Below are 552,372 nucleotides of genomic sequence, written 5' to 3'. Positions count from 1 at the left end.
TTGTGTCACAAGAGTTATTTTTCCATAAAACCATACTGTCATCAACTACACTACCATCCTTTAATTTGTTACTGATTGCACCCTGTATCAGTCTTTCCATGATTTTGCCTGGGCTGAATGTCAGGCTAGCCGGAGGAGAAAAGACATGGGTCACAGAAATATTACATTACATGTCTACTCAGTTTCTAGAAATGTCCTTTTTCCACATTCCTAACCCTTTAGGTAAGGGGTTAGAGCATCTCTGAGACACCCAACAAGTTCTGCAGCAAAAGCAGGAGAATTGGACTGTATATTCCTGACATTTCTAAGGTTGTGGTTTTTTTTAAAGCAGATTTTTTATTTTTAAATCTTTTAGGTCATCTTTATCCATCATAAAGCAACAAGAGAGCACACAAGCCCAATGTTTAAGAATTCCTTTGCAGGGCCTCTGTAAGACAAGTCACTCCTCAGGCATATAAAAAGAAAGTTTGGCATCACCCTTGTATCGGCCCCTGCTCCTTCGCCATGCAGAACCCATTGTTTTCATACCCATTGTCTTGATCTGTATCAGTGAGCCAGGCTCTGCTCCTCCCCTTTAGTACTGGAGGGTGCCCTAGGCTTGCTGAAGAATTGGAGTAGCAGCAATGGAGCATTAAGCCAGATTCCTCATCTTCCCTCAGCCCGTCAGCACACATGCAGCAGTGGTAATAGTAGGCCTGACAGGAGGGAGACTCTAGCTGGCAAAAGTAGGAGCAGGGTGAGGAAACCTTTGTCCCACCTCCCTGCCTGAAGAATGGGAGCAGCAGCAATGGCAAGCAGCCTGGACCCTTCATGCCCCTGACCCCAGCCCTATGTGGGAGGAACTTGGGGTGGGGAGGGATGGCTGGGCAGTCTCCTTTTTCTGTAGCCTCACAGCTGCACCTGGTTCCTCTTTGATTTCTCACTTTTCTGGAGCAGAAGTGCCTGGTGCAGCAGACTAGATTCTTGTGCATTTTAACCATGCTCCCATACTGCTCACTGAGCCAGGTTCCTAGGGCATGTACCTACAGAGCCTAGTGCTTATTCAGCAGTTCACAGTATCGGGAGGCTTGAAGTACCTGATGCTAAGAGAAGCGGGGGGGGGGGGACCATCATCATACAGCACTTTCTCTACTACAAAGAGCTCCTCTACAATCCTGAAACTCCAGTAAAAGAAGGAGGCTTGGAGGGGGACGTGGGGAAGGAGAGTCTAGAAATTTAGCAGGGGGATTGCCCTGGTCTTGCTAACCTGCCCAAATTATGAGCTATTGAAAATCAGGAGCCTGGATAGATAACTGCAAGAAGCTCAAGAGATGTAGGGAGCAGGAGGAAGTTTGAGGAGGACTGCTTAGGGGAAAAGGGGACAGGGAGAATGTGAGGGGTAAAAGACTGAGGGGAAGTGATATCTGATTCTGGGACCAGTCATTTAGTTAATTCAGTAAGATTCAGTGCAGTAGTCCAGTTTACAATCCACCCTTCTCTATTGGGTATAAGAGCCTGAAGATACAGGATCAGATTCTCAGATGGTGTGAATTGGTGTAGTTCCATTAGCAACACTGATTTACACCAGCTGGGAATCCAGCCTACTGTGTGAAATTGATCCTGAGCCAAATTTCCACCTTCCTTCCATGGAATTGGATATACTGCCAAGTTAAATTTAGTCCCACAACAGGACTGTACTTTCCTCTTCAAATAGGCCTTTTCATTGAGAAAAGTGCTTATGAGCTAGAGCATGCAGTGCTTTCTTTTCAGTACCATAAATGTCCCACATTGCTTTGGGTTTAAAATATGTAGCTCCACATCTGTGTGATGAACTGTACCCGGAAGACATAATGGCAAACTGGAGCTTTAATGAACTGGAACTGACTGCTGGAGATTAAGCTGCCAGCCATGTAGTGGGTAAATGGGAAAAACCTTTTTAGAACTACTATGTCACTGTTTCTATTGCATAGGGCCAAGGGCAAAAGATGTTTCCACGGTGTTTTCTTCTGTGTAGTCATTTTGGAAGTCATCTGCCATGTATCTCCTGTCCCAGTAAGTGAAAAGGTACTTGGACCAGTGGTTCTGAGTAACAGTGAATGATCGTTTTTCTCTCATTACTAAGAAGGGAATCTAGCAGAACTTTCCTGGATGAAGTTTGGTTTGCCATCTGTGATTCTGGATTGTGTGCATTTCATATCAAGATCTCATCAATACTGATTGTTTGCCTGGAAAGTCTTTTTTCTTCTATCTGTGTTTCTAAATCTTTGCCTGAGACCAGATGAACCCAAACCAGTTATATTCTTTAGAGTGGGAATTCAGAGGCTGAGCACTGAACTTTCAGCTAACAAGATCTGGGAGGCAAGATATTCGAACAGCTAGTGCACTGGACTGGGAATCAGGAGCCCACGATTCAATTATTAGCTCTGCCGCTGGTTTTCTGTGACCTTGGGTAAGTCACTTCCCCTGACTGAGCCTCACAGGGATAATGATCCTGACCTCCTTTGTAAAGCACTTTGAGATCTATGGTGGTGTTGCTTTATATTTTTGTTTGCTGTCTTGAATTTTAATCATATTCAATAGTGCCTGGCCTGTAAATACAAAGATATCAGTCTCCAAGGCTGTCAGTATGACTGAGATTCTCCAATTATATATCTGGGGTAGTTAATTAGGAAATGGCAGGGGCCAAGAAAGCAGAAGATAGCGTTTAATGAAAGCAAACCTCTCTTTTAGATGATGAGTGCCCAGATCTGGAGAGAGGCTGGGGATAAGTATTAATACTTGGTGGCATGGGCCCCTGGGTGAGGGCCTTACATGCTAATTGCACTTCCTCCTCTCTCCACTGAGGAATATCAGAGCTAATTTTGATTTTATTAGGAGTCTAGTTACATGCTGCTGAGCTCACTTTGGGCTAATGGTGCACCAGCACTGAGGCTCCCCTACTACAAGCTGAAATCGGGGAGGGATAGCTCAGTGGTTTGAGCATTGGCCTGCTAAACCCAGGGTTGTGAGTTCAATCCTTGAGGGGGCTGTTTAGGGATCTGGAGCAAAAATTGGGGATTGGTCCTGCTTCAAGCAGGGGGTTGGACTAGATGACCTCCTGAGGTCCCTTCCAACCCTACCCTTCTATGAATCTATGAATCTAAGATGCATTGCCTGCCCATGCAAACTGACTATGATTATGTGTGTGAAGATGCCTCCTGCCAGTACAATGAGTATGTGACCTGTCACTTGAACAGATGTGGGACATGTGAAGCTGTCTTTCTGGGTTATGACAGCCTCACAGAAAACTGCAACCAGTGTAAGTCATTTTGGGGGAGGAGAGAGTTCCTGTCACTTACATATACATTGTACATTACAGTGTTGTAAGTCGTTTTGGTCCCAGAATACGAGAAAGATAAGATGGGTGAGATAATATCTTTTATGGGACCAACTTCTGTTGGTGAAAAAGACAAGCTTTTGAGCTACACAGAGCTCTTCTTCTGTGTAGCTCAAAAGCTTGCCTCTTTCACCAACAGAAACTGGTCCAATAGAAGAGATTACCTCACACACCTTGTGTCTCATATATACTGTGCAGTTAACTAGTCTGTGATCTCAGTGTGGTAATACAAATACATATGAGACCTGCTAAACTAGTGACCTGGTTGTTTTGGTTCTTCAATGGAACTGTGTTTGTGCAATGATAAAAAGCTGGTGCACTATATTGCCAAGGGGGCTGCATTTCAGAGGTGAATAAATCATTTATATGCTTGAGATCTTACATGTATATAGAATTTATCTTTCAATGTGCTGAGCTTAGGAAAGAGGACATATGGTAGGGTACCCTTCTTCCCCTCCATACACCCAAACTATGGGCAAGCAGCATGGCAGGATCTCTGCTTAGTAGTTTCAGAGACTGCTAAAAGAAATGCACTGTCGCACTAGGAAGTTTTCTTAAAATGTTTTTAGTAAGCATTCCGTGTTCTCACTTGGTGTTTCAAGGAGTTTCATTATATTTCCATCTGTTTTGGCTTGCTGAATGCAACATAACTTTGTATGAATGGATCTCCCAAGGGAATCCTCATCCCTAAGACGCTTGAAACTAGAATGGACAAAGCTCTGGAGAATATACTGTAGGGAAAGGTTCTGGCATGATTTTTGTGGGGAGGGGAGCGATTAGATGACCTACTAGTGCCTTTCCATCTCTAATTTATTTTATTCTTGGACCTTTCCTTTAACACGTATTGTCTAGTCTGTCTTTAACCTCTCTATTTATTTACATGGTCCTCAACACCAGAGTATCTGAGCAGCTCCCCAAATTAACAAAACAATCTCGCTCTTTCTTCCCTGCTTTTTAGGGTAAAAACTTGACTAGTTAGTATGTGGTTTGGTTTTTTTTTTCTTTTTTTGTTTTTTGTTTTGGTGTGTGTGTGTGTGCGGAGGTGTGCTGTGGGGATGAGCGTAAGTGTGAGGATAGAAATTGCTGCAATAAAGCTAAGTTGAAGAAATAAGTTTTGTATTTGGTTCTGAAAATGCAGAGGTGGTTATTCTCTCATTCCATAGTCTGAGTCCAGCTTCTAAGAAGTTCTGGCTCCCATGCTCATGAGTGTTCCTGACTGGTGAACAGTGGGATGTAGCTGTTGTGAGAGGTCAGGGTCATGAAGGCAAAGGTGATCTCTCAGATAGCCTGGGACAGTCCCCTAGAGAGCTTTGTATTTTAGGACAGGTTTCAGAGTAGCAGCCGTGTTAGTCTGTATTTGCAAAAAGAAAAGGAGTACTTGTGGCACCTTAGAGACTAACCAGTTTATTTGAGCATAAGCTTTCGTGAGCTACAGCATCTGATGAAGTGAGCTGTAGCTCACAAAAGCTTATGCTCAAATAAATTTGTTAGTCTCTAAGGTGCCACAAGTACTCCTTTTATCTTAGGACAGAGACCTGAGCCTTATATTCAATGGAGAGCAAGTGCAGAGGGTGATGCATAAGGATGATGTGTTCACAGCATCTGGTGGTGGTGATCTGTAACCGTTTGAACTTTACCAGATTGTGTGGTTTCATTCTTAGATACAATAATAAATTGCAGTAATTGACCCTGGATGTCAGAAACTGTAGGTCACCATGGCCAGGTCAGGGTTTTTGTGAGGCTCACTTTATTAGGGCTGGAATATCTCAGAGACGTTTGGAGTTGGATTAGGCTTTAGTTAGATATTAACTAGATAGGAAAATACAAAGGGCACAACCCTGAAACACCACATCTGCACAAAACCAAGGCAGTTTTAATCCTGACCCCGTTGTTTATAACCCTTCCTATCAGGACTCCATTTGAAACGGAATGCAAAAAGATCTAATGTTCAGCCCCATTGTCCCACCCACAGTGGGGCGCACACAGGATAATCCTATTGTTACCCTGATCTGTTAATATGAATGCCCCACCCAGTGCCGCCTCCTGAGTCCTCGCACATGTAACATTCACTAGCTGGGGCTTTTCGTCCTTCCATGTGAAAAGACTCAATTTGCTGCTTCTTTAGTCCCCATTAGGATTTTTCCTGGCTGTTCCTGCGATGGTACATGGAGATCCTTTTGGGTGTGTCATACTGCAGCCCTCCTTTAACCATACTTCTGGAAGCCATGCCTGCTTGGTGTGGCACTGTATCCTCCTCTAGGCCAGCTAGAGATTGAGCCTGCTACAGCCTCTGCTGACAGACATGTCTTGTAGCTCAGCCAGTAAAGGCTCCTCCATTAAGATCAGGCAGTGCTCAGTTTGGTCCCTGCTGCAGATGAACCACTAGGGTGTTAGTGTTTCACTTGGATTGTCGTTCCCTTTGTTGAACGCCTGAAGTGGGAGATCTTCATTCCTCTGCAGGAGGAACCACCTTCTGCAGAAGCTGTTTAACAATATCAGCTACAAACAGTTTAAGTGTCATCAACTGGTTATGGGCTAACGGCCCCTTTCCCTGTTCCTGATTTCTGCATTATTCACAAGTATTTGCCAAATAGTTCATGCCAACCAATATGCTATATGTGTTGTTCACAAACTGTTCACTTTGTGCTCTTGATTGTTCATTAGTTGTGGTGTGTAATTGATCACCTAAGTCACATGGCATCATTTTTGCTTCCTGTTTGGACGAGTGACGCTTTTTAAACAGGAAAATATGAAATATCAAATTCTGAATAATAACTTGCAAATCCTCTTGTTCTTGCACACAAATCCTCTTGTCCATGTGTAAGTATGGAGATTAATTCATAGGAAGAACAGCCAGTCCCCAAATGTTAGTGCAAACAAAACCCTTTTTGTGCAAATCCCTGAAAGCTGTGAGTAAAGGTACAAACATGGTTAAAGCAAACAGCCATTCAGTATTCAAGTGAATGGTTGCAGACCTTGTTGCTACCGTATTCATCCAACTCTAGCGGCAAGGTTTCATGAAGCATTCTCCTTGACTCTGGATATGCTCCATATTGTATATTCCATAGTAGTCTCTTCCCCATTGGAAAGGCCAGTTGCTCACTCCAGCCCTTATTTGTTTCAACTCCACCTTTAATGACCTATTTCTGACAGTTTACAGTGTTGAGCTTGAGATAATATGTAAGCAGTTTGTTTTTTACATTGCTTAACTTGCTCACTGGAGCCATGAGAGATCCCTCTAAGGCTTTCAAAACATACTTTATAATTTACAAGCAGCGGGAATCTGTTACAGTTTAATGGTGTTTTCCCTAGTGCAGGACAGAGGTAAAAATACACCTCCAAATTGTTTGTTTGAATAAAAAGTTTGGAGTTTTATGTTTGGCTCTCAGGCTACTTCTTATGTTGTTGCTTTCCAGTTTAATACAAATAGACTTCAGTTTCAAGGCTGAGTTTTTGCTTCTCAAGGGAAAAGAAAAGGCACTTTGCAGGTTTGTTAGTCATGGACACTTTAGAGGTCATTAAAAATCGCTTTGCCTAAGATAGTTTTACTGTATTTTACTAGCGAGAGGATTAGAACTCTTGAGATCTCTAGCAAAGAATCTTGACTAGCTGTTCTTCAAACTCCTTTTTGGCTTTTCTTATGACATTTTTACACTTAATTTGGCAGTGTTTATGTTCCTTTCTATTTACCTCACTAGGATCAGGATTGACTTCCACTTTTTAAAAGATGCCTTTTTATCTCTCACTGCTTCTTTTACATGGTTGTTTAAGCCATGGTGGCTCTCTTTTAGTTCTTTTACTGTGTTTTTTAATTTGGGGTATACATTTAAGTTGAGCCTCTATTATGGTGTCTTTGAAAAGTATCCGTGCAGCTTGCATGGATTTCACTCTAGTCACTGTACCTTTTAATTCCTGTTTAATTAACCTCCTCATTTTTGCATAGTTCCCCTTTCTGAAATTAAATGCCACAGTGTTGGGTTGTTGAGGTGTCCTTCCCACCGCAGGAATGTTAAATGTTGTTATGGTCACTATTTCCAAGCGGTCCTGTTATAGTTACCTCTTGGACCAGATCCTGCGCTCCACTCAGGATTAAATCGAGAGTTGCCTCTCCCCTTGTGGGTTCCTGTACCAGCTGCTCCAAGGAGCAGTCATTTAAGCATTGAGTACTTCAGCTTTTTCCACATCATCTGTCACTATTTTGCCTCCCCCATTCAGTAAGGGTCCCACACTTTCCCTGACCACCTTCTTGTTGCCAACATACCTGTAGAAATCTTTCTTGTTACCCTTCACATCCCTTGTTAGCTGCAACTCCAATTGTGCTTTGGTCTTCCTGATTATACCCCTGCATGCTCAAGCAATATCTTTATACTCCTCCCTACTCATCTGTCCAAGTTTCCATTTCTTGTAAGCTTCCTTTTTGTGTTTAAACTCAGTGAGGATTTCTCTGTTAAGCCAAGCTGGTCACCTGCCATATTTGCAATTCTTTCTGCACATTGGGATGGTTTGTTCCTGCGCCCTCAATAAGGCTTCTTTAAAATACAGCCAGCTCTCCTGGATTCCTTTCCCCCTCATATTCGCCTCCCAGAGGTTCCTGCCCATCAGTTCCCTAAGGGAGTCAAAGTCTGCTTTTCTGAAGTCCAGGGTCCATATTCTGCTGCTCTCCTTTCGTCAGGATCCTGAACTTGACCATCTCATTTCCATACATAGTGTGCCCTTTGCTCAGACAATTGCACTGTACCTTTTAAGCCCTTACTTATGACATATTTAATAATCATGAAAAAACAAATGGCTACAATTGAGATGTACGTAGCTGTAGTCAAGAGCAAAAGATTTTATAAGTGGGTATATCAGCATTTTTAAGCAGAGCTTTGAGTGTCCTGGTTAGAGATGAGTGAATGATTCACAATGAATAAATTATCTGACAAATTTAGCCTCTCTTTCTGCTTGAAGAACATCTTCAGGAAGCATCTGAGGATATTCAGATACCTTTGAATATCATCAGATGTAACTGTTTTTTAAAAATGTTTGGCAGATCTGCTGATCCAAGATTTTTACTTCTGTGGACTGATACAAACTGTTCTTTGTGAATACTCAGTGTTGATCTTTGGTGCTTAGTTTTGTTGTCTCAGATAAGCCTTTTGGTGGTGGTTCTGTTCTCAGATTGGGTTACTGAACAAGCACTTCTGGCACGAATGCCCGGGTATGTGAATCTGAAGTTAAGAACATAAGAGCTGCCATACTGGGTCAGGCCATGGTCCATCTTGCCCAATATACTGTCTCTGACAGTGGCGTGTAGCAGAGCTTCAGGAGGAGTGTACAAACAGGGCAGTTATGGAGTGAACCAACCCCGTCCTCCACTCCTAGCCTCTGGTAGTCAAAGGTTTGGAGTTGTGCTGAGTATGGGGTTGTGTTCCTGACTATCTATGCTAATAGCCGTTGATATCTTCCATGAACTTACTCAGATCTTTTTTTTAAACCCAGTTATTCTTTTGGTCTCCACCACAACCCAGAGTAACGAGTTCCAGAGGTTGACTGCGTTGTGTGAAGAAGTACTTCATCTTGTTTGAATTAAATCGGCTGCCTATTAATTTAATAGAGTGTCTCCTGGTTTATGTATGGTGTAAAAAGGTAAATAACACATCTCTGTTCACTTTTTCGACACCATTCATGATTTTTATAGACCTCTATCGTATTTCCCCTTTGTTATCTGTTTTCTAAAACAAACAGCCCTCATTCATGTCCTATGGAAGCTGTTCTATACCCTTTATCATCTTTGTTGCTCTTCTCTGAACCTTTTCCAGTTCCACTAGATCCTTTTTGAGATGGGGCAACCAGAATTGCATGCAGTGTTCAAGATGTGAGCATTCCATGGATTTATATAGTGGCATTATGATATTTTCTGTCTTATCCGTTTGCTAATAGTTCCTAATGTACTGTTAACCTTTGTGGTTGCTGCTGTGCACGGAGTGGAAGTTTTCAGAGAACGATCCATGGTGACTCCAAGATCTATCTTGGGTGGTAACAGCTAATTTAGAACCCATCATTTTGTGTGTATAGTTGGGATTTTTTTTTCCAATCTGCATTACTTTGCATTTATCAACATTGAATTTCATCTGCCATTGTCTTGCCCAGTCACCCAGTTTTGAGAGATCCTTTTATAGCTCTTTGTAGTCTGCCTGGGACTTAACTATCTTGAGTAGTTTTGTATCCTCTGCAAATTTTGCCACCTCACTGTTTACCCCTTTTTCCAGATCATTTATGAATACGTTAAACAGGACTGGGCCCAGTACAGACCCCTGCAGAACGCTGCTATTTACTTCTCTCCAGTCTGAAAACTGACCATTTATTCCTACCCTTTTGTTTCCTATCTTTTAACCAGTTACCAATCCATGAGAGAACCTTCCTTCTTATCCCATGACTGCTTACTTTGCTTAAGAGCCTTTGGTGAGGGATCTTGTCAAAGGCTTTCTGAAAATCTAAATACACTATATCCCTGGATCCCCCTTGTCCATGTGCTTGTTGACCCCCTCAGAGAATTCTAGTAGATTGATGAGACATGATTTTCCTTTACAAAAACGATGTTGACTCTTCCCCATCAAAATATATTCATCTATATGTCTGACAATTTTGTTCTTTATTATAGTTTCAACCAATTTGCCCGGTACTGAAGTCAGGCTTGCTGGCCTGTAATTGCCGGGATCGTCTCTGGAGCACTTTTTAAAAATTGGCATCACATTAGCTATCCTCCAGTCATTTGGTACAGAAGCTGGTTTAAATGATAGGTTACAGACTACAGTTAGTGGTCCTGCAATTTCACATTTGTGTTCCTTCAGAACTCTTGGGTGAATACCATCTGGTCCTGGTGACTTATTACTGTTTAGTTCATCAGTTTGTTCTAAAACCTCTTCTACTGGCACATCATTTTGGGACAGTACTTCACATTTGTCTTCTAAAAAGAATGGCTCTGATGTGGGTATCTCCGTCATGTTCTCTGCAGTGAACACCAATGCAAAGAATTGATATAACTAGTTTGCAATGCTCTTGTCTTCCCTGAGTGCTCACCACCTTTGTCATCTCGTAGCCCCGTTGCCTCTTTGGCAGGCGTCCTGCTTCTGATGTACTTGCAAAAACTAGCAGTAATTTTTTTCTATCTTTAGCAAGTTGCTTCTCAAATTCTTTCTTGGCCTCCCTTATTATATTTTTATATTTTGCTTGCCAAGGTTTATGCCCCTCCCTATTTTCCTCATTAGGATTTGCCTTAATTTTAGAAGATGCCTTTTTGCCTCTAATGGCCTCCCTTCCTCTGCTATTTAGCTATGGTGGCATTATTTTGGATGCTGACTTTTTTTTGAATGGGGGTGTACATTTAGTCTGAGCTTCTATTATGGTGTTTTTAAATAGTCTATGTGCTGCTTGCAGGCATTTTACCCTTGTGACTGCTCTTCTTAATTTCTGTCTATCATCCTCACTCATGTGTCATTCCCCTTTTTAAGGTCAAATGTTACTGTGGTGTTTCTGTTGTTGTTGGTATTCCCACCTCCCCCCCAAGGATGCTAAATTTAATTACATTATGGTTAGGGCTCTGTGTCTTTCACTGAGGTCGTGGAAGTCACAGGTACCATGACTCTCTGCAACCTCAGTGACTTCTGAAGCAGCTGCTCAGGTGGCCCCTGGGACTGCCACACCAGCCACTGCTGGAGCGGCCCTGGGCCAGTTGCACCAGCTGCTGCTCAAGCGGCCTCAGGCACTTGGCCCTGGGGCCTGCCCGATCAGCGGCTGGTGCAGCTGAACCTGGGGACCACCCGAGCAGCTGCTGCTCGGTGGCCCCTGGCAGCTGGTGCTGCTGCCTCGCCCCTGCAGCATCTGGGGCGTAGAAAAGAGAAAATAGATGCTTACGTGTTAGAGAAGACCTAGTTGATCATAAAGTCCAGTAGTTTTCAACTGGTGGGGTATAATTTGGAAGTGGTTCAAGAATGGGTACCTGGAAGGACACACCATACCAGATGAGAGCAGCAAAATCTCTGCGGCTGAAAAGGGAAACAAGCAACTTGCTTCTCTGTATGCCCCACCCCACTGCACAATACAACTTTTCTCCCTTTTTGAAGTTTGTCCTATGGTTGCCATTTAAACTTGATACATAGAGTAATCTTGCTGCAACTTCTATTTTGCAACACTCCATATTCTAAGCCCGTGGTTCTTAACCTGGTGTGCACACAACTCCTGGGGGGGTGCAAGATGCCCTTTCTGGGGGTGCGAGACATGCCAGATTTTTTTAGAAGGTAAATCATCAAAAACACAAATTAAGCACAGCACATAAGTACAACTACTTTGTATCATCAAACCTATGTATTTATTATACATTTTTAAACGATTACTGTAATATACAAACAAAATATATCTAGGTTTAAAGAACTGACCTATTTCAATGATTTTTGATAAGGAGTGCAGGCTGCAGTGAAGGTTAAGAACCACTGTTCTAGGGATAGAAATGTTGCAAAAAGTGCAGAAATTTTAATTCTGCCTGCGAATGGTAATTTGGCAGGTTGTTAATATGGACCAAAAATGTCATCTCATCTCTCAGTTATTGCTGAGTCAAACTGAATGCATTTACTTCTTTTTAGCTTTCCTTGCAAGCCTGTTAATCCAGCCTCTTCATTTCTGTTGCTCATCTCCAAAACTCCTAGGATTTCCTCATATTTCTGGTATAGAGATCACTGTTTGCTGCAGCATCCTGTGTTTTCATTATGCCCATTTTTGTTAAAGCAACTGTGCCCTAACTTTGAAGCTGTAGTGAATCCAGTTACCTCACAAGAGAACCTAAAGGTTAGCACAAAATATTGATTCTTCCTGAACATTGCACAGGATTAGGCATGCACCACATTGACAGGAGCAGGAAATAACACTCTCATTTTTGCGTTCTGCACCTGAAGAACAAGTTTTGCCTTTGCCTTTCTCAAGGATCTTGCCATCCTGCCAGACTCAATTAGTGTTCTGATTTTTGACAATGAACCACCTTGTTTTAACATGAAGACCATTTCTCTGGTTTTGCTGCCATCATGGTTTTAGCACTGGGTATTTTCAGAGGGATTGCTGTTTGTGAGTAATTTGAAGATTTCTGTTGTTTTTCATTGTCAAGTATATCTTTAAAATTACCAGATCAAAGATACTGTGCTTTGCCATTGCTGTGCAACAGCCTTAACTGGACAGATGAGTACATACATTTCACTGCAATTTTGATTGGATACAGTATTCATCTCTTAAATTGATAAGTAGTGTTGCTTTACACTGTTTCATGTTCGTAGTAAGTGATGACAATGGTTTGTGTCTAGAATGAAAAGTGCTCTATCAACTAAGTTAACTATTGTATAGAAGAGTGAAAGTTTAACTGGTGTTAAATTATTAAGGTGTCTAATCTTCCATCAATGCACAGCAGATTTTAGCAGCAAATTTGCAATATTACAGGGAGGTACCTCAGTGGCTATGTAAGAATGATCAGAATGTGATTGCAGAAATACAGAGTCCCCAGCTCTCTTTCTAGGTTTTTTTGTGGCTACATAGTAGGAAGCTCAATACTTTTGGGAAAAATATATGCAGAATTTAGTATACTAAAATGCTTATGGAATGTAGCAATATCCAGATAATCAGGATATTATAAATATTGCATTGCACTCAGGTTGAGTAGAACAATTTGAAGTAAGTGATGAGAGATTCTTTGTGACCAAAACAAAGTGGAAATAAAACAGTAATCTAAGCAGTTTTCTTTGTTTGTTCTCATAGGGGTGGGAGATTACCAACTTGTTCAAAGCACTCACATGGCAAAACTTCAGAAGTCACAACTGTTCAGCAGATGTCAGGATTTATAAAATGTAGTCATCTTAAAGGCAGAATCTTCTATATATGCTGAAATCCATAAGTCTTGACTTTACAAGATCTCAAACTGAAAATACACCACTTGGATGTCTGGGAAAGCAACAGTTATGTTGTTGTAGCCTGAGTCAGCTCAGTAACACCAGCTTTTGAAACATAAGAGTGTTACTAATAGACTAATTTTATGAATGTGACCTTTTCAAAAGGCTGTTTTAACTGACATAACCTAGAGACTTTTTCCTAAGGTGTCCTTAATGAAAAGTTTGTCAGTTGTGATTCTAATAAACAGTGTCAGATAATAAGATAAGAGTTCATTTAAAAAAAAAGATTGAACTAACCATTTCTATAACTTCCTGGCTACTATTTATATTGAAATACCTAGTCCAGTAAGGATGGTAAACTAGATTTACTACAAGATTAATACAAAGTATAGGAGATTTATTTAGGATGTACAGACAGAGGTACTATGAATTGGATTTGCCAGTTATAGAGTACAAGAGAAATTTTATAATAAGTTGCTCTCAGTAGTTTTATACGAGATTGAAGGTCTTATTTTCTGAAGCAAGTCATGAAGCCAGTAGCTCGATGAAAAAGTTCAAACCACTAATAGGTAACTAGGCAATTTAATACACATTTGAAGTGCTGACAAAGACATTCAATTAAAAAAAAATCATTCTGAAACAAATGTTTTATTTAGAAATAAGTATTTTATTGACTTACAACTAAACACAGTCCACCCATCATGCTTGGAGAGGCCTTTGAAACATGTGTTGCCATTTCATGTATTTTGGAAGTGAGAAGAGTCCCTGTGTGGACATAGTTAATCTAAAGATAAAGCCCCTCTGGGGTGCCTTCTTGTTTCTTATAGAGAACATTCTCTTTTGATTTTTTGAAGTCTTCATTAGTTACTTTCATTCTGCGTTCTCTCAAAGCCATCAAACCAGCTTCTGTGCAAATTGCCTACCCAAAAGAAAAGCTGATAGTAATTGCTAGTTATAGACAACTAATTCAAACCACACATGCATTACTGTGACACACAGTTTTCAAATATAATTTTCTAGATGCTAGTGCAAAGAGTAGCAAAACCATGCTAATCACTACTTTCTATATTAAGTTATGAAGCTAATAAGACTGGAAATCAAGTTCTTTCTACACCTGTATTGAACAAATAGTTCTGTTTCCAATCCAAGCAGTGCTTGCATGCCAACAGGAAATCAACCTTTACAATATAACACTTTTTCCAAGGAACAGCTAACATTTGCACAATCCATAACTGTACCTCTTTGATCTTCAACAATCTAGTAAATTGAGGCTGCCAGTGTGTGATCACTTTTCAGCTAAGTGGAATTTTAAGATGGGGCTCTAGAGGTGAAATTGCAAGGAGCCAGAACTCCTAGTCTCAAGTCTGCTAGTGACCTGCTGTATGGCTTTAGACTAGACAAGTTACATTATTTCCATCTAAAATTTTTCTCATCTACAACTTGGTGACAGTACCCTGTAGCTTCACAGAGCCTGTAATGGGGACTTGCTTCAAAAGCTTTGGATGAGAGCTGCATTGTAGCTAAGGCCTACTAGCCAAGACAGTGCCTCCTCCAGATAGGGCAAGAAATATTGGGTTAGATTCACAGAGGAACTTTGTAATCATGCCTAACTTTTAGGCACCTAAAAAAAATCACTGGGATTCGCAAAGCCAGAGTTAAGCTCCCTATACAACGAATGGGGATTCACAAAAGGCAGCATACCACCCGCCTTAGCATCTCCCATTGGCTATGTACTAAGCTTCCCTACCCTCATGGAGTTCAGTGCCTCCAATGATTTTGCAAGAGGAGGCACTCCATGAAAACTTTCAGCCCAGTGGTTAGGGTACTTACCCATAATGTGAGACACACTGCTTCCAGTTCCCCCCTCTGCCTGAGGGGGAAGAGGAGAGCTGAAGAGTGCCCTAACCACTGAGCTACAAGAAGTCTGATGTGGGGCGCTCTCCTTTTGAAGTTGTTCCACTGTGGATAAATTATCTAAAAATAATCAGTGAAGGAAGGGGACTGGTCCAATGACTCATTTATCTATACTGGAACAGCTTCAATGGGCTTCTTCTGTGTCGCCTCACATCAAAATATCCTTTGGGCTAAAAGTTATGAGGGATGGTCGCCCAGCAAGCTGTGTGAGAGCTTGCCTAAGGCGACCCAACCCAGTTCATCTATTTCCCCACCGTTAATACATCCCACCGGGGATGAGGCTGCACTGTGCATATGCACAGACAGAAACCCAGGCACCGATAGGTGCAGCAGCAACTGCGCAGGGGTTTTGTGAATCCAGTAGGGTCTGATCCTGGGATTTAGGGAACTAAGTCCCTTTGTGAATCTAGCCCCTTAGACTTTAATTTCTACTCAACCACTGCTAACACTTGCATTTTCAGCATTTAGAAAAACATGCTGCTCGGCCATTAGAAATGGTGTGGCAAGTAGAGTTTTGGTACCCACCTACACAAAATGAAGAGGTTTTTATGGCACTAGGGCAGGGTGCAAAAATGTATGGAGGGCTGGGTAGGGAAGACTGTGCCTCCCCAAACAGCCTGGCTCCTACCCCCCGTCTGACCCCCTCAGAACTCCTGACCAATCGAACGCCCCCATTCCCCGTGCCCTGACAGCCCCCGCAGGACTTCCACACCTATCCATCCCAACTGCCCTCCGCCCCATCCAACCACTCCCTGTCCCCTGGAACTCCCTGCCCCTTATGCAACCCCCCCTGCTCCCTGCCCCCTTACTGTACTGCTCTGAGCAGCATTCATGCACCTTACCTTAATATCTGCGCCAGACAGATCATCTTTAGCCATAATGAGCTCATCTAAAGTAACATCATCTGCCAAAGTCATCCTGCTTGTGTGGATCTGAAAGATGCGCTTCTTGGTCTTTTCATCTGGTAAGGGGAACTCAATTTTCCTATCAATACGCCCTGTGTGTAGGAAAGACATTTAAGTGATTCTGGATTGAAAGCAGTGGAGTTTGAAGTGCTCTGTCCCTTGAAGTAGTACAGAATGAGCTGTCACTGTTTCCACAACCATATTCTGGAAGAAAAACTGAGGTCAGAAGGTAGGTGAGGCTCCATGCTCATGAGAATATGAGCAAGCTGTGACCATTTGATTAATGTTTATGCAGTGCTGCACTGTAGGGTCTGTGTGCAAGACAAAATAGACAGTCACTGCCCCAGAATGTTTAAATGACAGAGAACTATTACTAAATAATCATATTTAAATAGAGGAACATAAGAATTGACAAACTGGATCAGAGGAAAGTCCATCTAGTCCATTATCTTGTCTCAAATAGTGAACAGCTTCAGTGGAAAGTGTAAGAACCTCACAGTAGGCAAATGTGGGGAAGTTTCCTTCTTACTTCCCGAATCTCTTGTTGGCTGCTTTTACAACTTTACAATATATTATCTGTGCCCAGCTCAAGTTCTGTTGCTGCTCAGCTTTTACATCAGATTTTTAATATTATTTTTCAAGACAAGAAACCCAAATAAGGACTGAATCCTATAGATCTTTAAAAAGAAACATCATCATCCAGCCCAATCTTCTCCATTCCCTATTATTAAATTCTAACCAAACAGGACACTCCTGCATCATACCCTGAAGGTTGCCACGTCCTCGCAAAGGAAGGAAAGCAAATTCAATAAGTAAAAACTTGTCACAGAGAACATCCTGGCACTCACCCTTTCCTATTGAAAACAGGCACCTGTTAACATGAGTGAGGCTTAAAGCTTTTAAATGCTTAGACTTTTATTTTTCAGACTGTGGAGCTCCTTTGTATACAAGTATTCTAGTAACCTTAAAGTTCACTAACTTTATCTGTGAATTAAATACAAGTTATCAAAAACAAATCACTACACATTGTGTTTGCACTGAATTAAGTGCTTGGATAGTTTTACCTTTATTATAAAGCAGCATACTCCAGAGCAGACAGAATGGTAGGTGCCAGGTTTATACTCAGAGAAAAAAATAAAATCAGCCCAGAAATTATGGTACTAGTATTTAATACTGGTGTTCTATTTTTCAATAGCTGAATGGAAAATGTGCTTCTGGACTAAGAGGAAGGATAGCGATTAGGACAGACATCCCTACCAAGGGCATCCTGCATGAACGTGGGCTAGATTTACAAAGGAATTTAGGTGTGGTTAGGTGAAGCATCATCACACCTACCTTTTCAGCACCTAGAAAATCACTGGGATTCTCAAAGTCTGAGATAGGTGCCTTAGAAGGGGATTCACAAAAGCCAGCATGCTAGGCTGCTCCTCATCAATGGGTAATGCCAAGGCAAGTGGTACGTCCTCATCCCCACCCCTCTCAGAGTTCTGCACCTAAGTCTGGGCTGCAGGGAGGCACCTCCCACTGCTTGAGACTCTCAGTGCAAATCTTCTCTTAGCAGTGGGTGCCTATGCCATTTTGCAAAGAGGTGGGGGTGCCAGGACCTCTCTTATAACTTTTAGACCAGGGGTTAGGGTACTCACATGGGATGTGGAAGATCCCTGGTTCAAGTCCCCACTTTGCCTGAGGGGAAGAAAGGATTCAAACAGGGATCTGCCACCTCTCAGGTGAGTGCCCAACCATTGGACTATGAGATAATCTAATGCGGGCCTCCCTTATTCTCTCCTACTGAAGCTGTTGCACTGTGGATAAATAATTTTTTAAAAAGTCATTGGAGCAGGGGGGACTGTATCCTGGGTCTCCCATGGCCCAAATGAGTGCCCTAAGCACCACACCAGAGAGTCATTCTTATGCTTGCTCGCTCCAGCTTAGTGATACTCATTTATTCATGGTGGAACAACCTCAACAGGTGAGACTGAGGGAGCCGCAGAGACTATTCCATAACCTAGTGGTAGCAGAGCCCTGTTTGAATCCCTTCACACTTATGTGGAGGTGCAACTTGAACTTGGGGGCGAGGGGGTCTCCTGAATGAGAAGCCTAGCCCCTGGGCTAAAAGGGAGGTCTTCCCCGCCCCAGCAATTTCCTAGTATTTTGGGTGAGCTCACCTATGGGACCCTGATCTGGTAGGTGAGCTCTGAGCCGCTCACTAAATCAGGCCCCACAGGCGAGTAAGGCGGAGGAACACCTTTCTTCCTCTATTTTATACATTGTTCTGGGGGCTTAGGCATCTGGATGTCTAGAGGAAGGCTGCTGCATTGCACAGGAGTACACGCAGAAATATAGGCATGTAGGGAACTTTTACTGTGAAAACTTAGGTGCCTACAGCATTTTGGGGCAGCTGAGCAGGGCTTTTGTTAATCCCACTGTGACCTGATTTGTGGATTTAGGTACCTGAAGTGGAAGTTAAGCACCTAAGTCCTTTTGTGAATCTAGCCCTTAGTCATTCTGCCTCAGCTCCCCATCTGTGAAACAGGGATATCACTTCTCTACCTCACAGGGGTGTTTTAAGGATAAATACATTAACAAATGATGAGATACTCAGGTAAAGGTGGACATATAAAATACCTAAGCAACAGCATGATACATGTTCATGTTTGTCAGCAAGTTAAGGAAGTATGGGCTGGATGAATGCACTATAAGGTGGGTAGAAAGCTGGCTAGATTGTCGGGCTCAACGGGTAGTGATCAATGGCTCCATGTCTAGTTGGCAGCCGGTATCAAGTGGAGTGCCCCAAGGGTCGGTCCTGGGGCCGGTTTTATTCAATATCTTCATAAATGATCTGGAGGATGGTGTGGATTGCACTCTCAGCAAATTTGCGGATGATACTAAACTGGGAGGAGTGGTAGATACGCTGGAGGGGAGGGATAGGATACAGAAGGACCTAGACCAATTGGAAGATTGGGCCAAAAGGAATCTGATGAGGTTCAATAAGGATAAGTGCAGGGTCCTGCACTTAGGACGGAAGAACCCAATGCACAGCTACAGACTAGGGACCGAATGGCTAGGCAGCAGTTCTGCGGAAAAGGACCTAGGGGTGACAGTGGACGAGAAGCTGGATATGAGTCAGCAGTGTGCCCTTGTTGCCAAGAAGGCCAATGGCATTTTGGGATGTATAAGTAGGGGCATAGCGAGCAGATCGAGGGACGTGATCGTTCCCCTCTATTCGACATTGGTGAGGCCTCATCTGGAGTACTGTGTCCAGTTTTGGGGCCCACACTTCAAGAAGGATGTGGATAAATTGGAGAGAGTCCAGCGAAGGGCAACAAAAATGATTAGGGGACTGGAACACATGAGTTATGAGGAGAGGCTGAGGGAGCTGGGATTGTTTAGCCTGCAGAAGAGAAGAATGAGGGGGGATTTGATAGCTGCTTTCAACTACCTGAAAGGGGGTTCCAAAGAGGATGGCTCTAGACTGTTCTCAATGGTAGCAGATGACAGAACGAGGAGTAATGGTCTCAAGTTGCAGTGGGGGAGGTTTAGATTGGATATTAGGAAAAACTTTTTCACTAAGAGGGTGGTGAAACACTGGAATGCGTTACCTAGGGAGGTGGTAGAATCTCCTTCCTTAGAGGTTTTTAAGGTCAGGCTTGACAAAGCCCTGGCTGGGATTATTTAACTGGGAATTGGTCCTGCTTTGAGCAGGGGGTTGGACTAGATGACCTTCTGGGGTCCCTTCCAACCCTGATATTCTATGATTCTATGATTCTATGTAAAATAATTTTCATATTCTTCCTTGGGAGTAACTATACATAATGCAATTTCTCCTGTAACTGAAAGCTATCCTTTTTCTCCATGCACATACATCATGATTCATATTTTACATCCTGTTCCGGAGGACTGACTTTTTCTACTCCTAAATCAATATTTCTTCTAAGCCATAAAATGATTATGGAGAGTCTCAAACAACGTTCTACAAAGAAAGGCAGAAATGAAATTCAGTACCTGGTACAAGAAGCTTTTTGGAGAAAATGCATAATAAAAAGTCTCTTACCTGGCCTGATTAAGGCTGGATCCAGTGTTTCTATTCTGTTTGTGGCCATGATAACTTTCACATCCCCACGGGAATCAAACCCATCTAACTGGTTCAGCAACTCCAGCATCGTACGCTGGATCTCTCTTTCACCACCAGAATTTGAGTCATATCTTTGAGGAAGGCCAAGAGAAAGAAATATAAGCAAACCAAATTAAATCCTGTACAAAAGACACTTTTCTTTACCAATAAGAAAATGATCAGCATATCAGAAATAAATGCTCTGACAAGCTACCAATGATTATAAACAGCTTTTTTCTTCAGAGCTTAAAACACCCAGATTATATAGGAATGTAAATATGCCCTAAAATACAAAAGCTTTCACAATAGCTCAGTTTATATACCACCTGGGTCCAATAAGGTAAGCAGAAGACAGAGAACAGCCTTAAAAAGGGACAACCAACTTTAAAGTCATATTTCTGATTGAAAATGTTGGATCTTCTGCAGTTACAAGTAACACTGAACTGAAAGATGAGCAAATATTATTGTATTTTTCCAGTGTTTACTTTGTGCACCAGTGTGAATAGTTAGTTCGTCCCTTAATGAAAAGGTCCTTATAAATAAGGAAGCAGAAAAATCCTCAATTTTTTAAACAGGAATTTAAAACAAATTCTAAACATACTATTTAGAAGGGTGTGTTCTCAGAAACTGATTATTTAAATTAATCCATTTCCAGTTTTTCATATATGCACAGATTTTATGGTCAGAAAATATTACAATCACCTTTGCATAGAAAAGGCCACAATTTCACATGATTCCTGCATCTAGTCCAATAATTTTGGGTTGAACCAGAGCCTACATTTATCCAACTCCCTACCCCCCCCCCTTTTTTTTTTAAAAAATCTAAGAACTAACATGACATTTACAAACAATCATTCTGCTGGTATATAATGCCCCTTTCCCTTACCCATTTTTCAGTCTTGTCTATTTACACTATAAGCTTTTCAGGGCAGAGACTGGGACTAGCACAAAGGGGCCTGATGCTTGATTGGTCCCTAGGCAGTACCATAATAAAAAATTAGAACATACAGTTTAGAAACACATCCAATCTTGATGTAAAGACGCAGAGTGATGAATTCCTCGGTAAGCTATTCCAATGATTAATTACCCTCAATGTTAAAAATGTGTGTCTCTTCCAACTGGACCTTTGCTGACTTTAGCTTCCAGCTGCTAGGACTTGACAGCATCCCTCTAACAAGCTCTTTGCCTGTGCTGATTCAAGTCAGACCCGCAGCATGTTTTACTGCAACAGTTTTGCGGTTTTTTTAAAAACTGAAGTATGAAAATGGCACCTCCAGACATCCCAAAATGTGCAAATATATACTGCTATTTCCAACACTTTGATTTTTAGGGTGATAATGGGCTGCTTTAAGGACACCTTAAGCTGTGAAGTGCGTCAGTCCCAATTAAACCTTGCTGCATCTTTAAAACAGCACAGCCTGGATGCAAGCTGACATTAGTTCAGTGTGACATAATGGCTTAATCACATGGATCAAATTAACTTCTGCTGTGGACAGTTTAACAATTAAAAATGCTATAAAAGTTATGGAAAGTTATTGAGCATGGATTTTTACCATGATACACCCAAACAATTAATTTTAAACTTTCCGACAGTCCTGCATACCTACATAGCAGAATGTATAGACGAGCATCTACAGATATATATAAAATAATAACACAATAGAAAAATAATTTAAAGTAATCAAATGTCATACTCAGCTTATTTGTTACACAAGCCATCTCTTTCTGCCTAAAGCAATCCATCATTACTGTAGCTATAGCAGCTAACTTTTGGCATAACTTTTTACAAAAAATGTTTTGAGATAAATCTTGAGTTTTGTAGTAACTGCTTCAAATTTTACTAGTCAACAAATGGAAGTGTTGTTTACATTAAAAATCATCTAATCTATCAAAATGGCAATGATGAAAGGAAAAATTCAACACAAACTCACACAAAAGGAAATGTTTCAGATAACTTCCCTATTGTTCTTGACAAAATTATTATATTCAGTGTGGAAGCTTAAATGTAATACACTACCTTTTTGTACCAATGGCATCTATTTCATCAATAAAGACGATTGACGGAGCATGCTCCTCAGCTACACGGAACAATTCACGCACAAGTTTTGGACCATCACCTAGGTACTTCTGTATAAGCTCGGAGCCAACAACTCTCAGAAAGGTTGCTGAGGTCTGGTTTGCCACTGCCTTGGCTAGTAAGGTTTTACCTATTATCAGTTGTAAAGAAAGACTGCAGTAAGTTTGCAGTAACAATTATTAACTTTAAGAAAAAATACTCATGAAATACAGAACAGTGCTGATATACTAAGTCTAATTATATTAAAATTACAACAACTCCTAAGACATTGCAACGCTGAGCATCACAGCGCTGAACTTTTAGGTACCTAGAAAAATCATGAAACAACACTGCAATGCACAATGATTGAGTTAGGCACACAGGCTTCCTATACAATGAATGGGGAGGGTTAGGTGCCTTAGAACGTGATCCACAAAAGCCAACATACTAGGCAGCTCCTCACCTAAGCCAAACAATGATGGGCGGATCCTGGAGACAGGCACCTACCTCTGCTTAGTGATCCATGAAAGAAGACCTGCCTCTTTGAGTCAAATGGCTTAGGTGCTTAAGGCATTTCTTGCAGAACATGCAGGTGCAAAGTTACCATACCCTGAGCCTCCCACATCCCAGATGAGTGTTGTAACCACTGCAATGCAGAGTCAGTGACTATTTAAGTATTTATTAACAGTGGATCAGTCGTTGGGCCAGCGAGAAACAGACTGAGAATGACCCTGTAACCCCAGGGTTAAGGCATCCATCTGGGAGATGGGAGACCCAGGGTCCAGTCCCCATGCTCCAATGACTCAAGTATTTCTTCACAGTGGAACAGCTTCAACCAGAGAAACTGAGGAAGCCCCACTTCAGAATATCCCATAGCTCAGTGATTGGAGCACTCTTCTGAGAGGTGGGAGACCCCTGTTCAAATCCTTTCTTCAGCAGAGGGGGGAATTGAACCTGGGTCTCTGACACCCCAAGAAAGTGCTCTAACCACTGGGCTAAAGTTATAAGGTGGGAACCACTTCCTCCTCCGGGAAGACTCCGAACATGCCTGCCAGAATGGGCTAGCTACACATGTGACTTAGGCAGATGAACACCTATCTTCTCCCAGTTTGTGAACTGCTCTAGGGCTTATGTGGGAGATAAGCTTCAGAACGCCTACAGGGAGGCAGTAGTGTGCATGCCCAGAGGAAAAAAACTCAAGCGCTGAGGGAACTTTTACCTTGAAAACTCAGGCCCTAACCTCATCCAGCAGCTATGGGGTGTGGCAAGAGCTTTGTGAATTGCAGTGGAGCCAGAATTGGGACTTAGGTGCTTAAGTACCTTTGTGGATCTGCACCGAATACCTTAAATGGGATTAACTGAGCATACTTAAAGTTACTGTTATGTAGGATACCTGTGCCAGGTGGGCCATACAGAATTACTCCTTTGGGTGGCTTTATACCCATCTCTTCATAATACTCAGGATGGGTGAGAGGAAGCTCCACAGACTCCTATAGCATAAGAACAAGAATTAAAGCATTTTACAAATATTAACTACACCTCTACCCCAATATAACGCTGTCCTCGGGAGCCAAAAGAAAAATCTTACTGCGTTATAGGTGAAACCACATTATATCGAACTTGCTTTGATCCACCGGAGCGCGCAGCCCCGGCCCCCCGGAGCACTGCTTTACCGCGTTATATCCAAATTTGTGTTATATTGGGTAGCGCTATATCGGGGTAGAGGTGTAATTAATCCGCACAACAGTCACATGAAGTAATTGAGTATTACTGTCCCCATTTTAGGAATGAAAACATTAAGGCTGAATGGATGTCCAGCCAAAGGCAACATAGCAAGTAAATATCAGAGCTTAATTTAGAATTCAGGAATTCTTGGCTCCTAATCCTGTGTGCAGAGCACTAGAGGATGCCTCTATAATCTGAGGATTATTCAACAAGAGAAATCTGGTTTCCTCAATGTGTTAATTACCAATTATTAAGGCCAACATTTTCACTAGTGTTTTGGGTGCCCATCTTGAGTCACCCTTAAAAGGTACCTATTTCAGAGGGTAGGAACTCAGAACTTTCTAAAAATCGCGTCTCTTTAAAGTGAGGCAAAATAGGACTCTCAAAATAACCAGTCACTTTTGATCTAATTGTAAAAAACTGCTAAGGCTGAGGATTATAAATGTACAAAATCCCAGAAAACTCAGTGCTGTCTGGGTTCCACAGCAATTGTGACAATTCATGCACAAGTTTTGGATCATCATCTAGGTAACTTCCTGATAAAAAGAAAACTTTTAAGTATCTGTTAATTAGATAAATTACTAAATATGAATACCTTAATTTCTTGAATCTGGTTGTCAAGGCCACCAATATCAGCGTAAGTCTCCTGAGGGGCCTTCTCCACTTTCATCACTGTAACTAAAGGATCTGTGTCATCCATCAGGACTCCTATCACAGCATGAACCTAGTCCAAGTGGTATACCAATACCAAACATAAGTAAAATAGCATGCAGTTTACTGAAGAATGATCCTAAAGATAAAACACAAAGCTACACAGGAATCCAAGATTAAATGTATACACATTCACACAGCAACATGAAACACACAAAGCACTTATCAGGGTGGATAAAAATCAATGATTTTTTTTAATTTAAATCAGATTTTTTTGATAAAATGCTTCCTTTGAGGAAAAAAAGATAGTTTTAATTAAGATACATTATAGCTCAAAGATATCATCATGGAATAGGGATTATAAATTCTAATTCTATAGTATGAGACAATATATTTATGTAATGTTTAAGAAGAGTTCTGTAAATGAGTTCCAATAGTTCATGGATTAAGGACCCAATTTTATGGGGTTCCAGAGGCTTCTGTACAGCTTATTTAGGTTAATCTCTCTATCTACCCAATGGGACTTAGTGCTCAGTCTAGAAGATATCACCAGAGATGCTTAGTTTCGCAGTTCTCAAACTGCGGATTTGTGTCTCCAGAGGTAACATGCTTGTTAACAGCAAACATGATTTTAAATAAAAATTAAAAAAAATAAAATAAATAGAGGTGAGAAACCTCAACTCTACTGTCCCTCTGCAAATTTTTGTACACAGAGTCAATCCCTTACCTCTCTCTAAAAGTGCAAAGTTTCAAAAAGTTCAATGAATAGAAGATTGTTGGGGACAGAATAGATCTGGACCCGGAGAAGAAGTCTGGAGAGAAATGTGAGCAGCAAGGGACATATGCTTGTTTTGTTAAATTATAATATGTTTGCTGTTGAAGAAAAAAAATCCAGAATACTTAACGTTGTTGTTTTAGTTAAATAAAACAATTTAAATGTCTGTCTGGTAACGTTCTCCTCCTAATACAGCATGGCAAGAAAATCCTCGAAATATTAATGATTAACCTGGTGAATTGGAGATAGTTCACCTCCCAATTACTTCATAAATATCTGCTTCAATTACCTTTGGTAAATGAAATACCTAAACAATCATTCTTTTTCTGATATAGCTGTAAAACTAATCTGAAAAGTTTTCAAAATAAATCACTGTTTAAAAAAGCAGAGTGTGTACCTTCTAAAAATGAAACCTACATCCATCTTTGAGTTGTGAAGAATATGTTACGGTTATAACAACAAACAAGAATGCACTTTTATGTAGAAAGCCATGATTAAATCAAGTCTTCCTGACTAGTGATTTAAATCAAATCTACCCTGGCACTTATCCTTGGAGCTATGGTACCCTTGTAACAGATTCCAAAAACAAAGGCTAGTTCAGAGGGATACTGGAACTTGCACACCACTCCATCTTCATATTGTGAGACAACTTACCTTATGATTGAGCAAAACGGAGCAGCCTGGTTCTAGAAGATCTTTGTCCACAAAAGACAGAATACTGACATAGTGCTCAGATCCCACTGATGTAGACACTATAGCGTGATTATCATCAATAATCTCCTCCAGGGTACCAACAGACATTGGGGTTCCTCTCAGGTCATCCACCTTTGATCTCTCTTCCTGCAAAAAACAAACAAGCAATAGTAAAGAATTAAACACACACAAAAAATTAGCTTCTGCAAAACATGTATTGTACTGCTTTAAACATATATACTAAAGTAAGAACTACTGCCTGCATGAGGGAAAAATGGAAATTCATTACCCAGTTTTTTTGGGAACTATTTGAAGAAAAAGGTTCTTTCTACTTCTTGTGATGCGGTACAGATCCCATGGTCCCTGAAAATGTAGCTTCCACAGCAGAGAAGGATAGGAGCTCTCTTTTTGGAGCAGCTAAGAAGCTAAACCACTTGTTTAATCTCATGTTGCTTTATGCCTCTGTAGCTTATCCTATAAGAATGTGTACATGTCTAACGCATTCCTTCCCTTCTCTGCTGGCTGGCCACCTTGGGGAGTTCCACCTTCAGAGACCCACTAACCAAAAACACGTGCCCTACCTACAATAAACTGTACCAAAACTCAAACCATTAGTCTAGTCCCTAATATTTCTGAAAGTAAACTCCTCCATCCTCTGCTCTTCAACTAGGGAGCCGCTCAGTAAGGAGACTGTACCTTCTATGCTTTATTAAATACAATTAAAATAAATATTAAATATTTAGTCTGTTTTTTATAAATTTCAGTCACTTTATTTCCAAGTCTTGTGCATCAACTAGTTTATATTGTTTAAAATTTTACTTTGAAAGATCTAGGTTAGTAGTATTTCTGTTTTAATAAGAGTGTAATAATTTCCTCAAGACTTACCTCTTGCTTTTCTTCCAAAGGTTTCATCTGTTCCTGATTTCTGATAAATTCTTCCTCCATAAGTAGGTAATCTTTAATTCTCTCTAATTTCAACAATTTGAGTCTGCATTGTGTGTGAGGTGTCACTGTAATGAAAGAAGTAGAATCACTGTATATCTGACTCCCATTGAGATATGGTATAAGCTATTCAGTAATTCACTGCTAGAAACTGTTGGCCTAATCCTTATTAACAGGCCAGTCTGAATCATTACCCAAAGGCCTGTGAACTAAGAAATCCACCAGCAAATCTTTTCAAAATAGTAGTTACTTAAATGAAAGTTTCTAACCAGATTTTCTCCCAAATGTCATAATTACCTTCCACCACAACAGTCTCTGGGGTGATGGCTTTAGGTGTGTGTTTCTATAGATCTACCCAACCACTACCAGGGTTTTCAATGGCACATCAGTGGACGAGTCAATACTTCCAGAATCTAACAGGTAAGGTAAGAGTGTATCAAGCATAGGTAGGCACTGCAGACTAAGAACATGCTCTGGCAGCCATAGCCACTACTGTGCTAATATCTCACCACAAAAAGGCTCCAGTGGCCTAGAACATGAATGTAATTTCCCAAGGGGTTTCCAGCCATCAGGCAACATAGTAAAGCAATACTTTACACCACTTTAAAGACAGTGGAGCACAAGAACAGTCATACAGGGTCAGACCAATGGTCCATCTAGCCCAGTATCCTGTCCTCTGACAGTGGCCAATGCTAGGCGCTTCAAAGGGAATGAACAGAACAGGCAATCATCGAGAGATCCATGCCCTACTGTCTACTCCCAGCTCCTGGAGGTTGCGTCCCTGACCATCTTGGCTAGTAGATTCCATGAACTTATTTCTTTTTTAAACCCTGTTATAGTTTTGACCTTCACAACCTCCCCTGTCAATGTGTTCCACAGGTTGACTTTGTGTTGTGTGAAGCATTAGCTCCTTTTGTTTGTGTTAAACCTGCTGCCTATTAATTTCATTGGGTGATAGCTGGTTCTTATGTTATATGAAGGAGTATGTAACACTTCCTTATTCACTTTCTCTACACCACTCACAATTTTACAGACCTTTATCATACCCCACTTAGTCATCTCTTTTCCAAGCTGAAAAGTCCCAGTCTTTTTAATCTCTTCTCATATAGAAGCTGTTTCATACCCCTAATCATTTCTGTTGCCCTTCTCTGTACCTTTTCCAATTTTAATATATCTTTTTTGAGATGGGGCAACCAGAACTGCATGCAGTATTTAAGGTGTGAGCGTACCATGGATTTATATAGTGTCATGATGATATTTTCTGTCTTCTTATCTATCCCTTTCTTAATGGTTCCTAACACTGATAGCTTTTTTGACTGCTGTTGCATATTGAGCAGAAGAGAAAAAGGAGAAAAATTCACAGAAGAATCACTAAGTCACCCCCGATCAAAAAACAGTGTTAAAAATAAATTAACCACAGTAAAGAAAAGATCACTTCAAGCTAACAAAGCAACTGGCTATGAGCCAGTCAAAAAGTACAGCCTTGAAACAGAGCAAGTTCAGTAGATCAGCTGCAATACATCTTAAACGCCACAAACCCTAGAAGATCCAATTCTAGAGAGTTTAATGTTTTTCTCCTTCTCCCTCTTTTACTAAAAGTCATCTGGAATAGCATTACTGAATGAGCAATTTCACCACTGTTTATAAACAAATCAGGAACCACAGTTTCCTTTTTCCCTTGTCTTGCCTCAGTATTCAGGCAAGTATTCAGTCCGGATTCTGAATGCTCCTTCCAGACCCCCAGTGCTTCACCCTGATAGAGAACTTCAAAGGAAACAAAAATGCCAGCCACAATCTCACAGCAAAAGGCTCAGTTCTGGAGAATTTCACAGGTCTTCCTTGAACTGGTGCTATATCCACACCTGTGCAAAGCACAGTATACACATGAGTTATAGAAGTAAAGCACAGTTTGTACCAGTGCAGCTTATTCCAGCTACAACAAATTGTGTGGAATCAGAGTAAATCCTGTTTGCTCTAGGGCTTGCACCAGCATGCTACACCAATGGTTGAAAACTTAGTACAGAAAAGGCCATAGATACAAACCAAATTCACATGTCCTATTCACAGCTAAAGCTTCACAGAATAAGTGCCAAAACAAGAGTTCTCCCCCTTGACAACCTTCCAAATCCAGAAAGGGCCTCTGGAAAAAACAGCCTCCAGAACCACCTCATTCCACTTCCCGATTTCATTTAGTTTCATTCTGCAAGTTTCATTTGGGGATGGCGGGAGAATTACAACAGCAGCAAACACACTCACATAACAGAGCAAATATAATTGCAAAAATATAATTGTTAAGGACTGTGAGCAAGCACCTTCACCACAACATTCCATAATTTAATACTGTATGTCTTGTTAGTTCATCTGTTCAGATCCTCTGCAACAGTTAAAAAAACTGCTATACTACTGTCCATTTGTCTGCCATTTATCTGTGTCACTGTCCAACTACTGGACAGAATATGAAACCCACTCAAACATATGTGTGCTTTTTACAGAGAATAAATCCTACTGGTCCTGCACAAGGTCAATGTTTCACAGTTTACTGATAATTCAGGTGAATACAAAATTTACTTTTGTTATTTACACAGACAGAAGAGACTCTCAACATCACTTCTCCCAGCTCCTAAATGCATGAGAGAGTCAGGCACTCTTTTGCTTACTCCAATGCTACTCTAGCTAAAAATTATCTTCCCCACTTCTGATCTCATTTCAGAAATTTTCTTTTGGGTGCCCTATACAGTGGTCTTCAGAAAAAATTAAGAATTATTGAGATTATCTCTAATAACTTTAACCAAGCAATAGGGAAATTATTTCTAATAGAATCTTTACAGCGTTACCTTTGGTTTTACAATTTAGTCATGAGATTTAGGCTTAATCCTGCAGTAAGACCTGTGAGAGCAGACCACTATATACCCTTGTGAAGCTTGCTGCATGATCAGAACCCTAGATCCCACAATATAAGAGCCTTGTGAGATTGTAGGAGAAATAAACATACTTACCCAATGGAAGTTTGCTGGCTGCATCTGGTCCCTTTGTTTTCTTCTTCTTTTTCCCCACTCTAGTTGGAACTGGAGGTTCATATTTCTTCTTCTTATCCTTTTAAACCAAGACAGACAAGCACAAAACAAATATCAGAAAGCTACCACAAGAACGAGCCACAGAAATCCACCATAGTTCCAAGCTGAAAAAACTCAATTTGAAAGTGAACTACAATGCAAAAATATATTGGGTTTGTGCCCTTTACTCCTCCTTTATGATGTATAACATATAAAGAGGGAGGCTTTAAAAAAACAACAACTTTTTTTCCTGCTTACTTTATACATTAGATATATCAGGTCTTGAGTTGCCTCTTTCTGATGAAGGACTTTGCTAATTTTTGGAGAACTAGGAATCTGATGTCCCAGGAGGCTGAAAGCTGAGCTGTAAATCTTCTAGGCCTCTGCAAATGAGGCTTAAGGAAGAGAGGAGGTTGACTCTCAAGCCTCGTCTACACTAGAGAATCACACTACAGCTCTCTGCACCGGTGTGAGTGTAAGTTGCAGCAAGGCAAAGTGTTTACACTAACCATCCTATTTCACAGTGCACAGCTTCCACACACAGAACAGAACACCTTGCTCTGTTGCAGCAGCACAGCACTACTTATCCCAGTGTTATTTTACATCATAAAGGAGCAGTCAGGTTTTGCAATTGGTTTACTTTGCAGTTTAGTCTACATCCAAATATATTAAACTCAGTTGTTAATTTGTATATTTATAAGTTTGCCTGCATAAACAGAATTCTAACTCAGAAGAACTCATTTTTCTTCCTAAGCCACAAGAAAAAAGAACTATATTAATTGGATTTTTAAAAATGCACTTGCACCCATGATCCTAACGTATGTACACAAGTGCTGACTCAGTACTCACAAATGAGGTATCTGCCTGCAGATTTTGGAAAGTCAACTCCTTTGTGACCAAAAGCTATTTTTATTTCACTGCTTGTAAATAAGATATTACTGCCATGTAATATTTAGTGCCTCTCAAACAGCTTACAGAACAAGCCATTTTCTGAGTAAACCATGTGAGTTCTTCTAGAACATGCATATGAAAGTGATATTTGGGGAGGCTAGGAAATTTAAGCAAAGGGCAAATATTAGGCAGTTTTGAGTACAAGGCACAAAAGATTATTTAAAAACCCATTGCTGAAAACTTTGGAAGTAGTCATGCAGTTCACCCTATTAAAAAAGGGCAATTGATGTTTCATTATTTACCTTGTCATCCTTCTTGCCACCCCCAGGACCATGTCCACCACTTTGACTTTGACCCTAAAGGAAAACAAAGATGACACCCAAATGAAAGCAAGCAAACTATTTGTATCTGGAATACTAAGAATCTTGAAAGACTCAGACTCTTGTAAAAAGAATATGTAACTAGATGCATCTTAATAACGTTAAACAAACTGCTGGTAAATCCTAGAATAAATCAATCTTCTCAAGCAGGAGAGTTAGTGAAGGAATTTGAAGAGTGGAGTAATATGGATTGACCAAAGGGCAGGGAAGATTACTTCAACAGCTATGTTTTGGACTGATACAGCATTGCACTAGCTTGGTGCATAATGGTTATATCTCCTTCCTTTGAAGCATAAGGTATTGGCCACAGCTGAACTAGATATGCCAGGAAGATGGTAATCCCTATTTCCAACGCCTGTCAACTACAGACTTGTTAGTCAATAATACAACTAATCACATAAAGCTAGTGTACTCAACTGTACTAAATCAAGGATTGGTATTAAAGCTATTGAAAAGAATGTACTATCAATAAGGTTAAGATTTTGTCACTGGTATTTTTGGTAAAACTCAGGTAGAGGTCACCAGTTTCTGTGACTTTTTTTTTTTTAATTGCCTGTGACCTTCCCTGACTTTTACTAAAAAATAATAGTAACAAAATGGGGCTGACTGGGGGAGGACTGAAGCCCAAGCTGGGGGGGGGGGGGGCATGATAGCCCGAGACCCACTGCTAAAGGGGGGGGATCTAGCACCTGCTGCTCATGGCAGCTGGGAGCGGCTCAGTGCTGTCGGGCTCCACAGCGGCTAACAGCTCCAGCCCGCTATCCTGGGGTTGGAAAACATCACGGAGGTCTCTGAAAGTCACAGAATCCATGACATAATCTTACCCTTCACCAGCAGACATGGATGTTCATTGAGCAAACTGTGTTATTAAATCCACAGGTTTTTATATGACTTTTCACATTTTTAGTGAATCAGTCTATAAAATAGGTTTGCTTCTGTTAATCAGTTAAGGCAATGAAACAATAAAGTTGTGTATTTTAATTGTATATTGTATGCTTAATACACTGTTGTCAGCTCTTGGGATTTTAGGTGTCTTTCTTGAAGCACCAGCTACTAGAGTCATGTAATAATATGAATAGGAGTACTTGTGGCACCTTAGTCTCTAAGGTGCCACAAGTACTCCTTTTCTTTTTGCGGATACAGACTAACACGGCTGCTACTCTGAAACCTGTGATAATATGAGCATCTCAGCTCTCATTTTAAAAAAAAACAAAAACAAACAGGTTTCTAGGCCTTGTGGTTGTGAAAACCTGAAGATGTGACCCAAGTGTTGTCCAAAGGCTCAAACACTGAAAAGCGGATTAAAAGACCCAAACTTGTATTTTAAAAAATCTCAAGAATTTTAAGGTCCTTGTGGTTTTTAAACACTTTGTGTTGGCAATATGCTACACAGCACCTCACAATGTGAGCATTTTGAGATCTACTGATGAAAAATGTTATGTCAAAATTAGATATTTTTGTGATTTAAACACAAGATTAACAAACCAATTGTGGGTGTGGGAAAGGGGACAGGACCCGGCACCAACCCGTTTGTTTTTTCTCCGTTTTGCTGAATGCCAGGCAGGCCGGCCTACAGAAGAGGAATGTTTTCAGTCTCCTCATGGGGTAGCGGGTAAGCAGGGAGACTGCCAACATGGGTGGCAGCTTTGCCCTTCCCACCCTCCCCTGTTTCGCCTGTGCCTTGTAGCAGCGGGGATCTGCTCCCTTCGGTGGCCTGCAGGGCAGGACGAGGGTCTGTGCCTGAGGGGGACCGGCCCCTCCTGGACAGAGCTCTGGGGAGAGGATGTTACGGCTTCGAAATAAATTGCCTCCCGAAATCGGAAAATAACCCCCCTCACGCCCCGCCGACTCCTGCCCCGCTCCCCTCGCTCCAGGGCCGGCGGGGCAGGGGCCTCAGAGGGGGATGGGCGATGACTCCGCATAAGCCGGGCCGGCGGGGGAAGGGGCCCAGCCTCCCTCCACACCCCCCCGTCCCTCGGGCTCCTGGCTGCAGCCCCCTGGTTACCAGTGGCGGAGAAACGGGCCCGGTGCTCACTCACCATCCTGCACCCACCAACGGAAGCGCCGCGGCGTACGGGACCCGAGAGGGGACAGACGGAGAGGCGAAGGCAGAGGCGGGGCCGCTACGGAGCCCAGGACGGGCCAAGCGCGGTCGCCGAAGGCGGGGGGACGGGGCGTGACGAACAAGAAGCCTCTGCCCAACCCTGGGGACGGGTCGGGGCAGCGCGAGGGGTCACGTGACGCGAGTCGGGCGGCTGTTAATGGCGCGCCGGGAGGGGCCGCGGGGGCTGCTCTGAGCTCGTGGGGCGCGCGCGGCAGGTTCGCGGAGCTGGCGCTGAGTCAGTGGGCGGCCGCTCTGAGGCCAGTGCCCATGGCAGAGCCGTCCCTGCTGTCACATGGGGACTTTTCCTGCAGCTGCTTCTTGGCTGAGTTAAACTCCCTGTGGTTTCCTGAAGGGATGTTCCTGACCTCGCTGGGTCCCTTTGCATTAAGCCTGCTTTCAGTGGCATTTCACACTTCCACCCAGTTTACTGTCATCTTTGGATTTCACTGACATCCATAGAATTAAAAATCAATGATTCCCACTCTGAAGGTGCTCCTTGTCTTGTCTCACACACACCGGAGTCTAAGAAACATGTTGAACCAACCTAAAAAAAGACAGGTTTCAGAGTGGTAGCCCTGTTAGTCTGTATCAGCAAAAAGAAGGAGGAGTACAGTGGGTTTTAGCCCTCCAAAGCTTATGCTCAAATAAATTTGTTAGTCTCCAAGGTGCCACAAGTACTCCTTTTCTTTTTTTAAAAAAAAAGACAGCAATTCTTGATATGATTAAATATTGTAATAATATACCCCACTCTCTTCTAGGAAACTAGGCAGAAACTAAAGTTTAACCAACTATTCTAAAAAACCTTTATAGAACCTTTATCTCATCTCTAAGTATCTCAGATCATTCAGTGCTGGGAAGACCACATTTTTACTCCTGCTGGAATTCTGCAACAGTACTACGGCTCCAAATGCAACAGTGTCAAATGGATGGATCTTGTCTCTTTCTTACAACAGCAGTAGACAAGGAAAGCTGTAGAGGGCTCTGTATAATTAAAGTTCAGCATGATACTAAAAAAAGAACAGGAGTACTTGTGGCACCTTAGAGACTAACAAATTTATCTGAGCATAAGCTTTCGTGGGCTACAGCCCACTTCATCGGATGCATAGAATGGAACATATAGTAAGATATATATATATATACACATACAGATAAGTTGGAAGTTACCATACAGAGTGAGGGATCATTTTTCAGGATAGGTTGTAAATTTTTGATGATGCGCTGGAGAGGTTTTAGTTGGGGGCTGAAGGTGACAGCTAGTGGTATTCTGTTATTTTCTTCGAGACATCACTGACTTCCTGAGGAAACTACAATCCATCGGTGATCTTCCAGAAAACACCCTCCTGGCCACTATGGATGTAGAAGCCCTCTACAGCAACATTCCACACAAAGATGGACTACAAGCTGTCAGGAACAGTATCCCCGATAATGTCATGGCAAACCTGGTGGCTGAACTTTGTGACTTTGTCCTCACCCACAATTATTTCACATTTGGGGACAGTATATATCTTCAAGTCAGCAGCACTGCTCTGGGTACCCGCATGGCCCCACAGTATGCTAACATTTTTATGGCTGACTTAGAACAACACTTCCTTAGCTCTCGTTCCCTAACACCCCTACTCTACTTGCGCTACATTGATGACATCTTCATCATCTGGACCCATGGAAAAGGAGCCCTTGAGGAATTCCACCATGATTTCAACAATTTCCATCCCACCATCAACCTCAGCCTAGACCAATCCACACAAGCAGTCCATTTCCTGGACACTACTGTGCTAATAAGCAATGGTCACATAAACACCACCCTACACCGGAAACCTACTGACTGATATACTTACCTACATGCCTCCAGCTTCCATCCAGGACACATCACACGATCCATTGTCTACTGCCAAGCTCTAAGATAATGTTGGATCATATTAAAGAAGTTCTGTATTAAAATCACAAATGAGTTTGATTCCCCATAGTTTAAATTCCAGGGTATTACTAATTAAGAGGTCTCTTGGTTTTTGGTACTGTTTCTCTCCCTCTATGTGTAAAACCTGCAAGCTGCTAATTGCGTTAGTACATTCTAAGACAGAGTCTGTTCTCAAAGCAATTCACACAGAGAGGCTCAAAGCAATACACTGTAACAACAGAAACAGCACCCAGAGACTCCGTGCCCTTTTGTTGTATTAACAATTGTGATTAAAATAGAGATAGAGGATGTATGTGGATGGGTGCTTGGTGTGGATAATAACTGAATGATCAGGGAGGTGCCAGCCTAAGAATCCAGTGTCCATCGGCTGAAGAAGGCATCAAGTGGAAATAACCAGAGGACCCCCGGAGGACAGACTGGAATCCACCCAACAGCCTTGTCATAAATATAAAGGGAAGGGTAAACCCCTTTAAAATCCCTCCTGGCCAGAGGAAAAATCCTCTCACCTGTAAAGGGTTAAGAAGCTAAAGTTAACCTCGTTGGCACCTCACCAAAATGACCAGTGAGGAGACAAAATACTTTCAAAAGCTGGGAGGAGGGAGAGAAACAAAGGGTCTGTGTCTGTCTGTATGCTGCTTTTGCCGGGGACAGAACAGGAATGGAGTCTTAGAACTTTTAGTAAGTAATCTAGCTAGGTATGTGTTAGACTATGATTTCTTTAAATGGCTGAGAAAAGAACTGTGCTGAATAGAATGACTATCCCTGTCTGTGTGTCTTTTTTGTAACTTAAGGTTTTGCCTAGAGGGATTCTCTGTGTTTTGAATCTAATTACCCTGTAAAGTATCTACCATCCTGATTTTACAGAGGTGATTCCTTTACTTCTATTAAAAGTCTTCTTGTAAGAAAACTGAATGCTTTTTCATTGTTCTAAGATCCAAGGGTTTGGGTCTGTGGTCACCTATGCAAATTGGTGAGGATTTTTACCAAACCTTCCCCAGGAAGGGGGTGCAAGGGTTGGGAGGATTTTGGGGGGAAAGATGTGTCCAAACTACATTTCCCAGTAAACCCAGATAAAGTTTGGTGGTGGCAGTGGAAATTCCAAGGGCAAAGGGTAAAATTAATTTGTACCTTGGGGAAGTTTTAACCTAAGCTGGTAAAAGTAAGCTTAGGAGGTTTTCATGCAGGTCCCAACATCTGTACCCTAGAGTTCAGAGTGGGGAAGGAACCTTGACAAGCCTCAAGAATGGGAGAACCAAAGAACAAGATAACATCTAGCAGCATGGAGCCATCGGGAATGTGACATCTGCTGATTGATTCAGCAACAGCATGATGAAGCAATTCCCATAGACTGGCATAGGAAGAAATTCCTATAAAAATGGACTCTAGAAAGTGAGAACTTTGGGGTCTGATTCTGCAAACCAACTTCCAGGAGCATCAGATGAGCATCTGACAAGGCCCTGCTCCCTCCTCATGTCAAGGCCACCTGGCCAGTGGCTTGGCATGAGCAACTCTAAGGCTGGTAACTATGATACCAACCTTGCAGAACCTGTGTGTGTGTGTGTGTGTATGAATGTGTGAATAAATATGAAATTGAATGGAATGTTATAGCTATAACTAACTGCTTACTATGATTCTTTCTGTATTCACAATAAATGTGGTATTTTGCCTTTTTCCCTTTAATAAGATCCTGCTGGTTTTTATTTTATTGCTATAAGAATACAACTGCATTTGCTCCAATCCCTCAGACAGAAACAAACACCTACAAGATCTCTATCAAGCATTCTTAAAACTACAATACCCACCTGCTGAAGTGAAAAAAACAGATTGACAGAGCCAGAAGAGTACCCAGAAGTCACCTACAATAGGACAGACCCAACAAAGAAAATAACAGAACGCCACTAGCTGTCACCTTCAGCCCCCAACTAAAACCTCTCCAGCGCATCATCAAAGATTTACAACCTATCCTGAAAAATGATCCCTCACTCTCACAGATCTTAGGAGACAGACCAGTCCTCGCTTTCAGACAGCCCCCCAATCTGAAGCAAATACTCACCAGCAACCACACACCACACAACAAAAACACTAACCCAGGAACCTATCCTTGCAACAAAGCCCGTTGCCAACTCTGTCCACATATTTATTCAAGTGACAGCATCATTGGACCTAATCACATTAGCCACGCCATCAGGGGCTCGTTCACCTGCACATCTCCCAATGTGATACCATCATGTGCCAGCAATACTCCTCTGTCTTGTACATTGGCCAAACCGGACAGTCTCTATGCAAAAGAATAAATGGACACAAATCTGACATCAGGAATCATAACATTCAAAAACCGGTAGGAGAACACTTCAACCTCTCTGGCCACTCAGCAAAAGATTTAAGGGTGGCAATTTTGCAACAGAAAAGCTTCAAAAACAAGAGTCCAAAGAGAAACTGCTGAGCTTGAATTAATATGCAAACTGGACACCATTAACTTGGGTTTGAATAAAGACTTGGAGTGGCTGGGTCATTACACGTATTTAATCTATTTCCTTAAGTTAAGTATCCTCACACCTTCTTGTCAACTGTCTAAATGGACCATCTTGATTATCACTACAAAAGTTTTTTGTTGTTTTTTCCTCCTGCTGATAATAGCTCATCTTAACTAATTAGCCTCTCACAGTTTGTATGGTAACTTCCAACTTATCTCTGTGTGTGTGTGTGTGTGTGTATATATATATCTTATTATATGTTCCATTCTATACATCCGATGAAGTGGGCTGTAGCCCACAAAAGCTTATGATCTAATAAATTCGTTAGTCTCTAAGGTGCTACAAATACTCCTGTTCTTTTTGCGGATACAGACTAATACGGCTGCTACTCTGAAACCTGTCATGATACTAAAGAGATAGTAGGAACCAAATTCAGGCTTGGTGCAAACAGGCATAATGCTTTTGACCACGATAGAGTTTGGCTTGGTTACAGTAGGGCTAATTCACCATAACTTTCAAAAACAATGAACTCCTCAAACTCCTATTTTAACAATTGGGCCTACAAATTTACTCTAATTGAGTTTGATTGTAAGAAGTGAGTAGGGTGACCAGACACCAAGTGTGAAAAATTGGGACAGGTGTGCGGGGTAATAGGTGCCTATATCAAACAAAGCTCTGAATATTGGGACTGTCCCAATAAAATTGGGAAATTTGGTCACCCTAGAAGTGAGTGAAAGTTCATAAAGTGTTACAATAACCTACAACAATAAATTTTAACAGGAAAAGGTGCAAAGGGGAGACAGACTAAATTAATCCAAACAAAAAGGCCTATTAATATAGTTCAAAGACTATTAAAATCATGCCTGGTAAACTAGAAAAGTTTGGGACTGGACCTTAATGAATCAAAGTTGGTGTGTTGAAAATGAGGCCTAATTGATGAACAAAATAATGAGGGGATGGGCTATTCTGCCCATCACCTCCTTTTAAGTGTCTTTTTTTTAAAAATGGGGGAAGGGGGAACCTGACAACAGCAGCTAGCTGAGAGGTGGATCAGAAGGCGAAAACTTCACCATCATGGCTGCTATCCACAGTGTCTCCAGGGGCCCTGGGATCCACCATTACAACATTGGGCCTGCATTGTCCCGATCCTGAAAGATATCCTGATGAAACTGGGCCAAGAGAGAGACCCAGATGACATCATCACCTCCACTGGCTCCAGCTGAATCCTAAACTCCACCTGGGATGTGAGACTTTAGTGCCCGCTATCACTTCCCTCCCCCATGTGTCCTTTTCCTTCCCAGCTTATTTCTTCTATTTCTTATATCTCTACTTTTGCCTTCTGTCTAATAAAAGGCTGGCTTGGCTGGCCAAGACTGTACATTTTGCAACACTGGTGTAAGCCTATAACCAATTGTTCTCAGCTTTTTTACTGGCGACCCCTTTCACATAGCAAGCCTCTGAATCTGACCCCACCCCCTTATAAATTAAAAAGACTTTTTAAATATATTTAACACCATTATAAATGCTGGAGGCAAATCAGAGTTTGGGGCAGAGGTTGACAGCTCGTGACCCCCCCCATGTAATAACCTCATGACCCCCTGGGGGATCCCGACCCGCAGTTTGAGACCCCTGCTATCACCAAAGAGGCCATTAAAAATAATGCCGTGAACATCCTGATGCTGGTACAGTTTGCCAAGTCTCAAAGTGGCCAGCTGTGGGTTGTGCTTGTGTCTCTCCAGCAGTGAGGTTACAAGTGAAAGTTAATACTAGAGATAGAAGCTCCATTTTCTATCTTTGCTGTTCTTTTCTCTCACCTCTTGTGTGTGTGTCTGTCTTGTCTCCTAGAAAACAGGATTGGACTTTAACAATAAAAGCAACAACAACTGATCCAGCCCACCTCAACTAACTTTTTCTCTTTGCCTCAAAAAGAGTTGTTATTACCCTCTTGATTAATACTGTGTAAGAGACTGTCAGATGGGTATGTGTGTATGTGTGTCCTTCTAAAGGCACGCTACAGCTTAAAATAATGAACAAGTGACATTGTTAAAATAAAAGCCTTAATATTTTACATTTCAAATGCTTTTAACTGTGTTTCCTTCTTTTTCTGTATCTTTAATAAAAGGTTAAAAAAAGTAATGGTTTGCCGTGGTACTAAGGCTGAGGTCTCTGTATACCAAACGTTGTTTAAAAACTGATTAATGTTGGACAGTGACAGGGTCATGTTACCACCTTTGACTGTGGGCTCATTTATTCCATCAAGATTAATACAACACCCTCATTTGTCTCCTATGTCCCTTTCAGAGTGCAGGCAGATGTTTCCCACATAATGTTTGTAGGTGCAACAAAAGGGAAATCTGCTCAACATCTTAGATGTCTCTACAAATACAAGGAGTATGGGAAATAAAAAGGAAAAACTGGAAGTATTAGTCTGTAAATTAAATTATGTCATAACTGGCATGACAGAGATGTGGTAGGATAAATCTCAGATCTGGAATATTGATGTAGAAAGGTATAACTTGTTCAAGAAGGACAGGCAGGATAAAACAGGTTGAGGTTTTGCATTATACATCAAGAATATATGCATTTGTTCTGAGTTCCAGAAGGAGCTGAGAGGCAGACCAGTTCCAAGTCTCTAGGATAAAGATAAAAGGGGTAAAAAATAGGGATGTTGTGTTAGGCATCTACTGCAGACAACTAAATCAGGACGAGGAGGTGGCAGAGGCATTTCTAGAACAAATAACAGAAGTATTCAAAACACAAGACCTGCTAGTAATGGGGGACTTTAAATACCCAGACATCTGTTGGAAAAGTAATATGGCAAAATACAAAATTTCCATTAAGTTCTTGGAATGTATTAGGGACAACTTTTTGTTTCAGAAAGTGGAGGAGGTAACCCAGGGCACAGCCATTTTAGACTTTATTCTGAGCATCAGGAGGAATTGCTAGTAATTCTCAAGGTGGAAGGCAATTTGGATGAAAGTGATCATGAAATGATAGATTTCATGACTGTAAGGAAAGAAAGGAGTGACAGTAGCAGAATAAGGTCAATGGACTTCAAAAAAAAAAGACTTTAACAAACTCAGAGAACTGGTAGGCAGGTCCATGGAGAGAAAATCTAAGGGGAAAAGAAGTTCAGGAGAGCTGGCAATTTCTCAAGGAAACAATATTAAAAGCACAACTTCAACCTATCTTGGTGCAAAGGAAAGAATAGGAAGAGGCCAACATGGGTCCACTAGGAGTTCTTTAATGATCCAAAAATCAAAAGGAATCCTACAAAAAGTGGAAATATGGACAAATTGCTAAGGATCAGTACAAAGGATTAGTAGAAGCATGTTGGGACAAAATCAGAAAGGCTAACGTACACCTAGCAAGGACATTAAAGGCAATAACAAGAGGTTCTTTAAACACATTAGGAGCAAGAAAAAGACAAAGGAAAGTGTAGATCCTCTAATTAGCAGGGAAGGACAGCTAACCAATGACATCAAGAAGGCTGAGTGATTTAATGCCTATTTTGCTTTAATCTTTACTAAAAAGGTTAATGGTGAGCAGATACTCAACACCATTAACAACAAAGGGGAAGGATCACAAGCCAAAATAGAGAAAGAACTGGTTAAACTAGAATATTGGAGGTATTCCACATTGGCAGGGCCTGATTCATCATAGGATACTTAAGGAACTAACTGAAGCAATCTCAGAACTGTTAGCAATTATCTTTGACAACTCATGGAGGATGGGTGAGGTCCCAGAGGACTGGAGAAGGAGAAACATACTACCTATCTTTAAAACAGGGAACAAGGAGGACCCAGAGAATTATAGACCAGTCAGCCTAACTTCAAAACCTGGAAGGATACTTGAACAAATTATTAAACAATCAATGTGTAAGCACTGTTCTTAGAGGATTATAAGGTAATAAGTAATAGCCAGCATGGATTTTTCAAGAACAAACCAGCCAAACCAACCTAATTTTCTTCACCGACAGATTTACTGGCCTTGTGAATAGCAGGGAAGCAGTAAACATGAGATATCTTGATTTTAGTTAGGCTTTTGACACAGTCCCGCATGACATTCTCATAAGCAAACTAGAGAAATAGGTGAAATTAGTATAAGGTAGTCTCTAAGGTGCCACAAGTCCTCCTTTTCTTTTTGTACTCCAAGAGTAGTCATCAATGGTTCATTGTCAGTCTGGGAAGGTGTATTTAGTGGAGTTCCACAGGGGTCAGTCCTAGGTCTGGCACCATTCTATATTTTCATTAATGACTTAGATAATGGAATTTGCAGATGACACCAACCTGGTGGAATGGAGTGGTTGCAAGCACTTTGGAAAGCTGAATTAGAATTCAAAATGACCTCGACAATTTGGAGAATTGGTCTGAATTCAACAAGATTAAATTCAATAAAGACAAGTGAAAAGCACTTCACTTAGGAATGAAAAATCAAAGGCACAACTACAAAATGGGGAATAAGTGGCTAGGCGGTAATATTGTTGAACAGGATCTGGGGGATATAGTGGATTACAAATGGAATATGACAGGCTTCAGAGTAACAGCCATGTTAATCTGTATTCGCAAAAAGAAAAGGAGTACTTGTGGCACCTTAGAGACTAACCAATTTATTTGAGCATAAGCTTTCGTGAGCTACAGCTACAGCATCCAATGAAGTGAGCTGTAGCTCACGAAAGCTTATGCTCAAATTGAATACGAGTCAACAATGTGATGCAGTTGCTCAAAAGGCTAATAACATCTGGGGTTTATTAACAGGAGTGTTGTATATAAGACAAGGGAGGTAATTGTCCCACTCTGTTCGACACTGGTGAGATCTCAGCTATGCCCCGTTCTTGGCACCACACTTCAGGAATGATGTGGCTAAACTGGAGGGAGTCCAGAGAAGGGCAAAACAAAAATGATAAAAGGTTTAGAAAACCTGACTATGAGGAAAGGTTAAAAAAACTGAGCATGTTTAGTCTTGAGAAAAGAAGACTGAGGGGGCACCTGATTATAGGCCTCAAATATATTAAGGGCTGTTATAAAGAGGACTGTGATCAATTGTTTTTCATGTCCATTGAAAGCAGAAGAAGAAGTAATGGGTTTAGTCTGCAGAAAAGGAGATTTAGGTTAGATATTAGGAAAAACTTTCTAACCATAAGAGCAGTTAAGTACTGGAATAGGCTTCCAAGGGAGGTTGTGGAATCCCCATTACTGGAGGTTTTTAAGGACAGGTTGGACAAACACCTGTCAGGGATGGTCTTGTTAGCCAGGCTATACTTGTGGTAAACAAACAACTGGCATTCCATTTGCCAGCAAACTGGTAACAGTGATTATTGTTTAAGAAATGTCAAACAGCCTACTCAGCCCCATAGAAATCATATAAGCATGCCAGAAATACCTTTGTTTTTCGGTATACATAGTGTTGCACCGCTTACAAAACTAACAGTCCATAATAATAATGCCCAATGATAAAAACAAAAACGCTTCCAAATGTACTGAAAAAAATTATTCTTCAAGCCTCTTCATTCAACCCACCTCCTCTAAAAAACCCTGAATAAATAGATGGGCCTTGAAAGGAGAACATACTCAGTTCTGTTGGACCATGTAAAAATCAAATTCCAGAATTAGGGAATTATAATTGGATGGCAACCATCTCCCACATACATGTCAATCTAAGGACTGTCAGCTCAAAAATCTGAACTGAACTCAGGTGTTACAGCAAAGCACCAAGATAAGCAGGGTCTTTAGAATACCCAGGACCCAAATCATAAAGGATTTTATAGGTGAAAACCAACTTCTTTAACTGAGCCTGGAACAGAAGCAAACACTGATGTGAGGATCTTTGCTGAGACTGCAAAGTCATTTTGCTTTAATATGGAAACTAGCATTATGAAAGGAGTCCAAATTCCCTCTGAAAGATATGTGAGCAGTGTACAAGGAGGCAAGAAGAAGCTAATCAGCTGACTGGAAGAAGATGACAAAAATATCTTTCAGAGTAGCCGCCGTGTTAGTCTGTATTCGCAAAAAGAAAAGGAGTACTTGTGACACCTTAGAGACTGACAAATTTATTTGAGCATAAGCTTTCATGAGTTACAGCTCACTTCATCGGATGCATTCAGTGGAAAATAAATCTCCCCACTGTATTTTCCACTGAATGCATCCGATGAAGTGAGCTGTAGCTCACGAAAGCTTATGCTCAAATAAATTTGTTAGTCTCTAAGGTGCCACAGGTCCTCTTTTTTAAAAAATATCTTTAACTCTTACCATGTAGAGCACTGTGGTTTGAAGAATCACCCACTGAGGGACCATGTTTGGGCTAGTCTACTGAGCACTACCTGTACCAATATTAGGTACTAGCACACTCTTACTGCTGGTCGTTTTCCAACTATGTTTTGAGATGGAGACCAACAAATATACTCGTGCACTTTTATCTGTTCCAATAATACAAACAGTAGTACCTTACGAGTAAAACAGCTTTTCCCCCAATGGTTAATTAAAGATATTCATGCTGTAACATTCTTTTCATTTGTGTTTTCAAAATAAATGATGGCACGAGACCCTTGTTTTTAATTTATTTGTGCAGAGAGTAACCAGAAAAGCTGCTAAACAAGGGAAGAGCAAACACATGAATCAAAGAAACATGAGCACTTGATTTCATCTCTCTCGCTCTTCTCTCTCTAATCTACTCCAAGAAAGAAATATAACCTTTAAAAGTTTAACATTTTCTTAGAGCTATAAATGGAATGTATTTAAGTGCCAGGTAAAAAGAGACACTCTGCTGACCTTTCAGTTGCAACCTCTTACTGTGAGCTGAGCTGTGATAGGTTGTAGCTGCAGAAGGAGGAAGAGTGGAAATTATTCTTGTAACTGCAATTAAAAAGTTAAGGTGACTCATAGGTGCTGCAATTAGGGGTGCTACCACACCCCCTGTCTTGAAGTGGTTTCCATTATATACAAGGCTCACAGTTTGGTTCAATGGCTCTCAGCACCCCCACTATAAACATTGTTCTAGCACCCCCGTAAGGTGTGGGTCTTTTTGGTAGCCCTGGTATTTGTTAACCCCCTTTTTGATCAGCTACAGTAATTAATTTAAAGACAAACTTTCCACTGGCGCAGGAAGTTCCGTACTTCTGATTTGAGAAGTACTTACCAAGATAAATATCATCAGGTTAGCAACCTTTCTAGAACCCCAAAATAATACTAGTTTTTAGTACATATACAGAGCTCAACATTTTCACAACACCCCTGTGAAGTAGGGTAGGGAATTTTATGATGTCCTTCTGCAAAAGCAGAAAGTAAAGCACACAGAGATGAAAGCAAGGTTGTGCCTATTCCTGCACTGGTGTACAAAGGGAAGGAAAGTGGAGACTTCCCCACATACCTAGGTAAAGGTCAGGCAGAATCCTAGTGCCTGGAAGTGCAAAGACTACTTGAGTCCAGCCCTGCTCCTGGCACTACATTCCTCAGATGAAGTCACAAAATTGCTCAGGGCATAAGAACATAAGAATGGCCCCTACTGGGTCAGACCAAAGGTCCCTCTAGACCAGTATCCTGTCTTCTGACAGTGGTTAATGCCAGGTGCCCCAGAGGGAATGAACAGAACAGGTAGTCATCAAGTGATCCAGCGTGTCGCCCATCCCCAGCTTCTGGCAAATAGAAGCTAGGGACACCATCCCTGCCCATCCTGGCTAATAGCCATTGATGGGCCAATGGCAGAGACTTTATTTTATATTACTTCTGGAAGAATTGTAAGCTAAAATATTAAAAATGCTGTGCACAATATTTTAAAATTCTGCATATTTTATTTGTCAAAATACCACAATATAATTACACCAGTTTCAATTATTTTGGTAATTTATTTCAAATAACCTGTCAACAAGTGTGTCTGTAACAATGTAGACAACAGAAAAGATTCAGGAAATGTTTTTTGACAAATAGATGCCTTATGAGGCATATCAATACAGAACTTTAAGTAATTATTCATTTAAACTACAATACATAAATGTATTTCCCTCACCCCTCAGAAGTTGTGCAAAGGTTTGGGGGAGTCAGGGGTAACAGAGGAGCTGAGGGAGGGGGAAGTAATTGCTGGGAAGGAGACTGGGAGTGAACTTGGAGGGTTGTTGAGTGTGGGTGGGAGAAGTATGGAACATTTTTTTGTGTGGGAGAGGCATTGTTAGGGAGTTGGGGAGCCTCCCCTTGTAGACCCTGGCTGATCCCTAGCCTCTTCCATTCAGTCAGGCACATCTGTTCCTGTCCCCATGTGTCCCTGCACCGCCCTCCCCCAGTCCTCATGCACCCTGTAACTTCATCCGCATGTGTCCCTGCACCCCCACTCAACCACCCTTACCCTCTGTCTCCATGTGGCCCTGCACCCTCACACCCCCTGTCCCATGTGGCCCTTTAGCCCTCCACCTCCCATCTCCGTGTGGGCCTGCACCCCCACTCCCATTCAGCCCCCGCCCCAGTCTGTCCCCCTCATATCCCATGCCTCCTCACTGGCCCCATAGGCAAGGTGCTGTGAGGAATGCAGCCTCTCCTTCTTCTTATAGGCAGCTGACTGCTATGGCCGGTGAACTGGCTGCCTGTGTTCTGGTGCCATATCAGCTCCTGGTGGGCAAAAGGTATAACTGCACCACCTCTCCAGCAAAATGTATTCTCTGTGGAGAAAAAAAATCTGCAGCGGACATGAAGTCTGCACGTGCACAGAGGTGCAGAATTCCCTCAGGAGTACACTATGTGGTTGTACAGCTTCTACCACTATGGAACCCCAATCTTAGCTGGAGCCCATAGGTGCTACTGTAATATATAATAATATGTAATAAAAATAATGGCTCCATCCCCCTACACATCACCCACCAAACCTTTCCAAGGTGGTACAGCAACCATGCTCCCTGGTGGCCCCTGGAAGAAGTAAGCTTGATCCTACTCTCTCTCTGGTAAGAATCAGGAGCAATTCCACTCAGGCAGTGGAGTTACGCTGGTGCAGAACAAGTGTGAGATCATATTTAGATCCACTATGCCTTCCTGAGAGACAATGTCTCCAGGAGCCCAGAAGGGCGATTGCACCTCTGAAGGACCCTAGTCACAGGCTGTGTGATTGTGATACTACCAACAATATTGAAAAGGGGCAAGTGGGATGGCTCGGGTAACTCTAGGCTGATTAACTTGACATCAATCCCAGGCAAAATCATGGGAAGCCTGATAAGGGATTCAACTGATAAATAATTAAAGCAAAAGAATACAACTAAAGCTAGTCAACATGGTTTTATGGAAAATAGATCTTGTCAAACAAACCTGATTTCATTCTTTGATGAGATTACAAAATTGGTTGATAAAGGTAACTATGTAGATGGAATAACATACTTAGACTTTTATAAGGGATTTGACTTACTACTGCACAACATTCTGATTAATAAATTAACATTATACAATATCGATAAGCACATGTTAAATGGATTAAAAACTGACTATCAGATCTCAAAAAGTAGTTAATTAGGAATTATCATTGAGGTGTTTCTAGTGGGGTTCTGCAGCAACTGGTATTAATTTTGACTCTATTCAACATTTTTATCAAAGTTCTGGAAGTAAATATAAAATCACTGTGGATAAAATTTGCGGATGACACAAAGATTGGTAGAATATTAAGTAATGAGGACAGGGCAGTCAGAGTGATTTGGATTGCTTTGTAAGATGGGCCCATTCAAATAAAATACCATGTAATACAGCCAAATGTTAAGTTAGACAGCTAAGAACAAGGGATTCAGGACATAGCTACAGAATAGGGGACTATCCTCAAAAGCAGGAACTCTGAAAATGATTTAGCAGTCATACTGGATGAGCAACTGAACATGAGCTTCCACTGCCATGCTGTGGCAAAAAGGGCTAATGTGATCCTTGGAAGTATAAACAGGGGAGTAGTGAATAGGAGTAAGGAGGTGGTTTTACCTCTGTATACTGCACTGGTGAGACCAATAAGGAATACTGTGTATTGTTCTGGTTTTAACATATTAAAAAGTGGTGACTTTCTTGTGGTGAGAAATTAAAAGACCTTAATCTGTTTAGTTTATCAAAAAGAAGATTTAGAGATGACTTAAATCCAGTGTATAAATACCTTCATGGGGAGAAAACACCAAGTACTTAAGGGCTATTTAATCCAGCAGAGAAAAGTATAACAAGAAACAATGTCTGAAGCCAGACTAATTAAAATGAGAAAATCAGGCAAAAAATTTTAACAATGGGGGTGATTAACCATTGGAACAAACTACCAAGGTAAGTGTTGGATTCTCCATCTCTTGGTGTCTTCAAGTCAAGACTGGGATACCTTCCTGCACGATATGTTTTAGCCAAACACAAGTTACTGGGCTCAAAAGAGGGGTAAGTGGGTGAAATTTAATGGCATGTGATATACAGGAAGTCTGACTAGATCAGTGGTCACCACCTGGTCGATCGCAATCGACTGGTCGATCCTGGAGAATCTCTCAGACGACTGTGATCTCCGGCAGCGCAGAGGGGCTGCCGCTAAGACAGGCTCCCTGCCTGCCCTGGCCCCATGCTGCTCCCAGAAGTGGGCAGTGTGGCCTCATGGTCCTGGGGGTGAGGGGGAAGGGGTCTCCTTCCATACACTGCTCCTGCCTGTAAGCACTGCCCCCGCAGCTCCCATTGGCCGGGAATGGGGAGCTGTGGCCAATGGGAGCTGTGGGGGCAATGCTTGCAGAGAGGGGCAGCATGTAGAGCACGTGCTGCCCTGTCTGCCCAGGGGCTGCAGGGGCGCGTTGGCCCTTTCCAGGAGTGGCGTGGTGCCGAGGTAGGCAGAGAGCCTGCCTTAGTGGCAGTCATGCTGCACCGCCGACCGGGAGCTGCTGAAGGTAAATGCTGCCCGGCGGCAGGCCACACCCCAACCCCCAGCCCTGAGCCCCCTCCAGCACCTGCACTCCCTCCTGCACCCCAGCATTCTGCCCCAGCCCTGTCCCCCCTCCCAGAGTCAGCACCCCATGCCCCTTCCTGCACTCCAACCCCCTGCCCCAGCCCTGACCGTGCCAGCACCCTGTACCCCCTCCTGCACTCCAACCTCCTGCCCTAAACTCAGCTCAGAGTCTCCTCCCACACTGTGAACCCCTCGGCCCCAGCCCAGAGCCCACATCCCCTCACGAAGCCCAACCCCCTACCCTAGCCCGGTGAAAGTGAGTGAGGGTGGGGGAGAGCGAGTGACAGAGAGAGAGTGGGGGATGGAGTGAGTGAATTTATCTAAAAAATCCAAGGCATCCTTGTGGCACCTTAGAGCCTAACATATTTATTTGGGCATAAGCTTTTGTGGGCTAGAACCCACTTCATCATATGCATGGAGTGGAAAATACAGGAGCAGGTATAAATACATGAAAAGATGTGAGTTGCCTTACCAAGTGTGAGGTCAGTCTAACAAGACAATTCAATTGATAGCAGGATACCAAGGGAGGAAAAATAACTTTTGAAGTGGTAATGAGAGTGGCCCATTTCAGACAGTTGATAAGAAGATGTGAGTAACAGTAGGGGGAAATTAGTATTAGGGAAATTAGATTTAGTAATGACCCAGCCACTCCCAGTCTTTATTCAGGCCTAATCTGATGGTGTCCAGTTTGCAAATTAATTCTAGTTCTGCAGTTTCACATTGGAGTCTGTTTTTGAAGTTTTTTTGTTAAAGAATTGCCACTTTTAGGTCTGTTATTGAGTGACCAGGGAGATTGAAGTGGTCTCCGGCTGGTTTTTGAATGTTATGATTCCTGATGTCAGATTTGTGTCCATTTATTCTTTTGCGTAGAGACTGTCTGGTTTGGCCAATCTACATGGCAGAGGGGCATTGCTGGCACATGATGGCATATATCACATTGGTAGATGTGCAGGTGAACGAGCCCCTGATGGTGTGGCTGATGTGGTTAGGTCCTATGATGGTGTCCCTGGAATTGATATGTGGACAGAGTTAGCACCGTTTTTTTTTTTTGCAGGGTTTGGTTCCTGGGTTGGTGTTTTTGTTGTGTGGTGTGTAGTTGCTGGTAAGTATTTGCTTCAGGTTGGGGGGCTGTCTGTAAGCAAGGACTGGCCTGTTCTCCAAGGTCTGTGAGAGTGAGGGATCGTCCTTCAGGATAGGTTGTAGATCCTTGATGATGCATTTAGTTGGGGACTGTAGGTGACGGCAAGTGGCGTTCTGTTACTTTCTTTGTTGGGCCTGTCTTGTAATAGGTGATTTCTAGGTACCCTTCTGGCTCTGTCAATCTGTTTCTTCACTTCACTTCACAGTGAAGAACTTCATCTAGTTGTTTTTTGAACCCTGTTATGGTCTTGGCCTTCACAACATCCTCTGGCAAGGAGTTCCACAGGTTGACTGTGTGTTGTGTGAAGAAATACTTCCTTTTATTTGTTTTAAACTTGCTGCATATTGATTTCATTTGATGACCCCTAGTTCTTGTGTTATGAGAAGTAATAAACAACACTTCCTTATCTACTTTCTCTACACCAGTCATGCTTTTATAGACCTCAATCATATCTCCCCTTAGCTGTCTCTTTTCCAAGCTGAAAAGTCCCAGTCTTATTAATCTCTCCTCATACAGAAGCCGTTCCATACCCCTAATAATTTTTTTTGCCCTTTTCGGAACTTTTTCCAATTCCAATATATCTTTTTTGAGATGGGGCAACCACATCTGCACACAGTATTCAAGATGTGGGTGTACCATGGATTTATATAGTGGCAACATGATATTTTCTGTCCTACTATATAGTCCTTTCTTAATTATTCCCAGCATTCTGTTCACTTTTTTGACTTCCGCTGCACATTGAGTGGATGTTTTCAGAGAACTATCCACAGTGATTCCAAGATCTCTTTTTTGAGTGGTAACAGCTAATTTAGACCCCATCATTTTATATGTATAGTTGGGATTATGTTTTCCAATGTGCATTACTTTGCATTTATCAACATTAAATTTCATCTGCCATTTTGTTGCCCAGTCACTCAGTTTTGAGAGATCCTTTTGTAGCTCTTCGCAGTCCGCCTGGGTCTTAACTATCTTTAGTAATTCTGTTTCATCTGCAAATTTTGCCACCTCACTGTTTACCCCTTTTTCCAGATCATTTATGAATATGTTGAATAGGACTGGTCCCAGAACAGACCCCTGGGGAACACCACTATTTACCTCTCTGCATTCTGAAAACTGACCATTTATACCTACCCTTTGTTTCCTATCTTTTAACCAGTTACCAATCCATGAGCGCACCTTCCCTCTTATCCCATGGCAGCTTATTTTGCATAAGAGCGATTTGTGAGGGAACTTTTCAAAGGCTTTCTGAAAATCTAAGTTCACTATACCCACTGGATCCCCTTGGTCCATATGCTTGTTGATCCCCTCAAAGAATTCTAGTAGATTGGTAAGGCATGATTTCCCTTTACTAAAACCATGTTTTAAAGCAAAGATCATAGAGTTTATGAATATTTTCCCTCAATTCAGAGAAGCAAGTAGGACGTGGAGTATATTTTGCAGTTTGCTTTGATGTTTCCTTGTCTGTTATTTCACATTTTCTTTTGAATTGACATTTTTGTGTGGGTAAGGATATGTGTTTATGAAATATTAATATGCCTCTGGCTCAGCTGTGCAGAGGGGCATTGGATTTTTATCATTTACTTTAGCTTGGTTCTATTAGTTTTACTGAGTTTCTTTTCTGTATTCTGGATTCCATCTTGCTTTTCTTTGCTGTTCTGCTATTTTTACTGTAAAGTTCAGAGCAGTCTCCCCACAGTCTTTTTAATTTTCTTCTAATTCGTGCATTAGCTACATTTTCTCTTATAGCGTCCACCTTTCTTCATTTCTTTAGCTCTGAGATTCTCTCTGAGACCTCTTTCCACTCATGTCAAGCCAGGCCTATGTTTAGGGCCCTTGGAATAAAAGAATACAAAACTTCCATGATATTAATGAGATTCACTGCATAGCATTTACTGTTACACCGTAAAGTGATTATTTGTCTTAACTCCATAATGTGCATCTGATATTACACCCTCCCACCCAAACACACACAATTCTCCCCTAATTTGAGCTCTGCCAGGGCTGGTGGGGGAACCATATTTGTTTACAATTATACCTGGGGCCGCTAGCAATGTTTATTGTTAAGGTTGCCCAGCACTTCCCATTATAAGACTCTTTTTTCAGTTGCATATAACTTTGCCAAACTTTAGCTGGGAAAATTGCAAACAAAACGGCTTAGCCATTTTTGAGAACATGAGTAGGGAAAAATATATTGTTTTCCCATTTAAAAAACTCTGGTGACACTTTCTTTGAAATGGGCTAGGACCCCTGTGCTTTGGAGCAGGGACTTCAAATTTGGCAGGAATGTGACTTGTGCTATCCCTGTAAAAATCTGCCCAAATTTGGCCAAGTGATAAACTTTTGAAAAAAAATCACAGTTTGCACATGCTCAATAGAAACTTACTAGAGTTCACAGCTAAGAATTCCAAAGGTTCTGTCCACACTGGGCATGCTCCAGCTCATGGCAGTAGGGGTTGAGCAGGACTTTCCTTCCGAATGCAGCTCTGTGCTGCTGTGGGCTGGGGCTGAACACTGGAACTGAAAGCAAGGAGACTCCCTCTGATGTGCTCTTGTCCCCATTAGCCTTGGCAGACCCAGGCAGTCAGAAGGATGAAGCTGCCTGATTCAGATGCAGTTTAGAAAAGAGCATGACCAGCAGGATTGAGGCGGGTGAGGGCTGTGAGAGGGATCTATCTACAAAACTGAAAGGATGCCCCCTCCTCTCCTGAAGAGGCTAGGGACCAGAACAACATGGGGATCAACTGAATGTTCAGAATAACAAATGAAAAACCAGGAAGAGAGTATGGGTTAAAGGTTCTAAATCAGGGCTCCAGAAGGGGACACTGAGCAGAGAGCCCTGGACGGTGCCCACTGCTCTGCAAAGAAGTCCAAGGAACCAGTGGACGCCATGCAAAGAAACTCTGCCCAGATATGTGAAGTGACAAGAGAATGGAAATTCAGCTTACAAGATGGACAAGTTCTGAGGATGAATGAGGGCTCTGAAGTGAATGAGACTCTTGTCTGTTGGTAGAGCCCTGTGCGGATACATAAATGTGTATCCACATCCGATCCGTGATCCGCAAAAATTATCTGCGGATATCCGTGAATTTACAGGGCTCTACACCAGGGGCCGGACTGAGGCTCTGAGGCACCCCCCACTCCGGAGCCCAGTCGGGGAGAGTAGTGCTGGCAGCTGTGGGGAGCTGCAGCGGACCCTCCGCCTGCCCTGGGCAGGGAGCCCAAGCAGCCCCCTGCCCAGTGTCCCAGCCCCCAATCCAGGTCATGTGGAGGGACCCAGGCCCAACAGCTGCCAGTGTGTCTCTCCCTGACTGGGCTCCAGCCGGGGACAGGGGCGGCTCAGAGGCCACAATAAGAGCTGCCTCCCTCTGGGCCACACTAAGAGCCAGGCAGGCAGCTATGGGGAGCTGTGGCAGACCCTCCACCTGCCCTGGGTGTGGGGCCCGAGCAGCCCCCAGCCCCTGTCCCTGCCCCCCAGGCCCTCCGCCAAGGGCATGTGGAGGATCTGCACCGGGGTTCCTCACAGCTGCCTGCCCGTTCTTGCTATCAGAGCCCTGCGTGGATACAAAATTTGTATCTGCACCCTTACCGGTATCCTCAGAAATGGTCCGCAGATATCTGCAGATATAAAGTAGATACCCATAGATTTGCAGGGCTCTATCTACCGGATCTCTGTCTCATTTGTTGTACAAGTTGGAAAATGCATAGTGAATGAGGTAGAGGATTGCAGGACTCACAGCATTTGCACATTGGCTCCCAAGTCACTTAGGTGTTTTTGAAAATTTTATCCAATGGCTTATAATAAGTCCCAGTCCTACAAGGAGCTTTGTATGGATATAGGAGTCCACCTGCATGGAGCTTTTTGCACGACTGGAGCTTTAATCTGTTATGATATAAACAACCATGTTAAAAGTATGTGCCTGTGATCAAAAGTGTTATGTAAAACGACAAGTAGAAACAAATGGACACAACCAGGACTCAGATGCTACATCTTTAACAAGGAAAGGAGTACTTGTGGCACCTTAGAGACTAACCAATTTATTTGAGCATGAGCTTTCGTGAGCTCACGAAAGCTCATGCTCAAATAAATTGGTTAGTCTGTAAGGTGCCACAAGTACTCCTTTTCTTTTTGCGAATACAGACTAACACGGCTGTTACTCTGAAACCTATCTTTAACAAGGGAATCTCTCCTCCCCTCCCTTTCCCCCCTGCATTCTGTATTGTATTGTATGTTACAGCAGTTCGTTTTAACAAGGGGAACTGGAGCCTGTTAGTTTCAGCTCTGGCTACATCAAAGTCCCTCAGCAGAAACACATTTGAATTTAATAATTGAGTGTATAAGCAGAAATAGCATGACTTTTAAAAATTTCATGTTACCTTTCATAACTTTTAAACATTATTCATAGCTCCTGTAACCCTCTTTGACACAGTGTTGTATTCCTATTTAGAGTCTGTCAGAGTATGTTGTTGCCTAAAACCACCAAGATTATGTATTATGCTGGCTAGTGTACCTAGTATACTTTTAGATTATTTTAAGACAGTGGGCTATATTCGATGCTGGAGATGAGGAGTACTAGGAACAGCTGAGATGACAGGGTTTCAAAGATGCCTTTTGCACTCCCCTGATCCTGAAGACACACTGCAACCAACCAGTCCCACAGTGTAGATTAAAGCAGCCTTCAGTTTGCTCTAACCTGCACTGGCAGCTGGGGATCACCAGGGCATAAAGGAATTTAAGTCATGCCTTCCCATCCGCTAGACACACTCCTTTTACCATCGGTCAGGAATGGGGTGGTATAAAGTAACTATATGCCACACAAGGATTTCTCTACTCAGAGGAGATCCTTTGGGGAATGGATTCTACCAAGTTTAGGGCAGCTTTGTGTCGGTGGATTGGTGCAAAGTAGCCAGAGCACAATCCAGGCCACAATCTAGAGCCACTAAACTGCAGCCTTAATCTCATACAGATTTATTCACTTACTTAATGTTACTCTCATCAGTAATCCCCATTACTTCACTGGACCTGCTCACCTGTTCAAAGTCAAGCATATGCATAAGTGTATAGCATAGCACATGCTAAAATAGCTTTGAAATTCTTACGAGTCTGATTCCTTCAAGAATGTGCTCTGTGTGTGGTTGGGAAGGAGGGAGTGAGTTTTATTAATCTCATGGTCTTAAATTTGAAGTCCTCCATTCACAGAAGTTGTGGGGGCATTAAGTATACTCTCAACACATCCTTGTGACAGGTTTTCCATTCTGCAAATAGATGTCTTGATTCCCAACCACTTGAAGATAATATGCATGTTATGGGATAATAAAACACACTTGGATAACATTCCATATCTATGTCATTATTGCTGTTGTTACCTCTTTAGACCCAAGCAGCTAGCCAAAATTTTGGGGTCTTGCAAGTTGTTTCAGTCAGGAGAAGAAATTGATGCAGAAGTTAGGTACCTTTGATACCATTCTGTTTATTTATGAGAAAGTACAAAGTCCTGTTTTCCTAAACACAGGAGGAGTCAAACAAGCCAGAGACTGTTTCACTGCCCACAGAACCAAACCTCTTTCAACTAGCATGCTCCCAAAGCTCTCTTCTGCAGGATCATTGTACCATGCTTGTTCTCAGGCTAGGCTGGAGCTTCTTGCTCCTTCTGTTTCTGTGGTGCTTTTCCTGTGCTCTCTCTCTCTTCTGCTTCTCCCCCCGCCCCATTCTCCTCTACACCCTTATCCAAAGCAGTACTCAGCAAAGCCCTCCACCCACATAATTCTAGTTCCCTGGCAGACTTGCATTTTAAATACTAGGGGCTATATCCACAAAGAGATTTCGGTACCTCGTTGCCACTTTAGGTTCCTAAGTCAAAAATTTAGGTCCTCAAAACCCCTGCTCAGCTGCCCCCTAATCTTATAGGTGCCTAGCCCAATAAGTCCCTAGGTGCCTAATTTTCCACCAGTAAAGTCCACTAGGCACCTAAAAATCTTCCAGTGAGCATTCACACAGCCACCTAAGTCCCGCAGCCCAGAGCCTAAGCCCTGGCAGGATCCTCAAACTAGGCATACATCTGTCTATCTCGCTTACAAGGCCCAATCCAGTAGGTGTTCTCAGAGGCTGCCAAACAGATTGGGCATGCTCAAAACACAGCTGCCACCATCCATATAACTTTTAGCCTAGTAGCTAGAGCACTCACCCAGGATGTGGTCGACCAGGTTCAAATTCCTACTCTGCTTTATTTAAACCCACATCTTCCAGGTCAGTGCCCTAACTACTGGGCTCTGGGATATGCTGGGATAGAAGCTCTTCTGTTGAAGCCATTCTACTTTGTATAAATAATTAAACAGTCATTGGAGCAGGGATTTTAACTTGAGCCTCCTAACTTAGTGCTCTAACCACTGAGCTAGAGTCATTCTTACTCTTTCTCTTACCCAATGAACTATTTATATAGAGTAGGACAGTGTCAACAGGAAAGATTGAGAGAAACCCACCCTAGAATATCCTAGTGTTTAGAACCTAGAGGCTGGAGACATAGGTCCAAATCCAGCAGAAGGGGGATCTGAACTTGAGTTTCCTATGTCCTGCATGAGCGCGTGAACCACTGCGCTAAAGGTTATAAGCAAGGGAGTGACTATCTCCTCTTATGCCTAACTCCAGGAAAGGGTTCCTGGCTGTGAATTGTGAGCAAAGATAGGCTCTTCCCTCTATCCTGGACTTAGATGCCTAACTCTCTTTGAAGAGCTGTGTTTAGGCCCCACTCCTCTCATTGGCATTTCCTATTGACTAGCTAAGGTGACCTGCTCAGCGTGCTGGCTTTTGGGGAATACCTTTTTAGGCACCTAATTTCCCCCCTGCATTGCATAGGGAGCCTGGGTGCCTAACTTGGGGCTATGGATTCCGTTAGGTGACAGGGTGTCTAAAGTTAGGTTTTGCAATGCTAAGCCTCATTCCCTTTTGTGGACCTTGCACTAGGAGTTTTATATACTCAAATACAGCAATGTGCAATTTAGATTTTCATTTATGTAGGTACTTAGGAAAGTGGCAGACTATTTAACTATGCAAATTTTATAAATATTCATTGCTGTGCATGGTTAGCTACATCAAACCCTGTCTGGGGAGCAGAAGTATTTACTGTAAAAATCTCTGTGAAGATAGGGTTACATTTTTGGCATCCTCATGGAGAAGAGATATTTTATTAAGTAAATAAATACTTAAAAACTTGGTACATTGTAAATACTCAGAGGAAAATTAAACTAGCAATGGAAAGCCATTAACCAGGCTGTCTTCATTAAACCTCTAGGGCATCTCCGTAAACTGTCAAACACTGTAATAAATAGTACTAATACTGCACACATTTCTTTGATGGTATTGCCTACACACTTGGGCTAAACTCTGCCTTCCCATCCACTTGTGAAATGCCATGGCAGTCAATGGAGTCACACAAGTGTAAGTGAAGATAGAATACGGCCCACTGCTTTTTAATTGTGCAGCTGTGTCTATATGGAGTGCTCTGAAAGAGCTGTCATTCAATTATTTTTCTTCTTGGCCACTTGTTGCATCATGTCTATAACAGTTATTTAAACGTACTCGGTTCTGAGGTACCTTCAAACATTTTTTGAATTTGCCAAGATTTTGTTTTAAATGTTTTCCATATTCAAACTTTTGCCATATTATCTTTGGATGCAGATACTGGACCAATTTTGTGCTGGTACAACAACTGATTTTAATGCAGTGGTACTTGCTTACACTTGGGATGAATTCCTCTCAGTCTATTTTCCTTTCCTCAGCAACCTTACAAAATTTGGAGATACATCAAGACAGGTGAATAATAAGTAGTTTAAATCAAACTTCCTCAAGCAGAAATAACTTTTGCTTTCAATTAAACGCACAGTTAATTTTAGCTGGTAAAATCCTTACAAGAATGTGTTCTTTAAAAATTAACCTACAAGAGGTTATGGAAATAGGTAAGGAGGTGGAAGCCAGACAAAGTTTGCAAGATTTCCATCAAGGTTTTAAATATATAGAGGAGGACCTACCTTAAAGTATGATGGTGGTCTAAAAAAAATGGCTACAGGTGATTTGCCCAAGGTTATACAGGAAGTGTGTCAGAGCTAGGAATAAACCCAGATCCTGAGTTCTAGTCCTGTGCACAACCATCAGACTATCCTTTCTTCCTTCCTACTCTAGCTGGCAGAACAACTGCACATGCACAAATGGGCCTTGATGAGTGTCCTGTCTGTAAAAGTTGGGACTACAGTCACCCCTGAGGCTCCTTTTAAGAATCTTCAAATCTATAATCCAGACAAGTATATGTGCTACTAAGAACAGCTAAATGAGCTCAGACTTAAATGGACTCCATTCTTTTAGGTTCAGAAGATATGTGCTCATCAAAATCCACTCTTCACTCAGAGGCTGTAAGTCTCTTTAACAGCCCTACCTCTGCCTTAGTTAGAAGTCTATGCTGGCTTGATGTCTGCTTGGGCTACCGTACCTTGCACTGGTAACCCTTTAAATAACGAACAGGAGTACTTGTGGCACCTTAGAGACTAACAAATTTATTAGAGCATAAACTTTCGTAGCCCACGAAAGCTTATGCTCTAATAAATGTGTTAGTCTCTAAGGTGCCACAAGTACTCCTGTTCTTTTTGCGGATACAGACTAACATGGCTGCTACTCTGAAACCTTTAAATAATGTAGCCACTGAGAAAAGTATTTCCCTCTCTTTGGGAGTTTAGTCCAAAGCGCAAGTAAATACATTATTGGAAACATAGCTGAAAGGCAATGTCTATTGGATGCTAGGCAGACTCATCTGAAAAATAAGCAATTTCTAAACGGCAGAGGGCACAGTTCATCTCTAATGTATCATTTGGAAAAAAAGAATGTGTGTCATTTGTGTGTCCTTGTAAATACACATTCAGAGATATGGATCAGTGAATAAAATAAAATCAACAACAGACCAGTAGGAGGAAGATTCAGATTATTCACAAAGAAATGGAAACAGGGTATTTCTTCCTTGAGCTTCAATAGGTATCTTTCACAGTGTTCTAGGGTGCAGTGATGAAATGCAGGAGCAAGAGTGTTCACTCTCATGTGCTTGCCAAATTGGTAATTTCATTCTGTCCACCTAAAGTGTCAGCTGCAATGATCTCTGTTTTCACTTCCTATTGTATGCACAGGACGGTTGTAGTATGCTTTTAAATAGCTGCCTCTTTCCCTACTTCTGGTGGCTGCAATTCAGTGGTGGGGTGTTGTAATAAATTTATGTAGACTCAATTTGTCAAAAATATCCACTAGTTTTGGTTGTCTCAATTTTTGGGTTCCTGACTTTTGACACTTTCTGCATCATACTTTCTGCTGGTGTTCACTCTTCTGAAAAGCCATTGACCTCTAGTGGTGTTGTGTGTGCTCAGCATCACTGAAAATCAGACTCCATGGTGCAGTGGGTGTCTACAGTTGGACACCTAGGAGCCAAAGCAACCAAAACTAGTATAAGGTTTTTAAAAAATTTTTTGGCCGTAGTTTATAAAAGTCTTTAGGATCCTTCAACATGAAAAATGCAATAGGAAAGTAAGATATGGTTCATTATTATGTGCCTCATACCGCAAACACCTGATCATGTGGCCTTCTTAGAATATTGTGGAACAAGTCATTATATTCAACAGAATAATTATAATAATATTTTGCACCTCTTAGGGGCTTTCATGTGAAGATTTCAAAGCACTATACACTGACTAATTAAATCTTACAATACTTCCAGTACATAGGTAAGGGACCTTACATAGGTCAGATTATCCAACCAAATTTCAGTGAAGAGTAATTTTCATTTATACCTCTGTAAGAGAGATCAGAATCAACCCCAATGACTTCAGTGGGAGTTGAATGTATAAACGTAAGGGCAGAATTAGGCCCTAAGGCTTCAAGTGGAGTTATACCAAAGTAAAACCAGTGTGAGAGCATAGTTAAATACACAGTCCATTTAAGGGGGAGCTTACCACAGAAGTCTCTTTTTTAAAGCCACTGGTTGGCAGAGTCCTAAACTCTGCATGATTTACTGGCTGATGTGTTTCTTTAAGAGAGGGCTCTGTAGTACTTCAGCAGTGGGCAAAGAACTATGTTGCTATGGTAACCTTTTGTTGCACTGCAGGCATATGGAAACATGCAAGCTGATCTTTTCATAAGTTGCTCTGGAGCTGTGGTAACAACTAGATCCCTATTATGTAGGGGATTTGTGACTGTATGATAGCTAATACGTAGACCACTTGCAGGTGACTGACTGACCCTCAGGGAGTTATATGCTCCTGTGGCACCTCATTAAGTCTGAGTGGAGGGGAGGAACAGGATTAATGAACTGCCAAGACTAGTAAATTAAGTGGGAATACCAGGTTCCTCACCTTTTGTTTTAACAGTTACTAATGGCAGGCAGCTAAATTCAGAGATGTACAGAGGCATCTGCATTTCCCCCTGAAGTCAGTGAAAAAGCTCAGCATTCCTCAGAGATTGGCTCAAAGTGCCTCGTTAGTCAGAGGGCCCCTGGCTTGGCTTTAACAAACTGAGCAGTTTCATTCCCTAAAGTAACATGCAGATAAATTTAAGTTAGCTCCTGAGCTACTTTGAAGGGCTGAGTCGAGCAGACAAAAATACATGCAAATAATTCAAGAGAAGAGGGAAATACTGAATGAGCCTTCTCTCTTTCCCCCTGGAGAGCAGCCATTCTTAAGGCACATAGAGTTGCACTGTAAAAATAATATTGTCTCCTGCTCTTCCCAAATCAGGGATATGCAATGCTTACAGTAACCACCGTTTTCCAAGTCTGTGTGCTCTGTCCTTCATTTAATTATTACCTGCTACTGGTTTATATGTTTTCCCTCATGAAAGGCCAGAGTTGTTATAATTAATTATCAAGTGCTGTGAGTGCACATGCTTTACAAAACCCAGGAGATGGTCCCTGTTGGAGAGAACTTACATATTAATAAACAGACAGAACACACACACACTTTTAGGGCTCATCTACACTACGAGGTTAGGTCGAATTTAGCCGCGTTAGGTCGATTTTATAAGCAATGCGGCTACACAACCAACCCCGTTCTGCCGACCTAAAGGGCTCTTAAAATTGACTGCTGTACTCCTCCCCGACGAGGGGAGTAGCACTAAAATCGACCTTCCTGGGTCGAATTTGGGGTAGTGCCGACACAGCGTTATGCAGTTCAATGGTATTGGCCTCCGGGAGCTATCCCAGAGTGCTCCAGTGTGACTGCTCTGGACAGCACTTTCAACTCCGATGCACTAGCCAGGTACACAGGAAAAGCCCCGGGAACTTTTGAATTTAATTTCCTGTTTGGTCAGCCTGGCAAGCTCATTAAAACAGGTGACCATACAGTCCCAGAATTGCAAACGAGCTCCAGCATAGAGCAAACGGGAGACACTGGATCTGATTGCTGTATGGGGAGAAGAATCTGTGCAGGCAGAACTCCGAACCAGCAGAAGAAATGCTGATATATATGCCAAAATCACACAGGGCATGGTGGAGAGAGGCTACACCAGTGACACACAGCAGTGCCGCGTGAAAGTTAAGGAGCTCAGGCAAGGCTATCACAAGACAAAGGAGGCAAATGGTCGCTCCAGGTCAGAGCCCCAGATATGCTGCTTCTATGATCAGCTATGTGCCATTCTAGGGGGGAACCCTACCAGTAATCCACCACTGTCTGTAGACACCAGTAAGGTTGGAGTCTCGTGCAACATGGAGAAGGATTTTGTGGATAAGGAATAGGAGGAGGAGGAGAATGCACAGCAGGCAAGCGGAGAATCCATTCTCCCCGGCAGCCAGGACTTTTTCATCACTCTGAAGCCAATAACCTTCCAGAGTGAATTGTTCCTGGACCCTGAATGCAGAGAAGGCACCTCTGTTGAGTGCACATTTGTAACTACACTACAGGGGTTAAAAGCAATTGTGTTTAATGTTTGATTTGCCCTGAAGAATTGGGATGCATTCGCAGCCAGTACACTGGAAAAGTCTGTTAACATGTCTGGGGATGGAGCGGGAATCCACCAGGGACATCTCCATGAAGCTCTCCTAGCTGTGCTCTTCTAATCGCCCTGGTGTCTGGCTGTTCAAAATTGGCCAACAGGCGACTTGCCTCAACCTCCCACTCCGCCATAAACGTCTCCCCCTTACTCTCACAGATATTATGGAGCACACAGCAAGCAGCAATAACAATGGGAATATTGCTTGTGCTGAGGTCTAACCTAGTCAGCAAACAGCGCCAGTGGCCTTTTAAATGTCCAAAGGCACATTCTACCACCATTCTGCACTTGCTCAGCCTACAGTTGAACTGCTCCTTACTACTGTCCAGGCTGCCTGTGTACGGCTTCATGAGCCATGGGAGCAAGGGGTAGGCTGGGTCTCCAACGATAAGTATTGGCATTCAACATCCCCAACGGTAATTTTATGGTCTGGGAAGAAAGTCCCTTCTTGCAGCTTTTCGAATAGCTGGGAGTTCCTAAAGATTCGAGCGTCATGCACCTTTCCCAACCATCCCACGTTGAAGTCGGTGAAACAGCCCTTGTGATCCACCAGTGCTTGCAGCACCATTGAGAAGTACCCCTTGTGGTTTATGTACTGTTTGGCAAGGTGGTCCAGTGCTAAAATAGGGATATGGGTTCCGTCTATGGCCCCACCACAGTTAGGGAACCCCATTGCAGGAAAGCCATCCACTATGATCCGCACATTTCCCAGAGTCACTACCCTTGTTAGCAGAAGGTCACTGATTGCCTTGGCTACTTGGATCACAGCAGCCCCTACGGTAGATTTGCCCACTCTGAATTGATTCCTGACTGACCGGTAGCAGTCAGGCGTTGCAAGCTTCCACAGGGCTATTGCCACTCGCTTCTCAACTGTCAGGACAGGTCTCATCTTGGTATTCCTGTGCTTCGGGGCGGGAGAAAGCAACTCAAAAAGTTCCATGAAAATGGCCTTACGCATGCGAAAGTTTCTCAGCCACTGGGAATCATCCGATACCTGCAACACTATGTGGTCCCGCCAGTCTGTGTTTTGTTTGCCGGGCCCAGAATTGGCATTCCACTGTATCAACCTGCCCCACTGCTGCCATGATGTCTCAATTGCCACATCCCATGCTTTCAAGAACATCCATGTCCATGTCCCCCTCACAATCATCCTTGTGCTGGCGGCTTCTAGCCAGGCTCTGCACACACTGCAGGATAATGCATGAGGTGTTTACAATGCTCACAACAACAATGCACAGCTGAGCCGGCTCCATGCTTGCCGTGCTATGGCGTCTGCAAGGATAACCCAGGAAAAAAGGTGTGAAACGATTGTTTGCCGTTGTTTTCAAGGAGGGAGGTAGGGAGGGAGGGGAGACTGATGACATGTACCCAAAACCACCCACGACAATGTTTTTGCCCCATCAGGCATTGGGAGCTTAACCCAGAATTCCAATGGGCAGCAGGGACTGTGGGATAGATACCCATGGTGAGTCGATGCTAGCCACTGTATTGAGGATGCACTCTGCCGACCTACTGTGCTTAGTGGGGACATACACGATCGACTGAGTAATTACTCTGATTCTCTGAGTAATTACTACAACTCCTGAGGAAGCTCGTAGAAGGAAGGTAATATGGATGGGGGGTGTTCAGCTGTTATGACCTGCACTGGATGTGCTATGTTTGTCTTTCTTCTACAGGACAGGAGCGACTTTGTCTGTACAAAGTGCAAGCTGGTCTCCATACTGGAGGAGAAGGTTCAAGGTCTGGAGCAACAGATATCGACCCTGCGTTGCATAAGAGAAACTGAAGATTTCCTGGACAGACGTCAGGATATGCTTCTACGGGCACAAGGTTCTGAAGATTCAGAGCAGGCTGCACATCGGGGACAGGAGGACGGTGAAGAAATTTGGCATCATGTGACCTCCAGAAGGAAAAAAGGGGAACGTCCATGTACCAGCAATGCAGATACAGGTAAGTAACCGTTTTCATGTTCTCTCCACAGGTACTAATGCGGAGAGTGGACCAGATGATACGTCTGAGGGAAGGGAGCAGAAGGAGACTCCGCCGACTGGAAGGCATGAGATGCACTGTCCAAGGCTTGGGGGTTCCACGACCACAGCTCCCAAGAGAAGGAGGCGGGTGGTGGTGGTCGGGGACTCTCTCCTCAGGGGGACTGAGTCATCTATCTGCTGCCCCAACAGGGAAAACCGAGAAGTCTGCTGCTTGCCAGGAGCTAAGATTCGCGATGTGACGGAGAGACTGCCGAAACTCATCAAGCCCTCGGATCGCTACCCCTTCCTGCTTCTCCACGTGGGCACCAATGATACTGCCAAGAATTGCCTTGAGCGGATCACTGCGGACTACGTGGCTCTGGGAAGAAGAATAAAGGAGTTTGAGGCGCAAGTGGTGTTTTGGTCCATCCTCCCCTTGGAAGGAAAAGGCCTGGGTAGAGACCGTTGAATCGTGGAAGTCAACAAATGGCTACGCAGGTGGTGTCGGAGAGAAGGCTTTGGATTCTTTGACCATGGGATGGTGTTCCAAGAACGAGGAGTACTAGGCAGAGACGGGCTCCACCTAACGAAGAGAGGGAAGAGCATCTTCGCAAGCAGGCTGGCTAACCTAGTGAGGAGGGCTTTAAACTAGGTTCACCGGGGAAAGGAGACCAAAGCCCTGAGGTAAGTGGGGAAGTGGGATACTGGGAGGAAGCACAAGCAGGAGCGCGTGAGAGGGGAGGCCTCCTGCCTCATACTGAGAAAGAGGGGCGATCAGCATGTTATTTCAAGTGCCTATACACAAATGCACGAAACAAGCAGGGAGAACTGGAAGTCCTGGCAAAGTCAAGGAATTATGATGTGATTGGAATAACAGAGACTTGGTGGGATAACTCACATGACTGGAATACTGTCATGGATGGATATAAGCTGTTCAGGAAGGACAGGCAGGGCAGAAAAGGTGGGGGAGTTGCACTGTATGTAAGAGAACAGTATGACTGCTCAGAGCTCAAATATGTAACTGCAGAAAAACTTGAGAGTCTCTGGATTAAGTTTAGAAGTGTCAGCAACAAGGGTGATGTTGTGGTGGGAGTCTACTATAGACCACTGGACCAGGGGGATGAGGTGGACGAGGCTTTCTTCCGGCAACTCACAGAAGTTACTAGATCGCACGCCCTGGTTCTCATGGGAGACTTCAATCACCCTGATATCAGCTGGGAGAGCAATACAGCAGTGCACAGACAATTCAGGAAGTTTATGGAAAATGTAGGGGACAATTTCCTGATGCAAGTGCTGGAGGAACCAACTAGGGGCAGAGCTCTTCTTGACCTGCTGCTAACAAACCAGGAAGAATTAGTAGGGGAAGCAAAAGTGGATGGGAACCTGGGAGGCAGTGACCATGAGATGGTCGAGTTCAGGATCCTGACACAAGGAAGAAAGGAAAGCAGCAGAATACAGACCCTGGACTTCAGAAAAGCAGACTTTCACTTCCTCAGGGAACTGATGGGCAAGATCCCCTGGGAGAATAACATGAGGGGGAAAGGAGTCCAGGAGAGCTGGCTGTATTTTAAAGAATCCTTATTGAGGTTACAGGGACAAACCATCCCGATGTGTAGAAAGAATAGTAAATATGGCAGGCGACCAGCTTGACTTAACAGCGAAATCCTTGCTGATCTTAAATACAAAAAAGAAGCTTACAAGAAGTGGAAGATTGGACAAATGACCAGGGATGAGTATAAAAATATTGCTCGGGCATGCAGGAGTGAAATCAGGAAGGCCAAATCACACCTGGAGTTGCAGCTAGCAAGAGATGTTAAGAGTAACAAGAAGGGTTTCTTCAGGTATGTTAGCAACAAGAAGAAAGTCAAGGAAAGTGTGGGCCCCTTACTGAATGAGGGAGGCAACCTAGAGACAGAGGATGTGGAAAAAGCTAATGTACTCAATGCTTTTTTTGCCTCTGTCTTCACGAACAAGGTCAGCTCCCAGACTACTGCACTGGGCAGCACAGCATGGGGAGGAGGTGACCAGCCCTCTGTAGAGAAAGAAGTGGTTCAGGACTATTTAGAAAAGCTGGACGTGCACAAGTCCATGGGGCCGGATGCGTTGCATCCGAGAGTGCTAAAGGAGTTGGCAGATATGATTGCAGAGCCATTGGCCATTATCTTTGAAAACTCATGGCGATCAGGGGAAGACCCGGATGACTGGAAAAAGGCTAATGTAGTGCCCATCTTTAAAAAAGGGAAGAAGGAGGATCCTGGGAACTACAGGCCAGTCAGCCTCACCTCAGTCCCTGGAAAAATCATGAAGCAGGTCCTCAAGGAATCCATTCTGAAGCACTTAGAGGAGAGGAAAGTGATCAGGAACAGTCAGCATGGATTCACCAAGGGCAAGTCATGCCTGACTAATCTATTCGCCTTCTATGACGAGATAACTGGTTCTGTGGATGAAAGGAAAGCAGTGGACGTGTTGTTCCTTGACTTTAGCAAAGCTTTTGACACTGTCTCCCACAGTATTCTTGCCAGCAAGTTAAAGAAGTATGGGCTGGATGAATGGACTATAAGGTGGATAGAAAGCTGGCTAGATTGTCGGGCTCAACGGGTAGTGATCAATGGCTCCATGTCTAGTTGGCAGCCGGTATCAAGTGGAGTGCCCCAAGGGTTGGTCCTGGGGCCGGTTTTGTTCAATATCTTCATTAATGATCTGGAGGATGGGGTGGATTGCACCCTCAGCAAGTTTGCAGATGACACTAAACTGGGAGGAGAGGTAGATACACTGGAGGGTAGGGATAGGATACAGAGGGCCCTAGACAAATTGGAGGATTGGGCCAAAAGAAATCTGATGAGGTTCAACAAGGACAAGTGCAGAGTCCTGCACTTAGGACGGAAGAATCCAATGCACTGCTACAGATTAGGGACCGAATGGCTAGGCAGCAGTTCTGCAGAAAAGGACCTAGGGGTTACAGTGGACAAGAAGCTGGATATGAGTCAACAGTGTGCCCTTGTTGCCAAGAAGGCTAACGGCATATTGGACTGCATTAGTAGGAGCATCGCCAGCAGATCGAGGGACATGATCATTCTCCTCTATTCGGTGTTGGTGAGGCCTCATCTGGAGTATTGTGTCCAGTTTTGGGCCGCACACTACAAGAAGGATGTGGAAAAATTGGAAAGAGTCCAGCGGAGGGCAACAAAAATGATTAGGGGACTGGAACACATGACTTATGAGGAGAGGCTGAGGAAACTGGGGATGTTTAGTCCGCGGAAGAGAAGAATGAGAGGGGATTTGATAGCTGCTTTCAACTACCTGAAAGGGGGTACCAAAGAGGATGGCTCTAGACTGTTCTCAGTGGTAGCAGATGACAGAACAAGGAGTAATGGTCTCAAGTTGCAGTGGGGGAGATTTAGGATGGATATTAGGAAAACTCTTTCACTAGGAGGGTGGTGAAACACTGGAACGCGTTACCTAGGGAGGTGGTGGAATCTCCTTCCTTAGAAGTTTTTAAGGTCAGGCTTGACAAAGCCCTGGCTGGGATGATTTAATTGGGGATTGGTCCTGCTTTGAGCAGGGGGTCGGACTAGATGACCTCCTGAGGTCCCTTCCAACCCTGATATTCTATGATTCTATGAAACAAAAGGAAGTAGGATCCAAAGGTCTGTTGTAAAAGTGGCAGCACTTACTGTTATGTTCACAATATACACAGAGAGAAGTTTGGGGGGAGGGAGGAACGCCTACCTCAAAATACTCTTACTGAAAGGGTGCAATGTAACACTACTTTATTTTTAGAATCCAGAACACACAACGACCAAAAACAGAGAGACAAAAGCAAGATGCTATCTGAGGCAAAGAGGCACAGATCAACCCAGATTGCCTTAGGCTGGCTCACTGCACACAACCCAGAGAGGATCCTGATCACACAGCTTTCTTCAGAGCCCCTTTGCCTGTAAACAGGACCAGGAAACCCTTTAAAATTTAAAGCAATATCTTGTCATTTTAACAGTTTTCAATACACCACACTTACTATGGACATTGCTCATGGCAGGTGTAAATCCTTCCAATCGAAACGTGGATGCGGAAGGCCCTGAATGCAGTGGAACCAATTTGGATCTTGTGTGTGGGTTGGGGACAGTATGTAGAGAGTACCCTTGAATGCCCATGGAGATTGCTCCATAGGGGCTCATCTAACTTTGTGCAGGGTGGGGTATCAGGATGGTGGTGTTCAGTGATAGATCCATGACTATGCAGAGCCACCAGCCAAGCTTCTTTGGAAAGGCATGGGAGGTATGGGAAGAGGAGGGAATAAGCACAGAGGCTACTACAGCCCTGAGGCTGCAATAGCAGCTGCAGAGCAGCCAGGGTGAAATAATCTTTCCCCTCACCACTAGAGGTCCCCTACACCAATTCCATTTAAATGGGTCTTAGCAAAGAGATGAGGATTTGGTCCTGTAAACAATGACGATGTTTTCAGTTAGATGAAGTATGATCTTTATACGTTGGTGTAAACTGGCTCTGAGCAGAAAACTTTCTATGTCAGTTTTGACATTTACTTTCAAATGACAGCAGCATCCATTGAGCACTTTGCTTTATAATACATCATTTTGCTAGGTTTAGCAAATTATTCGAGCCTTAAGTATCATCGGTATGTTGAGGAATACATACAGATACTTTAAGAGTTTTACTATTTTACTTATCCTCATACTGTGTTTGTGCCAATAACATGGTGCTTTATATATCACATTTCCTTTCATTGTATGTGCATATACTTCACATAGCTCACAAAAAAACATTTTTAACATGAATTTTATTTGCAAAGAACAAAACTGACAGCTGTGTATAGTGTTCCTTTTGATGGCAACATGTGACATTACAGTGTATATGGCAACAGGCCACTGTGTGCCAACTCATCATTAGAGATCATTCATCTAAAAGCACTAAATTACATCAATAGTAGGTTTATAATGCACTACTTAGTGATCACTTTATTAGGATTTGTACATTTCCCCTAACATAATAGCAGGAATTGAGCCAGAAGAATACAAGATCATAGAAGTTAGAGATGGAAGAGACCTATGACGCACAGATCATCAAGTCCATTCCTTCGCAAGGTCAGGGGGTGGGGAACTGATTAGACTACTGCCAAAGTTGGTGTGGGGGTGTGTTTTATGTAGCATAGATATATTGTTGCTGTGTTTTCCTAAGTTGGTGCTGTGTTCCCTTTCTACCTAAGAAAGTTTTCATTGTGTAATTGATCTGCTGAGTTGGAGCTACAGCTCCCACCAGCTCCGTTCCCACTGCCCATCCCCTTCTCTCCTGGCCTGGTAAGGGGAAAGATCCTGTCTCTGGTCAGGCTTTATCTGGGAAGAGGTGGCTATCCAAGAGCTGCAGAGAAGCTAGATATGGAGGCCACATGGCTAACCGGGATCTGCAGGGAAGATGGATGTAGAGGCCACACAGCTAACCAGGAGCTGCAGGGAAGCTGGATGTAGAGGCCACATGGAGAGCCAGGAACTGCAGGAAAGCTGGAAGCAGAAAAGATTCCCTGGGAACTATATGCAGAGATGTGTGTGGAACAGCCTGTGACTGCTGGAAATTACAGCTGGGACAAGGTCTGAGTGAGACTTATGGGGAAACAGCAGCAACTGGGCAGGAAGCCACTGCAAACGACCCCAATGAGACACTAACTGGATCTGGTCTGGAAACCTGCAAGTACCTATTTCTTGAAATATCCAGTAGAGGCTGGAGATGGCACTCCAGGCACTAGGCCTGACTCTCGATTGGACTGCCCCAGGGACCCAAACATTTACTGCTATTGCTCACTTTAAACTGTAACGGTTTCAGACTCTGTACTCAGGGTATATGAAACCTTTCCCTTCCCTGTCAACCCTAGTAAAATACCATTTCCCTTAGCCATGTGTCTGAGTGGTCACTGGGACCCACCAGGGCTAGCACTTATGAGGCCTAGCTGCTAAAGCACCCACAGTTCTTGCCTCTGAGTCGTGGTATACCTGGCATGCTGCTGGTGCCCTAGCGGGTTGGTATACTGAGCAGCTCCAATAATTTACATTTGTTTCATTCACATAATCAGTGTTTGTGAGTGGGGAAGTATTGCCTATTAAGGAAGGTATTTAGTGATCCCAGAAATTCTGGGTTGGGGCTTGAGTGGGAGGTGTTTGTTAGTTTAAAAAAAGACCCCTAGCTAAGTGAACCCCACCCTTGTTGCTGCTGACAACACCTAACAGAAGGATTACACTTGTACATGTGAACAGGCACATGGCTGGTATTTCAGAATCAGGGTTGCAGTGCATAAAGTCCCAAGAACGACAGAAACACATTGAAACTGTCATAATCTCATTGGTTTTATAGACGGTCCAACACAACAACCTGTCCTGAAAAGACCCTCGTAAATAAACTTTGTCAGAGAGAAGTATCTGCTATGTGGATGTTAGAAAATATATTCTAATAATCACTTGGAGTACCTCCCATTATTGTGCCCTAAGCACAGGACTCCAATGTACCTGCAGGCCCCCACAGATCAAGGGTGTTTAGCGAAAGCTTTCAAGTAGAGTAAGTTAGGCCATCACTGGGTTGTCTGAAAATTGCTATAGTCCAATAGCAAATCTTTTTGAATTGAAGTAGCTTTAGTTATTATAAATTCAAAACTATTTTTTTAAATGGATGTGAGTTTATTAGCTGTGAAAGTGCTGGGCTGAGCTGTTCAGAATGAACTGCCCTCTTTACTTGCAGAACAATTAAAACATGGCTGGTGGCAATACTAGCTTCCCTAGTGTGCCCCATCAGTGTGGCTCAAACCCAACCAGGAGGGACCTACCTCGTGGCTAAGAGGATAGCTCAGTGTCACGTTCATTTAATATTTTGCCTCTCAGCCTACCAACAAGGATGCCACTTAATGCGTGCTGCTATCATATTTTTCTGTTATTTGGGCTCCTGTTAATTGGGAAACAGCGTGAGATCACAGAACTCATTTTGCAAAAGCGATTAAACAGGCAAATCTTTTGGAAAATCTTTCAGCCACTGTGGACCTGGGATATGTTTAAACCAACAGCCTAATAGTGAAAGGCTCCATAGTGGTTTATCACTCTCCTTCAAACTTACTTCTCTGACTTTGTGGTCTCCTATCCATATACTGATCCAGCCCAAGTATTTTTAGCACACAAGATGTGGCATGATCACATCACAAGGGTGTTATGCCTGCAATTATGACAGAAAGTTTCTACTTCATATAAATTCAAAGTGAAGCTGGGAATGTTATTTTTGAGTAATATCAATACTTTCCTGTCAACTCTCAAATGGAGAAGGCTTTGCCACTTAGGAAAAAAAAAACAACCCAGTCTGTTAATGGCTCTTTATTTCAGAATGGGAAATTCCTAAAGGGGAATCATGAGCAACTGAAAACTAGAAAAATTCCAGCTGAAACGGGATGTTTAATACAAACTGTTGGTCTGGTTGTGAATGTCAGACTTAATTAAATTGCTTTAGATAAATCTTTTACTTTTGAAGGGCTGGCATTAGGGCCAAAAGTAAAATGAATTTGATGATTCAGCCTAACAATCCCCTCCCATCAAGGCTTTGCACAAGTCATCACCAGCTCAGCCTAGTTTTCAGTCTATGGTGTGGAAAGGACCTAGCGTTAGAACTAGCAAGGGTTCCTTCAGGTCACACCTGCAGTGGTCCATGGGAAGAGCACTGGACAATGCCTGCCAATGACAGCAGTGATTGACTTTTATCAGAAAGATAGATGGATTTGAAAGAAAGATAGTAACATTCTACACAGCATCTAACAGATTGGTGGGAGCTCAGAGAAGAGCAACAAAATAATGGGGGTCTAGAGGAAATGATTGATGAGGAAAGATTGACAGAGTTCAATACATATAGTGTGTGCGTGTGTGTGTGTGTGTGTGTGTAGTGGGGAGGATTGAATAGTAGTCTACAAATATTTGTATTGCAATGGATGATCATTGAGGTTATAGCTATAAATTCTGGAATGAAGCTGAAGAAGGAAAATATAGGCAGGATATTAGAAAACATATCCTGACAGTGAGAATGATTAGGCTGAGGAATAGTCTTCTAAAGGAAGAGGTAGAAATCCATTAGTTAGGGCTTTTGAAACTAGACTGGACAAAACATATTATAAGGAAAAATCCTGCATTGGCAGAGAAATGGATTTAATAACATCTGACATATGTATGATAGGGGTGGGGGCATTTCTCTGATTTTATGGTTACCACTAAAAAAATCACCAAATTGTTGGAAGAAAAATGTACTTCCTATTCTCATTTCAGAAGAATTCTGGGGCTGAGCTTGCCAGAAGATATTTTTGTGTCATCTTTGCCCTCCCCTCCTTGAACAGATGTGTCTTTGCATTCTACACTGTCTCTCACTTAGCTATACATCTAGTATAGCCCTAGGTTATTTTATATTTTCTAATTATCCCTTGCTTATTGTTTTGTTTTGTTTTTACTGGTTAGAGACATTATGTTTGGATGCTATACATCTATATAGCAAGCAATACAACCCAAGCATAATGTCTCGCTAACCAATAAGGGCACAGCTGCAGAGAGAAATAAGTGAGAGACAATTAGAAAATATAGGCCATCCTAGTACTGTCCTAGATACATGGCAGAGTAGGAGACTAAACAACGACTAAGGGGATTTGATAAAAGTATAAACACCAATGAGGAAGGAAGTGTTTAGCTTGGAAGAACAAGCAATAATGGGATGGAATCAAGAGAAGGAGTAGCTATAGCTTAGCTAAGTGGCGTCTAATTGAGTATGTGTGTGATATGGAGGGGGAGGAACAGGATAACAGTCTACAAATATTTAAAAGGGATAAATCCTAAGGTGGGAGAAGGATTATTTTGATTGATACAAGAGGGTATAATTATGAATAATGGGTTGAAAGTAAGAAAAGGAACACAGCCTTAATGTTTGGAAAAAATTCCAGACAGTGTGAAATATGAGATTGTGGGGTATTCTCCCACAATTCCGAGATATTTAAAATTGCAGTGAACAAAGTACTAAAACATATATTGTAAGGAACAGTCCTGTTTTGGCAGTGGGGTAGGATAGATTATCTAATAGGTATCTTCCATCTCTGTCTTCTAGGGGAGTATGTGATATGTTCAAAGAAGTATAGATCATTTTCAATTCCAATACTCGGTTCTGCAAAATACCGCCTTTGCTGGCATTTCTTTATTCTGAAGAATTGTTGAGATTGTGGTCTTGGGGTGAGCAATGTTTTTTTTTTTTTAATTGGAGATGTGATGGCAAAGTTTGTATAATATTTGAAAGTGGAATTCGCAACAACACATTTAATTGAGATTAAATAAAACATTATTTTTACACTGAAATGGGAATTCACAGAATCATAAAATCATACAAGATTCGGGTTGGAAGAGACCTCAGGAGGTCATCTAGTCCAACCCCCTGCTCAAAGCAGGACCAACATCAACTAAATCATCCCAGCCAGGGCTTTGTCTAGCCGGGCCTTCAAAATGCCTAAGGATGGAGATTCCACCACCTCCCTAGGTAACCCATTCCAGTGCTTCACCACCCTCCTAGTGAAATAGTTTTTCCCAATATCCAACCTAGACCTCCCACACTGCAACTTGAGACCATTCCTCCTTGTTCTGTCATCTGCCACCACTGAGAACAGCCTAGCTCCGTCCTCTTTGGACCCCTCCTCAGGTAGTTGAAGGCTGCAATCAAGTCTCCCCTCACTCTTCTCTTCTGCAGACTGAAAAAGCCCAGTTCCCTCAGCCTCTCCTTATAAGTCTCAGCCCAAGAGAATTCTCTCCTGAGAATTCTCTCAGCCCAGGAGAATGCAGGGATGCTGCACATTTCATGATGCATAATTGCAGAGTTTTCCCACCCTTGATGCATTTTGTTGCATTCTGATGGCTATGGGTGTCTGGTTTGCAACATCAATTATCTCTGAAAACTCATTGCAATTGGGGGAGGTCCCAGATGACTGGAAAAAGCCTAATGTAACGGCCATCTCTAAAAAAGGGAAGAAGGAGGATCTGGGGAACTACAGGCCAATCAGGCTCACCTCAGTCCCTGGAAAAATCATGGAGCAGGTCCTCAAAGAATCAATTTTGAAGCACTTCAAGGAGAGGAAAGTGATCAGGAACAGTCAGCATGGATTCACCAAGGGCAAGTCATGCCTGACTAACCTAATTGCCTTCTACGATGAGATAACTGGCTCTGTGGACGAGGGGAAAGTAGTGGACGTGTTATTCCTTGACTTTAGCAAAGTTTTTGATACGGTCTCCAACCATATTCTTGCCAGCAAGTTAAAGAAGTATGGGCTGGATGAATGGAATATAAGGTGGATAGAAAGCTGGCTAGATTGTCAGGCTCAACAGGTAGTGATCAATGGCTCCATGTCTTGCTGGCAGCCGGTATCAAGCGGAGTGCCCCAAAGGTGAGTCCTGGGACCGGTTTTGTTCAATATCTTCATTAATGATCTGGAGGATGGGGTGGATTGCACCCTCAGCAAGTTTGCAGATGATACTAAACTGGGTAGAGTGATAGATACGCTGGAGGGTAGGGATAGGATACAGAGGGATCTAGACAAATTAGAGGATTGGGCCAAAAGAAATCTGATGAGGTTCAACAAGGACAAATGCAGAGTCCTGCACTTAGGATGGAAGAATCTCATGAACCGCTACAGCCTGGGGACCCAGTGGTTAGGCAGCAGTTCTGCAGAAAAGGACCTAGGGGTTACAGTGGACAAAAAGCTGGATATGAGTCAACAGTGTGCCCTTGTTGCCAAGAAGGCTAAAGGCATATTGGACTGCATTACTAGGAGCATTGTCAGCAGATCGAGGGATGTGATCATTCCCCTCTATTCAGCATTGGTGAGGCCTCATCTGGTGTCCAGTTCTGGGCCTCACACTACAAGAATGATGTGGAAAAATAGGAAAGAGTCCAGTGGAGGGCAACAAAAATGATTAGGGGGCTGTAGCACATGATTTATGAGGAGAGGGAACTGGGATTATTTAGTCTGCAGAAGTGAAGAATGAGGGGGGATTTGATAGCTGAAAGGGGGTTCCAAAGAGGATGGCTCTAGGCTGTCCTCAGTGGTAGCAGATGACAGAACAAGGAGTAATGGTCTCAAGTTGCAGTGTGGGAGACTGAGGTTGGATATTAGGAAAACCTTTTTCACTAGGAGGGTGGTGAAGCACTGGATTGGGTTACCTAGGGAGCTGGTGGAATCTCCTTCCTTTGAGGTTTTTAAGGTCAGGCTTGACAAAGCCCTGGCTGGGATAATTTAGTTGGGAATTGGTCCTGCTTTGAGCAGGGGATTGGACTGGATGACCTCCTAAGGTGCCTTACAACCCTGATATTCTATGGTTCTATGATTCTGTGATCATATTTCTGGATAACTATAAAGCACATGAAGCACTGTACAGTGACTGAAAGTGATAATTAGCTAGTGTGAGTGCAGACATTTCATAATCACTGTACAGTTATTCCTTAATAAAAGTCCTGTGAATACACAAATCTCTCTACTCTGGTTGGCTTCTATGATCCCTCTGCTCTGACTGTGTCTGGTACCAAATGTTGCCTCAGCTTCTCACCTGAAGCAGAAATACTTGTAAGAAGAAATAATAAAAAGCAAAGAAAATGGGGCTGTCAAACCAATAAAACAGAAATTATTTAACCACAAAAAAATCTAACTCCTTTTTCTCCTCCCACCATCTCCACACAGGCCAGCAAAGTCTTGTTCCCAGGATCATTGCGATACAGGTGGTTATGTTTAGACTTGGCAGAATTTGATTTTTATTATAATTTTGACAGATATCTGTGTTTATTTTTAAGCATTTTTTATTTCTATCAATTTAAATTTTCACAGTTGTGGGAAATTATGGGAGGATCAGACAATAATAATTTAATGACAGAAGACATTGAGATTCAAAAAGTTAAAGATTTATAACCATTACAACACAAGTTGTCAGCATCACATGTCCAAATATACAATGTAAATATCATTAAATCAAACTCTAAGCTCTCAAGCAGCATTTTACTTTGTCTATCTTTAAGTTTCGATTAGTAATGGCTTTTTTTTTTTGGTTGGTTTATGTGTGTACGGTGAAATCAACAATTACTGACACTCACCAATAAAAATCTAATCCTTCTGGGTCTAGTTATGTTATCTGTTCCCTTTGAAAGATACACAGTCCCTAGCCCAAACAAAAATATTCTGCAGCTGTTCTAGGAAGAAGAACTTTGCAACTTGCACAGTGGGAAGGTAGGAGGATGGGATGGAGGACGGGGTCAAGAGGGACCTAGAGGGTTTTAAACAAGTCACCTTTCAGCAACGTGCCAGCCTATTTTGTGTGTTATAGCTCACCCTTCTCTTTTATGTAAAATGTTAAATTAATTAACAATTTCAGTGTACTAGTAATGACCTGAGGGCATTTCTGATTATCTGGATAATAGCCATGCTATGAGCTGAATAAAGTCCAAGGCCTTTTGCCTTTCAGCCTAGGGTACAGTTATTACTTTTAAAATCAGAAATACCTTCAGATTAACATTGTGATAATTAAAGGACACTATCAACATCTTATTTCTGAGCAAGGTTATTTGGAAGAGAACAATGAGCCATCTCCAACTGCTCCTGACTTCCACCAATATTTTACCATTTCTACTCTGCGTTGAGAGAGTGGGATATGGTATAGTAGTAGCCCTGGTGGATGTTCTCCTCCTCTGGGCTATGAATGACAGGCAGCATCCATACCCATTATTCTGGATCTCTCTGCAACTGTTAATCATAAGATATTACTATTTCCCTTTCTTTCAACACCAGTATTCTGTTCGGAAATCATCACTCCGCTGAGCAGTAGAAGGCCTTGCAGGACAGCTTCCCATGGGAGGAGAATTGGGTGTAGTATAGATATAAACTGTTCTCTTTACACACATACACCAGCTTTAAAACAGAGTAAGTCCAACAGCATGCAGGGCATCCCTTTTTTTTTAGGAATCTCAGTCAGATAACCGTGCCCAATTCCCAGAGAGTAACACCGCCTCAAGAATTACTCTGATCAGAGACAAATGGCAAAGAGAAAACTCTCCTGCTGCTCAGTCATCTCACTCTCTAAGAACCATTGCCTCTACTCAGAACAATATAACAAAAATAGAGTAACATGGCATGTCTACCCAAGACTGAACATTTTGCATACATGAAGAAGAAGACCTTTGAAAACTATGTAAAAGTGCTCCCTGGTGATACTATCATAGCACGACATGCCTACCACATTGTGAAACATAGGGATGCCTGGATATCAGGAGCAAGTGTTGAATCTCCAGTAGATTTGCCCTTCCTAATGCAAATGGAACAATTCTTAGAGGGGGTTCCTGAGGAAATAGAAAGATACATCCTAGATGGGATGCCCAAAACTGTAATCGAGGCAGGAGAGATTGGAGCCAGATGGGTGGAGGTGGCAGAGAAGAAGAAAACTGGTCGCAGTTGGAGCGGAGACCAGAATGGACAACCCCAGACCACACCCTATTACCGGGGGCCGCCCAAGGCCCCACCTACCCCCCAAAGAACCCTCCAGACACCTTATTGTCCCACCACCCCATTCTCCAGCAACCCACCTCACCCCAGTGACCCGTCAGCTGGACAATGTTTTAAATGTAACGAATCAGGGCATGTAAAGGCCAACTGCCCCAAAGGACCCCAACAGATTACAGTTCATTGCACCGGAATCACACCAGAGGTCCGCAGGCCCAGATACCTCCCAGATACCCTTGAAGCAGAGGGAAACTGTGAGTGTGGGTGGGAATAAGGTCACCGCGTGGAGGGACACCGGAGCACAAGTGTCAGCTATCCATGCTTCCTTAGTGGACCCCAATTTAATCAACCCAGAGATCCAAGTGACAATTCAACCCTTCAAGTCCAACTCTTTCAATTTGCCTACAGCCAAGTTGCCTGTCCAGTACAAGGGCTGGTCAGGAATGTGGACTTTTGCAGTCTATGATGATTATCCCATCCCCATGCTGTTGGGGGAAGACTTGGCCAATCATGTGAAGCGGGCCAAGAGGGGGGGAATGGTCACCCGCAGCCAGGCTAAACAAGCCGTGAGGCCTAGCTCTGTTCCGGAAAATTCTATCAGGACCCGGTCAGAGGTTATGGACCCGGACCTCAGGCCAATGTCTGCAACAGCAGTAGTGGATCCAGTCCCAGAAACCCAGATGGAACCAGTCCTAGAACCAGAACCAGCTGAACAACCAGCACCAGACCCATTGCCAGCACTGAATCCAGTACTTGCAACCCCAACACCAGAGGGCCCCACCGAACCTGAACTGGCAGCAGCCCATAACCCTACACAAGAGGCTCAGCCGGAGCCTGAACCCCAACATAGGGCCCCAGCGGAGAGCAGTTCACAGTCAATGGAAACAGCCCCATCCCCTACATCGCTTCCAGAGGGACAAAGCATAGGTCCACAATCCAATGAAGAACTGATGTCTCCAGCATCAAGGGAACAGTTCCAGACCAAACAGGAAGCAGATGAAAGCCTCCAGAGAGCTTGGACGGTGGCACAGAACAACCCACCACCTCTCAGCTCTTCTAATCGATCCAGGTTTGTTGTAGAAAGAGGACTTTTATACAAGAAAACTCTTTCTGGTGGACACCAGGAAGACTGGCATCCTCAGAGACAGTTGGTAGTTCCAACTAAATACCGGGCCAAGCTCTTGAGCTTAGCCCATGATCACCCTAGTGGCCATGCTGCTATAGAACGGGAGATCCAGGATATGCTACAAATGGGTGTAATCCGCCCCTCTGGAAGTGCATGGGCATCTCCAGTGGTTCTAGTTCCCAAACCAGATGGGGAGTTACGTTTTTGCATGGACTACCATAAGCTAAATGCTATAACTCGCCCAGACAACTATCCAATGCCACGCACAGATGAACTATTAGAGAAACTGGGATGGGCCCAGTTCATCTCTACCTTGGACTTAACCAAGGGGTACTGGCAGGTACCACTAAATGAATCCGCCAAGGAAAGGTTAGCCTTCACCACACATGTCGGGCTGTATGAATTTAATGTACTCCCTTTCGGGCTACGAAATGCACCCGCCACCTTCCAAAAACTTGTAGATGGTCTCCTAGCGGGGTTAGGAGAATAAGCAGTTGCCTAGCTTGATGATGTGGCCATATTTTCGAATTCCTGGGCATAACACCTGGAACATCTACAAAAAGTCTTTGAGTGCATAAGGGAGGCAGGAGTAACTGTTAAGGCTAAGAAGTGTCAAATAGGCCTAAACAGAGTGACTTACCTTGGACACCAGGTGGGTCAAGGAACTATCAACCCCCTATAGGCCAAAGTGGATGCTATCCAAAAGTGGCCTGTCCCAAAATCAAAGAAACAGATTCAATCCTTCTTAGGCTTGGCCGGTTATTACAGATGATTTGTACTGCAATACAGCCAAATCACCACCCCACTGACAGACCTAACCAAAAAGAAACAGCCAAATGCTGTTCAGTGGACTGAAGAGTGTCAGAAGGCCTTTAACCAGCTTAAAGCGACACTCATGTCTGACCCTGTACTAAGGGCCCCAGACTTTGACAAACCGTTCCTAGTAACCACAGATGCGTCCGAGCGTGGTGTGGGAGCAGTTTTAATGCAGGAAGGACCAGATCAAGAATTCCACCCTGTAGTGTTTCTCAGCAAAAAACTTTCTGAGAGGGAAAGCAACTGGTCAGTCAGTGAAAAAGAATGTTATGCCATTGTCTACGCTCTGGAAAAGCTATGCCCATATGTTTGGGGACAGCGTTTCCACCTGCAAACAGACCATGCTGCGCTACGGTGGCTTCATACCACCACGGGAAATAACAAAAAACTTATTCGGTGGAGTTTAGCTCTCCAAGATTTTGATTTCGACATCCAACACATCTCAGGAGCTTCTAACAAAGTGGCTGATGCTCTCTCCCATGAAAGTTTCCCAGAATCAACTGGTTAAAATCGTCCTTGAGATGTGGGAAAATATTGTTAGTCTTTATATACTTGGTAGTATGTTTAGAGGTGCATTTGTCTTATTTATTCTGTTTTTCCTAGAGCTCCAGGAAGAAATCCCAGCCAGCGTTTCACCCTAGCTGTGATTTGGGGGGCATGTCATAAATATAAAGTGAAGGGTAAACACCTTTAAAATCCCTCCTGGCCAGAGGAAAAATCCTTTCACCTGTAAAGGGTTAAGAAGCTAGGATAACCTTGCTGGCACCTGACCAAAATGACCAATGATGAGACAAGATACTTTAAAAAGCTGGGAGGAGGGAGAACAAAAAACTGTCTGTGTCTGTCTGTGTGATGCTTTTGCCAGGGACAGAACAGGAATGGAGTCTTAGAATTTAGTAAGTAATCTAGCTAGATATGTGTTAGATTATGATTTCTTTAAATGGCTGAGAAATTAAGTTGTGCTGAATAGAATGAATATTCCTGTCTGTGTGTCTTTTTGTAACTTAAGGTTTTGCCTAGAGGGATTCTCTATGTTTTGAATCTAATTACCCTGTAAGGTATTTACCATCCTGATTTTACAGAGGTGATTCTTTTTACTGTTTCTTCTATTAAAATGTTTCTTTTCAAGAATTGAATGCTTTTTTCATTGTTCTAAGATCCAAGGATTTGGATCTGTGGTCACCTATGCAAATTGGTGAGGATTTTTACCAAACCTTCCCCAGGAAGTGGGGTGCAAGGGTTGGGAGGATTTTGGGGGGAAAGACGTTTCCAAACAACGTTTTCCCAATAAACCCAGATAAACGTTTGGTGGTGGCAGTGGAAGTCCAAGGGCAAAGGGTAAAATAGTTTGTACCTTGGGGAAGTTTTAACCTAAGCTGGTAAAAGTAAGTTTAGGAGGTTTTCATGCAGGTCCCCACATCTGTACCCTAGAGTTCAGAGTGGGGAAGGAACCTTGACAGCACTACTTGATTATCCCAGAGACCCAGCAACTGTGACCAATGGAGCTCAGAGATAGCTCAGCTCCTTCCTCGCTGATCCAGAGAGTCATTGTCAACAGAGCCCTCACCTGTGGAGTTCACAAGGCTACATTCACTCCCGCATATGACTCAACATTTACATCAAACTACTGCTGGAGATTGTAAGGCACTATGGTCTTAAGTGCCATCACTATGTAGTTAATATTCAGCTCTACATCCACTTCACAGCAACCACCGTATTGCAATTTTTCCCAGTGAGACAAGCATTTGGACGAACAGCAACTAAGAAACTAAATTTGGACACTATAGAGGAAATGCTAATGGGAAAAGGTAAACATGGTGAAGAACGAGCCAATACTCTTAAAAGAAAAGGTCTGTTTGCCTCATTAGAGATACAAGGTGGGTGAGCCAATATCTTTTATTGGATCAACTTCTATTGGTGAGAGAGACAACCTTTTGAACTATACAGAGCTCTTCCTCGGGTCTGGGAGAGGCACTCAGAGTGTCATAGCTAAATACAAGATCAAACAGATAGCTTAGCACGGGGTCGGCAACCTTCAGCACGCAGCCCATCAGGGTAATCGCTGGCGGGCCACGAGACATTTTGTTTATGTTGACCATCTGCAGGCACGGCCTCCTACAGCTCCCAGTGGCCATGGTTTGTCATTCCCGGCCAATGAGTGCTGCAGAAAGCGGCAGCCAGCATGTTTACAGACTGCTGTAATAAGCCACAAATCCAATGTCTTTATTAATACCATTATTTTTAGTGTCTAGCAAAGTTATTAATTTAAGCTCCCAGGCTCGTCTTTTGAAAGTGTTGTGCAAGTTTCCTTTGAGGATGAGAACTTATAGGTCAGATATAGAGTGATCACTTTGTGAAAAGTGTTCACCCACAGCTGATAGGGTGTTTTTGTCTTTTATCACTTTCCTGTTGGAGTTCATTCGAGAACATAATGATTGTCTGGTTTCATCCACATAATTGTTATTGGGGCATTTAGTGCACTGGTGAGATATACCCATGGGTGGCAGGTGGAGTCCCCCTCTGGGGAGGCTAGCCCCTGGCTCCACCCCTTCCTCCTGACAGCTGGACCTCCGAGACCCCCCTCAGAGCATATTCTGTGGTAGCTGAGTGCCTGGCTGTAGATAACACATTTCTTAGCCCTGGTCTACACTACAGGATTAGGTTGAATTTAGCTGTGTTAGGTTGATTTTATAATGAATGCATCTACACAAGCAACCGCACTCCTTCGACCTAAAGGGCTAAAACCAACTTCTGTACTCCTCCCTGGCAAGGAGAGTAGTGCTAAAATCGATCTTGCTGCGTCGAATTTGGGGTAGTGAGAATGCAAATCAATGTTATTGGCCTCCGGGAGCTATCCCAGAGTGCTCCAATGTGACCGCTCTGGACAGCACTTTCAACTCTGATGAACTAGCCAGGTACACAGGAAAAGCCCTGGGAACTTTTGAATTTCATTTCCTGTTTGGTCAGCATGGCGAGCTCAGCAGCACAGGTGACCATGCAGTCCCCTCAGAATCGCAAATGAGCTCCAGCATGGAGCGAACGGGAGAACGTGGATCTGATTGCTGTATGGGGAGAAGAATCTGTGCAGGCAGAACTCCAAACCAGCAGAAGAAATGCTGATATATATGCCAAAATCACACAGGGCATGGTGGAAAGAGGCTACAAGAGGGACACACAGCAGTGACACCTGAAAGTCAAGGAGCTTAGGCAAGCCTACTAAAAGACAAAGGAGGCAAACGGTCACTCTGGGTCAGAACCCATACATGCTGCCTCTATGATCAGCTGCATGGCATTCTAGAGGGAGGGACCATACCCCACCACTGTCCGTGGACACCTGCAAGGGGGGAGTCTCATTCAACATGGAGGAGGATTTTGTGGATGAGGAGGAGGAGGAGGAGGTGAATGTGCAGCAGGCAAGCGGTGAATCTGTTCTCCCCAGCAGCCAGGACCTTTTCATCACCCTGGAGCTAATAACCTTCCAGGGCGGGATCCCCAAACCTGAAGGCGGAGAAGGCACCTTCTGGGGAGGACTGCCTTATTTCGTCCTCCACGGTAGGACACTTTACCACACCAAGCCAGTAGCAAGGAGTCTGGAATCATTGCAGCACAAAGCATGGCAGGAAATGGTTCTGGGTTTTGGTCACATTGAAGCAACATTTGGTCTATATCTTTCTGTGTTAGCCTCAGGAGAGTGATATCATTCATGGTCACCTGGTTGAAATACAGGAATTTTTGTAAGGGAACTGTAAAAGGACCCCATTCATGCTGGGCTGTTTGTGCTTGGCTAAAAGGGATCATCCCTGAGAATAGCCACGTGGCAGCGGGAGGGGTGAAGGGATCATCCCAAATAGCCGCGCATAGGGGTGGGGGGAGGTATGTGCTGCACATCCACCTGAAAACCACAGCCCCTCCTTTTCAATGGCAAATCCAGCCAGCACTGCTTGCTATGGGAAAGGAGGGTGCTGCAATTTGAAACCATTCCCACATGTTATAAAGGCGTTAGAATCCAAACCCGCGTCCCTTTGGCTTACCATGGCTGCCTGGAAACCAGATTCTGTTGCCCAGCCATGTGTGATCTGTCACCATACTGGAAGGCGCTCAATATAAAAGGCAAAATGCAACCTTGTACCTAAAGCACATGTGCTGTCTGCTGTGAATTGCTTGATTCACTGTGAAAGAGTTTCCCTTTTGTTCTCAGAAATGTATCATCTCAAATTTTACTCTCCCTTTTTATCCCCCCGCAGGTGTAAATGTTTCTATGCTCCCCTTATCATATCCGTCCCTGAGGTTATCGTAGATTGGAAGGCAAAAAAACCCGCACTCGCGATGATATGTTTTCCGAGCTCATGCAGTCCTCCCGCACTGATAGGGCACAGCTGAATGCATGGAGGCATTCAGTGGCAGAGTCCAGGAAAGCATTAAGTGAGCGCGATGAGAAGAGGCAAGATGCAATACTGAGGCTAATGCGGGAGCAAACAGACATGCTCAGGTGTCTGGTGGAGCTGCAGGAAAGCCAACAAGAGCACAGACGACCGCTGCATCCACTGTACAACTGCCTGCCCTCCTCCCGAAGTTCCACACCCTCCTCACCCAGATGCCCAAGAACGTGGGTGGGGAAGCACCGGGCACCCAGCCACTCCACTTCAAAGGATGGCCCAAGCAAGAGAAGGCTGTCATTCAAACAGTTTTGATTTGTAGTGTGGCTACGATAAGCAATGTGGCCTTGTCCTTCCCTCCTCTGCAAACCCACCCTACCCCACCCGGGCTACATTATCAGTTATCTCCCTTTTTTTTAATTAATAAAGAAAGAATGCATGGTTTCAGAACAATAGTGACTTTATTTCCTTTGCTAGCTGTGATTGAAGGGGGGAGGGTGGTTGGCTTACAAGGACTTAAAATCAACAAAGGGGGCGGGTTTGCATCAAGGAGAAACACACAACTGTCACACCGTAGCCTGGCCAGTCATGAAACTAGTTTTCAAAGCCTCTCTGATGCGCAGCATGCCTACCTGTACTCTTCTAATCGCCCTGGTATCTGGCTGTTCAAAATTGGCCACCAGACGACTTGCCTCAACCTCCCACCCCACCATAAACATCTCCCCCTTACTCTCACAGATATTACGGAGCACACAGCAAGCAGCAATAACAATGGGAATATTGGTTGTCCTGAGGTCTAACCTAGTCAGCAAACAACGCCAGCGAGCTTTTAAATGTCCAAAGGCACATTCTACCACCATTCTGCACTTGCTCAGCCTATAGTTGAACTGCTCCTTACTACTGTCCAGGCTGCCTGTGTATGGCTTCATGAGCCATGGGAGCAAGGGGTAGGCTGGGTCACCAACAATAACTATTGGCATTTCAACATCCCCAACAGTAATTTTCTAGTCTGGGAAGTCAGTTCCTTCTTGCAGCTGCTCAAACAGCCCAAAGTTGCTAAAGATGCGAGTGTCATGCACCTTTCCTGGCCATCCCACGTTGAAGTTGGTGAAACATCCCTTGTGATCTACCAGTGCTTGCAGCACCATTGAGAAGTACCCCTTGCAGTTTATGTATTGGTTAGCAAGGTGATCTGGTGCCAAGATAGGGATATGCGTTCTGTCTATCGCCCCACCACAGTTAGGGAAACCCATTGCAGCAAAGCCATCCACTATGACCTGCACATTTCCCAGAGTCACAACCCTTGTTAGCAGAAGGTCACTGATGGCATTGGCTACTTGAATCACAGCAGTCCCAACAGTAGATTTGCTCACTCCAAATTGATTCCCGACTGACCGGTAGCAGTCAGGTGTTGCAAGCTTCCACAGGGCTATGGCCACTCGCTTCTCAATTGTGAGGGCTGCTCTCATTTTGGTGTCTTTGTGCTTCAGAGCAGGGGACAGCAAGTCACAAAGTTGCATGAAAGTGGCCCTACGCATATGAAAGTTTCTCAGCCACTGGGAATCATCCCATATCTGCAACACTATGCGGTTCCACCGGTCTGTGCTTGTTTGCTGGGCCCAGAATCGGCATTCCACTGTATCAACCAGCCCCACTGCTGCCATGATGTCCCAATTGCCACATCCCGTGCTTTCAGGAATGTCTGTGTCCATGTCCTCCTCACAATCATCCTCGTGCTGCCGTCTCTTAGCCAGGTTCTGCACATATTGCAGTATAATGCGTGAGGTGTTTACAATGCTCACAACAGCAGTGAGCAGTTGAGTGGGCTCCATGCTTACCATGCTATAGTGTCTGCACAGATAAGCCAGGAAAAAGGCATGAAATGATTGTTTGCTGCTGCTTTCAATGAGGGACGGAGGGAGGGAAGACTAACGACAAGTACCCAAAACCACCCGCGACAATGTTTTTGCCTTATCAGGCATTGGGAGCTTAACCCAGAATTCCAATGGGCAGCAGAGACTGCAGGAACTGTGGGATAGCTTCCCACAGTGCACCACTCCGTGAGTCGATGCTAGCACTCTGCCGACTTAATGCACTTAGTGGGGACATACACAATCGACTGTATAAAATTGATTTCTAAAAATCAACTTCTATAAAATCAACCTAATTTCATAGTGGGGTGTTTGTCCCATTGTCAAGAACTCAGAGCCTAGGGATCCCCCAGGACTCCTCCCTGGTGCTGGATACCCAAATAGCAACAGCTGCTAAAAACACCTTAGTTAAAATATATGGAAGTTAAAGAGGCTAATCTCACACATGGCCTTGTAAGGGCATTGAATCTATTTCACTGACCAAACAAAATGATTATCCCAGGGTAACCGGAAGTGTCTGATTTGTTCTTGCTGTCAGGACTTGTAGATACACCATCATCAGTTGAATGAGTTTTCACAGTGAATGACAGTATTGCAAATTACATCTTTTGTCAATTTCTCCCCAAGCCTGGATTGAACCATCTGCTAGAGTTGTTTTACATCACAGAAGACAAATTAGAAGCAGGAGTCTCTAAAGCAGTCTAGTCTAGTCTAGTCTAGTCTAGTACAAGCAAATGCATATTTCATAGATCCCTCTGCCAGTTAAGAAGTATTTGGACATCTAATTACGGATATGACTAAGAATATTAGATCAAAGGCCCCAAAATAATCAGAGTACCCATATTTCAATCTCTAATACAAATAAGATTAATAATTGAGTAGTCCACTCATGGAAACTAACCAAATTTCACATTCAACATTAGCATTATTACACTTGTCAGATAAAAGGGCTGTACAGATTCTCAGAATTGCCCCTCTGATAAAGCTGCCATTTTATTTGTTTTCTCCCTCTGTGTAGGGCACTCTTTGATGCTTTCCCATCGATTTACCCTACAGATGTGTCTGGTGTGGGTTGATAGGAACATTTATTGACGAAATATTCTAGCCCCCATGGATGAAACAGTGATGGGGCTGGATTATTGCTGAGTACATAGGTAGGGTGAGTGTTTGCCCCATTTTGGCTGGGACAGTCACCTTTTTAAGCACTGTCCCAGATGTCACAACGTTTTTGGCAAAACCAGGCATTTGTCCCATTTGCTCTTGCCTTAGGTGGGCAATAGGGCATGCAGGAATGTTTGGTCTGTCAGTCCCGTCCCAGCCAGGCTCAGACTGACAGCTCGGATTGGGCTGACAGCTGTGTGCAGCAGGGGTTGGGCTGTCAGACTGACAGCCCCATGTGGCGAGTCTTGGGATGTCAGTCCCAAACAAGCGGGTCTTGGGCTGTAAGCCCCCACAGTGGGGCTCAGGCAAGCAGCAATGCCAGGTGGCTTGGGCCAGCCGTCTCATGTTGTGTTTTCAGTTTATGGAAATATGGTCCCCTATACATACAGTACTTTGCCTTCAAGGGTCTCACGGAGCCAGACAGTTCATTCTGACTATGCATTAGGAAGGTGATCCAATGCCATCATCTGGATTCCATGGACACTATGGCTCTGCAGAGTCATGCTCTGCTGGGTTCTGGGTGCAGCAGAGGAGAGGATGGAAAAGAGGCTTAGCTGCTCCTCAGAGTATACTCTGTTCCAGTCTCAGATTTCAGCACATGAATGCAGTTGGAAGTTAAGGTTAAGTGCTGAGCAGGGACGTAGCCAATGGCAGCACAACACCTGAACAGTGCAAAGGAACCACTTTCATTGCAGAACAATTCCAGTCTTTGCAGGTCCTGTGGATCCACAGAACTGGGAGGTCTCAATGCCTGCAGCTTTGTGGATCCACAAGCCCCTCCCCCTTCAGCAAATGATTGCTTGATAATTTGCAAAAGTATCCTTGATTTTTCCACCACCTCCTCTGGATTTTTCTATGAGAGGGGATTACAATCTAGCCCTCTATCAGTAACCGCAACCCCAGCCACTTGTGCATATAATGTGTAAGCAGGGTCCGAATGAGCTGTCCCCTGACTTCTAGTGATGAGCTGGGGGAAAAGACTTCAGGAGCAGACCGTGTTTGCAGAGACACGCCTACTCTGCCTAGGTGTGCAACAGATAGAGCTGCTTTGCCAAAATGATCAATTTTCACTGGTGTTAGTTTGCAAATCACTTTCATAATTGAAAGCAGGAGTAATTAAATGTTATCCTTATTGTAAGAGTAAAGGGCAGCAGAACTGTGTTTAGCATGCCCTGATTGTGAGGGTTCGACCTCAACTGAATCTCATTTGCTAAGTAGGGGGAGGGATGTCAAATCCCAGTGAAGATGAGTGTGTGTTTGTGTGTGCTGCCTAAAGAGTCTTAAACACCATTTGACCTGAGCATCAAAGAGTGCCCTACACAGAGGGAGAAAACAAATGAAATGACCTGAGCTAATTCGACTCAGTTGATTGTTCTCATTTTCCAGTTGGTGATTCCTAGAACTGACATCACTGCTGAGCAGATCTAGGGGCTAAGCCTTAGACCTTGTGTGGGGGCAGTAAAGATAACATAGAAATTGCACTGACTGTGAGGTTCCCTGTTATCTGCTGAAACTGCTGAGACCTGAAATCACTGAGGGTTGGGTTAAGTGGCAGAACCTCAAAACCTGGTGTTGTGAGAACAGCAAGCAGCACTGGCAGAGAGGTAGCAGCTAGTGGCCTCTGGGAGACAGTGGCCAGCAGAGGAAGAGACACTAGTTGCAGAGAGTGTTCATAGAGAGACAGCAGTGGCAGAGAGCAGTGGCTATGAGACAATTGCTGCTTTGATGCCCCACCTCCCCAGGGTGAAAGGTGAACCCCATGAATGCACTTCTGAATCTGGGCCTTTGCAGGCAAAGGACAGCCAACTGTGAGTTGGGTGCAGTGGAGGGAGAGGGAGTGATGTTTTAAAGGGGCATTCATCAGACTTTCACGCTTGAAGGTGGGAAACTGAGGCAAAGGACATTGCCCAAGGCACTGTAGGGTCTGGTTTGCTTATGGTCACATGCTTTTGAAGGTGGTTATGGAGTTTCCCAAAACTAATGCTTTGTTCCTTTTCCCTTTTAATAAAAGTTCTCTTCTGTTAAGACTAAGACTAAAGCTACATCTACACTACAGCACTTACAGTGGCACAGCTGCGCTGATGCAACTGTGGTGGATTGGAGAGGAGGTAGCTAAGTCGGCTGTAGAAGCTCTCCCGCCGACATAGCACTGTCTACACTGGCGCTTTGGTCAGTATAACTTATATAGCTCAGAGGGGTGGATTATTCATACCCCTGAGCGACGTAAGTTATACTGGAGTACCCTGCAGTGTAGACAAGGTCTCAGTGCTTGCGAGTGGGGAAGTATTGCTTCTTAGAGGTGCCCGGGGTGGTGTTAAGTTTTACCAGATTTCTGAGTGGAAGCTCGAGCTGGTTCTGTTTTGTATTGTTAAGAGGAACCCCTAGATGTTGAAACTGGCTCTTGTTGCTGCAGACTCCACCTGGCAGAAGGGTTCCATGTGCAATATTGCCATCCTCAAGCATTCAGAAGTCATGAATCAGGCTTCAAAAATCATGAGATTGGCTTAAAATAATTTCTTCTGGCTCTTGTGCCTTCACAGGGTATCTGGGTTATGTTTTCAAGCTTTTATCTGAAACCTTGAAGGCTAGAAACCTACTTTTTTAATAAATGAAAGCTAAGAGTTCCACCTAATCACCATAGCTGGAGCTTTGAGAAGACTATCAAATATTGCAAGACTCACAATACAATCACAAGAGTTGGGTGACACTGTTTAAGCAGAATATTCAATGATCACAAACCACTTCAGGTGAGGAGCAGAGAGCTTGCAAAGCAAGGGCAGAATATCAAGAAGTGGTTGTACTGTGCAGGAGGCGACAATTGCTGCAATAATGAAGCAGGGAAGTGAGGATTTAGAACAGCATTCTGCTTCAATGCTGGGTGACGTAAGCAGGGAATTTCAGCTGTCCCATCAACACCGAGCCTGAGCAGGAGATTCTACAGCTGCAGCCAAAAACAAAGGAGAACTTGCCAGTTTGGAGGGGATGCTTAACAGGAACCTGCAAAGCGAACAAAGATGGGACCATGCACTTTTCTGAATCTTTCCCTTGTATAAAGGATGTGTGAAAGATGTTGTTCACCCCTACCCCACTCCTCAAATAAAAAGGAATTCTGGGGTGGGAGGGTCAGCCTCTTTTTTAAAAAAGCCCTTAGAAATATCAGGAATACTCAGTCTTCCCTGTTTTGTGCTGAAAGACTCCTTGGAGGATGAGAACTTCTGTAGGAACTCTCAGCTCTTAGTTGAAGCTGTGGGATGGCGAATACTCAACACAAAGGTTACTTTTTTGAAATAAATGCATGTTAAGTGGAAAAAACAAGCCCAAGAGCTCCAGTTCTCATGTCCATTTAGAGCACTTTGTGTTGGTCCCATGGTGCAAAGCAGATGTAACCCCTGCAGATCTAGTCTTGGGAGGATTCGCCAAATGACTTTGGGCTGCTGTACCAGCTCCTATACCTCCACTCCCTCTTAGCCATTGGCATGAAGGATATGCTTAGGCCAGGGGTCGGCAACCTTCAGCATGTGGCCCATCAGGGTAATCTGCTGGCAGGCTGCGAGACAGTTTGTTTATGTTGATCGTCCGCAGGCATGGTCCCCCGCAGCTCCCAGTGGCCGCAGTTCACTATTCCTGGCCAAAGGGAGCTGCAGGAAGCTGCAGGCTGCAGGGACATGCTGCTGCCACTTCCCGCAGCTCTCATTGGCTGGGAACGGCGAACCACAGCCACTGGCAGCTGTGGGGAGGCCATGCCGGTGGACGGTCAATGTAAACAAAATGCCTCGCGGCCCGCCAGCAGATTACCCTGATGGGATGCATGCCGAAGGTTGCTGACCCCTGGCTTAGGCAAAAGATGTGGCCAGATGATTAGAAGAGTCTTAGGTCCCCACCCCCCACCTTTCAAGAGTCACATTAGCACCTGACAACCTTGGAGACTGAAGTCCTCCAGTTATCCAGAGGACAAGAAGCTGTAGTGCAGGTTTTCCCCACATTATCTCCCCCATTGTGTCATTTGTGAGGAAGGATACACCTCCAAAGGCAAGAGGGAGTTCAGTCTCCACGGCCCAGTCCATCTTCAGCCTTTCATCTGAGCCTCTAAGGGGGCCAATTACTCCTGGTTGTGACCGTGTTTTGTATTGGAGCCAGAGCCAAGTAGCGTTGGGAGCCAGATAGTGGGGCTACCTGAACAATGGAGCTCCCCGCACAGCAGAGCCCTCTACAAGGAATGGGAGCTGGGCAAAGGATGGGTTCTGTAGTGAATCATCCCCTGCTGCTTTGGGCCTTGGCTGCCCTCCTTCTTTGGGCTGCCCTCATTTTCCTCCCAGCTCTCCCCACTATCACCCCAGCTCCCTCCCAGGGAAAGGCCCTGGGAAGGAGCAGATGGGAGCACGGGTGGTAGTGGGGGGAGCTGGGAGGATGACGGGGCAGGGGGAGGCCCTGGAAGGGAGCAGAGGGGAGCTGGGGTAGAGAGGCCCTGGGAGGGAGCAGAGTGGAGCTCCCACCCAGGGCCTCCCCCTATCATCCTCCCAACTCCCCCACTACCACCCCTGTTCCCCTCTGCTCTAGGGTGACCATACGTCCTGTTTTGGCCCTGACAATCCCTTTTTTAAGCTCTGTCCTGGCCATCCCCAGGCAAAAGTGGGTATTCATTTAGTTTGCTCTTGCCAACTTGATCTTGTCAAAAAAGTGGGGTGTGGAGGAATGTGGGAGGGGCGAGTGGTGATGCCAGCCCTAAGTGGGGAAGGAGGGGGAGGCAGGTCTCCAGTGGGGGGCGGGCAGGGTTTGGGCGAGCAGCAACGCCAGCCCCAGCCTTTGGGAAATATGATCACCCTATCTAGTATGGCGTCGCTACTCACCTGAGCCCTGTCTGCCCTCCACATGGGGAGAGGGGTTAGGTGAGCGGCTCATCCAGCCCCACGCAGTGGGGAGAAGGGTTGGCTCTGATGAGTGGCTCGGGCCAGCCCCACACAGTGTGGGGAGGACTCGGGCCAGTCCTGTGGGGAGACGGGGGGAGGGTTCGGGCCAGCCCCACACGGTGTCCTGTTTTCACCCCTGCTCCTTCCCAAGGCCTCCCACTGTCCTGCATTATGTCACTTTGTTGTTGTGTTTTTTTAAACACAACAGGTTAGAGGTGAGTCTCCAACTGCCATCCTCAACCCTGAGATAAAGAAATAAGAATAAGGATACACACACATTGTGGCACATAGTATGTGACCTTCAAGAAATTCTCTTTCTACAAATACTATACAATAATAAACACCTATGTGGTGAGGAATATTTTGTTGCCCTGACTTACTAGCTTGTTAATTTATGTTTTAATCTTTGGGGTATTTATGTATTGCGGGAGAGGGAGGGAGAAGACATTGTCTTTGTGATACTGCTGGGAGGTCATTCCCTTGTGGATTGCTACAGTAAGTAATTACCAGGGTGCCGAGAGCAGTGTATAGGCATCGTGGTTGTATTTAAACACAAATAAATACACACCCAGGCATAGTTTTAGTTGGATATGTATTTAGAATGCATCATCTATTTATTAGCTGAATTTTCTGATACCTCCTGATTAGCCCAACTCAGCTGAGAATCTGTCTGGGTCCCTCTCAAGCCCCACGTCCACACCCAGAGTAATTACAAACAAAATTCCTACTGCTGCCATTGCTGGTTCACAGGCAAAAAGGTCAGAGCCAGACCTGTTTTTAGCCACCATGATAATTAAACCTGCTGAAAGCAAGCCTAAAAACAGGTGTGGGTACAAAGAGCCTCATCTACCTAGATTCTCATCAAAGCCAAACCCAGTTCAGCAGAAAGTGCGACAATTTTTAAAGATATTTTCTCACAGACAAAGCTAAAATCAGTCACAGTCGCCCAAGAATTGGTTTCTGCAGGCATTAAGGACATGGAACCAGACAAGTATTTCTTGCTGAATAGGGCCTATGCTAGTGAATTGTTATTGTTACCATTGATCTTTATAGAAAATGTTCTTTAAAGCATATTCCAGCTCATTTCCTGAACCCCTCTTCACCTGGGTTTTAAAATTTTCTAGCTCATTACCAATTTTTGCTGGGGTTTTTTTGCAAGTCCCTGGATCTCTTTTTTTGTAGCTGATGAGGAGCCAGCCTTTGGGCTAACACCTTCCTAGTGCTGTACACTTAAGGTGTAATTGTTTCAGGGATTCATCTGGTGCTTTTTGTTAAAAAATGTTAAGGTTTGCTGGACTTGCATTTCTATCCTGGCTGGGGGCACTACAGCTGGGAGTGTAGGAGAGAGGCTTCTCAGCAACCAACACCCGGACCGCTGGTGGTTTGCTCACAAGGGTACCAGGTCCGGTACAACTGATTTGTTCCTTGCTTCACACCACACAGCCACCCTTTCAGCACACCTGACTTGATGAGGTTTAGCAAGCACTAACACCATTGAGAGCTTTGCTGGGGCCTCAGTAGAAAGGCAAAGGGCTGAATGGGCTGGGAGATACTGAGCTCATTTGACACCAACAGTAGCGGACCCAGCTGGTTAGAAGGGTGATACAGTACCGGGCCCTACTATGGGGGAACTTGCACTGTGACTGTATCTGTTCTGGAAATGAACGGAGAATTTCTATCTCAAGGGCAGCAGCTTTCGTTTAAGCCCACCCTCTAGCTCCGCACCTTGGCTTTCTGTCTCCCACTGCACTGGCCTCCATTCCTTTGGGGCCTTCTTACTGCCTGAAAGGGAGGTCATTGCTGCATCTTTAGGGAGGTCCTTTCAGGAGCCTTGCCTCCCTCCACTGGTCAATTAAGATGGTATCTTTCATGAGCAGGTTTACATCAGTTATTTTTATGCACTATATTACAGAAGCTGGTTTTTATAAAGGAAATTCTTGAAATTAACTTGGGTTTGCTACTAGAAAACTCTTGGTCATGTTATTCTGTGCTCACTATATTTTTAGCTTATTTCCTGATACGACAAAACATGGCCTCATGCAATGAGGCCATTTTAGGCCTACAAACAACCCTAGGCTAAGACAACAGTTTTGGATTCCCCTTTATTTTCTGGACCAGTCATTTTTAATGTGAAGTAAAAACAATGTTGTGGAAAGAAGTAGTTTAGTCCAATCAACCTCTGCATAACAGGTACCATGCTTAGGTCTTTGTTTTGCAGCACATCTTCCAAACTCTCGAAGGGAACTTCCAAGGCTGGAGCACAGGGGAACAAGCAGCACCTGGTGCATATTCAACGGCCTAGTTCCACGCAAAAAGTCATAGAAATAGAGAAGAGCCAAGGTTTGCCAGTGGCCACCTTCCGCCTGCCATTATAGGAAGTGGATTGTTTACCAGCAAAGTTGCTTACATCTCTTGTGTTAGGTGCAGCTGCACCCTGGTTTCCCTTGCTCCCTGGGGAGTCTGGCCCTTCGGCCAAACCAACCTTCATCTCTTCCAGGGTAACAAAGTCCAAAAAATAACCCCATGAACAACTGCTCCAAGAAGTTCAAAACAATTAGCTCTCTTTGTATATGGTTCAGCAACTCCACTTCTCCCAACTAACGACTCAGCACTCCCCCAGATTCCTTACTCTCCTTCCTACCTGCCTTTGGGTTCCTCCCTAGCCTTTTCACAGGCTCCTTCTCCAGATCCCTCTGCTAGAAGCCCCACTGTGCCTTGTCCAGCCACCCTCAAATTGAGGAAAGGAAGGTTACTTACAATCCTGCCTTTTTTCAGCAAATCTCACCATCAGGCCTACAATGTCCTCCCTCCCAGGTGACTACAGTCTCCAGAATGTGTATTTCAGGGCTGAAATCAGGAACAGCAGGGTGCTGTGCCTGTAGCTTGCCCTAACAGGCCAGCAACACCACATTGCAATTCATCTAATCTTTATGAATAACCCAGTTTTGAGTTCCAGATGGTCTCCTCCCACTCCTGCAATCTTGTAGGGAAATTTCTTACCGACACTAAATGGAGCCAACAGTTCAAGTCTGTGCATGTCAGTCAGAACTGGCATAATTAAATACAGTGAATGAACCCATTTGCCCCAGCTGAGGATCTGGCCCAGTATCCAGTCCCAGTTGCACCCTGAGCTGCTACTGGCATCCATTGTCCCTTGTTTCTTCTTGCATCTAAGAAAGGTGGATTCTTCTAGTACCTCTGAGGGGCACAAAATTCCAAAGGCAGTTTTCTTGGTGCTGTTTGGTTCAAATACAACCAGCTTTGCTTTGGTGTGGATCTATCTGAATTAAGTGTAAGTAAATACAAGTGGCCATATGGATCTACAGAGATATGTCCAGAAACCCCCTCCCATTAAATGGATGAACAATGTTCTTTATGCCCCAAGAGTCACTGTTTCTGGAACTCAGGATCCTCTTTGCGAGTTTCAGTGAGAAGAGGAAATGAGGGTCAGACATGCCTCACTCTGTCTGTGCAGCATCACTGTGCAGCTGCTTTTTAACGACTCCTTTATATGACCTGTTATAGCAAAGATAACATCCTTATTGCAAGCGGCCATATGCTACACTTTGCTCCAAAACTTGCCCAGGAGATTGACTGGAACCTGTGTTGGTTCTTTAAAAATGAAAAATTAAAATCAACCTAAATGTCAGAGACAACCACAGGCCCCCTATCATGCTTACCACCACACTATTGCTTTATCTATTGCATATGAAATGTATATACTGGTCTTCAGGAAGAAACCAAGGAATCAAATAAATGTCAGAGCTTCTGCTGTTTGTTCTTTGTTACAAAGGACAATTGATTTCTGGAAAGACAAAAATGATAGAAGGATAAGCATTGAACCCCAGAGTCTCCCACACTGCCAGCAAACCACAGAGGTACATGCTGCATAGGCAGCTAACACTGTGATTAACTGAACGAGAACTATGCTGAAAGGTGTGTGTGTGACAGCAGGAAACACATTTAGCCTGAAGTCCACTATTAGTGTGCATGTTTATATAACTGACCATACGATGGAGAATTCAATAAGGACAATGATGCAGCAAAATAAGGGTGATGTTCACAATCCCAGGCCCTCGGTTGTCCTTTTTCTCCACACATAAGACCTGTAGTGATGATCTTGAGCACTGAGATAATGACCTCATGTCTATAACTGGAGAGTGGCTTGCTATCGACAAGCAATGGGTGGGCTGTTTTCTTCTCACTAAAAAGACTGATGCAACCACTATAATACAATGATCTATATTTTTGTTTGTGACTGTTTAACTACTTGCACTGACAGTGAGGCGTGAACCCAGAACCTGCGGTGCTAGAAGCATGAGCCTCTGATGCTTGAGATAGAGGATTGAGGCCAGATCCTCAAAAGCACTGAAATCAATGGGAGTTAGGCACTTCAGCCCACATCTGCAAAGTCCTCTGTGTGGAGTAGTAGCAGCCTCATAAGCCTTTTATCTGGACCAGCGTAGGGTCAAGGTTGCGGAAGATTGGCGAGGAGCTAAGTGGTGGACTGAGTATGCAACTGGATGTAAGCAGAGGATGCAGGCAGTTTCAATGAACTTTGTACGACAGACCCTGCCAAAAAGATATTGTAGCATAGCTCAGCATATTTTTGCCTGTAAACAAGTCAGTTTATGTAATAAGCATAAATTATACATGTAAGAATGTAACCGGCTGTTGATCCCATGTAACCCGAGATAAGCGTGGAGAATATAGTGCCGCAAAGGACTCCCCCCTGGCGGAGTCCTGCCTGGTCAGCTGTCCCGAACGGCCAGAGTCCCCTGCAGCCCCTCCGCGCCTCCTAGGGGCTCCCCACGCAGATTGGAATGTAAGTTCTTCCCTCCTTCAATAAAGCATAGTTTACTATTCTTAGACCTGAATGTCCTCCTTTTGCTGGTATCTTCCCTCCCAGCCCTTGCGGGCACAACCAGCCACTATAGGGGTACAAAGAATCACATTCTCCTAGCATAACTTACGAATTCATGTTTCTATTTCTTGTCAGCATGTCTGTGCCAGAGAGGGAAGAATGGGACACTCTTTCGTTAACTGAAGAAGAGCATAACTCTCCTTTGTGCTTTTGAAAGCCTCCCTAAATGCTAGCACTACACACCGGAGACAATGACTCCATCACAGAGAGGCACATGTTCAGCAGTGGACACTTGTGTGTTGCTTACGGCTCATGATACCAGCCATAAGGAGTACTTGGGACTGAAATGGTTTTTATAGTTCAGGAGTTAATGATTTGCTAACCCTAGACTGTGATAATATTTTGTATCGCTAGAGCACGTTTCACTTAGGATCCCAAAGCATTTTACAAGCATTAATTATTCCTCACAACATGCTTGTGAGGTACATGAGTATTTTACAGATGGGGGAAACAAAGAGAACAGGAGACTGTCCAGTGACAGTGGTATGGCTGGATGGAAAGTCAGGAAGCCTGGCTTCCAGTCCTATGCTCTCATCAATAAGCCCTAAAAGGCTACTAACCTTTTCCAATACCCTGAACTCCTTTTTGAGTTCTGTGCAGTTAACAGCTGCTATTTATCAAGGTAATTGTTTGAAATTTATATAAAAAAAGGAGTGATGGCTGAGTGCTAATGGAACTGTGCTATTCTCTGTGATTTGTCCCACTTATAATTGGGTTATTTAGCAACAATTGCCTCCACCCTATTTATTATGTCAAAGCGCTAAAGTGCTTCCTTCTGTGTAGTGCTTGAAAGACAGTCCTGTTTTGCTGAGTTTTATGAAGTTTGTGGATCTCTTTTTTAAGTATCAGGGGAAATTCTATGTACTGGTGTACTATAACTTCAGTGAGGGTGAGTGGACACAGAAGAGATAGTAGGGGTAAAAAACACTTGTGGCTGTAATACAGTCAGCAACTAATGGCTCTCTCCACCGGCACAGTGCAGACAATGGAGGCTTTTAGAGGGAGGCCTTCCCTGCACAGAGGCAATAGAACATACTAAGATAAATAAAAAGAACATTCATGGCAATCTGATGCTATTATGTTTAATGGAGCTGAATCTGTGGCTTATGCAGAAACAGAATTGTGTTACAGGGGTGGGAGGAGAGGCGAGACACATATATTTTATACTGCAGCGGCCTCATGGGAAGAACAAGTCTATCACTGAGAGTCTAATCAAAGAACCGGTGGTTATTTTGTGCATTGTAAAACTGAACAGGGAATTGTTATTCACATAAATCACTAGGGGAAGCTTAAACAAAGGAACAATAACTGGCTGCCCCATTAGTACAGCTCTGTGCAGTAATAGACGGGTGCTCCCCTTATCTGCTTTAATGATTCTTTCCCCTTTTATCAGTTTTCTTGCTTCCTGACACATGCTGCTGTTGCATAAAATATCAGAGCACATCAAGTCTGGAGCTGATGGTAAATTAACCTTCCCCGTAAGCTACGTTCTTATTTGAGGTTTTAAAAACAAAGCCAGCTAATCAATTGTCATTTGAATTCCCGGCTTAGAGTGGGGGATTTGATTCTTCCTCACCCTACCCCTTGCACACACACACTAATCAGTGCATTTTAGGGCCTTAATTTGAATTTTGTTTGCCTGGCACACACATACAAGGAGAGGATAAGAAGGACTAAGGGTCTAGTAGTATCTAGTCACTCTGCAATGGCAGGAGATTTATGGTTTGGGTCACCCAGACCTGGTTCTAACAGAGCATCCTGCTCAATGCTAAAAGGTGAGACCCCACCAAGGTCACTGTCACTATGGGGTAGGAGGGAATTCTTTCCTGGCTTCACATTTGGGAATGAGGTTATCAGTGTAGTCTTTAAGCCACTAATGCTCTGTGTTCTCTGAGATAATGCTGCTACACAGTAAAGACCCATTTTCTTAGATACAGGTATAATGGATCCTACCCATACCGCTGGGGGAAAAAATGTCTAGGGTTGATTATCTCTTGAGGAGAAACGAAGCCGTTCTGTTGTTATATATGCTGCAACTCAGGTTTGCCTTGTGTCTCCAGGGGCTATGTACTAGCCTGGAGACAGACACCCCTTTCTCCCTCCCCCCCATCCCCCGTTTATTTAGTTGCATGGATGCAGGCACAATGGGGCCAAGGAGAGTGGAACACACCTGTGCTTATGAAAATTAGCACGGTGCTCTTCAATGTTTAAGCAGAGCTGTCTGGTTCTCAGCATTTAAGGTCTCATCCAAATTATGGACATGATGCAAGTCCCATTATTAGTCCAATTAGCAATTATTGTTTTTACTGTAACCTGCGAGTGGTTTTCATGACACAAGAAAGGAAATGTCCCATGCTAAATGTATCTTCACAGCTCAAGTGGCCTTGGATCAGACTTCCTGGGAGGGAATTGCTCTCATATTAAATAATGAGGCTACAGTCTGGCTTCAGAGTAATGGCTCATTATGGATTTTCTCAATTTTTTTCAGCCATATTGACTGAATCAAGCAATGTTGGTGTAATAATAGACAGTGAGGTGACTGCCAGCCGGATTTCTTTTCCCCCCAGTTACAGTTATGGATCTCATTTTAGTTTCTCACAATTCATCTTTGTTCCTCATGGACTGTTTTACATTAATTAATTTGATCCACAATTTTGAAATTAATTGGATGAATTATTCTATTCCTCAGTTTATTACTGCCACAAACTGTTTAATTTGATTAGAAACAGGCATACATTTTTAAGTGAGGGTAATTAGCCACTGGAAAAATTTAATAAGAGTCATGGTAGATTTCCCCTTACGGCAATTTTTAAATCAAGATTTTGAACGTTTTTCTAAGATATATGGTCCTGGAAATTTTTTGAGGATGTTCTCTACCTTGTGTTATACAGGAGGTCAGACTAGATGATCACAATGGTCCCTTCTGGGCTTGGAATCTATGAACCTAGTTTTAGAATACTGAATTCTTATGACAGGTTTCAGAGTAACAGCCGTGTTAGTCTGTCTTTGCAAAAAGAAAAGGAGTACTTGTGGCACCTTAGAGACTAACCAATTTATTTGAGCATGAGCTTTCGTGAGCTACAGCTCACTTCATCGGATGCATACCGTGGAAACTGCAGAAGACATTATATACACACAGAGACCATGAAACAATACCTCCTCCCACCCCACTGTCCTGCTGGTAATAGCTTATCTTAAGTGATCATCAAGTTGGGCCATTTCCAGCACCTGGATTTGTGCTTTTTCATTGCCTTTTTCATTGCTTTTTCATTGCCAGTTCTATAGGGGCCAAGACCCTGATTCAGTATAGCACTGAAGTAACATGCTTTATCTCACTGGAGTCAATGGGACCTAAGCACATCCTTGTTTGCCATGCTGAACTGAGGCCCAAATCCTGAGAAGCGCTGAATACCTACATAGCTCCCCATGATTTCAATCAAGGTGCAGGGGTCCCAACAAATGCTCATCACTTCCCAGGATTTGGCCCTAAACTTATAACCCTAATGTTGTATGAATATAGTTTTTTTGCATTTAATCTTCCTGGCTGCCTTTCTGTACAGAAAAAAATGTTGATTTCCTTCCTACTTTCTGTTTAGAGGCAGAAGGGAGCCCATAATAATTGCTCTCCATGCACTTTTAAACTGCACTAGTTCATTTGAATGAGAAGTAGCATGGCAATGAAATGGATGATGATCTTAGTGAAAACAATCTCAGCTGAGAACAGGCAAAACAATGTGGATGCAAATCTATGGCAGTAAGTGAGGTTATTCTTGCAGGCAGGATAGTGTCATTCTTCTTCTTCTTCTTCTCAGATGTGGAGTTTGCCAAGCCAATTTGCAGCAGCCTCATTGGCGAAGGGCAAAGCCCTCAGACCACTGTCAAATCTGGTCAGAAGGCAATTAATGTCATTGAAAATAATACATCTAATTCCATAACATAACATATTACCTGGCTGGCACACTAGGGTCTTAATACATCTTTAAGAATAAAGAATATATAGCACTTTTCATCTGTGGCTCACAGAGTGCTCACAAACCTAAATAAGGAAGCATCATTATCCTCATTTTACAAATGGGGAAACTTAGGGAAAGAGAAGTGAGCACCCTAAGATCACACAGAGAGTGAATGGTAAACCTGGGAATGGAACCCCAAAGTCTCCAACTCCCATCACCATGCTCTGAGCACGCAGTAACTCTCCTTTCCTTCTACCTAAAGGGAACATAGGTAAAGGTATTATGGTTTCTTCCAAATGAACTATTTAGCTCTGACTTTTTTTTTTCCTGGGATCTGTACTGGGGTTCATTTATAGAGCAGTGCAAGTAGGTGCAATGTTAATCGGTCTTTGGCAGATGAACAATGACTTCATGAAGTCTCTCTGATTCTTAGCTACGTGTAAGCCAAAATTTGGAACCAAGGCAACTACTCTGTAAAGATAAAGGAGTAATCCTTTCCTCTTTCACATTAATGTGGTATGACTAATTTTGAATTCAAAGCCAGACAGCCTGTTGCTATACATGAGCAATGACCTATTTAAAACTTGAATCGTTACATAGAAGACAAGGACCAATCACTTTAAAAGTAAGTGGCAAGTAGTCAAACCTTATGGTTTTTGGTTTGACCCTTCCTTTTTATTTCTTTGAGTTCCAAGGTATACAACCCAGGTCCCATGACTCCCTCCTGGCTGGAGCATACTGCAATCCCTATGGATGTAGAATGAAACTAGATGTCTATGGAAAGGCACTAGAGATGGGCCGCAAGCTACAAAGTTCAGATCTAGATCTGGATCCAAATCCAAATCTTCTCAAAGCTGAGGGGGTGTTAGTTGCCATTTCAACTCAGTGTTATTATATAAGCTGGATCTGAGTTTCCAGATGCAGGTCCAGATATTCCAAACTTTGAGGGGGTGGGGAAGATGTGGATCTCAGGTTCTCGTTAAAGCCCATCTCTGAATAGGATCAAAATCTAAAATAGGTCAACAGGATCCCAGGGTATTTATGCAGAATTAACTAAAACAGACCTAATTACTATCAGAATCTAAAATCTATGTAATGGATCCAATCACAAGTAAACTCCATATGGCCTTTTTTTGGTTGTTCAACAAGGAAAGCTACTGAACAGCTTCCACTGATAAACTAGGGTTACAATAGCTATTAGAAACCGTGAAACATAACCAAACTCCAACGGTAATACGCTGCAGCATCCTTATTTAATTCAGAATCCAGCTGATACATGAAGAGACCTGTGAGAAATCCAAGCAGCCAAAATATGCAACAGGTTGAATTTGTTACTAATTTATTCATCATCTAGCAGCTAGATGAAAACGCAGTTGCTTTTAGGTCTCAAGCACAAGCTACTTCGATTGTTCACAGCTCTTTTGCAAGCTGTAGGCTCACAAGGAGTCAGCACAGTCCAAGGGAGTTGTAAAGGTCACTGTCAATCAGCAGGACTATAATTACCATGATCATATTCTGTGGTGACTAATTAGGAATCAAATTATGATGTTAGCCTTGTTTTTCATTAAATTAAATTGAATATGATCTGTGGTTTCTGAAACTCTGATATCTGTTGGATTTAAATGTTATAATTTCTTTACTTATTTGACATCATTATTTACTGTACTCAGCTGATTCTGTGAACAGATGGCAGGAATTTCCATGACTGAATAATGTTCTGACAATGGAAAACATCAACAATTCATCAGTTAACTAAAGAAAAACATTGCAAAGTTTAACCAATGAAAGGCCTAGATTTTTCAAGGTATTTAGGTGTTGCTCCACTTGGCAGTGCAACACCTAACTGAGCGAGGCTCTTAAGTCAGGTAAGTGTTATAATTCTGAGTGGAGCAAGGCCTAAACACCTTTAAAAATCTGGACCCAAGTGCTTTACTTTAGGTTATATTCCTCAACAGAAAATATGCATATGTTAGAAACCTAACATGATACAGATAATGTCTTTTGACCACTGACCTCTACTGGAGTGAATCAGAACTGCTCAACTGTGTTTCATAGGCCCTATACCGCTAACAATTAAAGCAATGTCAACCTTGGCTCAAAGAAAAATTCTCTTACTCTCTTCCCCATTGGGTCTTGTGCAAAGTCCAGTTCTGCTGGACCAGAGGATTGGGCCCTGCATGTTCCAGTTCATGTGACCATTGGACTTTTCCCCCCACCCTCAAGGAAGCAGCCCTTCTGCATCTTTTTAAATTAAAATATTGACATTTAGAAGCTCTCTTCCTTTTCCAGACCTATCAACAATTTTCTCAGCTGTATCCCTCTCCTCAGATGATAGTACTGAGATGCTAATACAAGCAGCATGCTCTAAAACTGGCATCCAGATATAACAATCAGAAATGAAATTGACAACATTTACTCTGTGCTATTGTAATCTGCAGATGGTTCTTACTTTAATGAAAGATAGATGCCCTGTCTCTGCCCACTTGAAGTTTGGACTTTTTACTTTTAATTTATGATGAATCCTGTTAAATATTAACCTTTATACTTTCACTCAACAGAGACAAACTCACAAGGAGAGGCAACAAGATAACATCAAACATATTTTGACACAGGGAAGAGGATGTAAATGCACAAGGCTGTTGGGTTTATTAGAGATATTTTGTTGGCTGACATTTGTTTTCATAGGTAAGTTTAATTGAGGCAGTCATGCTGAGATTTTGAATCAGTTGTGGGATATGACTTAATACTGATCTTTAAAACTGGGTTCTTCAAAAGCCTATCCAAAAGGCATCCAACAAGCATGTCACCTGTGTATTCATTAGAAAGAACTGAACTTTTCTGATGAAAGAATTTTCAGTTTTATTGGGATTGTACACTTCACAAAAGATAGTTGCCCAGGCAGGCCCAGTGGTTTGGATCAATGCTACACCCATTATACTATAATGTTATACTGTAATGGAAATGTTTGCAATTATGCTATATTTAAACACAAATCCAACCACATTTTACCCATTTTTCATATAGATGAAAGCTAACTGCATTTAAAAGAATGGTTTTCCTTCTCAAAGTTTGTCTTCTACCATTTGAGCTCCCAGAGTTAACTCATAGGAGCAAATCCCATTCTCCTTACTCAGGGTTAAATTCTGGTACCTCTTGCAAGCCCAAGTACAGATGCTTTTTTACTGGGGATAAAATCCTCCTCCCAGACCAGAAAGAAGACTTGGGTATCTGTGCAATGGGCCGCAGCCACAACCAGAGGCTGCATTAGTACAGCAGCTCGCTACACTCTTTCACCATCACCACCTGGGTTTTATGGCTAACAGATACATGAAATCTCTAGATTTCCTGTTCGCTAAATCCCTGCTGACCCCTCAGTATTCCAGGCCTCCTCACTTCCCAGCCCTTCCATGCGGCAGAACCATGACAGTTCCAGTGGTTTTGGGGCCTTTAGGTGCACCTCTGTCCTTATTCAGGCAGAACTCCCAGTGATTTTAATTGGGGTTTTGCTCAGTTCAGAGCCAGATAAGAACTGCAGGGTTTTGCCCATAATACTGAATGCAGAACATCACCATTTCCCCCACAAACACAGACTGCAGTGGACATAGCTTGAAGCTGTGATACGTTTGCTTTCTTTGCATTGGACCTTTTATATACAGGGTATTAGTGGTTGTAATAGTAGTAGTGGTATTCCAATAGCACCTAAGAGCTCTACTCACGGACCAGCACCCGTTTGTACTAAGTGCTGTACAAACACAGAACAAAAAGTCCCTGCCCCAAGGAGCTCATTATCACTCTGCCATATAACTGAGGTCACTTGGCCTTTAGCCTCATGTCTTCGATTAACACCCCCAAACAGAGATGCAGTCTGGGAGGCCCAGTGTGCAGTAGAACTGGTGCCTTTTCATTTCATGGGGAGGGCGGCAGGATGCTGAGGGTGCATACAGGAGGTCCACACCTCTGCATGCAAGGAAGCTTTGCTCTACTTGCTGTCCAACAACCTCTGCGTAACCCCCATTTCTTTTCTTATGTTCTGGTGCTCCGATAAGAACCTTATTGCTGTAATTACAGCTGCTGTTTCTACTTGCTCTGAGTTGACATGGAAACATTCCCAGACAAGGTGGCAGTATATCCAGTGATTACAAACAAGTAATTGCTATTTCTGCAGCTTAGAGAGAGTGCAGGAAGTTGCTGCTGTTTTGAAGCTGGAGTGGAAGGCATCATTAAGGTCAGACATTGCTGCATGCACACATATATGCCCTTAATCAGAAGCTGCTGACCAGTCAGTACTGTACTGAGTTCTACAAGGGTACACAACTGGCAGCCATTTTGAGCACCAGGTAGAGTCAGCTAAGTCCTGTAGTCTAGGGAGAAGATAAAGCTGCCAGGGGCAACCCAGACTGAATCAGTGGGTCAGGTCTCAATACAGTTTCCTGTAATTTTGCAGGTTAGTTGGGCCTTATTGCTCTGCAGCAGTTATATGTTAAGATAAGATATGAGAAGTCTTTAGTTCCAAGAAGGAAAATAATACACAGCAGTGGGGTATAGCTAAGGGGATAGGGAAGTTTGCTACATGCCTAAAAGGCTGCTGCCTTACTCTTGTTATTCTAAGAAGCAAGCTTAGAATTAAGTAAGTAAAGCAGATGTATTTGTATTAATTTATTTACATATTATTGAGTCGCGAGGCATGGCCCAGCACCCTGATTGGTAGAGCACCAGTCAGATTCACCCAGCCCTGCAGAGAGAAGATAGAGCTGCCAGCGTGACCCAGAATGAATCCGTGGGTTGGATCTCAATACAGTTTCTGGTACTTTTACAGAAGTCAGTGGGACTGAGACTGGGAAAACACCATAAAGGAGAAATCGTAGACTATAGGTCAAATGTCTTCATGAGTTGTATAGCGTAACTGAACAAAGACACCGTGTGAGCTGAACAGTGACAGTAATTGTTAGTTTTTCTTATCTGAAGTGGTTTATATGCTCAGTATTGTGGATACTGAAACAATTTGTTATGGTAAAACTAAATGTTTTATCTAGTTGTTAGTGTAATACCCAGGTTGAGATCACAAATTGTCAGAGGTCCCAATGCCTGCATTTATTTTGTAAGATTATAAATATATATTTTAGGATTTAGGCCCTGTGTTATATTCTTCATTTTAAAGAAAAATAATAAATCTGTAGTGGGGGGCAGGGGAGGGTTGTGTAGCTAGGGTGCTAGATGTTTGTCTAGCTATGGCTGTGCTGTAACAGTTTATCTTTGGAGTGTTGTTCAGTAAAAAGAAACTTGAAACTGCTAAGTATGTGTGAGTAATTGTCTTATGATAAAGACTGGTACTGGATTCCTAAGAAGAGAAAGAAAGTGAATCCTATTATAATTTCCACTTTTATTAAGGCTATGTCTACACTACAGACCTTACAGTGGCACAATTGTACCATTGCAATTGTGCTGCTGTAAGGTCTCCCGTGTACACATTCTATGCTGATGGGAGAGAGCTCTCCCATGGGCATAATTAAAACACCCCCAACGAGCGGTGGTAGCTATGTTGGCATGAGAGTGTCTCCCGCTGACATAATACTGACCACGTGTTTTTTCACACCTTGGACTGACAAAAGTTTTACTGACAAAAATGCTAGTGTAGACATAGCTTAGAGGGTTGCTATAGAAAATCCATTTGTAGTCTCTTGCAAGGCGATGAATTCATGGTCTCTGTAAACACGTTGTTAGAGGAGTTCTCTAGCACAGAATTAATAACTAAATCAACTTACTTCTCCTCTATGTAGGTTTATCATCACAGGTGATGTTCACGGGGGAGGGCCAGCAGAGGCAGGGGGATGAGTTGGGGCATGGCTGGTGGATCTGGGACTATGCCAATTCACTGAGCAAAACCTTCCATTGGGAAAGAGGGTGAAGCTGCCACAAGACTACTAGGGTCATTATGAGTCAAATGAGAAGACTTAACACTAATTTCCAGGAAGAAATAGGCTGTACTGCCTTATTGCTTCAAAACCTGAATAGCCTTATTAGCTTTCTTATGAATCCAGCCTGTGCTATTTCAGAAAGTTGATATATCTGACACTGGACAAAGTAATTCCTGTTTCTGTGGAGCGCAGAATGTGTCACACTTCAAATTACCCAATTTTCAGGAAGTGTGTTGATGTTAAATTTGATTTAAAACATTCTGATTCATTTTTATTAAGACTCTTTGACTCAGTTTATTTTGTTTCTTCAGTCGCTTGTTGTCAAGGTTCCTCCCCCACTCTGAACGCTAGGGTACAGATGTGGGGACCTGCATGAAAACCTCCTAAGCTTATCTTTACCAGCTTAGGTCAAAACTTCCCCAAGGTACAAAATATTCCACCCTTTGTCCTTGGATTGGCCGCTACCACCACCAAACAAATACTGGTTACTGGGGAAAAGCTGTTTGGAAACGTCTTTCCCCCCAAATACTTCCCAAAACCTTGCACCCCACTTCCTGGACAAGGTTTGGTAAAAAGCCTCGCCAATTTGCCTAGGTGACTACAGGCCCAGACCCTTGGATCTTAAGAACAATGAACAATCCTCCCAACACTTGCACCCCCCACTTTCCTGGGAAATGTTGGATAAAAAACCTCACCAATTTGCATAGGTGTCCACAGACCCAAACCCTTGGATCTGAGAACAATGAAAAAGCATTCAGTTTTCTTACAAGAAGACTTTTAATAGAAATAGGAGTAAATAGAAGTAAAGAAATCCCCTCTGTAAAATCAGGATGGTAGATACCTTACAGGGTAATTAGATTCAAAACACAGAGAATTCCTCTAGGCAAAGCCTTAAGTTACAAAAAAGATACACAGACAGAAATAGTTATTCTATTCAGCACAATTCTTTTCTCAGCCATTTAAAGAAATCATAATCTAACGCATACCTAGCTAGATTACTTACTAAAAGTTCTAAGACTCCATTCCTGTTCTATCCCCGACGAAAGCAGCATATAGACAGACAGAGACCCCTTGTTTCTCTCCCTCCTCCCAGCTTTTGAAAGTATCTTGTCTCCTCATTGGTCATTTTGGTCAGGTGCCAGCGAGGTTACCTTTAGCTTCTTAACCCTTTACAGGTGAGAGGAGTTTTCCTCTAGCCAGGAGGGATTTTAAAGGGGTTTACCCTTCCCTTTATATTTATGACACTTGTATTGCATGGTATCCAGTGCTGGGCCATCTGAGCACCTCATTTATTGTCCCCTGTAATTAGTTGGCCCCTGGGGCCAGTGGTCCCTCCTGCTATGCTGGGGGAGGGGCTTTTAGTAGTGGGTGGGCTTGTGCCTACCCACTTCCTGGGTTTTTCCAATAAGACCTCATTCATTGTCAGTTTAAAGACAGACTTTGACAGGCCAGAAAAGAGAGGGACTGGTTCCAGAGATTCACTATGCTGACAGCTTCCTGCTCCTGGTCCTGTGAAGTTCAGCTCCTAGAACTGACAGCAAAAGCACCCCCATACATCTTAACCATGAGGATGGGAAATGAAGAAGTTTTGTAAACTAACTGGGTCCCTAATGCTGTAGGACTTTTTTGTATTGATTTATATTTGCAAAATTAATAGTAATATCGCCAGCCAAATAATAAATAAATAATAACACCTTGCATATTAAAGGTCCAGTGCAAAGTAAACACCGTACAGCAAACAGTGATAACTTTTGACTTCAGTGAGAATCGGATCAAGGCCAGAGTGAGAGACAGAGAAATGTCAATATGTCTCATTTGCAATATCCACAATACCAAGATTCTAAAGCCAAGAATGTTGTGTGCTGCATCTTGAAATAAAGGAATATGTCTCAAGGTACAGAGAGGCATAAGAAGAAATTTGTACAACGCAGCTGTTACACAGAATTAGCCTACTTTAACAATTATATTGATAAAACTTAGGTTGATTAGTTATATTTGCTACAGCCTCCTTTTTCAACAATTCAATTATGAAGGATAATCATTTCCCTGGATTATGCAATACAAGAACAGTGAGAGAGAGAGAGAGAGATCTGTGATTTGCATACACCTTATTTTGGATATTTTGAAGAGGTTTTGCAGGTCATTGAAATTGTCTTATATAGTCAGTCACCAAGATTTTTCCAAAACTAAGGTGCTTTTGAAAACTTTCCCCAAGTGACTTAGACGCTTAAGTCCCATTGTCAAAAGTGACTTAGGGTCAAATTTTCAAAGTTATTAGGTGCCTTCAAAACAAACAAATAAACAAACAGCAAACCAAAAACTGATAGGAACATAGGGCAAGATTTTAAAAATTTGGTATCCAGTGAAATTTTCAAAAGCAACTGAGTATCACTGAGTAAATTCCCATTGGAGTTAGGTACCAGGTGCTTTTGAAAACCTCACTGTGCTCCTATTTGCATCTTTAGGATCCTAAAGACCTTTAAAAAATCTGAGCCATAGGAGTCAAAGTCTCAGTGAAAGGCAATGGGACTTAGGCATTTTTTGAAGATTTACTCTTCGGACCCAAATCCTGCAAACAGTTATAGAGGTGCTTAACTTCAAGCACATGCATGACTACTGAGGTCAGCAGAACTACTAGCATTCTTAAAAGTAAGCAGCTACATAAATATTTTCGGAGTTGGGACCTTAAGTGTATATTTAGGTATTAAAATAGGTGGCTTAATTTTCAACTATTCCCACTGGCCTTCTCTATTTGCTTAAAAAAAAAATCCAAAATTTTGACATTTAGATTTACCCAATTTAGAGTCAGGTTGTTTTTTTTAATATTTATCATGCCATTTGAAGCTTCATTAATATTAAATCTGGGCAGGCTGGTGAAATAAAGCAGAAACTAATTCTGACTTTGTGGACATTGGCAGTTGATTTCCTACCATCCTGATGAAGTTTAGGGGAGAAAAATTGAAAAGAAGTTTTTTCACAGCATTTGTAATGTCTCGTGTGAGGGCCCAATTCAATCAAAACTATATCCAGGTGTTTGCATCATAGAAGCCTGCACATGGTAACAGAATTGTGAAAATCCATTTTCTGTAAGTGCTACAGCAGGGGTGTTCTTTATTAAAACCAGCCCTTATACAAGAGTGATCACTAAGGAAGCTTTAGAATGTATTTATTTATATCATATAGCTGCAGGACATCCAATCCAACATGGTGAAAACATATTTTATTGGATAACTAACAACTAAAGACAAAAACCCAGGTGAGGCTCTGCCTAAACACCTACCCCTTTGCCATTCTTAAATAAAGAACCTCTCACCTCAAATCAAAATGTTTCTCAGTTTAAAAACACTTCCTGTTTATTCACACCTACAAAGAGGTAGTATTTGCAAAGGAAATCATTCTAACCATCAGGTGCAGGTGTCAGGGTTCCCTCCCAACTCTGAACTCTGGGATACAGATGTGGGGTCCTGCATGAAAGACCCCCTAAGCTTATTTCTACCACCTTTGGTTAAGAACTTCCCCAAGACACAAATCCTTTCCTTGTCCTTGGACAGTATTGCTGCCACCACCAAGTAATTTAGACAAAGATTCAGCAAAAGGACCACCTGGAGTTCCTATTTCCCCAAAATATCCCCCCAAGCCTCTTTCCTAAGGAGGCTTGAGAATAATATACAACCAATAGGTTAACCAAGTGAGCACAGACCAGATCCTTGGGTTTTTAGGACACAAAAAACTAATCAGGTTCTTAAAAGAAGAACTTTATTATCAAGAAAAATTAAAAGAAGCACCTCTGTAAAATCAGGATGGAAGGTAATTTTACAGGGTAATATATTTAAAACACAGAGGATTCCCCTCTAGGCTCAACTTCAAAGTTACAAAAAGCAGGAATAAACCTCCCTCTTAGCATTGGGAAAATTCACAAGCTAAAACAAAAGATAATCTAACCTCTTCTGTTTTCCTTCCTGCCCTTTATCTTGTCTGTTTAGTCTGTAAGTTATTTGAGGCAGGGACCGTCTCTTACCATGTGTTTGTACTACACCTAGTACAATGGGGCTTTGATCTCTGCTGGGGACTTTGGGCATTAGCATAATAAATAAGGATGTGGGGGAGAAGACATCAAATGGGCACTGACTTAAAGAAAGGTCTATCTGTCCTATCTGTAGGTGAACCTTCAAAAGTATTGAGTCAGCTCACAGGTACCATTGGCTCAGCCATTAAGCTTCCCACAAAGGGTGCTGGGTTTGATTGGGGGGTTTTGGTTGAGGCACATCTCTGTCTCAAAGGCTGAGAAGTTTGAATGATTGTTCTCAGTGTTAAATTTGGCCTACACCCTCTCCTCTGGAAGGATACCAAAAGTACTTCACAAGCTATATAAATAAAGCATCCCTGAAATGTAGTTACCCTCTGGCCACAAAGCACACTGCATGAGTCAGCAGAAGAGAGACTTTGCCCAAGAACATAGATCAAACCCCTACCCTGATAGTAAAAGCCAAGGAATCTTTAACAATAGATACAAACAGATGTGTTTCATTAACTTTCTAGCTGATCTAAACAGCAGCCAGTTTGAGACACGTCTCCCCCAGAGCCTCCCATCCAAACAACCCCAACTTTGACAAGGTTTGAATCCAAAGTTTCCAGAATAACGTTTAGTGCCAGTGAAAGATGCTGTTTATTCTTTAGCATTATCCCAATTTACAAGATGCATCTGCCTGTGTATGCATGGTGTGGATAGTCCTATTTATTTTAAATTTTCTTTAATGCTTTTTCTAATTTAGCCTTGAGCTCACCCATCTAGTCTAGATTGACCAGAAATAAGAAAGGTTTCAGAGTAACAGCCGTGTTAGTCTGTATTCGCAAAAAGAAAAGGAGTACTTGTGGCACCTTAGAGACTAACCAATTTATTTGAGCATAAGCTTTCGTGAGCTACAGCTCACTTCATCGGATGCATACTGTGGAAAATACAGAAGATGTTTTTATACACACAGACCATGAAAAAATGGGTGTTTATCACTACAAAAGGTTTTCTCTCCCCCACCCCACTCTCCTGCTGGTAATAGCTTATCTAAAGTGATCACTCTCCTTACAAGGTGGGCCATTTGCAGCACAAATCCAGGTTTTCTCCCCCCCACCCCCGACTCCCCTGTTGGTACTAGCTTATCTAAAGTGATCACTCTCCTTACAGGCTAGTACCAACAGGAGAGTGGGTTGGGGGGGGGGGAAAACCTGGATTTGTGCTGGAAATGGCCCACCTTGATTATCATACGCATTGCCTTTCTGTCATGCATCGTGAAATCTGTCCATAGGTATCATAATTCCTACGGCTGGAGCTCAGATGGGACTGGGCAGCCTCCTCTCCCCAAATGCTGATGAGGTCTAGCAGCTCAGCATTGCTCCAAGCGAGGGATCTCCTGGTGCGTGGACCAGGCATGGCCACCTGGAAAGATATGCTGAGACCACTGTATGCATTGCCGAGCAAACAGGAAGGGGACTTTCAAATTTCCAAAGGAATTTACAGGGTGGGGCTGACAGTTGGTCACCTGAGGGCAAGGCAGTAGAGTTCAAACCGATGACCAGAGGGGCGAAAACAGGCATTGTGGGACACCTTCGGGAGGCCAAACACAGCACTGTAATCACCACAGGGCCTACACTGGCACCGCTGTGCTGTAGCCCTGGCGCAGAAAGCTGTACGCTTCTCGTCGGGGTGGTTTTTTTTACAGCGCTACAACTGCGCAGTTTCTGCGCACTAAGTGGCTTGGCAGCATGTACACCTCGGGAGTTACAGTGCAGAAAGCTGCTTTACTGCGTAGAAACTTGCCAGTGTAGACTGGGCATAAGTAGCTCTTCTTTCTTTCCATTCCACCACTTCCACATCAAGAAATAATTTTGAACTTTGGCTTTAAAACCTCTCCAAAAACTTGGATCTGACCTTCAAACACCACAGAGTTGAGGGGTGCTCATATCCTTAGTGGTTGAGTTCATTATAGAGATAAGTTCCTCTCTGGGTTTGGATTTGGCACAACTCCAAGGGTTGGGTTCATGCCTGGATTTTGTTTCAGGCTCTTCTCTAAGTTTTATGCATGATTTATTTGTGTTGCTTCGTATCTTGACACCTGAAAATATTTCTCCCCTTTAGAGTTTCAGGAATCCAATATTGGACCTACTGCATATTTGGAACCAAATATGACTCAGAATACTGTAAAAACAAGGGCAGGATGGATAGATGGACAGACAGTTTCTCCAAGGAGTCACAAGTCCTAGGCTTAGTAGGCTTTGTTAGCTAAAAAGTTTTTTTGTTTTGTTTTGTTTTTTTTAATAAAAGGAAACTTCTAGAATTGGTCTTGTATTTCCACAAGCCATAGGTAGTACCTTATTTTAGTTAAAATAGTTCCTCATAGTCACAGCCTCACTCATTTTATGTGAGTGTTCTTAAGAAACAGCAATCAGGGTCCTATTTGCACATATTTCACTATAGCACAAACAATACAATGTGTCATATTCATTCTAAAATATTAAATGCTACCATTTGTTAGAGAAATGAGAGCTGGAAGAGATCAGGTAGGTCTTCCTGGGCATTCCAAACCCAAGCAATATTGTTCCTAGACTGTATCTTGTGTGTTTCGTCTAAGGGTTATGTTTAGGCATTAGTCTTAGGCTGTGTTTTCCACTTATTATTATTTATTTCTATTATAATAGTACCTAGCAGCCTAGGTCAGGACGTTATTGTCCAAAGGGAGAAACAGGGCCTGCCTGAAGAGCTTACGAGAGAATGGATTACAAGGTTCTTAAAAATCAGAAAGTGTTTACTGCAGTAACACAATCTGTTGTTAAACATCTCTTCCTAAGTCTAGGGTAGGGCGTTTCAGAGGACATCAGCCATAACCAGTGCTGGTTTCACTCTTTCAGATAAATTAAAATCTGAAACAGGCAAGAAGTCTGCAGGACTCAAACTGAAGCATGGATGGCAGCTCTTCTAAACTGTTACCACTTTGGGAGGAGATGCAGGGGACTGGAGGAGGGGAGATGGGAAGTAGGTCAGCATTGTGTGTATAAATGAGAACAAAAAGCCAATATGATGAACAATTCTTCAGAAGATGAAGCAGGATGAGCAAGGCTTGCCGGAAATGGGAGTCAATCTCCTTAATCATTTCCTTGGACCCTAACTAGAGCCCTCAAATCCACGGATATCCGCTTGATATCCGTGAGTCATTTTTGCAGATTGTGGATTGGATGCGGATACAAATTTTGTATCCCGCAGGGCTCTAGCCCTAACACCTTTCTGGGTCCTCCTGTTGTCTCAGTGTAGTAAAAAAAATTAATTGAGGGTTAATTTTATCCCCAAACTGGATTATTTTGCTACTTTTCTTAAGTACTTATATGGTCCCCACTACCATATAGAGAGAAACTAAAGTGAGTTGCCCAGGGACACACAGGAAGTGTAGGGCAGAGGTCCCCAGCTAGCACCCTAAACAATGGCACATCCTTCCTCTTATCCTCTCACCCTTCTTCTACAAGGAGGAATGTTGTAAACCTTTCAGTAGGAAAACTTAAAATCATTTGGAAAGGAATGAGGTACACAAATGTTCACTGTCCCCGGACCACATAGGAGGCTGACAGTGTGGGGGGTATGCTTGCCTGCGCTTGACGGTTTATTCCCACTCAGTACTTCAAATTAAAGCAAAAATACTCTCTAAGGTCTTGGCCAATGTGTTCTGAGAGGGAATTCCTATCTGACCCCAAATTCAGTGATCTGTTTAACCCTGCACTTATAAGAAGAGTCACATTCATTTTGCATCCAATCCTGTTCATACTGCCAATGTCCAAGTAATTCATGTTTTTATTTGAATCCCAGTAAAGTGAATCCTCCCAGAATCTCAAGGAGTAGAAAATTTCAGACGTGGATTAGACTTACTGCGGAGGAGGCGGAGGGAGGAGGGTTCTTGTGTGTTTAATTCAAACTTTTTAAATTTAATTTCTAAGCATTTTCCTGCTTATCAAAATACATTAAAAAGTGAATTAAATATGAAAGTTATGAACCAGGAAGTATGGTGGAAGAGGTAGGTCAGATGATTTAATGGAAACATTGTACTTAAACCCAGTGTCTAATCGGTAATTTGTTTACTTTTAGGATCAAATGTAATCCAATATAACAAGGATTCCTCAGAGCAGTAGTAAACTCCATGGTCACTGCTACTTCTCTCCATGGGAACATTTGGCTTGTGGATTAACATAGTCTTGTAGGGATCGATTTTTAAAGGTATTTAGGTGCCTAAAGATGGAGATAGATGCTTTTGAAAATCCCATTGGGCAGTTAGGTGCCTGAATACCTTTAAAAACCTGGCCCTTATAGCAAGATTCTGATTCCACTACAGTGAGTAGTGCTTTGCTCCACAAGTCACCTCCTGAAGCCAATGGAGCTATTGGGGAGTAAGGGACAAACTATAATATTCTTCCTCAATAAAAGGGGACTGTACTCAATTAAAAACACAACAAATCATGATATGACCAGTTACCAATATTGCCAAGCCCAAGCATTCAAAAAAACCCCATGAGCCAGCCTCCCCACAAAAATAATGAGATTTAAATAAATAATACATTTTGGGGCTTTGGTAATAATACATTCTGGTTTCTGAACTTTTGGGTCGCACTTGGGTCACATTTTCTCCCAAACCATAATGACTAGAAACTTGAGTGTTTTTTGTTTTTGTTTTTTAAATAAAAGCTCAGATATTCATATAATCATTTGTCCCCAGGAGCTGGAGCCTTAAGAAAATACACAATTTCACAAGACTGATGATGAAACTGAGTTGGCAATGAATTATTCTTGTTTAAATTTTTCAATGTATCATCATCATGTCTTCTATTCTCCATTTTGGCTCTTTCGTTGTTTTTATCCCCAATTGACTGATCCACTACACATTGTTGTTAGGCGGTTATCAATACAGATAAATGTCGTCCTTCTTCAAATGAGTACTACAGTTCTTATGAGTTGTATAAGCTGAATGAAAGATGCTTGGTGCCATTGCCTCTTTTTCATAAATGATGTTAGTGTATTTATCAAGGTCCAGGGAATAATGGTGTCAGTATAAAGGGAACTCTCATGTTAAGCTCTTAAAATAGCTGTTAACACCTGTGGCCATAATTTGCACAGTCTCCTTATTAAGTATCACAAATATCAGATTTGTGAAATCAATGGGAACCACCCACACACGTGCATAGGCAGAATTTGGCCTATTGTTTGTAACTAGTGAATGACTGACTAAACTACATGTACAGAGCCAAGTTTCAGAGCACAGCAAAGCTACCATGTTCCGCTAGCTTCTTTCAAAAGGTAGGTGACCAGTTTATACATTTGCAGAATGAGATGGTAGTGTGGAATTTCATGAACAGAATGCAGAAATATGGATTAACACCCTACAGACAATTATGGTGCTCAGTAACATAATTCCCTATACCATTATGCTTACAATAGATTATGCAGTGTTGTTGTATCCATGTTGGTCCCAGGATATTGGAGAGACAAAGTGGGCGAGGTAATAGCTTTTATTGAACGACTTCTGTTGGGAGAGAGAGAGAGAGACAAGCTTTTCAACTTACACTGAGCTGAAGAAGAGCTCTGTAAGCTTGGAAGTTTGCCTCTCTCAGCAATAAATGATATTACCTCACCCACCATGTCTCTCTACAGAAGATTCTGAGATACTAAAACATAAGATTCATTTAATGAACAAATGCCAAAACTTCCCTCTTCCCACATGTTACCCTGAAGCAGTCATAGAATGGTAAACACCACGCATCATCGGATTTACAGGAAAACACAGATTATGTCACCAAAAATCTGTTCCTAGGGAGTACCACACAGGGTCAGCCCTGCTCCCAGGAGTCACCCCACTGAGTTAATTATGTCTGAGTAGGGCTTGGCACTGTCTACAAATATTAATCCTTTATTATAGGGACTGTGTTACTCAAAGCATGGAATTAATAGACATTGATCGGAAGATATTGCTGCTGGGAACTTTTCAGAACAAAAGCCAAAGCCAGAAAAACTCATCTGATTTGGGGTTTGTTACAAACTGAAACTTGAGCTCAGGTTGCTGAGGTTACCAAACATTTAGCACAAACCTCTGTAGTGAGTACACATGTTGCGGACAACAATTGTGATTAATAGATAAATCACCTGGGCAGCTTGGACTAGAATGTTGGTCCTTTAGCTTAAAAACAAATCCTCTGTCAATTGGCTAAAGAAGGGTCTCCTAGAAGTAGTAAGTCCTTCAACATCTCTGTGGGTCAGTCACTAGAAGCCCACACACAATCCCTTGCCCCTAGGGGAAGTTTCCAGTGCTACCTGATTTATAGCTTTGATTGGGAAGCATATGGTACTGTTCTGCTGTTATACTACAGGCGACTGCATGAATCACATACCTCTTTGAGATTGGGGGTGAATGCACCTTCACTAAACATGGCTGTCAGGAAAAGTTAATCAGAAACCCCCACCTAAGACAAAAGGGTGTTGTGAGCCCCCTCAGGAGTCTGGACTAAGTGGGCTGAGGGGTTGTGCTGAGTATTGTTTGTTTGAAGGCAGAACACATAGAAACTGAGACCAGACATAAACAGAGAGAGGCAGAGGCAAGCAAGGAAAACCAAGCAGTAGCCAGTGAGCATAGTATGACCCTGGACAAAGCTAAAGATAGTTTTTGGATCTGTTGATTGAAGAGGCCTGGGGCTGTAAACTAAGAAACGTCTCCTTTTGTTCTTGATTCCTCCTGTGTTCAGAGCAGAACTTTGTACATTTCTTGTAAATAAACAAGACTGCATCAGAAGATACCAGACTATCAGTTTCTATATCCAACTGGAACATCCCCAGGGCTCTGATCTTTAACTAGCCGATCAGGTCAGAAAGGGGCAACAGTTAATTAAAGAAAGGATGGTCTTTAGGTAAAGGCCCTGGATTGAGATTAATTGTGGCTTCGGTTCCTGACTGCCACAGTCATTCTATGTAATTGTAGGCAACTCAGTCACCTCTTGCTGAACCTAAGCTGTCCACTTTTAAAAGGGGAACATAATGCTTCCCTACCCAGGGCCAGATTTACACCTTACATGCCCCTAGACGCAGCATCTTCAGCGCCATCCCTGCCTACAGCTGACCTTTGTGTTGCATGCAATTTTAGAGAGATAAGGTGCCCCTAGAATGCCGGTGCCCCTAGGCATGTGCCTACTGTGCCTAATTGGAAATCCAGCCCTCTCCCTCCCTCTCAGATATTATGTTCATGGCTGCCATAGAAAGGACAAACTTGATTGCAAAGCAGATGGACTGTGAAACACACACAGACCAAAATCAAATTCCAACTCTTCTTGCCCCCTGTGAGATAACACCAGCTCTGATTGCTGAAGACAGAGCCCTAGTTCCATCCATCCTTGAAGATGGCAGCTTTCACAGTCATCACATTATTCTTTTTAAATCCATAGGATCCTCTCAGTGAGCTGAGGTGGAAGTTTGAGAGGACGATGCTTAAAGGACGGTTTTAAAGTAATAAAATTATCCTTCAAACAAAGAATGTTAATTCAGTTTATTACAGGCAGAGCAATAAAATGACTGAATACCAATTTATAGAGAAGGCAATAGTGATGGAATGATTAATAAGTTAATCCTAGTTCATAAAAGTTATTTGCAGTGTTGCTGTAGCCATGTTGATCCCAAGATATGAGAGAGAAACAGCACCTACAAAAGTTTTTTCTCCTACTGATAATAGCTCATCTTAACTAATTAGCCTCTCACAGTTTGTATGGTGACTTCCAATTTATCTGTATGTATCTATCTATCTATCTTACTATATGTTCCACTCTGTTCATCTGATGAAGTGGGCTGTAGCCCACGAAGGCTTATGCTCTAATAAATGTGTTAGTCTCTAAGGTGCCACAAGTCCCCCTGTTCTTTTAGCAGATGATGTAACATCTTTTATTGGACCGAACTTTTCATCAAAGTTAGTCAGATACTGTTTGTAATAGAGACTGCGTTGCTGAGACAAAATGCATTGCTCTTTTTTCTCTGAATATCTGTGTTAACTTTTTGGAAGCTTTGTCTTATTTTATCTGTGGACTTGCCTTCAAATAGTCCTGTGGAGTGAGAATTTTGCAAAATCTGTGCATGACAGACGCAGTCTTTTGCCTAACTGTATTGGCAGTTTGCTTATCAGACGTGAAAGTGGCTCTCTGCTATGGCTTTGGAAAGTAGGGATGGGCAAACTCCAGTGCCTTATTTTGAACCAACTTGAATATGATATGTGATGAGAAGGAGGATGGTCCAGTGGGTAGGGCCTAGAATTTGGAAGACCTGAATTCAAGTCCCTGTTGCACAGCAGCTTTCCTGTGTGATAACAGAGAAGTCCGTTAGTCTCTGTGCCTCAAATCCATATCTTTAAAATGGGATAATAGCTCTTCCCTACCTCACAGGGGTGTTGTGATGATAGCTAGATTAAAGACTGTGGGGTGCTCAGACCTTATGGAGATAGGGGCCACACATGTACCATAGGTAGACTTGAACTTTAGTAAGTTTGTGTCCCACATAAGAGGTCTGTGACAATGATCCAATGGAAGTATAGATTGAAAAATGGAGCAGATTGAGGAGAAAGTGAAAAATATTGTAAATGTGAAAGAAGAGAATAGAGGAGTAGAGAGGAATGAAAAGTAAAGGCAAGTAATACAGGTTATTACCTTCTGGCAGCCTAGTAGGGGGCTCTTTATAAGAAAGGCTTCCCTTTAGCTAGAAAACCATGGGCTGTCTTTAGCCTGTCTTGAGAAAAATGCATGGTTTTAAAGTTCAGGGGGAAAATGTTTGCACATTTAACGACTGTAGTTGCTGAAGTAGGTTTTCAAAACCTCCCACACTATGGTCTTGTCTACCCTAGTGAGCTTCTTTGCTGAAGTTCACCACCAGTCTACCACCAGCAGCTGTACAGCGGGCTTAATTTTTTTGCCATAGTATTCAGCTCTCAAGCCTAAAGAGGGGGGGTGGGCTTCAGAGCTGGAGTCACAACTTCAAAATGCTGTCTATCCAGCTATTTTTAGAGAGCTAGCATGAGTTTGTCAACCCAGGCTGGGAGGCTTACACCAAAATATTGTGTAGACATACCCACATTGGCAAAACTGGGAATAGAACCCAGAACTGGATTCCCATCCTCTAAGCATTACCTCACTACTATCTTGCATAGAAAAACAGTTGGTAAATCTGTGTTAGCCCATCTTTCAATGACTGGGCTAAGAACAATTTAGAGAGATTACAAAATCTGACAAATTTAAGAACTAACTCTTATTCAGTATAAAGTTCATTCCTTAGCAGTGCTTCAGAGTACCCACAGAGCTTACAGGATGGAATGGACAACCAACAGGGACCACATTATTTATGCTGTTGCTTGAACTGGATATGTCACATGTTGACTTTCTAATCTCAGAATATTACTGACTACTCAAGAGTTAAGAGAAAACAGGAGAGAGTACCAGCCCCAAAGATTGATTGTGTTGCTTTTTTGGGTTGGCATGGAATGCAGAATGAGTCTTGCCTGTGCTAATGTGCAAAGTTAGGCAATGTCTTGTATTCAGTGGTGGAAAAGACCTACTGGGTCACCCAGTTCATGATTGTTCTCTGTAATATCTTCTAGTTTTCCCAGACTAGATTTAAATGGCTAAGAAGTGGAACTTCCACTCTTTCCTTCGGAGAGAGGAAGATAGGCTGATTAAGGCCTGGGCAGTGTATTCATGGACAGCTTTGGGAAAGTAGAGAAACATCAGATTTCATCTCCTACTCATCTCCATGACCTGTAGTAGTGGTGGCTTAACTGTGAAGACACCCTGGCTTCTTAGACATGAGGATTCTGTATTTTCATGCACTTTACTCCCATTCTGCTTTATTTCTCATGGTTTGGCCAACAAGCATTATAGAGAATTAGTTTGGCTCCAAAGCTGATCAATCTAGCTCCCAAAAAGGAATTTCAACTCACACTAGGATAAAACCTGAAATTCTTATTCAGTTTTCACTCAGTCTTTACCCAGGCCAAACTCCCCAGGAATATTACCTCAGCAAAGCCTGAGTAATCTACCTTTGAACTAAACCCCACTCTCCTCTTTACACCATGTAAGTAGGCCCACTGAAATCAACAGAATGATATGCAAGAGTAAAACAAGCAGGATTTCGTTTTAGAGTTGGAGGATTAAGACAATGAAACAGACATAGGTTGTATTGTGAATGTGTATAAAGGCCTAGTGGAGAACATGAGTTTCCCTCATTGTTAATGTTCTTTCAGTTGGATGGAAGAGCCATATTCCTAATTTTCAAGTGGATAGATTGTGCACACTTGATCATTATAAAATTATTATCTATATTGCTATAGTGCTGAGACTGCCCAATCAGGACCTGGGCCCCTGCTAGTGACTGTACATATATATTAATAAACTATTCTTGCCCCAGAGGTCTTAAATTACATTCTAAGCTAAGACACAACAAATAGAGGGCATTGGGGAGAGATAAGGAAGGTAACAACAGTTGGAACATGTAGTTACACGGATTAGCTATGTGCAAATTAAAGAGTTTGAAGTTATTCAACTTTTTAAAAAAAAACCATTAAGATATAAACAAAAAGTAACATATATCAGTAATTGCTATGACCCATCTTCCACTTACCAATTGGCAATTGACTATAGTTATCATGCCAAGGGTTGGTTTTGAGGAGAGATGAAGGAGGACAGGGTAGTGGCTTTATGACTAGTTCAGGGAAAGCATTCCATCCATCAGGAGGGATGTGGACAAATGGACAATCAAGACTGGCCTCACTGGCAGAGGGTGATATGATAAGATATTAGAGCAGATAAACAGGAAGGCAGCCAGGGGTGCTGGAACAATTTGTAGAATGGGGTTGTTGAGAGCCATTGAACCAAACTGTAAAACCTCTATGATGGAAACCACTTCAAGCCAAGGGTTGCAGCAGCACCCCCAGCAGCCCTAGTTCCAGCACCTATGGAGGCAGCATTCTGATGGGCCTTAAAGATGACTTCAAGAATCTTAAATTTGATGTGGTGGAAAAAGGGAGAGCCAGTGGAGGGATTCAAAGAAGGAGTGAGATGCCCAGAACTACCAGATCATGTAGGCTCATTAAAGGTGCTTTTGCGGTATATATCTGCATCTGTTTGGGGCTGGAAAAAATGTTGCCCATTTATAATAGTCAGTCCAGGCAGTCTTTAATAAATCCAAGTACTGGAGAATCCCCCTTTCCCCATCCATTATGAAAAATTGCCACAAATGGTGGAGGAGCAAGACAATTGAAAGATGTCAAGGTTCCTCCCCCACTCTGAACTCTAGGGTACAGATGTGGGGACCTGCATGAAAACCTCCTAAGCTTATCTTTACCAGCTTAGGTCAAAACTTCCCCAAGGTACAAAATATTCCACCCTTTGTCCTTGGATTGGCCGCTACCACCACCAAACAAATACTGGTTACTGGGGAAGAGCTGTTTGGACACGTCTTTCCCCCCAAAATACTTCCCAAAACCTTGCACCCCACTTCCTGGACAAGGTTTGGTAAAAAGCCTCACCAATTTGCCTAGGTGACTACAGACCCAGACCCTTGGATCTTAAGAACAATGAACAATCCTCCCAACACTTGCACCCCCTCTTTCCTGGGAAATGTTGGATAAAAAAGCCTCACCAATTTGCATAGGTGACCACAGACCCAAACCCTTGGATCTGAGAACAATGAAAAAGCATTCAGTTCTCTTACAAGAAGACTTTTAATAAAAATAGAAGTAAATAGAAATAAAGAAATCCCCCCTGTAAAATCAGGATGGTAGATACCTTACAGGGTCATTAGATTTAAAACATAGAGAACCCCTCTAGGCAAAACCTTAAGTTACAAAAAAGATACACAGACAGAAATAGTTATTCTATTCAGCACAGTTCTTTTCTCAGCCATTTAAAGAAATCATAATCTAACACGTACCTAGCTAGATTACTTACTAAAAGTTCTAAGACTCCATTTCTGGTCTATCCCCGGCCAAGACAGAATATAGACAGACACAGACCCTTTGTTTCTCTCCCTCCTCCCAGCTTTTGAAAGTATCTTGTCTCCTCATTGGTCATTTTGGTCAGGTGCCAGCGAGGTTACCTTTAGCTTCTTAACCCTTTACAGGTGAGAGGAGCTTTCCCCTGGCCAGGAGGGATTTCAAAGGGGTTTACCCTTCCCTTTATATTTATGACAAAAGAGAACGGAGGGTGGGTGTCATGTCTATTCTTTGGAACAAAACCTAATTGAACCAAATAGGATTGCAGCTATTTTGCCACAGTTTGTTGGAGAGATTGCTGCCAAATGACATCACTGAGAGAGGCTATTGTTCAATAAAATGTAAGCCCATACCCCCTGCCTCAGGTATGGGGTGTTGAGCTATAGCTTAGCCTTGGCAGTGAGGGCATGTCTATACCTCCCTCTGGAGCGATCAATCCAGCCTGTCAGCTCCAGTACTCCACCAGAGCGAGAGGCACAGGCGAGTTGACGGGGGAGCCTCAGCAGTCAACTTACCCCAGTGAAGACACCATGGTAAGTAGCTCTAAGTATGTCGATTTCAGCTACATCACTCACGTAGCTGAAGTTGTGTAACTTAGCTCAATCCCCCACCCTAGTGTAGATCAGGCCTAAGTCACATAAAATTTCAGCTAATAGGGCTTTTCAAGTATATGGTGTTACTATATAGACAGCTCATTCGGTATTCTTACAATAGAAAGAGGGAAACAGTACAATTTATGATCTATCTTCAAACTAACAGTTTCCTTCTGAAGTGTTTGTCTGAGGAACAGGGAATACAAATCAGTGGTTTAATGAGAGATGGAATTAGTCTCTATTTTTTTTAAGGCTCCAATTTTGTAATTGCCAGAGCCAGGCTGCTCTCAAAAGTCTCAAAGCACCATTGTAGTTTTCCCTTTCCTTGGACTCTAGTTCTTTTTTTGATGAGAAAATATTCAGCAGAGCCACTTGAGACTGATGAGGTTTCAGAGGCTTATCATGGAGCGGTGCAGCTGTTATACATGGAGAACTTAAATTGCAAGTTATCTTGATAGTCTATGATAAGCACAAAGTGAGCCTACTGTGCTGGAAGCTCTACAGCAGGTCTGCGAGATCCATTTTATTAAGAACCATAGCAGCAAATTGCATATGGTTTTATGTTCAGCCCAGACATGGAATGGCAAAGCTGCCACAGTATGTGGCACTATGTAACACTGCAGCCCTAACTACATTAATTAAATGTGTAGCCATGTAACTACCAGCCACTAATATAGACCCAGAGCAAACTGCACTGGTGTAAACCCTGCTGTACATTGGTGCAGCACATTTACATAATGGATGTGGGGTGGTACAACCCCATAGATGTTACACCACTGTAAATCTTGCTACTGTAGATATGACCTTTAGTTCTCCAAGTCTGAAAAGTAGTGTCTGAACTCCAGCTCTGACCTCTATCTAGGATATATGTGAAGTATAACAAAGAGCCAAGTTCAGAGTTACATGTGCTTAAAGCAGAGCTGAAGTTGCTCCAGTTTCTCTTTTCTTATTAGAGTGAGCAGTCTGGTGACAGCATGATATGTGCCAAATTTGAGACAAAGACACTCTGGAATGGAAAGAGTAATAGTTAATGCTTTGCCCATTAAGTATATAGCGTATGGCAAAATGTTAGCAGTATCTAAGCTTTCTTTGATTCCTGCTAAATTGTATACCTTCAAATTATCCTGTGGCCTTGCATTATAACATTAAAACCTTGGAAACATTATTACCATCAAAATAATATTAACACAATGAACATGTAAGATAGGGCACAGTTTTAAAGAACTGTACAGTTTGTATGATGAGTGGCATGTATCCAGGCAAGTAGAGCTTTCAGACAACAAGAGTAAGTGGAACATTAGTGCTAGTTCTGATCCAGTGGAAATCCTATGGGTTTAATAAGTATATTGAACTTGATATTTAATGGACAAATCTGATTTCAAGTTTTATGAGACATAAAAATGAAAACATGTAATGAACAATGTAAGTGAATAATTAGTACTGTATGTATGTTTATCACTGCTCTCTATGGCTTGAATTAGAACTGGTCAACTTTGGGCCTTACTCTTAAAGCTGAGAATTACCTTTAGCTCAAGTGGTAGGGACCTGTGCTTTTGGAGCGGGATAATCCAGTTTCTACTCCTGATGTTACTTTGAAGATCCAAGTGACCATAATGTGCTGCGTGGTGACAACCATGAAGTTCTAGGTTTACAGGACTTACTATTAAATGACAAAAATAACTGAGGGCTTGCTAGAGATACACCTACACTGCTCCTTTATCTGCAGAAGATGACATGGTGGGAGTAAGTAGTTTAAAATATTTTTACTGTAAAACTGGTCCACAACCAATTCCTGAAGAGGTAAATGATTCTGACATTCTGGAGGAGAACTACATGGCAGTGGTGACTGGTGATATATTTGGAAGTGGGTAGACAAAACTGACATGTTAAGATTTGCTCAGAGCTAATATGCAGCAGTGGATAAAGATCATACTGTATCAGTGTCAGAACGGGTAGGCAAAGTTCTCCCTCTGTCTGCCCTGAGGAGTTTACACTGCTACCCTTGCAAACAGCGTGGGCTGTCAGCATTTACTAAGGACCTTCATGTAAGCTCATTTCCTAGCTTTTCACATAAACAGCATCAATTGTCATTGTCATGTAAACTATGAAGTCTCATGGTTCTCCCTTCTAGCATTTGGTTATCCACCTCAGGAAATCTTCAGGGGTTGTATCTTGATCAGTGGAATTGAAGTCAGGGGGACCCCCCATGTATCCCGGAGAGACTGTTACTTAAGGGACACCAAGAAAACAACTGGTAGAGTTAGGCTGAAGGCAACTCAGCCAAAAGGACAGAGCAGTGTACAGAGTTTGATAAAGTTCCACTTGTTCAACTTAACTGCATTCAGTTTCACTCTTTGCAAATTAAACATGTTGGAAGCATGTGAGCTCTGAGTTCTCTGCAGTGCAGTAGCTGGCAGCGTGAGCCATGGAACTCAGTCTGAAGCCACTTAGAGTCCTGGATTTTGCAGACACAAACCTAGTCCAGCAATGGAGCCTGGTTGATGGAGAAGTTCCATCTTCACACAGACATGGCCGCTAACACGAATGAGGTGAGATCTGTTGCAGTCAGAAGGATGTGGACACCACCGAGAGGAGACCAACAGTCAGTGAAAGCAGACACTGGAGTATGACAGGTCAGCCAAAGATCTACCAGCCCTGCACAAAGGCAGTCCTGTGAGGATCCCACCATTAGCGAGTCACCAGAAGGAGTGGGTGAATGGAGTCTGTGGGGTGCAGTGGCACCCTGGTCATACAAGATGACTACAGAAAAGGAGCAAATGATCTGAAGGAACAGGAGACACATACGAGCCAGCAAATACAACACCCAGAGACAGCCTACAGGGATCATCACAGAACGGAGAGACAGAGAACCATCCAGAGGTCAACCCCACAGAGACTCCACAGAGAGATCGTTTGCTAGACTTTAAAACAGGTGACAGGGAAACAAGACAGATCACTTCTGGTGTGGTTGACTGTTGGAGACCAAGTTACCTCAAAGACTGTGTAATCAGCTGAGTCTGTGGTAAAGATGAAACTCCAAATCAGCTATGTGCTAGCAGCCTCCCGCTGAAGGGAAATGGGGTTGGGGCCTGGGTGTCTATTATTTATTGATAATGTTTATATTAAAATATTTGTGGAAGCAGAGTCAGAATGAGATCTACCCTGACATCTGGTGGTGAGCTGTGGAAAAGGAGTTCAGGGGCTGATCTCATTTGCATGGGCACACCCACCCTGCCTATCATGATGGACTGCTTGCCCAAATGGTCACTTTGGCTGCTGTGGGATCCCCAGTCTCTTTGTTATTGGGGCAGGATTAATAAACGGTTGTTATCCTGGTTATGTGAATCAAGGACAGTAGAACTGTACTTGGCATTTTATGATAGAGGGACTTGCCCTCAACTAAGTAGCACTCGCTAGGCAAGGGGCATGTGTTCCAAAACCCAGTGAATTGAGAGAGGTTGGGGGCAGGTATATGTATCTGGTAGTGTGGGTGCCTTTATCCCTCCTCTCTCCACTGTGTAATAACAGAGCTAATTTTGGCTCTATTAGGAATCTGGTTACATGCTGCAGAGCTGAAATCACTGACCCCTAGGTCTAAGCATTAGACCTACTTTGGGCTAGTGGTGTACCAGTGCTGAGGCTCCCCCCTACTACCAGCTAAAATCACTAAAGAGCTGAACTTGCTGAGAGCTGTGTTAAGTAAGGGGGGCCTGAAGACAAGTTAGTGAGTGGATGGCTGGTGCGGAAAGCGGAGCGGATAACCGGGCGGCTGGTGGAGAGGAGTGGCCACAGCAGGATGGCTGGCGAAGAGGCGCAGCTGGTGTTGAAGACTGCAGCAGAGCCCCATGGAGAGGCATGGCACTTGGCTGTCAACCTGAGCAGCAGAGCATGTAAGAAGCCCCCCATACCTCCCTCAATTTCCACCTAGGCTGGGAGGTAAACTCTGTAGATGAACTTCTGAACTGTGGGGGCCTGCACTGACCAAGGACAGAAACTGTGTGTGGGGGGTGACTATTGGGTTGCTGGATTTAAGACCCTAAGGGGAAAAGGACACTGCCAAACTTACTTGGGGATGGGTCTTTTGCTCATGGTTGGTGTTATGAATCCTGTTTGTGGTGTTTCCACAACATAATGCTGCATTGTTTCTCTCCTTTATTAAAAGGCTTTTGCTACACTCAGACTCTGTGCTTGCGAGAGGGGAAATATTTCCTCTTAGAGGCACCCAAGGGGGTGGTATGTAATTGTCCCAGGTCACTGGGTGGGGGCTTGAGCCAGTTTTGCATTGTGTTATTGAAATAGAATCCCTAGATACTGAACACAGCCTTTGTTGCTACCAACTCTGATGGGCAGAAGGGTTACATTTATAAAACAGAGAAGATGTATCATGATCGTCAGAACTGAACTTAGAGGGACCACATTCCCTGGAGGAATGTTATTGAAGGGACACCAGAGAACAAGAGAACTGGTGGAATTAGGCTGGAAGCAAATCAGCCACATGGATAGAGTAGTCCACAGGGTTTAATAAAGTTCCACTTGTTCAACTTAACCTGCATTCAGCTTCACTCTTCACAGATAAAATGGTGGTGGTGGGGAAATGCAATGTAAAGGTGGAGAAGTATAGGAGCACGGGAAAAATTGACTCAAATAAGCAGGTTAAACCTATTCTCAATGCAGCTTGCAGAATTCTAGGAAAATTAGGTTGTATGAATTGAAGCAGCTGCTAGGCAGCTATAATGAATATGCCTGGGTATTACAGAGATTACCACTCTAGGTCTCATTTTCCTTGGCAGTGTAACAGATCATCACTTCACAGGGTGAATAATATCTCTAGAGTGTTTGGAAAAAGTTGGCAAATAAACTGGCAGCACCAGCAATTGCAGTCCAACAGCCAAAGCTTTTCACAGAGAGCCCACCTAGGGGGAGGAGGGGATAGTGAAGCCCTACAGATAATTATGTTACTTACTGTTGCCATATAACTGCACTTACTTCAATGGAGTTGCACCAGGGTGAATTTGGACAACTCTTCTTCCCCGAGGGTTTTGATCTAGCAGGCCACTTTGGATTTTACTCTTAACATTGGTAATTACAGATCTGTTTCTTCATAGTCATCAGGGAGAATAGTTTGCCTTGGTATAATTTTAAAACTCATGCCTAGAGCTTTTGAACTATATGAAGCTTAAACCACAGCCCCAGGTGGCTGTGGAGATACTGATGTCACTTAGAATGTTCATTTTCTCTCAACTGCTCATGCAGTGCACACCTGTCATTTGCTGGTCCCACGCCGAGATATCAAATCTGCTTTCAGAGGCAATGTGCAGCAGTGTCTTTTGGATGTTCTTGGGACAAAGTATAGGGCCCCATCCTTTGCTGAGCACCCCTCTCTCAATAAAAGAGAATGGGAGTGAAGGTGTTCAGCACTTTGCAGGAGGCATATAGCACCTTGTAGGACTGGATCCTGTAATGCAGGCAATGCACAGAAAACTTCACCTGAAGAATCCTACAACTCAGAAGATAGATAGGTCTTGTCCTAGCTAAAAATAGGCCAAGGATGAAGAAGTTATGATTCAATATCACTTGTCATTAGCTCTCGGATCTACAGTGTGTTACTTTGACTAATAAGAAAATATATTCAAGTTAACTGCAAGTGAAAAAGAGAGAGATGAAGTAATTTTTTCACAAGTTAAGTCACATTACAAATTCCATTTAAAAGTCTCCAAGAACCCTTGTGTACCACAATCAGGAAGAACAGAACCTACAATCATCTCAGTTTCAATCAGACATTTTAATTTTGAAGAAGCATACTGTGGTACAGGAAGGTATGAAAACTCATTTTGCTGCTGCACCTCAGATAATTAACTTGTAAGGGTTACATCAGCTGCATATGGGGGAGAAAAGCAGAAGTTCCATGGAATTAAGAGAATGCCTTCAGCACGCTAAGTGGCAAATTTCCATGAACGTCCACAAACATCCATCATTCTACATACCCAAGGCCTTCTGTCTGAACGGGGTTTCTGACATGCTGAACCAAAATGATGGCCATGAGAAACAAATTAAGCCACTTCCGTTTATTTTCATCAGGAATAAGTTGGTTTGAATTGTCACAGTGGCACTAGCATATGATGAAAGTCTGAGTCAATTAGGAAAGAAGTAGAAAGGCTTAGCAGAAAAGATAAACAATGTGCAGAGATAGTGTAGGAGAGAGACCCAGAGGGGGAAATGGTGATGGTCTGTCATTCCTTAAAGGTATGAAGCATGCTCTTGAAAATTCTTTCCCTCTCACTGGCTAAGAGTTAATGCCTGAGCAAGACTCCTAAACTCCAAAGTCCACTCTGTCACTCCAGTGGGACAGCACAGATGTGTCTGAGGAAAGGATCTGCCCCAATATTACATTAAGTATTGCTAAGAACAATTTTTTAAATTGTCAAAATGGCAAAAGCTTTGGCCAATCTTATTCTTGGGATTTTTAAAGACATGTATAGGTGAATTTGTTTCCTGTGAAAGCGAGATACTGTAGTGGCAAGAGTCTGGGAAAGCACAAGAGGCCACATGAGAGCTTTCCAATATATTCTGCCAGTGCAACTCCATGCCAAACCACCACGTCACAAGTTCCAAGTGTCGGTCTCTTGAGCAGACTAATTCATTATCATATCAATTTTTGCCAGATTCTGTGACAGTTTAGGGGCCTCAAGCGTCAAACAACTAAAGTCAAGACTTGAACGTGGCTCTCGCTCTGAAGACTCCAAACCAGGTTTCAAACTCAGTAATAATGTGCACTGTTGTAAATCCACGGTAACTTAACAGAAGTCAATGTAGGGTTACATTCAAAGTTACCATGCCATAACTGAGATTGGAATATCCTGCCCGCTCTAAATACAGATTCCTAATGGAACATTTGCTACTTTCTATGGCTTTGGCAGGGAAGACACAAGTTTGAAGAGAGTTGTAAACCAGTGAAAGAACAGAATGTAAAAAATCTACTTTATGTACTTTTGATGAGTCCCCTACCACCTCAGTTGTTTGGTACATGTATTTATTCCACTTGAAAGGCTAGCTTCATCACTCCACTGAAATAAGTGGATTTACATTGGGGTTGAATTTGGCCTATTGTTTACTAGCACAAAAGAATCCCACCCTTCTGCTACTGCCTATTAAATATGTTTAATTCCTTATGCTAGTTAATATTTCAGAACACAGACTCTGAACACAGACTTGGACACAGACTCTGCTGAAGTCAATGGAGTTAATGTCTCAAATCCCTAGCCATAAAACAGGGGTGACATCTCTCATTACTACCTCATCTCACAGAGGTGTTGTGAAACTAAAGGTATTAATGCTTGTACCAGTTATACTATGGTGACAGCAGCATAGAAACAGCCCTTGTCTATTCAGTGCTAGGTTTGGATGGTGTGTGTTAAATAAGGCCTGGGGCCATACATTGAATATGGAGGGTAACAGGGAACATTGAAAGAAAAGGAGGACTTGTGGCACCTTAGAGACTAACAAATTTATTTGAGCTTAAGCTTTCGTGAACTACAGCTCACTTCATCGGATGCATACAATGAAGTGAGCTGTAGCTCACGAAAGCTTATGCTCAAATAAATTTGTTAGTCTCTAAGGTGCCACAAGTCCTCCTTTTCTTTTTGCGGATACAGACTAACACGGCTGCTACTCTGAAACCTGTCATTATGAAAGGAAACATTGAATAACTGAATGAGACAAGTGTCCTGTGGAAAAAATAGTATGTGGGAATTCTATAATTAAAGACTGTATCATAACATATATGCACAAAGTGGCTGAATTAACCTTGCCCAGGCTGCCATAAATCTGGCATTTTGTTACTTTTGAGTGCTGGATTTTGCAAACTTCACTTTAATAGTTTTTTTTAAAATATAATCCCATATCCATGCTGTGGGGAAATACAGCGAAGCCTCTATGAAGCAGGCCATTAGGGCAAGAAGTGGTCTCTTGAGGGAGGTGATGATTTACTAATGGCGCCTTTAACATCTTTGACTGTACAGGTGAGTGTGATGGAGAATGGACTCTGCGTGGAAGGGTGTTGATAACGCAGCAGTGCCTCTGCCCTGGCCAGTATCCCCTGAAGTAGCAGCAACGTATGGGGAGCTCAAGGAAGCATATTTTGTCCCTAAAGCACAATACCTCCTGGAGCATGTTGCTTGGAATGTGTGGCCTTACACAACCCCAATGCAGTCTAACAGACATGACTGAGTCACTGTTTAGATCGGGGCGGGCAAACTTTTTGGCCTGAAGGCCACATCTGGTTTCCAAAATTGTATGGAGGGCCAGTTAGGGAAGGCTGCGTCTCCCCAAACAGCCAGGCGTGGCCTGGCCCATGCCTCCTATCCGACCCCCTCCACCTCCCGGTTCCCCGGGACTCCTGCCTCATCCACCATGCCCTGTCCCCTGGCCACCCCCAACCCCCCCCAACCCTGACTGCCTTCTGCTGCCCCATCCAACCCCCCCTCTCATTCTTGACTTCCCCCCCTGGACCCCTGTCCCATCCAACCATCCCTTCTCCCTGTCCCCTGACTGCCCCCAGAACCCCTGCCCCTGACTGCCCCCCGCTGGCCCATCCATCCCCCCCACTCCTTCCTGACTGTCCCCCTGAAGACCCCTGCCCCATCCAACCCCCGTTCCCTGCCCTCTGACTGCCCTGACCCCTATCCACACTCCCTCCCCCGACCACCCCCCCCAACTCCCCTGCCCTCTATCCAACCCCCCCCTGCTCTCTGCCCCCTTACCATACTGCCTGGAGCACCGCTGGCTGGTGGCGCTTCAGCTGCACCGCTCAGAGCACTGGGTCAGGCAACTGCGCTTCCCGGCCACCCAGAGTGTTGCACTGGCCGCGCGCTGAGGCTGCGGGGGAGGGGAAACAGTGGGAGGGGGACCAGGGGCTAGCCTCTTGGGCCAGGAGCTCAGGGGCCAGGCAGGAGGGTCCCGTGGACCAGATGTGGCCCGTGGGCTGTAGTTTGCCCACCTCTGGTTTAGATGATACATGTGTGGGATTGGAATCCTGCTCACACTTCCATAGCTGTGTTGGCTCTGCAGGGCTAACAGGAGTAAAAGATAGTAAGTGTATTTTTGTCACTAAAGTCATCAGCTATGACACTAAATACACTTAGCAGGAAGGTCTGTTGAGTAAGAAAGTGCCCTTTTTATAGAGCTGAACTGCACTGATGTAAGCAGTGTCAGGATGAGCTCCACCCTGACATCTGGTGGTGAGGTGTGGCAAGTTGTGGAAAAGAACTTCAGGGGCCGATCTCATTTGCATAGGCACACCCACCCCGCCTAGAATGAGGCCATAGCTGCCCAGATGGTCACTTTGGTTGCTGTGGGATCCCCAGTGTCTCTGTTATTGGGGCAGGAAGAATAAATTGTTATTACGCTGATTATGGGAACTGTACTTGGCCTTTTGTTATGATGGAGGGACTCACCATCAACTAAGTAGCACTCGCTAGGCAAGGATCATGGGTTTTAAAACTCTGTGAATGGAGAGAGGCTGGGGACAAGTATTAATACTTGGTGGCATGGGCTCCTGGGTGAGGGCCTTACATGCTAATTGCACTTTCTCCTCTCTCCACTGTGGAATATCAGAGCTAATTTTGATTCCATTAGGAGTCTAGTTACAGGCTGCTGAGCTTGCTTTGGGCTAATGGTGCACCGTCGCTGAGGCTCCCCTACTAGAAGCTGAATTCACCTAAGAGCTGAAATCACTGAGTGTTGTGTTAAGTAGCGGGGGAGCCTGAAGATATATTGTGGAGCAGTTTGTGGGACGGCTGGAGTGCCTTGTGGACAGGCTGGTGGAGCAGCGCGTAGGACGGCGGGAGCTGCTGGTGGGATGCGGAGCAGTTTGTGGACCGGCTGGTGGAGCAGTGCGTGGGACGGCGGGAGCTGCTTGTGGGCTGCGGAGCGGAGCTGAGCGAAGGAGTTTGTGGGGCGGCTGGCGGAGCGGAGTGGAGGCCTATGGAGCTGTGGGGCGGTCAGCTTCAGATCACGTAAGGTGCCTCTTACCCCCATCCCATCTCCACCCAGGTTGGGAGGTAAAGCTCCACAGATAAACTTTCGAACTCTGGGGCTGCCCTGACCAGGGACAGAGACTTTTGGGTCATTGGACTTTTGGGACTTTGGGTGATTTGGGGTTGCCGGTCTCAAGAACCAAAGGGAAAGGGGCATGCCCCAATTTGCTTGGGGGGGGGGTTTGCTCATGGGTTGTGTTATGAATCCTGTTGGTGGTGTTTCCCCAACATAATGCCACATTGTTTCTCTCTGTTATTAAAAGGCTTTTTGCTACACTCAGACTATGTGCTTGCGAGAGGGGAAGTATTGCCTCTTGGAGGCGCCCAGCGGGGGTGGTATATATTTGTCCCAGGTCACTGGGTGGGGGCTCGAGCCAGTTTGCATTGTGTTATTGGAATGGATCCCCTAGATATTGAACCCGGCCCTTGTTGCTGCCAACTCTGACGGGCAGAAGGGTTACACTTGAAAAGACAAAATCGTCTATTGGCTTGTTTCCTAATGAAAGTTCTCAATTAGAATACTCATCCCACACAAACACACACGTGTGAGTTCAGGGAATAAACTTTAGTTCACTATTACTTGCATATGCTAGCAATGTAAGCTTGCAAAAAAAATAATCAGGAGGTTGAAATTATTCTGCTTATTCTCTGCAAACAGTGTAAATAATTTATTTCAAATAGACAGGAAAATAAAAATTCTCTGTGTCTCACATATTACTCAGGAATGGAAAAGCAATCACAAAAATAACTTCTTAAGAATAAGATAGAAATGAAGGTTTCAGAACAATCTTAAATTAAAAATTCACCCGCCATACCTGCAGTAATGGCTGCATTGGCTTTTCCGTGATTGGAGTGCATGAGAGCCATGTGCGTAGATTTGATAAGTTTCATTAGAAGGTACAAATATCTGATTTAGTCATTTGCTGTCATTCCCTCAACATCTCATTTAAACCACAAGAGCATTTTGACAAGCCATGTTAACAAGCTAATAGGCTCGGTTTGACATACACTCTAGCAACCACCAAAGGCTAGTTTCTCAGCCTAAAAAGGAACTGAGACACTAACAAGCAAATTAAATTAGACCACATTTAATTGATGCACTCTCATTTCAGAAGTGAACCTTGATAGTCTCTTCTCACTGAGAGAGCTTAGCAAGGGCTAGTGCTAGGGCTGCAAAGTGGGCTGAGTACAGTAGCACCAAACTATTATAAGGATACAATATGAATTGAATCCTAGATAGTGAACTCAGATAAAAGCCATGCAGCCTCTGTCTCCCTCTGCACTCCAGCCATGCGTTTTGGAGAGTGAATCATTGCTGCAATGGAACAGACCAATAGGCTTGAAACCTAGTATCACCTATGTGTGTGAGCATGGCTCTGCCACCTATCTAGGATTATGGGTAGTAGTGCTCAGTGCCACTGGCTTTCACTTCAAAACAGGGGTGGATTAACCATTTGTGAGCCCCATGGGACACTACAGCAGGAATGCCAGACCCTTTCCCTGCCCCCTCCCTTCCTTTTCCCCTGAGGCCACGCTGCTCACTGCTATCCCTCTTCCTCCTTTCCTATCACTCGATCCTCTCCACCTCCCCCCCCAACCTCCAGAATTTAAGCAAAGTGAATGAGGTCACTATATGCTTTGCCTTTACATGTCTGTATACTTCCTTTCAGACAAACCAGAAAACTTAATCACGTGGACCAACTATCCACTTCCAAGAAATGCAGGCATAAACATGAATGAAACTTTTCCCCATAAATGAGCCTAGTTTGGTCCTTCCTAACCCCACACAATTTTTGACCACTCAGTGCATGGCACTTTCTAAAGCCAGATCTTAATTATATTTGTTACAAAATAATATCTTAATCTGATAAAGAAGAGTAGTGGTTAAGTTCTTTGGTGTCCAAAAATCAGACTTCTGGACATGGTAACAAACTCTACATAATAGTAAAATAATAAAACAAAGCTATATATTGTAATATATACCAGAGCAGGATTAGAACCAAAATCCTTGAGATTTCAATATCTGTACAGAGAATAAAATGCACAACTTCCAGTAACAACAGTAGAAAAGTCATGTCTAATGCTCTTCTCACTCTGCCGAAGAGGGTGGTTGTTTTTTTTGGGTTGGGTTTTTTTTGTTGTTGTATTTTTTTTGCCTTCATTATTCCTTATTTCTCGGGGGAGCCCAGGGCTGGGCTGGCAGGGGGCTGCGGGTCAGAAGTGAGCAGAGATGGTTGGGAGCCTAGGGCTGGGCCAGCAGAAGGCTGCCCACATCAGTCCCTGGAGTGAGGTAGGGGTTGGGGGCAAACACGGCAGGGTCTGTATGGGGGTGTCAGTCCCCAGAGTGAGGCAGGGTTAGGGCAAGCACAGTGGGGAAGTGAAGGTCCACGGCTGGAGCGAGGAAGGGGCCGCAGAAAAGCACAGCCGGGGGGGCGTCGGTCTCTGGCAGGAGTAAAGCAGGGACTGGTGGCAAGAACAATGGGGTGGTGGCCATGGACCGACCCCCCTCCAGAGCAAGGCAGGGGTAAGCACAGCGGGGTCGGGGAGGAGGGTCAGTTCCTGGCCAGAGCAAGGCAGAGGCCAGATGCAAGAGCACAGTGGGGTCTGGGGGACAGATTCCCCCTGGGGCAGCGCAGAGCCAGTACCTACCTCATTCTGCGGAGCTGGGTCCTTGGGAGTCAGTTCTCTCTCTCTCCAGCTGAGCTGCAGCTTCTCTTCCCGCCTTCCTGGCAGCGAGGCTGATTGTGGTTACTCATGTCGAAAGCCAGACACGTGGCAACAGGGGTGCCAGAACGGGGGAGGGCATGGCCCCATCACTTTTTTCCTGACTTAAAGGTGAGGGATGGGGGAAAGGGGGCAGAGATGTGTGAGTGGCGGGCTGGGGTGCCTCAGGGAAAGAGGCAGAGCGGGGGTGGGGTCTCAGGGGGAAGAGGCAGAGTTGGGGGGGTGAGGATTTGGGGGGAAAAGGCTGAGCAGGGGTGTGGGCCCTGCACCACTGGTGCCACACTTCTGAGTGTGGGCCCTGCACCACTGGTGCCATTGTAAACCCAGTACTCCCTCAAAAGTTACCATGTCAGTCACAGGTGTTGACCCAGGAATAACTGCCTCTTCGCCAGCCTCTCAAATGCCCAACAACTCAGAGGAAACTTTAGGCCAATATAAATCACACACCTTCTTCTCCCTTTCACCTATTTTCCTGCCCAGTAGCTTGCAGATACCTGTGTCATCAATTCTCTTTCATGCTCAGAGAGACCATGTTTGTGCACAGCAATTGCAACAGTCCCAATATTGCCAACACTCAAAAACCATGGGTCAGACTCCCCCCAAAAAAGTGTTTTTAAGATCATACTGTGGTTTTTGGTCTGTCTTTTGATTTTTGAACCCCCTCTGTTCAGCAGCAGTGTGTGTGAGGCACAGTGTTGCCAGCTCTACGGAGTAAGGTGATTTTGTTCCCCGCTGTAGGGGCTCTCACTGGCCGCCTGACAGCACAAGGCTTGCAGCTTCCCATCAAACCCAGATAGTCTAAGTAATTAATTAGGTGCTCCCCCTGGCCTCCTTTCTGCCCATCGCAGCTATAAACTAGCCAAATTCTGATTATAGTGACTTCAGCAGCAAAATTTGAAGGGGACAAAAATTTGGCCTACTATAGGTGTAATTTGAGGGTTAAATCAACATTTCCAAGATGGAAGGAGTGAGGGTATGTATTTAAGGAGAATATTGATGGATGTACAGTTGAGGTCTGGGGAAGCATGAGTCACTCTGTAACTCACTGGCCAACATATCAGGAAAACACTAAGCCATGGCAGTCTTTCAGTCCCTTTTCCTTAAGGGTGGGTTTGTTTCTCCCAAAACAAAACAGCTTAACACTAGTGCCACATATAAACTTTTCCCCTGACTGGCAGGGCTGGAGGCTGGGCTGGGCACTGCAGGGAAATCATTCAGGAGCCTACATCCTCCCTGCAGCAAGATTGCTAGACCCACCATCACGCTCACTTTACCACATCATGAGGAAGCAGCAGCAAAGAAGAACCACAGCCACTATTTCCAGTCCTCTACTGACTGGGGAACTGCTTTTATACTCCCAGCAGGCAGTCTTGTGACTCCGTCAGCTGGCCCCATTCCCAGCTAGGTGTGGTGATCCTACCAGTCCCAAATATGTGTTCTTAAAGGGGCCATCCCTTGGAACAGAGCTATCTGGCCCAAAGGCCCCATTGCCCTGAAAAGGGGAAGACTGCCCTGTTATAGACTCCAAACTGCTATTTGTAAAGGAATGTGTTCTGTGTATGCACTAGTAAGACAAAGCATAACCCACAGACCTCCTGGGTGTGGTGCTCTGTCCCATCTAAGACAGAGCACTGAGACCACGTAAAGAAAGAGATTAATGAGTCTGCTCTACAGCCTTAGCACTTTTACTTCATACATTTAGCTCCAGAGGTCCCAGCTTTAATCTTGTAACACCAACAGACCCTTGTTGTCTGGGCAGGATTGAACCTGGGACCTCTAGAGCTAAATGCATCAGCCTCTACTGCATAAGCTAAAAGCCCTATGGCTAAGGTTGTAGAGCAGACTGATTAATCTCACTCTCTCTCTCTAAGTGCTCTTGGTATTACTAGATGAGACAGAACACCACACCCAGGAGGTGTGTGGGTTACAAAAGCAAATAGTCAGTTTGGGCTGGATTATGTGATAAAAGGGAAAAAAGTCATTATATACATGATATCATCACTGTCTTTTATTGAATAGAAAAATAGCATCAGTGTATGAACTTTTTAAATAACTTACAAACCATGTTTAGCCAAGAAAATAAATGGATTGCATGCTATCAAATACTTTCAACAGCTTCTAACATTCAGAAGACAGACTGTGAAGCTTTATGATCAAGGCTCTTTCAGAGAGACAGGTTTTACGTGATCTTATTGCTTATCAACATACTAAACAAATCCTTCTCATATCTGGTCAATGAGTCAACATCATCAGGACACCTCACTGAGAAAATGTCATTAAAAATGGTACAAAATGATTCCAAAAGATTTGAATTTGATAAAATCTGAGTCTTAGGCTACATCTATTTTTATAAACCTTACGCACCTGTCTTTACCATTAACTTAATGTTCTAGACTAAGCTTTTGTGCCTATTCTCAATCACTGCAAGAAGTCACTAAGAGTAGAATTTGACAGCTGCACACAATTTCTAATAATCCAGTCAAAAAGATTCATGCTTGGACAGGTATTAATTGGTACACCTTATTTATTTCCATATGGGGCCTTTAGGCTAAATGAGACCTCAGTACTGTACCTGTAGTGTTGTTATTCTAATATTTAATTGCTGGTAGAGTGAGAAATATGGGAACTCCAGAAATCTTAAAGAAAATCAATATAATAATCTCATAAGAAAGAGCTAGCCTAATGTACTAGTTGTTGATGGCTAATGCTTGAAAGGCCACATTCTCATCTGGTGTAAATATGTGTACATAGAGTTATGCCAATTTACACCAGATGAGGATGTAGTCCCATAACCACAGCCATTTAAAACATTTTATAAAATTCACCCCAGATAAGAGGACAATTCCAATATTTTGTATAGAATTAGAACAAGCCTGCATTCTTATTAAGTAACCTTAAGCACAGTAGAAACTCTTTTGATGCATGATATAGCTGTTGTACACACAGTTATACTATTTTGCTATTTTCATAAAGATTTTACTCCGATATTGAATATATATTGCTTTTGCCAGAAATATATTTGAGTGGATTTGTTTCTTTAAAAGGTCCTTTTGCCGTTTACTGTGCAGTCTAGAAACACAGGAAATACCCTACAGGATGTCAAGAGAGGTCTATCTAGTCTGGTATCTGATCTCCAGTGCCAGATGCTTCAGAGGAAAGTGCACTGAATTGTGCAATAAGATAGGCATGAGCGGAGATGGCTATATCTTCCTGATCCGAGGTGATCATCACATTATGCCCTGAAGCATGAGAATTTAAAGCCCTTATAATTGTATCCCATCTAATGCAACTATTATTTATGTAAATGTCTAATAATTTTTTAATCTTACTAAATTATTTGCTTGGATAATACGTGGGAGAGAGTTCTCTGGGTTAACTGCACATTGTGTAAGAAGCATGCTATTTTCTTCTATTTGTTTTCAGTTGTTGCCTTTTAATTTCAGTGAGTGCTCCCTTGTTCTTCTCCTGTGGGAATTTGCACAATTGGGTCTTCTACAATATTTTCTCCATTAATTTACAGACCTCTCTGATATCCCTTTTCACCAGTCTCCTGTCCAAACTATGGTCCTGAGGCCCTGCACTTATATAAACAAAGCTCACACTGATTCCGTGACTGGGATCTGTAAATAGTCCTCCTCTTTTTAATCTCTCTTGAATATACTCTTTGTATTGAAGTCTATATAATTTTCATTGTCCTTCTTTGGTCTCTGGACTTTTTGATTTCTGCAATGTACTTTTTGACATGTGGTGACAAAAATATAACTGAGTCATCACCATGGGGAGGTATCATTGATCTATATAATGCAATAACAATAATTTCTGTATTAACACTCATAGTCTTCTTCAGATAGTCTAGCATCTTAAACATTGTTTTAACTTATGCAGTACATTGAGCAGATGTCTTCATTCAACTGCCCACAATGACACCCACCATAGAGCTGTTTCTTGACTGTTTACATGTAATTCAGAACTTATTGTGGGTAGTTTAATGTTTTCTCTTTAGTGTGCAGAACATTGCACTTGTCTCTGGTGAATTATATCTACTACCATGTTTCCTAATAACCCAGTGCTTCTGGAGTTCCTCAAAATCCTCCAACAGCCACACTGTGGCAGGTCGCAGAGATGTGCAAGGGGAATGGGAAGGGCAAAATGAGCCTCCCTGTTCTTTCAAGGTCTGTCATGAAGTGAGCCACAACTGCAGTCCTTGTGCTCTGTGAGTGCACAGATGGTATGGGATTAGCACACCTAAAGGTGCTAGTCATCCCAAGAGCAGTAGAGAGGATCATGGCCCCATTTCCCACACTGTATCTGGTCAAGGAGAATAGTGTACATAGTACACCTTAGGTGGTGTGGTAACAGGCTGGCTCCCACACAAAAGCCATGTATTCCCAAGAAGCATTCACTAGGATGTGGTCCAAAATATATGGTTGTAATAGTTTGATGGCTTTGCCCTTGAAATGAGGTGATTTCTACTGTTAATAAATAAATAATAAATTGCTCAAGTGAGTTTGGGGCTAGTGAAAAAGTGCCAGGCTGACACCTAAGGAGGAGATTTGTTTGTCCATCCACAGAAGAGGCCCTGCTTGAGCAGCACATGCACTCTTTCACATTATCTCACCAATTTGCCCCAGCCCTCTTTTGGAGGAATAACCTCTATTGTAGAGAGAAGAATTTAAACTCACAGGCCAAAGTCAGACCTTTTGAATACTTGGCCTCTCTGCTGAGACTGGTGACAGAGTGACAGTAATGTTGATGGCTGTGTAACGTGGACACCTATTTACTGGCAACTGGACTGACATCATCAGCTCATGTCACATAAGACACCAACACACAGCAGCTGGCAGTGGCTTTTTTATTATGGGATGTTATGAGACGAGTTAGAACCAGTGACCTAGATAAGGGTATGGTCCCAATCCTCAGAGGAGGTGATTGCCCACAGCTCCCACTGCATTCAGTGCAAGTAGCATGCTCTGCTCCACACAGGATGGGCCTTGCAGAAATGTGCCCTTCTTTTTTAACCAGCATTACCAGTGTAATTTTTTTATATAGTATGATTTGGCACAAAGCATGCTTAAAGGAGCATTTATCAAACTGGGGTCCGCAGACCCCTGTGGGGCCGCAAGGGTACTCCAGGGGGTCCGCAGGCCCGACTGATCAACTGCTCCCACTCCCTCCCTCAATTTCTTGGGGGAGGGGGCAGAAAGATGAGGGGAAGTGTAGGGATGGAGCGGGGGTGGGAAGGGGTGGAGTGGGAGCGGCGCCTGGGGCTGAGCTGGGGGCTTTGGGGTCTGTGAAAATTTTTTAAATCAAAATGGGGGTCCTCAGCTTGCAAAATTTTGAGAATCGCTGCCTTAGTCGAAAACTGCAGAGTATTGGCATGTAAACACTACAGGCTTGTTTGTGCACCTGCGAAAGTAAATGGTAAAACTGTCATTGATTTTCAGTGGAAGCTACAGTGAGTCCTGAGGCCCTAATTCAGCAAAGCAATGAAGCACACGCTTAAAGTGTCGTATGTGCCTGAGTATTCTGCTGAATTGGGACCTCGGTTCTTAATTATAATTAGAAGCCCAGAATAATTAACAATCCAGAAGAGACGGCCATCTTACCTGCATTCATTGTAGCCCCTTCAGAATGAGTGGGAAAGAACAGTCCTCCAGGGTCACTATCAGCTACACTCAATTATTTTTATGGTGGTTTTAGAGCTACTTTATTAACAGAACAAAGATAATGGATCTTACCTCTTCACAACTATGAGGTCAAGATTCTCAAACTGCCTCCCCCAAACAAAACCGTCTGGGAGTTGGTATTTGCTAGTGCCCTAGCATATGTGCATACCTGGATGATGATGTATATCCTCAGGGTTAAGAGAGAGGGAAACATAATAGGAGTCGAAAACACTTGCCAGCTACAAGGGAAAGGGCTGCCTACAGCTATCAGGTACAAAATGGCAGCCTTTGGTGTGGAGCTACTAGTCACTCCCTGCTAACTAACAAGAGTGTGACTTACACACAGGAGAGATCAGTGGTGACTAGGTTAATACAGAGGAAGGCATTCCTGGGGAAGTGCTTGCATTCCTATTTTTCTGTGGGGAAGGGATATGAGCTTTACGGATGTCATTTTCAAAAGCACCTAGGCAATTCAGGAGGCTAAATCTCACTTTCAAAAGTTACTGAGGCACTTCAGAGCTTAAGTTCCATTAACTTTCAACGAGACTTAGGCTCCTAAGCAACTTAGGTGCTTTGGAAATTTTACCCTGCAGCTGGAGTCTGGTGTGTTTGAGACAGTTATGTCCTTTGCTTTGATGTTAGGTTTCCACAATAAAAATTCAAATGCTTTTTGGACACCAACTGCTCAGAGTGTTTAAAGTTCACCAGCCCAGCAGGATAACCAGATCTGTGTATACAAGGGAGACTTTTGCTGGCACATTTGGGGAAGGCACTTGAAAATGCAGCCCTGAAAACCTCCAAGTTTGCCATGTATTCAAATGAAGATCTGCAATTCTCTGAGCTAAACTGTGCCCAAATTTATACCCTGTGCAATGCCATTGACTATAATGGGGTGAGGGAAGTGTTCCCTGGGATGCCACAGGTGTAACTAAGAGTGAGCCTTGGCTCACTGGGCCCAATCTACCTTGCATTAGCTATTACTAATAACTATTTGTATTACAGTAGCATGTAGACCCCCTGTTTAGGATTGGGGCCTCCTTAAGCTAGGTGCTGTTTATATCCTCCTACCATGTAGCAGTACAAATGTAATCACATTCACGGAGACCGAGGGACAGACACCTCCAGTATATTGAAATACTATCATGAAAATGCATTTTATACATTTAATAAATATTTAACTCTCCCAGGTACTGTGACTAATCAAGGCAGTTTACCATTAACAGGTATTGGTTGAACTTTCCTTGAGATGCGTATTTAGCAGAGAACCAAGGACATTTTTATCCCCATTTCTTTTCCCTGTGAGCTGTCTGACCTCCTGTATGACCCAGGCCATAGAACTTCCCCCAAAATAATACCTAGGGTGTAGCTTTTAAAAAAAATCCAAATATGATTTAAAAATTGTCAGTGATGGAGAATCCTCCACTACACTTAGCAAATTGTTCCAGTGGTTAATTATTCTCACTGTTAAAAATGTACCCCTTATGTTCAGTCTGAATTTGTCTAGCTTCAACTTCTAGCCATTGGATTGTCTTATACCTTTCTCATCATCCCCCCCACAGATCCACAGTTTAAAAAAAATCAAAAGTCTGAAGCCTCAAGGCCACTTACAGGCAAAGAGCTTATTGGAACAGCTTTTAGTCACAAAAGGACATAGTTGTTCTTTACTGCAGTGACCTTTCCGATCAGGTTAAAGAGTAGGGAGAATTAATTACACTTAAAATTATACTCAACAGGCAAAGTTAAATTGAACATAAACATATTGTTGATGGAGAGCAACATTCTGCTCCACTCTCACATGACTTGTTTTTAGGGCTTTATATTTAGAACAGACATCCTTGGTGTGAAGAAACATCCCTATATCCTCCAGAATACTTTTAGAAAACAGAAATCTCCTATTTGACTTTTCCACTAAGTTCACCCTCCTTTCCAGCATTTAATGTGCAGTTATTTACAAAAAAGTGACTCTACAAAATGTCATTATGGAGCTCCATGTTTGGGTCTCAGTGAATCTAGTTCACATTTGCTGGATTTAGAAGCACAAATATTTTTTCCCTAATGATCAGCCCTGACACCTCACCCCAGAGATTTCAAAGTCTGGCTGAGCCTTTCTGGCACATGCATCAGCACCAGCGAGCAAGGAGAAATTTTTTCAGTACACCATTTTTTAATGAAAAATGCATTTTTGGGACCCTATTCGTAAAATAAATTGAAAAATTTGATTAATAGTTTTGATTAAATTTTTTTGAAAGAGTCTAAATGTTTCATTTTGACCATTTCAGAATATTTTGTTTCAACATTTTGATTTGAAACAGCATTTCAATTTCAAATTTGGCAGTTAAAAAAACAACAGCCGCCACACCCATCCCGCCCCCAAACAATGAAAAGGTAAAAAAACACCTGAAAAAGAGCTGAATTGGAAAGAAAAACTTGGGGGACCACAATGGTTGACTTTTGAGTTGACCAAAATATTTCAATCTACTGGAAACAAAATTTTTGCAAGTTTTTGTGTTTGACAGAAAAAGAAAATTGGATTTTTTCCCCACATTATTTCGTTTGGCCATCAAACTGAAAACTCCATTATTTGCTCGGCTCTAATCACCAGTAATAAAGATTTTACAGTTGGAACTTATTGTCATTAACAATTCTCTTGATGCACAAGCTAGAATAAAATCTAACTCACTCTTGTAGCAGTAGCCATTGGTCAGTGGACACTGACATCTGACACATCACACCCTTATTTACATGGTGTCAAAATTAAACCAAAGCTTTTGCATATATGGTGATTTATTTCAGATGTTCTCTTGAATAGGTAAGTTTAAGTACCCCCACCTCAAGCCTGGCACAGCCAAATAAGGGAACCGAGATGCCAGTGCAAATAGCAAAAAAGTTGATTGGAATAATAATAAAACCCTGGCAGATTAAAGGGATCCTAATTTAACAATTTTAGAATATTGCAGCAGTCCTCACCCTGCTTTACAAGGATTACCAGTTCAGTGACATATGGGTAGAAGGACAAAAATCAACGTGGAAAAAGTTCTTGATCCAAAGACAATTATAGGTAGTTACAAAATCACTACACATCAGGAGACTACCACAGAAAGAAAAAAGAAAGTACAGTAAGGATGCCATATTGTTGCTGTCATTACAAGTGGGAAAGAATATTCAATTTCAAACATTGGTACAATAAGAGCTATACCATCTACATCAGAGATACCACTTTCATATAAAAGCGGCAAAGAGTCCTGTGGCACCTTATAGACTAACAGACGTATTGGAGCATAAGCTTTCATGGGTGAATACCCACTTTGTTGGATACATGCATCCGACGAAGTGGGTATTCACCCACAAAAGCTTATGCTCCAATACGTCTGTTAGTGTATAAGGTGCCACAGAACTCTTTGCCACTTTTACAGATCCAGACTAACATGGCTACCCCTCTGATACTTGACACTTCCATATAATTACTTTTTTGACCACAACTATACTTTACCCTGGTAGATGTGAACCACTGTTAAAACCAGTCAGGCTTATGCTGCTGTTAACAATACCTGCATTATCTAAACCATTTTGTTCCATTCTTTCAAGGACGATAAACTACTCACCATAGCACTATGAGACTAGGAAAAAGCCTTAATTTGTCAAAGTTGTTAAAACTCACCAAATTATTGGCTACAAAATCCTTTTTTCTCATGATGATAATAGTTTAGAAGACCCAAGTGCTATGAAAGAACAAGCTTTAATTTAAAAGATGGGTTTTTCCCAGAACTAAGCCCTATTATTTTCAAAAAGAAAAGGAGTACTTGTGGCACCTTAGAGACTAACCAATTTATTTGAGCATAAGCTGAACCCTATTATTTTGTAGCCCAGACTTAGTTCTCAGGGTATTTGGGCTCAGGCAAAGCTCATCAACAGGGAGTGAGCAGGGTCTATTTAGCATCTGAACAGCTGCCAGTGAGGGCAAACCACAATGGCCCATACAGTTCTTTGCTTCTGCGGATTATTGTAAAGTGAATTTAGTTCTTGTGAAAGGTGCTGGAGGAAGAGCCCAACAAGAAAGATCCCATTGGTTTCAATGGGACCAAAATTAGTCCTCAGACTAGTCTGAACCCAAAACTTCAGTACAGACACGCAGACCCAGTGCAGGGTTCTGCAGCTTGCCTGCCAAAGTGCCTAATCTCCATTCTGGAGGGAACATCTGAAGGGGCAAGAGGGGGAATTTAGGCTGACTGACCTTTTCAGTCCTTGCCTTCTCTAATAAAACTGCCAACAAAGATGCTAATGTAGGATGGGGATACCTATCTGCTAAGCACTAGACTGAGAACAAGCCTTCCCATTTTCTACAGACACCTCTAAATTAGAGCTGCACCGGTGTCCAAATGTGAAGGACAAAGGGAAAATCCTGTTCTCTCCTCTGTGGTGTCATAGTATGGCCAGGATTTCAGAGTGGAGAGAGAATGCATAGGGGAGCTTCCTGCACAGCTGCATACCAAGCAGTTTGGGGGTGGGGTGGGCAGGGACTGGTGGAAATGTAACTGCACAAATGAATTTTCACTCCTTGGAGCAGCCTGGGAATCTGTGAGGAACACAGCACTTCCCCGGACTATAATTATACTGACGAGATGAGAACCAAGGTCACTTTAACCACTATGTTGCCATCTCAATGAAGACAGTGATATTTGCAGACTATATTTCCCTTTGTACAGGCACTGAAGGTGAGTCCAAAAATGCAATATCCTCTACCTTGAAATGAGCTTTCAAAGGGAATGTAATCAGTCTGCTTGAAAGCTCTGACCCCTGCACTGCCAATTTGCTTCTCCCAACGAATTAAATATGAGAAATAAAACCATCCTGCTTCTGATGGCCAGGGCCCCACCTTCTGCTTGCTATTCAATTTCTAGATATCTCAAATGCAATTAAAATTGGAGGAGGGCAAGATTAACTGAATGAAACAGTAACCACTGCTGATGCTATTTTGGTCCAGGTGAAACCTTCACTAAAAAAGGCTTTTAAATAAATGACTCCGGCACTGCAACACTTGAAAGTGTTGGCCCCAATAGTCACATTTTTCAGGGGCACTGCCAGGTCAATTAGACTTAAAATTTAAGTTTTGGCTGGAATTTTTGAAAGTGCCTAAGAGAATTAGGGGTCCAAGTCCCACTGAAAGTCAATGAGACTTAGGCAGCTAATTGACTTAGTAGGAGTTAGATGCCTTTGAAAATCCAAATCCCACCCTCAGGCCTGGTCTACACTGTGAGTGGGGGATCTATCTAAGTTATGCAACTTCAGATATGTGAATAAAGTAGCTGAAGTCGACGTACTTAGGTCCACTTACTGCGATGTCTTCACTATGGTAAGTCGATGGCTGACGCTCCCCCATCAACTCCGCCTCTCACCCTGGTGGAGTACCGAGTCATCAGGAGAGCATTTGGTGGTTGATTTATTGTGTCTAGACTAGACGCGATAAATTGACCCCTGCTGGATTGATCGCTGCCCATCGATCCAATGGGTAATGTACACAAGCCCTTAGTAAATACAGGGTGAGATCCTCAGCTGGTGTAACCAATAGAACTCCACTGATACCTACTTATGCCAGCAGAGGATCCAGGACACAAAGTTTTACAAAACCCAAAATCAATCGAAAAATGTCAAAGAACTATTGTTTGGTTAATTCCAGTGATAACTAGTTTTTGTTTGGCATTCAGTGTGTATAACCCTAACACTGCAGCACTATGCTAGAGCACAAGAGCCAAAGAGACATTCACTTCCCAAGCTGAGTGAACTGCAAAAACTAAACTACCAGAATAATAATTAAAAGGAAATTAGAGCATTAAATCTCTTCCAGTTTTAGGCTCTGATCCTGCAGTTCACGGTGTAATCCATTGCCTTCAGTCATGCTACATATGGGTTCAAGACAGACCCGACAATTTCAGGATCAGGGCCTCACTTCTGTAAGGTTCTCATAAATGGCACATGTATTTTTTAAAATGTATGATCCAAATCCTGTTCTCCCCAGTGCAAATCCACTGCAGCAATGGCAAAGCACCAGTATAAATGAGAGCAGAATTTTGACCTATGGGCTGAGACATCCAAAGCTACCTAAGTGATTTAGAGGCCCCATTCCCATTAAAATTAAAAGGAATTAGGCATCCAAATCTCTTATGTGGCTTTGAAAATCTCAGCCCTGATTTTTAACCTGAGAGTGTGCTTTTAATTCCCCATTGCTATTTTAAAATGGCATTTACCTCACAATACTCTGTGGTAGCCTAGAAACTATTTGGCTCACAAGAGAGGCACTTGGCACCTCTATGCTAAATTCTGGGCTTTGGCAATCGATGCTGACATTTGCAAGCAGTTCTAAGCCCTCACCAGTACCATGATGAAGTGTGAATAAGCCTTGTTGGAGCTGAGGCTTTCTCTGACCATTGCTATTAGTGTAACTACTATTATAGTATCACTGAAAAGGGGACTGAGTTTTTTCTTTTCAATTCCTTAAATTTAATCTGTCTACAGATGTTTTCTCTAACAATCCTTCTCTTCTTAGAGTCAGACATGCCAACAGTCATTGTTCAGAAAGGCTTCTAAAGCCTAGGAAACAGCATGCTATACCAGCATAAATTGGCAGAGACAGTAAGTGCACTAGCCCTTCATCTCTGGGATATGGATTCAAATCTGGACTGGGGTGACTAGATAAAATGAGTGTGATAGTCACATCTTTATACATAATGGACATTTGACCAGATCATAAAACCACTATATATGTATATACATAAATGTATACCCCAAATTAAAAAACATAGTAAAAGAACCACAAAAGAGCCACCGTGGCTAAACAACAAAGAAGCAGTGAGAGGCAAAAAGGCATCCTTTAAAAAGTGGAAGTTAAATGCTAATGAGAAAAATAGAAAGGAGCATAAATTCTGGCAAATGAAGTGTAAAAATATAATTAGAAAGGCCAAAAAAGAATTTGAAGAACAACTAGCTAAAGACTCAAAAAGTAATAGCAAACATTTTTTTAAGTACATCAGAAGCAGAAAGCCTAGTAAACAATCAGTGGGGCCACAGGACGATGGAGATACTAAAGGAGCACTCAAGGACAATAAGGCCATTGTGGAGAAACTAAATGAATTCTTTGTATCAGTCTTCACGGTTGAGAATGTGAGGGAGATTCCCAAACCTGAGCCATTCTTTTTAGGTGACAAATCTGAGCTGCAGTTGTGGACTTTGTTTATGTGCCTCAGCCTAGATTCGAACTGTGCGTGTCCTATATTTGCAGCATTTGTGTGCGTGTCCTACCAGGTGTAATTCGTAGCAGTTGTGTGCCTGTCCTCTCAGGTTTCAGGTGTAATTCATAACAGAACTGTCCCAGATTGAGGTGTCATTAGAGGAGGTTTTGGAACAAATTGGTAAACTAAACAGTAATAAGTCACCAGGACCAGATGGTATTCACCCAAGAGTTCTGAAGGAACTCAAATGTGAAATCGCAGGACTACTAACTGTTGTCTGTAACCTATCATTTAAATCAGCTTCTGTACCAAATGACTGGAGTATAGCTAATGTGATGCCAATTTTCAAAAAGGGCTCCAGAGGTGACCACGGAAATTACAGACTGGTAAGCCTGGCTTCAGTACCAGGCAAACTGAAATTATAGTAAAGAACAAAATGGTCAGACAGATAGATGAACATAATTTGTTGGGGAATAGTCAACATGGTTTTTGTAAAGGGAAACCATGCCTCACCAATCTACTAGAATTCTTTGAGGGGGTCAACAAACATGTGCACAAGGGGGATATAGTGTATTTAGATTTTCAGAAAGCCTTTGACAAGGTCCCTCACCAAAGGCTCTTAAGCAAAGTAACCAGTCATGGGATAAGAGGGAAGGTTCTCTCATGGATTCGTAATTGGTTAAAAGATAGGAAACAAATGGTAGGAATAAATGGCCACTTTTCACAATGGAGAGAGGTAAATAGTGGTGTCCCCAGGGGTCTGTACTGGCCCAGTCCTATTCAATATATTCATAAATGATCTGGAAAAAGAAGTAAACAGTGAGGTGGCAAAATTTGCAGATGATACAAAACTATTCAAGATAGTTAAGTCTCAGGCAGACTGCAAAGAGCTACAAAAGGATCTCTCAAAACTGGGTGATTGGGCAACAAAATGGCACATGAAATTCAATGTTGATAAATGCAAAGTAATGCACATTGGAAGGAATAATCCCAACTATACATATAAAATGATGGTGTCTAAATAGCTGTTACCACTCAAGAAAGAGATCTTGGAGTCATTGTGGATGGAAAACATCCACTCAATGTCCAGCGGCAGTCAAAAAAGTGAACAGAATGTTGGGAATCATTAAGAAAGGGATAGATCATAAGACAGAAAATATCTTATTGCCTCTATCTAAATCCATGGTATGCCCACATCTTGAATACTGCGTGCAGGTCTGGTCACCCATCTCAATATTGGAATTGGAATAGGTACAGAAAAGGACAACAAAAATTATTAGGGGTATGGAACGGCTGCTGTATGAGGAGCAATTAAAAAGACTGGGATTTTTCAGCTTGGAAAAGAGAAGACTAAGGGGGGATATGATTGAGGTCTATGAAATCATGATTGGTGTGGAGAAAGTAAATAAGGAAGTGTTATTTACTCCTTCTCATAACACAAGAACTAGGGGTCACCAAATGAAATTAATAGGCAGCAGGTTTAAAACAAACAAAAGGAAGTATTTTTTTCACACAACTCACAGTCAACCTGTGGAACTCCTTGCCAGAGGATGTTGTGAAGGCCAAGACTATAACAGGGTTCAAAAAAGAACTAGATAAATTCATGGAGGATAGGCTCATCAATAGCTATTAGCCAGGATGGACAAGGATGGTATCTCTACCCTGTTTGATGGGAATGGGCGACAGGGATGGATCACTTGATGATTACCTGTTCTGTTCATTCCTTCTGGGGCACCTGGCATTGCCCACTGTCGGAAGACAGGATACTGGGTTAGATGGACCTTTAGTTTGACTCAGTATGGCCGTTCTTATGTTCACTATAGAATTCATTGCAACTGGTAACTCTGCTCATAAGAAGCCTGTGCCTGAGATAGCAGAGGAAGGTTACATTCAGGATTGGTATATAATGGCAGAGCTACAGTGTATGAAAAAGCTTATGCAGCACTGGTCTACCCTATTTCTGGCTCTACACTGAATGATTGGTTGGGGAAGAGGCAACATGGCTTTTGTAAAGGGAAATCATGATTCACCAATCTATTAGAATTCTTTGAAGAGGGCAACAAACGTGTGGACAAGCGTGATCGTGTGGATATAATGTAATTGGACTTTCAGAAAACCTTTGACAAGGCCCCTCACCAAAGGCTCTTAAGCAAAGTAAGCAGTCATGGGATAAGAGGGAAAGCCCTCTCATGGATCAGAAACTGGTTAAAAGACAGGAGACAAACGGTAGGAATAAATGGTTAGTTTTCACAATGGAGAGAAGTAAATACTAGGGATTTGTACTGGGACCAGCACTGTTCAACATATTCATAAATGATTTGGAACAATGGGTAAACAATGAGGTGGCAAAATTTGCAGATGATACAAAATTACTCAAGATAGTAAAGTCCAAAGCAGACTGCAAAGAGTTACAAAAGGATCTGGTAAGACTGGGTGACTGGGCAACAAAATGCAGATGAAATTCAATGTTGATAAATGCAACGTAATGCACATTGGAAAACATAATCCTAGCTATACATACAAAATGATGGAATCTAAATTAGCTGTTACCACTCAAGAAAGAGATCTTGGAGTCTTTGTGGATAGTTCTCTGAAAACATCCACTCAATGTGCAGCGACAGTCAAATAAGCTAACAAAATGTTAGGAACCATTAGAAAATGGATAGATAATAAGACAGAAAATATAATAATGCCACTATATAAATTACTTGACATGCCCACACTTTGAATAGTTCATGCAGTTCTGGTTGCCCCATCTCAAAAAAAGATAGATTAGAACTGGAAAAGGTACAGAGCAAGGCAACAAAAATGATCAGGGGTATGCTTCCATATGAGAAGAAATTAAAAAGACTGAGGCTTTTCAGCTTGGCAAAGATGTGACTAAGGGGGGGGGTGTATGATAGCAGTCTGTACAATCATGAATGGTGTGGAGAAAAAGTATTCTTTGCTCCTTCATGTAACACAAGAACCAGGGGTCACCCAATGAAATTAATAGGCAGCACATTTAAAACAAACAAAAGGAAATAGTTCTTCACACAACGCACAATCAACCTGTGGAACTTGTACTATAACAGGGTTCAAAAAAGAATTAGATAACTTCATGGAGGATAGGTCCATCAATGACTATTGGCCAAGATGGTCAGGAATGCTACATCATGCTCTGAGTGTCCCTACCCTCTCACTGCCAGAAACTGGGAGTGGACAACAGGGGATGGATCACTCGATGACTGCCTGTTCTGTTTATTCCCTCTGGAGTACCTGGCATTGGCCACTGTCGGAGGGCAGTTCAAGATGGACCATTGATTTGACCCAGTATGGGCATTCCTATGTACTGTGCGTTGCTTTCACAACCATGAAATTTTCTCATTGTTTTTGTAAGGGTGGTAAAGATTCCTTTTAGACAATGAATAACTGCGGCTAAGTATCACAGAATAAGATTCCTTAGCTAAAGAGAAACACAGCAATTGTCACATACTTGGGGAACATTGGAAACAATCCAACAGCCAGTTTAGTGATCTGCTACTTGGATACACCATATTCTATGAGCTAAATAACCACCACCATACCCTTATCCAACTCTACAGATTGTAATACTTTGCCAGTCTCCTCTACCATATAACACTCATATTCTTTTTCTGTTTCCTTTCCCATCATTGCTGTCTAAGACGTGTATATCTATAAACAGAAGCTATTTCTTTTCTAATTTAGATACCACGTTATATCTAAACCTATCTTGTCTATGTTGCATTTAGATTGTTAGCTCCTTGAGGCAGAGGCCTTGCCTTCCTCTGTGTTTCCATAACACTGACCAGCGAATGGAATAATGGCATTCAATAAATAATAAATTGTTTGCCTATATATTTACAGTCACATTGTGCCCTTGTTTTACTCAGTTGAGAAAGGAAATAAGTGGAGTAAATTCTCCCCTCTTCCCCATCTTACTGCTCAGCAGAGTAAGACCTAACTGGCTGTTGGGTCTGGCTCTTGTGTCAAGCAAGATGTATGATTTCCAGATGGTCTGACCTATAAGCAAGTGGGTGGGGAGGGGATGAACAAGACAGGGAGTTGCAAGAGCTTCTCCCTGCCCCACTCACTGGCAAGAATAGCTGGCCAGGCACAAGGGGAGAAGCAAGCTGCATCCTTTCAAGGGCCACACTGACTTTGCCTCTTCTGAGGGCTGCACCTGAAGGACTGATCTAGCCTTAAATGATTTCTGATCATTTGCAACATCAGAATTGCTTCCATGATGGTGAATTCTGTGATGAGAGGCACTGAACAGAGGCATCAGTGAAAGAATCCAGAGAGAGGCAGCCTACATAGAAGAACTATTTACATCCAAGTATCTTAACATGCAGTAATGATCAGAAGAGGAAATTCAGAAAATAACGCATGTCAATGTAACGGAGGTGGGTATTGTCTTCCAAAATGCATCAATGGCAACTCATTGCTGTTTTTAAGAACGCAGAAGTCAAATCCTGCTTGCCTTACTCACATAAGTAGGACCACTGGGCCTGATTCTGATCTCACATTTGCGCAAATAAGGAGTGATCCCATTATAATCAATGGAGATGCCAGCTGTACAAAACTGAGTGAGATCAGAATCAGGCCCACCATCTTCAAACAGAGCTCCTACTTGTGTAAGCAAGATGAGCAGGATTTGGCCTTGAATCAGGACTCTTTAGCTGTGGAATCCTACAAACAGCTTACTATTCTTTACAATGTAACTGTTAAATACACAGAGTTGATGTGCAGTAGCTTAGAACCAACATTTTGGTTTTGTTTTTAAAGTGTTGAATTACAAAACCCTATATGAAATGTCATCATAATATTTTTAATGCAGTTTATATTTAAAGTATGTAAGTATTCCCCTGCAGTGTTATGAATCCAGACACAAGAGCAATTGGTGAGGCAGAAGAACCAGAACCAGAAAGGGATTCCTAACACAAATGGAACAGACCAGTCCACCTACATTGTTCCACATAAATGAAATGAAAAAAAGAAACTGCATAAATGGTGAAAAGTATATTGACTATTTAAAATGTATTTAAACTGTAATAATTTAAATGGTATTATGGGTACCACAAGTAAGACTTTGTTTAACTCTATGAGCCTATATCCAATTCCCTTGACTTCAATAGACACTAGAACAGGTCCTATGTCACCAAATTCCGCTCATTTACTTCCACATACCTTCACTGGCTTTAATAGCATGGATGTAAAGGAAGCAGAATTTGGTCTAGAATTTTTACTGAGCAATATCCTTTTAATTTAAGCCCTTATTTCTACTGTTACCTAACGCAAAATGCCACCCTACATCCATTAACTTATCTAATTTCCTGTTTCCATGTTTTTCTGACCATTAATACAGTTCTCATTTAGGTCTTCAGCCAGTTCAAAATGAGCTCTCAGGTTCTTTCATTTTGCAAAATGGTGAGTTATAAATTTTCCATTTTCTCAATCAAAACCCTATCATTATCATCACCAAAGGCCAGAAAATAGGAGTATGATACTTACTCAAATGTTAAAAAAGGACACTGTCAAAAGTGTTTTTCATTATTTCTTACATTTCTTGTGCTAATGGTTACTTGTAATAATGCCTTGGAATGTTGAAGTTGCAATCTGTTTCTGCAATGAAACCTGTTCATTGTGTAAACATTCTTATTAAATGTTCATGTTACATCAGTGCTCATTGACTGCAATCAGGATGGGGCACTGTACACACAGTATGAGAAACAGTCCCTGTTTGTTACTATAGGGTTGCTCATGAGATCTGTCTATCCATATTTTTTTTTTCTAAAGAAAATTTCATTGATTCAATTTTTAGAGGAAAAGTTAACTTAGCAAGTATTAAATGTACTTTGCAAACGCACATAAGAAAGCAAAAGTAGGTCTAATTTTGACTCTATCATTTTTGACAATGTCCTTCTAAGGGGAAGACTAAATTACATTCTCAGGGTCAACTTCAGTTACACCAGTGTAACAGCAGAATGATTCTACTGACATGCATCTGACGAAGTGGGTATTCACCCACGAAAGCTTATGCTCTATAAGGTGCCGCAGGACTCTTTGCCGCTTCTATTGACTCTGATGAAATTACTCCAGATTTATACCACTGTATCTGACAGCAGAATCTGGCTTTACCGAAATAGCTGTTTCACAACAGGAATCTGTTCCGAGAAGTTATATTTAGAGAGAAATTATTTGATTTTCATTCACTGAAATTAGGAGTGCAAGAGTATAGATGGTGCAGAGAAACGCTTATAATGGTTCCTCTTTTGGTTTCTGAATGTAGCTTGTCTGAAAAGTATGGGACAAAAAACAAACAAAAACCCCAATACCATCTTTGAACTAAATATCAGTTCGATACAGAATTTCAGTCCGGTGTTGTGGAGGGTGATGTTTCCCAAGGCCATCCATTCCTTATTCCTGAAACTGACCTTAACGTAAATACAGGAAAGACAGGCCATAGAAAATTGGTGTTGGGGCTACATTATATTTAGTTTGAAATTTATCCTTCAGTGACCTGTTTAGGGAGCAAATGGAAGGGGAGAAAGGAAGATAGAGATCTGAGTAGTGCAAAGAACAACAGATGTTAACTGACAGACCCTCCCACAAAAGTGAGAGACCTTCTAACAAAAGGTGTCCTGCTCATTTAGCCCCGCTTCTCTGATGACATTCATTCCCTAGTTATCTCTATACTTGTTGATGCATTTCCCATTGTTTTGATTTTTTTTTTTTTACCTATCCACACTTGTCTCTGCCAGCCTGTTATTCATAATCGCTAGGGCTCCCACCCCGCCAGAGAATCCATTATGTTTAGAACTAGAGTTCAACTGCCTTGGGTAGCCATTGGCAGTTTCTGACAGCTGTTTTTGCATGATAGCCAGTGACACTTTGTTGGAGGCTAAGAAGTCTTTCATGGAGATCATCTCTCCAGACAGCCGGCGTCCATCTGTGTCGCTCTCATTGACCCCATCAGTCTCAATGGAGATGTTCCGCCGGCTCCGGACATTCCCTGGCATCACAACATTCCTCCGTGACCTAAAGAATTTTCTTTGGCATCTGGGGCAGCACCTGCAATCCAGCTTCTTTAATATCCAGTTTATGGACTGTTTGATAACAATCGAGATCACATTAAATAAGGAATAGATACAGCAAACCCCCATGAATATGAAGACAAAGTTGCCAAATCGGTAAAGGCCTTGGCTTTCATACTGGGCATTTTGGCTACTGACCAGGTCACCAAAACCAATAGTGCTGAAGGCCACAAAGCAAAAGTAAAGTGAGTCAATGTAACTCCACCCTTCAATCGGTGTGTACATTGCAGAGGCACAACAGGAAATGATGAGTGATGCTACACATAAAATGAGCATGACATAGTACACAGATGGCTTCCACCCTGCCAAGCTGTCCACCTCAGAGTTCCCTGAGCCCCGCCGGCTGTCATGAGGGAGGATCCCTTTTCTCCTCAGCTGTCTCTCATGGCAGGATTTCATGATGTAGGCTATGACCGTGATCAAGCGCTCCAGGAACAGGTTAAAGAATAAAATGGTCCCTGCACATCCTATAAGGCCATAAAATATCAGAAAAATTTTTCCTCCAACGGTGGCTGGGGTAGTCATGCCGAACCCTGCAAGAAAAAACAGAAGAGTTGAGCAAAAATAACCCCTTAGTTACAAAAAGAAAAGGAGTACTTGTGGCACCTTAGAGACTAACCAATTGGTTAGCCTCTAAGGTGCCACAAGTACTCCTTTTCTTTTTGCGAATACAGACTAACACGGCTGTTACTCTGAACCCTTAGTTACAGCATCAAGGGTTTTGCCACATGCAAGCCAAAACAACCGGCAGGAAATCACTATGGCTCCTATTAGCTTTGAAAGAGTAGCTGGGAATTCTCTCCAAGTTCTACATGCTTATGACCCACATTATTCCAGTGCTAAAAATAAGCAGAGGGGCACTTCCCCCTAATTAGAAATGAAATGAAATAAATGAAAGCAAATACATTTGAAGAAAGAGCTGTTTAACTGAGGATCTGAGCTGCTATCTGCTGCAGAGGGCACTTTACCACAACTCTGTGCCCGGCTCCCTGTTTCAGAGCTAATCTTCTGAATTACTATGCTGACCTCTTTTTCTTGCATTCTGTTCTGCTTCATTGGCCTGATCAAAGTCCAGTGAAGTCAATAAAATAATTCCCATTTACTTCAACAGTCAATGAATGGATTAATCCTCACGGTCAGACCTATGTTGATTCATTACCAGATTTTCCCTTCTTTCCCACTTGCCCGGGCTCTGCTCCACAGTTCACATCTGTGCTGGAGCATTACAGGAGCGGCCCTGCTTTCCTGTCTTCTTCTGTGTTGCTTTCCAACTCAGATATGTTTTGCACCTTTGCAAATATTCCCACATGGATTTTTTTTCTTTCCAGTCTGAAAATCCCATTTTTGCTTGGGGCTAATATTTATTGAAAAGACAAAATTGCCCTAAATAGGATGTTTATAAAGAATCAAAATGAATAAATTTGTCTTAAATATGATGGGCATTAGAGGTAATATACATGTTGAATATGTTTGCTGTAGTCTGAACAGGGTCTAGAGAAGTTGAACAAGTGATTAATTAACTGTCCAATTAAGTTAAAGCAGTCTTGCTGAGAGAACAAAAAAATAGCACATTGAATAAGACACACATCTGCATTTGTTCTCCTCTGTCTGTAAGTGCAGAATATTAACTGCATGAAATAAAGGAACTAGAGAATTGGATATAAGGGAAATGTATTCAGTATTTCTAAGTGCATTGTTCTTGTGCCAGGAGAGACAAATAGAGGGTGGGGAGCTGGGAACATCCCTGTTTTTACATCTACAGCAGGCTGGAAGACATGGGGGTCAAATTTGTAGATACACAGCAGACCAAATTGCAAGTGGAGAGGAAGAGGAGGCCTGCACAGGATAAGTCCCATAGGGCACAGCAAAACCTGTGGCTGGCCCTAGGTAGTTAAGGCAGATTATTCTAAACTGTGTTGAGTTAGTGATGCGGCGTAACATCTGCTGGAGGCTTGATCCCATACCCATTCAAAATAACGTGAGTTTTGCCATTGACATAGCGGCTAGAGCCTGAGCCCAAACCCATAAAATTCATATCCCTTGTCATTTAAAATTCCTATCTGAGTGCACATTTCCATAGGTGCAAGCCGAACAGTAAAGGTTCTATAAAGACACCCAAACAGTCAAGACAGAAAACCCATTATGAATTGTAAATAATGGAAAACACAGGACATTAAATCAGAAAGCCAGTGAGCCCAGCTTCTGTTCCTTGTCCTTTCCCAGTGTGGGCTCAATTTTGACGTTTTGGAGAAAGAAAATGCTTTTTTTCTTTCTACTTATAAATCTCAAAATGTATTAATCGAAACTAATGATAATTTCGTGTAGTGCTAGATTGGAAAACCTAAAAGCACTGTACAGTACAGATATTAATCTAAATCTAACAATATTGTCTTCTGGGGGTTGTGGAAAAAATAAACGGTAGGCTTGTAGCCGCACTGCTAAATCAGTTTACAAAATGGCTTGTAGATCCATTCATGAAGAAATATTTTGGGCCAAACTCATTCCTGGTGTCACTTTATGGACTTCAGTGCATGATTCTAATTAAACATATTGTCATGCAAATAGCCTAGCTGGTCACTGCAAATACTGTATGATGGGAAATTGCTTCCTTTTTCTCTTGTTTTTTCTCTAGTGTGATGTCAGGGGTAGTGTCGATCATTCAGTGACTAAAGAGCAAATCAATAGAACTTATGTCTAGGTAAAAGTACCCATGCTTGTATACTCTGCAAACACAGCAGCTCTTTGCCAAAAATCAATCTCTTTGCTCGGCCAGAAAAAGCTCTAAAACCAAAACTCCCTCTTCCAATTAAACAACAAAACAGCATTGCTGCCTGTCGTCTGCTTTCATATACATTCTCCCTAAAACTTCAAAGGGTCTAGGTGGGGAACCTATTGTACCTGTGAATTAAATCAAAAAGATCATGTAGTGTCTAATCTCCCTTTGCTAAGCAAGCTAACTGAGAACCTAGCAACAGCAACCTCTGTCACCATCTGTCAGCTTCAGGTATCCTGGCTAGAACTGGTTGAAAAATGTTTTTTCCCTCCTGCAGCAGAAAATTTCTACTTTTAGGCAAAAAAAGATATATTTTTTTCAGCTGCCAACTGAAATACTGCTGCAGTGCCTCATGCTCCCAAGTCTCCTCTATGGGCTGGGCTCCCTGGTTGGACTACATCTCCCATGATACACCTCAGGCTCTCTTGTTGGCGAGGGAAGCAGTACATCTTAGGAGATGGAGTCCTACCAGGAAACCTGGTGCACAGAGCAGAATGGGAACATGAGGCACCTGAACTACAGCTCCTATGAGGCACTCTGGCAGCATTTCTGAATCAAAATATTTCAGTTTGTGGCATAAATATGTTGATTTTCAGATTAAACTTTTTCCGTTTTGGGGCAGTTTTTTGATGAAAAATGAAAATTCTGTGGAAAGCGCACACTTTTTCTGAAAAAAACAAACAAACCTGTTTCTTCAAAAACCTATTTTTCTATTGAAAAACAGTTTTGACAGAATTTTTTTGACCAGCCCTAACACTGGATCCCTCTCAGCCAGGCTTCAGGCCATGATATGATATAGAAACACTTGTTGCTCTCGTGGTTAACTTCCTTCTCTCCATAGACCAGTGAAGGGGATCCATATTCATCCTTCTGGACCTCTCTGTGGCATTAGATATCATAGATCATCCTCATACAGCATGGATGCTTCAAGCTTGGGACCAGCTCTGGCAACACTGGAGCAGTCCCACTTCAGAAAGACTTTTTGCATTTTCTCTTCCTGTCAGACACAATCTGGCCCTTTATATTTGTACCAAGAAAAACATACTTTTCAGAACTAGAGAAGGAAGTCATTGCTACAGTCATGATCATATAATGTATCAGAGCTACAGACTGGAGTTTACACATGTGTATCACCGAAGAATGGAATAATCTATTTGTTTGAAAGATTTATACTTTAATATGAAGGAAATTTAGAAACAGCAGTGACAACATATTCTAAATATGTTCACAACCAGATAGTGGTGTCTCCTTTAGTTGTTGATTTCTTAGGCCATGGAGAGCACAGTCATAAAAATAGAGGGCTTTCAAGTATTCCTATTTCCTTGAACATGCAAGTCCCTGGATCTGATACAAAAAGAGTTTGAGGTCTTACTCCCTTAAAGATTCACTTCAGCCTTTAAGTAGCTGGCCATGCACATAGACCTTCCCATTATTTTTGCTGTCTTCTTCGGGGGTGTGAATACAGATCTGAACCTGCCAGTAATTATCCATTCTAAACATCACATTCACATTCTAAGCATCTAATCATTCACGCACTTTACCTACATGTTTTTTGGCAGGTGCAACTCAGGTACATACATCAGAAAATGTATCTCAAAATGTTGTTATTGGTCAATGTGGCACACAAATATGCATTCTCATTTTGTGAGTAGACTTCTGCCTACTTGCTTGAAAAATGTGGTCCTAGGAGTTACATGATTAGATATAATTACCATTCTCCTGTTCCTCACCTTGGAGTAGTTAATAGTGTGGACACAAAAGTGAACGTTAGGGATCTCAGTTGGATTGAGATTAGGGACTTTGGTTGGAGCCTGAGTGAACTGGACTAGGATCTATTTCAGGTGGACAGGAGAAACCAAGCAGTCCAAATTTAGACTGAAAAGGGTGATTCAAGAGGAGAAGGGAAACAGCTACATGAATAACTAGCACAGCAGGCTAGAGTGGTAGTGAAAGAGCAAGAAGTGAAGCCTCAGACTGAGAAAGGAATGAAGAGAATGAAACTGTATGAGGAAATAACAACAGTGGGCAATACATGAAAAGAATATATTTATGTGAGGCAGAAATAAAAGGAAGAGAATTGCAGAATAAAAAAAGCATTGCATGTAATAATGGATGAAGATTTTTACGATATGAGTGGAGGATGTTAAAATCCGAATGATTAATACATTTTACTTTGAAAGTTGTTTTGTGACAGATGTCTTGAAACCCACTTATTGATGGACAAAATACACAGAAAGACTAGAGAAGACAGAATTATGTGTAATCAAGTGGAAATCAGTTGGGTTGGGAGTGGGAGAATTACATGTTTTTAAGATACTGACGAATATTCTATTCCCTCAATCCACAGTTGCCTGGATATGGCTATGTATTGTTGATATTGCTAGAAATGCACGACACAAAGGTTTCCAGTGAAAGTGAAGAAAGATTGTAGTATCAACAAGTTTTCTCACTTTAATTCAATTTCTATTTGTGTAAGAGCAAGGTTTAGGAATAAGTATCGTGAGCTGAGAGTTCACACAGAGTAAGCATCTGTGATCTGACAATATTGTAGGCATCTTTTGAAAAAGGATCTGCCATATATGGAAGGAAGAATCAATCTGTTGATAGAGAAAATCTGTGTCTTCCACAGGCTTGTGGCCTTTCTGTAGAGCCTGTTTTCTCTTGGGACAGAGATTTACTTCTACATAAATGAAGTCTCTGGCCTGTTTGGTGGTAGAAATAGATTTCTCTGTGTAAATCAATATACTACTCTGCTGCTAAATCTGGATCTAAAGCAACTGAAAAATCAGTACAAACAGAAGTGCAAGCATTTCCATTCGTCTTCATCAAAACCTTGCTAGGGCCAGTTAAATGCTAAGGTCATTAAACCAAGCCATACACAAATACCCAGTTTGAGTAATTAGAACACAAGTGTAAATATTACTGTATAACATCAAAATCAGGTAGCCACGGAGGGGTTTGGTTGTGAAAAGGAAAAGAAAATCAACATTAAGTCAGACCCGTTGTTTTCACTTCACAGATTTAAGCAGATAGTTATGTATATTGAACTGCTACTTCCAATCTTCCATTTGGATGTAACAAGTTATTGTTACAGCCTCACAATCTCTACTTCAGGATGAAGTTATTATAATGCCATCAAGTATCCCTGTCCTGGGCATGAGCTCAGTGTGCAAAGCTATCATCTCACCTCTCCCTCTTGGAAGTTACATACAGGAAGAATCAGCACTCACAACGTATGGTGTGAAATTCTTGCCCCATTGAAATCAAAGGAGGCTATGCTACTGATGTCAGTAGGGCCAAGATTTCACCTATGGTTCTCGTTCCATGAAAAGTGTAGACCACTTCCCATCTGTTTTTCTTTTGACACACCTGCTCCCTTGTTGTTCTTAATAGTCTAGAGGATATTCTTCACCTTGGCTTTCTGTCTTACCCATCTGTTTCCTATCCTTTTCCTCATCTGATATCAAGGTTTGCTATCTGGCTTTTAGAGAGAGCCGGTCAGGAATTTTCCAGTGGAATTGATTTTTTGCTAGAAAATGCATCTTCTGCAAAACTGAAATTTTAAATTTTCTGAAAAAAAAATTGATTTTCTGTCAGGAAATTGTAAATGAAATTACAACCTGAATTGGAATATTTTGGGGTTTTGAACTGACCAAAAATTTTAATTTAAAATTAGTTCAACAAAAACTTAAAATACATATCCTTATCAGTACATTGTCTTATGGGAGATGTAGTTTGGGCCCCCATTCTCTCATATGGGCCAGGCTCCTTAGAGGACTACGTCTCCCATCATACAAAGTGAATTTCCCTCTGACTGATCTGCATGGTGCATCATGGGAGTCACATGACTCTGGGTCCATTATGGGTGATGTAGTCTGACTAGGGAGCCTGGCAAATAGAGATATCAGGCTCCTGAACTACAACTCGGATGAGGCAAATGTACCACTTTGGGGAAATGTAGTTTAATATTGAACTGACTCAAAATGAAGCATTCCAGATCCATTCAAGAAACCAAAATGAAACATTTTGATTTCTGAAATCTTGAATTGTTTAGCTCAAGCAAAAATGTCAATATGAAACATTTCAACATTTCCAAACTGAATTTTTTGTAATTTCTGTTCCATGAAAATTTTCAAAAAATGTTAACTCGTCTTTATTTCAATGAGCTTTGGATCAGAACCACAGTCCACTGGCTGAACATGTATCTGATATTACATTTCACTTTATCCAGATGGACTAAGTAGACATGCTCCTTAATAGCTTCAGTTTTTCCAATGTGATGTTTTTCTCTTTGCACTCTAATGTTAAACATTGAATATGGTTTGCTGAATATTCATCCTGATTTATGATTTCACTCTACTAGGGCTAATTTTTCAGGGAATTACAATAAGTTTTACCTCCTATTAAAGTCAATGAGAGTTTTACTAGAGCACCACACAACTTTTACAAAAGTCCATTCTGCAGGGGCTCCTTCAGGAAGTTTTGCCTTAGAGCTAAGCTTCTGGTTTAAGAGCCGATATTTCAGATTTTACTTTAGAAGTATTGTCAAGGAAAATTGCATTAAATAAAGAGTGGAATGATGAAAGATTCTAGTAAACCAACCATGGGACTGAATGTGATCAAAGGAAAGCAAGTAGCTTGTGACTCTCAACATTAGCGTGATCAAAAGGGTTGATGAGCATCAGGAAGTGCTTCCCTAATAGAAAACCCTATTTTATGGACTGGCGTAAGTTTGACATTGACTAATGTGGTATCAAGATACTCTTCTCAGTCAAAACGGTAAGTTATGTTTATCATGAAAAATAAAGAGAGACAACAAATTTCAATTTTCTATAACAATTCACCCAATCTACAAAAAGGAAACAGACCCTCAACATGTTGTAGTTTCTATGAAAAAGGGGCCCAAAGAAAAAGTCAGACACTATACAAATTTTAGTCACATGGCCCTTTAAAAAACAGTCACAGCAAACATCAGCTGATGTCCTCTTTTCTACAGACAGCTATAGAAAAATCTAGTAGTGCATACATTTCAATAAATATTTTAAATGATACTGTAACACAAAACCAGAATGTTTATAGGCATTTTCACCTTTCTGAAAATGGAAATCCTAATGCATCCATCCCAACATACTGTTACTGTTCCACCATAAGACCAGGGGAATAGTAAGTGATGCAAATTGTGGTCATTTGGTCAGAGGGATCCTCTTACAGTCCCCCCATAAGGAGCTGATTTTAATATTCAAAGCTCTAAAATCCACACGCTTAGGGAGACTGTCTTGAAGAATCTCAACAGGGCCTAGAGTACAATTTATTATGTAAATTTGCGGTTTTCTGAACAAGAGGTTCCCATATTACATCCCTCCCCGCCCCCCAGTTATGAGCTTTCTTTACTTTTCAAAATGCTCCAAAATCCATGTGCATAATGAGATTATTCCCCAGAAAAGACTCTCGTCCATTCCCCCTTGCTGCCTCTACATGGTAGATGTGTCATCAGGTACCACTTTCCTTCCTCTCCATGCCCCTCCAGCCCTACTGGAGGACTCCTTGTGCCTTTCTCAGCTATCCCGCCCCTGATGGACATCACAGCACTTTATCCTTCCAGTTGATACAGAACACTGTAGAGGCACTGCACATGGGGACACCAGAAGAAAATGTCAGACTGTGTCCACACTGCATTTAGGGTAGGCTTAGTGAAAACCAGCTGGCTACGCCTAGCTTATACTCGAGCATTTCATCTGCTCTGCACAAACTGCTCCAGAGTTGCCAAATGTGACCATTCCTTGATCCTTGTTCTAAGGATTCCCTCTGAAGCATTGCCTGCACTTACTTCTGCCCTGTACTGTATTGTCATGTATGGCACCAGACTGCTACAAATCCCCAGGGCAAGAATAGAATATCATGCGCCTCTGCATGCACAACCTACTATAATTCTGCATAGAAATGGGACGTTCACAGTCCCTTTGGATGCAAATGAACCTCTCCTCCTGTCTCAGTGTGTGTTGGGGCAACCTGCTGCAAGTAATCCCTGTGCCAGTCAAAAAAATTGGGAGCAAGGCTGTTGGAGTGCTTGCATATGAATGAGACAATACAGTTGTGTGGGACACAACACAACACATAAAATGGATACACTTACTTAGGGCTTGTCTACTCTACAGGTTATATCAGTATAACTTATGTCGCTCAGTGGTGTGACTAAGCCACCACCCTGAATGATGTAAGTTACACCGAACTAAGCACTGGTGTGGACTGCGCTATGTTGGTGGGAGAAGCTACTGCCTCTTGCGGAGGTGGCTTTATTATGCTGATGGAAGAGCTCTCTGCCATCGGCTCTTAAACATAATGGTTTCATCAGCAGACATGCTACAACTGTGCTACTGTAGCGCTTCTAGTGTAGACTAGCCCTTGGTCATCCCTTATGTTTGGATATTATAGGGCAGTCCTGGCAGTACCATACATTCTACATCTCCAGTGGCTCTTGGCAACTCCAGGGGGCAGTGTTAGGCTGTAGGGCAGGGCTGATATGTATCTTAACTCTGTATTTCCTGATTTCCACTTTGTTATACCTTAACTCTCTATTTCCTGGTTTTCAGAAGATAAAGTATAGGCCACTCAATATCCTGGAAGGGTACAAGGCACTGCTGGTCAACTCCAACTCTGATTAGTGACTTTGGGGGCACTGAATTTATGTGTGTGGAGGAGCAGAGGGGAGATGATGATACATTTTTCAATCCATCTTAGATCTTGAATGCAGTGTTTTTTTTTCATAATGGTGCAAAATTTCTGTCTTGTTACTGCTCCAGCAGGCTTGATTTCCTTTTTGAATATGTGTGTGTTTGCTATCAGTGTTATAATTAGATACTCCAGTCCTTTCCCAGAAAAAGGAGGTGGACAGAAAGAGGGGCTAACACTATAGCAACAGTAATGAGTCACTATGATGCTGCTAATATTGCAATGGCTTTGCAATTTAACCTACAATCAGAGCTCTTTGATTGTCTGTGATGTTGTGCTTATACTTATAATGCCTTTTCAACCAATGAATTTAATTTTTGCCCTTAGTTTAATGTATCAGTTCAATTTCTTGTTGTATTTCTGATGTGATTAAAAATTCCTTGGCCCGGCAGCCTTATTTTGCCACCTATGGGATCCTGTTACTATCCCAGGATGCATTGCCTGTTGTACCCAATTCTTTAGAGCTCAATGGTGGCTTTGTAGTCAGGCACCTGGAGGCGTGTGGCACCTGGAGGTACCTAGCATTCAGGGGAACACCCTACTATTACACCCCTAAGAGCAATTAACAGTGTTGGGGATAGGGAGTGTCAGCTAACTTGCTCCATCATTGTTCAAGGCCCCATTTGGGGAGGCTAGTTCCCACAAGTAGTGGGATTGTGCCTGGCCCCTATACAGTGGAGGAGAGAAGACAGGTTTGATGTTTATGCCCTCCCTTATTCCCTGCCCAGGGGCAGCCACAATCAGGCCCTGCATTAGAAATCAGCACACCAGTCATAATGTGTGTGTCTTATAAAGCAGTGGTGGACTCATCCTGTAATCCTTACTCACATGAATAGCCCTGTTGAAGCCAGTGAGAGTGGATAAAGAAAACAATGAAACCCTTAGACTGATTATTATAAATAAAGGCACATCTCACAAACACACTCAAGGGCTCCCTCCCTGAGATAAGTTGTGAAAGTGACTGAGCATTCCACTCCTTTAGTGAATACCATTTAAGGAGCCAGTCACAAGGGTGATGGATTCTAGTGCTTTAGAGTTACTGAGAGAGGGAAGGCATGAAAACAAGACTAACTTCTTAGTTTTAAAACTACAATCATAATTACAGGTTTCAGAGTAGCAGCCGTGTTAGTTTGTATTTGCAAAAAGAAAAGGAGGACTTGTGGCACCTTAGAGACTAACAAATTTATTTGAGCATAAGCTTTCGTGAGCTACAGCTCACTTCATCGGATGCATTCAGTGGAAAATCATAATTAGTTATTCCTGATCTGCTTTAAAAGGTGGCTAGAGTAAAGCTCCTGAACTATAATCTCCATAAATTGCCTCTTTCATGTTCTAACTGCGTGAAACATTCAGCTTTGCTTTGCTGTCCTCTACCTGCCAGGCTAAACTGTCATGCTGCAGCTTATCACTTTATCACTTAATCAGAAGGAAACTTATAAAGCATTCAGATCATCCTCATGTTAGAAATAACCAGATCAGCCAGATAAACAATGTCATGGCTTGTTGGGTAAATCCGTATCTTATCCAGTGGTACAACAACATGAAAATAGCTGGGTTATGGGGAACCAGGAATAAACATCCACAACACTTTACACTGCATCAAGGGGGCATCAACACAGTAATAAAAAGTCAGGGGAAATATTTCCCTCTTCTATCCCAGTGGTTGCAACAATGGTCTTGTATATTTAAACTGACTGTTGCTCTACTTTCCTCTCATAGAATAATAGAATATCAGGGTTGGAAGGGACCTCAGGAGGTCATCTAGTCCAACCCCCTGCTCAAAGCAGGACCAATCCCCAACTAAATCATCCCAGCCAGGGCTTTGTCAAGCCTGACCTTAAAAACTTCTAAGGAAGGAGATTCCACCACCTCCTTAGGTAACGCATTCCAGTGTTTCACCACCCTCCTAGTGAAAAAGTTTTTCCTAATATCCAACCTAAATCTCCCCCACTGCAACTTGAGACCATTACTCCTTGTTCTGTCATCTGCTACCACTGAGAACAGTCTAGAGCCATCCTCTTTGGAACCCCCTTTCAGGTAGTTGAAAGCAGCTATCAAATCCCCCCTCCTTCTTCTCTTCCGCAGACTAAACAATCCCAGTTCCCTCAGCCTCTCCTCATAAGTCATGTGTTCCAATCCCCTAATCATTTTTGTTGCCCTCCGCTGGACTCTTTCCAATTTTTTCACATCCTTCTTGTAGTGTGAGGCCCAAAACTGCACAGAGTACTCCAGATGAGGCCTCACCAATGTCGAATAGAGGGGAACAATCACGTCCCTCGATCTGCTAGCAATGCCCCTACTTATACATCCCAAAATGCCATTGGCCTTCTTGGCAACAAGGGCACACTGTTGACTCATACCCAGCTTCTCGTCCACTGTAACCCCTAGGTCCTTTTCTGCAGAACTGCTGCCGAGCCATTCGGTCCCCAGTCTGTAGCGGTGCATGGGATTCGTCCGTCCTAAGTGCAGGACTCTGCACGTGTCCTTGTTGAACCTCATCAGATTTCTTTTGGCCCAATCCTCCAATCTGTCTAGGTCCCTCTGTATCCTATCCCTCCCCTCCAGCGTATCTACCTCTCCTCCCAGTTTAGTATAATCTGCAAACTTGCTGAGGGTGCAATCCACACCATCCTCCAGATCATTTATGAAGATATTGAACAAAACTGGCCCCAGGACCGACCCTTGGGGCACTCCACTTGATACCAACTGCCAACTAGACATGGAGCCATTGATCACTACCTGTTGAGCCCGACAATCTAGCCAACTTTCTATCCACCTTATAGTCCATTCTTCCAGCCCATACTTCTTTAACTTGCTGGCAAGAATACTGTGGGAGACAGTGTCAAAAGCTTTGCTAAAGTCAAGGAACAACACGTCCACTGCTTTCCCTTCATCCACAGAACCAGTTATCTCGTCATAGAAGGCAATTAGATTAGTCAGGCATGACTTGCCCTTGGTGAATCCATGCTGACTGTTCCTGATCACTTTCCTCTCCTCTAAGTGCTTCAGAATGGATTCCTTGAGGACCTGCTCCATGATTTTTCCAGGGACTGAGGTGAGGCTGACTGGCCTGTAGTTCCCAGGATCCTCCTTCTTCCCTTTTTTAAAGATGGGCATTACATTAGCCTTTTTTCAGTCATCCGGGACTTCCCCCGATCGCCATGAGTTTTCAAAGATAAAGGCCAATGGCCCTGCAATCACATCCACCAACTCCTTTAGCACTCTCGGATGCAGCGCATTCGGCCCCATGGACTTGTGCTCGTCCAGCTTTTCTAAATAGTCCTGAACCACCTCTTTCTCCACAGAGGGCTGGTCACCTCCTCCCCATGCTGTGCTGCCCAGTGCAGTAGTCTGGGAGCTGAACTTGTTCGTGAATACAGAGGCAAAAAAAGCATTGAGTACATTAGCTTTTTCCACATCCTCGGTCACTAGGTTGCCTCCCTCATTCAGTAAGGGGCCCACACTTTCCTTGACTTTCTTCTTGTTGCTAACATACCTGAAGAAACCCTTCTTGTTACTCTTAACGTCTCTTGCTAGCTGCAACTCCAGGTGTGATTTGGCCTTCCTGATTTCACTGCTGCATGCCTGAGCAATATTTTTATACTCTTCCCTGGTCATTTGTCCAATCTTCCACTTCTTGTAAGCTTCTTTAAGATCAGCAAGGATTTCACTGTTAAGCCAAGCTGGTTGCCTGCCATATTTACTATTCTTTCTACACATCGGGATGGTTTGTCCCTGTAACCTCAATAAGGATTCTTTAAAATACAGCCAGCTTTCCTGGACTCCTTTCCCCCTCATGTTATTCTCCCAGGGGATCCTGCCCATCAGTTCCCTGAAGGAGTCAAAGTCTGCTTTTCTGAAGTCCAGGGTCCGTATTCTGCTGCTCTCCTTCCTTTCCTGTGTCAGGATCCTGAACTCGACCATCTCATGGTCACTGACTCCCAGGTTCCCATCCACTTTTGCTTCCCCTACTAATTCTTCCCTGTTTGTGAGCAGCAGGTCAAGAAGAGCTCTGCCCCTAGTTGGTTCCTCCAGCACTTGCACCAGGAAATTGTCCCCTACACTTTCCAAAAACTTCCTGGATTGTCTGTGCACCGCTGTATTGCTCTCCCAGCAGATATCAGGGTGATTGAAGTCTCCCATGAGAACCAGGGCCTGTGATCTAGTAACTCCTGTGAGTTGCCGGAAGAAAGCCTCGTCCACCTCATCCCCCTGGTCCGGTGGTCTACAGCAGACTCCCACCACAACATCACCCTTGTTGCTCACGCTTCTAAACTTAATCCAGAGACTCTCAGGTTTTTCTGCAGTTTCTTACCGGAGCTCTGAGCAGTCATACTGCTCCCTTACATACAGTGCTACTCCCCCACCTTTTCTGCCCTGCCTGTCCTTCCTGAACAGTTTATAACCATCCATGACAGTGCTCCAGTCATGTGAATTATCCCACCAAGTCTCTACTGTAGAGGAGCAGAGTGGACATTCTATGTAATATCAGGCAATAAGAATGGCTGGGAAACTGGTCTACTCTTAATTTTTGCTGGCATGACTATGTCTGGAGTGTTAAAAAAAAAATCACTCTTCTGACATAGCTATCTCAGCAAAAGCCCTGGAGGAGAAGTACTTATACCAGCAAAAAAAAGTCCTTTTGCCAGAATAGGGCAACTGCTATAAGTCTTACCAGCAAAAGCACTCTTTTTCTTGGATAGCTGAGCGACCCTAGAACTGCGTTGCTAGTACAGCTATACTGGTGTAACTACTAGAAAAGCATCCCTAGGCTGGTCTATACCTAGACACACCCAACAGACGTTGTTACACAGACCTTTGCCCTGATAGAGACACTACTTTAGACTTCCGTCAACCTAGCTACCACCTCTTGAGGGGGTGTATTTAATACAGTGATGGAAAAACTCCTTTCTTTGCTGTGGCAAGTGTCTACATTGCAGCTCTAAAGCAGCAAAGCGGCAGAACCACAGCTGTGCTGCTGTAGTGCTTGTAGTGTAGACTTATCTCTAGTGCTGATGTGTCTATACCAGCAAAACTGCACTTTTGCTAGTACAGCTTATTCCAGACTGCCCGAGCACAATACGTAATACTAGCAAAAACTCAGGGGCTTTAGCTGGCAGAGCTGTTGGTCACACACTGCACCCTGACTGACACAGGTATGCCAACAAAAGTTCATAGTGTAGACCTGGTGTAAGAAGGGAAAAGGTTAATGTTGCAAATGACAGTAAGTCGACTTACAACAGAAGGAAGAGACAAGTCTTTGCTGAAAGATTCAGAGTTTAGGATATTGAGATGTCCTTGGGAACGGCTGCAGCACGTTGTCCCAAATCCCTGAAAACAGCAGAACGGGATGTGTACAACTGACAAAGCAAAAAATTGCCTATCGCAATTCATTGTGATAGCTGAACACACATATACGTTATTTGAATGGAGCTGGGAGCCTACATCTGAAGTCAGTCACTGTTTGGTGAGATCCTCTCTCTCTCTCACACACACACACACCCACCCACCCACACACAGAGTTTCCAGTCCTCTTCCTTGACTACATGGTAGAAGAATCATTTACTGTAACAAACATTTTACAAAATGATTTTTAAACAAAATGGGACTGCCTGGTGTGCAACGACATTTAATTCATTGATGGTCCTCCCTGCTGTCTCGTGCATAGGGCTTCTTAGTGGACCACTGCAGAGGAGGATGTTCAGAGTGCTCTGGAAAGCAGCTGGCATGCATAGCAGCACTCATTTTCCCTTTATTCTAGTCCATCTGCAGATCTCCCTAGCTGAGTGGACTATGCAGTTTACACCCTGGGATCCAGACAAGTCCCTGCAGGGCTGTATAGATCTGTATGTAAATGCTGGGAATTTCTCCAGAGATACTGTGGCTGGGTCTAACTATAAATATGCTCCCATGCCAAGTGACCTGGCTCCTTGGTGAGCTGTGACTCTGACCTCGACAGGGCTCTGTTGCTGTTTCATTCAGTATAATGTCACATTTGTAATTTCATATCAATGGTTCAGACAAGCTTAGAAGGATTTTAACCCTCCATAAAACTCCTGCAGGGTCAATTCCATTCAAAAAAGGCAATATTGAAGTTGAAGCTAATGCCAGAACATGTTTTGGTGAAACAATCAAAAACTCCCTAGATCAACCACCTGGCCCACTTTTTCTTATGCTTAGAGATTTCCCTCTCTCTCTAATCTCACTGGCAGACAGCACTGTCTCTACTGTCTCCAACGATGTTATATTATTCTTTAAGAAGGTGGAGACCAAACCATAAAGTACGTAGCGCTTTCCCCCATAATTATATTTAACCAAATGTTTAATCAGTGCTAGAACTAGTCTCATTCCAACCATTAAAAGTTTTCTTCTTCATTTGCACAGCCTTGCCACATAAATCTGTAGTCACAAACAATAACGGAAAACAATGCCTAAAGGGAAGTGAAATTCTGGAATCTCTTTTTATGGTCCCCATTAGGGAGTTACCTGAGCACCTCCCAACCTTTAATGTCTTTATCCTCACACCATCTCTGTGAGGTAGGGAAGTGCTATTATTCCCATTTTAAAGATGCAGCACAAAAACTAAGTAACTTGCTTAAGGTCACACAGGAGTTCTGAGATGGAGCAAGGAATTAAACCCAGGTCTCACAAGTCCTCAGCTCTAACCATTAAACCATGCCCCCTCTTGGCCCAATCTTTCCCCATCTTTCATAATGCATAAGTAATGATGCAACATTTGGCCCATTGTCACTCAGCTTTAAGGAGTCTGAACAATTCAAGCTCAGGGTTCATTCAGGTAGATGCTATTGAACAAGCACTTGTCCACGTGAGTAGTCCCCTTACAGCAATGGGACTACACACTGCAGCTGCAATTTTGAAAGCTGCCTAAACGATTTGAACGTCCAGTTTCCATTCATTTCCATTCATTTTGTCCAAATTCCTCAGATGGCTTTGAAAATCCCACCTGCTATTAATATTTTGCAGGATCAGGCCCTAAAAGAAACATAGATCTCTAATTGTACACTTGAGAGTATTTTCCCTCCATTTAGCAAAAATATTGAATTGCTAAAGTGAATCTATTATTCCAGTACAATCCCTACTGGAGCCTGACAAACAGAACCAAGAATACCATCCTTATTTCTGCCTTGTTCTTTTGAATAAAACCCCAACATGAGCAAACTCTTGATGACTTCTCCACCAAGTAATCTCATAGAACAGGAGAGGCAAAATTTGTTAATTTTGAGATTTTTACATACTCTTCCACAGTTTTTAAAAAATACATTTCCTCTTCCTTTGTAAACCAGGTTTAATCGCTATTCACTACATCTTATCTCAAAGAGTGTATTTAAAAAAAAACAACAACAAAAAAACAAGCAGAGGAATACAGTTTGAACTCTTATCTGTGTTTTCAATGCTGTAGACAAAGTCATCCCTGAATAGTTCTTATGGTCTAGATAAAGAAAGAATATGATAGGCACAAGCTTCTCAGATATGAATTTAAAAGAAACATAAATGCTATAGCAAAGCTAAGGGAATGAGATAGAAAGATGCAACATGGATAAGTACTATGCCATTCATGTGCAAACCCATCAAGTTTAAAAAACCTGTTACATCTTTAGACTTAACAAGAAGTCCTGTAGAAATTCAACAGTAAACATTTGTTCCATGCGAACTAACCATAACAAGAGAGAATCCAGAATTCTTAGAAGTTGTTCCCTTTAAAATCTGCAATTACTTTATTATTGGAGCACTTACAATTTAACCCCCCAAAATGCTTCATTGCTTGATGCTAAAAAAAATACTAGATTGTCCTCCTCATTTCACAGCATGGCCATTTGTACCAATACCTTCCTCTTTCAGAATGATGAAAAACAGAGGGAATTGGAGCCAATACAGTTCAGCTAATTAACTGTGCTTTAGGTGGGTGTCATCTTTCCTAAAATCATGTTAAATGCTTGAATTTTGTAGCTAATTAGTTTCAGTTCCAATGGGCAGAGTGTATATTTATGTATATATTAATACAGAAGAATCCAGTTTTTCAAGCAGTAATTACATGGTGCTGATTTTAGTGTAGCTGGATTTTCCTACCTGTACAACTGACAAAATCACTGGAAGCAGGAATATTCTAGGCCTAATTGCCAGTGCAATTTAAAGAATAACTATTAATGTGATGTGAGCGGGATCAGAATCTAGCCCATAATGGGGCTCCAATACTAACTCTAGGTGTCACAATAACAATAATCATTGCCTAATGCTGACAAGTGTAATAAATAAAATAATAAAGTCATATTCTGGGGTGCAATTCAGACCAGTGATGGGTTGTGTCACTACTTGCCCTGTAACCCTTATGTGCCTTAAAAGCTTTGCTACTGTAACTCTCTACCTGGGACGTTCACAGCCAGCAATAAGCATGCAGGTCACACCCTGAGGCTATGCCTACACTGCAAATAGACCCCCACTAGCATGGGCCAGCTGACTCAGGCATGCTTAGCTTGGTCTGATGGGCTGTTTAATTGCAGTGTAGACATTTGGGCTTAGGCTGCAGCCTGAGTTCTGGGACCCTCCAACCTTGCAGGGTCCTAGAGACTGGGCTCCAGCCCAAGCCCAAATGTCTACACCACAATTAAACAGCCCCTTAGCCCCACCCCCATGACCCTGGTCACCTGGCACAAGGTAGCTGCAGGTTTTTATTGCAGTGTAGACATACCCTGAGTGTTTGTGTGCTGCACATCCTTGGATCAGCAACTCTGACCCTAGCATCCTGCCAGCAACACACCAGTCACACTCCCTGGTTCCTACCTTGCCTCTCTAATATCCTGGGCCCAGCATGGCTACAACACTGCAAACTATTATCATTAGTGAAATTCATCCCTGTGCAAAGGCTCAACATGAGGCCTATATGCCCACTTAAGCATTTAAAATATGTCACAGGCCTTGTGCTGGCGCTCTGTGCAGAGATGGATTTCATCCTCTGGGTGCCACAGCTGGGATTATACCATGTGTTTTTGAAGAGTCTTTCTTATCCATTTTTTATTCTTTTAGGTGACCGATGGACATTGAAACACCAGGCAGGACTTGACTAAATTTCCTCTTTGATACACTATGGAGGATGTGGTTTCACACAGCAAGGACATGAGATGTGGAGCTGTGCATTACAATGAATGGATCTCTGCAATCAAAGCACACAAATATTAAATGATAAAAACAAAATGAGTAAACGTGTCCTTTCTGCCAGCATCTTACACCTCTAGAAGATGGATTCTTCATGCAGTTAGTGTTATGGAATCCTTTGTGATTTATATGGCACCCATCACCTGGGTATCTCAGGGCCTGATCCTGCAACCATTGAAATTAGTGGGAGTTTTGCTATTGATTTCGGTGGGAGCAGGATCGAAGTATAAAATGCAGAACCAAACTAGGAAGAGCAAAAGAGTGGTGCAGCCTGGAGGTCATGTATTCTCTAATGTACTATTCACCTCTCTCACAGGTTCCATAGGTTTGCATAGAATTGTCCAGGATCACACAGCAACACTGTATAGCCTGGTAGCTTTACCTGCTAAATGAATGAGCAAGCCACATGACCTTCTAATCAACACTGCCTTGAAAGCACAGAATTTTATTTACAGGAGATGAGAATTCACTTGCTGAGAGACCAGATAGTGTGCTATTGAGACCACTTGGACACTCGATACAGCTCAAAAAATATTGGTATGATACACAGATCTTCACTGCGGAGCAAATCGTGAAATCATTATCAAGTCTTTAGCCAAGCACAATGCCCAGTGAATGAGTAACAACTTCAGCCCCATCCCTAAATATAAGGGGCTCTATTCATTCCCTAGGTTTTGGTGGCTGGAGCTGGTACAACCTAGGATTGGAGTCCCCATCGTTGTAATTCATTACCTTCTCCCTGACATATATGGTATAATGCTTCTATGGGGGTCAGAGCAGTGCTAATTACTGAATGAATGATTCACAGTTAATAGCATATTCAGATCAGTTCTCCCCCCAGCCCCCTACATGGCTGCATTGGGGCTCCACGATCTTAGGTATGGGCGAGAGGGTGAGGGAACAGGGAGCAAGAGCTGTACTCTGGGAATTCCTGTCCAAGCAGGTGGGCAGGAAGGGGACAGTCGGGATGGGGAGCGGAGCTGCCCCCCCAACTTGGGCTGACTACCGGAGCTGGGCCAACATGATGGGTGTGGAGTACGCTATACCCGGTAAAGTGCTGTAGCAAATTCCTTCTCCACTTCAGGAGCAAGAGACATCATAGTGAGTGAATCTAATTGCTCCACCAGGGCTCTGCCTAGTGCAGGGCAGCTGCATAATACCTCATACTGAGGGCACTGAGCAAACCCCAGAGTTAATTTTGCCTCTTTCCCTGTCTGCAAATTGTCTCAGAGCAGATGGTGATTTTTTCAAATTCACATTGTTCTAAATTATTTCTGGAATGATTTCTCCAAACAATCCCTGGTCTGTAAATTCTTCCCAAACAGTTCAGTTCCAGTCCTTGGTATCATAGGTCAGGTTACGATTTAGTCATGGAGGTCATGGCAGTCACAAATTCCGTGACTTTGTCAGCCTCCGTGACTTCTGGGGTTCAGGTGGAGGAGGTGTGACTGTGTGCCCCTGCCCTGCATCTAGAGCTGGATGGAATCAGGACCCTTCAGCCCCAGCCCAGCAGCTTCCTTGGGAGACTGCAACCAGGCCAGGGGCTGCAGCTGGGGCCATGTGCCAGAGCCCTCCGGCATCCCAGACTTGGTGGGGGATGCAGCTGGGGATGAGCACCTCTGCCCCGCGGCTTCCACCAGGGGCTGCAGCCAGGACCGTGCAACCCTGCCCCAGCGTTGTCCCAGGCTTGGCAGTGGCTGCAGCCATGGGCCACTTGCCCCAGCCCTGCAGTGCCGTGGGCTTGGTGGGGGCCACGTGGCCCAGCCCCTCAGCATCCTGGGGGCTGCAGTCGGGGCTGTGCACCCCAGCCCCGCAGAGTCCGGGGCTTGGCAGGGTTGCAGCTGGGGCCATGAGCCCCCCCTTCCCCCCCACTGTGGCCCAGGCTTGGCAGGGGCTGCAGTCGGGCCAGGCACCATTATCCCGCTGCTGGGCCAGCTCTGGAGCAAGAGCTGTGGGTTCCCTGTGGCCGCAACCCCTGCTGCGGCTACTGGACTGGGGGCTGTGGTCCCGGTCATGGCAGGGGGCTTGGCCTGTCAGTCCCCCTGGCCCACATGGGATTCCATTCCTCTCCCTACCTAGCCCTGCCTCCGATTATTTTTAGTAAAGTAAGGGACAAGTGATGGCTCTGTGAATTTTTGTTTATTGCCCATGGCCTGTTCATGACTTTTACTAATAAATAACCGTGAAAAAATCTTAGCCTTAATCATAGGTGCTGGAAATAGAGATACTGTGGGTACGGCTTGAAGTGGTTGCCATCAAAGACAGGGTTTACAGTTTGGTTCAGTGGCTCTCAGTACCCCCGCTATGCAAATTGTTCCAGCTGCCCTGCTTGGTATTCAAAAGTCAAACTATGTTGCTTGGTTCTGATTGGACATGTAGATCACATGGTATGGTTTCTCTTTCCTGTGTGGACAGAATTAGAATTGGAACTTGTGCTCCTGTGTGGAGCACTTGCAATTACAAATTCAAAATTCACTTCCCAAAAATACCTTTCCACAGTCACTCACAACTCCCTCCCTCCACAGACGTTCCTGCCAGTTAGATAATCAAGTGAATTGGTTTAGAAATATAAATATGTTTAGAAAATGTTATGCAGTATTTGCTCAGTGGGCACAATGGAGAGTATAAAATAAATATATTTTTAAGTGGAACCAACCATGAAGTCCTTATTCTGACTGTTCACAGGCAAAACGCATATTGACTTAAATAGAAGTTTTGTCTGAGTAAGGATTGAGTAAAATTTTCAGGATCTGGACCAATAATAACCATTCCAGAGTACATCAGACAAGAGAGTAAAGACACCAGTTTATAGTTGGTAAGCCACTGACAAATGTCTCAATCTTTTGAGGTACAGAGCACCCTCATCTCCAAACAATTTCATTGGGAACTGGCTATGCTCAACATCTTGCAGGATGCAGCCCCAGAAGAGTGACTGCACTGGCCAGTTTGTGTTCAGTATCACAAAGTACTTTTGGTCCTACCATATAAAAGCCCATTAGATTATGAATTAAAAATCAATGGGCTTCAACCTCATTCCAAATGCATGGGAGTGCATCACAATGTGGTGGAAACTCCACTGCTGTGCAAATTGTGCACACAAGTGTAATTGAGCAGTTAGAGGGGCAAGGTGGGTGAGGTAATATATTTTATTGGACTAACTTCTGTTGGTGAGAGAGACAAGCTTTCGAGGTTATTCTCGCAACAGAGTGTTATTATATCTTGGGACCAACACAGCTGCAACATCATTGCATACAATAATAGAGTAGTTGACTTTTAAACCTGTATATTTATATGCACACATACTGGAGTAGAGAATGAATACACACAGACACAGGTAGCACTACATGTACAAATGACACATTTTAAAGGGAAAAGCATGCTGTTTTCACCATTGTTATGAGTGCATTAACAAGCAAGTATCCCTTCCCTACAAATCAATTTAGATTTGAATAGGGTGTTTTAAACCTGAAAACATATACCTTAAACTCCAAATCGTTAAAGTCTCTCCATATACTACTACAGTATATATGAAATCACAGATTTTTTTTCAATAACAAACTAGCAATTCCTACAATGTGCCAAACAGCCTTGTGTATTATTCACCAGTTAAAATGCACAGTGCTGTGTAACTGACTTTCTACATCTGCTATATCACGAGTGAATGCCTTCAAGTTTGCAAGGAGTAGGTTGTATTGTACCCTGCATTGTCCTCCTTTTGTTTTCATTGTGTGGCCACTGACTGAGGAAATCTGATGATTCAGGTGAACATACCAATGGCATTGCAATGTTTTTAATGTGAGGAAATCATCACACCTTTCTCTCAAGGACTTGACTCAGTAATGGTGAATTCTTTCTGGGTGTGGCTGTCATCATCAGTCAGTTAGTTTGATAGCTGCCAAAAGACAATTGTCACAGGGTGACACTAGCCTTTTAAGAGGGAGCAGGGTCAGAGCACAACTTATCAGCTGACCCCAACTGGGCTATACCCAAAGGCACCTGGGCTCTAGGAGGGAAAGCATGGGTGAATCAGGTCAGGCCTGAGATGATCAGGTGGGAGTGGGAACGGTAGCAAAGACCTAGAGTGACTGAAAGGTAAAGGAGAAAAAACTCTGGAAGCTGGAGCCCAGGTTGGGCTGAGAAATTGTTTGTGTTTTGTCTTCCCAGTCCTACTTCTTGTTCAGCCAATTGCTAAGACAAACGAGTTTGTTTACATTTAATGAAGATAATGCTGCCCACTTCTTATTTACAACGTCACCTGAAAGTGAGAACAGATATTTGCATGGCACTTTTGTAGCCAGTATGCAAGGTATTTACGTGCCAGATATGCTAAACATTCATATGCCCCTTCATACTTCAGTTTGTACACTCTAAAATTTTACATTGCTTTGGTTTTGGGTGGAGTTATGTAAAAAAAATTTCTACATTTGTAAGTTGCAGTTTCACAATAAAGAGATTACACTACAGTACTTGTATGAGGTGAATTGAAAAATACTATTTCTTTTGTTTATCTTTTTTACAGTGCAAATATTTGTAATAAAAATAATATCAAGTGAGCACTGTACACTTTGTATTCTGTGTTGTAATCAAAATCAATATATTTGAAAATATAGAAAACATCCACAAATATTTATAATAAATTTAAATTTCTATTCTATTATTAAACAGTGTGATTAAAATTGCAATTAATCATGACTATTTTTTAATCTTGTGATTAATTGCAATTCATTTTTAATTGTTTGATAGCCCTATTAACTAATAAGTAACACACAGCTTAATAGTTTCTTGCATGTGTCAGAGTCTGTGTGCACACTAATAACACTTCACCCTGCAACTAAGGTGGAAATTCTATGTTCCCTCTACAATTCCACTAAGATTCCCATTTAGCATTTAAAGGCATATTAATTGTCTCCATCCCATGAGCTTTGAATCACAAATGGATCTTCTCAGCCTTCCACACTTTATCAGGTTTTGCTGTAGGTTTGCCACATCTATTTCTCTTCTAGATTTTCATTTGGGCATGACAAGAGCCATAGCTGAGATAACAGAAATAATACTGAGCAAAATCATTTTTTTTAATGTGAGAGTGAGTTTGTATGTGTGAGTGAATGATTGTAAAAGTGAGAGAAATGGCATTGGCCTGATCCAAGCATAAGGCACACATAGGAGCTATGAAAGCTTCCTATCTACAGCTCTGACAGTGCACCACCTTCTTGACTTCAACATGTCTGCTATTGCAGTCAGTGATCAGAGATCTAACTGAGCTGAATTGAGCCAAATGCTTGTGGTGGTTTTGCTATGTAAGCAAACGGGACTAGTGTCAGATGGAGGATTAATGGGTACATACATGGTCCCAGGTAGCTAAACTGGGTATTATTGGATGGGTTGGGAATGTAAATAGGGAAGACAGAGGATGTAGAAGGAGGCTAATGCTGAATACAAATGGCCTGAGGCAGAAAATTTAGATCTGGATCCAAATTAACCCAAGTTTTGAGGTTGTTCAGCTCAAGAGCTTTCGGGTCATGCAATGTGCGTGGTAGGCTAAGGAACCCTACCACTGCTGTAGTCCTTGTGGTAGCTCATTTATACCAGTGGCTCTCAACCTTTCCAGACTACTGTACCCCTTTCAGGAGGCTGATTTGTCTTGTGTATCCCCCAAAAAAGTATTTGCTTACAAAATCAGACATAAAAATACAAAAGTGAAACTGCACACTATTACTGAAAAATTGCTTACTTTCTCATTTTTACCATATAATTATAAAATAAATCAATTGGAATATAAATGTTGTATTTACATTCCAAGTGTATAGTATATAGAGCAATATAAACAAGTCATTGTCTGTATGAAATTTTAGTTTGTACTGACTTCGTTATTGCTTTTTTTTTGTAGCCTTTTGTAAAACTAGGCAAATATCTAGATACGTTGATGTACCCCCAAAAGACCTCTGTGTAGCCCAGAGGTACACATACCCCTGGTTGAGAACCACTGATTTATACTATTGGTCTATTTTGTACTTTTCATCCAGGACACGACTTGAAGCCAGATCCCTAGCTACTAACTGCCACTCCCTACTGGCTTTGCTTTTCATACCCAGACTAATTGGCCTTCCATATTTGTGTCTCATACCCCTGCTAAATGATCTTCCATGTTTGGTAACAGTTGCTTTCCAAAGATACATTTATTGTATGTCCCTACTCACCAGTGAAGGTTGAGAAAGCAAAGCTCTTTCTGCAATTACTGTTGATACTGGCAGAGCTCCACTCTAGAGAAACCTGAAGTGGCATCACTAAATTCCCCCTCAACTGAGTGTTGCTATGGGAAACAATACACAGGAGAATGCATGCTAATGGCAGAGAAAGACAGAGGGATGAAGGGAGAACAACAGCCCAGCAGGAGCAGCTCTCTCAAAGCTAGTATAATTGCTAGCTGGTCTAACATCAGTACAGGCAGACTGGCAGCTGTTGGAGTGAATTGCAGGAAGCACATCATGGCCTTGAAGTCACCACACAGCCCTGACAGAAGCTTAGGGCATTTGTACTTCCTAATTGCCTAAGCAAATGGGGTTGGTTACTCCTCTGAGGAGGGAGAGCAGATGCCCCTTCAGGTGGAAGGTGGTGTGGAGTGAAGGAACAAATGAGCCAGCTCAGCATCTTCCTGTGCTGCTGCCTTTCCTCCCGTGAAAGCCAGCAGAGCCGGAGTTCCTCTGAGGCAGAGCTTCCTGTGGTGATGAAATGACTACTGCCTCCTTCAAGTCTAGCAGATCACAATTAAATTTGGTTCATTTTGTACCACCAGGGAGAGTTGTTTTTTGTCTCCCAAGGCAATTGCAGAGCCTCTGACAGGCCTAGACAGATGATGGGACAAACCAGATTAACATTAGCATTTTATCTTCTGGGAGAAAGGCTACAAATATGGAAAAGAATAAGTAACCTATCAATTTGTGCTTTAACATTAACAAATCATTTATGCTTTAACGTTGAAAGAATAAATACAAAGCTAAGCTATGTTCATCCCGATGTGCACCAGTCTATCAGCAGTAGTCTACTCTTGTATTTAAGGTTCTAAGATGCAAGCTAGGAACCACACAAGTTTATGTCCTCTCCTCAGTTCTGGGAGCCATTCCTCATTTCCTGTGCCCACAGAGTTCTGGAACTCCATTGGATGCATCTGTGAAACTCTGATACCTTTTGCTTTCTCTGTTCTGTTGGAGAGAGTTTAAAGAATTTGCTTTCTCTCCTCAAGCTCCTCCCACTATCTCTTCCCCAGCCATCTAACACAGTGGATGTGGGGATTTTATTCCCTTGCAGAGAGCATGAACCAGCTGTGTGTAAGCGGGGGAACGGTCTTGCTATTGTGAGGAACTTTCCTGGCTTATACACTACCTTGGTGGAATTGGCTAGTGAAAAGATCTGAGTCCTCATTCCCACTCCCTTTACCCAGAGGCCTGCCTGACCTCGAGGACTCCCCTTCCACTCACCTGTGCAGCAAAGTCCTCATAACCCCAACAAAGCTGGGCCCAGGATTCCTGGGGGGCTCTACCCCCAATCTTGTCATAGTAACTTAGGACAGGGGCTAGGGTGTCCCCACTCTGGGGTGATCTCTCCACACTGGATGCTTCCCTGACCCACTGATCATTACATATAGTTCAAAGCAAATACAATTTATTAAACAGCAACCAATTAAAAACAAGGAAAAAATGTGAAAGTTAAAGGAAACAAGTATGTGAGCATGGGGGAAACCACAAACATCCATCTCTAGAATGTAAGGGAAGTTCACAGTCTGTTCCTCACACATCCCAGGCCTCCTTCCCAGGCCCTGGCTGGAATACCATGGGTCGGACACTTGCTCTGGTGGTGGCTACATACCCTCAGGTTCTAGGTGGCAGGACCCTTCTTCCCAGCATCGGCCCTCCAGTCCAACTTGAAAGACCTCTTGGCTGCTGGCATCTCCCTGCGCTGGGTTCTCTGCCCAGGGTCCCCCTCACCCTCCCCAGCTGCTCACCGCACCCAGCTCCATACTGCTCCAGCTACAGCTCCACCTTGACTCAGCTCTGCTGCTGCTGTTACTCTGCCTCCAGCTCAGCTCAGCTCAGCTCAGCTCTCTGGGCTGCTCCTCTGGCCCTGGCTGCCATGGCTCTGTTCCCAGCACACGTTTGCTCTCTGGGCTGCTTCTCTAGCTCCCTGTGGCTCTGGCTGCTGCTCTCTCCTTAGTTTGATCCCTCTGGCCAGGCAGTTCCAGATCACACGGAGGACCAGGCCCTGCACTCCTGACTGCCTGGCTGACCTGGAGTATTGGCCTCTCCCGATTGGCCCTGGGGACTGCCAATCTTGATTTCTCTTTGGCCCTTCCCCTTTCTTTTGGTACTGGGAGAGAACCAACCAAAAGCCCCACTAAGTTTCAGCCAGGGCCCAACAGTCCTCTTACATGTGCATTGCCCTGAGTTGGTGCATAAGTGATTAAAAGAGGGCTAAATAGTCAGTGTGTATATTTCTATTTTTCTTAACGTTATCTTCTTACACACCTCACTTGGCTGCTGCTGCCTCATTGCCCCCTGATGAAAAAAAATTACTTTGTTCAAGTTCTCCTCAGAATCTCTGTTTCCTTCCTCCATTGGCAGGTACCCATCAACTCACTAGAGGAGGAGTAAACTTGGAACATTTTGAAATAAGAAACGAAAACTTAAGCCCTGGACATGCAGGCCTTATTCTCAAAACTTCCAACTGACTTCACTGCGGATTTTTGTAAATGAAGCCTGCAAGGGGGCTGCTGTTAAAAACATTGCTAACCTCCCTCTTCATACACAGTCTAACATGCATCAGCATGGTGATCTGCAAACATCTTTCAGCTTAGATGTTGTTCTTCCTTATGAATGAAGTTCAAAAAGCCTAGTGCTAGTGTAACCCACACACTTCCATGGTGTGGTGTTCTGTCCCATCTAGTGGCACCGAGACCATTGAGAGAGAGATTAATGAGTTTGCTTCACAGCCTTAACTAACAGGCAGGTGGTTTTTAGCTCATGCGGTAGAAGCTCATGCATGAAGCTCCAGAGGTCCCAGGTTCAATCCCACCTGCTAATGACCAGGGTCTGTTAACATTACAAGTGGGGGCTCGTCCATGATTTTAACTGGGAAGTCTCTAAAGCTTGGGACACACTTCCTCAGCTAGGGGAAATATTTAATCCACACTTCTTTTTAACACAGGACATTGACTGAGAAATGCAAGAATTTACCCTGAGGTTTCCAAGCAGCTTTTTAATGTACTCCATTTGATTCTTTCCCCCTATTCCTCGGGGATATAGTGAAGCTCTCTCACAGGATTCAGAGTAGCAGCTGTGTTAGTCTGTATCCGCAAAAAGAAAAGGAGGACTTGTGGCACCTTAGAGACTAACAAATTTATTTGAGCATAAGCTTTCGTGAGCTACAGCTCACTTCATCGGATGCATTCGGTGGAAAATACAGTGGGGAGATTTATATACACAGAGAACGTGAAACAATAGGTGTTACCATACACACTGTAACAAGAGTGATCAGGTAAGGTGAGCTATTACCAGCAGGAGAGCGGGGGACGGGGGGGGACGGGACACCTTTTGTAGTGATAATCAAGGTGGGCCATTTCCAGCTGTTGACAAGAACGTCTGAGGAACAGTGGCAGGGGGAAATAAACATGGGGAAATAGTTTTACTTTGTGTAATGACCCATCCACTCCCAGTCTTTAGTCAAGCCTAAGTTAATTGTATCCAGTTTGCAAATTAATTCCAATTCAGCAGTCTCTGGTTGGAGTCTATTTTAGGATGTGTGTCACCCTAGCATCTCCATTTTTTACCTGAGCTCAACTTTCAGAAATTCAAATAAGTCACATCAGCAACTTACACATCTTCAAGTCTCCACTTATTCGCCTGTATTTTTAAACAGGGACATAAAAACTTGAAACCTCATGAAAAATGGAAATGTTCTAATTAGACATATTTCTGCCTAGAGACAATATCCAATTTCTTTTGGAATTCCTCTTTCTTCACTTTCTTTTAACAGAAGCACATTTGTTTGAAAACTATCTAGTTTCCTAAATGCTCATCTATTCCTGTCATGTGAAGTCATAAGCCTCTCTCTCTATGGCATCCCACCCAGGTGCACAGCAACTAACCATGATGTCACACACAGAGGATTATGACTTTAGCTGGGGAATAGGAAGAAGGAGCAGATTAGTATTATTACTTGCTTAAGAGTTAACACTTTTATTTCTAAAACTTCTCCCCACTAACATGCTAGAGATGCTATGGAACATAATAAAAAGAAATTAAAAACATGCACACGACTAAGACTCTGCCCTTTTTATATCTTGAAAGAATTTGGTTTTGGCATACTGGCTATGATGTAGTCCTTGGGAGGGAGGAAGGGGAGGAATAATTAAGACAGAAAATTTCTGGTAAGGGTGTCTAATGTCACATTTTAGTTCGTGCAAGAAAATTAAAGCAATACAACGTGGCTACTGAGAATTTAAACAGACAAGATTCAGAAAACTGGAACTTGCCCCCCTTGTGCAAAGCAAACTTTTATTATTGTATATTCCTGATATCTCAGAATGGTGACATTGATTGTTTTGCACTGCAGAGTGACTCCCATGGTGGTTGTATTGAATTCCTGCTAAAAGATACCTCCTTCCAGCCAGAGAGGACGAATTATAAGCCTGGCTGTGAAATGCGTAGGCATGCTGTGAAATGTATGTCTTGATTTGTGTGTGTAACAGGGTTGGCCACCTCCTGAGCACCCTCTTGTGACATGGGGTGGCTCTGCAGAGACCTGCCTCAGTTTCCCCTCCACTCAGGCTCCTCAATAACTCCACAAAAGCTTGTATCCAGTAACACCCCTTCTTGGGGTCTGGTTTGTTAACATAAAATAGTCTCTTCCAACCCAGCCTCTCCCTGGACACAGGCCCTCTTTCCTAAGATCAGTCTGTCACTTTAAAGTTCCTTCCTTTCACCCCAGTCCCAAGCTAGGCATAGGCCCTCCTCTCAGAGGATCTCTCTTCTTGCTCTCCCAGCACTTTGGCCTTTTCCACGGGCCTTCTTCCCTGCGGGTGTCTTCCCCTCCTCCCCCCACTAACTCAAAGCCCTGCAGAAGCCTTCTTACTCTTTGCAGGGTCTGCAGGCATTTGCTAACACCCACCTGCAGACTAGTCCCTTCTCTTTGCAGACCTCTTCCTTATCCACACCAGGCCTGACTGTCACCTGACCCACCAGTCACATGACCTTCATTCTTCCCACCTGGGGAGGTGAGTTAAGCTTTCAATCCTTGAGGGGGACATTTAAGAATCTGGAGCAAAAATTGGGGATTGGTCCTGGTTTGAGCAGGGGGTTAGACTAGATGACCTCCTGAGGTCCCTTCATACTCTATTCTATGATTGTGTAAGGGTACTGTTGTCCCCTTACTAACATTCAGTGGGAGTGTTTTAGTTGGAGCTCCCAGTACTAAAAAGTGGGAAGGGTCAATGGGGAATCAGGACCCTGAGACTGGCAGCCCTCAGGAACAATGGGGAGAGGCCAATGCTCCAGGTCAGCCTGAATGACAAGGTGGGCAGGCTAATCAGGGAGTCAGGAGGCCAGGGAGATCCCGTCCTCCATGTGAGCTGGATTTGTCTGGGTCAAACAGAGTGGGGCCGAACTAAGGAGAAAGCAGGGGCCTGAGCTAAGCTGGGGAGCAGAGCTGTGCCAGATCCAGAGGGACCAGAAAAGCAGCCCAGAGAGAGCAGACCCTGTCCTGGGAGCAGAGCTACAGCCCCAAAGCCAGAGGCACAGCCCAGAGAGAGCAGACTTGCCCTGGGGGGAGAGCTGCAGCAACCAGAGCCAGAGGGGCCAGGGAAGCAGCCCAGGGAGCTGGAGGCAGAGCAGCAGCAGCAGTGCAGAGACAGAGTGGTGGAGCTGGGGCAGGAGCAGTCCGGAGCTGGGTGCGGTGAGCAGCTGGGGAAACTGAGGGGGACCCTGGACAGTGGGCCCAGCAAAGGGAGACGCCTCAGCCAAGGGGCTCTGCAGGCCAGGCTTGGATTGTAACCCCAACAGGGTGGTGGACAATACTGGGAAGAAGGGTCCTACCACTTAGAGCCTGAGAGTGTGTGGCCACCACCAGAGCAAGTATCCAACCCACAGCATCCCTGCAGCAAAGCCAGGGCCTGAGAAGAAGGCCTGGGATTTACAAGGAACAGACTGTGAACTGCCCTGACATTCTAGAGACACCATTTGTGATGTTCCCTGCCACAGAGCGGGTTGGTGTGTTTCCTTTAACCTTTCTCATTTTCCCTTCTTTTTAAATTTAATTGTTGATTAAATAACTTGCATTTGCTTTAACTTGTATGTAATGGTCAGTGGGTCAGAGAAGTGCCCAGTGCAGACAGAGTACCCTGGAGTGGGGACACCCTAGCCCCTGTCATAGGTGACCACTGCAGGGTTGGGGGTCGAGTCCCCCAGGAATCCTGGGCCCAGCCTTGTTGGGGTTACGAGGACTCTGCCAGACAGGAGAGTGGAAGGGGAGTCCTCAAGGGCAGGGAGGCCACTGGGTAAAGGAAGTGGGAGCGAGGACTCAGATCCTTTCGCTAGCCCACTTCACTGGGGTAGTGCAGAAGCCAGGAAAGTTCCCCACAAGAGCGGGACTATTCCCCCGCTTACACTTGTACCAGATGGACTGAGGCCCATCTCCTCTTAAGAGTACACCACTGGTTTTCAACCATTTTTCATTTGCGGACCCCTAAAAATTTTGAATGCAGGTGCGGACCCCTTTGGCAATCTTAGACATAGTCTGCAGGGGTGCGGCTCGCAGATTGAAAACCACTGGTCTACACTGCAGCTGGGAATGAGCCTCCCAGCCTGGGTAGACAGGCTTGTGTTTGCGTGCTAAAAAAAGCAGTGTGGTGTTGCAGCTGTGGCAAAGACTTGGGCTAGCTATCTGAACTCAGACCCAGCGGGTCCGGTGGGCTTGATAGGCCAGGCTGCAATCTCCACACTGCTATTTTTAGCATACTAGCTCAAGACCCAATGCATGTCTGTCTTGCGCTGGAAGGCTTGTTCCCACTATACTATAAACATATCCTTAGGGGTCAGCATCCTGTGACAACAAGCAGGGATACCGGGAGAATAAGAACTTTGCCTTTAAAAAGGAAAAAAAGAATGGTGGTTGACTGCACGTTCAGGTAATAATTGACTTTGTGATGTGTGCTCCAGATAAATGCACTGGATCCTCAGATACACAGGCACAACTTCCTCTTGAATGCAAGCTCAAAAGGTGAATGCTTGAGAATATTATGATTGCATTGAAAACAAAAGGGTAAATGAATAAAACTATTTTGTAAGCCTCACTACAATGAACACTTAGTAGCACCTGCTATAATTGCAGTAACTGGTTTTGCCTTTTCATTTAGGTTGCTTAACAATATAAGAATACTTCACATAAAGACACCAAAACAATTTTAACAGAAGAAGGTCCTAATCCTGCTAAGATTTTTGTGTGTTTATTGTTTTGGACAAGGAATAGTCCAATTGTCTTCAGGTCAAGTCAAAGTTGAATGCCTGTGTAAGTCTTCGCAGGATGTGAGCCTGAATGATACACAGTTATTCAGTACCAATAATTACTTTCAATACACTTAATTATAAGAGAATAGTCTGGCTTTTTTCTTTTAATGGCAAAGCAATTTGACTGATTATTTTTTTTAATGATGAGCTAAATGCATCCCTGGTACAATTCCACTGAAGTCGTCATAAGTTAGACCAGGGGCAAATGTAGCCCATTTAGCTTAAAATAAATGGTCATTTCAAAAGTCAGCTGTTTTAAAAACATCCAGATTTCTTTATCATTGCTACTAGTAAAATCTTAGGTTATTACAATTGTGGCAACAAAGGAACAAACCTATATATATTCACTATTTGTGCTTTTTGTATATTTTCTGCATTTCTCCCCTCACTTGCAGTGAAAACAGGCATCAGTTTTGCTTTTATTTGTAGATAGATTCTCATGTACCAATACAATGCTGCAACATTTTGTTTACGAATCCTGCAGATGAATGCTCATTTAAAAAATAAAAACAAAAAAACCTGTTTCCATTAATCACTATGACTGCCACAATTTATTCATCAACATATGGAATCTTAGTTAAAAGGACCCTGAAGGAAGCATTATGCTGGCTTTATTATTAGGATTTACAGTGTCCTTCAGGACAAATCTTCTACACAGCATATTTTCATACACTTTCATACCTAGAATGCAGAGAAAAGTCATACTTTCCCCCCTATATTACATCAAATTTGCCTGCCTGAAGAACTCAAAACATGGTAAATAAACCACTGGAGGAAAAATCTGTGAACTTTGTCGTACCTCATTGCATACATCCTAAAGAGAATACACAGACAAGGACATGAGACCTTGTAGGAAACATAGGCCAGGTCTACACTAGAAACTTACATTGGTATAACTACATCATTATGGGGTGTGAAAAATCCATATCCTGAGCAACGCAGTTATACTGACCTAATCTCCCGTGTAGACAGCAATAAGTTGATGGGAGAATTCTCCCATTGACATAGCTACTGCCTCTCGGGTAGATGGAGTACCTATGCAGGTGGGAGAAGCCCTCCTATCAGTACAGGTAACATCTGCACTGAAACGCTACAGCAGTGCTGCTTCTGCCGTATTTTAAGTGTAGACCCACCCACATGCCTAATTGTTTAGCTTCAGCTGTTTCTATGTATTTTCTTGTAGCTAGTACCTCCCTATCATGGAACAGTAGTGGAACCTATATTGGCAGTTAGCTAAAATATTTCTGGCAATTAGTATTGAAAAATCAAACTCTAAATGGAAGAATCCTCACTTATAAATGCTGATAGCCAAATTCTGATCCCCACTCCAGCAACACAAAAGGACCATAAACTGGCCCAGCTCCACAACATACAATTCCCCTGGCTTGGTGCAGCCCCATGTGGCCTAGAGCCAGAACAGATGGCTCTGCATCTGGCTCTGCACCTTTTTCTGCAGCTGTTGAAGCAGTGGTTATATTAAGGTCATGAGCATGGCCAGAGAACTGCTGTGCTCTGGCAATCTCTAGCTGCATAATGGCCCTGAAGGTGCTATAACGGATCTAAAGATTAGTTTTGTTTGTTTGTTTGTTTAATGCCAGAATGGGCCATTATAATAATTCAGTCTGATCTCCTGTATAACACACATAGGACCTCCCTGAATTAATTTCTGCTTCAAGTTCAATGGCTGTACTTGGATCTTTTTCTAAAAGATATTCTCTAATTCAGTCTTGATTTAAAAAATTCCAGTAATGGAGAATCCACCACAACCCTTGGTAAATTGTTCCAATAGTTAGTCAATCTTACTATTAAAACCGTGTGTGCCTTATTTCTAATATTAATTTATCTAGGTTCAACCTTCAGCTTTAGATCTTGTCATCTTTTAGTCTGCTAGATTGAAGAACCTTCTTATCAAATTTCTCTTCCTCATTGTAGTTAGTTATTTTGACTCTGTGAATTATGAGGGACTCTAGAAACTTTTGTTGATCTTTGGATGTCCCACATTTGTCATGATGATGGCCAGAGTGGTGAAAAATGGTGAGATATTGGATCCTTTTCCAGTCACCAATGCCACTAAATAAGGTTGCGTGCTGGCTCCCGCACTCTCTTCAATCCTTTTTTCACCTATGTTTATGGATGAATGCCAGGATATTGACAGGAGTATTTATCCAGTTCCACACTGATGGGAAGTTGTTCAATCTGCAATGCTTCTGTGTTCACATGAAATGGCAGATTTTCTCATTCAGGAGCTTTTAAATTTATTTGCTGTTGATTGTGAACTGATTGTTCACTTGATTGACATTAAATTTATAACTGATCACTTTGCTCATGCAGTCAATTGTTTTGGTTTCACAATCAGCCTAAAGAAGACTGAATGAACGTAGCAACCTGTGCTGTGGGATGCTCATGTCTATCGAATTATGAAGATCATCAAAGCTGCTCAAGCCCATGGAGAAATTTTATTATGTCACAGAATACCCCAAGATTACCCATCGTATAGTCAAGGCCAACTCTGCATTTGGAATGGTGTCATTCCACCAATGGAATGATAGCACATCAAAATAAGCACTAAGCTAAATATTTATCGGGGAGTCATGCTTACAATGCTTCCCTCTGGGACATGGACAACATATAGCCACCACATTAGGAAACTTGATCAGTTTCATGTGCTCTCTCTTCAGTCTGTTTGCAGGGTCAGAAGATGGGAGAAGATTTCCTAATACCAAAATCCTTAATCATTGTTGGATGTTTGGCATTCAGAGCATGCTCACAAAAGCTCAGCTATGTTGGTCTGGGCATCTCGTTTGCAGGGCCGACCTGGGGTCGGGGGTGGGGGCAACTGGGGCAATTTACCCCAGGCTCCGCAGACAGAGCGGGGGCAATTTTGGCAGCAATTCAGTGGCAGGTCTTTCAGTCCCTCTCTTCCTTGTCGGTGGCTTTTCGGCAGCAGCTCAGTCGCTCCGCTTCAGTCTTCTGTGGCAATTCGGCAGCGGGTCCTCCTGTCCTCTTCTTTCTTCGGCAGCACAACTTGGGTTTTTCTTTTTTTTTTTTTTTTCTTCGCTGCTTGGGAAGGCAAAACTAACTTTTTCTTATGAAAGGGCCCCCGAAATTGCTTTGCACCAGACCCCTTGAATTCTCTGGGAGGCACTGCTCGTTTGTATGGCTAACTCAAGAATATTCTAGGCTCTATTTTATAGTCAACTAAAGCACAGCAGTTGTTTTCATGGTGGATAGTAAAAACTATATAAAGACAGACTGAAGTCAAAACTTGAAAGCATGTCAGATTGACACCAGCAACTGGGAAGCAACAGCCCATAACATAGCAAACTGGTGGCACATTTGTCATGTTGCTTGCTTGTTAACCACTTTGAAGCAATGTGCATTAATACAGGATGTAAAAAACATGAACAGTGCAATACAAGGATAGAACAGCCTGCAATGGTCATGAAAAATCTCACATGAACTATCCCACATGTAACCATGTTTGTAGTTCATGTTGTTTTGATCTCATGTACGTGTTCACCTATAGCATTTGCTGAATCCTCGTATCTCGACGTGGGACTCCTTCACTATAGACTGTGACCAAATCACCTCTTAACCTTCTCTTTCATAAGATAAATAGATTGAGTTCCTTCAGTTTTTCACTAGAGAGTATGTTTTCCAATCCTATTCTCATGTTTCCTCTCTGAACTATCTTTAATTTTTCAACATCCTTCTGACTTGCAGACATCAGACCAGGACACTATTCCAGTAGTGATGGCACCAGTGCCAAATACAGAGGAAATAAAAGCTCCCTCCTCCTATTTGGTGTTCCCCTATTTATACATCCAAGAATTGCTTTAGATCTTTTAACCCAAGCCTCAAATTGTGAGGTCATGTTTAGCTCATTATACCATGACCCCCAAGTTTTTTTTTTCCAGTCACTGCTTCACAGAAAAATGTATGGCCTACATTCTTTGTTCCTAAACATATGACTACATTTGGCCATACTAAAACACAGTTTGCTGGCACCCAGCTCACCACATGATCCGGATTACACGGTGCCTGTCCTCTTCATTATTTATCCCTCCTCCAATCTTTGTGACATCTGCAAGCTTTATCAGAAATGATTTTGTTTTCTTTCAGGTCATTGACAAAAGTATTAAATAACATAAGCTAAGAACTTATCTCTGCGGGGACCCCACTAGAAACCACCAGCTTGACGATGATTCCCCATTTAATCAAGTTACATTTTGAAATTTATCAGTTAGCAAACTTTAATCCATTTAATATATACCATGAAGATTTTGTATTGTTCTAGTTTCTTAATAAAAATTCATGTGGTATCACTCAAGTGTAATACAGGTATCTAGTCAGACAAGATCTATTTTCCACAAAATAGGGGTAGTCCTTTGCCTCCTTCCTTTCCCACCAGGGGGTGCAATCAGCAGAGCTTGGCTGCACTTGGGGATCAAGATCCTGATTTTTTTACATATTAATAAAGTTATATCTATGGGAGAGCTGGAAGAATTAGTAATGGGAGGTGTCAAGGTTCCTCCCCCACTCTGAACTCTAGGCTACAGATGTGGGGACCTGCATGAAAAACCTCCTAAGCTTATCTTTACCAGCTTAGGTCAAAACTTCCCCAAGGTACAAAATATTCCACCCGTTGTCCTTGGACTGGCCGCTACCACCACCAAACTAATACTGGTTACTGGGGAAGAGCTGTTTGGACGCGTCCTTCCCCCCAAAATACTTCCCAAAACCTTGCACCCCACTTCCTGGACAAGGTTTAGTAAAAAAGCCTCACCAATTTGCCTAGGTGACTACAGACCCAGACCCTTGGATCTTAAGAACAATGAACAATCCTCCCAACACTTGCACCCCCCCTTTCCTGGGAAATGTTGGATAAAAAGCCTCACCAATTTGCATAGGTGACCACAGACCCAAACCCTTGGATCTGAGAACAATGAAAAAGCATTCAGTTTTTTACAAGGAGACTTTTAATAAAAAAATAGAAGTAAATAGAAATAAAGAAATCCCCCCTGTAAAATCAGGATGGTAGATATCTTACAGGGTAATTAGATTCAAAAACATAGAGAACCCCTCTAGGCAAAACCTTAAGTTACAAAAAAGATACATAGACAGAAATAGTTATTCTATTCAGCACAATTCTTTTCTCAGCCATTTAAAGAAATCATAATCTAACACATACCTAGCTAGATTACTTACTAAAAGTTCTAAGACTCCATTCCTGGTCTATCCCCGGCAAAGACCAGCATATAGACAGACACAGACCCTTTGTTTCTCTCCCTCCTCCCAGCTTTTGAAAGTATCTTGTCTCCTCATTGGTCATTTTGGTCAGGTGCCAGCGAGGTTACCTTTAGCTTCTTAACCCTTTACAGGTGAGAGGAGCTTTCCCCTGGCCAGGAGAGATTTCAAAGGGGTTTACCCTTCCCTTTATATTTATGACAGGAGGTAGAGCCTTTCACCTATACATCAGTGACTCAGAACCAACCCAGTAACTAACTACCCAGTCAGTGACAATAAAAAATTGCTGTGTGTGTGCCGGGGAGGGGGAGGCTAACAGACCCCACACTAAGGTTAAAGGAGTGGTGGAAGAGTTTGGGCCAAGAAGGCCACATCCCTCAGCAGCTGCCAGGCATGCTGCCTATGAAGGACTGGCTTAAAAGGGAGCTCTGGCAGTCGGGGGGTGGGGGCGAAGCAAGGGAGAGACTTGCTGCAGCAGAGCAATCTACAGGGGGAAGACCAGGACAGTAAGTAAGGTCTTGTCTACTCTACAAAGTTTTGTTGGCAAAAGCTGCCTTTTGCCAACAAAACAAGGGAGGTGTATGCACTACAAAGCTACTTTTGGTGGCAAAACTCTGCTGTTGTGCTGACAAAATAAAACCACCTCAGCAAGAGGCATAAAGCATTTTGTGGCAAAGTTAAAGTGACAAAGCATCAGTGCAGACACTGCAGTTTGTTTTGTTGACATAACTGGCTTGCACCAGTATCCCACAATGCCTACCATGACCATGATCACTGTTTTGATCTCTGCTGCCCTGCAGGCATGCACCCTTCCCCTTCCAAAGCTCCCTGAAGTATCTGACACCTGAGTGTGCTGCTCCCCTTGGGGAACAAAGAGCAAATCATTAAGGTGGAATGCTCCTGTTCCGCCCTGCACTAGGAACACAGCGGCAGGCAGACTGCTACTGAGGGGAGTGGGGGCCTGAGCATGGAGAGCTCACAGAGCTGCTCAGGATGCTGCTCCTGGCAGCTGAGAAGGCTTTGGAAGAACTTGGAGGGAACCACAGAACCATAGGCAGGCAAGCAGAGTGGGCTGCTTTGGGAGAGACTGATGTGCCAAGGAGAGCTGGGGTCTCCCTCCTCCTGCCTCAGGATAAGTCAGCCAGCCTGCTGTCTCCCCATCCAAGACACACCATTCTCCTCTCCCCCCCTGCCATCCCCCGCGCACACTTCAGTTGAAAGAGCAGCTGATTCTCCTCTCCCACACACACACACACACACACACACACACCACACCCTGCTCCCGAGCACACTTCAGTTGAAAGAGCAGCTGACAGTCTACTAGGATGGCCCTGGAACGATGGGATTGAGAAACCTTTATCATGTGACTGTGCCTATGAGGCATTGCAAACCCTTCCCAAAGCACCCTGCAGCCAGTTGCACAATGGGATAGTTACCACAGTGCTTTGCTCTCTGTGTCAATGCAAGAGCTGCTAGTGTGGATGCACTCTGCCAACACAAGGAGCGTGTGTGGACATGCAACAGTGGTTTTAATTAAAGCACTTTAATTAAAGCAGCATAACTTTTGCTGACCAAACTTTGTAGCGTAGTCAAGGCCTAAGACTTGGCTGGGAGACTAGGGCTGACCCCTTTCTCCCTGACTAGTGGGAGCAACTGGACTCCTGGACTGAGCTGGGAAACTTCCTTTCTCCCAAGCTGTGTAAGGAGCAAGGCTGGGGCCATACCCCAAACTGAAAGGAAAACAGGGAAGGTAGGAAGTGGCCCAGGAGAGGCTGATCTGGAGCAGCAGCCAGTAGGGACTAATACACTCCCTGCCTCTCTCCCATTGAGCTATGGAGAGGGAGGGCCCAGGTCCCCCTACCTTTCCCTCCTCCCCTGGCTGCCTGAGAGATCTCAGAGGACTTTGCAGGGCGGAGTGGGAGAGTACAATGAACTGTGCCTTGGTTGCTGAGCCCCCTGGCCTGCCCAGAAGTGCCACCCCAAGACTGGGAGACACTAGGCATGCTGGCTGCAGCGTGAAGCCTGCTGCAATATGATAGCTATTTGGTAACACATGCAATCCTACAATTAAAAATCATCCAAGACAACAAATCTCATTGGATGGGTGGCCATGTTAACAAAAAAAGCCATGCCCACAAATGGGCACTAACTAGCATCCTGCTGGCAGTTTCAATGGAGAGGCCTAGGAGTGAATAGAAAATGGAAACTGAACTAACTGCATCTCTGGAGATGGTGTCTCTATGTCTTAGTTTTGAGGCACAATAGACAGGCAATGTTGGGGGACCATGCATATTGATGCTATTGATGGAGCATAACTGATTTATGAATGAACAGAGGACATCAGTCTCCAGGACTGTCAAGCCAGTAATCTTCACAAGCACTACATTTACATCAATGTTTTAAAGTTAAGTTCCAGCAGTATATTCAGTAGGTGTGGTAATATACTTTTCTTTCTCATATGAGGATATCAGAGTTCAACTTCCGTGTCCCGTAACAAGAGGATAGCCTCTGTATCAAGGGAGGCAAGACATTGTAAATCACCCTCCTGATGAGTTATTGTCTGCAACGCTGTCCCATAGTCACAGCCTGGAGAAGAAACCAGGACAGTCCAGTGCACAGTTATAGCATATGTGGATGAGCAAGGATCCATTGAGCGTGGTCCAGGATCTACGATCAAGTGGATAAGGAGGTAAGTGCAGTGATGGACTCTTGAATTTACTTAGTGTGTTAGACTCTTTCCACTCCAAGAATGTAATTTTCAGCTCCCTGGCATTGCTCATCATCCACGCATGGCAAAGGGCCAGTAACCCTCTTGTCCAGGAGTGTGTGAGCTGCCATGGTGTCACATCTGGATCAATACAAGTGGGATCCACAGGAGCAGACCTTCAAGTTGGTGCTGTATGTTGTTTCCTGTCTGAGAATGTGGCATTAGTCGACTGGAGATGTAATAAGTTTCATCTGTCTCACCTCTTCAGGCAGACTTAACAGTAATTGTATCTTGCTAAAGGCTGGGTGGAGCTATACAAATTGGAGGTTTGTGTATAATTCAAGCAGCTACTAATAATATAAGTGAATGACTAGCCAACTTCATGTCCATGTCAACATGCTGGGTGTGGCAACTGCGCCCCCCAGACCATAGAGTAGTATTCAGCTTCTGCAAACACCGGGGCTGATACAGATGTACCAAAGACTGAAGGGCCTGCTCGCAGGATAGTTTTTGCATCAAGGTCGTATGGGAAGAGATTTTCATTTTCAGGTGTTCCAGATGAGGCTGGTATGTCTGGCTATTGTAATGTTTTACTCCCAAGTATGTGACTGTTAAGGTTCCTTCCCCACTCTGAACTCTAGGGTAGATGTGGGGACCTGCATGAAAACCTCCTAAACTTAGGTTAAAACTTCCCCAAGGTACAAACTATTTTAGCTTTTGCCCTTGGACTTTCTCGCTGCCACCACCAAACGTCTAACAAGTATATAACTGGGAAAGAGCCCGTTTGGAAACGTTTTTCCCCCCAAAATCCTCCCAACCCTTACACCCCCTTTCCTGGGGAAGGCTTGATAAAAATCCTCACCAATTTGCATAGGTGAACACAGACCCAAACCCTTGGATCTTAAGAGCAATGAAAAAGCAATCAATCAGGTTCTTAAAAGAAGAATTTTAATAGAAGAAACAGTAAAAAGAATCACCTCTGTAAAATCAGGATGGTAAATACCTTACAGGGTAATTAGATTCAAAACATAGAGAATCCCTCTAGGTAAAACCTTAAGTTACAAAAAGACACAAAAACAGGAATCTACATTCCATTCAGCACAGCTTATTTTCTCAGCCATTTAAAGGAATCAGAATCTAACGCATATCTAGCTAGATTACTAAGTTCTAAGACTCCATTCCTGTTCTGTCCCCGGCAAAAGCATCACACAGACAGAGAGAGAGGCTTTGTTTCTCCCTCCCCCCAGCTTTTGAAAGTATCTTGTCTCCTCATTGGTCATTTTGGTCAGGTGCCAGCAAGGTTATCCTAGCTTCTTAACCCTTTACAGGTGAAAGGGTTTTTCCTCTGGCCAGGAGGGATTTTAAAGGTGTTTACCCTTCCCTTTATATTTATGACAGTGACAACTAGTTGCAATGGTAGTAATCATCTTTGTACATGCAACAATATGGGTTGATTGACAAGACAATTGTTTAGATGCATAGTAGTTGCTACTGTCTTGGTTTCACTAAGAATTAGTCTCCATTGCTAGAAATAAGTGGTCAAAGCATTAAGGTCTTGGCTGTGATTCCCTTCAATTCTATGGAAATCAATTTCCAGTGTCGCTAATTCAGATATTATCGATTTACACATACTTTTCTGCCTGCATTTCAGGAGGCCATATGTGTATATATTGAACAAATGCCAAAAATGTATGGCAGGCTGTTGCAGAGACATTTAAGGAGACTGATTTTCTCCCCAACTTGCAGAATAAAATTTCAGTTACTAATCATTTCTCAGATGACCTACACTATCGGCCTACAAGGAATAACGTGCGGTGGCTTAACAGTCAGCCTGATGTGCCTCACTGCCCTAGGCTGCTGTCAGGTCAATAAAGATTGCAGCAACTTTCTCCCCTGACTCAAATGCATTTTCTGTGTGTTGAATCAGACAAAGTACCTGAACTTGGCTGTATCTTCCCCTCCCAGATCCAGCCTGAATGCAAGGCATCTGAGGATTGACTCCCCCATTATTCTGCATCAGGATTAGTTTCTCGATCAATTTATGGGTAACCAACTAGAAAGTGACCAGTAACTCTTTGGGTCAATCAGTGGTTTGCTTGGCTTGGGACCAGCTATGACTTTTACTCTGTGCCAGACTTTTGGGATTCTGCAATCCCTGGTACAACTATTCAGAAATTGAAGTAGATTAATATGTGTGATGGGGGTAGGCCAGATGGCTATAGAAAAGTAGTGGGAGATGGATATATTAGCTCCAGGCTAAACAAATCCCTGGTACCAGGATAAGTTAATTGGCAGCTGCTCCAGGTCAATTAAGACACCTGGGGCCAATTAAGAACTTTCCAGAAGGCAGGGAGAAAGCTAGGTTGATTGGGACACCTGAAGCCAATCAGGGGCTGGCTGAAACTAGTTAAAAGCCTCCCAGTTAGTCAGGTGGGTGTGGAGGTCAGGAGCTGTGGGAGGAAGTTGTGCTGTTGGAGAGACTGAGCAGTACACACCATATCAGGCACAAGGAAGGAGGTCCTGAGGTAAGGGTGAAGTGGAGCTTGAGGAAGTGGGGGCTGCTGTGGGGAAGTAGCCCAGGGAATTGTATGTGTCATGTTTCTAAAAGGTCAGATACCATAGCTGATACTATTAGGGTCCCTGGGCTGGAGCCTGGAGTAGAGGGTGGGCCTGGGCTCCCCTGTTTGCCCTGCCTGATTAATCACTGAAACTGGGAGACAACAGAGACTGTGCAAGGGAGGATAGATTCTCCTCACCTCCCTTGCTGGCTCAGTAGACTGTGACCCTTGTCCCTAGAGAGAGAAGGGTTATGTGGAGGGTCACAGTGAGCCTCTGAGGTTAGTGAAATCCGTCAGGAAACGTGGGACCCATGGAGACAAGGACAGAGCTTTGTCACACATGATACTGAGCCCATGATCAGAAAGTGAATGGTAATGTGTGCTTTCAATGAGAGCACCCCACACAGCAGGAAGCCACTCAGACTGTACAGTTTTTTTCACCTAATTTTAGAATCTCTCGCATTTCCTCTGCTGTGGGGATAACTTGTTTTCCTTTCCCAATCAGTTTTTCCCCTGTTGTCAATATATATATTTTTAAAAACAAGAAACACATCACTGGCTTGCCAAGAGACAGAAACCCTGAGGAAGTTTTACTAATAAATCTCAGAAGGCCCATTTTTTAAAAATTGAGAAAGTTTGGAGTGAAGTTGTTGCAACAATTCGTAGCTACAAACTTAATAGCGATGATCATAGAATATCAGGGTTGGAAGGGACCTCAGGAGGTCCTCTAGTTCAACCCCCTGCTCAAAGCAGGACCAATCCTCAGCTAAATCATCCCAGCCAGGGCTTTGCCAAGACTGATCTTAAAACCTCTAAGGAAGGAGATTCCACCACCTCCCTAGGTAACCCATTCCAGTGCTTCACCACCCTCCTAGCGAAAAAGTTTTTCCTAATATCCAACCTAAATCTCCCCCACTGCAACTTGAGACCATTACTTCTTGTTCTGTCATCTGCTACCACTGAGAACAGTCTAGATCCATCCTCTTTGGAACCCCCTTTCAGGTAGTTGAAAGCAGCTATCAAATCCCCCCTCATTCTTCACTTCTGCAGACTTAATAATCCCAGTCCCCTCCGCCTCTTCTCATAAGTCATGTGCTCCAGCCCCCTAATAATTTTTGTTGTCCTCTGATGGACTCTTTCCAATTTTTCCACATCCTTCTTGTAGTGAGGGGCCCAAAACTGGACACAGTACTCCAGATGAGGCCTCACCAATGCCTAATAGAGGGGAACAATCACGTCCCTTGATCTGCTGGCAATGCTCCTACTTATACAGCCCAAAATGCCATTAGCCTTCTTGGCAACAAGGGCACACTGTTGACTCATACCCAGCTTCTCGTCCACTGTAACCCCTAGGTCCTTTTCTGCAGAACTGCTTCCTAGCCACTCGGTCCCTAATCTGTAGCAGTGCATGGGATTCTTCCATCCTAAGTGCAGGACTCTGAACTTGTCCTTGTTGAACCTCATCAGATTTCTTTTGGACCAATCCTCTAATTTGTCTAGATCCCTCTGTATCCTATCCCTACCCTCCATCATATCTACCACTCCTCCCAGTTTCATCTGCAAACTTGCTGAGGGTGCAATCCACACTGTCCTCCAGATCATTAATGAAGATATTGAACAAAACCGGCTCCAGGACTGACCCTTGTGGCACTTCGCTTGATATCTGCTGCCAACTAGACATGGAGCCATTGATCACTACCTGTTGAGCCCGATGATCTAGCCAGCTTTCTATCCACCTTATAGTCCATTGATCCAGCTCATACTTCTTTAACTTGCTGGCAAGAATACATATAGACCCTATTATTGCTTGCTGTCTATCAACATGGGTCACCAGGAATAGCTCAATAAACATAAACCTTCAAGTGATGAGCTAAGGAAAGAGCTGTCTTAGTGTAACCCCTACACCTCATGGGTGTGGTGATCTGCTCCATGTAGTGGCACTGAGAACACTTAGAGATTAAAGAGTCTGCTACAGCCTGAGCTAAGGGCCAAGTGGCTTTTAACTCATGCAGTAGAGGCTCATGCACTGAGGTCCCAGGTTTGAGCCTGTCTGCCGACGACTAGGGTCTGTTGCTATTACACTAACACAACCTGCACAAGAAGATGCTAAATGTGGGGTAAAATCCTGACCCTAGTGAAGTCAATGGGAGCTTTACTATTGGGATCTTATTTTCCTTTCAGTTACACCAATTTTATACCAGTCCCATTTACTTCAATGGAGTCAGTCCTTATTTAGGCCTTGATTCAGGAAAGATGCTTAAACACTAGTTTAACTTTAAGTATATGCTTGAGTCCCATTGAAGTCAATGAGACTTAAGCACATGCTTTCCTGAATCAGGCCCTTAACCTGGTATAAATGAGAGGAAAATCAGGCCCTTGATCTCGTAATCCTTCCACACAGTAAAACCATACAATACACAAAAGCCAGAACATTGTCCACAATGGGGATCCGGCAGTTAAATTGCATGCAACATTTGAAAGTTACTACAGGGGGAATATATATAGACAGAGCTGTAAATCTGCAGCTAGTGAGTTGTACATATAAGATGTGCTTTTAATGGAAGAAATATAGTATTGCCATAGGCTGATAGTTACGGCCCTACTGAATTCATAGCCATGAGAAACACGTCATGGACTGTGAAATCTGCCCCCAAACCCCGTGAAATCTGGTCTTTGTGTGCTTTTACCCTCTACTATACAGATTTAATGGGGGAGACCAGTGTTTCTCAAATTGGGGGTCCTGACCCAAAAGGGAGTTGCAGGGGTTTGGGGGTGTTGCAAGGTTAATTTAGATGGGTGGTGGTATTGCCATCCTTACTTCTGCACTGCCTTCAGAGCTGGGATGCCGGAGAGTGGCGGCTGTTGGCCGAGCGCCCAACTCTGAAGGCAGTGCCCCACCAGCTGCAGCACACAAGGAAGCGTGGCAATACCATACCATGCCACCCTTACTTCTGCGCTGCTGCCTTCAGAGCTGTGCGGCTAGAGAGTGGTGGCTGGTGACTCAGAGCCCAGCTCTGCAGGCAGCAGCCTAGAAGTAAGGTGGCAATAGCATATCAATCCATCCTTACTTCTACACTGCTGCTGGCGGCAGCTCTGCCTTCAGAGGTGGGCTCCCAGCCAGCAGCCACCGCTCTCCAGCTGCCCAGCTCTGAATGCAGTGCGGCCACCAGCAGCAGCACAGAAGTAAGGGTAGCAGTATCACAACCTCCCCTACAATACCTTTGCGGTCCTCCCCACAACTCCGTGTTGGGTCAGGACCCCTGCAATTACAGCACTGGGAAATTTCAGATTTAAATAGCTGAAATCATGAAATTTACTATTTTAAAAATCCTATGATGATGAAATTTACCAAAATGGACCTTGAATCTGGTAGGGCCCTACTGATAGTGTGGTATATTTTTGAGTTGCAGTTTTTGAAGCTGGATGGATGACAGGGGCTCTTAGACATAGCTTTTGGCAAGAATTTTCAGATAGTAGGCGGCTGCTTGGCTGGGGTCAAATTATCCTACATTAACAACCAATCAATTAGATCGGTAGACTGAATTTCACACATATAGGCACTGATTGTTATTTGACAATTGAAAATATACTCCATGACATTGTACATCCACCTCTCAATGTATATATTCTGGTTTATCCTAGTCAGCGAGTTTACTAGAGATAAGTCTCTTTAAAAAGGAAGGAAAATATCATGAAAAAACGAAACCATGGAAGAATGTAAATGCCCAGCTGTCAAACTAAAGCATTCGGGATCTCTTTTCATCTAAGAGCCGCCTTTGACAAGAAAAAGCTTCAGTTATGTCTGACAGTCTGGATTAATGGCCAAGGAGCACCTTAGAATATATTTAAATTATAAGATAAAGGGGCACGGACCATCTTTTTGTTCTGTTAATGCAGCACCTGAGTGCTACAGCAATAGAAATAATAGATGATAATTTAGGAAGAAAGCAGAGTTGGTCTTCATCTGCCCAAGAAGTATAAACCATTATCAGTAGCATGAGAAGTTTAATTTTATTTCCATAGTTGAAAAATATAATCTCTATCTAATTTCATTTAAAAAAAATTCTTCCATGCTGGAACATTACATACCAATTCTCACCTAGTGATGTGATTTTTACCAAGTTGGAAGCCCTTTAAAACTGAAGTTGCTAATGTAGCACTTATATGGGAATACTAGGGTCATATTTACTCGCACTCTGTCCCTTTAAGGATGGGAGCTCTGCTGAAGAGGTCAAAGGGCACACCTCTGGGGAGCAGGACTTTGCCACAGGAAAGTTTAGTGCAATTTATTCCAATTCTGAAACAACCCGTCAGGATTCAAGAGTGTGCAGGCTGTGTGTGTTGTTTTAGATACTATGTTTAATGAAACTCTAATTTTAAAACTGACCCTGCTCTGGGAGTAAAACAAAGGCTGATCAACAAACCTTTAATACTGGTATTTATTTCTACATTTCATCATCCAAGATCTTAAATATTACATTACCTTACAGGCATAACTTAACCCTCATGGTACTCATATGAGGTAGTCAAGAGTTCTTGCAGATGGTTAAACTGAGGCACAGAGAACTTAGGGTATGTCTACATTGTATTGTAAACCCAGGTCGGTGTGCCTCAGGTTTGTGGACTCGGTGCTTCCAAACCAACATTTGAGCATCCACATTGCATTGTAAGCCTGGGCTTACAATTGCTGGACCCGGGTCTCTCAGGTGAGCTATTGTCTGCACAGTGCAGTATACACATCTTCTGACTTGTGTCTGCAGCTTGACCAATGTCCACACTGCAAAATGACACAGGGATTGTACTTGAATCACAGTGCAACTTGGGCTCTGACCTACTCCCCTAGCAGGGCCTGGTTTACCGCATGTTACTCCATTTTTATGCCTGTGTAACTCCACTGCAATAACCATATTGACATAGTCATAAAATCGGAGTAATGCAGTGATGAGACAGGCCCAAGGAAAGCAAATTCAGTGATACATAAATGTGCTGTAAACAACAGATGTAAAACTTTGCACAAGTGACTCAGAACATAATACACAAAATAAATATTATCTGGTAGTGATGACTAACATTGAGGAAAAAACTGAAGTCGGTTTTTTAATTGCCTGTTTGAGGAGTAATTAGTTATGTTACACAATACCTCAACTTTACATAGAACCACTGAAAAGTTTCTGCCTTCTGAAAACTAAATGTTGAGTATCACATTTGCATTCAAATCAAAGATTCATCATTATCACAGAATCTAGATTCAAAGGACCTATTATTCAGAGCACTTATTTCCAAGTCTATTCCCCTGGAATTGTAGGAAGTTGACATATACCAAGTAACGGGACTCACACCTCTTCTCATGAAGAGCTCCTCAGGGGCTAATTAGAGGTGCTCATTTTTTCATAATGTAGACCACAACTCATGGACACCTTTCCTCCCATTCATGATTGTGCAGACCAGTTCACCTGCCATTCACAAGCACAATACATCTTTGCCATCCCTCCTAACCCTATGATTCTATCCCTGTGGCAACTGCAGTAGTTGTTAACTTGGAAAATAATAATAAGAAATGACTGGGTATATTTTTAGCTGCCTTTAACGTGATTAGCAGCTTGAAAAAAGGAAAATGGACACACCAGCAAGTGCTAAATGGACCACCAGTAAGCCACAAACCACAGTTTGACAGCTAGTGACCTAATAGATCTCAGTTTCAGGAAGCTTTTCCTGAAACTCATCCTAAATTTTCCCCTTCCTTAATTTCAGTCCTTTAGACCTAGACCTATTTATTATCGTAAAAAATTTTCAAGCTGCTAATTTCTCTTCTTTCTGAGTGTTTACATTCTTCAAATATTTATAGATTGTTACCAGGTTTATCCTGCATTACCAAATATTTGCAGTCTGTTTATTAGCTGTCTCATATCAAACTAATATTTCTCTCCTCATCTTTCTTCATCAGTCAGTTCTTCCAGACCCTTGATAATTTTTGTTGCTCTCCTCTGAACTCCCTTCAGTTTGCCAACAAAAGGCCCAAAACTGGACAAGTTATATCAGCTGAGGTTCAGGCTTGATACACTTAGGCCCAGATCGTCTCCTTTCCTTCTGTCAGCAGAATGGACCTTTCACATGAACAGCTCTACTTTTAGGAGAAGCAAATGCCACCCCCGTGACACCGTCACCCTCTTCTGGGGTTCAGTGTCGGGTTTATGAGGTAGGAAGGGTTATCACAAGGGACTGGCTGTGCTCCATTACCATCTCCCAAAGACACCACAAAGGATTTTGTTCGTGAGAGCTAATGCTACTTCCAGCAGCATCAATTCATAGGTTTTCCTCAGTGGATTCTGCTTGAGGGGAACTAGGCTAATTGCAGCAAGGCTGCTAAGGTAGAGAGGGGTCAGCAAAGCTGAATGGAGGGAGGAGAGGTTTCTTCTCTGTGTTTCCTCTGGTTCCTAAGGACTCATCCCCAGGGAACTGTATAGCCCTTTGACTCAAGGGTTGGTCATAGGATAGCTGAATGAGCAGGCAACAAGTAGTACAACACAAGTACCCATTCTGCCTTGCAGTGAACAGCACATTTTCCTTAACATCTCTCTCTGAAGAATTTGCTGTAAAGATACAGTATTGGCTGTTTGTACTGTAGGTGGCTGGGGCAGCGGAAGGTAATTTTTCTTCATAAAGAAAATGCATGCAGGAGGGAGAAGTTTCTCAGAAGTGAGGACTGTTGTTTTTTTTTTAAAACATGATTCATGTGAAGTTCATCTGTGTTCCTCACAAAGGCTTCACAACAATTACATATATATATATATATTTATCGGCAGGCTCTTGCTGTCTGTATACTAATGTTGGCTTTCACACTAACACTGTCCGCAAACTGCCTTTGGGATTCTGAAAGTTAAATAGGGAAAGAGTTTGGAAATTCATCAGTCTTCCAGGCTAACAAAAGAAATGGGAAATAACTGCCTAGGAAGGAGTACTGCAGAAAGGGTTCTGGGGGTTATAGTGGATCACAAGCTAAATATGAGTGAACAGTGTAACATTGTTGCAAAAAAAAAAAAAAGCAAACGTCATTCTGTGATGTATTAGCAGTAGTGTTGTAAGCAAGACACGAAAAGTAATTAGTCTAGTCTGCTCTGCTCTGCACTGATTAGGCCTCACTGGAGTATAGTGTCCAGTTCTGGGGGCCACATTTCAGGAAAGATGTAGGATAAACTGGAGAAAGTCCAGAGAACAGCAACAAAAATGATTAAAGGTCCAGAAAATATGATCTATGAGGGAAGATGGAAAAAATTGGGTTTGCGTAGTCTGGAGAAGAGAAGACTGGGAGGGGACATGATAACTGTTTTCAAGTACATGAAAGATTGTTACAAGGAGGAGGGAGAAAAATCGTTCTCCTTAGCCTCTGCTGTTAGGACAAGAAGCAATGGGCTTAAATTGCAGCAAAGGCGGTTTAGGACATTAGGAAAACCTTCCTAATGGGTGGTTAAGCACTGGAATAAATTGCATAGGGAGGTTGTGGAATCTCCATCGCTGGAGATTTTTAAGAACAGGTTAAACAAACACCTATAAGGGATGGTCTAGATTATACTTAGTCCTGTCTTGAGTGCAGGGAACTGGACTAGATGACCTCTCGAGGTCCCTTCCAGTCCTGTGATTCTATGAAATCATGTTCTGAACAATCTAATCTTAGCAAACTCTTAACGCAACTTTGAATAGCACTCATGAGAAAATCTAAAGGCAGTTTTCTGCTAAGCCTCTGGCAGATGGTTACACCACAATCAGCAACCTCTAGAGATGGCCCTGGGCTGCCAAATTCTCACATGGAAATGAATTTTGCCAAAGTCTAGGAGGGTTTGTATCTGGGATTTAGGTTTGGCCCCATCTCTTGTTACCTTTTAAAATACACTGCTCCATGTGTAGCTGGGCATAATAGCCCATGCAAATGTAAGTATGGCATTGGGCAACACTTTCTGAGCATGAGTGCCTCTTTAACAATGGAAAACACGCCCCACAGTGGCTGCAGATACATGGTAGCAGAATGGCTAAAAGAAAATGAAATGGAGGAAGTCTGAAATGCATTTTTTTAGTTCACAATTGCCCTAACTATTTTAGCTTTCCTGACCCTTTGGCCTTGTTTTGCCATATATCTAGAATCTTTTTAAAAAAACAAAACAAAAAATGCTTGTTTCATGCATTTTAGATGAATGCTTCTTTTCTGCTTGATTTCCAAGGGGGCATGCACAAAAATGGTTTTACAGAAGTAAAATATATAATAACCATTTATACAGATGGGAAGCAACTGGTAAAAGATCATTGAGCAAATATAGGTTATGTTTACTTTCAAATAGTATCATGAAGGCCATTGGCTCAATTCTAGTTTGTCATGTTAGTGTAAAGCCAGAGTAACTTGACTGAAATCAATAAATATCTGGTTAGACATGAGTGACAGAAGGTAACTATTGGAAATAGGATCAGCATCTGGCCCCATATAGTAAACCAGATGAAATATGAGCAGTAACATCCATGAACTCACGTACACTTCCCCACTTATAATTTGAAACTGCATCATCAGGTACCCCTATTAGGTTTCCATTACAAATTAACGGAGCTAACCTGTGGTCACTGATATCAATAAGGGCTCTGCCACTGTCTTCAGTGGAAGGAGGTTCAGAAACTTATTGCCTTGAATAAGAGTTTTGATGATACCAACTTATGTGCATGCAATGCAATTATTGTTCAAGGCTAGTCTACCACACTTTATTGTATACCCTGGTCATGCACAAAGTATTTGTTTCAGTCTGTACTATAAAGGTAACTGTGGGCAGATGATTAACACAATTAATATTAACAAAAAGGAGGAAGGAACACAAACCAGAATAGGGAAAGAACAGCTTAAAGAACATTTAGATAAGTTAGATATATTCAAGTAAGCAGGACATGATGAAATTCACCCTTGGATACTTAAGGAACTAACATGAAGCAATCTTGAAACCATTAGTAATTATGGAGGGTGTGTGAGGTCCCAGAGGGCTGGTGAAGGGCAGACATAGTACCTATCTTTAAAAAAGAGAACAAAAAGGACCTGGAGAATTATAGACAAGTCAGCCTAAATTTGATACCTGGGAATATACTGGGACAAATTGTTAAACAATCAATTTGTAAGCACCGGTCATAGAGGATAATAGAGTAATAAGTAACAGCCAGCATGGATTTGTCAAGAACAAATCATGCCAAACCAACCTAATTTCCTTCTTTGGCAAGGTTACTGGACTCATGCATAAGGGGATGGGGGAGGGAAGCAGTAAATATGATATACCTTGATTTTAATAGGGCTTTTGTCACAGTCCCACATGACATTTTCATAAGCAAACTAGGGAAATGTGGTCTAGATGAAATTACTATAAGGTGGATGCACAACTGGTTGATGACCACACACAAAGAGTAATTATCAATGGTTCGCTGTCAAACTGGGAGGGTATATCTGTGACAGATATGGTCATTTCCGGCAATGTCCTTGGAAGACCTGATTGAATTAAGGTTATGTATTATTGTGGGCGGGTAGTGTACTGAACATCTCTATGGGAGGGTGTGATGTTATTGACATAAACTGTGACCGTATCGATCATTGTTGCAACCAAGCTCCTATAGTGCACCAAATCTTGTACAAAGGACGTCAAGTAAGGTGTCTATGAAAAGGTTGTAATTTGCTGGTTATGATTATGCTGTGTGTGTATCATTGTTGTATTTGAAGTTTTGAATATTGGCTATGTACTTGTATCTCAATATGTTTGATTCTAAGTAGCATTAGTGAAGCATTTGGTCAGCTTCTTGAGAAAGAATTCTTCAGATTAAGTGCTCAATCACGAAACACTTAACTGACAATGGACCTTGGGAGACTCCAATCCACATATGAGGAGCCTTCCTGGAAACGTTCAAGGTAGCATGTGAGCAATGGCTGCTGTACCTGTAAAGACCTGAGTCATGCATGGACATCTGACTTGCCCATGTGATTTAATAGTGGAGGAACCCCAGCCTGGGGCTATGACTGCCGTGCTCTAAGCAATTTGTCCTGAATTGATACTCTCAGTAGTGTCCCGCCAAAGGCTGCGTTGTTACAGAGGGATATGACAGATGTGAGACCTGGGAGTTCAAAAGACTATACTGCAAATGTACCAGACAGGTACAATACCCAGGGGATTTTGGAGACAATAAGTAGATTTCCTGGAGAATCCCTAGGAAGAGATGAATGGAAATTAGTCAACTATCATTATGGATAAACCCAGCCTTTTGACGTTAAGCCCTGAAACAGGGCTTTGTCTGCTGAGCACTTGTTGCAGAAGGCCAAGATCAACAGCTGGAACTATATAAAGAAACAGCTGATCTGCCTAGCCTTTGTTCTGGATCTAAGATGGATATGAAGTTGTAACCACAGGAAAATCCCACTTGTGGGTTTTGAAGGACTAAAACCTACCAGAGCCCCAGGATGGAGTTGGAAATGGCCTCTGGTAAACTTTAAGCATGCATGTAGGACCTCTCATTGTTTTTTATATGTTTTCTCAGTATTGCTTTTATAATAGCCCCAGTATTGCTAAGTCCTAGTGCTTGCTTAGAAGGAACCGTGTAGTAACTTATAATTGGCCTTGGAGAGAAAGCAAAGGGCAGGCACTGGCCTTTTTAAGCAGTCTGGCTTGCTGGGGATATCACAGTGTAAACGAGGGAGCTGTGTACCCTTTAAATGCCTGATCAGAAGGAAGTGAAATGCAGGTCTCCACCCAGGAGAGGTGCCATGTGGGAGCTGAAAACCTTGTAGTTGGTGCCCTTGGTGGACCATGGATGGGGAATACAGGAGCATTTGCCTGGAAACTGTGATGGTAACTAGTGGAGGTGCTGTGGGGGTCAATCCTAGATCTGGTACTATTTAACATTTTCAGTTATGACTTTGGTAATCGAGTGGAGAGTATGCTTATAAAATTTGTGGATGACACCAAACTGGGAAGGGTTGCTAGCGCTTTGGAGGACAGAATCAGAATTCAAAACAGTCTACAAATTGGTCTAAAATAAACAAGATGAAATTAAATAAAGACAAGGGCAAAACCTATATGTAGGAAGGAAAAAAATCAAATGCATAACTACAAAAATTGGGGAATAGCTGGCCAATTGACAGTACTGCTGAAAAAGAATGTGCGTGTGTGTGTGTGTGTGGGGGGGGTTATAATGGATCAAAAATTGAATAGGAGTCAACAATGTGATGCAGTTGTGAAAAAGGCTAATATTCTGGGGTGTATTAAATGGAGTGTTATATATAAGACATGGGAGGTAATTGTCCCATTCTACTTGGCACTGTTGAGGCCTCAGCTGGAATAGTGTCCAGTGTTGGGTGCCACACTTCAGGGAAGATGTGGACAAATTGGGGATAATCCAGAAGAGAGCAACAAAAATGATAAAAGGTTTAGAAAACCTGAGCTATGAGGAAAGGTTAAAAAAACTGGACAGGTTTAGTCTTGAGAAAAGAAAACTACAGGACGACCTGATAATAATCTTCAAATATGTTAAGGACTGTTATAAAGAGGACATTGATAAATTCTTCTCCATGTCCACTGAAAGAAGGACAAGAAGTAATGGGCTCAATCTGCAGCCAGGGAGATTTGTTAGATATTAGGAAAACATTTCTAAATTTAAGGATAGTTAAACAATGGAATAGGCTTCCAAGGGAGGTTGAGGAATCCCTGTTATTGGAGGTCTTTAAGAACTGATTAGACAAAAGAGCTGTTTGGGATGGTCTAGGTCTCTTTGATCCTGCCTCTGCGGTGGGTTGGACTAGATGACCTCTCAAGGTTACTTCCAGTTGTGCATTACTGTGATTCTGTGGTTCGCTGTTCTGAACCAGGAAAGAACCATAGTTAATGCTAGGAATAAAATAGCCAAAAGCATACGGACACTGTGGCAATTTTACTACTTTCAATTAACAGTTATTATAGCAGGTGTGAAGAACATTCACTTCATTTAAAGCTCAATTGTGTCGTACTGTAAGTACATACATTGCTATTCACATAGTTACAGTGTAAAATAAGCCATTTTGGAGAAAGCCCCCTTTTAAATATACAGATCACTTCCACACTCACCTCCAGCTTTCCCCTTTAGAAGAAATGCTGATAAGCCTATGTTCTTGCAGGCCAGCTGCAATTTGAGGCTTTCATGACAGCTCCTATACTGAATCTGGGTATGATTCTCCTCTCACATTGATTTTACACTGATGTAACTCCAATGTACATTGGCCCTTCTCCAAGTTTACACCACAGTAAGTGAGATCACAATCAAGACCTCTGATTTTCTACCTAGAAAGTAGTGATGTGTTCAAAAGAGAATCCCCAGAAGAAACAAAAAATGTCAGCAGGCTGTGGAAAGATATAAAGAAAATACACCAAATAGAAGACACAAAGCAAACTAATAGGGCTGCAAGTTTTAATGAACAGGGATATCCTGAAACCAGCCTTTGGAGAGAATGTCAAGAGGGTCACAGCACTCTATAGCCACACACAGACAACCATAATAAACAAGGAAATTGGCTCACTGACCCGTACAAAAAGCATTTTATTGCCAATAAAAAAGAAGAGTAAAAAATAATAACGTGTTAAAAGACTCAGTGTCACTGTGGAGAGCTCAATGAACATCTCTGCTCAGTGCTGAACCAACAAAATGTTAAGATGTGTAAAGAATGGGATAGAAATCTTGGAAATATTACAGTGCCACTGGGATTACACACACGCTTACAGTTAAACATGTGCATAACGCTTTGCCAGATTTGGAGTCAGAGTAATCAGCATCTTCCAGGATAGGCTGCTAAATCGATAGCATGCCCTCATGTGACATAGTGAGTTCAATGCCTGGCACACTACCTCTATCATATCCTCCCTTAGTCATCTCTCTTCTAAACTAACAGTTCAAGTCTTTTTACTCTCTCCTCATATAGAAGGTGTTCCATACCCCTAATCATTTTCATTGCCCTTCTCTGCACCTTTTCCAATTCTAATATATCTTTTTTGAGATGGGGTGACCAGAACTGCTTGCAGTATCCAAGGTGTGGCAGTACCATGAATTTCTATAGCACCACTATGATATCTTCTGTTTTATTATCTATCTCTTTCCTAATGGTTCCTAACATTCTGTTCGCTTTTTTGACTGTCTCTGCACATTGAGCGGATGTTTTCATATAACTATCCAAGATGACTCTAAAATCTCTTTCTTAAGTGGTGTAGTGAGGCAGAGTGGCCTCCCTCTGAGCTGGAGGGAGAGGGACCACTCTCTGTACCTGGGTGGGTGGAGCCAGGCCAGGCCTGGCCCTCGCACCAGAAGTTGAGAGGTAGGAGAGGAAGTGTAAGAGGCAGGGCCTCCAGCTCAGTTGGGGGGAAGCCAGGGAAGGAGACAGATCCACTTGCCTTCTGCAGCCCTCCAACAGAACAGGGTAAAACCCTGCCCCCTGAGAAGACTGAGTCTGGAGAGGAACTGCTGAGCTTAGCGGTGGCTGAATACCCTGAGGAGACAGGACCCCAGGACGCCGGAGCACATCCCTGGATTGTGGTAGGAAGTAGCCCTGGGGAAACCAGACTTTTGTCTGGTTTTGCTGTCGGTGTTTGGGTCAGTGTGTTTTGGTGGGATCCCTGCTGACACAGTGGTGGAGCCCTCTATCACTGTCAGGGACCTGGGCTGGGACTCAGTGGAGTAGAGTGGAGTGGGTCCTGGTCCCCTTACTGCCTAATCACCTTAGGCCAAAAGGCCAGTGTTTGTCTGCCATCTGCCTGAGCCAGGAGAAAGATGGTCTGTTGCTCTTCCCTGCCTCAGGGCCTGGGTTCCCTAAACTGTTTGTTGCTGTGCCCTGCCTGAGGACCTGAGTTCCCTAGACTGTTTGATGCTCTGCCCTGCTTGAGGGCCAGGGCCTCCTAGGCTGCAGCCTACGATTTGCTAACTTCTCCCTGTGACCGAGTTGACCCCACAGTGACCCAGTGAGGCAGTGTGACTTCCCTCTGAGCCGGAGCGGGAGGAATGACCACCAACCCACTACAAGTAGTAACAGCTAATTTAGACCCCATCAATTTGTATCTATAGGGATTATGTTTTCCAATGTGCATTACTTGGCACTTAGCATTGACTTTCATCTGCCATTTTGTCAGCTACTCTCCCAGTTTTGTGTGATCCCTTTGTAACTCTTCACAGTCAGCTTTGGATTTAACTATCTTGAGTAATTTGTATTGTCTGCAAATTTTGCCACCTTATTGTTCACTCATTTTTCCAGATTATTTCTGAATATATTGAACAGCACAGGTCCCAGTACAGATCCTTGGGAGGACTGTACTATTTACCTGTCTCCACTGTGAAAACTGACCATTTATTCCTGCTCTTTGTTTCCTATCTTTTAACCAGTTTCTGATCCATGAGAGGACCTTCCCTCTTATCCAATGACTGCCTACTTTGCTTAGGAGCCTTTGGTTAGGGACCTTGTCAAAGGCTTTCTGAAAGTCCAGATACACTGTATCATCCTTGTCCACATGCTTGTTGACACTCTCAAAGTATTCTAATAGACTGGTGTGGCACGATTTCCCTTTACAAAAGCAGCGTTGACTCTTTCCCAACCTATCATATTTATCTATAAAAAGAACAGGAGTACTTGTGGCACCTTAGAGACTAACAAATTTATTTGAGCATAAGCTTTCGTGGGCTACAGCTACCTGCATGGCCCCACAGTATGCCAACATTTTTATGGCTGACTTAGAACAATGCTTCCTTAGCTCTCATCCCCTAACACCCCTACTCTACTTGCGCTACACTGATGACATCTTCATCATCTGGACCCATGGAAAAGAAGCCCTTGAGGAATTCCACCATGATTTCATCAATTTCCATCCCACCATCAACCTCAGCCTAGACCAATCCACACAAGCGGTCCATTTCCTGGACACTACTGTGCTAATAAGCGATGGTCACATAAACACCACCCTATACCGGAAACCTACTGACCGCCATACTTACCTACATGCCTCCAGCTTCCATCCAGGACACACCACACAATCCATTGTCTACTGCCAAGCTCTGAGATACAACCGCATTTACTCCAATCCCTCAGACAGAGACAAACATTGACAAGATCTCTATCAAGCATTCTTAAAACTACAATACCCACCTGCTGAAGTGAAAAAACAGATTGACAGAGCCAGAAGAGTACCCAGAAGTCACCTACTACAGGACAGGCCCAACAAAGAAAATAACAGAATGCCACTAGCTGTCACCTTCAGCCCCCAACTAAAACCTCTCCAGCACATCATCAAAGATCTACAACCTATCCTGAAAAATGATCCTTCACTCTCACAGATCTTGGGAGACAGACCAGTCCTCGCTTACAGACAGCCCCCCAACCTGAGGCAAATACTCTCCAGCAACCACATGCCACACAACAAAAACACTAACCCAGGAACCTATCCTTGCAGCAAAGCCTGATGCCAACTCTGTCCACATATTTATTCAAGTGACACCATCATAGGCCCTAATCACATTAGCCACGCCATCAGGGGCTCGTTCACCTGCACATCTACCAATGGGATAGGTGCCATCATGTGCTAGCAATGCCCCTCTGCCATGTACATTGGCCAAACCGGACAGTCTCTATGCAAAAGAATAAATGGACACAAATCTGACATCAGGAATCATAACATTGAAAAACTGGTAGGAGAACACTTCAACCTCTGTGGCCACTCAGTAACAGACTTAGGGTGGCAATTTTGCAACACAAAAGCTTCAAAAACAGACTCCAGGGAGAAACTGCTGAGCTTGAATTAATATGCAAACTAGATACCATTAATTTGGGTTTGAATAGAGACTGGAAGTGGCTGGGTCATTACACATATTGAATCTATTTCCCCATGTTAAGTATCCTCACATCTTCTTGTCAACTGTCTAAATGGGCCATCTTGATTATCACTACAAAAGTTTTTTTTTCTCCTGCTCATAATAGCTCATCTTAATTAATTAGCCTCTTACAGTTGGTATGGCTACTTCCACCTTTTCATGTTCTCTGTATGTGTATATATATATATCTTCTTACCATATGTTCCATTCTGTGCATCCGATGAAGTGGGCTGTAGCCCACGAAAGCTTATGCTCAAATAAATTAGATAGTCTCTAAATTGCCACAAGTACTCATGTTCTTTTTGTGGATACAGACTAACATGGCTGCTACTCTGAACCCTGATATTTATCTATTAGTCTCATAATTATATTCTTTACTATAGTTTCAACCAATTTGTCTGGTACTGAAGTGAGGCTCACTGGATCACCAGAATCACCTCTGGAGCCTGTTTTAAAAGTATACTAGCTCCCCTTCACTCATCTGATTTAAGCGATAGATTATATACCAGAATTAGTATTCTGCAATTTCATATTTGAGTTCCTTTGGAACTCTTGGGTGAATGCCATCTGGTCTGGTGACTTACTACTGTTTAATTTATAAATGTGTTCCAAAACCTTCTCTATTGACACTTCAGTCTGGATCAGTTCCTCAGATTTATTACCTAAAAAGAATGGCTCAGGTGTGGAGATTTCCCCCATGTCCTCTACAGTGAAGACCCATGAGAAGAATTCAGCAATGTCCATGTCTTCAAGTACTCCTTTAGCACATTGATTGTCCAGTAACCCCACTGACTGTTTGGCAGGCTTCCTGCTTCTGACATACTTTAAAAAAATTACTGTTAGAATTAGTTAAGGACACAAACTTCCTTGACCTGTCTTATTATACTTTCATACTTGACTTGTCAGAGTTTATGCTCCTTTCTATTTTCTGCATCAGAATTGGACTTCCAATTTTTAAAATTTACCGTTTTGCCTCTAACTGCCTTTTTTACTCTGCTCTTTAGCCTTGGTGGCATTTTTTTGGTCCTCTTATTTTTTTTATTTGGAGTATAAAGAGTTTGAGCCTCTTATGGCATTTTTAAATAGTCTCCATGCAGTTTGCAGGCATTTAATGCTTGTGACTGTCCTTTTAAACGTCTGTTTAACTAGCTTCCTCATTTTTTCTGTTCCCCTTTTTGAAGTAAAATGCAACTTTGGTGGATTTCTTTGGCACTTTTCTTCCTACAAGGATGTTAAATTTAATTACATTATGGCTGCTATTACCAAGTGGTTCAGTTATACTCCTCTCCTAGACTAGATCCTGTGCTCCAATTAGGCTTACACCAAGAATTTAACTCTCCCCTTGTGGGTTCCATGACTAGTTGCTCCAAGAAGCAGTCATTTATGGTGTCTAGAAATTTTCTTTCGGCATCCTGTCTTGAGATGACATATACCCAGTCAATATGGAGACAGCTGAAATCTCCCATTATTATCATGTTTTGTGCTTTTGCAGCCTCTCTTGTCTCCCTAGGCATTTAACAATCACTGATACCACCCTGGTCAGGTGGTCAGTAGTGTATTCATACTGATATACTCATTATTCAGTCATGGAATTTCTATTCATAGAGATTCAGTGATACAGTTTCATTCATTTAAATTGTGCACCCACTTTATTGTAATTTCATCTACATCAATTTCCCTAGTTTGCTTATGAGAACATCATAGGGGACTATGTCAAAAGCCTTACTAAATTCAAGATATCAGGTCTACCTCTTTCCTCTTTCTACTAGACCCATAACCTTGTCAAAGAAGGCAATTAAGTTGGTATAACATGATTTGTTCTTGACAAGTCCATGTTGGCTATTTCTTTAACACTATTATCCTCTTGATGCTTACAAAATGGATTGTTTAATAATTTGTTCCAGTAGATTTCCAGGTATCAAAGTTAGGCTGACTAGTCTATAATTTTCCAGGACCTCTTTGGTCTCCTTTCTAAACCTAGGTACTAATGGTTCTGAGATTGCGTCAATTAGTTCCTTAAGTATACTATGGCGGATTTCATATTGCTTTTCCAACAGATGTCTGGGTAGTTAAAGCCTCCCATTACTAGCAGGTCTTGTGTTTTGGATATTTCTGTTACTCATTCCAGCCACCTCCTCTTCCTGATTTGGTGGTCTCTATTAGAGAGGGTGACCAGATAGCCAGTGTGAAAAATTGGGATGGGGGTTGGGGGTAATAGGTGCTGATATAAGAAAAAGCCCCGAATATCATGACTGTCCCTATAAAATCAGGACATCTGGTCACCCTAATACTAGATCTCTACCATAATGTATGTCATCCCTGTTTGTCTCCCTTTCATCTTTTCACAGAGACTTTCAACTGGTCTACCTCTCACCTTCTTCTGGACCTCAGAACAAGTGTCTATATTCTTGATGCATAATGCAATACCTCCTCCCTTTTTTCCCTGTGTCTCCTTCCTAAATAAGCTGTACACCTCTATACCAATGTTCCAGTCATGAGATTTATCCAGCCAACTCTTTGTGATGCTAATTAAGTCATAATTTATCTTATGGACTAATACTTTCAGGTCTTCCTCTTTATTCCCCATGTTCCTTGCATTTGTGTATAGACTTCTAAGATGTTGAGCACATTTCTCCACTGATTTCCCTCTTGTTGCTGCTATGACTCTAATGTAATTTTCCATGTCTTTCCTACCAATATCTAGTCTTCTCTTAAGATTGCCTTTTTTTATGCTTAACTTTTGGGTTTTGTCACCTACCCTCTTTGAACCTAACTGAAAGCCCTCCTCACTAGATTTGTGAGTAGGTGTCCAAAGATGCTTTTCCCCTTCTTGGTCAAGTGGATCCCTGCAGATATCCTTCCCAGAGCAGCATGATCCAATGGTCAAAGAAGCCCAAAACAGACACCATCTGTGCAGCCATGCATTGATCTCTAGGATACACATATGTCTGCTTGGGCATTTACTGTCAACTAGAAGAATGGATAAGAACACAACCTGCACCCCCCAACTCCTTCACCCTTGCGCTGCTAATCTGCTCCGGGTCATAGACTTTTCTAATCTGTTCAGGATCATACCTGGCACTATAAGTGCTCACATGAATGAGCCACATGGAATAGTGGTCTGAGGGACAGATGAGCCACAGAAACTTTTCTGTAATGTCTTGGATGTGGGTTCCAGACAGGTAGCACACTTCCGGGGATTAATGGATGATAGTTTGCAAGTGCAGAAAGGTCAACTATCTAAAAAACTCTACCTCACAGAACAAGGATGGGTTTGAGACCATATGCTAGTCATTGTATCAGAGCACAACCCCATGCACCATGAGTTCAAATCCCCAAATGAGGGAAGAAATCGGAAGTAAAAAAAGGAGGAGGCATATTGCTCCAGTCTGCCTCTATCAAAGAGGAAGCTTTATTTTGGGGTAACAATCTGAATGCAACAGAATATTCAGAATGTGCTGAAGCTATTTTTGAAAAGAAAATATATTAGTCACTAGGGAATGCTCACTAGGAGGGGATAGGAGATTAGAGGTGCAAGTGTAGGGGGTAATAAGGGAAAAGGGGATACCTGGAGATAAGTGGGAGGAGCTGCAGAGGAAATTGGAGGGTTAGGGATGGAGGAGGTCTGTCAGCCATGAATTCTGTCCTTCTGTGTGGGTGCCAGGATATGGGGGAGCCATACCCTCTGCAGGTGTTTGAGCCCCTCTCCCTGCCCACTGGGATCTGGGGGTCCCTGCTCCCCTAGGGTATCTGAAGCCCTCTCCCTGGCCCTTCACGTGACCTGGAATCTAGGATAGGGGAAGTGAAGGTAATACAGTATAAACATCTGAAATCTAGCTCACAACTGTGTGAGGTGTAGGGGGCTGGCCCGTGTATGGGGGAGGGGCAGAATGGATGAGCCTGGCTGGGGACACGCGGCTGAAGCAGGGGCAGGAGTCCTAGCTGGAGATGGGTAGTGAGAGTGAGGAGCCCAGTTCAATGTGCAGGTCAGGCCATATAACCATGGTAGAAGCTTACTGGAAGGAGCAACTTCTTACATGTTAAGAACGTTTCCAGAGTGCAGCTAATGGCTTAGTGGGATGGGAAGAGGAGGAAAAGCTGGAAACGTTTGGTGTGAGGTGCTACATGGTATGGGTAATGGTGAGGCAGGGTGTGGAGAGGGAGATAGACACTAGTCTTCTCTAATATACACTTCAAGTTGCTATAATAACTAAGTAATGAAACTCTCAAAGTTTTGGGTCATAGACAATGGATTAGATTTCCCTGACCAGCCCTATTAGAAATAGTGCATTGCCAGAATTTCAAATCACAGCCATTATTCTCATACCCTTACAACAAAATGTATAGAAAGGGAGAGGAGCACTGAGGAGTCACATAGGAACCATGTGGCCTAATGGAAAGACCACTAGACAAGGACAATTCCTAGCTCTACCACTGGCCTTCTGGTGACCTTGGGCGAGTCATGTCACTTCTGTGCTTCAGTTTCCTATCTGTAAAATGGAAATAATGATGTAAAGTTCTTTGAGTTCTACTATGTAAAGGTAGGCTTTCTGATTGTTAACTAGCCACAGTAGAATATCAGCTGCAAACCTAAGTGAGAACTACAATTGTCTAAATAACCACTAACCCATCCCAACAAACATTTCTTTCTGTTAAAAAAAAAAAAGTAGGAAATTTATTGACCAAAAAATCCTCCTTTGTTGACAGAGTTAAAGTTGCCTGGTGATAGCTCATGCCCTTCCAGAACATCAAGTTCATCAAAATTCAAAACATCTAAAATCAGGAAATACGGAATTAGGTAAACATCCATACAACCTTAACTGTGCCCTTTTGAGAGCTGCCCCAATAGCCCCATAACACAACGATGTGCACTCTGCCTTTTAACTGTAATGGACAGGCCTTACTACTGCACTTGCTCTATGCTCAGACACTGAACCTGTTCCCTGACGAAATACCGCATTTAACTTCAATAACCACTTCATACCCTTTTACAACCCCTTCAAACAGGATACCACCCAAACCTAGACTTCCCCCACCCATCATCAAATCCAGACTGCTCTCATATCTCACCTCACTATTGACAATGACCCTGGCAAGAAGACCCCAGTACTCTGCTACTGATACAACCTACACACCTCTATATTGAAATGATGCAGACTGGAGCCTCAAGGTACACATGCACCTCTTTCTTTGGTTTCTTTTGGTTTTCTTTGGTTTCTGGGGGAACTCAGACCTCCTCATATTACAACTCTTCCAAGCTGCTCCAATTTATTAATGCATGCAGATAATTCCCAGGGTCCGTTGCCAGGTCTGGGGGTAGAGTTAAGGTTGTGTGAGCATTCATCTTAACCCCTATTTCCTGGTTTTCATAAATTTGACTTTAGCTGAACACGATGTTCTGGAAAGGCATGAGCTATTGCTGGGCAACCTTAACTCTGCACTAGCGAAGTCTTTGCCATTTAATATCTATATTTAAACATAAAGAACATCTGCACTTACATTAGACAGAATAAATGTGTAAGGGGTATAAACTGCTATGCTTCAGGGCAAAAGCCAAATGGTGTGTGTTAGGAAGATACTTCCCGTATGGATAGATTATTTCAGTAAAACATTTCTTGCTTCTTCCTCTGAAGCATCTGTTGGGGCTGTTGTCAGAGAGGACTAAAGCTGCTGCTGGTGTGATCTGGTATGACGTTCTTATGTTCCTAAGTGGGACAAAAGGCACTGTAGAGAGGAAGGTAGGTCAAGTGGTTGGGATGCATGCCCAAGTCTCAGGCGACCCAGGTTCAATTCCCTACTCTACCACAAGTTTCCTGTGTAAGTTTGGGCAAGTCATTGGGTATGTCTACACTGCTCTGTAAACCCAAGCTCAGAGGTAGGCTTGAGCTCAGGCCTCTTCACACACCTTTCTGACTTGGATTAGCAAGCACTCCAGATCTAGGTGTCCTAGAACCCACCCAGGAGAATGAGTCTGAGCCTGAGTCCTGCTGAAATTTGGGTACAAGCCCTGTCACGTTGCAGCAGGGACAGAGCCGAGTCAGAAGTTCTGTGTTGTGCAGAATGGAGGTGCGAGCACTGTTGTGAAAATTGGGTCCAGCAACTGTAAACTCAGAGTTACAATGCAGTGTAGATATACCCACTTAGGCTATGTCTTTGCAACAAAGAAGGGTAACTACTGTGCATTAGTTCTCACTGTAAAATCCTGGCTCTGTAGCTTTTACCATGGTGGATCTAGGTGAGATCTACATTAACCCCTCCCACGCCCCCCATCCAGGTTTGACTTCACTTAGCTCCATCATGGTAAAAGCTACAGAGCCTTATCTCTACTAGGATATTAGAGTAAAATAACTAATACTAATTATCTCCCTGTAAACACATACTTTTTTTGGCAGTGAAGACATATCCTTAGTTTCTGTGCCACGCTGCACTCTGGGAATAAAACAGGGGTAGTAGTATTCCTTAGCTCTCATTGGTAGTGTTAATAGGTCTATACAAATACTTAGTGCAGTATAATGAACAGGTTTTCCAAACGCTAAAACTTTCCTCCTTGTGCAGACGGGAAAAAACCTGCAGTTTGCAAAACAGAAAATGGCCATGGAAGCAAGTGAGGCATTCAGATCCTTCTTTTGTACAGCTGGTGCTATGGAAAGGACAATGGTTAGGTTTGTAATTCTGAAACTGTCATTGTCTGTCTTCTAAACAAACAGTGATTGGATATTTGCAGATTCTCCTCTTTTTAACCAATCAACTGACTATACTGTAACTAAAAGTTGCTGGACAGGCTGAGACCTCTTGGTCCCAGAAATCTGTCATCTTTAAACTATGGTTCTGCTCTGAGAAGTAACTGTGTAAAAATGGCACCTCGGGACTTCCAATTTTTGTCTATCAGTTATTTCCAAGTAAACTTTTTTTCAGCCTACAAGAAAGAAGGTGGCTGGTGCAAGTCTGTATATGTGAGTATATGTACCTGGTTTTGCAATGAAGTTCTGTGCTCCATTATTAATATAAAATGGTTGTTCTTGATTGTAGAGAAAAGATACTATCTCAACTCCAACCTGAACTTCGTGCTGTGTTCTTTATTCAGCAGAGTTCAATCCAAACTGATTGAAGTCAGAGGAAATATCTTCATTGTCTTTGAATGCCTTTTCAACCAAAACAAAAATGTTCAGGAAAATTTTCGTTTTGATTCACATTTTTGATAGCTTATTTTTATTGCCATGTGGGAAAAAACCAAAACACTTCTGCTCAGTTTTAAAATCCCTTTCCACTTTTTCTTCTAGTGGAACAGAGGAGTGATTTTTCACTCCACCAAAGCAAAACATTTTCCATTTAAAAAAAAAAAAGAGTCATGTAACATTTCAAAACTAGATGAAAAAATATTCATGAGCTTTGCTTACTTTAAAAAAAAAACACTCGTTATCACTTGACGTCTGTTCAAAATCAGCTGTTCTAGTCCTCATTTCAAGGCCACTTACCTTTTTCAGTCTTCAATGAGGCAATTAGGGCTATGCAAACTATTAGTAAGAAAATATGAAAGCCTTGAAATTTAAGACTGAATTAAAACAAAATGGCCCAATCAAATTAGTCTGTTGTATGGTGGTTGGAGGAGAGGAGTGAAATTTTACTCTTTCCCTTAGCTCAATTTTCTCTTAAAGGTCTGATTTTAAGAAAATATTGAGGCTTTAGCTTCATTTCAAAATTCAAAAATTTCATTCCAATGAAGGTTAGGGTTCTTATCAAAATGTGACATCTCAAAATGCATGTTTTGATGCCAACACCATTTCATGAACATTTCACACAAATTCTGAGAAATGGCTGAGAATGAAACTATCAATATCTGCTATTTTCACATAGTCCTAAATGCAACTCTACCAAATGGCTTTCAGAAATCTTGGTATAGTATATCCTGCATTTTCTGTACCTATCATGGGAATAATGATTGATTCTAAAGAATCATTACAACTGATTTAAACATGATCTCCCTCCCACAAATACCAGTTGGCCAGCTCAAGTTCAATTATGCTTGTCACACAGTTTTCCTTTCATGAGTATTGAATTATCATTTAATATTTTGTCCTTAAGTGAAATTAATACTGCAAGTGGTTACAGGCCTCCTAGTTTATGTGGCACATATGAATAATGGTATAAAGTCTGCCACTAAGTAGGTCATTAGTCAACTTCTTAAAACTGCCCATGAAGATGTCACTAATTTTTAGTAATTTCTATTTCCATTTTCTTTAAGTCTCCTATGTGTATATGATCTGGACCTAGTTGGTCTATCTCTCTGCACTGTTCCTAGTCAGATATTCAGAAATATACCATTATTTTATGCAGTGGTGGTGTAGCCAGGTTGATCTGAGGATATTAGAGAGACAAGGTGGGTGAAGTTGATGCAATAAGAGATATTACCTCACCCACCTGGTCACTTCAGGAAATATAATCAGTTTGTTGGCAAATCTCCATCCTCTTCTGGGAAAGCAGAATCAAAATAATTTTCCTTCAATTTCCTTATTCCCCTGTCCAGTTCTACATGATCGTTTTTAGTAAATAATCTCACTCTTATTACCTGCCTACTGTCAGTATGTTTTAAGATAACAAATGATGATTTCATCAAACAGAAAGCCACATATTCCTATTCTAAATGGCAATTTCCAGTTCTTTTCCTTACTAGGTGTCTTGTGTTCTGTACAAACCTTCCAACTGTCAGTTAGAGGTGAATTGCAAAGTAAAACGTTTGTTCCCTGTGTATTATTCCTTTGTGCTGCATGAACACAGCTTCATAAATTTAAGAGTTTTTCTCCTGCTAGCTTTTTGTATGAGAAGTAGCAGGCTTTGATTTCCCTCTTTTTGCAGGACAACTCTTCAGAGGACTGGGAAGGACAGAAACATTAGGTTATTATTATTTGTATTTCAGTTGTGCCTAGAAGCCTGAAGCACCATCACATATGCAAGTGAGGTACCAGATGCACAAATGTGAAACATATGCATGCACAATTTTTGAACATGACTTGTGGCCTACATTTTAAAAAAGAATGTATCGTTATGACCTAGTGTATACCACCGCTGTATGTGGCCTCATGGACCATTCATTTTCAATTACATTCTCAAAGTGATCTTACAAGCTGGTAAAATTCAATCTTTTGTATTTGTATTGTCTCCTTCTCTAGGCTGAGGCACGCACAAACACACACACAGACAATGTGAAGCTATTTTGTAACCACAGATCATCTCTGATCAGGAATTTGCACTGGAGCAGGACAGTACAACTCTTCTAAATGGATTATCCTTCTTTGAACATGTTTATTACTATGATTCATAACCACCATGTTCAAAATTAATCTATAGTCATAAGCCTTTTATCTCTAAAAGTTCACAAAGAGAAAGATGGTCCAATGATTAGGGTGCTAATTTAAGGTTCAGGAGACCTGGGTTTGATTCCTTATTCTATCAGATTTCCTTTGTAACCTTGGGGAAATTGCTTAGTCTGTCTACCGCAGGAGAATAAATAGCACCTTCCTACCTCACAGGTGTGTTGAGAGGACAAATACATTTAACGATTGTGAGGTCCTGACCTACTAGGCGAGCCACATAAATACCATAGAGAGGTCTATTTTATTCAGTTTTCCCAGAAGTCTGGAGCAAACCTCACAAGTCTCTGAGAATGTTTCTTCTGCTTGACTTCTAACAAAATGTTCTTTGTTGTGCCTTTATAGCATCTTCCTCTATAAACTCAATATCATCTCCCCCCAACAGTAGCCTTTTGCACTCTTCTGTCTTAGTTTATCTAACCCTTTGGTAAAATCTGTTGGCCAATTTAGAATTGAAATTTTGTGTCAGTGAGGCTAATGAAGTGTAATCATTGCACAATTTGGCCCTATTTTATAACTCCACAGTAATTTTCCTGGTATACTCATGTCTCTTGTATGTTCAACTGTAGCTTATCTCTAACGTGCAATCCACTTTAATCCACCTTTGTAAGAATTTTGTAGTATTTGGTTGTAATATGTTTGATTTTCCTCCTTTTGCACCATTCTCCTTTACCTTCTGATACATCAGAGCACATGAGGCAGTATCTGACTAAATCCTTCATTACTAATGAAAATATCCATATGAGTTTACATATTGGCAAACAGATCTCCTGACTCCTAGTCCTGAGATGTAACCACATGATGATCCTTCCCTTTATGCGATACAATCATCAATCACCCTCTGAAGTCAATAGCGACTCCAAATTTACACCAGTGTCAGTGAAAGCATTTGGCCTGCTCTATACAAGACAGAGTACTGTATGATACGTGTAGCACTGAGAATCCATTCCTCTGTGGGATTTATCCGTGTTGTGCAATAGTTTGGGTGCTAGGCTTTATTCTTTGTTTTGTCTGACCTACTGCAGAAATAAATGTTGTTAAAGTCTTGTTGCTGAAATAGAGTGGCACCAGCCCTTTCATACAGAACACAGGTCGATGAGACAGATTGGCCTCTCTGCTCTTTGCAAAGAAATCATTTAGCAAACAAATTTTGTTCTTTCATTGAAGGCGATCTGCCCTTACCTCTGTTTTCATTTTAAATTAGTCCCACAGAGGAAGATGAACACTGCTTTCATTTGTAAAGAACGATAGAATAAGCAGTCATTGCCTGCTGGCCTTAGAATGAGACATGAAACCAAGGTCCCTTCTACCCATATATGGATGCTATGAAGCAAGAAGGTAAAGATTTTCAAAAAAAACATAGGCCATGGCTCTGGCGTATTGACCAAAATTCCCCTTGCAATAATTTATTTTCCTGTGTAGCCTTTTCCAGCTCCAGCCATACCAGCTCAGGCTGTGATAATTTTAATTCTCACAAGGTGAAAACCCAGGGTACTGCAGAAGGTGAAGGTAAATGATTCAACAGTCTTCCTTTAGAGTCTGTACTGAACCAATGCCCCACATTATCAAAAGGTAAAGGGATGCCTGGAGTCTAGTTAATCTTTTTAAAAACAGCAATGTCAAGGTTCCTTCCCTACTCTGAACTCTAGGGTACAGATGTGAGGACCTGCATGAAAACCCCCCTAAGCTTATTTTTACCAGCTTAAGTTAAAACTTCCCCAAGGTACAAACTATTTTACCTTTTGTCCCTGGACCTTATTTGCTGCCACCACCAAGCGTCTAACAAAAATAACAGGGAAAGAGCCCACTTGGAAATGTCTTGCCCCCCAAGCCCTACACCCCCTTTCCTGGGGAAAGCTTGATAAAAATCCTCACCAGTTTGCATAGGTGAACACAGACCCAAACCCTTGGATCTTAAGAACAATGAAAAAGCAATCAATCAGGTTCTTAAAAGAAGAATTTTAATAGAAGAAAAAGTAAAAGAATCACCTCTGTAAAATCAGGATGGTAAATACATTACAGGGTAATCAGATTGAAAACATAGAGAATCCCTCGCGGCAGAACCTTAAGTTACAGAAAGACACAAAAACAGGAATCTACATTCCATTCAGCACAGCTTATTTTCTCAGCCATTTAAAGGAATCAGAATCTAACGCGTATCTAACTAGATTATTTACTGACTTTTTACAGGAGTTCTGACCTGCATTCCTGCTCTGGTCCTGGCAAAAGCAACACAGACAGAGAGAACACTTTGTTTCCCCCCCCCCCAGCTTTGAAAGTATCTTGTCTCTTCATTGGTCATTTTGGTCAGGTGCCAGCGAGGTTGTCTTAGCTTCTTAACCCTTTACAGGTGAAAGGGTTTTTCCTCTGGCCAGGAGGGATTTAAAGGTGTTTACCCTTCCCTTTATATTTATGACAAGACAACAACAAAAAAACAGTCTTCCTGGTTCCACCTGATGATTTTTGTACTTTCTTACAAAACACATTTTCTTCCCTCCCTTTTTAAAAAAAAATGTTTGCCTCCTTTTGCTGTCTGACAGGCCCACATAGGCAAAAGAAACTGGCTAAATAGAGTCTTATCAAATGCATAGAGGATAGAAGCTGATGGAATAGATAAATGTATTTTTTCTTCTTCTTTCAGCTACAGTAATTTTAGGTGTCATTTGTAATGGTAAAATATTTGCAGATAGAAGTACAATTTAAGTCCCTGATCCTCAAAGACTTACTCATGTACTTAATTTGATACACACTAAGTAATTCTACTGACTTCAAAGGTCCAGATCCTCAAATGTATTTAGGCTCCTATCTTCCAGGATCTGGGCCAAAGAGACTACTTAGAGCACATACAGTTAAGTATATGCATAAATCTTTGGAGGGTCAAGACCTACATTGACTTTAAATGGATTAAAGCCCTAAACTGAACAGGAATGTTGGCTAAGGCATTGGCAAGATAGTGCTGTAAAGCAGTGATTGAATTTATTAGAACAGTTTGTGATTCTGGTTACTGGATGACAACACAGCCAAAGCTGTGACAGGCCTGTCATAGTAGCCAAGTAATGCAACTAGGAGAGTGGCACTTATGCTACAAAGATTAGCCCAAAGAGAAAGTCAAGTCTACCTCCAGCCAGAGTCCATGAGAGAAAAAGTCAAGCTACCTCCCATTCACCTGACTCACCTTTGCTCATTCCCTGCGGCTGGTTTGTATCTCCCTACCAACTGGGGGAAATCAGATATTATGTTGCCAATTCAGGCCATTAGCCTCTCTCTGGCAGAATTCTTGCTGACAATGAGGTTGGCTGCTGGCCTGAAGGTGGTTGTTTCCATTATAAGTCCAGATATGGCTCCAGGATAGGCTTTTGACCCCATGACTGCCAGATACAGTTCACTCATCCCATTGCATGTGGAAAGGGTATTTGTAAGGTCAACAATGAAAAAAAATTTACACAACAAATTTTTTCCCAGTTCTCTTCTGACTTACACTGTTTTTACACTAACGTAACTTCAGTAACCTAAGCAACGTTATTTCAAATTTACACCAACAGGGAAGAGTATTGTATCTGAAGTCCTCCACAGTTTCAGGTCTATGGAGACCATGGATGATCCAACTTTCCCTCTTGTCCTAAGAAAAAATAAGAATCTTCAAAGAAAGCTGGTAATTGCACCAGCCCCATCCTATCAGTCCCTTAGCTTTGCAGAGGCAGGACTCATTAGAAGAGGCTAATTATGGCACAGGCCTCTCTGGAGAAGCTGGATCTTTGAGGTAACTAGTTATGATTTAATCCTGCTGTAGAGCAGCACTTTTCAGTTAGGACAACTCATGGCCTACTGGCAGCAAAAGAGCCTCAGTCCCACTTAGGGGGTCACAAAACACATGTGAATTGGCAGAAACAAAATTATATCTCATGGAAAGTTGGAATCCATTCAATGCAGTTTTATAAAAAGTAAAAACATATATGAATTGTGTGTTTAGCAACAGCCATTGACTATCATCTTGCCATTAGAAGTGACATGTTTTACTAAGCTTTGAAACGAAATGTGATACAACATTAAGATTCTGTAAAGGTTTTAGAGTCTCTGGATTGACCATTTCTGTGCAACCCATTTCTCCTTTTTTAAGAAGAAACATCTCTGATTAACAATCCCACTTTATTACTTCTATTATCTCCATATTTGTCCAAAATGGAGAACATGATCAAATGAAACAAAGGCAAGCCAATACATGTGTTCCCAAATACAACCAACCCTATAGTTAACTTTGCAATGTTTATATCCACATCTGCTCCAATAGGTCCAGCTCTTTTACCCTACCCAGTTTTGTGAGATCCTGCAGAGTCACTTTCTTTGTCCTTGATACTACCAAATGGCTCTACTCTGAAAGGGAAAGTGCTAATGATCAAATTGCCAGTGAAGAATCAATGGCTCCTTTTGAATAAAATACTGTTCAGAAGTCTCCAGTCCTTTGGAACAGCTGCTATTCTTAGTATTTAAAAGCTACATTTGATATGACTGGGGCTTTTGCGTCTCTATATCTCTAGGCTCTTTGATCACCTCTTAGTCAGTGAACTGATGACAACCAATTAAATTTACATATAACAAGGCATATTGTTATCTGTCATATTCACTTATCTTTCCTCTCAAATATTATCACAATGTTGTCATCTAGACTATTTTATACCTTCCCTTACCTCTACTTGGTGCATTAATGAGGATGGTTATTCCTTTTTAACAAAGTGAGGGTTGCTAATGAATATGACTTGCTGGAACATTTATTGTTATTAATGGCTCAAGGAGAAATTATCCTAGCTGTGGTGCACTCCAGAGCACACTCAACGAAAACGTAAGAATTTTCAGGGCCACATATTATATATATTTTTTCCAGTGGGAGAAGTATGTGCACTGGAATGTTTTGGTAGGATTATATGTAATCCTAACAAAACAAAATATTCCACTGCACACACCATGGGAAGAAGGTGAGAAAAACTTCACACGACAAATGTTAGTCATGTCGCTTAATGCACTACTGCAAGGCACTCAAATACTATGGTGATGAGCATGATATAAGAACCTTTATAGAACAGAAGTACCGTTAACAACAAAAAGAGTCAGAGAAATCAGATGAGATTAATTTGGCGATACAGCATTGAAGCAGCCTGTAAAATGATCCCCTATGGATACAAACACTCCCACTGCATATGGATTTCACCAGCTTCAGATAAGTAAAGAAAAAAAAGGGTAACTTCAGAATTTTGCTGCTGAGCACAGGATTGAAAAAGGGAGACTTCCAGCTCTGCCATGGGCAAATCACTTAGGCCAAAATGTTTAAGGGCAGGCCTGTACTTAAAACGCTGCATCAGCACAGCTACGTCTCTGTAGCACTTAACTGAAGATGCTCCTATGCTGACGGGAGAGCTTCTCCCAGTGTAGTTAATCCACCTTCCTGAGAGGTGGTAGCTATTGTAACGATTTGCGGGCTAATTAAATAATAAACCAGTGAATGAGAAATTTTAATAAAACAAACTGGAGAGCATCTCTCCTAAACTGCTGCACCGAGCCATACAGTGTTCCCAGCCAACCCTCATCTCTCTCCCTATGTATTAAATTCTCACTCCATGTAGTACATTTCCATAAACCCAATGTGTCAACTACCTAGAAGAAGTACCAGCACATCACTGCTGAGTGAGTCTTTACCACTCATTTTCCTAAAATACCCCATCTCTGGGCAGGTTAGCAAGTCTTTATGAGTTTTTCAGGACATTGAATTTCCTGCTCTGATCTTTTCAGTATCAGCCTTTCATTAGAATCCGAGTTGTTCTCTTGTTCTTTGACAGTTTCTCTGTTGTGTGTTGACGATAAAGGATCAATCAGATGGGAAATGCCAGAGTTCACTTCAGGTGTCAATTTGTTGGAACTTTCTGGAATTATTCATAAATCCCTTTGATCACATGAAAATGTGTCCCCCGGTCTGTCTGGACTACATAAGACCTTGGATGCAGCTGTTCTTTAATAGTACTCCTTTGGCCCCAACATTAGAGGTGGGATTACTCAGGCACACTCTATCACCTGGGTTAAGAGAAGGGAGATAACAGGCCCCTTTGTCAAAATAATATTTCTGCTTCCACTTATGATTTTATTTCATCTTCCGAGTGGTTTCACTGCTGTGAGATTTCTGCAAGTAACTGGTAAATTAGATCAGATCTTTCTTCCCATTAATAGCTGAGCTGGAGAAAAGCCCCTCTTCAGGAGTGTTACTTGGTAAACCAGTAACGCTTTACACAAAAATCACCCCCCCCCGTCAAAAGTCTTTTTATAAAGGTTCTTTCCTGTCTGTAAAAACCTTTTCACAAGTACATCTGATTTGGGGTAATTTGGACTTTATGTATTGTGATGAAAATCCCAATCTATGGCAAATTGCCTAAAATTTGCGCTGGAAAATTGCGATCCTAAATACTTCATTTGGAATTCCACTTCTGGAGAAGATTCCTTTCATGCCAGCTATCACTGACTTAATTATTAGTACTGTGCAGTGTGCACATTTATAGATACAAAGAATAATAATCTGTGACTGTTAAATAATCCTTTGATTGCCAGGTAAATAAATCAGTGCCTACCTTCTCATAAGGCCTTTATGGAACTGGATGAGGTCTCAGTGGCTCTTTATTGGCTCTGTATTGCATTGGCTCAGTGGCATGATGTGTATTTCAAGCATGAAAAGCAGTTTCCTACCACATTAGCAATGTCATTATTGATCTGCAGACAATACAGCACCTCTCATGTTCGTTGTTTGTACTTCTCAATTCCTAAATGACCCTCATGAATCTTCTGTAACATTTCTTTTTAGAGATTCACTGGAATTACCACTTTACTGCCCATGGAAGTCACCCCATCTATCACAATAAATTCATGTCTGCCGTTCCAATGATCTTTTATACTTGGACAGCAACTGCTTATTTCTTCAGGCTACCCTTTAATTATCACTTCCTTAAGGATTTCCAGTGATTCATCTTTCTCCATGTCCTCTCTTACTTGTTGCAGTTTCCTGTTAACTATGGAAATTGACTTTACAATCAGATCGACATAGCCTTGCATCTGTCTCTAAAGTCTTCTCTGGTTTCATGGGAGCCACTGCTCTGGAAAGTGCATCTGCAGTAAACATGAATTTTCTGGGCATATAGATCACAACCATAACATACTTTTACAGCTTTATCATTCTTTGAATCCTTAAAGGTGCAGTCATTTAGCAATTTGCTAAATAATGCTATCACGAGCTTGTGGTCCATTTCAACTTCCACCGTCTGTTCATAAATATACTGATTGAGTCTCTCAGAGGCAAAACAGTATTCCTAAAAGCTCCTTTTCGATCTGTGCATACCTGGTTTTTGCCTCAGTCAGTGATTTGGATGCATATGCCATTGGCTGCCAACAATCTTCATCCTTCTGTAAAATCACTGCTCCTAACCCAGACTATGAAGGATCTGCTGAAATTTTAATAGGCCTTCCTGGTGCACAGAACTTCAACACTGGTTCTTGTCTCAGTTGTTGTTTTAAACCTTCCCATGATTCCTCCTGTTCTGCACGCCACTGCTTTGTTAGATAGATTAGGTATGACTTTTCTAATATAATTAACCATTCCCAAGAACCACTGGACATCTTTCTTGACCGCATTTCAATGGCTGAAATTTTTTTCTTATCAGGTTTTACACCTTCACTGGAAATAATGTCCCCAACAAAAGTCAGTTCTATAACCCCTAGAACATATTCCTCCCTATTTAGTTTGAGGTTTGCAGCTCTAGTTGTATCCAGGACTTCCCAAAGTCTATGGGCATGCTCCTCTTTTGTTGAGCCCCAGATGATGATGTCATCCATTGAGGTGCCAGCACCATTAATATGTTCATAGATCATACGTCTGGTTTTGTGACACACTTCTGGTGCTGAAGAGTAAGTTTAAGAATCTGTATCTTCCAAATGGGGTATTAAATGTGCATAGCATTGAGCTTTCTTCAGTTAATTTTAGTTGCCAAAAACCTGAGGATGCATCCAATTTACTGAAATATTGAGCATTTGCAAATTGAGCCATAATCTCTTCTCTGATTGGTAGTTTGAAATGTCCTATCTTTTTATAGCCTTTTTGAGGTCTCTGGGATCTAAGCATTTGCATAGCTGGCTGTTACTTTTCTCCACAATGACAAGGAAGCTCACCCATTCTGTTGGCTCCTCAATTTTTTGTTTTACTTGTATTGCTTCCATTCTAGCAAGCTCAGCCTTGAATTTATCACAGAGTGCAAATGGCACCTTTCCACATGGATGGATAACTGGAGGGACTTGCTTGTTTATTCGGATTGTATGTTCACCCTGCAAGCAACCCAACCCTTGAAACAGGTTGAAACCTATTCCTGAAGGAGTGCCTTATAGCCAAGTTCAGTATGATCTTGTAGTGAGAGCACCCATTTTATAAGATTGAGTTTCTGGCATGCAGCCAGGCCTAAAATTGGTGTCACCTCCTTTGGAACTACAGTTAAATGGAGCCTGTACATGGTGTTTTGATGGTTGATGCTAGCAATGCACCTCTCCTTCCCTGCTGTATTTGTTCCAGAATAAGCATTTACGTTTATTTTTGTTGGTCCCAGTTTTGGTCTTATTTTCAGTCTCTCATAATTTTGTTCAGTATATTAACCTCAGCTTCTGTGTCCAGTTTCAGTGGAATAATTTTTCCATTCACAGTCATAGGCAGTATCCAGTCCTTCTCATCAGTCATGCTAGATCCCACTACCTCTATGAAAAACTTCTCAACCACATTATCTTTAACTGAAAACACTTGACTTTTCTGCATTTGGTATCTGCAGCATTTGATTTGCAAATGGGTGAGCATTACCTGTGTCAATTGAGTGGTATGCCCATTCAGTCAGTCCTGGAGTGGCTGAGAATGTCGGCACATAGCATAGACAATGGCGTAACATTCTTTTTCACTGACTGATCAGTTGCTTTCCCTCTCAGACAGTTTTTTGCTGAGAAACACTACAGGGTGGAATTCTTGATCAGGTCCTTTCTGCACTAAAACTGCTCCCACACCACGCTCGGACGCATCTGTGGTTGCTAGGAACGGTTTGTCAAAGTCTGGGGCCTTTAGTACAGGGTCAGACATGAGTGTCGCTTTAAGCTTGCTAAAGGCCTTCTGACACTTTTCGGTCCACTGAACAGCATTTGGCTGTTTCTTTTTGGTTAGGTCTGTCAGTGGGGTGGCAATTTGGCTGTATTGCGGTACAAATCATCTGTAATAACCGGCCAAGCCTAAGAAGGATTGAACCTGTTTCTTTGACTTTGGGACAGGCCACTTTTGGATAGCATCCACTTTGGCCTGTAGGGGGCTGATAGTTCCTTGACCCACCTGGTGTCCAAGGTAAGTCACTCTGTTTAGGCCTATTTGACTTCGACTCCCTCAGGGAACGGATGGCCACGATCCCCATGGGGGACTAACTTGAAGGGGAAAGGAGTCCAGGAGAGCTGGCTGTATTTCAAGAAATCCCTGTTGAGGTTACAGGGACAAACCATCCCGATGAGTCGAAAGAATAGTAAATATGGCAGGCGACCAGCTTGGCTTAATGGTGAAATCCTAGCGGATCTTAAACATAAAAAAGAAGCTTACAAGAAGTGTAAGGTTGGACATATGACCAGGGAAGAGTATAAAAATATTGCTCGGGCATGTAGGAATGATATCAGGAGGGCCAAATTGCACCTGGAGCTGCAGCTAGCCAGAGATGTTAAGAGTAACAAGAAGGGTTTCTTCAGGTATGTTGGCAACAAGAAGAAAGCCAAGGAAAGTGTGGGCCCCTTATTGAATGAGGGAGGCAACCTAGTGACAGAGGATGTGGAAAAAGCTAATGTACTCAATGCTTTTTTTGCCTCTGTTTTCACTAACAAGGTCAGCTCCCAGACTGCTGCGCTGGGCATCACAAAATGGGGAAGAGATGGCCAGCCCTCTGTGGAGATAGAGGTGGTTAGGGACTGTTTAGAAAAGCTGGACGTGCACAAGTCCATGGGGCCGGACGAGTTGCATCCGAGAGTGCTGAAGGAATTGGTGGCTGTGATTGCAGAGCCATTGGCCATTATCTTTGAAAACTTGTGGCGCACCGGGGAAGTCCCGGATGACTGGAAAAAGGCTAATGTAGTGCCAATCTTTAAAAAAGGGAAGAAGGAGGATCCTGGGAACTACAGGCCAGTCAGCCTCACCTCAGTCCCCGGAAAAATCATGGAGCAGGTCCTCAAAGAATCAATCCTGAAGCACTTGCATGAGAGGAAAGTGATCAGGAACAGCCAGCATGGATTCACCAAGGGAAGGTCATGCCTGACTAATCTAATCGCCTTTTATGATGAGATTACTGGTTCTGTGGATGAAGGGAAAGCAGTGGATGTATTGTTTCTTGACTTTAGCAAAGCTTTTGACACGGTCTCCCACAGTATTCTTGTCAGCAAGTTAAGGAAGTATGGGCTGGATGAATGCACTATAAGGTGGGTAGAAAGCTGGCTAGATTGTCGGGCTCAACGGGAGTTATCAATGGCTCCATGTCTAGTTGGCAGCCGGTATCAAGTGGAGTGCCCCAAGGGTCGGTCCTGGGGCCGGTTTTGTTCAATATCTTCATAAATGATCTGGAGGATGGTGTGGATTGCACTCTCAGCAAATTTGCGGATGATACTAAACTGGGAGGAGTGGTAGATACGCTGGAGGGGAGGGATAGGATACAGAAGGACCTAGACAAATTGGAGGATTGGGCCAGAAGAAATCTGATGAGGTTCAATAAGGATAAGTGCAGGGTCCTGCACTTAGGACGGAAGAACCCAATGCACAGCTACAGACTAGGGACCGAATGGCTAGGCAGCAGTTCTGCGGAAAAGGACCTAGGGGTGACAGTGGACGAGAAGCTGGATATGAGTCAGCAGTGTGCCCTTGTTGCCAAGAAGGCCAATGGCATTTTGGGATGTATAAGTAGGGGCATAGCGAGCAGATCGAGGGACGTGATCGTTCCCCTCTATTCGACATTGGTGAGGCCTCATCTGGAGTACTGTGTCCAGTTTTGGGCCCCACACTACAAGAAGGATGTGGATAAATTGGAGAGAGTCCAGCGAAGGGCAACAAAAATTATTAGGGGTCTGGAACACATGACTTATGAGGAGAGGCTGAGGGAGCTGGGATTGTTTAGCCTGCAGAAGAGAAGAATGAGGGGGGATTTGATAGCTGCTTTCAACTACCTGAAAGGGGGTTCCAAAGAGGATGGCTCTAGACTGTTCTCAATGGTAGCAGATGACAGAACGAGGAGTAATGGTCTCAAGTTGCAGTGGGGGAGGTTTAGATTGGATATTAGGAAAAACTTTTTCACTAAGAGGGTGGTGAAACACTGGAATGCGTTACCTAGGGAGGTGATAGAATCTCCTTCCTTAGAGGTTTTTAAGGTCAGGCTTGACAAAGCCCTGGCTGGGATGATTTAACTGGGAATTGGTCCTGCTTCGAGCAGGGGGTTGGACTAGATGACCTTCTGGGGTCCCTTCCAACCCTGATATTCTATGATTCTATGACACTTCTTAGCCTTAACAGTTAGTCCTGCCTCCCTTATGCGCTCAAGGACTTTTTGTAGATGTTCCAGGTGGTCTGCCCAGGAATCCGAAAATATGGCCACATCGTCAAGGTAGGCGACTGCATATTCTCCTAATCCCGCTAGGAGACCATCTACAAGTCTTTGGAAGGTTGTGGGTGCATTTTGCAGCCCGAAAGGGAGTACATTAAATTCATACAGCCCGAGATGTGTGGTGAAGGCTGACCTTTCCTTGGCAGATTCATCTAGCAGTACCTGTCAGTACCCCTTGGTTAAGTCCAAGGTAGAGATGAACTGGGCCCATCCCAGTTTCTCTAATAGTTCATCCGTGCGTGGCATTGGATAGTTGTCTGGGCGAGTTACAGCATTTAGCTTACGGTAGTCCATGCAAAAATGTATTCCCCATCTGGTTTGGGAACTAGAACCACTGGAGATGCCCATGCACTTCCAGAGGGGCGGATTACACCCATCTGTAACATATCCTGGATCTCCCGTTATATAGCAGTTTTAGCTTGAGGAGACACCTGGTAAGGTTGGACTTTAATTGGGTGAGCATTACCTGTGTCAATGGAGTGGTATGCCCGTTCAGTCAGTCCTGGGGTGGCTGAGAACGTTGGCGCGTAGCTAGTGCACAGCTCCTGGATCTGCTATCGCTGCATACGCCCAAGGGTCATGGAGAGGTTCACCTCTTCCACACCACCAGCACTTTTCCCTTCATAGTAGACACCTTCAGGCCACTCAGCGTCGTCTCCTCCCTGGGCTGTAAACTGACAAACCTTTAATTCTCTGGATCGATTAGAAGAGCTGAGAGGCTGGATTCAGTACTGGCAATGGGTCGGGTGTTGGTTGTTCTGCTGGTTCTGGTTCTGGGACTGGTTCCGTCTGGGTCTCTGGGACTGGATCCACTACTGCTGTTGCAGACATTGGCCTGGGGTCCGGGTCCATCACCTCTGACCGGGTCCTGATAGAAGTTTCCAGAACAGAACTAGGCCTCACGGCTTCTTTAGCCTGGCTGCGGGTGACCATTCCCACCCTCTTGGCCCTCTTCATATGATTGGCCAAGTCTTCCCCCAACAGCATGGGGATGGGATAATCATCATAGACTGCAAAAGTCCACATTCCTGACCAGCCCTGGTACTGGACAGGCAACTTGGCTGTAGGCAAATTGAAAGAGTTGGACTTGAAGGGTTGAATTGTCACTTGGATCTCTGGGTTGATTAAATTGGGGTCCACTAAGGAAGCATGGATAGCTGACACTTGTGCTCCGGTGTCCCTCCACCTGGTGACCTTCTTCCCGCCCACACTCACAGTTTCCCTCCGCTCCAAGGGTACCTGGGAGGTATCTGGGCCTGCTGACCTCTGGTGTGATTCCGGTGCAGTGAACTGTAATCTGTTGGGGTTCTTGGGGCAGTTGGCCTTTACATGCCCCAGCTCGTTACATTTAAAACATCGTCCAGCTGACGGGTCACTGGGGCGAGGTGGGTTGCTGGAGAACGGGGTGGTGGGACGATAAGGGGTCTGGAGGGTTCTTTGTGAGGTAGGTGGGGCCTTGGGCGGTCCCCGGTAATAGGGTGTGGTCTGGGGTTGTCCCTTCTGGTCTCCGCTCCAACTGCGACCAGTTTTCTTCTTCTCTGCCACCTCCACCCATCTGGCTCCAATCTCTCCTGCCTCGATTACAGTTTTGGGCTTCCCATCTAGGATGTATCTTTCTATTTCCTCAGGAACCCGCTCTAAGAATTGTTCCATTTGCATTAGGAAGGGCAAATTTACTGGAGATTCAACACTTGCTCCTGATATCCAGGCATCCCAATGTTTCACAACGTGGTAGGCATGTCGGGTAAATGACATGTCTGGTTTCCACCTTAGGGTTCTGAACCTCCGCCGAGACTGCTCGGGTGTTATCCCCATTCTGACTCTCGCCTTGGATCTAAACAGTTCATACTTGTTCATGTGTTCTTTAGGCATTTCAGCTGCCACCTCAGCTAAGGGTCCACTGAGCTGCGGCCTCAGCTCTACCATGTATTGGTCAGTAGAGATGTTGTACCCAAGGCAGGCCCTTTCGAAGTTTTCTAGGAAGGCCTCAGTATCATCGCCTGCCTTGTAGGTGGGGAACTTTCTGGGATGGGGAGTGGTACCTGGAGAAGGATTGCTAGGGTTTGTTGGTATATTCTGCTGAGCCTTTACCTTCTCCATCTCCAGTGCATGCTTCCTCTCTTTTTCCCTCTCCTCCTCCACATGCTTCCTCTCTTTTTCCTTCTTCTCCAGCCGCATGAGTTCTATCTTTCTTTCATGTTCCTTTTGTTTTTCCTCAGCCTGAAATCTTGCTAATTCCAGCTTTTGTTGAGCCATGGATTTTGTCATCCTAACCTCTCTGTTTTTAACTAACTTTACACCCGAGGTTTAGAAATAAACAAACAAAACTTGGCTGTAAAATTTTGCTGTGCTGGAATAGAATACCTATTCTCTGATAGTGATTGTCAGCCTACAGAAAAAGACAATTCCCTTTGTCTCTGCTCTGGCCCCAGATCAAAGCAAAAAACCTCCAACTACTTGGAAACCTGCTTACCAGCAGCCTAAAGGAAAGAAAATTCCTTTTCAAACTGGTGATCCTTGTAAAAAAATAAAATCCTAAAAAAAAAAAAAGCCCCTGCCACTTTTGCCTCCAGGGAAATGGGTAGAACACCCCCCCTATTTACTTTTAGGGAAAAAAAAACTTCTGGTTTACCAAGACTGTGAATTTCCCTGCAGGAGGTTAAGTGCCCTGCCTCCAGGCAAAGAAAACCTGCAATTCACAAAGATAATCCTTTTTTGTCTCTCCTCTGGCCCCAAAGCAGAGAAAAAACAAGCTGCTTTCTAGCAGCTCCAAAGGAAAAAAAAAATTCCTTTTTAAAATCTGTATTTCCAGTTCAAAAAATCTCAAATTGATCTCAAAATGATTTCAGGTTAATCCCACCACTCTGCCACCATGTCAAGGTTCCTCCCCCACTCTGAACTCTAAGGTATAGATGTGGGGACCTGCATGAAAACCTCCTGAGCTTACTTTTACCAGCTTAGGTTAAAACTTCCCCAAGGTACAAATTAATTTTATCCTTTGTCCTTGGAATATCCACTGGCACCACCAAACTCTAACTGGGTTTACTGGGAAATTTGGTAGTTTGGACACGTCTTTCCCCCCAAAATCCTCCCAACCCTTGCACCCCGCTTCCTGGGAAAGGTTTGGTAAAAATCCTCACCAATTTGCATAGGTGACCACAGACCCAAACCCTTGGATCTGAGAACAATGAAAAAGCATTCAGTTTTCTTACAAGAAGACTTTTAATAGAAATAGAAGTAGATAGAGGTAAAGGAATCACCTCTGTAAAATCAGGGTGGTAGATACCTTACAGGGTAATTAGATTCAAAACACAGAGAATCCCTCTAGGCAAAACCTTAAGTTACAAAAAAGACACACAGACAGAAATAGTCATTCTATTCAGCACAATTCTTTTCTCAGCCATTCAAAGAAATCATAATCTAACACATACCTAGCTAGATTACTAAAGTTCTAAGACTCCATTCCTGGTCTATCCCCGGCAAAAGCAGCATACAGACAGACACAGACCCTTTGTTTCTCTCCCTCCTCCCAGCTTTTGAAAGTATCTTGTCTCCTCATTGGTCATTTTGGTCAGGTGCCAGCGAGGTTACCTTTAGCTTCTTAACCCTTTACAGGTGAGAGGATTTTTCCTCTGGCCAGGAGGGATTTTAAAGGGGTTTACCCTTCCCTTTATATTTATGACAGGAGACAAGATACATTCAAAGCTGGAGGGGGGGAGAAACAAAGGGTTCTCTCTGTCTGTGTTGCTTTTGCCGGGACTAGAGCAGAAATGCAGGTCAGAACTCCTGTAAAGAGTTAATAAGCAATCTAGTTAGATATGCATTAGATTCTGTTTTGTTTAATGGGCTGAGAAAATAAGCTGTGCTGAATGGAATGTAGATTCCTATTTTTGTGTCTTTCTGTAACTTGAGGTTTTGCCGAGAGGGATTCTCTATGTTTTCAATCTGATTACCCTGTAATGTATTTACCATCCTGATTTTACAGAGGTGATTCTTTTACTTTTTCTTCTATTAAATATTAAAATTTTTCTTTTAAGAACCTGATTGCTTTTTCATTGTTCTTAAGATCCAAGGGTTTGGGTCTGTGTTCACCTATGCAAATTGGTGAGGATTTTTATCAAGCTTTCCCCAGGAAAGGGGGTGTAGGGCTTGGGGGGAAAGACGTTTCCAAGTGGGCTCTTTCCCTATTATTTTTGTTAGACGCTTGGTGGTGGCAGCAAATAAGGTCCAGGGACAAAAGGTAAAATAGTTTGTACCTTGGGGAAGTTTCAACCTAAGCTGGTAAAAATAAGCTTAGGGGGGTTTTCATGCAGGTCCTCACATCTGTACCCCAGAGTTCAGAGTGGGGAAGGAACCTTGACATGGTGTCATCAGTTTTTTTGTATGCATATAAAAAATTTGTCTCTCAAAGATCTCATTTCTTTTTGGCATGCAGTGTACCTCAAATTGAGTCAGTATTTTACTTGACTTCATGCTTTCAACTTCCTCACTTAAAGTTGTTATAAATATCCAGTGCTTCCTCCCCAACAACATGCAAAGAGATTACTGATTTCACTTTATCATTTTTCTCCTCTGCCCCTATAGCTGCTAATTATAATTCAAATAGCTGTCTGATTTTTTTCCAATTCTCTGCAACATTGCCTGAAAATTGAAGACTGGCTGGAAGTTGCGACATCAATTTTTGGCTTTTTTCCCCTTTTAAACTAGTCAAGCTACTATTGTGGTCACCAAATACATGCAAAAGCCTCATGGTGCTCCATGTGCTTCTCTGGTGCCTCCCTTTATCTCTGCTTTCAGTTGCAAACACAGAATTTAACTTCAAAATGACTGAAGTTTCCTTCTCATGTAGTACTTCTGACACCATGTAACGATCTTGGGGTTCATTAAATAACAAACTAGTGAATGAGAAAGGAATAAAACGTTAATAAAACAAACTGGAGAGCATCTCTGGTGAACTGCTGCACATAGTCATGTGGTGTTCCCAACCATGCCTTCAGGGCACATCTCCAGATTCCTATGTTCAAAATACTGTTCCTCATGAGAGAGTGTCTCTAAATAATAATCTTCTACAAGTATATCTTTATAGCTACGTCAACAGGCGAAGCTCTTCCATCAACATAATGCTGTCTACAGACAGGATTAAGTTGGTATAACTATGTTGCTCAGGGGTGTGGATTTTTCACAGCCCTGAGTGATGTAGTTACCAATATAAGTCTGTAGTGTAGACGTGGCCTCAGTCCTCAAGAATGGGCTATGAGGACCAAATTCAGCTCTTTGCCTCGAGGTCATACTGCTTGGCATGGTAGCCACTTATGTCAAGCCTGAATTTAGCTATGTGGTAATGACAGTCTTCTGACAACCTCTGTTGAATAAGACATTTGTTGTGTCTCGCGTCTAGTGAAATACTGCCTGGCTACCCTAGCTTAATGTCACTGGATAGAATAAACTGAGTCTCAAATCCCATAATTGTTGTTTGACAAGAGAAAAGCCTTGATTTTTTTCTCTATGTATTCTTTATTGTGATATATTGGATTTAATGATTACTTAAAAATCAGAAAATCTATAGCAAAAACACAAACAACAAGGAAACAGAAATAGAGAAAATATCTTACATACAAGTAGCAGGGCTCCCCCAAGACCTCAGCAGGTCTGTAGTACTGTGGCCATGACCCACTTCTATTCCCCCTTCAGCAGGGGCCCTACCAGAACTCACTCAGTTTCCAGTTGCCTTCTCAGCCCCAAGTTCTTTAATTCACTCTTCAGCAAACTGGTAATGGAGTACATTGTCACAAAACAGAACTGAAAAGTCCTAAACCAAACACAAACTATTTAGTCAATTCCAGCTCCACTCAGTCTCCACCTGTTTACTGGACTTTCCTAGCTTACTACCAGGCCTCCTGCTCCTGGCAGGCCCCCAACCCCCACCACCTTTTATATCTGAATTACCTGATTCCTCTCAGGCAAGGCTTATCTTGTCATCAGGGCTGGCTTTTAGCCCCAGGCTCTTCAGCCCAAGGGCAAGCCACTTCATTACAAGATCTTTAAATAGTTTACTGATTCTCTGTTTTAGTGCTTGGAATATTTTCTTTCAGAAATGTGACTGAGCTGCAAAGCTCTGATCTGGAATATTTCCAAAGTTCATGATTGTTCAGATCAGGGGATTTGGTTTGGGCCCATCTCTAGTTTCTATTTCTGTTATTGCTAGAGTAGAACAGAGTAATTGTTCTATAAACAACTCTGTTAGGTAAAGCATCCTCATTATGTAATTGTTTCTATTATGAACGATTACCCTGCAGAACTCAGAGCAAGGCCTGGGGCAGTCACATATATCCCACAGACATAGGCCCACCACTAAGAGATGGATGATTTTATAACCAATGACACCTTGTAAATTATGGAAGCTGAGACACTGATGATCAAACCTGATTCTTCTAGTCAGAAAAGTAATCTTCTACCAGGGTCAGGACGAGCTTTCCTCTCTCAATATCCACAATTGTGTAACTGGCTTATGCGTTATCACTATTATGTAACTGTATTATGATAGTGGGTAGAAACTGCAATCAAAGATCAGGGCCCCCTTAATTACTGTGCAGATAAATAAAGAGAGCCCTTCCACAGACATGGCAACAAAACACACAAATAGGTGGAGGAGCATGGCTGGATGGGACAACAAAACGAACAGAGTTTTGCAGAAAAATAGAAGCCTTAAAGATTTCAGAGTAGCAGCCGTGTTAGTCTGTATCCGCAAAAAGAACAGGAGTACTTGTGGCACCTTAGAGACTAACAAATTTATTTGAGCATAAGCTTTTGTGGGCTACAGCCCTCTTCATCAGATGCATGTAGTGGAAAATACAGTAGGGCCTGTGGGTCTGAGTCCTGGCCTCTCTGGCCTGTAGTCTCTCCCTTAGGCTCAGGAGCTGCACAGTACTTCTTGGAGTATGTTGTCTCTGGGAGTGCCTCTCCCTTAGGAGAGTTTCTCTCTCTGTAAATACAGTAACTCCACACTTAACATCCTCTCACTTAACGTTGTTTCAATCTTACATCCCTGCTCCATTACAGAACATGCTTGTTTAAAGTTGTGCAATGCTCCGCTATAACGTCATTTGGCTGCCTGCTTTAACCACGGTTGGCAGCCCTCCTATCAGCTCCCCTATACCCACCACCCCAGCGCCTCCCACCTGCCGGCAGACCCCACGGATCAGTGCCTTCCCCCTGCTCCCCGCGCCTCCTGCCCGCGGCAATCAGCTGGTTTGCAGAGGAGCAAGGACGCGGCGCGCAGGCTCCCCCTCCCTCCCCTGCCTCCTGAACACTGTAAACCAGCTGATTACTGTGGGCAGGAGGCAGGGGAGGGAGGGGGGAGCCTTCATGCCGCGTCCTCGCTCCTCCCCTCTCCTTCCCCTGCCTCCTGACCTCGGAAATCAGCTGGTTTACAGCGTTCAGGAAGCGGGGGGGGGAGGGGGAAGGCTGCGTGCTATGTCCTCGCTTCTCCCCCCAGCCTCCTGAATGCTGCAAGACATCTGATTGCTGCAGGCAGGAGGTGGGGGGAGCAAGGCGAAGGCGCTGATCCATGGGGTCCGCCGGCAGGTTGGAGGCGCTGCGGGCGGTGCGTATGGGAGGCGCTGATAGGGGGGCTGCCAGCCTGTTTAATACCTGTATTAAATTGCTTGTTTAAAATGTATATAATGTCTTTTGTCTGGCAAAAAAAAATTTCCCTCGAACCTAACCCTCCCATTTACATTAATTCTTATGGGGAAATTGGATTTGCTTAGCATCGTTTCACTTAAAGTCACATTTTTCAGGAACATAATTACAATGTTAATTGAGGAGTTACTGTATCCGCTTGCAATTAAGCCCTGAGGGCCTTTTATCAGGCCCAGGTGGTAGTTATTTAATTAACTGCCTAGATAGGTTCATTCCCCTTAAATTAGCTCACTATGTGCAGCCTGGACCTGGACTTGCCTTAAAAGAGCCAGCAATCTCGTGACATGCCTCCCTCCCCACCCCTGCTGAGCTGACATACTGAACGATAGGCTTGACAATGGCTAATGTTTAGTCTTCTCCAGCCAGGGGGGAACTTTCTATTCAGCAACAACCAGGAAATCCACTAAATCCTTGGCAATGTTCTTGTCTTCTTCAGTAAAATATTATTTGACCAGGACTTGGATTCCGCTACGTTGTAAGTGCCTCATGCGGTGAACATATTCCTCCATAGTTCTTGGTATCTCATAGTTCACCACATGCTGTACACCTGAATGTCTAGTTCCTCAACTACTTCTGTAGTGGTAAACATTACAGAACTTTCAACGCAGTTGAAATGACTCAAGGCTACAGCTTGGTCTCTTGGTGAGAAGCCTCTCTGGATACAGACTCAAGAGCTGCCATTGAAATTAAAAATGTCTCTACCCAAGTCTAACTTCCTTTCAGGGCTTCTGAGCACTAAGGATTGAACTCTTTTTCCTAACAACTGTTAACAATCCAGTCAGCAGCACTCACTTTTGCACTTCCCAGACCTAGAGTACTTTTTGAATGGACTGTAGCGTTATGTGGGTCTTCCTCTTTCTTTGGGCAGACCCCTTCTTTTTAGCAGGCAGTTGGCTGCAGCTTGGGCTTGCAGCTTTGCCGATCCCATGTTTTTAGACTCATGACAGGGCAGCTCTTAGCTGCAGATGGCTGATATACCTCCTTGCTCAACTCTTCTTCCTGTTGTAGTGGCTTTACCACACAGGTTTCCAGCTCTTTATCCTTAGTCACATTGGATTTTAACCCCTGCTGGACCTTAAGCAGGTTTGGAAGCTTAGTCAGCTCCCTCTGCAGCAGCAACCACTGGTGTTCCCCAGTCCCCTTTTCAACTCTGAGGTGGGTTGGTTCCTGCTCCTGCGTTACAGTTAGTTCTATGATCCTTTCCCATGAAAGGCACATCTCTTTCAGCCGGGGTGGCAGGTTTGTAGAAATGTTGGTGCTGCCCAGAGCCTGTCCTCGCCCAAACTCCACCCCCCCACCTGCCCAAGGTTCTGGGAGGGAGTTTGGGTGGGGGAGGGGGTCTGGGGTGCAGGGTGAGGGCTGTGGGGTGTGGCTGCAAATGAGGGGTTTGGGGTACCGGAGGGGCTCAGGATAAGAGTAGGGGTGTAGGGGGTGAGGGCTCTGTTTGGGGCTGGGAATGAGGGGTTTGGGGTGTGGGAGGGGCTCAGGGTGAGAGTAGGAGTATGGGAGGTGAGGGCTCTGGTTGGGGCTGGAGATGAGGGGTTTGTGGTGTTGGAGGGGGCTGAGGGCTGGGGCAGAGGGTTGGGGTGTGGGGGATGAGGGCTCTGGCTGGGGCTGTAGATGAGGGGTTTGTGGTGTTGGAGAGGCTCAGGGCTAAGGCAGGGGGTTGGAGTGCAGGGGGATGAGGGCTCTGGCTGGGACTGGGGATAAGGTGTTTGGGGTGTTGGAGGGGCTCAGCGCTAAGGCAGGGGGTTGAGGGTGCAGTGGGGGGTTAAAGCTGTGGCTGGGGGTGTGGGCTCTGGGGGGGGCAAGGCTGGGGATGAGTTTGGGGTGCAGGCAGGCTGCTCTGGGACAGGGGCCAGAGAGGAGGACTCCCCCCAGCCCTTTTCCTATCATCAGCAGCGAGCTCTGGGGGAGGAGCCCCCCTTTTCTGCCCCCCCAGCAGCACACTCACCCCCACCACTGTCACTGCATGTGCTCCTAGGGCCCCTCTCAGGTCCAGGAATCTTCCTCGCCTCCCCCATGGTGGGTGCCGGGGGGGTGCTGTGTGCGCTGCTTCCCCTGCTGTTGCCCCTGACTGTAGCCTCACTGGGGGTGAGGGATGGGGCTGCCTCCTTGCCCAGCATGGGGCAGGAGCAGTGACTGCGGGCGGGGGGCGGCTGTGCTGGTGGAGGGTCCCGCCGGAAAAGGGAAGGGTCTGAGGTGGAAGGGCAGGCTCAGTCAGTCTGCCCTTGCAGTGAAGATGGGGGGCACTAGGACCCTGCAGCAGCAGTTGCTGCATGGAGGAGGCAGAGGCAGAGATGCTCTGCTCCAGGGCCTGGGGAGGCATGCGGGAGGGTCAGGGGACACTTGGGGGAGGCACGGGGGGCAGGTGGGGCCGGGGGGGGACACGTGGCCCCAAATATTGGTGGAGCTGGGCCCCGGGCTCTGAATATTGCTGGTGCTAAGGCACCACAGGGAGATATAACTCGTTGCCCCTGCTTCCAGCTCCCTCCAGTACCCAGACATCCCTGTCTAAAGTTTTAGGATTTCAGCCTGGTTCCTATCAGTGGTAGGAGCCTTCTCATCCAGCTCAATCCACTCCATTATCATACAGTTCTGCTGATTAGCTGAGAGGGCTACTGCCATTATTGCAGCTTCATGAGTACATGGGATCCTAGTGTTCGTGCTGCAGGACACTCAGTCCTTTGTCAAAAACAGTCAGTTGTTCCTCTTGGAAGACCTTTATGGAGGTGTGGCATGCCAGTCAGGCCCCTTGTATAACACAAGCCTTCTGATACTGTTTTATACACAAGCTTCAGTGGCTGGCTCTTGCACAATCCTGGGCCAGTTTTCCCCATAACGCAGGTTCTTCTATCTGGGTATGTAGGGCTACTACTTCAGTGGCCAGTTCCTGGAGCTCACTAGTCTTAGGGCTTGTCTACGCGACAAAATTAAGTCAACTTAATCTAATTCAACCTCTAGCCTCCGAATTAATTAAGTCTATTATGCGTGGCCACACCATGCTCATTGTCTCAAACCCTCACTAGCAGGTCCTGCCTGAATGCACAAAGTAGTACATCACGGGTAGCTATCCCAAAGTGCAACTTGCCACAGTGTGTTTTGGGAAGTTTGTGCAATGCCTCATGGGACCAAAACTTTGTCGCAGGGAAGAATGGGAACATTGCATCGGCATCCCATGATGCACTGTGCTCAACGGCAAACAACCCAGTGGTTTTCACACCTTAAAACGGCTGCGCATACGCCATAACCCTAGAAGCATGGAGCCTGATCAGTTGTGCACTCTTGCTGTGAGCATCTCAAACATCTTGCGCCTTCCCCCGCAGTATTACTAGAGCTGAAGTAGGAGCTGCAACACGGAACATAGCGATGTCCTGCAAGCAGCCCTGCTTCAAGCCATTGAAAAAAACAATTCACCGTTGCTGCTGGCAGTCACAGAGCAGCTGCGCTCTATTGAGCGCCATTTCTGGTCCCGTGAAACAAGCACTGACTGGTGGGACCGCATTGTTTTGCAGGTATGGGATGAAAAGCTGGGCTGCAGATCTTTCAAATGCGGAAGGCCACCTTCCAGGAACTTTGTTCACAGCTTTCCCCTGCCCTGCAGTTCAGCAACACAAAAATGAGAGGTGCTCTGACAGTGGAGAAGCGAGTGGTGATTGCTATTTGGAAGCTTGCAACGCCAGACAGTTACTGGTCAGTAGGGAATCAATTTGGAGGAGGTAAATCAATCGTGGGAGCTGCTGTGCTCCAAGTGTGCAGGGCTATTAATCAACTTTTGTTCTGAAGGGTAGTGAGTCTGGGAAATGTGCAGGACATAGTGGATGGTTTTGCTGCAATGGGGTTCCCTAATTGTGGTGGGGTGATAGATGGCACACAAATCCTCATTTTGGCACCAGACCACCTTGCCAATGAGTACATAAACCAAAAGGGATACTTTTCAATGGTGTTGCAAGTGCTGGTGGATCACAGGGGGCATTTCGCCGACATCAAGGTAGACTGGTGAGGAAAGCTTCATGACACGTGCATCTTTAGGAACTCGGGTCTGTTCAAAAAGCTGCAATCCAGGACTTTCTTTCCAGACCACAACATAAACATTGATGATGTTGAGATGCCTACAGTTATCGTGGGGGACCCAGCCTATCCCTTGCTCCCATGGCTCATGAAGTCATACACCTGCCATCTGGACAGTTGTAAGGAACGGTTCAACTTGAGGCTCAGCAAGTGCAGAGCAAGGTTGAAAGTGCCTTTTGTCGTTTGAAAGGGTGCTGGAGAAGTTTACCAACAAAGATGGACCTTAGTGAAGAGAACATCCCCATGGTTATAGCTGCCTGCTGTATGCTCCATAATATTTGTGGAAAAAAAGGGGGGGAAATTTTCTGCAGGAGTGGGCAGTTGAGACAGATCACATGGCAGCCATTTTTGAGCAGCTAGACACCAGGGCAATAAGAAGAGCCCAGCAAGGGGCACTGCGTATCTGCAAGGCTTTGAAAAGCTGTTTCAATAATGAGTCACAGTAACATGAGCTGCTTGTCTGCATTGTGCTTTTCCAAGCCTTCACTTGGCTTGTATCACTGTCCCTGTAAAGCCAACCCTCCACCCCCCACCCAAAGCCCACTGCTTCTACTCAATAAAGAACATTTATTTCTCGAACATTTATTTATTTAACAAACAGAAGTAAAGAGGGAGAACAGAAAAAAGGTGACCTTGGGGAAAACGGGTTGTAAAGTTGCAACAGGAGAAACATTTTCAGGTGTGTAACATAACAGCACATTCCAGACCATCAAAGGTCTGTGAATAGGAGCCTTCTGTTACTTGTACCCTCCCCCTGAGTTAAGTGAAAGGGATAATGGACTTTTCGCTCACGCCTCATGGAACACTTGAGGAAGGGTGATTCTGCGCCAGGCGATGCTGGCTGGCTGTCCACCAGGGTCTGCAGAGGGACTCTACCCTCCTGCTTCTGTTCCTGCAGTTCAATCAGATGCCTCAACATGTCTGCTTCGTCCCTCATAATCCGAAGCATCTCATCCTGCAAAACACACTCTTGCTCATTGGAAGCTTTCCTGCTCTCCATGTCCATGTCTAACTTCTTGGACAGTGAAATCCTCCACACTCTCAGCTTTGGGTCAGCTGTCCCAGAGGCGTGCATTATCTCAGTGAACATGTCCTCCCGCGTTCTCTTTCTCCTTCTTCTAATCAGCGAAAGTCTGCTTTCAGGTGTTGATGACATGCCGAAGGACACATTTCCAGCTGTCAGTCATGCGAAAAAATAAACGAGCCATTGCACATGAATAAAATGTTTCCATAGCAAGGCCGTTTTCATAAAAATAACAACCCTTATTACACTAGGTGCAAGCCATAACATAATCAGAATCCGTAACCATTCACTGTGCCGCTTTCCTGCTCAAGCCATGGTGAGTAGGCCCCACCCTCGGGTCATGGGTGACTGCATTTTTAATGAAGTTTATGGCAGGCTCATGTCGGGAGCAGAGGTAGTTAGTCGAACAATGGCCCTTCCCCATAGCACCACGGGAAGCTGTTTACGAATGGGGTCGGGGGAGTAAAGTTTTCACTCCCAAATTGCAGAATCTCTCATGTGAGGCCCCAGTCCCCTATCAGCCACTTTAAACTTCTTGCCGATCCATGCCAACACAGGAAAGGCACATTAGCGGCTGCATGTTTTGTCGACCCAGAATGTGGGGTGGGGTGCCCTTTTTTTCCTTGTAAGGGCACTTTTAATGAGAACTTCCTCCATTTCCCCTAGGCGACCCTATGTGATATCAGTCTCTTGAGGGTAACAGAGGCGGAAAGGAGGGAGATGCTGCAAGTGTCTGGGTATAGACCCAGTCCTTATGCTGCTATGCTGTGTACGGCAATGATGCCAGCAGAATTAATTCATTTGCTTGGGAAAGTGTCCTACCATGGTGGAAGAAATAAGACTGCCCTGCCCAGAAACCTTCTGCAAAGGATTGCAGAGTACCTCCATGGAAGTTTTCTAGAGATATCCATGGAGGATTCCCAGGCTATCCCAATCCACATAAACAGTCTTTTCTGGGAGCCACCCACAGGGGCCAACTTTTTTTGGTGCCAGTGGGTGCTCACGCCCCCAGCCCCACCCCAACTCCACCCCTGCCCCAAAGTCCACACCCCAACTCTGCCTTTCCCACCTCGACTCCACCCCTCCCCAAATCCCTGCCCCAGTCCCGCCTCCTCTCCCAAGCATACTGCGTTCCCCCTCCACCCCCCTCCCTCCCAGACTTGCTGAGTGAACAGCTGTTTTGCGGTGCAAACGCTGGGAGCCAAGGGGAGAAGCAGGACAAAGGCATGCTCAGGGGAGGAGGCGGAGGTGAACTGGGGTGGGGAGCTGCCAGTGCGTGCAGAGCACCTACTAATTTTTCCACGTGGGTGTCCAGCCCTCGAGCACCCATGGAGTCAGTGCCTATGGGGCCTCCCTCTGCATAGCTGGAGCAACCTCTTGTGAGCAGAGAACCACAGCACCTCCCTTTTTCTTCATAGTAAACATGCGATACCACCGAATGTGTGTGCCCGCTAAAGTTTAACGGGACTTGATTGTAACTGTATACTCACCAGAGGTGCCTTCCCCGGAATCATGGTTGGCCACTGTAATGTCCTGTGATCCACAGTGCTCCAGGGTTAAAAATATTTCCTGGCTCTCAGGGAGAATGGATCAACCGCTCGCCTGTCTTCCATTCTTCTCCTCCTCCTCTCCCTCATCCACCATATCGTCCTCCTTGTTGTCCCTAGACTCACACACATGTAAGGTGTCCACATTGCTTGTGCTGGTAGGGTCACCCCTGAGAATCGCATGCAGTTCGTTGTAGAACCATCATATGTGGGGTTCAGCACCAGAACAACTGTTCACTGCTCTTGCCTTCTGGTACGCTTGGCAAAGTTCTTTTATTTTCACACGGCACTGCTGTGTGTCCCTCATTTAGCCCTTCTCCCCCATTCCAGGAGCGATCTTTGCATAGATGTCAGCATTTCTTCTGCTGCATCAGAGCTCTGTCTGCACAGACTCCTCTCCCCGCACAGCAATGAGATCCACCATCTCCTGTGCAGACCAAGCTGGAGCACATTTGGGGTGTGTAGTCTCCATGATCAACTGTGTTCAAGCTGGCATGCTCCCAATGCTGATCAAACAGGAAATCGGAAATCAAAAATTCACAGGGCTTTAGCAGGGGAGGGTCTGTTTCCTGTGTACCTGGCTGCAGTGCAGCAGAGTTGAGAATGATCTCCAGAGCGGTCACAGATGAGCATTGTGGGACACCACCTGAAGGCCAATTTAGTCGAATTACACAATGCTGCGTCTGCACTACCTCGCAGTTGATCCATGAAAATTGAATTAAGTGCTATACCTCTCGCAGAGGTGGATTACAGAAGTCGACATTAGAGGCGACTTAGGTCGGTGTAAAGGCCCGGTAGTGTAGACACATACATTAACAGGTTGACTGAAGGTGGCTTCCTTCGACCTAACTTTTTAGTGTAGATCAGGCCTCAGTTTCCAGCTTGGTATCCTGCTGCTCCAAGGTATGCTTGACATTCTCTAGTTCCAGGTTCTGTTTCAGCCTTCCTCTATTGTTCTGCTCAAGGAGAGGGTTTCTTTGTCTTCTGGTCCTATACTTGTATGTCAGTACATTCCCATTTGTCTCTGTAGTAGCAGAGCATTTCCTCTCCAAAACAAGCAGACACGAGCTGAAATGTCTATCTTTGAAGTTAAGAGACTTCTTTCTCAAGCTTTTGGTTTAGCTTGGCTCCTTTCAGTGCTTCTTCTCATCCTCCATCTCTTCCACCTTGGTACTAAGACTTCTGCATCATCTGCAGTCATGCTCTCAAGTCTGCCAGTTTATCCACTGGCTTAAATGATGTGCTCTCCAATGGGGTTGGCTGTGGTGAGCTGCTTTTCAGGATGATGTGCAGTGCTATCATTTCCTATTAAGCTATTGATTGTTTGGACTATAAGGGGCGTGTCCCACACTGAAGGAACACATAGGTAGGAAGTAGCCCAGCGTGGCTGACTTAGACTCTCTGCAGGGAGGACCCTGCAGATGTTACTTCCCCCAGGGCTCTGGGCAGGGACCCGGTGAAGAGGGAGGGAGGGCCTGCGTCCCCCTACCATGCTGCCCTTAAGGGCAAAACCCCAAATGCACTTGGAGGCCTAAACACTCCTGGCCTGGAGTCAGGAACCAGGTACCTCTACCACCCCCTAACAAGAGACCAGGGGCTGGAGATCAGGTGCATCAACTGCTAGGTCACCCAGTCTTCGAGCACCATATCATAGACTCTTAAGTCACTTAGGTACTATTGAAAATCCCAGACTTAGGTGCCTAAATATGGGTTTAGGAGCCTAACTTTAACCTTTTTGAAAATGTCCTGTGTAGATATAACCGTTGAAACTAACTTTCTTAATGTATTGAAAGTCTAGATAATTTTTTTACAGTCAACACTCAAGGAATTTTGTTTGGAAGGAAAAAATTGTATGTCATGGAGAAAAGATTTTTTAAAATAAAAATACAGTATTAGCCCTTGATGCTGCAATCACTTAAACACATGGTTAGCGTTAAGCATGTCAGTAGTCCCATTGAAGTCAATGGGATTATTCGTGGGAATAAAATTACATATCTGCTTATTATGGCCTTTATTATCAGTATTTTGTTTCTTGCCTATATCAGTTTTGTAAAATTCAATTAAGATACCCTATAAATAGTGGCATTGAATAAAAACAACATTTATAATGTAGTTAATTAAATTTATGATATAGTTGTAATTGCTCAAATTGTCAACAGTGACAACAGTGAAATCTCAGATGGCTATCAGTGCTACACTGCAATCCTAACACATTTCTCTTATGCAATAGAAAACACACTACACTCGGCAACTCCTACGCCCACAGATCTTTGATTTTATGTTAAGGATATTTGGGATAATTGCCAAATACCTTGTCTTTGCCAATTTAAACATAAGGGAGACGCAGGTATAAGACCCATCAAAATAACAATTGATTATAATTTTGCAATTTGCCAGAATAGCCTCTCTTGTATAGTATTTTTTTCCAGAACAGTCCTATTATTTCATATACCAAGACCCTCTAAACCAATAACACTGATCCACTAGACAAATTACAATTACTCCTATAGCCAGAAAGTAATTTCATGAAATTACTGCTTTTCTTTTCTCTGTCCAATTCTTCGCACTTCCTGGCACATCTAATGTTCTCAGCACTGATTAAGCTTTTGCTTTCAATTAGAAAAGTAATTTTCCCTCCAGGAAATAAAGAAGCTTGGTACCATATATGTTACCAACTCCAGCCAGAAAACAGCCTTATTACTGTATATTCCATTATGTGGCATTAACCTCCAGCTCAGACGGCAGCGTGCTATTCAGCATGCCTGGGACTTCGCAACTGATGGATGCCTTAGAATTAGACAATACAATGACAGTCCTGGTATGAAGTTTTCAGATCACAATGCACTAAGCAAAGATTCAGAGATGAGTCTCGATTAGCCTGTGAAGTGTATTGCTCAGTCCCAGGGCATCACATCTCTGAAGAAGCATCCGCTCTCTCTCTTTAGTCAACGGACCAGATTCACTCCTGCTTGACAAATTGCATCTCTTTCTCTTGGTGTTTTTAACAAGCCTGTCACCGTGGTATTGGAGAACCAGCACATCTCTTTGTGCCAGGGATGGGAGGCGGATTCATCACAGGGGTAGACAGGTGTAATTATGACAGGAAAGTAGAGCTTTGAGCAGAGTGGTTAGGGTGGATCTGGAGTAAACCAATCTATACCAGAAACATCCTTGGACGGACAGCGCCTCCTATCCCACAGCAGTCAGTGCATTCAACAAGCTTCACTATAGGCATCTAAAATAAGTTCCTTCCTATACTAAGCTTCCTCCTTTCTGAGTGGTAAAGTTTAGAGTTTTGGATACTCTGTTTACAGACTTGAGCAACTTGCTTTAACCTTCTGGAGCGCTAACTTCCACAGCATAATTCTGCGGCCACTCCTTGGAGGTAGCTTTAGGTAGCCGCCAATAGCCCCTTTTCAAGGAGATCATTGCCAACAAAACCTCTGAACATGTTCAGAAACAAATTGTAAATGTTTAAAACCCATGGGATCTAATCCATAGCTATAGATGCATGTAGAACCAGGAGCAGGCCTTATCTGGGGTGGTCTGTGACAACTCTGCCACCTCTCTCCAACACCATTTAAAAAGGATATTTTTTTAACTTTTTCAAAATGTTTTAAAACATTTTTCTTTAACCTTTAAAACTTCTATAAAACCCTCTTTTCTCCCCCACAAACCCACCACCAGGCTGTAGAATAATGATCAGAGAAAAACTCCTTCTAGACCCCCTAGGAAGGGTGGTCAGCTACATTCAGCCATAAAACTGACTAATTCCCGTATAACTTATTACATTCCATGTAGTCATCCAAGTATTACTTAAATACAATAATTCTGACTCCACCAACTGATCTGGAAGCCCATTCCACAATTTGACCACCCTCAGTAAAATAATAACTCTTTAATTTGCTTCTGAACCTCACAGACACTTATAAATGGGAGAACACCTGTTTAACTACTTGCATAGCCTCATCACCACAGTATCTGAGTGCCCTTGTCTTGCCCAAAGACCTTTTTATTGCATTACTTATTGACGTAGGTACATTTCTTGTTAGGTAACTATTTTTTCCTAAGCCAAAAGGGGAGTACACAACATGGTGTTTTGGTAGGTTCTACAAAATGAATGGAGATTGTGTAGGAATTTCAGTTCCTCATTGATGGAGTAGTAGATTTTTTAAAAGTTAGATGTTTTTGAATCTGGGGGATTTTTCTCATCCATTCACAAAGCAGGAATTATTAGGAACCTTGACAGAGTCCCTTCCTCTAAACATTGTTTATAATGCAGTGTGTTGATGCTGTGGGCAAATCCATTGCAATGTGACTCAGTCATTAGTAAATTGTGTATGCTCTCAGGTTTCATTTTTGCAAACACTGTATGTTGAATGCCATCAATTTAAACAATTAATCTAAGATTTCAGCACAGCTCTTTACTAATCTAACATGATGTTCCTACAATTACCACAGTAATATATGGTTTCAGAGCAGCAGCCGTGTTAGTCTGTATCCGCAAAAAGAAAAGGAGTACTTGTGGCACCTTAGAGACTAACAAATTTATTTGAGCATAAGCTTTTGTGAGCTACAGCACTCCTTTTCTTTTCACAGTAATATATGTTTATGGAACTGTTATATATGTCCTCATAATACCTAAGTGAGGCTAAAGCCAGCAGAACCTAAACAGAATACAGCAGATTCTTGCTAATCTGCATACCTGATAAGTTTCACAAACTTCTTCCTGTCATTTTCCATTCTGTTTAAGTTCTTATACTGTACCCAGTATTGTGAAGACAGGAAGGGTGGTTTTGTGGTTAAGGCACTGGGCTGGGACTCAAGAGACTTTGGATTCCTGACTCTGCCACAAACTATGCCTCTGTGACTTTGGGCTTGGGCACCTACATATCTTTAAAAATCTGGGTCTCTGACAGACAATTAAGTCCCATTTTCAAAACTGATAAGCATTTATAGTGGGATTTTCAAAAGTTCCTAAGGTGAGGAGTTAGGTGCTTTTGAAAATCCCATTATAACTGCCAAAATCACTTTTGAAAATGGGACTTACCTGTAGATGGCTATGCCTACACAGCACACAGAGCCCAAGCTCTGACTCAGGTGTAAACCCAAGCCTGCCTTCCATCCACACAGAAATCAGTCTGTCTCAGGCCAGGAATCCCTCTGGCCTCAGGCCCATAGACCTTGCTAGGGTGATGGTCAGAGCTCTAGTCTCACTGTAACACAGGTCAGACCCCAAGTATTTTGCAGTTTGGATACAACTCAAGTCCAGATCACCAGACTCAGGTCTGGAGAGTCTGCCAACTCTGTCCCACAATCCCACAAACCTTAGGGACTTTCACCCCAGAACTTCACACTTGTTTCCTAGGAACCTAGGAACTCCTGGTTCAAATGCAGTTGGTCATCTTTTAACCCTTCATTTCCACAAGCACTTCTCAACTAGAAACACAGTCAGTCCAGATGTTTATTACTATAGACAGCACTAAGAAGAAGTCCTGTATCAAATGCTCTACTAGCCGGCCAGAGGAACAGAGACAGATTCTGATTAATCTCAGGTGAGAATCGTGAAAGACATTTGACTTCAGCAAGAGCACAAGAAATTATTGCATCTACAAACTATATCCAAGGGGCTGCTGGTGTTGGGAATCAACCAAACAGCAGAACAATGCTGGCTAAAGACAGATTACCACAAAGTATAGGATGCTAACGGCACCTCTGAAAACTCCCCATCTTCCTGCCTCTTTTGCGAGGAATTTGACTAGGTGCTGGACTCTGTAGTGAGCACTGAGCCCACAGTGGTGCATGACAATCTGCTGAGCGGGTATGGCATCCTTCTAACACCAGAATCACAGGCACCAGCGGAGGGCAGCCAGCCGCCAGAAGAAGTACACAATGTGACCCTGGTGCTGAGGCCAGCAACCAAAGAAAATATGCTGCCAGAGCAGGTACAGAACATCCTGGATCTGGACATCTCAGGAGAGGACATCTCAGGGACCAGCATTGGCCACAGAGACGCATGAACAGCCAGCACCTGCTATGGACCTTGAGACCCTATGTGTGTGGGGGGGGAACTTTGTCCAAGAGCAGCATGACAACGTGATGCTTAGCCCTGCCTATGAAGAGGTGGTGTCCATGGACAGGGAGGCAGTGGTGCCAGTGCCTGGATCCCTACCCCACTTGTGCTAGAGAAAAAGGGGCTGTATCACATGGAGCAGAACCCACAGTTGGGAGTAATAAGAACTTAGGTACTGGTACCCCATAAGTACCACCAAGCTGAAATGCAGCTAGCTTAGGATATTCCCTGTGGAGGACATATAGGGTGGGAGAAGACCATGAAGCAATTACTGGCCCACTTTTTCTGGCTGGGGGTGCATCATGAGGTTATGGAATATTGCTCTTCCTGTCCTGAGTGTCAGTATTCAGCAGCTAAAATGTTGTAAAGGCTCCCTTGGACTGAGCTTATGAGACTCTTTGCCCTGGTAGGTTTCCCACAGGAAATATTGAATGACCAGGGTTCCAGCTTCACCTCAGTGATGCATGAGCTATGTTGCCTCCTTACGATCAAAGTCCTGAGAAGATCAGTGTACCACTTGCAGATGGATGGCCTCATGGAAAGATTTAACAAGATGTCGAAGGAGATGTTGAAGCAATTTGTCAGGACTGAGCCTAGGCCCTGGGACCAACTCCTCCTGTCATTTCTATTTGTCACGCACAAAGTGTCCCAAGCCTCCCCACGGTTCTCGTCTTTCAAACTGCTCTATGGTGGCTAGCCCCAAAGAATCTTGGCTGTGTTGTGAGAAGCCTGGGAGGAGCAACACACAAACATGCTTGGTATCATCTAATACATCTGCCTACGGGAGAGTCTTAAGAAGTTGAGCATTTTTACAAAAGAGAACGTCGTCTGAGTTCAACAGAGGCAATAACAGGTGTATAATCAAGGGGCATGCTGACAAGACTCAATTCTGGTACTTTTACCATCTTCTGAGTCATAATTGATGCCCCGCTCGCAGGGCTCATTTGAGGTGCTTAGACAAACAATTACAGTAAATTAAGAGACCAACCGTGTAAATTTTCTCAAGCCAGGAAAGAACTGGGAGGATCCTGATAAATCCCTGGCTTGTGAGCCATCAGCCAGGCCCTGAGACAGCTGTTTGCCCAGAACCTGGCCCTATACCATTCAGTGAGGTCTTTCACCAGATCAGAAGTTCCAATTCATGCAAATGATGCAAGACTTCGCTATGGTGTTCTCCCCAGATCTGGGAAAAGCACACATGATACAACATCATTTGCAGACAGCATGAGGGCAATTTGTTAGGGAGAATCCCCAGTCCTTACCAAAGAGAATGTTGGACACATAACCAGTAGAGGTGCAGGCGATGCTGAGAATGGGGATCACTGAGAAGTCCAAAAGTGACTGGAGGACCCTATTTTCTTGATTCTTCCAACACAGACGACATGACTTTGTGTCAGCTTTTGTAAGGTCAATTCCATTGCAAAGTTTGCTGCTTACCCAATGCCGATGGTGGCTGAGCTGTTTAAGTGGTTGGGCCCAGTGCAATACCCCAGCACATTTGACCTTACAAATGGCTATTGTCAGATCCCCCCGTCTCCATCCTCCCAGGACAAGACCACATTCTCGACCTCCTTTGATCATTTTAAACCATGCCTTTCAGCCACAAAGGCAACAGCAACTTTCAGTTGCCTTATGAATCAAATCCTCGGATGCCACGAGCAATATGCTGTGGCTTACCTGGTTGACTTTGTAGTCTACAGCCATACATGGGAAGACCACCTGTGTCAATTAGGAGCAGCACTGACTTCCCTACAGGAGGCTGACCTCCCAGCTAACCCTGCCAAGCGTAAGTTGGCCGTGACAGAATCAACTTATTTAGGGCAGTAGTTTCCAACTAGGGGTATGTGTACCCCATGGGGTATGCAGGTCTTCCAGGGGATACATCAACTTTTTTAGATATTTGCCTAGTTTTACAGCAGGCTGCATAAAAAGCACTAGCAAAATCAGTACAAACTAAAATGTCATACAATGACTTGTTTCTACTGCTCTATATAATGAAATGTAAGTACAGTATTTATATACCAGTAGATTTATTTTATAATTATATGGTAAAAATGAGAAAGTAAGCAATTTTTCAGTAATGGTGTACTGTGACATTTTTGTGTTTTTATGTCTGATTTTGTAAGTAAGTAGTTTTAAGTAAGGTAAAACTTGAGTATGCAAGACAAATCAGACTCCTGAAAGGGGAACAGTAGTCTGGAAAGGTTGAGAACCACTGATTTAGGGTATCAAGTAGCAGGAGGCCTCATGAACCCTGTGGTGGATACAAACAGTGCATTTAACTCATGCCCCACACCTTGGTCCAGAAAATATATATGCTTCTTCCTAGTCCTAGCTAGCAGAATATTATCAGTGGTTCATCCCCAGCTTCATATTGATCACAACTCCCCTGACTGACCCTCTAAAAGATCCAATGGGACAACCAGTGCGATGAAGCTTTTAATGCCCTGAAGGTGCAGCTGGGTCATATGCCTGTCCTTGCCAACCCGGACTTCATTCTCTATATGGACATGTCCGACATCAGCCTGGGAGTGGTATTCTTCCAGAACTTTGAGGGGGAAGAGAACCCAATCCTACATTTAAGAAGACAGTTGTTCCCCAGTGAGAGGATGTATTGTTGAGAAGGAAGCTCTGGCTATCAAGTGGGCTGTGGACTCCCTCAGGTATTACCTGCAGTGTACTCCCTTTTCCCTAGTCACAGACCATGCTCCCTTGCAGTGGCTATAGTCAGTGAAGAACTCAAACTTCTGGATTATGCGCTGGTATATAGTGCTTCAGGCCTAAAGCTTCTGTGTGCAGCTCCGAGCAGAGAAAGAGCATACAAATACAGATTTAAAAAAAATTTTTTTACAGGGAGATTGTGACTTGGGAGATGCTCAAGAAGAAACTCTTCTGGTCTCTGGGAAGGAGATGTATGTGATGGGACATGTCCCAATCCCACTGGTAGAAAGGTTAATGAGCATACCTGCACTCAGGCGGTGCTAATTAGGTGCACCTGCAGAATATGTGCCACCTGGAGAAGGGGAACTTAAAAAGGTGAATCTGGTCACAGAAAAGAGGGGAAGTCTGCCCAAGAACAGAGAGGCTGCTAGTGGACTCCAGTGGCAAGGGGAACCCAGCCTGAGTCAATGGTTAGCCTTCCTTCCCTCTCCCTACCCTCGCTTTGGTTGGTGCAGGTTGACACTACAAGCTTGATACTGGCAAATGTCCAGGAGGGCTGCTTCCTGCTAGTGACCTGTGGTGGGGCGTAGGGAGCGCCTCCAAGGGACTACAGGCAACTGAATTGTAAATTGACTCTGCAAAGACTCTGGGAGTGAGTTGAACTGGGAACAGTGAGATTGCCCAGAAGTGGGGTTCCTTTAGGAGACCCAGAGACAAAAAACTCAATGTGACTACGGGTGAGTTCAGGCTGAGGATTGGCCGACTACACTCCTCAATAATCTTTGCTGGGAGTTTTGATGCAAAGGCCACATCCCAAAATAAGATTTTGCTGGTGTGAATGACCTAGAAACTTGCCATATACAGGAAGGAGTCAGAAATGCCTTCAGCAATAAAACCTGTTTAAAATGCTGTTAAGTATCTGTCTCCTTTGTTGCATTGCAGGGCATAAGTCTGAGGAAGTGAGTAATTCATATCTATCTCTTTTAGTTCTCTCTGTTTCAAGTGCTGCAGCCAGAATTGTCTCTCTGTCCTGGGCATTTGTGAAGATTACAGGTTCACTGATTACGGCCTTCAGTGGATAGCACTGGCTAATACACAAAGGGTATTCCATTGTACCCAAACTCAGCTGGGCAAGAATTTTGTTTTCTGTAAGTGCCATGAGAAATGCTTCTTCTTAGGAGCTCTGAAGACTTGGAGATTTTTGCTAGGACAGGCTGTTCAGAGGTGCCCCTTCACTCACTCCATAAACCCTGCTTCATAATTGTTTTCTGGATTCAAACAAAATATAAAACTGTGTGTGGTCATTACAGATCCCTTTATGGCTTTTCTTAACATGTGGGGTTTAACCCCAGTGTCCTCACCAAATTCCATTTCATTCTGCCTTCCCAAAGGCCTGATTCTGCTATCCATGGCATCATGGGTCACATCAAATAAGTGTTAATAATGGATAACCAAGGGAATTTCAGCATAATGAACAGGAAGTTTCTGATAATTCAAATTCAGATAGTCACGGATGTTCTGTCATATATTTTAGCTTTTCTAGAATGTCTTCTATTCAAGGATCTCAAAGTAGAAGATAAATATTAAGGCTTATTATGTCCTGTCATAAATATAAAGGGAAGGCTAACCACCTTTAAATCCCTCCTGGCCAGAGGAAAAACCCTTTTACCTGTAAAGGGTTAAGAAGTGAAAGATAACCTCCCTGGCACCTGACCAAAATGACCAATGAGGAGACAAGATACTTTCAAAGCTGGAGGGGGTGGGGGAAATAAAGGGTTCTCTGTGTCCGTGGTTGCTTTTGCCGGGTCCAGAGCAGGAACGCAGGTCATAACTCCTGTAAAGAGTTAATGAGCAATCTAGTTAGATATGCGTTAGATTCTGTTTGGTTTAAATGGCTGATAAAATAAGCTGTGCTGAATGCAATGTAGATTCCTGTTTTTGTGTCTTTTTGTAACTTAAGGTTTTGCCTAGAGGGATTCTCTATGTTTTGAATCTGATTACCCTGTAAGGTATTTACCATCCTGATTTTACAGAGGTGATTCTTTTACTTTTTCTTCAATTAAAATTTCTCTTTTAAGAAACTGATTGCTTTTTCATTGTTCTTAAGATCCAAGGGTTTGGGTCTGTGTTCACCTATGCAAATTGGTGAGGATTTTTATCAAGCCTTCCCCAGAAAAGGGGGTGTAGGGTTGGGGGGATTTTGGGGGGAAGGATGTTTCCAAGCGGGCTCCTTCCCGGTTATATTTTGTTAGACGCTTGGTGGTGGCAGCAATAAAGTCCAGGGACAAAAGGTAAAATAATTTGTACCTTGGGGAAATTTTAACCTAAGCTGGTAAAAATAAGCTTAGGGGGTTTTTCATGCAGGTCCCCACATCTGTACCCTAGAGTTCAGAGTGGGGAAGGAACCTTGACATGCCCTATTGGGCATAAATAGATATCACTTCACCAACCAATGAAATTCAGTCACCTCAAGGGTGGAACATGGCAGGTGTATAACAGTGCACAGCTACAGTCCACAACAGTTTAGGTCAGGACGTGAATAAGAACATAGTATCTAATTGAAATTGCAGAAGTAATTTATTTATCTATCCAATGTAGGCATCTCTCACCTGGTATCTAAACTCCTACGTGAGGGCCCCATTTGGCCTCCTGTAATTGTGCTGAAAAGTAACAGGATGGCAGTTTCTGAGACCTTGCATAGGAATGCCAACTTCCTGTATGGAGCCACTCTTACCTCAAGTGCTAGAACCCCTGTAAGGATGCAGACTGCTGACAGGTAGATCTTGTTAACTTCAATTAGGATGTAAGAGGGTTTGGAGTGTCTCTTTGGGATGTGGGGAATCAGAGGCTGGACAGCAGAAGTCCTGCAGGGAAGCCCTAGAAACAGTCAAGCTTGGGCAGAAAACTAAGACTGAGGTTACTTTTTTTTTTTTTGAGTTATCAATAAAACCAAACCCTAGGAAGTGGATAAATTTGTACTATGCATATATGCAGGAACTTCACCTGCTCGCATACCTATTCATGAGAGCAGTCAATAGGAGGAAAAGAGAGATATGATTGTTTTCCTTAGCTGTTAGGCAATAGGGCCCAACTCCTCAAAGATACTTTGGCACCTAACTCTCATTGATTTCACTGGAAGTTTGTAGTTTAAATACCTTTGAAGATCTGGGCTTACACAGATAGAACTGTTGGCTAGGCTTATCTCATTTAGCAGAGTTGTAACTAGGCATTTTAGCACCTTGGGCAAGCAACTATATTTGTGCCCCCTAGCTTTTTTTTTTTTTTTCAGATGATATGAGTTAGGATATTAGAGAGTAATGATAATGCATTTATTTTTGTGCACACTATTAGACAATAAAAGATACTGTATGATTCTACTAGGTGCCACATTAATTTTTACACAATCCTTTAACATCCCTGTAGTATCTTCCTATATAAACTTTAAGTAAACTCATTGATAGGTTTGAAAAAAAACATGGACTGAAAATAATTGTAACATAAATATGGATACTGCAATGACTTAATGGCATGAAACATATTCAGAAAGACATAACATTGCATTTCTGCTTATTAAAAAAATGAGACTGTGGCTAGAATAAACAGCCACCTCTCTCAGTGACTCATTGGAGAATAAAAGGGACTCAAGAGTAAAAAAAAAAAAAAAAGAATGAATTTACCGTGGACGTGGATTATCTAGAAATTGAATTACCAACACAGCATCTGACTCTGTATAAGCAGAAGCCACTCTTTCTCTCTCTTTTATATGAGGAAGACATCTTTTGTGTGTGGGGGGGGGGGAGGAAAAGGTTGTAAGATATCTGGTTTTTTACCTTTTGCATTGTGATTTTTATTTTTCTAAGAAAAGTATTCATCATTGTTTGCTTCCTAGTACTAGGGTGAACAGATAGCAATTGTGAAAAAAAGGGATGGGGGTGAGGGGTAATAGGCACCTATATAAGAAAAAGTCCCAAAAAACAGGACTGTCCCTATAAAAACGGGACATCTGGTCACCCTAGCTAGTACAATATTATGGTTGGCTTATACTTAATCATTTCTCCTGCTGAATCCTGCCAAGCTGATTGTGATTATGCCCCATTTAATTATAGCAGCATAGCTTGTTTGTATATGGTCATTGTGGGAAGTATCATTCAATTGGGGAAGCTATGTTGTAACAGCTGATATGAAGCATGACGCATCCTGCATCCTGGCAGGGGGGTCGACTAGATGACCCTTGCAGTCCCTTCTAACCCTACAGTTCTATGACATTTGACTTCTGGCCAGGTGAGGCCCCTCACACCTGTGTGTGGAGACAGAAGAAAGTATATGGCTGTGGTGATTGTGAAATCATATTATGCTGTGCTTCAGTGTGAGACAATGCCAATACCATGGTTATAGTGGCTAGATGGACATATCACCAAGGTGATGGTCTGGTCTCGTGGAGAAGGGTGTCAGGAACAGACTGGCTAGGTCACAAGCACAGGTCACAGTGGATAGGCTTCTTTGCTGGTGCATATCTCACCAGCAGCCCCAATCCAGATCTGCAGATTAACCTAATGGTCTCTTCACCTGTACAGTAAATGACCTTTATTTTTACCTGGCTGGGCACAATTAAAAATTGTCCCTAGCCCAAAATTAGAGGCCATTTAAAAGAAAAGCCAAGGTGTGTTCAGTATCCTGGGCTAGTCTGCCCTGAAGGTATCAGTTTCCTGATGTGTAAGTGAACCTGTTGTTTCCCTTAACTGTAAATCACAACCAGCTCAGGACTTCTTCATTTTTCTTGTCTGAACGCTTCCTCCTAAGCATGGAAGCACTTGTGTCCCCCGACCCTATTTCTGCAAACAGGGCAGGTAGCTCATCCCATCCGGGTAACTTTTACTCCCTTGGCCCCTTCCTGTGCCTATGCCCTCCATTCCTATGCTGCTTGGGATCTTTATCATAGATGAAACTGGAAAGGCCCTCTTGCGTGAACTCATTTCGTACTTGCATTATATTATGTGTGTGGCTTCACTTGAACATTCTGGCCTTGTTCTGTTTCTAACACAGCCCTGTTGCCACTGCAGTTTTATGACAGATCATTTGTTCCTCTCTTCGTTTGTCACACTGCAACTTTGATTTATGCAAATCTGCCCTGTGACATAAAAGCATTTCAGCAAGAGAATGCAGTGAACTCTCTGACAGGCAGCTCAAGCAAATAAGCCTCTCAAAGCTTGAGAGCTGTCTGCCATTTGCCTCACAGATGTAACCCTTACTGCCTTGGGGCATGATGAAATTGGTGCCACCACGCTAGGAGGCACATGATAGCCCCGGGGCTGTCAGAAACAAAATGTCACAGTGAGGATGCAGCCAGCATATACCTTGCTTTTGCTGTAGACACAAGCAGGTAGGAGGATGAAGCACAGGTAGGACAAAGTCAAGCCGAGGCCACGGCAGTACCAGCAGTGATGACAAAAGAGCAGGTCGTACATGGAACAATGCAGAAAATGGCACTTTAAGGTGGTTTTTGACCCCTTCGTAAAAGTGACAGTCTATACTACTGGGGCAAGTCGACCCAAGTTAGGCTTCTTCAGTTATGTGAATAACGTAACTGAAGTCAGCGTAGCTTAGGTCGACTTACCGTGGTGTCTACACTGTGCTGGGTCAATGGGAGATCCTCTCCCACCAACTTCCCTTACTCTTCTTGGGGAGGTGGAGTACTGGAGTCAACCAGAGAGTGCTCTGCAATCGATTTAGTAGGTCCTCACCAGACCCACTAAATCAACACTGCTGCATCGCTTGCAGCTGTGCTGATCTACTGGTAAGTGTAGACATCACCTAAGGGAGAGAAGAGGGGTGGAGCGTTGCTCAGGGGATTGGTTTTGGGTTACAGACCTTCTTCTCTGGTCCAGGCTGGTAGTGGTTGAGAGGTAAACATGTTGATGGCTATTTGGTGGCCTCTGGGAAATAAACTCGTGATGTCAGTCCAGTTGCTAGACAAATGTCCACATCCCAGTTGGTACATTTGTTGGCAGTCTCAGCAGAGAGGCCAAGTATGGCTGTGGAAAGTGAATTACCTTCAGCCCTAGAAGTGGTCCCTACCAAATAGGGCACACTGGTAGGGAACCATTCCACTGTCTGTGCTCTGCGAATACAGAACTTAAGAATCCAGGGCTGTTAGTTCAGCACCATTAAAATCACTTTAAAAAAATATAATTAATAAAAGATCTGGGCAGGACACTGTGCTTTACTGACAAACCAGCAAGTACTTTGTGATTTTAATTCTAACAGTGTTCGAAAGAGAGCAGAAAGAGGATGTTTTCTTCTTTTTCACTCTGCCAATTGTTTGCACATCATGCCACCCTCCTTGACTTTCCCTACCTCTAATTCCAGCCTCTTTGTTTAACATCTACTTTCTCTTATTGGCGCTGTGCAGGCCTTACCATTACTCTCTCTTATTTTGGGGGGGTTCTTTAAGACATCTGCTGAAGAAGGTGTTTTCTTAATTAACATCCCCTTTGTGGTTCTACAACCGTAATTGCTGCATTTCTTGAACAAGTTGTACTGCTCTGTTTACTACATTAAGGCCATCATGTTCATGTCTATCAGTAAGTAGGCTTCTACAGAACTAGTATCTGAAATTAGCAGTGTAATAGTTTTGGGCTTTCTTGGTTCTTACGTCCGTGAAAGGTTCTCCCGGCAGAATGTTTCATTGTAAATTTCAGCTCCTTAATCAATATTGTTCACTTACCCAAAGACATTTCTTAGACTTCACTCTTTTCACATATGCATACCCATTGTTTCTCAACTGACTATAGTGCCTGATGCATGCAATGTTAATTACTCCTACCATGTTTCTGATGTCTCTTTTCTGCTATTTCTATTTGTCAGGATTCTTCTATTTTCTGCAGAAAAAGTGAGATCTCTGAGCACCTCCAGTAATTTGTAACCATGGCAAAAATTAATCATTTGAAAAGTGTGCCAAGGGACAGGTACTATGCACAGTACATTCAGTATCCTGAACAAGTGGAAGGTCAGACAAATCACAGAGTGCATTATATGGGAGATTCAAAACAAATAAAAGGAATGGCTGCCTGGGGAATTATAGACAAATCAGCGTAACTTTGAAACCTGGAAAGATACTAGAACAAACTATTAAGCAATCAATTTGAAAGCACCCAGAGGATACCAGGATTATAAGGAATTAGTCAAGAGCAAATCATGCCAAATCAACTGAATTTCCTTCTTCAGCAGGGTTACTAGCTTAGTGGACAGGTGGGAAGCAGTAGATGTGATATATCTCAATTTTAGTAAGACTTTTGATATATGACATTTTCAAACGAGAGAAATGTTGTCTAGATGAAATTACTATAAGGTGGGTGCACAACTGGTTGAAAGACCATACTCAAGGAATAGCCTTCAATGTTCACTGTTAAACTGGGAGGACATATCTAGTAGGGTACCACAGGGGTCAGTCCTGGGTACGGTACTATTCAATATATTCATGAATGATTTGAATAATGCAGTGGACAATATGCTTATAAAATTTGCAGATGACAGCAAACTTGGAGGGGTTGCTAGTACTTTGGAGGACAGGATTAGAATTCAAAATAATCTTGACAAATTGGAGAATTGGTCTGAAATAAGGTGAAATTCAATAAAGAAAAGTGCAAAGTATACACCTAGGAAGGAAAAATCAAATGAATAACTATAAAATGGGCAATAACAGGCTAGTGGTAGTACTGCTGAAAAAGATCAGGGGTCTTAGTGAATCGCAAATTGAATATGAGTCAACAGTGTAATGCAGATGCAAAAAAAGGCTAATATCATTCTGGGATGTTTTAACAGGAGTGTTGTATGTAAGACACATGAGGTAACTGTTCTACTCTACATGGTACTGCCTCAGCTGGGGTACTGTGTCCAATTCTGGATGCCACACTTTAGTAAAGCTGTGGATAAATTGGAGAGAGTCCAGAGGAGAGCAACAAAAATGATAAAAGATTTAGAAAACCTGACCTGTGAGAAAGTTAAAAAAACTGGGTGTATTTAGCCTTGAGAAAAGAAGACTGAGGGGAGGCTTGATAACAGTTTTCAAATATGTTAAGGGCTGTTACAAAGAGGATGGTGACCAATTGTTCTCTGTGTCCACTGAAGGCAAGACAAGAAATAATGGGCTTAATCTGCAGTAAGGGAAATTTAGGTTAGATATTAGGAAAAACTTTCTAACTATAAGGGTAGTTAACCTCAACTGGATGCCTATTCCAGAGCTTATCGAATCCCCATCATTAGAGGTTATTAAGAACAGTCTGGACAAACAGCTGCCAAGGATGGTCAGATTAGGGGGCTGGACTTGATGACTTCTTGAGGTCTCTTCCAGCCCTACATTTCTCTGATTCTAAGGTAATGGCACATGATGACACATGGGGGATCTGTGGGCAGGGAACAACCTCAGCACTTCTCTAAATTAGGAGACATCACAGAAACTGTGAGGAATCCACCTCCACTAGAACTCCTTGAAGCTAAAAGCTATACATCTGACACTTAAGCTAAAGAAAAATCTCCATTATTAGCCAAAGGTGGTAGCCTTGATATGTTCTTTTGGGCCTATGTTCTATTGTCTAGTATGGGATGTCAACAAAAGGCACTTTCTCACTGTGGGCTGCACAAAGGAGCTGGGATTACACTATGAGAATAATAAGCACTTTTATAGGGGATGAGGACCTCAAAGTACATTACACTCATTAAATGAGCTTATTATCCCATGGGACAGGAAAATACTACAGAGATGGATGAACTGAGACTGAGATGGATGAAGTGACTTGGCTAAACTTAGAGTCAGTGGCAGAATTGGGAACAGATGCCAGGAATCAGACTCCCAGTGTACTGCTCTAACCAGTATCCTGCTCTGCTCTGTGGAGGTTCATCTTTCTTGAAGGAATGGCTGAGAAAGAACACAGAGGACCTAACATTAGAAAAAATCTAGTAACTGAACAAAGCAATGAATGAAGCAGCTCCAGTGAGGTAAATCCATTGTCCTGTTGAGTTCTTTGCCTTCATGGTAAATTGGAGTCCAGTTGGTGATTGTCATAAGGCAGCCCCCCCTCGGAGCGCTCTCCTGCAGCAGGCCATGGTACAACAAGTTGTACTTGCCTCAGTTTCCCCTTTCTTTTGTCCATGAAAGGAACATCAGGTGGGGTCCACAAAGGTACTTAGGCACCTAAATCTCAGACTTCAGTGCCTATGTTTTGGGTTTAGGTGCCTAAGGCCCAGTTTTAGGCTTCACTGTGATCCACAAAATTCCCACCCAATCCTGCAGTCAACCTAAACTCCCACAGAGCCTAAATTTTCAGAGTAAAATTTCCCTAAATGTCTATAACTTCTTCCTTTGAGTAAGCACACTGCTGCTTCCCTCTGGGCATCTAGACACCTATCTTCCAATGAAGCCTCTATCTCATGGCGAGGCCTGATCCAGTAGACATGCTCAGAGGCCACATACCAGACTGAAAAACTGGCCACTACAGTAGGAGACGGGTGCTACCCATTTTATACCTTTTTAGCCCAGTGAGTAGAGCACTCACTTGGGATGTGGGAGATCCATGTTCAGTTATCCCCTTTTTGCCAGAGAGGGAGAAGAAATTTGAACCTGAGTCTCCCACCTCTCAGGCGAGCCTTTTAACCATTGGGCTAACAGTTATAAGGTGGGCACTATCACTACACCTCCACCTCCTCTGACTGCTTTGTGTGAAGCAAGGCAGCACCTAACTCATTCTCCAAGAAACTCTTTAGGCTCCGAAGCTGCCCGACTCCAGGTGGCTGGTTCCTGTTCGTGGATCACTAAACAAAGCTAGGCACCTATCTGCACCCTGACTGAGTGCCTATCTCCAAGAGAGGGGCAAGGCTTAGCACACACCCTTCTTGTTAGCAGCTCCCATTGGCCTGCTTAGGCAGCTTCCTGCCTAGAATGCTGGATTTTGTGGATCACATTCTAAGGCACCTATCTCTCTCCATTTATTGTGTAGGGAGCCTAGATCCCTAACTCAATTTTGTGGATCACAGTGATGTTCCTGTGATTTTCTAGGCACCTAAAAATTAAGCACCATGATATGCAGCATTGTGACACTGAGTCCCTTTATGCATCTGGGCCCTAGTCTCTCACAGTGTCCAATTCAAAAGCCCCCCTCAGGGCATAATTTATTCTTTTACATGTCCACAGAATCCTCGTGATAAAACCAATCTGCCGAAATCCCTGAAGTACATCAGGTTCCCAGCAGTTTTCCATGCCCCCTCCCAAGACAATATTTCCTGTTCACCCTCTCGAGAGTCCATCTCCAGTCTGTTCCCCGAATCCTTCTGACCTTGTTCCAGGGCTCCACTCTCCAGACCAGAGCTCCCAGATTCGCTTCTTTCCTGCAACTCTTCTCCAGGGGCCCCAAGTCAGGTCTCCCATGAGAGAACTCCCAGCAGTGTTCCACTCACCCAGGCCTCTCTGCCAGTGAGTCTTAATTCTGCCCAGGAAACATCCCTCCAAGACCAACCCCTTGTTCTGGGATCAGCTTCCCCAAGCCCTCTGCTCAGTTCTGCTGCAAAGGGCAGCTGTCTTTCTGAGCATGAATCTCCCCTCACTTATGAAGGTTTTGTACTGGTGTAACTCCAGTCAATAATTATTGCTGATTTTACATGGGTATGAGTGAGAGGGCAATTGGGCCCTTTCTCTGGCATTAATCAGCACTCCCTCGTTTCTTGGATAGAACCTGTTGTAGCATCCTTCCATATGGCTATTTTCCATCTTTATTTTGCTTGATTGCTCCCTTAGTGAACAATAATGTTTCCTTGTTAGTGGCACCCTCTGGCTGCCTTCTGTAGGTGCTTTGTCTCCTTGCACTCCCCCCTGTGCCACAGGCTGATGTGATTGCCAGTGGCTGTGTCATTTTATTAGGTAACACACCCTCCAAAGAAGGACACATTACTCACGAAAGCTTTGGATCATGTATGTTGTTGCCAAATCTCTTTTGCACTCCTCCATTTGGGTTTCACATCCTCCACAAGACAGTGTACTGCAGCTGCTTGCATACAGGAATGATGCAGAATTTCAATAATTTCTCAAGAAAGGATCCCTTGCTTTTCTGAATAAAATTACACAAATCTCCCCGTCGCCATCATACATAGTACACACAGACATGGGAGGCTAGCTCTATGTGTCTGTTATGCCAGCTTGATAAGTTGCTTCCTTCTCTTCATCAAGATCATGACATTGGCTCTGATGGGCAACGTTTTAAATTAACAGAAATAAAGAAAACATGTCCCTTTGACTGTCAGGCAACACTAGTCAGAGTGAGAGACCATATTTACATAAGATAAGGAGACACTATCTAGATAAAAACAACGTACGGTTAAAAAATAAGAGCTTGATCTAGTGCATGTTGAATCAATATGAGTCCCTCTACTGGTTTCAGAAGGCAGTGGATGGGGCCCTAATAGTTGCTAAACGCATCACAAGAGCCCAAATCCTACGAGTTGCTGAGAGACCTGACCTTCCATTTACTTCAGTGGGAGCTGAGGATGCTCAGTACTTTTCAGGATCTGGCTATAAATGATTAAACTGAAAAAATAAAATTAATTTATTTTTCACCCATTGTGCCCTGTTTATTTTACACTTGATACAGCTTGGGCAGTGGAACTAGGTTGGTCAGTTTCACTTTCTAGTTCTCATTCCTGGGTTATGGACATGGTAGCTGACTGTTTTCACTAAAAAGACTTTCTGCATTGTTTCCTATTAAAACTTTTCTAAGTATTGTGAGATGTTTCCAAAGCCAAAAGTACCTGGCAGTGTATCTTTTCAGCCATGGTACCTTGAGGCAGCTGACTCCATGGGTAGTATTGTTTTAGCAATGCATAAGTCATATAGTGAAGTACTTGGGTTTGCTTCATTTAGGGGGGAAATTAATTTACTTGATGTTGCCCTAGTACTATAGCAAAGGAAGTTTGGTAGGACCAGCACAGAAAAGAGTAAGAACAATATACCAAATTGTAACTTCATACGAGAAATAAATCCACATTTTCTTAGGGCTGTTTTCCTGCTAACTCAATAGTTTCCTACATGGGTACATAATACTGAGTGAAGAAGCGCTATTAATAGGAATATGTCATAAAGAAGTCTATTCCTGAAAAACCGCTTGCAAGCAGAAACAGCTGGTCCACCTTTCTATTGAAGAGATCAAATTTATGGGAATTTGGAAAGCAGTCCAGCTAATTAGGAAAAGGGGTGAAGAAGGTAGCCACAACAGAGACAAGCATTGCTAAGGAAGATGAATGGATAGCAAGAAAGGGTTCATTTCAAGTTGCCAGGTTTCTTCCATACAAGAAATGGTAACATGAAAGGATATGGGAAAACTGAAAAACAAAAGCCATAACATCTTTTGCAAACAGGTATCACAGTATTGTATTCTGCTCTAAGAACCCAATTCAGCAAAGTACTTAAGCATGCTTAACTTTAAGTATGTTCTTAAATCCCATTTATTCAAGTTCAAAGAACATGAAACACCCAAATCTACATGCTATAAAATAACAGCGGACTAAAATAAATATGATGTCCATCTTATTCAAAGTTTATCTTAAGAGTTAATTAAGAGACTCAACTAACCTTAGAAAAGGCTTAGCACAACCCCTTGAAGGTTTCAAGCATTCATCACATAGCAGGACAGCTCAAAGCTGCTGTATATGAGGAAATTATTAAAGAAGAATTCCATGAAGAATTCCTTTATGTAATTAAATATCACTCCTCAATAAACGGATCATACTGGAAATAAGTAAAACCAATTTCATCTGGAGACCCTGTTAGAAAAATTTTGTGTTCCCATTTTTCACAAGTTAAATGAACACAAGACAGTGTTCGTTTGTTGCATTTCTTATCTCACTAAAGCAAGCTCAGTTTCTCTAGAACTTTTGGCTGTCTGCGGCAATCCCAATCAAGCCTTCTTCCTGGCATCCCTACACCCCCTAGGGACTTCTTTTCAGCACTTGAAAACATGAAAATACTCATACTGGGTCAGACCAATGGTCCCTCAGACCCAGTAACCTGTATCTGAAGGTGGTCAGTGCCAGTTGCTTCTGGCAGTTAGTGCTTTAGGGACATCCAGAGCATGGGGTTGGGGCCCAGACCATCTTGCCTAATACTGTAGTCCTTAATGGACCTATCCTCCATGAACTTATCTAATTCTGTTTTGAACCCAGTTATACTTTTGACCGTCACAACAGCCTGTGGCAATGAGTTCCACAGGTTGACTGTGCACTGTGTGAAGAACTACTTCCTTTTGTTTGTTTTAAACCGGCTGCCTATTAATTTCATCTGGTGACCTTTAGAACTTGTGTTATGTGAAGGAGTAAATAACACCTCCCTATTCACTTTTTTCAGATCATTCATGATTTTATAGACCTCTATCATATCCCCGCTTAGTCATCTCTCTTCTAATCCGAACAGTCCCATTCTTTTTAATCTCTCCTCATATGGAAGCTGTCCCATACCCTTAATCATTTTTGTTGCCTTTCTTGGCACCTTTTCCAATTCTAATATATCTTTTTTGAGATGGGGTGACCAGAACTGCTTGCAGCATTCAAGGTGTGGCAGTACCATAAATTTATATAGCAGCATTATGATATCTTCTGTTTTATTATCTCTCTCTTTCCTAATGGTTCCTAACATTCTGTTAGCTTTTTGACTGCTTTTGCACATTGAGCAGATGTTTTCAGAGAACTATCCAGGATGACTCTAAGATCTCTTTCTTGAGTGGTAACAGCTAATTTAGACTCCATCACTTTGTAGTTTGGGATAATGTTTTCCAGAGTGCATTATTTTCCACTTATCAACATGATTTCATCTGCTATTTTGTTGCCCACTCTCCTACTTTTGTGAGATCCCTTTGAAACTCTTTGCACTCAGCTTTGGACTTAACTATCTTGAGTAATTTTGTACTGTCTGCAAATTTTGCCACCTCATTGTTCACCCCCTTTTCCAGAACATTTATAAATATGTTGAAAGCAAAAGTCTCAGTACAGTTCCTTGGGGGACCTTGCTATTTATCTCTCTCCATTGTGAAAAGTGACCATTTATTCCTACTATTTGTTTCCTATCTTTTAATCAGTTACTGATCCTTGCATGGATCTTCCCTCTTATCGCATGACTGCTCACTTTGCTTAACAGCCTTTGGAGAGGGACCTTGTCAAAGGCTTTCTGAAAGTCCAAGTACATTATATCCACTGGATCACCCTTGTCCACATGCTTGTTGACTTCCTCAAAGAATTCTTTTAGATTGGTGAGGCATGATTTCCCTTTACAAAAGCCATATTGACTCTTTCCCAATATATTGTGTTTATCTATATGTCTCATAATTCCATTCTTTACTAGTTTCAATCAATTTGCCTGGTACTGAAGTTACGTTTACTGATCTGTAATTGCCAGGATTGCCTCTGGAGCCTTTTTTAAAAATAGGAGTTACATTAGCTATCCTCCAGTAATCTAGTACAGAGGCTGATTTAAGTGATAGGTTACATACCACACTTAGTGGTTCTGCAATTTCATATCTGAGTTCCTTCAGAACACTTGGGTGAATACCATCTGATCCTGGTGACTTATTCATGTTTAATATGTCAATTTGTTCCAAAACTTCCTCTATTGCTGCCTTAATCTGGGACAGCTCCTCAGATTTGTCACCTAAAAACGGAATGATTTGGGTGTGGGGATCTTCTCCACATCCTTTGCAGTGAAGCCCGGTGCAAGAAATTAATTTAGCTTTCTCCACAATGGCCTTGTCTTCCCTGAGTGTTCCTTTAGCACCTTGATTGTCCAGTGGCCCCACTCACTGATTGGCAGGCTTCCAGCTTCTGATGTAGTTAAAAAAAATGTTGCTGTTAATTTTTGTGTTCTTAGCTAGTAGTTCTTCAAATTCTTTCCTGACCAGCCTTATCATACTTTTACAATTGACTTGCCAGAGTTTATGCTCCTTTCTATTTTTCTCACTAGAATCTGACTTCTAATTTTTAAAGGATGCCTTTTTGCCTCTAACTGCCTCTTTTATTCTGTTGTTTAGCCATGGTGGCATTTTTTGGTCCGCTTACTGGTTTTTTTTTTTATTTGGCAGTATACATTTAGTTTGAATCTCTATTATGTTGTTTTTAAATAGTCTCTATGGCGTATACAGGCATTTCACTCTTGTAACTGTTCCTTTTAACTTCTATTTAACTAGCTTCCTCATTTTTATGTTGTCCTCTTTTTTAAGTTAAATGCTACTGTGGTGAATTTCTTTGGCAGCTTTCCCCCTACAAGGATGTTAAATTTAATTACATTATGGTGGCTGTTAATGAGTGGTTCAGCTATGTTCACCTGTTGGACCAGATACGGTGCTTCACTAAGGACTAAATCAAGAATTGCCTCTCCCCTTGTGGATTCCAGGACAAGCTGCTCCAAGATGTAATCATTAAATGGTGACAAAAAATTTTACTTCTGCATACTGTCCTGAGGTGACATGTACCCAGTCAATATGGAGATAGTTGAAATCCCCCATTATTATTGTGTTTTCTGCTTTTGCAGCCTTTCTAATTTCCCTGCGCATTTCACTGTCACCCCCCTGATCAGGTGGTGGGTCGATAGCATATTCTTACTACTATACTCTTATTATTCAAGCATTATTCTATCCCTAGAGCTTCTACAGTACAGTTTGATTCACTTAAGATTTTTACTGTATTTGACTTTATGCTTTCTTTCACACAGAATGCCACTCCCACACAGTACAACCTACTCTGTCATTCCTATATATATTGTATCCTGGTGCTAGAGTGACCAGATAACAAGTGTGAAAAATCAGGACAGAGGGTGGGGCGGTGGGGTAATAGGTGTCAATATAGGAAAAAGCCCCAAATAATCGGGATTGTCCCTATAAAATTGGGACATCTGGTCACCCTAGCTGGTGTTACCATGTTGCATTGATTATTCTTATTCTTCCAAGTTTCCGCAATGCCTGTTATATAAATATCCTCATTTAATGCCAGACACTCTAGTTCACCCATATTAGTATTTAAACTTTTAGCATTTGTTTATAAGCACTTGTACATTTTGTCAATATTCAGTTGTTTGCCTTCATGTGTTATATGTAAACTTGCTGTCCCTCTAAGTCCAACACCATCAGCCCCCCCGTGATTTTTGTTCAGTAGTCATATCTCCCTACAGGCTTTTCTTCTGCTTCTCCAACCCTGAAAAATCTAGGGACAAAACAAGATGTACAGATCACACTGACTTGTTGATCGTCCAACAGAAAGCAAAGGATTTGCATGATTTAAGAGTCAACATTTGTAAAGTCAATTGCACATACTATATTCTACAGTTAATGTGATACTGTAAAATGTGTTATATTAGATATGTTATACAGTAGGTAAGACTAGATGATCACAATGGTCCCTCCTGTCCTTAAAAATCAAACAAAACCTCAATTTAGGTTTTGTTATAACAAGATTTACAAAACCTAAAAGCAAGAAACATCAGTGAAGACAAAGCTTTTGGTTTAGATGTAAATGTTCCTCTACAGGGTTTGTCACTACAGAATTGGGTGACCTCAAATGAAACTGAGAAGGGAAAAATGAAGTTGACTACTTTCACTGCCCCAATTGAGTAAAATGCCAAAAAAACAAGAAGTCAGCATGAATAATGAAAAGTCAATAAGATTGTAAACCCTGTTTCCCATTCAAAGATGTGAGGTGCCTAAGGTCAATACACATAGGGACATTTGCTTTTTTTTTTTTTTTTACAAATGTGATTTTTCACTTAACAGTGTCTCTCTAACAGAAAAAGAGAATGAATGAGGAGTAAGGTGTGATCATTTGTTCTGTACTACAGTGAAATGTGTTTTAAGCCACCACCCCAGACAATTGGGGTGCTTAAGGGGATTTTAAAAAGGAGGGGACTTGTACTCAGCATGTTTGGGGACATTTTCCCATGTCTCGTCAACAAGGAAATTGCGTAATTGGGATTCCATTGTGTATGACTGGGGCCCCCCTTTCCTCCGGTTTGTTGAATAATCTTGTGGGATTGGGATAAAGCAGACTTTTCAGGGGTAGATGATAGTTATCATTTTTGCTGCTCCTGGGGACTGAATCACCCCCTGATGCCTACATTAGTTATCCTCCCCCCCCCCATTGTCATGGGTCACACTAGTAGGGATTCATTGTGATCACCAGGGACATTCTTGTCACTTAGACTTACCTATTGTTGAAACCACAGTCCCCACAAAATAAAAGGCCCCGGTAAAATCCCATCGGGGTCTGATGTCATCGACCCGGATCCCGGCCACACTGGCCTCTTGGTACTCCCGGAGGAAGTCTTGCAGCTCTGCCCGGCTCAGGTTGTGCCTCTGGCTGAAGTTCACGAACCTCTCCTCCCACTTTTCCTTGGCTTCCCTCTCGGTGGGCAGCTCGATGGCGGAGAACACGGCGGCCCCGCACAGCATGTACAGGATGATGAGCGCGGCCAGCAGCAGGAAGCGGGCGTTATCCTCATTCAGGTGACCCAGGCTGGAGCAGCAGCAGCCGCGCCACGCCATTCTCCGCCCCGGGGGACCAGGCCGAGGGGGCTGCTGGAGCCCGGCACTAAGTTCGCACCGACCGCAGCTCCCCCAAACTCCGACAAGCGTAGCGGCGTCCTGGGTTATACTCCCGGAGCCAGGGCTGCCAGGGGCCGTGAGCAGCGCGATCCATGGCCACCCCGCATCTCTGCCGGCGGAGCCGGCCGGCCTCCCCAGGGCACTTGGATGGCAGAGGCGTGCAGCGCTTCGTGAATCTTTGTCGCCACTTTCCCGCCCTTCCAGCGGCTCTCGGAGCTGGACCTCATCCTCGGGCGCTCCGGGCCATTTCTTAAGCCGCCCACTTGGGTCTGCTGGCTCAGAAAATGACTTTCCGTCCTCGGGCAAACAGCCTGTTCTCAGGGGTGCCCGACACAGGCTGGTCTGCTCGTCTCGTCGAGTTTCGGATCCTTTCCTTCCTCCGCCTCACACGCCTCCACTTAGCGAAGGGAAACCAACAACGCGGCTTCAGCTGGCCACAAGGGATGAGAGGGACCGAACTCCTTGCGAAGCGGCTGACTCTGGAGCGCTCAGGGGCAAAGGTGCGAACTCATCTCTCCATGCCCCCAAAGCGAGACCGTCTTCCTTTCCTTCACACGAGTCAGAGCCATACGGTCCCTGACCTTTCCCGTCATGTCTGCGCCCTCAGAGCGGCCGCGGGAACTTCCCGAGTATGCAGCCACGGAGGAGTCCCCCCTCGACTTGAAAATGCAGTGGAGAGAACAGAGCAGCCCCCTCCATGGTCACCAAACCGTCCCCAGAGCCTCAGTCCTTGCACAATGTATTTCACAGTGTCAACAGTGGGGAAAGAGCCCAGCAGAGCCTGTGGCCCTCAGGACGGAACTCGTGCAGAAGAAAGTGGAGTGGAACCTAGAATGATCAATTCGGTTCAGAGCGAATACTGAAGCTGGAGATCTGGGGTATCTCCCTGCCCAGACTGCCTAGGGAAAGTCCTCATCGGCTTTCAACACCGGGTTTGTAAACTTGTCAAATCAAACCCGACGCTACACGGGAGCGGTAAAGTCCAGACAGAGCCTGGCACCTGCTGGCTAACACGGCTCGGTAGTAACCCATGCGCGAACGCGGAGTGGCGCCTCGCACGGACCACGCGGAGTTAAGGTAGAGCTCACCAGCCCGAGGGGTTAACATCCCGGGTCAGAGCTGATCCTTGGGCCGTGCCCCTCGGGCACCCCATGTACCCCATCTGCTAGGGGGAAGCTAGTCCTTCCCGCGTGTTGGGGGTCAGCCCTGCAGTGGGGGGGTGCCAGAGCGGGGCTGTGCTGACAGTCCTCCAGCCCCACTCGCTCTCCGGAGGGCAGTTCGTGTCACACCGGGACCAGCCCGCACCTGTGTCCGCCGCAAAGGCAGAGGACGAGGCTCAGACGGTCCCTCGGTCTCCCTTGCCGGCTGGCGGCCGCTCTTTTCTCCTCCGAGAGACACAGCCCCTTCTCCCTGCCCGGGAGCCAGGGCAGGCAGCGCCCCTTTGCGCGCGGCGCCCGCCGGGGCACCAGCCGGGTCAGCGTCTGCGGGAGCCTGGCTGCGCGCTGCTTCGCTCTGTCTCCGCCTTGGTGCCCTCCCGCTCTTCGCCAAGTGCAGCCGGGTACAGCGACGCCTCCACCAGCCGCCGCCTTCCTCCACAGCGCGCCGGGCAGCCCCCACCCCCGGCGGCACACAGCGCTGCAACAGGCGGAGAGCAGCAACTGCAGATCCCGCGCTCCCCCGCCTCCGGGGGCGCAGCGCCCAGGGGGGCTGGAGCGGGAAGACCCGCAAGGAAGGAGGCAGGATCAGGAACCGCCTCCCGCCCCCGGAGGCTGAAGACAGGGGATGGATGAGCAGACCCTGGCGCTGCCAGGGCGCCTGTCTCCACCGTGTCTGGGCGCCACTTGCGAGCGTCTGTGGGCAGCAGCTCCGCTCCTATAAGGGAGGCGGCGCGCGCTTTTCCCAGCGCCCGGTGCTGAGCGCGGCGTTTGGCCGGCGCAGTAGCTCTGGCCCTGTTTGCGCGGCTCAGTGGGCGGTCTGCGCGGTGCTGGATGCGGCGGGGGACGGAGGCGTGAAAACCTCCGTATTTCGAGCGCGCTCTGCCCGGGGGCGCCTCCGGCCTTGGCTTGGGGAGCAGGACAGCCAGGGGAAGGGGGGGTTCTTCCCTCATGACAGGCCTTGTTACGTCTGAGTCCAGAAGTGGCAGGCAGAAGAAGCGTGTGGCTGCAAATAGGTTAGTCTCTAAGGTGCCACAAGTACTCCTTTTCTTTTTTACTTCTCCTGTAAAGCCCGGGGGAATGGCCAGCTGATAATGGCTAGGTAGAGGGTCGGCTCAGACTGTGCATGCAACAACTTTTAACGATTCGGGACCATCACCCTGTGCACTCACATATCTGGCCCGTGTTACAATTTGATCTATGGTTCTCCTCTTCCCTCCTATTGTTTGTCATCCTCATCTGTTTCATCTTGTCTTAAATTAGGTCCTGATCCTGGAAACACTTAACCACAGGTGCCTAAGTTTAGTTGCACCAATAGTACCACTAAAATCCATTGACTGCTCACATGAGTAATAATACCTAGCTCTTAAAGTTTGTTCATCAGTAGATCTCAAAGTGTAAAGTTATGCATGTGCTTAAGTGTTTTCAGTATAAATCTCTTTTATAGTAATTCTTTCAGGGCATCTTATGTGTTTGTACAGCACCTAGCCCAAGGGGGCCTGTGCCTGACTGGAGTCACACTATAATACAGATATACAACTAACTGACGTTACTCCATTGTGCCAGAAAAGGGCACCTCTTTCAGGTCTAACTACAGTAGAACCTCAGAGTTAGGAACACCCCTCAAATGGAGATTGTAACTCTGAAATGTTCTTACCTCTGAACAAAACATTATGGTTGTTCTTTCAAAAGTTTACAACTGAACATTGACTTAATACAGCTTTGAAACTATACAGAAAAAAAATGCTGCTTTCCCTTTTTTTAGTGGTTTACATTTAACATAGTACTGCACTGTACTTGCTTCTTTTTTTTTGGTCTCTGCTGTTGCCTAATTGTGTACTTCCGGTTCCAAATGAGGTGTGAGGACTGGTCAGTTCATAGGTATTCATAATTCTGAGGTTCTACTGTATAATTTGTTGCTCTTTTCTCAACAAGTTATTAAATCCTCCAGTATCCAGCAATGAAAAATTGAGGGTCTGTGTGTGAGATGCAGTTCTGCAATTGCAACACGGTTTAAAGGATGTGAGATGCTGAAAAGCCCTCTATCAGAATAACTTTTGGAAAGATAATTGTGAAGGAAAAGATGAAAACAAAGAGCTAAACCAAGCAATATCCAGCAATTATTATAGTGATGAATTATAATTTAAAATGGTGAATCATTAGAATTCAGATACATAATAGACATTAACTAGGAGAATGAGAGATGGCCTTTCCTTTTCAGTGAAGGAGGAATAACAGGTATTTTATTAAAATAGCAGCTCAGTGATGTATTACTACAATGCTTACATACTGTATTTTATTATGTATTATTCATATTGCACTAAAAGTGTTCTAAGAACATAAGAACGGCCATACTGGGTCAGACCAAAGATCTGCCTGGGCTTTTCTGCTCCTGTGGGGTGTCGGGTTTTGAGAGATCTGCGACCTTTGCACCAGGCAGGCAAGTCATCATGCAGTTCTCCCGGTCATCGCAAACCCAGCTATCTATGTTTCTAATGATCGAATCGCCTAATACCTGTCTCTTCCTAATAACTGGAGTTCCCTCCCCTGGAGATGTATCCTCAGTGTGAGAGGATACCACATCATCATCTGAAATGAGGGTCCCAACTATGGGATCATTTCCCTCTGCTCCAGTTGGATGTTCTCCTTCCTTGAGACTTTCATCCTCCTCAACAGCACAGAGGCTGTCAGACCAGGGGTGGGACCGTTCTACTGTGTCCTGGAAAGTCTCATCTATGTACCTCTCTGTCTTCCTTAGCTCCTCCAGCTTCCTTAGCTCCTCCAACTCCTCCTCCTCCAGCTCCTCCAGCTCTTCAAAGCCCATACATGGTCTCTGAGGGCCAGGAGCTCCTTGCATCGAATGCACACATATGCCACCTGCCCATAGGGCAGGTAATCATACATGCTGCATTGGTTGCAATAAACTGAGTAGCCCCCACTCTGTTGCTGGACTTCTGCCTGCATTCTCTTTTTACTCCTGCAGCTCATTCCCTTTTTGTTGTTTTGTTTTGTGTGTGGGTTTTGGCTTAAGTTTAAAGAAGTTTAAGGGACTTATTAAAAAGATAAGGTCCCAAATCGTAGTATGATGTAAATGTCAGATATTTTTGCCTAGTATCAGATAGTGAGGAACTTAATATTATAGAATTTGATAAATCTTTGTTTAATCAAAAATATCATATAATCAGACACCAGGTTTATTAACATATTTTAGCAATATTTTCAATTTTCTACTATTTTCCCCACCAAAGTTTAAAAATAATTGTTCTCCTACTTTTTCCGTCATCCACTAAATTTAATACCTAGTACTGTAGATGGTCTTTTAAAAATATTACAGATGGGTTCAAATTACAAAATTCTTATCTTGCATCAAAGCTTGGTGGCTATTGGGCTCTGGAGTGTTGGGCTGAGTCCCTGAAATGTAGTTTTTTGCACTTATGAGCTCCTTTAGTGAAAGGTACTATAAAGTGTTTTGCAGGGAGTTAGTTTTATGTTCCATATTTTACACATGGGGAACCTGAGGAACAGAAAGGTAAGTGTCTTGCCCAAGGTCACACAGCAAGCCAGTGGCAGAATCTGACACAGAACCCAGATCTCCTGTATTCCAGTTTTGTTGTTGTTTTACTTCATACCATCTCTGTATGGCATGAGCTCCTTTAAAAGTATGTTAAATTGTGCTGCAGAGTAATACTTCCTCTTTGTTATCCTTACTATTAGCCACAGACCCTGCTGCGTGGCAAGTAAAATTAGCAGTAGTGTTAATCAAGCAAAAAATGGAAAATTAGATGCTGGTTGAGACAGACAGTGCCAAGTGATTACTTGAGTAAGTCAATCCCAGGCTCAGCACACCTTTACTGGAAATATGGACAATTTCCAATAGGAAAGGACCATACTTCTCCACTAGCCTTCACTACAGATGTGAGTCCAAAGCACAGACTGTGGAACAATGTCTGAACCTCAGTGAGAAACTCCAGCCTTCACTCAAACCTCCATCCCCTCAAGATCCTGCTCTTGCTTGCTACCATCTCGCTCATTTAACACAAGATCCTCAAATTGTTTGCTATCAAAATATAAAATGAGATTATTACATAGCTGCTCCATGTCCACCACACAGATAATCTAATACTGATATATAATAATTCTATGCGGGAGGGAGGTAAATCCTCTGTCAGGGAAGGAAAGTTTTAAGATCTCCTTTTTTCTGATGTGCTTTTGTTTACTTATTGAATAATAAAATAATAAATAACAATAATAATGCTTTAAGAAGGCTGTCTGGTGACAGGGTACCATTGTCACAGCTCACAGAGGGAACAGAACTGCACGTACTGACCCTAGTTTAGACCTGCTGAGGTAATCACAGTTGGTACACACAGGGGACTGCGACCCAGGACCTGGTCTGAGAGAGAGAGAGAATCAGGAAGGATCAGAGGGGCAGTTAGCCTGGTAATGGTGACATGGAACATTTAAACGTGATTTCACCAAAAAGGCCCAAAGGGTGAGTGTTTTGAATCCATGAGTATCCAATGTCAGTGTATATAGCACAATGTTCTATTTGTGACCAAGCTGCCTCTCGTCCACTCTCCACAATAGAACATTACTTCCCAAAGGTATATTCATGTGATACACAGGGTATGTAAGTGTTTCTTGTAGAGAAAATAACTTTCTTCTCAGAGTCTAGTATGATCCTAAATTACTACATGACACGGCATTCCAGTCTCTTACTCTTTCACACGGCATGGATTTGATGATTTGTTTCAAAGAGCCCAAGATGATGTTAGTGTAGATAACCAGAGAACAAAAATCTAAATTTAAATTTGGATCAAGTAAACAATACGTTTAAAATTCTTCCTGGCAAGTAAATTAATTGAAAGGCTGCATAAACATCTTGTGGGGCAGGCAATATGATGCAATATCATTAACCTTCTCAGAAAGGTTTCAGGTTTCAGAGTAACAGCCGTGTTAGTCTGTATTCGCAAAAAGAAAAGGAGTACTTGTGGCACCTTAGAGACTAACCAATTTATTAGAGCATAAGCTTTCGTGAGCTACAGCTCACTTCATCAGATGCATATCGTGGAAACTGCAGCAGACTTTATATATACACAGAGAATATGAAACAATACCTCCTCCCACCCCACTGTCCTGCTGGTAATAGCTTATCTAAAGTGATCATCAGGTGGGCCATTTCCAGCACAAATCCAGGTTTTCTCACCCTCCACCCCCCCACACAAATTCACTCTCCTGCTGGTGATAGCCCATCCAAAGTGACAACTCTACACAATGTGCATGACAATCAAGTTGGGCCCTTGATTGTCATGCACATTGTGTAAAGAGTTGTCACTTTGGATGGGCTATCACCAGCAGGAGAGTGAATTTGTGTGTGGGGGTGGAGGGTGAGAAAACCTGGATTTGTGCTGGAAATGGCCCACCTGATGATCACTTTAGATAAGCTATTACCAGCAGGACAGTGGGGTGGGAGGAGGTATTGTTTCATATTCTCTGTATATATAAAGTCTGCTGCAGTTTCCACGATATGCATCTGATGAAGTGAGCTGTAGCTCACGAAAGCTTATGCTCTAATAAATTGGTTAGTCTCTAAGGTGCCACAAGTACTCCTTTTCTTTTTGAGAAAGGTTTCAGAGTAACAGCCGTGTTAGTCTGTATTCGCAAAAAGAAAAGGAGTACTTGTGGCACCTTAGAGACTAACCAATTTATTTGAGCATAAGCTTTCGTGAGCTACAGCTCACTTCATCGGATGCATACTGTAGAAAGCTCATTCATGGTATCACACAGATGCAAATTAACTGAGCTTAGGACAATGAAACAGTTAAGCATCACTGTGTTTACGCACTCGGATATTTAGCACTGATCTTAGAAATGAAGATTGAAGGGGCTTTTTAGTAGAACTATAAATAGTTAAATCACCACCTTAGTGGCTGTGTGGTGTTTGATTTAAGAGAGATTTTTGTTTGTACTGTCAAGGAGCAAGCCCTTTAATTAGGGAGAGATGCAGTAATTCAATATCCTTTATATAACAATTATTTTTCCAACAAAAAAAAGTTGTCAGAATAATGCCATCATTAGGGCACAGTAGATAACATGGAGCAATCTCACTGAGGATATTCAGTCAGTGTGTCTCATTGATAGTATCATTGATGCTTTTTAATTAAGCATCACATTTGGCAGTTAAGCTGATGCATTTTTAACCAAAATGGGAAGTTTGGGTGGGTTCCATGAAGGGAATTAAGCATTGCAACACTGAGCATCACAGAGACTAACTTTTAGGCACCTAGAAAAAAAATCACAAGAACAAGACTGTGATTCTAGGCTCCCCGTACAAAAAATGGGGAGAGAAAAGCACCTAAAAATGCGGTCCACAAAAGCCAGCACATTAGGTGGGGAAATGTCTAAACTAGCCAGTGGGAGTTGCTGACTACAGGAGTGTGTGCTGATTGCTCTTCTGCCTTGGATAAATACTTAAGCAGTCAGAGGGCCAGAGGGAGAGAATGGGAATGACTCTGCAGTCCAGTGGTTGGAGCACCCAACTGAGAGACCCCAGGTCCAGTGCCCCTGTTCCAACCACTTTTTAATTATATATCCACAATTGAACAGGTTCAAGAGGAGAGACTGAGGGATCCCCACATCAGAATATCCCATAGCCCAGTGGCTAGCACACTCTTCTGGGAGGTAGAAAACCTCTGTTCAAATCCTTTCTCCCCCTCAGTCACTTCTGCCATATCCCAGATGAGTGCTCTAACCTGTGGACAAAAGGTTATAATGTAGGTGGTAACACCACCTCCTCCAGTCAGATTTTTCAATGGTGCCTGACCCAGTAAATGGCCTCTGAGCCAGGGATGCTGGAACGGGGGCGGGGGGATTAGGGGACCATGGCCCCATCACTTTTAAAAGTTGAAAGGCTATGCTTTCCCACTTTTTACCTACCTTAAGGGCAAGTGATGGGGGGAAGAGGTGGAGAGGGGAAAAGGCAGAGCAGGGATGGGACCCTGGTTTGGGCACCATTGTTCAACCCCACCCCACCCCCACACTTCTAGGGAGCTTCCAGCGCTCCTGCTTGAGCACACCTTCTGGATTGGTCCCTGCATGTGACTTAGGGAGCTGAATGCTTGTCTTTCCTGGTTTGTGAATCACTCTGGCTATGTCTAGACTGTAATAAAACCTGTGGCAGGCCCTGTTAGCTGACTCAGGCTTGTGGCGCTCAAGCTGCGAGGCTATAAAACTTCACCATCAATGTCTGGGGCCAGGCTGGAGCCCTGGCTCTGGGACCCAAAGTGTAGACATATCCTCTGGGGCTTAGACAGGAGATAGGCATCCAGACACCTAGAGGGAGGCAGCAGTGCACAAGCTCAGAGAAACAAACATAGGGTATGTCCACTGGAATTAGACACCTGTAGCTGACCTGGGCTTGTGGGGCTCAGACTAAAGGGCTGTATAACTGAAGTGTAGACATTTGGGCTTGGGCTCCAGGCTGAGCTCTGAGACCCTACCACCTTACAGGGTCCTAGAGCCTGGGATCCAGCCTGAGTCCCAATGTCTACACCACAATTAAACGGTCCCTTTTAACCCAAGCCCCACAAGCCAACTTCAGCTAGCCTGGGTACCTAATTGCAGTGTAGCCATACCCATAGGTGCTAAGTGAATTTAGGCTCTTACAGGATTTGTGGGAGTTTTGTGGATCACAGGGCAGGCAAAACTAGGACATAGGTGCCTAAACCTCTGAGCTGCAACTGACTCCCAAAGTTTATGCATAATTTGCATGAGAAGCAAACAAGCTAGCATTCCATTCCCTTTGAAGCGAAGGATGATGGGCTGGATCACAGAAACCCCCTGGGAGCGGCCACCTGATGTGCCAAGACTACTTCTGCTCCTGCTTTCCTGCCCAGTCAGCTTAGGACTTCAGTGTCCTACCTGGTTTGAGCCAGACCCGCTAGCCTGCTGCAAACCCCGAAGTCTGAACCATGTCCCCTAACAGCTGTAGGCTTAACTGAAAGCAACTTACAGAAGTGTTCCTGTCCTTGACACTCAGATGCCCAACTCCCAATGGGGTCCAAACGCTGAATAAATCCGTTTTACCCTGTATAAAGCTTATACAGGGTAAACTTATAAATTGTTTGCCCTCTATAACACTGATAGAGAGATATGCACAGCTGTTTGCTCCCCACCCCCAAGTATTAATACATACTCTGGGTTAATTAATAAGTAAGAAGTGATTTTATTAAGTACAGAAAGTAGGATTTAAGTGGTCCCAAGTAGTAACAGACAGAACAAAGTGAATTACCAAGCAAAATAAAATAAAATCTGCAAGTCTATGTCTAATCAAACTGAATACAGATAAAAACCTCACCAGTTCCAGTAAGCTCTCTTACAGATTAGCCTCCTCCTAGTCTGGGTCCAGCAAGCACTCATGCTCCCTGTAGTTACTGTCCTTTGTTCCAGTTTCTTTCAGTATCCTTGGGGGTGTAGAGGCTATTTCCTTAGCCAGCTGAAGACAAAATGGAGAGGTCTCCTATGGGCTTAAATAGACACTCTCGTGTGGGTGGAGACACTCTCCTTTCTCCTATGCAAACTCCAGCTCGAAGATAGAGTTCTGGAGTCACCTGGGCAAGTCACATGTCCATGCATGACTCTCAGTTTTTACAGGCAGAAGCCACTGCTCACATGGTATCTTGAATGTCTCCAGGAAAACTTCTTATGTGGATTGGAGCATTCCAAGATCCATTGTACTTTAAGTGCTTCTTGATTTGCACATTCCTTTCTCAAGAAGCTGACCAAATTGCTTTACAAAGGTTACTTAAAAATCAAGCCAGTACACAGCCAATATTCATAACTTTGAATACAAAAATGACACACGCATACAAATAGGATTAATAGATTCAGTAGATCATAATCTCTACAGAGATATGTTACATGGCATATGTAGCATAAAACATATTCTAGTTATGTCATATATACATTCATAAGCATATCTCCATAAAGCCTTAAGGGGGGCACCACCACACTAAGACAGACTTCTGTTGAACCTTACAAATAACTCTGATTCTTGGCAAACTAATTTGAAAAATGAATTTTATCTGAAATATCTGGCATTTCGGACATCCAGAATAATTTACGGCTAGATTCTGCAACCCTTATGATGAGTACTCATTTGTGCAGTTCTATTGACTTCAAAGGGACTATGCATGTGGGTACATACTACTTAGCATGAGTAAGGGATGCAGCATCTGGCCCATAGCTAGTGGACACATCTATAAGTCAGTAAAAGCCAGCTGAACATGGAAGTTGTACAGCTTGGAACTGTTTGTTTTATAATTAAAATAGGCATGATACAGAAATGAGAAATGTAAACATTTTCTATATCTTCCATTTCCAATGTTAAGCAAATAGTGACTCTATTGATCTGCATGTTTCCTTGTCATTTAATAAACAAAGTGTCAGTGGTATTTATCTCTTCAGTAAAATACTTGTAGCCATGGAAAGTTGTCTATCAGGACAAATATTTACTTAATAATTAGAACATATAGTATACACACATTTTCACTGATGGATCTCAAAATGCTTTACAAATGAAGTTTTACAGGGGAAACTGAGGCAAAAATACAGACAGCTGAAGTTACTTGACCAAAACCCCCTCTGACTTTGACTCCAACACATTCAAAAAGAGTTCCTCCACTTTTGGAAGGCAAATCATTAATCTACTGATTAACTCTAACCTTTTCTGATAAGTATTCAGAGCAGGTTTTTTTGCTATGTGTCCATATAATTATATACACCATAGAAACCGATAGACATAGTGCAGTTACATCACTGCAATAAATGTGTGGTGTTATCTAGTGGGTGTTTAGTTATTTTTGTTCTCATTTCAAGATAGCAAGACCACACAATGTATAATGCTTTTGTTTTAATTTCCAATAGCCAATTGGCTCCAAATAGACGTCCTGAATGTGCCTCCTTCCTCCAGGGCCTTTACAGTGTCCATCTTATTTTGCTGATTTCTCTGCCGTGTTCACAGCCATCCTTCAAGTTCCTTCTTCTACATATCCTTTTGCTTCTTAAGGAGGAGTAACCCACATCTTCTATTCACACTAGGCTGGAGCAGACTTTACCCACCCCTGTGGAACTGAATGGTTTGCAAATATGGAACATGAACATGAGTATCATCCATATGAAGTGCACATGGAAAAAAGCTTAAGAAAAACAATGCATTTGGTGAGAATAAAGTCAAGTTTTTGATGCTTTTAGAATATAAATAAGGTCAGAAAAAAACTGCTTTTCATTCATTTTATTGCAAGACGGACTGCTTTCCTTGAAAAGATGTAACACAGGACAGAAAAAGATGCTGAATGTCTCAGTGTACAAACAACTGTAGCTGAGAGTGTTATAATAGGAACAGTTGTTATACACCAGAGCCCATGAGGGCAGAGAAGAAAAACCACCCATCAACAGATCATGAACAAAAGGCATGAGTATAGTTTGGGGAATAAATTGTACCCAAGCTTGCTTCTCCCTAGAGTTATCACACTAGAGAAATAAACTTTAATTTTTAAAAAGATCCGATGAAGTGAGCTGTAGCTCACGAAAGCTTATGCTCATATAAATTTGTTAGTCTCTAAGGTGCCACAAGTACTCCTTTTCTTTTTGCGGATACAGACTAACACGGCTGCTACTCTGAAACCTGTCATTATGCAAGGCATTTAATTTTTAAGTGGTGTTTAGATGGGAAAGTAATACACTATTAAAAGTAACACGTAGATCAATTAAGCTGTGTAGCAGAACCAACCAACAGGGTAACATTGCTTACACATTTCTTAATAATAAATAATTCAATAGGAAGGAAAGCAGAATTAATGAATGAGCATTCCAGAACAAACAAGTATGCATAAAATAGTGAAAAGTCGTAAGGTTTCTACTGACAATCACAGGAACAAAGCCCAGGTTGCTTGCACACAGCAACAGGACTATTTTAAGAGAGATTCATTTGATTGCACTTCACATGGCATCATTTTGGTTCTCTTGAAACAGTTCTGTCACTTTTCCACAGTATGCATCTGATGAAGTGAGCTGTAGCTCACGAAAGCTTGTGCTCAAATAAATTGGTTAGTCTCTAAGGTGCCACAAGTACTCCTTTTCTTTTTGCGAATACAGACTAACACGGCTGTTACTCTGAAACCAGTCCTGTCACTGTATGCTAGCAACTTGGGCTAGTTCCTATGATTGGTATTTGAAAGAAACACTTGGCGGGAGGGATAGCTCAGTGGTTTGAGGATTGGTCTGCTAAACCCAGGGTTGTAAGCTCAATCCTTGAGGGTGCCATTTGGGATCTGGGGCAAAAATTGGGGATTGGTCCTGCTTTGAGCAGGGAGTTAGACTAGATGACCTCCTAAGGTCCCTTCCAACCCTGATATTCTATGATTCTAAGTGATATTGTCCCTATAGCACCTAGTAGAATAGACTCTCTAGGTGGCTTACAAGCATTCATTAAGTTCACAACTCTGCCTCTACAGAGTGGGGTCCCTATAGACACGCATTTTAGAAGGAGAAACTAAGGCACAGAAAAGTCAACTTGTCTAAAGTCACACAGTAAGTCTGCGGCAGAGTCAAAAATAAACCCCAGAAGCTCTAGCTCTCATTCTTATGTTCTAAGCAACAGAGAATATTTTATTTCAACTGAAGAGGTTAATTTTTTACTTTTCACTGATGCAGGGTACATAGCACTGTGGAAAGCTGCACAAATTCACATGGAAAGCAGTAATTGGGGAATTAATTTACAGAAAAAGAAGAGACAGTAATTGTGAGACATTTGGAGTGGGAAAATTGTAGCATACTAAAAGGGAAAACACAAAGAGCTGGCAGAAGGTGTAAATTGAAATGTGAGGCCGTTTATTTGAACTCACTGATCTTTACAACCTCATTAGTGCTTTTCTTGCTACATTCCTGTCTTTAGCCACTCAGGATGAGAGTTACAGCAGTTTAAGTGGGCCAAACCCAGAGGGCATGAAGAAGGTGGGTGAGAGTCTCAAGGCCAGATTCTGATACCCTTACTCACAGTAGTATCCCACTCCACACATAGTTCTGAAATCAATGGGACTATTCATTGAGTAAAGTGCTATTCCCTGAGGGAGGGAATCAGAATCTGGTCCAAAATTTGTATGACATGGGCAGCTGGAAAAAGGAGTAAGATTTAAGTTACACTCATTTATTCACCTTGGAATTAGGCTCTTGACATCTAAACTGAGATCACCTGCATTTTTTCTGCTGGTTTAATTTGGAGTTACTCCATGTACAGTAATTTCTTCTAGTTATTTTGTTCATATTTACTGTGTTTATGTGCAGAGGCATCAATATGTAGAAATTTCATAGAGTGAAAGTTCCAACACCACAAAATACAATGAATTAATGTCCTGTATTGTGGGACTGGAAGCACTGGCTCAGAAAGCACAGTGGCCATTTAGCAACACCAACAAACAATGAAGTTACTGTAATACGTGGCATTTTTATATGTAGGATGAAACATTTGTTATCTCTTTAGGGTCTTGCTTTTTTTCTTTTGTGCTGCTGGCTTCCATTCAAAGTGCAAATGAAAGACTCCAGTCAACTTCATGGGGCGTTGGATCAGGGCCTTCAATGGGGCTTGATATGTCCTGAACTAAGGAACAATGCATAGTTGTGCTGCCCCAGGAGTCACCCAGGAAGAAAACCGAGTCTGGAGAATCACAGTGTCTCTCAATTTCACCCCTGCGCTGGGGAGAAGGTAAAATGTATTGGATCTATACAAGCACCACTTCCTGACCTGAGATCACTCTACAGGCACCCTGCCTCAGTTTGAAGGGGGAACTCTCAATAACTTCACAGAGGTTTTTCTGTGCAAAGACCCCTCCCCTTAGGGTTGGGTTTCTTAACATAAAAGTAAGTTCAGAACAAAATTCAAAGTCCAAAGTCCAACTTAGTAGCCTGGTAAAAGCAGAGAATTATCAGCCAGAGCTGGCTGGAGTCTTGTTCCCCTGGTATCTCAAATCTGTCCTGAAGCCCTCTTGTCTCTGCAGCCCACAGGAACCTTACTCTCCACAGCTTCCAGGTCCCAGGTTTCTTTAACAGTTCCATGGCACCCTAGTGTCTTGAGAATCCCCCTCTTCTCTGCAGCTTCCTGCTGCTCTATATAGGGATCAGCTGCCGTCTATCAGACCCCATTGCAAGGCTGTTAATGAGACACAGGTAGGCTGGACAAATGCACTTTTAAAAGATCCAGTCCACCATGTGGCACAAAGTGACTATAAGGAGCAAAGAATCCTTTTGTTGCCATGGTTATCAGAAATCATTTTTTATTTTGAACTAGCGTAAGAACTAGTTCATTGCAAGTGGGAAGAAGGGTGAAACAACTGCAGTTTATCAAGGAAAAAAAGATATCATGCTGAGTAATAATTCCCCACAACTGGTCAAAGAAACAGCTTTATTTCCTTTATTTTTTAAAAAGCATTTTTATAAGAGAGTTAGGGGAAAGATGTTGGGTTGACAGCAGTAGATAGATCATCCCCAGAGCACATAAAGTATGGGAAAGCACAGTCTGAGTTCCCCATATAAACCCAGCAATGTGTCTTAAACCTGACCTGGAGAGAGCTTCTGTTGCAAGGCTTAGCTGTACCTTTGCCCTCTCTCAATCTCTCTGTGCATACCCCTTCCAAATGACAGGTCTAAACCGGTGCCTCTTTGAATGGAAACCTGCACTGCACCTCACCCTACTTTTAGACTGGACTGACCAGGCTACAGCACCCCCTTTCTACCAACCATATTTAGAACTGTCTGGAAACTGGAATTCTCATTCTGTGGGAAATTATGAAATAAAATCCAAAATGGAACAAAAAATGAAATTCCAAAATTTCCCATGGAATAGGAATTCCAAAATTTCATTCAGAAAACATTGAAATGACATTTAGACATTTCCAAAACATTTCCAAGTTGCCCAGGGCCCTGTCAGCCTACCAGGCAGGCAACAGGCCAGCTCAGGTAGCCTCGGAGCTGGGGCTCCCTGGGTTTCTGGGCTGTAAAAGAGCCAGGAACCTAGGAAGGCCCGAAAGTCAAGGCTGCAACCTTGACTGCTGAGGAGTTGGGCTGCTGAGTTGGCAAGAAACCAGGCAGGATCCTGCTGAAATTTAATCAAAATAGATACATTCCTGTGGAATGTTTTGATTCTGATGAATCAGCATTTTACCACAGAAAAACACACTGTTGAATATTTCAGAGTTGAATATTTCAAAAGGTAATAGCAGCTTCTATAATAAGCAAGCCTTATATGTCCTTTAGGGCTAACCCAGGCTAAACACCAGGGATCTCTTGCTTATGCCCAGAAAACCTTGCCCTCAAGAGTCCAAGCAGCACAGAGTTACAGTTCCTCCTTGTTAGGGGGTTTTCTCCCTTCCCCCATTCTGCTTCAAACTGCCAACTCAGCTGATGGGAACAATTCTCTTGCACATCTGCTCTTCATTGCCGGGGGAGGTGAGCAAACAACAACATCTTTTGTCCTTTTTGATGTTTCTCAACAGTTTGTCTGGTCGATGGGCCTTCCTTTTGGGGAAGGCCATAACACCTTCTGTTGGAGGACAGCATTTCACACGTAATGTCTCCCTCCTGTCTGGTTATTTATATAGTTATGGAGGCTTCCAGTGCAAATGCTCAAATATTACTTTACAATATGGCATACAAATGTTATAAGCGGGATTAATGCATGCAGCAATTTACAAGCATTCAATAAAGTCTAAACACTAAACATGTTTATAACTCTAATACCTATTTTAACAATACTAACACACAGGTGAAAAAGACTGATTCCAGCTATTTGTCTGTCAGTATCCAAGTTAGGCATGGGGACCTTGGCATAAGCTGGCACCTGATCTGCCAGCGTTACAGGCAGGTCCTCTTTACACAGCGCTCTTCAAAGACAAAGTAGCCTTATGACCACACCTGAAGTTTTTATCTACAGTTGTGTCAGCTTTTCATTTAAACCAGACAATACTTCTCTGGTCTTCTTCCCCAAACTGCAAATTAGCAGAGATGAGGAACGTCCACGTAAGTTAGATGTCAGGAGAGCACTGGCTTTTAACTTGGATAGGACCAAGTCCTTCAGACAGTATTCTTGTCATTTTGTGTCTTATGTAGATCACATGAAGGGCCAAGGCAGCGTTAGCACAAATGATGTCTCATTGGATAACCTCTTGCATTACAATAGCATACAGGGCAGTCAATATTCCACCTCTGCAAAGACTCTTGGCCCATTCTGCAAGGGCTCAGGCTGCATCAATTACTTTCTTCAGGGATGTTCCCATTCTGGACATCTGTAGAGTCCTCAGTAAATACATTTACTTTTCACTGTGTCGTCTCAACAATCTCTAGATTGCATGTGAACTTTGGCAAAGTCATATTTCAATCATTATTCAAGTAGGCTCTGAACCCACAGTACTGCTTGGGAGTCACCTGAGTGGAATACATGCCTGCAACAATGCGAACAAGAAAAACAGTTACTTACCTGTTCTGTAACTGTTTTTCTTCTAGTTGTGGGTGCAGATATGTATTCCATGACCTGCCCTCTGTCCCCTCTCTATTGGAGTCTTAAACCATCTGCTCTGCTGTGAAGGAACTGAGGGGGGTTGGGGCAGCGGCAACCCTTATATTTCCTCTGGAGGGGCCAGGAGGATGTAGGGTGCGTGCGCTATCCCAACAGATACTGCTGTGGGAAAAAAGTCTGACTCTGGTACACTCGGCATGAACACACCTAAGTGTAATACATATCTGCACACACATCTCAAAGAACAGCAGCTACAGAACAGGTAAGTAACCATTTTGGGGTTTTGTTTTGGGTGGCGGTGGTTTTTTTGTCCAAGATTTGTTTATTATATCTCAATGATTTTCAGAGCAAATCGGCTCTATTTACAAGACTTTTTCCTGACCTCCATCTCTGCAAACTCAACATGGAATATGAGAGTGAAACTAGATTCTTTCTAGCACTGATTTTGTAAGAAGTAAAGATTAAACATGGAACTTAGACAACAATTCTGCTGATGTATGAATCAGACTAGAATCCAATTCACTCACTGAAAGTTGTGTTGGCTCTGCAGGGCTAACTGGAGTAAAACAGTAGTTTAAGTTAAATTAGAACAATCTAGTCAGCAATGTAAGCAGATAGGACTTAGAATATACAAGTGGCTTTTAAAAAAATATACTGGTTTACTGGCTATAACTACACATTCAAGGTCTTATTTAAAACCAGAGACTTACCATGGAAAGACCCTGCTCTTCTATTATTAACTTTTCAGAACTAAAATTGAAGCCAGACAGTGATCAAAGTCCATTTTAATAACTTCTTTATCTGTAAATCAATAGTTCAACTACTTATATAAATTAGTTTGTTTCCATGTTAACCAGTCCTACTTTTTGGTATATAGTGAATGTAATTAACTCAGTGACAGTATTTAGTTAAGAACAGACGATGGAAAACAATCATATGGCAGAGTTATTACAGCAATATACACCATCTGTCACTTTGCATTTCCTTTTTGGATGTCATAAGCCATTAGTACATAATGACCCCTCTGAAGTCATATCTGTAGTTCCAAAGGCCCAATAGTGGAAGTGTCAAGTCACTGCATACATACAGATAAAATTAGCTTAGAGACAGATTGTGCCATTTTTTAATTCTTTCTCAATTGACTGCAAGTAGAAATAAGAAATTACAAATTGGGTAGGAATGTTTCAACTTCAGATGCTATATTTTTGTCTGTTTTAGCTATGCCTGTGTACCAGGGCAGGGGAGAATTACCCTCTACCATTTATGGACTTGACGCATGGTACTTTCCCCCCAGAGCAAGGGGGTATCTGGAAGGCAGGTTGTGACTCTCTGAATCATGATCTGTCTTTTAGCTTGCTCCAGGAGCAGCACAACAAACATATTGCTCCTTGCTCGGGGGTAGTTTAGTTGCAGAACTCTCAGAATAGGATACATAGAAAATGTTTATTAGGGACATTAAATGAGTTTTAAGTGGTCAAATTCTAGTTCAAAAAGGGTCAAAATCTTGTATGCACAATGGAGCATCCCTCTGACTTTCAATTTGGCCCTGGAGAATAGATCTGTGGGACAAGATCCTTGATCTTAACACCTACATTCCTCTCTCTATTGTGCACAGTGGAGAACAAAACTGTGAAAGACTCTGTGGTGTCATGCAGAAGGGAGTGGCAGTGAAAGCTATGATCGCACTGCAGGAATTACGCATTGCTGACAACAGGTTGTCAGCAGTGGGCACAACTGTACCCAACCTCAAGTGCAGATCCAGGACAAACTGTGCTCAGAGGAGTTTCAGAGAATGTGCTTCAAAGCTATCGGGAGTTGAGCATATTTTATTCCTAACAGCTCTGAGTATGTGTTAACCATGCTTTCTCCCAGGCTATGACTGCATCTGAACCAGTTCAAGTGCATCCATTGCTAGCAGCAATGATCAGCAACAGGCAATTTTTGTGGTATAGACATAGCTTATAGAAGATATTCCCACCACTGTGTAGCCACCTCTCAAGGGGTCTGGTCAGTGCAGTTCTTCCCCCTGCACATAAATGACATTATTTTCATTGGCATCCAAAACAGCACAGAGAGGGCACCATAATGGCTCCAAGGAGCTTACAGACTCCACAGGACAGGACATAGAATCATAGGACTGGAAGGGATCTAGAGAGGTCATCTAGTCCAGTCCCCTGCACTCATGGCAGGATAAGTATTATCTAGACCATCTCTGACAGTGTTTGTCTAATCTGCTCTTAAAAATCTCCAATGATGGAGATTCCACAACCTCCCTGGGCAATTTATTTCAGTGCTTAATCACCCTGATAATGAGGAAGTTTTTCTTAATGTCCAACCTAAACCACCCTTGCTACAATGTAAGCCCATTTGCTTTGTGTCCTATCCTCAGAGGTTAAGGAGAAAAATGTTTCTCCCTCCTCCTCGTAACAATCTTATGTACTTGAAAACTTATGTCCCCTCTCATTCTTCTCTTTTCCAGACTAAATAAACCCAATTTTTTCAATCTTCCCTCATAGGTCATATTTTCTAGACCTTTCATCATTTTTGTTGCTCTTCTCTGGACTTCCTCCAATTTGTCCACATCTTTCCTGAAGTTTGGCGTCCAGAACTGGACAAAATACTCCAGTTGAGGCCTAATCAGTGTGGAGTAGAGAGGAAGAATTACTTCTTGTGTCTTGCTTACAATACATCACAGAATGACTTTGAGAATAATGAAGGAGAAGCAAGACAATAGAAAGGGCAAGGAGGACAGGACGCCATCAGGGGCTCGTTCACCTGCACATCTACCAATATGATAGATGCCATCATATGCCAGCAATGCCCCTCTGCCATGTACATTGGCCAAACCGGACAGTCTCTATGCAAAAGAATAAATGGACACAAATCTGACATCAGGAATCATAACATTCAAAAACCAGTAGAACACTACAACCTCTCTGGTCACTCATTAACAGACTTAAAGGTGGCAATTTTGCAACAGAAAAGCTTTAAAAACAGACTCCAACGAGAAACTGCTGAGCTTGAATTAATATGCAAACTAGATACCATTAACTTGGGTTTGAATAGAGACTCGGAGTGGCTGGGTCATTACACGTATTGAATCTATTTCCCCATGTTAAGTATCCTCACACTTTCTTGTCAACTGTCTAAATGTGCCATCTTGATTATCACTACAAAAGTTTTTTTTCTCCTGCTGATAATAGCTCATCTTAATTAATTAGCCTTTTACAGTTGGTATGGCTACTTCCACCTTTTCCTGTTCTCTGTATGTATATATATCTTCTTACTGTATATTCCATTCTATGCATCTGATGAAGTAGGCCATAGCCCACAAAAACTTATGATCAAATAAATTTGTTAGTCTCTAAGGTGCCACAAGGACTCCTGTTCTTTTTGCGGATACAGACTAACACGGCTGCTACTCTGAAAACTGTACTGTTGGACTTTTAGACTGGAGTAGCAATTGCAGAGCAGCTTTGATGCATGTGACCTCATTGCCTCATGTAGCTCCCCGGCACTCAAGTCCAGCTACTTGCACTGAGTTTTTTGGACAGGATTTGGGCTTTGGAGAAGGAAGAAATGGGGAGGAAATGAATTGAACTCTGTTAAGCTCTCAAAGGAGAGGACAATAAATTACTAAAGAGGTGAAAGCAAAGGGTTGGTTTCATGTTGATGAAAAATGTAACAAAATTGCCTTTTATTCACTTTCTAACTTCAAAATGTAACTACAAATCTCTTCCTGTGATCAAGAGGGGCCCCAAAACAATCAAAAAGAATACTAACAGATTTGAATATATTCTGGCTAAAAACAGTGGGAACCTCTGAACATAGCTTACACTGTCATTTTAACACCTTCCAAAATGCAATGAGCACTACAAGAAGAAGAGTATATAAAACGGTATTTTAAAATTACAGTGTTATATTTTTAGAAAGTCCATAAAGATCAATATGGTTACATATTCTCCAAGGATTCTCCCTTCCTCTCCTCCCCCAAACAATGTCTCAATATTATTGACGTGACATAATAAGAAGCTAGTTATCCAGTGCGCAACTCCACATCTGAAAATCAGAAATAATTAGTCTCACAGCTATGGTAGGAGGCTGTGTCAGACGCCGAAATCTCACAGTAGGTTTGAAGCTTTTATGATGGAACCCACATGTTTCCATGTGTATCGGGTGCTTTGGTATAAGGAATATTCCAGATCCATGGGCGATCTGCAAAACAAGCAAAAATAAATACATAAGTAAAAAGTTAAAATATGCTTATGACAGACATATACCTGGCCGCAGTGAAGTCAATGGCAAACCACCATTTATTGTGGTTCATCCCAACTGGAAGTTCAACTTACTGATAAAATTTACTGAGCTATTGCTTGCGGTGAGATACAAAGATACATTTTAAAAGGCCGTTGTTTTTCCCCCAAGGGTTGTTCTTTTAAATGTTGCAACCTGATAATTGCAACCTGACAATCCTCCATTAATTATGATGGAGAGTACATTTAAAACAGAGCTTACAATCATTTTGATATAGCAAAGTTTGCTTTGGTCCATCCAGTGAAAATCAGGTATTGGACAGATATTTTGATCCTAAAGCAGCATAAAAGGAAGATTACAGAGATATCAATATTTTTCACTGGGGCAGCCATGATTATATTGGGAAGAGAAGATGTTGTCAAGAGATCTGAGAGTGGCCTTGCATGACATAAATGCCTGAGTTCATGTCTCACCTCTGCTAACATTAAAACTTTGTATGTCCATCAGCCAGTCACAGAGAGTCTTACGGTCCCTCCCTTTGCTTCCAGAAATAGAGGAACCAAACCTATCAGAAACCACCCTTGCAGGAGGAGGAAAGTGAAGTGATAGAAAGGAGAGAAGTGGGAGTGATGGCTCTTCAACATGGTCCTCTCTTTCTCTCCAATTCTCCAAAATTCCTCAATAGACTCTGAAAAGGACTGGGGTTCCATATAAGTTTAAGATGGAATGTGGGAAGAAAATGGTAAAGTCAGGAAGCTGCCACAATCCGTGGCACACTCCTCACAGATTTTCTATCAGAACTGTGATTGAGAGTCAATGCTGCTTCAAGAAGCACTGAATTCTTTGACAGTTACTACTATGCAACCGGAGAGGTACCAGAACCAGCTATGCTGCCATTGGCAAGTGTACCACAAAAGGTGGGGGAAGAAGGTCCAATAGAACAGCTGTACAGAGGCAGTGGACTTCTGTGGGAATCTAAAGAGCTGTATGTGTCTCAGGATAACCGCTTATTGAGTCTATTCCTCCCAGCCCACTTCTAATGGAACGATGATGACAAAACTCCTTGAGGGTCAGTTCTCTGAGTTATGTGCGTCGCAAATGGGAAACTATTATATAAAACATCCTGCCTCAGTTTCCCCATCTGTAAAACAGGACTCATAATTCTTACCTATGACACAGGGGCATTGAGAGGATTAGTTATTTAATGTTCCTAAGGTACACTGAATGTGGAAAGTGATAATTGTATCTGTGTATAAATACTACGTGTATCAGAGAGGAAAAGCAGTAAATATTCATATATATAGATTATGTATTATGAACTCGTCACAAGATTGGCATAAAGCAGTTGGACAAGTCACCTCACCACTCTGTGCCTCAATTTCCCCATCTGTAAAAATGAAGCCAATAACGTTGCCCTCCTTTGTAAAGCACTTTGAGATCTGCTGATGAAAACTACTGTAGAAAAGAGGTATCATTATTCAGTTATCAAAATAACAAGGACAAGCTTTTCTGTGCAACTGTGTATCTAAAGTAGTGCAGTAATGTTTGATTGTGTTGGATGTGGAAGATTTAAAGAGACAATCAAGATGACTTCTTGAATAACATTGAGTTGTATCAGTAGATTTTCTAGTAATTACTAAGTAATGTTTAATTTTGTGGGATTCGGCTATGATTCACTTAAAAAAAAACAATGTTGAATAGCAAGAAATACGAGTAGGACAACAGCAGGGGAGGTAGTTATTTGTGTATTTTACAACAACTGAGACACTGTACAGGGAGATCTTGGAGGACCAGTAAAGTGACTGGATCACTACTGTTCATTGCAAAAAGCAACCAAACTAGGAGGCCTTTAGTGGGCCTGAGCAGCAGTCTTAGCATGAAGAAAAGTCAGGAGGGGAGAGGGTTTGGGCGACCACAAGAGAAGACAGTCTGACCCCACCCCTCCTGATAAGATCTCTGTTGAAATTGCTGAGGTATGGGGGGGAAGGAACCTTGTCTATGTTTGCCCTCCAGGCTGTTTTTGTCAGGGCCTCAAGGTTTGCAGACTGCAAACACACATCTGGCTAATTGATAATCAAAATGAAACCTCTTGCTTAATCTTTGAAATTGGTGGCTTAACAAGTTTTCTTTGACATGTCATTGTAATACTAACAAATAAATAAGGGAAGAAAGTTTGTGGCAGTTGGACTCTTCAGGATTCTCCCCCTGGATGCATCTGAGGGTCCCCTCAGGAAGACACAAGATTGGTCATCGGAAGGCTGCTGCTGTACCACTCAAAAACCACTCCAGACCTTCGTAAATGTGGGGGATTGGAGTGTTTTACTAACCTGTTGTGGACATGTGTAGGTGCTTGAGACTAAAGAAAGCATACCTTTAATAAGAGCACTTGTGTTATCCTGCTTGTATCAACCATCTATCCAGCAGATGGTCGTATCCTCACTGATTTATTTCCTGCCAGCGCTTTGCAAAGAGTAAAAGTTATAAAAAGTTTTGGGTTCAGAAAACCCAAGATTACCACATGCCAAGCCAATTTTAACAAGCAAGAAAATAACTGGATGAAGTACTATTGTAACCCCAAACTTCTAGAATAAAAGTTAATCGTTAGAGGAGGATTGTAGTTCTGTATTTATTTTGGGGTCTGTAAAATGCAGAAAAGTAAGTGTGAACATACTGGAAAATGGAAGGGAATTGGGATTTGATTTTAAAAAAACCCAGAAATATAAAATGTAGCAAAGTTCATATGTATGTCTAATAATATCAATGCAATCTGGTTTGCCTTACTTTCACTTCACAGGGTGACATTTCAATACTGGTAGCAGGAATGACTCCTTAGATCTGAGCACCCCAAAACTTTGCAGAAGTTGGCATTTGGATCCAAACTTCATGGCTCAAGCCTATCTTTTTTCAACATGGGCCAGATCCAATGCCCACTGAAGTCAATAGGACTCTTTCTATTGACTTAAAGGGGCACTGGATCAGGCCATATGTGAATCACAGAATATCAGGGTTGGAAGGGACCTCAGGAGGTCATCTAGTCTAACCCCCTGCTCAAAGCAGGACCAATCCCCAACTAAATCACCCCAGCCAGGGCTTTGTCAAGCCTGACCTTAAAAACTAAGGAAGGAGATTCCACCACCTCCCTAGGTAACGCATTCTAGTGTTTCACCATCCTCCTAGTGAAAAAGTTTTTCCTAATATCCAACCTAAACCTCCCCCAATAGGAAAAGACAAATAGGATAGGAAAAGAATTATGTCTGGCAGAAAGGTCAGGCATCTGTTAGGTCTAGATGGGATCAGGTAGCTGTGTTCTAACCTGAAAGGGTGTTTGAAGTTGAGCCTTTCTAGGAAAGCGACAACATGTTCAGTATGAAAAGCAGCAAAGCGGTCTCAGGGTCTCCAGCCAACAAAGTAAATCCTGAAAGAGGAAGCTCTTAAGCTCATACTTTTCTCATGGAATAGGTTTAGTAATTGCCCTAAGGTATGGATATTCTTTAAACATATCATTGCTGTGGCAGATGATATGAAACAGCTGGTTTCAGACTAGATTCTCAGCTGGTGTAAATCAGTGCAACTCCAATGAGTCAAGAGCCATGTCAGTTTATACCAGCTGAGGATCTAGCCCTTGCCTAGTAAACTGTAATCAGATGAAGATCAAAAGATTCTTGATATAGCTGAACCTAGTGATGTACAGTGGGTCTGAATCATGATGAAATCTTTCATATTATCCATGCAGTTAAGCATAAAGTGTACCACCACTTTGTTATGTTGACCTATTCTTTCAAAACGTTGACAATTTTCCAATTAATTTATTGAAGAATTTTCTCTATTTATATGACAAGCATTCTTCCTACCCACCTCCCTGCAACATTAAATAACTAGACTGCCTCACTGTGAAAACTGTGAGTTATACTAGATTTGTAGTGTAGTGTACGCACATTTAAAATGGACAACACTAGAGTTTTCCTCACTAATCATGAGTGGCAGCACAGGCGGTGACTCACGCAAGCTTTGCCTCTCTTTAGTTCTGTGATCCAGCCAATCACAAACATAAAGACTGCTTGCCACCAGTTTTGTATAAACTCCTCAGGGCTTGGCTACACTTTCAATCTGTTCTTGAACTAGAAAGTTTCTATACATTTTAAATTTAGGAAGACCCACTGAGGAGAGTTACATCTGTCAGAAGACAGTGCAGCACTGGTGGTGGTGGCAGCAAGGGTGATTCTCAAAAGCACAAATAGCCGTGAGGTACTCAACTCCCACTGAAAGTCAATGTGAGTTGAGCACCTAACTTCCAATGCACCTCTGAAAATCTTCCCCAAGAATTCATTGGTTAGTTGAAGGATAATCCAGAGATTTTACAAGGGATCAGTCCAAAAAAAAAAAAAATGGTGTCAAGTAACCCCTCCAACCATTTTTAGACACACTTATCTGCTATATCAAGTCTATGCCTGAAAACCCTACACAGGGCCGTAATGAGTGTGGAGTGAGCAGGGCAGACGCCCAGGGTGCAGAACCGCCAGGAGTGCAAAAATGGGGTGACATGCAGGATCGGGCCCAGCGGAGTCATCCTCCACACTGCAGGATCAGGCGCAGGGGGAGCCCAGGGTGCTCAGAGCCCCCCGCTCCCAGCAGGATTGCGGGCCTAGTGACCCCCCAGGAGCAGGCTCTATGGCACTAGGACTCCAACAGGGCACTGAGTGCCAATTGGCTCCTACGAGCATGCTCATTGCTCAGTAACACCTGCTGAAGTTGCTGCCCTTGCCAGGGATTAAAAAAGTTAAAGGGGGCAAATTGGGGAGGGATAGGCAGGGTCTGAGCAGAGGGCAGAAACTGACTGAGTGGGGGGTAGTTTCAAACAGCTGGAGGCAGGGGGCCAAGAAGCAAAACTGGGAGGTGGGGATAGGAGTTGGGTGAGGCACTGCCAAATGGAGGCAGACAGCAAAGCCCCAGCACAGGGAGGGGCCGAGGGGGAAACAATTACCCTGATGGCATGAGCCATCTGCCCTGTTTGCTAAAATGGGTGGCCGGGGGAGGGGGACAAGATGGGCTTCCATGCTTAGGGGGAAGTGTTCAGTCAAGAAAAATGAAGACATCCTTGGCTGCTTATGATTTACAGTTAAGAGGAACAACAGTAGAAACAAAGAAAGTAAACGCTGCACAAGTAAAAAATGCTTTTTCAGTCAACACTCACTAAGGGGTAAAACACACCCTGCTCCCTCCTTTAGCTGTGTTTTCCTGTTACTGGGACCTACCCTTACCTGTTGCTGCCCCAGCCTGATTCAATCGTTATTACAGAGAACAAAATAAGGAGTCTCCCTTTGACCCATTGTTATAATGCTCCATTAACTGGCCAGCAAGGTTCACTCACACATCAGGGAATTGACACCTTCAGGGTAGAGTGGCCCAGAATGCTGACCACACTTTGGCTTTTCTTTTAAAAGGCCTCTAATTCTGGGCTAAGGGCAATTTTCAGTTGTGCCCAGACAGGTAAAAATACAGGCCATTCACTGTACAGGTGAAGAGACCAATAGGGAAATCTACATTGGGTGCAGATCTGGATTGGGGCTGTTGGTGAGATATGCACTGGTGAAGAAACATGTCCATGAGACCTGTGCTTGTAGCATTCTGGGCTGTGACCCAGCCAGTCTGTTCCTAACACCATTCTCAACAAGACCAGGGCCATCACCTCAATATGTTCATCTAGTCATTATAGCTATGGTATGGGCACAGTCTCACCACTATAGCATAGCATACTCTAATTTCACAATCACCACAGCCATATACTTTCTTCTGTCTCCACACATAGGTGTCAGGGGCCTTCTCTGGCCAGAAGTCAAACATAGAACCATAAGGTCAGAAGGGACTGCAAGGGTCATTTAGTCTAACTTCCTGCCAAGATGCATCATGCCTCTTATCAGCTGTCACAACATAGCTTTCCCAACTGAATGATACTTCCCACACTGGCCATATACAAATAAGCCATGCTGCTGTAATTAAAAGGGGCATAATCAAAATTAGCTTGGCAAGATTCAGCAGGGGAAATGATCAGGAATAAGCCAACCATAATATTGTAGCAGGAAGCAAACAATCAATATTCTCAGAAAAATAAAATCACAATGCAAAAGGTAAAAACCAGAAATCTTACCACTGCTCTTCCCGCCCCCCCTTCCCTCCCAATATGGCTGTTTCCCTCATATAAAAGCGAGAGAAAGAGTGGCTTCTGCTTATACAGAGTCAGATGCTATGTTGGTAATTCTTTGCTTACTCTGGAGTCCTATTTATTCTCCGCTGAGTCATTGAGAGAGGTGGCTGTTTATTCTAGCCACAGTCTCACTATGAGATGATGTAAAACCACTAAAAGTCCTGCAGGCCAAGCAGCTGGGGATCCTTTGCTTATGCTAAGAAATCTTGCCTTCCCAAAGTCCAAGCGCAGAATTCCAGTTTCTTCTTGTCAGGAATTTTTATTCCCTTCCCTCAGAATTCAAGCTGATGGGACAATTCCACATGCATGACATCTTCATGGGTGTTGGGGTGAGTAATTAAAGCCTTTGTTCTTTGATGTTTCACAATGAATGGCTCATTTGGTTACAATGGTCCTTCTTGGTGGGCAGGACCTAATACCTTCTGTAGGAAGCCAGCATTTTACAATTGCTGACCTGTTTGCATCATAAACTTCTGTAATTGTGTAAGTAATCAAACACTCACTATATCCTTATAACATAGGGTACAGATGTTTTAAGTGAGATTACTACATGAAACATCCTATAAGCATTTCATAAAGTCTAAACACATTCTTATGAACTTAAGATCTATTTTAATAAATGCTAAACACACAGGTGAGCCAGACTGGTTTCTGGTTATGTATTGTCAGTGTTCAGTTGAGGTCTAAGGGCCTTGGCATAAGCTAGCACCTGGTCTGCCAGGATCACAATAGGAATTTGTGATCGTGTTTGTCAACCCTGGAAGGTGAAAAGCTTTTAATAAGATATTGTTCCTTAAACAGAGATTCCAGAGGTGGCTCACTTCTTGCCACTGTGGAGGCAATCTTGTACCTTCCTGCCTGTTCAGGTAAAATGTAACAGTAGTATTGTCTGTGAGGACTTGAATCACCTGATTCCTAATGGTGGACATAAGCATCTTGTAGGCCTAATGAAGAGCTCAATGATTCAGCACATTTATATGGAGTGAAACCTTCCGAAATGACCAAAAAGCCTGTTCCTGAAATGTTCAAGATGGCCCCCCTACCTTTGGTGGATGTGTCTGTTATGAGAGTCATAGGCAGTTCTCGTGATAGAAAGGGAACCCCTCTGCATACATTTAGAGAGGGTCTAACAACCAGTTGAGAGACTGAAGCACTCCTGCAGGTATGCTAATCAGCATGTCCAGTGGATGCCTGCTCAGTCAATATAACAAGGCCTTCAGACATCTGAAGTGAATTCTAGCATGACGAGTCATGTACATGTACGAGGTCACACAGTGCAGTAGTTGTGGGTAGAAGTGAACTGTTCTCTGCAGACTGGACAGAGAGAGAGAGGCAGGCAGACACACTATGGACTGAAATTGTCCTTAGAGAGGTACGCCATGGCAGTTGTGTCTAGGTCCACTCCTATGAAAGTTATTTGTTGTGTTGGTTGTAAGGCCAGTTTGTCCATATTTCATTTCAGGTCTCGACAACAGATGTCTGATGACGAGGGTGCTGTTTTTGATGTGGGCCCTTGATCTTCTATGAACTAGCCAATTGTCCAGTGTGACAAAGTTCCTGCTCTATCTTGGTGGGTCTTGCGCTTATTGGTGGATTCGCTCGCCTTGGAGCTTCATGGCAGCCCTCGGCTTGGCCGTTTTTCTGAATTCACAGTCCAGGTCGACTCCTCCTGTGTCTGACCAGGAGTTGGGAGGATTTGGGGGGAATCCGGGCCCGCCCTCTACTCCGGGTTCCAGCCCAGGGCCCTGTGGAATGCAGCTGTTTAGAGTGCCTCCTGGAACAGCTGTGTGACAGCTACAACTCCCTGGGCTACTTCCCCTTGGCCTCCTCCCAACACCTTCTTTATCCTCAGCATAGGACCTTCCTCCTAGTGTCTGATAATGCTTGTACGCCTCAGTCCTCCAACAGTCTGTGTTCTCACTCTCAGCTCCTAGTGCCTCTTGCTCCCAGCTCCTCACACGCACACCACAAACTGAAATGAGTTCCTTTTTAAAACCCAGGTGCCCTGATTAGCCTGCCTTAATTGATTCTAGCAGCTTCTTGATTGGCTGCAGGTGTTCTAATTAGCCTGTCTTAATGGTCTCCAGAAGGTTCCTGATTGTTCTGGAACCTTCCCTGTTATATTAGCCCCAGGCTAAGTAGGTCCCTTTTCCCTGGGAAAGGTATCTGCCTTCTATTACTCTCCTGTAGCCATCTGGCCCGACCCTGTCACATATCCCCCCGCTCAATACTACGGGGTTGGGCAACTTGGGACGTCAGACAGTGTACTCGTGACAAGCCATCTGCATTGCCATGGTGGCTTCCAGCCCGGTGTTGTATGGTGAATTGGAAAGGTTGTAGGGACAGGAACCATTTGGACACCCTTGCGTTCTTCTCCTTATTCTGCTGCATCCACTGGAGGGGTGCATGCTCGGTCACAAGCGTAAACCGTTATCCCAGAAGGTAATAACGTAGCGTTTCCATGGCCCATTTCACAGCTAGGCACTCTCTTTCAACCACAGCATACTTCTGCTCTCTCGGGAGGAGTTTCCTGCTGAGGTAGAAGATTGGGTGTTCTTCATCTCCGACCATCTGCGATAGGACAGCTCCCAATCTTACTTCAGATGCATCTGTTTGTAAAATGAATTCTTTGTGGAAGTCTGGGGCTATAAGCACGGGGCTACTGCAGAGGGCTGTCCATAGATCCATGAATGCTTTCTCTGCGGCATCTGTCCACTTCACCATGTCTGGACCCCGGGCTTTTATCAGGTCTGTCAGGGGACTCGCTCTGGTAGCGAAGTGGGGAATAAATCGTCCGTAGTACCCCACCACACCCAGGAATGCCTGGACTTGCTTTTTCCGATTCAGCTGGGGCCAATTTTGGATAGCCTCTAGTTTGTTTAGTTGAGGCTTGACCATGCCCCTTCCTACAACGTAGCCAAGGTATTTAGCCTTGGCTAGCCCTATAGCACACTTGGCTGGGTTGGCTGTAAGGCCAGCCTGTCTTAACGTGTCTAGAACAGCTTCCACCTTTCCGAAGTGGGTTTCCCAGTCGGGAGAGTGAATAATCACATCATCCAGGTTTGTCGCTGCATACTGCAACTAGTATGGGGCTGTAGGACCTTGTCCATAAGATGCTGGAAGGTGGCAGGTGCCCCATGCAGTCCAAAAGGAAGAACAGTATATTGAAACAGACCCTCTGGTGTAGAAAATGCCATCTTTTCTTTTGCATCTTTGGCAAGGGGAATCTGCCAGTATCCCTTTGTTAAATCAAGGGTGGTCAAAAATCAGGCATTGCCCAGGCAGTCAACTAACTCATCGATATGGGGTATGCATCGAATTTGGATATCTCATTCAGCCAGCGAAAGTCATTACAAAACCTAGTGGTGCCATTGGGTTTGGGCACCAACACAATCGGGTTTGACCACTGACTGTGGGACTCTTCGATGACTCCCAGCTCCAACATCCTTTTTACCTCTACCTTGATCTCTTCCCTTTTTGCTGCTGGGACCCGAGGGGGCCTAAAAGTTACCTTTGCCCCAGGGTCTGTGATAATGTGGTGATATGCTTTGTTGGTCCGGCCTGGTTTGGTTGAAAACACGACCTGGTATCGGTTGATCATCTCAGTTACCTCCTTCTTCTAGTTGGATGTCAGATCAGTGGATATCCTGATCTGCTCCTGCATATTATTTCCCTGGATTGGGGTCTCTTGGGCCACTACACACGCCTCTCGTTGGTGCCAAGGCTTTAAGAGGTTAATGTGATAAATTTGTTCTTGTTTCTGGCGTCCTGGCTGCCACACCTTGAAGGTTACTTCCCCCACGGGTTCAACCACCATTGGGCCAAAAGCTTGCTTTCTGCCATGGGTACCAACACCATCATCCGATCCCCTGGTTGGAACTGTCGGACTTTTGCCTGGCGATTGTAATGGGTTCGCTGGGCCTACTGCGCCTTTTCCAAATGTTACCGTACAATAGGGGTGACACGGGCTATCCGTTCTCACATCTGCAACACATGTTCAATTATATTTCTCCCCTCGTTGGGTTCCTCTTCCCAGATTTCTTTTGCAATATCTAGTATGCCATGGGGGTGGTGTCCGTATAATAATTCAAAGGGGGAGTTGAGGCCTGAGGTACCTCCCGGATTGCAAACATAAGGTAGGGTAGTAGAGTGTCCCAATCCTTCCCGTCTCGACTTACCACTTTCCTTATCATTGCCTTGAGGGTTTGGTTAAACCTTTCTACCAGCCCATCGGTCTGCGGATGAGAGACTGAAGTTCTCAGGGTATGTATATGGAGTAGCGTACAGAGGTCCTTCATTAGCTTCCACATAAATGGGGTACCTTGGTCTGTTAATATCTCCTTTGGTAGCCCCACTTGGGCAAAGATCCCCACCAAGTTTTTAGCTATTGTTTTAGAGGCCGTGTTCCGCAGGGGGACGGCTTCTGGGTAGCGAGTAGCATAATCCAGAACGACAAGTACATATTGGTGGCCCCAGGCTGTCTTCTCCAGGGGTCACACTAGGTCCATGGCTATTCGCTTGAAGGGGACCTCTATGATGGGGAGGTGTACTAAAGGTGCCCTCAAGTGGGGACGGGGACTGTGCAGCTGACACTCCGGGCAGGATGCACAGTACCTCCGCACTTCTTCATGTACTCCGGGCCAGAAGAATTGTTGCAAGACCCTTGCCAGGGTCTTCTCTACCCCCGAATGCCCCCAAAAAGATGACTATGGGCCAGACTTAATACAGCATTCTGGTGTTTTTGAGGTACTAGGATCTGCTGTACCTTCTGCCCCTGTACTGGTACAACCCAGTATAAGAGATTCTTCTTCATTATGAAGTAGGGTCCTGATCCTTGGGTTTTCCCTTCCACGGGGACCCCATCTATTTCGGTCACTTCCTTCCTAATGTTGTCGTACCTTGGGTCTTCAGCCTGGTCCCGTCCAAAATTTCCTTTCCCGGGGCTAATCTGCCTGAGATCTAGGAGGCCAGTCTCTGTTGCCTCTACTGGTTCAGAGGCGTTAGGGTGTGGGTCAGACTCAGGTGCTTCTCTCTCCTAGGTGGCCTCCTTTTCAGCTGCTCGGGTCCGCCTACCTACGAGAACGACCCTCTGGCTTTGTGCCAGTATTTGGGTTCCCAAGGCCTTAGCTGCCAGTCTTTCCCTTTTCGTCTTTCTACGCTGTCTGGGAGTGGAGAACAAATCTGAGGATATTTCAGAGAAGGTTGGGGGTTGACAGTCTACTGTGGATGCCTCACTACTTTCAGGGCTTCCCCCTTTCTCCAATTCTCCTACCGGGAGTAAGTCTCCAAATCCTGGAAAGTCCCTCCCTATGAGCACTGGGTATGGGAGTTTAGGGATTACACCTGCTGCTACCTCAATAGTGTTCCCCTGAATCTCGATTTTTACTGGGATGGTGGGGTAATAACCAACTGTCCCATGAACGCATGTTATCCCCGTATGCTTAGCCCACAGCAGCTGACTACGCTTCACGAGCTTCTCCGAGACAAGCGTGATAGCACTCCCCGAATCAACCAGTGCTGTGGTCTCTACCTCGTTTAGCTTCACTGGTCTAGTGTACATATGTGGGGTTAGTGAGACCCCCACAAGGTGGATTAGGGAGCATGGGTCTGCCTAGTTCCCCAGGTTACACTGCATAGGCTCCTCAGCATTGGGACACTGTGCAGCTATGTGTCCCCACTTCCCGCAGGCGTAACATCTGTATGGAGCCCTAGGCGTTCTCCGGTCTCTTGGTTTGGGTAGTCTCACATCATGATCCTCTTCCCCCTCAGTGCTCCGACTCTTTGTGGCTTCTGGTGGGCCTTCAGCCCCTCTCTTTTTCCACCTGGGTTCTCCTGGTGGCCCAGTCACCTGAGCTTTAGGGCTTCGTCCTGCTAGTTTAACCCAGGGTGCTTCTTCCTTAACTGGTCAGGTCAGCTCCCTCGCCATCCTTTGCCTTTCTACCAGCGCAACAACCTCGTCGTAGGTGGAGGGTTCGTTCGGGCTTATCCAGGCGCGAAGGGCTGGCGGTAGTCCTCTCATGTACCGGTCGATGACCAGAACCTCTAGTATCTCCTCCGGACTCCGGGACTCAGTTCGTAACCACTTTCGTGTGAGATGGATGAGGTCATATAATTGGGACCGCGAGGTTTTGTTTTCCTGGTACCTCCACTCATGATATTGCTGGGCCTGCACTGCGGTCGTTACCCCAGATCTGGCTAGGATCTCTGCTTTCAGCTGGAGGTAGTTCGCTGCAGCCTCTTCAGGTAAATCATAGTAGGCCTTCTGGGCCTCCCCACACAGGAATGGAGCGAGGATGCCAGACCACTGTTCTAGCAGCCAAACCTCCTGCAGGGCTGTCCTCTCAAAGGCCAGGAGGTATGCCTCTACATTATTCTCCCACGTCATTTTCTGCAGCCAATTGCTGGCCCGCATGATCTGCATCCCATGATGGCCGCGGTTCAGCTCTGTAAGGGCCTTTACCTGGTTTACCAGTTCCTGCAACATAGCCTGGTCTCGAGCAGCCTGGTCCATCAGCAGGCGATTAGTCTCTTGCTGCAGCTGCACTGCCTCCTGTTGGGTGGCTGACTGGACACAAGTAGCCTCCTGCTGGGCAGCCGTGGCTTGTATCAGTACCCGCACTACCTCCTCGGTTGTGGTGAAAAAAAATAAAAATAGATCCTCCCCCCACCCCCTTCTTCCAAACACCCTCCTTCTTCCGCCGCACTGTGGACACCAGATCCCACTTCCGACACCAGTTGTGACAAAGTTCCTGCTCTATCTTGGTGGGTCTTGCGCTTATTGGCGGATTCGCTCGCCTTGGAGCTTCATGGCAGCCCTCGGCTTGGCCGTTTTTCTGAATTCACAGTCCAGGTCGACTCCTCCTGTGTCTGACCAGGAGTTGGGAGGATTTGGGGGGAATCCGGGCCCGCCCTCTACTCCGGGTTCCAGCCCAGGGCCCTGTGGAATGCAGCTGTTTAGAGTGCCTCCTGGAACAGCTGTGCGACAGCTACAACTCCCTGGGCTACTTCCCCATGGCCTCCTCCCAACACGTTCTTTATCCTCAGCATAGGACCTTCCTCCTGGTGTCTGATAATGCTTGTACACCTCAGTCCCCCAACAGTCCGCGTTCTCACTCTCAGCTCCTGGTGCCTCTTGCTCCCAGCTCCTAACATGCACACCACAAACTGAAATGAGCTCCTTTTGAAAACCCAGGTGCCCTGATTAGCCTGCCTTAATTGATTATAGCAGCTTCTTGATTGGCTGCAGGTGTTCTAATTAGCCTGTCTTAATGGTCTCCAGAAGGTTCCTGATTGTTCTGGAACCAACTCTGTTACCTTACCCAGGGAAAAGGGACCTACTTAGCCTGGGGCTAATATATCTGCCTTCTATTACTCTCCTGTAGCCATCTGGCCTGACCCTGTCACACCAGGTAAGTACATAGGAGGTGCAAATGGGCTGGTACCACTGTCATGCACTTGGTGAACACTCTTGGAGCTGACGATAACCTGTAGGGAAGCACCGTAGACTGATATTGGTTGTTGCCTGCTATGACCTGATGTATTCCCACATGAAAGTACATGTCCTGCAAGGCAAGAACAACATACCAATTTCTAGGGAAAGGATAATGGAAGCAGGGGTGATCATATTGAGCTTGATTTTCTTGATGAATTGGTTCAGCTTTCTTAGATCTCGAATGGGATGCAGGTGATGTGTCTTTTTGGGAATCGGGAAAAACTGGGAATAAAAACCTTTCCCTCTGTGTTGGTAAGGAAATCTTCCTCTATCACTCCCAATTCCAAAAGAGATCATGCTTCCGAAGCAATATGGTCTTGTGAGATGGGTCCCTGAAAAGGGACAGGGAAGGTGGGTTGGCAAAGGGGAAGGAGGCAAATTGGATGACATATCCCTCCTTTACTGTGCTGAGCACCCATTTGTTCAATGTAATCTTTTTCCAACCATTGCAAAAGAGAGATAGTGCTTTCCAAAAGGAGGGAGATGAGATATGGTTGGCATGCTGTCCTTGATCAAATAGTCAGAATGACTGCTTGGAAGCTGAAGAAGTCTGACAAGAATGGATTGCTATGGATGATACTGTCTGGTGACATCTAGGAGGTCCAGGCCTTCTACTGAAGGTGTCCTGGAAGCTCTGCTGATAAGAGGTTCTGTAGTACAACAGATTTAAATGGTTTCCTCTTTTTACTGGGATGGAGAACCTCCAGTGAATGAAGAGTCACACAGGAGTCTTTTAGAGTGGGAATGGCATCATCCATTTTCTGGGGAAATAGTTTGAACCCATTGAAGGATAAATCTTCCTTTGTAAAAATACACCTCTCTTAGGATGCCAGAGGCCTGCAGCCAAGAGGAATGTCTCATCGAGATGGCTGTAGCCATGGAGCATGAGGCAGTGTCAGCAGCATCAATGGCCACCTGAAGCAATGTTCAGGCAGTGAGGTGCCTTTCAGAGATTATGGCTGAGAATCTGTGGGACCATGCAAGTACCCATAGCAGTGCCACTGACTTGAAGGTATACATTGTCCCCAAATGTGAAATTGTGACTTTGTCCTCACCCATAACTATTTCACATTTTTATACCTTACATCATGTGCCAGCAATGCCCCTCTGCCATGTACATTGGCCAAACTGGACAGACTCTATGTAAAAGAATAAATGGACGCAAATCAGACATCAAGAATTATAACATTCAAAAACCAGTCGAAGAACATTTCAATCTCTCTGGTCACTCAATTACAGACCTAAAAGTCGCAATTCTTCAGCAAAAAAACTTCAGAAACAAACTCCAACGAGAGACTGCTGAATTGGAATTAATTTGCAAACTGGACACCATTAATTTAGGTTTGAATAAAGACTGGGAGTGGATGTGTCATTACACAAAGTAAAACTATTTCCCCATGTTTATTCCCCCCTCCCCCCTCACTGTTCCTCACATGTTCTTGTCAACTGCTGGAAATGGCCCACCTTGATTATCACTACAAAAAGTTTTTACTACCCCCCCGCCCCATCTCCTGCTGGTAATAGCTCACCTTACCTGATCACTCTCGTTACAGTGTGTATGGTAACACCCATTGTTTCATGTTCTCTGTATATATATAATCTGCCCACTGTATTTTCCACTGCATGCATCCATTGAAGTGAGCTGTAGCTCAAGAAAGCTTATGCTCAAATAAATTTGTTAGTCTCTAAGGTGCCACAAGTACTCCTTTTCTTTTTGCGGATACAGACTAACATGGCTGCTACTCTGAAACCTGCCATAATTCTCAGTGTATTCTAAGCTTTCAAACTATCCCTGCCCTGCAGCATCATGCATATCTCAGTTTACTGCTTTATCTGTTCTATGGGTAGAGTCACAGCCTCGTGGAGTTTGAGATTTTGAAAGTGTTTCATACTATTATGGGGTTCATAACCCTCTCTTCCCTGCAATTTATATCCCTTTTTCAAAGGGACATTCAATTTTTTACAGATTTACTCCTGACTAAATTAAATCTTGAGCTATACATGAAAGACTGAAGAAAACATTGAAAAGAGGCTGATACAAGCATATATCTTATGGATAAGGCTATGATTTAGTCATGAGTATTTTAGTAAAAAAGTCATGGACAGGTCAGGGGCAATAAACAAAAGTTCACAACCCCTGACCTGTCTATGACTGTACTATAAATACCCCTGACTAAAACTTACCTGGGGGGCTGCTACTCTGCGGGGGAGGCACTGCTCAGGGGGGTCCAGTGGGCTCAGGGCCAGAGGCAACAGCTTCCAGGGGCCGCTGAGCAGCGGCTACTCTGGCTACCCCTGGGGCCATCCCCCTGCTGCTGCTCCGGTTGCCCCTGGGACCATTGCCGCCAAGCTGCGGCTGCTCCCGTCTTGAGGACTGCTGCTCAGGCGGTCCCTGGGGCCAGCTGCTCAGGGCCGCCCGAACAGTGGCCAGTGTGGCTGACCTCGGGGCTGCCCGAGCAGCTGGCTTCAGAGCTGCTCCAGCAGCGGCAGGTGTGGCTGTCCCTGGGGCTGCCTGAATAGCTGTCTCTGGGGCCTGCTACTTGGGTGGCCCTGGGTTGAGCCACACTGGCTGCTGCAGAAGTCACAGAGGTCATGGAAAGTCACAGAATCAGTGACTTCGTGACCTCCATGACAGACATGTAGCCCTACTTATGGATTTATTTTTTCTTTTGAATTTTAGTTCTCACCCTTTTTTCCTTATTTCACATTCTCTCTGAACTTTTTTTGTGCGTCATTTTTCACAGTCACCATGTAATTGTTCCCCTCCTCCATATCTCTGCTTTCCTTCTTCCAAAGTCTTTGATTTCCCATAACCCCTAGACTCTCTTAAGGAAGCTTTGGGAAATCATCATAACAGAGTATCTGCCTGGGAACAAAGTCTACTTGCCCAATCCTTACTATGGGAAAGGGAATCACAAGACTATTTAACTCACCTGTCCAAACAAACAAAAAAAACACCAAATCTGCCAAGACAAAACAGAAACTCCTGTGAAGTTTACAGAGACACTGAACAACATGCTAGAAGTGAATACAAGACTGACTTTATATCCTGCTCCCACAGGCTTATACCTCCCTGCTGTATTCCCCCTCATGCTCTATCTTCTCACAAGTAACACCACAAAAAATTCCTAATCCCTTGCTTTCAAGCCACAAAGCAACCTGTTGGAGGGCTGTCCTCAATGAAATGCCAACACAGTAATGTTAGAGTCAAGCTTTGGAATGCAGAGCACGTGAGCAGGTTTGAAATTGGACAAAACAATCTGGCCTCAGTGTAGCAGTCACATTTTTTTTTTCCCTTTCTTTCTTCAAGAGGTACGTCTTACCTTTGCTTCCATATTGCTCTGGGGGCAGATCATAAGGCACAGGAAAAGAGGTCACTGGCTCATTACTTCCTGAAAACATTTTCTTCTTCACATGGAAGTAACCTGTATCCAATCCCTGTGAAAAATACACAGAAGGAAATGATTGACTTATTAGTTTTATGAAAGTAAAACGTTCACCTTATCACAGCGTGGATTTTCCTCACCATCAAAGAGAGTAGCTAAAACACAAAGTTTTCCTTCTTTTTCTGGGGTATAAACAGTGTACCAAAGCCTGCTCCTATCATGAGAGCCCAGTCTCCCTTCCCTGCTCCAGTCCTTTCTTCCTCTTGATATTCCACATGCAGGGCCAAGATGGTGGTTAAGTCCTATCTGCACCCACCCTCCTTGTCATGTAAGCTTTTACTAATCTAATTCTATATTCAAGCAGGGAAAACAAGGCTTTGGGAGTGGTCTTTATCTGGGAAACCCCATACAAACTTCCTGAGAATCTTGTAGGACCCAAATATCCAGTCACAGCCTGAAGAGATGGTTTTGCATGTAAACCGAGTCATGGTCACATGACATGGAAGTTTTAGGATTAAAAATTTAACGTGGAGAAAATACTTCTCCCTTCGTTCCTCTGCTTAATTTTATCACAAACTTATTATCTAGATGACAGAAGTGTATGTTATTCAGTATGCAGTTAAAATCCAAATAAAAACACTACATCTGTAATGAGGATACAAACATCTCTTCAAAGACAAATCTCCCAGGGACTTTTGGATAACGTAGCACTGTTATGCTGTGAAGTTTACTGCAGCTTTGAAAACTCTGGTATGAAAAAAAGAAACCTCTGAAGTGTATTACAAAGTTTGGCAACAGGCATCACTATACAGAATGGAACCTTAGAGGTTAGCAATTTGAAACCCCCCCGATATCCGTGTATGCAGTACAAGGAAGACAAGGTGGTCTTGAAGTGTTTCAGACAGATTTGGCAGATGCTATTAGGTTAGCTATCAGGTCAATAGGATTCCATTATCAGACTTTTGTAACGAATTACTCAAAACCAACCCTTTTAGAAATTGAGACTCCTTTGGGTTGCGTGTGAAAATAGCATCGGTCTATTTTTTTAAATGAAACAAATCTAAAATAAATAAATAAATAAATATTTGAAAAAAAACAGAATATTCTCTTCCAAAAGTATTCTTAAGACTGGGAATAAACTTCCATCCTTTTAATATACACAGCCCTCTACAAACACCATCTTAGCTGTGCTGTTTCTTAGTCTTTGACATCTGGCATTATCTGAATTTTGCTAGATTCCTGGATTATTGTTTCTGTAACAATACAAGCACAGTGTCAAATAGCCCTTCAGCTAAACCTTTGTTTATGGCATAATTAACTGAAATTGTTGGTTGAAATGACAGTAGCATTTATGTACAGTAATCCTCAACTACTTCATGTTGTTTCTACTAAATTTTTACTTGATCAAAATGTTGCTGTTTTGAAAAGCAAATGGTATGTTGAATAGCTAGTGAGGTGACACCCATGCATTGTATTGTAACAAGGAAGACTGATGTAGAAAAGTGGTCTTTGATGTTTTTTCTTGATATTCTGGAAACTCTGAAAGTATTCACGACACTTCATTTCAGTTAGTAGTAGAGGGAAGGAAAGAAAGTTACACTAGGGTGGCTCCTGCTGGCCAGTCCATGAAATAATGTAGAACTTAATTCGGAGGAAGAGATCCATTTTCTCCCATGACTGGAAGTAATGAGCATCCATGAGCTATGGAGATGGACGGCAAGAAGATAGGAGATGGTGCCTAAGTGATAATGGACACTTATCTAATAAAGGAGGAGAGAACAAGGCCCTTGGGGCAGATGGGCAGCTTTGATTTAAAAGGAAAACTTTGATTTCAAACCAAAAGGTGTCAGTCTTGGAAAGCCAACTTGGAAAGTTTGTCCAATAGATATGCTTACATGAACCAATGTCTATGTCAAATGTACCCCAGAGGGCTAGGGCATTTCCCGCAAGCAATGTATATTGTTGTAACCGGGCAAGGGCCACTAAAGTTAAGGAAGTGAGTAAGTAAGCTGAGATGTGCAAGTTGGAATGTAGGAATGCTGACTGGAAGAAGTTTCAGTTACCAAGTTATATAAATGACTAGGAGAACATAAGGGAGAGAAGACCATCTATAGACTCATCAAGGTAAGAGAGAAAATGATGAGGGATGTGAATGAGTTTGCTAACATTAGAAATGAACATGGTGCAATCAATCAACACAGTTTGGAGTGACTATTTAGAAGAGCGATGAATGAGGAGAATCCAAGGGAGGAATTAAAAATGTAAGCTGAACCAGGGCATGATATATTGCATACAGGAAGAAGGCACTTAGGAAAAATAAAAATGGAGAAAGTACCTGGGCCAGATGAAGTACCAGTGGTTATGGTGAAGTAATTGGGAAGGAAAGGCATCAAGTATCTTACAAATCTGTACAATGGTATTCTCAAGAAAGGAAAAAATGCCAGTCTTGTGGAGCCTATTTTTAAACACAAAGGAGATACTACACTGTGTGCTAATTATTGTCCAATTAAGCAGACATCACATGCTATGAAAGTACAGAAAAAGATTACTGAAAAGTGTCTGCATAGCATGGTTGAAACTTGGAAGGGTTACTACAGCTTCATGCCAGGAAGGAGTATAATTGATGTCAGATTTGCTCTACAAATTCTCATGGAGAAGTTCAGAGAACATGGACAGCAACTGGGTACAGTCTTTGTGGACCTGAAGGTGTACAATAGTGTACCCTGAGAACTAGTTTGGTGGAGCTTTAGACAGATAAGTGTGCCAAAATGTCCAGTGAACGTTGGCCTGCATCAGGAATCAACATTGAGCCCCTTTTTGTTTGCTGTTAAGGATATAAGTGAGAGTACAGAATGAGAGCTGCTTTGAAACATGCTGTTTGCTGATGACTTAGTGATGTGTGGAAGACTGAGACACCCTATGAACTAAGCCAACTATGAGCAGTGGCAACCTGGTTTTGAGTGTGCTGCATTAAGAGTGAATGTTGGTAAGACAGAAGTCATGATTAGTGAGGGAGGGGGTTTCACCATAAAGGCTATCACAGGCAAAGAGCTTAGAAGAGTGCAAGAATTAAAATACCTAGGTTCAATGGTTGCTGACAGTGGCGCCATCTTGAGTGATGCCCAGCATCATACTAACGCTGTTTGGTGCAAATGGTGGGACCCCAATTCTCAGTGACAAAAAATGCCAATAAAATTAAAATGTAGAGTGCATAAAACTGTAATTTGACCCTATCTAACGTATGGAACAGAGACTTTGCCAGCCACAAGAAAGGAAATCAGGGTGCTCTCCATCACGGAAATGAAGATATTGAGATGGCCAAATCATTGCACATTCCATGATAGGAAATGAAATCAGATTGGAAGAGGACTAGTATGGATTGCTCCAACTGAAGACAAGTTGAGGGAGGCTCGGCTACATTGGTATGGGCATATTCAGGGAAGACCAGAGAGTTATACTGGTAGGATGATTCTTGCAATGATTGTGGATGGAAGATGATTAAGGGGGAGACTAGCCTCAGTACATTGACTAAATATCAGCATTCCTTAGAGATCAATCTGCATGACAGCCTGGTGTATGATCATGAGTTTTAGAAAAAGGCTACAAAAGTCAATGACCCTGAACAGGGAAGTGGCAAGAAAGAAGAGGAGAAAAGAACAGGGGCCATGCTGGAGGATAATGGATATTAAAATACATTTTAAGGGCCAACTCCAGGTATCTGTAAATTCACTGGGAGTTTTACCAATAAATTCAGTGAGATCAAAGCTTTGGTCCCAAGTTTATACTACCCTAAATGCACAGGATGAAATAACAAACTTCAAATTTAGAACAGAACAATTTATGGACACATAGGAATATAGGAAAACTGGGGTATATGAGTGGGTGTGAAGTTGGATTACAGAGTAAAAAAATGTCAACTACCTATTGTATTAATTAGGCATCATGACAATAGGTCTTGACAGTTTTGACCTCCAGGGATCTTATAGCTACTAGGGTTTAAGAAAAATTAATTTATAAAAACAAATAACTAAGAGATTCATATTCGGTCTGGATTGAAAAGGTAACTCATGCAATTTTCTTAGGATGTTCTAGCTCATAAAAAGTGGAAAGCATACAAATCTGACTTGATCTACTGATGGGTCCCCCCCACAAATAGATCTCTCTCTCAGTCCTACTGTCAATTCTGGAGCTGAGCTTTTTAGGTTTTTCAGCTTCCTCTTCCAGCATCATGATAGTGAACTCAGCAGACCAGTAATCTGACCAGGTATAGCAAATACTGTGTTCTTATATCCTCATATATGCAACCCCTGAATACAATGACAACTACATGGTTTAAAATTTGGAAAAGTAATTGTCATTGTGGTTATATGCCCAGCAATCTGAATAAATCTGATTCAAGTCTTGGCTGAACACTTTTCTTGATATCACCTCTCTTCAATCCCAGAGCCCAGAGCAATGGGATGCTTTCCAGAGAAACAAGAGAATACAAGAATGTGTACTGTAGAAATACAGCATTTATTGACAGTCTTTTTTGTCGTCCATATTTCATCCTTTTATTTCCAACTTTTTTTCACACCTTTTCTGTTGTCTCCCTGTCTCTCCTTTTGTATTTAATAAATTAACTTTCTTTTAAAGATAAGATAGAGAAGCATTTCCCTTCGGTTTTATGCTCTCTTCTTCTTTCATCTTGTCTGTGTTGTCTTTCCCTGCTCCTTCTCTTTTACCTTACACTCACTGCTAGCTCAGTTCATTTTTTCCTTGATTTTTCTAGGAAAGGAAGGGAAGTCACACTCCTGGATTTTTCCTTTCCTTTTATAGTCTCTCCTTCCTCCCCCCCGCCACCTCCTTCCTGTCAGTATGGCCCAATTACATGATTTCAGAATTACTTTGCTGAAAGAGCACTCAACCAATAGGCATTTTAAGCCTTGACAATATTAACTGGCAGTCTCTAACGACAGACATTTTAAACTTTTTTTCACAAAGCATGCTGGAATAAGATACAGAGGGTACATGTTGTAACCTAGACTAACAGACATCCAGATCTCTTTCTCCTGCTCCGAGAAGTAACATTCATAGGTCTCTAACTTCACACAAAACACACAGCAGACAAGTTTAACTAGCAGCATGTAACTAGGGATATGTTTACACAGCAAAAAAAAACAAACCTGCAGCTGGCCTGTTCCAGCCAACTGAGGCTCGTGGGGCTGTTTCATTGCTGTGTAGACTTCTGGGCTCAGGCTGGAGCCTGAGCTTTGGGACCCGCCCACCACACAGAGTCCAGCCTGAGCATGGAAGTCTAACACAGCAATGAAACAGCTTCACAGCCTGAGCCGGCTGGTACAGGCCAGTCGTGGGTGTCTCGTTGCTGTATAGACATATACTAGGTCAGCTCTAAATAATCTTGGGTGCTTAGAGGACCAAGTGCTGCTCCCAGCACAGAATGGAAAAACCTAGAGTGGAAAGGTCCTTCTTCCCTTCTTCTAAGTCTTTTCTCTTATTCCCTCCCCAGTCAACCCCTACCAATCCTGATCTTGCTATGCAATTTCCTGACACTGCTGCTCACAGTACTTCTCAGAAATTTGCAATCTGCCCATGTAATAGTTTCACATGGGTGCTCTCTACCCCAACTATCTGTAGAGCTTAATAGGCTATAATGATTTTTGGTAGCACTAGCCTGGTTTTAACATCCTATTACTGTAGAACAGGAACACCAGCAGAAAGGGGGAATGGAAGGGAAACCAGTTTCACAAGAAACAATATTTTCAAAAGCCTCGTTTCTATTAGAGAATTATGGAGTACAAAAAGGATGAAGTGGTTTGCATACCCAGTGCATTCTCCAATTCCTACATATTAAGAGAGGGTCACTGCACTCCCCCCTTGGTATGCCAACTTAGCTCTGCCCATTCCCACCAATTCTATTCTCGAACTTTTCTGTCCCTGCTTCATGCAACATGGTAACAGTATTATTGATATTAGCTGAAGATAAGGCATTTACATGACGTATTTCATCCCTCTTGATCTGAGAATTCTGCTGGTCAGGATCCTCTCATTTCCTTCTCTTCCTCCATGTTAGATACAAATTTGAAAGTACATCGGTTCTCTTTGCTTGAAGTCCTTTGACTGCCAAATCTTTTCCGATTTAAACTGTTTTCCAGAAGGTATGCAGTTATTCCACTTACAGCGTTTGGCCTGGCCCAGTGCACTATTGCACACGAGCAAAAATATGCTGAATGGTTGTTCTATGCAATATAGAAGCAGCTGTCATCATTTACAAAGTTAGTGCTTGGAGAAAAGTCAGCTGGTGCCGACAGTAGATCACAGGCTTCTCTTGTTTAAAAATTAACTTTTTGTCAATGCTTACATCCCTTTTCTGGACGTTCACATCATGACACTTCTTTTCCATCATCCTCACACACACTGCCTATTTTCTTACTCTGAGGCAGCTTGCCTTTTCTGTTGCTGGGCACCACTTTTCAAAGGCTGAAACAGGGAGGGGCAAGCCCATTTATCTTTGGCGAGCTCTAGTAAGCCTTTGTGGATAGACAGGCAAAATGTTCTCCCTCAAAACATAATAGTATGGAGCGTTTCTGGAAACAAGATTATAGGAATCTCTCTCCTTACATGCCTGAAAGGCCTTGGAGTTATCAAAATGAAAAGAAAGCAAAACAAGCAATGCAGAAACAGTACTTCACGCTCTAACAGCGAGTCTATAAAATAAACTGAGTTCAATTCCCAGGATGTTTGTGACCTGAAGAGCCCCTCAAAGCCTACTGGCAAAGGGTCCACCATCATGTAACAGTAACTATCAAGCCTGACAAATTCACTAGACCTAACACATTGCTGTCATGGTATTTATGTATAAAGAATGCCATGCAAGGCATCACATGAAAACTTGTATCATAAGTTGGTCATCAGAGTTACTGTGTGATATATGTAAGGGTAACAATTAAAAACTCGTAGGTACATACTAAGAATATGCCCACACCATGTAACCAGGCAGGGTTGGTAAGCATGTTTGTCCCAGGCAAAGGAATATGATCTGCTTAGGTCCTGAATGTAAACGGAGCAGGGAAAGTCAAAGCCAAGAAGAATTACATTTGCGACTGAAGTCAGCAGGAAAAGCAAGTTAACAAGAAGATAAGAAAAAGGACATGGTGCCAGCACTCTTGCTGTTTGTTCCCCAGAATACTTTTCAAAGGTTTATTGGACTGTAAGAAGAAGAGGAAAAAAAAAACAAAAACACATACACCACCACTGTGGGAACACAGAGGACAGTGCTTTTTATATCCATGAATAGTGGATTCCCAGCCTTGTGGGCTGGTAATGCTGAGAGGTAGCTTTAGGTGAGAAACTGCCTTATACAAGGATTGCAGCCTGTTAAGATTTAGTCACTAGAAAGCGTGTTATATCCGTTTTATTTGTAACCATTTTTGGTTTCTATTATCTTTGCTTAGTATCACTTAAATCTCTGTTCTTTTTTAACAATAAACTTACTCTTGGTTTTACTATAAATAAATCTCAGTGCAATATATTACAGTGTGAATCCTCAGATGATCTAACCCGGGGTGGCCAACCTGTGGCTCTGGAGCCACGTGCGGCTCTTCAGAAGTTAATATGCGGCTCCTTGCATAGGTGCCGACTCTCTGGGGCTGGAGCTACAGGCGCCAACTTTCCACTGCTCAACCCCAGGCCCTGCCGCCACTCCACCCCTTACCCCAAGGCCCCCGCCCCTTCTTGCCCCCTCCCCTGAGCCTGCTGCATCCTTGTTCCTCCCCACTCCATTCCAGAGCCTCCTGTACACTGCGAAACAGCTGATCACAGCGGGCAGGAGGCATTAGGAGGGAAGAGGAGGTGCTGATCGGCAGGGTTGCCGGCGGGCAGGAGGTGCTGGGGGTGGTGGGGCTGCTGAGGGCTGCTAATGTATTACTGTGGCTCTTTGGCAATGTACATTGGTAAATTCAGGCTCAGGCTGGCCACCCCTGATCTAACCGGCTGATGTGTATACTGTCTCTTTGGAGACAGCAAACTTGGTAATTTCTGTGAGTGTCCAGTGACAGGGGCTGGGTACTGCAGGGGAACGCTCTTCAAGGAGGTTTAGGTATTGGAGTGCACCTGAGATTAATCTGCAAGACAAAGTAAAGGATGGCAGAGCTTCTGAAGAGATTGTCTGGAGGGCTATCAGACTGGAGTGTCAGGGAGTTGATGCATAGTTTAGCTCTAACTCTCAGGCTCTCTTCTCGGGCTGAGGCAGCAGGTAACAACGTGAGTCATAGTCTTGAATGCTCTGAGAGAGCATCACAATAGCATCAAAATCTTCTATATCAAATACTTAGAGGATCTTGGTAGATCCTCCTAGAAGAACAGGTTAATGGTTCATGAAACTCAGTTGCAATTATGAAGTTGATCTTGCCTTTTAATAGTGAATACAGCAGTTACCATTAAACTGTAAATATTTACCAAGTGTTGCCACACTGCAATATCAGATACTGCAATGATTTCATATACTCAGAAGAAGATATTACTGTGGAATCTCAAATACCACAATGCAATATTTGTTGGTAAATGCTGACGGTTTAATGATAACCAATGTAGCCCCTATACAGTTGTAATCCCACAGTATAGAGCAAAGAGAAATCCAAGAGATAAAAATAACACAAGGTCTGATTGAAGAAGTGCTCAGATCCCACTTGGTCTTGGGTGTAGAGTAAACATACATTGTTCTGGAGGTTAAATTAGAATTTTCATGAGGGGACTCTGGTATCAATCTTAAACTAAACTCAAACTTCCTTCTCTCAGCTTATGAGGTAGGGTTGACAAAGCAGACAAGAATTCGCAAAGTAAAGACATCTAGAGCCAAATTTTTCAAGTGGCTGCAACCCAGCCTTTACGATTTTTTCCAGGACTTGTGCGTGAACAATTTTCTGTGTAAAATCCACCTTTTAGCTGACTTTAAAAAAAAAAAAAAAAAAAGTACAGCTGTAGTTAGAGAAGCCAAGTTTGAATACTTGTTCCTCAGAATAAGGAGGTGTTGAAATGCTCATGAGTGCTGGGCATTTGTATTTAATGGCTTCACTCAGTTGCATCAAGTCCTCTAAGTAGACAGAGCAACACAAGCGTAACAAAAACTGTATGTTGAGCTTATTGTCTTTGCTCCCTAAATCAGAGACTTTTAAAAACACTTATACCAAACAGATAACTTTTTCCACTGGGACAGAGAGAGAGAGAGTGCTGCAGCGAGCCAGTACCATAGCTAGTACAATTGCTATCAATACACACACTCTCAGGAGGACCATGAGGTCTCTCTCTCTCGGTCCAACAATGCACAAAAAGTAGGACACACTAATATCAAGCGCTTACCCATGGTTCATACTGGTCCCACCACAAGAGTTATATTTCATGCTAGCATATCTGAGGGATGCGTGTGTGAAAATTTTTTACACACGCTCCAAGATTTTTGGAATTTCTCATCTGACACTGAAAAAACCATCAATGAAGGGCAGTATCTAAACCCTGTCTCCTTATTTACAACTCAATACAAACATCCCAAAGCTACTCTCTTTCTCTAGGTACCGGCCCTTATGTCTGTAGTACCTGAGCACACCACAGTCAGGGCATGTCTACACTCAAAACGCTGAAGCGGCACAAGTAGCAGGCCGTGAACCGTTGGTAGGACATGCAGCATTTGCTGGTGGTCTGTGCAGAGCTGGGTGGGCACGTCACTTGCCCTATCTTTTTACTTTCAGCTGCTTCTACAGAGTTTCTATTTATCTATTTTAGTTTCTTCTATAGCAGTGGTTTTCAACCTGGGGTCCTTGGGCTGTGTCTAAGGGGTCCGCGAAAGGTTGCTATTAACATAGAACAGTGGTTTTCAACCTGTGGTCTGCAGACCGCTGGAGATCCGCAGACTATGTCTAAGTTTTCCAAAGGGGTCCACACCTCCATTTCAAATTTTTTAGGGTCCACAAATGAAAAAAAAAGATTGAAAACTACAATTCTATTGCATTCATCACTGAAATTTTAAGTGTCAATCTTTGTTCTATAGATGAACCTGAATGCCTGTAAAAAGCACCTAGAAAAAAGGAGGGAGAACCAGCATAGCTGTCCCTAAGGGTACCTAATTAAGAGGAGCAGGGATAATAAGATTTGTTCTCAGGGAGTAGAGCTACCAGTGGAATTGTTTCTCATGTAAACAATTGCTGCAGTTACCATTAAGAAGTTGAGCCACTGTGAATAGGAGGGCTGATGTCCATGAGATACTCTATCAATATGTGGTCCACATTATGAAAAAAGTCTGAGAGTCCCCAGATCTAGATAATTTATTCTAGGGCTCTGTGCAGGAAATCCAAGGACAAGAAAGGACTGGAAACAGAAAATACATATAATTCACTTGTTGGGAGTCAGTTGGCTTCTTGAGAATTTACCAAATGTATCCACTGGTTGTTTCACATTTGATAAATTCAAGAATTTCACAACCAGTGGCATAGATATCAAGTCCTTATGGGTACATTTAACTTAACAGATAAGTGTATAATTTGTAAACTATGCATTTTCTCTCATGTCACTTTAAAGAACAAAAAGTACTTACAATTCAGAAAGCCGATGAGTCATTTATTTAAGAATAAGCACAACTTGGATCAAATAAGAGCTGTGAAAGTTCAATCTACAGATTTTTTTCTTATTGCTACAGATTTTAGCATTTAACAATTTCTAGCATTTCAGAGAAATAAAAGGAAATGAAAATAGGTAACATTAAAATCATTTAAAACCAGGAACTTTTACAGAAAGCTACTGTAAGAATGAAGAAAGTATTAGATGCATGTACTTCTTGACCTGGTCTTCTCAGAATGCTCAGAATGGACTAGAGGTCTAGCTGCGTCTACACCGACACACAAATACACAGCAAATCTCAGTAAAACCATCCGTCCTGGAGTGAGAGACTGCATACCCATATATTCACTCTCCCAAAATGCACACAGAGAAAACCAAAACAAAAAGATGGAAAAGGAAGCTCTCTGAATTTACTCATACGAAATGTTTTTGTTTTACATACAGTTTAAGCAGGCTTTTTAACATATAGTCAAACTAGAACGTTTTATGAAAAGTAGGATGTATTCCGAGCAGATACTCTTCATATCCAATGTTGCTGTTAGCGCTAGGTGAAGTGTCTCATAATCCTAGAATGACAATCAGCCAAAAACGAATCCAATACACACTACTTTTGTCAAATAAAATAAAGCAGGCCAAACTGTCTCTGACTCAATACTTGAGAAAAACTTGGAGTCAGGATATCACCTGCCATGTTCCAGGTCGGCCCTGAGTGCTTGATTAGAGGGAAGGCTTTGAACCGGGACAACTGCTTCAAGCCAGCAGCCTTATAAAAAAGCAGCCAGTTGCGAACTCAGTGAGCAGCAAACAGAGGACAGGCAAACAGAAGGAGTTTGCCTGTGAGTTCGCTTTCGGGGGGAGTTCCCACAGAGTGGTGTGGTTTTTTGTTTTTTTTGGCTTCTGCGAGCCGTAAATACAACATCCGAGGAGGCTCTTAGAAGGAAGACAATATGGATAGTGACCGATCAGCTGCTGTGACCTGCACAGGATGTGCCATGTTTGTCTTTCTCCCAGAAGACAGAAGTGACTTCGTCTGTACGAAGTGCACGCTGGTCTTCATATTGGAAGAGAAGATTAAAGGACTAGAGACCCTGGTACCAACCCTATGTTGCATCTATCCAGAAAATCTTCATTTTCTCTGAAGTCAGTGTTTGGTACTGCAGACAAAGTTGCTGAAGAATCAGAGAGGGCAATGCAGAATGGGGAAGAAAATTGGCAGCACGTGACCTCTAGAAGAAGAAGAAGAGAAGAGAACCCATGTACCCCCGACGCAGATAGAAGTAAGAAACCGTTTTCAGGCTCTCTGCACAGGTACTACAGCGGAGAATGGTTTGGAAGAGTCATCTGAGGGAAGGGATCAGAAGGAGACCCCATTGACTGGAAGGTATAGGATGCACTGTCCTAGGGATGGGGGTTCCACGATCACTACTCCCAAGATGAGGAGATGGCTGGTGGTGGTCGGGGACTCCCTCCTAAGGGGGACGGAGTCGCCATCTGCCGTCCAGATGGGGAAACTCGAGAAGTGTGCTGCTTGCCTGGAGCTAGAATTCAGGATGTGACCGAGTGTCTGCCGAGACTGATCAAGTCCTTGGACTGCTACCTCTTCCTACTTCTCCATGTGGGCACCAATGATACTGCCAAGAATGACCTTGAGCGGGTCACTGCAGACTACGTGGCTCTGGGAAGAAGGATAAAGGAGTTTGAGGTGCAAGTCATGTTCTCATCCATCCTCTGTTAAGGAAAAGGCCCAGGTAGGGAACATTGAATTGTGGAGGTAAATGCATGGTTACACAGGTGGTGTCAGAGAGGGCTTTGGATTCTTTGACCATGGGACGTTGTTCCAGGAAGAAGGATTGCTAGAAAGAGATGGAATCCACTTAACAAAGAGAGGGAAAAGCATCTTCGCAGGCAAGCTTGCTAACCTAGTGAGGAGGGCTTTAAACTAGGTTTGCCGTGAGATGGTGACCTAAGCCCAGAGGTAAGTGGGGAAGTGGGATACCGGAAGGAAACATAAGGAGGAGGGTGAAACAGGGGAGGCCTCCTGATTCATACTGAGAAAATAGGGAAATTGGCTAGTTATCTCCAGTGCCTGTACACGAATGCAAGAAGCCTGGGAAACAAGCAGGAAGAATTGGAAGATCTGGCACAGTCAAGGAACTATGATGTGATTGGAATAACAGATGTGGTGGGGTAACTTACATGACTGGAGCACTGCCATGGATGGGTATAAACTGTTCAGGAAGGACAGACAGGGGAGAAAAGCTGAAGGAGTTGAACTGTATGTAAGAGAGCAGTAGGATTGCTCAGAGCTCCAGTATGAAACTGGAGAAAAGTCTGTTGAGAGTCTTTGGGTTAAGTTTAGAGGCGAGAGCAACAAGAATGATATAGGGTGTCTGCTATAGACCACCAGACCAGGAGGATGAGGTAGATGAGGCTTTCTTCGGACAACTAACAGAAGTTTCTAGATCACAGGCCCTGGTTCTCATGGGGGACTTCAATCACCCTGACATCTGCTGGGAGAGCAATACCAGTAGCGCACAGACAATCCGGGACGTTTTTGGAGAGTGTTGGGGACAACTTCCTGATGCAAGTGCTGGACGAACCAACTAGGGGAAGTGCTCCTCTTGACCTGCTGCCCACAAAATGGAAAGAATTGGTAGGGGAAGTATAAGTGGGTGGCAACCTGGGCAGCAGCGACCATGAGATGGTCAAGTTCAGGATCCTGACAAAAGGAAGAAAGGAGAGCAGCAGAATACGGACCCTGGACTTCAGAAAAGCAGACTTTGACTCCCTCAAGGAACTGATGGGCAGGATCCCCTGGGAGGCTAGTATGAGGGAGAAAGGAGTCCAGGAGAGCTGGGTTTATTTTAAAGAAGCCTTATTGAGAGCGCAGGAACAAACCATCCCAAAGTGCAGAAAGAATAGCAAATATGGCAAGCAACCAGGTTGGCTTAGCAGAGAAATCTTCGGAGAGCTTAAACACAAAAAGAAAGCTTACAAGAAGTGGAAACTTGGATAGATCACTAGGGAGGAGTATAAAAATATTGCTCAAGCATGCAGGGGTATAATCAGGAAGGCCAAAGCACAACTGGAGTTCCAGCTAGCAAGGGATGTGAAGGGTAACAAGAAGGGTTTCTGCAGGTATGTTAGCAACAAGAAGGTCAGAGAAAGTGTGGGACCCTTGCTGAATGGGGGAGGCAACCTAGTGACAGATGATATGGAAAAAGCTGAAGTACTCAATGCTTTTTTTTGCCTCAGACTTCACAAACAAGGTCAACTCCCAGACTGCTGTACTGGGCAGCACAGTCTGGGAAGGAGGTGAGAAGCCCTCAGTGGTGAAAGAATGGGTTAAGGACTATTTAGAAAAGCTGGGCATGCACAAGTCCATGGGGCCAGATGCAATGCAACCGAGGATGCTGAGGAAGTTGGCTGATGTGATTGCAGAGCCATTGACCATTATCTTTGAAAACTCATGACAATTGCGAGAGGTCCTGAATGATTGGAAAAAGTCAGATATAGTGCCCATCTTTAAAAAAAGGGAAGAAGGAGAATCCGGGGAACTACAGACCAGTCAGCCTCACCTCACTCCCTGAAAAAATCACGGATCCTTGAGGACCTGCTCCATTCTGAAGCACTTGGAGGAGAGGAAAGTGATCAGAAACAGTCAACATGGATTCACCAAGGGCAAGTCATGCCTGACCAACTTAATTGCCTTCTATGATGAGATAGTTGGCTCTGTGGACACGGGGAGAGCAGTGGACGTGATATATCTTGACTTTAGCAAAGCTTTTGATAGGGTCTCCCACATTATTCTTGCCAGCAAGTTAAAGTATGGATTGGATGAATGGACTATAAGGTGGATAGAAAGCTGGCTAGATCATCAGGCTCAGCGGGTAGTGATCAACGGCATGATGTCTAGTTGGCAGCCGGTATCAAGCGGAGTGCCCCTGGGGTCTGTGCTGGGGCTAGTTTTGTTCAACATCTTCATTAATGATCTGGATGATGGGATGGACTGCACCCTCAGCAAGTTCGCCAGTGACACTAAGCTAGGCAGAGAGATAGATACACTGAGCTCCTACCACTGCGAGCATCAGTGAAGGAAATTGCCTCATGTCCAGACAGACCTCATGTCAATAATCCCCTGTATTCTCCTCTTTCCTCCATGAGTTCTCCGTGAAAAAAAAACAAAACAAAACAAAAACCTTTCTACATGGTAGGATTAGCATGCAATTTTAGGGAAAATTTCCTAGCATAAACAAAGCCGCTGAGTTTCTGCAAATTCCTTGGGGTTCCTATTCTCATGTGTCTTGGGATCTGAAGAAACAGACTCATATCCTCAACCTCGTGCAATAAATTAAAGCAGCTGTTAGAAGGAGAACACACTTATTTTACAGCTCCTGTTTCAAGCCCTGTGTCTGCAGCAGATAACACCCAACACTAGTTTGCACTATATTCACATTTGCAGGGCTTTCTTTGCAACCGTATGGGCTACAGCCTTTTCAAAACAAGATATCACTTGGATTTTGCAGATTCTGATATAACTGACGGGGCTGCCTCTTCTCAAGCAACAGGAGGCGGCCCCAACTTTTGCTGAAGGGTTGGAAGGGATGCTGGCCTATCAGACTCCTCCTGTGGAAAATGGGTAATTTCTGGTTGGTTTAGTGTGGGTTTAAATCTGGTTTGTTTGTTTGAATAGGTTTCCTCTGTAATACTTTTTACTCTATGATTAAATGTATGTGCTTGGAAAAGCTGTGTGGTCACTGCTAAATACCACTTTCATTATACTCTCCATCACTCATGAAGGAGGGGGTTTGCCCCACAGCACCCAGCTCTGGTTCCCGCCATCCCACTGGTTCCCAGTTCCCACAATCAGACTGTGGCTGCTTTCTGGTTGCGAGCAGGTCAGGACACCCCTCTACAATAGGGGACGCAGTAACTAGCAGAACTGGGTGGTGTAATGGCAGAGCGCCCTCCCTGCTGGCATGATGGAGGGACGATGGGCCAGGCCACATTTGAGTGGCGCTGCAACCTGGCACAGGGGGTCCTGCTGTTTCCTGTCTCTGCTTCCATTATGCTCCACCATAGACACAGGCTTCACCTCATAGGGAGCCCATGCACCAGGTTCCTCCTGGTCTTATGCTCCAGCTCCAGCCCACACTACCCAGCTCTGGTTACGTCAATATGTTTGGGACGTATGGAGGCACATGAGTTTCTGAATTACACATGTGCAACCGACAGGGTTGTCAGCTAGTTATTATTATTGAGTGGCCCTGGGGAAACAAGTTTATTTCTACTTGTTACTCAAGTCATCAGATTCTGAAATAAGCATAGTCCCTTTGGCTGAGGGGACTTTTACCTTTGCTAGTCCCCACCTGTGTTTTTTGAATTATGTTTTTTAAGACTGATAAATGCATATATGTGGGAAAGCAAGAAAACAGAGAAGGAATCCACTGCCTACACATACTGGACTTTGTTCCATCTGTAGTAGATGTGAGTTAATAATGCAAAGAGATCTGTCCTTTAAATGCCTCACCATTGTCTCAAGTAAGCTCACTTTGCTTGGCAGCAGCTGTAGACAGCAAAAGCCAGTTTGCCAGAACATTGTTCACTCCCTTGAGGTCAGCTGCTGACAAAGTCATCAAATAAATCTTGGCCCAGCCAGGCGATAGTTTCTGTCTGAGTCATTTCATATCTATCATCAGCAGTTATTAAAATGAGCTTCTTTTTCCTATTTCTTACAGAGTTTATTGAAACTAAAATTATCACCCCTTCTAGTGAATTATGAGGTTCTTATTTCACAACCCAGCATTGTCACTAAAATGGTCTGTTGTACCTCAGGAGAACAGCATTTGAGGGTGTTATTACAAGTCTTCGGTAATTCATAAGGACTTCTGAGAGCAACATATTTCGCTTCCTAATGATTTTAGTGATTAAAAAAAATCAGGGAAATGCCACTACCACCATTGGAAGTCACCCAATACTTGCTTTCAATTGCTTAGTAAGTGTCAAGAGTGTGATGTGGCACTTCTCCCATAATAAAAAGCCAAAGCAGGAAACTATCAATTCTATTGTAGCAATTAGAGACTGTAATTACAAATTATTATGCATAAATATTTTCATAAAATCTCATTCTTTAAAAGTGCTCTGTTGGTTAGTTATATACTGTCAAATTAAGTGATGAAATTATGTGCTTGGTGAACATGATCTTGGAGGGATGAAGAGAAATTTTGTTCCCATGGAAGATACACCGAAAATTTTTTATCCTATAGATTGTTTTCTCCGGGAGCCAGAGAATCATCTCCCTGAATAGGATGAATTTTGTAGGCCTTTAGGCAGGAGAGAATTTGAACACTTTCTGAAAGACCAACTGTTGATGCTGCTATCATATTGATAGCAACAGATTCATGTAGCACTATCCAGCCTTTGAGGATTTGTTTTGTTTTCTACCTAGGAATTATTTTTAGCATGCTCATCTACAAAAAAGTAGAATGCAAAGCAGCAACAACATACTAATACTTTGCCATTATATGGCATTTTTCATCTTAAGATTTCACACAGCTTTACAAATCTATCCCGGTTTTGCATGAGGAAAGTGAGGCTCACACAGGTTAAAGCCAAAATTTTCAAACACGTTTTCTCTAAATTTGGGTACCCAACCAGACATAGCTAAGTCTTGATTGACAGAGGTGATAAGTACATGCAACTTCTACTGACATAAGTGTTAAGGTAACTAAAAACTGATCTAAACAAATGTAGTGGATGTACTTGAACATTTTTGCCTATTTGCCCTACAATGAGCCAAGTAGCAGAGTAAGAAAGGAACCCAGGCCTCCTCACTCTCAGTACTCTGTTCTACTGCTTCCCCTCATCAAGTCTCTGTTCTGAGAGATAATATCTACTGAGCATATCCAGTAGCAATGCTTCAACTTTCCAATTTTGCCTTTGATAAATAGATTGGAAACTACTGATACCACAGTAACAAAGAAATGTGAAAATCTGCTCTTACAAAGCAGTGAGTCTGGGAAAGGGCAAGATGGAACTGTCCAATGGCCATCATCAGTGGATTTCAGGAAAGTGAGTGATCAGAGGGGATTAGAAATTTTATTTTCAGCTCCAAATGACAATTTGTGTGTGGCAAAATATGGTTCTCCCTTTCTGAGCCCACAGGACATTGTACTCAACAAAATGGGTGCAGCAAAAGATCTTAAAAATAGAGATTAATTAGCTCTGAAAGTATGACACCACATTTCTGCTGAGTTACACAGAGTCTGTCCATAAGAATCATTGAACCATAGGGTTAGATGGGACCTCAAGGTTAATCTAGTCTAACCCCTTGCCAAGATGCAAGATTCGTTGCGTCTAGTAATTTCAGAGAGGAGTTAGCAAAAGATTCTGAATCTTATTCATAAAGTATTGCATATTACTGTATTTACCATAAGGAAACTACGAAAACCCATTTAGGTACCAAATTCCTGCCTGATGTATGGGTAAACACGGGGGTTTTCTTTAAAGCACTAAGTTCTATAACTAACTCCCCCCCTTCCCAAAATTAAACAAAATAAATAATAAACAAGTATATAATGGGATAGAATAATGTGATTACATCCTCTTTTTGGAAGATATTAGCATTTGCAACCTATAACAGTATCTTGGCTTTTGTTGCTGAATTATGAACTTACAAATGCTGAAGGCAGGAAAAGGACACCAAGTTCATAGGAACGTATCATCAGTTGGGTGCCATTTTTCTCCAGAGCTCCCCAAGCAGCTTTGGAAAGATTGGCACTGCAAAGAGACAGACAGCAGTTCAGTGTGGCACAATCTTCAAAGCAACAAAACACTCAAATACAACAGCTGCAACAACAATGTACTTGAATTAGAAGTAAAACCTTTCCCCATCCAGAAAGTCCTTTCACAAAGAGAATAATTAGAGCCTTGTTCCTCATTACTATTCCCTCAATACAGTGGGGAACTGTGTAAGTGCCATATAACAGGGCAGTTGTGCAGTACATATATGGATAAGTACTACGTATTATGAAATTCAATATGAATTTAGTATAGTTGATGCTCCCAGATTCACAATGTGCAAATAACCAACTTCAGCCTTTGCATTATTACCTGGGAACCTGAATAAGGAATCGTGAATAACCAACCAAATTTGGCCTTTTCCCTTATCTATCATCCTTGGAGATGAAAGGATCATTCCCTAATTGGGACTACTTTACATTTCTTGAGACATTTATTATCGAATACGTATGGAAAATTAATAAAGCATAAAGCATTTTTCCCTCATTGACATTTTCTCCTTTGATAAACTCCATGAAGATTTATTACTTTATAAACAAATAATTTTTAAAGCAAATGTTACATTATACTTTTAGCCCATAGTGTCCCTGCTCCCTTATCAGCCAGGGAATAGCTCTCAATTTGAATCTGAATAAAAAAAAAAAATATATGTAGTTCTGTCAAGGTTCCTTCCCCACTCTGAACTCTAGGGTACAGATGTGGGGACCTGAAAGAAAAACCCCCTAAGCTTATTTTTACCAGCTTAGGTTAAAACTTCCCCAAGGTACAAACTATTTTACCTTTTGTCCCTGGACTTTTTTGCTGCCACCACCAAGAGTCTAACAAATATAACAGCGAAAGAGCCCATTTGGAAATGTCTTTCCCCTCAAAATCCCCCCAAGCCGTACACCCCCTTTGCTGGGGAAGGCTTGATAAAAATCCTCACCAATTTGCATAGGTGAACACAGACCCAAACCCTTGGATCTTAAGAACAATGAAAAAGCGATCAGGTTCTTAAAAGGAGAATTTTAATTAAAGAAAAAGAAAAAGAATCACCTCTGTAAAATCAGGATGGTAAATACCTTACAGGGTAATCAGATTCAAAACACAGAGAATCCCTCTAGGCAAAACCTTAAGTTACAAAGACACAAAAACAGGAATCTACATTCCATTCAGCACAACTTTTTTTATCAGCCATTTAAACAAAACAGAATCTAACGCATATCTAACTAGATTGCTTATTAACTCTTTACAGGAGTTCTGACCTGCATTCCTGCTCTGGTCTCGGCAAAAGACAACACAGACAGAGAGAACCCTTTGTTTCCCCCCCCCACTCCAGCTTTGAAAGTATCTTGTCTCCTCATTGGTCATTTTGGTCAGGTGCCAGCGAGGTTGTCTTAGCTTCTTAACCCTTTACAGGTGAAAGGCTTTTTCCTCTGGCAGGAGGGATTTAAAGGTGTTTACCCTTCCCTTTATATTTATGACAGGTTCCATTATCAGAATCTGTTCCAATAAAGAAATACAAGGCTTCACATTAAATTTGAACTGATAAACACATTAGTAGATGCCTTCTAGCGGGGGGGGGGGGAGGGGAGGAGAGGAGGGAGATTGATTTTGCATTAGTGATCTGAGTTGGCTGGATCAGTACCTAGTTTGGAACATAAGAGCTGACATATTGGGTCAAACCAATGGTCCATCTAGCCCAGTAACTTCTGTCTGACAGTGGCAGTCCCAGAGCTTCACGAGGAACGTACAGAAAAGGGCACTGAAGAATCCTCACCAAACAAGGAAGGAATTTAAAAAGCCATTATACAAAAACTGAAAACAAGTGCTTCTCTAATATTTTGACCACTAAGGATATGGACATGAATATTATGTAGAAGATATGCTGACAAACATTAATCTATTTTCTTCTATTAATCTTTTGTCTTTGTGAAAATAAAGACTGTTTTCTTGAAGATAGGCTTGAGAAGAAATTTTATAGCTTGGGAAATGAGTAAACCATATTTCATCTTTGAGTATTTGTCCACATGGATCCCTCTTTTGGTGCTCACGCATGCGAGACTGGATTCTTTTGGCCAGCAGGGTCCATTGGGGCCACGCCCCTACAGGTCCTCCCACCACCCAAGGGTATAAAAGGGCAGGCGCAGTCCCTACTGTCCCTCAGTTCTTTCTTATCACCCATGGCAGCAAGACTGAACCACTGCACTGTCCATCTGCTTTCCTAGAAACCAGTAAAGAAAAACTAAACCACTGTGCTAAAAATCCAGAGATTAAATCTTGCCCCTCATATGACTTTCTATACTACTAAGTGATGGGCATTCTAGGTGCTTTTTTGTTTAGGCAAGGGGCATATTCCAGAGTGCTGCTCCATCTGCCACTCATTTTCCAAAGGCCCATGAAGCGCAACTGAGATTATTCCTTCTTGAGTGCTCCAGGAAGGCCTCTTTGAACACAGAAAGGAAGGACGTAACAAAGGCACAGTCCCCTGCCCAGTCCCTCTTAATGAGCACCCTGGAGAGCCATGATTCTACCCCAAGCTCCAGGGAAACATTGGACCCCAGTCATGGGCTTCAATCTCTGTCGCAATAGCTTCGGAAAGGTGCAGGAGGGATCATCACTCCAGAGTTGAGTTGAGACACAGGTCACCCTCCCCCAGGCCCCATAAAAAACAGATACAAAAATCACCATAGGTCTCACTCTTCTCAAACTCAAAGGGAAGCCAACATCCTGAGAAAGAACCCTCTGGTGCCTTGGTACCAACTATTAAACAGGTGCCTATAGTATCTCCACTGCACCTCTGGATCATCCTTCTTCTGGTAGTTACCTCCTCACTAGCCAGTTCCTCAGCACCATCCCTATTGGCACCTAGGGCACACGTCTGTACTGGGTGATTTAGCTGTGGGCCCCAATACAGGAGTCACTTTGCTGGATAGGCTGAAAGGTGCTAGTCAGACTACTGGTCACTGAGATCTCGGTAACACAAACAAAATAGGTAATACCAACTCTATCGTCTACTTGAGTATAAGTGACATCAGAGTGCCTTAATATGCCTGAAAGGGTAGCCTCACCTGTGGAGACAGTGTGTTCCTTCTCATCCTCCCCATCAGTGTACAGGAGGGTTCCTTTCACACTCACCCTCCTATCCCTTCAAGGGGATCACAATGGGAATCCAGGAGGGACTCTAGGGACTGCTCTCAGCAGGAAAAGGCATGGACCTCAGAGACCAGCCCCCAAATATCCTTCTCTGCTTCTATCAGTCCAAGATTCATGTGCCTATCAACCTTGGCCCTACTAGGCACCCTGGGGTATGCAACCCCCATACTTGCAAGCCAATAGCTACTGCCCCCACTCCCAGGGCTAGATCCTCTTCTCCAAAGAGGCAATATAGATCTTTCCAGCCAAGCCAATTAATACAGCCTCAGATACTAAAGAGACGGGAGGAAGAGAGACACGTACACCAGGCAGATGAGGGAGAACAATTAATCCCGGCCACAATTCCCTTATCCTTCCCTAATGAGGCAGTGAACCCTCCAAGGTCTTCTCCAGTTGATGATTTTAAGGCATTCCAACATATTAAACGCATGGCAGAGGCTCTTGACATAACAGTGGAGGAGGTACAAGAGAAACCACACAAACTGCTAGACATTCTGCACTCTCCCTTCCTTGCTTGGTAGGTTGGCCATACTGATAAATAAGGGGATTACTGGAGCTTCCAAAAGACCCCCTGCATCAATTCAAGCCATATCCAAAAGTTCTGACAAAAAGTTATCAAGCCCCTTCCAAAGGATTTGAGTACTTTTATTCTCCCCCGTAACAAGGATCTCTTGTTGTAGCTACTCTCCAGGGATCCAAATCCTAAACAAGGGCTTCCCAAATCAACCCTTAGGGAGAAAGACCTTAAAGCTGGACCTATTTGGATGAAGGCTGTTTCTCAGCCAGCCTCCAGATGCATAGCTAATTACCAATCGCTTCTTAGAAAATTTAATTATTTACACTAGTGTCAGTTTATGAACAGGTTTATTTTGGAACACAGGGAAAAACTAAAATCTATAATGAATGAAGGGCAGCTGAAGGTGAAAATGAAAAGTTAATTTAAAGAAAGCTGATTAGGCTCCTAGGTGAACTGGTTCAAAGCCACACAGATTCTCTATGATTCTGACAATGAAACAAATTATTGAAACAAATAAGACACACCACACAACAAAAATACTAACCCAGGAACCTATCCTTGCAACAAAGCCTGTTGCCAACTGAGTCCATATATCTATTCAGAGGACACCATCATAGGGCCTAATCACATCAGCCACACTATCAGAGGTTCGTTCACCTGCACATCTACCAATGGGTATATGCCATCATGTGCTAGCAATGCCCCTCTGCCATGTACATTGGCCAAACCGGGCAGTCTCTAAGTAAAAGAATAAATGGACACAAAGCAGATGTCAAGAATTATAACATTCAAAAACCAGTCGGAGAACACTTCAATCTCTCTGGTCACTCAGAGACCTAAAGTTGCAATTCTTCAACAAAAAAAACTTCAAAAACAGACTCCAACGAGAGACTGCTGAATTGGAATTAATTTGCAAACTGGACACCATTAATTTAGGCTTGAATAAAGACTGGGAGTGGATGTGTCATTACACAAAGAAAAACTATTTCCCCATGTTTATTTCCCTCCCCCCTACTGTTCCTCACATGTTCTTGTCAACTGTTGGAAATGGCCCACCTTGATTATCACTAAAAAGGGTTGTTTTGTTTTTTTCCCCCTCTCCTGCTGGTAATAGCTCACCTTACCTGATCACTCTTGTTACAGTGTGTATGGTAACACCCATTGTTTCATGTTCTCTGTGCATATAAAATCTCCCCACTGTATTTTTCACTGCATGCATCTAATGAAGTGAGCTGTAGCTCACGAAAGCTTATGCTTAAATAAATTTGTTAGTTAGTCTCTAAGGTACCACAAAGTATTCTTTTTCTTTTTGCGGATACAGACTAACACGGCTGCTACTCTGACTCTTTTTTATAATTTACAGATAAGCAATCCTTATGAATCCTAAAAAAAAAAAAAATCAAAGAGGTTCTATCTACTTGGTTATAAACACTACTATTGGGGGAATTCTGCACCAAAAAATTAAAAATTCTGTATATTGTATTTATCAAAACAACACAATATAATCATGCCACTTATAATTATTTTGGTAATTTATTTCAAAATATTTGTCAGCAAGTATGTCTGTAACAATACAGACCTCCCCGCCCCCAAAAAAGGTGTTTTTTTTTTTTTTAAACAAATAGATTCCTTACTAGGCATATTAATACAGAACTCTGTGTAATTCACTTAAATTATAATACAGAACAGTATTTCCTGCACCTGTCAGAAGCAGTGCAAAGGCTGTGGGGAGTCAGGGGTAACAGAAGAGCTGAGGGAGAGGGAAGGAGCCTAGGAGTGAACCTGGAGGTTGTTGGGTGTGGGTGGGAGGTTTTTCTTTGGGGGGGGGGGAATTATTAGGGTGTTGGAAAGTCTCCCCCAGGCAGATCCTGGCTGACCCCAAGCCTCTCCCATTCAGTCAGGCACATCTGCCCCTGTCCCCGCGCCCCTCCTCCCCATGGGTCTCTGGAGCCCCGCCTTCCCCATCCTCAACAGTCACCCCACTAGCTCCTGAGCCCATGCTCCAGTCTGTCCCCCCCACTTGCCATTCTGAACCCTTGTCTGTGACCCCCCCCTCCCCCAGCAGTCCTGTGTGGCCCACTCTGTCCTAACCTGGCTCTGCTAGAAGGATGCTGTGATGAACTCTACTTCTGGGGGAATTCTGCAAACACTGGGCATAGAATTTTGTATTTTCCCACATAAAATACATTTTGCCTCAGAAGTGCTGCAGTTCCGCCTTTTGCCCACCAGAGGCTGCTGTGGTGCTAGAACAGCCAGCATGAATGTCTGTTCTGGTGGCACAGCTGCCTCTGCTGGACAAACGGCAGAACAACAGCACTTCTTAAGCAAAAGGTTTTTTATGCAAGAATATACAAAATTATGCGAGACAGATGAATTCTGCATATCCGCATTTCCCCAGGAGTAAAACACCCAGCAAGAAACTCCCAGCAATACAATCAGAACTTAGCTGGTTGAGTATTTTAATATTGAAATAAATTAAATATTCCTTCTTAGATTTCACTTTTATGTGATTCCCAACTGTTTCATGGCTTCCCGCCGCCCCCATCACAGATAATACAAATCTGAATAGTACACTGATAAGCAGAAGTTTGGAAATTCTCACTTAACAATTCACAACTGACAGTTTTATGATTCTACACAAAGAAAGAAACACACATCCAATGAGTATCTTTTAAAGGACTATGTTTAGGGGTTTCTTAAACTCGGCAAACTCTTTTTCTGGTGCTTTCCCATGTGGACTTTACAGATGCTCATACATACATGCATGCATACAGCCATGCTTTCAAACCCTCAAAAAAAAAAAATCAAAAGGCCTAGTTAATAAAAACAAAAGAAAAAAAACCCAACAGGTGTTGGAACTCTTCAGTTCTTCTAGTCTTTGGACTCATGTGGAACAGGAGATGTAGCTGGGCACAGCACTTTCATGCTAGCAGGCTCTTCAGGTGCTGGCAGACTAGCCACAGACTGGCTTAGCCTGTTTGTTGCCATCTTCACTTTGTTTCCCCTACAGTGGCAAGCCTTGGGTAACAGGAGCATCAGTCTTCCCTCAAATGGCTTGTAGACCCAAGGGATAATGGTCCTTCATTTTCACGCATTGAGAGGCTCAACTGCTCCCCTTTATAGCACCACCTTCAGAACTCTTCAGGCCAATCTGGTGAGAAGTATGACTTGGATTGAGACAGCCTGGCCCAGTCAGGTTAGAGATGGATAATATTTAGATTAGTGTCCGATTAGAAAAGTCATGCTTAAGCCAACAATTTTATATTATATATGTATATAAAATTGTTGGCTTAAGCATGACTTTTCTTATATATATGATCCTCTCAACAAAAAAAATCAAAATGAAAGAGGCACAAAACCACTTTTGAGGAAGTTCACAAGGTCCCCCACTTGGGATGAGAAGGTCATGCTGGTCATGGTCCCACAAGAAGTCTTCTCTTTAAACAGGTACAAAGACACACCTCAGATGTGCAAATAATGCATTAAGAACTCCGTGATGAGAACATCTTTCACAAGTGTGGGATACACATCCCTAGACCTATTTGACACAGATGACAGCAAGTGTCAAGCTCCAGGGGGGACACCAGTCTGGCTCCCTGTCAAATGTCTTGACCATCTGCCTGGACACCAGGACTAATGTATGTCATTCTGCCAATCCCCATTATACTGAGAAGTCTGAAGAAGCTAAAATAAAATGCAGGATCATGATCATGATAGTCCCAGCATGTGCCAGGCAGTTTGGTATTTAGATCTCGTGAATGTCTCAAGGTCAATTTATCAGCAATATCTGCACACCACCATTTTTTCCCCATCTGACAGTGGCAAGATTTCTTCCATTCTGTGAGAAAAATGTGAGCCCTTCCCTCTTGGGAACCTCAATATAGTGTTAACAGGGTTCTCAGATTCCCTGGCCAGACAACTCTCTGATCATCCAAGTCCTATATAAGAGGCCATAGAATTTGTCCAAAATAATTCCTTTTGAATAAGAGAATACCTTTTAAAATAAACAACAAGTCTTGATTTACAGATACCATTTGAATCTCAGTAAATTGTCCCAATGGTTAATTAATCCTCACTGTTCAAAAAAAAAAAAAAAAACACAAAAAAACAACCTTATATCCAGACTGAATTTATCTAGATCCAATGGCTGGAAGTTGAAGCATGTTATACCTTCCTCTGCTTGACTGAAGAGCCCATAATTAATTTGGGTTTCCCATATAGGCACTTACAGACTGTGTTCAAGTCGCCCTAGAACATTCTCTTTGTTAAAGTAAATAGATTGAGCTCCTTAGAGTCTGTCACTGTAATACATGTTTTCTCATCCTTTAATCATTTCTGTGGCTCGTCTCTGAACCCTCCAATTTTTCAATGTCCATCTCAAATTGTGGACACCAGAACTGGACGGAGTACTCCAGCAGGGGTTGCACCAGTACCAAATACAGAAGTAAAATAACTTGTCTATTCTTTTCTTGAGATTCCTATTTATGCATCCAGAGATGGGGGGAGCAGAGCTTTGCGTCCCTGGAGCCGTTGTGTTTTGGGAAAGCAGAAAACACCACAGAAAGCTGGTTTGGACTGGCACAAAGAGCACCAGGAGCAGAGGTTGTGGAATAGAACACCCCCAAAGGAGCCCAGCAGTTAAGACCCTCCTGAGATCTGGAGCAATTCGGAGATTGGCAGTGGACCCTGGACGACTTGTGCACACAGGACAGAACTCCGTCCGCCTCTCCCAGTCTTCTTCTTACGTTACACCCAGGCCTGGCCAGCCTCACGTTGTGCGGGTGTGAGTATGAAAGTGGGTTAGGGCTTGGGGCAAACACACTTTCTTTCTTCCTCTAAGTGATGTGGGGAACCCCCCCCCCCGCACTCTCTGCTGTTATTTTATTATTTATTAATAAAGCTTTAAAATTTAGACTCTTGGTGTGTTCTGTCATCTCCTTCCCAAATGATCCTGTGGCCTCAGCCTGATCACCTGAAGCCTAAGGCAGAATGGTAACAAACCTGTCATACGTACCCCCCCTTCCTCCCCCAAAATCTTTTGTCAAGAGTCACTGCTTCCCAGGATAGAGTCTCCCATCTTGTATGTATGGCCTACATTCTTTATTCCTAGGTGTATAAATTTAGCCATGTTAAAATTCATGTCGTTTGCTTGAGTCCAGTTTACCAAGCGATCCAGATCGCTCCGTATCACTAACTGGTGTTCATTATTTATCACGTCTCCAATCTTTGTGTCATGTGCAAACTATCACTGACTATTTTATGTTCTCTTCCAGGTCACTGATAAAAATGTTGAATAGGGTAGGGCCAAGAACCAATCTTTGTGGGATTCCACAAGCAACACAACCACTCAATGATGATTCCCTATTTACAGCTACATTTTGAAACACGTCAGCCACTTTTTAATTCATTTAAGTGTGCCATATTAATTTTGTATTGTTTTACTTTTTTTTTTAATCAAAATGTCATGCAGTACCAAGTCAAATGCCTTATAGAAGCTTATGGATATTACATCAACACTATTATCTTTATCAAACTTGATATCTTTTTTTGATGAGAGTATCCAAGTTAGTTTGACAAGATCGGTTTTCCAGTACACCCACCCCCAAGACCACCTTTGGGACTTTAGCAACCTTCCAATACCACTAAGACTGACTTTTTAGTAGCCATTACATCAGCTTGACTGGTGGGGGGAGATTCAGGCCCTCATGGCAAGCCCCCTTATACACGTTTCATAAAGACAGTGTTGTTTTCAGGCCTCATCAAGTTTTTGCCCCAAACTGTTTCAGAATCCTATATGAACACATTAATTAATACCTCAGTTGTCTTCTCTCACACTCACTCAACCTTGGGGAAAGCTACTTCATATTCTTGATGCAATAAGAGCATTACCATATTATCTTAAAGGGACGAAATTACTCAGGAACACACCTAGGCTGCTCATGGGCTTTGCAGAGAAAGTTAAGGGTCAGGCAATATCCTCACAGAGATTAACAATTCGGACCTTCAAATCATAGAATATCAGTGTTGGAAGGGACCTCAGGAGGTCATCTAGTCCAACCCCCTCCTCAAAACAGGACCACTCCCCAACTAAATCATCCGAACTAGGACTTTGTCAAGCCTGACCTTAAAAACCTCAAAGGACAGAGATTCCACCACCTCCCTAGGTAATGCATTCCAGTACTTCACCATCCTCCTAGTGAAAAAGTTTTTCCTAATATCCAACCTAAACCTCCCCCACTGCAACTTGAGACCATCACTGCTCGTTCTGTCATCTGCTACCACTGAGAACAGTCTAGAGCCATCCTCTTTGGAACCCCCTTTCAGGTAGTTGAAAGCAGCTATCAAATCTCCCCTCATTCTTCTCTTCTGCAGACTAAACAAAGCCTCAGGCTCTCCTCATAAGTCCTGTGTTCCAGTCCCCTAATCATTTTTGTTGCCCTCCATTGGGGGCTTTCCAATTTTTCTACATCTTTCTTGTCATGTGGGACCCAAAACTGGATACAGTACTCCAGATGAGGCCTAACCAATGTTGAATAGAGGAGAACGATCACATCCCTTGATCTGCTGGCAAAGCCCCTACTTATACAGCCCAAAATGCCATTAGCCTTCTTGGCAACAAGGACACACTGTTGACTCATATCCAGCTTCTCATCCCCTGCAACACCTACGTCCTTTTTTGCAGAACTGCTGCCTAGCTGCTCGGTCCCTAGTCTGTAGCAGTGCATGGGATTCTTCCGTCCTAAGTGCAGGACTCTGCACTTGTCCTTGTTGAACCGCATCAGATTTCTTTTGGCCCAATCCTCTAATTTGTCTAGGGCCCTCTCTATCCTATCCCTACCCTCCAGTGTATCTACCACTCCTCCCAGTTTAGTGTCCTCTGCAAACTTGCTGAGGGTGCAATCCACACCATCCTCCAGATCATTAATGAAGATATTGAACAAAACTGGCCCCAGGACAAACCCTTGGGGCACTCCACTTGATATTGGCTGCCAACGAGACATGGAGCCATTAATCACTATCTGTTGAGCCCCACGATCTAGCCAACTTTCTATCCACCTTATAGTCTATTCATCCAGCCCATACTTCTTTAACTTGCTGGCAAGAATACTGTGGGAGACCGTATCAAAAGCTTTGCTTTAGTCACAGAATAACATGCCCACTGCTTTCCCCTCATCCACAAAGCCAGTTATCTCGTCATATAAGGCAATTAGATTAGTCAGGCATGACTTGCCCTTGGTGAATCCATGCTGACTGTTCCTGATCACTTTCCTCTCCTCCAAGTGCTTCAGAATGGATTCCTTGAGGACCTGCTCCATGATTTTTCCAGGGACTGAGGTGAGGCTGACTAGCCTGTAGTTCCCCAGATCCTCCTCCTCCCCTTTTTTAAAGATGGGCACAACATTAGCCTTTTTCCAGTCATCCGGGACCTCCCCCGATCGCCATGAGTTTTCAAAGATAATGGCCAATGGCTCTGCAATCACATCCGCCAACTCCTTTAGCACTCTCGGATGCAGCGCATCCAGCCCCATGGACTTGTGCTCTTCCAGCTTTTCTAAATAGTCCCAAACCACTTCTTTCTCCACAGAGGCCAGGTCACCTCCTCCCCATGCTGTGCTGCTCAGTGCAGTAGTCTGGGAGCTGACCTTTTTCGTGAAGACAGAGGCAAAAAAAGCATTGAGTACATTAGCTTTTTCCACATCCTCTGTCACTAGGTTGCCTCCCCCATTCAGTAAGGATCCCACACTTTCCCTGACCTTCTTGTTGCTAACATACCTGAAGAAACCCTTCTTGTTACTCTTAATATCTCTTGCTAGCTGCAACTCCAAGTGTGATTTGGCCTTCCTGCATGCCTGAGTAATATTTTTATGCTCCTCCCTGATCATTTGTCCAAACTTCCACTTCTTGTAAACTTCTTTTTTGTGTTTAAGATCAGCAAGGATTTCACTGTTAAGCCAAGCTGGTCACCTGCCATATTTACTATTCTTTCTACACATCAGGATGGTTTGTTCCTGGAACCTCAATAAGGATTCTTTAAAATACAGCCAGCTCTCCTGGGCTCATTTCCCCCTCATGTTATTCTCCCAGGGGATCCTGCCCATCGGTTGCCTGAGGGAGTCAAAGTCTGCTTTTCTAAGTCCAGAGTCCGTATTCTGCTACTCTCCTTTCTTTCGTCAGGATCCTGAACTCAACCATATCATTTATACATCTTATAAAAATGTATAAGAACATGTTTTGAGCTAGCCAGGTTAGACCTATCTAGCCACATAATAGCTCATTTCACTAAGACTCAGGCAGCCTCAGCGGCCTGTTTGATGACTGTCCCTATTTCCAGAGGCTGGAGGGCAGCTATGTGGAGCTCAGTCTACACTTTTACAAGACACTATTCTTTGGTAGAGGCTTCCAGATCAGATGCCCATTTTGACAGAGCTGTCCTATAATCCTTGTTTAAGTAGGACTACCTGTTTCCAAGAAAACGGGTAACTGCTTGCTTGTCACCAAGAGTGGGATACACGTGGACAATCACTCAAAGAGGAAAGAATGGTTACATACCTTACAGTAACTGTGGTTTAAGATGTTTTGTCTACATGGCTCCCATGACTCACCTCCTTCCCTGCTATTAAGGAGTCCTACTCCTTCTTGGATTCTGTATTGGCAAAGGAACTATGGGATGTTGGGGCATGTTCCCTTCATTAAATGTCCTTGGGTGTGTGTGCGGGGGGGGGGAAGGGGGGAAGGGAGAGGGGGTGCAGAAAGATATCTAGTGCATGAATGCAGCTCCAGTGGACACTACTAACCAAAATAATCTGATCTTATGCGCACAGGTTCCTGTGCGCCAAGAGTGAGATCTATGTGGATGAAATATTCTGAAAAACCAGTTAGATATATCTAGATCTATATAGCATTTCCTCATATCTATCCCGATATAGATACAGAAATAGCCAACCTCATCAAATTCCTAATGAAAGATTTCCCTTTTACAGCGGCAAGATCTACAGAAAAACACAAACGTCCTGCATGGTAAAAATGAATTAATACTGATCAACTTCTGTGGACAACCTTTACATCATCTCCAAAATCACAGAGAAACAGCTGGGAAAAAAAAAAAAATCACCAAATCAGCAAGAATTAGTCCCTTATAGTCAATGGTGAATCTCCTAAAATGTCTAAAAGACATTCAGTAGCAAGAACTGAACATTATTTCCATTTCTTAACTTTTCTTACCACAGTATGGATACTTGAAAATACTCCTTACACTTGTATTTTGTACATTTACTTTCCCTGTTGCACTGCGAATGACTATCTACATCAAATAGAAAGAGAAATTGTTTCTTAAAAGAACAAATAAGCTAACAAGGTAAATTACTGATTTCCCCTTGTGATTCAGAGTAAGAAAATAGTGGTACAATAGAATTCATTTGTTTTGTCCAAATTTTCTCTCCTGATCTTTTTTGCCAAATATGACATGCATTTTCTACAAAACAGTACTATATATGGGAAAATTAATGAAGGATTTTAAATACCAGTTATTCCCCTTCACTGATTTCTGCATTGAATAGTGGGAAGCCTCATTTAATTGATTGTAAGTGGTTATTTCCACTTGCAAAAATGTTTTGGTTATGGTCATCATGCTTTATTTTTCTTAAATATTCAGTTACATTCCTAAATTACTTCTTAAATGGATCATTAACTTATGCTGGTGGAAGCCAGGGTGAGGCCACTGTGCTGTAAAAGCAGAATGCTGATATCAGGGTGTTGAGCCAAAGCTGCAAAAGCACAGAAGCACCCAGGTTTACTGAAAAGGCAGGGACAACCCCTTATTGTTCTGGGTGAACTCTCAAAGCATCACCCTAACGTTACATAATTCCTTCAAAGGTAAGACACACACTAGCTGGGATATAACTTAATTTCTCTCAAGAAAAGAGACAGTGGACACAGTTACATTATGTTAAACCAAAAAAAGACACTGGTAAAATTATCTCATGTCCTATTCCCTTGCACTTGCATCGGTGGGATTGTACAAGGTATAAGAAAAAACACAGTATTTAATCTAGGGTGTCTAAGTTAACATTTATACAGTGCTTTTATGTCATACATACTATATTCCCTATCCTGAAGACACTTTAGCATGTGTATAACTTTACTCATGTGTAACCCCACTGATTCTAATGGTTTTTCCCATGTAGTCAAGTTACACATGTGAGAGTGTGTGAAGGACTGGGGTCTACATGAGGGAATGCTATTTATAAAATCGTATTTACACTCTTTGTAAAGTGCTTTGAGATCTACAGATGAAATGACACACATAAAAGCTAAGTACAATGATAGGTAAAAAGCACTATTCAGTATTGGGTTAAGATAATGCATAGAAAATGAGCCCAAAAGGTAAATGTTTGAAAAAGCTAAACCCTTGTTTTCAGAATGGAAACGGATTTGTAACTTAACTACTGCAACAAAAATATCCAAATAATCTGGTTGGCTAATATTTTCAGCCTGAAACTACCCCAAGATTTTGAAACCAAGAGGAGGAGAGAGTCAACTGAGAGTGAAGTTAAGGTTTAAAGAGGACTGATATGGGAAGGAGAAGAACAAAATAAATAGAGGCATCTGGAAGAAAAGAACAGTTTAAAAAACAAACCAAGATTAATATTTTTGACAAAACTCCTAAGCTTATGCTGTTGACTATGTTCCCTCTACAGACACCACTCCTCCAGCCTCCCCTTCTAAACCTTACATCTACTTAAGGTGCTTCTATATGAGCATAGGTAGCAATCAACACTTTGCAATGACACGAATGGCAGGGGTGGGCTAACAGTAAGGCTAACAGACCTCTGAGATCAATTTCATCAGCTCCATGTCAGCCCTGCTGTCCATCAACCTAGGGAACAGACATGCGAAAACTGATTCATGACCAAGGAATCCCAAATTCCCAAGTTCAGCTATCAGTTTTTACTGTAATTTTCAAGAAGTAAACAAAGATACGTGGAATTTGGGACGAAAGAGCAGCTGTTGTTCACATAGTCTATTCCCCATGATGAAGAGGCTGCATCTGACTATTCAGCAGGTACATCCGGCCAACCCTTCCAGTAGCATCAGTGTTCAAAGCTTAATAGTTTGAACTTGTTCCCAGACTACTGCACTGGGCAGCACAATATGGGGAGGAGGTGACCAGCCCTCTGTGGAGAAAGAAGTGGTTCAGGATTATTTAGAAAAGCTGGATGACCACAAGTCCATGAGGCCGGATGCACTGCATCCGAGGGTGCTAAAGGAGTTGGCGGATGTGATTGCAGAGCCATTGGCCATTATTTTTGAAAACTCCTGGTGATCCGAGGAGGTCCCGGATGACTGGAAAAAGGCTAATGTAGTGCCCATCTTTAAAAAAGGGAAGAAGGAGGATCTGGGGAACTACAGGCTAGTCAGCCTCACCTCAGTCCCTGGAAAAATCATGGAGCAGGTCCTCAAGGAATCAATTTTGAAGCACTTAGAGGAGAGGAAAGTGATCGGGAACAGTCAGTCAGCATGGATTCACCAAGGGTAAGTCATGCCTGACTAACCTAATTGCCTTATATGACAAGGTAACTGGCTCTGTGGATGAGGGGAAAGCAGTGGATGTGTTATTCCTTGACTTTAGCAAAGCTTTTGATACGGTCTCCCACAGTATTCTTGCCAGCAAGTTAAAGAAGTATGGGCTGGATGAATGGACTATAAGGTGGATAGAAAGCTGGCTAGATTGTCAGGCTCAACAGGTAGTGATCAATGGCTCCATTTCTAGTTGGCAGCCGGTATCAAGTGGAGTGGCCCAAGGGTCGGTCCTCAGGCCGTTTTTGTTCAGTATCTTCATTAACGATCTGGAGGATGGCGTGGATTGCACCCTCAGCAAGTTTGCAGATGATACTAAACTGGGAGGAGAGGTAGATACGCTAGAGGGTAGGGATAGGATACAGAGTGACCTAGACAAATTGGAGGATTGGGCCAAAAGAAATCTGATGAGGTTCAACAAAGGACAAGTGCAGAGTCCTGCACTTAGGACGGAAGAATCCCATGCACTGCTACAGACTAGGGACAGAGCAGCTAGGCAGCAGTTCTGCAAAAAAGGACCTATGTGTTGCAGGGGATGAGAAGCTGGATATGAGTCAACAGTGTGCCCTTGTTGCCAGGAAGGTTAATGGCATTTTGGGCTGTATAAGTAGGGGCATTGCCAGAAGGTCGAGGGACGTGATTGTTCCCCTCTATTCGACATCGGTGAGGCCTCATCTGGAGTACTGTGTCCAGTTTTGGGCCCCACACTACAAGAAGGATGTGGAAAAATTGGACAGAGTCCAGCAGAGGGCAACAAAAATGATTAGGGGGCTGGAACACATGACTTATGGGGAGAGGCTGAGGGAACTGTGATTATTTTGTCTGCAGAAGAGAAGAATGAGGGGGGATTTGATAGCTGCTTTCAACTACCTGAAAGGGGATTCCAAAGAAGATGGATCTAGACTGTTCTCAGTGGTAGCAGATGATAAAACAAGGAGTCATGGTCTCAATTTGCAGTGGGGGAGGTTTAGGTTGGATATTAGGAAAAACTTTTTCACTAGGAGGGTGAAGAAGCACTGGAATGAGAGATGGTAGAATCTCCTTCCTTAGAGGTTTTCAAGGTCAGGCTTGACAAAGCCCTAGCTGGGATGATTTAGTTGGGGATTGGTCCTGCTTTGAGCAGGGAGTTGGACTAGATGACCTCCTGAGGTCCCTTCCAACCCTGATATTCTATGTTCAATATTTTCTTTTTCTATAAACAGCAAGCCTTACACCTCAGCTTCCCTGTTAGACAATGATAGCAGAGAAATTTCATAAGTGATCTCTACCAAGACTTCTCCCCCATCCTGCTCCCAATTTTGACCTAAGTTTGTAAGTTACTTCTGTTGACAGAGAGGAAAATCATAGAATGATGCCCAATTTAAACTACAGTAGGGAAAAAAGAGAACTTGTCTCTAGTAAATCTTTTGAACTACCGGTTAGAGTTTATAATCCACACTCAGTTTGACTGTATTCGTTTATACTATCGAGAGTGAATAGAGTTGAATATGCTGATGTTCCATATGGATCTCTTGCTAAGGAGAGGATCTCATCAGGAGCAAGCACAACATACAACAGTAGCAAGCAACTCCATAGCATTAGCTAATATTAGCTTGTATCATTGCTGACATACACACGTCCTAAATATTTCACATGTAAATTCTGTTTTAGTTAAAAAAGGGTCCGCTATTTTGAATTTCACTCCAGAACTAAATCACTGTCTCTCTGCAGCAGTGACTTTCAGCAGCATTCTTTGAAATACACCCAGTTTTCACTAGAATATTGGACCTTCAGTGGAGACATACATACTGGCTAACATTTCTCCGTTTTACTGATCACCACATTCTTTACGTAAACTTTTTTAAAATTTCCCTTTGAGCATACTATTTAAATCAGGCCAAGCTGAACAAAAACAAATATTAATACCCTCCTCCCCAAATACAACACCCCCCACCAAAAAAACATCAGAAACACATTTGTGTGGAGACTTGGGGCCTGGAATATTAAACTCCGAGCAATGAAATCATAAATGACAATATTTGGACATGACTAGCTATTAGCAACTCAGCATGTATACAGCCCAATGCGCTGAAGAGATATACGCTTCAAACGAAACAAATACAGATTTCATCTACTTGACACATTAATATTCCCAAAGATTTTAATCATGGTACAGAATAACATCACAATTTCTTATTTATGTTACCCTAATGTGCTCCTTTCAACTTACTTTTATTCATAAAACTACTTTCTACCTTATCTTAATTGATCCAGTCCCTGGGATGACTGCCCTGTGTAGCAAAACAGGAAATTTTCTACAAGAAGATTTAAAAAGAGGCTATAATTTCAATGGATAATACTAATATTTATTTTAAGACTTCTAAAGATTTAAATATTCACAGTTGCTTAAATCCCATAATTTCGTGCATTTTTCAATTTTTATTGAAATTTTCACTGTTGCAGGAAATTATGGTAAGAGGCCTGACAATTTATGATGGTGGATGCTGAGATTCAAAAAGTTAAAGCTTTTTCACCATTAAGACAAAAATTGTCAACATCATCAAAATATTGGGGCTGTCAAGTGATTAAAAAAAATAATTGCAATTAATTTTGCCGTTAAATAGAATACGATTTATTTAAATTTTTTGGATGTTTTCTACATTTTCAAATATATTGATTTCAATTACAAACACAGAAACAAAGTGTACAGTGCTCACTTTATTTTTGATTACAAATATTTACACTAAAAAAGTAGTAATATTTTTTCAATTCACCTAATACAAGTACAGTAATGCAATCTCTTTATCATGAAAGTTGAACTTACAAATGTAGAATTATGTACAAATAATAACTGCACTCGAAAACAAAACAATGTAAAACTTTAGAGCTGCGAAGTCCACTCAGTCCTACTTTTTGTTCAGCCCATCGCTAAGACAAACAAGTTTGTTTACATTTGCAGGAGATAATGCTGCCCGCTTCTCGTTTACAATGTCACCTGAAAGTGAGAACAAGCGTTCGCATGGTGCTGTTGTAGCTGGCGTCACAAGATATTTACATGCCAGATGCAGTAAAGACTAATATGTCCCTTCATGAGTCAACCGCCATTCCAGAGGACTTGCGTCCATGCTGATGACAAGTTCTGCTCAATCACGATCCAAGGAAGTGTGGCCAGCTGCATGTTCATTTGCATCATGCGAGTCAGATGCCACCAGCAGAGGTTGATTTTCTTTTTTGGTGGTTCGGGTTCTGTAGTTTCCTCAAAGTATTGCTCTTTTAAGAGTTCTGAAAGCATGCTCCGCACCTCATCCCTCTCAGATTTTGGTAGGCACTTCAGATTCTTAAACCTTGGGTCGAGTACTGTAGCTATCCTTAGAAATCTAACATTGGTAGCTTCTTTGCGTTTTGTCAAGTCTGCCGTGAAAGTGTTCTTAAAATGAACATGTGTTGGGTCATCATCCGAGACTGCTATAACATGAAATACATGGCAGAATGCAGGTAAAACAGTGAAGGAGACATACAATTCTCCCACAAGGAGCTCTGTCATGAACTTACTTAATGCATTTTTTTTTTAAACTAGTGTCATCAGCATGGAAACATGTCTTCTGGAATGGTGGCTGAAGCACGAAGGGGCATATGAATGTTTAGCATATCTGGCATGTAAATACCTTGCAATGCTGGCTACAAAAATGCCATGTGAACACCTGTTCTCACTTTCAGGCGATATTGTAAACAAGAAGTGGGCAGCATTATCTCCTGCAAATCTAAACAAACTTGTTTGTCTTAGCAATTGGCTGATAAAGAAGGAGGACTGAGTGGACTTGTCAGCTCTACAGTTTTACATTGTTTTGTTTTTGACTGCAGTCTTGTAACCAAAAAAACCCCAGGCATTTGTAATTTGCACTTTCACGATAAAGAGATTGCACTACAGTACTTTCATGAGGTGAACTGAAAAATACTATATTTTTAATAATTTTACAGTGCAAATATTTGTAATACAAACAATAATATAAAGTGAGCACTGTACACTTCGTATTCTGTGTTGTAATTGAAATGAATATATTTGAAAATGTAGACAAACACCCAAAAATATTTAACAGATTTCAATTGGTATTCTATTGTTTAACAGTGCAATTAAAACTCCGATTAATCGCGATTAATTTTTTAATGATGGTTAATTTTTTTGAGTTAAATCACGTGAGTTAACTGTGATTAATTGACAGCCCTACAAAATACACAAAGCAAATCAATAAATCAAACTCTAGTAAGTTCTCAAGCAGTATTTCTCTTACTTAACATGTTTTTGTAAATTTTGATCATCAATGGACTTTTTTGTGGATTTGTGCATGCAAAGTGAAATTGACATTTACCAATAAATCTAATTATTCCAAGCCTACCTATTGTTTCTCTTCCAAAGGAGGCAAACGTTAAATGAAAGCTGCAATTAAATAAGGTATTTCCAAAATTAGTCTATTTTTTCTACTTTTTCCAGAGGCCTGTTGCATAAGAGAATGGTCAAAGCTCACACAGCATTTCTGAGGTTGCAAGTTTGCTTCCATGGACTTTTTTTTTTATTATTATTAACAAAAATAATCTCAAAGCAATGGTTAAGGGGTTAAGTGATCCATTTTACTGTTTGCAGAAAAATTCTTATACTATGCAGCATTGCCAAAGCTAGCTAGCCAAAAATAAGTCATGGCCCAAAAAAATCATTAGATTGGCTAAAAGAGATATTTTTAATAGATTTTAGGTTGTTTTTGTTTTCTGAGTCTTTAGAATAACTTGAAATCACCACCTTAGTGTTTCTCCATAACCATAAGAGATGGTTTTAAACTTCTTTTAAAAATACCTCCTACCTCTCCCGACACACATCCAACCACACCCAAAGCGAACACTATCAAATCCCTAGACTCCAGCTTCTAAGGCGAGAAGGAAAATAACTTGAGACTCAATAAAATCAAGAGTTAGCAGCACTGACATTTTTTTCCTACCAAGATTATATTTTTAAATTACAGACACATTGGAAAGCAGACTCTCTTGAAATTGGCCAATTTAAGAAAATTCACAGACAGCATCCCATTAAACCTGTTCCCAAAATTATCCTAAACCGCTCAGCCAGAGATTTATTAGTATAAACAAATAAACCAAACTGATGAGAACCGATTCTGAGCAAATCTAAACCAATGTCAATGAGATTTATCTCTGAAATCATTGGGAACAGAATTAGGGCAACGCTGGGTGCTTCTGAAAAATCCTATCGTCCATTTTCAAAGAACATGCACTCAAACCAGGACTGAATTTCGATGCTATTGATTAGCCACTGTCCAAAAGATTGAACTGAATGCTGCCTCACACAAACACAGATCTTGAAACACTGATGACATCGGGGAAGCATACATACAATTATATCCTGTGCTAGGACCGGAAAGTCCTTTGCCTCCTTTGATGAGGATGACCAGAAAAGCTATTCTCTTATATATACAAATGAATTTCTCTAGTTTTAGAATCAGTTTCTTTAACTGGATACATTCTCTCTGGGGGTTGGCTGGAGTAGAAGCTTTGCTATCTATTGCTCTGCAAGGGCAAAAGACTCTAATGATCTATTATTTTGCTTTCCAAATTTAACAATAGTCACAGAAAAATTAAAGGAGCATCATGACCAGAAATCTGAAAGAGGCATTAAAGAGGAAGAAACTCCCATCTGTGAGTTGGTATTTGAGATTGTTCCTATGCCTTCTAGTCCCTTCAAAAGTCCCTACCTTCTGTATTTGACATACCTAAAAAAAAAGAGTACCTTGTAGTACAGTCTAATTTATAGCTCAAAAAGTCCTTTTCCTCATTACAACTTTATACCAATCAATAGTTTTTGTTTGTTTTTAATAAAAATGAGAAATTAAAAGCCACAAGATTTTGGGTAATTATAGTGAAAGTGGAAATCACTTTGATGCCACTCCAGTAAAGAATTTTTTTTTTAAAATAAGACACTTACCAATCAGCTGCAGCTTTAGTGCTTCAGCTGAAAGCAAGTGATCCTGTAAAGCAGTAGCTTGCTGGCAGTTTCGGAACAGCAGGTGAAGATCTGGAATAAAAAGCACAGCAGCGGGGAAGAAATTCTAGGGGGTAGGGGACATGTCACACTTTATATATTTTTAAAAAAGGAAAATTGCAACCATGGAGACAACTCAATCTAAGAGGCAAAGCAAGAATTGGAGATTTGCACTTTTATGTGCTTGTGTGACTAAATCTTTAATCTAATTTTAAAGCTGTGTTAGCTAGCATTTAGAGAATGGGACATGGTGTCAGGGTATTAGATCTGCCATAGGTATGGCATGACCTCAGGTAAATCTCACTCTGCTTAATTTACCCATTGGTAAAATGAGAATACCACTACAGGAATGTTATAAGGATCTTTATAATCACCAAGTATTACTAATGTAAGTTACTGCTCCTGTATCTACTGGAGCTACAACCAGTTGCATGTGTCTTAAATCCCCAAGTGGCATAAAATTATTCCAGCTCCTATGTCTAATTAAATTTTTGCAGAATTTAAGATTTCATTTTCACAGCCTTCCCCCGCAGTGGTGCTTTTATTTAGTGTAGACCAGGGGTTGGTAACCTATGGTACGCATGCCAAAGATGGCACACGAGCCAATTTTTAATGGCAAGCTGCTGTCTACAGCAGCGTGTCATTAAAAATCCGGCCCAGCCCGCTCTTCTCTTCCCCCTACTCTCTCCTTGCAGGGCAGGCAAGCTTCCCCCAGCGTGCTCGGTTCCTGCCCCTCCTCCTCTCCCTCCCTGCAGCCGATCAGCTGATGGCCCTTGCTACGGAGGGGGTGAGGGGGAAAAACGGAGCCGCAGCACGCTCTCTGCTCTGGGGACCTTGGGGAAGGGGGTGGATTCGGCGTATCCCCTCCAGCCCCCTGCCGTGAGCTGCTAAGGGCAGGGGGCTGGGAGCACCCCCCACGACCCCAGCCCACACCCCCAGCCCTCTGCCCTGACCCCTCCTCTCACACATCCAGCCCTCTGCCCTGACCCCTGTACCCCACACACACCCCAGCCCCATGCCCTGTCCCCTGCACCCCCCCAACAACCCCAGCCTGGACTCCGGTACCCCCCACACATACCCAGCCCACTGCCCTGACTCCTGCACCCTCCTCACACGCCCCATGCCCTGACTCTTGCACCCCCCACATCCCCACCCAGACCCTGAGCACCAAACAGGAGCTCTTGCGCACACACCCCCACATTCCCACCTGCACCCCTCCCACCAAATGGGAGCTGCCCAGGTAAGCGCTCCACACCCAAACCTCCTGCCCCAACCCTGAGCCCCTTCCCTCATTCTAGCTCCTGGCCGCACCCTGCACCCCAACCCCCAGCCTGCTCCTTTACCCCCAGCCTTGTGCTCAGAGCACTCCCACCCTCAGCTCAATGCAGAGAGAGGGGAAGAGAATGGCTAGAACCAGGGAGAAGGTAGGTACCTACTCTATATGGACAGGGCTGGGACCGCAGACTGGCAGCGGGCTGAGCGGGGCCGGCAGCCAGGACTCTGGCTGGCAGGAGCTGGCGGATGGAACCCCAGCCCGGCAGTGGGCTGAGCCGCTCAGCCCACTGCCGGTCTGGGGTCCTGGCTGCCGGCCCCACTCAGCCCGCTGCTTGCCTAGGTGAATGGAACCCCAGGTCGGCAACGGGCTGAGCGGGCCGGCGGTGCAAGATCAGCATTTTAAATTTAATTTTAAATTAAGTTTCTTAAACATTTTGAAAACCTTGTTTACATACCACAATAGTTTAGTTATATAATATATACACTTATAGAGAGAGACCGCCTAAAAAACATTAAAATGTATTATTGGCACGTGAAACCTTAAAGTAAAGTGAATAAATGAAGACTCGGCACACCACTTCTAAAAGTTTGCCGACCCCTGGTGTAGACAGTTCAAATCTACAGCTATATTAACTCAAACAGCAGCAACGACAGATATGAACATCCTCCATTCATCTATATAGGCTATTAAACGCGAGCACTGAGCAAACCATTTTTCAGGATCAATGCACTCAAAGAGACCATAAGGAAAGGATTATGTCAAATGTTTTAAAACAGACAGAGGCAAATGGACAAAAATCTAGAGCAATGAAACAGATAAATGTCCTGGCTCTGTCATCCACACAAATGTATGTTCTATTCACAGTATAATGTCAAAATAATAATCTAACATTTGAATGAACACAAACAAAAAAAAATCACATTTACAATTACTGTAGCGCCTTTGTCTGAAAGTTTATTACTACAGAGTGTATTCAAATTGAAACTGCTAAAACACTGTTAAATTGTTAAAAGCAAGTAGTAAAACTTTGGAAATGGCCTTAACTGTCTCCTGGTGGAATGAGGAAAAAAATTACTATGTAATTAATTTATCATAATATATAAAAACAAGGGGGCAAAATTAAAGTTGCATGGGCAACTATAAATCTGGCATTTCCTAACTTTTGGCTGCTGGACTTTGTAACCACAACATTCTGCTACAGTAGTTTGTTGGTATGTAATTTCCTAAGTGCTTTTGTTTGTTTTAGACAGAAACAGGTAAAAAAATAAATTTTTACAGTTGTCATATTAGTCTGGGGTTAGTGCAGCCCAACCCTCCCCATCCCCCAACCTCCAGGAATTAGGGAAGCTTCTACCCCCACTGTTTCATAGACTCAGATTTTAACACCAGAAGGAACCATTAGATCATCTAGTCTGCCTTTCTGTACATCTCAGGCCACGGAATTACACCCCTCTACTCCTACGTTTAGCCCAATAATTTGTATTTGACTAAAGCATATCTTCCAGAAAGGTACCCCTCTGAAGACCTCAAGAATTGGAGAGCCCTTCACTTCATTACACAATTTCTTGCAATGATTAATTACCTTCATTGTTAAATTCAAATTGGAAATGAGATACAGTTTTATCAGCCTTTAACTTCTAGTCATTTGCCTTTCTTTGCCAAATTAACAAGCCCTATAGTACTTAGCACTATTAACACCCATATTTGATGATTCCCCATTGGCAACTACTTGAGATCGGTCAGTTAAAAGTTGCTTAATCCATTTAACGTGTGCTTCATTGATACTGTACAACCGTTTTTAATCAGAATGTCATACGAAGTACTAAGAAAAACAAGATCAGTGAGGTAATACATTTTATTGGACCAACTTCCGTTGGTGAGAGAGTAGCTTTCAAGCTACACAACGCTCTTCTTCAGATCTGGAAAAAGTTACGAAGAGTGGTACAGCTAAATACAAGACCCACCTTGTCTCTCTAATATCCTGGGACCAACATGGCTACAACAACACTGCATGCAGTACTAAGTCAAACATCTAAGTATATTACACCTATGCAATTAAGTTTATAAAAAAAAAACCTTGTAATCTCTTCAGAGAATGAAAGCAGGTTTGTTTGAGGAGATCTATTTTCCATAAAACTGAATTGACTGGCATATTCTCATACTTTCATTCTTTACTGACTCAATCCTGTATCAAGTTTACCATTCTTCTGCCTGGCACTGATGCCAGGTTAACCTTGTTCATCCTGCTTGCCCTTTTTGAATACTGTCACAACACTAGTGCACTTCCAGTCTTCTGGATTTTCCCCGGTACCCCCCAATTTATTAAAAATAAACATTAGTGAGACAGATATCTTCTCAGACACCTTCTAAGATTCTTGGGTGCCAATTATGAGGTCCTGAGTTAGAACTGTTCCTTAGTAGATGATGTTTAACATCCTCCTGTTACTCATGTACTGGAAATTAAATCAACCAACCTCATGTGATAGGAGTAAACCACATATACTTATTTCCATATACAAATCAGAAATTTTATTCAACATTTCTACCTTTTCTGCCTCATTAACAATTTATCCATCTAGTAATTAGCCTATACCACTGTTAGTATTTCTTTTGTTCCAGACATGCTTAAACTCCTTATTGACCGTAGTCCTGCCAGACATGAATTCTTCCCTAATGTCTTTAGCTTCCTTTTTTTCTATTCTAGTTTATATTGATTGCTCTCTATGCCCCTTTCTCCCCGCCCCTCATTTGTTATAGATTTTTAAAATTATTTCTAATTGTGGCCTTCCTCTCATAACCAGGATAGGCTTTTGCCAAAAGCATTTCTCTTTGTTGAATGTGGAAGCGTGGCTTTTTGACCATCTGAGGACTTCTTAAAGAACACGCAATTTACATTTATTTTTTTCTGTTTAATTATTTTTCCTTCTAATCAATTTCACTCTGTTTTCCTCAGATTCTCTATATCTGGTTAGTACTGCCTCTGTTCACCTGTACTGAATGTAAGTCAGGTCAAAACAACAGGTGCCTAGGTAAACACCAACTTCCCATTCAGTGATCAATTCCCCCCCCGTACAATGAGGTTAAAATTAAAGCAAAATGTGTTGTCTTCCCAGAGATGGGATGGTGGTATCCTGGGGTCATGAGCTGGATTTTGGAATGGGGGGAGGGGGAAATGGTTTGGGAGAGAGATGCCCAGCTCTTTGGAATGTTAGTGTTATTTTGGCATGTTGCCAACACTTCCCTGAAGATCGCATGTGAAAAAACAGAAACCACCATTTTAAACTGTTTACAATTCAACAAAAGCTGAATGGAATCTTATGGGACAAGCCAAAGGCACATCTCTCACCCCAGGACTTTTCCCCTGCTGAATCTCAAAGGTCTGCTGAAAAACAGTGGAAACGTTAGAGCTTCTTTCAAAAAAACTGCACGAATCTTTTATAATGGAAAGCATGAGGAAGCATTTATAAATATTGGGGTCATGACCAGCCTTCCCTATAACAGAAGTAACACACACATTTATTGGAACTTAAAGTTAGCAACAAATCATCTCTTTTTTCAGTTTACGTGCACTTCACAGCTCTCTGTATATAGTCAGTTTCATTGTCTCCCCAAGTTGTAGATTTCTATTGTGTTGAAAAAATCCTTTAAGTATCAGTAAGAGAGCAGAAAAGTACTTATAAATAACAAAACAGCCCAAACATACTATTTAAGGGTGAGACGATAAACTGGGACTTGTGGAAATTAAAAACAAAAAAGCCCCAAGTTGACATTGTCCCTTTAAACTTCACAATAAACTCTACACGGCAATCTTGGAAATTTCAGGTGGCAGGACTGACTTAACTGGCTAGCAGTACTGACACTAACTTAGCTGAATGACTTGCAATTTCATCCTCTGAGGTTAATATGCCAACCAGGAATGGGAAAGGCAGAAAAAAAAAAAACGTTCTGGCACTCAGTACCAGCAATTATATAGAACTTTTAATCCATATTTTCACATTAGTTCACGGGTCTAATGCACAGTTGTTTGTAATGTATAATGAGGTAACTTGCCATTTCTGCAGATTATGCCATAACCATAATCTTTGAAATAATTGTCAGGTACTGTAGTTAGATTTATATAAACTTGCTAGTACTGTCTCTGATGACTATTTAATTACGCATTTGCAATGGGTCCAACTCCTTTCTCTCACTCCTACATTCCCATAAACACACCATGTTTTATCTTGGTAAAAATATTTGCAAGCAGCTGTACTGAAAGACTATTGTTTCACTTAATTCTATAGCATTCTTCCTCAACACCCACTTCTGCCGTGACGCATACAAGAAATCAGCCTGTCAAAGATGGCTAGGCAGCATGGCTGAAGGGGGAACACTACTTATATTTATTTATCCTTAAACTATCAAATTGTGTTATCAAGTTTGACCTTTTTGTTACTCTTCCCTAATATTTGTCATATGCACTTGTTGCATCTTTTATCAATCTAGATTTAAGTTCTTCAGGGCAGGGACTGTATGTTCTCATGCATTTGTACTGCACTCAACACAATGGGGCCTTGACTGAGTGCAGTCTTTCCATGCCAATCCTCAATGTCCTTCAATAAATTTCTTCCTAATCCAAGGCAGTTAGGTTGCTATATGCCCCAAAAGGCAGAGGGTTTGTGTTTATACTTTTTTTACAGGTTTTTAGGAATTGAATTAAATCCTTTTGATTCACTATGTCAAACCCCAGTGCAAATTTTCCAGTGATTCATTTATCTTCAAACAAGATGCATCAGAAATAAATGGTAGCAGCACTGCCCTACTTATTTGCAGGAGACTAAGGAAAACAAGGTGGATTACAGCCATTAGGGATCAGAGATTTTTGCTTTGCTTTCTGCTCAGCAATTTCTTTTCCTGAAGAGTACTCTGTCAATGAAAAGAACAGAATTTCAAAAAGAGGAAAGTTCCGGTTTTACACAAAGCGTAAAGTGTTATTTTAAACACAATCATTTACAACAAAATAATCTGTTTTGGGAAGCATTTGCAATGCCTTATGGGGGCAAATAAGTAAAGCAGAGGTGACTGGGAACATGGTTTCAATGTCACATGATGCCGTTTTCTTCATCCTATACTTTTTTCTGCTTCCAATAATGTTTGACTTCTTTTCAAAAGCCCCACAAAACCGTGTGTCCATCATCTGTCTGAGAAGCATGAATCCTGCACAACTCTGCATTATTGTGATGAGCGTTGTGAGCATAGCACGCTGATCCTGAAGTATTTGCAGAGCCACCAGAGGAGCCGCAGGGAAGATGAGGATTCCTTGGAGGCTAGCTTGCTGTGGGACATAGAAAAATTCAAGGCTGTTGTTGGCATTCACAGAGCAGCTGCAGATGGTGGAGAGCTGGTTCTGGGCCTGAGAAACAAGCAGTGATTGGTGGGATTGTATTGTTGTGCAGGTATGGGACGACAAGCAGTGGCTGCAGAAACTTAGCTGTGCAAGGCCACATTCCTGGATGTGTGAGCAGACCTTGCCCTTCCCCTCCTGCACAGCGACACCAAAATGAGAGCTACACTGTGGAGGAGTGAGTGATGATCGCCGTAACACCTTGCAACACCAGATTGCTACTGATCAGTTGGGAATCAATTTGGAGCTGGGAAATCCGCTGTGATGCAAGTGTGCAAAGCCATTAATTGCCTCCTGCTTCAAAGAACTGGGACTCTGGGCAACGTGCAGGCCATAGTGGATGGTTTTGCAGCAATGGGGTTCCCGAAATGCGGTGGGGGTATAGATGCCACACATCCCTATTTTAGCATCAGACCCACCTTACCACAGAATAGATCAACAGAAAAGGCTACTTTTCTATGGTATTGCAAGTGCTGGTGGATCACTTGTGATGTTTAATAGTCCAAACATGGGATGGTCAGGGAAGGTGCATGATGCATGCAACTTTAAGAACACAGGTGTGTTCAGAAAGCTGTAAACAGTGACTTTCTTTACAGACCAGAGGTATAGCACTGGGGATGCTGAAATGCCAATAGTGATCCTGGGAGACCCAGCCTCTCTCTCACTCCCATGGCTCATGAAGTTGTACACAGGCCACCTCAACAGGAGCAAGGAGTGCTTCAACTACAGGCTCAGTGGGTGCAGAATGACAGTTGAATGTGCCTTTGGCCATTTAGAAGGTCTCTGGCACTATCTACTCACAAGATTAGATCTCAGTGAAAAAAAAATCCCAATTATAGCTACTTCACAGATTATGAAGCACACAGCAGGCAAAGGGGGAAAAGTTTCTGCTGGGGTGGAGGTGGAGGTGGAAAGGCTGTCTGCTGTTTTTGAGCAGCCAAATACCAGAACTATAAGAAGAGCTCAACAGGAAGCCATGCGGCTCCGGGAGGCTTTGAAAGACCATTTTAAGAGTGAGCCACAGCAATGCTGGCTTTGGTTTTTTGCACTCCAGTATGAACCTTGTAATGAGTGCTATGTGTAGTACTAGAACATTGCCAATACACCTATTGCTATTATCTAAGAACGATGTCAGCGACAACCAGCATATGTTGTGAATAAAAATGAAGACATAGAATCATAGAATCATAGAATATCAGGGTTGGAAGGGACCCCAGAAGGTCATCTAGTCCAACCCCCTGCTCGAAGCAGGACCAATTCCCAGTTAAATCATCCCAGCCAGGGCTTTGTCAAGCCTGACCTTAAAAACCTCTAAGGAAGGAGATTCTACCACCTCCCTAGGTAACGCATTCCAGTGTTTCACCACCCTCTTAGTGAAAAAGTTTTTCCTAATATCCAATCTAAACCTCCCCCACTGCAACTTGAGACCATTACTCCTCGTTCTGTCATCTGCTACCACTGAGAACAGTCTAGAGCCATCCTCTTTGGAACCCCCTTTCAGGTAGTTGAAAGCAGCTATCAAATCCCCCCTCATTCTTCTCTTCTGCAGGCTAAACAATCCCAGCTCCCTCAGCCTCTCCTCATAACTCATGTGTTCCAGTCCCCTAATCATTTTTGTTGCCCTTCGCTGGACTCTCTCCAATTTATCCACATCCTTCTTGAAGTGTGGGCCCCAAAACTGGACACAGTACTCCAGATGAGGCCTCACCAATGTCGAATAGAGGGGAACGATCACGTCCCTCGATCTGCTCGCTATGCCCCTACTTATACATCCCAAAATGCCATTGGCCTTCTTGGCAACAAGGGCACACTGCTGACTCATATCCAGCTTCTCGTCCACTGTCACCCCTAGGTCCTTTTCCGCAGAACTGCTGCCTAGCCATTCGGTCCCTAGTCTGTAGTTGTGCATTGGGTTCTTCCGTCCTAAGTGCAGGACCCTGCACTTATCCTTATTGAACCTCATCAGATTATTTATAACATATTTATAACTGAATGAAAGTTTATAGATACAGGGAAAAGAACCTACGAAGGGGAAAGAACAGTCATTTTCATTTCACAAATACATACACTGGCCTTTGAGAGACACGGTTGGTGTATGTGCAACTGTGATTGTCTGTACTGTCCCCCATGATGGAGTGGTAGGGGAAGTGCAGCGGCCCTGGATGCCACATGGAATTGAGGCAGGAAAGTAGGGAGGCCATAGAATGTAGTTCTCTATGAGCTGCAGAGTGAGGAGCAAACAGGAAATGGAATTTCACTGGGGCTTTACAAAGGGAAGAGGTCTGTACCTGGCCGCCAGGCAGTGGAGTTCAAAATGGTGACCAGAGCGGTCACAGTGAGGCATTGTGAGATACATCAACTTTAGTGGCCTCCAGGAGGTAAGTAATGCAGTGTCTGACACTGCGTTGACCTAAGTATGTCGACCTAAATGCTATGCATCTCAGAGAGGTGGAGTTAAGCGAGTGACATCGGCAGAAGCAACATTTTAGTATAGATGCTTACAGAATTAGATTGACCTAAGCTGTTTTATGTTGACCTGACTCTGTAGTGTAGACCAGGCATATGAGTCAATGAGAAAAAGGCTTTTCTATGGTATGGTAAAGGCTGTACTGCTATTTCTCTAACCCAAATACATCAATCAAGCTCTTAAGAGTTGTTGCAGCCTCCCTTACAGTCTAATTTTCCATAGACATTAACATAGGAATAAGTTACTAATTAAGATTCATTATTCCATTGTTAAGAGGATTTCTGCTGAATGCTTGGACATGCTTCCAGCAGCTCATTTTAGGCTACTTTTACAGAGAAATCCAAATATTACACATTAGCTGAGGATTTGGTCCAACATCAGCAAGTTTCCAATGTAAAAGTTTGTACCAATTTCCACCTATTTCTTTTTAAAAAGGAGTTTAAGCAAATTTAGTGCTCAGGAAAACCTCACTGACAGCACTGAAAAGCTCTCTTCTCACCCCGCTCCGGCCCTGAAAGGGTTAAAAGCCACACCCAAATAGGAGACAGCTGGCCCTATAAAAGGGCTGTGAACCATCAGCTGAGTCAGTCTCTCTCTAGCTCTTGATAGAGAAGGGTACTTGGGACAGAGCAGTGCTGGGGAGCTCTATCCTGGCAAATCCCCAGGCTGTGGGCCTTGTCAAAGGCCAAAAAGGGTACTGGGGTTGCAAGGGTGCAGCCTGGATTAGGCAGAGGCAGCAGGTCCGATTGCCAATGATGAGTGGTTTACAGACTGCAGTCTGCCCCAGTGAGCAGGGGCTGGATGATGACTGGCAGTAGCCACTGAGGCAAGGTGCGTTTAGAGGGTGGGGGTTCCCCTGGGAGGGGAGACCTTGAGCAGGGGGTACTGCAGAGGCAGAACCCCGAGGTAAAGGGCACTGGGGTCCAGGCAGGACACGGGGCCTGAGGCACGTGAGCCACTGGCCTGCAGAGGGCACTCTGGGCTGAAATTGAGCTAATTCCCAGGATAACCCGCAGGAGGCACCACACTGAGTCTCGTCTCATTACAGTATGGAAAAGAATCTAGAGAGCCAGGTAAAAAGTAAGCAAACAGCAGGAGAGGCAGTGGTGTGTGGTCCTATGAGGAAGCCAAGAGACAGACAGATCATCTTTTGGACAAAGTTCTCACGGAAACAGCAGACTTGGATTTCTGACTTTTTCCTGTTTGTTTCTACTGTGTTCAGGACTGTCTGTGTGTACATTCTTTTTTAAACAAACAGGATTGCACCAAAGAATGTACCCGAGTCTTATCAATTTTTGCTCCTAACCCAAGCAACCTGTCAAGACACCAAATACTGGCTAACTGCTTGGGCCATGGGGCAACATTATAATTTATTATTTGTATTGTAGTAGTGCCTAGGAGTCCTAATCTTGGACCAGAGTGACATCACTGTAATGATTTATGCTCGACTCACATTCTCAAGATTTTCTTTACAACCATAACAGTTAGCAACATTTATTTTAAATTGAAGCTTATATTCCGAGACAACTCTGTGGTATGGGGTGAATTCCGTAGCACACACTGCAGCACGGAATCACAGAAAGCACAAGGTCCTGATTTGGGGTCTGCAAAGACTAGCTATGACGAATTCTACAACTATTTGAAGGGATAATACTCCCAAGAGGGAGACAAATTATTTAGCATTGTACACGGGTGTATCACTAGAAATCTTTGGAAGAAATTGCGAATAGGACATTTTAGGCTAAATATCAGGAAAAGCTTCCCAACAATGAGATACTGGACTGTTATAGTTTAGTACTCAACACTGCATTTTTTCTGTCTTGCTAAGAGATTTAAATTCCTCTCTTTAATTTGCCAAGTGCTGCTTTAAGAAAGGATAAAATAGTATTTCAACAGGGGATCTTATTACCTAAAGGGCACATCTCAAGACTGAGAAACACATACCGAACAATGAAAACTAAATTATATCCAGCAATTTTTATTTAGAAAATTATATATATCTAGATTTAGACTTGTAAGACCCTCAGATCTGGCTAATTTAAGTAGCACTATTGAACTCCATTACAGTATTTAATAATGTTCAGATATTGTTCTGCTATATAGTACCCAGAGGCACAGCTGATGCCCACACACAGCTTGCTGAATTTGTCCATAACTGCTTAATTAGGGATTAACAACAAAAATTTTAGTTATAAGCTATGGACGCATCAATTAGAAATAACGGAGGAGGAAAAGGACCTCGGAGTATTGGTTGATCATAGGATGACTATGAGCCGCCAATGTGATATGGCCGTGAAAAAAGCTAATGCGGTCTTGGGATGCATCAGGAGAGGTATTTCCAGTAGGGATAAGGAGGTTTTAGTACCGTTATACAAGGCACTGGTGAGACCTCACCTGGAATACTGTGTGCAGTTCTGGTCTCCCATGTTTAAGAAGGATGAATTCAAACTGGAACAGTTACAGAGAAGGGCTACTAGGATGATCCGAGGAATGGAAAACTTGTCTTATGAAAGGAGCTTGACTTGTTTAGCCTAACTAAAAGAAGGTTGAGGTGAGATATGATTGCTCTCTATAAATATATCAGAGGGATAAATACCGGAGAGGGAGAGGAATTATTTAAGCTCAGTACTAATGTGGACACAAGAACAAATGGATATAAACTGGCCACCAGGAAATTTAGACTAGAAATTAGACGAAGGTTTCTAACCATCAGAGGAGTGAAGTTTTGGAATAGCCTTCCAAGGGAAGCAGGGGGGGCAAAAGATCTATCTGGCTTTAAGATTAAACTAGATAAGTTTATGGAGAAGATGGTATGATGGGATAACATGGTTTTGGTAATTAAATATTCATGGTAAATAGGCCCAATGGCCTGTGATGGGATATTAGATGGGGTGGGATCCGAGTTACCCAGGAAAGAATTTTCTGTAGTATCTGGCTGATGAATCTTGCCCATATGCTCAGGGTTTAGCTGATCGCCATATTTGGGGTCGGGAAGGAATTTTCCTCCAGGGCAGATTGGAAGAGGCCCTGGAGGTTTTTCACTTTCCTTGGTGGCATGGGTCACTTGCTGGAGGATTCTCTGCTCCTTGAAGTCTTTAAACTACGATTTGAGGACTTCAATAGCACAGATATAGGTGTGTGAGGTTTTTTGGAGGAGTGGTGGGTGAAATTGTGGCCTGTGTTGTGCAGGACGTCAGACTAGATGATCATAATGGTCCCTTCTGACCTAAATATCTATGAATTAAAATTAGATAACAGTGCAGCCATAACTTATTTAATTCCTTACACCCTTTACAAAGGCACTTCAACAGGAGTCTGAACACTTCGGTGGATAATGCATCTTTCTCACCCATCTGAAAACTATACTAATGTTTTTGCTCAGCCACATTTCTTTGCTCCACAATATATATCCTGCTGATTGCTAGGCAACCATAACAGTTCTACCACATGCATGCAGTCAGTTGTAAACGATAGTGTTTTGTTAGTTACTAACACACACAGATTTCTCATAACTTACCTTGTTTACCAATCACCAATTAGCAATGTTCAGACAAACACTCTTACATCCCAGCTTCTATTCCTACTTGATCCTGAAATGAAATCTTAGCACTGTACTTTTTTAAAAAAAATTTTGCACTAATGTTGTGTTTCCTATCTGAGGATCTCAAAGCACTTGATATGTATTGATTAAGCCTCACAACACCGTTCTGTGGAAGTATACCTAGTATTCAGATGGAGAAACTGCACAGATGTTAAGTGTACAGAGGTTAAGTGATTTGCCCGAAGTCACAGAGCAAGTCAGTGAAAGAGCCAGGATTACATCTCAGGTGTCCTTATAGGCGACAAACTCAATTTCATTTGCCACATGATAGCGTGGGTTATAGATCCATTAATGAAGCAAACTCAAATAGGAAGAAGCCCTTATTGAACAACAGCATCATCATCTAGCTCTTATACAATGCTTTTCATCTATAGAACTCAAACTGCTTTACAGAAGAGGTCAGTACTATATCATTCTCTCCATTTTACAGATGGAGAACCTGAAGCACAGAGAGATATAGACACTCAAATCCATGATAAAGCCCTCCTAGGGCTACAGTCATTCAAAGCTATGTTTAATGGGTTTTAAACGGTACCTAATTATGGACCGGACAGCCAGCAGAGTAAGTTCTATTTATTGATTTCTCCTATTGCTCTCATGGACCCCAAAAGTCACTTCATCCAAATATTCATTTTTAAACATGTGTGGTCCTGGATGGAGGACTAGTCATGCAATAGCAGACCAACCCTGTCAGATAAAAACATCCAAAGATACAGTAACTAAGTTACTGTGCTGGTTGGGTCTGCATTTGGGGCACATCAACCAATATCAACAGACAGCCCCTAGAGGATGTGGATTCCTGCCTGGGGAAAGAAAGTGTTTTGGAGTTTACAGCATGAGAGGAATTGCTTCTGTACCCTCTTCCAGTAATATATACATGTTCTGTTTACTGAGCTCCTGGGTCTCGACCTCTTTGTGCTGATCCACCAAAAAGGCGATGATGAGGTCATGCAACACTACAATGCTATGTTGATAGCCATAGCCTTGAGTCAGAAAGGGATAAATAGTGCCACTGCTGTAGTAAGATGAGGCCCTGAAACATAAATCCTTGTATCAGAGGCCCGGTACTAAGGCCTGAACCAAAGTAATGGTCAAGGCTTTGTTAACATAAAGCAAAGTTAAGCTGCGAGCAAGAGACAGGCCCTGTCCAGAGTCTGGCAAGGAAAGGGCTGATGTTGCAAACACACACATACCTAAAAGGTACTGGACACTAAAGATATAAATATGTGCCAGGATGGTACCAAGAACACTCTGATACTAGTACATTCCACACAGATAACAAGGAACATGCTGACCCATCCCAAAGACAGGGTCAAAAGGATATGTTGGATAGAGTTGTTTTGTTCAAACCAATATGTACCAGCTGAGAGGCGGCACCCTAATACGTAGAGGGGTTGTACCTCGATACATCAGTAGTGAGGTGTAACTTGTTCGTACCTGCGTATAAGAATGCACCCCTGAGGAATTGGCTTTGTCTGGCCTAGGGGGCAGTGGTAAATCCCGCCACTGACTGAGCCGGTCCATTGATAGGGAGCATATATGTACTAGCAGAACTGTAGACATCTGATCCGCGGAGCTAGAGACTGTGTTTCGTTTGGAGTCTGTGGTCATTGAGCGGTTTGCTCAAGATCTGATGTGCCAGCTATCTGCGCAGAGCTGGGACAGCACACAGGGAGAACACACGTAGCCGACTGTTAACAACATTGGATAGAGCAGAGCACCATACACAGGTGACACCTGACAACTGCCATACTCTTGGTTATCTTTTGAGATACCCTGAGGAGCAATAGAAAAGGTGGGAGGACATATAGCAGGTACCTTGCCTATATTTGCAAGATGCCATTCACTATTTTACATGTGAGGTCCTGCCACATGAGCCACAGGGCACTTTACACTCCTGAGGGAATTCTGTGCCATGCAGAAATCAATGTGTGTGCAGAATTTCCCTTTTCCCTCCCACAGAAATGGGCTCCAGAGACGTTAGCCACCACTAGGGGCTGCTGGACCTGGCAGAGCCCAGCTTGCAAATAGAAAACAAGGCCGGGGGGAGGGGGAGGGGAAGGAGGAAACTGGAAGGCTCCCAGCAGCTGGAGTTCCCAGCACTCCCTAAAGCAAAGAGGTGGTAGTGAGCAGAAAACTCCATGCAAGCCCGGGGCTCAGCACTGGGCTGTTTCTCCCTGGCCTCTGGGAGGTAAGGGGTGTGGGTGTCTGGGCCGGGGAGGGGAGGGGGCAGGGAGAGAGAGTCTAACTGCACATAGGGCTGGTTGGGAGACCTGCAGATAGCTCTGAAGCAACAGAGGCCTGATACTGGCGCCGCAAGTGTTCTAGTTATCACTTGCGACAAGGAGTTTTCTTCTGTAGTATTTCACAGACTGCTTCAATTTTCCACATGACCTCTATTCCTTTCTATAAAAAGAAAAAAGGAGTACTAGTGGCACCTTAGAGGCTAACCAATTTATTTATTAGTCTCTAAGGTGCCACAAGTACTCCTTTTCTTTTTGCGAATACAGTCTAACATGGCTGCTACTCTGAATCCTTTCTATAGCGTCTGACAGGAGTCAGGATGCAAGACAACTTTTTTGATGACTGAACAGTCTTAGCTTTCCATTAATCACTAAAATAGCTGGGAATTGATTTGTATGAGCATCTGATCTCAGAGACCAAAGCCCCATATACTTGCATGAAACCAATCTGAATCCCGTTCCCTTTAACCCCTTCCTTTCCAGGGACAAGACCTCAGGTCTTGTGATTTTTAGGTTGAGAGGAACCACACATGTAGTACAGGTCACTCATGTTAGCAATGCTTGTGAAATCATGTGCAGGCACGTCGAGTGTCAGATGACAGTTCATAAATTATTTTTGTTGCCCTGATACCTCCTGAGTTTTTAGGTCCAAAGGAGGGGGCCGAAATGATGCCTGCTGGGACTTGGATGCCTGTGAGGAGGCCACTCTTTCAGATAAAAAGTTTACCCTGTTTAGAAATGCTGATTCCCTGACCACAAGGGAAAATATCTCTATTAAAGATAAATGTGGCTATCAGATTAAATTCTGACTGGTGCACACTGAGGAACCATCTGGCCTTATAAAACAGAGGCCAGGATCTTTTCTGCATTCCTCTCCCATGCTGTACTTTATGAAGGTGAGCAAGGGAACCAGGCACTAATTTTCTTATTCATTTATTTCCCCTTTTGGAGTTTGTCCCCACAACCCCGCTTCAGAGGGAGGAGTAAAATTGGACTCAGAGACTGCTGCAAATATACTTCAAGTGGCAATCTTCAAAGTGCCTGGGCTTATTTGTCTTCTCTTCCCCAGGTGGGTCCTTTCTGGGTCTCCAGGATGAGCTCGATCCCCTTTTCATTGTATAAGATCTATGTGTGCCACCATAGGGACCCCAGTAGGGATGAGGAAGAGGGAGGCTGCTGTGAAATGGACCATAGGCCTCAGTCTAGCCCTGGCAACGTTCATGCTGTGTCCGGTACCTTCCATCCACAACCCGAAGGGAAGGGAAGGAGATGGCTCAGTTCTGTGATCAGAGATGTGGCTGCTGGGGCAGGCTAGAGAGACTCGGGCATTATCTTCCATTTGGTGCACTGCCCTTCTGGCGTCACTCCCCTCATGGTATAGAGTGAAAGTGAGCTGTCTTCCCTGGAGCCAGCTCTTTTCCAATCCTGTCTGCTTCCTTCCTGCTCTCAAGGTGCGCTTGTCCTGACTGGACTGCAAGGAAAACTCTGTTCTGCCCACAGAGCCAGCCAAGCTCCCCAACAAAACATTTGATGGGGAAGAAGTTGAGCCTACACTGCAGATGGGAGGTGTAATTTCCAGCTTGGGCAGAAAACACATGCCAGTGCTACACTAGCCCATGCACTAAAAATAATAGTGTGGCTGTGGAGGCTTGGCTTAGCTACAGTCACACCCAATCTGCTGGGTACCTGCCCGCACCACCAGGGCCACATTGCTCTGCTTGAGCTAGAAAGCTAAAAGTAGCAATCATGTGTACATCTACCTGAGCTGGGAAAGACTCCTCCCAGCTGCAGTGCAGATATACCCATGAACCCTTCCTTTTGCCTCTGACTTTTCTCAGCCTCGTTTGCTCCTTGAAAATTGCAGGGATAACAACTGCTGCAAATGCCTCCAAAGAGGAAGTGGAGCTGAAGAGACAATCTCTCCAGAAACCAACTGCAATTTTGGGGCATGGCTGGGAATTAGCCCTGGTCTACACCAGGGTGGGGTGGGGGGGGGGCGTGGTGGTGTCATCGATGTAAGGTATGCAACTTCAGCTACAAGAATAGCATAGCTGAAGTCGACGTACCTAGATCGACTTACCACGGCACCTTCACGGCGGTGAGTCAACTGCTGCCGCTCCCCTGTCGACTCCACTTGCGCCTCTCATGGTGCTGGAGTTCCAGAGTCAGCAGGAGAGCGCTTGGGGATCGATTTATCGCATCTAGATGAGACGCAATAAATCTACCCCCAATATATCGATCGCTACCTGCCGATCCGGAGGGTAGTATAGACCTACCCTTAGACATTGAGCTAAATTGTCAATCTAAAACATTGAAATAAATCCTCATTCTAGTTGTACACATCACAAAGATAAACAACTGAATAAGATTAGCTGCCTCCAGAGATGTCCAGGATTAGAACAGGAGGTGGGGTGTATGTCAGGACTGAATTGCAACGGCAGAGCTGTGTGGGAATTTTACACAGCCATGGATTGCACTACGAGAGGTTCAAACTAATGCCATTATTCAGAAGTACCCACAAATTTAGAAAAAAATAGAGCAATCAACAGTCAAACCAGAGTCTAGATCTAGCTACAGATTTGACAGGACTGAAAGAGAATGCAAAGTCACTCCTAGGTTCTATACCACATTAATAAGTATTTACACAGCAATAATCCATTTGGGATTCATAAAACTAAGGTTTCAGAGTAACAGCCGTGTTAGTCTGTATTCGCAAAAAGAAAAGGAGTACTTGTGGCACCTTAGAGACTAACCAATTTATTAGAGCATAAGCTTTCGTGAGCTACAGCTCACTTCATCAGATGCATATCATGGAAACTGCAGCAGGCTTTATATATACACAGAGAATATGAAACAATACCTCCTCCCACCCCACTGTCCTGCTGGTAATAGCTTATCTAAAGTGATCATCAGGTGGGCCATTTCCAGCACAAATCCAGGTTTTCTCACCCTCCACCCCCCCCCCCACAAATTCACTCTCCTGCTGGTGATAGCCCATCCAAAGTGACAACTCTTTACACAATGTGCATGACCATCAAGGGCCCAACTTGATTGTCATGCACATTGTGTAAAGAGTTGTCACTTTGGATGGGCTATCACCAGCAGGAGAGTGAATTTGTGGGGGGGGGGGGGTGGAGGGTGAGAAAACCTGGATTTGTGCTGGAAATGGCCCACCTGATGATCACTTTAGATAAGCTATTACCAGCAGGACAGTGGGGTGGGAGGAGGTATTGTTTCATATTCTCTGTGTATATATAAAGCCTGCTGCAGTTTCCACGATATGCATCTGAGGAAGTGAGCTGTAGCTCACGAAAGCTTATGCTCTAATAAATTGGTTAGTCTCTAAGGTGCCACAAGTACTCCTTTTCTTTCATAAAACTAAGGGACTTTCTATATTGCTGTACAATATGTAACATTCCATTTTCAGCTGGAGAGAAACAAAAAACCAATACAATTAAAGTACTCAATTAAAATGAGATTCATTCAAAGGGCAGGGTTTCTCTACGGAATTTTTCACTGCCCAGTGATGCAGTAGCTATGGCAACTATGCAACACAAAGCCTCCGAAAACATACTGTAGTGGGAGTCAGAGACTAGATAAGTTTTTTGCATAAACTATTGCATATGGAGTGGTGAATTCATGCAATTCCTTTAATGAAAGATGAATGAATAAATAAAGAACTCAGAATATTTTCTTATCATAGAGCTGAACTATCATTACTTCTCAACACAAATCACTGAAATTTTTAAAAAAGGCAGTTAGAGACTCCAAGAGTTTAATAGCCTCCCTTTATCTGTGAATGAGATGGCTGACTTTTCATGGTCATCAGGCAGAAAATAATAAACTCTCAGAGTAGAAGTTACATGAGCTCATGGCTTAAACAGCCATTTGCCATTTTAAGATTAAGAGTTCTTCAGCAAGTGTTCTTGCATAAATCAGATGCAAGTTGTTGGTGCAGAAATGAGAAGAAACCTGTTAGGGCTATCTAGTCCATCTCTCTGCTAGTGCAGGATTGTTCCCAACAGTGCATTTTGTAGTTCTTTGGCCAGTTTGCTTTTGAAGTCCAAAATGTTGCAGCTTTCATCACTTCCATTGGGAGAGCTTAACAGACATCTCACCATCCAAGGAAGAAAAATAAACCCCCAAAGCCCACCCTGGATCAACATTAAGAAGGGTTTCTAGCAACTCTGACTATAGATCATGAAAGAATTAAATACAATGAACTAGAAAATTTGAGCTCTGCTCCTAATTCATGTGACTTTGGACAAGTCATTTAGCATCTGTTTTCCCATCTGTAAACTGGAGATAATACTCACCTTCAGGGGTGTTGTGAAGTTTAATGTTTGTAAATTGTAAATAGGAGATGCTACAGAAGAACAAAGTATTATTATTAGGTCTGGGATTTTTGACAACTTCAGCATATGCTCATATACCACCAATTGCTTTCCTAGATAAGTCAAAAATTTGTTCTGAGCAGCAGGGCAGCCTATTTTTATGTTAACAGAAATTATTTACTTGTGATAAGGGTCATCTGTTCAAGAAGATAGAAGTAATTGAAACAAACTGGAAAGACAAAAGCTTGGGTGGGAGACTTCCATGCAATTCATCAGGTGAACTACGTACACAAGGGAAAAAAAAAAAAAGACTCTCAGCTCTAGCCACCACAAAAAAAGCAAGTGCTGACTTCAGAATGTCCCTGGGTGATGATACCTAGTGCACAGACCGTTGCACTTAACATTTGCAAAACCTTGTACAAACATTACAACAGGATGCTTCTGTTCAGGCAAGAAATTCAGCACAAAATTCTGCCTCTCCTCCCACTGAGTTAAATAAGTTACTGTATTTCTTTTCACATTTTCCACTGACAATACTTTGGATATTGGTCATTCTATGGATCAAAGCCTTGGTGAAATGAAGGCCCATAACATGCATAGTTCATACCCCAGATATAAAGCTAACTCACAGCTGCTTCTCATTCTGATCATTAAAATAATAATACATAGCTCTTAATAGTCTTCTTGTTACGTTGTTCACCTCACCCCTCCCTCATCTGTTTACTGCCTCCACCTGTTATCTTAGATTCCAAGTTCTTTAGGGCAGGGATAATCTTCTTGTTATATGTTTATACAGTGCCTAGCACAATGGGTCTCCAACCTGGATTGGGACCTCTATATGCTACCACAATACAAATGATATTTAACATCAGAGGAGCCCTGCATCATTATTTAGCATGTTAGAGTCTGTCAAACCAGACCACCTGTCTCATGGAGAGGAGAAGCTGGGCTTTTACAGAAGAGGGTGAAAAGAGACACTAGCTCCTCTGCGCATCCTAGTCACCTAGCCATTTTTACCAGTCTGGATAGAGGCAGAAAAATACAGCTGCAGCAGAATTGTTTCTATACAGATTAAAATTTACCTATGAGAGGCATCAGTGGCTCTTTAAGTGGCCCACCTTGATTATCATGCACATTGTAGGGAGAGTGGTCACTTTTGATAAGCTATTACCAGCAGGAGAGTGAGTTTGTGTGTGTGGTTTTTGGAGGGGGGTGAGGCAGTGAGAGAACCTGGATTTGTGCTGGAAATGACCCACCTTGATTATCATACACATTGTGAAGAGAGTGGTCACTTTGGATAAGCTATTACCAGCAGGACAGTGGGGTGGGAGGAGGTATTGTTTCATGGTCTCTGTGTGTATATAATGTCTACTGCAGTTTCCACGGTATGCATCCGATGAAGTGAGCTGTAGCTCACGAAAGCTCATGCTCAAATAAATTGGTTAGTCTCTAAGGTGCCACAAGTACTCCTTTTCTTTTTGCAAAGACAGACTAACACGGCTGTTACTCTGAAATCTTTAAGGCAAGTGATTTTTCATTTAATTAAATGGTAACACAACAAAAATGAGTTGTTGACATTTAAATTTCCAAAAATGTGTGATTGTACGATGCCTACCACAATGGAGTATCACTCTTGGTTGGCCCTTTGGCACTATTGTAATAAGCATGAATAATAATAAATATGTTTATAGGAAAGTATCATGGATGTACACCATAGCAATGAATTTATTCTATTAACTTGTATATAGGCCTACAAATTGTTCAAGGGATTGTTTCAAACATTTCTAGCATCCCTTCTAGACATCTTTTTTTACATGGTACTTTGATTTAATATATTTTTTGTGACAAAATGTGTTTGCATAGTCAGTCTTAAATATTTCAAAGCATCTCTTATGCACCTAAGTTGTCACAAGGTGCAATTTACTGATTTTTAGTACTTAAACACTTACTAAAAAAAAAAAAAAAAAAAAAGTGAGTGGTGATTCATTCATTCATTTCTGCTCTTTGGGCCTGATCCTGTTTCTACCCAATAGCAACAACAAAACTCTTACTGAACTCAGTGAGAACAGATTTATGAGAGATTACGAAAAGTCTTCCATAAATGCACAGAAGAAACCTTAAATGGATCAAAACAAGGTGGACTCTATCTACAACTTTTCATATTATTGCTTTTCTAAATACCAAAAAGATTATAAAGATAGTTGACCTGGCCCTAAGAAAAATGAAATCTCCATACATTAAAGATTAGCTTTAATTATAGATATATGGATTCCAAGGCCTGAAGGGACAATTATAATCATCTAGTCTGACTTCCTATATAATACAGGCCACAGAACTTCCCACATCAAATGCCTAGAACCTATCTTGATTTAAAAATTGCCAGTGCTGGAGAATCTGCCATGACTCTTGGTAAATTGGTCCAACGGTTAATTACTCTTGCTGTTTAAAAATGTACATCTTATTTCTAGTCTAAATTTGTCTAGCTTTGACTTCCAATCACTGGATCATGTTATACCTTTCTCTGCTAGATGGAAGAGCCCATTATTAAATATTTGTTCCCCATGTAGGCACTTATAGTAATCAAGTCACCCCTTAATCTTCTCTTTGTTAAGCTAAATAGACTGAGTTCTTTGAGTCCACCACTGTGAGGCATGTTTTCTAATCCTTTAATCATTCTTGATGGTTTTCTCTGAACCCTCTCCAATTTATCAACATCCTTCTTGAACTGTGGACACCAGAATGGGACACAGTATTCCTGAAGCCTGCCAAATACAGAGGTAAAATAACTTCCCTACTCCTACTGGAGATTCCTCTGTATATGAGCCCAAGAACTGCATAAGCCCTTTTGGCCACAGGGTCACACTGGGAGGTCACATTCAACTGATTATCTACCACAACCCCCAAATCTTTTTCCAGAGTTATTGCTTCCCAAGACAGAAAGTCCTCCATCATGTAAATATGGTCTGCAGCCTTTGTTCGCAGGAATTAGGAATGTATAGTTCATTTACCTTGTAACTAAAAACCACGCAATCTTCTGGAAGTCAGGAGATGGCCTCATGTAAGTCTTAATGTGAGGCATAGCATGGCTGCGGCCTGAGGTTTCTGCTGACCATTTGCTGCAAAACAAAAACAAAAAAAAGGAATTTACTTCAAATAAGCAGCTTTAGTTTTGTAGCTCCCAAAGTCACTGTACCATATAACAAGTAAGTAATTCCGTACGTATATTGGGCACGTGGCTGCAGCAGTCCAAGTTTGATATATATATTCTTACTTACCTTGCTATACTTAACATTCATGTTACTGAAAACAAATAATATGAAATCTTTCAATTACGCATCTAGATATTGCTTAAAGCCCATCGCACACCACAGTTGGAAGTCAGGCCATATTTACATATTACAAAGGATATATATTTATATAAACAAATTTCTTGTGTGCCCCAGGATGCCTTGAGGAAACATTCCATTCTTCCATCCTAGTTATCCACCACCAAACACTTTAAGAACAGATTCCAAACTTCCAGCCAAGTAGAAGAGGATAGTGTGCTCTTTGGAACTAGTAAATGACTTATTCAATCAGGAGTTCATTAACAGTACTGTTCATTTCTTTGGCATGTTCCAAGATTATCACAAAGCACATTACAAAACGTTAGTGAATTATGTCTCCACAATCCTGTTAAGTAGGGCAAACATTATCTCCATTTTAATCAGTGGTGAAATGAAGGCAGAATGAGATTAAGTAATTCTCCCAAAGTTACCCAAGGTGTTTATGGTAGAGTCAGGAATGAAACCCAGATCTCCTGACTTCTGTTCCTCTGCCATAATCTAAAAGACCATCCTTCCTGTTGTCCACTGAGCTAATATTTAACCTTTTGAGTGATCACTTATGTCCACTTTCCTTCTGCCTTTCAACATACAAACTAATTACTGTATTTTAACAAGAGGAACATCAATTATCTTCCATTTAAGCACCAGAATCATCTAACTACAGTAAATCTATTTAACAGTCCAAGAGACTAGATACATAGTGGCTTTTCTCCAAACATAAATAACTAGAGCTATCAAAATTGGAAATGTATTGTTATGACTAAGAATTTCCTTTGATAGGGCCACACAGATTTGGGGAGGGGGGGAAGAGGGGGTAGACAGGAAGGAAGAGGAAGGAGAAAAGTCAAATTCCCCACTCAGTTTTTTTTTTTTAATACTTATTTTTCAAGTCACATTAAAAAAAAAAAGTCACTGGAGAGTACAGTAACATGGAAAGGGAGATTGGAAAGAGGAGTTTAAAAAGTATGCTGTCAACCTAAATATATTACATAATATATGTGACAGGGTCGGGCCGGATGGCTATAGGAGAGTAACAGAAGGCAGATATATCAGCCCCAGGCTAAGTAGGTCTCTTTTCCCTGGGTAAGGTAACAGGGAACATTCCAGAACAATCAGGAACCTTCTGGAGACAATTAAGACAGACAGGCTGATTAGAACACCTGCAGCCAATCAGGAAGCTGCTAGAATCAATTAAGGCAGGCTAATCAGGGCACCTGGGTTTAAAAAGGAGCTCACTTCAGTTTGTGGTGTGCATGTGTGAGGAGCTGGGAGCAAGAGGCGCTAGGAGCTGAGAGTAAGAACGCATACTGTTGGAGGACTGAGGAGTACAAGCATTATCAGACACCAGGAGGAAGGTCCTATGGTGAGGATAAAGAAGGTGTTGGGAAGAGGCAATGGGGAAGTATGCTAGGGAGTTGTAGCTGTCGCACAGCTGTTCCAGGAGGCACTCTAGACAGCTGTATTCCACAGGTCCCTGGGCTGGAACTCAGAGTAGAGGGCAGGCCCGGGTTCCCCCCAAACCTCCCAACTCCTGGTCAGACACAGGAGGAGTTGACCTGGACTGTGGGTTCATGAAAACGGCAAAACTAAGGGCTGCCGTGAAGCTCCAAGGTAAGCAAATCCGCCAATAAGCGCAAGACCCACCAAGGTAGGAGGAACTTTGTCACACAAGGGAGAAAAGCATTTTTAAAAATTGGGTAACAGAACTGTAAAACCAAAGAAATTGACAAGAGACTCTGGGCAGATGCAGTATCTGTGTAACTCATGTTTGAAATGGACTAGATTTCAAGTTGACAGTGTGGTTTTTTGGCGTATTTTTAAATGTAAGCCCCAGTGTTGGTTTAATTCTAAACCTGACTACAGATGATTGGGGGGGGGGGGGGAGGGAAATCATTCTTTGGCAGCAAGGTTAAAAAGGAAGAAAAGACAGAGCACATTTCAATATAACAACAACTTGAGGGTTACTTTGTTAAATATCTTTGGTGATATAAACACATCTGCATCAGAATTTAGTTAGCCCTGAATATGGTTCAAGGCTGATCCTGTGCCACCGTAACAACCTCAGACCTGTTCGATGTGCTAAGGGTTAAATAAGGAAAGTTGAAAGGGACTAGCTTTGAGAGATTATTATAATATAAAACCACAGCTTGAAGTAATTATTTTGTTGAAAGTTAAAAAAAATTGTGTTAAGGTGTGAACTGAAGGCTGAGGCATGCATGGCATGGGGAGGAAGAAACTTTGTGTGAACTGGTAATTTAAGTGAGTAGCAGTTTAATTTCAAACTGGAAACTTATTCCTCCTGTCACTTTTGCCAATACTTTATCACAGTTTCCTTTTATCTTGATTTTACAACATTTAACAGCCCATTGCTCAATTATATTATGACCCCACCTCTGTAGGGGAACACTTGTTTCATTTGGCAGTCTGCTATTCACACAGTCTTTAAAGGACATGTGTCTCAATTATATACAGCATCAACAAAGTATAAATTAAACAGCTATTTTAGCAGCCTGCCAAAATCATCACTGCTGCATTAAAACGGGGTAGACTTCCTCACCACCACAACCCCAGGCATTCTTTAAAATTTCAATCAATACACAGCTCCTTCAAAACAACCCTAGAACAGAAGACATACTTACTTCCTACACTAACCAGCTATTCCATCTTAGTACCATTCAAGAATGATTTCTTACAATATATTCTGGAGTATCCAGTCCAGTCTTACATGATTGGAGAATTGGGGCTTCCACCACATCTCCTGGGAGACTATTACTCAAACAGACTTTAGCCTCCCCCCCCCCTTTGCTCAGTTTCATTTCACTGCTTTTAGACACACTCCTGCACTGTTCTAAATAATTCTTCCTCCTACTTAATGCTTATGATCTTTTTTCAGAAGAATTGTAGACTGTTAGAAGTCTTTTGAGATTCACCTGCTTTTTTCCATGCCTGCAGATTTTAATAGCATATCCATTTGCTCCATACTCACTAGGGGTGAGATTTTAAATGACTAAGGAGTACAAGTTGAAAGTCAACTGGACTTGTGCTCCTAATTTACTTAGGCACTTTTGAAGAATTGCATCCTTTATTTTTTCCCTTCCCAAAAACTGTTTACCTGAAATCTATATCCTCATTGTATGCATTTCGTGATCTCATTCTCTATTATTCTAAAGTCAAGTAGCTCCTGGTTTCCAGATTCCATATTTATCCAGATTCCTAAACAGTAAGCAGATAATGGTTCTTTTTCTCCAGTTGGAGTCACTACTTTCTGATTTATGAAGCTGCCTTTACACAAAACTTAGGAACCAATCTGATGATGCGTCTGGTTATTTCCCCACCCACCACCTACCCAGCTATCCTCCATAAGTACTGCATACTGCAATACAAGGTGACTAAAAAGAGTAGGCCTTATTTTTTTATTTTGGCTTTTCTCCTATCCTGGTGGACAAGGTGCCACTGTCCACTTTTGTTTTTCATTCCTTGTACCCTTCCATAAAGTATTTCTCCACCACCTCCACTGCTGTATAGGTGCTATAAATCCTTGCGATACGTAGGATGACAGCATCACCCTTTTACCTTTTCTTCCCATCTCTACTGACATTCTATGTATTGTATGAGTATCATCCCATCATTTTACTGTTTTGCCCACTAGATTCTAATCTCCATAGTTTCTAGATTCTAGTAGATGGAATTAACGTGAAAAATAAACATACAGATTTTGCAGTACATCAGCATATGTCTTATGTCAGCTTTTATTTCAGAATTCCGTCTTCAGCCTTGATTTGTATGTTAGAAATAAATGCTAGCTCACTTTCCTCCTCAAATTGAAGAAATTAAAGATGAAGACTAAACAGCCCACATACCAAAGCATCATGAGCTCTTTGAACACATACTTTGCCAAGAATTAACATTGTGCTACAATATACTTCTAATACTTCACAGAAATCTTTATAGTGTCATGCATTTTGGAGTACAAGACTATCTTTCTGTTAGGGTCTAATGCAATAAGTCATCTCCTAGCTACCACTTTTAATTTTTGAAAAGTTTCTCTTAATAAGCAAAGGAGTACTAACCAAGTTAGTCTCTAAGGTGCCACAAGTACTTTCTTTTTGCAAATACAGACTAACATGGCTGCTACTCTGAAACCACTCTTAAGAAGGCAATTTTAATTCTACCCCATTCAGAAAAAGTAACTGGGTTTGCCACACATCTTATGTGTTTCACATTTCCACAATAACTATAGCTTACCTGACTAATGCATAGCCTCAAATGAAATCTGATCAACAGTCTGATACAAGTTTGTGCTCTTCTAGGTGTACCAAAAACAAAGACCAATGAGAGAATTCCTCCATCAGCTAAACACAAGGAAATAAACAAAGTCTTTAAGATGATATGCCAATCAGGCAAGATCATATTATAATAGGTAGCATTATTTCAAAATGCACATCTTTGCTACAAAAAAGAGAAGAAAACGCTTATGTACTCCTTTGAATTACATGGTGATAACTCATTTGCAATTCTCATAACCACCTGCAGGGTTTCAAACATTGATGCTCTTTTATATATTTGTTGGATAAAACTTTTTGTTCCATTCAGAATTCATGATTTGGAAAACAAAATGAGAAGAAAGGGCAACCACCCAAACAAGGAATTGAAAGGACTTTATATGAAAAAACACACCAGTATATTTCATCTCTGCAAGTTAAATAGCCACTCCAGCCTCTCAGGTGTTTGGTACTAATGGGATGAAAGAAACAGGAGGCTGCTTCTTTGCATGTGATTCTATTCAGGGAGAGGGGAAGTTCAGCTAGCATAACACCATGGAAGCTCCGCCATGCAAACTCTGCCCGCCCATGCATATGATTAGAGATTCATTTTCTTTAATATCAGCCCCCTGCAAATCCACAGAAATTAAGAATGATTAGCTACACAGATTTCTGCTTCAAATTATTAACCAGCCCTACATGGGCTGGTGATCAGGCGCAAGCATGACCAGAGGAGCCTGACAGCAACACTGATATGAGAACAAGTAGTGCTTGGGAAATAACAGACATACTGCTCCTCTGAGGATGCCTCGAGGTATGTGAAACTTTGGTTATTGCAGGGTTAAAAGATCATACTACAGTTTACTATACAGAGAAGCAAACCTACTCTTTCCTCAATTCAACAGGCCTCAAGACAGTCTTCTACCTAATTTCATCCCATTCACTTTTTCATGAGGGAGGGAATGACCTAGTCAACACTAAATACTAATAAATATGATTAAATACCAGTCCACATGGAAACCAGATCTTGTCAAACAAACGTGATTTAATTCTCTGATCATACAAGGTTGGCCGATAAAGGTAACTGCTGATGTAGTATACTTAGACTTTTGTAATGCATTTGATGGAGTACTGCATGATATTCTGATTAAAGCACTAGCACTATACAGTATCAATAGTGCACACATTAAGCTGACAGAAAATAGCTAATGGGAAATAATCATCAAATGGAGATGTCCACTGGGATTCACAGGGACTGGTAGTAGGCCTGACACTAATTCAACATTTTCATCAATTATCTAGAACAGGAATCGGCAATGTTTGGCACACGGCCTGCCAGGCTAAGCTCTCTGGCAGGCTGGGCCGGTTTGTTTACCTGCCACATCCACAGGTTCGGCTGATTGCGGCTCCCACTGGCCGCGGTTCAGTGCTCCAGGCCAATGGGGGCTGCGGGAAGCAGCGTGGGCCAAGGGATGTGCTGGCCGTGGCTCCCCGCAGCTACCATTGGCCTGCAGCGGCAAACCGCAGCCACTGGGAGCCGCGATTGGCCAAACCTGCAGACGTGGCAGGTAAACTGGCCCAGCCCGCCAGGGGGCTTACCCTGGTGGGCCACGTGCTAAACGTTGCCAATCCCTGATCTAGAAGTAAATATAAAGTTAATGCTGTTATAATTTGCAGATGGCAAAAATTGGCAAGAGCAATAAATAAGGAAGTTATCTCAACGATTTAGTAAGATTGGCTCATTCAAACAAAATTAGTTTTAGTACTGCCAAATGCAAAGTTTTATATCTGTAGGAACAAGGAATGCAAGCCATACCTACATCATAGAAGGCTGTATCCTGGACAATGACAGAAAGATTTAGGGTAATAGTGGACGAGCAACTCAACAGGAGCTCCCAGCTCAATGTTGTGGCAAAGAGGGCTAATGCAATCCTTGGAAATATAAACAGGGAAGTAGTCAATAGGAACAAGGTGGTCATCTTACTGCAATATAGTTCTGGTATTCATATTTTTAAAAGGATGTTAAAAATTGGAGAGGATGCAGAACAGAGGCACAAAAATGATTTGATGGCTGGAGAAAATGTCTTACAGGAAGAGATTTAAAAAACTTGGTGTGTTTAGTTTATCAAAAAAGACAGAGGTGATTTGATTATAAACCATAAGTACCTTTATGGGGAGAAAATGCCATGTATTAAAGGGTTCTTTAATCTAACAGAGAAAAACATAAGAATCAGTGACTAGATGCTGAACCATGACAAATTCCATTTAGAAATAAGGCATACATTTTTAACGGTGAAGATGATTAACCACTGGAACAAACTACCACAGGAAATGGTGGATTCTCCATCTCTTGATCTCTTCAAATCAAAACTGGATGCCTTTCTGTAAAATTTGCTTTAGCCAAACCCAAGTTATTGGGCTCTATACAGAAGTAATTAGGTGAAATTTAATGGCCTGTGATATACAGGAGGTCAGACTAGAATGATCTAATAGTTCCATCTGGCCTTAAACTCTATGAATGTATCAAGTATAAAGCACACAATTCCAGGATTTGAACTTCAAGTATTGGATGTAACAGAACATCTTGTGTTATCGTAAGGACAGACAATGGCATGAAGGGCACTCTAGTGAAGACCTTAAAGGTCTATCAATCTGGACAAAAATATAGCCCAGTGGTAAGAGAACATAGCAAGAAGAAAAGAATAAAAAAGAGAACACATTCTGTATCTTGGAACAAACTGTACTACTTTTACAATAGCACTGAAGCGCCTGACACATGATTTGCCATGGTCAGAAAAGTGCAGCTATGATAAGTTGTGTACATCTCATTCTTCTAATAAGCATGTACTTTAAAGCTCATCTATTTAAATTCAGAACTGCATTACAGAGCTATGGATTCATTTTTGCTGTCAGAAGTTTGGAGGTATATACCACAATCTGCCACACGCTTTCAAAATATTGGGAGGTATTTCTAGCTCTTTGTGGGAGTACAAATAACCATTACACCGGTAAAGTATCTGAGTGCTTCCTTCTCTCTATTCCTTCTCCCTTCCTTTAGGATAGTACCCATTTATTTCTGCCAATTCCTCCGTGTTGTGTCTCCGAGTCTTAGTCCTACTTATTATAGTCAGTAAGGGAGAGCCTTCCAATATGCTAATTTCATCTTACTTTCCCTCCCACCCCAAAGCCCCACATCACAGCAACCCTCCAGCAGCAGATTCCTCCATAACTCATCAGTATTGTTTCTCAGAATAAAGGGACAAAGGTTACATGATAGAGGACTACTAGAAACTGAGACCAAGGATAAACAAACAACTGATTGCTTCTGCACTGCATAAGTTGCCATGCAACGCTCCTCCAATTCTCAACAGGAGTCGCATCATAGACAGATTTCAGTGCAAAACCTGGGAAGGAGTCCTAGGGGCCAGGGAGTGTGTGAATGTCATTGTTCTAAAGACATTCTGATTAATGAAAAAGGAATATTCTTTAGTGGTCACAAGTAGCTTTGTATACTGCAAAGGCATAATCACTAATACATATAAGATCATGGGTATTTTTTGAGTATGTACAAACAAGGAGTTAATAGTATGTATTTAATCTTAACTTCAATTTCCCAGTTTTGAGCATTTAAATTCCTACACTAGATATTATTTTAAAAAAAAAGTTAACTCATTTAAAGTAATTTCGGAATGAGCTTTTATTTGCAGTTGTCTTATCAAAATTCTAATAGAAGGTCTTAAAATGGAGCTGCACTGAAACATTTTCTGATGTATAAATAATAGCTGGTACAATCTGTCTGATCTAGACCTACTTATACATATTTTGGTCTCAGTCAGCTGAGAATACTTTTTAATTTTTGTTTGTTTCAGAATTCTAAAGAAAAACAAGTGCAGTGCTTCTGGCTGTAGACAGAACGAAGTACATAAGCATCTGGAAAAGCAAACAACATCTGTGTTGCCATGTACAAAGAAGCAAGTACATTGCAGATGATATGCTCTACAAATTTGTAAAGGAAGGGCCAACTGACATGGTACTTAAAATGCTGGTAGCTTGTCTACACTAAAACGCTCTAGGTTGCTCCTTCTAGTGTTAAGAAGTCTGAGAAATGTTACAAAATTTCCCTAGTGCAGATAAGGCTTTATTTTTAAATTGGTGTCCCTTTAAATTCTTGGAGATAGCACAGCATTCACATTAAAAAAAATTAGACAAATGAAGTAGTCATTGAAAGCAAGAGGCTTTTAAATCACTCAGTTACAACACCCAAAACCCAGTTTGCCAAACATCAATTATTTTCATTTGTAAGTTAACAAATTTGTAACTGATAACATGGAATATCACAATGCCATTTTCAGACAAACATTTTAAGAAGTTTAATCGGCCTTGAAAGTTGCATTAATGCATTTTTTCCGTTTTAAAACCATAAAGAAAGTTACATCATAGTCTCTTACGATGCACATGGAATGTAGAAAAGAAATTAGACAAGTTACCAGGTAGAAAACCAAGCTCCATTGGGCTGCAGAAAGACTCTAGGCCCCATTCCTTTTCACTTTTTACTTTTAAATGGAGTATTTGTACTGACAATAAATCTTTCCTAAAAGACTTCACCTGAAGTCCTGGCCTCAGTGAGATCAACAGTAAAACTCACACTGAGTGCAACAGGACCAGAATTTCACCCTTAGTATTTTAGAACAAGTGAGGTCATAAACATTATATAAATAAGGGTCTGGCTTGCACCATAGCTGCTGCACTGCAGTAACAAGATCTTCCTAACCCTGTTCAGACCAGCTTCAGTTGGAGCCAATAGCAGAAAACTCCTGCCCAGATCCTGAGGATATGGGGCTCAGGGCAAAATTGCAGTACAATCATATTATCGCTCCAGGTTAGAGAAGGAAGATTTAGACAATGTCTTAAATTTCAGTTTTAAAAGTAAAAATTTCTGGTGATTAGCTGATCTTTTATGAAATGTCCAGGATTCCATAATATCTGCGAGTTCTTGTGACCAAGCATATACTGAATCTGTGTGGTAAGCAAAACACAGCTAGATTTGGAAGCAAAGAAATTGTTTAATGGAGTCTAAAATCCCACCAGGTATCTGACCAGTTTGCCTAAATTTGCATTCCACACCACAACGTATTACAACAATGTAAGTTTAACCATAATGTCTGTAAATCAATGCTGTAAAGGATCAAGAGACAATTTCACTTACTGGAAATAAGAGTGCAGCCAAAGTTGTTTCTGTGCAGTTTGTATACTGTATGGAAGAGAGCCACCAGCTCAAAAGAAAAGAAACAATGTTATCAACACTGGTATTTGATTTTTGAAAGACATTTTGAAAACAGTACAAAAATACATTCTCAGTAAATAATGAGGGGGTAGAGGAATACATTAGCTCCATTTGCATCTCAATGTTCTTTTGAAAAACAAATCAGAAGCCTCCTGTGATACTAAATGGTTTGTCTCATCAGACAGAAAAAATTTAAACACAGATCCCCAAACACGAAGTAACCAATTTACACCAGAAAATGAATTCAAAAATATCAGATTAATGATTCACAGTTCAGTCCCTTCTTAAGATACCTCTGTGGATATTTTTCCTTATTATGCCCAATGGAGCGCGTAGCCCATAATCAAGTGGCTCATAATCCACAGATAGATGAGCATTATTCACTTACACAAGAAACAGTGAACAATAAAGCTTCAGACAGATCAGTGACCATTTTATGAGGCAGCACTTTAGAACATGGGTATCACATGCTAGACATTGAGATATGACATTTCTGAAAATGTGGTCTGTGCCCAACTTTGAAACATGCACACTGACTTCAGAAATATGGACCTGGGAAGAATGAACTTAACAACTGTAGAGCTTGGAATGTTAAAATATCACCTGAGCAACCATTACCACTCCTTGGATAAGTATTCAGCTAGGGCTTAGACATGGAACGTAACAGAACATGAATCACGCCTCCTACTATTCTTGCTTGCAAAACTCAGTGTAAAGAAGACTTTTGTATAACCACAAGTACATCCAAATCATTTAGTTTGTTGCCAGATCCCACATACCCCTAAGTCATAGTTGTGATCTGGAATAGTATTCTGTGTCTGACGTGCAAACTGGACTAATAGATTTGTAATTTACATGCCAATACATAGAAAGCTTTGCAGTGCTAGTGTCTGAGCTCCAAAAACAAATCAGAAGATGGCTGGCTGGCCAATAACCCAACAGTCTTCCCAACACAGCCAGCAGCTTGAGGCTCATTCAGAAGAAACACTGATCAATGAAACATTTACACATTATCTTACAATGCATTATCACAAAAACTTTAGAAATGTTTCTATTCATTTATTTACCAGGATATCCTTCCAAACTTTGCCTCACATTGTCCACAGTAGGGTAAATCTTTAAAAAAAAAAAAAAAAAAAAAAAAAAGTAATCAAACCAAGCTAATTGAAATAATGCAGTTCTACTAAAATATTACTAACTTTGAAATAAAGATATTAGGATCCTATTTTTTTAAACATTGAATATTCTGACAAGTCACATTCCTAGCAAATAATGTGGACTAAAAGGACACACTCCTCCAGGAAAGCAAGAAAAGACTGAACACAATACAGGAGTCTGAGAATTAAAAAAAAAAAAAAGCTACAAACTAGATTTCATTGGAATTAAACTAACCAAAGTGGAAAATTAGTCATGAACCAGTAACAAACGTTCAACACTTACACTATCAGTTATCTTCTACTGCTGCTGGGTGAATATCCATGACATTCAGGGTTAAAAGGAGCAGAGACTCCAACAAACATATTCCAAGTAATGCCCCTGAGGTCATAGTGGGCTCTTCCCTGACTGATCAGTCTATTCTTAACTTCTAGTTTACAAGACTCTGTCCTTGCTCTTTTTTTCCTCTTTTACCTAAGATAATAGAGGAGTGCAAGTGACATGGATACTGCCACTTGAGGAGATACACAGAGAGGGGATTACAGGATGTGGAATGAAAACAAAATACCTTTCACATTTTGGGAACTACATTTTAGAAAACTTTGGTGATGTGAACAAAATTGATGTTTCTGGGATTTCATCAGTTTCCAAAATAGAAAACATAATGCAGCTGTGGGAAGAAAATACCATCTTCTAGATTTTAAATGTAAAAACACTCTCTCCACTTGTGGTCAAAGATTTCAGAGCACTTTGAGGGACTAGATATGTTACCTTGGTGTTTCAGGCCACATACATTTTCCCTAGTTAGGGTATATCTACACTTAAAATGCTACAGTAATACAGCTACAGTGCTTCAGTGTATATGCTCACCACAACGACAGAAGGGGTTCTCCTGTCACTGTAGATAATCCACCTCCCTGAGAGATGGTAACTAGGTCAACCAAAGAATTCATCGGTTAACCTAGCACCGTCTACTCCAGGGGGTTAGGTCAGCACTGCTATGTCCCTCAATAGTGTGGCTTTTGCACACCCTTGAGAGATGTAGTGATGCCAATGTAAGTTTTCAGTGTAAACCAGCCCTATATTTTCCTTGCAATTTCAAAAGAAAATTATTCTTCCCCTTTTCTTCCCAAAACCTATTATGTTATGTTGCTGTTCGAGAATGACCGTTACATCCTACTCCAGTGGAAGATGTATTTTAGTGATGGCCAACTCTCATATATAGCAGTTTGCAAAATGATCTTTCTACAATTCCATAACTCAATTTCTCCCCTCCCTTTGACTGTGAAAACCCAGGTGGTCACAGTGCTGTTGACAAAATCCTATAGTAGAGCTAAAATAGCTACATTAATCCTTTTCTTAAAAATGTTAAAATTAGTTTTTCCACTGGGATAGAGAAAATGTGGCACAGTACACAGATGTGGTTATATACTACTCAAGAGGTAACTCCAGGGGGCTAGTTTTGCTCAAGTTACCTTGACAAAAAAGGATAGAATTGTGAAATAATTATGAAGGGGAGAAAAATACAAAAAGCTATACCAAAAATCTAGTTCTACCGAAAGTTATCATCTCTACCGGTTGCAGACAGAAAATAACTGCATATTTTCTGCCAATTCATCCCCTTTACTATTGAGTGAAATCAGAGAGAATAAATCTTAATTCTCATCTGCCGATATTCCACCAATGTCTCATGTCTGATTTAAGAAACACTGGAGAATGGTCCTGTAAGTTGAAGCCGGAAACAAACTGATTCTAAGGCTTACTTTAAGTATAGCTCTAGGATTTTGTACATCACGTGGGTACAGTTAATATTTTATTCTTTTATCATTAAATAAAAAGAAAAAAATTCTTCCACTTTGGCAATTTTAAGTAAAAAATCCTGGATAATTTTTTTCAGAAGTTATGGCAAACTGATATTGACAACGAGACTTGTCTGTGTTATCCTATTCTGAACATTGGAAAAAAATAAGTCGGTAAACATTAAATAAAAAATACCAACCACCACCACCTAGAAAACATACCAAATGAATAGGAATGTCAGGTTTTGCTAGAGTCTTCACAGTACCACCTAGCGTAATCAGGCTCTCTTGAAATTCTGAACACAACCATTTGGACTGGTCCGCTCCCATTGATCCAATACTTGAAAACTGTCCTATCACCGGCCAAGATTCTTGTGCTGGTATTGGTGATGTATACTCTTTCAAAAGCTATTTGGGAAAATAAAAACGTTGTGTTAGACTTCAATGTGTCAAACTACGTAACAAAAAATGTATAGCCAGGTTTCAGTATTTAAGATCTTGTTTGATGCTCTCTATAATTAAGCACTTCATTTGCCACTAATAAAAAAGTTGGATTATCTATTCAAGAGTCCAATATAAAACACTACTCAACTTTAAAAAACAATTCAAAACCCATGATGCTCTTTTCCATGGGGAAAAGAGATTACAAAATAGTTTTGTTCAAATGAACTGAAACTGCCAGAATCCTTAGATTCTTCTGATAATCCCAGCCTCCATGTTTCAGGAAGTTAGTCACATAAGTCTTTTGAAATGTGATGGATATTGGGCACCTAACTCCCTTAGCCTCCTTTGAAAATTCCCAGCCTCAGATGCCCAGGAGAGAGTGAAAGTGATACCGAGAGAAAGTGCATTGGGGGGTGAGGGCTGGATTGGGGGGAGGGGGCGGGCAGGCACAGAAAATTTCCTCTTCAAGATTCTAAGATATTCTTACTGAAAGGATAATTAGGAAAATACACAAAACCAAAGTTGACAAGGCCGTAAATGCCAATTAAATTATCTGAGAAAAGGACAGACACCACCTTCATGATGAGAGCTGCATTATACTATAAAAGGTGAGTTTTTCATCCCAACCATAAAATAAATATACATATTCAAACATTTACTTTACAAGGGGGATCTAACCTTTATAATTTCCTTGTCCAGTGAAAGGTTGAAAGCTATCTGCAGTCTCTGACTTTCCATTATGTCATAATGAGGGAGCATGTAGCTCAGATTTCAACGGGCGGTCAAAGAGTGGATACTTCTTTGAGTGGAAAATGAATGAGACAAAATGACACATTTAACAGCTCACTGACATTTGTGAAAGATGGTGTTAGAATTTCTTGACCATGACAGGTAAAAAGTTTGGCAGAGCATGAAATTACCACATGCCAAAGAGGTGTTAGGTCAGGGATCAGCAACCTTTGGCATGTGGCCCGAAATCCGTTGGTGGGATGGGACTATTTGTTTACCTGCAGCATCCATAGGTTCGGCCGATTGCAGGTCCCATTGGCCGCGGTTCACCGTTCCAGGCCAATGGGGGCTGCGGGAAGCGGCGTGGGCCAAGGGATGTGTTTGCCGCCACTTCCTGCAGCCCCCATTGGCCTGGAACGGTGAACCACGGCCAGTAGGAGCTGCCATCAGCCAAACCTGCGGAACCTGCAGACAAACAAACCATCCCATCAGCAGATTTCCCTGATGGGCCACGTGCCAAAGGTTGCCAATCCCTGTGTTAGGTATAGTGTGCCTTCTAAACTTTGGAAATGTGCATATAACAGATAACATGAGGTATCTTCTTACAATTCTGAATAAATCTCCACAAAACCATAAAAAATAGAGTATTTTTACAGTAATCCCTAGTGGAAAGATATTCTATAGTAAAATATGTAATATTGTATGAAACTTTCTGAATGTGGCTTAATAACTGATTTACTAAGTGATGTAGAAAATTCAGTTATTCCCTAACCTTAACCAGTTATAGCAAGCCAAAAATTGAAGACAACTTGAATATGCTTATTTTGTTCCATCATATTTGCTGGCCAACCTCCTGCATTTTCAATTCCTTATCAATGTAGTCACACTTGAAAAATATACAGTACTTTTTTTCCAGGTCATTTAGAGCCAATCTAATAGTGACTATGGCAGCAATTTAAATATTAACATTGAATGATCCTATCCGTAGGTCAGTTTGTACTGAATTTGACTTTTCCTTCTGTCATGCCTACTGACAACTTCTGCTATGCGCCTACTCAGGTAAGTATTCCTCTTCCACTAAAATGGCTTCTGATCTGCTATTTACTGACATATGTAACAAGTCTGGCATCATGATATATGGAGTCCATAATCTATGGTTTTCCCACTTCCTTTAGAAAAGTTTCAGAGTAACAGCCGTGTTAGTCTGTATTCGCAAAAAGAAAAGGAGTACTTGTGGCACCTTAGAGACTAACCAATTTATTAGAGCATAAGCTTTCGTGAGCTACAGCTCACTTCATCAGATGCATATCGTGGAAACTGCAGCAGACTTTATATATACACAGAATATGAACCAATACCTCCTCCCACCCCACTGTCCTGCTGGTAATAGCTTATCTAAAGTGATAACCTGGATTTGTGCTGGAAATGGCCCACCTGATGATCACTTTAGATAAGCTATTACCAGCAGGACAGTGGGGTGGGAGGAGGTATTGGTTCATATTCTCTGTGTATATATAAAGTCTGCTGCAGTTTCCACGATATGCATCTGATGAAGTGAGCTGTAGCTCACGAAAGCTTATGCTCTAATAAATTGGTTAGTCTCTAAGGTGCCACAAGTACTCCTTTTCTTTTTTCCTTTAGAAAATGTCATTCTGACAGCCATATATGTTGGAAAAAAGGAGTTAAGTAGCTTACAGTTAACATTAGAAAACTGTAATGAAGAGATGGAAAGATTAAAAATAACCAAAAGAAGTCAGCACAAAAGTTATTTATGAAAAGAGAAGGAAAATAAAAAAAGAAGAGAAAAAAAGTGAACAATTCCAATACCTTTCTAAGTCTAAAGTGACCCCATTTTTCTTTTTGGTTGCCTTGGTATCGTCCCGGGGTTGATCCAAGCAGATATACTCTTAAAAAAATTAAATATATGTTAGTTTATTTAGGATTTGGAGTATTATGAACCAAAAAAAAAAAAAAAAAAAAAAGAGAGAAAAACAAGTCAGGGGACATAAGGCATTCAAGCAAACTAGCATCCAGAATTGCCAGGTGAGGAACAGAAAGTGGAAGACAGAGTACTTTATTTTATAGACAAAGCCATCATCTTCCATTTAGCATGTAAATCTCACTTAGAGAAAAATTTACATGGACAATTTCCATTTACAAGATTCAACACGGATTTCAATTTAAGTAACTTTATCAGCATGGCCTGATACATTAGCACTGTCAAAATACAGTGTACATAAATACAACAGAACTAATAATACAGAGTAGCTGGATTGTATTCAGTGTATTTTGTTACACAATAGTCCATTACTGATTGCTAGCTTGATAGCAAATGCCAGCCTCTCCATACTGTCTCTTTCCTTTCTCCCAAAGTTATACAGATTTATTCTTTGCTTTTTAGCAGAGTGTTTTTTACTATTGCTAATAGAAAATCCTTTTCTAATTTTTTTTGTACAGAAAAGGTTTCTCTCCACTAAAGTTGGGTTCTCAGCATTTCCAGCATAGTTTACAGAGGGCCTTCCAGCTTCCTCTTCCCTGCCCCTACCCCAGTTGGTGGTTACAAACTCTACATTTAAATAAACTATTTTTAATTTAGTTCTGGGGTCCAGTGACTTATCCTAAATTTACTATAAAAAGCCAAGGAACTTTGCACCCCTTAACATACATTAACTGACAATATTAAATTGCAATTCTTAAAATCAATATATCAGAAATCTCTTAAATAAAACACTCCCAACTCTGTATAACCTACGTTGTGCTCTTCAGCGGCTAGGCACTCAAAGGTATCCACATTAAAAGGTAGCCTGAGATGATACATACCTTGTCTCTGAAAGGTCATGCTCTTGGATGATGTCAGCCCATTCCTTGAGAGTAGGGGAATTATAAGTCATCAGATAGAGTATTAGGTCAGACTTAAAATTGGTTACAGATTCACCAGCAGAACCAGTGGTTCCATGCGGCAGCCTTGGATATAGGGGGCTTAGCCATATTCTAAAAAAGTAGGAAAGAAACACTAAAGCACTATATTTATTCACTTATCATATATTGCATTATATATATATTCTAAGAAAAGTAGATCGAGCAGTCCAGTCAGAATCCCAGATAGAAACACTTTATTAATTACTAATAAAATGACTGGCTTAATCAATTTGTCAAGCATGCACAGTAATCTCAGCTCACTCTTCAGATATAAATGGAAGGTTAATTAAGAACACAATTTATTATTCTGTCAAAATAGAATGGCAAATGTATTATCTATTATAAATTTCTTGGAACACTAGACTGCAATTATACTCACTGGGTCACAGACTGTGCACCACTTTGACTATTTATCCCCATCCCATAAATCTAGTGCTATATACAAATGTTAAATAAATAATAGTCTGAATCTCAGTGTTTGGACTGACTAGTAATACTTGTATCCAGAACTGTCACTATAAATTGAAAATTACACTCCTGCAAAATAGATTTATCCACTAATTCATGAAATGACAAACAGTTAAATGAACTAAAGCTAGAGGGCCTGAAAGGTCTTTATGCTTTGAAGGAAGGGGACAATCATTTGTCACTCCAAAACTTCTTTCAGCACAGAAATGGGGACATAAGAAAAAGGAGTGAGTCAGTCACCTCCCCAAACTCTTTCTACTATGGAGAAGGGTGTGGATCTGCCACCATCCTCCTTCAAAGTAAGTCAGTGGTGTCCTCGTCAGAAGATTAGGGTTCTAGATGGCAGAAACAATGGTCTCCTATGAGCCTCCTCACAACCCTAGATCTCCTGTTCAGGGTTCTCCAAAGCCTTATTAAGGAGGATGGAGAGTTTTTTCCTGAGAGTACTAGAAGAACAGGCAACTTTTGGAAACTAATTATCCAGAAAGAAGCTATATGGAGAGGATTTCTAGGGTATGCTGTTTAGCGAAAGTTCCCAAAACTAACATTTTATTGCCAAATGCAGTGTGGTAGCCATGTTGGACCCAGGACATTAGAGAGACAAGGTGGGTGAGGTAATATCTTTTACTGGACCAACTTCTGTTGGTGAGACACTAAGGGTACGTCTTCACTACCTGCCGGCTCAGCGGGTAGTGATCGATCTATTGGGGAGCGATTTATCATGTCTCATCTAGAAGTGATAAATCGATCCCGAATTGATGCCTGTACTCCACCTCAGGAGGAGTAAGCGGAGTGGATGGGGGAGCTGCCGTGGTCAACTCACCACCGTGAGGATGGCCGGGTAACTCGAACTAAGATACTTCGACTTCAGCTACGTGAATAGCTGCCTTAAAACCTCATTTAGGTATCTAACAAGCGAAGTGACTATCACATGCACTAAACTGGTGCATCCCCATTGACTTCCATGAAAGATGCAGTTGCTCTGTTCATTCTGAAAACAGGCAAGTGTATTTAGATGTCTAGATATGGATTGAGGCGTATAAATATAGGCAGCCAAGTTTAAAAAAAGAAAAAAAAAATTCTTGGCATACTGTATGTTCTTTCTTGTAAGCTGACCAAATTAGATCTTGAAACAACTGAGATACAATTAAACATTCTATGATACCATTTTTAGAGCGTCTCTTTTCAGAATAAAGCTATACTTTATTGTGGTTGCTTCCAGATGACTGATTAATAATAGCTGTATTTCCTTAAGACTTAGATGAGGCTTTAGGTTACTAACTTTAAATTTTAAAATTTTTAAAAAAAATTAAAATGTTTACCATAGTTTTTCAAATCCCTCCATATATGAAAGTCAGCCTGTGTTTTTCTATTCTCATGAATTATCACCAATAAAAAGAGAGCAAGAGTCCAAATCTTATCCCCAGTCATGTGTCCATTGTGATTGCACAAGTAAATCCAGTTTCTCCCGACATGGCATTGCAGAGCCACAGTAGTTAGTAAAAGTAAGACAACATCCCACCACCACCAAACTACACATGAACACCTATCAGGCCTTATTTATTAAACGTGGAGAGGGAAAAAAAGTCCATTCCTCATCTTCATTTTTCAGGTCATCTTCAACACACATTACAGCATGAGACATGTAGCCTCCCTATTTAACAACTGTTAGGTAGCAAAGCCTCTACTATAACAAAAAAAACCCAAAAACAGTTGCTTACCCCTGAGTTTTCTGGTCCCAATCAGCATCAATAAGATTGGATGTGTGTATCACAACTCGAAGACCTTCTTCATATAACAACAACATCATTTTCCTTAGAAATAAATGCACAAAATTCATGAAGTACCATAGTAAGAAAATATAGAGCACAATAAAAATTCAAAAGATTGCTCTATTAAACCCCATTCCTCTCAAATCATTTGGATAATTAACTGCACTATGAAGGACTGGAGCCTTTGTAAGGTCTAGGCAGCCTGATTCCTGAGCCTGTGCGGAGCTCAGGTCATATAATGACCTGGAACCAAAATATATAAAGACCTGGATCTTGCAAAGTGAGAGTGAGCGCGCGAGCGAGCGCACACACAGCCCTGCAGTGCAAACCGAGTTTACAATGGACTTCCATCTCTTCCTTAGCATGGTATCATGTAGTCTCTTAACCATTACAGAATATAACTCTAAACTCACGTGGCTGATACCATCTTCAGAAATTTTGCTTTAATCTTTGAACATTAGTGTTCAGCAAACTGGGATTGAAATACCCACTATTGAAAATAGATATTGTAGTTTCACTTGAGCTCATGACATAGTTTAGGCAAAGTAGTTAGGGATCTCAACATAATGTAGTTTTTGGAAACTCATACATCAAATTCTTTATCCAGTGTGGCTAGACTATAAAATAAGTATTTTTACATTACAGTTTGTGTCAAAGTCAGCCTAACTTCAGTACCCGAAAAGATAATGGAGCAAATAATTAAGAATTCAATTTGCAAACACCTAGAAGAGAATAAGATAACAGTCAGCATGGATTTGTCAAGAACAAATTGTGTCAAACCAACCTAATAGTTTTCTTTGACAAGGTAACAAGCCTTGTGGATAGGGGGAAGTGGTAGATGTGGTATATCTTGACTTTAGTATAGCTTGTGCTATTATCTTGCATGACCTTCTCATAAACAAACTAAGGAAATACAACCTAGATAGAGCTACACTTACAACATTTGCAGATGATACCAAGCTGGGAGGGTTGCAAGTGCTATGGAGAACAGGATTAAAATTCAAAATCATCTGGACAAACAGGATGAATGGTCTGAAGGACAAATGTAAAGTACTCCACTTAGGAAGGAACAATCAGTTGCACACATACAAAACGGGAAATGACTGCCTAGGAAGAAGCACTGCAGAAAGGGATTTGGGGTCACAGTGGATCACAAGCAAAATATGAGTCCACAGTGTAACACTGTTGCAAAAAAAGCAAACATCATTCTGGGATATATTAGCAGGAGTGTTGTAAGCAAGACACGAGAAGTAATTCTTCCACTCTACTCTGCGCTGATTAGGCCTCAACTGAATTTGTGTGTCCAGTTCTGGACACCACATTTCAGGCAAGAAGCCGACAAATTGGAGAAAGTCCAGAGAAGAGCAACAAAAATGATTAAAGATCTAGAAAACATGACCTATGAGGGAAGATTGAAAAAAACTGGGTTTGTTTAGTCTGGAAGGAGAAGACTGGGAGGGGACATGATAAAAGTTTTCAAGTACATAAAAGGTTGCTACAAAGAGGAGAGAGAAAAATTGTTCTCCTTAATCTCTGAGGATAAAACAAAAAGCAATGTGCTTAAATTGCAGCAAGGGCAGTTTAGGTTGGACATTAGGAAAAATCCTGTCAGGGTGGTTAAGCTCTGAAATAAATTGCCCAGGGAGGTTGTGGAATCTCCATCATTGGAGATTTTTAAGAGAAGGTTAGACAAACACCTGTCAGGGATGGTCTAAATAATAATCATGCCACAAGTGCAGGGGGATGGACTAGATGACCTCTCAAGGTCCCTTCCAGTCCTACAATTCCATGAAAGGATAATCTTTATAAGAATGATCAAGTTAAAGTTAACAGCGGCTGTCAAAAATACTCTTCCAGCAGCCTCTAAAACACAGTGGTTGACTCTGTGCAGCCTGAAGCCACAAAAGCAAACCAACAGAAACATACAAAGGAAAGGTACACCCGTGTTACAGTCTTCTCTGCATGTCTTGGAATGAGAAGGGTTTTATGATGTTCCAAGGTCTGCGATTAAAATATTTTCAGTTGCTGGGCCCACTGGAGACCGCAAAGCTTCATCTGCAATGGCCTGGGTCTTTTGGGTAATGCACTTCTGAAAGGCAGTCAGAGGATGCACCTTTTCAAAACATTAGGGTCGAATAGAACTATAACATTTAATATGATCATTTAAAACAACTCAAAATACATTGTGGGGAACAAAATAAAATGCAGCATACAGAGAATACTTTAATGAAGCTGGGATGTTCATGCTATGCTATACAATGTTATTCATGCCATTTAATTAATTATAGACAAAATCATTTGAAGGCTTTTTTTTTTTTTTAAAAAAAGGATGATAGTGGAGTGCCAGCTGTGCTTAACCTTAACAATAGAACTGCTTTCTGTTTAAATAAACAATTAACAATGTGAAGAATAACCACTCATTCCTGCAGCCTAATTTCTTCGACTCAGGAACAGACAACAGCCTGTCTCTTCCAGAGAGAAAAACTGACTGGAACAGTATGACTCTTCTTGTTTGTTACAAGTACTGATTTCTTTCCCCCCCTCTCTTGCATTCCCCTCCCTAAACAAACAAGATGAAGGTCAGCTGCAGGCATATTCATGAGAAAGTTCATTTAAGATGCTCATCCTTTCAAACCCACTTTTTACCTTCATTTCACCTTTTTATAAGTTTCCATAAAAGTCAGTAACCAATTTCAACAGAGCTAGGTGTTGTAATGTCTGAAATCCAAGAAGTACCTTTTTTCTATCTCAAACCCAGAAAGTGTCCAGTAACTAAGGAAGTTTTCTACCTTTGGCTTGCAGGTTGCAAACTCAATACTCTGCTACACCGAGTTGTAAAGAGTCCATTTGTGACAGTTTTCCCATTTTCCAAAACTCCTATCTGGAGCAGTTACTTAAAAATCCAACCCTTTTGCTCCCAGTTTTGTTTTCTTTTTCTAAAGCAAACCTGTTTTATTCTCCTAGAATTTTTTTTCTAAACCAAAGAATAGATAGGAAAAAGAGACATCAGAGATGTCCTGAAATCTAAATTGTACAGGAATAAAACATGCCACTGGAAAACAGCAATGATATCAATATGGGGGAGAAGAGGGGTCCCAAACCATATAGCAGTGGCCTTTCTCCTCTGTTAAACTATATGTGATCATGGGACGATGTATACTGACACAGCATCAAGGATTAAAATTAATCCCAGTTCAGATAACCTGTAAACCAGCATAGGCACCATTAAACACCAAGTTATTATTGCTTAAGTAGTGCTTAGGGTATTATGGGTACCATCTGCATTCAGATGAATTGCACCATAACTGTTTTGTTTTAATAACAGAGAAAAGTTCTTAGCTTGTTTATCAGTAACAATGCAGAAAGGACACTTGTGGTTTATTATCCAATGTTCAGGTTCCAATCTTGACAGTGTCACAAGTGTCATTTTTCAGCAATACATCCTGTCAACCACAGGCATACTATAAAATGCCAGTTTCATCTTAAATATATACATACATACATACATACACACACACCATTTAAAACTTTCCAAAGAGACATCAGCTTTCTTTTAAACTTGCTTTTGTAGTGAATGGCCATTAGTCCAGATTTGTAAAGATACATGTTTATATTGCGTCATAAGCAAGAACTGTAACTGCAAAAGTGAGTGCAGCGTATTTGAGTGGCCTACTGAAATCTGTCCAAGATTGATTACAGAACAGAAGCCTTAATTCCTGGACTATGTGCAAATTTGATTTTCTGCTACCTTCAGTTTGCTGGCTAAGCAATTATCCTTGTAAATTTGCAAGCCCCCCCTTACCCACTTTTCTTTTTTAAAAAAAACAGCCAGCATGTTTTAATCTCCTAGAATAATTTTTTTTAAATCAAAAGACTAGAAATCCATGACTTATTAAGTGAGAAAAAGAGTAACAGGCTAAAAACATTAAGTCTCCTTGAGAGTTAGTTATGGCTGAGAAATGAAACAAAGCACTGTGATCCTTATAAATAGGGCCCTACCAAACTCATGGCTGTGAAAAACACATCATGGACCATTAAATCTGATCTCCCCCACACTATATGGCTATCGTAGGGATGGGGCAGGGCTGGGGACACCCCAGCTGGGAGCTCCTACCATGTGCCAGGCTCCAGGGGACCACCCCCACATATCCTGTGACCCTCACTTCTGGCTGCTGCTGGCAGTAACGTTGGCTTTAGAGCTGGGCGCTGCCCAGCCAGAACGCAGTGCTGCTGCCAGCAGCAGAGCAGAAGAAGAGTGGCAATCCCGCAACCCCCCAAAAACTTCCTTTTGGGTCAGGACCTCCATGGTTACACCACCACAACGCTGTGAAATTTCAGCTGTAAACATCTGAAACTGTGAAATTGACTATTTTTAAAATTCTATGGCCATGAAATTGACCAAAATGGACTGTGAATTTGGTAGGGCCCCACTTATAAACATTTGTAAATACCATGGGGAACACTATGCAGTTCTTTGAAACCTCAGTCTCTACCAATGTACAGACTAGCCTTTAAATTCAAAAGCATCTTTATAACCCAGCTTTCCCACCCTATGAATTGTTCTTTAAAGCATTAGAGATAATGCATACATTTTATACAGCAGCCCCAGCATTATCTTTAAAACTGGACTTTCCTGCTTCACAGCAATTACTTACGTGTGGTGGGTTCCAAAGGCAATATCCAGCTTAGCCTAGAACAATGAAAATTAGGTAATTAAAAAAACCAACATCCTAATACAATCAAAAAGAGAGAAGGTTGCAGCTTGCATTTTGCTTCAATTACTGCTCTCTAGTGGAGAAATCACCAAATTACAACACAGCCACTTTTACCCCAAGCACCTGTAGATGCAATCTCCAATTGCTAAAAGTGAATAATCTTTACATATTACACCATTCACCATTATTGTGACTGAGACATTAGGCCAAAGTTCTTTTGGTATTTAAGAGCAGTGTTTCCAAAGACACTCAAAGCCTTCTGGGGTGTGACAGCTCTGTTGCAGGCAGTTAAAATTAAGGTTTATTTGATGTGGGAGAGAGGAGCAAGACATACAAGAAACTACAGATGAAAGGCAATTCTATATTTCTACACTGTTTATTTACACTGCCCAGGGAGAGAGAAGCAACCCCTCAGACCACTCCAGACCGCTCTTTTGGGAATACAATATTTTAATTTGTTAATCACCGGCATCTAGTAGTTGCAACACCAAAAGTCACACCTCATTTACATATTCAAATACATAACCATGTCTTTAGGAGGAGGTTTTGTTTTGTTTTTTTAAAGAAATGGCTCTCTTATTTCAGTAATAGGTTGAATATAAAGCATGCTTATTGTGGAGCCCATAAAACTTGTAGGATTTATGTTCAGGTACTGAATGACATTATATACAAACAAATCCTCTACCATACATAATACACTACTAGGAAAAGAGTGTGAAGACAAATGGAATTTTCATAAACACCATTTGCCCTACAATATTATGATCTATGCTAGCATGGTCCTTTGTACTATGGTATTCCAGCAGAGGTTACGATATTGTCTTGTCAAAAGAAGGATGAGTTAAGAGTGAATTACCTGGCAAAGGCGGACATTTTCATATGGGTGTGCCTGTGCATGCAGTTCAGCCTTGGATTCTCGCTTTTCACCATGTACTATTAATAATGGTTTTTTCCTTAAAACAAAATTAAAAAGTGATGATTTTAATAAAAACTTTATCAGGTGGGTTAGCAGGTTACTCAGAGGCAGCAATCTACCGTAGCTGCTCTTTCATGTAGCTACAATTTCTGGTTCCCAACTCCCACACTCTAGCAAAGAAAGGGAGGTATAATTTGCACTGCCAATCAATAACACCAAGGAATTAAAGAAGTGATTAGGATATAAGCTTCTGAGAAAGAGGTGCTACAAACTCAGTTGGAAGAGAAGCGGGAGCGATTTAGAGACCAAAAGGGAAACTGTCTCAGAAGGCAGGCTTCCAGCATTGTTGTAGCTGTGCTGGTCCCAGGATATGAGAGAGACAAGGTGGGTGAAGTAATATCTTCTACTGGACCAACAACTGTTGGTGAAAGTGACAAGCTTTTGAACTACACAGAGCTCTGGGTGACCTGAAGAAGCACTTGATGAAAGAGACAAGCTACATGGATGTCTTCTTCAGGTCACCCAGAACTCTCTATCTCAAAAGCTTGTCTCTTTCACTAACAGAACTTGGTCCAATAAAATATATTGTCCACTTTTGTCTCTAAGAAGAAAGCAGCAGATAAAATCCCCTTGGAAGACCTTAGATTCAGAAGCATTGAGAAAGGCTCCCTTAGGTAGTGATCTGCATAGCACTCCTGCTCAAAGTTCACCACAGCATTTTGACAGTCATATTCACTCCCTAATGCTCCACTCCATTGCATTTCTAGTGTGATGGAAACAGCAAAGTGACATTTAGGAGAATAATGTACACATTTTGTTTAGAAGCCTACAGCACGCAAAGATAAGGATGGAGTGGAGTGACAGGGAGATATTAACAATAATTGGTATTGTGATAGCACCCAGAGGTCTATCATTCAAGGTGCTATGCAAACATACTCGCTGCCCCAAATGACGACCAGTCTGAAAAGACACGAAACGAAGGAAGGGGGAGTGAAAAAACAACATACCAACAAAATAGTCCATAGAGCAACAGGTATTTTTTTTGTTAATTCCTCCCGTTAACACACACACAGGGTCTAAGAAGGAAGAAAACAATAAGCCTGGTTCAAGTCCCCCCTCTGCCTAAGGATCAGCTACTTCTCAGGTGAGTGGTCTTACCACTGAACTAGGATATATTCTGATACTGGGCTTCCTCAATCTGTCCTGTTGAAGCTTCATTGTTAAAGAGTCATTGGAACAGGAGGACTAGCTTGTGGGTCTCCCACATCCTGAGTGAGTGCTCTAACCACCAGGCTACAGAGTCACTCCTGCTTGCTCGCTCGCTCTCTCTCTCGCCCAAATGACTAATTATTCATCCAAAGTGGAACAGCTTCAAACAGGAGAGAGCAAGGGAGCCCCACATCAGAATAAAACAGCAGTTAGGGCACTCTCCTGAGAGGTGGCAAATTCCTGTTCAAATCCCTTCTCCCCTTCAGGCCAAGGGAAAACTTGAACTCTGGGTCTCCCACAACCCAGGTGAGTACCCTCACCACTGGTCTAAAAGTTGTAAGGGAAGGAAGGAGTTTCTCCCCCTCCCGGCTTCTTCCAAAAACAGCACAGGAGCCTAACTCCAGGAAAGAGTCTCAGTTGAGAATGGCAGAGATATTTGCCTCCCTGCAGCCCGGACTTAGATGCCTATACCTTCATGAGATAGGTGGGGCTTAGCACACACCCTCTTGTTGGCATCTCCCATTGGCTAGCTTAGCAGCTCCTTGCCTAGCATAGCCTTGCCTAGCTGGGTTTTGTCAATTGTAGTCTAAGGTGCCTCTCTCCCCATTTATTCTGTAGAGAGCCCAGATGCAAAACTCAGGGTTTGTGAATCAGTGATTTTATAGGTGCCAAAATGTTGGGTGCTAAGACACTCAGCATTCAACACTTAACTCCTTTTATACATCCAGGCCATACAGTTTTAGGGCTGAAAGCTATTCATTTATTTGAGCCTGCCTGTTAGTATGCTTCTCCCTGCTAGTTTGTATTTTTTAATCTTTTTACCAGCCACAGAAGTACCTTGTTGTTTTCTTCCTACTTAGACCCTTTGTGTGTGTGTTAGTTAAAGGGAGGAATTAAAAAATGTGCCTATTGCCACACAGACTATTTTGCTTGTATGTTGTTTTTCACTTCCCCTTCCTTTGTTTCTGGTCTTTTCAGACTGCTCATCATTTGGGGCAGCAACTATGTTTGCACAGCACCCACAGAATGATTGGACTCTGACCCCTGGGTACTATCACAATCCCAAATATTATTATCTCCCCGCCACGCCACTCCACTCTATCCACAAGTGTGCTGTAAGCGTGACCAGAGTCCTCCTACCAGATCAGGCCCTGCATGTGACTTTGGTGTTCGAATGCCTATCTTACCCTGGTTTGTGAATTGTTGTAGGGCTTGCAACACTGTATGGAATATGTGTGACCATTTATAATATTACTAATACCAGTATTATAAAATTGCCATGAATCTTATACAAGATATGCCATGTAAGGGATCAGTAGAAAAGTTAGGATTTGCCAAGTGTGATAATCTTGTTTATATATTTGTATCGTCTTTCTATTGTGTGTTATAAATGTGCAATATATCTGTATCTCAAACCTGTGCCATTTTTCTGGGTCACATCCCCAGACAGTTTGACATCAGCACCATCTAGCCAGTTAGATGGGCCATGAAGGGCAATCAGCTATACAATGAACCCATTAAGAGAAGCCAGGGGTTTCTTATGAGTCAGCAGGACATGTAGAGACATGCTGGTGACCAGGGGACTCCCACATGCTGTAAATGTGTGTTTGGGACAAAGTAAGTACAAGCGACATAGCAAAGGATATAAAAAGGAAATTGCATCTTCTCCATTTAGTCTTCAATCCTGCTTCTCACCTTGGTAATTTCTCTACAAACTGAAGCATTGAACAAAGGAAAGGACTGACAGACCCATCCAAGCTTTGCATGCATTCCAGAGGGATTCTACAAGCCAGCAAACTCACAAATGCTGCTAAGAACCTGATATATGGACTCTGAAGTCTTACGTATGTATCTGACCATTTTGATGATTTAACAACTCTCTTTTATTTTATAATAAACCTTTCATTTTAGATACTAAAAGATTGGCTGGCAATGTGGTATTCTGGGTAAGATCCAAACTAATATTGATCCGGTAATGTGGCTGGCCCTTTGGGGATCAGAAGAACATTTTATACAGTGAGCAGAGTTTTTAAATAATGCCTCATTTTACTGGACCTATGTGCTGATTGGGAGCCAGAGAACTGGAATAAATGGGGCTGCGTGATTTCTTTTTTTCAGATTCCGGATAACCAGTGTGGGCGATCAGAAGCACAGTTCGTGACTAGTTGGTGAGTCCAACTTCAGTGTTAACCTCCAGTTTTGGGAGAATCTGCTCTCTTTTTTGCAGCCTGCCCTGTCCTTGACATTTTTAGTGCTGGCTAACCTAGGCACCAGCGGTCAGCAGACTTACACAGAAGATAGGCTCCCAAACACCTAGGGTGAGGCAGCAGTGTGCATGCTCAGAGGCAGAAACACAGGCACCTAGAAAACTTTTACAGCAAAAACTTAGGTGCCACATGAGTTCAGCAGAGTTTTGTGCACTGCAGTGAAGCTGAAACTGGGACTTAAGCACCTAAACCAGGGACCTAGCCACTTAACTCTTTTTGTGCATCCAGGCCTAAGTAATTTTCATGCACACACACAAAAAATCATTATGATTTAACACAGAATTCTAAAATATCCTGAAAAAGTCATACCTGAATTCCTGTGGATACTGTCTTATGAGCCATTCCACATCTATACAATAGTTAAACTTACAATGGAGAGAAAAGGAAAGGCCAGTTAAAAAAAGGGCAAAGACTTCACTAAAGCAGCAACTACAGGGAGAAATATTTTGCACTGAAAATTACTGGTGTGTACAGCAGTACTTATGTTTTAGAGTACATTTCAAGTAGGGCTGGCAAACTATTAAAAATAGCAACTAATCATGAGATTAATCACACTTAATAATAGAATACCAATTTACATTTATTATAAATATTTTGGATGTTTTTCTACATTTTCAAATATATTGATTTCAGTTAGAACACAGAATACAAAAAGTGTACAGTGCTCACTTTATATTATTTTTCATTACACTGCTGTGGGGAAAGACTCCAGCAGCAGAGAGGCAGCTGGATACTACACTGATAAAAACAGGCTCATGGGAGTCACTGCTTGGAAGCATAGAGCGCAGTGTAGGGTACATACACAAAAGATCCAGCGTGTCCGTACTCTACTCACCAAGGCTGTACTTCCCCAATCTACACTGCTATTGATATCCATGCTAGCTGGGCATGCAGTGTTTGTACTCTAAATGCAGTGTTTGTACTCTGAAAGTGAAAACATAGCCTAAGATGAAGTTTTTTAGGATTAGCCTGAATTTTGAACAGAAGAGAGAATATTTCACTCAGACATAAAATATGTCTCCTTCAGAAAGCGTGTGGCTTTTTAAGTATTTTCCCACTGTTCCAGTTATATTTAAATGGGAAGGGCTAGATTCTGATATTAGTTACACTGGAGGAGTCCAGAGTAGCAGCCTTGAGGTCAATGGAATTATATCAGCATAAACCATTGAAAGTGAGTTCAAAATTTGAAAGGGAAAAACAAAACAAAACAGCAAGACATAAAACTCACCTGAGCAGAAGATACAAGAGTCCCAAAGAGAGGAGACAAAATATCTATTAAAAAACAACACACTATTAACCACATCTTTATTAGTAAAATACTCATATACACTTTAGATCTTGTAACAATTTGTTAATTACTATTGCACATGGTCCTAGTAAAATGATAGGGAGACTTCCTCATCTAGATTGCTGGCTTAAATGCAGTCCAGACAAGCAGCATCAGCAACTGTTTGTGAAATAATCTGGGGTGACAGACCAGTTCATTGATTGTCTGTCTACCAAAAAAATAGCAAGCTTGTTAGCAGAGAATGGAAGAATATAGTGAGCAATGGAGAATGAGCTACCCTGTCACCTCTGAAGGTAGGCCCTCCAAAACAGATTTGAAGAACATCGGCAAGGTAACGTGAAGATATTTGTACTGATACTGTCCATACTATGCTTGTGCTGGACACGAAGGACTTGAGTCTCCTGACAACAATTCAGCATTTTCCCACTTTTTTTTTTTTTTTTGGTGGTGGTGGTGGGGGGGGGGGGGAAGGAGGAGGAGAAGCAAATGCAGCTAGAGCAGAGAGACAGCCTCTGATCCTGCAACTGGATTCATAGAGGTCAACTCCTACTGAAGTCAAAGAGGCCACACAAGAGTCTTATTGCAGGCCCAAGACAGAAGCTTCATATTCTTTGTGTACTAGAATTTATAATAGATTGCTCACAGATAATGCAATGTGTGAAGCACTAAAAGATTTAGTTCAAAATATAATCACATGCATGCTTTCCCAAAATATTATCAGATGAAATATTTTAAGACTCTTCCCACAAAACCTGGTTTTGCAGATTAAATGCACAAAAACTATCACCTAGTTCAGGGCTCAATCAAGCAAGATGCAGAGCACTTCTGAGAAAAGATGAAAGCCCTCAAGTCCCACTGAAGTCAAAGATGTGAATCCTCAGCATCTTGATTTACTCCTTTAAAATCTCGTGGTATGGATCCGTCAGACAACACATCAGCACTTTGGGCATACAACACTGGTGAGAATATTGGCTAAAGAATCAACCACACCCTGAGGCATGACTCTCATCACTTAATTTCATTGTACACAAGTACAGGGCTACAAATATATACACTCATATTGGTACAAGCACTTCCATTTTGCTAAAGGTCAGCCCACAACTCTCATACTGAAATAAATGCACACTATGACTATTTAATTAAATGTACACAGACTGTTAGTGTAACATTGCTGCTGAAGTTCAAGATGTACAACATATGTATTAAGAAATATGAAGTTATTTTTTGCACATCAGCCATAACTGGCCTATTTATCTGGTGTGTCATCTTTGAAGTGTCAATACTCCACACAGAAGGAGTTATTCAACTTTGGGTTACACCCAGATCTCCAGTCATTCTAGGACTGCAGATCCAAGAGCTTTAAAAGTTCAGCAATAAGAGCATTCACAGTGGTATAAGGCAATTGCAAATTTTGAGGGGTAGGTAATTCAGCACCTAGGAAATGCACTTTATTCCAGGGAGCCTCCAACTGGTGGGGCTCCTAGAAGATCCTAATAATGAATTCAAATCCTTCTCCCTCAGCAGAACCTCAGAAGGAAGCAATGCAAGCACCATGCAACCTCTCTCAGGTAGATGCATTCCAAGGGTGCACTCTAACCCAGAGGCTGTATTGGGAACTGGTACCCAAAGGGTTATGGCCATAAAACACAGCTTATACCATCCATATATTACATATTTCCAAAAGAGGGACTATAACTGAATTTCACGACTTGTGTGTTAAGAAAGTCAAGCTACATTACAGTAATGCTTACACATACTTACAACACACATATACAAGAACGCTTTCTTTAATGCTCCCGTTCTACTTGAAACACTGTTTCTGTAGGAATTAAACACTCACCTTTTATGTGAAGGGCTCCAGAGTTGTACTTAGACTTAATACCTTTGACTTTAGTGACAAAGAATCTGAAAGGATTCCCTCCATTCAACAAATCCCAAGTGTCCTGGCCTTCACTTGCTACCTTATAATGTTTTCCTGGCTTTTGGCTCACTGGGAGCTCATTATCTTCACATCTATGTGAAGGCTGCTTTTTAGGTGCACTGAATTTCTCCACTTTGACTGCTTCCTTTTGTGCATGCTTCGGCTGACCTTCAGATTCAGGTTCCTCATCACTACTTGAAAGGCACCAGCCTAAACCTTCTTGGGAAGTTCTCTGGATTTTTGCTGGTGAAATCTCTGTAGAAAAACTTTTATCACTAAATTTCACAGGGGAGGCTTTTCTCTTTTGACCAACTTTTCTGGCCTCTGAACATGGGTACTGTGATCCACTAGTTTTGCCATGTCCACTGAGAGACAAAGAAGATGTAGATGGCTTCTCAGCATCATCATTTTCTTCTGTACTTTCATCACTGCTGGATACCGTCCATCTCCCATGCTCACTTTCTTGAGACATGTTTCTGAAAAAAAACAAAAAAACACCCACAAAAGCTGTGCTTTATGCCTACTGTACTTCTCATAAGGGCATTTTCCTTGCCAGAGCTTATTTACTCATTAACCATCCTGAACTTTCACCCTGCCTTTGAGATTTTCTTATTTAAGGGGTCATCCAGAGAGCTTCTCACTTAGAAATCCTCCAAATATGCAAGATTTAGGTTCCGTCTACATGTAAACTGCTACTGTGGAGTCACTCACTACAGCGACAGGAGGGGTTCTCCAATCACTGTAGTTAATCCACCTCCCCAAGAGGAGGGGTTCTCCAATCACTGTAGTTAATCCACCTCCCCAAGAGGCAATAGCTAGGTCTACAGAAAACAGAATATATAGAATTCTTCAGTTGACCTAGTGCTGTCTGCACTGGGGATTAGATTGGTTTAACTACATAGCTGAGGGGGTGTGGATTTTTCACACCCCTGAACTATGTAGATGGTTTGACCTAACTTTTTAGGATCGCTCTGGCCTTAAATCAAGATTTTAAGCCTGGGAGACAGACTACAACACCTACTGCAGGGGTTCTCAAAATGGGGGGTGGGACCCCCAGGGGGTTATGAGGTTATTACATGGGGGGGGCCCACAGGCTGTCAGCCTCCACCCCAAACCCCGCTTTGCCTCCAGCATTTATAATGGTGTTAAATATATTAAAAAGTGTTTTTAATGTATAAGGGCGGGGTTGCATTCAGAGGCTTGCTGTGTGAAAGGGGTCACCAGTACAAAAGTTTGAGAACTACTGACCTACTGACTTTTGCAATGGGAGAGCACATCGAAATGACAGGCTACGAACCAATGGGGAAACCACTATTAAAAAAACAAGCTTGGGAAAAGAAAACCTTATTTAAAAGGCTGAAGCAGGAAAAAGGATTGAGGTTCAGGTTAATTACTTTCATAACCAGTTCAGCAACTATCCCTAGTATACTGCACATGTAACAACAGCCAGCAGGAAGCGAAAGACAACTAGTTTATTAATCCAGGGGTCAAATCAACAAATGAAAGACCTGTATCAAAAGAAAAACTGTAAGGCTAATAGCCTCTAATCTAGAGCCATGATGCCTATAGGAAATCAGCCATAAACTAATGGCTGGATTGAGATAGCTGGCACTTATTTGTAAAGAGAGAGAAAAAGGTACAGTACATATACGTTGTATCTATTAGACCAGTGGTTCTTAACCTGGGGTGCACACACCCCCTGGGGGTGGGAGATGCCCTTTCTGGGGTGCGAGACATGCCAGATTTTTTAAGAAAGTAAATCATCAAAAACACAATTAAGCACAGACATGTATGTACAACTACTTTGTTTCATCAAACCTATGTATTTATTAACATTATACATTTTTTAACGATTACTGTAATATACAAACAAAAAAATATATCTAGGTTTAAAGAACTGACCTACTTCAATGATTTTTGATAAGGGGTGAGAGAACATATTTTGAGAACCAAAGGGGTGCAGGCTGCAGTAAAGGTGAAGAACTACTGTATTAGACTAAAAGAAAAGGAGTACTTTTGGCACCTTAGAGACTAACAAATTTATTTGAGCATAAGCTTTCATGAGCGATGAAGTGAGCTGTAGCTCATGAAAGCTTACGCTCAAATGAATCTGTTAGTCCCTAAGGTGCCACAAGTACTCCTTTTCTTTTTGCAGATACAGACTAACACAGCTGCTACTCTAAAACCTGTATTAGACTAGTATCAGGAGTAGCCATGTTAGTCTGGATCTGTAAAAGCAGCAAAGAGTCCAGTGGCACCTAACAGACGTATTAGAGCATAAGCTTTCGGGTGTGAATACCCACTTCGTCGGTATCCGTCCATTTCTGAATTAGCTCTCATTTTGCAAAGACTTGTACACATATTTAACCCAGTAGAACTATTAGTATGTAAAGTTAAGCACGTATATGGGTTAGGGTCTTAGGGTTTGTCTACACATGGAGTTATTCCAGAACAAGCATCCTGTGTGGACACATTTATTCTGAAATAACAATGCCTTGACCCTGTTTAGTGTAATCCACTTTGAAAATCTCATGTATATATAGAGGGTGTCCTTCCAGACCAGCTCCACCTAACGCCTTTTACTCTCTAAAGTCAAATTGTACATTCACCCAACTAGCTGTCACGTGCAGCCAAACAAACCCCTAGATTGAAAGCGCTTCGTGGGGAGAACGCTGCCTTTGTCCAGCCCCCAGCTCAACACGGCCCTGGTCCCGAGGGGAGACACAGCCAACCCACTCGGGACCAGACCCCCCACTCCCAGCGCGACACGGGGAGCCCGCAGGACCATCCGCCGCAGAGGGGCACACGCCGCGGCGCTGAGCCAGGCGGCCGGTACCGCCCAGGGCTCCCGCCACCCGCTGGGGCAATGGGTGCTCCAGGGCCGCTGCATCGGGTGGTCCCGAGCTCCTGCCCCTGCAGCAAGGGGCGCACGCAGCCGCTTCCCCGGGCTCAGGGACGCTGCTCACCTGAGCTCCAGCGCTGCCGGCGCCTGAATCGTCCCGCGCAGCGCCAGGTCACTTCCCGTTCCGGAGCGGGCTCCCTCCGGGTCCTATCAGCCGTCTGGTACGCGTGGGTCCCTTACGGAGGGGGGGCGGGGCCTGGGAAAGCCGGGGGCGGGACCATCCCAACCTCCTCAGCCAATGGCGGCTTCCCCTCGCTCCGCACCAATAGCAGGCGGCGTTGTGGTTGCCCCGCGGAAGGCAAGCCAGGCGGGCGGGTTGCGAGAACGGAGAAGGCGGGGGAGGGCAGCGGTGTCATGTGCGCAGCCCCCAGTCGAGCGGGGAGCGGCGGGTCGGGCAGGGAGCGTTACGTGCGGGTAGGTAACGGTCCGGGGCGCCCCGCGGGGGTGCGGGGTCCCCCATACTCAGGGGGCCGGGTGCGGGCCCGGTTACTTTGTAGGACCCGCGGCTGCGGGGGAGGCGGTCGCGGGGATAGCTGGACTCGCTCAGGTGGACCCAAAAGCGGCCTGACAGTGACCGGGCAGCTCCGTGGGGCTCCAGCGGAGGGGTCGCAGCCTGGGCTGCGGCCGGCCCTCAGTTCCACCGGCGCGTTGTGGCGGGGCTCGCCCTTGATCCCCCCCCCCCCCCCCGCCGCCTCTGAAACCCCTCGGAGCTAGGCGTGCTGGAAGGCGGCGGAGAGCGGGAGAGGAGCTGGTGCCACCGCCGGGGGTGGAGAGAAAATTCTGCTTCGCACCCAGCCGCTGGCCGGGGCACGGTCCCCCGTTCAGCAGCCAGTCAGCCGCAGATTTCCTACGCGTCTAAGGCGTTGACGAACCGCCCTGTGTCTCCCAGGGAGCTGGAGCAGCACAATACTCACACCACAGTGTCCTGAATAAATGAATGCACTGAATGCATCCGATGGAGTGAGCTGTAGCTCACCAAAGCTTATGCTCAAATAAATTCGTTAGTCTCTAAGGTGCCACAAGTACTCCTTTTCTTTTTGCGAATACAGACTAACACAGCTGCTACTCTGACACCTGGATAAATCTAGTAACTCTTCATTTGGCCTTGATGCTGGTTCAGGGCAGGAGTAGTGTTTGCATAATCATTCCTTCAGTGCGTTATTAATTACTACTTGAAGTGCTCTGCTAATGAGGATAGCTGCATGAGGGTTTGACAGAGTGGGAGAAAAAGGGGTGTAAAATGAATCAAATTAAGAACACAGCCTACATCAAAACTGGCTCAGCCTAACAACCTAATTACATAGGTTTTTTTTTCCTTCTGTATTCTAATGTATTGCAAACCCATGACTACAGCTAATAAAGAATGTAATTGTAAGCCCCGATATCAGAATGCTGATGAAATACGTAAGTTACACCAAGTAACCTGATAATGAAAGGCATGAACAAACAGGAATTTCATTAGCACTTTTTTTCTTAAAGCTGTTAGGCTATGTCTACACTACGAAATTAGGTCGAATTTATAGAAGTCGGTTTTTTAGAAATCGGTTTTATATATTCGAGTGTGTGTGTCCCTACAGAAAATGCTCTAAGTGCATTAAGTGCATTAACTCGGTGGCGTGCTTCCACAGTACCGAGGCTAGAGTCGACTTCCGGAGTGTTGCACTGTGGGTAGCTATCCCACAGTTCCCGCAGTCTCCGCTGCCCATTGGAATTCTGGGTTGAGATCCCAATGCCTGATGGGGCTAAAACATTGTCGCGGGTGGTTCTGGGTACATATCGTCAGGCCCCCGTTCCCTCCCTCCCCCAGTGAAAGCAAGGGCAGACAATCATTTCGCGCCTTTTTTCCTGAGTTACCTGTGCAGACGCCATACCACGGCAAGCATGGAGCCCGTTCAGGTAACCGTCACCCTATGTCTCCTGGGTGCTGGCAGATGCGGTACGGCTTTGCTGCACAGTAGCAGCAACCCATTGCCTTCTGGCAGCAGACGGTGCAATACGACTGGTAGTCGTCCTCGTCGTGTCCGAGGTGCTCCTGGCCACGTCGGCTGGGAGCGCCTGGGCAGACATGGGCGCAGGGACTAAATTTGGAGTGACTTGACCAGGTCATTCTCTTTAGTCCTGCAGTCCTATTGAACCATCTTATGGTGAGCAGGCAGGCAATACGGATTGCTAGCAGTCGTACTGTACCATCTTCTGCCAGGCAGGCAAGAGATGAGGATTGCTAGCAGTCGTATTGTACCATCTTATGCCAGGCAGGCAAGAGATGAAGATGGCTAGCAGTCGTACTGTACCATCTTCTGCCGAGCAGCCATGAGATGTGGATGGCATGCAGTCCTTCTGCACCGTCTGCTGCCAGCCAAAGATGTAAAAGATAGATGGAGTGGGTCAGAACAAGAAATAGACCAGATTTGTTTTGTACTCATTTGCCTCCTCCCCTGTCTAGATCACACTGCAGTCACTCACAGAGAAGCTGCAGCGAGGTAAATCTAGCCATGTATCAATCAGAGGCCAGGCTAACCTCCTTGTTCCAATAACAACGATAACTTAGGTGCACCATTTCTTATTGGAACCCTCTGTGCAGTCCTGCCTGAAATACTCCTTGATGTACAGGCACACCCTTTGTTGATTTTAGCTCCCTGAAGGCAACCCTGTAAGCCGTGTCGTCAGTCGCCCCTCCCTGCGTCAGAGCAACGGCAGACAATCGTTCCGCGCCTTTTTTCTGTGCGGACGCCATACCAAGGCAAGCATGGAGGCCGCTCAGCTCACTTTGGCAATTAGGAGCACATTAACCACCACACGCATTATCCAGCAGTATATGCAGCACCAGAACATGGCAACGCGATACCGGGCGAGGAGGCGACGTCAGCGCGGTCCCGTGAGTGATCAGGACATGGACACAGATTTCTCTGAAAGCATGGGCCCTGACAATGCATGCATCATGGTGCTAATGGGGCAGGTTCATGCTGTGGAACGCTGATTCTGGGCTCGGGAAACAAGCACAGACTGGTGGGACCGCATAGTGTTGCAGGTCTGGGACGATTCCCAGTGGCTGCGAAACTTTTGCATGCGTAGGGGCACTTTCATGGAACTTTGTGACTTGCTTTCCCCTGCCCTGAAGCGCATGAATACCAAGATGAGAGCAGCCCTCACAGTTGAGAAGCGAGTGGCGATAGCCCTGTGGAAGCTTGCAACGCCAGACAGCTACCGGTCAGTTGGGAATCAATTTGGAGTGGGCAAATCTACTGTGGGGGCTGCTGTGATGCAAGTAGCTCACGCAATCAAAGATCTGCTGATATCAAGGGTAGTGACCCTGGGAAATGTGCAGGTCCTAGTGGATGGCTTTGCTGCAATGGGATTCCCTAACTGTGGTGGGGCTATAGACGGAACCCATATCCCTATCTTGGCACCGGAGCACCAAGCCGCCGAGTGCATAAACCGCAAGGGGTACTTTTCGATAGTGCTGCAAGCTCTGGTGGATCACAAGGGACGTTTCACCAACATCAGTGTGGGATGGCCGGGAAAGGTGCATGATGCTCGCATCTTCAGGAACTCTGGTCTGTTTCAAAAGCTGCAGGAAGGGACTTTATTCCCAGACCAGAAAATAACTGTTGGGGATGTTGAAATGCCTATATGTATCCTTGGGGACCCAGCCTACCCCTTAATGCCATGGCTCATGAAGCCGTACACAGGCAGCCTGGACAGTAGTCAGGAGCTGTTCAACTACAGGCTGAGCAAGTGCAGAATGGTGGTAGAATGTGCATTTGGACGTTTAAAGGCGCGCTGGCGCAGTTTACTGACTCGCTTAGACCTCAGCGAAACCAATATTCCCACTGTTATTACTGCTTGCTGTGTGCTCCACAATATCTGTGAGAGTAAGGGGGAGACGTTTATGGCGGGGTGGGAGGTTGAGGCAAATTGCCTAGCTGCTGGTTACGCACAGCCAGACACCAGGGCGGTTAGAAGAGCACAGAAGGGCGCGGTACGCATCAGAGAAGCTTTGAAAACCAGTTTCATGACTGGCCAGGGTACGGTGTGAAAGTTCTGTTTGTTTCTCCTTGATGAAACCCCCCGCCCCTTGGTTCACTCTTCTTCCCTGTAAGCTAACCACCCTCCCCTCCTCCCTTTAATCATTGCTTGCAGAGGCAATAAAGTCATTGCTGCTTCACAGTCATGCATTCGTTATTCATTCATCACACAAATAGGGAGATGACTACCAAGGTAGCCCAGGAGGGGTGGTGGAGGAGGGAAGGAAAATGCCACACAGCACTTTAAGCACAGCACTTTAAAAGTTTACAACTTTAAAATTTATTGAATGACAGCCTTCTTTTTTTTGGGCAATCCTCTGTGGTGGAGTGGCTGGTTGGCCGGAGGCCCCCCCACCGCGTTCTTGGGCGTCTGGGTGTGGAGGCTATGGAACTTGGGGAGGAGGGCGGTTGGTTACAGAGGGGCAGCAGTGGCAGTCTGTGCTCCAGCTGCCTTTGCTGCAGCTCAACCATACACTGGAGCATACTGGTTTGGTCCTGCAGCAGCCTCAGCATTGAATCCTGCCTCCTCTCATCACGCTGCCGCCACATTTGAGCTTCAGCCCTGTCTTCAGCCCGCCACTTACTCTCTTCAGCCCGCCACTTACTCTCTTCAGCTCTCCACCTCTCCTCCCGGTCATTTTGTGCTTTCCTGCACTCTGACATTATTTGCCTCCACGCATTCATCTGTGCTCTGTCAGTGTGGGAGGACAGCATTAGCTCGGAGAACATTTCATCGCGAGTGCATTTTTTTTTCTTTCTAAGCTTCACTAGCCTCTGGGAAGGAGAAGATCCTGTGATCATTGAAACACATGCAGCTGGTGGAGAAAAAAAAAGGGACAGCGGTATTTAAAAAGACACATTTTATAAAGCAGTCGCTACACTCTTTCAGGATAAACCTTGCTGTTAACATTACATACATAGCACATGTGCTTTCGTTACAAGGTCGCATTTTGCCTCCTCCCACCGCGTGACTACCCCCTCAACCTTCCCCCCTCCCTGTGGCTAACAGCGGGGAACATTTCTGTTTAGCCACAGGCAAACAGCCCAGCAGGAATGGGCTCCTCTGAGTGTCCCCTGAAGAAAAGCACTCTATTTCAACCAGGTGACCATGAATTATATCTCACTCTCCTGAGGATAACACAGAGAGATAAAGAACGGATTTTGGTTGAATGCCAGCAAACATACACTGCAATGCTTTGTTCTACAGTGATTCCCGAGTACGTGTTACAGGCCTGGAGTGGTAAAGTGTCCTACCATGAAGGATGAAATAAGGCTGCCCTCCCCAGAAACCTTTTGCAAAGGCTTTAGGACTACATCTAGGAGAACCGCAAATGCTAGGGCAAAGTAATCCTTTCACATGCTTGCTTTTAAACCATGTATAGCATTTTAAAAGGTACACTCACCGGAGGTCCCTTCTCCGCCTGCTGGGTCCAGGAGGCAGCCTTGGGTGGGTTCGGTGGGTACTGGCTCCAGGTCTAGGGTGAGAAACAGTTCCTGGCTGTCGGGAAAACCGGTTTCTCCGCTTGCTTGCTGTGAGCTATCTACAACCTCCTCCTCCTCATCATCTTCTTCGTCCCCAAAACCTACTTCCGTATTGCCTCCATCTCCATTGAAGGAGTCAAACAACACGGCTGGGGTAGTGGTGGCTGAACCCCCTAAAATGGCATGCAGCTCATCATAGAAGCGGCATGTTTGGGGCTCTGACCCAGAGCGGCTGTTCGCCTCTCTGGTTTTCTGGTAGGCTTGCCTCAGCTCCTTCAGTTTCACGCGGCACTGCTTCGGGTCCCTGTTATGGCCTCTGTCCTTCATGCCTTGGGAGATTTTCACAAAGGTTTTGGCATTTCGAAAACTGGAACGGAGTTCTGATAGCACGGATTCCTCTCCCCATACAGCGATCAGATCCCGTACCTCCCGTTCAGTCCATGCTGGAGCTCTTTTGCGATTCTGGGACTCCATCATGGTCACCTCTGCTGATGAGCTCTGCATGGTCACCTGCAGCTTGCCACGCTGGCCAAACAGGAAATGAGATTCAAAAGTTCGCGGTTCTTTTCCTGTCTACCTGGCCAGTGCATCTGAGTTGAGAGTGCTGTCCAGAGCGGTCAGAATGGAGCACAATACCATCGAATTGTGTCCACAGTACCCCAAATTCGAGCCGGCAACATCGATTTAAGCGCTAATCCACTTGTCAGGGGTGGAGTAAGGAAATGGATTTTAAGAGCCCTTTAAGTCGAAATAAAGGGCTTCATTGTGTGGACGGGTGCAGGTTTAAATCGATTTAACGCTGCTAAATTCGACCTAAAGTCCTAGTGTAGACCAGGGCTTAGAGTAACAGGAGCCCTGTTTCTTTTTTTTCTTTGTCCTTTCACATTCCCACCTGGAATTGCTCATAAATATACCCCCCCCCCGCAAAAAAAATATTACCAAAATAAAAATGAAGACCATGTTGTGGTTTGTTATCAGCACTTATGGGAGAAAATCCCTCATTAGAATTGTTATGATTCAAAATTTGTTATTTATGTTAACCTTCCTCTTAATAGTACATGTGTGGAAAATGCACTGGGTTTTTTCTGAAATGCTAGTTTATCTGAAAAGATTTGCTGCTTCCTGGTCATGAACCATGGCAGTTCCCCAGCAATTTGTTCAGCCCATGGCCTGAATCTGCACTGTGACTTAAGTGGGAGTTAAAGATGCTCAGTACTTTAAAGACAGGTTTCAGAGTAACAGCCGTGTTAGTCTGTATTCGCAAAAAGAAAAGGAGTACAAGGTGCCACAAGTACTTTAAAGAGAAACTCAAGGTTTCATAGGAGCAGGACTTTCGTGTAGGTTGATTTCCAGGAATCTGTTCAAAATGTTAGGCCTGGTCTACATTACAGTTAGGTTGACATAAGCTGTCTTCTATCAACCTAGGTGTGGAAGTGTCTTCACTTAAATTTGGCTCCTGACAATGTAAGTGCCTCTCTATGCTGATTTAGTAACACCAGCTCCCTAGGGGCATAGAATCACACTTGATGTAATTAGGTTGGTGTAGTGTCAGTGCAGACATTATGTTGCCTATGTTGACTGTTAGTGGCCTTCAGGAGCCATCCCACAATGCCCAACATTGACAATACAATAGGTACAAGTACTCCTGGCTGGTGAGGATGTGCACAACTAGCCAAGTGTGTGCACACTCAAGCAATTTAATAATTGTTGTGGCTGTGTGGCAACATAAGTTAGGTCGACACAATTCTGTAGTGTAGACCTGGCCTTAGACTCCCACAAGGCCCTAAATTTTGCCAGATATTTATGCACAGTTAAAATGAAAAGAATATAAACCACATTAATAAGCAGAACTTTGGAGCTGTGCTCCAACTCCAGGCAAAAATCTGCAGCTTCGCGCTCCAGCTCTGGGCTCTGCTCCAAAGCCCTGCTAATAAGAAAACATTTTTGATGTTGTGAATTAATTTACTAACTGGAAAAAAAAGTTTCTATATTTAAAGACATCAGACTGAAATTTAGGGTTGTGGGTGGTGTGTGGTTTTTTTTGTTTTTTGTTTTTCAAATGAGCTAAAAGCAGTAGGACTCCACTGGCCGTGAGTCACGTTGTGAAATAAAAGAAAAGGAGTACTTGTGGCACCTTAGAAACTAACCGATTTATTTGAGCATAAGCTTTCGTGAGCTACAGCTCACTTCATCGGATGCATTCAGTGGAAAATACAGTGAGGAGATTTATATACACACAGAACATGAAAAAATGGGTATCATACACACTGTAAGGAGAGTGATCACTTAAGATGAGCTATTACCAGCAGGAAAGCGGGGGCGGGGGGAGAGAAAGAAAACCTTTTGTAGTGATAATCAAGGTGGGCCATTTCCAGCAGTTAACAAGAACGTCTGAGGAACAGTGTGGGGGGGGGAATAAACATGGGGAAATAGTTTTACTTTGTGTAATGACTCATCCACTCCCAGTCTCTATTCAAGCCTGAGTTAATTGTATCCAGTTTGCAAATTAATTCCAATTCAGCAGTCTCTCGTTGGAGTCTGTTTCTGAAGTCTTTTTGTTGTAATATTGCGACTTTTAGGTCAGAGATCCCGTGACCAGAGAGATTTGAAGTGTTCTCCGACTGGTTTATGAATGTTACGATTCTTGACATTTGATTTGTGTCCATTTATTCTTTTACGTAGCAACTGTCCAGTTTGGCCAATGTACATGGCAGAGGGGCATTAAACCTGTTGTGAGCTAAGGCATGCGAAACATTTTCAGACAGCAATGTGATTTTTAAGCTGCAAGTTTTAAATACAATATCTTTTTCCAAATAGGTATTTGTTTTATTTCTCACACACAGTTTTAATAAGTAATAACAGTAACTTCAGGTCAGGTGTACTGTTGTTTCTTAATGGCAATCTATTTACTTTCTTTAGGTTTTTGAAGCTTGTGATGAAGATAAGAAAGGATATTTAAGCAGAGAGGACTTTAAGGTCGCTGTGGTGATGCTATTTGGTTACAAACCATCAAAGGTATAGCTTATTTTTTTTCTCCATCATGTCTTAAAGACTAAATTTATAAGGATATCTCACTATTGAGAACACCGTATGCAAAATAGTCTAGTCTAATCAATCCAGTTCATGAAATTAACAGAAGTGTAGTCTGATTCTTAGAAGTCAGGTGTCAGCTGTATGTGTGTATTTAAAAACAAAAGGCCAAAGCTATTAATCATGTTGGGAACATTATCACTATCCACATTAATTTTGCGAAATCCTACTCTGAGGATGCACGGGTGTACAAGGTGGGTGGGAAAAGAGGGTGTAGTGAGCCCTGCTTAGTTTAAAGTGTGATATGAGATCCAAATGATTGTGCATTAATATACACACAGTCTATTTGCTTATGAGGTTCTTTGAGAAGAAATTACTGTATGTTACAATAAGTAAACACATGTTCTCACAAACTGAGTCACTTACGGCTCCAAGAAGTGCAAAATGTACTTCTTCAACCCTGCCTTTTCTGACATATAAACACAGCAGCGCAGACAGGGGTTTTTTTATTTGTTTTTTTAAGCCTACCAAAACACTACACAACATACAGTTTTTTACCTCAGGAGAGGATGAGAGAGAGAATAAAATACATGTGCAAAATGTTAGTCTTGTCACTTCTTACAGTATTGGAATGCGGTCATATACTTTGCGGATGGGAATGGAACCTGAACAGACTAGATAGAGCATGTATAAAAGATTATACAATCATGGTCTTGTATGTAATCACTGAAATAAATGTATCTGTGTCCATCGCCATGTTACTATCCAGACACATGTTTACACATGTAGCTGGTTAATCTTACGTAGTGTCCACTTAGTGCACAGTACATTATTTCCTTATTATGTTAATTTCTCAACCAGCTTCTCCCCTCCCCTTCTCCCAGTTTATCAAAGCAATCACTCTTCATGGAGGCCTAAATATGCTGCAAGCTAACTTCAAACCACTTGTCATTCATTTAAGTGCTAAAAAAAAAATCCTGAAAAGTTTAGTGTTGTTTTTTCCCCTTATGATCCAATTACTCTGGGGCTTTGCTGAGAAATGCTTAATTTTTGCACACAATTGAAGACCAAACCTTTTCCAGAGATGTACTCATAATACATATTAACTAACAATCTCAGTTTTTTAACTTCTGATAATATCTCTAGTTACAGTTTTTTAAATATTAATAATATCCGTTTTTAAACCACAAGGTGTCACCAGTAAACTCTTTAGTGGATGATGTACAAAGTAAGGATTGAATTATATAGTATTGTTGCATTATCCTGCCAGGAGATCACTCTTCACAGCTCCTTGCTTTCCTTCACAATGATTTTATCTAGTCTGACAACTTATAGTTTATCAGTGGACATTTGGTATTATATATTTTTATAAAATAATTTTTAAAGATTCTAAACTTATTGCTATTAATATATGCAGTGTAGTCGTAGTCCTGTTGATCCCAGGATATTAGAGAGGTAAGGTGTGTGAGGTAATATCTTTTATTGGGCCAACAATTGTTGGTGAAAGACACTAGCTTTCGAGCCTTAGCTTCGACACTTAACTCTGTGTGGCCCAAAAAACTTCTTTCTCTGAGCAACCGAAGTTGGTCCAATAACAGATATTACCTCACCCACCTTGTCTCTCTACTACTAAAATGACATTTCTAGCAAGATGACCCACCTGAGATAAGTGTCCAGTGATGAATTAAAATGGAGAGAAGTAACACCATTTTTTGTACTGATATTTCTGTTACCTGTATTTTGTCAGTGCTTGTATACCAACACAATAAATTTACTATCTAGGTAGAATAACTCGCAATTAAAAATGTTTTTGAATGCAAAGCATTTTCCCATATGTTTTACCAATTTCAGCAATTGGTTTATATTGTGTAATGAATACTAAAGTATCAGAAATGTGATCGTTCAAATTTCTGAAGGAAGTTATTTGTTACTGGGGAGAAAAGAACTTTCTTTCTGGAAATCTGATTAATTGTTACCCTCCAATCATTTGAGCTGATATAAAATGCTCTGGAAGGATGAGTCTGGTTTTTATTTTTGTTTTTTTATAATCACGCTACTCCAGCTAAGCTGTCATTTTAGTGGCAGCTCGGTGTGCTAAAATGCACGTTTGGGCCTAATGCTCCTCAGAGCAGTGAGGTCACTGCAAAAGCACTAGGATCAATCCATAAGGGAAAGAGAACATCTCAGATAGTTCTGGACTAAATTCTCTTGGCTGCTGCAAATAGCATCATAAATGGGTCTCAGAGGGAGCCTCATCCAACACATTCGTTGGTAGGAGGGATGCTGCAATACAGGGCTTTTGAGGATGGAGGTGGGAGAAACTGGGGTATCCCAGTAAGTTATCTCCCCCTACTTTGCATACCACTCACCCTACATTTTTTATTTAAATCATTCATTCTGCAGTTTCAACACTTCTATTTTGAGAACATTTCTTTGAAATACTCTGTAAGATAGACCGTTGTTGAAACAGGAACTTCCTTTTTTTTTTTTTTTTTTTAGGGAAATAGCCCCCATCCCAAAAAATGTGACTGCTTAATTTTAAATAGGCCCCATCCCAAAAACATATGACTGCTTAATTTTCCACACATGAATAAGTCCATTTGAGTTCAGTTAAGCATATATTTATTTTTGAAAGATTGGGGACTTAGTTAGAAATGGTGTACTCTTTGGCCTTGTCTACACTACACAGTTTTGTCGATAAAAGTCAGCTTTCATTGACAAAATAGTGGAGGTTTACATGCAACAATGCTCCTCCTGCCGATTTAACTCTCCTGCTACACTGACAAAATAAAACCACCTCAACGAGAGGTGTAGAGCTTTTTGCAGCAAAGTCAGATCGACGCAGCATCAGTGTAGACACTGTGTTTGCTTATGTCACCATAAATGGCCTCTAAGAGGTGTCCGACAATGCCCATCCTGACCCCTCTGGTCAGGATACTGTTGGAACTCTGCTGCCCTGCAGCCCGTATACAGGCATCTACCCATCCCCCTTTAAAGGACTGGACTTTTTGAAATTCCACTTCCTGTTTGCTCGGTGTGCAGACCTCACATTGCATCTTCCCAGCTGACCATGGTGGCTCCACACAGCAAACGCTTGGAGTACAGTGGAATTGTTGGATCTGCTGCATTTGTGGGGAGAAGAGGCTGTACAGTCCCGGCTCCACTCCACCCATAGAACTTAGATACCTACAGGAAGATTTCGTGTGGCATGTTGGAGAGGGCCACGAATGGGACACGCACCAGTGCAAGTTAAGATCAAGGAGCTGAGGCAGACATACCAGAAAACATGGGAGGCAGACACTCTGGTACTGCACCAAAGATCTGATGCTTCTACAAGAAACTGGACGCCATCCTTAGCAGTGACCCCACTTCCACCACCAAGAGCCACATGGATGCTTTGTGGACGGGGTGGGGGAGGATGGAGACAGTGGCCAGTGGACTGGAAGTAGAGTTGGAGAATGAGGTGGACAGGTGACAGAGTCATCCAGTAGTGTGGCTAGCCAGGACCTCTTCTCTACTCCAGATGGTTCAAGCCAGTCTCAGCACTTCGGCTTTGGCGTGCGTGATGCAGGAAAGGGGAGCTCTGGTAAGTGGTCATTTTGATTTGATACTGCTCAGTTACATGAGGTAGAGCAGTTCTTGGTTTTGTTATTTGCTAGAAGTGGGTTAAGGGATAGAAATGTACAAGACTAGCAGTATTTGCATCTGCTTCCCATTCACATCTGTAGCTACACAGTGGGGACCCTGCTGAAAAAGTTGTTAATGCACACCAAGATTTCACAGGAATCCTTCGGAGAGATCTCTAGGAAACTTTTCTAGAGGTACTTGCCAATCTTCTGCCGAAGGTTCCCTAGCAGAGTTGCCTTTCTCCCCCAATCAGTAATCACTTCTGCAGGAACCAAAGCAGCATAGAGACCTGGTCTGAAGCCACATGCATGCAGGAGATTCATCCTTGCATCCTTGTTTATCCTCTGGAGTGAGAGATCAGCTTGAATTACCCCCACCTGTGGAAAAAGGTGGCAGAATTTACAATAGTCACTTGCACTGATCCCCTTAAAAAAAACACCTAGACCCTTGGCTCCATCTTGGACCTTCCTCTCTTCCCCCAGGCTGAACTCACCATGTTTAGTACAGTCGCTGAGCTTTGTGCTTGCCAAGGGAGAGTGAGAGAGAGGTGTATTTAACTACTATGATTCTATGTTGTGAGTGCACTCACAATACTGCCTCTGTTTGTTGTTTCTTGTGCTTCTACAAATGTGCTCTGGAGGGGAACTTCCTACATGCCAGTGGAGCACCTCCATCAGACAAGGAGGTGACCCAGGATGCAAAAGGAGGACATGATTAAGGGAGGTGTTCCAATTGTCTGACACCACAGATCATGATCACAGAGCGTGGAGAGAGACAATTAATGAAAAATTTAAAATAGATGGCCTGGAGAGGAAGCAGCACCAAGAGCGTATTTCAGAGAGGCAGGATCGGATGAAAAAACTGATGCAGGACCAAACAGATGCTAAAGTCCCTGATTGTGCTGTAGTCAGAATACGTATGCTCGCCTTCCCCTGCAGCCTAAACAGAACAGTGTGCCATGCCCTCCCCGACTCCTCGCACATATTCTTTGCATCTTCCCGGCCCGTCTCAGTACCACCTTCACTCACCCTTTTGGACAGGTAATGATAGCTGGACTTATACACAGCTATGAGCATCTCCTTTAAGAGAGTGCTTGTCAGAGTCGTCTCCCTTGCAAGAAATCAAATTCTGTGTATTGGTCATTGCTGTTTAATAAAAATGTACTCATAGAAAGAAAATTAAGCTTTATTTTTCTCCTACACACAATGGTTGCTGCTGGCATTCATACACAGTGGCAATTAGCACATTTACAAACTACAAATCATACTCAGGAAGCAATCATCACAAGGGTTATTCCAGGTGGCAAGTAAACAAGCCTGGCTGACTGCATTATGTGAAGGCACATTACTGGGGCTCATTGTCAAAATGCTGCTAAAAAGCCTCCCTGATTCAAATAGCCCCCTTTTTGAGCCCCTCTAATAGCCCTGGTATCTGGCTGCTCCAAATCAGCTGCCATCCGATCTGCCTCAATGCTCCACCCCTGGACTTTTCCCCCTTAGCTTCACAAATATTGTGCAGAGTACAGCAGGCTGGGCTATGACCATGGCAATATTTTCCTCATTGAGATCTAACCTGCAATAAAGGTAGCACCAGTGAGCTTTTAATCTGTCAAACGCACATTCATCGGTCATTCTGCACCTGCTCAACCTGTTGTTGAAGCACTCCTTGCTGCTGCCAAGGTTTCTGGTATAAGGCTTCATGAGCCATGGGAGTAAGGGGTAGACTAGGTCTCCCACGATCATTATGGGCATTTCAGTGTCCTCCATTGGAATCTTCTGGTCTGGAAAGAAAGTCTCTGCTTGCAGCTTTCTATACAAGCCAATGTTCCTGAAGGTGTGTGCGTCATGAATCTTTCCTGACCACCCCACATTGTTGTTAGCAAAACAACCCTGGTGATCCACAAGCACCTGCAGTACCACAGAGAAGCAACCCTTTCTATTGATGTACTCCATCGCAAGATGGTCCAGGGCCAAAATTGGGATATGCATGCCATTTGTCACCCTACTGCAGTTAGGGGATCCCATTGCCACAGAACCATCCCCCATTTCACACACATTTCATAGCAACACAGCCCTTCATAGCAGGATGTGATTAATGGCCCTGCACGTTTGTGTAAACGCAACCCCTGTGGTGGACTTCCCAACTCCAAACTGAGTCATGACTGATAGTAACAGTCTGCAGTTGCCAGCTTCCACACAGCAATCGCCACATGCTTTGCCACTGAGAGGGCAGCTCTCATTTTGGTGTCCTTGTGGAAGGGCAGGAGCGAGCTCCGCACACAGTTCCAGGAACATGGCTTTGCGCATCCAAACGTTTTGCAGCTGCTGCTCATCATCCCAAACCTGCATAACGATGTGATTCCACCACTCAGTGATTGTTTTCTGAGACCAATAGCGACAGTCCACCGTGTGCAGCAGCTCCATGAATGCCAAAAGTAATCTGGAATTGTTTCTTTCTGTGGCACCCAGCAGGGCAGGCATCTCAGATTCCTGTTTGGATTCACAGCTCAGAAAGTACTGTATGATCAGTTGCATTGTGTTCATAACTGTTATCACAAGACTGGTGAGCAGTGCAGGATCCATGTTTTTTGGCAGAGATGGTGGGCGCACAGTTTACAGGGGCTGTTGAAAAATGGTGCAAAGGGTAGTCAGAAGCCCATAGAATGATGGGACAGAAAAAACTGCATCATGGGACAGTGAGCCCACACCCATGATGCACTGCAATCCATTCCCACAATTCCTAGTGGCAGAATGTGACAAGTTGTACAGTGGGATAGCTACCCACAGTGCACTGCTCTTTTGATGGTAGAGCACCAATTGTGATGCACTCTGCCGACACAAGGAGCGTTGTGTGAACATGCACAAGCGATGTAATTATAGTGGTTTATGATTGTCGGAGTAACTTGTGTCGACTTAACTCTGTAATGTAGACATAGCCTATAGCTTCTTTTCTGGCCATAGACACACAAATGTTTAATGGGGGGAAGTATTTATATTAAAGCTATAGTACTGAACTAATGCTGCAGACGATTTTACAAGATATGCTGTTTAATAGTTATGTGATCAGAATTGAATTCTGTTAAATACAGTTGATACAAATTGAAATAACTATAATGGATCAAATTCACCACATGGTGAAAGCAGGCTCAACAATATTGCCTGGTATATTTTCTCTGTTCCAGGTGGAGGTGGATTCAGTAATGGCCTCAGTGCAACAAAAAAATTCAGGTAATATGCAAACAGGCTTTCCTTTCTCTCTAGTCTCTTCTCATTCATAAATTCTGTAATCTTAAAGACTTTTAAAAGAATTTTCTACAGATTAATTATAAAGAGATTTACAGAGACTGTTGATGAGTCTGAATTATTTAATTACTAAATTCTCATATGATGAAAATTAGCTTTTGGGCTTATCTTTGGTGCAAGGTTGGCAGTTTTCCAGGAAAAACTTATTTCGGACAGGCACTGGTAAATACCAGTTTAAACTGGGGAAAAGAAAATAATTATTAGAATATACTAATGAAAATTACTGAAAAAATGTTTAACGGTTTGATAATTTTTGGCATATATAATATTTATATAATATTGAAAACTGAAATATGAGTCGTGGTATATACATTCCTTGAGAAAATACCAAACCAAAATGTATAGAGACACTCCGTTGTTCAGTATTATGTTACATATATTAGTATTACCCTTACTGCAGTTGTACTTTTTATTTGTACAACCCTAAATTAATTTCTGAATCTACTGCCTTGTGTGACCACAATTTGAATATGTAACTAAAGCTAAGTGTAATACGTGTGCATTAATGAAACAGTTTTTAAAATAGAAAATGCCTAGAACTGGGACTAACTACTAATAATGGTAAAAACCCATTATTTTACCTGGTAAAACCACCTTAGGTAAATACCATCCCTGCTTTGATGCAGATGTATTGCCTCAAAATTGATTTTTTTAATAGCAAGGCTTTACAGGCTAATTGAAATGGTCTCTTAAATTGTAAGTGGAAAGAGGTGGTTTTTAACAAATAAATGTGCTTCTGCAGTACATGCATCCCAGATACAGCAGCATTGTGCTAGAGTATGAGAATCTGAAAATGAAATTGACAGAAGCTGACTATAAAGAAAAGTAAATCTGGCTAGTCTGTTTTCATAATCTAAACTGAGAGAAACTCAAGAAGTAAGCAAAGCATATATTGGTAAGTGATGAAAATTGTCTGACAATGTCCCTCTATCACCGTTCCATTATTTGTCTGTTGGATTGATAAAGAACAGTGAGTCTTATCTGCAAAACTAAGTCCAGACACAAGTACAAAGTTAACTGTTTACTTGGATTTTTAGATTATGGATTTTTAAGTGTCAAGTTGACAGACGAGACGATACTTTATTTTTACCTAGAAATATGTTTTTTTATGTATGGAGGTAGCTTTGTACTCTGTAGTTATATTAGATAAAAAGCCAGTGCTAAGAGATCAATGAATGGGCAGCACGGTACTGTACAGGTCGTTTTTTAAAACGAAAATTGTATACTATAATTTTCCAGTCTTATGTGCCACTTTGAAAGAGAAAATAAATAAATAAATGGATTTCAGCCTATGTTGCTTTTCTAAGGTTTTACTTCCATAGTTATCCAATTGAAAGGGATGCTGCTCAGGCAGGCAAGTTCAGTGTGTTTAGGCATCCCTTGTTGTTAAAGAAATTGTGCATATACAGAACCTAGTAGTTGAAACCAGGATGTGTCTATAATTCTAGACACTGAGAATGTAATCATTTTTAATGTGATGTTTTCAAGAAGCAGCAATGAAAAAAATGTTGGGAACCTGAGAGCTTGTAGTTTAAGGTTTGAATTGAGACAGTAGGTGGAGCTGAAGGAGCTATTCTTCTGAACCATATTAGAAATAAATGGATATGGAAAAACTGTAAGAAAAATAAACCACAGAGGTCTTGTTATATTTGTTTAAAAAAAGCTAGCTAATACAGTGATGGAAAAATCCCATGCACCGCTACAGACTAGGGACCGAATGGCTAGGCAGCAGTTCTGCAGAAAAGGACCTAAGGGTTACAGTGGACAAGAAACTGTATGTCCTTGTTGCCAAGAAGGCCAATGGCATTTTGGGATGTATAAGTAGGGGCATAGCGAGCAGATCGAGAGACGTAATCGTTCCCCTCTATTTGACATTGGTGAGGCCTCATCTGGAGTACTGTGTCCAGTTTTGGGCCCCACACTACAAGAAGGATGTGGAAAAATTGGACAGAGTCCAGCGGAGGGCAACAAAAATGATTAGGGGACTGGAACAAATGACTTACGAGAAGAGGCTGAGGGAACTGGGATTGTTTAGTATACGGAAGAGAAGGATGAGGGGGGATTTGATAGCTGCTTTCAACTACCTGAAAGGGGGTTCCAAGGAGGATGGCTCTAGACTGTTCTCAGTGGTAGCAGATGACAGAACAAGGAGTAATGGTCTTAAGTTGCAGTGGGGGAGGTTTAGGTTGGATATTAGGAAACACTTTTTCACTCAGAGGGTGGTGAAACACTGGACTGCGTTACCTAGGGAGGCGGTGGAATCTCCTTCCTTAGAAGATTTTAAGGTCAGGCTTGACAAAGCCCTAGCTGGGATGATTTAGTTGGGGATTGGTCCTGCTTTGAGCAGGGGGTTGGACTAGATGACCTCCTGAGGTCCCTTCCAACCCTGATATTCTCTGATTCTATGATTGTCCTTTATAAATCATTTCAATTGTATAAAATAGGTCTAGATCTGTATGTTTCACAGGTATAAGGCAAAAGATTAGACTACATGAGAATTCTGAGTTGAAATTACATTTATTTATGTCTTGACTTGTTCTATTTTTAAAAACTAGGGCATACATTTTTTCCTAATATTTCCTTTTTTGTACAAGTACTTTGCTTTCAGAAATACCAGACAGTTAATTAGGGTTGGATTTAACAAACTATATTTGCATTCCAACCTCTTTTATTTAACTCTCCCTAAAAATCAGATAAATGTACTTAGAAACAAATTTACCCAATCTGTAAGTGTAATAACCAATCCAGTGTTATTATGCAGTTTTATTAGGAGACTCCAAGGAAACCAAACCTGAGGCTACAGAGCATTTCATAGGGCATAGATAGTGCTGGGAATGGTGCCAGCTATATTGTTTGTGCAATACACTCTATGCCTTTATTTGTGGAATGCAAGTGCTATTGACTTTGGAGAGACCACTTCTTTGTCCTGTTCTCCCAGTCTAAGGAAAGATGTCACTGTAGCCAGCAAGCAAGAAAGGGAAGAAATATATTAAGGAATAGAGAAAGAAGAGCCTGGTAAATGGAAATTTAATTTGAGAAAAAAGAAAAGGAGTACTTGTGGCACCTTAGAGACTAACCAATTTATTTGAGCATGAGCTTTTGTGAGCTACAGCTCACTTCATCGGATGCTGTAGCTCACGAAAGCTCATGCTCAAATAAATTGGTTAGTCTCTAAGGTGCCACAAGTACTCCTTTTCTTTTTGCGAATACAGACTAACACAGCTGTTACTCTGAAACCTGTTAATTTGAGAAGAAGTTGAATTTTGCAGATGTCTAGTAGAATACTTTCATGTAACCTAACAATATAAAAGATAATTGTTTCAATTCTGGTTCTTATAATTAATAATAAAGCAGTTATAATTATATTGCATGAGTCATTCATAGTTGCAGTGGGCAAATAAAGAAGAGTGGGGTTTTTTTGAGGAGGTATATTCACATTTTCCATTTTTCTAGGTGTATTACTTGAAGAATTTTTAAAACTTATGAATACAAAGAAGGCTGCACAACTACACCATAGTGAAATAAGGCAGATATTCACAGCTTTTGACATGCAATGTAAGTCTTTCTTCCCTGCAGAGTTTTTAAACAGAGACTTCCATACTGAAGCAAATATGCAAAATAGAGCATTAATACAAAGCAAAATGTATTTGGGCAGTATCCTAGATGGGAGCTTCCCAGCCCTATCTTTCGATGATTCTGTGTTTCCAAGTAAAGTAACTAATGTAATGGCATTGCAGGTAGATGATTAACAGAAGCAGGGACAGCAGGCAGTTGAGGCCAGCAGTAGGGTCCCAGGTTGTCTGTTCCACCGCATGTTTCTCCAGTTTTTGAAGAAAACCATCTCTAGTTATTCACTTACCCCACTTACTGTTATCACTATCATATCTCCATCCTGATTATTGGAACTCCCTCAGGACCCCCTTCTAATGTTTCCCTGCTCACTCATGCATACCACTTACGTTGCAGATTCCTCTCCCAGGAGATGGGAAGGGGAAGAGAAAAAGCAGCAAGGATCTTCTTCTATGGCTTATTTTGGGACCCAGGTTTGGTGTTTCTTTTCCTTTTCTGGTAGGCTGTGGGGATGGAATGTGATTCTTATCTTCCTCTCCCCCCTCCCCTAACCAAAGAGGAGAGAAACTTGAGAATAGGCTAGTGAACCAAAGACATGTAGCATTTATACTATCCTTTTCACGTGTTTTTTGGTTGTTGTTTTTTTTTTTTCTCTCTCTGGCCTGAAACGGGGGCTTGGCCCATGGGGAATAGAGGGACGGTCAGGTGCTGAAATGAGTCACAAGAAAATGAGAACAGACACAGAGATAGATTTGAAATGGCAGGCTGCAACTTTATTAAAATTTAACATTGGATAGGCGCACTATCTGTCCCATCTTCCCATACCAGGTATTTTAGATAGGTCCAGCGTAGGGTTTACAGAACATCTATCATATGGCTCGTAACTCAGCATAGACTCTCCAGTGCCTACCCCAAAGGATTCAGCTTGCTCTGCTGAGTCTTCTCACCTTTCCACCAGCAAAGGGGACAGAAGGGACAGACAGAGGGACTGCAGGCTGCAAGGACTTCAGGTCACCCCTTTTCCATAGACCCGGGGTCCACTAGCAAAATCCCATGTTTCTTATTTTCTGGTCACTAGCCCTTTGGTCGTTTATCAATCCTGGACACTGGCTGCAAGTTGCACCAAATTAACGTAAAGCAACTTAAAAATACAATTTCTATACTAAAGAACTACAAGGAGGGAGCGTGGGTTAAACTAAACATGAGACAAGAGGCCTGATAAACCTTGGGCCAGGATTTAAATAAATGATGTTGGGAACCAAGGACCAATTAGTTCACATCTCTCTAGCTAGCCAATGAGCAGTGGAAAGAGGGGCCTACCCCTTTATATTCTCCCCCTTTTATCCAAAGCTGTCAGGCATCTTGTGTATCCAATCCAGTTTCCCATCTGTTAAATTGATGGGTGGCTACTAGCGATTCAGGACAAGAATGCTGCTTCAAAAAGCTTTTCAAAGAGGCTTACACACCTCAGCAGTTACCCCATTCTTCTTTGTTTTGTCCATTATTCTCTCTCTATCTCTCCATAGGTACCCAGCGACAACCCTGTTTGAATTATTGCTTTCTCTTTCAGTTGGATCCTGCAATGAAGTCATAGGCGTGGTCTGCACCTAAAAGTTAGGTTGACATAGCTATGGAAGTAAGGAGTGTGAAAAAACACACCTTTGAGCACCATAACTATGGAGACCTAGTCCCCAATGTAGATGCAGGTGTGTTTGCAGAAGAATGCTTCTGCCATCTTAGGCACTGTCATTCAGAGAAGTGGTGTTCCTATGTCTTCCGGCAGTATAGACTGTGTTTACGCTACAGGGTTGTGCCGGCATAGCTACAGCAACCTAGCTCGGTAGTATAGACCTTTCCATAATCATTGGTGAATGGTCTCTTTCGTGGATTTTGTTTTGATGTTGTATATTCAGTATCATGACTTCATTGCAGAATTAATCGAGAAGAGAAAACGTACTGTGAGAGAAACCTTATTTAAATACAACTCCACATGTGGAATTTTGATAATTAGCAAATATGGGAAGAAAAATTGGGAAACACATGTAAAAAGTAATTTAGTATATTTTAAAGTGTCCATTTGAAAGTTTTCCCAGTATAAAAGTTTATTTTCAAAATGACAGTTTTTAAAATGAATTCTTAAATATGAAACAGTACAGTACAGATGCTGCAGGGGTATTTCCTTTGAATGGAGTTTTTGGTAGCATACACCAAAATGACAGTACAAAATCACTTTTGAATCACTCATCTTTTGACACCCCCACTACCCTATCCTATGTGGATCCTAGCCATTTCCTAAAATACTTTGGTTGAAACTATAATAACTTCAAAGAGTGTACTTAGTTTCTGAAAATCTACAGGACAGGCTTATGAATATTAATGTATTAAAAATTTGATGTTGGTTCTTGAACAAGCATAACTCTTCATAGTTGGGTTTTTTTATCTTATTTTCCCACTTCTTTAAACAAGATAAAGGATTTTTGACTTTGGAAGATTTCAGACGAGCCTTCAATTCTGTTGCTCCGAAGTTACCTGAAAGGATCATAGTTGAAGCTTTCAGGTAAGACAAACATAAAAGTCTTGTTTGATTCTTGTTCTTAGATAACAGTCTTTAATTTTCTCTTAATTCAAATATATAAAACATTTGGAAACCGTAGGTTATGTTCCAGAGCAAAAGATACAAGCTTCAGCACATTATTATTTCAACATCCTTTTATATTACTCCTGTGGGGATTCTGCACCGATGCGGGGGCTCAGAATTCGTATGGCCCGCATTTCTCTGTGTCCCCCGCATAGAAAAATGCAAAAAAAATCTGCCGGGGGACACACACCTCTTGCCCAGCAGCCCAGGCAGCACATTTTTTCCAGTGTGCCTGGAGCAGCCTCAGAGACGGGGAAGGGGGGCTGGATGTGCATGCCAGCCTGCCTGCATGATCACCGTCAGGGGCGGGCGGGGCTGAGCATATGTGCGTGCCAACAGGTGGGTGTGTGTGTGAGAGAGAGAGAGAGTGTCTCTCCCTCCCCCTGGCTACTGCAGCTCACTGGTGTGTAAGGGTCGGGCGTTTTATGTATGAGGCAAGTTAGAGGTACAAATGTAGCAGGCCTGCCTGAGTTAATTGATTCATTCTCTGAGGTACTAGCAGCCTGACTAGGTAGTTAGTAACATTGTTAAACTTGCTGTTGATGGTTAATTGATCTCATTCTCTGAGGCAGAAATGTAGCACCTGACTTACCAGCAGGATAGTGAGTTTGTGTGTGTGGTTTTTGGGAGGGGGGTGAGGGGGTGAGAGAACCTGGATTTGTGCAGGAAATGGCCCAACTTGATTATCATGCACATTGTGTAGAGAGTTGTCACTTTGGATGGGCTATCACCAGCAGGAGAGTGAATTTGTGTGGGGGGGTGGAGGGTGAGAAAACCTGGATTTGTGCTGGAAATGGCCCAACTTGATGATCACTTTAGATAAGCTATTACCAGCAGGACAGTGGGGTGGGAGGAGGTATTGTTTCATATTCTCTGTGTGTATATAAAGTCTGCTGCAGTTTCCACGGTATGCATCCGATGAGTGAGCTGTTGCTCACGAAAGCTCATGCTCAAATAAATTGGTTAGTCTCTAAGGTGCCACAAGTACTCCTTTTCTTTTTGTGAATACAGACTAACAGGGCTGTTACTCTGAAACCTGACTTTTAATGTTAACGTTTCTATTGTTAGTCAACTGTTCCCATTCTCAGTCAATTCCCCTAGGAGCATAAAACCTGTGAAAGTTTTAAGGCCCACCAAGTTGCCAGAGTGATGTAAAGGAGACTTCTTATAAATGACAGTAAGGGAATCCTCAGCTAGGAAGATCTATGTGCTTACTCACTTTTTTCCTGTGCCAAAGTGTCACAATGTGGTTAGATTACAGGTAAGGACTTATTTTACTTACTCGTTTTTTAAAAAAAAAAGAAGACGACGACTTTGAGGGCAAAATAAAACATTTACCAAGCAGTCAATAAAATGTCAGGACAATCAGAACCAAGCACTTCCCAAAGTACCCAGCCAGGTCCAGATGAAGTTACCAAAGTGCAAAGGGATATTCGTTCTTTTGCATGACGTGAATGGCCATCACATCATGCATCAAAAACAGCTACACCAGCTTCTCAAGCTCGAGAATTCCCTACAAAACTGCATGCGGGTGGGAACAAATTATTTTGCACATTGTGCAATGTTGTTCTCAATCATGACCGACGGTCTGTAATTGTGGGTCATTTTGCATCAAAAAAACACAAACTGAAGGAAGATGCGGCTCAAGAGGAAGGCAGAAAATAAACGTCAGAAGACCATTACAGGTTCACTGAAAAACAAAACACCAGCAGAAAAAGAATGTGTGGAGGTGAGTGGAAATATAAGAAAATGTTATAATACAGAAAAATAAGATAAGTAGCATAGAACAGTCATAGCGATGGGGTCTTTTCACTTGCTCTGAGATCTTGAATAGACATTTCTGTTTTTAAACTACTTTTTTTTGTAAGTGGTGACTACATGATTATTTACTATATATAAATCTAAACTGAAGTCTAATACATTTATTTATATATTTATTTCTGAATTTCTAATCTAAGATGTTACATGGATGGTAAATATTTGTGCTCCCTGAAGATTTATCTAACTACTTCTACTTTCAGATTTGTACAGCATGGGTGAAGACGCTAGCAGGTGCCAACATCCCCTTGTCAAAGACTGACCACCCACTTGTGAGGGAATTTCTTGACAGGAGGGTCCGGAATGGTGGTGTGATTTCTGCTAGGACACAACTGACTGACACATTCTTACCTGAAGTGTACCTCAAAGAAAAGGAAAACTTAAAACTGAAGCGTAAAGACAAGAAAATCGCTGTTAGCTTTGTTGAATGTTGTGATGAGGCAAGATCAGTTCTGAATGTACTCTTTGCACCATTACAACCTGATTTCAGTAGGCAAGTTAACTCTTTTTTTGGTGGATACAGTGTTTTTAGATGCTGTTAATCACTCAACTGTTTCACAGGCTGTAGTCAAAGCAGTAAATGAGTACCAGATTGATTATGAAAATGTAGTAATTGATACTGACAATGCTAATTACATGAAAAAGGCATTTGATTCTGTGTTTTCTACACAGTTTCCAAATTCTGTGCATATAACCTGTTTGGCACATATTGTTAATTTAATTGATGAATCATTTAGAAAGCCTTTTCAGATGGTTGATACATTTGTAAGGGGCTTCAAAAACATGTTCTATAACTCTGTAGTAGGAAAGTGAGGTACCTCCATTTCATGAACCGGAAACTACAAGAGGAGTCTCCAGATGTCAAAGCATCCATGCCTCCTAGGAGGGCCGTCCCCAGACGTACGCAGCAGGCACGGTTGCGTAGGGCACCAGAAAATTTGGGGCATCATTCCCTTCGCTGGTCGTGGCTGGAATCCTCTCTTCTCCGGCCCCTCCCTGGTGCTGGGCCGGCGGACTTCTCCCCAACCCTGCCCCCTCCCTTCTCAGCTGGCCAGCTAAGAGCTCCAGCCCGGGGGGACCAGAGCAGCACAGTCCACCGCTGTCCAGAGTGGAGTCCCTCCCTAGACCCTGTTTGCCTGCGCCGCTCGGTTTCTGGCAGGATCCGGGCCCGGGCCAGGACAGGAGGAGCAAAACTTCCACGTGAGGTTTGGGTGTGGGGGAGAGGAGGAGTGAAGGGTGGGTCTTAAAGTGACAGTGCGCTCACTGTCTCTCACACTTCCCTAACACACACACAGAGTCTGTCTCACACACACAGTCTGGCTGTCACACCCACATACACTTTGCCTCTCATGAGTCACAGTCCCCCAATACTGATTGTCTCACACACACACACACACACACACACACACACACAGAGTCTCACACTCCCCAGCACACTCTGTCATACAGTCCCCCAACACACACACACTGTGTCTCTGTCTCTCTCACATGCACTAGCTCTCTCTCTCACACACACATAGACACACACACTGTCACACGTGCACACACACACACGCGCTCGCGTAACATTATTGTTGTTCTTACTGCTTGGTACTTCCTGTCAAAATGCTTGTGGTGAGGGGCTGCAGCAGGTCCGTGGGCTCTGGCAAGATGCAGCCCCCATGTGACAGCGCGAAGCCTGCCTTGAGCCACTGACACAGCATCTGCTGCATACGAAGCACTGTGTGTGTCAGCAATGGGGGGGGGACTCCGGGGGTCCACATGCGGGGGTGGTGGCTGTGCCACCTCGACACACTGGGGTCAGCAGTGCCGGCTGGGGGCCGCCTTCAGTGGAGCATAGTTTAATAATACTGCGTAGGGCCCCATAAATCCTAAGGACGGCCCTGCCTCCTAGCTCAGGTGGAATACACTGGAACAGCTGGTTCCCTGCTGTCCAGTATCACTCTAAGAACTTTCAGTTCTACAAAGAATTCTTTAATGAATTGCAACAGCAGCTCCCCAGTTTCTGTGCAAACTGTTCAGAAAATGAAGAATGACCCAACTAATTATGCATTGTTGAACATACAGATCACTTTTCTAGCACAGAAATGTGAACAAATTTTCAGTTTAAATCTGACATTTGAGAGCAGGAAGCCTTGCACAATTAAAGCATCTGACCTTCTGGAAGAACTGCAGATATATTTCAGTTCACATCTAGAGCTCCCTTCAGAAAACACCTTAGAGTTCTTCAAATTTAGGGAGGCAGAAAACTTATCTCCTGTTAAAAGATTTGCCTGTCTAAATCTTTTTAAAGAGGCATTCCATGAAGCATCTAAAAAGCTTGACAAATATTTGTTATTTGGACAACCAGGTCTAAATTTTCTCAAAGCTTGTGGGTTATTCAATCCTCATCGTGTTTATATCCTGCCAGAACACTGTGAATGCTTTCAAGCAATACCTAGTTTTTCTGAGGTACCTGAACAGGAGCTAAAATTGTACAGGGAAAAGATAGTGCCTGAAGCTATTCAGTCAACCTATTTTTGTAGACCTCCAAGTGTTTTGGCTTTCAATGACTGAGAGAATTCCAAATATTGCCAAGCTGGCCTTGAATTGCATAAATACTGTTTCAAATTCTGCAGTTGCAGAGAGAAGTTTTTCACTGTACAATTTGATCTTTTCTAGCAGAAGGAAATCACTAAGTGAGGAAAAACTTGAAGGCTCTTTGTTCTCTGTACTGTAATTTAAATGAAAATACTGGATTGCACTGAAATGCAGGACAATGATTAGCAAAACTATAGGACTTTCATATGTGAAAATCTGAGCAATTTAAAATGACATCCTGCTTTTTGTTGTTGTTACTTTTTGGTGTTCTGTAATGTAATTTAAATGAAAATCCAGAATTATAACTGAAATGCAGGCTATTGGTTACCAAATGTTTGTAACTTAACTTTCACGTGTTTAGGGAATGCTGAATAGTTATTGTGACTTTTTTCTGTATTGTAATTTAAATAAATTACCAAAACAATTGAAACTGGTGTAATTATATTGCATTATTTTGACAAAATATGCAGAATGTTGAAATTTTTGGCACAGAATTTTGAAATTTTTGATGCAGAATTCCCCCAGGAATCTTGTGTATATGTGTGTGTGTGTGTGTATATATATAACATACCATTCAAGAAAAAGGGATTTGTCTGGTATTTTAAATGGACACTATAGGCACTGATTAAATATTACCAAACATGAAAAACTAATACATTGAATCCTACAATGTCTCTTCAGAAGTCTAAAAATACTCATTTTCACAATTTCATGACTTGTTTGAGAAACTGGAACTTGAGAGCTGTCTCTTGAAGTCTGTGGAACTAACATGCTAGTACATTCTACAAGAGACTACAGGTAAAATTTCCTAAAGTGCTATAATAACTTAGAAACAGGCTTTTGATTGCCTTTTGAACATTTTACCCACAGGCTACTAAGTCACTTTGGAAACTTAACCCCTAATCTATAGTGTTGTATTAATTTAGATGGACTATATGAGCCAAAGGTATTAACATAACCCAGTCACTGTCCAACATTAAACAGTGTTAAAACGAGGTCTGGGGTTTGGCATACAGAGACCTCAGCCTGTTTAGTACCATGGCAAACACACCATTTTAAAATTCTTTTAACTTCTTATTAAAGATACACAAAAGAAGGAAAAATGGTTAAAGCATTTGAAATATAAATTATTAAGTAAGGCTTTTATATTAACTTTTTTTCTCCTTTTCCCTTTAGCTGTGGAGAGACTTAGAAGGAACCCCCTCCACTCCTCCCCTTGTTTGATAGTCTTTTGGATGGTGTCAAAGGTGGTAATAACTGTCCTTTGGGGCAAAAGAGAAGTTAGTAGAAATGGATTGGAGCTGCTGCTGTTAAAGTCTGATACCGTTTTATCCGAAGCGGTGTTCGGGATTCGGCTGGAGCTGATAGATCTGTTAATGTCATCTGGGTACCTTTCTCTGGCCTGGTCTGGTAAAGACATATCTCAGGATTAGGATGATGAAGGCCTGGAGTCCCAGGAGATGTGGGGAGGACGGGTGGGAACCATGGTGATGAAGCTTGCTTCAGTAATCTCTGACTGTTTTTCAGCTCCATCTGTTCATTCAGTCTTTTCCTCCCAAAGTCTCTTTCTTTAAAGACCCCCAAAGGGAATGGTGTGTGGAATAGCCCATCCCCTTATTTATTTTGTGCACTAATTAGGCCTAATACACAACACACCAATTTTGGTTCATGAACTTCTGGCCATCATCTGTTTTTAACAAGCATAATTTCAACAGTCCTTTGATTATATCAATGTGGCCTTTTTATTTTAGGCTAATCCAGTTTCTCGGTCTGGTTTTCTGGCACCTATTCCCATCAACACTTGTTGTTACAGGTTATTGTGACATTTTATGATCTCCCACTCACTTTTTACAGTTAAATTTACAATTAGAGTAGATTTGAAGGCTTTATTATCACAACAGCACTCACAAAGAGAAAGTTATTTGATCCACAGTTCAAAAGTTTTGTGGGAATTCTTATATTACAGGAATGTTTCTCCCTCTATCCATTTCAGATGGATGAAGTTCGAGTGATTTATAAAAATGTTCTGGTGGCTTTTTTTTTATTTTTGGCTATCAGTTGCATAATTAGAGTCCCAAAGCTGCATTCCAGTATGCAGGAAGTATGAGTTTTGTCTGAACTAATGTGACATCATATATATGTTTTGTTCCTATAGAAATTCTTAATAGATTCTTATAATACTCACAATATTCATTGTATTGAGTCTTAAAATGAAATTGTACTGTATTTGTTCCAAAGACTCCATGTGGGTATTTGGTCCAAATTAACAGTTTTGGTTTTAAAGTTATTTAAACGTGATCTTGTAATGGTTGTGAGGTTAGTTTTTGAATTTTGTTGTTTGGGTTTTTTTTTTTCTGGAGTCACAGTATGGTGCATAGTGAGCCACCCAGCAGAGCAGCAGTCAAAGCATCTTCAGGGTCACTAAAAAGGGGGAGGAAGGACATTAAGTGTGGAATAATTTGTATGTTGAGTGACCTTCTTACCTTTGTGCATTAAAGATTTAACACATCACTGTAGGGCTAATCATTTAAAAAAGCTCTTTTCAGGGCATTTTTAAGGATATAGCGCATTGCAGGGGAGTGTATAATATTTGTGGCTGATCAAATAGAAGGTAGGCCAAGAAACATCCATTTATAGTAAGTCTTGTATTATACAAGAAGAAGAAAATGCAACAACCCACATTAGTAAAAAGAGGACATAAAAATATTGCTTTTCATGCCTACTAAAGCAGCAGTTATCAACAGGGGGTAAGCAAACCCTTTCAGAGGGCCTGCAGGGCCCCGTGGCTAAAACCTGATATAGCTATAGCTATATCTTGACTTTAGCAAAGCTTTTGATACCGTCTCCCACAGTATTCTTGCCAGCACGTTAAAGTATGGATTGGATGAATGGACTATAAGATGGATAGAAAGCTGGCTAGATTGTGTGGTTCAACGGGTAGTGATCAATGGCTCGATGTCTAGTTGGCAGCCGGTATCAAGTGGAGTGCCCCAGGGCTTGGTCTTGGGGCCGGTTTTGTTCAACATCTCTATCAATGATCTGGATGATGGGATTAATTACACCCTGAGCAAGTTCGCAGATGGACACTAAGCTGGGGGGAGAGGAAGATATGCTCGACGGTAGGGATAGAGTCCAGAGTGACCTAGACAAATTGGAGGATTGGGCCAAAAGAAATCTGATGAGGTTCAACAAGGACAAGTGCAGAGTCCTGCACTTAGGAAGGAAGAATTCCATGCACTGCTACAGACTAGGGACAGAGTGTCTAAGCAGCAGTTCTGCAGAAAAGGACCTGGGGATTAGAGTGGACGAGAAGCTGGATATGAATCAGTAGTGTCCCCTCAGTGCCAAGAAGGCCAACAGCATATTAGGCTGTATTAGTAGGAGCATTGCCAGCAGGTTGAGGGAAGTGATTATTCCCCTCTATTCGGCACTGGTGAGGCCACAGTTGGAGTATTGCGCCCAGTTTTGGTCCCCCCACTACAGAAGGAATGAGGACAAATTGGAGAGTCCAGCTGAGGGCAACAAAAATGATTAGGCGGCTGAAGCACATGACTTACGAGGAGAGGCTGAGGGAACTGGGGTTATTTAGTCTGCAGAAGAGAAGAGTGAAGGGGGATTTGATAGCAGATTTCAACTACCTGAAGGGGGGTTCCAAAGAGGATGGAGCTAGGCTGTTCTCAGTGGTGGCAGATGACAGAACAAGAAGCAATGGTCTCAAGTTGCAGTGGGGGATGTCTAGGTTGGATATTAGGAAACACTATTTCACTAGGAGGGTGGTGAAGCACTGGAATGGGTTACCTAGGGAGGTGGTGGAATCTCCATCCTTAGAGGTTTTTAAGGCCTGGCTTGACAAAGCCTTGGCTGGGACTATTTAGTTGGTGTTGGTCCTGCTTTGAGCAGGGGATTGGACTAGATGACCTCCTGAGGTCTCTTCCAACCCTAATATTCCATGATTCTAAAACCCAGAGCCCGAGTCCCACCATCTCCTGCGGAGCTGAAGCCGGGAGCTGCAGGGTCAGAACCGGGGGGTTGAAGCCCCCATTCCCAGCACCCCCCACGGGGCAGAAGCCCTAAGCCCATGGGAAGAGTTGAGGGGGCACAGGGGTGTTCTCTTCCCTCCCACCAAAGCTACAGTGCAAGAACAGGGCAGTCCCAGGGCAGCTTCACACACACACACGTTGGCCAGGTTGAAGGCGGAAAGCCAGACCCAGGCAGTGAGGGACAGCTGCTGCTCTCTGGCTGGTACAATGGAGCAGGCAGCCACAGCGTTCCCTCGTCTCCTGCTGCTACTGATGCAGAGGGTTGAATCTGTTCCTCAGCTCCCAGCTTCCTTTGCTCATGCAGCTAGTAAGCGCCGCCTGGGTGGGGGGACCTGGTCCAAGGCTCACAGAGCCCTTGGGGAACAGGGACCCCTGGGAAGCCCTCCCCACACACAGCCCCATCCAACTCCCTCCCTGTAGCCTGAGCTACCCCTGCCTGCACACAGCACCTAGCTACGCCTCTGCATGCACCCTGAGCAACCCCTCTGTCTGCACACAGCCCCTAGCTACGCTCTGGCCTGCACCCTGAGCTACGCCCCTGCCCGCACACCACCCTTAGCTACCCCTCTCCCTGCACCCTGAGCTGTTTTCAAACCTTTTGAGCTGAGCCCCCCCCCCCCTCCTTTGAGTTATAATTTTTGGTTTTGCCCCCCACATACAACCCAGATAGGCGTGTGGCCTGCTGAGGTGAGGTGTGGGGTGGAGATGGATTGGCACTCCCTCCCTGGACCCCACCGTGTGGAGCTGGCTTGAGCCCCACTAGACTCTGACCACCCAAAACAGAAGTCAAACTACACCTATGCCCAAACCCCCTCCCACACTGGGCCCTGGAGTTTTTATAGCATGTTGTGGGGGGCCTCAGAAAGAAAAAGGTTGAGAACCCCTGTAGTAAAGGTTTGAAAAATGTTCTGCTGTTACTTTATATTCTCCATTGCAGTCACTTTGGGAACAAAGTGACCCTCGTGGATGTGTCATTTTGCTGTATGAGAAGCAGCTAATGTTTGATTTGTCTGTGCTGTAATCGGTTAAAATCCTTCTCTTGTCATATAACAAATATAGTGACTTACGGTACGGTCTGTACTGGTCTGCTGACCAAAGCAAAGTAATGTTAGTCACGATTAAATAAAGCACACTTATTCATATAATTGGTATTCATATTGTTTTACTCTCTACTACTTGAAATATATTTAAACATGGCTTTGTTTTCTAAAATCATTTCTAAAAATGTTGGGCCCAATCCTGCTCCCAATTTTGCCGTTGATTTATTGGGAATCAGGATTTGATCTCGTATGACAGAACATAACAGAATGGAAAAGGGGACAATACAATTTTGTGATATAACATTTCTCTAGTGAAGCAAAAAGTATGCTGCACTGGTGTTTCTGCTGTGGTCTAGCATCCAGGTTTTAACAGGTAACAGCTGAAAAAACAGCTTGTAATATATCTTTCACATCACAAAAATATGTCATACCTCTCATACATGCAAAACATATTGATCAGTAGATACCATAATGCAGTATTGCCAAGTTGTGTGCCTTGTGATTCCATATTTACAAATGTGGTATGAGAGCTGGAAAGGAATATGATACAGACTATGCTACTTGTACTGCAGTTTCAAAGATTATTTCTCACATAATAGTGATCACTTAGGACAATGCATCCTTTGATGACCAAGAGCAGGAGCAAGCTTGAAGATAGGCTTGTTGGGACTAGAAAGAAAAGAGCTTACTGAGTACATTTTGGAACTATATAAAGTTGTCATCTAAATGACTTATAATTTTAAATTAACTTTCTTTCTTAATATTGTAAGCCCTGCAGGTTGGTAAAGATTCTGTCTCTATAGCATTTCATGTACTGCTACATCACTTTAATTTTAAGAAGCTAAGCATTGAAAGTTTGAGATTTTTCTTATAAAAATGAAGTAAAAAAATGTGAAAGCAGCTGAGTGCCAGAAGAGACTAGAAAAAAGAAAATAATTTTTTTAAAGAAAGAAAATTCAAGGTCATAGCTTTTAATGCCTGTTTAGCTTCTGCTGCTGCGGTATAGGGCATACTTTTGCTGCCGAAGGTCAAATCTTCCAAAGTATTATTTTTAGTAAAATTTAAAAGAAACATATCAATCACTGAAGCCAAGGCCAGGCAAATCTTAAGGAGAGAAGTACAAAGACAGTTGTTACACAACAGGGGAGAAATCCCGACCCCTGAAATACATGGTAGTTTTGTCATTGTCGTCAATAGATGTAGGATATCATCTAGATACTCCGATGAAGTGAGCTGTAGCTCACGAAAGTTTATGCTCTAATAAATTTGTTAGTCTCTACGGTGCCACAAGTACTCCTTTTCTTTTTAATGTATACATGCATTCATGCACACACACACAGACGTTTGTGACTTGAGATCCTAAAATAGTGAATTACATGCTAACCTCAAAAATGTTTTGAATGAATCACATTTCAAAACGTTCTTTTTCTCTCTGATCACATGCATTATTTGTCTGTCATTACTATATTGTAATTTACATTAAAACAAACTACCATAATTTCAATATTCAGAGCCAAATGTACAAATCCTTGTGCAACATATGAGCTACTTAAAAAGTGCAAATAAGCATATTAGTAAAACTCAACATTTGCATGCTGAGATCAGAAGAGTACAGGTTTTACACACGCAATTGCCTGACTCTGTGTGTGCAAAAATGCTAATATAAAGATGAACATACATTTTGTTTTACTCTCTCCCAGCAAAATGAGCTTTAAAATGAGTTGCCTAGATTTTCCATTTATGCATTTTTATTACTATTAAAATACAATTTACATTTTTAGTATGATATAGCAAGATAAGAAGGATTACAATGCATAGTGTACTTCTCTAACTCACCAAAAATGAACAGTTAATACCTGTGCTTCACTTTGATATTGGATATGAAGTGTATTTATAAACATAAAATAAACATGATAAGATATACTGAATGAATTTAAACTGGCAATAGATCTTCTCAACCATTTGGTGGTGCTAAATGCTCTGTTTAAGGTAAGAACAGAATAGATACAGTTGATTCAAAAGCATTCCTGGGTATAGTAAGTGTGCAGTTTTTTTTATTTTATTTCAAGGAAATAAGACCAATACGAGAATATTTGCATGTCATACAGATTAATGTAAAATTTCATTTAGAAATTGTCTGCTAAATATATTGTGGGTTTTTTCCCAAAATGTTAATATTCTGTGTAATTTGCTGCTAAGGTTCATGGAAGCTTCAGGTGAATCTTCAATTTATATTTGATCACATTTATTCACCATAGTACATACACAAATATTGTGGTAAAAATGAACTGTAGAGTTCAACTGTTTCTGTGAGCTTACCAGGTGGTATTAGACAAAATGCACATCTGGTGCTTAATCATGGTACATCTGATTGAAATGTCAGTGTTGTAGTAATACCTAGTGGTGAGTGGTTTAATGGTAGGGCACTTATTTATTTTGATAGTCGGTTGATTCATGAATTAAAACTTTTTTCATAATGATGTTATTCATTCTCTCTTTCAGAGTACATGTATGAATTGTCAGAAAAGTTTAAATAGGAAAATTTGAAATTATTAAGCTGAACACCTTATAATGAAAAGTGAACATGGTTTCCTCATTGTATGGTGGCATACCAGTTGTTGCCGGAAAGCACTGCAAGAAATGTTTGCATTTTCTGTTGTGAAACTTTGATTTATGTTTGGTTAACCTAGTTAGAAATATACAGCATTATTAATTACTGCTGTCAAGAAAATATCTGTCTTAGCTGTACCATTTGTGTATAAGAGGAAGATATTTTATTGTTGAATCCTCAAACTGTAATAATAATGTAATAGCAGAACAAAGCTGAAAAATGGTAATTCTTATGAAGATGAAAATGTGAAAGAGCCAATAAATGACATATGTCTGTTAAAAAAAAAAAGAGAGAATAATGGACATACAGTTTCTGAAGCTAGCAAGCACACATCAGAGCTCATAGATCAGAAGCACTGTATCCCATTCATGATCTGAATTTTATGCTGCTTTGCACTTAAATTAATAGGGTCACATGCCAGAGGTGTATTAATATTTTTGTGTGTTAGTTCTTTCCGCGCTAAAAATGACCTAATTGTTTCATATTTCTTTCTTATAATTATCCAGTAACAAGAAAATAACCCAGTTTTGAGAACCACCCCACAGCAGAAATCTTACGCTCTTTATGCAAGTTTGATTTATAGACATGTACTGCAGAGCAGAGTGAATATGTAACATTCATCTTCCTATGGCTAGTTGCCATGGAAATGTAGTACACAGTACAATATCATTCCAGCTCTGGTGATGCCTGCAGTAGTTTATTCCTTTGTTGTTCTCATTTCTTAAGCAACTGTCTTGCAGCCTTTCATATTATCACAATTAGTCACATACACAAGTTTGTATTGTTTTCTCTTCAAAATGATCTCTAATGGATAAAATACATTTTTGTGTGTACATGTGAATATATTCATTGTGAATGTATATTTTTGTTCAATTAATTGGTTAAAAGCTGGTCACATGCTCAAAAATAACATATTATTGCTCATGAGCTGATACATGTGTACAATATACCATGTTGGATATCATTGGCTCACATACAGAGATCCAGAGAAAGCTACTTTCATCCAAGAAAATATTTTCTTGCTCTGGCCCTCAAGCTTCCTTTGAAGTTTCCTATCAGGGACTGGAGTCACATCTCTACTACTTCTCCATAGACAAATTTCCTGCTCTGGGAGGGCAGGAATTAAATACAGCCCAATAGCTCCTCCTGCCTTCTCCCAGACTGCTTTTGCTAGATGAGGAAGAATCCAGAGACTGTCAGAACACCCAGTCTGTCCCTGCCCTTATCTGGTGAGAAGTAAGGGAAATTGAAAAAAACCCATCATTAATACAAAAAATACCAACTACGTGCAAGGGTGATAAATTAACAAAAATATTGCCCTGAGGTAAAAGAGCTCTAGAGATTATGATATTTGTTTAGGAACCAAAGGCTCCTTCTGATATATTCCCTTGAAATTAATCAGTGGGCCTGATCCTGCAGTCTTTACAGGAGTAAGGAATACAAACTAAGGATCATTAATTTTAATAATAACAGTGGCATATGGTTATGCATAACTAGGCCAGTTCATAAATAATAATAAAGGGAAGGGGAATGCTCCTTTTGGGAGAGTTATTTCATAAGGAATAGATCCCTTAATGGATTTTCGTTAAGAATTTTTCTTGGGTTTTTTTGTTTGGTCTGTATTTGTTATTTTTTTATGGTCAGGGCCATGAGCTTGAATGGATAACATCAGAGTGGCAATTAGTGTTGAAAATCAAATCAAAGCTTTGAAAGTGCCTTTGCAGGAGCAGGATGATGCTTCATTTGATGAAGGTCATGGATAGTCAAGTGAAACTACTTTCCTCAGTTATTTCTTTGGAAAAATTAAAAATGCACTTCAGTGGACAGAAAAACTGTCATAAGTAAATAATTAAACCTACTCCAATTTAAGATGCAGTCTTGAAAATATAGGTTTTAAACAGATATTGTCTAGTACCTAAATCTTTTCCCTTTCTGTGTTCCAGTCCTGCAAACGCTCACTCACAGTCTTAAGTTAAAGCGGGTGGGATAGATCCATTGAAGTGAGAAGGGGTACTTGCATGCTTAAAATTAAGTATATGCAGGATTGGGATCCAGGAATGCAATTCTTGTGTAAATGTGTGTATATAGTCTTGCATATATGCATCAACTCCATCTGAATAATTAGGTATATTTCTTCCTATGTAGGAATAGGCCATTACAAAAAATGGACCTTTAAACTTTTGAAAACTACACACCTGCACCAAAAACATTACTTAAATGAAATGCTTAGATATTTTCTACTTCTGTGTCCTTCTCTTATTTTAAAGACAGTTTACTTCACATAGGGTAAGCCTATAGAATAGCCTTTACAATGTATAAATATAGCATTCATAAAATATGCCAAATTGACAGCTTTGGAGATTGAATTATTATTTATAAACAACTAGTGTGGGTTTCTTCTGTTTTCGCTGACAGTGTCTCAATTCTAAAAGGGATCATCTCTAAGAGTGAAAGGGTTGTTTGAGACTTATGACAATTCAGTCCATGGTCTCTTTTTCTGGGACTACCAACGAGGATATTCATTATTTTCTGTTGCATTAGCTGTTGGTATAGTACAGCTTCTGTCTACTGGGAATTAGACTCCGGACCACCAAACTCATCTTACGTAGACTACTAAATGGTTATTGGACAGCAACAACTGTTGGTCACGGTCATCCAGTACTAGGTTGAACCACTGACTTGGAGGGGAAAGCTTCAAATACCCCATTAGCTCTCTCAGAATATTCCCCTTTTTATTTAAATTAGAGTTAGTTCCAGTTTTAGGGTAAAAGATCACCAGTATCCTCTAAAATGTACCTTTTATTGAAAGTGTAATCTGTCCTAGATATTTTGCTAGCCCAGGAGAGTCTAGTATAGACTTAAGAAAGGCAAATATGGAGGGAATTTTTCACTTACTCCTAATGATTAATCTAAAGAGTTGCTGTTTATTTATATTATAGTAGCACCTAGAAGCCTGAATCAAGATCCAGGCCCCCATTGTGCTAGATACTGTACAGACAGACAGTCCTTGCCTTGGAGAGTTTATGATCTAAGCAGACAAGACATGCAAAGGGTGGAGAGACAGCATTATAATCCACTTTTAAAGGTGTGGGACAGAGGCACAGAGAAATTAAATTACTTGCTGATTGTCACAAAAGTAATCTGTGGCAGAGTCCAGAATTAAACCACCTCTCCTGAATCCCAAAACAACAACCTTTCTTGTTCTGTTTGGAATTAGAAATCAACTTTCTACAAGTGTATTATTTTCTAATGTGTTTACATTGTGTTCTGACACTTGCTGTCTCTTACAAGTGAATCTCTGTTGCATATCGCCTTCCTCTGTAGCATGGGGCACGGGTCATTTGCTGGAGGATTCTCTGCTCCTTGAAGTCTTTAAACCACGGTTTGAGGACTTCAATAGCTCAGACATAGGTGAGGGTTTTTTTGCAGGAGTGGTGGGTGAAATTCTGTGGCCTGCGTTGTGCAGGAGGTCAGACTAGATGATCATAATGGTACCTTCTGACCTAAATATCTATGAATCTATATTGAGAAAGCTAATATCTGTCTTAGAGAGTACAATATGATTGGTAAGAGGTTACCATAATGCTTCATGCTAACAAAACTTAATTGAATTAATGCCTAGTTTAAAAAAATTGGTGAAAGGGCTTGTACTTTGTTTTTGACATGACATATTAAGTCATTACACGGTGTAATAAACATGCTTAAACTAATTGTCAGTATGTACGAGCACAGTACATACTAGATCATTACAGTTCACACAATCATGCCTTCATTTGGTCCTAGGTATTTTATTTTAATTAAGAGTAAAATATTGGTAAAAGTACATAAACTGTACATGTGTTCTGGTAATCTTTATATTCAGAAAATTGTCAAGGTTTTTAAAAGTATGCATGTTGCTGTCTTACTGGTATTTTTGTGATTTGTTTTTATAACATTTTTCAGAGTTTTAATCAGAATATTTCCCTCAGGAGAGAAAAAAAGGCAACGCCACCCATCTCTCAGCCCCAGATCTAGAAAATGTGGCTTCTGAAGCCGTCAGAGGAAGCCAATTAAAATGTTCTTCCTAGAGCCTTTGATAAGTTGTACTGACTACCTTCAAAAGGTTTGACAAATGGAGGATTTTGCCCTTGATTCAGCCCTGAGATGACCAGATTGATTTAAAATAAACAAACAAAAAACCTTCAGACCCTTAAATTTTTTTTCGTATCTGGGAGACAGAAAACTGGATTCCATTCTGAAGTAATAGCATGAGATGACTTAGGGAGGTTTCAGTACAGCCCAAAATTCTTTCTGTTAATCCCAAAAGTTTAAAATCTAAGACTTGACCAAATAATAAAGCATATGATAGATTCTAAAATCCCTCTTCCTTCTGACAAAGGAGAGAGACTAGCAGACTTGCTTGGATGGTAGAAGCGCTTGGGAAGCTGACCAGCTAAAGGGTCTTAGTTGAAAGAGAGAATGTGGCACATCCTTCAACTAGAGGGGAAGGATCGGATGTGAGCTCTGTATCTATATCTCTTTAGCAACTGGTACCAGGACTCACAGTCATGATTCATTCAGACAATGCCCAGGTCTTTGGATACTCAAACTGGAAGAGCAGAAGTCTGTGTGCCAAAGCAAAGATTCTTGTGTATTGACCAGAATTTAATTACTGTTGTCTCTGCCCATTGGAGATTTACAGTCTAAGATATTTCTCTCCCATATAAGTAGTTTTTCTGGTGTTGGTCCTTAGAAATCAAGTTGATTAGCTGACAAGGATATGGCAGGATTCACTCAAGTGAGTGAGAACTATGAGTTAATGTGCTGCAAGTGAAGACCTGTAAACCTTGAATTTTTTATTTGAGTCAACTAAAAAGTCCACAGGTTTCTGGTAACTGTCTCTTGCTATAGATTTCTTTCTGAACCCACTGCATTTAAAAATGTGGGAGATATATGGTTCTCATGCATAACTTCAATGTGGCTTCAGTGGACTTGCTACTAAGACCTTCTGCTAACCCTATAGCTGAGGATTCCACTTTCTCTTGATCGAAGGCCCAGCAAACTGCAGTCATTTAAAAAACCTTTTTTTCTGGCAATTTACAGGCACTCCATGTGAGACATGGGTCTTTCATTAGCACCTTCCTTGAGAGCAGACACAGTCCCCTCCCAAAGCATATTTTTGGAGGGGGCTCCCTTTTTGAGTTTGTGTCTTACGAAAACTACCTCTCCACAAGAAGGCCTTGATTGTCTCCATTCTAGATTTCTTTCCGTCAGGCCTACATCAGGATCTAGCATCTCCTATCTTTCAAGTCCAGATCTGTGTACTAGTGGCAGTAAGGTGGAAGGTGAATTGATTCATAGTGGGTTCTTATTTAAGTTGTAAAAAAAATTTGTCAAGGCAGTCTGTCACCCAGCCAGTGATTCCTTTTTGGAATCTTGAAATTTTCTGTTTTACCCTCCTTCATCCCATCCTTTGAATTTATGACTGTCATTTTTTTCCTTTCTCCTCTATCTTCCTCAGTCTGTGATAAGGAAGAAGCTTTCTTGAATGGATAAATTGTCTGTAGCTTGTCCCTTATATGGTTTCTTGCTCCTTTCTTTGAAGCATCTGATACTTAGGGTTGCCAACTTTCTAATCGCACAAAACTGAACACCCTGCCCCACCCCTTCTCTGAGGCCGCACCCCCATTTGCTCCATTCCTCTTCTCTGCATCACTCACTCTCTCCAACCTTCACTCACTTTCACCGGGCTGAGGGAAGGGTTTGGAGTGCAGGATAGGGGAAAAGACTCTGGCTGAAAGTGCGGGCTCTGGGGTGGGGCTGGGGATGAGAGGTTTGGGATGCACAAGGGGGCTCTGGGCAGGGGCTGAGGGGTTCAGAGTGCAGGAGAGGATGCAGGCTCTGGCTGGGGGTGTGGACTCTGGGGTAGAGCGGGGATGAGGGGTTTGGGGTGCAGGAGGGGGCTGAGACAGGGGTTTAGAGTGTTGAGGGGGGTACGGGCTTCAGGAGGGAGTTTGGGTGGGGGGGGACTCTGAGCTGGGGCAGGGGGTTGGGGTGTGGGAGGGGGTTCAGAGTACAGGGTGCTGACGGTACTTACTATGGCTCCCAAGAAGTGGCCGCCAGGTCCTTGCAGCCCCTAAACACATGGGTAGCCAAGGATTCTCCGTGCACTGCCCTCGCACCCACGGGCACCACCCCCGCAGCTCCCATTGGTCGTGGTTCCTGGCCAATGGGAGCTGCGGAGCCAGCCCTCAGGGCAGGGGCAGTGCGCGGAGCCTCCCTGGTGGTTGCCCATCGTCTAGGAGCTGCAGGGACCTGGCGGCCGCTTCCGGAAGCCACGTGGAGCCAGGGTAGGTAGGGAGCCTGCCTTAGTCCCTGACCCCCGCTGCGCCGCTGACCAGACTTTTAACGGCCCGGTCAGCAGTGCCAACCGGAACTGCCAGGATCCCTTTTCAGTTGGGTGTTCCGGTCGAAAACCTGATGCCTGGTAACCCTACTGATAGAGGGCACTGTGAGAGACAGGGTACCAGACAACATGGATTATTGGTGTGATCTGGTGTGGCGCAGCCCATATTCCTTAACAGTAACAGCCTGTCTAGTTTACTTAGTTCTCTGTTAGGGCTTTATATTTGTGAAAAATTCCTTATTACAGTTCCTGGATTTATTCTCAAATGTGGTTTATCGTTCCTTCTTAAATAGGAAATGTCCCTGTCCAGTTTCTGTTCTGAACCTAAGAATTGTATAATCTCGCTTCAGTCCAATCTTTACCTTCTCTGTGCATCAAACGGAGACTCTTTTAGATAAATTCAGTTTTTTTCCTCTTCTTTTATTTATCAGTCTGACAGGATCCCCAAAAGATGTAGATGTATAGGTTTGTCATTGCCTGACACTTTGTGTATCAAACTGACTTAGGCAGATGGACATCCAGCTTGTTTTACTTTGAAAGTCCATTCTGCCAGCTCTCTGGCTGCTTATTAGGCAGAATTAGGAGGGGTGGAGCTTCTGCTTGAAATTCTGTAAGTCCTCTCCATTTGTTCTTTATGTGCATTTGCAAGGTTCTATAGAGATGATGTCACTGTCAACATATGCTTCCTTTGACAAAGGGGTGATGGCTGTTGTTTCACTGTGGAGTTTTTTGCTTGTCTGTTAATATTAAGGGCCAGTGGGCACTGGTGCTTAGAGCACATTTCTCCAGATGTCCAGGTTGCTGAATGGCTCAGAAGCCTATCTGTACATTTCTGTGAACAAACATTCTGGAATCCACAAAGACCTGTTAGTGATGTAGTATTGTGTAGGTTCCCACCCCCCCCCACCCCCCCAAAAAAATTATGTCTGTGTTATCAAAGTCAAATGTTCACAAATTTTAGTTAAGCTATTTTGAGTCTTTTAAGAGCTAGGGAAGAATTAATCTGGAAACTGCTTCCTAAACCAGCAAAACGGGGAGCCCTGATGGGTTGGCAGATGTCAAAATCAGTGTCTTATGTGTCTGCCTGTTGAAAGGATGTTGTCAGGACTCTGGAGATGGGTGGCATCTCAAAGTGCATTGGCCCAACTAAAAGGTGAAGGTGCATATTTGGGGTCCATACAGATGCAGATAAAGATTGCATTTCATCTCACCTAAATCGGAATAGGCAAAGCCGACCCTGGAGGTCACCAGCTCCTTCAGGGAATTTCACTGGTCCACATTGTTGAATAGATAACTTGTAGGAACTTTATTTACAAGTAGGGGAAAAATCTGTCAAGTCCTTGCTTGGCTTTCTTAGAAGTCTTATTTTCCAAGATGTACAATCTCCTTTCAGTCACTTTGCTGTAGATGTGTGACCAAACTGAATGCCATACTCCAGTTGCAGTCTCACCAATGCTAAATTGTGGGAAATAACTAACTCTCCTAAATTTACTGTTTACAAAGGCAAATATATTAATCCCTTTATTAAAGTCTTGTATTATAGACTCATTTTCAGTTTTTAATGTGGTGTATTCCTAGTACGTATGCAGTAAACCTCCTGTCATACTATGTTCCCATTTTGTGTTTGTTTCTTCATTATGAACTTCTGGTATTTGTAACCAATTTTTGGAATCATGGAATTTCAGACTCACTTTCTCTAGAAAATGGAATATGACTCAACAACTCTTGTTGTCATGACTGATGGCTTTTGGTTCCTCCTGCTTTTTATAATCAACATTATCTGTTGATTCAGCTAATAAATATTGAGCTGTTTTTCTTACACTTCTAAATTGCAAACTCGCAGCAAATTCTTTCCTTCCTTGTCATGGTATTTACATGCCAGCTATTCTTACAAGGAGAATATACTCACTTACAAGGTGAATATACTGTATGTTATACCAAAGTGCAATGTTATTTCTCTACATAAATGAGCAAATACAAATATATATGCAGCATTCATTCTGCTTATATGTAAATACATATTAGGCTGTGACTGGCATTTTTCACCATGAATGTTATTTAATAAAAGCAGCTAACGAATTCATGCTGAAAAGTCATAACTTTGTAATTTTTAACAATTTAAATGTAATCTAAATTGGTTTTGATGTCATGTGTTAAAGAATATCAGCTGTCTGCACTTTTTATTGCTAGATTCTAAATGTTGGAAGGTTAATAAATCCTTCAAACTACCTTTTTAATACTGACAAACTGAACCTCATAATAAACACTTAAAATGGACTCTATCTGAAGTCAGTCTAGTGAAGAAGGTCAATGAAGGGTCACTGACGCATTTAATTAACAAGCATATAAATTAGCTAATTTGTTCTCCAGCTCTCACCTATTTTCTGTTGTTGTTTCCAAGTTGATTTCAGTGAATGTGCATTAGATTTATTGCTTGTATGTGAATGTATAGCACAACAATTCTGTTTTGCAGCCTGTTCCCTTCATTTCTTATTCTCATAACTTTCTAAAACATGGGCCTGTGTGGCTGGAAATTTTCCAGTTTTCTCTTCTTGTGGTGAATTTTTCTTGTGCAAGTGCTGACAGACACACATCCTTCTGTAGTGCAAGAAGACAACAACCATCTTACTTATGTGCAAACATAAAAGCCATTTTAAGACCTGCTAAGGAGTGCTGGGGATTGTAACTATTAAGTGCAGGTAGGTAGTGGTTCTGAGACTCAAAGATCAGAAATTAGTCTTTCTGATCATTGATTCAGCACCAGACTTAAAAAAGTTTACTTGTCATGAAAAAAATTGTACTAGTCTATCAAATGAGTCTCTGTACTGAAAAGTTATGTAAGTTTGGAGTTTTTAAGGTTGGGTGTAATATAATTTCTCTCTTCCATTTTTTTTTTTTAATACTAGTAGTCTAAATCCTGAATAGGTTTCAGAGTAGCAGCCATGTTAGTCTGTTTCCGCAAAAAGAACAGGAGTACTTGTGGCACCTTAGAGACGAACAAGTTTATTAGAGCATAAGCTTTTGTGGGCTACAGCCCACTTCATTGGATGCAGATGAAAGCAGAGTCAGGATGAGCTCTACCCTGACATCTGGTAGCGAGTCATGGTGGGTAGTGGAAAAGAACTTCAGAGGCTGATCTCATTTGCATAGGCACACCCATCCCGCCTAGATGGTCACTTTGGCTGCTGTAGGAGCCCCAGTTTCCCTGTTATTGGGGCAGGAATAAACTGTTATTATCCTGATTATGTGACTCAAGGACAGTGGAACTGTACCTGGCCTTTTGTTATGATGGAGGGACTCACCATCAACTAAGCAGAACTCTCTAGGCAAGGGTCATGGGTTCCAAAACCCAGTGAATGGAGAGAGGTTGGGGACAGGTATTAATACTTGGTGGCATGGACCCCCTGGTGAGGGCCTTACATGCTAATTGCACTTCCTCCTCTCTCTACTGTGGAATATCAGAGCTAATTTTGATTCCATTAGGAGTCTACTTACAGGCTGTTGAGCTGAATTCACTTTGGGCTAATGGTGCACGAGCACTGAGGCTCCCCTATTACAAGCTGAAATCACAAAAGAGCTAAACTTACTAAGAGCTGAAATTACTGAGTGTTGTGTTAAGTAGTGGGGGAGCCTGAAGATATATGGTGGAGCAGTTTGTCCAATGCCTGGAGCAGTTCATGGGGGCGGCTGGCAGAGCGGAGCCCCAAGGAGAGGTGGGGCAATCAGCTTTGGACCACATAAGGTGCCCCTTAACCCTCCCCATCTCCACCCAGGTTGGGACGTAAAGCTCTGCGGATAAACTTTCAAATTCTGGGGCTGCCCAGGGACAGAGACTTTTGGGTTGTTGAACTTTTGGGACTTTGGGTGATTTTGGGTTGCTGGACTCAAGAACCAAAGGGAAAGGACATGCCCCAATTTTGCTTGGGATGGGTTTTTTGCTCATGGGTTGTGTTGGTGGTGTTTCCCCAACATAATGCCACATTGTTTCTCTCTGTTATTAAAGGGCTTTTTGCTACATTCAGACTCTGTGTTTGCGAGAGGGGAAGTATTGCCTCTTGGAGGCGCCCAGTGGGGGTGGTATATATTTGTCCCAGGTCACTGAGTGTGGGCTCGAGCCAGTTTTGCATTGTGTTATTGGAATGGAACCCCTAGATACTGAACCCGGCCCTTATTGCTGCCAACTCTGACGTGCAGAAGGGTTACACATAGAATGGAACATATATATATATACAGATAAGTTGGAAGTTACCATACAAACTGTGAGAGGCTAATTAGTTAAGATGAGCTATTATCAGCAGGAGAAAAAAAACTTTTGTAGTGATAATCAAGATAGCCCATTTAGACAGTTGACAAGAAGGTGTGAGGATACTTAACTTAAGGAAATAGATTCAGTACGTGTAATGACCCAGCCACTCCCAGTCTCTATTCAAACCCAAGTTAATGGTATCTAGTTTGCATATTAATTCAAGCTCAGCAGTTTCTCATTGGAGTCTTTCTCATTTTGAAGCTTTTCTGTTGCAAAATTGCCACCCTTAAATCTTTTCCTGAGTGGCCAGAGAGGTTGAAATGTTCTCCTATCGGTTTTTGAATGTTACGATTCCTGATGTCAGATTTGTGTCCATTTATTCTTTTGCGTAGAGACTGTCCAGTTTGGCCAATGTACATGGCAGAGGGGCATTGCTGGCACATGATGGCATCTATCTCATTGGTAGATGTGCAGGTGAACGAGCCCCTGATGGCGTGGCTAATGTGATTAGGTTCTATGATGGTGTCACTTGAATAAATATGTGGACAGAGTTGGCATCGGGCTTTGTTGCAAGGATAGCTTCCTGGGTTAGTGCTTTTGTTGTGTGGTGTGTGGTTGCTGGAGAGTATTTGCCTCAGGTTGGGGGGTTGTCTGTAAGTGAGGTCTGGTCTGTCTCCCAAGATCTGTGAAAGTGAGGGATCATTTTTCAGGATAGGTTGTAAATCTTTGATGATGCGCTAGAGAGGTTTTAGTTGGGGGCTGAAGGTGACAGCTAGTGGCATTCTGTTATTTTCTTTGTTGGGCCTGTCCTGTAGTAGGTGACTTCTGGGTACTCTTCTGGCTCTGTCAATCTGTTTTTTCACTTCAGCAGGTGGGTATTGTAGTTTTAAGAATGCTTGATGGAGATCTTGTCGATGTTTGTCTCTGTCTGAGGGACTGGAGCAAATACAGTTGTATCTTAGAGCTTGACTATACACAATGGATCGTGCGGTGTGTCCTGGATGGAAGCTGGAGGCATGTAGATAAGTATAGAGGTCAGTAGGTTTCCGGTATAGGGTGGTGTTTATGTGACCACCGCTTATTAGCACAGTAGTGTCCAGGAAATGGACCGCTTGTGTGGATTGGTCTAGGCTGAGGTTGATGGTGAGATGGAAATTGTTGAAATCATGGTGGAATTCCTCAAGGGCTTCTTTTCCATGGGTCCAGATGATGAAGATGTCATCAACGTAGCACAAGTAGAGTAGGAGTGTTAGGGTCGAGAACTAAGAAAGTATTGTTCTAAGTCAGCCATAAAAATGTTAGCATACTGTGGGGCCATGCAGGTACCCATAGCAGTGCCACTGACTTCAAGTTATATATTGTCCCCAAATGTGAAATAGTTGTGGGTGAGGACAGTCACAAAGTTCAGCCACCAGGTTTGCCGTGACATTATTGGGGATACTGTTCCTGATAGCTTGTAGTCCATCTTTATGTGGAATGTTGGTGTAGAGGGCTTCTACATCCTTAGTGTCCAGAAGGGTGTTTTCTGGAAGATCACTGAGAGACTGTAGTTTCCTCAGGAAGTCAGTGGTGTCTTGAAGATAGCTGGGAGTGCTGGTAGCGTAAGGCCTGAGGAGAGACAATCCTGAGGAGAGAGACAGCCAGACAATCCTGCTGTCAGGGTGCCAATGCCTGAGATGATGGGGTGTCCAGGATTCCCAGGTTTATGGATCTTGGGAAGCAGATAGAATACCCCTGGTCGGGGTTCTAGGCATGTGTCTGCACAGATCTGTTCCTGTGCTTTTTCAGGGAGTTTCTTGAGCAGATGATGTAGTTTCTTTTGGTAATCCTCAGTGGGATCAGAGGATAATGGCCTGTAGAATGTGGAGTTAGAGAGCTGCCTAGCAGCCTCCTGTTCATATTTCAATTTATTCATGATGACAACAGCACCTCCTTTGTCAGCCTTTTTTGATTATGATGTCAGAGTTGTTCCTGAGGCTGTTGATGGCGTTGTGTTCAGCATGGCTGAGGTTATGGGGCAAGTGATGCTGCTTTTCCACAATTTCAGCCCGTGCACGTAGTTTCACAAAGCTTTGAGAAAAGTTTAGCTCTGTCCCTCAGCTATGATATTCCCTGACAACACACAGGGACCTGTCCATGATCCAAAAATAATATTGCGAACCTGATGACTACACAGTTTCAATCAGTGCTGTGGGTGTGGAAGGTGTCCAAGATCCTTTCAACAGTGTAAATTGAAACCATGTAATAACCAGGTCTTCTGACTTAGATTAATTTGTAGCATAGTCATGCCTTTGGTTATACATTATGCACGTACTTCTTATTTAGTACCTACATAATTTCCTTTGATTATTTTAGAATCTGCCTAGCTCTGCAATTTAATTCTATACCATTTACATCTTCACTTCTTGACCTGAACTGTTGTGTACTACTTCATTGCTCTTTTAAATATCTACTGTGTTCCTCCCAAGATGGGGATGCATCTCATATATGTCCTTTACCTACTTCACAGGTATAGTTACATCAGCTTTTCTGCTCTGCATTAAGGGTTGCAACTATTGCAACTAGTTTTATTTGTTGTGTTATTTTTACTGACAAATGCACAGGACATTCTGTCAAGGACATCAAGTACCAGATGTCAATAGAAATTCTTACTTTGTTGGTGTATCCGCTTGATCAGTCTATTACATTTTTTTTTAAATTGCTACTATAAAGAGATGTTAGAAGAGAGAAAAAATCCATTAAGAAAAAGACATGTCAGAAAAGATCTGTGTAGTACTACAGGGAAATAACACATGATAAGATGTCCACTTGCTTGAAAGAGTGACTGTGGGTATTCCATTTGATTGGATACCTACCATTTCTGATGTCCAGAATCATACTCCATATGCATCACTTGTTGTGTGGGCCATTGGACATACTCATAGAATCATAGAAGATTAGGGTTGGAAGAGACTTCAGGAGGTCATCTAGTCCAACCCCCTGCTCAAAGCAGGACCAACCCCAAATAAATCATCCCAGCTAGTGATTTGTCAAGCTGACCCTTAAAAACTTCTAAGGATGGAGATTCCACTACCTCCCTAGGTAACCCATTCCAGTGCTTCACCACCCTCCTAGTGAAATAGTTTTTCCTAATATCCAACCTAGACCTCCACCACTGCAACTTGAGACCATTGCTTCTTGTTCTGCATCTACCATCATTGTGAACAGTGTAGCTCCATCCTCTTTGGAACCCCACTTCATGTAGTTGAAGGCTGCTATCAAATCCCCCCTCACTCTTCTCTTCTGCAGACTAAATAACCCCAGTTCCCTCAGTCTCTCCTCGTAAGTCATGTGCCCCAGCCCCCTAATTATTTTTGTTGCGCTCCACTAGACCCTGTCCAATTTGTCCACATCATTTCTGTAGAGGGGGGCCCAAAGTGGACACAATACTCCACATGTGGCCTCACCAGTGCCAAGTAGAGGGGAATAATCACTTCCCTCGATCTGCTGGCAACGCTCCTACTAATACAGCCCAATATGCCACTAGCCTTGGAAACAAGGGCACACTGTTGACTCATATCCAGTTTCTCATCCATTCTAATCCCCAGGTCCTTTTCTGCAGAACTGCCACTTAGTCAGTCGGTCCCCTGCCTGTAGCGGTGCATGGCATTCTTCCTTCCAGGACCCTGTACTTGTCCTTTGTTGAACCTCATCAGATTTCTTTTGGCCCAATCCTCCATTTTGTCTAGGTCACTCTGTACCCCATCCCTACCCACCAGCATATCTATCTCTTCCCCCAGTTTAGTGTCATCTGCGAACTTGCTGAGGGTGCAGTCCATCCCATCATCCAGATCATCAATGAAGATGCTGAACAAAACTGGCCCCAAGATCGATCCCTGGGGCACTCCGCTTGATACTGGCTGCCAACTAGACATTGAGCCATTGATCACTACCTGTTGAGCCCGATGATCTAGCCAGCTTTCTATCCACCTTATAGTCCATTCATCCAGTACATACTTCTTTAACTTGCTGGCAAGAATACTGTGGGAGGCCATATCAAAGGCTTTGCTAAATTCATGGTATATCATGTCCACCACTTTCCCCATATCCACAGAGCCAGTTATCTCATCATAGAAGGCAATCAGATTGGTCAGGCATGACTTGCCCTTGGTGAATCCACGTTGACTGTTCCTGATCACCTTCCTCTCTTCCAGGTGCTTCAAAATGGATTCCTTGAGGACCTGCTCCATGATTTTTCCAGGGACTGAGGTGAGGCTGACCGGTCTGTAGTTCCCCGGATTTTCCTTCTTCCGTTTTTTAAAGAATGGCACTATCTTTACCTTTTTCCAATCGTCCGTGATGTCCCCTGATTGCCATGAGTTTTCATGAGCTCTGCAATCACATCAGCCAACTTCCTCAGCACCCTCAGATGCATTAGATCCGGTCCCAAGGACTTGTGCGTGTCCAGTTTTTCTAAATAGTCCTTAACCCATTTTTTCACCACTGAGGGCTTCTCACATCCTCCCCATACTGTGCTACCCAGTGCAGCAGTCTGGGAGCTGACCTTGTCTGTGAAGACTGAGGCAAAAAATGCATTGAGTATTTCAGCTTTTTGCATATCATCTGTCGCTAGGTTGCCTCCCCCATTCAGTAAGGATCCCACACTTTCCCTGACCACCTTGTTGCTAATATACCTGAAGAAACCCTTCTTGTTACTCTTAATATCTCTTGCTAGCTGCAACTCCAAGTGTGATTTGGCCTTCCTGATTTCATTCCTGCATGCCTGAGTAATATTTTTATACTCCTCCCTGGTCATTTGTCCAAACTTCCACTTCTTGTAAGCTTCTTTTTTGTGTTTAAGATCAGCAAGGATTTCACTGTAAGCCAAGCTGGTCACCTGCCATATTTACTATTCTTTCTACACATTGGGATGGTCTGTTCCTGTAACCTCAATAAGGATTCTTTAAAATACAGCCAGCTCTCCTGGACTCCTTTCCCCCTCATGTTAGTCTCCCAGGGGATCCTGCCCATCAGTTCTCTGAGGGAGTCAAAGTCTGCTTTTCTGAAGTTCAGGGTCCGTATTCTGCTGCTCTCCTTTCTTTCTTTTGTCAGGATCCTGAACTCGACCATCTTATGGTCACATCTGCCCAGGTTGCCACCCACTTCTACTTCCCCTACCAGTTTTTCCCTCTTTGTGAGCAGCAGGTCAAGAGGAGCACGGCCCCTAGTTGGTTCCTCCAGCACTTGCACCAGGAAGTGGTCCCCAACACTCTCCAAAAATGTTCTGAATTGTCTGTGCACTGCTGTATTGCTCTCCCAGCTGATGTCAGGATAGTTGAAGTCCCCCATGAGAACCAGGGCCTGTGATTTGGAAAATTCTGTTAGTTGTCCGAAGAAAGCCTCATCTACCTCATCCTCCTGGTCTGGTGGTCTATAGCAGCCGCCCACCATGACATCAGCGTTGTTGCTCTCGCCTCTAAACTTATCCCAAAGACTCTCAACAGGCTTTTCTCCAGTTTCATACTGGAGCTCTGAGCAATCATACTGCTCTCTTACATACAGTGCAACACCTTCAGCTTTTCTCTCCCGCCTGTCCTTCCTGAACAGTTTATACTCATCCATGACAGTGCTCCAGTCATGTGAGTTACCCCTCCGCCCCCAAGTCTCTGTTATTCCAATCACATCATAGTTCCTTGACTGTGCCAGGCCTTCCAATTCTTCCTGTTTGTTTCCCAGGCTCCTTGCGTTCAAGTACAGGCACCTATGATAACTAGCTGATTGCCCTACTTTCTCATTATGAATCAGGAGGCCTCCCCTGTTGCACCCTCCTCCTTGTGTTTCCTCCCGATATCCCACTTCTCCACTAACCTCAGGGCTTAGGTCACCATCTCCTGGTGAACCTAGTTTAAAGCCTTCCTCACTAGGTTAGCAAGTCTGCCTACGAAGATGCTCTTCCCTCTCTTCATTAGGTGAATCCCATCTCTTCCCAGCAATCCTTCATCCTGGAACAAAGGTCAAAGAATCCAAAGCCGTCTCTCTGACACCATGTGCATAACCACGCATTTACCTCCACAATTCGATGGTCCCTTCCTGGGGCTTTTCCTTCAACAGGGAGGATGGACGAGAACACGACTTGCACCTCAAAATGCTTTATTCTTCTTCCCAAAGCCCCGTAGGCTGCAGTGACCCACTCAGGGTCATTCTTGGCAGTGTCATTGGTGCCCACGTGGAGAAGTAGGAAGGAGTAGTGGTCCAAGGGCTTAATCTGTCTCAGCAGACACTCCGTCACATCCTGAATTCCAGCTCCAGGCAAGCAGCACACCTCTCGAGTTTCCCAGTCTGGACAGCAGATGGATCACTCTGTTCCCCTTAGGAGGGAGTCCCCAACCACCACGACCCATCTCCTCCTCTTGGAACCCCCATCCCTAGGACAATGCTTCCCATGCCTTCCAGTCGATGCAGTCTCCTTCTGATCCCTTCCCTCAGATGACTCTTCCAAACCATTCTCCACTGTAATACCTGTGCAGAGAGCCTGAAAACGGTTTCTTACCTATATCTGCATTGGGGGTACATGGGTTCTCCTCTTTCTTATTCTAGGGGTCACATGCTGCCAATTTTCTTCCCCGTTCTGAACTGCCCTCTCTGAGTCTTCAGCATGCTGTGCCTGCAGTACCAAACGCCGACTTCTATCCAGAAAGTCTTCATTTTCTCTGATGCAACGCAGGGTTGATACTTGGGTCTCTAGTCCTTTAACCTTCTCTTTCAATGTGGAGACCAGCTTGCACTTCATACAGATGTAGTCGCTTCTATCATGTGGGAGAAAGACAAACATGGCACATCCTGTGCAGGTCACAACAGCTGATCACTCACTATCCATATTGTCTTCCTTCTAAGAGCCTCTTCAGATGTTGTATTTATTGCTCACAGAAGCCTGAAAGGCAAAAACTCTGTGAGAAGGCAAACTCCCTCAGTTTGCTTCTCCTCGGTTCACAGCTGGCTGCCTTTTTTATAAGACTGCTGGCTTGAAGCAGTTGCCCCAGCTCAAAGCCTTCCCTCCAGTCAACCACTTAAGGCCCACCTGGAACAAACAGCCACACAGTCAAACAGTCACACGTTTCAAACAAACACAGTCAAACAGTCCCTGCAACATATTCATACCATAGGATACAGACCACTTCCCTCATTTTCCAGAATATATATTGTTGGTTCAAAATGTCAATACTGTGTATTTCACTACAAGGTAACTCAAAATGTTTTGGAAGAGATCATCTGTGTACTAATCTGCTGAAACTTATTAAGGACAAGGTTCACTGAAGCAGACTTGAGTATGGCCCCTTACACTGTCGTGTGGATGCACCTGCTAAAGAACAGTTGGGGATATCACTGCCTACTCTTCTTGTGGTTTCCTTTGGGCTGAGGGAGCAGCTTCAATTTTCATTGTGGGGAATCCTTAGAAGTCTTGTCAACAGAGGCTGCTGTGACCATGCTTTGAATCGGCACATTCCTCAGTGACCATAGTCATAAAGTCTTCCAGGTCAGCACCCTCCACACCTTTCTGTCACCATAACTGTCCTCTGTCAAAGCCTTACAGCAGAGGAAGCAGACTGAATCCAGTCCTAATATAGAAACCAAAAAGAGGAGATAATGTGGAAAGAAGATCATTAAGGCTACTTGAAATGACTGTAGGAAGAGACAGAAAGATGAATATATTTATAACTACTCTGTGCTCATATGGCATTCATGATTTAGAGATATCAAAGCACTTTTCAAAGGTGGATAAGTATTAATTCCCATTTCATAGACAAAAACAGTGTAAGCTGTTAAGGATAGGGACGGTCTATTATATGTTTGTACAGTGCCTAGCACAGCAAAGCCCTAATCTTGATTATGCTACCATAATATATTTATAATTATAAAAATAAAAATTAGAAGTAACTTGTCCAAGTCACACAGCAAATTAGGAACAGAATCCAAGTCTCCTATCTCCCAGTTCCTTGCTCTTTCTTCTGGACAATGCAGCCTCTGTTTTTTCCTCAGAAGCTAAGGGGAAAGGGATTCTACTCCCATTGTTTCCTAATCCCCAAGGCAAAGGAGGGTCTCCGACCCATTCTAGACCTGCGAGGACTCAACAAATTCATGGTGAAGTTGAAGTTCCGTATGGTCTCCCTGAGCACAATTATCCCTTCCCTGGATCCAGGAGACTGGTACACCGCCCTCGCCATGAAAGACGCCTCCTTTCACGTAGCCATTTGGCCTGCGCACAGGCAATTTCTAAGGTTTTGTGGTCGACCACAAACACTGTCAGTTCACGGTCCTCCCATTCGGTCTGTCCACAGCCCCCTGAGTTTTCACCAAGTTCATGTCAGTCTTAGCAGCCTTCCTTCGCAAGAGATGGGTGCAGTTATAGCCCTACCTCAACAACTGGCTGCTCAGGGGCCATACCAGGGAGCAGGTGGAATCTCAGGTCTGGTTTGTCAGATCCACTTTCGAGAGACTGGGCCTCCTCCTCAATGTGAACAATTCAACCTTATCTCCGACGCAGAGAACAGAGTTCATCGGAGCAGTGTTGGACTTGGTGCAGGCAAGAGCATTTCTGCCAGAGACACGATTCCAAGCCATGTCAAACATCATTCAAGGCCTCAGGCAATTCTCAACCACTATTGTAAGGGATTGCTTACGTCTCCTCAGCCACACGGCAGCCTGCACTTATGTGGTCTGGCCTGTCAGGCTGAGGCTCAGACCCCTGCAAACGTGGCTTGCATCCGCCTATTGCCCAGGACATGACAACCAGGACTTAGTAGTGACGGTACCAGAGCACATACTTGAGTCCCTCCAATGATGGCTCAACCCTCGGATGGTGTGCAAAGGAGTCCCCTTCAACAGCCCCCAGCCCTCCTTGTCCCTGGTAATGGATGCGTCAGCTCTGGGTTGGGGTGCGCATTTGGGAGATCTACAGATGCAGGGCCTATGGTCTCGGGACGAGCTCTCCTTTCATATCAACATCAAGGAGCTCAGGGTGGTATGCCTAGCATGCCAAATTTTTCAAGCCTGGGCTGCAAGGCCAGTGCATGGCAGTGAGGACGGACAACACCACTGCCATGTTTTACATCAACAACCAGGGTGGAGCTCATTCCTCCCTCCTGTATTCTGTATAGCCCACTCCATTCACCTGGAAGTGTCCTATCTCCCAGGGGCTCAGAACGACCTGGCACCTCAGCAGATCATTCTGCAATCATGAGTGGTCTGTGCGTCCAGACATCATATAATCCATCTTCCAAAGGTGAGGGTTTCCCCAGATTGACCTGTTTTGCCATCCGCAGCAACAGGAAGTGCCCGATGTTTTGCTCCTTCCAGAATCACAGTCTGGGCTTGGTCATGGACTTGTTTCTGCTACCCTGGGGAGGCCACCTGTTTACGCTTTTCCCCCATTCCCTCTGGTGCACAAGGTTTTTCTTTAGGTCCACAGGGACAAAGCGGAGGTAATCCTGGTGGCCCCGGCGTGGCCTTGACAACACTGGTACACCATGCTCTTGGAACTGTCAGTGGACGCCCCGATTGCTTTGCCACTCCACCCTGACCTGATCACTCAGGACCACGGTTGCCTGGTCCACCCAGACCTCAAGTCTCTCCATTTCACAGCGTAGAAGCTTCATGGTTAAACCCCATGGAACTTCTGTGCTCGGAACCTGTAAGGAAGGTCCTACTTGGCAGCAGGATCCACCAGGGCCACTTATCTAGCTAAGTGGAAAAGGTTCACTTGTTGGTGTGCCCAGCATCACACACCTCCAGTCCAGAGGCCTATACCAGTCATCCTAGAATACCTCCTACACCTAAAACAACAGGGCCTGGAAGCAGCATCCATCAAGGTACACTTCGCTGCTATCTTGGCCTTCAACCCAGGAGTTTCTGGACACTCCGTATTTGCCAACCCCATGGTAGGACATTTTCTCAAGGGCCTGGACCACCTCCATCCCCACATTAGGCAGCCAGTTCTTGAGTGGGACGTTAAGTTGGTCCTCTCCAAACTAATGGGGCCCCCGTTTGAACCACTAGTGATTTGCTCCCTCCTCTATCTATCGTACAAGGTAGCTTTTCTGGTCGCCATTACCTCAGCAAGAAGGGTGTCTGAGTTGAAGGCCCTCACCTCTGACCCATCTTACACGGTCTTCCACAAGATAAAGTGCAACTTAGGCCTCGTCTGACCTTTCTTCCTAAGGTTATCTCACATTTTCACACAAGTCAAGACATATACCTACCCATTTTCTTTCCTAAGCCTCATGCCAATAATGGCGAGCAGAGGCTGCACTCTCTGGATGTTCGGCAGGCTCTGGCCTTCTACATTGAATGCACTAAGCCATTCAGAAAATTGAACCAGCTATTTGTAGCAGTGGCTGACTGGATGAGAGGACTCCCGGTATCTTTGCAAAGAATATCTTCCTGGATCACGTCCTGCATCCGCACGTGCTACGAGTTAGCCAAAATCCCAGCTCCGACACTTACAGCACACTCCACAAGGGAACAAGCCTCATCAATGGCATTCCTGGCCCAAATCCCTATCCAAGAAATCTGCAGGGCAGCAACTGGGTCCTCGGTGAATACGTTCACCTCTCATTACGTTGTCGTCCAGCATGCTAGAGATGATGCAGCTTTCAGCGGAGCAGTGCTCCAATCAGCAATTCCATAACTCCGACCCCACCACCTAGGTAAGGCTTGGGTGTCATCTAAATGGAATGGATATGAGCAATCACTCGAAGAAGAAAGAATGATTACTTACCTTCTTGTAACTGTTGTTCTTTGAGATGTGTTGCTTGTATCCATTCCAAACCCACCCACCTTCCCCTCTGTCGGAGTAGCTGGCAAGAAGGAACTGAGGAGGTGCCGGGTCGGCAGGGTCATATATAGAGCACCATGCAGACGCCGCTCCAGGGAACTCCACAGCTGACCCAACGGGTGCTGCTAGGGGGAAAAGCTTTCTGATGACTCTGCATGCGGCGTGTGCACACCTAATTGGAATGGACATGAGGAACACATCTCAAGAGCAACAGTTACGAGAAGGTGAGTAACCGTTCTTTCAATTGCCAGTGTAGACATGGCCTCAGATACCATCTCATGTCATCCTTTGCACCAGGAGTGCCAGCCTTAATAGCCCCATTCTCTTCTTCTGCTCTTGACTCCACCCCAGCCTATGCATGAAATAGCCTTTTGCTACCTGTTCTTATTCAGATGCCTCCTAAACTTTCCCTACGTGTACTTTTCCCACAAGAAATTAGTGTTGTTGTTTTTTTTAATTTTCCTGCTGTCCAAGTTTTGCAAGTGCATCCTGACATCTCTGTCCACTAGAGAGTATTTTTTTCAGGGCGTGGATTGTCTTTGTCTATTTTTCTGCATCAAGCAAACTGCATTAAATGATAAAATTAAGTGTCAGAGGCAAATATTAAAGACTATTTAGAAATTATCAAAGAAAACAAATGGAGAGAAGTATAGTTTCTTTAGGCAAAGAAAGGTTTGAAATAATGTAGAAATCATGGGTGAAATCAAATAGGATAAAGTAGTGGAGGGGAATGGTACAAATGGGAAATAGCAAGTGTTCAAAGATAAATGAATGTATGTTTTAATGTTATGCATGTTGCTTAGCAACAAGCAGTAAAAATGTGGATGAACAAGTAAGAACAAAAAGTAATTAAAGGAAAGAAAGGCATATGCATGGTACAGTATAATAATCAGGTAGAGGAAAAAATTAGAGAAAAGCAAAGAAGGAGAATGAAAAATAGATTTCAAAAAATGTTAAGATAAACATGAGACCACTTTTAATCTGTGTCTGATTCAATTTTTGCATAATATTAGGACAAACAGGTATCAATTTGCAGTAACATATAATACCTAAACATGCATTGAAAATAAAAGAAAAATGAATAGAGGAAAAAAAGCAATAAGCAGAGAAATACCATAACAAGAGTTTATTCTGCAACATAGAATTCACACAGCTTTTAAAAAAATCCCGGTCACATGAAAAATGAGCAGTTGAAATAATACCACTATCTTTAGGCAGAAATCCAACTTGCCCATAGCCTCTCTCTGTGAATCACTTCTGCGGAGAGCATGTTCTTGTGGCTGCATTCAAAGCTGCATTTCCAGTTTTTCACATAGGCACAATTCCCTAGAGTGTGGAGCTGCACTAGGCTGTATTCAAATATGATTATGAATTTATTGAGAGATTTGTGGTCAAAATGTATTAAAATAAATTCTTCTTGATTCTTTTTCATCTCACAGCCTTCTTGGGGAAAAATACAGTATAGTACTGATATTCACTAAATCTTGCGTGCGTGATAACTCCCTTAAAAAGAAGAATTGTCTTGTCACAGAAGTGGGAATCAGGAGACACGATTTCTATTCCTGGCACTGCCACTGGCCTCTTATGTGTTCTTCAGCAAGTCACTTAACATCTAGGTGCCTCAGTTTCCTCACTGCTGAAATGGAGATAATTTTTACCAACCTCATAAGGGTGCTGTTATGTCATAATTATTAATGCTTGTACACTGAGATTCTCTGTTGGAATATGCTGTAGAAGTATTTTTATGCCAGCTATTACATGAGTCTTGTTTTTACAATGTTCATAATCTGTAAGTATGATAAAAAAATAAATAGAAGTAGGGCTGTCAAGTGATTAAAAAAATTAAGATTAATAGTGCGATTAAAAAAATTAATCATGATTAATCGAACTGTTAAACAATAATAAATACCATGAATTTAAATATTTTTGGATGTTTTCAAATATACTGATTTCAATTACAACACAGAACACAACGTGTACAGTACTCACTTTATATTTATTTTTTATTACAAATATTTGTGCTGTAAAAAAACAAAATTGTATTTTTCAGTTCACCTCATACAAGTACTATAATACAATCTCTTTATTGTGAAAGTTGAATTTACAAATGTAGAATTATGTACAAAAAAACTGCATTCAAAAATAAAACAATGTAAAACTTTAGAGCCTACAAATCCGTTCAGTCCTACTTCTTGTTCAGCCAGTCACTCAGACAAACAAGTTTGTTTATATTTACAGGAGATAATGCTGCCCACTTCTTGTTTACAAAGTTCCCTGAAAGTGAGAACAGGCATTCGCATGTCACTGTTGTAGCTGGCATTGCAAGATATTTATGTGCCAGATGCATTAAAGATTCACATGTCCCTTCATGCTTCAAACACCATTCCAAAGGACATGCATCCATGCTAATGAGGGGTTCTGCTCGATAACGATCCAAAGCAGTGCAGACCGACGCATGTTCACTTTCATCATCTGAATCAGATGCTACCACCAGAAGGTTGATTTTTCTTTTTTGGTGGTTCGGCTTCTGTAGTTTTCACATCAGGGTGTTGCTCTTTTAAGGCTTCAGAAACCATGCTCCATACCTCATCCTTCTCAGATTTTGGAAGGCACTTCAGATTCTTAAACCTTGGGTTGAGTGCTGTAGCTATCTCTAGAAATCTCACATCGGTACCTTCTTTGTGTTTTGTCAAATCTGTAGTGAAAGCATTCTTAAAACGAACAATATGTGCTGAGTCATCTTCCGAGACTGCTGTAACAGGAAATATATGGCAGAATGTGGGTAAAACAGAGCAGGAGACATCCTATTCTCCCCCAAGGAGTTCAGTCATAAATTTAATTAATGCATTATTTTTTTAACGAGCATCATCAGCATGGAAACATGTCCTCTGGAATGGTAGCCAAAGCATGAAGGGGCGTACAAATGTTTAGCATATCTGGCACGTAAATATCTTGCAATGCCAGTTACAAAAATGCCTTGCGAATGCCTGTTCTCACTTACAGTGACATTGTAAATAAGAAGCCAGCAGTGTTATCTCCCGTAAATGTAAACAAACTTGTTTGTCTGAGTGACTGACTGAACAAAAAGTAGGACTGAGTGGACTTGTAGGCTCTAAAGTTTTACATTGTTTTATTTTTGAATGCAGGTACGTAACAAAAGAAATCTACATTTGTAAGTTGCACTTTCACAATAAAGAGAGCATTACTGTATTGTATGAGGTGAATACTGTTTTTCAATGTATTTTGTTTATCATTTTTACAGTGCAAATATTTGTAATAAAAATAATATAAAGTGAGCATTGTACACTTCGTATTCTGTGTTGTAAATAAAATCAATATGTTTGAAAATGTAGAAAAAATCCAAAAATATTTAATAAATTTCAATTGATATTCTAATCTTTAACAGTGTGATTAAAACTGCAATAAATAGCAATTAATTTTTTTGAGTTAATAGTGTGAGTTCATTCCTACTTATACCAATGCCCTATTTTATACATTTGTCAGCATGGTTTGCTAAATGATATTTCTCATGTTGGGCTGCTCAGCCCCCCATCAGAAATTAAAGCAGCCTCAGGGTTACTCTAAATTGTGCCTGGTTGCCCAGGTCCCAAAGGGCTGCTCTGCCAGCCAGAGACCACCATGGATGATCTGCTTGATGTAATGTTTTTAATTTAATTTATTAATGTAGTGAACCTACATAGTTAATCTGCTTACCAGTGTAATAATATTTTAGATTCCATTCTGGTTTAGAGAGACAAACAGATATTATAGATGGGGCTGGTAGCAACACCTATCATAAAGGTTGCCTGACACTTCCCATTACAAGACAGTTTTCAGTTGATTGTAACTTTGCCAATCTTTGGTCCTTTGGGCTGAAATGTTCTCTGCTGGGTATTTGCCTCTGGCTGAAAATTTTTATTTTTTATTTTTTTTTATTTCAGTCAAAGCGGTTCAGCTGTTTTCTAGAGTGAAGATGGAGAAAAATAATTTTTTTTGCCCATATCAAAAAATTCTGGCAACCTTTTCTTTGAAAAGCTTTAGTGGCCCTATACTTTGAAATTTGGCAGACAGGTGGCCTTGTGTCAGGGATGTAACTTTTACCATCCCCATGAAAAATTGCAGATTGCACATGCTCAGTAGAAACTTCTTAGATTTTTAGCAGCTAAATTCTTAAAGATTCCATCTGCACTGGGCATACTGCAGCCTGGAGCTGAACAGGACTTTCCCTACAGTTGCAGCTCTGGGCCTCTGCAAACTGTGCTGGGTCCAGGTCTGGGCACCTGAATTTAGAGCAGGGATCCTATCTCTTCTGTGCTGTGAATAACCCCTCTGCTGGGTCCAGGCAGGTTGTAGGAGGAAGCTGTCTGCTTTATATACAGCAGGGGTACAAGACAGACCTGCAGGGAGCCAGGGGTAGGACACTGGGACAAGGAGACTGCGAGAGGGGTTGGGACTGGAGGCTGACAGGGGTTGGAATGGGAAACTGGGACAGTAAATTGGAGCTGGGGTAGCTGGGTAGAGACTGGGACTGGGATCAGGGGAGGGAATAAGGAGGGAAGATTTGGTGGAGAGCTGTGGGGAGAGTGGGCAGACTGGGACTGGCTGAAAACGTATCTGTGACTGAGAACCAGTGAAACAGAGGGAAGGAGGTGAGGGTGGAGGGAGATGGATCTGATGAGGAGCTGTGGTGCAGAGGGAGAATTGGGACTGGGACAAGGAGTTACAGGAAGCAGTGAGACTGAACAAGGAGCCTGGAGAGGGAGATTGAGACTGGGAGCCACTCGGGATCAGGAACATGGGTGTGGGAGACAACTGGAGGCTATCATTGTGGGGAGGGACAGATTGTATGAGGATCCAGGAGGGCGGAAGGAACTGAACTGTGGCTAGGCAAGGGTACTAGGAATGTGGGGAAAGATGGGGGCAGTGAGTCCAGAGGGTAAATCAAGGACTTGCTGAACAAAGGTATGGGGATTAGGATCAGAAGTCTGGGAAAGGAGACTAGGACTTGTTAGGTGAGGAGAATGAGACTGGGACAAGGAGCCAAGGAGTAAGGAAGAGATAAAACTGAGACAAGTTTGGAGGGGAATGGGTAGAAAGATCTGTGCCCTTTAAATAATGTTCCCCGCCAGAGTCTCGAGTGGAACCCAAGACTCCTGAGTCTCACTGTTCTCTGCTGTCAGTAAACATCTGTGATAACAGTGGCAGACTGTGCCATACCCCTCTAGTGCTGCTCCACATAAAGTGTGACAACCTACTACTGCTATCAGTTACTCTCTTGGCTTACGTGGAAGAGATCTGTGTGCCAAATATAAAGGTTCCAACCCTGGTGATGCCCCATGTAAGTATCAATATGATGCCACAGCATGGAATTTGGTTTTTAGTCTTTTTTTTTTTTAAACTAGGAAATTGCACATAAAAACTATGTTAAAATAATATTATCAATGTTGCAGCTGCACATGCAGTGGGACAGGTTAGCTGCCCCAGTACAATCCCATCTGAGACACTAGGTATGTATTTGGGGCACTTGGTTCACCCTGCCACTTGCACAGCTGTGCTACAGTGGTATTTTTAGTGTCCTTGATCGCCTGAGATGGAAATTTCATCTCCAGCCCCAGTGTAGACATACCCTTACTCCCACTATGTAAGGTTGTATCTTCACTGCAGAATTGATTCAGGTCATTGGCACTCAAGAGTGAGCAGTCAAACTGCAAAGCCATGTTTGAGTTACTGTGTCCAAACTGGTGCGGCGCTCACCTGTGTGTGTCACTGGGACTTCTGGGGTCATATTTCATTGGTTCTTTTTGCTGCAGCCACTCTATGATTCTTTCCCAGTGAATTATGGAAAAACTTGTCTGGGCACCTGGGGGGAATTGTGGGAAGGTACTGAAGGACTAGTAGCACTTGAGTGATTGAGGCTGCGTCCTCATTACCACAGGGGCGGGTTACCAGTAAGTGAAAATTCACTTGGGCTTTAAACTACAGTTTCAGGGAAGACAGCTAGCCCCAGTTGAAAGCACCACTAAAGCTGAGTGAAAGGGTTTTGTGTGTGGATGGAAGGAGGACTAGGACAACACAACATCAGAGTAAGAGCCCAAGTTAACTCTGCAATGAAGACACCACAAGATTTGTAGAGCTGCTATATGGAATTCAAAACACTGCTGTCCAGACATTGTTGCAAAACAGAATCAAAGCTTACCTTATATGTATTGTAAATGTTATTTAAGTTAAATGCACAAGTGTCCTTTCCTTCCCTTTCCTACTTCATGTTTGCTGTTGGCTCTCTACATGTTGTGGCTATGAAAATAGATAAATCTTTTATTGTGTGTTTGTTTTATATTAAGGAATGTTTTATCTGAGATCGCAAGTGAGCGTGTGTGACATATTTGTATATCTCGTGCAATTTTCAGTATGCATTCATGGTTGAACAATCCATTCCTTTTCCAGCAAACAAAACCATCCTCCATATCCCTTTCATCTTTAAACTCTTCTCTGTATAAATGTACGGTGATCAGTAAAATGTATTAAAAGATACACGGTCATCTTATGATAGATATATTATGCAAATAGAAGTTATTGGGTAGGTGAGACTGTAAATGAGTGTCTGGGTGGATGTTGTATGTAGAACTATAGTTGAAGCAAGTTTGGAAGGTGCCACTACTAAATACCTAGAGGAATGTAGAAAGACTAATAAGTTGGGAGGAGAGTGACTAGCAGTAAGGTATCAAGTAAAATGCTAAAAGTAGACACTATAGGAAGAGACAGTGAGTAGGCACACCAGGATGTGGGTCTTGTGTGTAACCCTTCTGCCAGGTGGAGTTGGCAGCAACAATGGCTGGGTTCAATATCTAGGGGTTCTTAATACAACACAGAACCGGCTCGAGCCCCCACCCAGTAATCTGGGCAAATTAAATACCACTCCTGTGTGCCTCTAAGAGGCAGTACTTCCCCTCATGAGCACTCAGTCAGTGTATAACAAAAAAAACTTTTAATGGAAAAAATGGGAAAGGAACCCAACATTAATTTGGGAAAACAACATAGCCATGATTTGAAAGCATATAACCATGAGAAAAACATCCACCTCACAGTAGGTTGGGTAGTGTCCTTTGCCTCAGTTTCTTACATTGTGGTGTGAAAATCTGACAAACAGATGTTCCTTTAATGCACCACTCCCCTCTCCCTCCACTGCACCCCACTCATAGTTGCTGTCCTTGGTCAGCAAAGACCCAGAGTTCAGAGAAGCGTTCACGTGAGTTCCCCTCCACGGGCAGTTGGGAAGGCATAGAGCAATGCCTCAGCTGCTGCTGCTACATCGTTCACTCTGCGTGACTGCCCACTGTGCCTTCATTCACTCTGTTGCTGCGTCTGCTTTACTCCACTGCTGTTGGCTGCTGTGCTGTCACTTTCTCTCCTGCCACCTTTCTCTCTCCTGCAATATCTTGAGGTCCCACCACTTAACACAGCACTCAGTGATTTCAGCAGTTATTGGGGGGGTGGGGGGGAGAGAACCTTTCTGCTAGTGCAGGCTGAGCAGTCTCTTCAACTGAAAACACTGTGCCCTGCAGATCCCAGGCTTAGCAAGGTCCCAAGCTTAGACTCTTAATTAAGTCTAATCAGCTGTGTATTTACACAGTGGAGAGTCAAATGGTATCTAGGACTCTTTGGGCAGAGCCCACACCACCAGGTACAAATATCCAGAGGCGACATATAACTCTTGATAGCGGGAGGGCATAATTTAAAGGTTTGGGGAGCACGTGACTGCCCCAGGCATTGCCTCTGGGCCCTTTCCCACTCTCCCCACACCCGCTCCAAGCTGACACCACCTTACTCACATTCATCTCACAGCTTCTTCCCCACTTCTCCCATTGCTTCCCAGCTGCAGGTGTGACACAGGCCAGAGCAGCCTCCAGACACCTACTGCTAAGCATTGGTAACTACTGCTGTGGGCGAGGAAGGGACGGTACTCAGCGAGCTTCCCTGCGTTCCAGCTGGTGGAGCTGTGCTGCCAGCCTAGGGTCTCTTCCCTGCTCTGGGCACCTCCTACTGGGGCTCAGTGGCAGAGCTAGGTGCCAGTGCCTTTCCCAGGCACGTCCCCTCAGCCTGACTCCAATCCTGGCACCCTCATGGTGTAAGAGGTAATATCTTTTATTGGACCAACTTCTGTTGGTGAAGAGACAAGCTTTCGAGCCACACAGAGCTATTCTTCAGGTCTGGGAAAGGTAGTCTGAGTGTGAAAGCTGAATACAAGGTGGAACAGATCGTTTAGCATAAGTAGTTAGCACATATTCTAAGGGACCATTCAAGGTAGAGTGGCCTGTTAACTCTTCTGCAGTCAGAGGACAACAAGCAGGGGGTCAGTGGGTTACAGATTGTTGTGATAAGCAATAAATCCAGTGTCTTTGTTCGCAAAAAGAAAAGGAGTACTTGTGGCACCTTAGAGACTAACCAAATTGGTTAGTTGGTTAGAAACTAACCAAACTAACTCCTTTTCTTTTTGCGAATACAGACTAACACGGCCGTTACTCTGAAACCTGTCTTTGTTCAGTCCATGATTTTTAGGTCTGATCTACATTACAGACCTATATTGGTATAACTACATAACAAAGGGGTGTGAAAAATACACACCCCTGAGCAACGTAGTTATACCGACCTAACTCCCCATAGACAGCGCTATGTCAGCGGGAGAGCTTCTCCCGCTGACATAGCTATCACCTCTCAGGGATGTGAATTAACTATGCCAATGGGAGAGCTCTCTCCTGTCAGCTTAGAGCATCTTGATTAAAGCACTACAGCGGCGTAGCTGCACCAGTGATGCAGCATTTTAAGTGAAGATGTGTACCTACGTGTCTAGTAAAGTTATACATTTAAGCTAACTTTGCTAGCATGGGGTAGCAATCTGTGGTGCACAAGAATATAATTTACTTAACACTCTCCCTGTGCAGTTCAGCAACTCTTTGCTGCTGTTCCACTGGTTTCTTTTCCCCCCATGTTTGTTCTTGCATGGCTGGCTGGCTTTTCCCTTAGGTAGGTCATGTTGTATACCCAGCATGCACTATTTTCCAGGAATTATGTGCATCAGAAGGCAATCTAATTTTGACTGGTCAGACCTTAGGATGAAAGTTTTTCATTCGGCATAGCTTGAAGTGTGAGAATGCTGTTTATTTAAATGCAAAGTGTTTCATTTTACTTTTTTCCCCATTTTCTTGGCTTTGGAACTTCCTCCAGTATGTCACATTAAGGCTGAAGCAAAAATCTACTTTTGCTAAAGCTATTCTTTAAGAACACTGTAGACAGAAGAAAGTATTTGGACAACAGGTGAATTTTTCCTTGGATACTCATAAAAGTACATACTAAGTATGAAACATTATGTAAGACTGAGCAGAGTTCTACTCCTTACGTGCTGAATGTTGAAAGGGACATCCTTGTTAAAAATAATTTCCCTATGTTACTAATATTTATTTAAAACTGAAAAAAATCACTTATTAATGCTAATTGCTTTCTTTCCTCTACATCTCCAGTCTTGTCTCCTTTTGCAGTCCATAATCTGCACTGTTCCAACAGTTGAGGCCCTCTTCTATTTCCTATTCATTCACTTCTCCACAAACATCTCTGCTTTGTTCTGTGCTATCCCCTACACCAGTAGCACCCTCTCTGACCTGGTCTGCATGGTCCATTCTTTTTTGTCTTTCAAGTCGTTCCTTAACACCCTCTTCTGCCATTGTATCTACATATAATTAACAAAATAAAACATTCTTAGTCATAGAAATGTGTCCATGTTGATGGTATTAGATCTGCCTCCAGTAGAAATGATCATGAAGGCGATGGTTACTCCCCTGAAGGCCCCAGTTGGATAGCTCTTGCTAGGCATACTTAAAAGCTAGTGCTGGGTGATTGCTCCTCTTCCCTGAAGGTGCTTTTATATGAGGTTCTGCACAGGGTTTTTATTACCGTTCTTCCTCTTCTATCTTATTGTTTGTTAATTTCACTTGTTTGTCGTAAAGTACACTGAAAACTCTCCAAAGTCTGGGATCACATCTTTCTATGTGTTTGTACAGTTCCTAGTACAATGACACACCAACTGGAATCTCTGAATGCTACTTCAATAGAAATAATACAGTAAATAATAACAAAGACAGCAGGAATCTTCACATATATTAAGAGAGCATTGTGGGGAGCCAAGTCCAGTGGTCAGAGGGTGCCTGAGGTAGCAGTGAAAAACCAAGCATCTCTCTAGCAGCCTGGGGACAAAAATCAAGGAATCAGAGTTGTGACAGTAGCTGGGCAGAAGAGTGCAATGCACAGGGGACTGATTGATAGGTTTTGTTTTTGTGAGGGTGGAGAAAAAGGGAGGAAAGAATGGAGAGAGCCAAATTAAGGAAGATCCAAGCCCTGTCTAGTCTCAGTTCATATCTAGTTGTATAGAGGAAAAGGAAACTGAGAATGAAGACTTGCCACCAAAAATAGAATTTTAAATGTACTGAAGACCTAAATGCACTTTAATACTATATGACAAAACAGGAACATGAATATGTATATCATAATCTGCAAGGAGACAAAAATAATAATGAATTGTTTTGTAGTGTTACTGTCTCTGCTGCTCTGTTTTCAAGGAGCACAGTATCTGTGAATGAGTGTCATTTTCCCTCATGATCTATAATTGGTCCCTATGAGGAAAATCAATTATTTCATGTGGAATAGGCTTGAAAAGGCAGAAATGCAATGTATTTTTATTCTTATGAGATGTAGATTTGCCTTTATTCAGCAGCAGCGAAATAAACAAAATGAATACTTTAATTAATCTGACTTGCAGAGCACTTGAAACAATGATCTGGGTTTATGAAGATAGCAACAATAAACCTCCCACAGGAGAAACCTCAGGCTCATTGAGTCACTGAATTAGAAGTCTTAGGGCTGTAGAGATCTGAAAAATTCCTGTTTCATATACGCTGAAACATTTTGTGAGAAAATTGTTGAATCTTTCACAGAGAGAATGTTTAGACTAATTTGAGTTTTTTTGAGAGTGTTTTTCTATTTTAATTTTTTGTGTTTGCTATTTTTATATTAGGAAATCGATTTTTAACACAAAAATTATCCTTTAGGGAGTTACTGTTCTAAATGTGTTGGTGATGCTAGTGAAATTAAAAATATATGCTCGCCAAGTCCTTTTACTGAGAAAAGATTACATCTTCAAAACATTCTATACACATCAACTAAGTAAGCTTTCAAAAAGAAATTAACAATAAGTTCTTGTGAAGAATTTTAAAATTAAGTTGCCATGAGGTGAAAGGGAATTCTGTTATGGATTAGAGAATGGCTAAGAGACAGTAAGCAGTCAGTATGTAATTTTGTTGTAGCAATGTGGTCCCAGGATATTAGAGAGACAAGGTGGGTGAGGTAATATCTGCACCAATATAAGATATTACCTCACCCACCTCTTTGCTCTAGTAACCAGTCAGGTCTGTTTTTATCATGGCAAAAGATTGATTGGTGTAGTCCAAGGATTCATGCTAGGGCCAGAGTTGTTTAATATATATATGTACTATTGATCTGGACTAGAAGGTGGCAGTACTTACCGATGATAACATTATTTTTGGTTAGTCAAGAGTAGAGACGACACTGAGGAAGTTCAGAAGAACCTAATAAAGCTAGGTGACTAGACAGCATAATAGTAGATGAAAAGAAGTTTTGATAGTGCAAGATAACAGATTGGAGTGAATTATTGTGGGGTTCCAAATTTATTGTATCATCTCAAGAAAAGGACCCCTGGGCATGACTGTGAGCAGCTCAATGAAAACCTCTGCTCAATGTCGAGAAAGTGAACAAAGTATTAAAAGATGTACAAAGAGTGGAATAGAGAATAAAACAAAGGAGACAAAGGGTAGGAATAAATGGTCAGTTTTCACATTGGAGAGAGGTAAATAGTGATGTCTCCCAGGGATCTGTAGTGCGACTAGCACTGTTCAACATATTCATAAATCATCTGGAAAAAGGGCTAAACAGTGAGGTGGCAAAATTTGCAGATGATATAAAATTACTCAATACAGTTAAGAATTAAAAAGGGATCTTACAAACTGGGTGACTGGCCAACATAATGGTAGATAAATGCAAAGTAATGCACACTGAAAAACATACTCCCTACTATACATACAAAATAGTGGGTCCAAATTAGCTGTAACCACCAAAGAAAGAGATCTTTGGCATCATTGTGGCTAGTTCTCTGAAAACAGCTGCTCAATGTGCAGCCGCAGTCAAAAAAGCTAACAGAACGTTAGGAAGCATTAGGAAAAGGATAGATAATAAAGCAGAAAATATAATGCCACTATATAAACCCATGGTATGCCCACACCTGGAATAGTGCATGCAGTTTTGGTCGCCCCATCTCAAAAAAGTTATATTAGAAATGGGCACGGTACAGAGACAGACAAAAAAATGGTTAGGGATATGGAGCAGCTTCCATATGAGAAGAAATTTTAAAAACCAGGATTATTCAGTTTGGACAAAAAATGATCAAGGCAGGGATATGATAGGGGTCTATAAAATTATGAATAGTATGGAGAAAGTGAATAAGGAAATGTTAGCTTTCAGAGTAACAGCCGTGTTAGTCTGTATTCGAAAAAAGAAAAGGAGTACTTGTGGCACCTTAGAGACTAACCAATTTATTTGAGCATGAGCTTTCGTGAGCTACAGCTCACTTCATCGGATGCATACCGTGGAAACTGCAGCAGACTTTATATATACACAGAGAATATGAAACAATACCTCCTCCCACCCCACTGTCCTGCTGGTAATAGCTTATCTAAAGTGATCATCAGGTGGGCCATTTCCAGCACAAATCCAGGTTTTCTTACCCTCCACCCCCCCCCCCACAAATTCACTCTCCTGCTGGTGATAGCCCATCCAAAGTGACAACTCTTTACACAATGTGCATGATAATCAAGTTGGGCTATTTCCTGCACAAATCTAGGTTTTCTCACATCCCCCCCACCCCCATACACACACAAACTCACTCTCCTGCTGGTAATAGCTCATCCAAACTGACCACTCTCCAAGTTTAAATCCAAGTTGAACCAGAACATCGGGGGGGGGGGTAGGAAAAAACAAGAGGAAACAGGCTACCTTGCATAATGACTTAGCCACTCCCACTCTCTATTCAAGCCTAAATTAATAGTATCCAATTTGCAAATGAATTCCAATTCAGCAGTTTCTCGCTGGAGTCTGGATTTGAAGTTTTTTTGTTTTAAGATAGCGACCTTCATGTCTGTGATTGCGTGACCAGGGAGATTGAAGTGTTCTCCGACTGGTTTATGAATGTTATAATTCTTGACATCTGATTTGTGTCCATTTATTCTTTTACGTAGAGACTGTCCACTTTGACCAATGTACATGGCAGAGGGGCATTGCTGGCACATGATGGCATATATCACATTGGTGGATGTGCAGGTGAACGAGCCTCTGATAGTGTGGCTGATGTTATTAGGCCCTGTGATGGTGTCCCCTGAATAGATATGTGGGCACAATTGGCAACGGGCTTTGTTGCAAGGATAAGTTCCTGGGTTAGTGGTTCTGTTGTGTGGTATGTGGTTGTTGGTGAGTATTTGCTTCAGGTTGCGGGGCTGTCTGTAGGCAAGGACTGGCCTGTCTCCCAAGATTTGTGAGAGTGTTGGGTCATCCTTTAGGATAGGTTGTAGATCCTTAATAATGCGTTAGAGGGGTTTTAGTTGGGGGCTGAAGGTGACGGCTATAAAATGAATTCTAGTCAGGAGTCCAACAAAGGAAGTTGCATTTTTCTCCATCCTCAACATAGTAGTCACCTTTCCTTCCAATTGCTAAAATTCCATTGTGTCTACACCAGTGGTTCTCAAAAAAAAAAAAATTTCGTGGACCACTTGAAAATTGCTGAGGGTCTCAGCAGACCGCTTAATGATTTTTCCAAATGTTGTTTGTACCGTTAGCTAACTATTGTAAAGCACTTCGTATAAAAGCACTATATAAAAAACAAAAACTTAAAAATGGGGTTTTTTTGTTCTACAAATAAAAGCACACAACTCATATTTTAATATCAGTAGTCTTACCTTTCTAATGCAATGGATGTGCCCTTCCTCCCCTACCGCGGCAGCCCCTGAGCTGGGGCTGGGATGGAGGGCCGTCTCTCCCTGGCAACCGCAGCCTTGGAGCTGAGGAAAGTCGCCTCTTTCTCTGGCTGCCACAGCCCTGCACGTCCCAAATTCCCCCTACCCCACTTCTCACCCCACTGCCCCCTGTTTTCCCCAAGGCCAGCACCTCAACTTACATGTGTGTCTTCTCTAGGGTCCAGGCACCTAATTAGTGGAGCAATGCCTGCACAGCTCCACTAATTAGGTGGGTGCCCCTTCATTCTCTCGTGTGCAGCCGCCCAGGTGTGCACCTTAGAGGAAACTATCTGAGGACCACTTGAACAGAACTCGCGGACTACTGGTGGTGCACGGACCACAGTTTGAAACCCCCTGGTCTACAGTATTCAGCTCTGGATGAGAATCAGTCTGAAATGTGCTGCCAAAGGATGTGTATTCTCATATTTTTGAGCACTCCCAGCATTCCAGGAAACTTTTAATAGAAACATCAGTCAGTTGCCATCGAATAAAAGATAGCTTACCTAAAAATCTAAAATCTTTGATCCTTTCCTCCACCAGTTATTGACTCTTGCCCTCTGCGGGATAAGGTTTTGTTTCTTAATGATAGCCCACATGTATTGAATATGATTTGAAGTTCTACAGGAGTCCCAGATCCAGGATACAGTTTTTTTTAAGCAAAGGTATTATTATGCTGAAATTCATACTCTCTTGTTTGACCGAAATCTCTATGCATGTTTTCTATCAACCAGTCTTTTATTCTAACATATGTTTTCTTCTGTTATACTTGCTAACGTCACTAAACCTCTAAAGAGGGGGAAAAGGGAAAGCAGCTTCCTATCTTGCTTTTAGTGTCCGTGTCATCAGTTATTCAAAAAAGAAACAAAGAACTGTAAAGAGGGTTTGATTTGCATTAATTAGCTGCTCAGAAGTGAACAGGTGAGCTTTCGGAGCATCTTCTAATCTTAGTTTGGACAAGGAAGGGCTAGGATTTACTGGCAACCTGGATAATGCAATGGATTAATTAAGCTCTGAAGTAGACTCATGGACTTCAAGGCTAGAAGTGACCATCATGATCATCTAATCTGACCTCCTACACATTGCAGACCACAGAACCTCACCCACCCACTCCTGTAATAGACCCATAACCTCTGGCTCAGTTATTGAAGTCCTCAAATCATGATTTAACGATTTCAAGTTACAGAGAATCCACCATTTACACTAGTTTAAAGCTGTAAGTGACCCATGCTCGATACTGCAGTGGAAGGCCAAAACCCCCAGGGTCTCTGCCAATCTGACCCAGGGGAAAATTCCTTCCTGACCCCAAATATGGCAATCAGTTAGACACTGTGCATGTGAGCATGATCCATCAGCCAGATACCAGGGAAAGAATTTTCTGTAATAACTCAGAGCCCTTCCCATATAGTGTCCCATTACCAGCCTACTATGTACCTGCAACTGTTGTTGTTGGCGTAGAAACTTGACTTCTTGGTGTCTTTCAACCGGGGGACTTTGTGTTCCTTCATACATTAAAGCAAAGTATGTTGAGTTTCAGCCTACATTTCTTGCTACTGCTATTAAGATGTAGTCTGAACTATGATTCAGCATAGAATCATAGAAGTATAGGGTTCGAAGAGACCTCCGGAGGTCATCTAGTCCAACCCTCTGCTCAAAGCAGGACGAACCCCAACTAAATCATCCCAGCCAGGGCTTTGTGAAGCTGGGCCTTAAAAACCTCTAAGGATCGAGATTCCACCACTTCCCTAGGTAACCTATTCCAGTGCTTCACCACCCTCCTAGTGAAATAGTGTTTCCTAATATCCAACGTAGACCTCCCCCACTGCAACTTGAGACCATTGCTCCTTGTTCTGTCATCTGCCACCACTGAGAACAGCCTAGCTCCGTCCTCTTTGGAACTCCCCTTCAGGTAGTTGAAGGCTGCTATCAAATCTCCCTTCACTCTTCTCTTCTGCAGACTAAATAAGCACAGTTCCCTCAGCCTCTCCTTATAAGTCATGTGCCCAACTTCTCCCTTCTTTCTGAAGTGGTTCTTATATAGACAGTTGAAACAATAGTAACACAACATAGCTAAGGTTTCAGAGTAGCAGCCGTGTTAGACTGTATCCGCAAAAATAAAAGGAGTACTTGTGGCACCTTAGAGACTAACAAATTTATTTGAACATAAGCTTTTGTGAGTTATGCCATTTCCTGGGGTTCCCTCCAGGACCTCTGTATGCCAGCCCTTAATTGCCTCCATCCAGAAAGCCATTTTAATATCTAAAGTGGAGTTAAAGTACCACATCTGCCACAGTGAGGGCACAGGAATCAGTCAGTATTTCCATTTGGGGTCCAATACCTGATAGCATGATGTGAAAGCAGAAAACCCTGCCACCTTATTTACATATAGGTTAACACTGAACGAACATCAAAACATGAGAGGCCACCACAAGACGACAATCATTTGTTGGTTATGTTAACGCTGGGACAGAATAAGAGTGAGAGGTAGCCCTTTCTCCTCATCTCTTCTCTACCCAACACGATTTAGAAATAAATCAAACTTTCCTCCAGGGAGTTCTGAGACTTGAAATTGTGGGATAGGACTGTGTTAAAGGTGATAAAATAATTATGTCAAGATCAATCAATTATGGACACCGAGTCTTTAGGCAATGCATTAGATTAATTCATATTCCAATTTTTGCACAGTTTTGACTGAAACAATTGCACGCTTAATGTCCATGATGTGAATAGATTCCAAAGATTTCTCACATAAAATGAAACTGCAATAATTTGATCTTTGAGTTACAGAGGTCTGAGCTATAACCTTTACATAGAGCTCATTAAAATGGACATGGCAGATAAATGCAACTATATGAGAAGGTGGGGAGAGTCCCTGGGCTAGGAGTCTTTCTTTGAACCACAGGTCTTATCTTGCTACCTCCTCCACATATGTAACTATAAAAAATAATCATTATGAAATACTGTTGAGATCAGCTCACTTCATCAGCTCACTGCATCTGATGAAGTGAGCTGTAGCTCACGAAAGCTTATGCTCAAATAAATTTGTTAGTCTCTAAGGTGCCACAAGTATTCCTTTTCTTTTTGCGGATACAGACTAACACGGCTGCTACTCTGAAACCTGTTGAGATAAGTGGTTCTCAACCTATTTACGATTGTGGGCTGCATATGTGGCCCATAATGTGTTATGTGGGCCTCATCCAATACTACTTCTTTGGCCCTGAGGATGTCACATGGGCTGCAGCTGTGTGCTGATTGGTCCTCAAGTGGCCCACAGGCCACAGGTTGAGAACCACTGGTTTAGATAGTTTCTTACTCCACTCTTGTCTTTACAAAAATGTATATAAATAGTTCTAATACTTGCTAGTAAGGGAGATGAGGCAATTTCTTTTACATTTGATAGAACTATCCTGGGTGAGGATCTTAAACTGAATATATGAAATTTCTGGTACCAGATTACCCCGTTATCATGTTGTGTGGTAGTGTTAGGTACTCCGATAAATAAAATAAGTATTGGAAAAGCAAAGATTTTCAGACAACATTGTTTGGGTTAGAAATATGTAGGATATTTTTATTATAGGAGAGCTTACAAATCACTTTAAAACAGGATCCAGTGATGATTTTATAATCTTTCTCCAGTTTTGGAATATGGAATCATAGAATCAGAGGACTGGAAGGGACCTTGAGAGCTCATCTAGTCCAGTCCCTTACACTCATGGCATGATTAAGGATTATCTAGACGAGCCCTGACAGGCGTTTGTCCTACCTGCTCTTAAAAATCTCCAGTGATGGAGATTCCACAACCTCCCCTAGGCAATATACTCCAGTACTTAACTACTCTGACATGAAGTTTTCCCTGATGTCCAACCTAAACTGCCCTTGCTGCAATTTAAGCCCACTGCTTCTTATCCTATCCTCAGAAGTTAAGGAGAACAATTTTTCTCCCTTCTCCTTGTAGCAACCTTTTATGTACTTGAAAACTGTTATTATGTCCCCTCTCAGTCTTCTCCTTCTCCAGACTAAAGAAACCAAATGTTTTCAATCTTCCCTCATAGGTCATGTTTTCTAGACCTTTAATCATTTTTGGTGCTCTTTTCTGGACTTTCTCCAATTTGTCCAGATCTTTCCTGAAATGTGGCACCCAGAACTGGACACAAAACTCCAGCTGAGGCCTACTCAGCGCGGAGTAGAGCGAAAGAATTACTTCTTGTGTCTTGCTTACAATGCTCCTGCTAATACATCCCAGAATGATGTTTGCTTTTTTTCCTACAGCGTTAAACTGTTGGCTCATATTTAGCTTGTGATCCACTCTGACCCCCAGATCCCTTTCTGCAGTACTCCTTCCTAGGCAATCATTTCCCATTTTGAATGTGTGCAACTGATAGTTCCTTCCTAAGTGGAGTACTTTGCATTTGTCTGTATTGAATTTCATCCTGTTTACTTCAGACCATTTCTCCAGTTTGTTGAGATCATTTTGAATTTTAATCCTATCCTCCAAAGCACTTGCAACCCCTCCTAGCTTGGTATTGTCCACAAACTCTCTATGCCATTATCTAAATCACTGATGAAGATATTGAACAGAACCGGACCCAAAACTGATCCCTGAAGGATACCTCTTGATATGTCCTTCCAGCTAGACTGTGAACCACTGATAAATTGCTCTCTGGGAACATTTTTCCAACCAGTTATGCACCCACCTTATGCACCCACCCAGCTCCATTTAGGTTGTATTTCCCTAGTTTGTTTATGAGAAGATCATGCAAGACAGTATCAAAAGCTTTACTAAAGTCAAGATATACCACATCTATCACTTTCCCCCATCCACAAGGCTTGTTACCCTGTCAAAGAAAGCTATTCTTGACAAATCCATGCTGTTACTTATCACCTTATTATCTTCTAGGTGTTTGCAAATTGATTGCTTAAATATTTGTTCCATTATCTTTCTGGGTGCTGAAGTAAAGATGGCTGGTTTATAATTCCCCAGGTTGTCCTTATTTCCCTCTTTATAGATTGGCATGATATTTTCCCTTTTCCAGTTCTCTGGAATCTCTTCCATCTTCCATGACTTTTCGAAGATAATCGCTTATGGCTCAGATAATTCCTCAGTCAGCTCCTTGAGTATTCTAGGATGGATTTCATCAGGACCTGGTGACTTGAATCTAACTTGTCTAAGTAATTTGTAACTTGTTCTTTCCCTATTTAAGCCTCTGAACCTATCTCATTTTCACTGGAATTTACTGCGTTAGACATCCAATTGCTACTAACCTTTTTGGTGAAAACTGAAACAAAAAAGTCAATTAGCACTTCTGTCATTTCCACATTTTTTGTTATTAGTTTTCCCCCCTCATTGAGTAATGGGCCTACCCTGTCCTTGATCTTCCTCTTGCTTCTAATGTATTTGTAGAATGTTTTCTTCTTACCTTTTGTCTCTAGCTAGTTTAATCTCATTTTGTGCCTTGGTCTTTCTAATTTTCTCCCTACATACTTGTGTTGTTTATATTCATCCTTTGTAAATTGACCTACACTTTTTGTAGGATTCTTTTCTGAGTTGCAGATCACTGAAGATCTCCTGGGTAAGTCAGGACAGTCTCTTGCCATACTTCTTATCTTTCCTATATAGTGGGATAGTTTGCTCTTGTGCCCTTAGTAATGTACCTTTCAGAAACTGCCAACTCTCTTGAACTGTTTTTCCCCTTAGGCCACGTCTACGCTACCCACCGGATTGGCGGGTAGTGATCGGTCTGTCGTCGACTCCGGAACTCCACCACGGTGAGAGATGGAAGCAGAGTCGACAGGGGAGCAGTGGCCGTTGATCCCGTGCCGCGAGGACGCGAAGAAAGTGATTCTAAGTCAATCTAAGATACGTCAACTTCAGCTACGCTATTCTCGTAGCTGAAGTTGTGTATCTTAGATCGATCCCCTCTCACCTAGTGTAGACCAAGCCTTAGACTTGCTTCCCATAGGATCTTACCTACCAACTCCCTGAGTTTGCTAAAGCCTGCCTACTTCAAATCCATTGTCTTTAATGTGCTGTTTTCCTCTTACAGTTCTTTAGAACCATGAACAATCTGACAACAGTACATTCACTAAGGGTCAGATAAATGGGGTTTTTTTTATTATAAATCCAGTGCATTCTTCCCCAGTCATTATAGATACCTAATTGTAGTATTTGATACATTTATTTTTGCTTTTTCCTATTTGATAGGAATTATCCTACACTGCCTCACCCTCTGCCACACCTCTTCCCCCACTCTATGTTAGGAACTAATTTAAATTAAGAAATGTTAGAAACATATTAAGACTATATGGTACAAACTGGGCAATAATTAGTCATGATTATGTATTCCAGTGGATGTCTTGCTTGTGGCCTGTGGTGACTGCAAAAGCACGATCAAAACAATGTCTAAAGATACAATCCCCAGAGTCAAGTTAAAAACAAAATCAACAAAAAAACCCTCCTTCTGGAATCTGGAGTCATTCTCTGGGTCCTTGCCAGAGTTGAGGACATTGGTGCACCTCGGTCCCCTCTATTCTCTGCGTGTGGCACTCAATAGTTTAGCCTCCAGAGGACTGTAATGTTTGGGTATAATCCAGATTATTGGGCTCAATGCAAGGTATTTAGGTGGGGTTTAATGGCCTGGGATATGTGCAGGAGGTTAGGCTATATCATGTGGTGATCCCTTTTTGCCTTAAACTCTGACTCTGTGAGAAGAAGAGAGTATCCTATGAAGCGATCTGTGATTAATTATCATTCACATTTATTATGGTACTACATAAGGGCCAACAAAGAATGGGTCTGTATTGTGCTAGGCACTGTACAAACACGGAGTAGTAGGCAGTCCCTGCCCTGAAGAGCTTACAATCTAAATAGACAAGGCAGACACAGTGTGAGGGAAGAGATGTAACACACAAAGAAAAATGTGTTGGCAGCAAATGGCATGTGAGTTTCACGACTGGTTTTTTTTGGTGGGTTTAGTTAGGAGGAGATAAGTTAAATGGAAAGAAAAATGAAAGTAAGGGAGATGAAGGGGACAGTGCATGGGAGAGGAGGGTTAGGGGTAGGTGTGTAGTGAATCTGAGGTGAAGGGACTGTGAGGGCTGGGGGAGGAAGAAGGTGTAGCAAACAGCCAATCAGCATATGGAAGAGAAAGTCCAGTGAAGACTGTAGAAAGTTCTCTAAAATGTCGAAAGGTCCCTGCTTTGACTGCTTCTCCTCCTACCAGCTGTAAAGCTTCTATCTGGGTTTTTCATTTACCAGGCATTAAAAGATGTTTTGGCATCCATAGATGCTTCCTTCTGATGCAGGATCCTGATGGCCATCCTTTCTATGTACAGCCTGTATGAATAAAAATAATTCATTATGTTTTTCATTATGTAGTTCCCAATCATTTGTCCTCATTTCTTGTTTTCTTTCCTCCCTATCAATTGTTCTACTGCTTGCTACTTTCCCACTGCTCTCTCCTGATTTATATAGGACCATTCCTTGAGAATAAAACAATTTTGTCTTTGTTAACGGGTCTTCTCAAAGAGTGGCCCGCTGCCAGTCCAGAACATTCTTCTTTCAGTTTGTCCTCCACCCATACCCTGTTGCCTTTCCAAGATTTTTCCAGCTTTGGAAGCATCTTCTGGTATCTTGAATATTGAACTGTCTCTTACGGGCTATGAGAGGCTGGTGCTCAGAGAGAGATATGTACATATTCTCTCCTGCAGAGGCAAATGGGCAGAGCTACCAGCAGTCTCTCCATATTGGCAGAGAAATACTCCATTAGAGGAGCCATTCAGAAATAAGAGACAATTCATCTATTTCATCCTTTGCGTGCCATTGCTTTTCTCAGTGAATTTGTAAGAAGCCAAGTAATGTCTGTACATCCTTTAATCATTTTAATAGTAAGGATGATCTATTTAAAAACCTTTTTACGTATGTGATGGCTGAAACCAGGTCCGAATTTAGTCATTGAAAGCTCTCAGAACACATAACTTTACAACATTTCTGACGTCCTTGTCAAATAAAGTTGTTCTGCACTTTCATTTTTGGTGGAACATAGTTCTCTAAATTTTATAAAGATGAACTGGTATGCAGTTTATGCTCCCATACTGTGATCTGATTCTGTTTCCAATGAAATCAGTAAAAGTTATGCTGAGTGCAGGAATGAGCACTTCCTTGTAAAATTGATGTTCCAATTTGTCCATCATCTGCTTAGGCAATATTTTTCTTTCTAATTACAAATTGTATAAAGGTTGTCTTGCCCTTATCTAGAGCAGATAACTGCATTTAAAAATATTTTTAGTTTTTTATGAAACTTTCCCATTATCTCAGGTTGTAATAAAAGAAATAGATTTTTAAAATATTTATTTTTGTACTTTTAATTGTTTGAGAATCATTGTGAGATCCACCATTTTGAGATGATTGATGCAGTCATTTGAAAGTACTTATGTAGATTAATTTTATATAAATATTTTAAATATTAGAACTTTGTTGCTGGTACTGTTTTAATTTTAATGCCAACTACCTCCTCTTGTTCTCTAGGCTGGGTCTTGATCTTCTATGTTTTACTGTAAATAATGGATATTTTTCTGTTGTGTATTGCAGAAGCATGCTTGTTTATTACCTTACTGTCTTTTACATCATAAGTTACCTATCACTTGATTATCCCAGTCATTTCTTCTTTTTAGTTAGCTGACTATACAGCCAACTAGTGTTTCAGTTGGAAAGCAGGTTTAGTGAAACTACAGTTTGGTTTGCTGTATGGTTTTAGACACAGATGGCTGATTGTTATATGTATCTCTTGATTACTAGCTTTCCACTATCTTATTCCAGAAATCTGTTCTTTATATGTGTTGGCCCTGTAGGCTTCTAGTTTCTTTCTTAGGTAATCTTGATCTTTCTTAGCTTTTTGAATAAATACATTTCAGACTTTTCAATTCCCTGTATGTATGTATGAGTCAGTTTTCTTTGCTAATTGGTCAAAGTAATACAAATTTCCATTTCAGTCTGTCATATGACAAACATGACTTGATAGACTCCACCCTCTACCAATGAAATCAATGGCAAAACTCTCATTGACTTCAATGAGAGCAAATAAGACCTGATATGAATTTTCCATAACTTTTCCCTAATAGTAAAATTTCATTTATGCACATATAAGAGTTCATATGTGTATGAGACTGAAAGGGTTTAGCTGCATGTGAAGGGGAGGAAAGGATTTCTGGCATGATTCATGTGGACTGCATTCAAGTGCAATAATCTTGTGAATTATTGAAAGCTGAATTGTATTGTCGGCATAGAATGTGAGGACTGCATATGAGAGGAAAATATTCCTTTTATGAATGGATCCATCTGTGAGTTGTAGACTCCCAGAATACAGGAGGCCAAGATGTGTGAGTGGTGGAAAGTCTTAAGCACATGTTGAAGTCAGTTATGTAATATGGTCCGAGGCAGCTCACATTGAAATCAAAGGGGCATTTCAATTATCTTAGCAGAAATTAGATCAGGCCTGATAGGGATAAAAGTTGACATATGTCTAAATGATCCAGTCAGGATGGCTGAACAGAATTGTTTGAGGTTGACTATTAAGCTAAGTATTCTAAGAATGCGTGTCTGTAAGTTTATCTTATCTTTTATCTTTGCCACAAAGCTTTCCAATGATATGGTAAAAGCTAATAGATAGTGCTTTAAGAATCTGGTTTTTTAAAGACTGTATTTTTATGTCATGATTTTATGCTGTGCTGATATTTTGGCCTTGTAAATAATGTTAACTGATATAATTTTCTTTGACTGTATTGAATTCAAGCATATAAGGACAGAGACAGTCTCCAAGGAAGAACCAGTATTTTATGGTCAAAACTGTTGCCTTTCATCTAATCTAATTGATTAGAACAAATGTATGTGTGTGTCTGTGTGGTGTGTGTGAGAGAGAGAAAGAGAGAGAGAGAGAGAATAAATATAACTATCTTTCCTACAAAGTCCAACTCTTACCTTTTTCGACGATTGCTGAAACAAGGCAGTTTCACCTAAATAACTAGCTAATTAGTGACAGGTTTCAGAGTAGCAGCCGTATTAGTCTGTATCCGCAAAATGAAAAGGAAGACTTGTGACACCTTAGAGACTAACAAATTTATTTGAGCATAAGCTTTCGTGAGGTACAGCTCACTTCATCGGCTGCATTCAGTGGAAAATACAGTGGGGAGATTTATATACGCAGAGAACATGAAACAATGGGTGTTACCATACACACTGTAATGAGAGATAGCTCAGTGGTTTGAGCATTGGCCTGCTAAACCCAGGGTTGTGAGTTCAATCCTTGAAGGAGCCATTTAGGAATCTGGGGCAAAAATTGGGGATTGGTCCTGCTTTGAGCAGGGGGTTGGACTAGATGATCTCCTGAGGTCCCTTCCAACCCTGATATTCTATTCTATGAGAGTGATCAGGTAAGGTGAACTATTACCAGCAGGAGAGCAGAGGGGGAAAAAACCTTTTGTAGTGATACTCAAGGTGAGCCATTTCCAAAAGTTGACAAGAACGTCTGAGGAACAGCACAGGGGGCGAGGTGGGATAGTTTTACTTTGTGTAATGACCCATCCGCTCCCAGTCTTTATTCAAGCCTAAGTTAATTGTATCCAGTTTGCAAATTAATTCCAATTCAGCATTCTCTTGTTGGAGTCTGTTTCTGAAGTTTTTTTGTTGAAGAATTGTCACTTTTAGGTCTGTAATCGAGTGACCAAAGAGACTGAAGTGTTCTCCGACTGGTTTTTGAATGTTATAATTCTTGACGTCTGATTTGTGTCCATTTATTCTTTTACGTAGAGACTGTCCAGGTTGGCCAATGTACAAGGCAGAGGGGCATTGCTGGCACATGATGGCATATATCATATTGGTAGATGTGCAGGTGAACGAGCCTCTGATAGTGTGGCTGATGTGATTAGGCCCTACGATAGTGTCCCCTGAATAGATATATGGACACAGTTGGCAACAGGCTTTGTTGCAAGGATAGGTTCCTGGGTTAGTGGTTATGTTGTGTGGTTGCTGGTGAGTATTTGTTTCAGGTTGGGGGGCCGTCTGTAAGCAAGGACTGGCCTGTCTCCCAAGATCTGTGAGAGTGATGGATCATCCTTCAGGATAGGTTGTAGATTCTTGATGATGCGTTGGAGAGGTTTTAGTTGGGGACTGAAGGTGATGGCTAGCGGCGTGCTGTTATTTTCTTTGTTGGGCCTGTCCTGTAGTAGGTAACTTCTGGGTACTCTTCTGGCTCTTTCCATCTGTTTCCTTACTTCCCCAGGTGGGTATTGTAGTTGTAAGAATGTTGATAGAGATCTTGTAGGTGTTTGTCTCTGTCTGAGGGGTTGGAGCAAATGCAGTTGTATCGTAGAGCTTAGCTGTAGACAATGGATCATGTGATGTGGTCTGGATGAAAGCTGGAGGCCTGTAGGTAGGCATAGCGGTCAGTAGGTTTCCGGTATAGGGTGGTGTTTATGTGACCATCGCTTATTAGCACCGTAGTGTCCAGGAAGTGGATCTCTTGTGTGGACTGGTCCAGGCTGAGGTCGATGGTGGAATGGAAATTGTTGAAATCATGGTGGAATTCCTCAAGGGCTGCTTTTCCATGGGTCCAGATGGTGAAGATGTCATCAATGTAGTGCAAGTAGAGTAGGGGCATTAGGGGACAAGAGCTGAGGAAGCGTTGTTCTAAGTCAGCCATAAAAATGTTGGCACACTGTGGGGCTATGCGGGTACCCATAGCAGTGCCACTGATTTGAAGGTATAAATTGTCCCCAAATGTGAAATAGTTATGGGTGAGGACAAAGTCACAAAGTTCAGCCACCAGGTTTGCCGTGACATTATCGGGGATACTGTTCCTGACGGCTTGTAGTCCATCTTTGGACTGAATAAAGACTGGGAGTGGATGGGTCATTACACTAAGTAAAACTATTTCCCCATGTTTATTCCCCTTCCCCCCCCCCCGCCCGCTGTTCCTCAGACATTCTTGTCAACTGCTAGAAATGGCCCACCTTGATTATCACTACAAAAGGTTTTTCCCCCCGGCTCTCCTGCTGGTAATAGCTCACCTTACCTGATCACTCTTGTTGCACTGTGTATGGTAACACCCATTGTTTCATGTTCTCTGTGTATATAAATTTCCCCACTGTATTTTCCACTGAAGGCATCTGATGAAGTGAGCTGTAGCTCACGAAAGCTTATGCTCAAATAAATTTGTTAGTCTTTAAGGTGCCACAAGTCCTCCTTTTCTTTTAGCTAATTAATGTTCACCTACAATATGGAAGATAATTCCCTTCACTGCAGGAATTATTAAGTGAAATTCTGTGGCCTGTTATGCAGGAGGAAGATTTGATCATAGTGGTCCCTTCTGGCCTTAGGATCTATGACCTGTTCATCTGCAATCGGTCCATTGTTGTTGGCAATGCTGTAGCTATGTTGGTTCCAGGATACTAGAGAGACAAGGTGGGTGAGGTAATAACCCTTGAAGCCCCATCATCTCAGGCATCGGCACTCTTACAGCAGGATTATCTGGTTATTTGGACTCTCTCCTCAGTCCCTACGCTACCAGCAGTCCTAGCTATCTTTGAGATACTACCGACTTCCTGAGGAAACTACAGTGCATTGGTGATCTTCCTAAAAACATCATCCTGGCCTCCAGGGATGTAGAACTGGGGATCGGGACCCCGCAGGGGGTCGCAAAGTTATTACATGGGGGGGTCACAAGCTGTCAGCCTCCACCCCAAACCCTGCTTTGCCTCCAGCATTTATAATGGTGTTAAATATATAAAGATGTGTTTTTAAATTTATAAGGGGGGGAATCGCACTCAGAGGCTTGCTATGTGAAGGAGGTCACCAGTACAAAAGTTTGAGAACTACTTACACCAATATTCCACGTGAGGATGGACTACAAGCTGTCAAGAACAGTATCCCTGATGAGGACACAACACACCTGGTGGCTGAGCTTTGTGACTTTGTCCTCACCCACAACCATTTCAAATTTGGGGACAACTTATACCTTCAATCAGTGGCATTGCTATGGGTACCCACAAGGCCCCACAGTATGCCAACATTTTTATGGCTGACTTAGAACGCTTCCCCAGCTCTTATCCCCTAATGCCCCTACTCTACTTGCGCTACATTGATGACATCTTCACCATCTGAACCCATGGAAAAGAAGTCCTTGAGGAATTCCACCATGATTTCAACAATTTCCATCCCACCATCAACCTCAACCTGGACCAGTCCACACAAGAGATCCACTTCCTGGACATTACAGTGCAAATAAGTTATGGTCACAAAAACACCATCCTATACCGGAAACCTACTGACCGCTATAATTACCTACATGCTTCCAGCTTCCATCCAGGACACACCACACAATCCATTGTCTACAGCCAAGCCCTAAGATACAACCGAATTTGCTCCAATCCCTCAGACAGAGACAAACACCTACAAGATCTTTATCAAGCATTCTTAAATCTACAATACCCACCTGGGGAAGTGAGGAAACAGATTGACAGAGCGAGACGGGTACCCAGAAGTCACCTACTACAGGACATGCCCAACAAGGAAAATAACAGAACACCACTGGCCATCACATACACTCCCCAGCTAAAACCTCTCCACCACATCATCAACAGGGCCGGCTCTAGGTTTTTTGCCACCCAAGCGAAAAAAAGAAAAAAGGATGGCCGGAATGCCACCCCTGGAATTGTGCCGCCCTAGCACATGCTTGCTTTGCTGGTGCCTAGAGCTGGTCCTGATCATCAACGATCTACAGCCTATCCTGGAAAATGATCCCTCGCTCTCACAGACCTTGGGAGGCAGGTCAGTCCTCTTTTACTGACAGCCCCACAACCTGAAGCAAATACTCACCAGCAACTACACACCATACCACAGAAACACTAACCCAGGAACCAATTCCTGTTACAAACCTCGTTGCCTACTCTTTCCCCATATCTACTCTAGCGACACCATCAGAGGACCCAACCACATCAGCCACACCATCAGGGACTCATTCACCTGAACATCTACTAATGTTATATATGCCAGGAATGCCCGTCTGCCATGTACATTGGCGAAACCGGACAGTCTCTACGTAAAAGAATAAATGGACACAAATCGGACATCAGGAATGGTAACATACAAAAGCCAGTAGGAGAACACTTCAATCTTCCTGGACGTTCTCTAACAGATTTAAAAGTAGCCATACTTGAACAAAAAAACTTCAGAAACAGACTTCAAAGAGAAACTGCAGAACTAAAATTCATTTGCAAATTTAACACCATTAATTTGGGCTTGAGTGGGGACGGTTTGTGTGTTACACCAAAGAGAACAGATGATCTTTTTAGTGTAGACCTTCTATTGTATTATCAGCATTTCAAAGGTAACTTAATAGGTAGGTAGGGCAACATTTCATGGATGAAGAAACTGAGTCAGAGAGGATAAGTGACTTGCCCAAAGCCACAAAAGGGTTCAATGTCAAAGCAAAGTTAAAACTCAGACCACTAGATTGTATCTTTTTGCACTAGATTTTACCTCTCTAACTAGTAAGAGCAGGTACAAAGACTGCAGAGCATGCGCCCCATGCTGAGACAATACAGAACTTTCAGTGCTCACAAGGCATGATCTATAATACTAAGTAGTGTTCTGTATTAATGAGAATGATAATTATGAATTTTATTAGTAAATGCTAATTTTATTCCAGATTAAAACCTTAGACCAGAATATCCTCCCATCAATATGTTCTAACACTGAAATGTCCAGTCTCCTTTGCTTCTATGATAATACACCTGGAACGGAATTTCAGCTCACCCCTAAGTGAACTGCTTTGGCAGTTTTTCACCTGTGTTGAAGTCACAGTGCAAGGAAATTGTAGACCCATGTTCAAAATATTCTTCTCTTGCCTCAGTTGTATAATAATACTAGACCATTTGGCTGCAATTGTGATTTTTTAAACAGTAGGTCATTAACTTCAATGACATCAGTGCTTTGCCAATAGGTATTTCAATTGGAGTAATGAAGATAATTGCATCAGTCATGTAGATGCATACCCCTGCACTATTGGCTACATATAAAACAATAAAGCTCATGTATTGTCAGGAATTTAGAAAGAAGATAATGTGTCAGAAAGAGAATAACAGAGGGGGTGGGTCATAGAAACACACAGTTAATTTCTTCAGTAGTATGGAAGATCATAGTAATAGGAAGAGAATTATGGTAGTCTAAATAAAGGTGTAATATGAGTAGTTCATTCAGTGTTTCTGCTTGAAAGGGAAGAGAACAATCATATACTTTTCAAGGGAAATTGGGAGTAATATTGGGGGACCGTGCTAAAAATGCAACAGACGCAACTATGAACAGTGTTCATGGAAGAGAAATGGAGTAAATAGTTCAGAGTATGTTGGAACATTAAATTGAGTTCTGGGTTCCCATCACTTTGCTAATTAGTTTACTTCCCATTCCTCCACCAGAGAGAATACTTTCCCTTAGGACACTTTTAAACACAATTTAAAAAAAATCCTGAAAGTATTTTCCCAAAATAGAATTTGATCTACATTGCAAAAAAGAGGAGTTTAGGTTTAGTGTGCAAATAATTTGATTGCAGATCTGCTGACCTTATAGACACCTGTGAACACTATTACTAATTGACTGACCAAGCAGAAGGAAGGTCATACACAAGATTAGCAGTATTTTGTGTCCATCAAAACATTATTTTCTTTGAAGACATTAAAATGTGTTTGAATTGGTTTTATTGTTCACTTTCATATTAATCAGGTTAAAAATGCAGTTTGATGTAACTATCATTAAAATTTCACTAGGTAGGAAAAATTTATTCATTATGAACAAATTTATTGCTTGATTGGGTTGCACTTTTAAAAGGTGAAGAACTACAAATTAAAATTGTTGGTTTCCAGTATGAAAGAAAAATGGATGGATAGAAGGTAAATACCATTTACTAGAAATGCATGATGTTTGTCTTGCATAATTACCAATTAGGATTCATAGACTGTTTTACACTTTTCATCACTTACTTTGTTATTTTGTTCTGTGGGACCGGTGATGATTGAAAGTGTAATTTCTAAAATACTTAATATACTGTGTTCTGCATCGATGGACATGGTTAGTCAGAAGCAATGAAGAAAATTCATTCCCAAATTCCCATCACTAGGGTCAAATGTCCGCAAGACAAGAATTAAAATGCAATTTCTTCATTGAAATTATGAATTAGTCTCTTCACTGGTTTTAGTAAAAGGTGAATAAATCAAATGCTCTTGCACTCTTATTATTTAGAGCATTCCTTCTCTTTGCTTTTCATCATAGCCAAGAACTTTTTATGTTTTAACTACATTCATATTATGTACAGAGGAACTTTATAACAAAACATAAAGGAGTTAGCACCCAGAATGTGGTATTTTAAAAAACTTTGTCTTTATTAAAATTGGCTTTCTCTTACTTTCAATCTAAATTGCAATAACCTAAAATATGTGTAAAGTTGGTTTCCATACAAAACTACCACTTATTTTAACTCAGTCAGCAGTCTCAGCCCAAGGAATGGCAGGCCTAGACAAGCTGGATGTTTTAGGTGAGGATTGAGGTGCTATGGAAGATCTAATTGTATCCTTTGGATTTGCATGTGAATCTCCCCCTCTTCACATGTGAAAGGGAATATAGACAACTCCATAGTATCATTCTTCTTTTCCCAAACCCTCAGAGAAGATTATCTGCAGATCTGGGAATTCTTGGGCAGGCTAGGGTCTGGGAGGACTTGTATCATTGTCTCCCCTTTTGGCACCTAGAACAAACGGAACATGAATGCAGACAGAAGTAGTGTTGATTCTTTCTATAAAATGGCGATTGTCCTTCCAGGGTGCTCACAGAGATTAGCGATGGGCAACTGCTCGTCTGCCTCCAGAGGGCTGATCTCAGGAGTTCCAGAAGGCTGAGTTTTCTCCCCCATCCTTTTAATATCTACATGAAGGCTTTGTGAAAGATTGAGACACCATGTTTAAAATAGCGGATACATGCAGATTTCACATAGCTCTGTCCTTTACCTCTGACAAAAATAGTATCATCTTCCAACTCTTCCTCTGCCTGGTTGAGATAAGAACCTGGATGAATGGTGGCTGTCAGAAACTGACCCCAGGCAAGATGATGAAAAGAGAAATACTTTGAGACCTAGCAAACATTATCGCTTTCTTGTCCATTCTAAACGGTCTGCCTTCACCTCATCAATTCAATTTGCAGCATAGGGCTGCTCCTGTACTCCCCACTGCTGCTGGGTGACACAGACACACAGCAACAGCTGTGAAAACAAGAACAAACTTTTTTTTGTACATATACTATCTTATTACACATGGAGCATGCCACAGTAAAGTCTGCCTTTGGGATCCAACAGAAAGAATGTTAACTTACTATATGTAGATAGAGCTTTCCAACATTTTTTAAAAGCTTCTTAGTCCATGATGTAGCAGCTTATCTCCTCAGCAACACTGGCTAGTAAAAGCTCATCACTGTGATGCTCCACTCCCAGCACAGACTTAGAATCATAGACTTTAAGGTCAGAAAGGACCATTATGATCGTTTAGTCTGATCTCTTGCACAACGCAGGCCACAGAATCTCACCCACCCACTCCTGTAACAAACCCCTAACCTATGTCTGAGCTATTGAAGTCCTCAAATCGTGGTTTAAAGACTTCATGGTGCAGAGAATCTTCCAGCAAGTGACCCGTGCCCAACGCTGCAGAGGAAGGCGAAAAACCCCCAGGGCCTCTGCCAATCTGCCCTGGAGGAAAATTCTTTCCCGACCCCAAATCAGCTATACCCTGAGCATGTGGGCAAGACTCACCAGCAAGACACCCAGGAAAGAATTCTCTGTAGTAACTCAGATCCCACCCCATCTAACATCCCATCACAGGCCATTGGGCATATTTACCGCTAATAGTCAAAGATCAATTAATTGCCAAAATTAGGCTACCCCATCATACCATCTTCTCCATAAACTTATCAAGCTTAGTCTTGAAGCCAGATATGTCTTTGCCCCAACTGCTCCCCTCCTGAGATACATCAGGTCAAGATCACTGTATCTGTGTTAATCTTAATGTCCTTCTATGGAATGGGCTTAAGGTATTGAAGAGAACAGTACTCTCATTGCTCTGATGACCTTCAACAACTACATCCCTCAAGAACTATGAACCTGAAAGAGGAAGGGCTTCCTCATAAATGGGGAAAGGCTTTCGAACTCATTACCAGAGGAGATAAGAATGACCTTAATCTTGATGTCTTCAGAACAAAGTGTGAAATTCCCATCTTCAGCTTAACCTTTCCACAGCTGAAACTAAAAACAGAAGGGGGGTGCCATAAAAAGAGCATGGGCAGGTCACCATGGTGATGAATGTGATATAAATGTCGATATAGGTACTTTTATGGCCCTCATCCCATAAGTGTCTGAGTGCCTCCCAATCATTAATGGAGTTTATCCTCACACCTTTTTGAGGTACTATTTGCATTTTACAGAGGAACTGAAATACAGGGTAGATTAAGTGACTTGCCTAGTTTACATGGATATCTGCTAAGTCATGGTGTCATACTGCGGATAGGGACCTGGGGGTCTTAGTGGATCACAAGCTAAATATGAGTCAACAGCGTAACACTGTTGCAAAAAAAGCAAACATCACTCTTGACAGAACAAAGAGTAATGGTCTCAAGTTGCAGTGGGGGAGGTTTAGGTTGGATATTAGGAAAAACTTTTTCACTAGGAGGGTGGTGAAGCCCTGGAATAGGTTATTTAGGGAGGTGGTGGAATCTCCTTCCTTAGAGGTTTTTAAGGTCAGGTTTGACAAAGCCCTAGCTGGGATGATTTAGTTGGGGATTGGTCCTGCTTTGAGCAGGGGGTGTGCCTAGATGACCTCCTGAAGTCCCTTCCAACCCTGATATTCTATGATTCTGGGATGTATTAGCAGGATTATTGTAAGCAAGACATGAGAAGTAATTTTTCCGCTCTGCTCTGTGCTGATTAGGCCTCATCTGGAGTATTGTGCTCAGTTCTAGGTGCCACATTTGAGGAGAAATGTGAACAAATTGGAGAAAGTCCAGAGAAGAGCAACAAAAATGATTAAAGGTCTCAAAAACATGACCTGTGAGGGAAGATTGAAAAAATTGGGTTTGTTTAGTCTGGAGAAGAGAAGACTGAGAGGGGACATGATAACAGTTTTCAAGTACTTAAAAGGTTGTTACAAGGAGGAGGGAGAAAAATTGTTCTTCTTAACCTCTGAGGATAGGACAAGAAGCAATGGGCTTAAATTGCAGCAAGGGCAGCTTAGGTTGGACACTCGGAAAAACTTCCTAACTGTCAGAGTGGTTAAGCACTGGAATAAATTACCTAGGGAGGTTGTGGAATCTCTATCACTGGGGATTTTTAAGAGCAGGTTGGACAAATACCTGTCAGGGATGGTCTAGATAATACTTAGTCCTGCCTTGAGTGCAGGGGACAGGACTAGATGACCTCTCGAGGTCCCTTCCAGTCTATGATTCTCTGGGCATCCACTATTTCTCTGGGATATTATTCTTCAGGATTACCGGAAGTTTCTAAAAGACAGAAAAGAAAAAGTACAAATAAAGGGTGAACATCAAACATAAGAAAAAATTAACAGGTTCTGTACTAGGATAAATATCTTCAATACATGTATTATCTGGAAAACAGGGTGAATAGTGAATTAGCAAAAACTACAAGTGACAAAACTATATAGATTGGTCAAGACCAGATAAGGCTGTGAGGTATTCCAAAGAAGCCTAACAAAGCTGGGTGAATGAGCAGCACAATTGCAGATGAAATCCATTATCAACAAGTGCAAGGTCATGAACATTTGAAAGACTAATTTGAACTACTTACATTTCTAGGTTCTAAATTAGCTAACCAATAGGGAAATGACCTGGATGCCATTATGAGCATATCAGTGAAACTTTCTGCTCAGTATTCAGCAATGGTCAAAAAAGTATGTGTGAGGAGGGAATGTTAGGAAGTAAAAAGGGGAACGTGAACAATTCCGAAATATTTATTATGCCCTTATATAAACTGATACGACCTCCCCTTGAATACTGTATAGTCACTCTTTCTCAAAAACAGCTAGAAGAGAAATGGAAGAATTCCAGAGATGAGCCACAAAAATGATTAGACAAAGGCAAACTTCCATGTGAGGGGAAATGGCAAAGATTGGGACTATTTAATTTGGAGGGGAGATGAAGAAGGGACATGATAGAGGTAAACAAAATAAGGAACAGTACAGAGAATATAAATTAAATGCTACTATTTACCTCTTTTTCACAATACATGAACAAAGAGGACATTGAATGTAATTGAAAAGCAGCACTAGGATTGTTTTACACAAAATATAACTTGTGAAACTCATTGCCAAGATCTATCAGTAAACCAGAAAGTTTAGTAGGATTCAACAAGGGGTTAGACATCTATATGGATAACGACAATACCCAAATTTACATTAAATAGAACTTTTAAAAATAAGGAAATATAAATTCTCACACTTCAGGGTATAAGGCAACCACTAAACAATGGGACAAAGCTTCCCCCATATAATAATAGGTAGATTATTCCATTACTGTCCACTCTGGTGTTTCCTGATCCTTTCTCTGAAGCATCTGCTATTGGCCACTGTCAGAGACATGATCCTAAAGGTGATAGACCACTTGTTTTATCTGGTATGGCAATTCCTGTGTTCCTGTGATTTGCTTTCCCTAGATTATTTGTAGTTTATAAGGATAAAGTTAAAGGGAAAACTGTTCCAGCTCAGAGGCTATCGAAAAGGATTAGGCTCTGCATCCAATCCTCTTATGATTGTGTAGGGTATAGTTGTACCACAGCATCTAGCTGCACCATTTAAAGCAGCTTCCATGGCTTGCTGAAGGAGCATGTCGATTTTGGAAATTTGTAAAGTGGCTATAAGAAGTTATGCTCTCTCTGGGTATGTCTGCACTCCAGCTAAACACCCAAAGCTGGACCATGTCCGCTGACTTGGTCTGCAGGGATGTTAAATTGCTGTGTAGAGATTCGGGGTTGGGCTGGAGCCTGAGTTCTGGGACCCCTTGAGGGGGCAGGGTCCCAGAGCCCAGGCTCCAGCCTGAGCCTTAATGTCTGCACTGCAATTTTACAGTCCTGTAGCCCAAATCCCCACAAGACCAAGTCAGCTGACACCGGCCAGCCACAGGCATTTAATTGCTGTGTTGACATACTGTCTATGTGTCAAGTCAGATGCTTGTTTAGGGAGAGTAAATAGTAATGCCTATTTTTATATAGTGATTTTCATCAGTAGATATCAAAGTACTTCACAATCTTTTAATATATTTATCCTCATAACATCCCTGTGAGGTAGGGAAGCATTATCATCTTTGTTTTAGAGATGGTGACCTGAAGCACAGAGAAACTATGTAACTTGCCCAGGGTCACACAGGAAGTTCATGGCCAGAGGCGGATTACGGTGTTGTGGGGCCCTGAGCCAGAGCAAGTGGGGGCCCCTCCTCACCTCTTGTGTCTGCAGTCTCCCCTGCTCCCCCTTTCCCACTCCTGCCGGGAGCAGGGTCGGGGTACAGGTGCACCCATTTTTCTAGGGGCCCCCAGTTGGCCAGGGCCCTTGGCCAGGGCCCTTTGGCCCAGTGGCTAATCTGCCATTGTCCATAGCAGAACAGGGAATTTAACCTTGGTCTCCCACATCCTAAGCTAGTGCTCTAACCACTGGACAATCCTTCTCCACTAGTAGTTTTACAGCCTTTAAGATTTCTTCTCAACATTTCCTATGGTTGTTATTACTTGTTACTGTAATGTCTCTGGAGTGGGAATCTGCAGAGCCATTTCTTAAAGGAGAAAGGAAGGTTACTTACCAATGATTTGAGTTGTTCAAATGTGTTGCCTTTACAGATATACAATCTCCTATCCTCCATTCCCCTCTTCTTCAGATTTTCTTTTTATGAATTTAGCAGTTAAAGTGACCTGGGAGAGTTAGAGCCACAGCTTTTTGTGCACCTTCATAAGTAGTTCAGTATTTGTGAGGTAGCATGCACAAGGCTTAATGACCACTGCTTTCACCACTGAGAGAGAGCATGCTCTTCTCAATAATGTGGATCGGCAAAGGCAACACACTCAAGCTCCAGATAATGGTAACTATCCTTCTTTTCCTATAATAACATTTAATATAAATGCTTCTGTTTCTCTTGTATGAGGGACAGCACATACCTGTATTGTGCATCTTAGAAGAGTTGTCACTTTATATTGGCAAAAGAAAATTATCCACTTTCAGTGCTTTCACACAAAGATTTTTATCGTGAGTAAAAATAGTTATCTGAAAACAGGAATTGGCCAATTTAGAATAATGCATTGCGTAAAATATACTGCATTTATTTATAGTGTTTAATAGACAATCAGAATTTCCATTAAATCCAGTGGGGGTTTTTTGTAAATCAAAACATAAAAAAGTATTTGACCACCTATATTGATTTTTTTTCCCTTGCTGCCTATAACGTGTGTCTATTTTTAAGTTTTGATGAATATCTCTATTATTGAATAGCGTACTGCCAAAAAGGAACATAGCTAATGACCTGTACAGGTTTAATGATAGTTTAGGCATATAGTATGTCTAAAAACTGTATTAATGTTCCATTATTTTATCAACTTTATAGTCTAGCTAACTGGCACAATTTTCTTTTAATAAATATTAAAGGCTCCTGTTACTTTCTTAAAAAGCATATCTTGAGCAATTGCATATGTTAAAGATAATGTTTATATGGTTCCATCTGTTGTTACAAAGGCGGCTTTGGTGGTAGTCTGTGTTGTTCAGCTCTATGCTACCCTTATGTGTTGTTTTATACTTAAACAGATGGTGAATCCAGTTGCCAAAGAGGGAAAAATGACAAGAATCAATCGGAAGCCATAGATTTCTAAAAACCTCTAATGAAAATCAGTTGCGTAAAGGTTTAGCACTCTTCTACCTCTCATACATGGAAGTATTATCATTAATCCATAGTAAATAGAAACAGCGTAACTGTAAATAGTGCCTTTTTCTTTTCTTTTTTTTTAAAAAGGCCATTTCCTAAAAGAGTAAGTGTCCTCTTGTCCACTGCTATTTAGAAACATAAATATGATATGATTCAAAATTAGGAACAAAATATGTGTGTAGGATAAAAAAATTAAAATACTTTAAAATCACTTCCTTTATTTACTTGCTAAATTCTAGATTTCCCTTGCAGACATCTAAAATGCTGGAGAGTGTGCAGGAAAAACCTTTTTACTATACTTCTCATATTTGCAGCAGTATCAGTGGGAAGAGGGCAGTGTTCAGCAGAATGTAATGGTCCAAACTGGATTTTGGCTGTGTACTCTCAGCACTGCTGTTTTAGCTGAGGAATTATTTTTCACATAATGCTAATCACAGATATTGTATTGGTTTATGTAGTTTTTAGTACATAAAGGGTTAAGAACTCTGTTCTGAATTAATAAATGGTGGCAACAGATCCTTACAAAGGGAGACTATGTGACTTGCCCAGGGTCACACAGGAAGTCTATGGCAGAGCGGGGAATTTAATTTTGGTCTCCCACATCCTAAGCCAGTGCTTTAACCATTGGACAGTCATTCCCCACTAGTAGTTTTACAGCCTTTAAGATTTCTCCTCACCATTTCCTATGGTTGTTATTACTTGTTACAGTAATATTTCAATAGTGGGAATCAGCAGAGCCAATGAAATATATTGTGTTAAACCAGCAGTTCCCAATTTTTTTGCCTGCATAACGCCATTTTCAGACTCATTTCTTCCCATGCCCCAGACAGCATGGAGGATACCATTTTGTAGAGAAAAATGTTATCCTTCACACATGGGCTTGCAACCCCATCTGCCGATGGAGCAACCCCACTTGGGGGCACAACCCATAGTTTGGGAACTGCTGGGTTAAACACTGACCATTTTTGGCAGAAGTGCATTTTGGGAAATTGTATGAACAGTCAAATACATACAAGTGGATTTCTGGAAATCAAACAGTGGATAAAAATCTGATTTTTTAAAAAACAAAAATATGCTGCATGCATAAGCCTCTGTCAAAAACTTTGAGTTAAAGGCTTATGCTTTTCTATGTAAAGAAACTATCAGAGGAAAAACAGCTAACTTTTGAGATCAAGCTTTATAAATATGGCACAAAAGGTCATGCAGTGTATGAAGGGCTTCATCCTGTGGGGGATACAGAGGTTGTGCTTTTGGGTGCAAGACACTGGCAAAGTCATCATAGGCATTGGGACTCAGCCTCTGACTTCAGGAGACACCATCATGTGATCTCCTCAGGATCATCCTGAGCCCACCTGGGTCCATACTCCTATTTTATAGTTTCTCCCTATCAGAGTTCAGATTGACTCACTTCTCAAATTATAGGTTTCAGAGTAGCAGCCGTGTTAGTCTGTATTCGCAAAAAGAAAAGGAGTACTTGTGGGCTGTAGCTCATGAAATCGTATGCTCAAATAAATTTGTTAGTCTCTAAGGTGCCACAAGTACTCCTTTTCTTTTTTCTCAAATTATGACTGTTTATGAATCCACCCACCATGGAAACATACCTTCCAGCTCACTGTTCTGCCCAGTAACTACCAACCCTTGCTCCTGGATGGTCCTGAGCACTTCAAGTAAATGGCCTCGCTCTGTCTCCTTGCATGTCTACACAGAGATACAAACAGAAATCCATTGATTTCACAACTGTCTCCCTCTCTGTCTCTAAACAAATAAAATACTGTAGTGCAAAAGGCAAGTGGGTTACATGAGCAAAAGTCTTGGATTCGTGTTACTTCTTTGTTTTCTGATGGCTAGGAGGTGTGGGGCAGAGGAGTTATGTAACAAGGGAAAAAGCAGTGTGTGGAACCAGAAAGGTACAACAGTGGTGTCAAAGCAGTACACTGTGAGAAGAAGGTACAGCATTCTTCAGAGTTCAGCCTCTAATGTTGATTTTAACACTTAGGAACTGGAGAAAAATACTGCCATGGCTTCAGGTCATAAAAAAGACCCTATTTGGGAATATTTTCAAGAAATTCCTGTTCCTCTGGGTAAAAAAGGAACACGTGCCAGATGTAAACAGTGCAAAAAAGAGATAGTAGGCTTGGCTGTCAAAATGAAACAACATTATGAAAAGTGCTCCTCAGAAGGCAGTGACATTGAAGATGATGTGGAACGTTCAAAGGCTCTAGATCAGCTATTCTATTGAGTAAACTTATTTTTGCACCATACTTGTCGACTGACTACCATGCCTTACTATGGTAGTAAATGATAATTTATATTGTTGTCATAAATTTGGGTGGATTACTTATGAGTTTCAAAATGTTTGTGTTCAAAATATAATTTATATGTTAGTTTATTGTGGGAATATTTATAAGTTACATTGTTACTGATACTCCTGGACTTCTGAAATTATTTTTTATTGCTCAGTATAATCAAACATCCTAGGTGAAGATATCCTGTTTAAAAGTAAAGTTTTATTAGGTATTTACGAATTTGAATGCTAAAACTTTGTTTTGCAAGCTGTTTGGTATGTTGCTAGAGATAAAGATTTAAATAGATTTAGATAATGCTTTTGATTTATTAATTATTTTCCCTATAAAACTGGGTTTAGAATAAATTATATCATTTATATCAAATTATGTCATGGTACAGATAACTGCAATAATAGGCATCTTTCATTTACAATTTCATTTTTTTTAAAGCAGTGCACTGAGTAATACTTAGTGACTGACTTTTACCATTTTGTTTCAAGGTCCAGCTTACACATAGGGTGTATGACAGAATGCATACATTTGAGTGATCAGAGTGCAGGGAGGGAACAGGTGAGCCTTGAGAGAGCTGACAGAGGTAATTAGAGAATCAGGCTTGCCAGCGGGATGGGACAAGGAGCCAATTAGCCCATCAGCCCCGGGCTGATAAAGAGGCAGGAAGGAAGTGCCAAGGGAGGGGAGAGACAGAGAGGATTAAGGCTAGTTGAGCCCAGTTACTCACAGTCCTCAAGGGAGAGAGAGAGACGTCTGTTCCTCTCAGATCCCGGGAAGAGGGCCAAAAAGAGCTGTTGGGGCTGAAAATAGACTGTTGCACAGGGATTGATGTGGAAATCATGGAGGGAACTTAAAATAAAAGGATATGGTGAAGGCACAATCACTGGAGTCCATGCTGTTTCTATGGGGAGAAGGCAGGAGAGGAGTCATGCCCTGTGACAGGGTATGAATATCCATCCTCTGCAATGTCTAGAACTTCAGAGTCATCTGCTGGTACCACCAACAGTGCTGCCACTAAACATATGTCAGACAGTAAATTACTTACTTTAAAAAAATCTTTTTTCATCATCCAGTAAAATCAAGGATGAGTTCGTAATCAGGACCAGCAAATTCCAGCAGGACTCCATAAATGAAAAGATTGCTCAGTTAATTTATGCAACATATTCTCCCTTCATCTTGTTCAGAACAAAACACTTCATTGACCTGGTTCAATTCTTACAATCAGGCCACATACACCCTGGTAGAGCAGATGTGCAATAAAATTGATGGGAAATTCATTAATCTGAGTCTTGATGGGTGGAGCAATGTACACAATGATCCACCAATATTTGCTTGTGTGACAACAGATTGTCTGTCTAAAAGAAACAATTTCAGGAGATCACTGAAGTACAAATAGAAATAACTGAAGTACAAATGGAAAAGTTGATTAAAATCAATTATTTAAATCGAGGCTTTCCATTTGTGATTTAAATCAATCCACCCTGAAATCAAAGGACAGAATCTGTTATGAATGTCTATTTTATAAAACATGGAAATCTGCTGAAATTTTTTGCTTAATTAAAAATTGAGCATTTTTTGGTAAGAAGGTATGGAAAAGGGCATTATCTACAAGTTTTCTTCAAAAATGAACTGCTTGAATTAATACATATTAGGAGCTGGGTGAAACTTTGGCATGGATTGAGTTTAAAATCTCATTGAGATTAATAGGGGTGATTGCACCCTTCAATTAACATAACTGTAAGAATAAGCCCCCACCTAAGACAAAAATAGTATGTGAACCCTTTCAGGAGCTTTTGCTGAGTATTGTTTTAGGTAGTGGGTGGTGTGTATGTGGGAGAAGGCAGAAAAGACAAAAACCGGGAGAGAGTGAGAAACAGACAGATAGGAGGAGCAGATAACAGCACAGTGTCTGACCCTGGAAGAAACCAAGGGAGAGGTTTTTGGATCGGGGTGCAGGCTGAAAAGAGTGTTCTTGGTGTTATGATCAAAAGAAGCTGTTTTCTGCTATTTGATTCCTTCTGAATTCAGAGACACAGGACTTTGTACGTTCTTTGTAAATAAAAGTGCATGAGACGATGCCTGACTATCATCCATTTCTACTCCCAACTGGAACATCTCGAGGGCCCCAGACTTTGACTAGCTGCTCAGGTCGAAAAGGGACACCAATATCTAACTAATAAAACATATTTTAAATATTGTATATGGATGGGGCTAGGTAGTACAGTATTTTAATACACTTTGTTTCTGAGATCTGGGTTCAAATTTGATTTGGGTTACACATACACTTAGTTTTGTCTCTACCCAGTCACCAGTGGCCATCTGGTTACACCAGAATGTTGTCTCATTTTCCAGTGCATTTAACAGCAATTTACAGTCTCTCAAGCGTATTTCAAGTATTGAAATAGATGGGATGGTACAAGCAATTTCAGTAAAAGTGAACTGTGGGAGAAAACTTGTACAATTGGTCATATTCTCTCTTTCTTCTATAACACCCCATGGAAAGGGAGCACTAGCCAACAACTGAGTTGCATTTGAGGTGGCATTTTGGCACCCCCTGAGGAGAATAAATACACTGCCACCAGATCATACATAGGCTAGTAATCCAAAGGAACAACAAGACCAGGTCCTGCAGATCTTAGGACAACTAAGCTCCACTTTTCACAGCGTGCACCAGAAGCATAGTATTCTGGTTTTCTCCGATTGGCTGGCTCCCCGCTAGACATGCACTCATACTTCCTCTGTGGTACAGTAAAGTTCCAAAGGGAGAATTACTGCTGCTCATGGCAAAAAGAACTTACACTGCATGATTTAGTTGGGATTGGTCCTGCTCTGGGCAGGGGGTTGGACTAGATGGCCTCCAGAGGTCCCTTCTAATTCTGTTATTCTATGATTCTATGATTATAAGTTGCATTGTCCTGAGTAGTTAGCACGCTTAAACTCTTACTGAGTATAAGTGTAAGACAGCAAAGCTGTGGGGTGGGGCTGTAGCTGCAGCTCAGGGATGCAATAAACAGGAACATCAGAAGATGAGGGAGAGGAAATCACAGCCCCTAGAGCTGCCGGGAGAGGTTATGTTGTGTTGTGAACCAGAAATTTAGCCAGGACTGATATTACCCAAACATATTTGCAAAACATGGGACATCCTATCCAATTTTTTGGCAGCTATGTGCTTTGTGGTGTTGGCCTCAGAAAAGCTAAAGGCAGCTGTATGGTGGAGAACATTCTACCTCTTTACTAGCTTTCATCTTCTCATGGTCCCTCCTCCAACTCTTCTCTGCAGCATTAGTACCCTACTGCTTCTCTCCACATTGCATGAGAGAATGGAAACGTATGGCCCAATGCCTGATTCTAGTTAGTGCTGTCTCGTGGTTCCATGACTACTAAAATACATTCACCAGGATAAAATTTATTTTACATGCATAATGTCCTTTTCCAACCATGGAGTATTTACCTAATCTGTTTCTCTCTTTATTATTAATAAAGAGATTTGAGAATTTAGATTTCACACACAAACCTTTGGTTATCCTACACAGTGTTACCTAATGCATTTCTAGTAAACCTTCTTAAAATTGCACCAGCCCAACATGCGATTTGTCATAGTTCTCATTTGAGTTTTGTTTTATTGAGACTTGATCATACTTCACATGGTTAATGGTTAATATTAAACATTGCTATTTATTTTACTACATTAGGTCTCACAATTTAAGTGATGGGGCTTTTGTATCATTTCCTTTTGGAATTCTTTGTTTTATAAACACAATGGAAAGTATTGATGCTGGCAAATAAGAAAAGATATTTTAACTTACTGGGATCCCCCCTGTTCAGCTTCCATCTGCACAGGCAAAATGCCACAGCTTTTCAGTTGCCTGCAACTGTACCTTATGTTCATTCTGGAGTTTTTATCTTTTCATAAAAAATGCACTTTTCCTCCTAAATGAGTATCTAGTATGCCAATATTGTTCATTTAAAAAAAAATGAAATAGAATATATTTAACATTTCTATTCTGGTTTTATTTATTGTTTCCTAATTTTGTATGAGTGAATTATTGCTTGTTAAAACAAGGAGACTAACAGCACTGTTTTGTAAAATTTGGAAATTAGACTCTTTAATGAAAGAATATTCCAGGTGCAGACCAGCACTAAACTCTTCTTTATTAATTTTTGATATTCCATAATTTTTCAGGTATACATCTGTATAAAGTGTTGATAAATCCACTGCTAAAATATTGTGTCAATTTCTGCTATCCACACCATAAAAATTATGTTGAAAAAATTTAAAGGATTCAGGGTCACCAGAATACTTTTACAATGAGAGACGAAAGGAATGCAACATGTTTAGCTTATAAAAGAGGTTAAAGGGCAACTTCATCACCATCTGTAATTATCTATACATGGATAAGATAGCTGAAGCTAAAGAGCTAATCTAGCAGACAGTCATAACAGGATCCAAGACTGGATGCTGAAATCAGCAAAACAAGAAACAACTTTTTAACGTTGAGGATAGTTAGCCATTGGAACAGATGGCTTACCAGGAGTGTGCTAAATTCTCCATCACTCAGTCTTCAAATCAAGATTGGATATCTTTCTAAAAGATAGGATTCAACCATGTTACTGGGCTAAGACCCCTCTGATCTTAAAAATTACAACTCTATTAAATATACCGTTAATGTGAGCTATGCACTGTACAGAAACTCTCATAGAATTTCTATATATAACACATTCCTCCCCTCCTCACCCACAGGAATGGTTCATAATATGACTATAATAAACTGGAAAAAGAGAATAGACTTCTTCAAATTCTGATGCAGCCTGGAAAGCATTATGATCCAAAACATAAACATTTCAATAATTATACATTCAAATGATTGGATAGTTTTCTGGCTTGCACTGCATGTTTGGATTGCTGTGCACTGGAAATTTGTTAATTTAGAGAGTATTTGTAACTGGAACTCTCCTAATGTCACAGTGTATTTTGAACCAAAAATCTGAGCACAATCAGATGAGAAATTGAAAAAGCAGAAAAGAATTCAAAGGAGAATGAGTATGGTGAAGCGACTCTTAGGTTTGATAAGGAAGTATTTGTTACTTTTGTGATGGGGGGAGTTAGAAATAAAGAGGAGAAAAATGGGATGATAGATAGCACTGTACTCTATTCAGTCCATTCGAAATCTTGTCCATACCTTATGTGCCACTTGGCAGCAAAGCCCTTTATGTCACATTTAATCTTAATTATTTGGCATACAAGTTGCACAGCAAGGGAAGATGGCTGCTATACAAAGCTTCTAAACCCCCGTAAGTGGCACTTTAGGAGTCCTAGGTGACTGCTGGCTTCTCGTCAAAGTATCTGCCAAGATAGTGTTTCAGTTCTTTCTGCCTCTCTACCGATGAAAAAAGGTCAGTTCATGCTAGTCTTTGCAGCTATCCTTTCTGTTCTGAATTGTGAAAGATCTCCCTCTTTATTCTACTAAATGGCATCAGATTTCCTGAAATATTTGTTATATTAACAAATAACTTATTAACCCCCATACTTATGGTCTGTCTCCCCCAACCCTTTGTAAACCAATGCACAGAGCCCATGTGTCTAGGAACCTGTATAATCTTTGCTACTTTACTCCTGAGAGTTCAAATCCTTACTAAACCTTCAGTCAAGGGATATGAACTTATTACCTTCAAATAGTCTGCATCTGTGCACTCATCCACAACACCATCTGTTAAAGTGGTCAGGATTCACTTTATTGCCTCTTTTGCGGAAGGCCCTGCTACTGTGAAAAGCCAGTGTTATTGGAAACATAATTTTCCTAATCATTATGCTTCCTTTCTTGCTGGATCATAACATACTACAAGACATTTGAGCACAGAGTAAAAAAGCTCTTCAGAATAGCCGTTCTTAGGGGATAAAATGATTACTATCACTGTCCTATTTCTTTTATCTCATAATCAAGTTCAAGATGGTACTAGATATCTCTGCTGAAGTGATTATATATTTGAAATAGAAATTACTTGATCTCCATTTTGGTACCATAATGTTTAAGACAGACTCATTTTTTTCCATTAATGTTAATATACTTATGAGTCTTTACAACTGTCCCTTTACTTAAAGACTTGAACTATACTTTAAGCACAAATCTATCAAATAGGTGAGATTTTAGGTTCCTTTATTTACATTGATACCAATAGTATCATTTAGAACAATTTCATTTCACTGACAGTGTATCTGAGGTTAAACAGGCATGAAATGTGGGAGCTAGATGACTTGCAAGATGGCAGTCCCTATTGACAATGGGCATATTAGGTGTCTTTTTTTGATTGGGGGAATCCCATATCTCTGTACATGTTCAGTATGGAAGTCATTTTCTAAATAGCCAGAGGCATGAATTAAAATGTTTTTTCTAGACCACTCTGGGGGGCCCATTTCTTATGAGTATAGTTGACCTCCCTGGACAACCACCAATTTTGTCAAGAAGTGCCCCATCAGTTCCAGATCTGTCAGCTCCTGGGTTCCATCTTCCAAATCTCCAGAATCAAAACACTTTGGTAGGTCTTTTTCTGTTAAACTTATAGAAGTAAAGGAGCATCTTCTAAGTCCAGAAACTGATCTCCTCAGAGAATTTCTGCTATAAAGAGGTCTAAATTGCCTCTTCACTCCCATTCCAATGAGATTCCACAGCCTGAATCAAGAACTGTGGGAGCTTGAAAGGAGCACAATACCGACTCTTCAGTACTGTATTGGGGTAACAAACTGTCTACCTCTGGTACTAAGGCAATGTCCTCAGGAGATAGTGTGGCACTGAGTTCTTCACTACTGGTTGTAGCACCCTCCTGGGTACCGATAGCTTCAACAGTTTTAGACATAACAAATCCTGCATCTTGGCAGGGTGTTAGACTAGATGACTCTTGCAGTCCCTTCTAACCCTGTGATTCTAAGTAAGTTGCCATCAGTACCCTGATGAGCTACTTTCCAGTGTAGAAGTTTCTGGTACCATCTGTCTTGATACCAGGGACGTATACAGCATCAAAGGACTGCCAGGTTTTGGAGGAGCTGGAGTCTCCCTTAACTTTCAGTTGGGCTAAACATTCTTCTGGTATTCACACTCACTGTTTCAACAATACAGACCTCCTCTCTGATACCGCCTCCTAGACCTATATTACACCCTAGCACTTCTGTCTCAAGAGCCCCCCCTTTAAAGTTAGAATGTTCATATACATCATTGGACACAGTGGGGAGGGGTCCCCTACTTATTCCTTTATGGCACCTTTTTCTGCATTTTATGGTCAGAAAAGTAATCTGGGATCTCATACAAGCCTAGACTTCACAGAGTTTATGAAAGTAGTATCTTTCCATTTGGGTTCCTACTACTGTAATGTACCAACATGGCCATACTGGGGTCCTGATTGTAGGCATCGTTCCCATGCACCACCCCCTAGAAAGAGAACCTTCCTGTTTGTTCAGAGGCAAAAACCTGTGCAGCCACAGATGTCCCCTCATGATTCTCAACCAGCAGAGGAAATTTCTGAGGAGGAGCATCTTCCCAGTGAGGATCTACATGCACCCATTGGCCATCTCATCCTTGTGTTTAGATGAGGTGATAATTTCTTCCATATCATCTTATCCAGATGACTAGAAGAACTTCCAGGATTTATTGAAAAGACTAGCCAAAAATGTCAAGATCCTGATAGAGGAGGTGCATGATACCTGACATAAATTGTTGGACGTTCTCTACACTACTATGCCAGGAAGTGTGGCTCTTCCTATTGATGGACCTTGCCAAGAATGTTAGATGGACACTGGCAATAGTAAAACAACTTCAAATAAATTAGACAAAAGATACTATGTGGGAGAAGAATACCTTTTATTCACAGCCAGTATCTGGCTTTTTGGTAATTGTGGTAGCTAACAAAAAGAATACACAATGCCAGCCAAAAATGACTCTAGCCCAAAAGGAGCCAAAATGATGATCTGTTTGGTCGTAAATGTTATTCCTCTGTAAGCTTATATTTAGAATGTTAAATGATCAGACTTTGCTTTCATGTTATGGTTTTCTAAAGTATAATATTTATGGATTTCTTTGATAAATTGCCACAAGAACATAAGGAGGAATTTAAATGCCTGATTTCACTGGGACAGTTAGTGATATAATGAACATCTTTGTAAGCAGCTCTAGATGCTGCTGATACTGCTTCACAATTTGTGGCTACTTCTGTAATCATGAAGCACACATCTTGTCTCCATAGTTCAGGAATCCCTAGGAAAGTTCAATGAACCGTGGAGAATCTTCTGTTCAAGGGCTTAAAGCTATTCAGTACAAAAACTGATGATGCCTTTCACACTTGGAATGATTCTTGTGCCACACTTCACTCCCACGGGTGTATACACCTTTACACAAAAAGAAAACAGGAGACCTCACACACACGGTAGACAGAGGACTGCACCATGCATTTTATCAGCGATCAGTGACCTAGAAAAAGACAGTGCTACCGGAAGAAGAGACATGGTGCGACAATTATAGCTATATCCTACCTCACAGACACAATCAAACAATCATTTTGATGGGTTGGTTGAGAGTCACAATTTAACCACAATGACAGATCTAGTCCTTTCTTCCCCTCCCTTTGGAAAAGCCTCTACTACTTCATGGAACTCCATAGCAATGGACCGCTAGATGAGGAACGTTATTTTAGCAGGTTATTTCATACAGATCCATACTGCCCGATCCCTTACACATACATCCCACAACTGGTCCCTATTCAGGAACCCCTTTCTCAAGAGACTGCTACAACAGAAATTGGAATCATTTTCCTCTTTTAAAGCCATAGAAGAGGTTCCACTGTAACACAGAAGGAAAGCTTTCTATTCACATTATTTCTTCATATTTAGAAAGAAGGGAGAATGGTGGCTAGTTCTGGATTTGAGAGTACTCAATACCTTTATTGACCAAGTCAAATTAAGAATGTTCACATTTGCCTCCATAATGCCATATCTAGATCCAGACTACGGGTTTGCAGCTCTCTGCCTGTTTATTTCCATATTGCCATACACCTGACACAAAATAAATATTTAAGGATTCTAGTGGAACAATAGCATTATCAGTACAAAGTTCTGCTCTGCAGTCTCTCTACTGTACTGAGGGTGATCGCCAAGGTCTTAGCAGTATTAGCTGTATATCCAGGAAGACAAGGTATAGCAAGTTATCTATACCTGGATGACTGGTTGGTCAGAGGAAGGTTCTCAGCACTATGCATGAAGCTCCATCAAATCCTTCAACTTTTCATATGCCTCAGCCTAAAATCACAAAGAAAAGTCTATTTTAACTCTAATTCATCAATTAGAATTAGTAGTGGTAGTATGCTCCAAGACAGCCAAAGTATTATCTAACTTGGGACAGATACAAAACCATGTCCATGCTTGTCATGCAGCTTCATTTAAATCCACAGATATGGTATAGACTTGCTTAAATCTACTTGGACACATGGCCTCCTGCAGTTTTGTCACGTAGCATTATAGACTACACCTACACTAAATGTGGGGTTGACGAAAAATCACTGTATGTACCATGCAGACCCAATTTAGGTATGCCTCTGCAGATTCCATAAGCTATTCTCTCCTCACTGGATTGGTGGAAAGACCCCAACAAGGTGTGCAATGGTGTACCTTTTTCACCATCCCTCCCAATCGGAACTTTATTAACCATTCCATCACAACTGGCTTGAGGAACACATGTAGACCACCATCGAGCACAGGGCAAATGGACTGGTGAGGAGACTCACTTACATATAAATGTGTTGGAGCTCAGAGCCATGGACAAGGCTTGTGTCGAATTCTTACTTGTGCTTCAGGGACTAGCTGTCAGTTCTTGATGGACAACACAATTGCCACGTTCTATATAAATAGGCAGTAAAGGGCACGATCATCCCTGCTGTGTCAAGAGGGAGTTTGGTTATAGAACTGATGCATTCAGCATCAGTTGTCTCCACAATTCTGCAGAACATTTTAGAAGACAGTTTAAGCAGACACTTTGCAACGGATCATGAGTGGACAATCAAGAACTCGGTAATTTGGACACTCTTCAAGGATTGGGGTCATTTGTCAATTGATCTGTTTGTGACAGATGGGAACAAGAAGTGTCCGACTTTTTGTTACAGGTCAGAGTCCAGAGTTCCTTTCAGACATATTTCTCATTTGATGGTCTCCTGCACTGATGTATCCCTAACCCCTAAATCCATTGTTTCCCAGGATACTCAGGAAGATCAGACAAGATGGTTCCAAAATCATCCTGATAGCTTGTGCCTGGCCAAGGCAGTTTTGATACCTGGAACTGATGCTATTGCAAATATGTCCTCTAAGAACATTACCTATAATTTCAGTCTTGCTATCCCAAAATAATAGGATAATTTGTCTTTCAACCCATCCTCCCTACATCTTATGGCTTGGCTTCTGGATAGATGTCAAAAGTAGAGAGATCATGTTCCCCATTCTGGAGGTATGGCCTGCATTCCTTGATCCTATATTTATAACTTTGAATGTGGCTAAAGTAAAATGTATTTTGTTTGAATAGAGCCTGCTTACCAAACACTTATTTGTTCTGTTTGACTGCTCAGTCCTCATCATTATTTACCAATCTACTAATCTTTGTGTCATCAACAAATTTTATCAGCAACGATTTTTACATTTACTTCAGTATCACTGATAAAAGTATTGAATGCTTTTAGGCCTCAACTGATCCCTGCGGAACAGTGGTGCCAGTCAGAGCAATGTGACAAATAGGGGGCTGTGTATATGATCGCCCAACCACTTCTAAGCAGTGGTCCTGTACTAAATCAGTCTGGCTGCTGCTGAAACAATCTGGAATGTCACTCTGACTGTGTGGTCACAACACCACTGAAATTTGATCCACCTGCCCCTTCAGACAGATGGAGGGGTGGCTGGGCCAACTTTCAGTGAGTGGTGTTGCAACCTGGTGCACAGCATTGCAGTGCAACTCAAATTTGGCCTGACTTCCTCTTCATCCAGACAGAGGGGCAGCCAGGCCAAATGGTCTTGCAGCCTGGCACACAGAGAATCTGTTCTTGTACAGCAGAGCACAAGGGAACATGCTAAGGACTCAACTTCTGGTGGCACTAGTTCATGCACTGGTTGGATAAGAGAGAGGAGAGACTCCCTGCCCAAGGGAGACCCGGGTTCCCTGTAGGGGGTGGGGGATGAGCAGGGACTGGAATTCTCCCCCTCCCCCACCCAGCAAGTATCTAAATTGGCGTCACTGCTGCAGAATTGCATACAGGATTGTATGGAACTTGCCTAGGAGACATGACTAATGTCAACCTTGGGAAGCCTTACGAGCGTCAAAGGACTCTTTTAGACAATGCCCTAAGAGAAGAATGAACTGTTAGTTGAGTAGGTTTCCTAGGAAATCCTTCCCTCCTAGAAAGACCCTCATTTGACGATGATTCCCCAGTGGCAACTGCTCTTTGAAATCTGCCAGTTAGCCAGTTCTTAATCCATTTAATGGACCAACTTTGGAGGAAGGAAGAGAACTATAGTTATGGAATCCCTGTGCCTACAGTAGGAGGAAATAAAGAGTCTGTCAGTTTTAAGATATCTTTGAATTATTTTCTTCTTAAAAACAAAACAGAATAAATGAAAATATCCTTATTGTCCATCTTATTACAGTCTGTGATATTGAAAATGAGCAGAACAGTTCTTATTAAATAAGCATCATCATGAACTACAGACCCCTCTCTCCAAACTGAATTCAAACAGTTTAAGATTCAGGATCAGTTTGTATAAACTTAAGAACCTTCCTACAATTAACTGTAACCAAAAGGTTTGTTCCTGCTCCTGCTCCCACTGAAGTCCTGAAGAATTTTGCTGTTATTCAAAATGGGAAGAGGACAGGGCTTTTTTTCTGTCTTGCTTTGTCCCCTTGCTCAGAGGTGACTGCCAGTCTCTTGGACTAAAGGTACCATACCATTCAGTTCTTGTTCACTCTGTCAGCTAATGTAATCTTTACACATTCATTAATAGTAGCAATAAATATGCTGCGGACTTCAAATAAAATATTTTCACATTTTAATGTTTGAAAGAAAACTAAGAAAAATAAGTTCATTGTAAAATGTTACATTGGCAGGATGAATTAAACACGTGATAAAAGAGGAAAGTTCCAGATTAAGTTTAAAATTCTTATTTTATTAAGCATAACATAAATCACTTGTATGATCCTCTTTTAAGATAGTATATAATTTGATCCTTACTTTAAAAATATCATTTAACAAACTGGAGAGCACTCCAGGCTATCTCAAGGATAAGTACCTGTATACCTTGATGATAAGGTGATGATATGACAATTTAAATACCTTCTTGAGACCTCCCTCTCTCAAAATAGAACTTTTAACTGTTAGTAAGCCAAGAATATACATCCTGTTTTAGCCAACAAAACTACAATAATCTTTTTTTTCTGTGTTTACTAAGTATCAGAGTGGTTTTTCCTAACACTTACGTCTCTAAAGAAATTAATGAAAATCCACATTACTAACTAAACTGCTGTGGGAGCCCTGCAGGAATCCCATCAACAAAGAAGCAAGCACTTAGAACTAGAAAGAGCCGGCTGGTTAATCAGAAGAGAAGTCAGCTTGTTGGAGAAGCTGTCATCCTTGAATCTTCAATTGATGGGTCATTTCATCCCCAGCAGGGGCTCCTTGCATGAAGTGTAATTTTTACTCTCACTGTTCAATCAGTATGACAGCTTTGGCTCTAATGTGATGGAAGTTCTGACTCTAGTTTGAATTATTCCTCTGACAGTTCATAAAAAAAAAATTCAGAACCAAACAATCAACAATAAAACAAAATTAAAACATTCTTTTTAATTTAAAACTCTGCCTGGCTGTTAGAATTTTACTGTTAATGTAGCCAGTGAAGTTATATACATAAGGATCAAATTCCACAGTTCCTTGTAGTTGCTACAATTTTTCTGAATAATAAGCGTCAATTAGTGAGTTTGTTATTCAAAGCTATCCAGACTCTTATAGTACAAAGCATCTATTATCAACTTGAACTGTAAATTCTCAAGTCTACATGCCCTCACTATAATTTACTGTATGCTCAAATGATAAATTATAGTTACATTCTGTAATTATATGGTCTAATTAAAAGAAATACTTTACAAATTATGTGTTCAACAAGGAGGCATTTTTTACAATTTCAAGAAAATGTTCTGTCCTTTCATTGTTTCCATAAACACTTTTCCATGTGAAAATGTCACTTTGGCAATTTTTTTCCAGTTGAAATTCCTGTGTTTTTTTCTAGCACATAAGAAATTCCCATTGGAGCAGGCATATCAGGAAATAGTAGTAACCATGAACATTTAGCAGCCATGAATGGACATAAGAATGGCCATAGTGGGTCTGACCAAAGATCTATCTTCTGATAGTGGCCAATGCCAGGTGCCCCAGAGGGAATGAACAGAACAGGTAATCATCAAGTGATCCATCCCTGTCGCCCGTTTCAAGCTTTTGGCAAACAGAGGCTAGGGACACACTGTCTTGTACTATGTTTAGTATTTTTTATTTGTACTACAGTAATTCCTGGAGAGACAGTTCAGGATTGGGGTCCTCATTGTAATGGTTATTGAACATATACAGAATAAAAAATAATCCCTAGTCCAAAGTACTTACAATTTAAATAGAGACAAAATGTGACAAGTCGATGTAGAACACAATGAAAGGGAAAGACAAGGGTGATCATAATATATTTGCTAAGTGTAATTTACTCATACTAGGTAAGTGTGGTTTGGAAAATGTCAACTAGAGCTCTTAGGCATTACGATTACAAAAATAAATAATAATAATAATAATTAATAGAATATATGTGGTAGAGAGCTAAATATTAATGGGAATATAACTCCCTTGGATATTTGTGGTTGATGCAAGGAAAGGGAAGTGCCAGAGATGTTCAGAGCAGAGCAGCTTTTTGGGAGAAGACTGTGGACAACAATGCAAGTCACATTTCATACATACAGATAGTGCTTAGTGGCTTGCTGTGTCTCATTATAATTAAGGTGCCACCGTGGTAATTCAGGAAACCACAGAATTCTTCATCTGCAGGGCAACAGTGTTCCAAAGTTATTTAAAGAGAACACTCAGCCTGTCTTTAAGTACAACTCACATGTAGATGAGGAGAAATGTGGAATAACCCAAAGTTTGAAGATTCATGAAGGAAAGCAGACAAGGAAAAGCCACTAGTACTCTTAGCATGTCTTAAACCAGTTGTATGTAAGGGGTGGAGAAACCTAGGTATGGAAATGTGAGCTAACTTAGCCCACAGATGTCTCGTAGGAGCTCTTATATGGCAATTTCTTGCAATATCCTGGACAATCCTTATTGAATTAAGTTAAACCTTAAATTTAAGGAGCTCTTTGTGTTAAAAATTCAAATGCTTGTTTGTTATTGTGGTATTGTATGTAACTTGTTTAGGAGACATGGCTAATGTCAACCTTGAGAAGCGTTACGAGCTTCAAAGGACTCTTTTAGACAATGGCCTAAGAGAAGAATGAACTGTTAGTTGAGTAGGTTTCCTAGGAAATCCTTGGGAAGAAGGGAATGCAAATTACCCACCTACAGATCCATCCTTTTGAAGCTGCACCTTGAAGAGAAATCAGTTGTCTAGCTGATTACCAATTCACAGTCTCTTCAAAGACCCAGACTGGATAAATGAGTCACACTCAAGTTCACGAGGATGCATATTTTGAGTTAACAGTTATGAATTTGTGACCACAGAAAAAAATCCTAGGTTTGAAGGACTGCTTACCAGCCGGAGCCCTTGTTAGAGTCAGGGGGTGATCTCCGATAAATTTATTAGCATGAGTGTAGGTTCTTTTATTGTTTGTTTTATTGTTTTTAATGTTTCCTCTGTAATGCTATCAATTTAAGAATAAATGTGCTTGCTTAGAAAGAGCTATTTGGTAAGTTCCTATTGGTATGTCTACACTATGAAATTAGGTCTATTTTATAGAAGTTGATTTTTAGAATTCGATTGTACACAGTCCATTGCGTATGTCCACACTAAGCGCATTAAGTCGGTGGAGTGCGTCCTCACTACCATGGCTAGCATCAACTTACAGAGCGGTGCACTGTAGGTAACTATCCCACAGTTCCCAAAGTCTCCGCCACCCATTGAAATTCTGGGTTAAGCTCCCAATGCCTCATGGGGCAAGAACATTGTTCCGGGTGGTTTTGGGTACATGTCATCAGTCACCCCTCCCTCCGTGAAAGCAACGGCAGACAATCATTTCGTGCCTTTTTTCCTGGGTTACCCTTGCAGATGCCATACCACAGCAAGCATGAAGCCTGCTCAGCTCACCGTCACCACTGCTGTTGTGGGCAAGTCTACTGTGGGGGCTGCTGTGATCCAAGTAGCCAATGCAATCATTGACATTCTGTTATCAAGGGTAGTGACTCTGGGAAATGTGCAGGCCTTTTTAGATTTTAGGTGCATCATATTCCTGTCCTTTGTCACTGGTGAAGAAGTCTTGCAGCCGTACATTCCAGTCCGGTTGGCGCTCTAACACCCCATAGCACTTCTGTGATTGACACATGTAACAACTCCAGGGCTCTTGCTCTTTTACCTTGGCCAAGGTACCTTGCCCTACCAGGACCTCCAAGCATTCGACACAGAAGCACCTGCAGCAGCTGGCATTGCTACACAGCAGCAGCTCCTGGGTGCCTTCGCAGCAGACAGTGCAGTAGGACTGCTAGCCAGCCTCGTCCATGGTGTACGGTTCCACCGCTTCCGCTGCAACTCTGCTCTCCTGCGAGCTGGAGGCTTCTGCCTCAGGCTGCTCTCCCAGCTGACAGCACCGCGTGGTCTCACCTACTCCAGCCTACCCATTGTTCCCATGGCTCATGAAGCCTGGACAGTTCAACTATAGCCTTAGCAAGTGCAGAATAGTGGTAGAATGTGCCTTTGGACGTTGAAAAGCTCACTGGTGCTGTTGGTCAGACCTCAGTGCAACCAACATTCCCATTGTTATTGCTGCTTGCTGTGTGTTCCATAATATCTGTGAGAGTAAGGGGGAGACGTTTATGGCAGAGTGGGAGGTTGAGGCAAATTGCCTGGCATCCAATTTTGAGCAGCCAGACACCAGGACGATTAGAAGAGCATAGGTAGGCGCGCTGCACATCATTGAGGCTTTGAAAACCAGTTTCATGCCTGGCCAGGTTACAGCTTGAGAGTTGTGTGTGTTTCTCCTTGATGCAAGTCCACCCCCTTTGTTGATTTTAATTCCGTGTAAGCCAACCACCCTCCCCCCTTCGAAATAAACTAACTATTGTTTTGAAACCATGCATTCTTTATTAATTAAAAAAAAAAGCAATAACGGACAAGGTAGCCCAGGTGGGATGGAGGAGGAGGGAAGCACAAGGCCACATTGCTTATTGTGGCCACACTAAAAATCAAACTGTTTGAATGACAGCCTTCTGTTGCTTGGACCTCCTCTGGAGTGGAGTGGCTGGGTGCCTGGACCTCCCCCCCCCCACCGCGTTCTTGGGCATCTGGGTGAGGAGGGTATGGAACATGGGGAGGAGGGCAGGCGGTTATACAGTGGATGCTGCAGGGGTCTGTGCTCTTGTTGACTTTCCTGCAGCTCCAACAGATGCTTCATCATGTCCGTTTGCTCCCCCATTAGCCTCAGCATCATGTCCTGCCTCCGCGCTTCGCGCTCACTTAATTCTTTCCTGGCCTCTGCCATGGAATGCCTCCATGCATTAAGCTGTGCCCTATCAGTGCAGGAGGACTGCATGAGCTTGGAAAACGTGTCACCATGATTGCGGGTTTTTTGCCTTCTCATCTGTGATAACCTCAGGGATGGAGATGATAGGGGGAGCGTAGAAACATTCTACACTCTACGATTCTGGGGGGACTGCATGGTCACCTATGCTGCTGAGTTTATCACACTGACCAAAAACGGGAAATAAAATTCAAAAGTCCCTGGGGCTTTTCCTGTGTACCAGGCTAGTGCATCGGAGTTCAAAGTGCTGTCCAGAGCTGTCACAATGGAGCACTCTGGGATAGCTCCCAGAGGCCAATACCGTCGATTTGTGTCCACAGTACCCCAAATTTGACCCAGCAAGGTCGATTTTAGCGCTACTCCCCTCGTTGGGGAGGAGTACAGAAGTCGATTTTAAGAGCCCTTTAGGTCGACGGAAGGAGGTTGGTTTTGTGGACTCAGTCATTTTTAAATTGACCTAATGCAGCTAAATTTGACCTAACCCCGTAGTGTAGACCAAGCCTATGTCAGTTGCAGTGTACATTGTCTCTGAGGAGAAAGGTAAAGCAGGCTAGCTTAGTCAGTCAGACTTTGCTGGGAATTCACAGTGTCGGCAGGGATCAGTGCAGCCTTGAAATACTGCAGTCAAGAGGTAGAGAGATACATGTCTCTGCCCAAGAAAGGTGGCATCTGGGGAGCCAGAAGTCTGAGTGGGTGCCTTTGCTGGACCATAGAGGGGGGTAGAGGTGCAGTTGTCCTGAACTATGACAGGAGCACCTCATATGGCTCACACCATCCCCTCCAGCTAACTCTGGAAGTATAGTTGGCATGTTGCAGGGCCTTTGAGAATATGATCCTCAGATCCCAAGAAGGGCTTGGAGAACTCCTCCCAACAGACATGATTACTGTACCTGTGTGTAATATCTTGTATTTGATCATAGCTTATATGTTTCTGCTTGGAAAACATTTTTCTCACCAAAGTAATAAATCAAACTTTCATTGTTGTAAGCTCATTAAGTACTGTACATAGTGTTGAATTCTCTAGGTACTATATTTGAGAATGGTATATCACAAGATTTAAATACAAGTCATCTTAGTACAATGAAAATTTTGAAATCCAAGAAAACATTTTTGTTTGTAGTGTTGTTGTAGCAGTGTTGGTCCCAGGATATTAAAGAGACAAGGTGGGTGAGGTAATATCTTTTAATGGACCCACTTTTGTTGGTGAGAGAGACACACTTTGAGGTACACAAAGCTCTTCTCCAGGTCAGCTCTGTGCAGCTCGAAACTTGTCTCTTTCACTAACAGAAGATGGACCAATAAAAGACGTTAACTCACCCACCTTGTCTCAGTGAACATTTTTGTCACTTTTAGGGAAATACTCAATTTTCTAGTGCAGCAATAACCACAGTAAACTACCATCACTGGGGAATTCAATGAGAAATAAATTAAAACTTCAAAGTTGTTGCCTGATCTATAGATTATGTATTAATTATATTGATTTTTTAAGAATCAAGCTAGCCCTTTGGACTACAAATTTACACCGTGTGCCTCCCTAATGTTTTATTTGCTTTCTAAATTTTATTTATGTGATACATTTGCATTTTTCTCATGAGTGTTCTTTCTCTGCAATTAAAACTTCATCCTTCAAATTAATACAGCATATGCCTTCAGTGGTACAACTAACTAATCTTTGTTTTTAATATTATAGATCTGAATGATCACTCAGCTTTCCAACTCACCATGTAACTCAGCCATTGAATCTGCTGGTGGGGGGAAACACGAGCTTGGGAGCATATATAAAAATTATGACCTATTCCTTTGCACTTTTTAGATATACATGGTGAATAAACATTGTTGATCTATAAATCAGGATCACTGTATTCTCAGATTTAGTGCCCATTTTCTAGGTAATGGTTACATGAAGCTTATTTGTAATATAAAAAGAAGAAATATTGTGATGCTGTGGGCCAAATTCTGCACTCACTAACTTCAATGGGTGTTATGCCTGAGTAAGAAGTGCCAGATTTAGCCTTATATAAACTGTATTTTAAAGGTGACAAAGGAAAGGAAAATATAGTGGCTGATCAATACATAATATTGTTATTTATCAAATGAAAGGATGAAAATATATTTTCAGTGTGTGGATAACTTTTTTTAAGTAAGTACCCTATTTCAGTGATTAACAAATAGGAAATTTTAAGAGGCAACATATATTAAACATTACTCTTGTTGATTATTCACTTACACTTCTTATTGAGATTTACAGTTAAAATATTCCTGTTGAGAGAAAAGTACCATTTATCTAATCCAGTTCCTCAAGAAAAAATACTTAGGTGGTTTCAGGAGTCTTCAACTAGCTAATTTAATAAGAGGGTAATTTATATTCCACAGTCAGTAACTTGTGATACTGTTATTACTAAAATTCAAGTAAAAGATCACACAGTCTGCCTTATCTACTGCATACCATGAAATATCTACATATATTTTATTAAATAAAGTTAAATGAATAGTGACCTCTGAGATCTGCAGTTATTTTAGATCAATATACTATAACACATTATTTTCTTAATCATAAAGGTGAGTATTCCATCTGTCTCCAATGGATAAAGATGAAGATTTAACTCTGAGACAATTTTGGTTTTCACATTACTTTTGCAGAGCTTTCAGAAATCCACATTTTAAATTAAGTATAGTATTTCTTAAATTTACTAATTTTAACCAGCCCATGGCTTATTTACCATTCATCAGTCAACATGTGCTGCTGATCTCTGCTAAAAGATTGTTCATATAATGAACTTCGATTTAAAAGAGCCTTTTAGTGGCTTTTGAGATATTGAGCATGTGCCACATAGAGTTTTAGGACCAAATTTTCAAAAACTGCTTTCAATCAGGGGCACAAATGATAGAGGGTAAACATCTAATTGCACCCTCTACTTAGATAGTCAGACATTTGGGATGAAATCCTGGCCCCATTGAAATCAATGGCAAACTCCCATTGATTTAAATGAAGGATTTCGACCCTAAATTCTAAAATGTGTACCTGTTATTGATTCTGGCAGAAAATGTAGAGGCTTGATTGAACTAGATGGTTCATGTCTCATAATAATATCAGAGACTGTTCGTTTGTTAGACATCAGCTCACAAATATCAGTCTGGATGTATTGTTTGTTTGGATATCTTAGTTAGCTAATTATGACTGGAATTCAAACTAGCAAATATAATCACCAAAGCAGATTTTTAAAAAATTCTTCAGTAGATGATCTTTTAAAAATAAGCTACACCCTCTGAGAGGATGTAGCAGTGGACATTCTCCTCTTGCCCACTAGGGAAGTGAGAGGAGCATTTAGACTGTAAGATCATTCGGGTAAAATACCAGTCACTCTTATTTGTCTGAACAGCATCAGGCATATCTATGCTGAAGTGTAATAATAAAAGGCAAGCACTGATCAGCAAGTATAGTCTTCTGTATCTTGTTTACAAGGGTCAGACAGATGGGAAGAACTGGTGGTACTGGGCAATCCAGCTCTCCTTACATTCCCAAACCCTGCCTACCCTCAGTGTTGTTCAGAAGTGAAATCATTAACAGTGCATCAGCCCCATCACTTCTGTGTGAACTACAGCATATATTATAGCAAGGGATCCAGTTTTGATTTCAAGACTTCAAGTGATGTAGAATCCACCATGTCCTTAGGTAGATTATTCCAATAGTTAATTATTCTTATTGTTAACAAATTATGACTTATTGCTAGTCTATCAGAAATCTCTTCCCCATGTAGGTACTTGTAGACCATGATCAAGTCAGCTTTTAACCTTCTTATGAACTGTGTTTTTTAAGTCTCTTGCTATAAGGCATGTTTTCCAGATCTCGTCATTCTTGTAGCTTTTTTCTGAATGCTTTCCAATTTTTCAACATCTTTTTTGAAGTGTGTACACCAGAATTGGACATGGTGTTCTGGTGATGATCTCATTAATGATAGAGATAATACTACTTCCCTAATTCTCCTTAATATTCCCCTGCTTACATACCCCAAGGATCACATTCACCCTCTTAGGTACAGCATTGCACTGGGAACTCATGGGAATTACTACACTGCTGCACAGTTCAGATTAAGGAGGTGTGAATAGCAGTGCAGACCAAAGTCAAGCACTGTAACTTTCCTGTGTGGATGCTGTGGGCATGACCTCAAAGGTTTGCGCTAAAAGACTACAGTAGTCCAATCTTGGGACCTTTAAGTTCATGCCTGCAGCATCCACACAAGGGAGTTACAGTGCAGAACTTTGGTGAGCACTGCTATTCAGACCGCCTTAGTCTGAACTGCAGGGCAGTGTAGACTACTCCAAGTCATTTGGTTATCTACCATGATCGTTAAGTCCTTTTCCGCATCACTGTTTCCCAGGATACGGTCCCCTATTTTATAAATGTGACATACATTCGTTGTTCCTAGTGGTTAACTTTGCATTTAGCTGTATTAAGAGGCATTTTGTTTGAATGGGCTCAGTTTACCAAGTGATCCAGATTAGTGTGTATAATTTGTCTGCATCATTATTTATCACTCTACCAATTTTTGGTGTCATCTTCAAGTTTTACAAGCAATGATTTTATATTTACTTCCAGACCTTTGATAAAGAAATTGAATAGCAATTAATCCATTTAATATGGACTATATGGACTTTGTGTGGTGCTAATTTTTTTAATCAGAGTTTCATGCAGAACTATTCCAAATGACTTACAGATGTCTTGGTATATTACATTAACACATTAACTTTTATCAATTAAACTTGCAATTGCATCAAAATATATAAAGTTTGTTTGACAAGACCTATTTTCCTTAAAGCTATCCTGTTTGACATTAATTATGCTACCACCCTTTAATACTTTACCTGTTAACACCTTTGAGATAAATAAGAGCAGTTTGTACACTTCAGAACCGTTGCGTCAAGCACAAACGAAAACACAGTTGTCTAAATTTATATCTAGAGGGTTTTCCTTGTAACTATAAAGACTAGAAACTTTATAAATGTACATTTTTCAAATTGAAGATTAAATAATGCAAAACTGCTGGGGCCACAATATGATTACCATTAGAGTTTATCAATAAGTACCAGTTCGGCATAGCTTAACATTAGCTGAGAGAGTGGCAAAAAAGACCTTTTGTTGAAACCTCTTTGGTCTCACATTAGTCCTGCATTAGGGTATTTCATAGGATCAAGTGTGGGCCTTTTGTTAGCATTATCTTTGTCCAGTAAAGAGCTAGGTATCAGGCTAAAGATGTCACAGTGATCATTACAAAAGGTAAATTGCATACGAGTTTGCAGTGCAATAAAGGCTATGTGGGTTTGGCCAGCATGTCCTGTCACAGAGCTTTGAGGTAATAGCTCCTCTGAAGCACTGTGATCCAGTGGATAGAACATTGGACTGGAAGTGAGGAGCTTGGGTTCTATTTCCAGATCTTTCACTAACTTTGAGCAAATTACTCTCTTTATGACTTTATTTTGCCTTCTGTTGATGTGGATTATGGTACTAAGTTTCTGGTCTACACTACAAAATTACTTTGGAGTATCTGCGTCCCTTAGGGGTTTGAATAATCCACAACCGTGAGCAATATAGTTATACCAGCCTAAGCACCGGTGTATACAGATCTATGTTGGCGAGAGAGCTTCTCCCGCTGACATAGCTACCACCTCTCACGGACATGGAGTTATTAAGCCAACAGGAGACCTCTCTCCTATCGGCTTAAGAGTCTTCACCAAATGTGCTACAGTGGCCCAGCTGCACTGGTCAGCTGCGCCAATGTAAATTTCTAGTGTAGACCTGCCTTGCTCTCTTTTTTTAAAAGAACTTTGAGAAAGGTAAGGTTTTTTGTTTTGGTTTGGTTTTATGCAGTTCTAGTGACACCACAGTAGGAATACTCCAGAAGGATATTGGTGAATTATAATACAGACTATAAGATATCTATAATATCTTTTCTTTTACAGGGAAGTCGATCAGGATTCTGATGGTCATGTCAGCTTCAAAGAGTTTGAATCTGCAATGAACTACGGACAAAATGAAGTATCACAACTGCACTTTGCCTAAAGTGTATTCTCTGGTGAAAAGATAAGATATTTAAAAATCAATGAAACTTCAATTGTTTCAGCTAGCACTCTTACTATAAATGCGGCCCTGAAGAACTGCCTTTGAAGCTCTACAGTTGTCAGTTAGGGGTGTGTGTGTGTGTGTGTGATACTGAAAATATTTGAAATCTAAATTGATCCACAATTTATCCTTTGTGAGAACTTCAGTTATGTACTTTTTCTGTTTGGCTCAATAGATGAAAAGAGAGGGACTGGTTTCCAGATACTTAGTATTTTATTTGTTGACTTTTTCAACAGTATTTCACTAACGAGCCAAAATGTCTCATACACCTTTAAAGAGAGGCTACCTGGAACTAAATGGATTTAACCTTTTATGGTGGATAAAAGCTATCTTTTTTTTTAAACCATCAGTATGTTTATTTTCCATGTAAACACCTTGTCCTTTTTCTTATAATATCACACATTGTTTTAATTGCAAGGTCATTTATTGGTTGTACAACTCTGTGATTTAATTCTAAAGCATTGCACTGTTAAAAAAAAATTAAGAATTGGATAATATGAAGTGTTTAATAATTAAAAAAATAAGAAACTTTCACACTTCTAAGGCTTTTCTCTGTTAAATTAATTCTTTTAGAGGCAGTTTAAAAGAACTCTCATAAATAAAGAGAAATCACTGAAGTTTAGGTCACACACCTTAACTTGGCCTGCCAAAAGGATATGTACCCAAATCTTGAATGAACTTCACTGAATATTTTCGGTAGTGTATCTTTTGGCCAGGGTATTTCCCAAGAGCTGTGAGGAAATTAAGATGAAATCTGTCATTGCCTGCACAGACACACTCACCCATTCATTGGCTGATTATGAAGATTTTGTACTCTTACAGGAAATTGCCTGTTCTCTTAGCTTCAGACATGCCCCTCTGAGCCACACTATGGCTATTTTCAGAACATGTTGTAAGTCCTCCTTGTTTGATTTATTTTATCTGTGACCATTTACCTTCCACTGTTTTCATATAGCCTTCCTAACCGACAGTAGAAAGTGTGATGCTGGGTCATTGGGTCTGTCCTTTGAGTGCTAATTTTTTACTTACAATGTATATTTGCATGAAAAATGCAAAAATTATTCCAAAATTTCAAGGCAACTTTTAAATCGCTGGTTTATCTATGGCAGTGGTTTTCAACCTTTCGTTTGCGGACCCTTAAAATATTTCAAATGGAGGTGCAGACCCCTTTGGAAATCTTGGACAGTCTGCAGTCTCCCAGAGATCTATGGACCACAGGTTGAAAACCACTGATATATGGCCTGGTCTACACTTAAAAGTTAAGTTGATATAACTATGGCACTCAGGGGTGCAAAAAATTGAGTGCCATAGCTATGCCAATTTAACCCAGGTGTAAATGCAGTTTGATCAATCGCAGAATGTGTCTGTTGTCCTAGCTACCACCGCTCGGGGAGGTGGAGTTCTTACGGCAACAGAAAAACCCCTTCTGTCACTGTAGACAGTGTCTATGCTACGGTGGCATAGCTACAACACCATAAAGGAGGGGTTCAGCGATCAGACGACTAGCAAAGTTACCAGAGACAGTAAAGGGGAAGGGATGCAGATCAGGATAAGTAAAGAACACGTCAGATCTGCTGACCAATTTGAATGAATTCAAATCAGTGGGGTCTGATGCTATTCACCTGAGGGTGCTGAGAGAATTAGCTGTAGAAATCTTGGAGCCCCTGGCAATAATAGTTACAAACTAATGGATGACAGGAGAGGTACTGGAAGACGGGAGAAGGGCTAATGTAGTGCCCAACTTTAAAAGAGGGAAAAGAGGAGCCAGGAAGCCATAGACCAGTCAGCCTGACTTTGATAGCTGGAAAGCCAGTAGAGCAATGTATAAAACATTCAATTTGTGAATACCTGGAGGATGAAGGGGTAATCACTAGCAGCCAGCATGGATTTACCAAGAACAAATCATGCCAAACCAGCTTCCTTCTACAAGATAACTGGTTTGGTGGATAGGGGGAATGCAGTGGACATATTATACCTGGACTTCAGCAAGGCTTTTAACATAGTCCTAATGACATTCTGATAAGTAAACTGGAGAAATGTAGGCTCAACAGAACTACCATTAAGTGGATACATAAGTGGTTAATCAACCGCAAACAAAGTGGAATGATGTTGTATTGGTGGGAGGTCTCAAGTGGGGTTCCACAGGGATTTGTTCTGGCTCCGGTGATGTTTAATATCTTTATTAATGACCTTGATCTAGGAATAGAGAGCATCCTGATCAAGTTTGCAGATGACACAAAGCTAGGGGCGGGGGGAGTTTGCCAATACTTTGGAGAATAGAGATAAAATTCAGAGGGATCTTGATAAATTGGAGAATTGGGCTATAGACAACAAAATGAAATTCAACAAAGACAAATGGAAGGAGCTACACTTGGGGAAGAAAAACCAAATCCACAAACACAGAATGGTGGGCAACTGGCTTGGCAGCAGCTTTGCTGAGAAAGCTCTGGAAGTTGTGGTAGATCACAACCTCAACATGAGTCAACAATGCAATGTTGTGGGGGAAAAAAAGCAAATGCAATTTTAGGTTGCATTAACAGAGGCATAGCATGCAAGTCACAGGAGGAGATAGTACCGCTTTCCTAAGTGCTGATTAGGCATTAGCTGGAGGACAGTGTCCAGTTTTGGGCACCAACATATAAAAAGGATGTAGAGAAACCGGAAAGGATCCAGAGGTGAGCGATAAAGATAATCAGTGGGATGGAATGCAAGTCATATGAGCAAAGGCTGAAGGAACTGGGTACATTTAGTTTGGAAAAGAGGAGATTAAGGGAGGAGATGACTGCAGTCTTGAGGTACTTGAAAGGCTGCCATAAAGATGGAGAAAAGTTTCTCTCTTTTGTCCCAGAGGGCAGGACAAGAGGCAATGGGTTCAAACTTCAGCACAACACATTTAGATTAAATCTCAGAAAAAAAACATCCTAACTGTAAGAACAGTAGGACAATGAAACAAACTACCTCTGGAGATTGTGGAAGCTTCTTCACTGGCAGTTTTCAAAAAGAGGCTAGATAGCCATCTGTCTTGGATGGTTTAGACCAGTGGTTTTCAAACTTTTGTATTGGTGATCCCTTTCACACAGCAAGCCTATGAGTGGGGGCCCCCCTTATATATTCAAAACACTTTTAAAAATATTTAACACTATTATAAATGCTCAAGGCAAAGCGGGGTTTGGGGGTGGAGGCCAACAGCTCGCAACCCCTCATGTAATAACCTTGCAACCCCTTGATGAGTCACAACTCCCAGTTTGAGAACCCCTGGTTTAGCCACAGCCAATCCTGCATCTTGGAAAGGGTTAGACTAGGTGATCCTGGCAGTCCCTTCTAACCCTAAGATTCTATTATTCTAACCCTATGTCAAGGTTCCTTCCCCACTCTGAACTCTAGGGTACAAATGTGGGGACCTGCATGAAAACCTCCTAAGCTTACTTTTACCAGCTTAGGTTAAAACTTCCCCAAGGTACAAATTATTTTACCCTTTGCCCTTGGATTTCCACTGCCACCACCAAACTTTATCTGGGTTCCTGAAAAAATGGAGTTTGGACATGTCTTTCCCCCCAAAATCCTCCCACCCCTTGCACCCCACTTCCTGGGGAAGGTTTGGTAAAAATCCTCACCAATTTGCATAGGTGACCACAGACCCAAACCCTTGGATCTTAGAACAATGAAAAAGCATTCAGTTTCCTTACAAGAAGACTTTTAATAGAAGTAAAAAAAAGAATCATCTCTGTAAAATCAGGATGGTGAATACCTTACAGGGTAATTAGATTCAAAACATAGAGAATCCCTCTAGGCAAAACCTTAAGTTACAAAAAAGACACACAGACAGGAATATTCATTCTATTCAGCACAGCTATTTTCTCAGCCATTTAAAGAAATCATAATCTAACACATACCTAGCTAGATTACTTACTAAGTTCTAAGCCCTGGTCTACACTAGGACTTTAGGTCGAATTTAGCAGCGTTAAATCGATGTAAACCTGCACCCGTCCACATGATGAAGCCCTTTATTTTGACTTAAAGGGCTCTTAAAATCCATTTCCTTACTCCACCCCTGACAAGTCGATTAGCGCTTAAATCGGCCTTGCCCGGTCGAATTTGGGGTACTGTGGACACAATTCGACAGTATTGGCCTCCAGGAGCTATCCCAGAGTGCTCCACTGTGACCGCTCTGGACAGCACTCTCAACTCAGATGCACTGGCCAGGTAGACAGGAAAAGAACCGCAAACTTTTGAATCTCATTTCCTGTTTGGCCAGCGTGGCAAGCTGCAGGTGACCATGCAGAGCTCATCAGCAGAGGTGACTATGATGGAGTCCCAGAATCGCAAAAGAGCTCCAGCATGGACTGAACGGGAGGTACGGGATCTGATCGCTTAATGGGGAAAGGAATCCATGCTATCAGAACTCCGTTCCAGTTTTCGAAATGCCAAAACCTTTGTCAAAATCTCCCAGGGCATGAAGGACAGAGGCCATAACAGGGATCCAAAGCAGTGCCGCGTGAAACTTAAGGAGCTGAGGCAAGCCTACCAGAAAACCAGAAAGGCGAACGGCCACTCCGGATCAGAGCCCTAAACATGCCGCTTCTACGATGAGCTGTATGCCATTTTAGGGGGTTCATCCACCACTACTCCAGCCGTGTTGTTTGACTCCTTCAATGGAGATGGAGGCAACACGGAAGCAGGTTTTGGGGATGAAGAAGACGATGATGATGAGGAGGAGGTTGTAGATAGCTCACAGCAAGCAAGCAGAGAAACTGGTTTTCCCGACAGCCAGGAACTTTCTCACCCTGGACCTGGAGCCAGTACCCCCCGAACCCACCCAAGGCTGCCTCCTGGACCCGGCAGGTGGAGAAGAGACCTCCGGTGAGTGTACCTTTTAAAATACTATACATGGTTTAAAAGCAAGCATGCGAAAGGATTAATTTGCCCTGGCATTCGCGGCTCTCCTGGATGTACTCCCAAAGTCTTTGCAAAAGGTTTCTGGGGAGGGCAGCCTTATTGCGTCCTTCATGGTAGGACACTTTACCACTCCAGGCCAGTAACACATACTCGGGAATCATTGTACAACAAAGCATTGCAGTGTATGTTTGCTGGCGTTCAGACAACATCCGTTCTCTCTCTCTCTGTGTTATCCTCAGGAGAGAGAGACATCATTCATGGTCACCTGGTTGAAATAGGGTGCTTTTCTTCAGGGGACACTCCGAGGAGCCCGTTCCTGCTGGGCTGTTTGCCTGTGGCTGAACAGAAATGTTCCCTGCTGTTAGCCACGTGGTGCGGGGAGGCAAAATGCGACCTTGTAACGAAAGCACATGTGCTATGTATGTAATGTTAACAGCAAGGTTTACCCTGAAAGAGTGTAGCCACTGTTTTATAAAATGTGTCTTTAAATACTGCTGTCCCTTTTTTTTTCTTCCACCAGCTGCATGTGTTTCAATGATCACAGGATCTTCTCCTTCCCAGAGGCTAGTGAAGATTAGAAAGAAAAAAAAATACACTCGTGATGAAATGTTCTCTGAGCTCATGCTGTCCTCCTACACTGACAGAGCACAGACGAATGCGTGGAGGCAAATAATGTCAGAATGCAGGAAAGCACAAAATGACCAGGAGGAGAGATGGTGGGCTGAAGAGAGTAAGTGGCGGGCTGAAGCTCAAATGTGGCAGCAGCATGATGAGAGGAGGCAGGATTCAATGCTGAGGCTGCTGGAGGATCAAACCAATATGCTCCAGTGTATGGCTGAGCTGCAGCAAAGTCAGCTGGAGCACAGACTGCCACTACAGCCCCTGTGTAACCAACTGCCCTCCTCCCCAAGATCCATAGCCTCCTCACCCAGACACCCAAGAACGCGGTGTGGGGGCCACCGGCCAACCAGCCACTCCACCACAGAGGATTGCCCAAAAAAAGAAGGCTGGCATTCAATAAATTTTAAAGTTGTAAACTGTTAAAGTGCGGTGTGGCATTTTCCTTCCCTCCTCCACCACCCCTCCTGGGCTACCTTGGTAGTCATCCCCCTATTTGTGTGATGAATGAATAAAGAATGCATGAATGTGAAGCAACAATGACTTTATTGCCTCTGCAAGCGGTGATCGAAGGGAGGAGGGGAGGGTGGTTAGCTTACAGGGAAGTAGAGCGAACCAAGGGGTGGGGGGTTTCATCAAGGAGAAACAAAGAGAACTTCCACACCGTAGCCTGGCCAGTCATGAAACTGGTTTTCAAAGCTTCTCTGATGCGTACCGTACCCTCCTGTGCTCTTCTAACCACCCTGGTGTCTGGCTGCGCGTAACCAGCAACCAGGCTATTTGCCTCAACCTCCCACCCCGCCATAAAGTCTCCCCCTTATTCTCACAGATATTGTGGAGCGCACAGCAAGCAGTAATAACAATGGGAATATTGGTTTTGCTGAGGTCTAAGCGAGTCAGTAAACTGCGCCAGCGCGCCTTTAAATGTCCAAATGCACATTCTACCACCATTCTGCACTTGCTCAGACTGTAGTTGAACAGCTCCTGACTACTGTCCAGGGTGCCTGTGTACGGCTTCATGAGCCATGGCATTAAGGGGTAGGCTGGGTCCCCAAGGATACATATAGGCATTTCAACATCCCCAAAGGTTATTTTCTGGTCTGGGAATAAAGTCCCTTCCTGCAGCTTTTGAAACAGACCAGAGTTCCTGAAGATGCGAGCGTCATGTACCTTTCCCGGCCATCCCATGTTGGTGAAACGTCCCTTGTGATCCACCAAAGCTTGCAGCACTATTGAAAAGTACCCCTTGAGGTTTATGTACTCGCAGGCTTGGTGCTCCAGTGCCAAGATAGGGATATGGGTTCCGTCTATGGCCCCACCACAGTTAGGGAATCCCATTGCAGCAAAGCCATCCACTATGACCTGCACATTTCCCAGGGTCACTACCCTTGATATCAGCAGATCTTTAATTGCGTGGGCTATTTGCATCACAGCAGCCCCCACAGTAGATTTGCCCACTCCAAATTGATTCCCAACTGACCAGTAGCTGTCTGGCGTTGCAAGCTTCCACAGGGCTATTGCCACTCGCTTCTCAACTGTGAGGGCTGCTCTCATCTTGGTATTCTGGCGCTTCAGGGCAGGGGAAAGCAAGTCACAAAGTTCCATGAAAGTGCCCTGACGCATGCGAAAGTTTTGCAGCCACTGGGCATCACCCCAGACCTGCAACACTATGCGGTCCCACCAGTCTGTGCTTGTTTCCCGAGCCCAGAATCGGCGTTCCACAGCATGAACCTGCCCCATTAGCACCATGATGCAGGCATTGCCAGGGCCCATGCTTTCAGAGAAATCTGTGTCTATGTCCTGATCACTCACGCGACCGCGCTGACGTCGCCTACTCGCCCGGTATCACTCTGCCAGGTTCTGGTGCTGCATATACTGCTGGATAATGCATGTGGTGTTTAATGTGCTCCTAATTGCCAAAGTGAGCTGAGCGGCCTCCATGCTTGCCTTGGTATGGCATCCGCACAGAAAAAAGGCGCGGAACAATTGTCTGCCGTTGCTCTGACGGAGGGAGGGGCGACTGACAACTTGGCTTACAGGGTTGGCTTACAGGGAATTAAAATCAACAAAGTGGGTGGCTTTACATCAATGAGTATTTCAGGCAGGACTTCACGGAGGGTTCCAATAAGAAATGGTGCACCTAAGTTATTGTTCTTATTGGAACAAGGAGGTTAGTCTGGCCTCTGATTGATAAGTGGCTAGATTTACCTCGCTACACCTTCTCTGTGAGTGACTGCAGTGTGACCTAGAGGAATAAGTCCCCTAGACGGGGGGCGGGTTTGCAAATGAGTACAAAACAAATCTGGTCTATTTTGTGTTTTGATCCACTCCATCTATCTTTTAAATCTTTGGCTGGCAGCAGACGGTGCAGAAGGACTGCATGCCATCCACATCTCATGGCTGCCCGGCAGAAGACGATGCAATAGGAATGCTAGCAATCCGTATTGCCTGCCTGCTCACCATAAGACGGTTCAATAGGACTGACTGCAGGACTAAAGAGAATGACTTGATCAAGTCACTCCAACTTTAGTCCCTGCACCCATGTCTGCCCAGGCGCTCCTGATCGACTTCACACAGGCGACCAGGAGCACCTCAGACATGACGATGACGGCTACCAGTCCTATTGCACCGTCTGCTGCCACAAGGCAAGGGGTTGCTGCTGCTGTGTAGCAATGCAGTACCGCGTCTGCCAGCACCCAGGAGACATACGGTGACAGTGAGCTGAGTGGGCTCCGTGCTTGCCGTGGTATGGTGTCTGCACAGGTAACTCAGGAAAAAGGCGTGAAACGATTGTCTGCCCTTGCTTTCACGGAGGGAGGGAGGGAGGGAACGGGAGCCTGACGATATGTACCCAGAACCACCTGCGACAATGTTTTAGCCCCATCAGGCATTGGGATCTCAACCCAGAATTCCAATGAACAGCGGAGACTGCGGGAACTGTGGGATAGCTACCCACAGTGCAACACTCCGGAAGTCGACTCTAGCCTCGGTACTGTGGAAGCACTCTGCTGAGTTAATGCACTTAATGCACTTAGAGCATTTTCTGTGGGGACACACACACTCAAATATATAAAACCGATTTCTAAAAAACCGAATTCTATAAATTCGACCTAATTTCGTAGCGTAGACATACCCTAAGACTCTATTCCTGTTCTGTCTCCAGCAAAAGCATCACACAGACAGACACAGACCCTTTGTTTTTCTCCCTCCTCCCAGCTTTTGAAAGTATCTTGTCTCCTCATTGGTCATTTTGGTCAGGGGCCAGCTAGGTTACCTTTAGCTTCTTAACCCTTTACAGGTGAGAGGATTTTTCCTCTGGCCAGGAGGGATTTTAAAGGGGTTTTACCCTTCCCTTTATTTTTATGACACCCGATGATTCTTAAAAGTGATAGGATCTTGATTCATACATTACATAAAAATGTGACTTTACTAACATGAAAAGGAGAGAAGAAATTACAATTAATGAATGATTAAGAGCCAGATTTTAAAAAGTATTTAGGGGCCTTAAATAGATAGGTTCCTAGTGGGATTTGACGCCTATCTTCATCTTTCAGTGCTTAAGTGTCTTTAAAGTTCTAGCCCTAAGTGTCAAGGACTACCACAGGAAGAATTCTAAGAATCCAAGAAACACCCTAAATAGAAGGGCCACTTCCATGAGACTGAGATGTCCAAATATCTAGTGTACTTGGTTACGCAACTGCTGTTTGAATCTTCATGCAGTGCTATAATATGGATGCATTATGATCAGAGTTTGAGCAAACTACGTCAGAGACATTTTCTTTGTTCACAGCAGTCTATGATACCAGCTGTAGATTTGTAAACTTAGCAAATCACCTAAATGTATTGGAGTCAAACTGAGTTTAAGAGAAATGAGTCAACTTGGTTAAAAAAAACGAAACGTGATTTAATACCAAAACTTATTAGGCACCAATAACACAAACCAGTCTCACATACTAGTTAAATCAATGCCTTGATTATATTACATTTGCAATTAAAATGAAAACAACATAAGCTACAGATGGTGCAGTAGATCTAAGCTTAGATCAGGAAGAGAAAGAATTTTTAGTTCAGATGTGTTTAGTTGAGGTCCAGAATTCCAGGACCAGATACTCAACTCTATACCATGATCTCCTGTCACAGCTGAGGAGGGGGAGCACACAGCAGGTGTTTGTGGCTCCCTGATTCTGAACCAGTTCTGTACTGGCTTTGTCTCCACCATAGTTTAGACCAGCCTTAAGATGCTAAAAAATGTGGAACAGTGTACTAAGTGGCTGAAACAACTAATCAGCATATTACTTAGTGTCTTAAGACATCTGAGAGGAGTGGAAAAATATGCTGATAGTCTTCAAAACTGTCAAATATCTGTAAAAAAATAGATTGTGGGAAGTCTTTATTATAGCACAATTATTGTTGCTAAACGTGGAATGACATGGGCTTCTCCAATGAATTTTGGAAAAACAAAACAGACTGTATCATGAGAAAGCTGGTACAGTCAATGTTGTGGCATCATTATACATTTGAGCTTTGCTATATGATATATATACACACACACATATAAAATAATCTTCTGTTTTGAATAGTATACTCTGTATTTTACAAGGCCCAAATACTGAGATTTTAACTAACAAGTAATAGGTGTAAGGAGTGTCTATACTTATTTTTTATCAATCCAAGTGCTTATCTAAAAATGCCAGTCACATGAAGAAGGTTTGCTCATGTTGTAGGTTACAGATGTTTATTAATATTCAGCAGAAAAGATTAAAACAAAACAAATTCAAAGGTGCATATGCATTTGAACTTGTTGAATGTCTTATTTTTCCAAGTTATCATGCAGATTTTCTAGCTTTTAGTGTCTGTAAAGATTATGAATCTGGTGAACAGTAAGCTATAATTGTAGACAGATGCAGGATGATTGTGTTGTAAGTATGAAATCCTCAATCTGCCCCACAATGATTCCTTTTTGAGGTCAAAAGGCTGTGGCACAGACAATTCTCCATCAGTTACCTTGTCTCATTTGCAAATTTAAATAATTTATTCTTTTCCTGCCGATAATCAATTTTTTAAAATAGTGTAAGGCAGAGAACCAACCCCTGCAGGAATTTATTACAAACATATACATTCAATGAAGATTCTCCATTAACAATTACATATTGAGATCTATCAGTGAGACAGTTTAATACTTTTAACATATGCTATGTTGATTTTGTATGATAATTTTTAAATGCTACAGCTCCACAGTCATACCCAGACTCCTGCTTGGCTGGAGAGACAGCATTCCCACTGGATATGTGGACTATATAAAGACCTCAACAGGAAGAAGCTGTCTGAACAACAGGCCATTGCCTGCTGATTGCAGCCTCGCCCAACCCTGATTTGCCACCCCACCCAACCTCGCTTCCCTATCCCACCAACCTGGCCCCCTTGGATTGGATCTCCCAGCTAACAGCCCCTGTGAGAACTCCAACCATTGCCCCAGACTGCTTTTAATATCACTTGACCTCCTGGCTACTAGGCCACCCACTCATCACTTTACCACGGCTCTGGACTGCCACAACCCCACTTCAGCCACTGGGCATTCCATGTACAAATAGATAACAAGAACACAAAACCCCAAAGAACACACTTAAAAAACTGTCGTGTTAAAATGACTTGCTAAAGTATTTCAGGCATATTTCAGGCATCAATTAAAAGCCAAATCAAAAATTTCTTTTTTAAAAACCCATAATCACTATTGGCATCATTAACTCCTTGGTGGCTGCTTCAGTAGAATAAGTGCAGTTTGAGAAGGCTTTATACTGAACTACCATCTAACCTGAGAATTGGGTTCTTCAGCTCTAGGCTGAGTCACATTGGCAGGAAAATGCCTTTGTGCACCTGTTCTGAGGATAATTAGGACATCTGTCTCCAGGGCTGTCAAACTATTAAAATGAAACTTTGCAATTCTTCATTTTTAAAATGGGATGTTCAAAGAAGGTCTCTTTGTTTATTTTCTTTTTGTCTCTTTTTAAGTTTGATATCCAATGAAGGTAACCAGAGGAAAAACAGCCAAGTTTAAAGATTCAGAGCTTCTCAGAGAACTTCTACAGTTAAATGGGGATTGCTCTAACATTGTGCTCTTGTACTTCAAGGTATCTTGGATTCTTGAAAATATTGTATCTTCCAATGAGAATGACAACAGTTCTCATTGAAATGGCAATCTGCCATCTCTGACTTGAGTGGTTTTCTTAAACTGTTTCTGTTACACAGTGGTTTTGCATTTGACATCCTGTTATTACATCAAAATAATGTGACTTCCTGAAGATATTTTCAAGGTTAATGTAAAGTGTCCTTTCAGCATATATCCTGTAATGTCCACTTAAAAAACTCTTCCATAGAGGAGTATGAAACAGAGTAATTGTCTACAGAGCTACTAGTTCAATTAAGACTAAATCTTAATAGATTTAGATTAATGTCTTCAGAGTGCTGTCCATTTACTTTTCTAGCACTTTATTTTTTGATTAGAGAAGTCATTATATGGCTTTGGATTAGGACTTGACTTTGTATGGAAATAGTTTAACTATAGACTAAATCAAAATTTAGAAGTTTTTAAGGTCAGGCTTGACAAAGCCCTGGCTGGGATGATTTAGTTGGGGATTGGTCCTGCTTTGAGCAGGGGGTTGGACTAGATGACCTCCTGAGGTCCCTTCCAACCCTGATATTCTATGATTCTATGAAAATGAAGACTTCTGTTGATAGTAGTGTTACACCCTAGAAAGACACTCTTAGCAGGAATATTTACAGATGTACTGTTTGAGAGCATAACAAAGGTTCTGACAAAATTTTAACAAAGTCTCTGCTCTGTACAACAGGGATGAAAAGGGTCAAGAGTAGGGCTGTGTCAAGGTTCCTCCCCCACTCTGAACGCTAGGGTACAGATGTGGGGACCTGCATGAAAACCTCCAAAGCTTATCTTTACCAGCTTAGGTCAAAACTTCCCCAAGGTACAAAATATTCCACCCGTTGTCCTTGGATTGGCCGCTACCACCAAACAAATACTGGTTACTGGGAAGAGCTGTTTGGAAACATCTTTCCCCCCAAATACTTCCCAAAACCTTGCACCCCACTTCCTGGTCAAGGCTTGGTAAAAAGCCTCACCAATTTGCCTAGGTGACTACAGACCCTTGGATCTTAAGAACAATGAACAATCCTCCCAACACTTACACCACCCCTTTCCTGGGAAATGTTGGATAAAAAGCCTCACCAATTTGCATAGGTGACCACAGACCCAAACCCTTGGATCTGAGAACAATGAAAAAGCATTCAGTTTTCTTACAAGAAGACTTTTAATAGAAATAGGAGTAAATAGAAGTAAAGAAATCACCTCTGTAAAATCAGGATGGTAGATACCTTACAGGGTAATTAGATTCAAAACAGAGAGTCCCTCTAGGCAAAACCTTAAGTTACAAAAAAGATACACAGACAGAAATAGTTATTCTATTCAGCACAGTTCTTTTCTCAGCCATTTAAAGAAATCATAATCTAACACGTACCTAGCTAGATTACTTACTAAAAGTTCTAAGATTCCATCCCCGGCAAAAACAGCATATAGACAGACAGAGACCCTTTGTTTCTCTCCCTCCTCCCAGCTTTTGAAAGTATCTTGTCTCCTCACTGGTCATTTTGGTCAGGTGCCAGCGAGGTTACCTTTAGCTTCTTAACCCTTTACAGGCGAGAGGATTTTTCCTCTGGCCAGGAGGAATTTTAAAGGGGTTTACCCCTCCCTTTATATTTATGACAGGCTGTCAATTAATCGCAGTTAATTCACGCGATTAACTTGAAAAAAAATTAATAATGATTAATATGAATCGCGATTAACCACAGTTTTAATCACACTCTTAAACAACAGAATACCAATTGAAATGTATTAAATATTTTTGGATGTTTTCCTATATTTTCAAATTTATTGATTTCGATTACAACACAGAATACAAAGTGTACAGTGCTCATTATTTTATTACAAATATTTGCACTATAAAAACAACAAAAAAATCGTATTTTTCAATTCACCTTAATCAAGTACTGTAGTGCACTCTATCGTGAAAGCGCACCTTACAAATGTAGATTTTTTTTGTTACATAACGGCACTTAAAAACAACGTAAATCTTTAGAGCCTACAACTCCACGCAGTCCTACTTCTTATTCACCCAATTGCTAAAACAAACAAGTTTGTTTACATTTACGGAAGATAATGCTACCCGCTTCTTATTTACAATGTCACCAGAAAGTGAGAAGAAGCGTTCACGTGGCACTTTTGTAGCCGGCATGGCAAGATATTTACGTCCCAGATCAAGCAGAACCTGTCATCAGCATGTATGCATGTCCTTTGGAATGGTGATAGAAGATGAAGGGACATATGAATCTTTACCGAATCTGACACGTAAATATCTTGCTATGCTGGCTACAACAGTGCCATGCGAACGCCTGTTCTCACTTTCAGGTGACATTGTAAGCAAGACATGGGCAGCATTATCTCCCATAAATGTAAACAAACTTGTTTGTCTGAGGCCTGGTCTACATTACTGGGTTAAGTCGAATTTAGTCGCGTTAGGTCGATTTAAAAATGACTGCGTCCACACAACCAACCCCCTTCTGTCGACCGAAAGGGCTCTTAAAATCAACTTCTGTACTCCTCCCCAATGAGGGGAGTAGCGCTATAATTGACCTTGCTGGGTCTAATTTGGGGTAGTGCGGATGCAAATCAATGAGAGAAATTGACCACTCTAGACAGCACTTTGAACTCCAATGCACTAGCCTGGTACACAGGAAAAGTCCCGGGAACTTTTGAATTTCATTTCCTCTTTGGTCAGCGTGGTGAACTCAGCAGCACAGGTGACCATGCAGTCTGCCCAAAATGTTTCTACATCCCCCTATCATCTCCGTCCCTGAGGCTATCGCAGATGAGAAGGCAAAAAAAAAACCTCACTCTCGATGATGTTTTCCGAGCTCATGCAGTCCTCCTGCACTGATAGCGCACAGCTTAATGCATGGAGGCATTCAGTGGCAGAGGCCAGGAAAGAATTAAGTGAGTGCGAAGAGCGGAGGCAGGACATGATGCTGAGGTCTGACCAACAGCACCAGTGAGCTTTTAAACATCCAAAGGCACATTCTACCACTATTCTGCACTTGCTAAGGCTATAGTTGAACTGTCCAGGCTTCATGAGCCATGGGAACAATGGGTAGGCTGGGGTAGGTGAGACCATGCGGTGCTGCCAGCTGAGAGAGCAGCCTGAGGCAGAAGCCTCCAGCTCGCAGGAGAGCAGAGTTGCAGCGGAAGCGGTGGAGCCGTACACCATGTACGAGGCTGGCTAGCAGTCCTACTGCACTGTCTGCTGCGAAGGCACCCAGGAGCTGCTGCTGTGTAGCAATGCCAGCTGCTGCAGGTGCTTCTGTGTCGAATGCTTGGAGGTCCTGGTAGGGCAAGGTACCTTGGCCAAGGCAAAAGAGCAAGAGCCCTGGAACTGTTACATGTGTCAACCACAGAAGTGCTATGGGGTGTTAGAGCGCCAACCGGACTGGAATGTACGGCTGCAAGACTTCGTCACCAGTGACAAAGGACAGGAATATGATGCACCTAAAATCTAAAAAGGCCTGCACATTTCCCAGAGTCACTACCCTTGATAACAGAATGTCAATGATTGCATTGGCTACTTGGATCACAGCAGCCCCCACAGTAGACTTGCCCACAACAGCAGTGGTGACTGTGAGCTGAGCGGGCTTCATGCTTGCTGCGGTATGGCATCTGCATTGGTAACCCAGGAAAAAAGACGCGAAACAATTATCTGCTGTTGCTTTCACGGAGGGAGGGGCAACTGATGACATGTACCCAAAACCACCCGCAACAATGTTTTTGCCCCATCAGGCATTGGGAGCTTAACCCAGTATTCCAATGGGCGGCAGAGACTTTGGGAACTGTGGGATAGTTACCCACAGTGCACCGCTCCATAAGTCAATGTTAGCCACGGTAGTGAGGACGCACTCCGCCGACTTGATGCACTTAGTGTGGACATACGGAACCGACTGTATAAAATCGAATTCTAAAAATCTACTTCTATAAAATAGACCTAATTTCGTAGTGTAGACATACCCTGAGTGACTGGCTGAACAACAAGTAAGACTGAATGGACTTGTAGAAATATGTATAAAAATATTTGCATTCAAAAATAAAACAATATACAACTTTAGATCCTACATTTCTAAGTTAAACTTTCATGATAAAGAGATTGCACTACAGTACTTGTATGAGGTGAATTGAAAAATACAATTTCTTTTGCTTTTTATAGCACAAATATTTGTAATAAAAATAAATATAAAGTGAGCACTGTACACTTTGTGTTGTGTTGTAATTGAAATCAATATATTTTAAAATGTAGAAAACATCCACAAATATTTAAATAAATGGTATTCTCTTATTGTTTAACAGTGCGATTAATCGTGATTAATTTTTTAATAGCTTGACAGCCCTAGTCAAGAGACAAACTAGGGAACTATAGACCAGTGAATTGAATTTAAATTGGGGAAATCTAGCATATTCCTAAAGTTACTTTCCAAGAAGAACTAGGTAAAATACATAACCATGCTTTAATCAGATAAGCATCCAAACATTGTTATGTTAAAATGGAACCCTCCTGTTAAACAGATTTTCTTCCTGTACATATTCAGACTTCAGTGACAAAAGTAAGCTTTTGCTTTTCTGAAAGCACTGCAAGTCAACACAGCTATGAGAGAGTGAGAAGATTCTATTCCTTCTTCATCAAGAGAGGCAGCATGATGTAGCAGATAGGGGACTGGACTGTCAGTCAGTATTTCAGTTCTGATCTTGGCTTTGCCATTTATTTGCTGTAGGATCTTGGACAAGTCAATTCACATATCTGTACCACTGTTTTCCCTCCAACCCTTTTTCTTTCCCACTCCACTACTACCCATCTGATGCTACTTGTAGTTGCCATCTTACCTCCAGGCATGTTGCGTTTTTCAATACCCATTTCTGGATCAATCAGCAGAAAGACTAAATATTCATCCACTGGCATGAAGACTGAAGTGTACAATACCAAGACAAAAAGAAAAGGAGTACTTGTGGCACCTTAGAGACTAACCAATTTATTTGAGCATAAGCTTTTGAGAGCTACAGCTCACTTCATCGGATGCATATATCCAATGAAGTGAGCTGTAGCTCACGAAAGCTCATGCTCAAATAAATTGGTTAGTCTCTAAGGTGCCACAAGTACTCCTTTTTGTGAATACAGACTAACACGGCTGTTACTCTGAATACCAAGACAAAAATCAAACTTGGTTTTTGGAATGTATGAAGCAGGGAAGCTAGCTCAGGTCACAGCAGAGATGAGGCACTACAGCTTACACATCCTAGGTGTCGGCGAGATCAGATGGACGGGATCAGGAAGATTAAACAGCCGGGAGAAACTTTTCTATTTTCTGAATGGGATGATGGACAGCACCATGAGGGTGTTGCCATCCTTTTGAAGAAGAGAGTGGAGCATTCCCTGCTGGAATGGAAATCCAGCAGCAGCAGACTTATGAGAGCCAGACTGAAAGGGAAACATAATAATATCACCCTGATTCAGAGCTATGCTGCGACAAATGACAGTGAAGTATAAGTAAATGACAAATTCTACCTTACACTAAAGGCGGAGTTAGAGAGAGTAACACACCATGATCTAACTATCGTCAGGAAGCCTGAATGCCAAGGTTGGTAAGGACAACACAAACAATGACTGAGCAATGGGAAGACATGGGTGTGGCACTATGAATGAAAACTGAGAAAGGCTTGTTGATTTCTGTAATATGAATGACCTAGTCATCGGCAGAACCCTATTTGAACATCATGAAATTCACAAGCTGACATGGTGTTCTCCAAATGGCAGAGATAAGAACCAGATTAATCATATCATGATCAATGGCAAATGGTGACGCTCACTGACAGATGTGAAAGTGAGAAGGGGTGCAGATGTTGGCGGCAACCACCACCTGGTGACAGCCTCCATCAAGCTAAAACTGAGAAGTGTGGGTCCACCAAACAATGGACATAGATGTTATGATATTGACAAGCTAAAGTCCCTCGAAATACAGAAAGCCTTCATTCTGCTTTTAAAGAACAGGTTTCAAGCACTTGCAGACTTTGATGAAGAGGAGGGGAATGCAGATGAGGAGTGTGATGTTACACTCCATATGCTTTATGGAAATATGCTTATGAATATGACATAACTGGAATATGCTTTACGCTAAATACCTCTTGTATGGTGTCATTAGAAAGCTTGTAATCTACTAAGTGTGTTCATCCTATTTGTTTGCATGTATTATTTCTATATCTGAAGTTAGGAGAATAAGATATAAACTTGTATCACTGATGTCAACATATTAAGTGGAGGCCATTAAGGGTGCTCCATAAACAATCAGTTGTAAATGGTCTTAGTTACTTGAAAGCCTTCCTGTGTATGTGTGGGCCAGCCCATGGGGAATGGAGACGAGGGGTCTTATAGTGACATGTGACCATATCATCTGATAATGAAATCCATCTTAAATCTTGTAGTTTTCCATTCAGAAGGAGTGGTGGGGACCCAGAGAGACAAAAGATTCCCGCCATGTGCCAAAGCTATAAAAAAGGGATGGAGCATGTCAAAGAGTGTGGCCAGTCATGAGAAAACCCTTGCTTACCACCTGAGATGGCTGCTGGAACTAACAAGGACTGTACCAGGGGAAAGGATTGGGCCCAGACTGGGAAGGAGTCTAGTCTGTGAAACAAGCTCATTGGAATATCTGAGGGTGAGATATTACCTATAATAAGTTTCTTTATGTATTAGGCTTAGACTTGCGTGTTTTTGCTTTATTTTGCTTGGTGACTTACTTTGTGCTGTCTGTTATTACTTGAAACCACTTAAATCCTATTTTTTATACTTAATAAAATCACTTGTTTATTAATGAACCCAGAGTAAGTGATTAATACCTGGGGAAGCAAACAGCTGGGCATATCTCTCTATCAGTGTTATAGAGGGAGGACAATTTATGAATTTACCCTGTGTAAGCTTTATACAGAGTAAAATGGATTTATTTGGGGTTTGGATCCCATTGAGAGCTGAGTGTCTGTGTGCTGGAGACAAGTACCTGCTGAGCTATTTTAGTTAAAGTCTGCAGCTTTGGAGGCATGGCCCAGACCCTGAGTCTGTGTTGCAGCAGGCTAGTGTGTCTGGCTCAACAAGGCAGGGTTCTGGAGTTCCAAGCTGGCAGGGAAAGCCGGCTCAGAGGTAATTTCAGCACATCAGGTGACTATCCCAAGGGGATCGCTGTGACTGAACCTGTCACAAGGAGATCAACAAGAAGTGGGACAAAGTAACAGCAATTTATAAACAGAGCAGTGAAGCCTGTCTAGGCTACAGGCAGAAGAGAAGGACGAGTCGATTACACCCAGCACATGGAATGCTATAGAAACCAGACGAGCTGTCAGGGTTCCCTCCCCACTCTGAACTCTGGGCTACAGATGTAGGGACCCACATGAAAGACCCCCAAAGCTGATTTCTACAAGCTTAGGTTAATACTTCCCCAAGGCACAAATCTCTTCTTGTCCTTGGACAGTATTCACTGCCACCACCAAGTGAGTTAGACAAAGATTCAAGGAAAAGAACCACTTGGAGATCCTGTTCCCCAAAATATTCCCCCCAAACCCCTTCACCCCCTTTCCTGGGGAGGCTTGAGAATAATATCCTCACCAATTGGTACAGGTGAGCACAGACCAAATCCCTGGGTTTTTAGGACACTAAAAACCAATCAGATTCTTAAAAAAAACCCAGAACTTTATTATAAAGAAAAAAAAAAGTAAAAGAAGCACCGCTGTAAAATCAGGATGGAAGGTAATTTTACAGGATAATCAGATTCAAAACAGAGGATTCCCCTCTAGGCAAAACTTTAAAGTTACCAAAAAACAGGGATAAACCTCCCCCTAAGCATAGGGAAAATTCACAAGCTAAATCAAAAGATAATCTGACGCATTTCCTTGCTATTACTTACTATTTCTGTAAGTTTAAATGTATCATTCAGTAGGAGCTGGATTACTTGCTTGGTCTCTCTCTCTGTCTCGGAGAGAACACACACAGAGCACACAAAGCCTTTCTCCCCACCCCCAATTTGAAAGTATCTTCTTTCCCCATTGGTCCTTCTGGTCAGGTGCCGACTAGGTTAATTGAACTGATTAGCCCCTTACAGGTAAGGGGATTCTGTACCTCTGGCCAAGAGGGATTTTATATTACTGCATACATAAAGGTTGTTAGCCTTCCCTTTATATTTATGATACGAGCCCTGAAGAAAAAAGTTTTAGACACACAATCCCAGAAGCTAAATGACAAATACCACGAGCATCATAGCAAGGCACACTGGGAAGTCAAATGCCTTGTGAGAGTGGACAAACTGCATTATATTGATAATCTGGCAACGCAAGCAGAGGATGCAGCTGCTCGTGGTGAACAAGGAACTGTCTACAAAATGACACGGCTTATCAGTGGTAAACAGCAGACACCAACAAACAAACACTCTCATCAGGAACAAACAAGGACACCTACTAACAACCGAAAAAGAACAAGTAATGCGCTGGACAGAGCATTTCAAAGAATTGCTGACATCCCAACAGCTAAAGAGGAAGCAAACATCCAGGAGGCAGAAGATCTTGATATCAAAACAGACACCCCAACTAAGGAAGAGATCATTCAAGCCATCAAATCCTTTAAAAATAGGAAAGCTCCTGGCAAGGATAACTTGAATGCAGAATTGTTCAAGGTAAATCCTAAATTAGCAGCATCAATCCTGGCCCCTCTATTTACATCAGTCTGGAAAAGGGAAAAAGTGCCAGATGAATGGACCAATGGGATTATAGTGAAAATACCAAAGAAAGACTCTCAGTGATTGTAATAACTGGCGTGGTATAACACCTTTATCTGTGCGAAGCAAAGTATTGTATAAGATCATAGTCCAGTGTATATCAGAGGCAGTTGATAGTGTTCTCGGAAAAGAGCAAGGTTTTCAGAAAGGGTGTGGATGCACAGATCAGATCTTCATTCTATGAAACATAATAGAACAGTGCTTAGAATGTCAATGGCAACTCTACATAAATTTCATAGACTTTGAGAAGGCTTTTGATAGCATTCACAGGACCAGCCTATGGCACATTCTGCGGGCATATGGAATTCCTTTTCATATAATCAACGTAATCAAAAGCTTCTATTCCAACTTTACATGCAGTGTTGTTCACAGTGAGCTCAGTTTTGAAGTCAAAACAGGAGTACATGAGGGGTTTGTCATGTCTGCAATCCTTTTCAACATTGCCATCGACTGGGTAATGCAGAGTACAACAGAAGACATGCCAAGAGGCATTAAATGGACACTCTTCTCATCCCTTGAAGATCTAGACTTCGCAGATGATATCACTCTCCCATCACATACCCAACACCATATTCAAGAAGAAACAACTCGACTCAGTGCATTCAGCCAGAAAATTGGACTGAAAATCAACTGCAATAAGACAGATATCATGACCTTTAATATTGTCTCACCATCACCAGTACAGATAAAGGATTATGTTCTCACCAATGTAGAAACATTCACATACTTGGGCAGCACCATCAGCCAGGACGGTGGAACAAGCCAGGACATCCAGAACAAATCAATAAAGCCAGGAACACCTTCAGGAGCTTAAAAACAGTCTGGAAATAATCAAAATACAACACCAAAACCAAACTCAAGATTTATCAGAGCTGCATACTTTCAACACTACTTTATAGTGCAGAATGCTGGGGAATGAGAAAGTATGACATGTCCAAACTGTCTTCATTCCATACAACCTGCCTCATAAAAATCCTCCGTATCTTCTGGCCCAGAACAATCTCAAACCAAGATCTGTTGAGACAGTGCAGCCAAGAGGATCTGAGCACCATCATTGCCAGGAGGCGTTGAAGATGGACTGGTCATGTGCTTTGGATGGAAACTGATTCCATCACCAGAGTAGCAATAAGATGGACACCTGAAGGCAAGCGAAAATGAGGCTGCCTGAAAACAACATGGTGAAGAGCTGTGGAAGCTAAGCTGAAAAAAGTGGGGTACAGCTGGGGAACCATTGAAAGACTTGCCAGAAACAGACAGGAGTGGAGGAGTTTTGTCACTGCCCCTGAAGGCCACAGGTGTAATAGGAACATGATGATGAGGATACATCTAGTATCTCTGAGGTTTATCCTAAACCTGGGTTTCAAACATGGGCACATAATATGTTGCAGCTATATTGCTGATCCACTTTTGGATTCTCTAAACCCCTGGACCATGTAAAATATGCACATAATTGCTCAAGTGTAGTCTAGATTCAGTAGGAGCTGTTTTGCTTATTAATAATTAAAGATACTATTTGGCCTTACACAAACAGAATCACATTTAATATGATCCACATTTCATTTTTGCAAGGACCTGATATAAAAACAATAATGTCTTATCAAAACCTTTCTAAGAAATACATGTTTAATAATAAATTCATTCTCTATACCAAACTGAATGGAAACACTGATTGAGTTTCCAGGAAGCTCTCCCATAACTTTAAACTTAAAATTTTCTATGAACTGTAGTTGCAAAAGTGGCACCTCAACCAGCTGTAGCAAAATGCAGAATGTACACAACTAAGTGTTCCCTGGCAATTCTACACATTGTGATACAGAAGGACCAAGGAGCAGTGTTAGAGGGGAAATATATAAACCCCGGCTAATTAAGGCGTGGTTCCCTGTAGACTAGGGAGAGTTGCTACAGGTTAATTGGAGCACCTGTTGTCAATTAAGTCCTGTCAGGAACCTAATAAAACCCCCTGTTTCAGACAGCCAGGGGAAAGAGGAGGAAGAAGAGAGGACTGGAGTTTGGAGGTGTGTTGTGAGAGCTGAAAGACCAGGGAACTGAAATAAGGGAGACCCTGCCCTGGCAGGGAGACTCCCTCCCCCAGCATCTAAGGACTGAAGGTACCCCACCCAAGGGGGAAGAGGGTAAAAAAACCCACAAGGGTTGAGAGGGGCTGGGACTCAGAGTGAGGAGCAAATCCAGACCCCTCCTCTACCACCTTCCTAGACCACTAATGGGACCTTTAGCACTCAAGAGCAGGGGCAACGGGTGGTGTCTTAGCTCCTCTTTCTCACCCCCCCCCCCCCCCCAAGAAAAGCCTAGGACCCACCATATAAACATTGGCCATCTTGTCACAATATACACAGACAGAGAATGTCAGGAAAGGTTGGGATTCAAAGGTAAGTGGGGAAAAACATTGGGCCCAATCCATCTTCTGCACAAGTAAATGGGAGAACTCTCATTGATATGAGTGTAGGATCTATCTCGTCTTTCCATGGATATAGGGGTATGGTGCAACAGAAGCAATAGGAGTCCCAAGAGATCTTGAGTCTTTGTAATGTAGTTAAACTGGGAAGGTTAGCAAGTGGCAATTGAATTGGCTTCTGATCTCCCTGCAGCACTATGCAAGCTGCAGTGGAGGGAGACTTTTCTGTCTGAGACCAAAGAAGGTATTTTTGTATGACTTTTACACAGAGATCTGAATAATTGGGGCATATGCAGTATATAGCTATAGCTTTTGCCAAGACATACTTTAACTAAAAAAATTCTCATCTCTAATATCCTTATGATTATACCTAAAATCCTAGGTATAGGAGATGGCCAAGTTGATCTGACCTGTATTTTAGTTGAGAAAACTGACATTTCATTAAAATCCTCTAGTATATAAATATTTGGATTTGTAAATTTTTTTTTAAATTTATCTACCTGACAGTGTCCCTTTCAAACAGCAATTATTGTCATTTTCAAAGGTGTGCAAAAGAGATAAGGGAGGTGACTAGAAGCTCATTATTAACATGCTGGCACCAGTTTAATTGGGCTTTTTTTAAATTCTCATGATGAGGCCTTGTTTTTGACTTTTGGAACTGCAAATAGAAGCCAGCATCTGGTGTTTGAGGATGGTAGGGATTTACACATAGTGTGTGTAATATTTCTACTGTAAATAAACAAAATGAATAATTAAGGGACTAATGAGGTGTCCTGAATGAAGCCTTTTCTGACCATATCTATAGAAAATCTAAGGCATGTTTTGCACTCCTGCAGTGTGTTCTCTGTTGGGCATCTTGAGTGTCATTGCTTGCATGGAAATTAGTAAGGAAATTTTCCAAGCAGAAGCTGGAAAGACCATGAATCAAGGTCCTCAAATATAAATGAGGAACCTTCCATGCCATAGTACAGTATCTGCTCACTGTAAAATATCAGTTCATTTGTGAACAATGATTTTTTTGTATTTTAAAGCCTGTTTCAAAGAAAGTTACATTGACTGTGGGATAGAATGTGCTAAAATACCACACAGGAAACCATGTATAGATTCCTGTAATCTTTGTTTTCTTGTAATAGACAGTCCAAAGAGTTAGTTTGGCCTACAAACTAGAGTTGCTTATATATTTGATGGTATGTGATGAGTGTTTGCTGGTGCCCAGTGCTTCCATATTACCTAAAATCTTTCTGAAAAGAAAAATACCAACTTATCACAGAAGATTAGGGTTGGAAGAGACCTCAGGAGGTCATCTAGTCCAACCCCCTGCTCAAAGCAGAACCAAAGCAGTTTTCTGAGCTCCAGGGGTAAAGCTTCCACTCTATCACCATCCCTTACCAGAATAGCTAGACTGAGTGGCACATGTAGAAGCATGTTAAC

At 42.5% G+C, this 552,372-nt stretch overlaps 4 protein-coding genes across 8 annotated transcripts; 1 reads left to right on the top strand and 3 right to left on the bottom strand.

Annotated features, from left to right (window-relative positions):
* Nucleotides 1–13,909: 13,909 nt before the first annotated feature.
* Nucleotides 13,910–33,549, bottom strand: PSMC1 (proteasome 26S subunit, ATPase 1). The gene is made up of 11 exons (XM_084632431.1): nt 33,399–33,549; nt 31,282–31,335; nt 30,032–30,128; nt 26,979–27,103; nt 26,055–26,240; nt 24,570–24,698; nt 23,643–23,739; nt 22,211–22,400; nt 20,134–20,285; nt 16,020–16,174; nt 13,910–14,182 (listed from the first exon to the last, which is right to left on the bottom strand). The coding sequence occupies exons 1-11, from the start codon at nt 33,399–33,401 to the stop codon at nt 14,048–14,050; spliced, it is 1,323 nt and encodes a 440-aa protein (XP_084488557.1). The 5' UTR covers nt 33,402–33,549; the 3' UTR covers nt 13,910–14,047.
* Nucleotides 33,550–155,478: 121,929 nt separating this feature from the next.
* Nucleotides 155,479–276,172, bottom strand: KCNK13 (potassium two pore domain channel subfamily K member 13; the record flags this gene model as incomplete). The annotated part of the gene is made up of 2 exons (XM_084632053.1): nt 275,797–276,172; nt 155,479–156,371 (listed from the first exon to the last, which is right to left on the bottom strand). The coding sequence occupies exons 1-2, from the start codon at nt 276,131–276,133 to the stop codon at nt 155,479–155,481; spliced, it is 1,230 nt and encodes a 409-aa protein (XP_084488179.1). The 5' UTR covers nt 276,134–276,172.
* Nucleotides 276,173–296,810: 20,638 nt separating this feature from the next.
* On the bottom strand, nt 296,811–410,770 carry TDP1 (tyrosyl-DNA phosphodiesterase 1). Its single transcript, XM_084631324.1, has 16 exons — nt 410,650–410,770; nt 407,603–408,159; nt 405,703–405,746; nt 404,784–404,839; nt 400,939–401,035; nt 400,023–400,057; nt 395,317–395,409; nt 393,029–393,199; nt 392,036–392,114; nt 389,258–389,443; nt 387,149–387,197; nt 386,004–386,070; nt 376,218–376,325; nt 332,531–332,633; nt 314,184–314,298; nt 296,811–297,127 (listed from the first exon to the last, which is right to left on the bottom strand). The coding sequence occupies exons 2-16, from the start codon at nt 408,153–408,155 to the stop codon at nt 297,054–297,056; spliced, it is 1,830 nt and encodes a 609-aa protein (XP_084487450.1). The 5' UTR covers nt 408,156–408,159; nt 410,650–410,770; the 3' UTR covers nt 296,811–297,053.
* Nucleotides 410,771–410,832: 62 nt separating this feature from the next.
* Nucleotides 410,833–528,558, top strand: EFCAB11 (EF-hand calcium binding domain 11). 5 transcript variants are annotated; one of them, XM_084631327.1, is made up of 7 exons: nt 410,833–410,999; nt 419,012–419,107; nt 425,931–425,976; nt 429,505–429,606; nt 432,088–432,178; nt 433,892–433,988; nt 434,281–437,030. In XM_084631327.1, exons 1-7 carry the CDS (start codon nt 410,940–410,942, stop codon nt 434,617–434,619), a joined length of 831 nt encoding a protein of 276 aa, XP_084487453.1. In that variant the 5' UTR covers nt 410,833–410,939; the 3' UTR covers nt 434,620–437,030. The 5 variants fall into 5 exon arrangements, with proteins under 5 accessions (XP_084487453.1, XP_084487454.1, XP_084487456.1 ...); XM_084631330.1 differs by lacking the exons at nt 433,892–433,988; nt 434,281–437,030 and adding exons at nt 459,173–459,227; nt 527,936–528,558 and having other exon boundaries at nt 410,837–410,999; XM_084631328.1 differs by lacking the exons at nt 433,892–433,988; nt 434,281–437,030 and adding an exon at nt 485,608–487,240 and having other exon boundaries at nt 410,836–410,999.
* Nucleotides 528,559–552,372: the final 23,814 nt, after the last annotated feature.

Source organism: Lepidochelys olivacea, assembly GCF_965140295.1.
Source record: "Lepidochelys olivacea isolate rLepOli2 genome assembly, chromosome: 6".
NCBI classification, from domain to species: domain Eukaryota; kingdom Metazoa; phylum Chordata; order Testudines; family Cheloniidae; genus Lepidochelys; species Lepidochelys olivacea.
The sequence above is the reverse complement of the archived record's forward strand: the minus strand, read 5'-3'. Positions and strand labels throughout refer to the sequence as shown.

Bases quoted from the DNA above. Each gene is read 5' to 3' on its own strand.
- PSMC1 (XM_084632431.1), bottom strand. The intron at 30,129-31,281 runs GTAAATAATGAA...TTGGTTTAAAAG, and splicing joins GTGGCAAGAAGGATGACAAG to GATAAGAAGAAGAAATATGA. The intron at 26,241-26,978 runs GTAAGTCTTGAG...TGTTTTTTGCAG, and splicing joins CTTTGGAAGAAAAGCAAGAG to GAAGAGAGATCAAAGGTGGA.
- TDP1 (XM_084631324.1), bottom strand. From the start codon at position 408,155: ATGTCTCAAGAAAGTGAGCATGGGAGATGGACGGTATCCAGCAGTGAT. The intron at 392,115-393,028 runs GTATGTATCATC...AATTTTTTTAAG, and splicing joins CATGACCTTTCAGAGACAAG to AGTATATCTGCTTGGATCAA. The intron at 332,634-376,217 runs GTAAATGAACTA...GTCTCTTTGCAG, and splicing joins GCGTGGTTTTTAGTTACAAG to TGCCAATCTTTCCAAAGCTG.
- EFCAB11 (XM_084631327.1), top strand. From the start codon at position 410,940: ATGTGCGCAGCCCCCAGTCGAGCGGGGAGCGGCGGGTCGGGCAGGGAG. The intron at 429,607-432,087 runs GTAAGTCTTTCT...TCTTTAAACAAG, and splicing joins CACAGCTTTTGACATGCAAT to ATAAAGGATTTTTGACTTTG. The intron at 432,179-433,891 runs GTAAGACAAACA...CACAAACTGAAG, and splicing joins ATCATAGTTGAAGCTTTCAG to GAAGATGCGGCTCAAGAGGA.